The sequence below is a fragment of the Mustela putorius genome, unplaced genomic scaffold, assembly GCF_011764305.1.
Source record: "Mustela putorius furo isolate JIRA1106 unplaced genomic scaffold, ASM1176430v1.1 tig00000145_pilon_pilon_pilon, whole genome shotgun sequence".
In the NCBI taxonomy this organism is placed as follows: domain Eukaryota; kingdom Metazoa; phylum Chordata; class Mammalia; order Carnivora; family Mustelidae; genus Mustela; species Mustela putorius.
In genome coordinates, this window is record NW_025421294.1 from 30,766,699 (window position 1) to 31,343,414 (window position 576,716).

The 576,716-nt window shown below is 37.3% G+C and overlaps 3 protein-coding genes, 2 long non-coding RNA genes and 1 other non-coding gene across 6 annotated transcripts; 2 read left to right on the top strand and 4 right to left on the bottom strand.

The window, feature by feature from the left end:
• Positions 1-4,702: 4,702 nt before the first annotated feature.
• MINAR2 (membrane integral NOTCH2 associated receptor 2) lies at positions 4,703-20,920 on the bottom strand. The gene is made up of 3 exons (XM_004737426.2): positions 20,537-20,920; positions 8,386-8,613; positions 4,703-4,940 (listed from the first exon to the last, which is right to left on the bottom strand). Exons 1-3 carry the CDS (start codon positions 20,699-20,701, stop codon positions 4,761-4,763), a joined length of 573 nt encoding a protein of 190 aa, XP_004737483.1. The 5' UTR covers positions 20,702-20,920; the 3' UTR covers positions 4,703-4,760.
• A 6,318-nt stretch (positions 20,921-27,238) lies between these two features.
• Positions 27,239-284,007, bottom strand: ADAMTS19 (ADAM metallopeptidase with thrombospondin type 1 motif 19). The gene is made up of 23 exons (XM_045075551.1): positions 283,926-284,007; positions 282,664-283,310; positions 237,134-237,299; positions 229,020-229,192; positions 226,935-227,018; positions 226,098-226,255; positions 213,454-213,497; positions 170,912-171,017; positions 144,639-144,779; positions 143,065-143,215; positions 122,991-123,092; positions 116,971-117,101; positions 115,834-116,006; positions 108,874-109,001; positions 104,955-105,075; positions 97,172-97,252; positions 73,707-73,864; positions 69,347-69,500; positions 58,478-58,613; positions 52,910-53,114; positions 50,118-50,270; positions 31,029-31,206; positions 27,239-29,215 (listed from the first exon to the last, which is right to left on the bottom strand). The coding sequence occupies exons 1-23, from the start codon at positions 283,996-283,998 to the stop codon at positions 29,064-29,066; spliced, it is 3,615 nt and encodes a 1,204-aa protein (XP_044931486.1). The 5' UTR covers positions 283,999-284,007; the 3' UTR covers positions 27,239-29,063.
• Positions 262,309-262,415, top strand: LOC123390881. The gene has a single exon (XR_006605469.1). It is a non-coding gene; the product is annotated as a U6 spliceosomal RNA (small nuclear RNA).
• A 151,244-nt stretch (positions 284,008-435,251) lies between the features above and the next one.
• On the top strand, positions 435,252-481,289 carry LOC123390831. The gene is made up of 3 exons (XR_006605440.1): positions 435,252-435,390; positions 477,888-477,996; positions 481,126-481,289. It is a non-coding gene; the product is annotated as an uncharacterized LOC123390831 (long non-coding RNA).
• A 69,544-nt stretch (positions 481,290-550,833) lies between these two features.
• On the bottom strand, positions 550,834-568,226 carry ISOC1 (isochorismatase domain containing 1). The gene is made up of 5 exons (XM_013055246.2): positions 567,852-568,226; positions 558,534-558,653; positions 558,220-558,423; positions 556,468-556,584; positions 550,834-551,244 (listed from the first exon to the last, which is right to left on the bottom strand). The coding sequence occupies exons 1-5, from the start codon at positions 568,152-568,154 to the stop codon at positions 551,098-551,100; spliced, it is 891 nt and encodes a 296-aa protein (XP_012910700.2). The 5' UTR covers positions 568,155-568,226; the 3' UTR covers positions 550,834-551,097.
• LOC106005609 lies at positions 564,118-567,699 on the bottom strand. Its single transcript, XR_006605379.1, has 2 exons — positions 564,526-567,699; positions 564,118-564,309 (listed from the first exon to the last, which is right to left on the bottom strand). It is a non-coding gene; the product is annotated as an uncharacterized LOC106005609 (long non-coding RNA).
• Positions 568,227-576,716: the final 8,490 nt, after the last annotated feature.

The following is a 576,716-nucleotide window of genomic DNA, read 5'->3' on the forward strand; positions in this document are numbered from 1 at the left end:
AGCGGGGGCATGGTTCAGTGGGTGATGGGTAATAGGAAGGCCCTCGTTGTGACGAGCACTGGGCCTTGCATGGAAGGGATGAATCATTGGATTCTACACCTGAAACTAATACTACACTGCATGATGACTGACCGGAATTTAAATGAGAACTTGAGGAAAAAAATAAAAAGAAAACTTTTTTGAAGAGCTAAGTTTAGAATTCATGAAAAAGTCTTGGGATCATTATATTAAAACACAAAACCATGGCAGGAGTTAGAGTGACATTATTCTCTTAACTATTAAGTGTTGACTATAAATGTTTTAACCTCTAAAAAAACATATGTTTAGAAAGTTTGGTTAACTCCCATTTCATTTAAACCGACTGATAAATTTTTAAATCTAGCCTGGTCCTTGTTTTATTATTCAGTTAATAATCCAAACAACGTTTCACCACACTTGATGCGAATTCCAATGTGAGGGATTTTAACACTTTTTTCATAATCTGGAAACAAATTAGTAAATTTAATTAGCATCAGAAGAATTTGGGGCTCCTGGGTGGCTCAGCTGTTAAACGGCTGCCTTTGGCTCAGGTCATGGTCCCAGGGTTTTAGGATAGAGCCCCACAGGCTCCCTGTTCAGTAGGAAGCCTGGTTTTCCCTCTCCCACTCCCCCTGCTAGTGCTCCCTCTCTCGCTATGTCTCTCTCTGTCAAATAAATAAATAAGATCTTAAAAAAAAAAAAAAAAAAGAATAATGCCTTCTTTCTTCTCTTTGTCAGGAACTTGAAAACAGTAAGTATAGTGTAAGTAAAACTGTGGGAGTCTAGAATCTCATTTCTTCTGGCCAAAGAAACTTCATCAGGGAACATTTTATACCGAAACCACTAATTTCCTTATTAAAAAAAAAATATATATATATATATATATATATATTTATATATAAAGATTTTATTTATTTGACAGAGAGAGATCACAAGTAGGCAGAGAGGCAGGCAGAGAGAGAGAGAGAGGAGGAAGCAGGCTCCCTGCTAAGCAGAGAGCCCGATGTGGGACTCGATCCCAGGACCCTGAGATCATGACCTGAGCCGAAGGCAGCGGCTTAACCCACTGAGCCACCCAGGCGCCCCTAAAATATATTTTTAATTTCAAATTTTTCTTTTGAAAGAGAACCTTTCATCTTTGGTTTTTATATACACATAATAAACACACAGAACGGTCTACCTACTCTGATCTTTCCATTATGTCCAAGGCACTGAGAAAAAAATAGCACGGGGAGATACCACATAGTTGTGGTAGAGAGGAGGGTGAGGCAAAGGAGTGATTCTAACGTAGAGGCACGGAATCAGGACAGCACAGGAGGAAGTCCTGCCCACTTCCTAGGAGAGAGGGCCCAGTTTGCTCCTGAATTTTTCCAGCAGGCCGCACAAAGAAGGAAATTTGATCAGGTCCGTGAGTCATGGTGTTCATAAAATGAGAGCAGAACAACCGCCCTGGCAGAAAGCTGTGTTCAGTTTCTGAAATTGCTCACTTCGGTTGAATATTCTCACCTCAAGTTGGGCAAGAGCCTGGACTAAGTGATTTTTTGGAAGGAACCAGCAAAGTTATCTTTCCTCTACAGTCTGTGAGACTCTGTGCATGTGTAAGTAGAAATCCAGACAGCTTGATATTTAATGGCCCTCTCTAATTACAGTTTTGACATTCTTTTTTCATAGCTGATAAAACCACCTCTTCAGTTACATGAGGGGAGAATTTTAAAACTACTAATAAACAATAGGTATAGGAAAAAAGGGGAATTAAAAAATATTTAAAGGCACTGAGAGCTAAAAGTGTAGAAATTCAGACCATACCTTTAGCCCACACCGCGGTAGGAGATTTAATATTCCGAAAATTTTAACCAGTTGGAGGCTGGCAATGGAGCAATATCCAAGAATACCACTCGTTTTGGCTTCAGCCTGCTTTACGTAGTAAGTAGTCAGGAGTTTATGTCCAGGGTCCCAGCGCTGCCTTCAGGAGAATGACTCTGGGGCAGCCATATCTCTCTTCTAGCAAGATGAGCAGGAACCAAAATTAGTGGTTGCAAGAAGGGAGGCAGGAGCTCCTGGCCACGTGACCACACTCATTCTAATCACAGCAGCTGTCAGCCCCTCACCTGAGAAGCATCTCGGGCAGAATGCATTTTCAGGGGCTAACGGCAGGCGGTAAACTTCACCACCAGATGGCAGGAGCGCACTCTGTAGAAAAAGAACTGCCTCGGGCACTTTTTATTTTCTGCCCACTGAACTCTCCACTTGATGGCAGCAACATGAATATAATTGGAATAGCCATTAATGGGTTATGTAAAAAACAATTTCAATTCTCTTAAATCTGTGAGCAGCACTTTAAAAAAGTATCCACCTTTGGAATGTTTTTCTCTAGGAAATTACCAGACTCTTTGCTTTTACGGCTCTAACACACCTAATATCCAAAAGCAAAATAGAGCACAACACAACAAAACAAAACAACAGAACAAAACTTTTTGGGCGCTGCACCTTTGAAAGAGCCTGGGAAAGAATATGCTTTGAAACCATTATTGTTGAAGAATTAGTGGAGCCCAGACTTTCTTACCCCAATTTAGAAAAAAAATAAGTGATTAAAAGAGTCACTTTTTTGAAGATAATGATATATATCATTTATTGGCTACCTATTATGTGCCAAGGATTGTATTTAAATACCTTAAAAACATTGATTCACTGAATCTGGATCATAGCTTTTTTTCAAAAGCCCAGATTTGAACTTAAGCCTGCTTAGGGCCATCACCTCCGTATTTTCCATGACCTTATTGTGCTTTTTCTGCTAGAGCCATTTTCAGAACACATACTGAAGGAGAGGCTGGAAAGGCTTTCACAGTAGGATTTTGAGTGCACACAGGGATGTATTCACTCAGTTTATGACTTTCCCTTTCGTGTAGATGTATAACATTAATCCAATGAGGGATAATAATAAATTTTGATCCTACAGTTAGACTGAAGGCGAAAAGTGAAGATTGGTTTGGGAGCAATAGCAAAGTAATAAACACATTTGTGCTGAAACATAAATGAGTGTTAGGATCATGGAAGAGAGCAGAGGAGTACTGGAGAGAACAGGAGGTTCCCAGGTGCTTGAATCGGCAGAAGAGAAAGGTAAGGAGGTGGGGGGACAGGGCACCAGGACACGAGGGTGGCAGCTTGGCACACTTATGTGGATATCCCCGTGGAGTGAGTCTTACCTGTATGTGGCCCCAGACAGCTGGGTGTAACCTGGTGCAACACAAATTATTTCCATGCGGAGCAGGGACCTGAGTATAGTTTGAATCCCTTAGAGGCAAATGCTGGGCACTCAAGCTTTGAAAACAGAGTTAATACCAAGCGGCTGTCTGCCAGGCATCCACAATGAGTGGGTCTGCCCTCGGGAGTCCCCAGGACCTTCCTCTCTCCTTAATTCAGTTCTATATTGGGCTAAAACCTATTACAGATGAGAGGAGGAACAAGAAGTTAAGCTCTACAAATATAGCTAAGACAATTGTGCACGATAAATTTCTTGTATCATAAAGCTGCACTTCCGTGTTCTTTTTTTCAAGTATCTTTAAGAGAAGTAGAATGGTGTGGTAATCCCAAAGGCTGATTAATGGGAAGAGGAGGAAGTTCCTTTTCTACTTTATGCACTAAATTATCTGGGGGTTGGGGGAGTCCGAAAAGAAGAGAAAGGAGCAGGGATGAGGGAGTCAAGATCCGGTGTTCTAGAATAAAGAGAAGGCAGGTGACTTGATTCTCCATCTGTGACCAGCATCATGTCCCCAGCTATCACAGCAGGCAATGGCAGGTGGCCTTGGGGTGCCAATAAGCTTAGCACATATCTGTAGCAAGAACCATCCTCATCTAGGCAACTGTGTATTAGGAGCCCTGTGTTTTTCTTACCTGTCTCTTATTTAGCCCTTAGATGAGCCCTACCAGGGAGCTGATTCTATCCTTTCTCCGAAACAATAACTTGTGCAGGGTCCAACAGTTAGCAAAACACACAGTTGGGATTCAGATGTTACTCCCTTAGCTGTTTTTCCTGTGCTTTTCTAGGGCCTTCTCTGAGACCCTATGGGTGGTGATACATACTTCCTGAGAGCCACCAGGGCTCACACTAGCCAACGTGGATCAGTCAGTAAGCCCAACTGGCTGTAAATGTAATTAATTATAGAATAAGGGCCCGTTCCAGTTTAGGTATACTGAAATTGCTATATCAAACAGAGGCATTTATAAAGCAATTCTGAGAAAATGAGAATCGGTTTGAATCAAGCCCCCTACACACCTTTCCTAGCTTAAATAGGAATAAAAGCAGATAAAACAGCATGAACTCAACCTAACAGTCAGCACAACCAGTTTTCATCTTGCACACGTGGGGCAGCCAAAAAATGCTTTGCTCAACTTTCTTAGGGATGATGGGCGGTGGTGGGGTGGGGTGGGGTTGGGAGGTCTGCCAACAATTGTTGGTGCACTCTCTCCTTGTTCTCTATCCTGTGTTTCATTTTGGTTGTTATAGGGGCTTTCCTGTGATTCTGATCCCCAGAATTCCTGGTCACCCGGAATTCCTACCAAGGTTTCTAGAACAAAACAGAGAAAGCCAGCATGTCTCAGGCAACATTTACGTTCTACAAGACAATGACACCTAGCTGAACATTCCCCAGTACATTCATACCACGTGAGCATGTTTTTCTGCAAATGTTTATTTAGAAAGATTTTTAAGAAATTTCAAGCCATTGTATCTGCTGCAGTTTTCTTTAGGTGAAAAATGTGCAAACAGTCACTATGAAAACCAAGATGCAGGCAACAAGGAGCAAAATCAGACCTATACGACAGTATTTTGAATGCTTTTCTTGTTCCTCTTCCTTTTTCAATAAGGTATCAAAACCAGGCGTGTACATGTCTCCCAACCAAAACCGTAGGTCATTAGGATTTTCCTAAAAAGAAAACAAAATTACGTAGGAGAATAGGATCAATCAGTAACCAGTGTTTCAGACTTACTGACACTGCAGAACTGCTGATTTTTCATCAGCAATGGCTTGCAGCTGAGGTGCCCGCCCTCTCTCTGCCTCTCTAGTCTCAGTGAACTTTAAGCCAGCTTTGGGGGTCAGTAGCGCCCTGCTGGGTGCAGAAGGGGCACACACACAGGGAGCTGGGCAAATGCTGGTGATGGCAAAACAATTCCTCCACCGTATTGCTACCATTTAAACTTCCTGGTCTTAAAAAGCTAGTAAAATAAAATTTGTATGGACTATGCAGAAGGATAGATAATCTTGCAATTCCTTGTCTGCTTGACTTGTATCCTTCACATATTTTGTGCCCTCGTCAAAGTCAAGTCTAATGCCTACAATCCTTAGGAAGAACTTCCATAATTCCAGACGCCTCTTACATTCTGCTCCTAATTAGCCCTGGTAACTAAATGTGGGGTTTCCTTTCTCCTTTTTTATTTATAATTTAGAAAAATGGTATTGGCCAAAGGCACTTGGAGGTTTTACAGCCTGTAAGAGGTGAAAAAGTTTCAGAAAATAAGTTAGGGGCTCTGTCTGCTGGTTATGAGATGCACGGGGATGGTGAGGAAAGAAGTTGAATGTATGAAGTATAGATAGAAATTCTAATGAAGGGACGCCTGGGTGGCTCAGTTGGTTAAGCAGCTGCCTTCGGCTCAGGTCATGATCCCAGGGTCCTGGGATCGAGTCCCACATCGGGCTCCTTGCTCGGCAGGGAGCCTGCTTCTCCCTCTGCCTCTGCCTGCCTCTCTGTCTGCCTGTGCTCCCTCGCTCTCTCTCCCTCTGTCTCTGACAAATAAATAAAATCTTAAAAAAAAAAAAAAAGAAATTCTAATGAAAACTAAAGCTATGACTTTCAGAAGCATCCCTCAAAAGAGTGCTCATGAGGTCTGCAAAGGCTCTGAGGGAAACTCTATGTGTGGCGGATGGATGGGGAGGGAACAGTCCCCAGGTTCAGTGACGCAATGCCCACACTGTATCCCTATTTGCTCTTCTGAAACAGAGCTTGTGGAATTTGCCAACAGAAATATTACTCATTGCCAATGATGTTCAATCTCCTTAGCTTACATCCAAACACTTTTTAAGTATTTTCCTGTTATTCTATTAGTTAAATTGTAGTGACAATGGCACCGCACTATTTATTGTTCTGACAATCTCTCTTACTTTCTGGAATTTGTGCTTTTTTTCCTGTTACTCCAGACGGAAGAGCCTCCCCACACATGCCAACCATCGGTATCTTTTGGAATTCTATCCATTCTTCCTAAATTAACTCTTTTCGTGATGCCTTTTTATAATCCAGTGTGATTTTGTCCTCCTTTTAAGTCTGCATAGCCCTTTCTGTTATTATTACAACATCATCCTCTTCTTTTATTTTGTTCTATAATTATGGTTTTGTTACTCTGATCAGTTAGATGGACTTTTTGGTGCAGGGACAGTAATACTCATCTTCACAACCCTTTTGCCATTCAGGTAAACGATAAAGAGTAGAGACGAGCCTCTGTCACACGGTCAAGAAATATTTGTGAAATAGAACAATACATGCTTTCCTAATTGTAGAAAGTGACTTTTTAAGCAGCCTAAGTGTCCATCAAAAGATGTATGGATAAAGATATGATATATAATGAGATATTATTCAGCCATAAAAAGAAATGAAATCTTGCCATTGGCAAAGACATGGATGGAGCTAGAGAGTAATTTAATGCTAAGCAAAATAAGTCAGAGAAAGACAAATACCGTATGATTCCACTCATGTGGAAATAAGCAAAGGAAAGAGAGCAAATAAGCAAAGGAAAGAGAGAAGGAGCGAGAGGGGGAGAGAGGGAGAGAGAGAGAGAGGCCAAGAAACAGACTCTTTTTTTTTTTTTTTTTAAACAGACTTTTAACTAACTATAGAGGACAGAGGGAAGGGAGCTGGGGAATGTGAAAGCCAGATAGAGATTAAGGAGCACACTTTTCATGATGAGCCCTGGGTGAATTGTTGAATCACTATATTGTGCACCTGAAATGAATACAAGACTGTACTTTAACCACATTGGAATTAAAATAAAAACTTAAATAAAAAAAAAAAAGAAAGAAAAAGGAAAAAAAAACTAACTAATTTCTTAGAGGACCTGACCTTCAGACTCGTGATAGGAACAAAACAAAACAAAACAAAACAAAACCAAAAAACCCCTAGAAGATTATTGTTGCTATGGGGGAACATCTGTTATGGAAACTTCTTTGGAAAAGAGGCTACATTAAGGAGGAGATATGTTCAATCTACTAGGACATTAAAGAGCCTCAAAGACTCTGGACAAGATATTTCAAGAGTGCACATTCGGGATTTTTAAAAGTATCAGATTTTAAGGGGACACGATATTGTCTCCCTTGCGACAGAAAAAACTCTTCAGGTGCTTAACATATGGGACTCAGAGCAGATACACCTTAAATGAAGTGTATGCAGAAAAAGTCAGGCCTCCCTGACCTCAGGGCAGGCAGAGGCAAGCCAAAGCTGGGGAGGAATCTGGTCCACTCAGAAAACAGAGGGCCATTCTCCTTGCTTTGCAGGTATTTCTAGATTTTCTATGTGATAGATGACACCAGGGGGAGAAAAAGAAAACAAAGAAAAACTGAAGTTGGGTTTAAGCTGGGTGAATGAGTTCATTGCATACTTTTCCTGTGTTGAAATGTTTTTGTTTTGTTTTGTTACTGAGACACAGGAAAAGGTCCAAAATGTAAATCTGTAATCTTAAATCACTGAGTGGGCTTGGAATACCATGACCCTTGATGAGAACTGTTTTGTCCCATGCCTAAGAGCATCGAATAGTTTTGAATCAATGTAGGTAAGGGAATTCTTGAGTCTTCATGAAATAAATGCTCACAAAACTAGGGGAAAACATACATAATCTGGTAAATCAATTTTCAAAAACCTTTAACCTTCTAGGTAAATCTTTCTGTGTCTCATCATTTCTTTCTCTCTACACCAGAGAGATGACAGTAATTGCTGACATAGTAAAACTAAGAACAAATCCATAGGAGAGAGAAAGGGATGCCAGGAGCCAAAAGGACCTCAACTCTAGAGATCTGGGTCTAGTGAAGAGTACTTGTCACCTTAATATTCATTTTTTTTTTAAGATTTTATTTATTTATTTGACAGAGAGAAATCACAAGTAGTCAGAGAGGCAGGCAGAGAGAGAGAGAGGGAAGCAGGCTCCCCGCTGAGCAGAGAGCCCGATGGGGGACTTGATCCCAGGACCCTGAGATCATGACCTGAGCCGAAGGCAGTGGCTTAACCCACTCAGCCACCCAGGCGCCCAATATTCATTTTTTTTTTTTAAAGGAATATTTGACAGAACTTCTTCATCAATTGAAGGAAGTGATTCTTTGGTTTGAGTACCTTTAGATGCCCAGAAAGGTTTGTGTGCAGGGAATGCCTGTCATATTCCTCAACCGTCCACGAGGGATGCTTTTTTCTTTCTTCCATAGCTTCCTCCAAACTTAGGTCACCATAGAGTGGGTTATTCTTCAGAACTGATGACAAGGATGGTGGGGGATGGTCCACAGCAGCAACACCCTCTGGCCCGGATCTCCTCATTCGCTGAGCAGAAATGGTCTTCTTTTCTCTCTGTTAGGAGACACAGTGACAAGCCTTCTCTTACCAATGGGCCATGGGCAGCAGAGGATGAAATGCGAAATAATGGCCCCTGAAAATCTGCTGATTCTGCCTGGAAACCCAACAGATGAGGATAATGAATGAGGAAAGGATCTAGGATCTAGTCTGACCTAGAATCCCGCCATTAATTGAGTGTTTTTCTTTGCACGTGATCTTGTTCAACCTCAGTGATCATTCATTCAAATGCTCTTTTATAACTACAGAGAAAGAACATTGTTCTTTAATTCAAATAGCAGAATTCTGAACAAAGCCAGTTTTTTCCCAGCTCACTTGCATTGATATTTAATGACATTTTGCTTCTATTTGTGCATTGCATGACTGATAAAAAATAATATTTAATGTTGCTGTATTAATCCAGCAAAGTCAAGATTAAAAGGCATTTTATAGATACGCCTTGGCTTTCACAAAAACTCTATCGGGACTCCTATTTCAGACAGCTTGGAGGACAGAACAGCATCGTACTCCTTTATGTGTCTACACACCAGCTGGCTAGTAGATGGCTCTAATATTGACTTTCAGATTTTTAAAAAATATTTTTTTACTGAAGCCAAATTTACATGCAGAAAAGTACACATATAAATATATAGCTCAATAAGAGAGAGGACATTACCAGCACACATCCTGTTCCCTTCCAAAACCCTTTCCCTCTCCCTGCCCAAGGGCAACCAGTATCTCAAATTTAACAGCATAGGGTAGTTGTGTTTTTCTTGTGTCTGATTTGACCTTCAGGGTTTTACTTTGGTTGTTTTTGTTTGTTTGTTTTTGTTTTTCTGACTATAAAATTATTATGGAAGTAGAAAAATCTAGCTTTAAAATGTGTTCATTGGCTGAATAAAATTAAGAAGAAACAAAAAGCTTACAGATTAATGCCTCAGTTATCATGGAGCATCAAGGAAAAGAATTCCACATAAGTTAATTTTCAGAAAACTTAGACTTACCATAATGGTGACACATTTCATGAATTTACAGCAATTTATAAACACACATTTCAATAATAATCAATAATATTCAATACATGTGTTTCAATTAATATTCTTCTGAGTCATATTTATGAACATCAAGACACTGATTTGCTCAGCACATATAGGTCACATTAAATATGTATTTAAGTAAGCTAGGTTGTGAACTAATACTACATACAGTTTTCTTCTGAAATGGCTGATAAACAAACAAACAAAAAAAGCATCTAGATCAAACCATTCACATTCTCTTTGACCTTAGTTTTCCCTAATTTTCTTAACCTGTCTATTTTTTACATACTTAGAGGTCAAGTTGAAGATCTTCTCTGAATTTACTACGTTGTTGGTCCATTTAAAATCAATTTATATTCTTCAATACTGAAATTTGCAATGAAATAATACATCATCTTGACTTAGCATTTGTCTTTAAGATGGATAGCCTCATAAAAATGTTTCTGAATTGAGAAAAAACAATTTGATATGAAAATTAGATCATTTCAGCTTAGCATAATTCTGACTCAAGGTTTTTCTTCAAGGCTAGCCATCTTTGATCATCTTTGAGAGGGATAATTCTTCAGACATTGACAAATTTGCTTTGTCAGTTTTCTTGTCTGCTAGCCCATTCCTTGAGCTTCTTAAATAAGAAAGCTCTATAAATGAGGAAAATACAGTTTTGGGGAGGTCAGGAAAAAAATAACAGAATCTATTAGAATGTATAAAGACCTTGAATATCTAAAAGGTATAAGATAACAAAATAATTTTAATAACTAATAATTCAGAGCTATTGTCTAAAAATAATATTCAAGCCCTTAATTCTAAAGCACATTGCTGAAAGTCTGAGGTTATCCCACTATATGATGCCATTTATGTTTTGTGTTGCATGACAACTTCATGTCTGAAAAACATGTGAAGAGAAAATTCATAGAATATCTTTGCTAAAGATCTGATGACAGGATAAGAAACAAGGTTCATTTATATTTTGGTAATATTTTTCAAATACCTTAAGAAAGAAAAAAAAGCATGTATTTGAGTCTAACTCTTGATACCACATTCTGGATAGATCACATTTACGAAAGAAAAACTCAAAAATAATTCTATTATTTTAGTCATATAAACTCTAAAATAACTTGTATTTTACAATATTTAAGGAAAGTAACACTTTAAAGTTTACCTAGACTTTTCTGTGTTCACTGTTACCTTGTCTCCATTTATCTTTAATATCTTTTAGTCATTATTTATGTCATTTACATACAAGTAAACTATCATTCAGTAAAAGGAGTGAATTAGAATGCATATTGAGACAAACAAAAATTTAGACTACAGAATTAACAAGCCAATAAAGAAAAAAACCTCTAAAAAATGTACTTCAGGAAAAAAACCTTAATAATAAAAGTAAAGATTAATATGTAAAAAGAAATGTGGAGCAAAAGAAAAGAAAAGAAACAAAGAAAGAGAATTGATAAATATTTATCTTAGATAAATCTATCTAACCAAGAATGAATTTTATAGTAAAATAGAGACAATAATTACTAATTTGTGAGTTTTAAAATAAGGGACAATTAAATTACTGGACTGTAAAATTGACAGAGATATTTTTGATTAGAATATTTTAAGAAATCGTGTCAGAGTATAGAAATATTACTAAAAATAGAGAAAGAATATATAGTTTCTAAATCAGTAAAGCAGATAAAGGAAAAAGATAAAGGAAACTTGATCTTAAGACAATAAAACTAGAAGCAAAGAATAGGGGGAACCTCAGGAAAACAGAAAAATTTTAGAAATCATCATGTTAAATGTTAATAAACTAAACCTTCTATTTTAATGACAGAGATTGTCAGATGAGATTTTTAAAATTAAATTATGTGATATTTACAAGAAGAATACCTGAAATATAAGCACTCAAAGAATGAGAGTGAAAGAACATGAGAAGATATACTGGCAAATATAGAAGAAATGAGAGCTCTGTATTGTGGTGATGGATACTTATGAATTTCATTCTCCCCTCCTGAGGATAAAGGATGACTGGTTTTGCCAGTCTGGCTTGAAGTTACAATGGGGCCAGCTCTTTCCTAGTTGGTGATGTATGGATAAAAGTAACAGAAACCACCATGGAACCTGGTCCCTGAAATGTCCCACAGTGTTTTAGGCTTACTTTCCTCATTTCCATTTTTGTGTCACTATGAAGCAAGGATTCTGTGATGGCAGAACTACAGGATGAAATAACTTGATGCTCAGGGTTACTTCTTGGAAAAGAGCTGCTCCTAAAATCCACTTGCCTTTCTCAGACTTTTCATGAGCAAGCAATTTATTTTATTTTGGAGTGCCTGGTGTGGCTCAGTCAATTAAGTGTCCAACTTTTGATTTTGGCTCAGGTCATGAACTCGGGGTCCTGGGATTGAGCCCAGCTTCAGACTATGAGCTCAGCAGGGGGTGTGCTTAAAGATTCTCTCTCTCCCTCTGCCCCTCCCCCTGCGTGCACACACTCTCTCTAATAAATAAACGGATCTTTAAAAAAATATTTTGTTTTTAGTTAGTGATATTTTGTGAGGATATGTGTCATCACAGCATAGCCTGCCTTATCCTCTCTAATACAAAAAGTAGTATATCTTAAAATTCCAAATATGGGATGATAAAATCATGAGCAGCTGGAATGATGGTTATTAATATCTTATAGGGAAAAAAATTGGCATACATGCCATCTGTCATATTTGGGAACCCAATCACCTGTAGCTCTAGAAGAGATTCTTATAAATAATCAGAACATTTACATATATGTAATGACATTACAATTATCAGAACATTAATATGATACAAGAAAGAGATGAGATTAGAGATTAGAGAAAGAACCAGACAGTAGGAAAAAAGAAATGAAAGAGAGTAGAGAGGACCTAGAAATTCAATGCCTACTATGTTTCTACTGTTGAAAATCTACTTGTAGACCCCAACACTAAAACACAGAATTAATTTAAAAAAAGAAAGCATTGGGCAAAATATGCCTATTGCAATTTCTCAATCAAATAAAGTGACTCAAGAAAAAGATCACGTTAAGCTGTGCTTTCATAACTCTTATCCTTGAGAGCTTCTACGTGGTTGTCACTGACTCTAAAAATACAGAAATGGAGGCAGAAAACCAAGATATTAAAGCCTTTTGGAGAGTTATGTCTTCAAAGACTTTGGGTTGTGTTCACTAACATAAAAAATTGACTATAAGTAGTCAGTCAGGTCAGATAAGATTACATTAATAAATAATTTCCTAAATTCTGTAAGAAATATATGACCAAAGAAACCGCATGCCTATACCTAAAAGCTTTTGAATGTTTAGAATTAACCACAAAACAGAACAAAAGAAAGCAGTGATAATAATCCTAGATTTCTAAATTTCCTTGAGTAGGAGTAAACTTTGAAGCCTATTCTTTTTTTTTTTAAAGGTTTTTTAAAATTTTATTTATTTGTCATAGAGAAGCGAGAACAAGCACAGGCAGACAGAGTGGCAGGCAGAGGCAGAGGGAGAAGCAGGCTCCCTGCCAAGCAAGGAGCCCGATGTGGGACTCGATCCCAGGACTCTGGGATCATGACCTGAGCCCAAGGCAGCCGCTTAACCAACTGAGCCACCCAGGCATCCCTTGAAGCCTATTCTTGAAGAAGGGTCTACTTCTGATGTGGCAAAAGAGAACAGTGAACAAGGGGATGCTTCCTAGAGGGTGGAATCAAGGACTATATAGAACAGTGCCTCAAAAGTTATTCTAAAAAGCAGAACTGTGGCCTAATCAATCTTCCACACCTTCAAGGAAGGAGTCCACATAAACTATTCCCATGAGACCTCAGAATTACTTTGGAAGAGTGACTGCCATGTCTCTATTTTATTTATTGATCTATTTATTTTATCTATTATTTATTAAAGGTTTTATTTATTTGTTTTTGTGTGAGAGAGAGAGCTGACAAGTGTGGGGGGAGGGGCAGAAGGAGAAGCAGACTCCCTGCCAAGCAGGGAGCCCAACATGGGACTTGATCCTAGGACCCTGAAATCATGTTCTGAGCCAAAGGCAGACACTTAACTGACTGAACCACCCAGGAGCCTGTGACTGCAATGCCCTTTAATTTTTCCCATTCAGAAAGGAAGAATTTATAGATACAAAATAAATATTTATATATAATATATAATAATATTATTATAATCATATATTTATATAATATAAAATATATATTTATAAATATACAAATTTATGTAACTATACATCATATATTTACATAATATTTAAATTATATAAACATGTATTATATAAATATATATGTATATCCTTTGTTAATTAAAAAAATATGTATATATATGATAAAAAAGGATATACATATATCCTTTGTTAATTAACATCTCATGTATTATTTGCCCCAGGGGTACAGGTCTGTGAATCATCAGTCTTACACTCACCATAGCACATACCCTCCCCAGTGTCCATAACCTAGCAAACCTATCCCTTGTCCCCCACCCCCCAGCAACACTCAATTTGTTTTCTAAGATTAAGGGTCTCTTATATATACAATTGTTAGTGGTAGCTGAAGTTATGTTGTGGATACAAACATCTTTGTTTTCCCATTTTCTAGAAGAATTTGACAATAATAGGAATGATTCATTTTCAAGACTCTCTGGTAGAAGTTGACTACAATACTCAATTGGCCTGGTATTTTTTGATTTTTGTGCAATTGGGATAGATTTAAAACTACTGATTCCATAGTAAAATGATTACAGATTTATTAACAATTTCTGTTTTTCTTTAAGTTTCCTATGCTATGTGGGAAACTACCCAGTTGCATGTAAAGTTTTCAAATTCCTCTCAAAATTCCTCTCATTATCCGTATGTTACATTTCTTAATTGCTGCTATTCTTTTTTTTGAAATATTTTTTATTTATTTATCTGACAGACAGAGATCACAAGTAGGCAGAGAGGCAGGCAGAGAGAGAGAGAGGAAGGAAGCAGGCTCCCTGATGAGCAGAGAGCCCGATATGGGGCTCCATTCTAGGACCCTGAGCCAAAGACAGAGGTTTAACTCACTGAGCCACCCAGGCACCCCTCTGCTATTCTTTACTTGTGTTTCCTTTAAGTTTCTAGCCCTGTGGATGTTTTTTTTTTTTTCTAAGCAGCATTGCCAGAGGTGTTTTCTGTCTTTCTGGCCCTTCCAGAGAAATAGCTTTCAACATCATTCATCTGCTTCATTGTGTATTTGTTTTTTTCTTTTGTACTATGTATTGATTTCTATGTTTTTTTAAATTTTATTTAAATTGCAGTTAACATACAGGCTAGTTTTCCCTACTTCTATCTTCATTGTCTCTTATTACATCATTAATTTTCTCATTCTGCTTTTATCATGCAAACATATACTTCTATTGTAGTCTCTCAAAATACCATTTCAGCTCCTGGCAACAATTTTACAAATATAGCATTTTTCATTTTCATCTTGTTCTACATTCCTTTTTTTTTTTTTTAAAGATTTTATTTATTTATTTGACTGACAGAGAGATCACAAGTAGGCACAGAGGCAGGCAAAGAGAGAGGTAGAAGCAGGCTCCCCGCTGAGCAGAGAGCCCGATGTGGGGCTCGATCCCCGGTCCCTGGGATCATGACCTGAGCTGAAGGCAGAGGCTTTAACCCACTGAGCCACCCAGGCGCCCCCTGTCCTACATTCTTAATTTCCATTATTGTTTCCTTAAAGTGCGTGTTTTAGTTTTCTACAATATGTCATACTTTAACTTTTTGATATTGATATATAAATTTCTAACTAAGTTGATTGTGTTCAAACAGCATGATTCATGTAATACTGAGTCTTTGAAATTTACTTTAGAGTCTAGCACATCAATTTTTGTATATATGCAGTATATATGTTAAAAATTAATGTTTTCAATTGTTCAGTATATATCACTTAATCGAACTTAATTTTATTGCTCAAATCCTTTTTATCTTTAGCAATTGTTTTGTCTGCTTGATAAAAATAACATGCATAAATTTTTCCTTGTAAATATCTCCAGTTTTGCCTTACAAAGATTGAGACTATTAGATGCATGTAAGTTTAGAATTATTATATTTTACTAATGATACCTACTTTTATTCATTTCATAGCAATCCTCTGTATCTAACAAAGTCTTTTACCTAAAATCCATTTTGTCTTCCATATATATATATATATATATATATATATATATAATGAAATATGATTTAAAATGTTCTAGTCTTAGGAGCACAAAGCTTTATCAATATTTAGATATAAACCTAATCAACTTTATGAAAACTTCAATGTGGAGAATTATAAGACATCGTTGAAGGTTCATAGGAAGTACTGAAGAAATGAAAAAGATACATCATCTTTATGAATTGGGAGAATCAAGATCATAAAGATTACCATTTTCCCCCAATTTGATCTGCACATGCAATAAAATTGCTTTCATAATCATAATGCAAATATGGCATTTTATTTATCTATTACTATAAAATTACTATATCTATAAATTTTTAATTATTTATTATCTATTACTCAGTACAAACAAATTTGTGGTCCCCAATGACTACAGTATTTCTGTTTCTGAAGTACTAGAATGGCTATCTTTATAAAACATAGATTGGATTGCGCGATCTTCTTGCTTAAAAATTTTACCAGGCCCTCAAAATTTTCAGGATAAAATTTAAAATCTTGGACAACAAATCCCAAGCTTTTGTGGTCTGACCCGGGCCTCTCATGAATTTGGTTTCCTGCCTATCTCACCACCTACCCAGGACCCTGGAGTCCCATACAAGCTTTTGTAACACTGATGGTGTCCTTCATAAAGGCTTCAGCGCCAGAGGCATTTGGGTCTGGTCTGAGAACAGTACAGTGGGACAATTTTGGTGTTGTTTCTGGCCGCACACTGTCTAAGGCTAAATTCCAGACCCCACTGGAGATTTTGTAAACTGCATAAATTTAGACTAACTTGATACATCATGTTCTGATACTTGCACGTAAACCCCTGAGCAACAGAACAATGCCCTTCAGTCTACTTCCTAGATAATAATTTAAGTGCCTCAAAGGTTCTATATAGCATTTCCCCAAATACAGGATTAAAAATGGGAGAGTATTGTGTATGCAGGGCTGTTCTTTTCAGAATAGTAAGTGGAGGATTAGGAATAGAGACATTTTTAGAGAAGGCACGATGGATCTCATGGACCTGTCCAGAGTCAGATTGCTAAAATGTACAATCATAGCCTCAAAACAAAAACAACAGCCAAAAAACAAACAAAACAAAAGAAAACACAGCCCAAAAACACCCAAAAGAAAAAAACTGAGATAGAAGAGACGTTAAAATTTACAGGGAAAAGTTAGCTATTAAGACTAAAAAAAAAAAAAAAAGAAAAGGCAAGGAAAGTTGATTAAGGAATAAACCCAGGAAATAACACTGTCTAGAAATCTAGAAATCAAGGGAAGAGCAATCTCTTGTCCTTGGCCTTTTGGTCCAGCTCACAGGTTTAGCACCAAATGCTCCTGGAAACCAGGAAAAGATAAAATAAAGAGATTCGTCTGAAAAGATTACGAAGTCTAACTGCTAATCAAAAAAAAAAAAAAAAGGCAGGGGGACACTACATTATCTGAAAAAACATATTTTATCACTTAAACTAAAAAAAAAAAAAGTTTGCCTTTTCCTTTTATTATCTCATTTTATACAGGGATTGGCAGAAATATTTGGAATACAATTCCAAATGCCTTCATCAGATACATGCCCCAAATTATTTTAACAACCAGAAACATTAGATTTTGGTGAACGTTTGTTCATTGCACTGAGATGAAATTTACGGTGAAACTTCTTTACTCCTCTAGTGAAAGAATTTAAGAAAAGTATAAATACAGTGAGATCAGGAAATACATGCTCGTTCTCTCCCCCTGCAAACTCCAGTGACCTGTGTGTTTGCACAGCGTGGAATCCAGTATCTGGGGCTGCTGGCAAGCATGAGAACAAGGGCTCACTTTTCTATATGCCCAGAACTGCCTCTGCATATAAAAATGGTTGACAGAACTTCTTCTGGAAATGGAATGTGAATTTTTAAAGAAGCTTTGAGAGATAAATCATGGATAGAAATATGATGCATGTATTGAGGAATTCAACTTCACATTTGAATTATAGGATATGAGTTTTAACTGCTGAGTTACCACTAATATTGAAGGCAATGGTTGGAGGCTAAGTCCTTTGACAGTCTCTGAGGTGGTCTGAAGCCCAAACACCAGGCATCTGGGTGGTGCAAGACCCCAGGATAAACTGACACAACTCTGAAGTCTGTGCGGATTTCGTGTGAATATAAAATCTACCGCTTGAGTTATGGTTTGACAGATGTATTTACTATATTCCCTAATACCACCGCCCCCCATCTGCACTATAAATTAAAAAATGCAAGTAGTATTATCTACTGTTTTTCAAAAAATCTAAGGAAAGGATAATTTCAACACAATTTGGAATACTGTCAAATAATAAAAATAATACACATTTCTTAAACTTTTATAGGAAACCTTTTCTCTGAGTTGTTTTAACCTCATATTATTTTTATTCATTCTCAATTTTAAACAGATATGTAAAATTAATATTATACTAATTTTTCAAGTAGATACATTGAGGCATAAACAAAATAAAGGCGATAATACATGTCTCTTAAAGGGGCTTACTATGAATTTGAAGCAAGAAACCAAGTTTCTGGGGTGCCTGGGTGGCTCCAGTTGGTTAAGTGTCTGCCTTTGGCTCAGGTCATGATCCCAGGATCCTGGGATTGAGCCCCATGTGGGGCTCCCTACTCCCTGGGAAGCCTGCTTCTCCCTCCCTGCCCCCACTCCTGCTCTCTCTGTCACTCTGCCACATGTGCACTCTAATAAATAAAATATTAAAAAGAAAAAGGAAATCAAGTTTCTCATCCCTTTATTCAATGCTCTTCCCATTGGCTTAATGTATCCCCAACAGAATGAGGACTGTAAATGAAGAACTTTTGACAGCTGCCACCTTATGCACGCCTAACACCTCAATACACCAGGTACACTCACTACAGTCACTTAAAACTTTCATATATCTTTTTATTTTAGATTTATATTTTAGCCAACAAATATAACACTCCTGAATTTTAAGTTCATCCATGGAAAGAAGAATTACTTCTTCTAGTAGTAAATATAAATCGTACCTAGTCCTAATTTGGGTCATGCCTAACAAACTATCAGAATTTATAAGATTTATTTCCCCCCATACTATGCATCATTTCAACAGTAAGTTGGCCTTTATTCTGTCATTTAACATTTTTTTTAAGAGTAAAAGGAAAACTAAATTTAGTAAGTTTATATACAGTTTACACTTACCAATAACCATATCTAAAGACACAAGAAGCAGATTTTTACCTTGGGTGAATACTTCAGCTCATCAGGGCCTACCTGTTGAAGGAGATTCCCCTTAAAAATCGGATGCATTTTATTGAGGTTTAGGAACAACATTCAACAGAGCTTTAAACTGTAAAGATTCCCATGAAGGAAATAGGTCAACTCCAGTACCAAACAAAAGACGTTAGACTGATGTGTTCCAAGCTCAAAGGAATTTACTGGATACGTTTTCTTTTGACTAAACTTCATAGCCTAGGAGGGCCAAGGTTTTCTGAATTGATTTTTGAATCATCCTGTTCCATGATATTAACAACAAGGAAGGAAAAGGAAGAATTTCACCACATTTAAGTTAAAATAGGAAAACCATAACCGAAAAGGTGTGTACAGGTTTGGCAGGGGGAGAGTTTTAAAGATTACAAAGGGGAAGGATGCGAAATATTTTACAACGGCAGTTGTCCTAACAGGCTGCCTGATGAGGGAAATAAATTAAAACCCTTATAGGTGGAGGAAACACTTACATAATCATTTGAGTGTACTTGGTTTTGAATGATCTCATGATAAAGGTCCCGAGGAGCCCACAAACACACCACAAAGGAGTCACTTTACACCAGGACTCATGAGTAGCAACTGTTTCTTAAAAGAAAACAAATTTCTGTTCAGGGAATTTGAACCACTCCAAAGGGTTTAATGACTTGCAGGGGTTTGTAGGTCAGTCACATCTGTTCTGAAATGAAATGCTTCTTCCTGTTTCTAAATTGACTAACCCTTAACCCCATTAGCCTCCACATCTCAAAACAGAGATGATTCCTGTTTCATGGGCTGTCCAACAGTCAGGGCCCTTATGTTTATTCCAGCACATGGAACTCATCAGCTTTATTCTTCTTGTTCCATCAGCAAAGTAAAGGAAGGTGCAAAAGAAGAAAGCAACAAATAAAGTCTGCATGGGGTTTGACAATTCTGATCATTACGTCGTGTATCTGTGGAAGAGTATCTAAGACAAGAGCCAGCACCTTTCCAAGGAGGAGAGCTCCTCGTATTTTCCTTTCCTGAAGTCATTAGATAACCACTGTTGTGCTGAGTGTTCTCTGCGTGAAATGAAAGGGAGTCAGTCTAAGAGGGGCAAAAGGGAGTTCCCTGGTTGCCTCAGAGGCTGTGTATGAGTCCCCAGTGTGAGCATGGGCTGCTTTGTGCGTAAAATACACCAGAAGATAGAGGTATGGCTGTTCCCCAGAGTCTAATTCGCAAATGTAACAAGTGGTTTGAAAAATCCTGAAGAAAAGAAGTAAAATGAAAAGTAGGCACTAAAATGAGGACAGGCCGAAAAGCAAATGCTTAGAGAAAAATGAATGGTAGGGGGAATTCACATATTTTATAAAGTGATAAGGGACTTTCCTGATGCTAAGGAAGAAGGACCTTTTTTATGTTGCAGGCGTGAGCTGCTACCTTATGCCATGTTCCCTACAGACTTTTTTTTTTGTACAAATAATGAAATGGTAGCTAGGGAGAAAGAAACGAGCCCCGCCCCACGTGCTTCATCTCCCGGATTTTACCTGTGAGTACACAAGGTTTTGCCAGTGCTGCGCAGCAGGGTAATTCCCCCCCGGAAACCTTGCCAGGCTGGCTTGAAGAAGAGCTGAGCTCCTCATGAAAGACTTCACGTCGAGCTGCAGGAATTTGTCAGGATGGTTGTTGTTTGGCAAAACGGAGAGATCCATGTTCCCCTTCTTCTGCGGCGGAAAACAAAGGAAGTGAGGCTGCTCTTGCCAGACTGGTCCATTATTAATAAGCCCGAGGACACTCCAACTGGCATCTGAAACCAGGTCTCTCAGCTACACTGGGAGCCAGTCTTGAAATGATATATCAACACACAAGAACAATGCAGCATGCTGCCTTGCCTTTCACACACACACACACACACACACACACACACACACACACACCTGCATCACAGTGCTTAAATGGGACAGATAGGGCTACACTCATCGAACTTAACAAAATGCCAAAATTCGCTATATAGCACTAAACATTTCTCTGTACAGCATCAGAAAGGGCAGTTCAAGAGGAGCTATTCTCTGGATAAAGGAGACTGCCAGCATTTCCGTGTCATAGTCCATAATTGGAGACCATGAAATATCACCTGTAAGGGAGCGATTACTTAGTTTTTCTCTTTGAACGTCACCGAGCTCACCAGCTGGCTTGGCCCCGGCCCATGCAGTCTCCCATGTGACATGCAGGATCTTGTTTCTTCTCTTGTTTGGACTCCTAGAGTCTCAGGCTCATGTGAAACCTGAACATGTTTAGGTTGTCAGCTTTGGTCTGAACCAAGAAATGGCAAGAATTTGCTATAGGGTTTGCCATGATAATTTAGGCCCCCAATCTACTGCCTTGACCCAATCATGAACTGAAGTTCCCCTGACTCTCTCCAGAGCTACATAATCTCCTTCGGTGTGTTTTGCTGTGCATACAGTACACTTGGAACCAGAGGGGATCATGGCTGCTGGGTTTGGACGAGGTGCTGTGCTAAGTGAACCCATCTGCGGTTCAGAGAGCCAAGGTGGGAGTGAGGCTGTGGACTGTGTACGAAGCCAGGGAGTAGTGATGACTTTAATGGAGATAAGCTCACACATTTCAAGCTATTCTCTCTTGGGCAACCCATAGTTCTCACTGGGAAAGTATGGATTTCCATCTAGAAGAAGAGGAAAACTTCCCACTGTGAGAAGGCAAAGGATAGACATATCAGCTGTTTGAAAAAGACATAGGTTGTTTGTTACGTGTGCACCTCTGCAAACCCATCTGATTCAGCAGAAAGTTTTCTCTTCCAGGGGTAAATGGGGTCACATATGGAAGGTATCAGCACCAGATTTCAGAAGAGTGCCATATAGCTTACAAGAAGCAGCAGCCAGAATGTTCTCAAATCAAGCAAGGCACTAGAGAGTACTTACCTTCTTTATAGCGATAAACATGGGGGAGTGTAAAAAAAAAAAATCATGTCCTACTTACAGTTGGAAAACTGGATTAAACAATCAACGTTTTCTGTATTAATTATTTTTTGGTCCCAAAGTCTTTCACGGTCTTATAATAGTTCCACACACACACATTTGCGGGGGGGTTAACAATACCTTTCCTGGAGAAAGTAAGAGGTCCTTCCTAATGACAATTAACAACAAAACAGTTAAATCACAAGTGCTTCAAGAATCCAGTGTATTACGAGCATGTACAAGCACTGGGTACTTTCTGGATTCTCTTGGCGGCTGCCAGACTCCATCTAATGAATAAATATTTCTCAGGCTGTTTGCTTTTCCTAAAAGATTCTTCAGGGAATAACACACATCTTCAAGAAGAACCTTACTTCTCTTTGGCTTTCTGTATTGGCAAGTGGAGACAAAGAACCCAGATCCAAATATATTTGATTAGGCCTTTTCCTTAGCCAAAGTATGAGGTAGGTGAAATGAGACTTCAGTTTTCCTTCCTTTAGATCCCTCCGCTGTGCTCTGGATGCCTGGAGGCTTGTGCACGGTCTCCTTCTGTTTTTAGGTTTAGTTTCAGACTCTCCATTTTCTTTCACCATCTTCCATGTAGGTAGCATGCATGACAAACAGTTGAAAAATCAAGCTTTCTTCTCTCTCTCCTGCTACCGGCGATCTCTTCCCTATCCCTGGTCCCTACCTCTAGCCTAGCCCAACCCAGCCCACTCTGTGCCTCTGGTAATGCCAGTTCTTCTGCCTGGAAATATTTCTTCCCAATTCTGGCTGTCAACCACCTCCTCATCATCCTTCATGGGCCACTGCTGAAAACTCTCTGCTCACAAAACCTTGAGGCATTTTCCCAAGTAGGTATGGTTTCCCCCTCCTTTGAAATCTTAGAGTGATTTGTTTATGCTCTCATCTTACTGTCCTTCATGATGATGTATTTCATACTTTTCTTTTATAAGCCCTACCCCAGATGATACATTACCAAAGGGCAGCCCTTTTGGGTGCTTCCTGACCCATGAGTCATGTCTGAAGACCCGCATGAAGTCCTTTGCTTGATAAATAATGATGGCGCTTGTCTTTTCCCAAAGCCCTAGGAAGGGCTCTACTATGGTTGGAAATTGATAATCCAATTAAATTTGATTAAAAAATGACTTAGTGCTCTTTTCCAAGCTCAGTGAAAAATAGACTATTGCCAAAAATGTTTATGACATACTCTACATTCTCTTCTGGTAGTTTATGAGGCACAAGCTCACACTGAAGGCTCTGAGAAGTTCTGCTTTGATAAGTCCAGCATTGTCCAAATTCATTTGGTCATATAACACCCATTTTATTGTTTTCCTTTTAACTCTTCAAAAAATTTACCTGAGTGTAACTGGACATATGTTGGGTCAGGGTTTTTATTTCCTTATTGTCATTAGTAACTTCAGTCTCGAGTGACAACCGTCATAAATACAAAGAGTTCTAATTGCAGGGAAATCTGGTGGAAATATGCATACCTGGGCAGGTAATCATTTGGTCTTTTTTTTTTTTTTTTTTTTTTTTTTTTTTACAACACATTTTTATAAAAGTATCTTTTCCTCTTGGATTTGGAATTTGGACCAGAATTACTGTTTTTTGAAACATGGGAATTGTAAAAATAGACTTAAATATGGTTCACTAGGCAAAACTGTCTATGTACTAATTAACCATATTTTCTTTTCTTCTTGTCCTCATTCTCTCCTTTTTCACCCTCTTTTCTCCCTACTTCCCTTCCTTGCTCACTCCCTCTCTGGTTGTACCAAGAACCAACTGAAATATCTGTAAGAATGTCCAGCTGAAAAGCCTATACAATGTCTGGATGAGCAGCTGGGGTTCATCAAATTATTGGAGAGTTTGGAAATTACTTGGATAGCTTTGACTATGAAGAAAGCCTGTGACTAGCTTATGAATCATTTTTGTCTATTACCAAACATCCTCAACATTGGTGAACAAGGGAGGTGATAAGGAAAACGGAGCGCACAGAAGTTGGAGTCAGAGTGGCATCCGATTCAACGGTTTTCTTGGGCAAGTTACGGGATCTCTCTAAGCCTGTTTCCTCACCTATAATGTGAGGATAACAATAGTACCTTGTAAGGTTGCTGTGAGGTTTTACAGGTAAAGTGGTTAACAGAATGGTTAGCATACATTAAGGGCTTAAAAAGCGTTCACTGTTATTTCGAGTGAATAAGAATATATATTTTTATTTCACTTGTCTCATAGAAAACTGAAAAAAAAAAGAGTTAAAGTCATACAGTCATCTTCAAATAAAAGGCACACTGCATTTCCCAGAATTTCCTTATTTGTGTGATTCTGTGTTAGAACTGGCCAAAAGAGGAACTTCATTGAGATTTGGACAGCAACACGAAACAGCACCTCTTCATCTGAAAGTCTTTTTGCTGTCAGGTGCAGTAAGAGACAGAGGCAAAGGGGACTGGCAGGTTCTGACTGCCTTTGCTTTCTTTCTTTCTTTTTTTAAAGACTTTATTTATTTATTCGACAGACAGAGATCACAAGTAGACAGAGACATAGGCAGAGGGAGAGGGGGAAGCAGGCTCCCTCCCGAGCAGAGAGCCCGATGTGCTTGATCCCAAGACTCTTGAGATCATGCCCTGAGCTGAAGGCAGACTTAACCCACTGAGCCACCCAGGCGCCCCCTGCCTTTGCTCTCTTGAGTTCCATGTCTATTGCTGCTTTCCAACTGTCAGTCCTGTTGACCATGAGCAATCTTAGATCTACTCCTAGAGTTTGGCCACATACCCACAAGGGAGGAAGCTACAGAGGCAACGGCATCCCATAGACCTCTTAACAGATTATCCCTTCTTATGAGGCTACTCTGATTGGTCGGTGGTTACTGATTCTCTAACTCTGCTTATGGGTCTTCATTTTCCCAGTTCCTCCTGCAGTAGTGTGAATTCAAATCCGGTGAATGAAAAAACTGGGTTTTAAATTCGCAGTTCAAGGTTTAAGTTGGGAACTAGAAAGCTTCTTTGACTATCTTCAAATAAAACCTTTTAAACTGTACTGCCAATGTGTCACCATTTGTCATGTCTTCTAAATCCAAATGCACATTCAAGTCCTAGAAGATTCAAGGGGGCCAGTAGAAAGCATGACATGTGAGGGGTTATGCATGTCAAAGGAATTGCAAGATTTCACCAGTTATATTAACTGAAACCCAAAGTATATCTATATGGGAATATTTCTTAATGGTTTTGTATTAGGGCAGAAGAAATACAACACTTTATTAGTCTATGTGTTTTTAAATAGGTTCACTAAGAGGAGATTCTGGATTCAAAGTGTTACTTCATGTAACTAGGAGTGACTCTAATGATGTGCCTGAAATCTAGACCCAGTGGTGATCCATCTGAATAAAATGGAGATGCCACATCTTCCTTATTACAATGTAGTCTACAGGTTTTAATATAGTTTTAATATGATAGATGCTCACCTACCTGTTAAACAGCTCCCCTGAGAGGCTCCAGAGGGCTTTCCCTTCACCAAGACTTCGAACTCCCTTCACATCAGCAAAGGCTACATTGGAATCCTTAAAGAACTCCGCAGGGGTGTTTCTCTGAAAGTCTGGAATAAGGAAATGCTGCTGCAGAACTGGGCTTCTTAAATGTAATGAGGATGGTGGAATTCCACAAGGGCAGGAGATAAAGTGCTGCATTTCACTATCAAAGACCATATGGGAATGGTTACCATAAAGGGCAGCAGAATCAAAGAGGTAAAGGGAATGGTTTGACCTGCAAAGATTTTGGATAATTGATTATGGAGTCCCTAAGACTAAAACAGACGGGCATACTACCGAAGCCTTACTTGAGTTGTTTAAGTATTACATCTCTAGACTTTGTGAAAAGAGGTCTGATTTGGATCACCACATCAGGACATTGCATTCCCTTGGTCAGTCTCCATATGAGAATAGGTTCACTGACTTAGAGTCCTAGAATGAAGGGGAGGGTGGATCATTTTAAGGAAGGATCCTCCTACATTGTCCAATTTTATACTGTAAATTTACCTTCAAGTTTTCCCTGATGGGCACAACGTACTTACTGGAGGAAGGGGAAAAAAAATCAGACTTTTTCATGATTAACAAATCTCATCTGATACTATTCCTGGAGATCCTAAACTCCTACTGTAGCCCCGAAGTCAGAGCAAGAGTGTATGGAAGTCAAATAATTTAACCAAATTTTGACTTAAATCTGTCTCATAAGGATACCAAGAGTCTCTGAAGCCCCTCACCCCCCATAGTTATCTTCCTAATTCTGGAAAGCATATTTGGAATAGAAATACTTAGAAACTGACAGACTCCTGCTTACCTTGTTGGTTCCATGATCTAGAGAATGAAGACTTTTAAAATGATAATGGCACCATAGATTTTGGCTGATATCCAAAATCTATAAAGAACTCCTCAAACTCAACACAAACAAAACAGATAATCGTGTCAAAAAATGGGCAGAAGATATAAACAAGACACTTCTCCAAAGAAGACATACAAATGGCTAACAAGCACATAAAAAAATGTTTATCATAATTAGCAAAACAGGGTGATTCAAATCAAAACCACATTGAGGGGCGCCTGGGTGGCTCAGGGGGTTAAGCCTCTGCCTTCAGCTCAAGTCATGATCTCAGGATCCTGGGATCGAGCCCCACATCGCGCTCTCTGCTCAGCAAGAAGCCTGCTTCCCCCTTCTCTCTGCCTGCCTCTAAGCCTGCTTGTGGTCTCTGTCAAATAAATAAATAAAATCTTTAAAAAAAAAAAAACCCCAAGGCAACAAAACCACATTGAGATACCACCTTACACCAGTTAGAATGGTCAAAATCAACAAGACAGTAACAACAAGTGTTGGAAAAGATGTGGAGAAAGGGGAACCCTCTTACACTGTTGGTGGGAATGCAAGTTGGTGCAGCCAGTTTGGAAAACAGTGTGGAGATTCCTTAAGAAATTAAAAATAGGGCTATCCTATGACCCTGCAATTGCACTACTGGGTATTTACAATACCATCCACTAATTTGCCAAATACCTCATTTTCTACTGGTATTCCAGATATTTGTTTCTGTTTAGGGAACCCATGTTACCATAAATAAAAAGTAGCACAGGTCTCACATTCAACGTAAATCTCTGGTACTACTGTGTTCTCCCATCATCCTCTAGCAGATGGTCTCACAGAAAGGTGCAATGACTTTTTAATTTTTTCTTTAATATTCAGTTCTAGAACAAGTTGGGTGAAAATATGCCAACAATATTGTGTATGGTCTGATTCATCTGCCAATACAGATTCATGGATTTCTACCTAGATTCATGGATTTAGGAATCAAGGGACATAACTGAGAATGTCTCCTCCTACTAATTTTTACCTCTCTCATGCCCCAACTCTCTTAATTAAGATGTGTGAATATTGGTTAATTTTATATCTAAGCAATTAAACGCAGGATATACATAAGTGCGGGGCCATCTAGAAACCAAATACCTTCCTCTGCTTTAAATGAAGGTGAAACACATGAATGAGAGAAGCCTCACAAATGCACAGATGTAGAGGTTTTACTCTACTTATACTCTATCATGTGAGCCTGCACAATTTCAAAGCAAAAGACAGAAGACCCCTCCCTGGGTTAGAGGCAAAGGACTTTATTACTCACCACAAGAGCAGTAGCAGAGAGTCAGCATTTTCTGGCACCGGTTTCCTGACCCCTAATTGCCCCAGAGGGACACGAAGAGAGCCACATAATATCTGCACATGCAGTGGCTTGTATCACAGGAGAGGGACCCCCATTTTAGGGACAGAAACCTATTTATAATAAGTCAGCACGTCTGCCCTTTGCTCCACCATCTCGATCTTCCCTGCTCGTTATATAAACATTCCTTAGAAGATGGTCCCGAGCAAGAGTAGATGGTGCCAAGATGTGCAGAGATGGAAGAGACCTATGAAGAATGCCTCCCAATAGGAAGCTTCACATATTTTATTGAAAAAAAAAATCTAGAAATCATGTGAATCATGTACAACATTTTCTTACAAGAAAACATTTAAGCTGGTTTTTTAACGTTTCACAGAAGTGCAAAACTTTTTTAGTTTTCAAAAGAAAAAAAACACAATGAAACTACCACAGTATTATAAGTGTTTTTTTTTTTCTTGTTTCTAGGGAAAAAGCTGAAAAATATTTGGTAAATTTTCTCCTTACGATTTGTGAGGCTAAGTACTCTACTCTTTAATAAATCTGCTAAAAAGATACAAGGAAATGGGTGGATCACTGCTTTCTTTGTTCAAAACATTTCAAAAAGCTAAAATCTAATGACAACATGTTAAAATAATACATATTTTTGTAGGATGTTACCATTTCTATAATGGTTTCTCTACACTATATCAACAGTGCAATGGTGATTCAGTGTAAATCATTATTACAGTGTTTCATTGTTACAATACTTGTGTTCAAGTACATGTTCATGAACATGATCAAAGTCTCTATCTTGACTTTTCTTTTCCATTATTAAAATAAGGTTATAATTACAGTAGAATTTTTCCTATGGATATCTCTAAATCTGAACCAAATTCATAATACATTCTCTAAAAACCTGTTCAACACTATGAGGTTTGTTACGTTTACACATTTCCTGTAGTTTACAGAAAATGGGCTAATTCTGCATCAGGACACCAAAACCCAAAAATGACTTCTCTCCATATAAAACTAAACTATTACACTAAGTTAGTACATTCTGGATAACTCAGCGGTATTGGCAGGGAGAGAATAGCACCTTAGAGACAGCCCTAACTGAAAAAAAAAATTTTTTTTGAAGAGCCTAATGATCTTGTTTTTTTTCTTATTTTCCCCCCTTTTTATTTTGATTCTGGAAACTGGATCTAACTTATCCATATAATATTATTCATATAAATTTATGAAGCCATATAGTATAAATCAAAATGTTTGTATATCCAAAACAAACACCATATTGGATGTTTGGCAGGCACAAAAATAAATTAATTTGATTAAATTATATGTAATCTGATAATATTTGGTCTGAAAAACATGCTAGTGTGTGTGTTTATAAATAATGTAATTGCAAAGAGCTGTGAGCCAGCCAGCCTGTTCGAGGTCAACTCTTTTGCTGCAGCTTTTGGGCATAGAAGTCCCTGCATGTCTCACAGCAGCGCTGATACCAGCGCATGTCCTGACACAGGTTCTTCTCGCGTATCACTCGGCAGTACACGGGCCACTGATCTCCCAGGCACTTGAACGTCAGCGCGGCTGTGAAGCAGAAATGAGGGAACTCAATACAGGCAGATAGCCTAGGTGTCAAGAGTAGAAACAAGTAGCAATCATTTAAGTGGGAGGATTGGGAGCATTCACGTTGACTCATTTAATACTATTGTCAACTCATTTAATACTATCTTTTGGAACTTGAAAGACACACATGCACATATCCTATAATAAGAAATAAAATGAATGAATAATGGTCTCACTTAGGAGCTTGTTCAGGCTCATTAAAGCTAGATTTCCCAAATTCAGTGAGTTGAAATACACATGGCTTTTAAGGTTCAATTTTATGGATTTCATTTAAGTTTCTTGTGGATTTTCAGTTGAGAAGATTAAAAAGAAAAAATGACTTTGCTTACTATATCCACTTTTATGGGATATAAATGAATAAGTAAGGTTATGGATGAAAGCAAAGCAAATACGCTCACACTTATCCCACATTCCTTATTTCTTAGAAAGCAGACATATCTAGGTGGACTATCTGGGGATCTTGATTTCCCAGATCTTTAAAATCAGAGCTGATTACCAAAACTGACTGAAATTTACAGTAATAAAATATGTGGAATCTTTCTTTTGCCACCATTCTAAGATGACTCATTATTTTACTTTTAAAACCTCAGGTTTTCCACTGTGCTTGTGTGTATGGGCATATATCTTCAAGAAATAATAAATAGAGAAAATGCAATTTTAATTAAAGTTTTTTAATCCACTATTTTTAAGAAGGACTCAAGCTAATTGCTAGAGGAAGGGATTATGTTGTTTTGAACACATGGATTTAGGGCATCTGCTCTAGGATTGCTTAACTTTTTGTCTTAACTATGCTTAATGCCATTTGAACTGATTATTTCCTAGAAATGTTAATTATTTGGCTTGAAAAACAGAATTTTTGTATTTCTATGAAGAACCAGACTTTTCCATTTGATTGAATCCTATGTGTAAAAAATACCTAAGACAATTAAACTCTTTGAATTTTGGCAATATTGTTCTGTATGATTAAATTGTTTCCCTGTAGATTGTACACACAAATTAAAAGTGAAGGTAGTAAACATAAATTAACCCAATGACAGGCAGTGGTGCTGTTAAAAAGCCCCTAATTGCCAAAGAAATAAAGCCTAATTCACTTATGAAAATTTTTTAGGCAAGTGCAAGCTATATTTACTTAAAATGCATGATCTACTTCTTGATAATAGATTAAACAACATGAATTGAGAGTATATATGAAACTATTTATAACATAACAAACTATGTAAATCAATATGTTACCAGCATTTATTTGTATATAATATTATGTCCTTAAAGATTCAAAAACTGTTACCTCTTTTTCAGTGGTTTAGATCCAGGCGCCCACTCTCCTTGAAAGCCTTTTTTACTCTATGACTCTCCAAAGGACAATTTGTACCCAGGATCAAAAGGAAGGCTATTAACAACTGAGAGATCTAAGATATATACCCCAACCTCACCCTTCCAGAGATAATACCTTCATCAATAGTTCTGCAATGAAACTGGTCAGAACACCAAATATATCTACATCCTGCAACCCTTTCTAAGATGACCTTGAGAATGTGGCATCCGTATTTCCAGGGCCAGGCTGAGTAGACAGCTTCAGGAATCCTAAGTGTTTAGTCTTTAGGATTTTTTCACCCTCTGACTGTTTGCACTAAACTGTAGTTAAATATATCCCATTAAGTCAGAACCAAACTAATTCACACAGATCAAGAACAAAGCTTTACAAAAATGTGCAAAAGAGAAGAAGCCATGAGCATTTCCCTATTTCTCAAAACCATCCTGTTTTTGGTCTGCTTACCCAGCCTGGGTGATGTTATGGTATTTACATTAATCTTCTCATTGCAGGGCTGAAGGTGACATGGCCTGTATGCTGCGGGTTTTTCTGAAGAAAAACACTCATTTCCATGTCTTCCGGTGATCTTGTGCATGCACTGAATGACACGGGACTGCATCCCTTTGCCACAGGTAACTGAGCACTGGAGAGATACAAGATGTTTTAAAATTCCTTGTTGCTCTTTCCTTGTTCTAGATTGTGAGCCACCTTTTCCACCCCTTCCTTAAAATTTAACATGAGTCACAACATCCAGAGTTGATGCAGAACGTGGGTTAGAAATGTCGATGCTTACCTCAGGCACAGTGCTGGGGCGTGAAGGACAGAGGGGAGGAAAGAAGAAGAAAAAAAGATGGAGAGTATGACTCGGAGGGAAAGAGTGAATGATGCCAGTGTTGCACTCAGGTGGACGGTGTTTAAAGTTCTAATACCTGGTTTGCAACAAATTCATTTTTTAAAAATATTTTATTTATTTATTTGAGAGCGAGAGAGAGCACAGAGGGAGCAGCAGGCAAGGGGTCGGGAAGAAGCCAACTCCCCGTGGAGCAGGGAGCCTGACCTGGGCCTCAATCCCAGGACCTCAGGATCATGACCTGAGGTGAAGGCAGATGCTTAACCGACTGAGCCACCCAGGTACCCATAATCTGGATTTTTCTAATAAAATATCCGTTTAATAGATTACTTATATTTTAGTGAAGTAGGCTCTGTCTTCATTTTTAAGACATTTTGCAAAGAAGAACATACTCAATGTATAATTGTCTTTTATTAGACCAGTCTTTGGGGTCCAAAGGTGTCACCAGTTTTAACTTGTTACACAGATAAATGGATGCTTATTTGACTGTGAAAATACAACTATTTTCTGGAATCAAAATTATAAGTGAAAGAGTAAATATGGCTTTGTTTCTGAAAATAATGATTTATTTACTGATCATATTCATATTATCTTCTACATAGTGAAGATTTAGCCATATTTAGCCAAATAGTTGTAGAGAATTAAATCAACTTTTCCAAAAGACATGAACAAATCAAAATAACACAGTCTTTCAGGTTGTAAGAAATAAGTAACTATAGACACATGATGACTCAAAATATATAATTTTAGTAGATAATGGCTAAATAGTGCCTTTCATAACATTTGAAAACACTTAAGAGAAAAAGATGTTAATTGCATTCCTTATGTAAGTTAGGTTTTGTAACAATCTGGGAATAACCCGGAAATGAAAATCGTATCCAGGAAATAATGGAAGTTCTATAATTCATTTAACTAATACAGAATCATTTCTGCTTTTGGAACTAACAGAATAAGCTTTATTACAAAATTAAATAGTCTGAAACATTTCTTTTAAATAAAAACTATAAAAAATAAAAATAAAAAATAGTCTAATAGCCTTAGGATCTAATTTTCATTAACATACTTCAGCAATAAAAAAATCAGCCTCTTACTAGTAATAATCTTCTTTATAAAATACTTTCTGGTAAAAATTTTCTTGCATATAGGTAAAAAATGAATAGATATTTGAAATGAAGCAGTTGAAATCACAAGACATCTTCTAAACTAGCTCTTACTTTATTATAGAATGTACTAAGCAATTGGATAATTCCTTAAATCGTGTCACTATGGTTAAAGACAGGTAAGGACGCCTGGGTGGCTTAGTTAAGTGTTGCCTTCGGCTCAGGTCATGATCCCAGGGTTCTGGGATCAAGTCCTGCATTGGGTTCCCTCTTCAGTGGGAAGTCTGCTTCTTTCTGCCCCTTCCCTTGCTCTCTCTCTCAAAAGAGTAAGTTAATGAAATGATAAAAAAAAAAAAAAAAAAAAAGAAAGGAGGAGGTTAAAAGAAAAAGAAACAAAATAATTCTGGCCTTGAAATGAGCAGACTGAGTTCTAATATTGTCTCTTGCAACTAATTTACCTGGGACTTATATTTCCTTTTTGTTAAGCAAGGCATTGCAGTAGGTTGTAATTATACTTTTGGGTCTAAATTACTATGAAAGTAAAAGTTCCCAATCAGTGATTATTAAAAGTTACTATACTCTGATAATTTTTTAAAAAGATTTTATTTATTTATTTGACAGACAGAGATCACAAGTAGGCAGAGAGGCAGGCAGAGAGAGGAAGAGAAGCAGACCTCCCGCTGAGCAGAGAGCCCAATGCGGGGCTCAATCCCAGAGATCCCTGGGACCATGACCTGAGCCGAAAGCACAGGCTTTAACCCATTGAGCCACCCAGGTGCCCCTAGTCTGATCATTTTTAACTGGTGAGGCTTTTAACAGGAAAGGCTTTTAATTTCATCATCCAATTATTCAGTGTGCCAGCCCACAGTGAAATGGCACAATTTCTGTCAAGATGGTAGTTTGATTAAATGTTTCAGAATATCTAATAATTTATTGAATTTTCAAGTATTTATTGATCATCCATTATGTTCAGGATCCCATGCAGAAAATAAAGACATTAATAATTGTTAATATGATGAAGTTGGTACTTTCACCAGTAAACTTTATTAAGAAAACTCTAAAATATGTAAAACAGATGGTCAGGAATAGATTATGAAACAATGCAGAAGTTGGGCAATTTCATCCACTTTCAGCCAAGTGTTTAATATTTAATTAACTTATTTATTTTTAATTTTTCCCAACTGTTTAGTATTTGAAATAATGAGTTGTCTATAGAATGACAGTTTTCTGCTTTAGGATCAAAGGAAACTCATACCACTACCTCCAGAAGGTTTTAATTCATAGCATACTAACATTAGTTAGCCCTTACTATTTATTTATTATATGTCGGGCACTGTGTTAGGCCATAATTATTTTGGTATTTCACATGCAGCCCATGAATACTAGTTTTACCCCTTTCACACAGATAAGATAGAGGCTCAACTAAGTGAAATAAATTGCCCAAAGCTTTACAGTTAAGAAGTAGTGGAACTGGAATTAGAAATCACATATAATAAATTCAGAGATCAAGTGCTTAAGCAGTACTTGATAGTAGAACATCACTAATACTCCTCTTATGTTCATAGCCAGAAATCTTTCCTTGTCTTTATCCTGCCATATGGACATCTAATCCTCGTATTGTACAATTAAACAATTAGACGAGGTTTTTTTTTGTTTTGTTTTGCTGTAACCTAGGTTATAAGATAGGAGATAAACTTTTTTGCCTTAAAGACAATTCACTTGCATGATTTATCTTGAGATAGAGTGAGCATATAATTTTTCACCCAAATCAGGTCACTTGTGAAAGAAGTATTAAAATTATTATTCCTATACCATAGGCATACATTGGACAGTCATGGATAATCTGGCACATACAGTCATCTCATCTACAGATATTTTACTGGTAGATCTATGCAATAGATGATCAATACAAATGAATGGACACAGGAAATAGGTATTACATTTAGCATTATCTAATATGCTTTTACACAGAATACCTTGGTTAAACTTTATCATAATCCTCATAACTTTGAAAATGAAAAGAGCGAGGTTCATAGAGATTATTTCATTCATTCATTCAATATTTACTGCAAGTCCACAATGTGCCAGACACTGTTCTGGATATTGGGATATGACAGTACATAAAATAGAGAAAAACACATGCCCCCAAGGAGTTTACATTCTAACAAGAGAGAGCAGAAAAGTAAAGAATTAAATGTCACTGTACATTAGATATTGACAAGTGCCATGGAAATACTAAGGCTGGGAAGGAGAGCTTGGGAAAGTCTTGGGTCTAAGGCTTTGTAATTCATCTGGGATGATCAGAGAAGGACTCATGGAAGATGTAATGGACTTGCTCCACAAAAAAAGGGAGACGAACATCAAATGCAAGTCTTTTGAGTCCAAATATGATATTATTTCCATTGTGTTTCTATGCATCTCAGATTAATTTCAATGGCTTTTTCTTTCTCTCTCCTTCTTCCCTTTTTGTCTTCTTTCCTACCTTCCTTCCCTCCCTCCTTCAGTCTTTTTATCTAATACATTTTAAATCTTGCTCTTCACAAAAGTACCCAGTAAATTTAAAATGTATTTGAAACAAAGCAGCACTCTAGCCTTCTAGTAAAGGCCAAAATGCTAAAATGTCAACATCAATTTGCCAGCAACTGATAAAGAAACACAGGGTGTGCCTGATAACTTGCCATTGATATTTCTTTTACAAGGAAAGTTCCCTGACTGGAGTATTTTAAATAGAGAGACTTGTATTGTCTGACAAAAAACTCAACAGTTACTCTTACCCAGAAGGACCTTTGAAGCAAAGCACCTCATGAATCAATCCCATGAACTAGAAGCCTTTAATTCTAAACAGGAAATGCAATCTTGATGTCCCAGATTTACCAGAGTAAAAAGGAAACCGCAATCTTTAGAACAAACTTGAACAGTTTAGAAAATTGCTCACATGATTTTGGAGTTAATTTTGACCAAGATAACAAGGTACACGGAGAACTGCTGTTGGTAATCCCTCTCTCTTTCCCACCAAAAACATGAGCCCCTGAAAGTGAAATTTGTTTTACTGACTTAGTGATATTCATCATTTTAGATTATCTGAGAAATTTATGACCTTCCCCGCACTTGGGAACACATGGGCCATATCTTTAGATAATATCCCCATAGATTTCTCTTTTATTGGAATGAATCTTTCCTGGCCCTGGGAGATTAGTGACAACTTCTAATACTGGATTAAATTATGTCGACAGAATATCAAACACTAAGCATGACTAGGGAAACTTTCTCAATAATTCACAGTTTGGACTATTAAAACATTAGGAAAATCGTTTAGCAAATGAGAACCACAAATACAAATGTTGGCAAATCAATAAGAAGGCTTTATCCTCTTTTAAAACGGAATACACACATAACCATTTCTGTTACCTGAAATTTTAGTTTCTGTCATTCTTATGCCAGGTAATAAGAACTAAACAACTTTATGCTACCTAAGAAAATTTTATTTGAACTAACTGAAAAAAAGTATCTGGAGAAAGAAGCAATGTACCAGTTGGGGAAGTGTATAGTAGATGTTTTCTTAGCTTATATATTTTTTATAGAAATAGTCAAAGATGACCTGGTGTTAGATACAGATATAAGTCCTGGAAAGTTATATGTACTCAGATGATAGCCCTGTAGTGGACCAGATTTGCCAGCTTGGTTCCACAAACTTATGAACTGGCCTAAATGCAAACAAATAAGGGGAAATAGAAAAAACGTAGGAAAAAGAAAGACACTAAAAAATTTCTTAACAAACTTATAACTATGGGGCATTTTCATAGAAGGAGATGAAATGAACTCTGAATGGCTGGGATGTCCTTCTCAAGGGCAGGCCCAGGTGTGGAATCCATCACAAAGGATGGATGAGGGTTGAAGCATTGCCTAATGTATGAACTGCAGGGAGAAACTTACCATGGGCATTTCACTCCTGACATAATATTATTTATGGCATTATTACACAGTGTTGCTCAGGTCTTAGTTTCATACTTTGAAAAACATGTAAACACCTTAAAGAAGATGTTCTAGAAAAGGCTGTGCATCTTGAGACATTTTATTGATGCCTGATGAAATTATTTGTTTTCAGTCTAATCTTGAAAGATTGTAGATAATTAGATCTTAATTAATACAATGTGTATAAATAAGTTTTTGATGCATCAAATACTACATAGAAGGAATGAGCGTCCTCTGCTGCTAAAGTTTCATTATTTTATATAGAAATACTCCTTTTATGATGGATTTGAATATGTTTATCAAGAATCTGTATCTTTTCAAGATAATCTACATGTATTGTTCCCCAAAGTTTCTATGAATACCATTATGCTGAGTGACATAAATTTACTAAATAGTAGTGAATGACAGCAAACGTGCTTTGAAATACACTTACATTAGAAAAACATGCTTAATTCCAAGAATAAGAGCTACACAGGTACCAAGAAATAGCCATATAACAATTTATAAAGCATCAAAATGACAGAGGAGAATGATTTTCAGAGGTTTTCAAGGTTCATAGGTTCTTGGCCATCACACTACTTGAATCTATTTTTGCAAGGTAATTGAATTATCTTTCTGTCAACTGAACATTCATGAGTCATGTAGGAATTTCCATAATGGCTCATGGTAAAAAATCTACCATGTGTCATGTATCTGTTAAATTCATTGAAGAACATCATTTTAATCTTGTCCAAGGTGACCTATGTACTTCTAGAAAACTCATTTCACTTAAGAACTCTTTATCAATGGCATATCTGTAAATGACTTTTAACTACTCACCTATGTAGGGAGGAGACTTTCATTCTTTGCACTGATCCCTGATTCTTTTTTTTTTTTTTTTTTTAAAGATTTTATTTATTTATTTGACAGAAAGAAATTACAAGTACACTGAGAGGCAGGCAGAGAGAGAGAGAGAGAGAGAGAGAAGGAAGCAGGCTCCCTGCTGAGCAGAGAGCCCGATGCGGGACTCGATCCCAGGACCCTGAGATCATGACCTGAGCCGAAGGCAGCGGCTTAACCCACTGAGCCACCCAGGCGCCCTGATCCCTGATTCTTATAGTGCTTCTGTGCTTGACAGTTTCCGAGATCAAGTAGATCTATTCTGCATACGTGATTCTGAACATGGAGCTAAAAACCACTTGCACATCTAGTCTTAGGTATGGGGATTCTGTAGTAAAGTGCTAATCTTTAAAATTATTAGTTAAATGATAGTTTCCTACCTCTCCTTTCAGGACATCAGAATAGTCACAACGACACTGTTTTGGTGCGAAGTTATTTGTTATCCTGGATATTTCATTAACTTGGATTTGGCAACAAACTGGGACAGTGTGATACAAATAAATTTGTAGACTCCAGTTAAATAATCAACTAGTTTGCCAGTGAGTTTATAGAACCACTAATTTGTGCATGTTAAACTGTAAAGTTCTTCAAGCTGTAGAGTGTTGTCAAATGTCTTCTGAAACATCACACAGAAGAGGCAGAAAACCCAACAGTAAAAATACTACTGTAAGATATTTATTTGCAGTTTTGTTGGCTAACAAACATAACTAACACTGGTTTGCTTTTGAGTTCCTTAGAAAACAAACAAATTTCAGTATATTCAGGGGTTAAAAATAGTAATTCTCACACTTGGCCAGCATAGAGATTACCCGAGATTCCTTCCGTCTAGACTGTGCCAAAGATATATATTTTGGAGAGAATGTGTGTTCTCTAGGCCAACAGCTAAGGAAGGCTCTGTAATGCTTTACTCATTTCCAGTTGGCCTTTGTAAGAAATAGGAATTCCTAAATTAAGAGAAAATTGTCACTGGCAAACAGAGTTCAAAAAAAATTTTCGAAACCCATATACTAGACAATCTTACCGAACCTGATATAATCTCTAATGATCAGTGCCAATCTATAACAGAGTTAACAGCATCGACTTGGATAATTTGTCTTTGGGAATACGTGGATTATTCCAGAGTGGTTTAACAAGAGTGAAGTAGCATTCGCAGTGGAGAGCGGACCTCATAAGGAAAGCAAATGAGGACTTCTACTGGAAATGATTAGCGCAGCATTCCTATTCATTTATGTATATGTTTGGCAGTTCCATCTTTCAACTTTTTAATAAAGTGAGTGTGAAACAAGCATTCTAAGGAACAAAAGTTAGGTTTGTTTTCTGAGATTTGCTATTTATTTTGGTCAGTGTTTCAGCGTCTTTTTAAAGTAGTTCATCTGCCTTATTTAACACATGGGTATTTGGACTTGAATCTATTCCTAGAGGTCAGATGTTTGAGGATTTTTTTGCACGTGTGTTTAATTAATTCAACATTTGGTTCTACAGTTCAAACTATTCTTTTCTCTTTAATGAAAATGTCTGCATGTCGTTAGAGCAAATCAAGGAAATGTGTGTGGCAGAATCAAGCAAAATGCTTATGAATGATCAGCAGAGAAGTGAGTATATTATGAAAGGGCCATCAAATTAGCCCCCCAAATAATTTTTTATATTAAAGTACACATTGATCACCACAATAATGGAAGGAAAAAAAAAAGATGTTTTGCATTAAGAAGCAATTAATAAACACAAAGTCTTGAACACATTTGCAATTCTCCCAGCCTATGAATCACACGGTGTTGGAGAGGTGAAAAAAGACTATCGAGACGTTTCTATTTTATCTTTCTCATTCCTGTGAAACATCTTCCCACCAGAGAGAACTGCTTGGAAGGACAGTGATTGAATTTCCTTTTCAAATAAAATAATTTTCAGGTCTAGTCCAACAATCCTGTGTCCAAAATGAATCAGATCCCTCCATGGCCATGTGAGAGAAATGTGTAGGTTTTGTTTTGTTTGTTTTAATAAAGTCTTGGTTTAAAATAGCACAGAGAGCACTAGGTAGTTACCTTTAAATTATGCCAACCTGAAATAGACCAAGTATTTGCCAGGTCATAGCGAAGATTCTCAAGTGTGCTTTGCTTCCATCCACTGTTTTCTTTCCAGGTTCGATAACTGTCATCTAACCTGAGGACAGCTATTTCAGCCAAATGGGTTCAAGAGAATGCAGAAGAAGTCCACCAGCTACCTGAAAGCTCAACGTTAAGCCCTTTTTTCACTGTTATTCAAATAAGGGTTGATTTACCTTTTAAAAAATACATCACATTTTTAAGTAGTTTGATTTACCATACAGAAAAAGGTCAAAGGAGTCATACATTTACATAAAATTATACTGATTAATTTTCCTAAAGAAAAATAAGCTAGTTACTAATTCTTTTGTAGTAAAATAAATGCAATGTTGGAGTTCTTACAGAATTAGAGTCAGAAAATAAAATGGATCAGAAGAAAAGAAATGCAATGTTTAGATATATCCTACACTTTTTGCTTACTTGATGCAAAAGCTTAGTGATCATTTATTCAATAAACATCTGTAAATGTAATGTAATGTTCTGGTCACTCAGAAAGATTTGTGAGAAGGGTAAAAAGCATTAAAATATTCCTTATTATTAGTTTTTAAATTTATTTACTTATTTGAGGGAGAGAGAGAGAGAGAGAACAAGAGGGGGAGACAGAATCTTTTTTTTTTTTTTAAAGATTTTATTCATTTATTTGACAGAGATCACAGGTAGGCAGAGAGGCAGGCAGAGAGAGGAGGAAGCAGGCTCCCTGAGGGCAGAGAGCCCGATGCGGGGCTCGATCCCAGCATCCTGGGATCACGACCTGAGCTGAAGGCAGAGGCTTAACCCACTGAGCCACCCAGGTGTCCCTGGGGAGAGATAATCTTAATTAAGCAGACTCTGTGTTGAGTGCGGAGCCCAACGTGGTGCTAGATCCCAGGACCATGAAATCATGACCTGAGCTGAAATTAAGAGTTGGCCATGTAATCAATTGAACTGTGCAGGTACCCCAAGATATTCTTAATCAGACAGCAACAATATAAGGCAGTTAATAATTACTGGAGGAAAAAGTAACATAGTCATTAAGTCCAAAGAAATTCTGTCATTTATTGTGGAAGCCTTTGAAAGATCAAACACTTCAGATGGTCCTTGAAGGTCTCAAGTACTTGGAGGAAACACATTCTAGGCAAAGAGATATCAACAAAGACACAGAGAATGTACAAGTACAAACTGCTCAGGCCTCAGCTTAGTAGAGATATCTAATTAATGAGAATAATAAGACACTTCTCAATAGGTAAGTTAGAACCAGAATACGGAAAGCTTTGAATGCCAGTGTGAGTATCCAAAGGCAATTCTCTGGAAGTACTTAAGCTATAGGATAGAGTGATGAAGTCATCCCTATGAGTGGACAGGTCTGAAACAGGAGGACATGGGGAAGGAAGCACATTAGAAAGCGTTACTCTAGGGCACCTGGGTGGCTCAGACGTTAAGCTGCTGCCTTCGGCTCAGGTCATGATCTCAGGGTCCCGGGATCGAGTCCCGCATCGGGCTCTGTGCTCAGCAGGGAGCCTGCTTCCTCCTCTCTCTCTGTCTGCCTGCCTCTCTGCCTACTTGTGATCTCTCTCTGTCAAATAAATAAATAAAATATTAAAAAAAAAAAAGAAACCGTTACTCTAATCCTAAGGAAAAAAGTAAAAAGGATGGCATTATTATACTGGAAGCAAAAAACAATGGAAATAAATCCCTACTTACATGAAGAAGAAGAGCCAAGAATAGTTTCCAGACCGGGGAGCTGGGAAGATGATATTGACATTTTTCAAGAAAAAGGAAATTGGGAGTGGGGTATGGTTGGAGGAAATAAAATGAGGAATTTTGTTTTAAATATACAAAATTTGAGGAATTCTTGGCATGATGATGGCAGAGGCTGAGGGCAACTGAAGTTCGGGCTGAGAATAAAGACACAACCCACCCCTGTCCCCACTCCCTCCAGCTACACTCCCTTTTCTAGCTACACTCCCTCCTTGGGCACACTTAGACTTGGAAAATTGAGCACCTGGATGGCTCAGTGGGTTAAAGCCTCTGCTTTCAGCTCAGGTCACGATCCCAGGGTCCTGGGATCGAGTCCCACATCAGGCTCTCTGCTCCGTGGGGAGCCTGCTTCCTCCTCTCTCTCTACCTGCCTTTCTGCCTACTTGTGATCTTTCTCTCTGCCAAATATATAAATAAAATCTTTTAAAAAAATGGACTTGAAAAATTTAAACACCATCTAAATGTGGATGATTCTAAAATTTCTATTTCTCTTCTCTGATCTATCTTGTAGATGCCCGTGTTTGAGTCTTTTTTTTTTTTTTAAGATTTTATTTATTTATTTGACAGAAATCAAAAGAGGGCGGAGAGGCAGGCAGAGAGAAAGGGGGAAGCAGGACAAGTAGATTCCATGCCAATCATGGAACCCAACATAGGGCTCAATCCCAGGACCCTGAGATTATGATCTGAGTTGAAACTGAAAGTTGGTTGCTTAACTGACTGTCCCTATTAAGCTACTCAGGCACTCCCAGATTTTTAATATGTATAAAAATAATATGTAAACAACTTCAGTTCCTACTATATATAACTATTCCATATAATATTTGCTCATTTAATAATAAGTCTTAGAGAAACTTCCTCATTTATAGATAAATGCATTTTTAAAAAACTACAGTATTTCACTGCTTGAATATGGTATTTTGATTTATACAACTACTTAAAGGACATATGGGTCTTATCAAATTTTTGTTGTGCCAAAGGCGGCTGCAATGAACATCTTCAAAAATAGAGTTAGCAAATTAGGTGAAAATGTCTGTAAGGAAAATCTTTGGCAATGGACTTGTTGAGTCAAAGAATGTGTGCATTTCAAAATGAGGTATCATTTTTCTCACCTATTAAGTTGGTTTTAAAAAAGTGTGATAATATCCAATCTTAGTAGTATGGGGAAACAGATATGTGGAGGCACCTGGGCAGAAAGAAGAAGAATTAGCTCCCTGTAGATGGAGCTTTCTGGTTGCCCCATAGTACTCCTCAGTGCTCATCTCTTGTTGCCTTTCTGATCCCTGAAGTCATGTGTATGTGTGTGTGTGTGTGTGTGTATCTAAACAAGTTTCTTAGTTTTATTTATTATCCAATATGGACTTGTACACATTTTATATATTGCATATAAAGTTACAGATTTATATTTTTCTAATCCAGACAATTTTTGTTTTGTCTCTAAAGTAGATCCTTCATTTTAAGCAGTTTAAAATACTCTTCTTTGGACTATGCACCATTTGGACCATTGCCTCACTGACACTGGGTTATTACTTCTACTTGCACAGTTAGAGCACTGTGATATTGAGAAAGACCTAGAGTTGTTTTGGCACATTTTACAGATGTAGGAAAGAGGCTAGGGTCCCTGAAGAACAGTTCTCTGGCATAAAAGACTGATGCTGGTTGTGTTCCTGGGCTCTATGGATGCCCCAGATAACCTTAAGCAAAACCAGGGACCTGTTAGAATAACTTTCCCTTTTGTTACATTCTTCATCCAAAGATACCATATGATGCCTTTCTAAATTATTTGCATATGTTTCTTGCATTTTAAAGATGTCTTACCCTGGTAGTCCTGATGATCTGGTTATATCTATCTCTAGATATCCTCTGGTATTTGGTAAATATACACTTCACTACATTTAAACAAAAAACACTCAATGATAAGATTACTGAATTTTATAACATTCTTATCAAATTTCTTTATATTTTGTATGTGGAAAATATTCTCCCCTCAACCACCTATTGACACTCATTGTCCTCCAAATGAATTTTGGCATGTTCCATGCTCTATACCCTATAAAGAACATTAAGAGTAATTTTTAAATTAAGTCATATTTATTTATTGAAATGTTTTCAGGTATGATTTATAAAATGAAATTACAGATACCCTAGCATGCAGCAAGAGAGCATTGATAGTATTATTTTATAAGCCTAGCAATTTTTCAAGGGTTTATTAAGAAAACAGTTAATTAAGCCTTTTGGATTAAAAAAAATCCTCTTGCATTTTCCAATCCAAAGGATGTTAAAAACATATTCTTGTATCTTCACTTATAATTATACATGTATATGCACATATAATATATCAACATTACATATACATACATACACATAGACACAGAGACACTACTTCGATCTCTCTAAATCATGAATTTTCTCTAGATAGAAGATACCTACAGATAGTATGTGTTCATCATTCTTTTTAAGCTAATATATTTCTGCCACATTCAATCATATCAGTCAAATGCTTTGACAAGTTTGAGTAATTCAAACATTAAAAAAAAAACCAAAAACTTTTTAAATCTCTTATCTGGGGTAAGAGATCAGATTCTTAGGAGATATTAAAAATAAAAATGGAGGGGGGTGGTGGCTCCTGGGTGGCTCAGTTGTTAAGTGTCTGTCTTTGGCTCAGGTCATGATCCCAGGTTCCTGGGATCTAGCCCCACATCCGGCTCCCTGCTTGGTGGGAAGCCTGCTTCTCCCTCTTCCACTCACCCTGCTTGTGTTCCCTCTCTCACTGTCTCTCTCTGTCAAATAAATAAATAAAATCTTCAAGACAAAACAACACAAAATGAAAACAAAAGCAAAAAAACCCCTAAAAATGGTAACAATGTAAAAAATGTCCCATTCTCTTGCAGTATAAAGAGTCAGAGGCAAAACAATATGATAGTCAATTGTTTGGAGATTTTAAGCATGGTTTAGAAGACTACTATCTTCTCCAGATAGATAGCAAATTGTGTAAATACTCAGTGGATATATCTGAACAACACAGTAGAAAGTCTTTCCTGATGAAAAGTATCCTATATATCACTAAGTAATATCTTTAGTATGAACACTTACTCAGAGACCAGTGTATTTCAAATTTTCCTATAATATAGAATATATCTTCTGTTGGACATCTTGCCCAAATATAACCAAACCCCCACAACTTCTGATTTCTTTAATTCATCGCCTGTCCAAAAATTATGGATTTCAGTCTGATAGATTCATACTCGTTTATGAGGTAGCTGCTCAAATTTTCCATGTCTTAGGAGATTCTACTTATAAAAAATGATAGGCAGTTATCTTTTCCAGTGATTTATAGACACAATTAGAAAATAATGCTATACAGAAATGTAAATCCACGAAGAACAGTTTTCTAGGTTATGGATAATTTCAGTTGGGCTTAAATCTACAGATTTTGTCCCATTACTTGCAAAACTAGTTTTTCAAATTTGAGTAATCTAATATAAGCCTTTTTGAAGTATATTACACTAAATAACAAACTAGCTATATGCTCTGCAAAAGTGATCTTCAGTGAAAAGGTAAAAGAAAAGAGAAACTCTAGTCTTTCTTTGAGATTCACCAAGTATAGAAAAATGTTAAAGGATCTAAAAGTCCTATAGCAAACAGTATTTGATTATCTTTGTTTAACTACATTATTTCTCAGAACTGGAGACAATATCCCAAGAAATGAGCTTTCTGTAGAACTTAATGTGGGGAATGCAAGCCTTAAGAATTCACAAATTAATATAAATTTAGTCTTATAAATGATGATATTTGGATCTTTGATAAATATCTATTTAACAATATATTTTCTTCATCATGTCATTTAATCTATTACTTTGATTCTCTGGTGTAAGCTGATATTTAACATTTTCTATTTTTATATTCTATTAGGGTATTTAATTTGGTTATTTGAAGCTAACTATGTCTTTAAATTCGAATGGGAAATCCTTTAACAAGGGATTAAGCTTCCCTCTACTACTCTGTAACAACCCACTTAGTTTAGTTTTAAAAACCAGTAAGATATACATTTGGATTCTGTGATCTCCAACAAGTGGATTTTAATTGGGTTGTGTGTATGCCAGCATTGGGTCAGACCAGACATGCAGAATTCCACAGTCCTAAAACCTAGCCTGGCCATGGGGCAATAAGAAATCCCTCCCTTGGGAATTCTGGCTCTGGTTCTTTTTGTCTCTTTTGACTTAATGTAAAACTCTAGGCTCTATAGATGCCATATTAAAAACATGGTGTTATCTAGTCATTAGTCTAGGACATTCTTGACTACATCGGTCAGGATTTCTTTCTTTACGTTTCCATCAATGATACACTGAGTTTTTCTCCAGTGGAAAGAAAGGTTCTCTGTGATTATTCATAATTTCATAGTTTTTAGATTCCTCTTCAACTGAATATACAGTATGTAATTGTGGTTTCCTTTTACAGCATTAGTTAAAAATGACTCTTTATATTGTAACCTTTATAGTTATCACTTCTAAACAAAGATATACCATATTATCTGTACAATTAAATCATCCAAAATGATTTATTGTACTTCCAGCTTTATTTTGAATTATATCATCACAAAAAGACTCATCTCTTGTCCAAAAATCTATTTATCATGTCATAATTTGAGATGTTACATTTTCTAGAATTTTAAAGGACTAAATAAAGTTCAAATTATAGAGTATGAATTGAATCTAAGAATAAACCAGGAATAATTACATAGAATTCCAAGGTGTTTTTTGTCTCATTAAATTTCGCTTGAATGAGTTCTCTTGTTAAATACTGCATAGAAAAATTAATGCTGTAAAAGCTTCAAGAAGATCCAGATTTTTCTGTAACAGGTAGATAAAACAATACCTTTTTATTTGCTCCTCTATAGGCCACCAATAATGAAAACAAGAAGCTGCAGATGTTTGAATAAAGGCAGAAAGGTCAAATTCTGGCAGAAAATAAGGCATTTCATTAAACATAAGGGACTATGTTATTTTTCACTTCAGTATTCTAAGAGTCCTTAGAATGAGTGAATACGGATTTTTACCACCCAGAAACATATGGGTCATGTTCTGTTCTCCCAAGAAAGCCCCAAGGCCTTATCTACATCCCAGATATAGTCAGAATGTGGCATATAATTGTGTGAATGGTTAATGCAAGCCAGAGCAAAGCAGCCACACACTCTGTATCCTATTTTTGCCAATTTTCTAGTCTCAATGAAATAAACGTAAGCACTGTGCAACAAAGGCTGTATTATATCTACTTAGAAATCAGAGGTAACGTTTTTAGGACCGATTTTTCTCTTTTGAATATTGGATTTATATTTTATTTTGGATTTATATTTTATATTTATATTTTTCTCTTTCAAGCTGAGAGCAATTTCTCCACTGTTTACACAAAGCTACCAAAACATAGATGTCAGAAATCACATAGGCTGATACAATGCAGTGAACAGTTTGAGGCATAAACAAACCGTTTCCTTAGGAAGCCTCCTTTTAGCCAATAGACCATTGGCTCAACAGAGATTAGCAACTTTTAGACAGTGGGACAAGCTGAAGATTTATTTGTGTTTTAACTGATTCTCCAATGATACACCCATATTACGGAGGGAGGAACAGGGTTTCATAGCTAATTTTTGTGGATATCTCACTGAATATCCCCGATTAAAGCCCATCCAAGGCTTAATTTTAAGTCTACTTCTGTTTATCAATAGTTTAAAAAATACTAGTAGATTTTGAGTGAAACTGACAGATTTATTGAACTCTGAGGAACACAGAAATCCACCCACAATTGCACACATCTTGTTGCTATTCTTGTTCCAGGGACACAGCTGATAAGAACAAGAAATCTATGTGCTCCCTCTGTCCGTGAATACTTTAATCAATGAAATTTAATAATCGCAGCATTATTCCTTTTCTCTACAATTATTTTGGGATGGTTTTTATTTTAACATGAAAGTAATATGTTGGGAGTGAAAAAGAAGGGGAGAAATCAATAAAGTTCACTTGGAGCTTCTTGCTTTAACTTGTGCATGCTGTTTAAATCTGTTATGCTGAGACCTCAGTCATAAAAAAGAACAAGGAAGGGGCACCTGGGTGGCTCAGTGGGTTAAAGCCTCTGCCTTCAGCTCAGGTTGTGATCTCTGGGTCCTGGGATCGTGCCCCAAATCGGGTTCTCTGCTCAGCGGGGAGCCTGCTTCCCTTCCTTTCTCTGCCTGCCTCTCTGCCTACTTGTGATCTCTGTCTGTCCAATAAATAAAATCTTGAATAATAATAAAAAAAAGAACAAGGAAACAGTTTTAAGGAAAAGAGAAGGCTTATATCCATATTAAGAAAAAAAAATGCAACAAACTGAATCTCATAAGCAAACAAACAAAAACAAACAGGCCAAGAGACAAAGGTAAAAAGCCATAGAACAAAGATGAATAGTTATTAGACCTGTATACTCCTTTCCTTACCCACAAAGGCTATCAATGTTCAAGCTGGGTAGCAATATAGTAACTCAACAAAACCAACTTAAAGTAATTCAACCTAAGTACACTTAAAAAGGGACACATATATTACTCTGGTAAATTGGAAAAAAAACATTTTTTTTCAGGCTTAGCACAAAAAGCAAAGTTATGTTTTTTATGATCTCCCCAGTTAATTTTGACTTTGCTTAAGATTTAACCAGACGCCACAGAATAGGCACATTTATTAGTCAATAGCAATAGAACATGTGATGCAAATAGGATTTGCTAGCCATATTTCCATATGCAGCAACAAAGGAGCTTATGGTTCTGTCATAAATTATAACAAAAACTAGATCTTCTCTTCTTTGCAATTACAATTTTTCTTTTTTATAGGTAACTAGAGGTTAACACTTATGAGTTAAAGTATTTCCTTTTTTTTTTTAAGACCCCACCACCCTGAGATCTTGACCTGAGCCAAAACCAAAAGTCAGACGCCCAACCGTCTGAGCCATCCAGCTACCCCTCACTATCCCTATTAATTAATAAAGCTGGAAAAGTACAGCTTATCTATTCTAGAGGTTTTTAAACTTTTTCTTAGAAAAATAACTGTTATACTTCAGGAAAACACCTCAATTTCACAAGCCAAAATAAATAAATGTGGAGTGACTACAGTGAGAAGAAAGCAGTGGGTGGTCTTCCCCCGCATCCCTCCAACTAGGACTTTCATTCCCTTGCCCTGTTTTATACCTTCAGTGCTGAAGAAAGAGTTAATATACACATAACTTGAAAACAATGGTGTTATCTATTTTCCTTACTTCATTCATAGGGAAACAAAGATACAAATATATTCAGTAGCTTGACCAATTGGTCCATCTGTCCAAACTATGCCCTTCCTGTCTTGACTTCCAAGCCACGGTCTTGCCCCTATCTTCCCACTGCATTTCCCTCTTTTAGAATTAGGAAAACGTTAACCCTGAAAATAAAATAGTTTGTGGTTAATTTGGAATTCTCTATCCCCTAAAAGTTGTTTCCTTTTAAGTGTGAGGTTTCCCTTCTGAGGTTCACCAGTTCAGAGCTGCATGGACTGGGCTGGGTATTTGCTAATTCTGTAGGGAGGGATTGATTTACATTTTTTACAAATGCACCTTTTAAAGAGTCCCAATGAGAACTTTAAATGTTGTAGGTCTTTGAAAGGAGAATACAGGTTACAAGAACATGTGATGCTGATATGCAAACATTTTTAGAGAGGAAAGGCACCAGTAATCACGAGAAAATAGATATTCAGTGTCAGGAACTTCTTTTGGGGCAACATTACACAAACTGCTTAACCACAGTGTGTTACACATTGGGAAGATTTCTTCCAGAATGGCCTTTAGGATTCTTTATGAAAAGCCACCACACTCCTTAGCATGCCTCAGCGACTACCACTTGTTTCTTCATATATCAAATAAAGGGAAGGAAGAGAGGATTTATTATGTCTCTTCTAAGCCTTAGAATTTTATGATTCCATGATAATAGGTATATAATATCACAGCTGGATGCAGCAAGGCACAGGGGATTATTTAATTAATACTTACATTTTTTTTTTAAGAGATTTTATTTATTTATTTGTCAGAGAGAGAGAGAGAGAGCGAGCACAGGCAGACAGAGTGGCAGGCAGAGGCAGAGGGAGAAGCAGGCTCCCTGCCGAGCAAGGAGCCCGATGTGGGATTCGATCCCAGGACGCTGGGATCATGACCTGAGCCGAAGGCAGCCGCCTAACCAACTGAGCCACCCAGGTGTCCCAGATACTTACATTTTTGAAGATGCATATCTGGGAGCTGTTTTCACCCCAAAATGATCAGAATTTTATTTTAAAACATAGGATTTATTAATACTTTATGTAGAATGAATAGATGAGCTGTTTTCTATGGTTCACTTATATATGAGGCTCTACTTTATTCATAAATTTAAATATTACTATCATCACAAAATTAAACTTAGTTTCCCTGCTATATGAATTGTGTCTACTTGATTTGAGCAAAGGACTCCAAGAATGCTGTTCCTTTCCATTTCTCCTATACACAACCACCAAATTGGTGGGAAAAGAATGCCTTTTACATATTAAGGTAGAAACTGCCTCTGTTTAATGCTGTCACAACCTCCCTTAGTTATATTTTCAATGTACTTATCTGATAGTATTCTGTTTATTAGATAAGCTTTACACAAAAATATTCTGACAAAGAATGATATCAATAAAATTTACAACAAAATAACAATAGATAGTATTTTTTGAGGGCTTCCTTTGTGTCAGTCTTCAGTGCTTTATACTTTTTATCTTACTTGATCTTTAAAATGGTTTTATAGAGCTCATGATCAAAGACAGATAGGATGTGAACCTGGGAATGTAAACTCCATCTCTCATGAGCTATACCTTTGTATAGATCCCCTAATATTGTGAATGTACAGAATTAGTCTCACCTTAGACCAGTCGCCCATTCGCCACACATAGCATTTCGAGTAATCCTCACAATCCTCAGCCTCCCTGGGTCTGGTGGAGAGGACGCATTTCTTTCTAGGGTTAGTACACCTCACAGTCCGATGACGTACACCTTTGCCACACTTGACCGAACACTAGAAGATAACACCAGAGAGTCTGGATGAGGTTGGTGATTAGAGATATACACCAATGGTTAAATTATGTTAAGTAATATTTCTAATCATCTCTCATAAACCTAACACTCACATAAAGACCAGGTTAAAGAATAAAGAGGAGGAAAATACCCAGGACCAGGATCCAGATGAAGCTTAGGGCACAGTGCTGGAGGTAATGAGTTTCAGGAACACAGGACCATTACTACACAGAGCAATATAACATATGATTGTTAATGAGGAACAAATAATACACAGTGATCAAAATGTAAAATGCTAAACTTAATTGGCATCAGATATGTACATATAGTTATGGAAGAAAATTCAAAAATGTATTTTTGCTAAGGTTTAGTCTGTTTTAGCCCTAAGAAATGTCTGTGGAAATGAAAAAACTTTTTTAGAGGGTCATTTCTCACAGACTCTTCTTAAAGTGAAAAGAGAGAGAATCTTAGCAAAAGGAAAGTATTTCATTGCATAATTATATACCCCTAGAAATCATTGTTCTAAATGACTATATGCATTGCAAATATAATTCAGTTCAAAAATAGTTTAGTTCATTTCATAAATAATTGATGCCTGACTTACAATGGTGACATAACATATAAAGCACATATGTATATTACACCTATTTTTTTTCTAGAAGCAACTTAGCATCTCATTTTCATTTATGCTCCTTTTTACGGAACATGTGTAAAGCTTCTCAGTTTTACAAAGGTTCACATCATGACTATCTGGACACAGGGACCAAAAATAACATTGGGCGGGAGAAGAGGGAGAGAGAAGGGAAGGGATAAAAGATAAGGCAAAACTTGAAAATTCCCTGAATAATTGTATCTGAAAAAGGCCCAAAGCAAGAGTTGCAGCTGTATGTTTAACAATGATATAGTTATGAATACTAATATGAATAACCACGTGAACTCCAACAGTTGTGTTCTTGACAACCTGAGCATGGAACTAACGATATTTTAAATAGGATAAATTTTGCTGAAATGAGTGATTGTCTCATTTGTGTGTATGTGTATGAATATATTGAGTTTTAAAGTGGACTGCATGTGTAACTTGGCATTTTAATATTTATTTTTATTTTTTTGCACTTGGAACTAACCCTGTTTCATAAAGTCAAATTTTAAATTAAAAAATGAGAGATATTTTTTTAATTGGTAGACTGCATTGAGGCATACTATTGCTCCCACCTGCTGTCAAAAATCTGTATAGAATATTTCTGGCCTATTTCCTCCTAAAAAGTTTGCAAAAAATGTTATAGTTTGGCTGGAGGTGGGGTGTGTTCCTTTGCTAGTGTGAATCTTCTCTCCAGATCCAACTGATTGATTCTGATGTAAAGTTAGATACTACATTCGTTGTCAAAAGTATACTTTGTCAATGAAAAAGGATCTGTTAAACAGCAAGGTATAGCCCAGAAAAGGAAACCAACAGAAAGTCACACTACTTGCTAATGTACTTTGGCGGGAGGGAGGGAGAGTTTGGGTTAATTGAAGAATTTTCCCGAACCTTATTACCTAAGCTACTTTATCCTTGTTTTCAAAAGACTGGCTACTCATTGTAAACTAGCATTTTCCACTTGTCAATTTTACATGCTATCTTATAGTCTGAGATTTAAGCATATGAATGATTCTGCTGTGTTTGTGCATGCATGCATCTGCACACATGTGTGGGTAAGGATGTGTGTGTGTGTGTGTGTGTGCGTGCATGTGGCCACCTCTTCACCTAAAATGCTTCAGAGCAGCTAGAAAATCAAAGTAATAACTGGTGTTGATTATGATGCACAGATATACATCATGATAACAGAAAAGAAACATACAGTTGGGTGTGGAACACAACTGTGCTCGCCACACAACACGTTAATGGGTATGCGGTGCAGTGAGTGGGCCAGCACTGGGTTCAAACCTCCCATCTCCCACTCAGATAGTGTTTTGGGTAAACTGTGAATGTCTCTGGGCTGTATTATAAAATGGTGAAGCTACTAACCTTCTTGGATTGGTGACTAAACATAAATGATATCCTAAATAAGAAATAAAAACAGAATTCTTGCTTACAGGAGATGATTGTTAAATATTAACATTCTTTCTTCTTTCCCTTTTAAATGCTCATGGATAGAGAGTGAATCAAATGCGTATTAACATTTCTGCCCACTAAAGAGTGTACTCATGATACATAAATGAAAAAGCAGCATTCTAAAATGAACATAAAATTTGTTTTTATGTTAAAATATTGACTGAATGAAGAATAAATGTTTTTTTTTCTGTTTGCAAAATTATATGTAATGAGTATATTCTTTATTTTTTACAAGATTTTATTTATTTATTTGAGAGGGTGAGAGAGAGAGCACAGAGGGAGAGGGAGAAGCAAGCTCCCCACTGAGCCGGTAGTCCTTAGTGGGACTCAAACCCAGGATCCTGAGATCATGACCTGAGCCGCAGGCAGACGCTTAACTGACTGAACCACCCGGGTGCCCTGTATATGACTTTTATTATCAGAAAAATTAAGAGATGGTATTGCACTGCTCTGCACAAAGATTCAGCATGCAACAGCCCACGCCCTCACACAAGTTGAGAGTCAGAGGACAGCAAGGACATGGGAAGAGATGGGGGCACGTTCCGCACCTCAGACCACACTCCTGCCTCCCACACGGTCATGCAGTCCTGGCCCTCGCAGCGCTGGGCAGAGGCAGGCTTAGGTCCTGCACAGTCCCTCTCCCGGGCCCTGATCAGAGTCCCGTTGCTCATTTGTTGGGTACATGCCACTTGTCTGCTCTGCGTGCCTTTCCCACAAGTCCGTGAGCAGGGGGTCCATTCCGTCATCATCCATCTAAAAGTAAAGCAAGAACCACTGAAACTGGTTGAAAGATACCAATCCATTGTGTATCTTGTCATGTCTGGAGTCAAAATTTGCACAGTGACTTCTACCTTGTTTTTTTTTCCCCTTCTTCTTCTTTCTTTCTTTTGTTTTTTAATAGTTTTCTCTAAAACACATGTGTTTTTCTCTCACTTTGAGTTCTCTGTATTTCGAATCTCTGTCTTAAAATCTCTAAGACTTAGATTTGGTCCGCGCCATACTCCGTGCTCTTCCTGTTACAGCTTATCACACTGGCCACACTGAGAAACCCAGTAAGTACCTAACTGCTAACACACAGAAGTTATTCCTGTTCTTTGTGTTTTAAGTCTTCACAATAATTCCAAGTGTTAGCAGCTACGACTATCGTGGCCTTTTACAGAGAGGGAAACCAAGGCAAGGGGAGATTTTTTTAGCAACTTACCAAGGGTCACAAGGTTGTAGAGTCAGAAATTGCAAGGAGGCTGTAGATGACCTCACCGTGAGACAAACAGAGATATGAGCAAGGTAACAGAGCCCTGTCCCTGAGAATGACCCTCTTACCTGGAGGAAGCAATCGTTAGTACATCAATAATGGCTTGCAACAAGATTCCTGGGTCTGGTCCATATCCTCCGGATAAAGCTATGGAAGCTTCCTCCAGTTGGCTTCTATGTAGTGGCCATGGAATCAAGACACTGGAGGCCAGTGACTAAACATGAAGCGACCTCATTTCAGAGGTCCTCAAGAACTCCAAATCTTTTTCTTGAATTTCACTGATTCAGTGATTCTGCCAATACATAGGCATTTTAACACCTAGATGGACATCCTTTCCTCAAACAATCCTCAGGGCAGTGGTACATATCTACAATCACTTTCATTTCTAATGAGTTGGGATGTAGCCTAAGGACCACTAATTTAAACACCTCCCCAAATTTATTTTGGGAAGAACCAAGGCCTGTGCCAGAAAATTGACTCGTGAAATCTATATGGTTCTTGTCAGTAAAACATTCTCTGCATTCCCCATTATTAGGTCAACCCTATAGCGGGGGAATCCAAATCTACCCCAAACTACCTGCACAATCCTATTTCAGCACAATGCAGGACAAAGTCCTGAGCTTAATTCTGGGTTCCTTACTAGCTGTGCACATTCACAGTACAATACTCACAGCTGTGAAGTTTCCATCTTGTCCTTTGTAGAAGTGTTTATTATTATACTGTCTGCTATACAATAGGGACCCAGTATATAGTATATACTATGTATGTTACAGTATATTTATAGGTAATTTATACTAACTCATTTCTCTAGCTTCATCTCTCATTTGTTTGGAAAAGAAACCATATGCTCAGCTTGCTCCTCAAACTCTTTCTATTTTCACCACATGGTACCTGTTTAGGGAGTGTCAACCGCCTGGATTCTTAACAGTCAGTTCCAAGTCCCTTCCTCCATCCAACCCACAACAACTGTGCTCTCCTTTTCCCTCTGGCATCTGGCCTGTGGCTCTCACATAGCATTTGTTAGATATTCCCTAGGGAAGTGGAGGTGTTCACATTCTCCCTACATACTTTGCCCTTCTTCTCCTGATTAGTATATGAACTCTTTAAAGGCAGAGATCAATGTCTTATACTTCTTTGCATCCATGACACATTGCATACAATAGTGTGTCATTAAACATTTCTCAAATTGGTATTTGTGTCTATGTTTTACAGAAATAGCATCGATTTCTCCAAATTTCCTTAAGTCCAAATGTTCCTGGCAATAATCCAAAGTTTGGAATGTCACATCACATACAATCTAGTTTTCTCATCTGTACAATGGCTTAATTCTAAATGATTCTATGCTTCTATTTCTGAAAAGGAAAAAAAAAATCCTGATAACATTTGCATTCCAGTATTCCCTCTAATAAAGTTCTTGTCCCTGGTCTATCAAGTATGATGCTGATCTACCATTTTGCTTGGCAGTCCCCTAGTGGATTTTTTTTTTTAAAGATTTTATTTATTCATTTGCCAGAGAGAGAAAGAGCAAGAGGCTGAGCACAAACAGGGAGAACAGAGGGCAGGGAAGAAGCAGGCTCCCTGCTGAGCAAGGAGCCAGATGTGGGACTTGATCCCAGGACCCTGGCATCATGACCTGAGCCGGCGGCAGATGCTTAATGGACTGAGCCACCCAGGCATCCTTCCCTTGGTGGATTTTTCCTAAAGTATTTATCTTCCAAATTTATTTAGTTTCTGATTCATCTTTCTACATGTGGATACACAGGTTATAAGCACAATTTAAACCCATGAACATACTTTTCCCTCCAATTATGGAACCACAAGTATTTGCAATTTCATGGAATCCCGTATTTTTTTAAATAAAATAAATCTTTAGAGATCTTCAGTATGATGATAAAAGTCACTTTTTCTTTTTTTTTAAAAATCATTTATTTATTTATTTATTTGAGAGAGAGAGAGAGAGAGAGAGCTTGTGCATACAAGCATGAGCCAGGGGGAGCAGGGTGGGAACAGGGAGATAGTCTCTAGTAGACTTAGAGCTGAGCATGGAGCCCAATATGAGGCTCCATCACATGGCCCTGAGGTCTTGACCTGAACAGAAACCAAGAGTGGGACACTTACTCCACTGAGCCATCCAGGTGCCCCAAAAGTTACTTTTTCCATTCCTTGTGAAAGCTCCTCAAAAATAAGCATAGAATGTAAAACATATTCCAATAAAGCCCTTTGTATTTTAGAATTAATCTAATTTGGAATTATCCCATTTTCTTATCTTTAAGATTCCTTCTTCCAAAGCTATTTACTAGTGCATTGATATATTTTGTATTTGGCACATAGAGTCCCATCAGTCTACTTAGTGACTTTTTCAATACATGTAAATGGAAGTAAGAATGTTTCTTGCTAGGGTAGGGAAAAAGAAGAGACAGGAAAACTAAAGGTTATGTTATGCCAATAAGTCACAGAAAGTTTTCCTCCATGAGCCCTAATGATTGCTCATGTCCATTTCTTACTTTTCAGTATTTTAGTTAACCTTACTGACATTGCTTCTTGGTGGTTTGCAATATAATGACTTCTTTTCCAAGAGAAGGAAGATAATAATCTCTAACAAAAAAGACATCCAGTGTCCAGCTGCAAAAATTTCTCACTCAGAAATGTAGTGACCTTTCAAAACTATTCATTTTACCAAGTCTAATATTAGCAAGGCAGTTTCCCACAAGATAGCTGAGGTCAGTGATGAACAATAAATGGTGTGTATTGTACATTCTGATCCTCTACAGACCAAGTTAGGAAGTGACAAATATGCTCTAGTCCTCAAATCCAACTCCTCCAGGATTCCTGATAAATCAGAAAAAGGCAATGCTCTTTCCTCCAAATGGAAAAATTATATGGTATATGAAACAAATGGTGTTTTGAAATATTTTAGCAAATTATTTAACACAAGATAAATTAGCATTTTAATATCTATTAAAAGAGATAAAGAAAAAGATAATTCTTAGGAATGGTAAGAACTAAAATGATCCTGGTTCTTTAGCTGATGGGGCAAAGGCCAAAACCCTGCTTTTAAATCTCTCCAGCCCTGAACAGAAAGGAGTCAAAGGTCTGACTGCAGGTACCAATAATTCCCTACATCACTTTTCCTGTTGATTACTACATCGCCTCAGAAAAAAGCTTAATTAGTTCATTTTACTTATGAAGTTAGCCGAAAAGCCGACGGCGAGGTAGGTGGAATGGGAATAACATTACTAAGAGTCTGTTCATGTGCTTTTCTCTTTTTGAACATCCTTTCACATATCATTCTTCTGTCCTGTTCCTTAGAAGGACAGGGGGGTTGGGAGGGACAAGAATATTGGAGCAGGAACACAAAGGAAAGAAAAAGTTGATAATCAGCTTTTGTCACCTTAAATACACCAAATCTATAGAAAAACAAGCCTTGGAATTTCAGCATTGGAGAGGAAGAAAGGATTTTCCAAATTCTTTTAAGCTCTCATTAACATAGCATGAGCTGGATCTGAAGGGCTTAAAAACTGAGTTTTGCAATAAACCAGAAACAAAGGGAACTCAGGATCAGTGCTACATCAGAGGTGGGGAGGGCAGGGGGGACCAGGAAGCCAGAAGAACCCAGCATTAGCCTGGATGACGCTAATTCCCAAAGAGATTAAGACAGAAAGGTTTAAATATAGTCAATTGGCAACTTTGTTCCTCCTCTCTCTATACTTACTCACTGTGGTAGAGCATCAGAAAGAATATTCTATTAGTTACAGACCAGCACAAAGCTACAGATTCTTTGCACATCTGAGATGCAGGACAGGCAAATCCACTGCAATTCCAAGGCAGGAGCCATTGAGAGGGGAGCTCAGTCTTTGTGTGGCTCCCTGGGAACTCAATACTACTGTCTTACTCACTGAGCCTAAACAGATCTCTGAGTGTCAAGACTCAACAGACGTCCCTAACCCTAGATTCCAGAGGAATCAATGCAGGCTCATACTCTTTTCATTATTCTTTCTCTGAAAGCTTTTAGGACCTTTGACGCTGGGGTCAGTCCCACTGAAGCCCATTAATTTTTATATGAAGCACATGGATTTTCAAGGAGCCCTATGATTGGAACCACTCCAAGCAGTCTTGCCCCTAGCTCACTTCCAAATTAGACTCGGGTTCCTCGTCTCTGCAGGTTACTAAGGCATAGTCTTCTTTCTACACCATTTTCAGCTGCTCAGCATCCCCATCTTACTTCCTACTCAAGAGTTTCTTGCCTACTTTGTAATCTCATACTCATTGCGGAAGTCACAGAAGACCAAAATGGCTGACTGTTCTGTAACTAGGACCCAGCATGGGAATCCAGTGGACAGAGGTCAGGAATGGGGCAGTCAGACTGGGAGCTCTGGGAGAGAAAGTGAGGAGGCAGTCTCAGGAACAGGAGGACGACACTGTCCCTGGTGTCCTGGGAGGGACTGGGTCCGAGCCAGTTCTGCTTTGGTTTATATCATCCTTGGCAAGTTCTAACACATCATTTCAAAGAACTGGAGAACAACTAGTTAAAATCAACCCGTAACCAGATTTTTGAAGAAGTGACCAACAAATTATCACATAATTTTAATTATACCTCATCTGTCCCACTTAGTTGTTTTCATGCTGTGGAGAATACAATGAAAGTGGAGGGAAATCCTAGCTTGCCTTGCTGCTTTTATTCTCTTTCCATTCAGGCAATGATCTGTCTTTCCTAGACCTTGCCTGTCTAAAACCCTGAATTTTGGTACATATTCCTTTGCACTGTCTTTAGGAAAAAGTGAGTTTGTTAATATTTTGAGTATGTTTTGAATGCTAGTAAATAAGTGGCCACGTGGAGCTTTCACAGTGGGTAGGACACGGTTACCTTGTTTGGCATGGCTGCTCATGGCACTTGCGAATCTGCGGCTCAGGCTTGGTTAAGTATTTGCACTTCTTGCTGTCCACGATGCTGATGTTTTTGTTCATAATTTTTGTGCAAGACACCATTGTCTTCCTTTCTCCTGCAAAGAGCAAACAAACAAACAAATAAACAACAAAAAAACACACAAAAAGAAATTATAGGTCTTTATGTAAATGATTTAGAGGATATGCATAGGCTTGTTGTAATTTTCAGACTTCGGAAGGAATTTTAAGTTACATCAATAAAGATATTACTTATCATTTACATAAAAATGCATCTCTAGGCTTAAGGGAGATAAATGGTTATTTTTTCCTCATTAGAAATTAAATGGCAGAGAATCTGAGTGGCTCAGTCGGTTGAGTGTCTGACTCTTTTTTTTTTCTTTTTTTAAAGATTTTACTTATTTATTTGACAGAGATCACAAGTAGGCAGAGAGACAGGCAGGTGGGGGAGGGGGGAAGCAGGCTCCCTGCTGAGCAGAAAGCCCAATGCAGGACTCGATCCCAGAACCCTGGGATCATAACCTGACCGGAAGGCACAGGCTTTAACCCACTGAGCCACCCAGGCGCCCCAAGTGTCCAACTCTTGATTGCAGGGTCATGATCTCAAGGTCCTGGGATCAAGCCCTTTGTCAGGCTCCGCATTCAGAACAAAATCTGCTGGAGATTGTCTCATTCCCTCTCCCTCTGCCCTCCCGCAGCTGGCACATGTGCGTGTGTGCTCTCTAATATAAACTAATAAATCTTAAAAAAATATTAAATAACAAGTTTTATATTCCCAAGGGATTGTGGCAGCATAAGTTGCCAAGACATTAATTAAATTTGTTAGTAAGGACTATGCCATCTTTTAGCATTAAGTGGTGGAAAGCTGTAATTTGCAACCTGTATGCCTTCATGACAGCACATTCTAGAAATCCTCATTCCCTGTTTATTGTGACGTGCTCTAAGAAAAGCCATGGGATTCCTGGTATTTTTCATCAGATTTCAAAAAAATGGCTTTTCTACTTTGTTAGGATAAACTCTGATTACCGGAGGTAAAAATGATGACTTGCATGGTGTATTTATTTTTATCTGGGTACTTTATGTACACTTACTTGACAAGATTTTTATCTTCCACCTAAAGAGCCTATTACACATGTGCTAATTCTCTTTCTCTACTTGACAAGATTTTTATCTTCCACCTAAAGAGCCTATTACACATGTGCTAATTCTCTTTCTCTACAAGAGTCTAAATATCTATATAAGATTTCATAATCTAATTTAACTGATTGGCATTATGAAGTAATTAAATCAACTAACAATTTTAAAGCCAGATGGGTCATGAAGGATTAGGAAAATAATCACAAGTCTTTTGGGTCTCTACTGCAAGGCCATTAGTTAGGGTTCGATGACTGCCATGCCGTGATAATTAGGAAGCTCAGAGTATTCATGCCGCTTGTGCCAAATATCACAGCCGGGGCTGGTAGCAGAGAAGTCACTCTGTCCTCTAATTAACAGAGCGGGAAGGCTGGTGTCAAGGAAGAAGGAAAGAAAGAATGTAGAGAGAGGGCTACTTTGAATAGTTTTTAAGTATCTTCTGCTCTGACCTGAATGGGGGATGGGAAGAAGCAACAGGGTGAAGAAGGCAGAAGAGCAGGTATAGGTTTAGGACCTTTCCTTCCTTTGCCACTCAACAACACTGGGGCACAGTCCCAGGACAATTTGTAGCCTTCAAAAAAATGACTACTTCTCTCCTTTCTTTCTTCCTCGCCATGTGTGTGTAGTAACTAATAATCATAACTCTGATTATTGCATACTATGTTATTAAAACCACTTAGTTTTATCTTCAGGCAGCACAATGTTGGCCAATTATGCCCTATCTGGAGAATTCCAGGTCTGGTGCAATGCAACTTATTCTATGGGTGCTCAACTGAGACAACAGGGTGCCAGGTAGGTAAAGGGTCCTTTCCCAGATTGGCAAAGAGAACGGCGGATGAATTGTAGGACTTTATGGCTAGTTGCTTACGTAAATGAACATCTCCACTTGGAAGTCCTCTAAGCCTGCTCTGTGCACCCCACACAGTCAGGCAAGCTGATGGGAACTGGCAGAGAAGAGGCCACATTTCATGCCCGGGGTAAATTCTTAGGGGTTGCCCAAGTTCTCCCCTGATCGGTCAAGAAGGGGAGGAGTGCGGCATCAAATTTTACGCATAAGAAGTGTTCAATACCTACCAATTTCAGTTTTTAAATAAACTGCAGAAAAAACAGACATGGCTTATGTTCATTCTTTCACAGAGAAAAACCAGCCTCACGAGGTAATGAGTTACTTTAGTGTAAAAAATTGGGACCAGGATTTTGGTTAACTTCCTCCTAGTTTCCTACATTCCAGGGGCTCCCTTATGACCCAATGCACATACTAAATTGATATTGTAAAAATTCTGTATAATGTTAACAGATGTTCAGTACAACTTCTACATTCTGATGATGCCTACTTTAAAGGAGGATTAACATATGCATTATTCTCATCAAATATAAATGTTAGCTCTAATATCTAATTTAACACCTTCCAGTTCATAAAACACTCTTTTGCATTATAGATGGAATTGCCTAAACTAACTTAAGTAGTGGTTTTCCTGCCAACTACACTACAAAAAAATGACCAACAGACATTATCCAGAAACGTTTTGCTGAACATATAGGTAGTCATGAGGTGAATAACTCAGGACTAATTACACAGCATTTTTTAATGAAAATACATAACTTTGGTTACTACCCTAGAGCTAACATGTTAAGCTCTTGAAAAAAATCCTTTAAGTGTAAGTGTTGATATGTCAAAAGAGACACAGATACCTGTGTTGTTTCAGGAATCACCTGTGTTCTAAGACAGTAGAGAGGCATATGATTGTGAATTGGGACTTCTCCATCCACAGTGTAGCAAGGAAGTTCACATCACACATGTTTTAGCTGATAGGATAAGCCTGGCTCTACTTTTTAAAAATTTCATTGAATGAAACCAACAGAATTGGAGGGATGAAACCTATTGCCCATCTACAGGCACACCATGCCTATGAAAATACAACTAGATTGTAAAGCCATATGGAAATGTTATTGTTTGACTTTTTTCTTTTATATATTTTTATGTTTCAGCCAACACAGGAAATTTCCATTCTAGCATCTAGGAGCAGTATTTACTATACATTCAATATTGTGGAACCTAGGGACGGGCAGAGAGTGATGAAGTACTGGCTTTCTGCCTGAACCAGAAGGAGTGCATGCTGTTGACAGTGTATTATTTGCTTTATGGCAATTAACTTCACCTCAGGGTCATTCCCATTAAATAAGCATTGGGGAAATCAGTTTCGATGTTCTGAATACAATTAGGAATAAAAGAACATAACCATTATGCAATTGGTCTCATTACCGAGTAATGGGCACAATCTGAAAATGAAGGGTGATTTTTATGTATTGACTCTTTTGTTGTTCTCTGAAGATACTTGATGAAGACTAGATATTAGATGGGGTGCCTTCTTTTCCAGTCTCAGATAGTATTTAACCCCAAGAAATGGATATTTTTAATAAAAATATGTTCTAGCCATGTAGATCACATTTCTCAAACTGGCATCATAAATAAACATGTTCTTGGGAGTGTGTTCATTGTTTCAATAGACAGCATCGAAATCCCCTCTATCTTAATGGACACCACAAATTTTAAATAAAATTCTGAACCTCTATAGGACGAAGACTATATATATATTCATTTGTCTTTATAATTTTCCCTCAAATTATGTATTTCTTTATTTTCTATCAAACTAACAATAGCCAGCAAATAAGTGAAACCAAAGTAACTGTTTTTGTTTTTGTTTTTTTAAAGATTTTATTTATTTATCAGAGAGAGAGGGGGAGAAAGCGAGCACAGGCAGACAGAATGGCAGGCAGAGGCAGAGGGAGAAGCAGGCCCCCTGCTGAGCAAGGAGCCCGATGTGGGACTCGATCCCAGGACGCTGGGATCATGACCTGAGCCGAAGGCAGCTGCTTAACCAACTGAGCCACCCCGGCGTCCCCCAAAGTAACTGTTTTTTAATGAGAATGACGGGCTTTTTTCTGAGCACTTCTTAGAAATATGTAAAATGCAGGTTTTTTTAAAGCATACATATTTTAACTTGGATGTCTCCCAAAATTATGCATGCCATATAATTCTTAGCCATTTTTTTTTGATATTTCTATAAAAATTTTCCCTCAGGACTTAGGTTTAATGTTAAAATGACTATTTCATCCTTTTTAGTGAAAATATTTTTATTTTGTATTGTTTACAACACCCAATATATAACCCAACCTGACCTCATCATTTTCATGCACATAAACAGCTTAATGGTATCCCATAACTTTCAAGACAAATTTCACTCGAGTGCTAGCATAACACTCAGGAATCTTCATGCACTAACTTCTTTCTATAAAAAAGTGAAAAAAGGGCCAAAGTATCTCTCATTCCTTGATCCTCCTATTTTGAACCCTAGAAATAAACATTCTAATAAACCTCAGTGCCTTTGCACGTATGCATATCCCTGGAATAATTTCTACATCTTCCCATATCACTCTGCACAGTGATTTTATTATTAGCTGATGCCTACTAAATGAACAGTGAATCTTCTAAAAGCAGAAAGCACTCATCATTGGGCCACTCAGAAATAGTGAATGCATAGAAGGCATTGGTAAAGGAATCAACGAGTGAAGTACAAGAATGTAAGTCAAGGCCAAAGTGCTTTGTGTTCTAAGAGGTTCATCTCAAGACTATTTCCTAAAAAGGTGAAAATCATTTGCAAAACAAATGACCAATTACGGGGATAGTTATCTATGGCATTTTCAGCTAATGAATTATGTACATATTAAAACTCAAGTTTATAAAGAGTTTGCATTAATATAAAAATGTTCTTATTAAAGAAAGTAGTATTGAAAAAATATATTTTGGTGCATTTTCATCAGGTAATAACATTTATTATGGTGTAGGCAATGGCAATATGCCTTTAAAATGGACAATGGAAACAGACCGTGCTGGCAAAATGATAGGGGGTGTGTCCTCCTCAGATATGTCCCCTCATCCTCGATCTAAAGGCTTGGATCCTCCTTAGAATCCCTTCATGCACAAGGAAACCCATGTCTAAAGGATATCACAATATAAGGCCAACAAAGTGAGGGTCTTCAGCTGGTTGGGTCTGGACTAAAGGGAAGAATGTGGGATGTTGGCTTATTTCTTCCCCTTTCAAACTGTATCTATTTAGATTTCCTAGAAGCATGCTATTCATTTATTTCAAAAAAGATTACTGAATTTTGGGGCTCTTACTCTAGGTTTATATAACTAATCTCTTCACCAGCTCAAAATAAACTCCAGAGTAATACAGTTACTATATGCCGTACTGTGAAATGCTTATTCAACGCATGACACTCAGATACCATGAAATGATAAGTTTTAAATGCCTCTGAAGACCAAGATCACTTAAAACAGGTCTTTCATGTCAAAAAGAACTTTATCCGGTGAACCATACTTCTGAGGTGCCAAGATAAATTTAAAACATCCCTTCAAAGAGTTTTTAGATGCTTTAGAACACCAATGCAAAATAAATATTTATTTCCCAAATACATTTTAAGCCATTTGAAAGTAAAAGGACTAATTTAAACGGCCAATGCTAAAATACAGAATGATATATATCCTTTCAAATCATTCTAAAACTATCATTAGAATGTGAGAAGACAGTGCCAAAAAGCTTGCATATGTTATACTGTTGGAAAAATTTTCCTAAGATCACCAACCTCCATTCGATATTTAAAAATATTCCTTCTGAAAGGCTTTTGCATATCTTACAATAACTGATACTAATAAAACTAATTCAAATGCAGTGAATTAACTTTAGTTCGGCTTTTCATTCTAAAAGAGTTTGCCATTCTGATGTTAAAGATTATTACAATAAAAATTTAGCTACATGACAGTAGGTATCTTTAAAAAAATTTTTTTTCCCACTTATTGCAGGCAGTCTATGCCTTACAACAGAATCCAAAAAATAATATGTCAAACATTGAAATCTTATATTGCTGTGTGGTATTTTATTTGCTCTTGCTTCATATAGTCCTGTGAAGTAAAATAGTGCCAATATGGGGTGTCTGGGTAACTCAGTGGGTTAAGCCTCTGCCTTCAGCTCAGGTCATGATCCAAGGGTCCTGGGATCAAGCCCCACATCCCCTGCTTCCCCCTCCCCCTCTGCCTGCTTCTCTGCCTACTTGTGATCTCATTCTTTCTCTCTGTCAAATAAATAAATAAAATCTTAAAAAAAAATAGTGCCACTACTTCTTTCTGCTGTTGAAGATAAATTTTGTACAAATCTGTTTCCAATGTTCTGTGCTTTGAACTCACTTTCCTCTAATTCATGTATATGCTGAAAGATTATAAACTCTGGCTATAAAATGGACAATATGAAGTTAGAAGTGATGCGATTCTTGAAATCCTGTCCATCCGCTTTATTTATGAACTGCAAAGGAAAATAATATCCAAAAGCCCAGAAATATTTTGGCACTGAAAGGAGTATGTACCCTATTAACATTGTCAGAGATAATTGAGAACTGTTGACTAAACACAATGGAACAGATTTGAAAGAGAAGGTCTATTCAAGTGTAAATCATATAAAGGTTGTGTCTAATTAGGACTATTTTACAAAATAATGCATTTGAAATAAAAAATAGGGACATATCTAAATTTTTATCAAACAGTTTAAATAAAACATCTCTCTGAATCCAAACAAAATTTATATGATCTCTAAGGAACATGCCCTATTTTGTGAAAAGAAATGACATGAAGCCTCTGAGCTGCTCTTGAAGGAAGTATGAGGTGTGAGGAGGAGAGATGATTTGAAGTTAGGAGTCCTGGATTCTAACGTGACCTCTACCCACACTGGGCATGTGGCCTTGAGAAGTCACTGAATCTGTATGCATTTAAATTTTCTTGTGTTAACAATTAAGCAGTTATGCTTAAAACTATCTAAAAGCCCTTCTGACTCTGGAACTTAAAAAATTTATAGCAAACCTCTGTTCATTAAAGTTTGGCAACTGGAAAAACATATTCTACGTTGTAAATGATGTGATTTTGGGGAAAAAATGTGAATCCCCCAAATTTGTTTGTTCAAAATGAAGATTGATAATAAATTCTGTATGTTTACTTCTAATGTAGCTCCTATTAGACAGCAATTACAAAAGCATGAAAAAAACGAGGCAAACAAAATTTATGGGGCAAACATTTTCCTGTCTAGACTTTAAATACAAACAGATTTTAATAATTGCCTTTCAGTGCTATACCAAGAACTCAACCTTTTTATCACTCCATTTCCCCACAGCCCACCATTGGATGGGGGCTGGTCTTTCTTGTCTCAGTTATATTAACAAGAAAATTCTAACCATATGGATTTTCATTTTCATTTTGTCTATTTATTTTTAAAGATTTTATTTATTTATTTGACACAGAGAGAGAGAGAGCACAAGAAGGGGGAGCAGCAGGGAGAGGGAAAGAGAGAAGCAGGCTCACTGAGCAGTAAGCTTGATGCGGGGTTCTATCTCAGGACCCCGGGGTCAGGACCTGAGCTGAAGGCAGACACTTAACCAACCTAGCCACCTAGTCACCCAAGAATTTCATTTTAAATGTGTTTGTTTCCATTTGTGTTTTCGTTTTTTATTTAGATAGAGGATGTGAAGCAGGACCCCCTAAGTCAAATGGCCTCTAGCATCAGTGAAGAATGGGACTCTGAGGGTGTTTGAGAGGCTTAGGAGGAGGAGACAGGAAAGCAGAGGATTCCCATATCACTTGGCAATATGGGGGCCCAAGAGAAACCTGGCCTTTGAAAATGTCACCATGGAAAGGATGACAGATAACATTTTTTTTAAACTGCTAGAGTAATTTTGACATCCTTCTGCTGTAATTACTCTATATCCTCAGGAGCGAAGTGTGTCCCATATACTCTCCTTCTCTCAATTTTCTTTTGAATCCACTTCATTTAATCTTTTTGAGCCAAAAACTTCATTAAAATTATTTTTGACAAGGTCATCATTGACCTCTATGTTTCAAATATAATAGATCTAATAAATATATTTAGATACAATAAATAAATCTAAAAATAAATAAATAAATCTTACAATAAAGGTGTTTAAATGCAATAAACACATTTTAAAATATAATAAATATATTTAAATGTAATAGTCAATTTTCAGTCCACATTATTTTTGACTTTAAAGCTTTTGATGGAGATGATCATTCCTTCCTTCTTATAACACTTTCTCACTTGCTTTACAGGAAAGCATTCTCTTCTGCCTGCCTCTCCTGTGTTGGTGGCTACTCATTTTAATCTGCTTTGCTGGTTTCTTCTCTCTCTGATGTCTAAATGGTAGAGTGTCCCAAGGCTCAATCCTTTAGTAGCTTCTCTTTCTTTTCACTCACTTCTTAGGTGACGTGATTTAGTCAGTGTTTGAAGATATCATCCATATATTTTCTATCTCTGACCTTCTCTCTTGACTACTTAACTTATAGATCATACTTGATCACACTTAGATGTCCAAAAGGGATCTCAAACTTCTGTTGGAAATCAAACTCTTTCCTAATCTTGCTGTCCCACAGGCTTTCCTAGGTAAGGTGATGGTGACTCCATCCTACCAGTTGCTTGGCCAAAACCATCACAGTCAATCCCTGGCATCTTTATTTCTCTCACACTCCACATCTAGTCTTTCAACACATTCTGTTAGTTCTACTTTCAAAAATATACAGAACCTGACCACTTCCCCCACCTCCTCTGCTAACACTGGGGTCAGACTACAATCATCTCTTTCTTGGACTGCGGTAGTAACTTCTTAACTGATCTCTTTACTTCTACTTTTCTCTTTTTCCCATCTACTCTCAATGCAGAAATGGAAATAACTTTTAAAAACATAAAACCAGAACAAATCACTCCTTTATTCAAATCCTCCAATGGTATCTCACATCACTCAATAAAGGAAGGTCATACTAGCATTCTTACTACTCCTTGCTTTACTCCTGCCTCAGAGCCTTTGCCTGGGACTTGCTCTCACCAGTTACCCTCATAGGTGGTGCCCATCCGCACTCGCTGTAGATTTTAAATCAGTGTGATCTCCTCATTGAGACCTTTCGGATCATTATATTCTGCACCTACCCTCTCCCAACTCCCAACCCATATTTATTTCTCACTCTTGCTTAATTTTTATCATCACAATTTTATACTATGTTACTTACTTATACTGTATATTTTCTGATTCATTTTCCCCAAACATTCTCCCCCAAACATTAGTCTACTGTGTACTCTTTCCCCCGCTTTGCTACAGCACACTTAGGGTATGTGTATCAATAGTTTCTTTGCCTAGAGAACAAAACTTCTGTACAAACTAGTTTATATTATACACATACACATATTATACACATACATTATATTTACACATTATATTATACATTAAATATGTGTATATTATACATGTATAAAACAATATATATCATACATAAATATATAATATAATATATTATATAAACATATAATATATAATATGTGTACTATAAACTAGTTTGTTTTTGTTATATATACAGACATGTGTTATAAATGAGTTTATATTATATATTATATATTGTTATCTTATATATTATATATATTATGTGTATATTATATGTATATATGTATATGTACAATACATGATATATATACGTTATATAATTATGTTATTTATATTATATACTATATATACTAGTTTGTTTATATTATTTATGTATTATAAAATTGTATATATAATATACATGTAACATATATATGTACATTGCATATCTATTATGTATATATTGTGCAATATAATATAAACATATACATACATGCAATATGTTACATATATGTTATAAAACTAGTTTATATTATATATGTTTTATATATATTATATATAATATTAAAAAAATAATTTTCAATAGGTAAATATTTTAAAATAATTTTAGAAGGAAGTTATTACTCAAGAGCTATAAAAAGTCTGTTATTAAGTGCAAAACACAAATGAAGTACTATGCTGCTGACATATGTGATAAAAAGGCAAGCTGGGAGCCCCATGCCCTGAGATCTTGCCTTGACCTAACTGGTTCTGAGAGTAAGTGATGATCAATTTAATCTCTGGGACTCCAGGATTAAATGATTTGCTAATCTCACATTTTATGCTGAAGCAATTTGGTTTTATTTACCTGCTAACTTCTAATACAAAAAAAAATCTAAAATCTTTGAGTGAGATTTCAGAATACATCTCTATTTATCAAAAATAGTTGATGGACACTTTTGAAGAAACAAAATGGAGGAACAAGGGGCATTAAATTATTTTCTTCAGGTGCTCTGTCTTTTCAAACTAATACGCAAATGGCACAGAAGCAAGCCCGATATTACTCTTTCATAGCACCTTTGTATTTACTGCAGAGCTATAATTCTTGTAGGTAGATGTATCTGGAAGTTAGAACTTTGAAGATTCTATAAAAATAAAAAGTTAATACAGAAAGTAGATATAAAAGGACATATATACTGTGTGGTGCCTTGAGCAGCCCCTATAAACCAATACATTAATATTTATGCAAAGTAATGCAGTGATTAACTGTAAATGGCCTTTCTTTAACTTAATTCATACACAGTTCAGGCATTTAGGCACCACACTTGTCACAAAAAACTTTCAGTTTCCAATCCTTTAAGGAGTTTGGAATTTCAGATAAGGAGTTGCAAATGTGCCTTAATGATCAAGAATTAATCAGAAAATAGCTGCTGTTTTGATAAGATAAGATAAATGCTAGAAAATCCCTCACCTCCTCCACATGTGGCATCACAATCTTCCCAGCCTGTGTGTGTCCACATGAAAAGGGGTTCAGGTGCTTTTGAGCTCTGATTCTCTGGAAGAGGGTCTGATGGGATAGTGTATTCATAGTGAAGACCGTAATTCTGGTCCTGAAATAGCAGCACCTATAATAAGTGAAAATGATAAAGGCAGCAAGGTTAAAGGAGAGCATAGACAATGTTAAGTATAATACCAAGGATATGGATACCTTAAAATGTTTGTTGCATGGTGTGCATGTAGAATTGTGAAATTACTGGAATCTTCAAAGTGACATACTTCTGCAAAGACTGGAGTTACACATTTAACCTCTGAGCTAAAGACATTTTGACAAATGGCCCACCTGAATGAGGTCGGAGATACCAGGTCATGGTTTTTCAAGTTGATGAATGGACCAGGCAGTTTCCCAAAGTATGATACATGTCGACAATGACTTTACTAGAGAGGAAAGGATTATCTATCCTATCTAACATCAAGATATAACCCACAATCTAACATCAAATGTAGCCTTTCCACTCATAAAACAGCACCATGGATAGTGAGTCCGTGTGTCAGTAGAGGAAGAGGATACAAGGCTGTGTGAATCACTTCACTCTCCAGAAGGTAGAGAACATCTAACTGACCAGAGGACAATGATATTTTTCCATGTTGCTTACTGTTAACTTTCAGTTTTGGCAAGATTATTAATTTTCCTTTTGTAGGAAAGATCATTTCATTTGAAAAGAAATTTATGTTCAAATGAACTGTTAAATACTAACTTAACAATGGTACAGTTACGTACACATATGTCCACAATGCAATAAACAATGAAAAGTATCTGAGAATGACTGAACTTTGGGCCACAATGCACTAACCCATAGCAGGGACCGTGTTTGTTTTGCTGTCCCCTGGTACCCAGGGCCAAGCTTAGGAATGCATGGGTAATAATCAGATCTATTTTAAGTGAAAGAAATAATGCCTGAAGTATATTCATTTTAAACGAAAGAACAAATGAGAATGTATGTTCCTTTATAAACACATTTGCAGAAAACATGTCAAACAATGCCATGGACTATATCACTTCTATGAATCTGAGGATTCAGGAAAGCAATCTATGTAATACAATATCATGCATAAAAACATATCTAGATTTAAATTCTGTTAAATTGTTCAAGAACTTTGAGGGGTACCTGGGTGACTCAGTTGGGTAAGCAACTGCCTTTGGCTCAGGTCATGATCCTGGAATCCAGGGATTGAGTTCCACATTGGGCTCCCTGATCAGCAGGGAGTCTGCTCCCTCCGACACGCCCCCCTCTCTCTCATTCTCTCTCTCTCTCTCAAATAAATAAATAAATAATCTTAAAAAAAAAAAAGAACTTTGTGTGACATAAACCTCTATTAAGGTAGTTTTTTTTTTTTTAAGATTTTATTTATTTATTTGACAGAGAAAGAGATCACAAGTAGGTAGAAAGGGAGGCAGAAAGCGGGGAAGCAGGTTCTCCACTGAGCAAAGAGCCCGATGCGGGGCTCAATCCCAGGACCCTGATATCATGAGCTGAGCCGAAGGCAGAGGCTTAACCCACTGAGCCACCCAGGCACCCCACCATCAAGGTAATTATAATGACAGGTAATTCTTAGTTAAAGCTCAGTGTGGAAAACAGGACATGAGTACAGGGTTAGTTTTCTTTGCTTCTTTATCTCAATACTCTGCTCAATATATCAACAGAAATGCTAAGATCTATATATTTTTATATGTGGATTTGGGAACTAATATAATGGAACTTTAAATCAGCTCTATCAACAATAAAAATAATAGTTTTCATATTCACATATATATAACATACTGGGGTACTAATTCTAAGTACATCACAGTGCTTATTTTGGCCTTAAATATCTCATTTGATGTTGCCAGTTATAAGGGACCTCCAGCTAAATAAGTTAAAAAAGAGAGAGAGATTGACTTATCTCATTTATGGACATAACCAGACTATTACATAGTTTTTAAATTGATAAAAAGAACATAAATTATAGCTATTTGCCAACTTCTTTAACTTAATGAAAACACGTCTATTTTTCCTTAAAAAACTACCTTTTCATTGATAGAACTTTAGATTGTCCTTGAATACCTAACGCCACTTCAAATAAAGATATTGGCCACAAAATCATTAGCTCTTTCTTAAACCATTCGACTTTGGCAGTAGAGCTCTGCAAGAAGGAAAGTGTGACCGTGTTACCGTGGAGGGGCACACAGTGAAACATGGCAGCAAAAGGTATTGCCTTTCAAAGTTCAGTACCGGCTTTCAATCTGTAATAGTCATTAACGAAAAATATCTTAGAAGTGCAGTTTCCCTTGGATTACTGAATAAATCCAGGTCACATAGATGCCTTCTTTTAGACATAGTTCACTGATTTTAATTATGCTTCATGCTTCCAGGAAAAACCTTGGTAATTACCAGTCAGATTAAGGATTCTGCAGCAAGGAGACTCCCAGGCCCAGCACTGAGGTCTCACATACTGTTTAAAGATTTTGAATTAAAGGCACCATAAAGAGCTCCCATCTTGTTCCATTAAAAAAAAAAAAAAAAAATGTAGGTTACATTCATATAAGGCAGGTCACCCAAAGGCCTTCTCTGCTAACCCCATCCTTAAAAATATGATTGTTGTTGATAATGTTGTTATTATAAGTGACCCAATCATGGAAAGAGCCAAATATTGGTCATACAATGTTTGTTTAGTCATTTTTTTTTTCTTTCTCCAGATGGCACAAGGCACAGAGTGGAGTTTCCAGTTCAAATCAAGGAATAGGATCCAAAGGAACCGTGAGGAGATGAAGAACACAATTATTGAAAGTATGTGTATACTTAGGATCCCACGTTGTCTGCAGTAAAGCACTTAGATCTGAGCTTTCCGTCAGGAGAGGCAGCATAAAGGACTGATTAACACCTGGTTTATTCACAGCTAAATAACTTCCTGGGAGACACTATGCACATTACTTAACTTTTTCATGCTGAGATTTTTTTTTTTTTAATCCATACACTGGAGAAATAATAATACACAGCACACAGTGTTTCCGTGAGGACTGAATGCTGTCATGAATGCAAAATGCTCGTGAACAGTCTCTGGCTCAGTGTTCAGCGAATGGGATGTATTATCATTATGATGAATATTTGGAGCAGAAGGTTCCCATGCATCTCCCTTTGCTCCCTTCATTCCTGTCAATCAGGCCCGCGAACATAGTTCTATAAAAAAACTGTGATCTGAAATGTGGTCGACAGTAGTGACATCAACTGGGAGCTGGTTAGAAATGCAGATCTTGGGTCCCTCCCAGACCAAATGAATCAGAATGTGCATTTTAATAAGAATCCTAGGTGATCTGCAGGCACATTCAGAAAGCAGGAAAAGCAAATGGGCTGATATGTGATTTGAACTCTGGCTCCCAGACCAGCAACACAGATGTCTCCAATTGAAGACAAATTCAACTCGAATTGTGCAGTGATATTAAATAATGTGGCACACCACACTCCAAATAAACAGTCAGTTGATCGTGTTTTAGAGTTGTTTTTATGTGTGGACTTAAGGAGGTGTTGAAGTGTCTGAATTTCAGACTCTGCCACTAGGATGGGGAACACGCCAGCTGTGCAGTCAGCCCTCAGGCTCCTGAGCCATTACTGCGGACTGCAAAGTTCAAGGTCGAGAGGAGCACAGGAACCTGCCACCAGCTTGGAGGCGGAACCCCACTGCTCCGCTTCCTTCATTCTCTGTCCTGCCTCATACCTACTCTTCTACTACACAGTGAAGGGGTATCATCCCGAAGATTCCAACTTTCATACTTCTTTGCAGGAATCAATGCAACCAGTGAGAAAACAAAAGAGGGAAATCGGATGTGTTGTTAGGTAAGTTTACCAAAGCTTTTCCCAGGGACGGTATCATTTTATCAAAGGCATTTTATGCAGATTCAGAAAATGCCCATGCCATGGATGCTTGAAATGCTATGAGCTGCCAGAGTATATAACACCGTCTTTACAGACACCTGCTCTTGCTAGTGAGTCACGAAGACGCTGCTGGCAAAACTGTTCTTCTTGAAAAAAATGGGCTCCTTTTTGCCTGACAATTCCCTTCTACTCTGAGTCTGTGAATTAATTCCCTAAAATGTCTTGCCCTTCTTGCAATAACTTCTGGTTTGACTCCATGATTTAAAACACATTAAAATGAAAACCTAAACGCCCCTCCCCCTTCAATGATTTTCAATGTCTACCTGACAATTCAAACTTGGAAAAAAGATCAGAGAAGGTACAGTGGGAATGGCTTTGGACACGGAAGTTGATTATGCAATATTATCATTGATCCCTTCATACCAGGAGGTGTAAAGGTGACGTAGTAGGTCCTTTGGCAGAGATCTTCTCCCAGAGGCCTCGTCTTACATAATGGACAGTAGTGCCTGCTAAGTTGAAAGCTCCTGAGTGCTCAATCTTCCAGTCACTATTAATAGACTGCTTTCCAGCGTCTCGTAGAGCTAGAAAGAGGTTCAAAAATATTACGACAGCTGAACAAGTTAGCATCATTAATCAATATCCACTTCCCATGATTTAATAGAAGCAGTTCACTTATTTCTAAGCTAACAGGTTAACACTCCCCGGTGTAAGACATGAGGCATCTCCTCCATAGGGAAGAACACAGAGCACATGCCATGAGCTCGCCTTCCCTCCTGGCACTGTCTACAGCTATGGTACCACGTTTATCGTGGCCTCTTCCAGCCTCCTATGGACATGTGACATCTGTAACCCATATTCTGCCCCATAATGATTTGTTCTTTAACAAACTATTATCTTAAGACTATGTCTTAAGACATAGTGTCCACCCAGCAGGCACAGTCGGGAAAGCATGACTCGTGATCTTGGGGTGGTGAGTTTGAACTCCACTTTGGGTGTAGAGATTACCTAGGAATAAAAACTTAAAAAAAAAAAAAAAAAGACTCTGTGTGTCTGTTGTCTATGCGGTAATCCTATAAAGGATGTTGACACTATATATTCTCTGTGTGTCCCATGCCACCCGAAAAAGTGAATAAAGAAAGGTCATTAAAAAGTATGTTAGCAAACAAATCAGGATGACAGACTTATTTTCATTACAAAACAATTCAAACATAAAATGTGTTTGTTTTATAAACAGAACTCAGGACCCTGGAATATCATGTTTGTGATTAACAAGAATGGAAGATAAATGCTAATTCTCATCTATAAACAGCCCTCACTTACACGGGATTTTACGGAATAACTTTGTTTACCTACATGAATTTTTTCTTTTTTCTTTGATCTCATCTTTGCTACTATTTAAATAAGATTCATGACAAGTGACAAGAAAGTGAGATGTCATAATTACCATTTTAAACTAAGGATTCCTTCTTACTTTGTTTCAAATGATTTTATTTGCCTAAATTAAACTTCCAGGCTCTTCCATATAAGTGAATTCTCATTCTAAGATACATCTACATGAGGATTTTTATGTCATAATGCTATCAAAATATTTTGAAAACTGAAGCCAGTAAATCTTCCTAAATATCATCAAAGCCAATCTCCATTTATTGACTATTTGAAGGTTTCCCAGTTTTTATATTATAGATAATGCTCAGATAAATACACTGTATACTAGCTCTATGTGTATCTGATTATTTCCCTTGGATAGATTCCCAGATCTGGAATTACAGAGCCAAATAAATAGAACGTTTAAAGACTGAAAAACAATCTCAAATTGATTTTCACAAAGGTTGCACCAATACAGGCTTGCATAACAGTCATTGAGAGTAGCATTTTTGAATACCTTTTTTAGAAGCCACTTTTTCATGAAAACATTTCATCATGACTGAATAATTACTTATTAACCTATAAGGTATAAAGTAGGAAATATTCAAAGTCCTTGCACCTTCCAAAATTAACAGTTATAAATATGTTTTCTGCCTTTATGGAATTTATAATCTAACTGGAATTTGCTGGAACCTGTGTGGGAAGAATGAAGAAAAACTTTGGGGACGCCTGGGTGGCTCAGTTGGTTGGGCAGCTGCTTTCGGCTCGGGTCGTGATCCCAGCGTCCTGGGATCGAGTCCCACATCGGGCTCCTTGCTCTGCGGGGAGCCTGCTTCTCCCTCTGACTCTGCCTGCCACTCAGCCTGTGGTCGCTCTTGCTCTCTCTCTCTCTGACAAATAAATAAATAAAATCTTTAAAAAAAAAAAAAAGAAAGAAAAACTTTGAACGACATCATTTCCTGAGGCTGGAAGCCAGGGCAAAAGAGAAAGTGGAGAGAGAACATTCAGGACTGAGGGAGCTACAAATGGGAAGTTCTTAAAGATCACAGCTTGGTGAGAATCAGAGAGCAAGTGTGCAGGATGCCAGATGTACCAAAGTGAATCATGATGAGATGAGGCTGGAGAAGTAAGGGATCACCAGATCTTACGGACCTTGTTCACACTTTTAGGGCTTTTTTCCCTAAGAAAAAATACAAAGCTATGAAAGTTTTTGAAGTAAGGGATCACCAGATCTTATGGACCTTGTTCATACTTTGAACAAGGGCTTTTTTTTTGAATACCTTCTTAGAAGCCACTTTTTTAGGGCTTTTTTCCCAAAGAAAAAATACAAAGCTATGAAAGTTTTTGAACAATAGTGTAAAGACATGGACTGCATGTGGGGTAAATTTGGATAGCAAAGACAGAAGATCATTGTAACCCAACAGAAAGTTATGGTAGCTTGGATTCAGGTACTGGAGAAAAATATAAAGAGGCATTTAGGAGTGAAATTGATAAAATGTGATGACTTGTTGTTGCAGGTGAAAGAAGTGTCAGGTATGACGTAGGGCTTCTCAGATGAGAAAATGGGGGTATGACAATAGTGCAAAGGGAAAGACTAGCAAAAGAACACGTGTGAGGAAAAAATACTAGGAATTAAATTATGAACTATGTAGGTTAAAAAAAACTTGTTTAATTGCTACTAAGGCTAAAGATATTTTTCATTTGCTTATTAGTCATTTGTGTTTTAAAATTTAAATTAACAAAGTAAATTATTAATGCTTTATTATAGTGTTTCTGGTCCACTGAGGGATTTTTCTGGGGCTGATATTCCCATTATTATAAGTAACATATTCATAAAATTATTGAAATTTTACCTTATCAATCTTAATTTCTACCGAAAAAGATCTCCAGGTACTGCACATAAAGCATAATGTTTTAATAAAATATTAAGTATGTGTATTTTCAGATTTATGAAAAATATATAAGTATTCATTTTTAACTTGAATTTTAAACTTGAGGGGGTAATATGTTGACAGAAAATGTAACACTTTGAGAATAGCTTTTACTACCTACAAATGGATATACATCAGATAATGCTAAACTGATGAAAAAAAGTGATTTTGCCTAAAAGGTAAAATATTTCATTGTATTTCTCTGAAATCTATGAAATGTTCTAAGAAATCTTTTTGGTTTAGATTTGTAACTGTGGCCAGTATAATTCCATAATTTTTCTGTGTTTCAACATACACTCAGGACACAATTATAAAGGAGTATTTCTTGAAAATCTCTAATAAAATTGCCTTCTAATAAAAAATCCTTCTGGGGATGGCTATAGTATAATGTTTAGATTCAATCGATATTTCTGCAATTCAGTATTTCCCCCCAAATGGCATACGCATACGTACCTGAAAACTCACATAATTTATAAGTTTAATAAAATATGAAGAAGAACCAATACACTAAGTGTTTTTTTCTTGTTCTATGTTTTTGTTTTTAATCCATTAACTTAAAAATGTGTTTTTAGAAAACCTGTTTCTGGTCATACCATAATAAGTGGAACTATACTATCTCTTGCAATTAAAATAATGAGAAAACCGAACAGTGTAGGATACAACTGTTTTCCAACACTGGACAACAGCGAGAGAACTGAGGTCCCCAAGAGAAGAACAAATGTGATGTCTTAAATTGCTTGACTTTCTGCCTGAAGATATTTACCAGACCAAACCTCTGGGAGTGGGAACTCAAGCAGAGCACAGACAATGGGGACTTCAGTAAGATGAACACACAGAGAACAGAGTTCAAATTGTCTGAGGCATCTGGAATCTGTTTTCTGGAATAGTGGAGAAGAGGAAGCTGCACAGAGACAATCTCTAAAAATCCCCAAAGGTGCTCCTTTGAGCCTGTGGCTAAATACCAAGCTGTGAATAAGTGTGGTGAGACTTTTCAAGGCTGGGAAAAGAGCAATTACATTGAGCCTGGAAACTATACAATGTCTGGAGCTCATGTAGGGTTGGAAGACATATGAGTTCTATTCAGAGAGGATAGAGCCTACTGAACATACTACAGAGACTTCAGTGGAGTACCTAAAAAAAAAATAAAATAAAAATGTGCATATTAGAAGTGATGTTGGACTAGTCTTAGAATAAAGACTACTCGAGATCCAGCCCAACAAAGGCTTCACAAAAGCTTCAAGAACTTAAGCTGATCTGTAATTAATAAATCTCAACAGTAAATAAAAAGAACAAAATGAAGCCAACAAAATGAAGCTCAACAGTAAATAAAAACAATAGTCATCTAGCACTCTCACATTAACAGTGTCCAGCACCCAACCAAAAAATTACTAGATATATGAAAAAGTTAAAAAATGTGACCCATAATCAGGCAAAAAAAAAAAAAAAAACTGTCAATAAAATGAGACCCAGAAATAACACAGATGATGAAACCAGCAGACCATGACTTTAAAAAAGCTATTATATATATATATATATATATATGATCAGTATGCACAAGAATTTAAAGAAAAAACTATAATATTAAAGAGAAAAGTAGAAACTACAAGAAAATAAGCAAATCAAATTCCTCAGAATAGAAATATAAAATATCTGAAACAATAAATTCATTAAATTGGCCTCAGGGCTGATTAGAGATTGCAAAATAACTCCATGAACTTGATGGGAAGTTGATAGACTAGAACTACATGGAATGCAGAAAGAAAAACAAAGGCTGAAAAAATAAACAGAGTTGGGGCACCTGGGTTGCTCAGTTCTTTAAAATGTCTGCCTTCAGCTCAGGTCATGATCCCAGGGTCTGGGATTGAAACCTGCATCAGGCTCCCTGCTCCTTCTACTCCTTCTACTCCCTGCTCCTTCTACTCTCTCTCTATCAAAGAAATATATAAAACCTTTTAAAAAAATGAACAGAGCATCAGTGACTCACAGGAAATACCTGGTAGACTCATACAGATGGAACTGGAATCCCAGAGAACAGGGAGTAGGCAAAAAAGTTATTTGAAGACATAATGCCCCAAATTTTTCCAAAGTTGATGAAAACCATAAACTTACTGTGTTAATCAATACGATGGGATTCAAGAAAGGAAAGTGCAAGGAAAGATCACCAAACCACATCATAATCAAACTGCTAGAATCCAATGATTAGGAGAATAATCTTAAATCTTCAAAAGGCACTTTATATATAAAGGGAAAAAAGATTACCAATTTTCTGGATATACTGTCAGAACTAATAGAAGCCAGAAGACAATGAAACATTACCTTCAAAGTGAGTAAAAAAATAAAGCATAAGCAAACAAAATATAGAATTCTATATCTAGTGAAAAGATCCTTCAAATAGGGAAGAAAAACAAATAAAGTGTCAGTAAAACAAAATATGGGAATTATAGCACCAGCAGATATGCTCTACAAGAAATGTGAAAGGACATTTTTCAGGCTGAAAGAACATGGCTCCAAGAGGAAATGGTGGATTATGTGAGGGCATGAAGAATGTTGGTTACATATACATAAATATTTTTTTAATTAATAAGTTCTTTATAGAATGATTGACTTTAAAGCAAAATTGATTACAACTTATTTTGGTGATTAAGACATATGAAAAAAAAGTGACTATATGAAATGTTGAAATATGCATAATAGCACAAAGTAAGGGAAGCAGGTAAAGGGAAATACACTTTTAAGGAACACAGATTACCTGCAAAATGGCATCATATAATTTGAAAAGAGACTGTAATAAGTTAAAAATGCATACTGTAAATCCTAAACTGGCCATTTAAGTATAAAACAAGAGCTATATACAGCAAACAGGCAAATAAGAGATTAAGTGGAATGTTTATTCAAAAAACAAAAACAGGGAGGAGTCAAGATGGCGGAGAAGTAGCAGGCTGAGACTACTTCAGCTAGCAGGAGATCAGCTATATAGCTTATCTAAAGATTGCAAACACCTGCAAATCCATCGGCAGATCGAAGAGAAGAAGAATAGCAATTCTAGAAACAGAAAAACAACCACTTTCTGAAAGGTAGGACTGGCGGAGAAGTGAATCCAACGCGACGGGAAGATAGACCCTGGGGGGAGGGGCCGGCTCCCGGCAAACGGAGGAGCAACAGAGCACAAAATCAAGACTTTTTAAAGTCTGTTCCGCTGAGGGACATCGCTCCAGAGGCTAAACCGGGGCGAAGCCCACGCGGGGTCAGTGTGGCCTCAGGTCCAGCAGGGTTACAGAAGGATCGGGGGTGTCTGAGTGTTGCAGAGCTTGCGGGAATTAGAACAGGAAAGCCAGCTACAGAGACAGAGCCGACAGTAAGCTTGCAGCTCGGGGTTACCTTGAACCGGTCGCAGGCCGGTGAGCTCGGAGCATGGCCGGAGGTCAGGCAGACGGGAGTTACTGGGCACTGTTCTCTGAGGGCACACTGAGGAGTGGGGCCCCAGGCTCTCGGCTCCTCCGGGCCAGAGACCAGAAGGCCGCCATTTGTATTCCCGTCCTCTGGAACTCTACGGAAAGCGCTCAAGGAACAAAAGCTCCTAAAAGCTAACCCGAGTGGATTACTCAGCCCGGCCCCTGGTAAGGGCAGTGCAACTCTGCCTGGGGCAAAGACACTTGAGAATCACTACACCAGGCCCCTCCCCCAGAAGATCAACAAGAAATCCAGCCAAGACCAAGTTCACCTACCAAGGAGTGCAGTTTCAATACCAAGGAGAGCAGCAGAACTCCAGAGGAGGAGAAAGCAAAGCACGGAACTCATGGCTTTCTCCCTGTGATTTTTTAGTCTTGCAGTTAATTTAATTTTTTCTTTTTCATTTTTTTTCTCTTCTTCTGCTAAATTTTTTTTTAACTTTTACCCTTTTCTTTTTAAACGTTTTTAACTAGTTTATCTAATATATATATATTTAATTTTTTATACTTTCCTTTATTCGTTTTTTTTTTAATTCTTTTCTTTTCTTCCCTTTTTTTTTTTTTTTTTTTTTTCTTTCCCGTTCTTTCTTTTTGAACCTCTTTTTATCCCCTTTCTCCCCCCTCACGATTTGGGATCCTTCTGATTTGGTTAAAGCATATTTTCCTGGGGTTGTTGCCACCCTTTTAGTATTTTACTTGCTCCTTCATATACTCTTATCTGGACAAAATGACAAGGTGGAAAAACTCATCACAAAAAAAAAGAACAAGAGGCAGTACTGAAGGCTAGGGACTTAATCAACACAGACATTGGTAATATGTCAGATCTAGAGTTCAGAATGACAATTCTCAAGGTTCTAGCTGGGCTCGAAAAAGGCATGGAAGATATTAGAGAAACGCTCTCCGGAGATATAAAAGCCCTTTCTGGAGAAATAAAAGAACTAAAATCTGACCAAGTTGAAATAAAAAAAGCTATTAATGAGGTGCAGTCAAAACTGGAGGCTCTCACTGCTAGGATAAATGAGGCAGAAGAAAGAATTAGCGATATAGAAGACCAAATGACAGAGAATAAAGAAGCTGAGCAAAAGAGGGACAAACAGCTACTGGACCACGAGGGGAGAATTCGAGAGATAAGTGACACCATAAGACGAAACAACATTAGAATAATTGGGATTCCAGAAGAAGAAGAAAGAGAGAGGGGAGCAGAAGGTATACTGGAGAGAATAATTGGGGAGAATTTCCCCAATATGGCAAAGGGAATGAGCATCAAAATTCAGGAGGTTCAGAGAACCCCCCTCAAAATCAATATGAATAAGCCCACACCCCGTCACCTAATAGTAAAATTTACAAGTCTCAGTGACAAAGAGAAAATCCTGAAAGCAGACTGGGAAAAAAAGTCTGTAACATACAATAGTAAAAATATTAGATTGGCAGCTGACTTATCCACAGAGACCTGGCAGGCCAGAAAGAGCTGGCATGATATTTTCAGAGCACTAAACGAGAAAAACATGCAGCCAAGAATACTATATCCAGCTAGGCTATCATTGAAAATAGAAGGAGAGATAAAAAGCTTCCAGGACAAACAAAAACTGAAAGAAAGCAAACACCAAACAAGCTCTACAGGAAATATTGAAAGGGGTCCTCTAAGCAAAGAGAGAGCCTACAGGTGGTAGATCAGAAAGGAACAGAGACCATATACAGTAACAGTCACCTTACAGGCAATACAATGGCACTAAATTCATATCTCTCAATAGTTACCCTGAATGTTAATGGGCTAAATGCCCCTGTCAAAAGACACAGGGTATCAGAATGGATAAAAAAACAAAACCCATCTACATGTTGCCTCCAAGAAACTCATTTTAAGCCCGAAGACACCTCCAGATTTAAAGTGAGGGGGTGGAAAAGAATTTACCATGCCAATGGACATCAGAAGAAAGCAGGAGTGGCAATCCTTATATCAGATCTATTATATTTTAAGCCAAAGACTATAATAAGAGATGAGAAAGGACACTATATCATACTCAAAGGGTCTGTCCAAAAAGAAGATTTAACAATTTTAAATATCTATGTCCCCAACGTGGGAGCAGCCAACTATATAAGCCAATTAATAACAAAATCAAAGAAACACATCAACAATAATACAATAATAGTAGGGGACTTTAACACTCCCCTCACTGAAATGGACAGATCATCCAAGCAAAGATCAACAAGGAAATAAAGGCCTGAAACGACACACTGGACCAGATGGACATCACAGATATATTCAGCACATTTCATCCCAAAGCAACAGAATACACATTCTTCTCTAGTGCACATGGAACATTCTCCAGAATAGATCACATCCTCGGTCCTAAATCAGGACTCAGCCGGTATCAAAAGATTGGGATCATTCCCTGCATATTTTCAGATCACAATGCTCTGAAGCTAGAACTCAACCACAAGAAGAAGTTTGGAAAGAACCCAAATACATGGAGACTAAACAGCATCCTTCTAAAGAATGAATGGGTCAACCAGGAAATTAAAGAAGAATTCAAGAAAATCATGGAAAGAAATGATAATGAAAATACAACGGTTCAAAATCTGTGGGACACAACAAAGGCATTCTTGAGAGGAAAATATATAGCGGTACAAGCCTTTGTCAAGAAACAAGAAAGGTCTCAGGTACACAACCTAACCCTTCACCTAAAGGAGCTGGAGAAAGAACAAGAAAGAAACCCTAAGCCCAGGAGGAGAAGAGAAATCATAAAGAACAGAGCAGAAATCAATGAAATAGAAACCAAAAAAACAATAGAACAAATCAATGAAACTAGGAGCTGGTTCTTTGAAAGAATTAATAAAATTGATAAACCCCTGGCCAGACTTATCAAAAAGAAAAGAGAAAGAACCCAAATTAATAAAATCATGAATGAAAGAGGAGAGATCACAACTAACACCAAACTATTATAAGAACAAACTATTATAAGAACATACTATGAGCAACTCTACGCCAACAAATTTGACAATCTGGAAGAAATGGATGCATTCCTAGAAACATATAAACTACCACAACTGAACCAGGAAGAAATAGAAAGCCTGAACAGACCCATAACCAGTAAGGAGATTGAAACAGTCATTAAAAATCTCCAAACAAACAAAAGCCCAGGGCCAGATGGCTTCCCGGTTGAATTCTACCAAACATTTAAAGAAGAACTAATTCCTATTATCCTGAAACTGTTCCAAAAAATAGAAATGGAAGGAAAACTTCCAAACTCATTTTATGATGCCAGCATCACATTGATCCCAAAACCAGACACGGATCCCATCAAAAAAGAGAGCTATAGACCAATATCCTTGATGAACACAGATGCGAAAATTCTCACCAAAATACTAGCCAATAGGATTCAACAGTACATTAAAAGGTTTATTCACCACGACCAAGTGGGATTTATTCCAGGGCTGCAAGGTTGGTTCAACATTTGCAAATCAGTCAATGTGATACAACACATCAATAAAAGAAAGAACCAGAACCATATGATACTCTCAATAGATGCTGAAAAAGCATTTGACAAAGGACAGCATCCCTTCCTGATCAAAACTCTTCAAAGTGTAGGGATTGAGGGCACATACCTCAATATCATCAAAGCCATCTATGAAAAACCCACCGCAAATATCATTCTCAATGGAGAAAAACTGAAAGCTTTTCCGCTAAGGTCAGGAACACAGCAAGGATGTCCATTATCACCACTGCTATTCAACATAGTACTAGAAGTCCTAGCCTCAGCAATCAGACAACAAAAGGAAATTAAAGGCATCCAAATCGGCAAAGAAGAAGTCAAATTATCACTCTTTGCAGATGATATGATACTATATGTGGAAAACCCAAAAGACTCCACTCCAAAACTGCTAGAACTTGTACAGGAATTCAGTAAAGTGTCAGGATATAAAATCAATGCACAGAAATCAGTTGCATTTCTCTACACCAACAACAAGACAGAAGAAAGAGAAATTAAGGAGTCCATTTACAATTGACCCCAAACCATAAGATACCTAGGAATAAACCTAACCAAAGAGGCACAGAATCTATACTCAGAAAACTATAAGTACTCAAGAAAGAAACTGAGGAAGACACAAAGAAATGGAAAAATGTTCCATGCTCCTGGATTGGAAGAATAAATATTGTGAAAATGTCTATTGTACCTAATGCAATCTACACATTTAATGCAATTCCTATCAAAGTACCATCCATCTTCTTCAAAGAAATGGAACAAATAATTCTAAAATTTATATGGAACCAGAAAAGACCTCGAATAGCCAAAGGGATATTGAAAAAGAAAGCCAAAGTTGGTGGCATCACAATTCCGGACTTCAAGCTCTATTACAAACCTGTCATCATCAAGACAGCATGGTACTGGCACAAAAACAGACATATAGATCAATGGAACAGAATAGAGAGCCCAGAAATAGACCCTCAACTCTACAGTCAACTAATCTTCGACAAAGCAGGAAAGAATGTCCAATGGAAAAAAGACAGCCTCTTCAATAAATGGTGTTGGTAAAATTGGACAGCCACATGCAGAAAAATGAAATTGGACCATTTCCTTACACCACACACAAAAATAGACTCAAAATGGATGAAGGACCTCAATGTGCGAAAGGAATCCATCAAAATCCTTGAGGAGAGCACAGGCAGCAACCTCTTCAACCTCAGCCGCAGCAACATCTTCCTAGGAACAACGCCAAAGGCAAGGGAAGCAAGGGTAAAAATGAACTATTGGGATTTCATCAAGATCAAAAGCTTTTGCACAGCAAAGGAAACAGTTAACAAAATCAAAAGACAACTGACAGAATGGGAGAAGATATTTGCAAACAACATATCAGATAAAGGACTAGTGTCCAGAATCTATAAAGAACTTAGCAAACTCAACACCCAAAGAACAAATAATCCAATCAAGAAATGGGCAGAGGAAATGAACAGATATTTCTGCAAAGAAGACATCCAGATGGCCAACAGACACATGAAAAAGTGCTCCATACACTCGGCATCAGGGAAATACAAATCAAAACCACAATGAGATATCACCTCACACCAGTCAGAATGGCTAAATCAACAAGTCAGGAAATGACAGAAGCTGGCAAGGATGGGGAGAAAGGGGAACCCTCCTACACTGTTGGTGGAAATGCAAGCTGGTGCAACCACTCTGGAAAACAGCATGGAGGTTCCTCAAAATGTTGAAAATAGAACTGCCCTATGACCCAGCAATTGCACTACTGGGTATTTACCCTAAAGATACAAACGTAGTGATCCAAAGGGGCACGTGCACCCGAATGTCTTTGTTTTTTTAAAATTTATTTGACAGAGATCACAAGTAGGCAGAGAGGCAGGTGGGGGTGGGGGAAGCAGGCTCCCCGCTGAGCTGAGAGCCCGATGCAGGGCTCAATCCCAGGACCCTGGGACCATGACCCGAGCCAAAGGCAGAGGCTCTAACCCACTGAGCCACCCAGGCACCCCACATTTTAATTTTCTTAATGGTGTCCTTTAATGAGCAATAGTTTCCCTTTTGATTAACTTAAACACATTCATTTTTGGGTAAAGGGGTCGGTATTTTTGTATATCTGTTGTAAAGAAATCTTTGCCACCCACAATGTCTTGACGGTTTTCTCTCATTTTTTTTTAGAAGATTTTATTCATTTATTTATTTATTTGAGAGAGAGAGAGAGAGAGAGATAGTGAGTGCAAGCTTCAGAGCATGTGAGTGGTGAGGGGTTGGGCCAGAAGGAGAGGGAGAGAGAATCTCAGGTAAACTCCTGACCAAGCCTGGAGCCCCATGTGGGAGCTAGATCCCAAAATCCAAGATCATTAACTGAGTGGAAACCAAGAGTTCCACACCCTCAACCAACTGGGCCACCCAGGTACCCCTCTCTTATGTTTTTTGCTAGACGTTTTAGCGTTTTAGCTTTTTTGTGTATATCTCGAATCCATTTTGAGTTAATTGTTGTGTATGATAAGAGGTAGGAGTTAAAGCTCAGTTTTTGCCCCTCACATTAATACCCAATTATTCCAGCATTACTTTCCAACATATTTAAATAACACAGAAAAAGAAAAATATCTTTTTCTGTGTTATTTAAATATGTTGGTTGGAAGTCAGTTCATGTCCCTATTTAATGTTTGATTTCACTATGACAATAGATTTGTCAATTTTTGCCTAAGAGCTTTTAAGCTGAATTCCTGGGTTTATACAATTTTAAAATTATAATGTCTTAAAGAGGAATTAAGCTATTTTTTAATTATTCTGTGAGTTCTTTTTAACTCAAATAATGCATTTTCCTTTAAAATGAGTTCTGACTTGGGTGCCTGGGTAATTCAGTTGGTTAAGCATCTGCCTCCAGCTCAGGTCATGATCTCAGAGTCCTGGGATTGAGTCTTGTATCTGGCTCCTTGCTCAGCAAGGAGCTTCTTGTTTCTTCTTCTGCCCCTCTCCCAGGTCTCTCACGTACGCTCTGGTGCTCTCTCTCTCTCAAAAATGATTTAAAAACTCTTTAAAAACAGTGAGTTCTGACTTACATTACTTTGGCTCTATCAGAATTCTTTTTGTTTGTATTTTTTTCTAGTATAGTTTTCCATTCTTTGATTTTTAGTTTTTTTGAATCTTACATGAACACCATATACCTGAGTTACTTTTTAAAAATCCAGCCTGATAATTTTTGTCTTTTAAACAGAAATTTTAGTTTTTAAATGTTTAAGATTGTTGGTATGTTTTGTTTTATTTATACCATCTTATTTTATGCTTTCTTTTCTCCTTTTTGCTGTGTATTTCTGTTATTTTTCTCCTAATCTTGTAGTCTTATTGATTGAATTTTGAAAATTTAATTTTAAAAATTATATTTGGTTATTTGACTATGTCTTTTAGTCAATTTTGTTTATTCTTATTTTTAAATCCATTTTTCATATTTTAAAACTTCACTGTTTTTGTATTTTCTGTATATGATCCAAATACATATCTAATTCTGCTCTCCCTTATTTTTTACTGCATCTATTTCCTTTTGTCTTTCCTGAACATTTTTTTACCACAAAATTATATTTGTTGAACCTTATAAAATTCCTTTGAGGCCTGGTTTGAAAGTGCATTATTTCATTTTTTTTTTTTTTTGACAGAGAGAGATCACAAGTAGGCAGAGAGGCAGGCAGAGAGAGAGAGAGAGAGAGAGAGAGGAGGAAGCAGGCTCCCTGCTGAGCAGAGAGCCCGATGCGGGACTCGATCCCAGGACCCTGAGATCATGACCTGAGCCGAAGGCAGCGGCTTAACCCACTGAGCCACCCAGGCGCCCGAAAGTGCATTATTTCAAAAAGGATTTGCATTTGTATATGCCTGCCCCCTTGGTAATTCATTAAAATAAACGTCTTGGAGTTTTGGACTTCCTAGTTGGGTAAATTCGTGCTATAACGCCATAGAGCATTTGCTTTGGGTTTGGAATCTTAAAGGAAGTTCATTTTCTACTTCCACTGAGTACCAAAGTTAATACATACACATTTCCTTTTGTTCTCCTTTTATGGTGCAAATGCATTTCTATGTCTCCTTCACACTGAGCTTGTAGTCCTTTGGGGTCTTGCTTTATGTAGGTGTCTCTTTTTCAAGCCTCTACTTTATAAAGCCTCAGGCTTTGTTTTCTGTCCACGGTCTGCCTTGGTGCTCAAAATCTAAACTGGTCACCAGGTTTAATAATAAGTGAGATTTCAGTCAGGCTAATATACTGGTTTCCTGTTCTAACTTTGTTTTTAGTGTGTGAGTGTTCCTTAATTTCTTTTCATTTTAGAAGTAACTTTAAAATGTGTTTTTTTCCCCTCCTCTTCTAATTTGCTCAACATTTTAAATTTTTCTTAATGAAAAGTTTTTCCATAGTGGTTTGTATGCAAAACTGCAGGCGAGGTAAGTGGACCCATATGACCTTTATTTTTTTAGGCTTTTAAATGTCCTAAGCTATAATGATTTTTTTAAAGCTATAATGTATAGTCCATCTGAACTCCTACCCATTTTAGACTTTCTCATTAATTTTTAACAAAACAATTGAGCCATGATATTCAGAGGTACAGATACTGATTATGTATAAGAATACAACTCAGAAAGTAATGAAAAAGAATAATTGTATTGGGAGGTATTTAACTGTCCCCTTTGAGATAATATATAGCTTTATGTAGATGAGTTAATTTGTTAAAGAATGATCAGCTTGCCAGGAAATAATCTATTTTTCCTTATGCTATTTCAGAAAAAAGATGATTTTTCAATAACTTCCTTCCAGTGCCTGAAGAGGTCTTTAAGAAATGTGCTTTATGATATGTATTCTCTATAATTGACTTGAAATTTAATATTTGAGACTTAAAATCTAGGATTTAAATACTGCATCATTTTTTCCCCAAATTTGTCCCCAACCATGTGTGCTAGCTCACTAAATGCCATTTATTTGCCCAGGTGTTTAATCCAGAAACCTAAAAGTCATCCTTGAATCTTGTCTTCTATCAACACATCCATTTGCAAAAGTTTCATGTGCTCAACTTCTTCAGTGTCTCTAGAAGTTATTGGGTTCTTTCCATTCCCATTCTTTGATAGGATTATGCAAGTGGTCACTTTGTCTTCATTCTTGCACCCTTCCCTTAATTCATCAGGAAAAGTGATTTCCTCAGTTGAGAAGAAAACTTAGTGGGGTTCTTGAATAAATATGGCAACACATTATATTTTCAACCCTAATCTCTTTAGTAGCATTTATGAGTGTTCAAAAGCACTCATGCTGTTTCCTTGTAAAGTAAAAGACCCTAGAAACTTATGCCTAATTCTAAGTACAAAGAAAACTGACAATAATGAGGCCAGATACTTAACATAGACATGTGATTCCATGTTAAATTAATTTTCTTTTCAGAAGAAAAAGTAGTTTGGATATTTATGTTTAGAGATATGCATCAGGGAAAGAAGATGGGATCTGGATGAACTTAAGAGAAGAAAACTATCTTTTCATAATTTGTATTCGCCTGAGTTAGCTGTACACAATTGATCTCATTAATTAAGACAAGGAGGAAAGAAGGGAGTTTGGGGGCAAGTTCAAAGACAACGTGTTCATATATGACATGTACCCTAAAATCACAAGTGTATTACTGTGAGACACTATGAATAAAAAAGAAAAAGTAAAAAGGAACACTAGGAATCAGATACTATGGCCACACTGCCTGGTTTGAAATTCAAGATCACAGCTTTTTTAGATGTATGATCTTGGGAAAGAAACTTAAAACTCTCTTGTCCTCTAGTCTCTGATTAAAGAAATATATATATAGTGATGTCTACTTCATAGAGATGTGAAGATTCACTTAACAGATATATTTAATGAACTGGCCCATGACTAATTACGACACAAGTATGAACCATCTTTTCTTAATTAAAATTCACTCATAAAAAGTCTTTATTATTTTCTGTGTGCCAGAGTGTGCTTGAGTTTTTCCTAGTGAAGCTCTGTGCAACAGGATCTCTGCCTTCAGAATTAACCATGGAGATCCACAGTGTAAAAGCCCACATATGGACAGATTAGACAGCTCAGACAATGATGGTGATAAATACTCAAAAGGAGAGTAAGCAGGACAGGGCGGCAGTGGTTATGGAGAGAAAGTGATACATTTGAGTAACTGACAGAACTCACTGATGTATTAACATGGTAAAGACAGTCATCAAGGAGAACTAGTGCTGGTATAAACTACTGGATAGAAATTAGGGACTGTGGTGATATAAATAATGTCCCACAAGAAGGTAACCATGTCCTAAAAAATAGACACCATACATAGAACCTTCTCTGCCCACAAAAGGATCAAGTTAGATTAGAAATCTGTCACAGGGAAAACTGGAAAATTTACAAATGTGGAAATGAAACAACATACTCAAAAATCCAGTGGATCAAAGAAGAAATTATAAGGGGAAGTTAGAAAAAAATCTTGAGACAAATGGATATGAAAACCCAACTCAGTAAAATGCAGAGGAGACAGCAAACGAAGTGTGATAGGGGAAATTTAGAGCAACAAACACATGAAAAGAGAAGACAGATCTAGTGGTGCTGGGTGGCTCATTAGGTCTCTGACTCTTCATTTTGGCTCAGGTCATGATCTCAGGGTTATGAGATGGAGCCGTGCATCAGGTTCCTCACAAAGCATGAAGCTTGCTTAAGATTCTCTCTCTCCCTCTCCTTCTGCCCCTACCTCCCCCCGCCACATGAGTGTGCCCTCTCATTCTCTTTCAAAACAAAAATAAAAACAAAAAACAAACAAAACAAAACAAAACCAGCTCAAATTAACAACCTAACTTTATAACTTTAAGGAACAAAACTTTAGTTGTATTGTCTAAGAAAGCAAAAAAAAAAAAAAAAAAAAAAAAGAGAGAAAGACAACTAAAAAGTCAGATATGAAAGTGGGTATATTACAGCTGATACTGCAGAAATAAAAAGGATTATAAGAAAGTTATTATAAATAATCCTCAGATTATAAGAAAGTTATTATAAATAATCCTCACACCAGTCAGAATGGCTAGTATCAAACAGACAAGAAATAACAAGCTTTGGTGAGGATGCAGAGATAAAGAAAACCTCGTGCACTGTTGGTGGGAGAATAAACGGTGCAGCCACTCTGGAAAACAGTATGGAGAGTCCTCAGAAAATTAAAGATAGAAATTCCATATAAGCCAGTAATTCTACCTTTGGGTATTTACCCAAAGAAAATGAAAACACTAATTCTTAAAGATATCTGCATCCCAGTGCTTACTGTGTTTATTGCAACACTGTTTACAATATCTAAGATATGGAAGTAACCTGTGTCCATCAATAGATAAATGGATAAAGAAGATACAGTGTGTGCATGTGTGCGTGTGTGTAACAGAATATTACTCACCCATAAAAAACGAACTCTTCTCATTTTTGACAACACAGGTGGACCTAGAGGATATTATGCTCATTGAAATAAGTCAGACAAAGAGAGACAATGTGATTTCATTTATATGTGGAGTTACAAAGAAGCAAACAAAAAGAGAAATGGAAACAGACTCATGAACACAGAGAATACACTGGAAGCTGTGGGTGGTAGAGGGATGAATGAAATAGTAAAGAGGATTAAGAAGTACCAACTTCCAGTTACAAAATAAGTTATGGGGATTAAAAGTGGAGCATGGGGATATAGTCAAGTTCACTAAAATAACTGTATGGTGACAGACGGCAACTTCATTTGTCATGGAGAGCCTTGTGCAATGTATAAAACCGTTAAATCACTATATTGTGCACCTGAAACTAATATAACATTGTACCTCAACAAAAATTTTAAAAATCTGTATGCTAACAAATTGTATAACCTAAATGAAATGTACAAATTCCTAGAAACACAAAGCTTACAAAGACTGAATCACAAAGAAATAGAAATCCTAAAAATATCTACGATTAGTAAGGACACCGAATCAATAATCAAAAATATCCCCCCAAAAAGAAGCGATGGATGTTATGGTTGCACTGGCAAACTCTACAAAACGTTTAAAGAAGAACTAACATCAATCTTCATATTCTCCAAGAAGTGAATTGGAGGGAAGACTTCCTAACATACAGTTTGAGGTGTAACTCATTCTTTGCTACCAAAGCCAGACAAAACACACAGATACAAAAACAAAACTACAGACCAATTTCTCTTATGAACACCGACATAAAAATTCTCAATAAAGCAGCAAACCGAATTCACAAACATAAAAGGCATTCAAATCAGAGAAGAAGAAATACAATCATTTCTGATTGCAGATGATACATCTTCCTTCTATGTAGAAAACCCTAAAGATTCTACACACACATACAAGAGAGCCTGTTTTAAAAGTCGCATGATACAAAGTCAACACAAAGAAAGGTAGCTGCATTTCTATATATTAGCAATGTAAAATCTGAAAAGGAAATTAAGAAAGCAACCCATGTACAATAGTATCAAAAATAATTAACTCAATTGAGAGGGTAAAAGACTTACACAATAACAAAAACCAGAACACACTCCTGAAAGAATTAAAGAAGACATAAATAAATGGAAACACATCCCAGGTTCATGGATTGGAAGACTTAGTACTGTTAAGATGTCAATGTTATCAAATTTTGATCTACAAATTCAGTGCAATCCTTAGCAAATTTCCAATGGCCTTTTTTACAGAAATAATTAAACCTTTCTAAAATTCATATGGAATTTCATGTAACCCTGAATAACCAGAACAAACTGGAAAAAGAGGAACAAAGCTGGCAATTCACACTTCCTGTTATGAAAACTTACTAGAAAGCTAATGTAATCAAAACAGTGTGCTGCTGACATAAAAACAGAGATATACATAAACAATGAATGCTGGAACACTGAAAAGAAACAAAATAAAATAAAATGAAAACAAAACAAAAAAACAGATATATAGACAAATGGAATAGAATAGAGACTTCAGCATACTTCAGCATATGCCTTTGCATACGGAGCCAAATGACTTTCTGCAAGGGTGCCAGGATTGTTCAACAGAGAAAGAACACTCTTTCTATCAGTGGTACTGGGAAAACGGAGTATCCACATGCAGAAAAATGAAGTTGTACACTTGACTAACACTATCTACAAAAATTAACTCAAATGGATCAAAGATCTAAATGTAAGACCTGAAACCATAAACGTCTTAGAAGCAAACATAAGGCAAAAGCTTTACAATATTGAATTCGGCAGTGACTCCTTGGACATGACATCAAAGGCACAGGTGACAAAAGAAAAACAGATAAACTTCATGAAAATAAAAAACTTTTGTGTATCAAAAGATACCAGTAACAGAATGGGAAAAAAATTTTGAAATCATTTATCTCATAAGGGGTTAATATCCAGAACATACAACGACCTCCTAAAACTTATCGTCATCAACAGCCACAATGAATCAAGTAACTTATTTCAAAAATGGACAGAAGACTTGAATAGACATTTCTTCATAGAAGATATGTCAATGACCAAGAAGTACATGAAAAGATTTTCAGCTTCACTAATCATTAGGAAGGTGCAAAACAAAACCACACAAAAAATCACCTCACACCCATTAAGATGGCTACTACCAGAATAAAGGGAAAACCACAAGAGTTGGTAAGAGCTGGGGCACTGGGTGCCTCAGTCAGTTAAACATCTGTCTTCGGCTTAGGTCAAGATCCCAGGGTCCTGGGATTGAGTCCTGTGTGGGACTCCCTACTTAGTGGGCAGCCTGTTCTTCTCCCTCTGCCCCTCCCCACTGCTACTGTTTGCTCTCTCTCTCTCTTGCTGTCTATCTCTCTCAAATAAATAAATAAAAACTTTTTTTTTAAAGAGTTAGTAAAAAATACAGAAACTGGAACCCTTGCACACTGTTGGTGGTAATGGAAAATAATGCAGAACTGTGGAAAAGGGTGTGGCCATTCAAAAAAAATGAGAAATAGAATTACCATAAGATACAGAAATTCTACCTCTGGGAATCTATTCAAAAGAATGAAAAGCTGGATCTTGAAGAGACATCTGTACAATCTATACACCCATGTTCACAGTAGTATTATTCACAACAGCTAACAAGTGGAAGCAGCCCAAGTATCCATGAATGAATGAATGAATAAGCAAAATGTGGTCTATGTATATAATGAAATATTATTTGGCCTTAAAAAGGAAAGAAATTTTGACACATGCAATAGCATGATTAATTATTGAGAACATTATCTTAAGTGATATATGATAGTCACAAAAGAACAGCTATTATTGTTATGAAAGAACAAAAGAAGAGATTCTGCATATAGAGAATATCCACATGTGCAGAGTGGTCAAATTCATGAAGATAGAAAGCCTTGGTGGCTACCAAGGGATGGGAGGAGAAGGGAATGGAGTGTTACTGTTAATGGAGACAGAGTTTCAGTTTTGCAAGATGAGAACCATTCTGGAGTTGGATGGCAGTGGTGGTTGTAAAACAAAGTGATACACTCAGAGCCACTGAAATGTACACTTAACATAGTTAAGATGGTAAATTTTATGTTGCATGTATTTCAACTCAGTTAAAAAATAAATGCTATTAATGAAAAAAAAAGATACCAATTTCTGAATCCCTGGAACCTACAAATGCCAACTTATATGGCAAATAAATAAATAACTTGGCAGATATTGTTAAGGATCTTGACATGGGGAGATTATTCTGGATAGTCCAAGTGGGTCTGAAATACAATCACATGTGTCCTTATAAGAGGTAGGAGGAGAGAGCTTTGAAGACAGACAAACAGGAGATGTCAAAGACACTAGGGAGGCAGGCAGTGGAATGATGCAGTCACAAGCCAAAGAATGCTAGCCACTGCCAGGAGCTGGAGAAGGCAAGGAATAGGATCTCCAGAGAGAGCACAGCTTTGCAGATGCCTTGATTTTTGGTCCAGTGAAACCATTATGGCCTCCAGAACTGTGAGAGAATATGTTTAAAACACTAGATGAGTGATACTTGATAGAGAAGTCCTAAGACACTCATACAGTGACACAGATTATAGTGGGGTAAACTGAAGGAGGAAGAAGTTTCAGCATGGGGTGGGAATACAATTTTTGACTTAGACTTATTATTTCTGAGGTACACAAGAAATTTGATAATTTATACCCAATAAACATGTCAAGCAATGGAGCTAGATGGGATACCCTAGGGAGACAAGACAGCAAGAAAGGGGGCAGGGCCCAGGCTTGAAACCCACAGTACGGGAACATAGAGAAAACATGTAGGGGAAGAGAATCCATTGGAAGAGACCAGTAAGGGACATCCAATGAAGCAGGGAGCCTCAAGTCTTCCAGGTCAAAAGAAGAAAGTATTGAATGAATGGTGACCATTGGATGTATTAATATGGAGGCATTTATTGACCTTATATTAACTCCCTTTGACAGAAGGGAGACAGAAACAAAACTGGATTGGTCGAAGAGCCTAGGAAGTAAGGAATTAGAGCATGGAGATGCCCCATTTGTAAAACTGGCTGGTTCTTTTAGCCACATTTGTTAAGTTATTAAAAATCATAGTACATTGTGGTTTTGATTTGTAATTGCACTATTGGGTATTTACCCTAAAGATACAAACGTAATGATCCAAAGGGGCACGTGCACCCGAATGTTTATAGAAGCAATGTCCACAATAGCCAAACTATGGAAAGAACCTAGATGTCCATCAACAGATGAATGGATCAAGAAGATGTGGTATATATACACAATGGAATACTATGCAGCCATCAGAAGAAATGAAATCTTGCCATTTGCGACAACATGGATGGAACTAGAGCGTATCATGCTTAGCGAAATAAGTCAAGCAGAGAAAGACAACTATCATATGATCTCCCTGATATGAGGAAGTGGTGATGCAACATGGGGGCTTAAGTGGGTAGGAGAAGTATCAATGAAACAAGATGGGATTGGGAGGGAGACAAACCATAAGTGACTCTTAATCTCACAAAACAAACTGAGGGTTGCTGGGGGGAGGGGGTTTGGGAGAAGGGGGTGGGATTATAGACATTGGGGAGGGTATGTGCTTTGGTGAGTGCTGTGAAGTGTGTAAACCTGGTGATTCACAGACCTGTACCCCTGGGGATAAAAACATGTTTATAAAAAATAAAAAATTAAAAAATAATCATAGTACAAGGGGTGCCTGGGTGGCTCAGAGCGTTAAGCCTCTGCTTTCAGCGCAGGTTATGATCTCAGGGTCCTGGGATCGAGCCCAGCATCGGGCTCTCTGCTCAGTGAGAGTCTGCTTCCTCCTCTCTCTCTCTCTCTGCCTATCAAATAAATAAATAAAATTTTTTAAAAAAATCATAGTACAATATCAAGTTTTACATAATATGAGAACATTCCATTTGAGGCATCCATATTCCTTTCCAGTTTGGAAAAAAGAAAACATATTCCCACATGTAAGAGCCAATTATTGGCTATTGAATGAATATCCTGAAATTGTCCAGGTTTCGCACAGTGTCTTCAAAAACCGGGGATTAGTTTTAATCACACTTTGGATTATCTGGGATGATTCACTTGCACTTAAAATGAATTTAAAAACCTAGCTGGTAAAGGTAAATGAAATGTAATTAATTAGTAATAACAAACTAATGAGTGTGTCACATGACAAAGGATTTCTTTCACTGTCCCCTTTCCTCATATTTTTTCTACTCCTAGAAAGCAAACCCTAATGAGAAAAATAATTCAATCCAAGAGCAGACTATTTTTAATGTTGCAAAGTAGAAACAATCATATAATGTTGGGTTATTTTCCATGTACAAAGTGTTTCCCTTGGGATATTATTTCTTTTGAGAAAGAATAATGAGAACATTATTTCTGTTAAGAAAAAAAGAGACATGTGGGCTTTCTTTAAAGATAATGTAAATACAATGTTTAAATTCTGGGAGAAGCTTTACTCTTTTATCAGACCTAATCACATTAGATCCCTTTATCCAGGGATGCCATGACTATAGACAATCATTTCACATGACTTAATGGGTTTCTAATTTTGATATATAAACAATACATATTTTGGCAACTGTGTATTTTCTTTTACATATTTAAAATCACTAACTAGCCTAATTAAAAGAGCTGAAACAATTCTTTCCACATACAACACTAAAAAATTTAAAATACTCTCTTCATAGGTGAAAATACCTTAAGTGAGGCAAGAGACAGTTCCCCTTAAGAGATTAAATCTGTTCAGTATATCAGAATGTTTTTGAGAATCCCACAAGATTTTCTATTTGTAAAGTAATCATTCATATATATGTATATATATACACACATATATGCATTTGCACATGCAATAAATATATATGTGTATGTATGTATGAAACAAATATATTTATGAAATATATATGTGCATATGTATGAAATAAAACACACCTAAACCCTCCAATGAATTTTTTTTTTAAAACATGGACTAACATGTGGAAGCAATTTATACTCTCCCAAAAACATAGACAACCAGATTGCTTTTGCTCTGGTAAGTCCCTGGGAGAGAAGGAAAGAAATTCCTACTTGATATGACAGGAGGTGCTTCCTGGGAAATTCAAACATGTAACTAGAAACATATTGATGTCCTCGTCATCAGACAACTGTCAGGGTGGAGGGAGGGGGACTCGTACTTGGATTGGCTCTGTGTCAGGTTACCTAAATAGCTATGTGCCGGCTTTTCCTCCACAACTTTGATTCTTCTTGCTCCAGCAGGTATCACCAGCACTTCTACATAACCTGTAAGAGTCAATAAAAGAAGAAATAAATCACGAGTTCTTTTAAGATCTCTTTTCTTAATTGACTTGTCCCCCCCCCTTTCCTTTTGGTTTTGGTTTTTGCTATGAAATTTCAATAATACGCAAAGAAAGAAAGTTGTATACAAAAGCTGTCATAATTTCAAGTGGAGAATTTTCTTGGAAATATGTTGAGTCTATGGCACTATTATAAGGGAAAGCAGGTAATTGTATGTTATGTTAAAAAAAAAAAAAGCGAAGTTCATTGATAGCTTATGAAGTAGAGTGAAAAAAAGCACAATTGTCCAGCCCATTCAGAAACACAGTAGATCTTGGAACAAAGCAAATAGCCTCAGATTTTGTTCATGAAACCCCTTTAAGTTAGAATGTGTGGGGAAGAAGGAAAAGCAGCTGGAGAGAATACAGCTGGCGGGATCAGGTCTCTGGGTGGCTGAGTGTAGGACAAGAGAGACCAAGTACTCCCTTAGGAAACTAACAAAGGGTTTGGAAACTGGGGCTGAAGACAAATAAGTGTCAGGCCACACCAAGAAATCTGGCGTATCAAGGTGAATTGGGATAAATCAGAGGGGGAGACGAACCATGAGAGACTGTGGACTCTGAGAAACAAACTGAGGGTTTTGGAGGGGAAGGGGGTGTGAGAATGGGTGAGACTGGTGGTGGGTATTATGGAAGGGATGTGTTGCATGGAGTACTGGGTGTGGTGCATAAACAATGAATCTTGGAACACTGAAAAAATAAAATTAAATTAAAAAAATAAAAAATAAAAAAACAGCTAGAAGGAAGACACATGTAGATGTTTCTTAGGAAAGATTTTTCAGCAGACGATACGAATGTAATAAAATGAAATAAGATAATAAAATAAAATGAGACAGAAGAGAGTGTGCAGAAGAAGTAAAAATTAAGACTTTAGTGCAGAATAGTGATAGAGTAGACACCTTATAGCTGAATAGTTACATCTTAAATTATAAAACATATGATATATATAATAATATTTAATATTCTTCTCAATATCTGGGTAGTTCCATATATCTGATGAGAGTCCAACTTCAAAGTTAGGGGGTGTTTTTTGGAATTTTTAAAAAAGTTTTTATTTAAATTCCAATAGATAACATACAGTGTAATATTAGTTCCAGGTGTAGAATTTAGTGATACATCACGTACATACAACACCCAGTGATCATCACTACAATTACCCTCCTTAATGTCCATGGATGATGGGCAAAGTTAGTTTTAAAAAGGCACAATAGGGGTGCCTGGTGGCTCAGTGGGTTAAAGCCTCTGCCTTCGGTTCGGGTCACGATCCCAGGGTCCTGGGTTCAAGTCCTGCATCAGGCTCTCTGCTCAGCAGGGAGCCTGCTTCCTCCTCTCTCTCTGCCTGCTTCTCTGCCTATTTGTGATCTCTGTCTGTCAAATAAATAATTAAAAAATCTTAAAAAAAATAAAAATAAAATAAAAAGGCACTATAACGAATCCCAGAATTGTCATCTGTTGCCTAATTATTCAAATTCCTGAAAAGGTTTACAATTATTGGTATATAGCCAAAGGTAGCATACACCCCACCTGGGGGCAGTGGCTGGAATTTGGGGCATGAGCTTTTCAAATAATAATTTCTATTAGCAAATGCTGCTCATCCAATTTAACCATTTTTAGTAACACCAAACCACACAAGCACTATCACTTTGATACATGAACAAAATAGGCAGTAATGAAAATAGAAACAAATGCTTACTGCCAATGTATACACAAAAGTACAGTAAGAAGATCTGGGCACTCAGTGAGCTCATAATGAAATTGGGAAGAAAAGGCAAAAATACCTTGCACAAATATGACTTCAAAAAACTTCCAAAATTATGTAAAAGAGATCATATGCAAGATGATATGGTTAATTCCCTGTTTAGGAGTATAAACCCATGTTTCAACTGTCCTCTTAACCTGATCACATCTCACTCGAAAGGTTCACTGCTCTTTTTAATTCATAGAAGTGGGATTTTTTTTTTCTTGTTTTCCTTTTAAAGTGTTATATACATGACTCATGTTTGAGAAACACTAGCATCAGCCAGAATCACTCTAATTCACAAAACATTTCAGAGAGTCAAGAAGGGGGTGGGATTATGGACATTGGGGAGGGTATGTGCTTTGGTGAGTGCTGTGAAGTGTGTAAACCTGGTGATTCACAGACCTGTACCCCTGGGGATAAAAATATATGTTTATAAAAAATAAAAAATTTAAAAAAAAAAAGAAAGCTTCACCAAAAAATAAACAGATGAACCATCTCTGAAGAATGGGCAGGATTTGGATATGTATAGAAAAAGTATGAGTTTGCTGTATGAAAGGGAAAGTAAGAGACTCAGTAATATTTTTAGTAGCATGTCAATAAAATAATTCTGTCAGAAAGAGGAGATGTTAGAATATGTCTCTGCTAAAGAGGGTTTTAATGCATGCCCAATACACTGAAGTGATTCATGTGAACAATGTCTTGGGAAAGCTTTTTAAATTAAATTAAATTAATTTATTTATTTGACACAGAGAGAGAGAGAGAGAGAGATATCAATCACAAGTAGGTAGAAAGGCAGGCAGAGAGAGAGGGGAAAGCAGGCTCCCCGCTGAGCAGACTGCCCTAGGAAGGGTTTGATCTCAGGACCCTGAGATCATGACCTGAGCCAAAGGCAGAGGCTCAACCCACTGAGCCATCCAGGCACCCCTGGCTTGGAGAAGCTTTATCTGACAGCAGTATTCAGGATGCCTGGGGATATAGTTGTACATAACAGTTACCAGGAAGCTAATGTAAAAATCCCAGGAATATGAGAGGCTAAGGAAGAAAGACTATAGGGCCCTGTGAAGAAAAAAAAAAAAAAAAATTCTGAACTTGATAACCAGTAGAAAGTGGGGAAATAAACACTGAACACAAATGCATTCTTCTTACTTCTGTGAGAATGCAGCCATAGTTTGTAAGAACATGGAAGTCAGGTTTTGGTAGTAATCTGATAAGTTTGACTTTGCAATTTGCACTTAATAAAACTACGTAACACATTAGTAAAAATATCTGCTAAGAACTGTGGAACTTCTGGAACTCCAGACAAAAACAGGTGAGGGGAGTACTTTTGTGAGGCAGTAATATCAGCCATGGAAGTAACTGGAGAAAACGAAGAGAAGGACTCAACCTAGGACAGCCATAGTTTTCAACAGGCTGAAAATAAAAAAGAATCCAGAGAAGGAATCATCACAAGAAGATGGAGATCTGACTGTTTTGGTGAGATGGAATCCTATGGATTGGATTATCTCTAACAGAGCCGTTGGTCAGTGGTGTCAAAAGCTATACAATAATCAAAGAGAAAGGTGACAACGGATAGCCCATCAGGTTACAATCAAGAGGTGACTGTTCATCTCTGAGCAAAGGAATTTAGTGAAGTATTTGGAGATGATGTTAAATTTCAGGATGTTAAGAAAGAAGAGTCTAGAGAGAGAGAGAAATGGAGTAACTGTCAATTCCTATTTGGGTTTAGCAGTAAACTCAGGAGTTTGCTGTGCATTAGGACACCAATTATATCTAAAGTTCATAGATTCATCTGGAGCAATTCTCTATTACTCAGCTGGAATGGCTTAAAGGACAGATTAGTTAGACTGAGTTTAAAGAAGAAAGGGAGGGAGAGAAATACTGAGCGAAGACATTTGAAGTCTTAGCCATAGTCAATGACTGGGGGGCCTAAATAGTTTTCAATAATTAAATCACTTAGCACAATTAAGAATGCACTTTTGGGCAAGTTTTGATTTAAATTCCAGTTAGTTAACATATATTTAAATCAGTGAATACGAGGGTGGCCATTGCCAAGTTTAGCAGTTTATGAATAAAGTCTGTGATGTCAATGTCGTAAATTTGATCCTCATGTTGGATAGTTGGTTTTGTACACAGAAACATCCTACTTGGGGCACCTGGGTGGCTCAGTGGGTTAGGCATCTGCCTTTGGCTCGGGTCATGATCCCAGGGTCCTGGGATCGAGCCCCACATCGGGCTCTCTGCTCAGCAGGGAGCCTGCTTCCACCCTCTCTCTGCCTGCCTCTCTGCCTACTTTAGATCTCTGTCTGTCAAATAAAGAAATAAAATCTTAGGAAAAAAAAAAAAAAAAGAAACATCCTACTTAACAGAGATCCCGTTCTTAAGCAGACCTCTTAAAATTCCAACAGCAGTCATTATCTTCATGATAGTAATAATGATAAATTTCACATTTTGAACAGTTGCTATGTGCTAGACACTATTATAGGCAATTGACATAAATTTTTCATTTAATTGTAATGATAACATCCATGGTAGATACTACATTTCTCACTTGATAGATGAGAAAATAAAGGTAGAGGGAAGAAAAAAAATACCATTTTCAAGACTGCTTTGTCAGTAATTAGCTGACTTCAGAGCTGTCTGATTCTACCATGGGCTTCTAGCTATGACCCGCTGTTTCTATTTCATAAAATAGAATACGTAACAGTATAACTCTCCTCCTTCTGTGCCAAACATACAAACAAAAAGTCTAAGAGCATGTGTTTCTTATACAGGATCAGTATCATCATCTCTTCCATTAAGAATAACACATTTGGGGCACCTGTGTGGCTCAGTGGGCTAAGCCTCTGTCTTTGGCTCTGGTCATGATCTCAGAGTCCTGGGATTGAGCCCTACATTGGGCTCTCTGCTCAGCAGGGAGCCTGCTTCCCTCTCTCTCTCTGCCTGCCTCTCTGCTTACTTGTGAGCTCTCTCTCTCTCTCTGTCAAATAAATAAATAAAATCTTTAAAAAAGAGTAACAGATTTTATGCTCATTTCTTCCTAGTGTATATGGTTAGCTATCTAATTCCACAACCAGCCAAAAATACAATTTATCTTTAAAAATTCCTTTAAAAACTTATCCTGCAGCTAGGCAAGTTGAAATGAAAGACATAATCAATGCACTAAGAAAAAAAAACCCTCCTCAAGCTTATTTTCTAGCTCCAACAAAAATGATTTAGCAAACTCTAAGTAGAGCACAGGGACTGAAAACACCCACATGTGTCTGCACATGTGTTGCTCATACAATATATACAGTGAGCATGGCCAACTGGACCAAAGAAGCCTTCAATTTCTTCAAGAAATTCTAGGAAGCCCATAAACTATAAGGATAAAATTGTCTCCAGAGAAACATTCTTAAGTCACAAGGAGAGGAAGCCCATGATATAATTAAGGACTTACACAGGTTTTTGTTCTTTAAACTCGCTAAAAAATAATGTTTTGTTATTAATTATGTTAATAAGTATTAATGGATCACACACTATGCTGGTCATTTGTAATATGGTGTTAAATAAAAGTAGTAATGAGATTTGTCTGGATTCATCTTTTAAAGACTAGTGGGGAAAGAGAGACGAGGAAATGTAAACCTAACAAATGTGATTAGAGCCTCTCTAGGTATGACACAAATATGGTATCCTTAACCAACTTGTTAGTGATGGGAGGTAGAGTTTGCCCAGTGCTCACTGAAGAAGGGCCATTTGAACTGAGATCTAAGTGGTGTCTAGAAATGAGCCAGTGAAGGTAAGAGAAAGCTCACAGAACCATATTTTTAAATACAAGATGCCAGAGGGAGCATGGTGAGTTTGAGCATCTATAAGAAATCTAGAAACAAAAGGAATGCTGGTGTGAGATGATGCTGGAAAGACAGGTAGAAACAACACCATGCAGGATCTTATGGTCCAAGCTAACAATTCTGGTCTCTTCACTGAGAGTCACGTGAAACTAGCATAGAGTTGAAAGGAAAAAAGCAACATTATTAGTCTCCGATAATCCCAGTATCTTAGGCGTCTCAGACATTTTCCAAATAATAGCTTCCATTAACATGAATTACCTGTAGAAAATGAACAAATGAACAAAAGTGAAATCAAAGTGCAATAAAAACAAAGGTTTGAACTAGAAATCTGGGGGAAAACGTACCCACACAAATGCAGTCAGACGAAAAGCATCACTAATTTTTAAACTGGCATTTCTGCTTTCTATGCTTAGTGGAAAAACAAACTGTTACTACAACGAAATAAAGATGTTAGTTCTGAATGTATACCAGTAATCTTCAGTGAACTGTTTCCATGCATACTAAATAACCATGCAAGAATATTCTTTAAAAAATTCTTGTATCTTTAAAAAATCTTTGTTCTTTCAGACTTCATTTGAACTTCTATACTGTAAGCCCCCCTCTGCTGCAATCATCCTGTAAAGCTCATTATAATTGTACTTCTTAGTTGAAAGTCTGAAAGGCTATTATGGCAAAGTATGACTTTTCTAAATGAGTACTGGTGGATTTTGACTTGTAGGACCTGTCACATTTTTCACAGCTTTGGAGGTTGAGATTTTGATCTGCAATTTACCCTGGGCTTCAGTTCTTTTTAGGCTTCAAAATCTTCAAGCTCACTTATCTTTTATTCAGCTGGGGCCCAGCAAAAGTTTATATTCAGCTTTAGAGGGCTGTGTCTACATTTGTTTTTCTGAAGGCCTCTTGTATCTAGAATGAACTCAGTTTTCTTAATTATTCAGACAAAAATGGATCACTGTTTGTATTCAAACTAAAACATTCTTTGGTCTCGGATTTTTTTGATATTTGAAAGAATTTAAAATGGGAAAAAACTGAGGAATATAATAGAAGCATACTAATAATGATGAAAATATAATCATAAATACTAAAGATAGTTGAGAAGACATCCAGGTAAGATGCTAATGTAAATGTCTGCTTACTCCCAGTGTTTTCTACTGGATAGGTGTTTTCTACATAGAAAGCAAACCCGTGGGTTGTTATATGTCAGTACAACAAACCTATCACTTTTTGTTGTGGGTACTTTAAAACTCACACTACGTGGATCTTTCATGGTCATTTCATTCTCACATCCCTGGAGTACCAGTATTTTTTTTTTTAATATCTTATTTATTTATTTGACAGACAGAGATCACAAGTAGGCAGAGAGGCAGGCAGAGAGAGAGGAGGAAGCAGGTTCCCTACAGAGCAGAGAGCCCGATGTGGGGCTCGATCCCAGGACCCTGGGATCATGACCTGAGCCGAAGGCAGAGGCTTTAACCCACTGAGCCATCCAGGCGCCCCAGTACCAGTATTTTAAATAAGGATACAAGAGAGGAGAGGATGACTTACCACTATTAATATATCTGGAACTTTATCCTACATTTCCTGACTCTCCCTGTTATCGTTTTCATTATGCTACACTGCTACAGACTCTATTTCCAAAATTGCATTCCTTCAAATTGAATGAAAACATTAAGGAAAAACAAACAAAACTGAAAGCTGAAAACCTGAAGACTGATACTCTCAATATAGCTGCTCCAGGCTGTTACAAATCATTATTCTCCATTAGATATCATGCTTCACATTGGAGAATAAGGTCTGAAGAAACCTGATAACATTAGCGAATGCAAATTAGATTATTCCCTTTCTGCTCCAATATATTAAATGCATAACAGATGACTTCATATTTACATTAATGGGACACGGGCTCTGGTTCCTGTCACATGTATCATATGTCATCACAAAAAAATCACTCAATCCCCATTACAAAAGTCTTCAATTAGGGAGTAAGAACTGTGATTTCTAAGTCAACTGCAGTGTAATCTCTCCGTTCCCAAAGACTGTTAGGATTAGTAATTCTGAAAAAATTTTTAAAAAATAATTACCTGCTCCTCTAGTATGATTAAAATCCCCTTTAATGATTTTGCATGATTTTCCATTGCCGTTGCACACACCACAGTGATCTTCCCTGGCGAGAGAACCTAATAAACCATCGCAGCCAACTTTCTGTAACAAGAGATTGACAGTAGACCATAAAGTGAGCTTTTTTCCCCCTCCCTTTTTCTTTTTTTAATCACTAATTTAGAACAAACCTATTATCTCCAGACTAGACATATTGAATTGACAGATTAGTAAAAGGTCACATTCTCTGGTGCAAACTAATAGAGCAAGCTCATGTCAAATGATGTCGTCAATAAAGTGACCAAATAGCAGGACAGTGATGAGGGTATTTTTCCCATATTAAGAATTAAATGGTAACCTAAAGCAATTTGGAAAAACGTGATTGGGACAAGTTCAATTTATATAAAACCCAAAGGAAATCACATTTCTATTAAATACAATATTATTAATCGACTTCATCCTACTTAACATAGAACAGATACACTTTGTTATGTGGAAGACTTCACTTCTTAAGGTGGTTGCAAAGCAAAGTCTGATATTAAATATTAACTTTGTGAAAATCAAATGTGAATGTTTATTTTCACTACAATTCACAAATCAGCTTCTATCCCCATCTTCTTTGGCATCCGGCACATGAATGTGGGGAAGGCCGCTTACGACACACGGACCCATGGCTGCTGTAAGAAAATATGAACAGTGGGGAAACGCATTTTAATTTGATTCCAAAAGAATTATGTTAATATGAATTTTCTGGGATAAAATCACTGACTCTTTTCAAGGGATTAATTTTGGTCTCCCATTGATGTTCAGAAAATATGCTAATAATTTGCAAAGTTGTACAGACTCAAAGGGCAGAATTTAGTATGTCAGTATTGTCAGAACTAAATGGCATGATTATTCCATTACCCTTAATCAAGGAGTTGCGAGAGAGATTGATGATAACACCCATTTGTAAGGTTACAGTTATTTTAGAGGAATTTTTAACATCTTAAATAAAACATGAACAAAAACAGAGTCTTTTTCTGTAGTTGGTGTTCAGGTGAGGAAAGTAAGCAGATTATAAAATGCAGCTGTGTGATGAATATTCTGAGAAAGCCAAAATCACATTAAACCTGCATAATAGAGCATCCTTTCCTTTTATCAAGGGGGATCTATCAGTGTCAGAAGTTTGATCTGCAAATCAAAGCTTATTCAGGGAGAAATAAAGAGAATGTCACAGATGAAAGAGGTGGCCACCATAGGAAGTTCTCCAAACACAACAAATGTACAGAAGGGCTCACTAAGCAGCAGCCATAAAAAGACCTGAAAAAAAATTCTTTCATTTATGTACAATTGAGGAAAAAATTATGGTAGCGTTTAGAGTGGTTTTGAAATGATAAACACAACTCTAATGCTCTATCCCTAGCTTTTTTCTTGGCAAATACAGCAAGCTCAATGAACAATAGTTAAATGACTGAAAAAATTAGTACCTACTAATTTATTAGTTATTTCCAATCCTTGTAACCAGGATATGACAAGTCTGTAAACCTACAATAAAAGCCAAGGATAGACATGATGTCATGGCTCAACAATCATGCATTTTAAAAATAAGAATAAGAGATTAAAAAAAAAATTGTAACCGATAGTTTCAAGTATCCATACTTATCACAGCACACCCACATATCTCCAAAAGTTGAGGATGAATGACTTTGCAAAGGCAATGTCATTGCTCTGCTGGTGGCCCCCTTTACTACCACTGGCATGTTGGAGATGGGCGGATTGCATGATAATACAGAGAAGGGCTTTTTCTATCCTTTTCCACAACAGAAATATCAGAAGCAAAATGGGTCACAAGGAGAAAGCTATCTATTTCCAAATGTCCTCCTTCAGTTTTGGTGCTGTGTATTTGTGTAGCCAAAGCTGAAAAATAGGAGCTTGCCAGAAAGAAAGAAAAAAAAAAAAGTGGCATGCTTTTAATTATATTGAAAGACTGTTTGTAGCATTTTAGTTAAAAAGCCAGCATCTTTAAGTATTCCAATTCTGTCAGAAGGCACAATCCCTTTCATGGAACTTTAATTATAACCATCAGATTCACTGAGCGCTTACGCAGAATTTTGTTGTTGTGTTTAGGGATTCTGTAAAAGATCTGGCTTACACAACACTGTGAAGTGAAAATAACAGCAAGTTAGGCTATTGCATGTGGCATATACAGTTAAGGAAACATATTTTTTGGAAGAATAAATTCATTGAAGACATGCACTAACCTGAGAGATTAACAATAACGGTGAAATAAAGTTAAAAGATTTACTTGTACAACATACAGGTCTGAAAACAAAATGTATATAGGTAAATGCTTGCAATGATTTTTTTTTTTTTACAGGAAAATGAAAAATTACATTTTAGGATACTGACAAGGTTGTTAACAAAGAAAGGAAATTAAAATGTAATTATAAGACTGTTTCTTATGCCAATGGTATTACATGATTCTGTGCTTTAAACTCTACAGCATGCTGGCAAAATATAAAATCTTAGAGCTGGGAAAGCATTTAAGTTTCATATTGTTTCCAATTTTATACCCAGAATTCCACAGGTCTCTCTTGGAATGTAGGCTGATCCACCCATACCTTGAAATTGTTTTCAAATTTGGGTGCATACCTGCAAGAGCACACGTGTGTGTGTCTGTGCACACAGATGCACAGACATGCATTTTTCTGGGAAGAAAGGAAACTTTTCATCAACTTCTCAAAGAAGCAAAATGTACAAAAAAGTCAATGACCATTGGTCTAACAACTTCATTTGATGGACTAGTTAATGTGCACATACATAGTTTAGGTGATTTTCACAAGAATATAGTTTCTTACTGGCTGTTATGGATTCAGCGTTGCGCCACTCAGATACCTCTTTTATAACCAAGGAATTTATTCCCTTCCCATGCCTACCTAGTTTATCAGCTGATGGCTCTCCCTTTGTAGAAACTGCCTAGCCTGAAGAAAACTACCTTTCCTAAGGTCCCATTCCCCTTCTGGTGCAGTCTGCAGCCAGACCCTTGTAGATGTTTGGGGTAAAAAGGCCTGGGATTCTCGCCACAAATGAGGACAATTCTAAAAAGCCATCCCAACTTCAATGCTCCTCACAGTGTGGATTGAGGTCCTGTTGGGATTGTACCATAGCCCCCTTTCTCCCTGTGCCCAACTCTGTCTTCTTCCTTCTCAACATGGATGTTGAACATGAAGACACTTGGCATTAATCTCTCTGCCTATTAATCTCCCAGGGGAAGTGAACTTGAGATAGTGGTAGAATTATAAGTAGTGACTTCAAAGTTCTAGCTTTTGATCTTCCCACTATGCTGTCCATACTTGCTCTCCTTTTCTAAAGATAAATCAAGAAACGTGCATAAATGCATGTAGTAAATAGAGATCATTTTTAAAAAGAAAGATAAGAGCAAATGAAGTGTTTAAGCATTAGAAGTACAGATCAGTTGGTTCTAATATGTTGAAAATACCATAATATTAAGTGAGTTAAAAGGACTGATTTTATATGTTTTTGCCACATGGCTCAGCCGTGGACACAAGATTTGGAGAACTGGAGTACTTGAATTTTGGGTCTGGAATATTTTGATAGAAAATTCCATTTTAGATGTGTAATATGTACATTACAGAATAAAAATCTCAGGTTCTTTGAGCTAATCATGGATTTTATAGATTATCTAGTCCAAACCCTTCATTAGACACATGATGAAAGGGAATTTCAAAGCAGATCAGATTTGCTCAAGACGATAGTTGAATCAGGACTCCATCCGCAGCTTTTGAATCTTGGTGTAGAGCTTTCTACCATCCTGTGCAGCCGCTCAAAGGAGGTAGAGCGGTCCTTCAGCTCTGTGGTCTCCCCCTCAGCACATATGGTCTCCCTTCTGGAGTATCTTACCTGACACCTGCCGTTTGCACAGACATCTAATCCCTGATAGCCACATGAAGTTCCATCCATCACTTTTTCTGACAGAAGTACAGGCTGTTCTTTCCCAATAGGAGAGCAAAACAAGGCACATGGTTTTTCTACACACAGAGTGGATTAAAAAAATGAACAAAAGTTACTCCACAAATATTTTTATCTTGTAAGCTTTATTTTTCAGGACAGTTGTTGAGTAAAAAATATAATTGATGTGAATTGAATAATGTAACTCTAGAGTAGGTATTATGAGTAGTAAATGAGAAGATGCCTGGGGAAAAAATATATGACCAATGAATATTTATCTCCTTCAGAAATACATCTTCAGATTATTTTCCAAATGTATCACTTATTATTTTCTGGCACCAAATCTCTACCACAGACAAACCAATGATTTTTGCACCCAAATATTTTACACACCACCATTTTTTTGCTCGTATCTTTTGGAATGAACTGCCCTTTATTTAAGTACATCGGAGAATTCTGGCTATTTCAGATTTACTTCGTTCATGAAGACTTTCTTGATGTGTTACTAAATTCCCATACACACATTTGTGAGTTGAAGCATTTGGCATTTTCTAATTGAAAGATGACTAAATGGAGAAAGAAGAATTTCTAAGATGAGCAATTCTCTCAAGATATTCCATTACAAGGATGTGCAGAAACGCAACACAATCCCATGAGAACATCCAGTGGAGCTCACAATTGCTGAAGGGCTAGTTAGGGCTCAACTCCCTCCATTGCTTCCTTGGAAAGCATGTCAATATATGTGATTTCTAGGGGAGGAACACCACTCTGGGTGAAGAGTTTCTGAATGGCTGGCAGTCTTCTTCAGTGCTTCATTAATCAATAAGCTAGGATGGGTAGAGTTAAAACGCTTGATTATCAGGCTCAGTCAAAATATTTTTAAAGGGCGGTTTCTATTTCTAAGCATCCTACAGAAGAACTGTAGTATTTGGTAAGACCAGTAGGTGAATTATCCAAATCTGAAACTTCAGAGCAATTTCCATGCTACATTACTACTCTGTTGGCTTGATACCAGTCAGGCCCTTTACTGTTTATTAAGCTCATATAAATAGAATGGAAAATAGTTTACAGTCTTTGACACTGATCTTCGCTTATGTCTTCAGTAAAGTTCCACGTATGCTGATGGGATTCTATAAATACCAAATAACAGCCAGAGGCATGGAAAAGGGTATCACTTTGCAAAGAGAAGACAGACAGTTAAATGAGCCTTCAGAATTGAACATTTCAAACAGTTTTCACATGTGGCTTCTGCATACTGCTCTGAACAATTCTGGGGAGTTGGAACATGGCCTTCAATGTGCATGGTTTTGAAATTTTCCTTTAAGATGCCATTATAAGCCGCAATAAAGCATTTCAGTATGCTCTCACACCTCAAAGTAGGTTATGTTTATTCAATGACTACTTACTATGTCATATCTTTGGACTTAAAAAGAGCTGCTATAATTGCAACACTTTAAAAGTGGTTATATATATGTGTGTATGTGTGTGTGTGTGTGTGTGTATTATTATGCATATGTATATATATGTACTTCTCTTTCTGGAGTGTTCATTGAAGAGAGGAGCAAACCAGATAGAAGAATAATGTGGAAAGGAGCTCGTCTAGAAAATTCCATTCATATTCCACGCAAGAATTCAGATAAAAATCTTCCTATTTCTCCTTTTACAACATATTGTCAATTCACTGTGCTTTACAGATGACATAAACATTTGATCCCAATCTTCCTTCCTGGAGTATACCCTTGAGATTGTGACATTAGAGTGATCCATGTAACATGCCAGTACTCACTTGGCAGTCAGGCTTTGTCTTGATTTAAGAGACCAGCCCTTTCCAAGATATGCATTAAACATGGATTTCGGCCAAATCTCAGCACAGTGTATGCAAAATACCTGAATGTTAAATCCATGCCTCTTTTATTTGTCCCCTAAAAATAACTTTCACTACAGCACTGATACCCTGTATTTAATTTTCCTTGCCACAGATTCATGTATTACATAAGAATAACAGAAATAGCCCCTTGCAGTTTAAGGTGTCATATGCTATGTTTTTAAAAGAATCATATATTTCACTTTCTTCCATAGTGCCAAGTAACACACAAAGACTACTGCTGTATATTTTATTTATCATACAGACTGATGTGTTTGATGGATGTGTGTTGCAAAATTATAAAGAAGACTAGCTGACTAATTATATAAATATTTATTATGGATCATTCTGATGATAAACTTGACTTTATAAGAGGTTTTAATATTTTAAATAGACCCCTCATCCAAACCTTATTTTTTTTTTTAATTTGGAGGGACCCTGTTTCCTTTCTCTTACCTCACTTCTGAATGAACAGGTTTCAAATAACTTTAATAGTACCAAACTGCACAGCCAGTTAGAGGCAGAGATAGGATTAATCCTCAGAGGATCAGATAATGATTTTCATTATTTGAGCAGTCATATCATTTCTACAACAAAAATTTATACAACAAATATATGCAACAAATATTTGTCAGAAGCTTAATATCTGCAGTCTCTCCACTAAACACAGGTAACAGAACACAGAAACATTAAAACCTGCTATAATAGGATGCTTGCGGGGGGTGCTTAGAACAAGCACATACCCAATTTGGAGGATCAGGGGGATTCTTTTTTCCTAGAGATACTAGGAAACTTGACATAAACTGAGTAAAAAAAAAAAAATCAACAGACATTTTTTTCTGATAAATAAATGGGGTGAGAGCAAGATAGAGAACAAACCTCGAGAAATAAAAGGTATTATGCCAAGAAACTGGCATGTTTACAGACCCAGATCTAAGAGAGCATGATGTATATGAGAGATGGAATGGAAGTTGGCCTGTGTGTGCTAGAGAACACAGAAGGGATTGATGGAGATGAGGTGAGAGAAGCTAAAGGGGCAGGCCACACAAACAGCCTTAGAAACCAGGCACTGATGTTTGAGATTGGTTCTGAGAGCAGTGGGACTCATGGAAGGGTATTACTTGGCAAAGTAGCTGACAGATCCAGCCTCTAGAAGGCAAGTCTGGCCAAAATGAGGACCAGGGGCTGGAGAAGACTGGTCAGAGAGAGACAGGAAGCTGTTTGAGAATCCAGGTTCAAGAGAGTGCAATCATGAGCCAACATGCTGGGAGGAGAAAGTGTTGGACCAATAGTGCTTGCAATTTGATTCCAGATGAATGGAGACTGAGGATGAATGATACTGACTAATTGAGAATGAGGTTGATCATGATGCCATTCTGTTGTGAGAGAGCATGAGAGAAGCAGATGGTAGGACCAAGAGAGAAGGAAAGGGATGTGTTGAGTCAGAAATAATGAGATGTTGAGTAGAGATATATATATATGTAACAGAAGGGTAAGTGATGAAGGGGCTCATGATGGAGAGATCTGGGTTGGAGATAAATACCAGTGTTCCTTCGCCATATAGATGATAAATAAAACCTAGTGAGAACGTAATATTATCCCAAGGAGAATGTTTAGTGAGAAGAGGGGCCAGAACAGATCAGTAGAAAATACCTGTAAGGTATATCACTCATTTACCGAGTTTATTAAGTGCCTACTCCATTCAGGTACTGTTCACAATGCTACACATACAGCAGTGCAAAAATAAGATAATCCCTGCTCTTCCAACAATTATGGGAGGAATGTAATAAATAAAAGTATTATGGAAGATGGTGATGAGTTCTGTGAAAAAAGAATAAAGCAGGGAAAGAAAAGGCACTGAGTTACTATTTAACAAAAGACCTGAAGGAGGTGAGAGAATGAAGGCTACGGATATCTGAAGACAGTGTTACAGCAAGGAAAGGAAGACCAAGACACTAGGACTTATTCTAGGAAGACCAAGGGAGCCAATGTGGCTAAAAGGGTAATGGGGAATAGTGGAGATGAAATCTGAGAGTAGGAAGAAGCAAGGTGGCAGAGCTCCTTAAGGTCTTCCCCTTAGAAGGAATGAATATGGACTTTCAGTGAATTGGAAAGGTACTAGAGGCTTTCAAATGGAAGAATAACAGGACATGACTGAAAATTTAAATGTATCACTCTGGCTGTTGAGACTTGAGAACACAGGCATAAAGACCAGTTAGACGGCTTGCTGTAATCCCTGGGGCAGAGACGGTGGCTTGTACCAGGGGAGGAGTCCTGACAATATTGGGAAATGATCAGACTCTGCATGTACTTCAAAGATAAGTTCCCATCCATTAAAAAAGAATGAGATCTTGCCATTTGCATCAATATGGGTGAATCTAGAATATAATGCTAAGTGTAATAAGTCATAAAAAGGGAAATTCTATATGATTTACTCAAATACGGAATTTAAGAAACAAAACAAATTAACAAAGAAAAAAGAGACTAACCAAAAAACAGACTCTTAACCCTACAGAACAAACTGATGGTTACCAGAGGGGAGGTGGATGAGAGAATGGGGGAAACAGGTGAAGGATATTAAGAGTACACTTGGCTTGATGAGAGCTGAGTCATGGATGGAAATGCTGAATCACAGTATCATACACTCGAAACTAACATAACACTGTGTGTTAACTACGCTGGAATTAAAGAAGATAAGGCTAGTGTCACCTTACTGATATTTTGAATGTATAGTAAAAGAAAAGAAAAAATGGCAACTCTAAGCATCTGGAAAGAAGAAGGTACCATTTATTAAGAGAATAGTGTGAACAGAGGATGGTGCTATCATGTCCTCTCAGCTTAGGAAATAGTATGTTTGGAGGCTATCAAGGGGAAGAAAACATGGCATGTTTGAGGCAGTTAAATAAGACCAAGATCTGGAGTGCAAACTGACAGGGAAATAAGGTTCTAGAGGAGACACGAGGTAAGAGAAGGGAGATTACCTCCTCATCCTCTCACTATCAAACACGTAACACCACTTATCTATAGTGGAGGAATCTGCCTTGTTATCTGGCCTTTGCCATTAGTGCTTGCATTCTCAGAAGCTTCTGTCAGTTAGATGCATTGAAATCCATCAACAATAGAATTTAGGCTGTTGATAGGCATGTTGTTGAAATGAAGGAAAAGCACAATCCAAACTGGCTAAGAGGAGAAATAAGGACAGGAGAAAATGGGGGCCTGATGGTCAGGTAAGTCAGAGAATTCATCACCATGTTTGGTACCTGCAGCTCGAACTCATAGCTCACTGACTGACTACGGGCAGGAAATATCTTAAGTAAAGAAGTTATTAAGTTATTTGTAAATAACTCTCTTTTTAAAAAAGATTTATTTATTTACTAGAGAGAGCATAAGCAGGAGCGGCAGAGAAAATCTTAAGCAGACTCCCTGCTGAGCATCGAGTCTCTGGACTATGACCTGAGCTGAAACTAAGAGTCAGGTGCTTAACCGACTGAAGCACCAAAACGCGCCCCCCCCCCCTAAACTAATTCTTAAATAATAAAGCAGCATATAGTTTTCTTAACATTCTTATTCTGAAATAATTAAAGATTTATAGGAAGTTGCAAAAATACTACAGGGATCTCATGTGCCTTATCCCCGGTTTACCCCAGTGGTTACACTTTGGTTAACTACAGAACAATAGCAAACCTAGGAAATGGACACTGATACAGGTATGTGTATACCCCTGTGCCATTTTATCACATGTGTAAATTTCACAACCACTAGCACAATCAATATATTTAAGTATTTTATCAGCACAAAGTTCTGTCTTAATGCTACCCCTTTATAGTAACACCCATCCTTTTCCCCACCACCATCCCTCTTTTGGCAACCTTTATTCTGTTTAACATCTCTACATTTTGTCATATATATGACTTCCATATATATGGAATCACAGATTATATTATATACATTATATATATATTTATGTATGTTATAAGTTATATAAGTGGAAGCACAGAATATTTGATGTTTTGAGATTGGTTGTTCTCACTCAGCATAAAGCTCTGAAATCCACTAAGTTGCTACACAAATCAAAAGTTTGTTCCTTTTATTGCTACATAATATCCCAGGGTATGGATGTACCTCAGTGTGTCTGACTGTTAGGTACTCAGAACTTCTTTGGTTGCTTCCATTTTTTGGACTATTGAAAATAAAGCTGCTATGAACATTCTTTCATGGGATTTTTTTTTTTATAATTTTTTATTTTTTATGAACATATATTTTTATCCCCAGGGGTACAGGTCTGTGAATCACCAGGTTTACACACTTCACAGCACTCACCAAAGCACATACCCTCCCCAATGTCCATAATCCCACCCCCTTCTCCCAAACCCCCTCCCCCCAGCAACCCTCAGTTTGTTTTGTGAGATTAAGAGTCACTTATGGTTTGTCTCCCTCCCAATCCCATCTTTCATGGGATTTTTTAACGGTTGTAAATTTTCACTTCACTGTGGAAAATGCCCAAGAGTGTGTTTCCTAAATTTCATGAAAAATGTATGTTGAGTTATTTAAGAAACTACCAAGCTATTTTTCAGAGTGGCTGTACCATTTACATTCCAATCGGCAACACAGGACATCCAATTTCTCCTCATCCTCAGCAACATTTCCCACTGTTACTTTAAAAAAATTTTTAGTTCATCTAATTGGTGTGTAATAATACACTCTACATTTAAAAAAATATACTTGGAGTCAGTGCTTGTGACTGTTATAGGTCATTAAGGGATGACAAAAGAGAGCTCTGAAAATATATATATTTAGAATATAATATATATAATTTATATAATATATATAAATATATATTTAGAATATAATCTGTATCATCTGTTAAATAACATTGATTACTACTGTTAAATACTTTGCAAATTTAGAAATCTACTTCATTAAGATGGTGGTGACAATGAATCATGGAACACTGCATCAAAAACTAATGATGTACTGTATGATGACTAACATAACACAATAAAAATAAATAAACAAACAAAAAAAGATGGTGGCGATGTGAGTCATACCTTCATCCATGACAGCTTGCCACTGAAGTACATGCTTTGGGTATGAAGTTCTAACACTATAGGCCTGACATTGCCAGTCTCTGAATCCAGGCAAACCTGCAGGACAAGGTGGATTCTCACATATTCTGTATTGTTTTCTGGGACCATTACAATCCCTTGCTTCAGAGCCTAGCCTAGAAAAGATAGTACAAATAGTCAATTTTATCTTATTTTAATGTTAATTACCCATTTAAACAATTTTAAAGGCATTAAATTAAAAAGGTAGAATCTTTTATATTAAATCTAGTTTGGAAAATGTGGACACCTTAAATGATTGCTAATGGTAGGAAATCTATATGCTTATTAAAAACCATATATATATATATATATATATATATATATATATATATATATATTTTCTCCCTATCCTTGATCAAACTTCTAAAACTTCTAACTTCTTAAACACATGATAAATAAAAGCCAACCTGCCATAGAAATGGAAGAGTAAAGGGCAGAGGCTGGGGGCCAAACGGAAAGCCTGTGATTCCTGTGATGGAGCTGGTTCTAATGTTTTCACACCCTTTCTTTAAAATTGCTTTTGAAGGAATCGGGCCACTGAGCCCACACCAAGAGTCAAAGCATAGAGCTGAAATGATTTTCTCATGTGCTTTCCTGGGATCACTCAGGCAAGTGACTGGGGTTGGGTGAGAAGACCCTGAAATGCTCCCTATCTGTATACGTGCTAGCACGTCTTCATTTCTCAAGACTACTGGCTTATATCGACATTGATTTTGTTCTCCTTCCCTCCCTTCCTGAAGTCCTATTCACCTATCTGCCTTCTCACAGTTCCCTTCATTGTGGACTCACTTCATCTAATGCATGTCTCCCTGCTCATTTGAACGCATCAGCTTCTTCGATTTACTCAAGATAACCACCCCATGCAACATTTAATTCTTTGTTCTGAGAGGGGTTGGTCTCATTTTCTTCTTGGGGGATTTTATATCATTTAAACAATTTGAGGGATTTTTCTGTTACCCAACATGGGGTAGGTATTTGAGGGGCTTCTTCTGCCTTCCAACACTGTTTATCAGTAAAAACTTTGCCTTTGGAAATTGAGGGAAAAAATGCCCTCCCCCAATCCAGGAGCTTTGTGTTTACCCAGGACATTCGCGCTCTCGACTGCTGATCCCAGAACCGCAGGTTCGGCTACAGGGGCTCCATTCGCTCCACTCTCCGGCCACATGTCCAGGTGCCAAGGTCCTGCTGGTACATTCTCCAGCCTTACACCACTATTCCAAAAGTTATGTCTTAGGTGAACAAATCAGGGCACAACGGATAATCATTCACTGGCGTACAGAGTCACTGGAATTGTGATTAAATCCCACCTACTAGACCCCCACACATATGAACTGAAAAAGACCAAATCCAAGTTGGCACTTGCTTCTTGTCATAGCAGTAGAATGGTCCATTTTCCCAGTTGTCACGTCAGATCACACAGTCTTGTTATGGAAACAGTGCACACGTATTCGCACTCAGCTCTGAGAAGTCAGTACGTATGCCAGAGATAGGGTAAAGAGGGAAGCTGAGGAGGCACAGCCAGGAAAGGAAAACTAACACAGTCTGAGAAACGTTAACAGTTTAAAAGAGACACATGACAGAAGCAGAGTCCTACGTCAGAATGGAGAATAACCTAAACGTTCTTGCATAACTGGAGGGAAGGAGACATTTTAGCAAACTTAATGACTGCGATTTGAAAGGTTGGTGGTTTTCTTCCCTTGTAATTAAAAAAAAAAAACAAAAAACCCTGATTTAACTTCAGCACTTCCCTTCATGACTTCTTTCTTTTTTTCTGAAAGAGTTCCCATCAAACATAAACGTTAACATTACAGCAAGTTTTTGTTTGAAAGCAGTTTACTTCAAAGACTTAGGCAATTGGATTCTTTGAAATTTCATCATTTCCTTCCAGTTATTCTGCATCTTGATTTCTATCGATTAACTGAGAAAGATAATCACAAAAGAAGAGAAAGGACTGTACACAATCTCTTGTTTATAATTATATTTTTATCCACTTCGAACAAAGGCAGCCAAAGAGACAGTTTCTGTGGCCACCAGGAATGGGGGTGCCCAGACTTGGAAGACTTGGATTTCTCATTTCAGAAAAATCAGATACATCAGGATCATGGCAAATATGTTAAAAGTAAAATTAGCTGAACAAAATTATGTTGAGAATAATAAGAAAATGTTTGCGAAATTCAGATTCATGACTGTATAATGACGGAGTCGAGCAAGCTTATCCTTCCAGACCTAAACGATTTTCTACACTTAAGAGCAACATGACTTATTAGGGATTTTGCAAAAAATACAGAAACACTCAAATCTTCACATTTCCCATTTCAAAATGTGAATGATAATCATATTTACAGGACTTTGCAGGTGTAGAATGAAGCACTAAGCACAATACATAGTCCATACTTAATAAAAGTTAACTTAATAAAAATTAACAATAATTAATGATGATAATGCTAAATTATATGTACTATTATATTAATATGATTAATAAGTTTCTAGAAGTCTAATCAAAATTCTATTCATCCTGATCTTAGCTGATCTATATTTCTTTAGAATTTATTTTGAGATGGTTATTAAATTATTTGAGATGGTTATTAAAGAGAGAATTTAGGAAAAAAACTATGCTACATGGTTTTGTGTAGCCCAGTTAGTGCTTTTCTAGGCAATAAAATAATTAGTTCTTGCAGATTTTTTCCATAATGTCAAACTTGAAATTCAACCTCTTTTAGATACAATAAGCTTTAAATCAATGCTTGAAAAAAAATCTCAAGAACTCAGAGTGTATTGATAGCACATTACACTGAGATTTTGTATGAAGATTGTCATTAAATTGCAATTTTGTGTGAAGATTCTGTCTGAAAACTGCAGAAGGAGGGGAAACCATGTCCTTTTAAATAGTTTACTGGCTTTAAGGATAACAATCTAATGCCATTCATGAAAAAAAAAAAAATCCAACATGAAAGCTGTCAAACTTCAGTGGGTCAAATTTTTTTGGCCTATTTAAATGGTGTTTGTGCTTCCCATGGTGTGTATCATAGCTCCTTGCTCATTTAGCAGCAAGTTGTTATTGAAAGGCTGGGCAATCATTCCCAGCAGACTAAAAATATGCTGTGAAAGACCAGCATCTGGACTTGTACATCATTTAAACCAGAGCACATTAGGCAAGTAAAGAGAAATGGAAACAGATATAGAAGCCAAATTTGCATACATAAATCAGTGAGCTTTAAAGAAAGCATAGTACAGTATTTAAAGTCATCACTTTGCAGAGAACCAGATCTCTGGATGAAACCATGGAGAAACTGTCTTTGTGTCTTCTAGGTGGTATTGTACTTCAACACTGAAAGAAGTGTTAAATGTTCTGTTTAAATGATCATACAGGGGTGCCTGGGTGGCTCAGTGGGTTAAAGCCTCTGCCTTCGGCTCAGGTCATGATCCCAGGGTCCTGGGATTGAGCCCCATATCGGGCTCTATACTCATCAGGGAACCTGCTTTCCCCTCTCTCTCTGCCTGCCTCTCTGCCTACTTGTGATTTCTGTCAAACAAATAAATAAAATCTTTTAAATGATCATACAATTTATTCCATTTGGTTTTTGGTTAAATTATATAATATATTCCATTCAGTTTATATATAAAATAACCCTAATTTTCATATGATTTCTGGCAGCATATTTTTCTTCATTTGTATTTTTGAGCCTCAAGAAATATTACACCTGGTTAAAAATATAAAATTTGTCATATCTACTAATTCAGTCTGATTTATGAAAATGCTAACAAAATAAAAATACAGATTATTTCTGAGACAGTACATGACATAAAAAACTGACTGCATTTCCATTCTATCAAATTTCTAGGTGGACATGTCTGGGAAGTTCATAAAAACATAAGATTGGAAGAGGTCTGTGAAGATGACCAGGGGAACATCATTGTCCAATCAAATCTTCTTATAAATACATTGTTGGATGAGAAAAGAGTAGGACAGAGGCAATAAAATCTACATATATGAATTTGTGAGTATAAGGATATTACAGTTGTTATATTTTTAATAAAGAATTACAATGGCAAATTTTAAGAATCTCAATTTAGGGAAGTAAATAAAATATATTATGTAGAATTCTTCAAAACAGGTTAAAACTTTACTAAATTTGCATTTAACTTTCCTTTCTTCTCCCCCAATTCCTAGCAAGTATTGTCCGTGAAAAAACATACATTTCTTGGTTTTTATTAAGTCATTTACCAACTCTTTAGCATCTGTTAAGTGTAAATGTAAACATGATGATAGTATTATAAAGAGAAGAAAGAAAAAGGTTGCTTTTAATTTGGAAAAGCCTATGCAGAAATTGTAAATAAATCCCCATCTTTACAATTATTTTGAATCATAAAATTCTGTAGACACCTTTTCAGACTGAATTATACACTTTTAGATGAACTAGCTATATAGCTGGATTAACATCACAATACACTATAAAAAATTACATGAAAAAAAAATTACATGATTACAAAATTTTGTAACAAACTTTTAAAAAATTCCCAGTTTTGTTTCTTGGTTTGCAATGGGCCAGCCTAGCAGTGTTTTGTGTGAGGTTGAAAGCATTCAAATATTTTTAACACTACAGCACTACTAGGCAGAGTGTTGGATGCTATTTTCACCATGGCTTCTACAACAGCTGGAACAAATGGATATTTGAAGAAGCCCACACGGCCTGAGGAACTGAGAAGTCCATTAGTTATTTCAATACACAAAGCATTACAGAAACACTAAAAGAATACTGTTAGCACAATTAGAGGGAAATAAAAACATTTTACTTTTGATGAGCAATTGCAATTTTGATGGCTTAAAGAATAAGTTTATTTTAGAGACCTTCAATAATGGAAATCATTTTCATAAATATCAGATGGAAAAAATAATAGCAGAAAAATATTGAGGACATCAGTTTGTAAAAATGAAGAGACTTTATATTGTTAAAGAACTAAGATGAATGGGCTGTGTGATGTTAAAGAAACACTGCTGAATAGTTGGTTGTCTTTGTTTATTATGGTTTTCATGTTTCAGGAACGATAAAAATTATAGTTGGTCGAGAGTTTTATGATTCCAGCAATAAATTACTCAACATAATACTGTGAGGCCTGCCCAATATGCACAATTATTGTACTTTTGTGTATAATAATAAAAAAAAAAAACCAACTCAGATTCTGACTCTCCATATAAACTCAGAAAAACATCTGGCATGGTTCATAAACAACTGGCTGATAATTAAGAGAAATTCCCTTTCAAGAAAGCATTTTTCTGTTGATCATATCTGCTGATAAAACATTTCTAGTCTTAAAAGATATTTTGTACTTAAACAGTTTGTATATATTTTTCTTTTTAATTAAAGAAATCACAGGGGTAATAAATGACAACATGATTATGTCCAACAATCCAAAAGTGTCTGAGAAAAATAATTTTATTTCCCTCAGCTACCCTGCTTTCAGCCATCAATTCCATTTCCCTCTCAAGAGCTAACTACTAATTACAGCTTAGAGTTTATATTTTCAAACCATTTTCTATTAGTTTAGGAATGTATACAATGTATGTGTGTATTCATAACCAGCTTTTTGGTAAATATCAAAGGGTATCATAAAGGATTATTTTTCTTGAGATGCCTATGTATTAACCATCATGACTTTTTGTTTTTCCATTTGGTACATATTTATCTACCTCATTCTTTTAACAGCTACATTGTAACCATTCCTCACATCATGAATATTTTAATTGTTTCTCATGCCTCATCATTGCAAACCGCAAGCTTACATAAGTATTTGTGTGCCTGTGTATGTGTGTGTGTTTATACGCACACACGTCTATTTTTGTGAAACACATGTATTACCTTTGCACAAAATTCTAGCAGTGGAATTGCTGAAATTCCATTATGTCCATTTTTAAAAACGTGTTTTTAAGCTAGCATTCAGCATAACTTCATTGTTTTCATTAAGTAATTCACTCCAAGTAAGCTTTATATTGTTGTTTCTTTTTAAATGAAATAAACATGTTTGTTCTTCAGAGGCAAGGTTTTTGATTTTATATCTAATGAGTAAAGTGATTAACCATTCTATTTTCACTTTATAGAATAAAAATTAGAAAGTAATGTAAGCTATTGAACTGTTATCTTTTGATTAAGTTAACTATCACTATATATTGAGATGAGATCTACCTCCTTCATCATCTTCAACAGAAAATTATTTTTCAACAGCAATAACTTTGATATGAAAATCAAAAGAAAATTAATTTTTCAACATCAATTATTTTGATATGAAAATGTATACTAATAAATTTTCCTGAAACTCTATGAAACACATTAACGAACTCAGACAGCTAAATATTTACTGATCTTCAAAATGTCAATTAGAATATTTTATATATGATGCTTGAAATGACAAGGAAAAATTATACTCATTGTCTTTTCTGAGACAATATTTTATAACTGAAAGGATTCATCAGCTCTGGAAGTTTGACATTATGCTATTATTTGTGATTATTTACCTATGTTTAACTTAAATAGTAAAAATAAATTCATTTTTTGGTTAAAGTGATATACACATTTTTCAGTCTTCTCATAATCAACAATAAAAAAAAATAACTGCATCTATGTTAACAAAACAACCATAGATTTGGTACAATATGAAAGTTAAAATTGAAAATGAATGAAATACTGAAAAAAATTTTCATGTAATTACTGGAGGTATTCCACTGGTATTAAGATAGATACATATTTAACTGGCAGAAGAAGGTGTGAGTTTCTAGAATTTCATTCCATGTTTTTTTTTTTTTCTTTTCACCAAAATTCACCATTTATGCACCACACCCAGTGCTCCATGCAATATGTGCCCTCCATAATACCTACCACCAGGCTCACCCAATCCCCATCTCCCTCCCCTCCAAAATCCTGTTTGTTTCTCAGAGTCCACAGTCTCTCATGGTTTGTGTCCCCCTCTGATTTCCCACAACTCACTTCTCTCCATCTCCCAATGTCCTTCATGTTATTCCTTATGCTCCACAAGTAAGTGAAACCATATGATAATTGACTTTCTCATTCCATGTTCTTAATTAACTTAGACTTTGAATGACTTACCTTACCAGTGTCACAATCAGTTCCATCCATTGGTGGATCTAGCTTCGTTCTGCATTCTTTCTCACCCTCGACCTTGCACCATAACCCTGTGCAAATAACATGCTGAAAAACAAGCCCATAATAAATAATGAGGAGGTACCATGTTTTTGAGGTGAAGTCTATAATTTTTGAGAAATCTATCTTGATAGAACAACAGAAATTGTTTGAAGAAAAATATGTTTTAGGTAATAAAACATATAAATATCACTAAATTATCATATGACTTATGTATAGTGATTAGAATATTGATACATTAAAAACAGAAAATCTGTTTAATTCATTTAAATATCTGTACGTTTCTTAAATAAAATACATCTGATTACTACTAAGATTATGTAGGTACAACAGAGAAGTGTAAGCTAAAAACCATTATTTGTATCATTCCATGAACCAGGCTAGAAGAATAAAAGTGATGGGTTTGTGGTATGAATTTAGTGCCTGCTGTCCTAAAGCCTGTCCTCACTTATTATACTTAAAGGCCATGGTTAGCATTTCATTATTTCACAGTAGCCTTGGCCTATGACACAACACAGACTATGAATGGGTATGTTTCTGGTATCAGTCATTTTTACCTCAGTCTGAATGAGTTTCAGGTCTCCAGGATACAATGAACTTTTTCTAGGGAAAAGTCTGAGGGAAAAACAAAAATCCTGGGATAAGGTAGAAAAGATAGAGTCACGGTGAAGGAAGAGAACTCAAAACAGGCAGGAAAGAAACCTGTCAGAAACCCAAGCCCCAGCTCTAGGGGCCATCACCACAGACAGAATGAGGCACTCAGAACACATTTGCATTTCATAGAAACAGGAAGTCCATGAGGGACAGTTAGAGATGATTACAATACTGCATAGTGAAGATAACTGCATTACCTATCTAGATACATGGAGAAGGTGGAAAAAGACAGATCAATAGAGAAGAAATCATGGCAATGTGAAAGGCACAGTCTCATACAAGATTTTAAAGGAAACAAAATTTTAAAGATTGAAGAACCAAACATTGAATACCATGAAGGGCAAGGAACTCCATATTTGGAGGGAGAAAGAAACCACTTCACAGTTGATCAGGAGGTTGAGAAGATAAAAAGGCTATTTTAGGAGTTTTACTCTGCCGGTATATGCAAAACAGACTAAAAAATCACTGCAAAGTAAAAATTAGCTTATGACCCAAATTTATTAAATATTTGGGAAAGATATTTAAGTGAATGTTTTAAACAGGTCAGTTACAATTTTAACACTGAATTTGTCACAAAGCTCCAAACAGTATTTTCCTTTTCTTTCTTTCTTTAAAAATATAAATTCTCTTAAAAATTATATAATATATGGCAAGAGTGGGACATAATCTATTCACCTTATTTTATTTGCTGTGATAGCTTTTCTACTTCAAAATACTTCATCCAAATATATTGTATTATATTTAGGTGATGATTTAGCCTAACTTCTGTAATTGGTTTACACAAATCATTTACCAAAAATTCATCCAGGGATTTATTTTAAAGAACGTCAATAATGTCTAAATCAAATTGCTTCTCTGCTATATTTTAGATCTTTTCAAGTTAACAGATAGGTTGTTTATTATGTACACTTGTGCACACATTTATATTTGAATTAATGGATCTCTAACCCAAGATCACAGTTCTTAAATGTATTTTTACCCTTAATACCGTTCTGTTAAGGATGTCTTATAATCATGGGATCAAATGTGAAATTTTCCAACAAAGAACAATTTTGCTTCATGGGTATTCCATAAAGCTTAGTTGTATTATAACATGAGTTATTTCTGCCAGGCTCATTAGTTAACCAGTGCATAATGAAGTGCATATTGAACAAAAAAACAAATCTTGTATACTGTAGTTTTGTAATAATACTGGTTACTGAACACCTGTTGGTGGTCTAAATTCTGACCTTCCACCATTATCTGCTATTCATAGCAGCAGGTACTCTAATTGATTCCCACTTCAGGCACTGGGAGAACGAAAGCAAACTTGGCAGCTTTTCAAGATAAGCACGATCATTTAGAATATATCTCTCATAGAGGAGATCTCTGTACACTTTATATTCTGCAGGTCCAGGGATCTTATGGGAAGTAAATTATAGCCTTATTCTTAAAAATAACTCAGATTTAGGATTTCAAACTAAACTGTCAAAAGTAACACAAGAAAATGTTGAAGAAGAAATGGTATGGACTATTTTCACCTTGAGAAGTAGAGTATCTCAGATGTGTGATATGAGGGCCAATATCAAGCCCTTCTTAAGATATTACAAGGGTACTATAAAGGGGCAAGGGACATCTGGATGGCTCAGTTGGTTAAGAGTCTAACATTTGATTTTGGCTCAGGTGATGATCTCAGTGTCCTGAGATCCATCCTTGCCTCAGGCTCCGTACTCCGTGTATGTTAAGTTAGAGTCAAATATTTTTTGCAACTCAACTGCTGAAAGAATTTAATGTATCAATTAAGAAATGAACTTTTAAACTTCAAATGCTTTCCATAGGAACCCAGGACAGAACTTCACACCTAAGTTCTTCCTAGAAAGCTAATAAATAATAATGTAATATTCTCTTAAAAAATTTTTTTCCATAATGAGAAAAGACCATTAAAAGCATATAACAAGGAGAGGAGCAAGACGGTGGGGGAGAAGACCTAAATATCAACAGATCCCAGGAGTTCAGCTAGGTAGTAATGAAACCATTCTGACCACCTACAAACTCAAAAGGAAATACAAGAGCAGAAGAGCAGTAATTCTAGGAAAAGAAAAGTGACCACTTTTGGGAAGTAAAAGATGTGGAGAAGTGAACCTGAATTGATATATATTAAGAGAGACTGCAGGAGGGAGGGACCAGTAAAATCAGAACTTTTAGAAGTCTGCTCCACTGAGGGACTTTGCTCTAGAGACTAAGCATTGAGGAACACTTGTGGGGACAGTGTGGTCTCAGGGCCCATGGGGTGGCAAAAAGACCAGGGGTGTCTGAATGTGACAGAGCTCCCAGGTATTGGAGTGGGGAATCTGGCTGCAGAGATGGAGCAAGGTGGAGGGTTCTCAGCTCAGGGTTACATTAAACCATGATCTGAGGCACAGTCAGACCATTGCTCTTCAAGCAGGGACCCCACAAGTGGCAGATCCAGAAAGAACCCCTCCTTCCTCCTCCAGGAGGAGCGCAGGAGCATGCGGCAAGAATCTGCTGGGCTTGGAGACTCCAACGGGGCCATAGGCCAGAGAAAGAAATGCTTGGTCACAGGCTGGGTGAGAGCAGAATTCGGCCAGAGACCAGGGAGATGGGAGGGATTGACACTTTTCTGTGAGGGTGCATTGAGGAGTGGGGCACCGAGCTCTTAGAGATTGGGAGGCCACCATTTTCATTCCCATCTGCCCAAACTGTACGGAAAGTATTCAGGACCAAAAGCTCCAGAGAGTGAAACCGCGCAGACTGCTTAGCATGGCCCCTAGCAAAGGCGGTACAATTGCGTCTTGGGCAAAGACATTTCAGAATCACTGCAACAGGCCCCTCCCTGAGAAGATTAGCAAGAAAACCCAGCCAAGACCAAGTTCACCAATCAATGAGAACTGCAAAACATCAGAGCTACAGGAGTAAGACACATCGAATTCATGGTTTTTTCGCCATGATTCTTTAGTCTCTCAAAGTAAATTTTTAAATTGTATTTTTTCTTACTCTTTTATTTTATCTGCTTCCTATTTTAATGTTTTTTAACTATTGTATCCTATCAATAATTTTAAAAAAATCTTTTTAGATTTTCATTGCTATACTCATATTCGATCCCTTTATTGTATTTAATCTTCTTTTTTGTACACATACAGGTTTCTCCTTCTTTAAAATTTTGGGATACAAGGGGCGCCTAAGTGGCTCAGTGGGTTAAAGCCTCTGCCTTCGGCTCGGGTCATGATCCCAGGATCCTGGGATCGAGCCCCGCATCGGGCTCTCTGCTCAACAGGGAGCCTGCTTTCTCCTCTCTCTCTGCCTGCTTCTCTGCCTACATGTGATTTCTGCCTGTCAAAAAAAAAAAAAAAAAAAAAGAAAGAAAAGATCTAAAATCTAAACAAGTTGAAATTAAAAAATCTATTAATGGGGTGCAATAAAAAATGGAGGCTCTTACTACTAGGACAAATGAGGCAGGAAAGATAATTCATGATATAGAAGACCAAATGATGGAAAATAAAGAAGCTGAGTAAAAGAGAGACTAACAATTACTGAACCATGAAGGAAGGTATCCAAGATACCATAAGATGAAACAATACTAGACTAATTGGGATCTCAGAAGAAGAAGAAAGAGAAAGGGGCAGAAGGTATATTGGAGCAAATTATAGCAGAGAATTTCCCTAATTTGGAGAAGGGAACAAGCATCAAAATCCAGGAAGAACAAAGAAACCTCCCTCAAAATCAGTAAATAAATCACCTAATAGTAAAACTTATAGGGCTCAGTGGCAAAGAGAAAATCCTGAAAGCAGCTTGGGACAAGAGGTCTGTAATATAGAATGGTACAAATATTAGATTGCAGCAGACCTACCCACAGAGACCTGGTAGACCAGAAAGAACTAGCATGATATACTCAGAGCACTAAATAAAAAAAAATTCAGCCAAGAATACTATATTCAGTTAGGCTATCATTGAAAATAGAAGGAGAGATAAAAGGCTTCCAGGACAAACAAAAATTAAAAGAACTTGAAAACACCTAAGCAGCCCTACAGGAAATATTGAAAGGGGTCCTCTAAGCAAAGACAGAGCCTACAAGTAATAGTCCAGAAAGGAACAGAGACAATATACAGTAGCAATCACCTTACGGACAATATAATGGCACTAAATTCATAACTTTCAATAGTTACCCTGAATGTAAATGGGCTAAATGCCTGAATCAAAAGACACAGGGTATTAGAATGGATTAAAAAAACAAGACCCATTGATACGCTGCCTACAAGAAACTCATTTTAGGCCCAAAGACACCTTCAGATTGAAAGTGAGGGCATGGCAAACAATTTACCACGTTAATGAGCATCAAAAGAAAGCTGGGATGGCAATCTTTATACCAGATAAATCAGTTTTTTAGCCAAAGACTATAATAAGAGATGAGGAAGGACCCTATCATACTTACAGGGTCTGTCCAACAAGAAGATCTAACAATTTTAAATATCTATGCCCCTAACATGGGAGTAGCCAATTATATAAACCAAGTAATAACAATATCAAAGAAGCACATCAACAATAATGCAATAATAATAGGGGACTTTAACACTTCACCTCACTGAAATGGACAGATCATCTAAGCCAAAGATGAACCAGGAAATAATGGCTTTAAATGACACACTGGACCAGATGAACATCACAGATATATTCAGAACATTCCTCCCAAAACAAGAGAATACACATTCTTCTCTAGTGAACATTCTCCAGAAGAGATCACATCCTGGGTCACAATACAGTTCTCAACCAGTACCAAAAGATTGGGATCATTCCCTGCATATTTTCAGACCACAATGCTTTGCAGCTAGAAATCAATCACAGAGGAAAGTTGGAAAGAACTCAGATCCATGGAGGCTAAAGGGCATCCTACTAAAGAGTGAGTGGGTCAACCAGAAAATTAAAGAAGAATTAAAAAATTCATGGAAACAAATGAAAATGAAAACACATCTGTTCAAAATCTGTGGGACACAGCAAAGGTGGTCCTGAGAGTAAAGTATATAGTGATACAAGCCTTTCTCAAGAAACAAGAAATATCTCAAGTACACAACCTAACCTTACATCAAAAGGAGCTGGAGAAAGAAAAGCAAAGAAAGCCTAAACCCAGAAGGAGAAGAGAAATAATAAAGATCAGAGCAGAAATCAATGAAATAGAAATCAAAAGAATAGGAGAACAAATCCACGAAAGTAGGAGGTGGTTTTTTGAAAGAACTATTAAGACTGATAAACCCCTGGCCAGAAGTATCAAGAAGAAAAGAGGAAGGACCCAAATAAATAAAATCATGAATGAAAGAGAAGAGATCACAACCAACACCCCCCCAAAAATACAAACAATTATAAAAACATATTTGAGCAACTATATGTGGGCAAATTTGACAATCTGGAAGAAATGGATGCATTCCTAGAGACATATAAACTACTAAAACAGAACCAGGAAGAAATAAAAAACCTGAACAGACCCACAATGAGTAAGGAGATAGAAGGAGTCATCAAAAATATCCTAACAAACAAGAGTCCAGGGCCAGATGGCTTCCCAGGGGAATTTTACCAAACATTTAAAGAAGAATTAATACCTAGTCTCCTGAAACTGTTCCAAAAAATAGAAATGGAAGGAAAACTTCCAAACTCATTTTATGAAGCCAGTATTATCTTGATCTCAAAACCAGACAAAGAACCCACCAAAAAGGAGAATTACAGATCAATATCCTTCATGAACACAGATGCAAAAATTCTCACCAAAATACTAGCGAATAGGATCCAACAAGTACATTAAAAGGATTATTCACCACGTCCAAGTGGGATTTATTCCTGGGCTGCAAGGTTGGCTCAATATCCACAAATAAATCAATGTGATACAATACATTAATAAAAGAAAGAACAAGAACCATATGATACTCTTAACAGGTGCTAAAAAAACATTTGACAAAGTACAGCATCTTTTCTTGATCAAAACTCTTCAATGGGTTAAGGATAGAGGGCACGTACCTCAATATCATCAAAGCCATCTACGAAAACCCCACAGTGAATATCACTCTCAATTGGCAAAAACTGAGAGCTTTTCTACTAAGGTCAGGAACATGGCAGGGATGTCTACTATCACCACTGCTATTCAACATAGAACGAGAAGTCCTAGCCTAAGCAATCAGACAACAAAAAGAAATAAAATGTATATGAATAGGCAGAAAAGAAATCAAACTCTCACTCTTTATAGATGATATGATACTTTATGTGGAAAACCCAAAAGACTCCACTCCCAAACTGCTAGAACTCATACAGGAATTCAGTAAAGTGTCAGACTATAAAATCAGTGCAAAGAAATCAGTTGCACTTCTATACACTAACAGTGAGAGAGAGAAAAGAGATATTAAGGAGTCTATCCCATTCACAATTGCACCCAAAACCATAAGACACCTGGGAATAAACCTAACCAAAGAGGTCAAGAATCTGCACTCAGAAAACTATAAAGTACTCATGAAAGAAATTGAGGAAAACAAAAAGAAATGGAAAAAAGGCTCCATACTCATGGATTGGAGGAACAAATATTATGAACATGTATATGCTACCTAAAGCAATCTACACATGTAATGCAATCCCTATCAAAATACCATCAATCTTTTTTCAAAGAAATGGAAGAAATAATCCTAAAATTTCTGTGGAACCAGAAAAGACTGCAAATAGCCAGAGGAATGTTGAAAAGGAAAACCAAAGTTGGTGGCATCACAATTCCAGACTTTAAGCTCTATTACAAAGCTATCATCATCAAGACAGGATGGTACTGGCACAAAAGCAGACACATAGATCAATGGAACAGAATAAAGAACCCAGAAATGGCCCCTCAACTCTATGGTCAACTAATCTTAGACAAAGCAGGAAAGTGTATCCAATGGAAAAAATACAGTCTCTTCAACAAATGATGTTGGGAAAACTGGACAGCCACATGCAGAAGAAGGAAACCGAACTATTTCCTTGCACCACACACAAAAATAGACTCAAAATGGATGAAAGACCTCAATTTAAGACAAGAATCCATAAAATTTCTTGAGGACAACATAGGCAGCAACCTTTTTGACCTCAGCTGCAACAACTTCTTCCTAGAAACATCACCAAAGGCAAGGGAAGCAAGGGCAAAAATCAACTATTGGAACTTCACCAAGATCAAAAGCTTTTGCACAACAAAGGAAACAGTCGACAAAACCAAAAGACAATTGAAAAAATGGGAGAAGATATTTGCAAATGACATATTAGATAAAGGGCTAGTATCCAAAATCTATAAAGAACTTATCAACCTCAACACCCAAAGAACAAATAACCTGATCAAGAAATGGGCAGAAGGCATGAACAGACATTTCAGCAAAGAAGACATCCAGATGGCCAACAGACACATGAAAAAGTGTTCAACATCATTCACCATCAGGGAAATACAAATCAAAACCACAGTGAGATATCAACTCACACCAGTCAGGATGGCTAAAATTAAAGTCACGAATCGATAGATGTTGGTAAGGATGAGGAGAAAGGGGAACTCTCCCACACTGTCGGTAGGAATGCAAGCTGGTACAGCCACTCTGAAAAATAACATGGAGGTTCCTCAAAAAGTTGAAAATACAGCCACCCTATGACCCAACAATCACACTATTTACCCTAAAGATACAAATGTAGTGATTCGAAGGGGCACATGTACCTGAATGTTTATAGCAGCAATGACCACAGCAGCCGAACTATGGAAAGAACCTAGATGTTCATCAACAGATGCAAGGATTAAGAAAATGTGGTGTATATATCTACATGGAATACTATGCAGCCATCAAAAAACCATGAAATCTTGCCATTTGCAATGACATGGATGGAAGGAACTCGAGGTTATTATGCTAAGCAAATTAAGTCAATCAGAGAAAGACAATTATCCTATGATCTCTCTGATATGAGGAATTTGAGGGGCAGGATGGGGGGTGGTGGGGATAGGGGAGTAAAAAAATGAAACAGGTGCTCGCTTCGGCAGCACATATACTAAAAAAAAAAAAAAAAAAAAAGAAACAGGATGGAACCAGGGAGGGAGACAAACCATAAGAGACTCTTAATCTCAGGAAACAAACTGAGGGTTGCTGGGGGGTAGGGGAATATGGTAGATGGGTTATGGACATTGGGGAGGGTATGTGTTATGGTGAATGCTGTTGAATTGTATAAGACTGTTGATTCATAGACCTGTACCCCTAAAGCAAATAATACATTATATGTTAATTTTTTAAAAAGCATATAATAGGAATTTGGATTGTTACTCAAGTAGGATTTTTTAAATGTTTACATGAAAATACTATATATTTTAAATGAAATAATTTAAGTGGAACATTAATTGTCCACATATAAAAATCATAAATTTTATCTTCAAAGATAACCTATATTCATATCTTTCTTTACAGTAAATAGTTACATTAAAATGTTCTGAAACTGGGCACCTGAGTGGCTCAGTTGGTTGGGCAACTGCCTTCGGCTCAGGTCATGATCCCAGACTTCCAGGATCAAGTCCCGCATCAGGCTCCCAGCTCTTTGAGGAATCTGCTTCTCTCTCTGACCTTCTCCTCTTTCATGCTCTCTCTCACTCATTCTCTCTCAAATAAATAAATAAAATCTTAAAAATAAAAAATGTTCTGAAATTTACGTCAAAATACAAAAGTCTTGGGGCACCTGGGTAGTTCAGTTAAGCGGCTGCCTTTAGCTCACATCATAATACCAGGGTCCTGGGATCCAGCCCCACGTTGGGCTCCCTGATTAGCAAGCAAGGAGTCTGCTTCTCCTTCTCCATCTCCCGCCTTGCTCCTGCTCTCACTCACTATCTCTGTCTGTCTGTCTGTCTCTCTAGTATATAAAATCTTTAAAAAAATGTTTTAAATTAAAAAAATAGAAAAAAAACCTTACATACACCCATATAGAAGTAACAAATCTTTTACATGTAACTCCTTGTTCTACCACTTGTATTATCTTCCAAAATACAATTTCAGTAACTTAACATTTGGTAGTAAATATAATTCAGCATGGAATAATATTATTAAAAACATTATTTTCCATTACAAAACATTATAGTATTTTCAAGGATGGAAAAGAAGAAAAAGGGGGAGAAGGGTATTTTAAGACACAGAAAACAAAGACTCTAAAGGAATAATAAAAAACAGAAATCTAGTTCTTTGTAAAGAATAAAATTGAAAATTAAGAAAGAAAAAAGAGGGGCACCTGGGTGGCTCAGTGGGTTAAAGCCTCTGCCTTCAGCTCAGGTCATGATCTCAGGGTCCTGGGATCGGGCCCCGCATCAGGCTCTCTGCGCGGCAGGGAGCCTGCTTCCCCCCCCTTCTCTCTGCCTGCCTTTCTGCGTACTTGTGGTCTCTGTCCATCAAATAAATAATAAAATAAAATCTTTAAAAAAGAGAGAGAAAAGAGAAGGCAAAACAACAACAACAACAACAAAAACCACAGAAAACAAACAAACCCACAAACCTTACTGTTAGAATAAAATGAAGGTATAACCACAGATGTCAGGTTTCTACAAATAAAAAGATATAAACAGTTTTATGCCAATAAACTTGACAACTTATGACAACTTACATGAAATGAAAAGATATTTTAAAACCTTCCTAAAAACTTACTAAAATGGACTCAAGAAGAAAAAGAGAAGCAGAGCTATTCTGTAAACATAAAATAGTTAAAAGTGATTGTTAAATATCTTCCCACAAAGTATACAGCTGGTCCAAAAACTAACAATCTTTCAAAAATTTAGTTTCTCATTTTATGTAAGTTCTCTAGAGAAGAGAAAAAGAAGAAACACTTTAAAATACCCTTAGATACCCACACTAGACAGAGATTTCAAAAGATAATGAAAATAGTAATCTACCTAATTTATTAATCTAGATTTAAATATGCTAAGCAAGCTTTAACAGGCTGAATCCAACAATGCCTAAAAAAAACGCAATGCCATGACCAAGTTTTCTTCAGAATGCAAGGTTACTGTAATATCAGAGATTTGATTAATGTAATCAAGTACATTGATAACTTTAAAATCTATGATTTCTGTACTTATAATACAAAGCTCAAAATGTAATTCAATATCTATTCTTTAAAAAGAGATCTTAGCACACCAGCCTTTGAAAAAAATGCCTTCACAATTACTGGACACCTATGAAACTCTACAACAAATAGCATTAAAAAAAAAGTGAAATGTTGAAAAGTTTTCTTTTAAAATTTGGAAAATGGCAAAGATAGTATCTTGGCACCCATATCAGGAAATGAGTACATGGTGTATTCAAACTGGCAAGAGGAAAAAAAAATAACTGTCAATATAAACTCCTGAACTCAGCTAAAATTTTATTCAAGACTGACAGTTAAATAAAGAGTCTTTCAAGGAAACAAAAACAGAGTATTTACCACCAACCGATCTGCTCAAAAGGAACTTCTAAATGTTGTATTTCAAGAAGGAATATGATCTCATAGGAAAGGACTGAAAAACGACAGTGAGTGAAGAGACTGATAAAAATGAGGATAAAATCCAAATAAATGTTGAATATGGAAAACAACAGTAATTGGATATTAGCCAATGCTATAAAACTTCCTCCAAGTGGGAAAAAAAATACTAGAAATGCAGCTCATTTACATCTCAAAAACTTTATCCTTCTACAGAGAAATTTTGGCCCCCGGCAGTCAAATAAGCTTGATGTTTTCTCTTTTCTTCCTCTACTCCAAAGATCCTTAGTGGCAGAAGTAGCAAGAGTAGTCTGAGTAGCACACATGGGGAAAAACACAACCCAAGCTGAGGCAACCAATGAGGTGGCAAGCTGCAAAGGATTCCTGAACAGAACACACCAGCAAGTGTGAAAGAAAGTCAAGGAATGTGAAAAAATTTAGAAAAAGGAAGACTGTCAGGATGTAGTTAGTGAAGTCCCAAAGAAAAGAAAAAGAATGTAAGTAAAAAGGAACTCTTTGAAATATTAAAAAAAAAAAAAAAAAAGATGCAGAAATCCCTCGTATGAAAGAGATAAAAAAATAAAAAGATTCTCCTTGCCCATCCCCACAGATGGACCACCCTGTAAATTACAACCATCAACTGTGGGCAGAATACAAAAAACCACCTCATACTCGTTCTGGAGAATGAACAGTGGTAAGGGAACTTTTTAGGCGAGCCAAAGGGATTGGACAAACTGTGTTAAATACCTTTGCATTGTTGAGCTGACTGTGGGCTGTGCTTACGGCTTGGCATTAAATGGCTAAAGCAACAGTGAGAAAGAGGCCATCTTTTTAGATTTGTAAAGACAGAAGCTGCTGTGGTGAAAGCTGTCAAAAAAACTCACAGGCCAGTCTGGACCCACACATCTGGAAAACACCCTCCCTATAGGACAGATAAAGAAAAAGTAGACTGAAGATATGAGTTCTTGTCCACAGTAGGGAAGACAGAGTTTCCAGTTTGAATCTAATGGTTAATATTCTGGGGAGGTGGATGGAGTGGGAGAGAGGAGATACTATTTAGAGGAATACAACAGAATTCAGAGTACCCGCAATAATGATCAGCAAACTTAACAATGTAAAGTGCTGAAGAATACATGTTTTAGGCTTGTGACCATATGGTCTCTGTTGCAAGTACTCAATATGGTCACTGTAGCTTGAAGGTGGCCAGAGAAAACATAGGAACAAATGGAGGTGACTGTGTTCTAGTAAAACTTTATTTGCAAAAACAAGAAGTCAGCTCCTAGGCCACAGTTTGTGAGAAATTAATGTATTAATATGTAATGGGTTAATGTACTCATATTGCAGAATAAAACATGTCCACACAAATGTTCATTTACAAATGATCAAAGTAGCCTTAATCATAATAGCTAACATCCCAGATGTCTACTAAGAGATGAGCTAATAAAGAAAATATAAGTTTAAATAAGAAAATAGTTAAATAAGAAATAGTTAATAAGTTAAATAAGAAATAGTTAAGTAAGAAATAAGAAATAGTTAAATAAGTTAAATAAGAAAAAATAAGTTATCTACCAGTGCAATACTCATACCATGAGAGGTCAAACTAATTTTTTTTTAATGTTTTTTTGTTTTTTTTTTGTTGTTTTTTTTTTTTTTTTTTTTTTTTGCAACAACATGGATGGAACTAGAGCGTATCATGCTTAGCGAAATAAGTCAAGCAGAGAAAGACAACTATCATATGATCTCCCTGATATGAGGAAGTGGTGATGCAACATGGAGGCTTAAGTGGGTAGAAGAAGAATCAATGAAACAAGATGGGATTGGGAGGGAGACAAACCATAAGTGACTCTTAATCTCACAAAACAAACTGAGGGTTGCCGGGGGGAGGGGGTTTGGGAGAAGGGGGTGGGATTATGGACATTGGGGAGGGTATGTGCTTTGGTGAGTGCTGTGAAGTGTGTAAACCTGGTGATTCACAGACCTGTACCCCTGGGGATAAAAATATATGTTTATAAAAAATTAAAAAAAAAAATTAAAAAAAATAAAAATAAAAATAAAAATAAAATAAAAAAAAAGTTTTTAAAGATTTTATTTATTTATCAGAGAGAGAGAGGGAGTGAGAGCGAGCACAGGCAGACAGAATGGCAGGCAGAGGCAGAGGGAGAAGCAGGCTCCCCGCTGAGCAAGGAGCCCAATGTGGGACTCGATCCCAGGACGCTGGGATCATGACCTGAGCCGAAGGCAGCTGCCCAACCAACTGAGCCACCCAGGTGTCCCAGTAATTCTTGATACACATAAAAGTGTATAAAGAATGTAAGATTTTTGGATAGAGAGGATAGTATCATTTCTCTATAAGAAAGTGGTAAAGGAGAAAAAAGGGAAAAATAGAATATAAATATGAAACACATAAAACAGACTGACAGAATAAAAATCCCAGATAAAACTAATTTAAATAAATGCAAAAATCAAAAATATTAAATTAGCTGTTGAAAATACAGAAAAACCCCACAAAACTATTACCTTGGTTTAAACAGAAAAATAGAAAGTCTAGCTACTGCTTTACTCTAATCAACATTTCTAGATCTAGATAGTTATATTTATATCTGGAAAGGTTGAAGATATAGGCATGGAAAATAATAGCCAGGATAGAAGTTTTTACACTAGACAAAACAGATTTTAAGGCACAAGTCATAAAAAGATGGAAAAGGGAAAAACAGATCAAGCAAATGAAAAACTGTGTGTATGTACCTAGTAATAAAAATCAACATTTCTCTGCATGAATAAATTTTTAAAAATCCAAAATGCCTCTGGTGCTAAAGAAATATTTAAGCTAAAGGAAAGAGTAGGTACCATAGAGGAATTTAATCCCAAAGTTGGGAAGAAAGTGTATAAGATGAAAAAACAAGGAAACAAACAAATAAATATAAACAACACAACCTTCATGGGAAAATTTGATGGATTTGTCCACCTCAAAATTAAGAGACAAAGTACAAAGTATAAAAAGTTAGCACACACACAACAAATGCACCATTGCTAAGACATAACGAATTTTCACTTAGAACACAGAAAGAACTGCAAATCAGCACAAAAAAGCCAGAAAACTGAGAAATGGGTGGAACTGTAAATAGGCAATTTACAAAGATAAAAACTTAAAAAAAATTAAAGCCCATGTTATTAAAAGTCACGGGTTAAATGAGTCCTAGGAAAAGAAGCAGCTGGATTATGCAGTCAAGTAAGTGGTCATGAAACTCATGTCCTCCCAGACAAGTCAGGGCTAAAGCTCAAAGGATAAGATGAAACATTGATTAGAATACAGTACATTCGGAATCATTTCCTTCAAGTTCTAGCCCTCCATAGTTTTACTGATCTTACAGGAAGGAAGGACTTAAAACTTAACAACTTCTCAATCTTGACATGTTTTATCAATGATGCTTTCTTAGTTGCCCTAACAATTACTAGCCATCGAGGGTTACTTGATGCCACATCTTTTAAGGTCCAGATTCCTGTTGCCTCTGGAATTTCACAATGCCAAATCAGAGGATCAGATTTCTAGAATTCTTCATAAGCTACCTCATTTCAATGCCAGTCTCTTCACTGGATCGAATGAGATGTTTTAGTAGTCCATTGTCTTTGATACACCAATTTAATATAAGAAAAATGTGAAACTGGAACTTCCCTCGTTACTTTTTTAAGTCACCATATGATTTGATCAAAGTAGGAAATTTCCTATATGATATAATATATATTCAATTCACTATGTGCCTACTCCAAACCAACGGCAGAGCCTTAGGTCTCCTGGAGGTCTTCAGATTTTTAGCACACTTCCTTCTCACTAAAAAAAAAAAAAAAAAAAAAGCAACTCTCATGCAGTCACTCTTACTGTTTCAGGGAAACACCCATACCTCTGAATTCTGAGCCAGGGTAGTAAGTTCAGGAAGCTACTCTGATGACTTGGTGCTTTTTCAAGCTGGCTCAGCCACAACATGCTAGATGGCCTAGAAGTACCAATTGCTTAAGAATCAGGAACCAGCCATCAAGAAGTTAGCACATTAAGTCAGAAGAGTGAGGTATTACTAGAGGTTGACTAGTTTCACAAGTCTTTAAACATTATCTTTTATCTCAATAGATACCTATTCCTTTATACACTGTGCAGACATTATGTTATGATCCTAAGGGTAAATTTACATCATTAATTAGATCAGCATGTACGTTACGTTGGAATTTCTAGTGCTTGTGCATAACTATCTGTTTATACGTATGGAAAACCATACTTCTTAGCTAATTCAAGTGCTATGGACCAACTACCATTTTCTCTAAGATTCTACCTGAGACAAACATTTTAATGAGTTGCTATGAATCCTCACTTCATGCAGCCTGATACATTACTTATAATTGATGGGAAATAGGATGATCATAGGATGCCTGATTAACTCACATACAAGATGTGAAACATAAACCATCTGTCCTTATAGGCTGGTTTTTGTGTAATCACTGAATTAATACTGAATAACATTGAGGTTATCTTCATGCTATCTTGATGTATGATATATCCAAGACTGACTACAGGTGAAAATTTAGAATCTTTATTCCACCATTCAATTGATTCACTTCTTCATTTAACAAATATTTATTGAGCACTCTTTCAGGTGCCAGAGGGACAGTAATAAAGAGGACTGATAGATAATTTCTTCATTTACCAAGCCTGTCTTCTAAGAGACTTGTTTTGTTTGTAAACGTTGGATGACTAACTAGTAGATGTAGTGACTCCATTGTATCCAAGTGTGTGACTTAACCAGGAGAACTCTCCAAATTCTACACTTCACAACTATTTCTCTCATATTTTTAAGTTATACCCCCTGACATTTGTAGGTTCAGAGATTTCCAGATAGTTCCAACTCATAGAGTACTAAATCTTGTGGGAAAAGCAAGTCAATTACATATTCTCAGACTTCTTGTACTCCCGTCTTCTGCTTTTTCATTTCCACTTTGAAAATATCCCAACTGAGCCTTCATGATCTTGTTTTCTCTTGGTCCTATTCCCACCAACTGATGTCTTCAGAATTTTCTTTGTTGGTTTTTCCATATGTTCCTCATCTCCAAATACAGTAGTCAACAACCTCTCTGTCTCTCCTTTGTCGTTTTTATCTAACTCCTTTCCTAGCAGCTCTAGCTGGATGTTTAATGAGCATCTTAAACTTGAAACATGACTGAAATTTCATTACAGGGCATTCTGTTTTCTCTTTCCATATTCCTCCTGAGATAAATGCATGGCCTGCTCTCTCACTGCCTTCAGATATCAAAATAAATGTCACCTTCTCCAGGAAGCCTTCATAGATCACCCTATAGAAAAATAACATCATCCCCACCCTCCCAATCCCTGGTTTGACTCCCTATCCCTCTTACCTGGATTTGTACCTTTCCAAAATACTTATTACCAACTGACGTGTTATAAATGTATTTGTTAAAATGTATGTATCAATGTTTTTGCCTGTTTTTTGCAAAAAAAAAAAAAGTAAGCTCCATGAAAGGTGGGGTCTTTGTTTCCTGCTCTATTATTAGTGTACAGAACTGTGCTTGAAAAGTACTTAGAACTCAAGAAATATCTATAAATCAGTGACTGCATTTGTCTTCAATAACTCTATTGCTTTAGTTACTACACTCTATACTCTGCACTAATTTGGAATTAAACTCGTGATTTTCAAGAGTTGTATCAGAAAATGATTGTGGAATTAGAGAAGTCCATTCTCTTCACTCTAAGACTGAGAAAGATAACATAGCCCAACTTCTTATTCTATAGAGTGTGTCTTAAAGAGAAAAAGGTTTTGACTAAAGTTACACAATGAATAAAAGGCAGAAACATTATTAAAGACTGGGTTCACGCCACTCCAACCAGTGTTCTTCAATCAAACCGTGACCCAGAGGTGTTGTTTTTCCACAGCCAGTCCTATTCTTTCTGGTATTGTTTTAAGAATAATTTTTAATAAATATTATACACAGAAATAAAGAAAAAACTGATTTTATCAATAAAAATTTCACACACATAAAGCTTAAAGGTAAAAAAAATACTTTTTAAATATCCAAAACTTAATTTTATTTACAAAATATCTAGTTTAAAACATAGCAACATCCTAGGACATTGAGAAATATAGATGTAAAATCCTGTAATAAACACATTTTCAGACATGGAAGAAACTCCATGCAGGTAGGTTAGTGAGAAATAACATATAGTAGAGTACAATAACTTAGAATAATAAAATAAATCATTTAAGATATTTCTTAACCCTGATGATGCACGTGTTATAGGAGAAGAAACAAATTCAGTTAAACACAGGATATGATTTATGATTTTTTTTTTTTTTTTTTTGGAGAGAGAGAAAGAGCAAGAATACATGTGATGGGGTGAGGGCAAAGAAGGGCAGAGAGAGGGAGAGAGACAATCTTAAGCAGGCTCCATGCTCAGTGCTGAACCCAATGTGGAGCTTAAGATCTCATGACCCTGAAGTCATGACCTAAGCTGAAATCAAGAGTCCCACACTTAACCGACTGTGCCACCCAGGTGTCGTGTGATCTGATCTATGATTTTAATCTTTAAAGAACATTGAGTTCCATAAGAAGCAGTAAAGCACAGCAGTTACAATGCATTCCATTGTTTGGATCGGCACCTGACACTCCCTCCTGACAGGTGTAAGAAGTTAACAGTTATATAACTTCCACAGGCCTCAAATTTTTTAAAAGATTTTATTTATTTATTTGACAGAGAGATTACAAGTAGGCAGAGAGGCAGGGAGAGGAAGAGAGAGGGAAGCAGACTCCATGCTGAACAGAGAGCCCGATTCGGGCTCCCCGGATCCCAGGACCCTTGGATCATGACCTAAGCCAACGGCAAAGGCTTAACCCACTGAGCCACCCAGGTATACCAGGCCTCAAATTTTTATCTATAAAACAGAACTGAGTAGTGACTATGGCATATAATATCTATAGGAATCAAATTAGATCATAACAATCAGTAATTAATGTACTATGTGGCATATATTTGAGAGTTCAAAATATTGCAGAATGGTATTAGTATAATTTAACTGCAATACAAAATAATGTCTAAAATCTCTTAAATATAAATACTTGTGAAAAATAATCTAAAATTTACCAAAATCATGTTTGTAGTTGATCATTTGCAGAGTATTTCTAACATTTGGGGTACTTTAAAAAACATGAAAATTTTATATTTATCATTGTAATCGATTCTCTATACCACATGAACTGTAACTATAATGGTAAGCAGAAACAGCCTAGTCTGTTTTCCAAAACAATGCTAATTTCAGCATGTGGAAATATACCTCAAAACATTCATTTTGCCATGAAGATTTAAGAAAGATGACTATAACCCACTTTTTGATTGTATGAAGGCCCAGAATGAAAGCAGAGTGAATAACAAGTTCAAGGATGTATCCAGGCCAGATTGTACAGTCCTTTTTTTTTTTTTTTTTTAAAGGATTATACATCTATGTGTGTGAGAGAAAGAGGAGGGGCAGAGAGAGAATCTCAAGCAGAGAGAGAGAGAGAGGGAGGAGGAGCGAGAGAGAAAATCTCGAGCAGACTCCATGCTTAGCATGGATCCTGATGTGGGGCTTAATCTCACAACCTCATATCAGGACCTGAGCCAAAAGCAAGATTGGCCGCTTAACTGACTGAGCCACCCAGACACCCTGCCAACAGTTCCTTTTGGGGTCCACTACTGCTAGATGGATTCTATAGTCTACACTTCCTTCGACATGTCACATTTAACCTAGCTCTTTCCCTCCATACATTCACTTATTTCAATCTTAAGTCACTCACTGAGTGCCCGACATGTGCCAGCCACTGAGCTAGATGCTGAAGAAATTGCTCTCTGCCCTCCTGGAGCTTACCCACCGGTGTGGGAAATAGATAAGAAGAAAATAACAAGTGAACAACTCCTTGGATAAAAACTATAAAGAAGAGAGAGCATCAAATATTTCGTATGTTGCATGCTGTTTTTTACTTATAAAGGATTTTAACTATGCTGCTAGTACTCTAAAACAGCATTCTCTTCAACAAAGCCAAAGTCCTTTGAGGCAATCACAGAAACTTAGGTAGAATGAAATATAGCTACCAACTGACTCTAAGCATGACTATTAGTATATTCCTGCAATACAAAGTGTGTGTGTGTGTGTGTGTGTGTGTTGAGAAGAGGTGGGAATAGATGGGCAGTTAGGGGATGGCAGCCAAAAGAAAGAAGGGAAAGTAAGAAGAATTCTTACATCAGTCAAGAAGGTCTTTTTGCTCAATCTTTCAGACTTCATATTTTCTACACTGCTACCACTGGGCTCTCTGAGTAATTTAGTGACCATTTGAATATTAATACATAGCTTACCAGCATATATATTACCCCACATATTTACCCCTTTCCTGTAGTTTAGCTATTTAAAAATGTACTCTCTATTTTTTGTCCTGGTAGAACATATTTTTAACATTTTATTTCCAGGGTTAAAAGATAAAAGTTTTCCTCTGCAATTACATGTTCATGTATCATTTTCAGTATATTTTTATCTGGTTCCCTACCATGTAAGAAAGGAAAACCTTTAAAATTGAAGCACTGAACTGAACAGTAGAAATACTTCCCCAGCTTCAGTGCCATTTTTAAAATTGAAATTCTTGGGTCATTCCTTCCTGACTTAGATTAAATGTCCACACCTTATTTCTATCACTTCCAAAGTGCCAGTGGAAAAAATGCAGTAATCTTTTCTTAGAAAATCTCTCTTTCCAAGATTGGGGTGCTCTCCAAATAGCCACAAACTCTGAAATAAAGTCATCTTTCCCACCTCCAGCCAATGCTTCTAAACAACGAATGTGAATATGCACTTAAACAATTGCATCTGGACACAACCCTTACCTGCATCTCTTGACAAAAGGAAGCCAATGGACCAAAGAGAATCTGACATTGTTCGTCAGCAGTGTATGTCATCCCTGGCAACTTGGAGGGAACCATCACGGAATTGACACTCTGGGGGTTTGTCTGTAGCAAGCAGTTACTGGCCTTTGACCTGGCAATACACACATACGTGTAAAATTTTGAATTTCATGTAAAAACTTGTTATAATTAGCATAGCAATAGGAAACAATTTTATAATGTTAAAAATATGTTCTTACTTTGATTTAGAAGTTCTACTGAATCTTCAGAGAAAGCATCCCCATATGAGAATCATTTATGTACAACTATGTAAGATAATTCTAATAATAATAATAATAATATTCAAGTTAACAGAATGTTTTGGATTATAAAGATCTTTCTTACAGATTAATTCAGCTAATCTATATAACACGGTAAAGTGGTTATTACTATACATACTTATAAGATAAGAAAACTCAGACTTGGAGCATAACTTGCTCAAAAATAATGCGTAAAGGTAAGAAATCAATTATATTTGGGGACTAAGAGAATATATGGAAGGCTCTGTCAAGTGAGTATTAACTATAGATATTTCAGTACTTGACATTGTAATACAACTTTCATTTACTAGGTGACATTTAATTTTATCATGCATCTGATTCTTGTGAAGGCCACCATACAAAATCACATATGTTCCTTAGGAACTACTCAAGGGTTACTGTTGCAGTGAGGTGGTAAGTTCACATACTACACGTTCTGTATACTGTTCTCTACACCATCACAGAATGTCCAGCATATAGCTCACACCAGAGTTACAGTAAGGCAGAAAACATTATATTTTGGTGGATTTTAATATTCATTGAACAGAAAAAGTAGGGTTGCCAACTGAAATGGTATCTCTATAGTGAACTTGGCTAGCTAGGTGCCTCTCTCTATCTTTATGAGACTTGCAGTTACTTGAAGCATCTCTCACTCACTAGCTACTTTGTAAATCATGTACTGTTTCAGCTGTTCCTTTATTACCAAAGGGATAAGTAAATAACAGGGGCTTTAAAATGAAAATTAGAACAATAATAATATTTTTCATTCCTTTTTCCAACCAGAGAGAAACTGCTCCCAATGTTGAAAGTGGGAAAGAAGAAAATGAGGACTATTATAATGGTGACAACAATGTGTTAAGGAAAAAAAAAAAAAACAGTTTAGAAGTATCACAATGGAAGGGTGGAGCTTTTGTTAAAGAGGTTCTTTGTGATAACAGATGTGCTGAGTGATGAGCAATGAGAACATTTCCAATGGGAAATTTTGAAGAGGCAATTAAATACTGTGACAGATAATTTTCCAACCTTACAAATTGCCTTGCTCATTCTTTTATAAGAAAATGTGGAAACTAAGAAGCAGATGGGTTAAATAATATGTTCCAATTCACACTATGAGTCAGTGGAAGAGCCAGTGTTGGAAGAGACTGCCTTGATCCCTAATCTGGTGTCCTTTCCACTCTACTGTGCCACCTTCCTTCTGTAGCAGAAGCAGGCACATGTAAACATTGACAATACAATAATGGTAAATGACCTTTGTACCTTAGAAATCTTTCCAAATCTTCCTTGCTACATCGGGACCATGAAACATCACCAAGATTTTGTCCTTTAATCCATTCACCAGACATGATATGAAGACCATCAGCACATGATGGGTGGTCATTGTCATGATTAATGCCCATGCTGATTCAGAATATAATTAAAATAAAAAAATTACATTAGATAAATATATTTTAACTTTTTATAATGGCAATAAAATAACAGATAAATACTTAAAATAATGGGAGATGAATAAGTTTTAAAGGTCAAAAATAAAATAAGGTTGCAGATTGATTTTTTTTTAAATTTTGTTATTTTGTTAAAGGTAAATATTTTTATTTAGTAAAAAACATTTTCCCAATCAATCTGGTAAATAACATGTTTAGTCACCTCTGTCAAAATGATCTGGAGAGAAATTTTTCAGAGAAGTATATATGAAACACAGGAATAGTTAAGTTTCTAGTCAACCACACAAAATTCTTGGTTTTGCCCGGAGATCCTTTATTCATATCTTCTACCAAATCTGAAACCACATTAAAACTATTATTTTCCCCATCTGCTTCATTAGACAGTCTTCTTCCAATATAACACACTATATCCCTGGGGAACTTTCCCATTCCTGGCCGTCTTTATTTTTTCTAGTGAATCTTGAATCTGTTGCTTTAAGTTGAAACTCTATTTAAAAATCTGACTTTTCTCCAAATGGTGTACTAGGAGAACATTAAATTCATTATGTGGAAAACTGCCGTATTTTCTCTTTTTAAACCTCTACTTCTGTATTCTCTTTTTCTTTCACTCTCTTCCTTGTGCCTTCACTTGCAACCCAGTCTGCCAAATCAAAAACCTTCAGGTCATTTATCCTTTCTCTCAAATCATCCCCCAGGCTATTTTATTTACTCTGTGTGAGAGGGCAAGCTCTGCCAGTTCTACTTCCTAAACATTTCTCTCATCTGTCACCTCCTTTCAATTCCTTTGTTACTATTAAAAAGGATTATAAAGTATTTAGTCTCAACAATTATTACAGCATTATTGGGTTCCGTGCCTCTAAACTTTACCAACATTCTGTCTTTTTTTTTTCCTACTCTGCCTCAGTGAAGTCTATTTAAAACACAATCCACTACCATGCCTCAACTTCCCCATTATCTGTATGGCACCTCCCAGCTCTCTAACATGATACAAAGTCTTTTTATCTTGTTCCAAATCCTTTACTGCATTTTCTTTTCAGCAAATGATTTCTAGTGTCCCAAACAGTATATTCTTTTTTATTATTTTACAATTAATTGTCATGTAGCATTTTCTGTGTCACACACCATACAAAGGGATTTATAAGTGTGAATTAAATGACTCTCTAAGGTAGGGACTGTTAAAACCCCATTTTTGCTGATGAGAAATAACTTTCCCAAGGTTCTACAGTGAGAGAGTGGAAAGTGGGGATGTCTGAAGCGAGATGGCTGGCTCTAGAATCATCGGACTGGCCGTGACACAGTTGGCATGTACAAATTCCATTCCCTCTCCCGCCCTGTCCAAAGTGCCTCTCCTTCAATGTCTTTGCCTGGATAAATTCTACTTGATCTTCAAGGCTACTGTCAATCACCCTCATGAGGTTTTCTTTCACTGACTTCCATCTTATGTATGTGTGCTCTTTGTCCTACCATTGGATTCTGTGAACAACATTGTCAGAGCATTTTCTATGTAGCATTATCCATTTTAACTTCTGGCTAATGCTATAACTACTTCAGGGCAAGAATTTGCTCATCTCTCTAAGATCCTGGCATACTGGCATGATACTCTATAAACCGACTTAGATGCTGAATCAAGTCACCATGTAGAACCACTTCTATTGCAGGACAACGTTCATATAATCTCCACTGAATTCTTATAATGAAGGTTAATAGTGAAGACACAGGAAGAGGAAAGATTCAGTTTTGTAAAAGCCAAGTTGGAATTGATGGCAGGATAGTCAAGGGCTCCCTTTTCTCATTCTGTATGATGTAGATAATAAAATAGTCTTTCATAATAAAAATAGCAAATAGCTAAAATAGCTACTTTACATTTTAAAATGCTAATAAAATAATTATTATAGAAGCTGCCAAGGGACATCACAACTGGACTACCTATGTGTTCTCAAAGCAAAATAAGAATTTTCATGACAATCAAATTGCTTTTTCATTGAGATAAATTAAAACTTTAAATTAAAATTGTTATACTGATTATGTTTTTTGAAAGAAGAAAATGATATGGCTAGAATAGTAATTAATTTCTGAGTTAAAAATAATGAATGAGGAAATCACTGTGTTTGCTAACTTTTGAAGACTCCCAAAATTCTTGTCTAAATTAAACTAAAAATACATGACTGGATATCATTTTCCATATTTTCATGTTAGAAAAATTCAGCTCTAGGTTGAACCATATTTTTCACTCCTATTCTAATTAATGTCTTTAAATATGGTCTGTATCAACACACATTAATATGATGACTGACAGATTAGGAAGACAAATTTTTTCATACCTTGACAATAAAAAGGAAAAGTAAGAGATGATGTGGAGTAGGTATGGACCAGTTTAGCTACTGAGAGGCACGGTGAAAGATGTTGAAGTTGAAAGAGATGTAAATTCTGTATCTCCCATCCCCTTATTCATGAAACTTGAGACAAGCAAATAATAACAAAGAAATAAATGTGCCTCAGTTTCCTCACTTATGAAGTATACTTTTCTAACTGGTTGTTAGGGAAATTACATGAGGATGATGTAAAATGCCTGCACAATGCCTGGAATACAGTAAGAACCCATGATGATTCTTTCTATGGGGGCAAGAAATCTTAACATTCTTACTTGTCAAAAAGCACAAAAAGGTAAACATAATGATGTGCAATTTGCGGTATTTGTGGAAGTTGCTTTGCAGGAAGTTGTAGACTTAAAGGAAAGCCAAATAAAGAATAACAGCAAGAATTTGTTTTGCTCTGATGTTAAAATAAGAAAATGCAGAGGTGCATGGGTGGCTCAGTCGGTTAAGCATCTGCCTTCAGCTCAGGTCATGGTCCTGGGGCCCTGGGATCAAACCCAGTGTCAGGCTCCCTGCTTAACAGGGAGCCTGCTTCTCCCTCTCCTTCTGCCTGCCATTCTGCCTACTTGTACTGTGTGTGTGTGTGTGTGTGTATGTGTGCGTGTAATAAATAAATAAAATCTTCCAAAAAAGAAAAGAAACTGTAAATGAGGCAGAATCTCACAAATTGAATAAAATGCCTTAATGCATTTCTAACATTATGGCTCAGATGCAGTCCTTGTCAAGATCACCATGTCACCTCCACTAGGGAGGAATTCTGGCTGCAGCACACGTGGCTGGGTGACCCTGTTTTATCAACAGCTACTTGCCTCGTGGAACATGCTCAGCTCTTCCATCTGTGGTGGTACAGTCTTTCAAACCGTACACAAATACTATTACTTCTGAAAGGCAACTGGTCTTTTTCAGAAACAATAAAACTTCTTAAATAATATGTCCATTTGAGAGAAGGAGAGGTTTTGTTTCCAAGATTTAGCAATTTGGACATTTTCCCAAAGTAGTATAATGTGATTTTCCAAATTGGAAAGATGACAACTTCTCATCTAGATGATCATTTTCCTTTTGGGATCCTGATTCTCATGTAAGCAATTAGCTCTAGCCATGGAGAGATGTGATGATTCAAACATTGTTTACCATTAGTTCAATTTTCCTAAAGCTATTTAACTTGTAACAGAGAAGATTATCATTAAACTGGGATGGGCATCTTTTTTTTTTTTTTTTAACCACACATCTGGAACTATCCGGAAACACTGCTTAGTTCCAATTCTACAGATTTGAAATAAAATAAACTGTGAACTTTTATCTGCACCAGTCACTGTATTAATCATTTATGATGATGATATCATTTAATTCTCACAATATCCCCTTCGGGTTTCTATTATCATGACTTCTATTCTCTACATGAAGAATGTGCAGAGGTTAATGGTGGAGTTGGGACTCAGAGCCAGGCAATCTGATGGTCAAGCAGAGAGATCTACAGAAAACCAAACTATAGTGGATCAAAACTCTCCCATTTATGCATACGATTTTTTTTGTTGTTTCCTGAATAATTTTAAATGTCTACTCTCTGTTAGCAGAAATACACCTCCACATATATAGTTCTAAAACCAAGTCTCATGCATTGTTTGGAAAACATTCTAAAAGTAAGATATTAGCAACACCTCTCCTTGTACTGTGCAACTGAGCTACATTTTAATAATCTCAGTTTAAATTCATTTTGACAAAGAGCCTTGGGCAAATAAACTCTCCACTAACATTGTACATGGTTGTCAAGTCAACTGAAAAAATATTTTTATCTTATAAAACTTCTCAACTTGTTTAAAAGTCACTGCCAGGAAGTTTTGTGATATCCTGCGGAAAGCTGGAGAAACATTTGGATTTTGAAGATGGTCCCTTTTGATGTTTAAAGAGTTAGAGAGGAGAACATTTATGAACTCACTCACATATTTTACATAATTCAGAAAGGATCAGATTTGTAAACAGTAGTTCTTTAGAAGAGTAAACTTTTTTGTGTTAAATATATTAAATAATTTGTCATGAGGTATTATTTCACACTAAAAGTCCATATATCATATGGAAAACTTTATTTTAAAAAAAGAAACAAACTGTCACAATGTCTAAGTGGAACTGTATTCTATTTCCAAGAAATGACAATTTCATACAATTCTGTGGCTGCGTCTGGTGTAAGTTCACTGCTTATGGGAAAAAAAAATCTAAATATGTTTATTACTTTTTAGATTTTAAATAATTTTAATCATTTAAATTTCATTCTTCATTAAACAGTTAAATATGTACCTCTGTTGGAAGTCAAAAGTCAAAGCAAAGCAAGTCGGCAACAGTTAAAATTAAAACAAACAAAAAAGTAGTGGTACCAAAAGAGGGACTCCTTTTGATTTTACTGTACATTCTATGCCAGATTTATCTAGGAATTGGACAAATCCTTGTTGAGAATGTGCTGTATGCTGGGTCCTATACCAAGTTGGGGTCATAAAAATTAGTATTAAAGATCCAGTTCCTACCCTCAAGGAGTGTACCATCTATTGGGGTTAGGACACGATATCCTTTGCTCTTAGGAAGTGAACACATGCCTGGATCCTGTTAGTTCTGTCTTCCTTAAAGCTCTCCCACCTAATTATATCAACCAAGACAAGCACTAATTCTCACTCCTGGACTCTTGTAATGTTTAACGGACCTCGTGCCTGTTAACTCTTTGCTTTATTAAACCATGTCTTAATTGCCTTAGCTTGTTATGAATACATTAATATAAAAAGTTTCCTAGGCAATTTTTTTTTTTTTTTAAGATAGAGGGTGAATAGGGGAGGGGAGAGGAGAAAGAGAGAATCTTAAGGAGACTCCCCGCTGAGTGCGGAGCCTGAAGACGGGCTCATTCTCATGACCCTGAGATCATGACTCTACCCGAAACCAAGAGTTAGATGCCGAACCCACTGAACCACCAGGGTACCACCTGCCTCCATGCAAAATATTTTAATATTCCTTGGCAAGCAATGATACTGAAAATGGGAATAATGAAACATGTACATCAAAGTCCTAGGGCATGCTGATGTTGGGTTAGTTAAAATGCAGAGTTCTGGGTCCTGCCACAGTGGATTGAAAGAGACTATCTAGAGATAAGGCCTAAGAAATTATTTTTTAATTTACTTTATAGATGATGCTTATTGAAAATTATAAGAAACCATGATCTGTAGGACAAAACCCCAAGCTTTTATCTTATTTTTCAAGTGATCTGTAAACTGACTTCAATCTAATTTTCACTGGAACAGTTAATTCTCCCCTGTCATTTTGTACAGTCCCTTCTTATCAGAATGCTTTCCCCAGATTATCTATATTTACAAATGCAACTCAGATTTTAAGACCTCCTTGCTGTATAAAGGGGCCTTCAATAAATTCTAGCATATAATTCCCATGATTGTTAACTTCGGTGGTTTTCAAATATATGGCAGGTGTACATATCAGAACTACCTTCTATTTCTGGTGAATTCTAAGTAATACATATAAACTCTCACCATCTAGAATTTAAGTGTTTGGACAACAAGAATTTTTGACACTAAATAAATGTCCACAGACTTACCAGCTGATAGCGAATCTTAGAAGCAACTGAATAGTCTGTAAATTTGACAGCAAGTTGAAAATAACATGGCCTCTTCCTAACTTAGAGGAATTATAAACCTGAAAAGTCTACAGATGATCTGCTCAAGGAAGGTTGCTTGCCTGACCCTGGACCACACATTTGCCAGGATACATTAGAGAAATGAAAACAGAAAGCCAATTCTTATAAGACCATTCATTAGCTGGGTGATTTTTTCCCTTCTTCCACCTACTCACTCTGACATCGAAACCTACATTTGGAGAGAGTCTGTTGCAGGAATGCTGCCACATCTTTACTGGCTGAAATCCCATTATGATTATTAACTTGGACAAACTACTTATTACTCTAACTGGTATCATTGTCTAAACAATGGATCAAATACAAAAGCTATGTTAGTGATCTACAAGGATCTCCATAATCTCACTTCCTGCCAACCCAGTAAGAATTCTGAAGAATATGAAATTAGTTCCTTGAATGAAGAGAGACATATTTGGCCAATGGGAGTCAAAGATCTCTTTTTACATTACAGCATTCATAAAAATAAACACACTACTTCTAATTATTATTATTATTCATGCACTCTGTATTATGTGTCAACCACTATTCCATGCAATTAAAGCATGAACAATTGAACAATGAATCTTGAAAGGAAACCTTATCCAAATTGTAGGGATGAAGAAAATTAGTACAGACACATTGACTTGCCTCAAGTTTATTCAGTGAGTACCTGGCATGACAAGAATTCAAGCCCAGGTCTATTTCTCTAATATATTTCCCTAGCACTTGCCCACTAAGTAGTTTCTAACCTTATTAGCCAAGGCATGTAGAGGTAGACACAGGAAGTAGCCACAGGAAGATACTTGTGACTTCTGCTATAGGGAATCCTAAAGGGTACAATGTGGTAAAGGATACAATATAGTTACATGTGGCCACTAACAATTTTAGTAGGTCAAGGAACATTAATTAAAGAATAATTAAACTTGAACATTTTAAGGAGCAGTGGATTTCTAGGGGTAATTAAGGTATAGTTTTTTTTTTATTATTACAGTAATTTGTTATTGGTTACTATATTCCCATCCTAACAGTCCTAGATTATGATGTATTGCCTTTATTTTCATTTCTCATTTACTCTTTACTGTTTGTTTACTGATCCTTTAGAATATATCCTCTCTTTCTTATGGTAGATGCACATTAATATAGATTGAAAGCAAAACTTTTACTCCCTTCTGAAAGGTACTCTTCTGGCAAGCAGAGAGAGATTAGCCAAATTTTGGTTTGATAGGGTGTCTCCTAGGACATATGCTAGCTTCTTATTGAATTAGCAGAATGGAATATTACTCAGCCATCAGAAAGGGTGAATACCCAACATTTGCATCAACTTGGATGGGACTGGAGATTATGCTGAGTGAAATAAGTAAAACAGAGAAAGGCAGTCATTATATGGTTTCACTTATTTGTGGAACATGAGGAATAGCATGGAGGACATTAGGAGAAGGAAGGAGAAAATGAAGGGGGGCGGGATCCAGAGAGGGAGATGAACCATGAGAGACTAAGGACTCCGGGAACAAAATGAGGGTTTTAGAGGGGAGGGGGATGAGGGAATGAGTCAGTTTGGTGATGAGTGTTAAGGAGGGTAGAGATTGCATGAGCACTGGGTATTATATGCAAACAGTGAATCATGGAACACTCCATCAAAAACTAACGATGTACTGTATGGTGACAATACACAGCATAGCAGTACATAACACAATAAAAATATTTTTAAAAAAGAATTAGCAGAATTTTAGATTAAATAATCAAAATAGCTAAAGTGCTGGATTTGGCCCTTCCAAGTCCACAACTTCAGGACTTACACGAAATAGATGGAGAGGCCTGTACCCGTACTTCAAGGTAGACTCATCATAACAGGTATATAATATAACTATTGCATTTCCACATAGTTAATTTTATATAGGAACACAAAATATCATCAGGTACCAAAAATATTTTTCCATTTTATATTTATATAGTTATAAAACTATACATTTTTTCCTCTCAGTTAAGGCAACTACATTCCTTGACCCAAACGAATTCTCCTTTTCTACTTCTGGAACTCAACTATCCTCTACTTTGAATTTCAAGAGGACTGCCCAAGAGACGAGTAGTTGTACAACAAATGCTTACACATTCAAACACATGTTTGAGTGCCCATGTTGTACAACGCACTCAACATTGTGAGGAGAAAAAAAAATGTATCAGACAGTAAGTCTATTTTTCACAGAGTCTGCTGCTCAGTAAGATATGTGTGTAGGGGGTTGTAAATATCAGTACAAACCAATATATATTAGGAATTAAGTGGTATTTACAATTAACAATACAAAGGAGCTAAAAAAGGAAATATATTTCCAGTCAGACTTTTAGGTCTAATTTCAGAAAAAGTGATAGCTTTTGCCTTGTCCATTAACAGATAAGTAAAATTGCAAGAGATATAAATCAGCGGGACTGGGAGTTGAAATAAGAAAAATGCATTAAGAAAGAAAGTTTGAAAGTTATGGATCGTTTACATTCATGATATAGAGAAGTGGATTATACATTGAGAAAAGTAGACTGGGACCACTATAAAACCCATGAATCTAAGGCAAAGGAATTTGGAGTTCACTTATTTGGAGGAAAAGGGCAATGAAGATTTCTGAACTAATGGGTGAGACAGATCCGAAAGATAAAGCACTACAGTGTAAAGACCAAGGAAGCATGTGTTGCAATAGTCCAAGCCTGGAAGAAGGACAGAAGAAGTAACAGACAGATGTAAAGCTTTCTTTTGAAAAATGAGTAGAATTTGGCAACTGATTATGAGAGGAATTAAAGGGAGAAAGAATTAGACATGTTGCAGATGTCTGAGCTGAAGAACTGATTGCTGATGCCAGTAACAGAAATGCAGATGTTTGAAGAAACAGGTTTATAACCTGGTCCTACCCTTGGTTCTATTCCAGGCACAGTTTCCAGCAGAGTATGTAAGCAAATGTCATTGATTTCAAAGTCTTGTTAGTTCACAAGACACCTGCATTCTTGGTACTCTGACAATACTTAAAACTTCAGCAGGTGCCCCAAATATTTATTGTCTTCAAGGAGCTAACTTTGCATATTTATTGCCTCATTATTCTCCCAGTTCTGAACAAACTCCTGAATTGCCAACTTGGTGGAAAAGCCGTGGCTCCACTCCAAAGTTCAGTAATATCGATTAGTCTTTCCCCCTGGTTCAACAAGTAAAACAAAACCCAAAAACACATAAGCATTTTTTTGGCCTATCAAAAAATGTTCTGTGTTTTTATAATGAAATGATTTATAATTTCCCCTAACTTATGTAATTTTATCCACTCAACAGCTCTGCAAAGTAGGCAATCTAATGGCCATATGAAAGGTTTAATCAAGAAATAAATGATATATGTTTAATGCACTTTCAACTTATCAAAATACCTAACTCTGCTAGAGCTTTTTTATTTTCTTGACACTGTTACAAGTATTAAGGCATCATAAATGTGTTAAAATCAAATTACGAAATGGTGTCACATACCAATCTCAAGATAGAGTTTTTTTGTTTGTTTGTTTGTTTGTTTGTTTTTAAAGATTTTATTTATTTGACAGAGAGAAATCACAAGTAGACAGAGGCAGAGAGAGAGAGGGAAGCAGGCTCCCTGCTGAGCAGAGAGCCCGATGCGGGACTCGATCCCAGGACCCTGAGATCATGACCTGAGTCGAAGGCAGCGGCTTAACCCACTGAGCCACCCAGGCGCCCCTCAAGATAGAGTTTTGTCCACAACTTTATGTTCCCTGGACTATTTTAAAAATACAACATACCTTAAAAGGGCATTTTCTATGTATAGGAAAAGAAAGTATTGAGCCATCAGATACTAATTGCCAAAAAATAAGTATTGTTTTATTAATGTAAAACAGTGACCATTTTCAACTCTTTATGATTATTTTAATTGGCTGCATATTTTTTAAGTAATGGACCCAACTTCAGCTACTCAGAAAAAGGTGAGATGTTCAACTCTTCTAACAAGCAAAGAAACACAAATACAATTCAATTAGAATGTAAAAACTTGTTATACTCAAAGCTTGCAAAAGGAGCTGAAAATGTATGCACAAGCAGTCCTCTAAATCTGGAAAACTACTGCCACATGGCCTCCAAAAATAGTGCACCACTTCCTACTCCTCTCAAAAACGTATAAGAATATCTGTTTCCCCACACATTGCAACGCTTTACACTCACTTACTCTGTTATCAAAATATTGCTTAACAGCTCTTTATTGAGCACATAGGAAGGTGTTAGACAATGTCAAATAACAAGAGCCACAAAAAAGAACAGAAACAAAACAAAGCAAAACAAGACACAGCCCCTGTCCTTGGGAACCACAATCTAACTAGACACTGAGAGATCAAATAATGAGATAAAAATAATGTAAACCTACAACAGTGAAAAAATTAGGAATGGCTGCCCTATGACCCAGCAATTGCACTATTGGGTATTTACCCTAAAGATACAAACGTAGTGATCCAAAGGGGCACGTGTACTCGAATGTTTATAGCAGCAATGTCCACAATAGCCAAACTATGGAAAGAATCGAGATGTCCATCAACAGTTGAATGGATCAAGAAGATGTGGTATATATACACAATGGAATACTATGCAGCCATCAAAAGAAATGAAATCTTGCCATTTGCGACAACATGGATGGAACTACAGCGTATCATGCTTAGCGAAATAAGTCAAGCGGAGAAAGACAACTATCATATGATCTCCCTGATATGAGGAAGTGGTGATGCAACATGGGGGCTTAAGTGGGTAGGAGAAGAATAAATGAAACAAGATGGGATTGGGAGGGAGACAAACCATAAGTGACTCTTAATCTCACAAAACAAACTGAGGGTTGCTGGGGGGAGGGGGTTTGGGAGAAGGGGGTGGGATTATGGACATTGGGGAGGGTATGTGTTTTGGTGAGTGCTGTGAAGTGTGTAAACCTGGTGATTCACAGACCTGTACCCCTGGGGATAAAAATATATGTTTATAAAAAATTAAAAAAAAATTATAAAAAAAAAAAACTACAGAGAGCTTGCGAGAACATATGTTAAGAGATTTAACCTATCCATAGAGTACTTTTTTGTGAAGAAATGATCTGAGAGAAAGTAAAAAAATGGGGTAGAAGACAGGAAGAGTTTCCCCGCCAAGGGAAAGAATGGTCCTTATAGTGGAAGTAAATATGGATTAATCTATAGATTTATGTGATCTGACGGGTGAAAGGGGAACTGCTGTTCTGAACTGGCATTCTATGAATGATGCTAAGTTTTTGTTTGTTTTAAAGCCATGAACCATATGATACTCTCAATAGATGCTGAAAAAGCATTTGACAAAGTACAACATCCCTTCCTGATCAAAACTCTTCAAAGTGTAGGGATAGAGGGCACATGCCTCAATATCATCAAAGCCATCTATGAAAAACCCACCGCAAATATCATTCTCAATGGAGAAAAACTGAAAGCTTTCCCGCTAAGGTCAGGAACACGGCAGGGATGTCCATTATCACCACTGCTATTCAACATCGTACTAGAGGTCCTAGCCTCAGCAATCAGACAACAAAAGGAAATTAAAGGCATCCAAATCGGCAAAGAAGAAGTCAAATTATCACTCTTCGCAGATGATATGATACTATATGTGGAAAACCCAAAAGACTCCACTCCAAAACTGCTAGAACTTATACAGGAATTCAGTAAAGTGTCAGGATATAAAATCAATGCACAGAAATCAGTTGCATTTCTCTACACCAACAGCAAGACAGAAGAAAGAGATATTAAGGAGTCAATCCCATTTACAATTGCATCCAAAACCATAAGATACCTAGGAATAAACCTAACCAAAGAGACACAGAATCTATACTCAGAAAACTATAAAGTACTCATGAAAGAAATTGAGGAAGACACAAAGAAATGGAAAAATGTTCCATGCTCCTGGATTGGAAGAATAAATATTGTGAAAATGTCTATGCTACCTAAAGCAATCTACACATTTAATGCAATTCCTATCAAAGTACCATCCATCTTTTTCAAAGAAATGGAACAAATAATTCTAAAATTTATATGGAACCAGAAAAGACCTCGAATAGCCAAAGGGATATTGAAAAAGAAAGCCAACGTTGGTGGCATCACAATTCCGGACTTCAAGCTCTATTACAAAGCTGTCATCATCAAGACAGCATGGTACTGGCACAAAAACAGACACATAGATCAATGGAACAGAATAGAGAGCCCAGAAATAGACTCTCAACTCTATGGTCAACTAATCTTTGACAAAGCAGGAAAGAATGTCCAATGGAAAAAAGACAGCCTTTTCAATAAATGGTGCTGGGAAAATTGGACAGCCACATGCAGAAAAATGAAATTGGACCATTTCCTTACACCACACAAAAATAGACTCAAAATGGATGAAGGACCTCAATGTACGAAAGGAATCCATCAAATCCTTGAGGAGAACACGGGCAGCAACCTCTTCAACCTCTGCCGCAGCCACATCTTCCTAGGAACAACGCAAAAGGCAAGGGAAGCAAGGGAAAAAATGAACTATTGGGATTTCATCAAGATCAAAAGCTTTTGCACAGCAAAGGAAACAGTTAACAAAATCAAAAGACAACTGACAGAATGGGAGAAGATATTTGCAAACGACATATCAGATAAAGGACTAGTGTCCAGAATCTATAAAGAGCTTAGCAAACTCAACACCCAAAGAACAAATAATCCAATCAAGAAATGGGCAGAAGACATGAACAGACATTTCTGCAAAGAAGACATCCAGATGGCGAACAGACACATGAAAAAGTGCTCCATATCACTCGGCATCAGGGAAATACAAATCAAAACCACAATGAGATATCACCTCACACCAGTCAGAATGGCTAAAATCAACAAGTCAGGAAATGACAGATGCTGGCGAGGATGCGGAGAAAGGGGAACCCTCCTACACTGTTGGTGGGAATGCAAGCTGGTGCAGCCACTCTGGAAAACAGCATGGAGGTTCCTCAAAATGTTGAAAATAGAACTGCCCTATGACCCAGCAATTGCACTATTGGGTATTTACCCTAAAGATACAAATGTAGTGATCCAAAGGGACACATGCACCCGAATGTTTATAGCAGCAATGTCCGCAATAGCCAAACTATGGAAAGAACCTAGATGTCCATCAACAGATGAATGGATCAAGAAGATGTGGTATATATACACAATGGAATACTATGCAGCCATCAAAAGAAATGAAATCTTGCCATTTGCAACAACATGGATGGAACTAGAGCGTATCATGCTTAGCGAAATAAGTCAGGCGGAGAAAGACAACTATCATATGATCTCCCTGATATGAGGAAGTGGTGATGCAACATGGAGGCTTAAGTGGGTAGAAGAATAAATGAAACAAGATGGGATTGGGAGGGAGACAAACCATAAGTGACTCTTAATCTCGCAAAACAAACTGAGGGTTGCCGGGGGGAGGGGGTTTGGGAGAAGGGGGTGGGATTATGGACATTGGGGAGGGTATGTGATTTGGTGAGTGCTGTGAAGTGTGTAAACCTGGTGATTCACAGACCTGTACCCCTGGGGATAAAAATATATGTTTATAAAAAATAAAAAATTAAAAAAAAAAATAAAAATAAAATGATCTTGAACCCAGAAAAAAAAAATAAATAAATAAAGCCATGGAGAGATTCCCTTGAGCTGTGTGGTGCCATTTTTTTCTAATGGGGCTTTTGTCACTTTTTGTATTGAATTGTAGGAGCTCTAAAATACTAAGGAAAATACTTCCGACGTGCAAATACTTTCACTGATGGCAATTTATCTTCTGACCATCATGTTTCTTCCCTTGCAATGACGTTTGAGTTGTTAATTTTATGTGACTTTTCCTTCAATATTTCTAGATTTCATATCTAGAATGACAGACTTTCCCTACTAAAAGACAAAAAAAGAAAACAAGCCAACAAAACGAAAAATATCAATGTATGCAATCATTTTCATGTGTTTTTATGTAATATATAATGTATAGAATTAGATTCCTGTTTTATCTATACACCTTTTTTTTTGAGAGAGAGAGAGAGAGTGCACGTGTTTGTGGGGAGGTTGGAGAAGCAGAGAGGGGGACGGAAAGAGAAAATTTTAGGCAGTCTCCATGCCCAGCATGGAACCCAAAGGAGGGGTGGGGCTCAATTTCATGATCCTGAAATCATGAACTGTAATCACAAGTTGGACACTTCACCAACTGAGTCAGTCACTCAGGCACCCCAGATTCCTGTTACTTATTTTTACTGAATGATTCATTTCTTTCCACTGATTATAGGTGCAGCTTTTATTATACACTACATTTCTACATCTTTTCCTACCTATAAGTTTATTTTTGTTACTCTCTCTTCCATTGACTTATTTCTTTATTCAAGCACTAACACAAACTGCTTTACCTACTATGAAATGTATTGGTATCTGGGAGAGTTCACCCTTCTCCTACCCATTTTTTTTTTCTTTTTTAACAAGATTCTTATGTTGATCCACATGGGATATACAATTGGTATGTCTAATTACAAAAAAAAAAAGAAAAAATTTTAAGGGCATTTTTGGGCAGGTCACATTAAATTTATATATAGATAATTATCATTTTATAATATTGACTGGTCCTATCCCAAACCTGAAAATGTCTTTCCATTTATTTAAACCACTTTTATGACTCTCTCTGTGGATATAAATTCTTCTTTTTATAAGTCTTGTACATTCCTCTGTAAGTATTTTCCTAAGTATTTTATCTTTTTTTTATTTTATCTTTTGCAATCTTTAATATAAATGGATTTTTTTTCTTTCTTTATAGTGTCCAAGTGGCTACTGCTTATGTACTGAAAAGCAAAAATTTTTATATATTTTTGCAACAGGCCAAAAAAATTCTCTTGTTCTAATAGAACATTTTTTTAGTAGGTTGTCTTGAGTTTCCCAATTACACAAATAATGCTTATTTTGCCATTTCTTTCTAGTTTTAATTTACTTTTAAAATTATGAAATATTTTCAGAAAACAAGTATGTGTTATATATACATTTACACATACTATATATATTTGTGTGTGTGTATATATGTTACGTAGTCTAATACAACTTAAGCATTAAGGGAAACCATCACACAAATAAAAAATCTTAACAATGTGATCAATTCTAAGATCCATGTCAAATCTTTCAATCAGGTCTCGTGTTTCTGCCTTCAAAAGAAGGCACAAAGTATGTACTGTTTTAGAAATCATTTCAATCCTGAAGTCCTAAATATAGTGTCATATATTTTCTCTTAAAAGTCTTGTCTGTGACATATCAGTGTTTACTTTATCCAGAATTTATTTTTATAAGTAATCTGAAGGTATCCAATTTCATTTTTATATGTGCAGTAAACTAATTGCATCATCGCGTTTTTCTGAAAAGTCAACTTTCTCTACTGATCTGCCAAAACCTTGTTCAAACATCAGGTTTTCATGTAGGCATGGACCTGTTTATGACTCTGTATTTTGTTCCATTGGCCCATATCCGTCCCTATTTGCATAAATGTCAAAATGTCTTAGGTACTATACTTTTGAAATCAGTCTTGATTTCTGTTAGGGAAAGATTCCCATATTGTTCTCCTTCTCATCCTTCTCTGTCTGTGCCTCTATCTGCATCTCTACCTTCTCCAATTAAGTTTTGGCTATTTTGTCTATTTGTAATTAAATACACATTTTGAAAATATTTACCAACCACAATATAAGAAGCTGTAGGGGTCTATGTACTGGAATTTCCATGAATCTCTAAATCGTTTACAGCAGAATTGACATCTGAAGAGAATAATTTATCCACAAACATGGTTTATTTTCATTGACACAAATTTTATATATACTTTTTGTTGGATTCATTCCTATGTACTTGGTGTCTCTATTGCTATAGTAAACAGTATTCTCTTTGTTAATGGTATTATGTATTTTTGTGTTGATCACTGATTTGTGTATATTTACCTTATATTTAATAATCTTACTAAATTCATAAATTAATTCCATACTTCTACATTATGTTTTTATAGGGAATCATACTATTTGCAAATTAAAGTAGGTACGTTTCTCCTTTCTCATCTCTACAGCTCTTCTTTATTTTCTGTCATGCTTTGGGTCTCCAGTACACATACAGAGGTAGTAAGATCCTTGTGATTTTCTCAATTTTGTAGAAATATTTCTAATGTTTTGCCATTAAGAATGATGTTTCTCAGGGGTGCCTGGGTGGCTCAGTTGGTTAAGCATCTGACTCTTGATTTCAGCTCAGGTGCTTCTCTCAGGGTTGTGAGTTCAAGTCTTGTGTGTGGCTCTATGCTGGGCATGGTGCCTACTTTAAAAAAAAATGATGTTTCCTATCAATTTTGGTAAATACAATATCATTAAATTTATCTTATTGGTTTCTTATTGGACATCTACTGAGATACTATAGTTTCTATCTCTAATCTGTTCATGTGGGTATTAAGTTTTTTAAATGACAAATGACCTTTGCTATCCTGCCACAAAGCCAACTTTATTCCCTTGTATTACTTTGTTTACAGTGTTGCTTTATTTTGAAAATGTTTTTTTCATTTTTTCATCATACTCAGATAAGAAAGGACTGTAGCTTTTTTTCCTCATAATTGTACTTATTGATTTTTATTTTTAAGATTTTACTTTTTTTTGATAGAAAGAGCACAAGCAGGGAGAGTGAGTGGCAGGCAGAAGGAGAGGGAGAAGCAGGATCCCCAAGGAGCAGGCAGCTCGATGTGGGTCTCTATTCCAGGACCCCGGGATCATGACCTCAGCAGAAGGCAGACGCTTAACTGACTGAGCCACAGAGGCACACCTCCCCTTATTGATTTTTATATTATATTAATACTAGCCTCAAATAATGAGTTGTAGGGTGTTCCTTTATTTTCTAGAAAAACTAGATTAATGTTAGCATTATTTATTCATTGAACCTATTTCTGTCTGAACTGGTGTTTTCTTTGGGAAGATTTTAATGCACTGACACAATTCCTTTAAATGGTTATATGGTTATATGGTTAAATGGTTATATGGCTTTTCTTAGAATTTTCCCATTTCATCTGTTTTTAATTTTCTCATGATAGTATTCATTGTATGTTCTTAGTGTCTTTTAAATACCTTTGGTATCTGTTATGCCACCTTTTCTCATTTCTAATACTGATGAATTGTGCATTTTCTTCCTTGATCAAGTTTATATTTGTTAATTTTATTTGCATTTCATAATTTTGACTTTGCTTTTCAATTTCATTGTATTTTTCTATTTTATTAGTTCCTACTCCTTGCAGTTTCTCTCTTCTAATACGTTTTACTTTGTTATTATTTTTCTAACCTCTTAATATGAAAACTTAAGGTCATTAATTTCATAATTTACTTTTTATATATGTGTTTAAAGTTACTCATTTTCTTCTATGTGCTGCTTTATCTGTAATGCTACAAACCTGTGAAGTGGTATATTTGTTATTGTTTAAAACTGAAAGTTCTCTAGTTTCTCTAATGATTTCTTCTTTGATCTGAGGGTTTTTCAAAAGTACACTTATAAATTTCTTAATGTATGCATTTCTTAGTTTTCTTTTTGTTATCGATTGCTTAACTAAATCGTATTGTAATAAGAAAAGTTTGTCTGTATATTAATTTTAGGACACTTGTTTAGACTTAAAGAATAAAATGATATATGGTCCTTCTTCATGAATATCTGGTATGTTTTGAAAGAGCAGGTTTTCCTTATTAATTGGCTGCAGGTTTTATATTTGCCCAGTATATCAATCTTTCTAGTTGTTTAAAATCTTTTCTCTTCCACAGAGATCTTTCTGTTCAGTTGATCTAACAGTTATAGAGTGCTGTGGTAAAACCACCTACTACTATTGGGGCCTGGGTGATTCCGTTGGTTAAGCATCTGACTCTTGATATCAGAGTTGTGAATTTGAACCCCATGCTGGGCTCCACCTGTGTGTGGAATCTACTTAAAAAAACAAAAACAAACAAAAAGCAAAACAACAACAACAACCCCCCCTACTATGATAGTGGTTATTTAACTGTTTTGTTAATTTGTCCATTTATGTTTTGAAGCTCTGTAATAGAATCCGTTTCACCTAGATGGATTTTTTTTTTTTTTTCCATTCCATGACCTCATCCAAATTATTTGCTTCCAGGAGGCTGGAAATACACATTGCCATGTGAGGGGCCATGAAACTTTGGCTCCCATTTACCAGAGTGCATTCAACCCTTAGCTCCTCCATCCAGTACCAAGATTTAGACCGCAGTGAATGAGAAATTCCAGCTCTTTTATATGGAAAGATCCTACCTGTCTACCATGTGTAAATTTCTCCTTCTGGCTCTTTATCTTGGCTATTTATATAAAAAAAGAAAATTTTCCTTTTGGGATTTTTAAGCATTTGTATGGGAATGGGAGACTCCAATGTCTTTTCAACTTCCACTCAATCCAAATCTTAATGTGAATCCTCCTGTGAATTTTCAATGTGAAAATAAATGTAACATATTACTTGGATATAACAAGGAAGTTCTGTAGGAAGAGTATTTTTTTCATTTCTGCTAGAAAATTAGTACATTTGTATATTCAGCTCTTCAATAAGGCACAGGAGGTTATACAAACTACACTTCTATAAAAAACAAATTTATCTTCATTTAACAAATACATTTTTGAGTTCATGCTATGCCAAGTATGCAAATATTATTATTCTAGGATGCTGGGAATATAATAGTGAACTAAGGAGGTAAGAATTCACTACATACATAGACATAAATTGATAGATAGACAAATATATAGTTGGGATTGGAAAAGTTTGAGGAAAAAAATAAAAGCAGGAAGAGGGTCATAAGCTGGGGCTGCGGTTATGTCTACATTCTTAAGAAATGTTAACAGAAAGGTCTCACTGAGAAGGTGATAGTTGAGCAGATACCTAAGAAGAAAGGCAAAGGCTTTGAAGTGAGTGTTTTGAATTACAGAAAAGAAGCTGATGCATCTGGAGCCCTGTTAGTAATAATCCACATAAGAGATGATGGTGTTTTGTTCCAGAATGGCAATGGTAGAATTAGTAAGATACAAATAAAATATGGACATATTATGAAGGCAACTTCAACATTCACGGACTGAATGTGCAAAGTGAGAAACAGAGGGCCTAAGGATAGTTTTACCATGTTTGGTTGAGCAACTAGTAGGATGGAGCTTCCAATTATTGTGATAGGAAAACCTAAGGGGTAAGCCCTTCTAGATTGCGGGGAGTCATTTCTGTACATGCATAATGGAATAAAGTCTCACTCCATTTGGTCTTGGGTATATTTACAAATACACATTATTTTTATAAAACTTTACCTGATAATTTATTAAAAGTTTCATACAATATTTAAAAACAGTCTAAACACTCTGTGCATATAGCACCTTTCTCTAACAAATTTTCATTGACATTCTATGTGTAAGACTATTTTACTATGAAAATTAATATATTAAAGCATTCACTTATTTTATACATATTTACTGCATGCCTAATATGTCCCAAGTACTATCAAATGCATTAGGAATCCCACAATAATAAAAATGGGCATGGTTCATTACCTCTTGGAGCTTACAGCCTGTGATAGATGAATGAATGTACATTTATAAAGAGATAATGCTATTAAGTGTTTAATAGAGAGACTAACCTACACAGAACACATCTTGTAGGAAATAGTTATTGATATAATATATGAATTATGATCAGTAAGAGATAATAATGTGGCTGCAGTGCTGACAATAAGAGGGAGCCTATGTGAGGTACAGCTGAAGAGATGAGGTAGAGACAGATAATACAGAATTAGCCCACCACTAAGTTGAGTAAATTTAAGGTACCTAGAAGTTTCTTTCAGGGGGCACTGGGGGGGTCAGTTGATTAAGCGATCAACTCAGTTTCAGCTCAGGTTGTTATCTCATGGTTGTGGGACTGAGCCCAATGACAGGCTCTGAGCTGGATTATTGAGTCTACTTGAGATTCATTCCCTCCCTCCCCCCTCAGTCCCTTCCCCTCCCCACTAATGTACATACACTCTCTCTCTTTAAAAAAAAAAAAAAGTATCTCTCAGGATTTGTGGCATAGTATAGTAACTAACAATATGAATTCTGGATTTAGATAACTTGACTCTGAACATCTACTTGGGCACTGAATTAGCTGTGTAAGCTTTGGCAATCAACTTCTCTAGAATAAAGCTAATATTATTACTACCTTTCCTCTGCAGGAGGGCGCAGAAGCCTTTGGTCTTGATGTACTAAGTGTAGTTTTGTTGTCCAATAAATCTCCAGATTTAGCAAGGTCAGATAAATACTCATAGGATTATATTACTAACATAACCTTTAAAATTGTTATTTCCCTGATAATTGATATAATCATAATATCTAAGTCCTGGGGATAAATTTTAGTAAGAGCTTGCCCAATATGAGAGGCTATTTTGCTTTCAGTTGGAATTCACAGAGAGGATTGAGTTATTTATGGCCATAAAGAAAAAAAGGATGTGATATGTATAGATAGTATGTATTTATATTTTTTCTTATATAAGTTATATATGTATATATGATACACACAATATAGTGATGTTTTATTATAAGATATATATGTAAATATGTGTATATATATATATCAAAACAATCTATAATACTGCTATTTGTACAAAAAAATGACTTGTATTATTGGCAAAGAATTGTGTTGCAGAATTTACAGCTAAAAGTACTTCACAAATACATGAGAACAGATGTATACAATTCAATTACAGACCACCTTTTAGGCTAAAAATAACAATACTGGGCTCTCTACCAACTCAAACATAACTTCCATGCAGCAATACCTTAGAGTAAGTATTATGTGGCAGGGGTATTCAGAGTATGGTTTGTGCCCTGGCTGCCAGAAGACGAACTCTTTTACAGATTTGTATCTAGATAAGTAGCTGGCATGAGAATGTAAATCATCTATATCACTAAGTACACAGTTGAATTGAGCTGACTGTATTTTCTCTCTTTTTTCCCCCTCCTTTCAAGACTTTTTCAATGTGCTGCATTCTGGCATAGCCCTTACATCATCAGAGACCACATTCTGAACAGTAAGACTATTTATTGAGCAGTTAATGAACAATCATATTTAATGGAGAGAACTTTACTACATACACTAAAATAGGTTCTAGGTGGTCTTCTAGTGCTCAGTGGTAAAAAAATAAAAAAGGAGAGAGAGAGAAGAAAATATAAAACAAGTAGACAAAATGTGTTTTTTAAATATTAGAATGAGGAGGGACTTTTTTAACCATAAAAAGCTACAGAAGAAATAATTTAAAAAATGACATTTGACTACTAAAAAAATTTACAGTTCAAAACCATGAAAAAACAAGATTACATTAAGAAAACTAGAGAAATCTTAAAAATATATTTGATGAAAAAAGGATGCTCTTAGCATCAAAAGAACTCCTAAAAAATTAATCTCTATTAGCTTTAGTTTCCTCATCTGTAAAAAGATGATAATCACAAAAGATAGCTACACCTTTTTATGAAATTGTATTATAGAGGAACACACAGCATTTAGTACAATGCCTTCTAAAAAAAGAAGACATTATTATTTTTATTAAGAATCATTTGGCAATCTAATGTAAATATATCTTAAGACTTAAAAAATACTGTACAATTATGCAGCAAAAAGTTAACTCTGCAATTTTGGGTGGTCCAAAGCCTGCACATAGGATTAGACTTTGCCCAGCTCCTGGGAAGTAATCTGTAAGCTTTTGGAATATCTTTTGTGATAAGAATGTCTTTTTTTACCTGGGGGCCCTAGGACAAACCTGATAGCTTATAATAATGATATGATCTCAGGGTAGGGCTTGGCCAGTTTGATTTCTGGAGGGGATGGAGAACGAAGATCTGCCTTGTCTGTGCTTGGTCGTGCCTCTATGACCAACATTACCATCTATTATAAACCCTGGATACCAAAGCTCAGGTTAGTTTCTTGGGTCGGCCATACTTTGTGTGTGTGTTTCACAGATCATTGTTTAGAGAATTAACTCAACAGTTTGTTCGGCACCACTCCACTGGGAGAAGATAACTTTAAGTTTGTGCCATATATCCCTTGGACTCAGCCCCATATGCCTGTTCCTTTGAGGATTTTAATCTATATCCTTTTACTGTAATAAACTATCATTTGAGTAAAATGACTTAATGGGTTTTGTGAGTCCTGCTAATGAATTAGGGAACCTGAGGGTTGTCTTAGGGATACCCCCCAAACACAGAAATCTAACTACAATTTATACATCAGTAATAAAGTGTGGCTTGAAATCAAGGTAAAATTTCTTACTTTAATAAATTATTGTTTATAAAGATCATATAAGATATATAAAATATAGTGCATATATGTATACATGTGCATTCAAAAAACTCCATCATATTCATGAACAATTTCCTAAGGTATTATTTATAAAGTTTTAAAAAATAAAGTTTTAGCCTCTATCACAGTAAATTAATGTTCATGACTATCAATACATTTAATATCAATAAAAATATTCTATTGTTGAAAATTTTGGTTATAAGAAAAAAGTCACACCCCCTTAACCTATTGTTTAGAAAGGAAAATAATTTTGAAAAAGAATCATAAACATTGGTATAAATCATTTATTTCTTCTTTCTTGTTATGGATATTAATCTATACTTTTGTATATCATTACATAGAAATTTTTTTATTTGGCAATTTCCCAAAGGAAAATTTGGTACATTTTTACATCTAAGATTCTTTTGAAATAGTAAAATGTTTTTTTTTTTTTCCTCTTCAATTACTTAAATTCTCACTCTTATGCCTCGGTTTTATTACTTGGTGGCCCTTACTGACTTCCAGCCATATGTGGAGTTTCTCTGGGAAATTCTAGAAACCAAATTCAAAGTATAAACACATAAAGTATAAAAACGTAAACACACTCATCCCAAATCAATTTAGAAACACTTCATGTGTGACTATAAAGGCATTCTTTAATTGACAAGTTTAAGTGGACTCACTCTGCCATTCTTAAAATTATGGTTTGCAGAGTTTTATGATCCATTTTCTGTGTAAGGAAATAAATTGGAAAAAGTTATCACCTCTCCCCCCCCAAAAAACAAAACAAAAGAAAGAAATTCAATAAGACAAAAAATAAGAACTTAACTGATTCACTTACATAGTTAACTTAATTATATCCCTAAGTAAAAGATCGCTATTGATTTGCACATGTGAGCACATAGGATCCCTAGGTATAATTATGTAATATTTGTGAAAACTGTGTATTTGAGAGGCTATGTGAATATGAATTGCTTTTTATTTCTTCTTACATTTTTCTTTCACTGTGCTTTGTATCTTATACTGGATGATTATGATATAATTAATACAGCATACCTCTCTCCTATCTATTCCTTTGTATATACTTCGTTAAAGACACAATTACTCTGTTAGTGTATCCCACTTTCTACTTTAAGAAAAAACAGTAGCCTCTACTTTTAAGACAAATATTGCTTACAAGGAAGGAGAATTTTTAAAAAAGTAACTAAGTAGTTCAACATATATCACATGTCCTGGTCTTAATCCATCAAGCATTACCCTACCTTTGGCACATTTCTATTGATTTTGGGTACAGCTCTATAAAAGTCAAATAAAATAATATTTTACTACCATTTTAGCCATTCCAACCTGAGTTCCTGGTCATAAACCAATGTTTCTACTACATAAAGCTCAAGTGGCTTTCCTTAAACAATATCATTTAGTTTTTTAAGTAGTTGGAGGACTTGACCAAACCTTTGCATGTTAATAAATCAACTTCCGTTGTAGCTGGTTCTTTTAACTTGTGTTTTTCCTACATTTTTAGAATACATCAGAGATTAAAGAAATTTATTTTACATGTACTAAAGTAAAGTAAGTTTGCTTCATAAAGTGAAACTTCTACTATTCAGGTTACTTGTCTGTTTCATAAAAATATACTGAAGATTGCTTCTATACCACACTGTTAATGCATAGCTAAAGAGTGAAAATTCTATTATTAGAAAACTAGCATTTAACTTTTAAAAATTGTGCTTAGGATGAATATGCACTTGTGGTCTTAAAATTTTTCAATATTAATTTTTACTAAACATTGTTTAGAATAAAGATGATTTTCAGTATGTTTTATTCAAATGAGGCTCTTGGTTTTCCTTAATATGATTAAACTGGAATATCTTTAAATGATGAAAATTACATTGGAATTAAGAGTCTAAATCCTATCATTCCTGGAGTGCAACACGGATCCATTATTGCAGGACATACTTTCCCTCAAGGATGATGATCTTAAAGTGTTACTTATCTTTCTGTTGTTTCTCTTTTGAATAACAAATAAACACTTTGTATTCTAGAACACTCCAGACTGACCCCTGAAAGCCTGCATGGGAGAAAATGAAGTATATTTATACCTTTAAAAACAGTGACATCAAAAACCAGCCACTGTTGAAAACGTCTTATTTCTTAGAGTAGGTTATGAGCACATGGTCATACTCAATTTCTGAGAACTCATTGAGCTGTATCATTCTAACTTGATCATTTTTCTATACTTCAGTTTACTTGAATAAAAAGCTTTTTTTTTTTTTAAATCAAACACTGTTATGTTGTATATAAATCTTCTTGTGAGCTTTCTTATACCAACCCAACTCCACGGCTCAATTTACTCAATTGTCTCCAGGGTCCAACTATATACTGAAAATGGAGTGACCTGGGTCTACAATATTACTATACTACAAAGCTTCAGTCTGTGATGAGCTGGGAAAGATGGGCCCAGTCTAAAGGGTACAGACACTGCTCAGCTCCAAGGAATGGCTGCCATATGAGACTGTGGGTCTAATGTTGCCAGGTCTGGAAATTTGAATTTTTATGTCAAATTTATACTTTTTAATGTTGGCAACTGATTCAAATTTTTGAACTCTACCAGCCAAACTAAATGTGTTTTTGACCAAAGAGGCCTCTATAAAGATCACCTCCCTGAGTAGGACCTCACTAAATCTGAGTCCAATTAAAATCCTTTTCATATGTACTGCTGATACTGTTAGCATGCAGGGAAGGCCACAGTCAAAATTCAGTCTGACTCTACACAACTTCTACTATAGTACACTGGCTGTAAATATGAGCCTGTTCTTACGTAATCTGAATCCCAGAGCAACCTTATAACACAGGTAACTATCCCCATTTTACTAATGAGGGATCAAAGGCCCAAAGATAGCAGACAACTTACTATAAAAATAGAGAAGAGTATGACTTCAGTTATATGGCCTGAATTTAAATCCTTCCTCCAATACTTACTATTTTCATACTTTGGGAGGGCAAAGTAACTTCTCCATACTTCAGTTTTCTTCTCTGTAAGATGGGTATTCTAATAACCATACTTCCCCCAAATGTTTTGAGGATATACAAAGCACTTAGGAATGTCTTGGCACATAGTACTACATAAATGTTACTATTACTAATTATGATTACTATTAACATTATCTGTAAAATGAGATCCTTGCTTTTTGAGTTTTAAATGAACCAAACTATGTAAAGTACTTAGACTTGTTCCTGAGACACACTGTTCATTACATACTAACTGTGTGATCAGATGAAGTTTCTTTCAAATACATTAGTCCAAACCATGCAGATTTATTCCTTTACTCTGTATCGGGTAATAACAAACATGCTAGTATAGGCTGGAAGCATTTTTATTTGTACTAAGTGCTTTCTTTGGACATTTGAATAATAAATAGCTCTGTAGGGTCATTAACTATTGCCATGTTTATATCATTTGGAAATGCATAGTGAAATGAATCATGTGCCATGTAATGAATGTCTTAAAGTGAATGCTAATAATGTAGTAAGATTTCGTATCAGGAATGGTTACAGTATTCAGAAGACATTTTAAATTTAGATGATATTCACCATCTTTTTGTTTCCCTAATTTTTAAAAAACCCTAACCATCCCAAACACATAAGATATGAATATAGTTCAATAACTCAAATTACAAAGTTATATGCAAATATGTGGCATAGCCAGAATTTTTACTTACTTGTGACCCATTTCATGAGCAATTGTAAATGCAAGATTCAGGCCATTGTCTTCAGCAATAATACATTTTCTCTTTTCACTACACATTCCACTCAAATATGCTATACCTAGAAAATATACACATGAATTATCATATGTCAGATTCAAATGCAAATATCCATGCTATGCATCAGTAGAAGAAATGAAAAATGATGTTTTTTCTATTCAAATGATGTCAGTATTAAACTATAGAATCTAGCCCTTATAAATGGAATTTTAAAGGAAATTATGTATGTATGAGTTGCTCAATAAATTCTTAATATTATTTTCAAATTCATATTTCAGATTAAATCATTTGATCAATTGTCCAACTCTCAGAGAGTGTGCTCTAACAATGTATTTTATAAATACCACTTTTCACTGTCACATAAGATAATCGAATGGATACAAATTTGACAATGTAAGTAAAAAAGCAATGATTCAGTTAAATGTTTTTCAATTCTTGTAAAGAACTTAGTTTCAGAGAAATACCCTAAAAGAAAATAAACTACGTACATATGACATTCTTGAACTCAAACTGATATTTTGAGGTAATAAAATTTTGAAATTTTATTTTCTAAAATACCATTTTAACTAATATGACATAAGAACTACCTGTGATATATGGAATATTGAAAAATATTTCCTTTGAACATTTTTTGGCTAATGAGAAGGTCCAACTGCAGAGTATATGATAATGAAATTCTATCTAAGATAACAATTTCCGTAAGATATTTGATCATTTGGTATTAATCAGTGGTAAGAAAATATAAAATGATTGATATTCCTTAGTCAAAGATTTATGAACTATATTACTAAGACACCTCCCTGAGTAAATATCATTTAGCACCTTCCAAGTGTAAGTTTTAGTGCATTTCCAAAAAAAAGGGTTATTTAAGTAATATCTAGTATTTTTTGAATTATTTCTATGTTTTTTAATCCTCACATCCTTATAAAATATATTTAAATTCATCATATGAAGAAATTAAGGCCTGCACAGGTGAATGATTTGCTAAAGATCACATGACTATGCAATATTATAGAATGAGGACTTGAAATGAACTTTGAATCCATCTACCAACTAATGTTTCTTTTCCTGCTAATTACAATTTAGTGCAGAGTGGTCCCTAGTTAAAGATGGTTAGCTGATTGCTTGTGACTCTTCTTCTCTCTTTAGAAACCCCAAAAATAGGTTATAAAATGATTACACTAAATAAAAGAATAAATTGCCCTGCCCATGTTTTGGAAAAATATTAGGTTCATGGAAGAATATGAACTGATTTAGGGGAGCTACAGCCCCAATGACAGGGGAGAAGGATTTCATGACTGTGGTAGAACCTCAGAGACCCAAGACAGAGGCACACAAGGTTTGAACAGAAGCATTCTTTGAGGATTGAAAATGGAGTATCTGAAAGGCTCAACTAGTCATTTGAATATTCATGCAGACTCTCAAGGCCTGGTATCTACTGGCCTAACAGGAAAATAAAGATACATTCTCTAAGCAAAATATAGTATAATCATACTATTTTAAAAACATAATTACAGGAAGAAACAGCCAAGGGATGAAATAGGTAAGGATGTCATTTTATCTCTATATGTAGAGATATTTTATTAAAATATAAAATCTACAAACAGATGACATTATTTCCTTATGAATGGATGGAAGGTTGAATAGACAGGTGATAAGCCTTACCACTTTATTTGGCTGATTAAGACAACTGGAATTATTCTGCAGTTAAATCAGGATAAGGTGAAAAGGAAATATGAAGGTGGGGGTAAACTTAGAGGGTTAGGAAAGGGAGAAAAAGAGGAGGAGAACGACATATTTGTTATCTAGTTCCATTAAATAACAAATCAAATAAAAACATCAAGAGATTCTTAAACATAATGTGAATTTTAAGAGAACTAAGTCATGCACTTATTAATGCAACAAAATATGGAGAACAAAGATACAAGAGTAACTGAAGTTGTGTTACAGTTGAAAGGAAGAAGGAAGAAAAGAAAGATGGAAGGAAGGGGTGAAGGAAGGTGAACAAAAAGTATCTCCTCATTATAAGATACTTAAAATTCTCTTGTGCATTTGAAAATTTAAAAAAGTTAAACTTGAGAATAAATACAAAAATACTAAATTAAGTTCAACTATAATTAGAATGTCAAAGATCATTATGTGGTACAAATTTCCTTTATGATGCCCCTATATTTCACAACTATAATAATATTATCACCATATGCAGATTAAAAATCAGCTACTGTCTTATTCTCCTGAAACTGTTCCAAAAAATAGAAATGGAAGGAAAACTTCCAAACTCATTTTATGAGGCCAGCATCACCTTGATCCCAAAACCAGACAAGGATCCCATCAAAAAAGAGAGCTATAGGCCAATATCATCGATGAACACAGATGTGAAACTTCTCACCAAAATACTAGCCAATAGGATTCAACAGTACATTAAAAGGATTATTCACCACTACCAAGTGGGATTTATTCCAGGGCTGCAAGGTTGGTTCAACATCTGCAAATCAGTCAATGTGATACATGTGATACAACACATCAATAAAAGAAAGAACCAGAGCCATATGGTACTCTCAATAGATGCTGAAAAAGCATTTGACAAAGGAAAGCATCCCTTCCTGATCAAAACTCTTCAAAGTGTAGGGATAGAGGACACATACCTCAATATCATCAAAGCCATCTATGAAAAACCCACCACAAATATCATTTTCAATGGAGAAAAACTGAAAGCTTTTCCGCTAAGGTCAGGAACACAGCAAGGATGTCCATTATCACCACTGCTATTCAACATAGTACTAGAGGTCCTAGCCTCAGCAATCAGACAACAAAAGGAAATTAAAGGCATCCAAATCGATAAAGAAGAAGTCAAATTATCACTCTTCGCAGATGATATGATACTATATGTGGAAAACCCAAAAGACTCCACTCCAAAACTGCTAGAACGTGTACAGGAATTCAGTAAAGTGTCAGGATATAAAACCAATGCACAGAAATCAGTTGCATTTCTCTACACCAACAACAAGACAGACGAAAGAGAAATTAAGGAGTCAATCCCATTTACAATTGCACCCAAAACCATAAGATATCTAGGAATAAACCTAACCAAAGAGGCACAGAATCTATACTCAGAAAACTATAAAGTACTCATGAAAGAAATTGAGGAAGACACAAAGAAATGGAAAAATGTTCCATGCTCCTGGGTTGGAAGAATAAATATTGTGAAAATGTCTATGCTACCTAAAGCAATCTACACATTTAATGCAATTCCTATCAAAGTACCATCCATCTTTTTCAAAGAAATGGAACAAATAATTCTAAAATTTATATGGAACCAGAAAAGACCTCGAATAGCCAAAGGGATATTGAAAAAGAAAGCCAAAGTTGGTGGCATCACAATTCCGGACTTCAAGCTCTATTACAAAGTTGTCATCATCAAGACAGCATGGTACTGGCACAAAAACAGACACATACATCAATGGAACAGAATAGAGAGCCCAGAAATAGACCCTCAACTCTATGGTCAGCTCATCTTTGACAAAGCAGGAAAGAATGTCCAATGGAAAAACGACAGGCTCTTCAATAAATGGTGCTCTTCAATAAATTGGACAGCCACATGCAGAAAAATGAAATTGGACCATTTCCTTACACCACACACAAAAATAGACTCAAAATGGATGAAGGACCTCAATGTGCGAAAGAAATCCATCAAAATCCTTGAGGAGAACACAGGCAGCAACCTCTTCAGCCTCAGCCACAGCAACATCTTCCTAGGAACATCACCAAAGGCAAGGGAAGCAAGGCCAAAAATGAATTATTGGGATTTCATCAAGATCAAAAGCTTTTGCACAGTAAAGGAAACAGTTAACAAAATCAAAAGACAACTGACAGAATGGGAGAAGATATTTGCAAACGACATATCAGATAAAGGACTAGTGTCCAAAATCTATAAAGAACTTAGCAAACTCAACACCCAAAGAACAAACAATCCAATCAAGAAATGGGCAGAGGACATGAACAGACATTTCTGCAAAGAAGACATCCAGATGGCCAACAGACACATGAAAAAGTGCTCCATATCACTCGGCATCAGGGAAATACAAATCAAAACCACAATGCGATATCACCTCACACCAGTCAGAATGGCTAAAATCAACAAGTCAGGAAATGACAGATGCTGGCGAGGATGCGGAGAAAGGGGAACCCTCCTACACTGTTGGTGGGAATGCAAGCTGGTGCAGCCACTCTGGAAAACAGCATGGAGGTTCCTCAAAATGTTGAAAATAGAACTGCCCTATGACCCAGCAATAGCACTTACCCTAAAGATACAAACGTAGTGATCCAAAGGGGCACGTGCACCCGAATGTTTATAGCAGCAATGTCCACAATAGCCAAACTATGGAAAGAACCTAGATGTCCATCAACAGATGAATGGATCAAGAAGATGTGGTATATATGCACAATGGAATACTATGCAGCCATCAAAAGAAATGAAATCTTGCCATTTGCGATAACATGGATGGAACTAGAGCGTATCATGCTTAGCGAAATAAGTCAAGCGGAGAAAGACAACTATCATATGATCTCCCTGATTTGAGGAAGTGGTGATGCAACATGGGGGCTTAAGTGGGTAGAAGAAGAATAAATGAAACAAGATGGGATTGGGAGGGAGACAAACCATAAGTGACTCTTAATCTCACAAAACAAACTGAGGGTTGTTGGGGGGAGGGAGGTTGGGAGAAGGGGGTGGGATTATGGACATTGGGGAGGGTATGTGCTTTGGTGAGTGCTGTGAAGTGTGTAAACCTGGTGTTTCACAGACCTGTACCCCTGGGGATAAAAATATATGTTTATAAAAAATAAAAAATTTAAAAAAATCAGCTAATGTGGGCTGTCATCATGTCAGGTATCTTTACTGTATGGACCAGCACATATCAACTTTAGTAAGTTTTGCATTTCTTCTCCTGTACCCCTTCAAATGAATTTTTCCCACCAAAAACAGTCACTTGTTTCTAATTCTTACCTCTTCTTTATTATTCTTTCCATTCTATATTTTGCATATTTTTCTCTATCTTACAACATTGGATAGGATATCTTTTTTTAAAGATTTATTTATTTACTTGAGAGAGAAAGAATGGAGGGGTTGAAGAGAGGGAGAGGGAGAGAGAGAATCTCAAGCAGAGTTTGTGCTTAATGCAGGGACTTAATGCAGAACCTGAGATCAGAACCTAAGCTGAAGCCAAGAGTCAGACATTTTTTTTTTTAAAGATTTTATTTATTTATTTGCTCGGCCTTTTGGCTAAGATCAAGTGTATTTATTTGACAGAGAGAGAGATTACAAGTAGACAGAGAGGCAGGCAGAGAGAGAGAGAGAGAGAGAGAGAGAGGCGCAAGCAGGCTCCCTGCTGAGCAGAGAGCCCGATGCGGGACTCGATCCCAGGACGCTGAGATCATGACCTGAGCCGAAGGTAGCGGCTTAACCCACAGAGCCACCCAGGTGCCCGCAAGAGTCAGACATTTAACGAACTGCGCCACCCAGGCACTCCCTGGAAGACTTTCACAGGTACCACTTGTTAAGTTAAAGAAATTATATTCTGATATTCTTGTATGTCCAATGAAAAAGGGTGCAATGTTAGGTGCGGTGTGGACCAAAGGTAGATGAGAGTTAGTATTTTTTGAAAAGGAAACAAAAGTTTAGAATACTGAGAGAAATGGGAAGGAGAGCTGATTAAGTACTAGGGGAATACTTAATGTTCATGGGTCAAAAAACAGATGATTCAGATAAGGATGGTGAGCATGAATATGGACTAGCACTAGTATGTCCAAGTAAGTGATATCCAACCCAAAGGCTGAAACAGAGAAGAAAAATATTTGGATTAAATTTGGGCTGATGGGGCGCCTGAGAGGCTCAGTGGGTTAAAGCTTCGGCTTGGGTCAAGATCCCAGGGTCCTGAGATTGAGCCCCACTTCGGGCTCTCTGCTCAGCAGGGAGCCTGCTTCCTCCTCTCTCTCTCTCTGCCTGACTCTCTGCCTACTTGTGATCTCTGTCTGTCAAATGAATAAATAAATTTTTGTAAAAAATAAAAAATAAATTTGGGCTGAGATTTTGTAGATGAGGTATAAAGGAAGACTCAAAGGACTTAAGAGTTGACAGTAAATTTGAGAATGAAAGAAGGGACAGAAATTATAGGGTTGGGTAAGTGAAGAAATAAAGTCAAATATTTGGAGAATACAATGCAGTTGTCTGGAGAATGGAGTCATCAGTGAAAAAAAAAGGGCAGATACTCTCTGATACTTGAGATACTTAAGACTGTGATAAGAGACTGGGGATAGAGACGTAAGATTTCAGAAATGAAGTTGCATAGTATGATTCAGTGTTGCCGGGAGAGCAGAGAAAGGTAGACATCACCCAGACTGAGGTCAAAGAACTATTAAGTAGTTTTGGTTGGACTGATTATATGAACGTGAAATTGCATATGATCTCATTGAACTCAAGAAGGAGGGAAAGATGACCAACATCCATGTGAAATATGGGCAAGAATGAAGGAGAACAATCCAACACAGAGATAGTTAAGATGGTAAAGCTGAGAGCGTCAGCTCCAAATGAAGAGTTTTTGAGGATGAGAGTTTGACTTAGAAGCAGTAGCAGGAAGCAAGAGGAATGCAAGAGGCATAGAACTTTGATATTTTCCTAGCACTAGCCCTGTAAAACATAGGGGAAGAGAAAGAATGAACAGTAATCTCTTTGGGGGCCCTAGATTCCTCAATGGGCTATGGGAAATCAATGACTACTGTGTAGTCATGAAACGAAATTTGCTGATAAAATTATAATTTTAATATAAAAGACATTTTATAATCATAAAATATAAATTTATATACAATAAAATATAATATAGAAATGAGTACATTTTGGCATAGAGGTATGATTACACCTAAGTATTAAAAAATCCATACCATCACATTTTCATAGAACAGAAAGACTACATAAAAATGGGGGCACGTGGCTGGTTCAGTCAGTGGAGAATGTGACTGTACCTCAGAGTTGTAAGTGCAAGCCCCACATTGGACATATAGCTGACTTAAAACAAAAGACTGTATAATTACGATAATTTTCTTTTTTCTTTTTTTTAAGATTTTGTTTGTTTGTTTGACAGAAGAGAGAGACAGTGAGAGGGAACACAAGCAGGGGAAGTGGGAGAGGGAGAAGAAGGCTTCTCACTGGGCAGGGAGCCCCATGCAGGGCTCAATCCCAGGACCTGGGATCATGATCTGAGCCAAAGGCAGACGCTCAATGACTGAGCCACCCAGGCAGCTACCCAGGCACCTCAGTGACAATAATTTTCTAATAGCAATTGTGTCATGTAGAGAGATAATAAATAACTTTTCTTCCTCCTTTCCAATTTTCCAAATCCATTTAAGTGTTTACAATACTTTGATGATGAGAAGATTAAAGACATAAATATGATGATCATGTCTATGAAATTTAAGTAGCAATTAACAGATTTTCTTATAGACCAGGAAGCAATTTAACAAACACAATGACCCTCTCCTTCCCATTCTTTTTTTCTTATGTGTAAACTCAGAGTCTTCAACTGAGGCTCTGATAAATTTGAATTTAATTGTCTCACATTTGGCACACCAGGGAGATTTTCTTTAACTTGAAAGTTATGAAGAATAATTGTAACCATGACTAATTTAAATGACTTGCATTATTCTGTTTAAAAGCCTATGCTTTTCAGTTCCTTTCAAAAACTCACATGTTTCTTATTATATTAAAGTATACAATTTAGGAGGGGAAAGGATCTAACACGGCTGTTATTTAAAGAGATATAATACAGACTCTTTTTAAAACACTCTTTAAATATTAAAGGTTCTACAGTCAAAAAGGACAACAAAAAACCCTCTAGTTTCCACCTAAAGATCAATCAAGTCGTATAGGAGGCATCAACAGGATCTCCAGGTGAAAACAAAGCATACTATCCTAGAATGTAATTTGATACCTCTTCAAGATAATCATAGACCCCTAATGCCCCACAGGAAGCATGTTATAATAATGAATGAATCAGGAAATCAGTTTTTATGTGATCAGGTGGGTGTATCCTAAGAAAATAAAATCTTCCGGCCCCAACACTGTTGCCTTTAAGCACTAACTAGACTACCCAACTTCAAAATCTTGCTTCTTCTGGCACAAAATCCTGCACTGTCCTAGGTAAGATATTTGTCCTAGGATTGTATCCTGGAAGAAAAGTTATTTATTTATGAGTTGTATTATTGCTCGAAGCCTAATGGAACAAATAATGTAAGAGGTGACAAGTACGAAAGGTACAAAGATGAACATATACGGAGCATGCCTTCAAGAGCGTGAGCCACACCAACTCACTGGGAAATGTGATCATTAAAACCTAAAGACGTAAATAAGATATTATGGGAGACTATAAAGAAATACCAAATAGGGAAAAATTAAAGTAGAAAAGACTTTTAAGGAGAGAAACAACTTGGTGGTATCACTGAGTGGGGAGAGGTGGGCACTGAGCAGGGAAAAGGCTAAGCAGTGATAAAAGTTGCTATTCTTCACAGAAGGGTAGGGTATGTTCTTTAAATGAGCATGCCATGTAGTACCTCTCTGCATCAGTATGCATTTAACGTATCCTCAATAAGGAGTGCATGAAATGAATGGCATAGATGGAATTCCTTGAAACAAAGACCAATATAAAATGTAACTTAACCTGGGGCCTTAACTAAAAATGTAATTTTGAAGAATCAAATGTATTTCGTCCATGAATTAGAAAAAAATTTTAGAATGACTTAATGATGGTGCCCAAGTAATATGAAAACCATTTACATGATTATATTCAAAGCAGCCTTTGAACATATTTTAAAATAACTTGCCTTACTAGCTCACTAATTATCTGCTTCTATTCCATTAAAAGACAAGATGATGATCTAGGAGTATAAAAGTACAATTATGTAAGTTATGAGGTTAATATCAGTAGAGTTATAAATGTATTTTAAAAAACAGTCTTCCAGACTCTCTTTAATGTTTAATCCATAACATTCTTCATAGTACAGTTTCTAAGAATACTAAGAAAAAAGTGACTTCTAACAACAAGAAATAAGATATCAGTTTAATAAAAACTATAGTAAGTCTCTGTGGTCAAAAAGGTGGAATATTTCATAGGCAGTAAAACGTTGTTTACGTGTTCCTGCAACATGGTGGTCAGAGTCCTTTTGTGAAAAACACATACCGATGCCAAATAAAATCTAACTACACACTTTTAGTGTATAGCTAAATTTCGAGAAAGATTCCCAAGTACAGGAATAAGGCTTAAAATTTTTCAGATTTGGAGTGATAATATCATGAGTTAATGTTGTTAGAGTCTGGGTATCAGAAAAGACACAAGTCCCATTAAATAATGGGTGTGGTTTCAAAATGTCTGCAGGAAGAGAAATTAAGGAGTAAGGACACCGACAAATCAGAAAGCCTGAAATTGCTATTAATGTGTGAACATTACCTCAAAAATCCATATTCGGGAGATCAACGAGGAACCCTGGCTCAAAATAAGTTTGAGGTATGCCAGAAAAGCTCTACTAATAAACCCAAACCACCAGAATGCACAGGTATGAAACCATAGGAATATGAAGCCATAAATACAATGTACAAATTGATCATATAACTTGGGGATCATACAAGGATTGGAAAAAGCTTTGTCAATTCAGTGAAAACAAATGAAGGATCACTATGATGAGACACTATCATCTCAGCAAGCATAAAATCCCCACAGGGGAAAAAAAAAAAACAACAAAACTCTACCAAAGATGAGCTCACAAATAAAAATGGCAATCCAAATGAAAAAATGGCCTACTGTAAGAAGGTGGCCACTGATACAAAAACTAGAGAGAAAATGATGACAAAATAAAGACATTTTTAATATAAAGATGGGGAGCTTGAGATCTACGTTTACTGGGTTCCAGCAACCCAAACGAATCTTTTTGTAAATCAGAGAAAGTAACCCTTTTCCATAATACTTTAAATCAAAGTACTGGTGTAAAGAAATGTTATATTTCTTCAAACAGAAGGAAAAATTCCAGACTAAAACATGAAAATAAGGAGGAGGGAATAATGGACACCAGAAAGGGTAAATGTATGAGTAATTATAAATTAATATTGAATACATGAAACCCCAATTTTAATGTCTTCCAAACTTTAAAATAGAGAGAACTGAAGTAAAGCAACAATACGTAGTTCAAGTAGAGTTCTACCAATAATCAGTGGTAAAATGATACATGTCATAATATACAAGGTAATTGCAAAACATCAGTAAAATAATATATAACTAATAATTACAATTACATAGGTTGAAAATTTAATACAAATATTAGATTTACCTGCTTTTAAAGGCAGCAAAGGAAAAGAATAAAAGAAACATGACTTAAAGGCAAATGGAAAACAAATATAGAAAGATAGCATTTCACACCAAGAATTTCATTAATTAAAAAAGATTCTGCCATGAGGGACTGTCAAATCAAATGGATATTTAAACTCTCTAAGGTGAGAGAAGTGAATTAACTTGACTGTGATAATCATTTTCAATGCATAGGTATGTTAAAACATCATTGTCTAACTTATACATCTTTTATCTGTCAACTTTGTCTTGATAAAGTTGGAATGAATGAATGAAAAATAGAGTATGCTAAAGCCAAACTAAGATTTTAAGACTGAATTAAAAAAAAACAACCCTGACTGTATTGTGCTTATAAGAGATACAGTTTAAGTATAAGAACATAAGCAAGTTAGAAGTAAAAGAATAGAAAATATGCAAGCATCAACTAAATAGAGAATGGGTGACAATATAAATATTACAAATAAACAAAATTAGACAAATTGAATTTAAGTCACAAGCATCTAGAGAGATAAAGAAGGATTTTTCATGATAAAAGGCTTGATCCAACAAGAAGATGTACAATTCTATATCTCTATTTACTCAATAACTAAGCCTCAAAATACAATAGAAAAAAATGAACCAAATTAAGAGAGAAAAAGAAATCCACAGTTAAGCTGAGAGACTTAGCAACTCTCTTAGTAGCTGATAAAATGATTAAAAATCTTCACTCAAGACATGAGACCTGAACAAAGTATTAGCAAATCTGTCTTAAATGATGTAATAAAACATCACATCCAACTATAAAACATTCCTTTTAAGTAGATATGGTACATTTATGATATTTGACCATATACTGAGTAGCAAAAAAATCTCCACAAATTTCAAAAGTGGAAATAATCCAAAGTATGTTCATTGGCCACAATGGAAATAATTTGGAATTCAAGAACTAAAAAGGTAACTAGAAAAACCCAAACTGCCTAGACATGAGATGATACACTTCTAAAGAGTCCACAAGTGAAAGGAATTACAATCAAAATTAGAAAATATGTTAAACATAGTTATTGAAAAAAAAAAACACAAAAAATGGTAGGCTGAATGACAGTGCTCAGGGAAATTTGTACTATATCTTATAAAAAAATCAAAGAGACTGAAAATCAGTGATTAAAATTCCTTTCAGGACCTGAGAAAAGAGAGCATCAAAGCTTAAAAAAAGAGAAGGAAAGAAATAATAAAGAGCAAAACCAATGAACTATAAAACAAACGTAAAAAGTATTGACAAAACTGGTAATTCCCTAGCAAACCAATCAAAAATTACAACAACAACAAAAAAAGAGAGATAAATACAAGTTGCCAAAATCAACGAAGAATAAGGAAATGTCTCTATAATCCTAAAGACATCAAGGTAATATATATAAATGTATGCAATAAACCTTACAATTTGCTAAATCTGAGAAAAGAAGAAGTATGAAATCTAGAATTTTCTATCATAATCTCATTTATTCATTCTATTCCAGCTTCATAGCTACATTTGGCTCCCCCCCCCCCTTTTCTCTTCTCGTCATTTCCATCTGAAGATCTCTTCACTGGCATTTCCCTATGGAATATTCCCTCCTTACACCTCTTTCTCCAGATCTTCTTGATCACCAAATTTAAATTAAAAATACCCTTCTCCCCACCCTGGAACTCCCAGATTACCTGTTACTTACACCCATTACTTTTTTTCCTGACGGGTTTATCTTTTAATGTACCAGTTAATTTAATTATTTGGATACTGGCCAGTAGATATTGACCATTCTCTCAATTAGAATGTAAGCACCACAAGGAAAGTACTGAGAAGTCAATTTGTTTATTTCCAGCATGTAGAACTGTATAGTACAATAACACTACACATTGTATAGTACTATGATAATATATTTCAAGGTGTATTAACATGCATTTCTCTTTTTCAACACAGATCAATTACTTCTTGGACTTTGGGCTAAGATCAAGTATTATATTTCCACCCAGGTCATACCTTCTTAGTCTTCTACAGGATTTGCTCTGAGGGCGGGTGGGAAGGGATAGAATTAGAAGGAAGGTAGCCATTGAAACTCTGGAGGATAGCACACTGGGAAACTCCAGGCTGATATCGGATGACTCAAGTAGGGAATTAATGAAAACACTGAATGAGTAAGTGAAAAGAAGGGCTGTCATGTTTGACCCTACTTTGTCTTTTGTTGCCAGAAAGGCAAGAGAAGTGGGCAGTTTAACCTACGGGGACCCACAGATGACATGACTGAGATCTGGCAGCATTTTTAGGAGCATTAAGAGCTGGATAAGTAGGGACTGGGGAGGGTGGGCAGATAAAGAGAGTGGTGGAAAGAGCTGAAAAGAAGTTACAGTGCTCTGACCAAACCAACATTCTTGAGTTGAACCCACCAAATGCATTTGGAGTCCAAGTCCAGCATATAGACAAAGGAATGCACTGCAAAGACGTAGATACCAAAAATCTCAGAGGGAAGTGAAAGCACTGTGATTTCTGATCTACAGCCCATCTCCCCAGCTACGGAAAGGATAAAGGGGAGGTGAGGAGAACTATCAGGAAGAGCCGAATATTAGCTAAAACCAAACCAAAACAAGGTAAATGAATAAAGTCATTTAAACTAGAAGAAAAATTAACATCAATTGACAAGTTTAAGTTTTCACTGTCCCTATGTCAAGGGACATAGGGAGTTGTGAGGAAAGATTTAATACACTGTAGGAAGCTAGATGCAGCATTTTCTTTTCCTAATTTAGTATCATCTTTGATCTTATAATGTGTATTGTGACAAAATTAACTACAGGTGAGAGTGTACATGTTTAAAAAAAGTGTGCACATGTTTCTAATTGGTTGCTAAAGGTAAATTAAACAGTGAATAAGCACTCGTTTTATTTTATTATCTTAAAGTGTATTGGAGGTATCTAAAATCAGTGAAGTACTAGACTAGATGGCATATGGGTACCATGTCAAATTCTTTGGAAAGCTTTTATATGGAATATTAATATGATGCAGGAAAAAGAAGGTGAAAGATGGCTTAAGTGAGTGTTCATAATATATAGTGAAAGGAAGTGAGTCCAGAGGGGGAGTGGTATACAGGGTAGGCACAGGTGGCCAATTTCTAAAATTTTGCTCTTTTGAGAGCTGGAGAGACTATCATGGTAATAGACAAGTTCCAAAGAGGTTTATTCCTTGCTTTTCTGGTTTTCACATGTCCTTCATCTTTATAATAAACTTTCCCATCAAGCAGACCCACCTTCTTCCTACACTACGACAATGAAAAGGACTGCGGTTTTTTGTATGAAAGTAAGAAAAATTAGGAAAATTTATGTCCGCAGGCTAGTTTTGCACTCCTACTATTGTATTCTAGATTTATTCTACTTCACATTAACTTCTCTCTTTTAGAAAATTTAAGGGCAGGTTATTGGATGGTTTCAGAAGTTAAACTCTCAAATCCTTAGGGACTTTAAATTAAGCCAGACTCCAATGTACCTTACTGTGGTTTGGATATATTTTTAATACATCATTAAAAACATATACCATTTGGACACACTGGTTGGCTCAGTGGGTTGAGCCTCTGCCTTCAGCTCAGGTCATGCTCTCAGGATCCTGGGATCGAGCCCCACATCGGGCTCTCTGCTGAGCAGGGAGCCTACTTCCTCCCCTCTCTCTCTGCCTGCCTCTCTGCCTGCTTGTGATCTCTGTCTGTCAAATAAATAAATAAAATCTTAAAAAAATATATACCATCTAAAATTCTTAATTTAGATTTCAGTGCAACCTGAAAAGATAATGTTTGTGGCACACTGAAAAAGCCGTATGTGGTAGATTACACATCTAATGTTTATAAGTCAGAAATGAGAAATTTAGGGCGCCTGGGTGGCTCAGTGGGTTAAGCCGCTGCCTTCGGCTCAGGTCATGATCTCGGGGTCCTGGGATCGGAGTCCCACATTGGGCTCTTTGCTCAGCAGGGAGCCTGCTTCTCTCTATCTCCCTCTCTGCCTGCCTCTCTGTCTGCTTGTGAGCTCTCTCTGTCAAATAAATAAATAAAATCTTAAAAAAAAAAAAGAAATGAGAAATTTACAGTGCAGTCTACCACAAACATGGATGAAAACTGGTATTTGCATTACTAAGTTAATTTAAAAATGATCAGTCAGAGTCCTCGGGCTTTCTGTATGACTTAGGTCACAAAAGCAAAAAACAAAACAAAACAAAAGCAAACGAGGCTTAATGATTTCCTCTGCCTTGGAAATTAAAAAACTGTCATGAATTTAAAAAATAGGTAAGATGAATCACATTTGAAGACTTTTGTGAAGTTGAAGGATACAGCTGGAAAAATTTAAAAGTGTTCTGATTGCATATAAATCAGGAATTTTGGCTAACACATTTTTATAATGTTATAACGTAATCATATCCTGAAGGCATTAAACAGGGACAATTAAAACTAAAAATATCATGCTACTAAAAGGTTCTATAAATTGCTTTTTTAGAATACTAGTAAAAAACACTAACAGCATGCATTTATAACCATAAACCAACTCAAACATCAAAAGAATTTGACACAACATTCTATTTTCATCATGCCAATTTTAATCATTTTGCTACTTTTTATAACTTGTTTTCTACTCACTATGGTTTTTATTCAAGTAAAGAAAAGAAATAATTTTATAAACTGGAAAAAATCTAAAGAATACAATTAAAATATAATTATAATTACATATATCTAATATTCTTAAATCTCAAATACTAAAATTTAAAATACTGAGTTTAATACAGAGATTTGACATAATTTGTTAAATAAAACATATTTACTCAAGGACAAGCATTTCAACTTTAGATGCATTTCTAATATCTCAGCATTTTTAAGGTCTATACACTGAGGGTATTAATAGTAAACTGGTTAAAAAACCTTCTCAAAGATGATTTGATGTTTTCTAGAACTCCAATTGGAATTCAACAACAAACTTTTTATGACCTGTTTTCTGCATGAAGTACAGTATAGACAAAATGCAGAGAATAAAGCTTTAAGAATCTATGTTCTTGTGTCAGATATTCTAGGGTTTGAGTCCCAGCCTTGATTTTTAGCTGTATGACCAAAGAAAAGTTACTTCTTTTTTCTGAACCTCAGTTTTCTTAACAGTAAAACTGGGAAATTAACCGTTTGGCTTGGGAATGCTAACTAATGTAGATAAAATATATTAAGCCTGTACTGGCTCATGTGAAACATGGTAACCATTAAATATTAAACTTTCTTATCTCTAAAATGAGGTTTGCAATCCCTTATGACACAGAGGTTTTGGAGGGTTAAAGGAGGTGATGTATTTAAAGACCCATGGCATGTGGTCGATTTTTTTTTTTTTAATATTTCATTTATTTGACAGAGAGACACATATCAAGAGAGGGAACACAAGCAGGGAAAGTGGGAGAGGGAGAAGCACTCTTCCTGCCAAGGAGGGAGTCTGATGGGAGCCTGGATCCCTGGACCATGGGATCATGTGACCTGAGCTGAAGGCAGATGCTTAACGACTGAGCCACACAGGCATCCCAAGTGGTTGATTCTTACTAAGTGTTCTCCAACACTGACAACACCCTGTAAGTGTGTGGTGAATACAAAGTTGCACTTGTAGACTTGTTAAAAACTAAGAGGACCTCAGAGTATTTTCTAAATTAAGATGTGTTTTGTTTCTCAAGGATATATTCAGCATATTTTAATACTCACATAGTGTTTAACAGTACCATTAAAATATTTTCTAATATAAACAAATTCCTATAACCAAATGAAGCTTTAACAGTAAAGGATCTTGAGAAGGAAAGTACCTTATGAACCATCACTTTTCATAATAATTCCATAAGAATTATGTATCCAAGACTTACCCCTGCAACATGTTGTGCTAAAATAGAAATATAAAGTGTCTGATTTATGTTTTGGCCAGAGCCTAATAAGAAATACACCAGCAGCCAAGAATTAAACAAGATAAGTTCAGCTTTGCTTTTATTCTAAACCACAGGAAAGATGTCATTTTCCCATCAGGAATTCATTTCTATTCAGAAATACACGGAGCACCTGTGTTCAGAAATACAATGAGCACGCTCAATACTGTGCTATGTGCTGAGGACACAGACAGGAAGTGAGCAAGATCTTTGATCACAAAGAGATTAAAAGGAGAGGAAATGAATGCAAGATATATTGAATTCCTCCAAAAGCATGCATGGTAGTGTCAGAAAAGCTAATGATTCAAAAAGTGAAAGTTAATTAGGATTCTGAAAAATGGGTAGAATTTGAACAGGGATGAAGGAAGGAAAGGAAAACAAAGAAAGTCTTCTATTTAGAAATTCTAAAAACAACACCTTTGAACACACTCACTAAAGTCTGCAAAAATTATCAGCTCTTCAGTAGGGCCTCAGTTTAGAAGAGTGCATGGAGCACTGGGTGTGGTGAAAAAAATAATGAATACTGTTATGCTAAAAATAAATAAAAAATAAGAAAAAAAGAGTGCATTAGTGTGAATTTAAAAGGGGCACAGTGGGGAGATGAGGTTTTAGAAAGGCTTCCCAAGTGAATGAGCAAAGGTGTTTGGTAGGTGATATCTGGGTGGGATTTCAGTCTCTTCTGTTCCTTAGGCCCTAGGGATTAGGGACTCTGTGCAAGATACAACCTGCAGAAACCTTTGGGAAATCCTGAGCTGGAATGTCAAAAGCAAGTCTAACAATCCCATAATGTCTTTCTCTTTTTATTTTTAAATTCATTTACAGTAACATTTACTTTTTATTCAACAGTTCTAAGAATTTGAACACTCATATTGATTCACTTAACCACCATCACCATCAGGAGCCAGAAAATGTCCATCACTCCCCAAAACTATTTTGTGTCTTCTCTTTATAGTTACACTCTCACCCCTTTTCAAAACAGGTATGACCACTGGATCATTATAGGGTTGTCTTTTAGACACTGTCTTGTAAGTGGATTCATAAGGCAGGCAACCTTTTTTTTTTTTTTTTCTTTTCAGCTTAACATTATTCATTGTTTTTGCACCACAGCCAGTGCTCCATGCAATACGTGCCCTTCTTAATACCCACCACCTTGTTCCCCCAACCTCCCACCCCCAGCCCCTTCAAAACCCTCAGGTTGTTTTTCAGTCCATAGTCTCTCATGGTTCACCTCCTCTTCCAATTTCCCTCAACTCCCTTCTCCTCTCCATCTCCCCATGCCCTCCATGTTATTTGTTATGCTCCACAAATAAGTGAAACCGTATGATAACTGACTCTCTCTGCTTGACTTATTTCACTCAGCATAATCTTTTCCAGTCCCGTCCATGTTGCTACAAAAGTTGGGTATTCATTCTTTCTGATGGAGGCATAATACTCCATAGTGTATATGGACCACATCTTCCTAATAGAGACCAACTTCTTTCACTGAGCATAATGCTTTGACATTCCTCCTCAAGCTATTACAGATTGTTTAAAGCATTCGCCTCTTAAAGACGATTGGATTGCTTCCAGTTTTTCCCAACTGTGAACAAAGTAGGTATCAGCATTCATGAAGAGGTTTTGTGTGACGGTAAGTTTTAGTTTTTCTGAAGTAAAGACACAGATACGGGCTTGTAGGGTCATATGGTAAGTATATGTACAACTTTATAAGAAATTGCTAGATTGTTATCCCTAGGGGTTATAAAATTTTGCATGTCAGCAGCAGTGTTTGAGGATTAAAGTTGATCCATATTATCCACAGCAGTTGACGGTGTCAGTGTTTTAAATTTTAGTTATCAAATATATACATAGTAATATCTCCTGTGGATTTAATTTGCATATCCCTATGACAAGTGACAACGACATCTTTGCATTGTTTACTTGCCATTTATATATTCTTCTCGTGAAATATCACGTCATGTCTTGCACATTTTTAAATTGTCTTCTTAGTGATGAGCATTGAGAGTTCTTTATATATTCTATACAGAAGTCCTTATGTCTAGATATGTGATTTATCAAGATGGCTGACCCTTGAGAATGCAATGGGTAGAGGTGCTGGGCCCCCAACACACACGCACAAATCTACAAATAGCTTTCAGGGAGCCTGGGTGGATCAGTAGATTAAGTATCTCACTCTTCATTTCTTCTCAGGTTGCAATCTCCTGGGTCCTAGGATCAAGCCCCGTGTTGGGCTCTGTGTTCAGCAGGGAATCTACTTGAAGATTCTCCCCCTATGCCCCTCCCCTGGCTCTTGCATGCTTTTTCTCTCTCTCAAATAAATAAATAAATATATTTTTTAAAAAAACATCCACAAATAACTTTTGACTCTCCCGGAACTTAACTACTAAATGTCTACTTACTGTTAATCAGGAGGAGCCTTACTAATAACATAAAGTTAATTAATACCTATTTTGTATGTTATATGTTTTATGTACTGTATGCTTACAATAAAACAAGCTAGAGAAAAGAACAAGTTATTAAGAAAATCACAAGAAGGTAAAGTACAGTGCTGTACTGTATTTATCAAAAAATATCCATACATAAATGGACCCATGCATTTCAAACCCATGTTGGTCAAGGGTCAATTATATTTTCTCCTGGTTCATAACTTGTATTTTAATCTCTTAACAGAACAAATGTGTTTTTGGTTTTGTTTTAATATCGATGAAATCCAGTTTACAATTTTTCCTTTAATATATCTTGTCTGTGGTATTAAATCTAAAGACTCTTTATCTAATTCAAGGTCACAAAGATTTTTCTCTTATGTTTCCTTCCAGGCATTCATAGTTTAACATTTACATTTAGATTAATAATCCATTTTGTATAAACACTTATAAAATTTTATTTATTTTATTAAAAAAGTGAAAGAACTTTATTATTGTTCATTATGCATAGTGATGTCCACTGTTTTCAAGACCATTTCTTGAAAGATCATTTTTTTTAGGATTTTATTTATTTATTTTAGAAAGGATGTATGTATGTGTGTGTGTGTGTGTGTGTGAGAGAGAGAGAGAGAGAGAGAGAGAGCAGGGGGAGGAACAAAGGGGGAGAGAGAAAGAATCCAAGTCAACTTCACACTAAGCTGAGCATGGAGCCCAGCATGGGGCTAAATCCCACAACCCTGAGATCATGACCTGAGCCAAAATCAAGAGTTGGACACTTAACCTACTAAGCCACCTGGTGCTCCTATTTGTTAAATAGAATTTGTACCCTTGTAGGAAATCAATTGGCCATATTTGTGTGGATCTACTTCTAGAAACTCTATTTTGTTTTTGTTTTGTTAAGATTATTTATTTATTTATTTATTTGAGAGAGAGAGAGGGAGAGAAAGAGCACCAGCAGTGAGAGAGAGAGAGAGAGAGAGGGAGAGAAAGAGCACCAGCAGTGTGAAGGGCAGAGGAAGAAGCAGACTCCCCACTGAGCAGGATCCCAATGCAGGACTCGATCCCAAGACTCCAGGACCACAGCCTGAGCCAAAGGCAGACACCCAGCTGCCTGAGCCACTCAGGTTCTCCTGGAAACTCTATTTTGATCCATTGACCTACATACTTATTTCTTAAACTATACCACATCATCTTGACTACTCAAGCTTTGTAGTAAGTGTTAAATCAAGTGGCATGATTCCTCCAAAACTATTTTTCTTTTCAACAGTGCTTTGGCTATTCAGTTATTTGCCTTTTCATATAAATTTTAGAATCATCTTATTTATATCTTCAAAAAAGAGCTCAGGGACACCTGGGTGGCTCAGTGGGTTAAAGCCTCTGCCTTTGGCTCAGGTCATAATCCCAGGGTCCTTGGATCTAGCCCCGCATTGGGCTCTCTGCTCTGTGGAGAGCCTACTTCCTCCTATCTTTCTGCCTGCCTCTCTGTCTACTTGTGATCTCTGTCTGTCAAATACATAAACAAAATTTTAAAAAAAAAGAGCTCAAACTTTCATTTTGTGTTAAATCTATAGATCAATTTGAGATGAGTTGCCTCTGTACTATGCTGAATCTTCTAATCCATGAATATCATAGGTATCTCCCTTCATTTAGATTTCCCTTTATTATTCTCAACATTTCATAGTTCTTACTACACAGATTCTACACATATTTTGCTAATTTTATATGCAGATATTTCATTATGGAACTATGAAAAATTTTAGATATGTTTATATTACATATGTATTTATATGTGTATTGTATATATACTTGTATGTATACACACATATACTTAAAATTTCAGTTTCAGAATGTTCAATTCTAGTACATTAAGTCACACTGACTTTGTCGACTATATTCTGTGATCCCATTAAGCTCAAATATTAGCTTTAAGAGTTTTTTTTATATATTCTTCATCCTTTTCTACTATGCAAGGAGTCTTTTTTTTTTCTTTGCAAAAAGAGAGTTTTTTATTCCTTAGCTCAAAATATTTATGCTTTTTTATTTATTATCTTGTTCCACTTCTAGTCTTCCCTAGGAAGGATGCAGTGGACAAACCTGCCTTGTTCCAGACTAAGTGCAAAAATATTCCTTCTTTCACCATTAAATGTGATGTCAAGTGTCAGACAAATAGTAGATATTCTTTATCAAGGCAGTTCCCTTCTATTCCTAAATTTCTGAGAGTTTTTATTATGAGTAGATAATGAAATTTGTCACATGCTTTTTTCTCTGTAGGTTGATATGATCATGTCTCTTCTTTAGACTTTAAGTAAGTTTAATTATATGCATTGATTTTCAAATATTCTATCAGTTTTCCTTTTCTGAGATAAGCTCTATTTGGTTCTGCTCTGTTACTCTTACATATTACCGGGTTAAATTGCTAATTTTTATATCTATGTTCATGAAGAATATTGGTCTGTAGTTTCATGGGTACTTTTCTCCTTGGCTTCTTGGTTTGGTTTTTGTATCAGGGTAATGCTGACTTCATATAATGAGTTGGGACTTGTCCTCATCAATCTGTTTCCTTAAAGAGAATGTAAAATTGTATTATCTTTTCTTTGAAAGAATTCACCAATGAAACTTTCTGGTCTTGAAGATTTCATTCTTGGATGGTTTTATTTATTTATTTATTTTTAAATTTTTATTTATTTATTTGACACAGAGAGAGAGAGAGAGAGAGAGATCACAAGTGGGCAGAGAGGCAGGCAGAGAGCGGGGGGGGGGGGGGGGGGAACAGGCTCTCTGCTGAGCAGAGAGCCCGATGTGGGGCCTGATCCCAGGACCTTTGAGATCATGATCTGAGCCCTAGGCAGAGGCTTTAACCCACTGAGCCACCCAGGCGCCCCTCTTGGATGGTTTTAAACTACAAATTCAATTTCTTTAATATGTATAAGATTATTCAGGCTCTTTCAGATCAGGGTAAGTTTGTTAGTTTGTGACTCTCAATCAATTGCTGTATTTCAGCTAAGTTGTCAAATTCATGCACATAGACCTCTTTGTATTATTCCCTAATGATTTTTTTTAAGGTCTGAGGAGTTTGTAGTAAGATATCCCTTTTGTTGCTGATATTATTTTGCCTATTTTCTTTCTTTCTTTTTTTTTTTTTTTTTTTTGGTCAGACTTACTAGAGGTTTAGAATTTATTTGACATTTTCAAAAAAACAGGTTTGCTTTCATTATCACTATTGTTTTTCAGTTTCCATTTGATTGATATATACTGTTTAATACCCCCTCCCCTCCTTTTCTTCTTTGAGAGAGAACATGTAGGAGGGAGGGAGTAGAGGGAGAGGGACAAACGGAAAGGGAGAAAGAGAATCCTAAGCAGGCTCCACACCCAGCATGGAGCTTAACTTGGCACTTGATCTTATGACCTTGAAATCATGACTTGAGCAGAAATCAAGAGTCAGACGCTTAACTGACTGATCCACCCAAGCTCCCCAGTATTTCCTACCTTTTGGTTGACACAAATGTGTTTTTGTTTTGTTTGTTCCTCTTTTTTAGTTTATTTAGCTAGAAATTTAGATTATTGATGAGACCTTTTCTCTTTTTAATAAAAGCATTTGATCATATAAATTTCCATCTAAACATTGTTTTACTTGCGTCCCATAATTTATATGTTGTCTTTTCATGGTTTTTTCTTTTTTCAGTTCAAAAGTCTCTATTTTTTTTTAATTTCCTCTTCGACCCATAAATTATTTATAAATATTATTTTCCAAATATTTAGAGAACATTTTCTTCTTATTGTTCTATAGCTCATTATTAGTTCAATTCCATTATGTTTAAGAACAGAAAGCATATGCTTTGATTCATTCATATTTCTAAAAGTTTGTTTTATGAGCTAGAAAATGTTCTCTCAGAAAATGTCACTTGAAAAGCACATGTATTCTGCTATTTTGGGTAAAGCAATGTGTCCATATCAGTTAATAATGCTGTTTAATTCTTCACATGCGTGCTGATTTTCTGTTGACTACTAAGATATGATTGTCAGTATCTCCAAATATAACTGTGAATTTGTTTATTTCCCCTTTTAGTTCTGTTGGTTTTTCTTCCATGAATTTTAAAGCTCTTTTGGTAGGTTGCTGAAATTTTAACATCATTATATCTTCTTGGTGGATTGACCCTTTTATTATTATATAACGTCCCTCTTAGTTCTTAATAATTTTCTTCATTCTGAAATGTACATTTTAGCCATAGAAGAGTTTTCAGTTTTTTTATTCATGGTATATATATTTTACATACTACATTCGAAGTGAGTTTCTCACAGACAGCAAAGAATCACGTCTTTATTTATTTATTTATTTTTTTGGATCCAATCTGGTAACTTTTTAAATTGGTGTGTTTAGACTACTTTAATTTACTCTAATTACTGAGATGTATGTTGGGATTTCGGTCTGCCATTTTGTTATTCGTGTTTTATTGTTGATGTCGTTTGTGCCCTCTTCTTTCCTTTCTTCTGTTTCCATTTCCTGTCTTGTTTCTGTTCTTTTGAAATAAAAGCTTTGATAAGAGGGAAGGTTGCAAATTTTTTGAGTATGCCATTTTTATTTATTTATTGTGTTTCCAACTGCATGTTTCTATATACCTGTTTAGTAGTTGCTTACTATAGGTTTTACATTATATATATCCAACTTTCAAAGTTTACTTAGAACCAATATTTTACCAATCAAGTGAAATGTGGGAAGTTTAACAACATATAGGTCCTTTTATACTCCTCCATATATGTTGGAGTTGTCTTGCATATTACATTTAAATCTATCAAAAATACCATCAGATGATATTATAATTTTGCTTTCAACTATCTAACATATTTAAAATATTTAAGAGGAGAAAAATTATATTATATATACCAATTCTCCATTCCTTTTTTTTTTTTTATAAAAGATTTTATTTATTTATTTGGCAGAGAGCGACACAGCTAGAGAGGGAACACACACAGGAGGAGCAGCAGAGGGAGAGGGAGAAGCAGGCTTTCCGCAGAGCAGGTAGCCCAATGTGGGGCTCGATCCCAGGATCATGGGATCATGACCCAAGCCGAAGACAGATGCTTAATGACTGAGCCACGCAGGCACACACCAATTCTCCATTTCTTTTGCTCTTTCCTTATTCTCGATGTTCCAGTTTCCATTAAAGATAATTTGCCTTCTCTCAGAATTACTTACTTTGGCAATTCTTTTAAAGTTGCTCTTTTGGTTATGAATTCTCTTAGTTTTCCTTCATTTGAGAATGCTCTTATTTTATCTTTATTTATATTGACAAAACTTTCTGTCAGTGTTTTAAAAATGGTGCGCCACCCAACTGGTTCTTATGGTTTGTCATAACAAATCTCCTGTTAAGAATATCATTGTTCCCCTAAAACTAACGGTTTGTTTGTTGTGTCATTTTGTCTTTCTCGTTAGTTTTCTGTTTGATTGTGATAGCTTTAGCTGTGCATCTCTTCAGGTATTTCTTATTTGAAATTTGCTTGGCTTCTTGAATCTGATGATTTAAATCTTTTGCCTAATTTGAAAAAGAATTCAGTCATATTTCTTCCCTTTCTGTCCTTCTGGGACCCATAATGACTAATTCTGATATTTCCCACAGATCCCTAAGACTCTCTTCATATTTTTTCCCAATCTTCTTTTCCCTTTGGTGTTCAGACTGGATATTTTCTTCTGATCTACCATTAAGTTTGTGAACTCTTTTCTCTGTCATCTTGATTCTACCACTCTGTATATGCAGACAAATTCTTATTTTGCTTATCTTTCTTAGATTCTAATATTTCCATATGGTTTTTGTTATATTTGCTTATTATGTTTTATTGTTTATTATATATATGATATATAAATATATATGTATATAATATAATATATATAATTAAATATATGTTTATTTTGAGACTTTCTATTCTTCCTTTCATGCTAAAAATATTTACCGTTACTTTTTGGAGTATCTTTATAATAGATATTTTAGTCTTTGCCATATAATTCCAAAATTTGCACCATGTTGGGAGTAGTATGTGCTGAGTGTCTTTTCTCATGCAAATTGAGACTTTCCTATTTCTTTATAGATGGTGTAATTTGGGGTTGTTCTTGGATATTTTTAAAATTTTTTTTTAATTTATTTGACAGAGATCACAAGTAGGCAGAGAAGCAGGCAGAGAGAGAGAGGAAGGAAAGCAGGCTCCCTGCTGAGCAGAGAGCCCGATGCCAGGCTCGATCCCAAGACCCTGGGGCCATGACCTGAGCCGAAAGCAGAGGCTTTAACCCACTGAGCCACCCAGGCGCCCCGTTCTTGGACATTTTTAACACTATATTGTGAGACTCTCAGTCTTATCTAATGAAGAATGATGATACTTAAAATTTCTTTTAGCATAAAATGATAAAAGTTCTGAAATTCCAAGGTTCTGTAGGCTTTGGTTTCATTGTCAAATTTCCATTGTCAATTTTCAAAGCTCTTTACACTCCTATCCTATATGTTTGTCATCTAGTGACCAGGCTGGGAATTAGGAGGCTCAGCAGCTTAGTAGCACATTTTTGCAAAGAAATTTCATGGTTATGTTCACACATACAAAGCTGAGGTAAGCAAGAATGGTTGATAAGCAGCTGTATGAGGTTCCTTTCCCTTGCTTTTCCCTCTTCATTATCTCCTTTTACCTTGTATGTTCTTATGGTTTGCATTTCAGTAATTAGTAATGCCAGAAAGTCTGGGCTTTAGGTACCCTACTCTATAGTACAGTTTTCATCACTGTGTCTAAGATTGAGCAGTAAAATGGTGGTTACAAAAAGCCATGGGGTTCACCCTTCCCTTTCAAAATAAAAGCTCTATAGACCAGAGAGGCAGATTCATCTCAGATTTTTATGACTCCTGTTACTGACACTGTTGCTGTCCACACTGTCACTATCATAGGATTGCTTGGTAAATGGGGCAGGAAAGAATGCAGACAACTCTTTTGAAGTGAATTCCCCCACTTTCTCTGAGCATTAGGAGACCTTCCAGGTCCTTGATACAAAACTAAGGAATCTCCTAGCTCCCTCTCTCACTCTATATGCCCTAATGACCACCTTCTAGTGATGACTGTTCTGAGTCCAGGACAGAGAAAAATAAACTTACTGCTGGTTTGGTGATACTTCAAATTCTCGCCTTATTCTCAATCTGCACACAACTATTTACCTTTTAACATCCCCAAATCGTTGTTCCATTCTCCCATATTTTATAAGTATATTCAATGAGACGGTGGAGTATGTTCATTCCAGCTTACCTTAAACTAAATATAGAAGTTTCTTCTCTGCCAAAAAAACCCCAAAACAAACAAACAAAACAACCCAATAAGAACTAGCATCTTGTAATTTAAAGAAAATTACCTATGAAACTGTATTATTTCTACAATGCAAATGAAGCACCTCAATAATCTCAATATTCTTTAGAGTCATCACCATTCCTAACCACTTAGGAACTAGAATTGGAAAGACTTTGGAATGTGCAAAGCAACAAATGTGCTGGATAATCAGATTAGTTTGGTATTAATGACACAAAGTGCTGTAATATCTGGAAAAGCATTTTCTTCTGTATGGGCTTACACAGTTGTTGCACTTTTTACCACCTAATAATTGATACTATTCTACGTATCATAATAGAACTGACCTTCTGAAAAATTTCACTAAAGTTATATAGATTACATTGATATTAGTATGTGCTAATAATTAAACAAAGAGAACAAATTGTTTATAAGCTCAATTTTCTTCAATTCTCTTATGAGAAGAAAATAAATGATACAGAAAAATTCTGAGATCAAGACAGAATCTTCTGATCATGAGATTATTAAATTTGATGACCCCTCCCTTTTTTTTTTTTTAATACTAAAGCATTTGGATACTTCAGAGAGGTGTATCAATATATTTATGCTTGGAAGCCACGATGGTATAAATGTAGGGAGAGAGCATGGCTCAAAACAAAGGGAAACAAATGGGAAATTTTAGTTACCCAGGCAAGAATACCAAAAGGAAAGCAAAAAGGAAAAGACTTAAAAGAATGTGGAAATATTTTCATTTTATTCACCACTCTGTCCCCAGCACCTAGCACCTCATATGCTTTTAGCGCACAGAGCAGGTACTCTGAAACACTGGGAAAAAATTGGATGAATGAAACGCAATAAAGAGAAGGAGAGAAAAATAAGTCAAAGATGATCATCTGAAAGGAAAGAAAACCAAGGAAAACTAAGGAAGAAGGGCATGTAAAGAAGAACAGTTTCTATTATCTCCTAAGACTGATTCGAGAACTTGCAGAGATCAGAATTTAGAGATGAAAATCATCATCCTTTTTCTATCTGACACTCAGACCCTAATGCTCTGTGGTGTCTGGACTGAAGGAAAGGAAGGTTGGAAGAAACAATATAAAACCAGCTTCCAACACATGCAGCAAATGCTCTTTTGCGGATTCCTAGTAAATTTAATTGTTGTGACTGGGGGATTAAGTAATGAAAATCCTAAATTAAAGAGATAATTATTTTAGCTTAATATTTCTGAACTAAGCACTTTTAATGTATAATTTACAATTCTGAATAATATATAAAAGCAGGTCTGAAATATGTTCATTAATAATAGAGTGACCATACAGTTAATTTGCCTGGGCATTGTCCTATTTTATGTTTTTATTTCTTATTAATTATGTCTCCTTTAACTTTTCAAAGTTTCTAAGTGTAAATTATAGGTTATATGATCACTTTATCAGTATATGAATGTCATGGGCCTTATTGTTGCAAAACTAGAGTGGCCTAACCTGACTCCTTTCTTTCTTATTTTCTTTACCAGAAGCCCAAACTTTGGTGTATTTTCTTATATTACGGGTTGGTGCCATCCAATTGTCTTCTTTTGACACCCAGTTTTTCCCACCCCTTTCCTTTCTGCTCCACAGGGTTAGTGTTCAGAACTGCTTCAATTTAGTATGTTTTTTGTTCATCATTAATGCAATAATGGGAAAAAAATTAAATGTTGAGAAATTTCAAAGACTGTAGGTTGTAGCAATTTCTTGTAAAATCCTCTTAAAATCCTTTCACAGTTCTACTGTCCCATCAGGTATGGTAAGTGAAAATCTCTTTGAATGTCTCCCTTAGCTTTTATTTCTTAACACCCTTTTTCCTTTTTCTTACTCTGGTTTCAGAGGGCCATGAATTATAATGTCATCTAAGATGGCTTTATGTTCTTCCAGTATATAAAACCCCAATGTATAATGTATAAACATATACAGCCTTTAGTCTGACAATGTTAGTTTTCTGTAACTGCATAGCAAATTACTATAAATGTAGCAGCTTTTAGGGGCACCTGCATGGCTCAGTGGTTCAGTGTCTGCTTTCGGCTCAGGTCATGATCCCAGGATCCTGGGATAGAGCACCATGTTGGGATCCCTGCTCAGTGGAGACCCTACTTCTCCTTCTCTCGCTTCCCTTGCTTGTGCTCTGTCAAATAAATAAATAAAATCTTAAAGAATGCAGTGGTATCTAATAACACCCATTTATTACTGTACAATCCTATTGGGATCACTTAACTGAGTTTTCTGCTTAGAGTCTCACAGGGCCAAAATCAGAATGTCATCCAGGCTGGACTGTAACCTCACATCTGGAAAAATACCAGTTTCTATGTTCAGTTAAGTCGTTGGTACAATTCAGTCCCTTGCCTCTGCTTTAATAGGTGAATGGAATTAGACCTCTAAAGCTTAAGGTAAACGGAGGGAGTGGACTTACATTGCAAAATCCCTTCCCAGCAGAACCTAGATTAGTGGGGCTGCTGGGTGGCTCAGTGGGTTAAAGCCTCTGCCTTCATCTCAGGTCCTGATCCCAGGGTCCTGGGATCGAGCCCTACATCAAGCTCTCTGCTCAGCAGGGAGCCTGCTTCCTCCCTTCTCTCTCTGCCTGCCTCTCTGCCTACTTGTGATCTGTCAAATAAATAAATAAAATCTTAAAAAAAAAAAAAAGAACCTAGATTAGTGTTTGAGCAACCACGAATGTCAGGAGTGTCATCTTTAGACATCTGTCTACAACATAGAATATATTCCATTTGCATTTCTGGGAATATCCACATTTATTAAAGAGTGAGCAGCAATTTATAACAACATATCTCATACCAATATGATAAATTCTGGGTATTTCTTTTTTTTTTTAAAGATTTTATTTATTTATTTGACAGAGAGAAATTACAAGTACACTGAGAGGCAGGCAGAGAGAGAGAGAAGGAAGCAGGCTCCCTGCTGAGCAGAGAGCCCGATGCGGGACTCGATCCCAGGACCCTGAGATCATGACCTGAGCCGAAGGCAGCGGCTTAACCCACTGAGCCACCCAGGCACCCTAAATTCTGGGTATTTCAAACCTGGATCCAATTTATATAAAATTAAACACATTGAAGGCAATGCATGTGTCTAATAGGTTTACTAATCCCTTTTACTGAAGTATACGTCCCCCTATATTGAATGAGCAAGACCCCCACTGTCACTGCTGAATCTAGCAAGGCCCTGGAATGGACTTTGAAGATGGTTAATACCTAAACATATTTGAATTCCATTGAAGACTTGAATACATTACTAATTCACTTACAAAGTAAGATTTACATAGGAAAAGCAGTAACTTCATTCTTTGCCTGGTCCAAAGGAATACAAATTTCAAAATCTTGAATATGAAACTAGCATTATTTTTTGGTAGAAGAAATATAGTTCTGACCCAAAGGGTATTAAAATAGAATGGATCTTAGCATTTTTTCCATAATTTCGGTCTCCAAAATTCTCTATGCTTCAGGTGTCATAATGCAAAAGAAATGGACAACAGCTTTTTAATGAAAATTAAGCTACTTAAAAAAACTAGCTTGACCTCTTCTTCTTACCCAATAAAAATGATTACTTCTGCTGAAATGTGGTTTGGAGAATGTACTAGTGTTTGGAAAGGTAAGTGTCTGGAGATTCTCACATGTGCAGTGTCAACATAAAATGGTTATTTAAGTATGTTTTAGCGTCTGAATATGTTTCTTCTTGGCAGTTGATTTCTAGGTGGTCTGTAGGCCTATTTGACGATTTGCAAGCATATAAAACCAGAATTATTCAGAAGACTGTAGAAGAATAAATTATCATTCCAATCTGCTAATAGATAGGACAAGAAACTTTATTAGTAATACAAGAGCATCCAAGTCCTAGCAATAAAATGCAGAGAGGAGTATATCATCCCAGAATGGAATATCTGGTGGTAAAGGATGCATATCCTCTCTTCTCAACAAGAGCTAGAAAAATATTCACAGCTAAAACCTCATACTGACCAACACATATCTTTGCCAGCTCCACATATTCACCCATTGTATATACTTCAATGTTCTTAGGAAGTTTCGTGAAAAACACACACACACTAGCAATCACTGACTTCTCACCATGGATTATCAATCATTCCCAAGTTACAGCAGAATTTTTCAAAGAGTATTCTGCAGAATCCTGGGCTTCTATAAACTCTTTTTTAGAGGTCCACAAGGTCAAAACCACCAACATTTGTGCTAATGGGGCAAATGCAATGGTAGGTACAATGGCCTAGCACAAATAAAGGCAGGAGCACCAAACTTGAGAGTCAGTCATTTTTTTTTTAATTTTTTATGTTTTATAAACATATATTTTTATCCCCAGGGGTACAGGTCTGTGAATCACCAGGTTTACACACTTCACAGCACTCACCAAAGCACATACCCTCCCCAATGTCCATAATCCCACCCCCTTCTCCCAAACCCCCTCCCCCCAGCAACCCTCAGTTTGTTTTGTGAGATTAAGAGTCACTTATGGTTTGTCTCCCTCCCAATCCCATCTTGTTTCATTTATTCTTCTCCTACCCACTTAAGCCCCCATGTTGCATCACCATTTCCTCATATCAGGGAGATCATATAATAGTTGTCTTTCTCTGCTTGACTTATTTCGCTAAGCATGATACGCTCTAGTTCCATCCATGTTGTCGCGAGAGGCAGTCATTTTTACTTCTCATTGACACTCGCTCCCAGTGGGAAAAACTAGAGTCCCTTTAAAATGTCCTAGCCGAAAAAGTAAAAGGTATTAATTTTACTAAATCTGCACCCAAGTATAGACATTTCTTAATATTTCAAAACAAAAAGGACGTATAGATAAAGCATGTCTGCTGCAGACTAAAAATACGATGTTGAATCTAGGAACAGGTGTGTGAGACAGTTTGAGTTATGAGCCGAAATAACATTGGTTTTTATTAAACACCCTTTTTACTTAAAAGAATGTCTAACAGGGAAGAGACGCAAGATGGCAGAGAAGTAGCAGACTGAAATGACAGCAGATCCCAGGAGTTCAGCTAGATAGGTATCAAACCATTCTGAACACCTACAAACTCAATAGATAGGAGAGAGAAGAGAAGAAGAGCAACAATTCTAGGAACAAAAAATTGACTATGTTCTGAAAGGTAGGACGTGGGGAGAAATGAATCCGAAGTGAAGGGAAGATAAACGGTGGGGGGAGGGGCTGATTTCTGGCAAGTGGCAGAGCAACGGAGCACAAAATCAGAGCTTTCAAAAGTCTGCTCCACTGAGGGACATGGCTCCAGAGGCTAAGCAGGGGTGGAGCCCTCACAGCGACAGGGTGGTCTCAGGTCCTGTGGGGTCACAGAATGATCAGGGTGTGTGAGTGTAGCAGAACTTGCAGGTATTAGAGCAGGGAAGCCGGCTACAGAGACAGAGCTGAGGAATGAGCTCTCAGCTCAGGGTTACCTTAAACTGCGATCCATGGCACAGTCAGACCACTACTCTTTCAGCAGGGATCCCACAAGTGGCAGATCCAGGGAGACTCACCTAACTTCTCTGGAGGCAGGAATCTGCTGGGTTTGGATACTCCAAACAGGGCAGAATACCAGACACAGAAATGCTTGGTCACAGGCCGGGTAAGCTCGAAGCGTGGCTGAGACCAGGAGATAGGAGTGATTGAGTGCTTTCCCCTGAAGGCACACCAAGGAGTGGGGCCCCGAGCTCTTGGCTCCTCTGGGCTGGAGAGTGGGAGGCCACCATTTTCATCCCCGTCCTCCAGAGCTCTACGGAAAGCATTCAGGGAACAAAAGCTCCCGAGAGTGAACCCAAGCAGATTACTTAGCCCACCCCTGGCAACAGTAGTGCAATTCTGCCATGTGCAGAGACACTTGAGAATCACTAAAACAGGCCCCTCTCCCAGAAGAGCAGCAAGAACATCCAGCCAATACCAAGCTCAGTGATCAAGGAAAAGAGCGGAATTCCAGAGGAAGGGAAAGCAAAGCATAGAATTCATGACTGTCTCCCCATGATTACAAAGTTAATTAAAATTTTTAAATTTTTTTTCTCTTATTCTAGTATTTTTTTTACATGTTTTATTTGTTTATTTGACAGACAGAGATCACAAGTAGGCAGAGAGGCAGGCAGTGAGAGAGGGGGAAGCAGGCTCCCCATTGAGCAGGGAGCCTGATGTGGGGCTTGATACCAGGACTCTGAGACCATGAACAGAGCTGAAGGCAGAAGCTTTAACTCACTGAGCCACCCAGGTGCCCCTTATTCTACTCTTTTCTCTTTTAATGTATTTTAGCTAGTTTATCATAACAATACCTTTCTTTAAAAAAATCTTTTTGAACCTTCATTATTATAGTCATATTTTATCCTTCATTGTATCTAACTTTATATTTTGTATATACATAGGGTTTTTTCTTCTAAATTATTTTTCTTCTAAAACACATCTGTTCAAAATCTGTGGGACACAGCAAAGGCAGTCCTGAAAGGAAAGTATATAGCAATACAGGCTTTTCTCAAGAAACAAGAAAGATCTCAAGTACACAACCTAACCCAACATATAAAGGAGCTGGAGAAACAACAGTAAAGAAATCCTAAACCCAGCAGGAGAAGAAAAATAATAAAGATTAGAGCAGAAATCAATGAAATAGAAACCAAAAAACAATAGAACAAATCCATGAAACTAGGAGCTGGTTCTTTGAAAGAACTAATAAGATTAATAGACCCTTGGCCAGACGTATTAAAAAGGAAAAAGAAAGGACCCAAATAAATAAAATCATGAAATAAAGAGGAAAAATTACAAGCAACTCAAAGAAATAACAATTATAAGAACATATAATGAGCAACTATACCCGGCAAATTTGACAATCTGGAAGAAATGGATGTATTCCTAGAGACATATGAACTATCAAAATGGAACCAGGAAGAAATAGAAAACCTGGACAAACCCATAACCAGTAAAGAGATTGAAGCAGTCATCAAAATACTCCAACAAACAAGAGCACAGGGCCAGATAGCTTCCCAGGGGAATTTTACCAAACATTTAAAGAAGAAGTAATACCCAGTCTCCTGAAACTGTTCCAAAAAAATAGAAATGGAAGGAAAACTTCCAAACTCATTTTATGAGGCCAGCATTACCTTGATCCCAAAACCAGACAAAGAACCCACCAAAAAGGAGAATTACAGATCAATATCCTTCATGAACACAGATGCAAAAATTCTCACCAAAATACTAGCCAATAGGCTCCAACAGTACATTAAAAGGATTATCCACCACAACCAAGTGGAATTTATTCCTGGGTTGCAAGGTTGGCTTAATATCTGCAAATCAATCAATGTGATACAATACATTAATAAGAGAAAGAACAAGAACCATATGATACTCTAAACAGATGCTGAAAAAGCATTTGACAAAATATAGCAACTCTTCAAAGGCTTAAGGATAGAGGGTACATACCTCAATATCATTAAAGCCATCTATGAAAAACTCAGTGAATATCATTCTCAATGGGGAAAAACTGAGAGCATTTCCCCTAAGGTCAGGAACATGGCAGGGATGTCACTATCACCACTGTTATTCACCATGGTACTAGAAGTCCTAGCCTCAGCAATCAGACAACAAAAAGAAATAAAAGGTATCCGAATAGGAAAAAAGGAGTCAAACTCTCACTCTTTGCAGATGATAAGATACTATATGTGGAAAACCCAAAAGACTCCACTCCAAAACTGCTAGAACTCATACAGAAATTCAGTAAAGTGTCAGGATATAAAATCAATGTACAGAAACCAGTTGCATTTCTATACACCAACAGTGAGAAAGAAAAAAGAGAAATTAAGGAGCCTATCCCATTTACAATTGCACCCAAAACCATAAGACACCTAATCAGAGACAATGAATCTGTATTCAGAAAACTATAAAGTACTCATGAAAGAAATTGAGGAAGACCAAAAAAAAGAGGAAGACAAAAAGACATGCTCATGGATTAGAAGAACAAATACTGTGAACATGTATATGCTACCTGAAGCAATCTACACATGTAATGCAATCCCTACCAAAATACCATCAATCTTTTTTCCAAGAAATGGAAGAAATAATCCTAAAGTTTCTGTGGAACCAGAAAAGACCCCCAAATAGCCAGAGGAATGTTGAAAAAGAAAACCAAAGTTGGTGGCATCACAATTCCAGACTTCAAGCTCTATTGCAAAGCTGTCATCATCAAGACAGGATGGTACTGGCACAAAAACAGACACATAGATCAATGGAACAGAGTGCCCAGAAATAGACCCTCAACTGTGTGGTCAACTAATCTTCGACAAAGCAGGAAAGCATGTCCAATGGATAAAAGACAGTCTCTTCAACAAATGATGTTGGGAAAATTGGACAGCCACATGCAGAAGAAGGAAACTGGATCATTTCCTTACACCACACACAAAAATAGACTCAAAATGAATGAAAGACCTCAACGTGAGACAGGAATCATTCAAATTCCTTGAGGAGAAGACAGGCAGCAACCTCTTTGACCTCAACTGAGACCATGACCTGAGCCGAAGGCAGAGGCTTAACCCACTATTCATAGATGAGAAAGACCATTTTTTTAGTTTGGTCTTTTCTTGAGAAAAGTACCTCTTTTTCAGGCTATACAGGATTCCCACAGATAAAAGAAATAAGAACTCAAATACAAAATTATTTGAGTTGACTGAATGACAAACACCAAGTCACCAAAAACATGATTCAACAAAATGAGCAAATAGGACTACGACCACAAGAATGTCAATGACAGAATTATTAAAGTGAATGTTAAAAAATATAATTTTAATGATTTAGACCAAACAGGGTGTTTAGAAATGAAAGACCTATTGAAATAAAAAATTCTTGAAGCTGAACATATGAAATTATTAAGAAATATAAGAATGGGGCACCTTGGTGGCTCAGTTGGTTGAGTGTCCAACTCTTTGTTTTGGCTCGGGTCATAATCTGAGTGTCAAGAGGTCAAGCCCCAAGCTGGACTCCATGCTCAGTAGGGTGTCTGCTTGAGATTCTCTCCCTCTCCCCCTCCCTCTGCTCCTCCCAGCCCCTTGCAGTCTATCTCTTAAATAAATAAATAATTTTTTTAAAAATGCAGGAAGAAAGTAAGACAGTTGGTATAAACTAAGAAATACTGATGAGAAAGTTACCTGGAACATAGCACAGAAAGTCAAAGACGGATGTGAAGACAGAAGATCTATATGGAATCAGAACAGGAAACTGCAACATGATTTTATTTAGGATTTCCCAAAAGAATGGGAGATTTTTGTTCTGATTTTAAAAAGCAAACTTGGTAATATCTGGCTTTCTTTTAGAATCACTCTCTTGGGAGAAATCTCCTTGTAATCTGAACATATATCTACTAATGGGTTGACATACTTTTCCTTCCCTTCCCCTTTCCTTTCTTTTCCCTTCTTTCCCTTCCCTTCTCTTTTCCCTTCCTTCCCCTTCCCTTCCTTCTCCCTTCCCCTCTCAGTCCCTCCCTCCCTTTCATCTTCCCTCCTCCCTCTCTCTCTCTTCTTTTTCTTTTAATTTACCCTTTATGTATTCTGTTCTAAAAATGGTTGCTAGAGTCTTCGGTTTTATTCAGTACATATAATTCTTGTTTGTTTCTTGTTCTTGTTGGTTTCTTGTTTTTTATATTCTAAGTTCTAATAATTTTGGTTATATGTGTTGCACATACAATCAGTAATTCCAAGATTGACGTTATTCCACATTGTGATTTGCCTTACAGTTGATAATGTCTTACAATTAAGAATTTCCTGCATTGTTGTTTTTTCCTCTTCAGTGGTACATTATATAGTGGTAAGTCTTAAAATCAATGACCATCAAGGCACCTTAAAATCCATGAATATGGTTATCTTCTACCTCAGAGAATCCTGTTCCCCACCCCCACGCTATTATGATATTTTTTGATACACAGGAATTTCAAATGTAAATATAGTTGAATTTATCAAACATTTCCTTTATAATTAGCATTTCTGTGTTATTTAAAAAACCCTTGTATCTCAAAAACATGAAATTAATTTTCTGTATTTTCTCTTCCGATTTTTTATAAATTTAAACCATGCGATTCATTTTAACTTGTCTCCTTGTACATAAGTATCTTAACAGCATGTGTTCTGCTCTCACAGTGTTCTGCTTTGTCTATTTCCCTAACACGTGCAGCAGCCTTGTCCTCATTTATCACATACCATACTTGATAAGTGATAGAGAAGATTCTCCTTCCATATTCTTTCTTCACTAATGTCTTGGCAATTCTTAGGCCTAATCTCTTCTATAACATTTAGAATCAACCTGTCAATTTTCCTCCAAAACTCTTTTAGAATTTTTATTGAAATAAATTCCATCACTAGATCAATTTGAGGAAAATGCCCATTTGGTTTCACCTTTAGTCTTTCAGACCATGAGTATAGTTTATATCTTCAGTGAGTTATGCCCTCTTGGATTGAATTATAAAATAGCTCAATAATTTTCTCCATATGTCCTATGTATTTTGTTATTAGATGTATTCCAATATTTTATTTTTTTCATATATTTAATAGAATTTTTGAATTAAATGTTTCACTGCCAAATGCTGGTATATAAAATGCAAGTGGTGACTGAATATTGCTTGGATATTTAACCACCTCACTCTCCTGTTAATTTTAACAATTTAATTCCATATTGTTTTTTTTAATGGAGACAATCATCACATCCACTTCATTTTAAGGCCTAAAATTTCTAATGCACTGTTGAATAGAAACAGTGAAAATAAAATTCTCTCTGTTTCTGATTTTGAGAGGAATGCTTTTAATGCTTCACTATTTTTAAAAGATATTTACGTATTTTGTGTAAATATCTTTGAGTTAATAAAGTTTCTACTTTGTTCTCTTTTGCCAAGAGTCTTTACCATGAATGTGTTTTCAGTTGTATGAAGGACATTTTCTTTTTCCGTTGTGATGATCATATGGTTTTTATCTTTAATTGTATTACACAGTTACATTTTAAGATTTTCTAATGTTAAACTACCGCTGTATTTCTGGAATAAATCTAAAATAAAGTAACTCTACTGGGTTATTTAAAAATACCTTGTGAGATGATATCTGCTAATATTTAGTTTAAAATTCTTTCATTTCTTTCCTGAGTAAGAAAAACTTATTGTTTTTCTTTCTTACACTGTCCTCTTTAGGATTTGGTAAGAAATTTATATGGGTTTAATTAACTTTTTTCTATTTTCTAAAATAGCTTATATAATATTGGAATGATCTGTTCATGTAATTTTAGTAGAAATCATCTGTGAAATCCTTAACACTTGGTATTTTTTTTTAAGATTTTATTTATTTATTTGATAGAGATTACAAGTAGGCAGAGAGGCAGGCAGAGAGAGAGAGGGGAAAGCAGGCTCCCCACCGAGCGGGGAGCCCGATGTGGGACTCGATCCCAGGACCCTGAGACCATGACCTGAGCCAAAGGCAGAGGCTTAACCCACTGAGCCACCCAGGTGCCCCAACACTTTGTATTTTCTTAAAAAGATTTTAAAGAATTGATTATAGTTCTTTCACTATTCATAGATGAGAAAGACCATTTTTTTAGTTTGGTCTCTCAGCTAGAATTGGTCAACTATCGACTCATGTTTCTTAGCACAACCCTAGTTTGTTGCTCTTTACACATATTTATATGTCATGATACAAATTTCTACTTTTTTTCTAATGCAAAAACCATTACCAGTTCTTAAAATAAACTACTGGGTGAGGACTATTGACCCCACAGTCCATAAAGATTTGAGAGCACTGGATTTCTGGACTTGTTCTCTCTAAGTCATGGGAGGAGGTAATTATTGATTGGAAAGTATATTATTTTCTATGGCTACTGCAATATATTACCACAAATTAACTGGCTTAAACCTCCCAAGTTTACTATTTTAAATTCTCCTCATTAGAAGCTTGACCCAGCTCTCACTGGCCAACTCCAAGGTATCAGAAGGCCGTCTGTGCATTCCTCTGGAGGTTCTACAGGAGAATCCATTTCCTTGCATTTTCCAGATACAAAGACTACTGATTTTTCACTTTCTTCAACCTTCAAAAGCAGTAATGATGAGTTCAAACCTTCTCACATTACATCTCTTTGGGCCTTTCTTCAGTAATTACATCTCCCTCTGACTCAGCTCTTCTGCCTTCCTCTTAAGCTTTTAAGGATCCTTGCAATTCCATTGGGCCCAGGATAATCCCTCTATTTTTTTTTTAAATATTTTTTTATTTATTTATCAGAGAGAGAGAGGTGGAGAGAGCAAGCACAGGCAGACAGAGTGGCAGGCAGAGGCAGAGGGAGAAGCAGGCTCCCCGCCGAGCAAGGAGCCCGATGTGGGACTCGATCCCAGGACGCCGGGATCATGACCTGAGCCGAAGGCAGCTGCTCAACCAACTGAGCCACCCAGGCGTCCCGATAATCCCCCTATTTTAAGTTCAGTTAATGGGCAGCCTTAATTCCATCTGAAACCTTGATTTTCCTGTGTGATATAACCCAACCTATTCCTAGGTTCCAGGGCTGGAACCTGTACATCTTTGGGGATCATTATCCTGCTGCCACAGAAAGAAAGACAACTTCACCAGCACCACCAGCAAACAGTTGCCTCTTGCATCCAGAATTGTATATTATTTCTCCTGAAATTTGAGGTTATCACAGGGTTCACGCAACCTAAGACTTAAAAGTTCTGAATTACACTGACACAATTCTAAGAGGTCTCTGGCTACAAAATGAATCTCAACTTCAGGAATGTTAAAAGGTGAACATGCATATGTATTAGAAGTGATGTTGTGTTGATAAAAACATATAATAGCATCTTTTTCGTCCAGCATCTCTATATCTACTCACCAATCTACCAAACCATCCATGTGACAAAAACAATAGGAGAAAGTAACTGGGGAAATGGCAAAACAACTTGTACTTTTTACCCTCTAAACAGCTTTTCAAATATAAGCTTAAAAATATGTACAATTTATCAAATGAAGCACTTATTTTTAATATCCCATAACACAAATATAGCCTAACACATTTAAGATGTACATATCTTTTTTATCAGCAAATGAGCAAAATATTGTTACAAAGTTAAAATGCTGATAAATAAGTTATTTCCAAGTTTGTATTTGCCATTTCTTTATGTATTTTAATTTATATAATTTAATCTGTAAATTCATTCAAACTTAAATTTTCTCACCTTCAATCTTCTAACAGTATTGTCCTCTATTATAAAACATATCACACTATAGAGGAAAGCAGACCCATTATTCTAAGATCTGAGACAGAGGCCAGTACCACACTTACTAACAGTGATGCTGGGCAAATTTGTAACACCTCAACAGGAATAAAAAGGGACGTGAGAGATCTAGTGCATACTGAATGCCAATTAAAAATGAGCTGCCTTCACAAATGTTACAGTTTCACAACATTCTGTGGGATCAAGAATATAGATTCTATGGCAAAAGTGAGCAATCCAAACTTTCACAATGTGTTAAATAATGTGCCCACATCTGTGCAGGTAATAAACAGCAGAAGTCTGATTTGAATCTGGATATCTGACTTCAAAATCCAAACTCTGTTCTATTTTGGTGTTTTTTTTACCTATAAAGTTATGAAAATAAAATGAGAGAGTTTGGATTGTGAAGGAATTAAGTGAGATAATGTTGATTCATGTGTTGCTCAAATTACAAAATATAGCCTAAGTCCAACCATTGTTTTTAAAACACAAGCATTCCTCTTCATGAACAATTCAAATTAATATGATAAATTCAAAGCTTTGTCTGCTGTCTTTCCTCTCTTACTATACCTACTAGGAGACTTAAGAGAAATTGCCATCTTAAGGTCATCATTCAGGTCTATATTATCCAAGCTAATAAATACAAAATTCATTTTCCTTTCTTGCAAAGTTTTCATTATATAGTATCCAGTGTAAAATGGGCTGCCTTCATCAGAAATAGAAGAGTCAGGAAGGTATATACTGATGTAAGAAAAGCATTTGACAGGTGAGCCTGGGTGGCTCAGTTGGTTAAGCAACCAACTCTTGGTTTCAGTTCAGGTCATGATCTTGGGGTTGTGAAACTGAATCCCACATCAGGCTCCATTCTGGGGGTGGAGACTACTTAGGAATTTCTCTCTCCCTCTGCCCGCTCCTAACCCCCAGCTCCCACTCCTACTTGCACATGTTCTCTCTCTTAAAAAAAGAAGAAAGAAAAAAAAAAAAGCATGTGGCAAGATACAGCCCATAGTATTACATAAGGAGATTTTAAAATGTGTGTCACTTAAACATTTTATTGATAAGACCTAATCTCTTTTGTTTTGTGACACTAGAGATTGAGAGCTGTTAAGATGACCTGTAAGCCACGTATATTTGTTTAACTTTGGGAATAATTCAATGAGAAGTTTACCTGCTTCCTTTAATCATAGAAAAAATTATTACTATTGCCCCATATTTTCTTTCCTTATAAATGACTATCTGAGTATCAGGGAAAATCTACCTCTTACGCTGCAAGTTAAAGAAATAAAAACCTTAAATTTGTTTAAATAATAAAGATATTTACTTGCTCACACATTTGGAAGCCCAGAGGTTAACCCATGGCCTGTGGATGAAGGGTGCGGTGATTCAACAACGCCGTCAAGAAGACGACCCCAAGAATCCAGGCACTCAGAAATAACGACAGATCTCAGGAAGGGCACTGGACTTTACAAATCCTATGCTATAATATTTAAAACCAGTTTCTACCAAAGTCTTCATGGACAGGTTGAACAGAGAGAGGGACTGATTATACTGCTTTCCTGATGAACTCTGATGGTCCAAACACATCAAGGTACTTCATTATTCAAATGTGCTTTAAACCAGAAAATAAGTTTCATAGATAATGCATATTATGAATATGTATGCTATTTTCAAATAGCAGATTTAGCAAAATGTGAAACATAGACGTAATCAAAAGGAAACTGGTTTGCCTCATGGTAACACTTGCTTCTTTAGGCTGTATGTCCACACTGGGAAGAGGCATTTAGCATGCATAATTATGGGAGACACTGCCCCAGATGCTGATTTTTCTCAGATACTTGAGTGAGGCAAGAAGTGCATCTGCCTATATTAAAGAAGGTTTTAGGGGCAGTACCATTGTTTAAGTGGAGGGAAAGGTAATTGTCTTGACACAGTCTTCATTGGTAATTCAAAGCTTGTGTGGTTAGGTTGATTAAAACTATACAATGAGAATTAATTTCTAGAGATTTTGACAAGAAAAGGAGAAAAACAAAACAAAACAAACAAACAAACAAATGAAACACTGCAGCAAGCAGGTGAGAAGACATTAGAAAGATCATCCCTAAATCAAGTCAGCTTTTCCTTGGGGTGTCCAGATCTTTTTATGCTGCAGCCCCTTGTGAACCAAATATTCCTTTGACTCCATCATTAAGTGCTTTACACTAACTATAACTATTTTCCACTTACTATCTCAGATTTTCATCACCTAAGGTTGATGAGAACTTAAGATGATGGAACTAGTTAGAACTGATTTTTTTTAAATACCTGTACCCCTTCATTCTGCTTTTGCCCTTTTTAGATTGTTCATCCTTACCAAGAACATATGACACATCAAAGATGGTTAAGTTAAAATACATCCTACCCTACAGAAATACAACCCACATCATATGTCAAAGCCAGACCATGATTCTTCTCTGTATTGTTCCAATTTTTAGTATATGTGCTGCCAAAGCGAGCACAGCCAGACCATGATTCTTAACTATACTTTATCAATAATGCCTTATTATATACAGCTACATGGCTTAAAAATAATATATGTAGACAGCAGTATAATTAATACATGGTTATATATATAGTTATGTAAATTACATAGATATATCACTTATCTTAGCAAATATGTAGCCAAAATTAAGAGCTGTGGTTTCATGGATTCTACTGTGTGTGTGGTTATTGTTTTAGAAATTTAAATATCCAGGTCAAAATACAGAAAATTTACTACTTTATGTACAGAAAATCGGGGAAATGAAATGAATTTCCTTGACAGTCTGCAAAGAATTTCAAACATACATTACTAGAAAAAAGAAAATCCATTAGCCTGAAAAAGGTCAATCACATTGACATTAATACATTTTGCCTTGGTTTAGCAATAATAATAGAATTTTGCTGAACCCATGTGTACATCTCTGTGATGATAAGAAAAAAGAACTCATGAGATTCTTAAAACCTAGTTTAAAATTTTTCTCCAGTATATAGTGTATTTGTGTCTTTAGGCTGTTTCATTAATAACTGAAGTGTTGACCAATGATTAAACATAGGTTGGAAATACATACCTCCGACAGTCTAAAGAAAAAGACATTCCATTAAAACCAGCACTCTCAAATAATTTCCTATACTTAAACAAATGATGTATTAAAGGTGTCCAGAACTCCTCAAAGTGTAAAAACTTTTACGTGCACTTACCAACAGTATCACATGGTTCATCTTTGTGAACACAGAAATCTTTCCTAGAAAGGAAACAGAAAATGGAAGTAAAAATAAACTTTTCCACAGTCAATAGAGATTATGTGACTCATTTTTGATGGTTACATTAACAACTGAATTATCTCCAACAATTTAACAGAACTGAAAATAAGATCAAATTTTAATTCTAAGAAAAAATGAGAATTATTAAATATTTTTTAAAGATTTTTTTTTATTTATTTGACAGACAGAGATCACAAGTAGGCAGAGAGGCAGGCAGAGAGAGAGGAAGAAGCAGGCTCCCTGGTGAGCAGAGAGCCCGATGTGGGGCTTGATCCCAGGACCCTGAGATCATGACCTGAGCTCAAAGGCAGAGCCACCTAGGTGCCCCGAGAATTATTAAATTATTAAATTTTTAATGACACATCTTTTATGATATAATACTAAAGCATGTTGTCTTATTTCATTAAAAATACTTCAAAAATAAAATTCTATCTTGTTTTGAATTTTACCGGATTTCATTTTTTTATTACAAAAAACAGTATCGGGTATTAGGACATGGCTTTCTGTTTGATAAATACTGAAAGATCTCTGCTTCACAGGCACAAAAATAATTTCCAGATAGAAGAGTCAAATTTAAAAAACACGATTTAAAACAGCAAAATATTTTACATCATAACACTGGCAAAATTTTTAAAAGACTGATAGTAATCATTTTTAAAAGGGCATGAGGAGTGCAGCTGGGTGGCTCAGTGGGTTAAGTCTCTGCCTTTGACCCAGGTTATGATCTCAGGGTTCTGTGATTGAACCCCGCATTGGGCTCTCTGTTCAGCGGGGAGCCTGCTTCCCGCTCTCTCTCTGCCTGTTGCTCTGCCTACTTGTGATCTCTTTCTCTCTGTCAAATAAACAAATAAAATCTTAAAAAAGGGGGGGGCATGAAGAAATTAGTATTTTTACACAGAGGCAGAATATAACCATGAAAAATATGCTACAACTTGAATACCGTATCTTGAAGAGCTTCAGAGCAAACTATATGAAAGCACAATTTTAACTACCTTTTCAATTTTACTAGTTATGTGACCTTTGGCAACTTACTGAAGCTTCTTGTGCCTCTGTTATCTCTACAGAAAAAAGGGATAATAAGGACACTATCTACCATGTAGGTTTATAGTGCAGGTTAGGAGATTTAATAAGATTAGATCTTATTAGATTTATTTAATAAATAATATAGATTAGATAATAAAAAATAAATAAATAATAAAGATTAATTTAATAAGACATACCTACATACACACATTTACTTATTTATTTAAAGAAAGGGGTAGGGCAGAAGGAGAGGGAAAAGCCAATTCCAACTGAGCAGGGAGCTGAGCAGGGAGCCCAATGCAAGACTCGATCCCAGGACCCTGAATTCATCTCCCCTGGTGGAAGTCAGATGCTTAACTGACTGAGTCTCTACATATAGAATACTTTAATGTGAGTTTAGTGAATGTGTTGGATAAGTAAACACAGAGAAAATTTAAAAACAATGCCAGGTACCTACTAAGCTGTCCGAAATTAGTTGTTCACATTTTTGTTGTTTTGTTGTTCTTGCTGTTATTTCTATACTATAATTTAAGCAATTTCCTACTGATGAGCAAAGATGTTTAGATTCTACAGAATTTTTACTATTACAAACAATACACTAATTAGTCTTTGCGGGTGTGTGAAAGAGAAATAAAAAAAAAATTTTTTTATTCCTCACTCTGTTATAGCGATCTGAATGCCGTTTCTAAATTAAAAATTGTAAAATTACGTGCAACCCTCTTGTCAATCACACCAACGACATCTACACTTTGATGATTAAAATGGTTAGTTTTCAATTCACATTTTCCCAGCTCATTAGCAGCATCTGTGATTTAATATCAGTGCAGGTCTGTAAAAATGTCCCATGCATATTTAAAATGTAAAGAAATAAACAAAAAACCCAACACTTAAATATAGAGAACTGGAGGGTGCCAGAGGGGACATGGGTGGGGGGCATGGGTGAAAAGGTTAAGGGATTTTAAGAATATAAGTATGGTGATGAACAATGAATAAGATATAGAAATTTGAATCACAATATTGTACACCTGAAAGTAATGTAACACTGTATGTTAACTATCCTGGGATTAAAATTTTAAAAATGTATATTTTCAAATGGATTGGAACAAAGCTATACATGTGCATTAGATCTAGTGACATACCCAACTCTGACATAAAATTGCTTAAGAAAACTAGAAATTCTAAATTTATTTTTAAATCTGTAACTGAAAAAGAGGTGCTAAAATTCCATTGTGGTTATACATTTGTTGCTCCCTCCTGATTCTGGCTAATTTTTCCTTTATGTTGAAATTAAGTTGAAACTAACTCTCTGAATTTTTATAATTTATTTTGAATTATTTTTTACTATTGTATAGAAACCATATGTACCCTCCTAATGTTTTCTGTATTAAAGTTTATTACATCTGATATTAACAAATATTAATATACTAGTAATACGTTGATGTTTTCTTGGTATTTTTTTTCTGTTTTACTTTCAGCTTTCATTTTCTCCAAGTCTCTTACAAAAAAGCATATGGTTAAAATTATAAAACCTAATTATATAATATAAAAATGAATTTAATATTTTATTATGGATATATTTGATTTCTTTATTTGTTTTTTCTTTATTATTTGTTAATTCTATTTCCCATTATACTTTCCTTCCTATCTAGTTTTATTTTCCTTTCTTTTTTTTTTGCTACTACTTGAAAAATAACGTTAGATTGTGTTTGTTACTTCCACATTTAAATTTGTGTGCTGTAACAAATTTCACAAATACAGTGATGTAACATAAATGTATCATCTTACAGTCTCGAAGTCAGAAGTTTGGAGTTCACTGGGCTAAAATCAAGGTATGAGGAGTACTGGGTTTCTTCTAGAAGCTCTAGGTAAGAATGCATTTCTTTGCCTTTCCCAGCTTCTAGAGGTTGCTGTACTTCTTGACTCACAGTTCCCTTCCATCCTCAAAGCTGACAATGGTATCACTTGCTTGGTCTCCTTCTGCCATCATGCCTCTTGCTTCCCTCTTTCCCTATCACCTGTGATTACATTGGGCTCCCTAGGTAATCGAGGATAATCCCTCAATCTCAAAATCTGAAACATAATCACATCCACAAATACCTTTTTCCAGAATGTAAGATAACATAGTCACAAGGTCTATGAATTAGAATAGGGACATTATTCTGCCTACAACGTTCACTTGAATGTCTGGAGTTAAAAATTATCTTCAGGCTCCTCCTGAAGAAAGGACATCAAATGCTTTTAATTCAATACCTCCCTTCAATCTTTCATGTTATTTTTATTTGACATTATAATTCTATCTCAATTTTCCAAATCTCAATTTAGATATTCTAAACCATTATTAGATTTGCCCATGTATTTAGCAATATATTTTCTCAGTAATAGGTTGGATCTTTACTTTCTAGAGAGCTCCTTATTCTTTAAGTACATCCTTCAGGATTTCCTTCAGTGGCTTTGGTTTGTTTTAGCAGCCATGCTTTCTCCTGCCTCTGGTTTATACTGTATATCAGAGATATGTCTGGTCTAGACAAGGCCCACTGTAGAGACCTCTCACTGAACTGCAAGGGAGTGGGTCATGCCCAAAATGCAATATACACAATGCAGTGTTAGAATGTGCTATATATACTGATAAATGCATATTTCCAAACAATAGGAACAGCAACATATGCTTTCACTCATTTAAATTTTTAAATGTTTTTTCTCAAATAGTCTATTATTTTTTATTCTGTAAAATCTGAAAAAACTTGTTGATTGATTCTGGATTACTGAAAGTTGGCTGTTACCACTTGATACATTAATCTTCACTGTATAAAACAGCTTTTCTTTTGTATATAGAAGATATAATCTTATCAATATTACTTGCATATGCCTTAAAAATCTACTGTTCCAATTGAATTAATGCTTTAAAGTAGGCTCATTTTTGTTAATTATTAAAAAGCAAATAGCAAAGAAAAAAATTTTCATGAACTACACAGGCAGAATGTCCATCAGAATTGAGTGTCTTAATATTTATACCTTGTTTTTGTGTTAAATAAACATGGAAGACATTGGGACATGGAGAGGAGAAGTGAGTTGGGGGAAATTGGAGGGGGAGACAAACCATGAGAGACTGTGGACTCTGAGAAACAAATTGAGGGTTTGGGAGGGGAGAGAGGTGGGGTTTGGGTGAGCCTGGTGGTGGGTATCAAGGAGGGCATGTATTGCATGGAGCACTGGGTGTGGTGCATAAACAATGAATTTTGGAACACTGAAAAAAAAAAAGTAAAATTAAAAAAAAAAAAAGATATTTTTGAAAATACATGCCCAAATTAAAAAGACAACTCTAAATAAATGAGGGAAGACACACTGAAATTTTATCCTGTTAAACTTAATCAATCAAAATACCATGCCCTAAAACTTCAAAGTTAAACTAGTGAACTGCATCCTTTTCAAATATTCAAGACACAAAACAGAAAATTTTATACATCTGAACAAAACATTCATTGGAACACTTGTCCAAGGATTATAATTGAAAGTTTTTAAAATCCAAGAGATTTCCACTGAGGAAGACCCTAACTATCCCCTGAACCCCAGCATCTCTCTACTGGTCAACCAGCTTCAAATATATCATATACATATATATATTAAAAATTTCACCAGCTTCTAATCACAGAATTTGCCTCCTCACCCTATCCTGACCCACACCCACTTTTCCCAGAGCATCTAAAGTGAATAATACAGTAGGAAAAAATAAATGGCCCCGAATCATCCAAACCTAGAGGCTGACATTTCTAAAATTTCCATGCTCACTGCCTTTCTTGATATCTAGTTCCTTAACTATTCCTCTCATTCTAAGTACTACATAGAATTTTCTAAGTACTACATAGATTTTTCCATCTACCAAAAAATTCCAGAGAGACACCTCTTTTGTGCTCAACTTGCAAAATTGGTCTCTGTGGCTCAAAACCAACAACAACTGATGTAGGAAAACATATCCATGTGGTGGTGGAACATATTCAGAACCTGAATGTAACTACTGATAAGGAGGAATGGAAGAGGTTTTTTGACATTTTTATTAAAAGTAAATGATCAGATATATTTAGCTCCTTTCTACATCAGAAGATAGAGAAATCAAATTTATCACAGGAATACCATGCCTGGTTGTATACATTGTGCACTGCTTAATTCTCAGGGTACATTTATATATACAACAATATAAAAATCCCTCTACTCTTGCATAGTGCACAACCTACACAGTTGGATGGCTTGGGTTTATTAGGTGCCTTTTATATGCCAAGCAGTGGATAAAAGGGAAGAATACAAAGATAAGTGGAAAAGGTTTCTACCTCGAACACAAAGAAAAGGGTGACACACAATCATTTCTCTAATGTGATAAGGGCCCCACAATCAGTTAGAGGCTTCGGGAATTGTATTAAATAATGAATAGTTCTATTTTGCAATTCCCTTTCCCAGCAAACAAAAGGAGAGAGAAACATCCACAATAGATGATACCAAATAATATGGTAATGCAGAAAGTTAAAGAACCACATAAAAATCAAAATCTTCACTGTAGGGCCAAGAATCACTGAGTGTAAAGTATATTCAGATGTAGACAGAAAGGGATTTTTTTTCTTTTTCTAAACATACAATACATCATATCATAATGCGTGAGGCTGCAACATAACTATTTATTTGATTTACATAATGTGAAACAAGGGACTTTATCTGTAACTAAACAACATGATAAAACTATGACAAATGTACTGCTTATTTTCAAGGTCACTTAGAGTCCTTTGCACAGCCAGTTTCTACTCAGCAAAGAAATGAAAAAAGCAAATTATATTTTAAAAATGCGAGGTCTTTTCTCCAAAAGCCTGGTTAGTACCCCTCAGGACCACTAAAAAAATAAATCATGAGCAGCATTTTTAAAAACTCCGATCAGATAATAATTCTTAATCTTTAATTCTTCCACTGTCAACCTCTTTAAAGAGGGCCCAAATAATGTATTCTTAACTTCATAAAAATCAACGTTGGGGGGAGGGTGATAGGGGACAGTGATTTGTTTGCTGCCTTGACCCATGATCATGCAAATTGAAATTCTCTCATCCTTGGCTCCTGTTGGCTCAGTGGGTCTGAAGACTGCATCATAGAGTTTCATAATGTGAGTTTATGGAAATGATAACTGTTAGAATCTGGCAACTAGGAAGGCCAATAAATTCTGTTCAAGTTCTGATTTATATTGAAAAAAAATGAAATGGAGCCTTTAATTCCCAAAAATGAAGATACATCTGAGAATAAGTCTCATTGTGCAGCTTTATGGTGCCCTGGGCTATACCTATAAATGATTCATTCAGATATTATTCTATAAGTTGTATCAAACTAATATATTTCTACTATTTGTATATCTTATTAAACTTTCTATTTCACTTGACAATGAAATTAGTTTAAAACTAATTTTCAGAAGTAGTGCACATAAACCGAAAACATTTCAGTAAATATGAGAAGCTAAGCTATGATTAACAAAATTAAACTCTCATTTTTTTAAAACTCTCCAGTTGAGTATTTTCAAGAGAAACTTATGTCTTCTCCATGATTTCAAGGAGAAACGTGATAATTACACTAAGAAATCATAGAGTTGACAGCTGGGAGGACATGTTTTGTGTTTGTGTTACTAAGAGCCCATAAGCACTGGGTCAGCTTTAACATATTTACTTCATTTTATCACACAGAACAATTTAATAAATATATTGTGGCAGATAGGCTTGGATATATGAAAACATTATTTATTTTACTTGAAACCAAAATTAACAGTTATCTAAAATTCCTTCCTACAATATGCTCACATAACATACAACATTTAATAATTATCTAAGATAAGAATATGCTAGAAACTAGTCACATGGAGGTTAGCCTGTCACATGTGGATGAGATCATGGAATCCATGGAGATTTAAATTTTTGTTTTATCTTTCACAATGTCCTTACAAAGCTAAAGATTTGATCACCCTTATGTTTAAACTAACTAAAAAGAGATTCTTCGCTCTCAGTTACCCAAACCATTCATTTAGACTTTACTGATCAAATGGTACTAGGCCACTTAGAATAGACATAACACATTCCCTCTGGTAGGTTGATTTTCACTTTTATGGTACTAATAAGGAGTGATATGGTGAAACAGGCATCCTTCAAATAAGCCTCATTCCCAGGGGCAAGTAAAGAGAGAATTATGAGTCAGCAGCTATCAGTATTTCATATGTGTATAACCTTTGAGAGTTTTTTTTTTCCTATTTCAACCAAAAATTTTTCTATTTTCTATTTTATTTCTATTTATTCCCATGTGATCCAAAAATCAAAAGCAAATTATTAGGTCTTATTCTAAGTCCTAGCAATCAGAGTACAAAAAAATTGAAGTCAACATTTCTACTAAAGGATTAAAGAGGTGTACAAAGATTTTTTTTTCCCCATAAAACATGAAAATCATAGCAAATTTTACCTCTCAACAAAGATGTCTGCTTTGGGTTTTGAGCAGAAAGCTTGTTTAGACAATGAAACTTTGATTTTCTATCCATAACTAAAAGATCCCTTAGAAATAACCAGAATTATATAGAAATAACCAGAATAGTCAGAATGCGTTAGCCACAAATAGGTTTTATAAACTTGTCACCTGATGAGATCTGTCTTCTTTGTCATGCTTGTTAGGTGTTTGAAATAATGCTTCTGAGACTAAAGAGGATGATATTCGTAATTTGATTACTAATTCATATTGCTTTCCTCATTAAAATAATGAGGAAATTAAATTAAATTAAATTTAATTTAATTTAATTTAATTTAAATTTAATTTAATATATTAAAATATATTGTAGTATATTTCTTACAGAAATTTGAGAAATATAAGAATAAAGTTCAAACTTAGCCTATAATCCCACTATCTGGGAAAACTTATAGTTAACATTTTAAAGTCTGTTTCTACAGTTTTATTTCCTATGTATTCATATAACTAAATACATTGTACATAACTAAATACATGTAAAATATATACACTATTAGGATCATACTCTCTACATGCAAGTCTTGCCCCACCAGTACTGTGACTTTAATGTCATTCCTCATTTCTTTTTTTTTTTTTTTAAGATTTTATTTATTTATATGGCCCACAGAGATCACAAGTAGGCAGAGAGGCAGGCAGAGAGAGAGGGGGAAGCAGGCTCCTTGCTGAGTAGAGAGCCAGATGCAGGACTCGATCCCAGGACCCTGGGACCATGACCCGAGCCAAAGGCAGAGGCTTTAACCCACTGAGCCACCCAGGTGCCCCCCCATTCCTTATTTCTAATACCACTTTTCTCTTCAGTCCTGAAAAAAGAATCTATTGAGTCCACTATTTTTTCTTATGTTATAAAGGCTTAAAAGCCACACTCTTAACTAATCCTTCTTACTTCCCTCGTTGCTAGCTTTCCCTAGCAATACAAGACAAAATAAAATGTTCTAGAGCATACCTACTGTAGTAAAAGATGATTCTTAAATGTATTAAGATAATGTGAGATGAAACTATAATTCTTCCAAAATTTTTTGAGTGTAGTTGACCCACAATGTTACATAATTATAATTTTATTAAAAAGGAAAGTGAATTTTAACTATGGGCTGACAAAAACATTCATAACATAATCATACAACAAATGTCTTTCTGATAGTGGGTCTTTCACATCAGTATGAGTCTACACAGGATTTTAAACAATTATTTGTTTGGAGTAAAATTATTGAACATTCACTGTTTGGTAGGCATTATACAAGATGTCTTATATTTTTGTCCCGGTACTACTATCCTCACTTTGTTGATAATAACAAGACTAAGACAGGTCGTTTCATCAATTTAAGATCACCAGCTAGTATTTGGACAAACACAGGTCATTTTTATCTGATCATCTCTCTGAGTTTTAATCTTTTTATATTTATATATTATATGTGTGTATATGCATAAATACAAATATACATTTCCAATACAAATGCTTTTGTAGACAGAGGTATTGCCACTATTTTCTCCAATCCAGGGCTTGTCTTTTCATTTTCATATCAATATCTTTTGGACATAAGATGGCTTAAATTTTGGAGATGTCCAAATGATTATTTTTAAGAATTTTTTGATTAGTGCTTTTCTTGTATCCTATCCAAGAAATTATTATCCTCCCTATAGTCATGTAGATTTCCTGTTTTTCTTTCTTCTTTCTTTCTTTCTTTTTCTTTTCTTTTTACTGAGAGTTTGATAGCTATAGCTTTCATGTAGCTTTCTATGCCCCATAATGAATTAACGTCACACAAGGTGTAAAGCCGTATTGAAATTCATTTTTTTCACATGGTTATCCAGATGTTGTAGAGCCATTTCATTGATAAACTACCTTCCCATGACTCGATTATATTGGTGGGTTTTTCTGAGAGTCAATTGAACATATCTAAATAGCTGTATTTCCAGATTCTTTATTCCACATCATTCATCTTTGCCAAGTTTCTGCCAATACCCCATTGTTTTGATTACCAAATCTTTATAATAAATTTTGAAATCAAATAATGTAAGCCCACCCAGTTTATTCTTCTTCTACAAAATTGTTTTGACTCTTCTCTATCTTTTCTTTATCCAAATACATGTTGGAATCAGCTTGCCAATTTTTACAACAACAACAAAAAAGATGGCACAAACTTTCATTGAGATTATGTTGACTCTCAGACAATGTGGGGAAGATGGCCTTCTTGATAATATTTAGTCTTCCAATAAATAAAAACCTTTATTTAGATCTTTAATTTCTCTCAGCTGTGCTATGGAGGTATCATTTTAGAGGTTTTGCCCATTTTTCTTATATTATTCTTACATCTTTTATGGTTTGGGAGGTTACCATAAAATTTTCCTAACTTTTCATTTCTACTATAAATAGATAAATTTGTTTTTATCAATTGACTTTATATTCTATGGCCTTGAAAAATCCAGTTACAACTTCTGGCAATTTTGCTGCTGTATTTCTTAAAATTTTCTTTGTATAGAGGTAGATCATCTGTGAAGAGAAATGCTTTGTATTTTTTCTTCCCAATATTTATACCTTTCTTTTTCTTTTTCCCACCTTACTATACTGGCTCTGATTTCAGTAAAAAATTGAATAGAAGTATAAGAGTGGGCATCCTTGTCTCGCTTCCAATCCTAATGGGAAACATTCGGTTTTCACCATCAAGTATGACGTCAGTTGTAGATTTTTTGTTTGTGTATGTGTGTGAAGATATCATTTCATAGATTAAAAAAGCGTGTTGAAGAATTCATTGAGAGGGGCCCCTGGGTGGCTCAGTCAGTTAAGCATCTGGCTCTTGATTTCAGCTCAGGTCATGATCTCAGGACCTTGAGACTAAGCCCTACATTGAGCTCCATGCTCAGCAGGGAGTCTGCCTGAGGTTCTCTCTCTCCCCCTTCCCTCCTTCCACTCTCTCTCTCTCTCTGTCTCTCTCAAATAAATAAGTCTTTTAAAAAAAGTTCCCTGAGACTTTTTGTTGATAGGGTTCCCCTCTACCCCATACATTAGAAATACCATTTTTATTGTCTTTTGGACTCATTTTTTTCTGATAGGAAGTCAGTCATCGATCTTAACATTATTTCCCCTATGTAACTTATCTCTTTCTCTGGCCAATTTAAAACTTATTTTCTGTATCTCTGGTTTTCACTCATCTACCTAAGATACACCTAGGCCTATAAGGGTTGTGGTTTTGTTTGTTGGTTTTGTTTTGTTTTGTTTTCGCATCAATTTAAGATACAAGTTGCCATTACATCTTCAAATAATTTTTCTTACCACTTCTCATTCTCTTCTGTTGAGATTCCAATTTCAATAAGTTGATTAGTAAATGCAACATGTGAACTATCTCAGGATGAGTTTCTATTGACTACTTTTCCTTGACCATGGTCACATTTTCATGTTTGCTTGGCTAATTTTTTTTTATGTTTGAGACACTGTAGATGATAATACTATAGAGATTCAAGATTCTGTTATCTTCCTCTGAAGAGGGCTGACTCTTTTTTTTAGAAAAGATTTCAATTACTGACAGGTCACTCTGAACTTAGACAAGGTTTGAGTGTATTCCTTGGGAGGGAGGATCTATCTAAATCTCAACATAATTCCCAAGCTTTTGTAAACTGTTGGAACTCAACCTCCAAATTCTATCTTCCCTAAATATCTTATAGGTGCTTGGTTTCAGGTTTTGTTAGGGTAGGTCAGAGCAGACATTTCTTCAGATCTAGGTCCCTACTATGAAGGCTCAGCCTTTCTGTTTTCTCAGCTAAATATTAGGAGTGATGGTAATGTATTAATCAGTTTGCTTTACTCTTGTGGCCTGAATCTATTCAACTCCTAGTATCTTTTAAAAATCTAACCTCCATAGTTGTAGCACTCTGATGCTTTTGGAAAGTTTCTATCTATATAGTTACACCAGCCTTGCAAAGTACTCACAGATGGTCTGCACATGGACCTCTTGGTAACATTCCTTGCATAGGACCCTCATCTCTGGTACCCTCTGCAGGACCACTTGTGCTCTACCTAGATTCCAGCTTGTTTTACCAAAGAATTGTCCTTGCAAAAAGCTGGGTTGACTGTGGGGCTCACTTAATAAATTTTCCTTCTTTCAGAGATTGCAGTATGTTATAGCTCATGCTCCACTGACTAAAGCATTTGCCTCATTAATATTCTTCCGTTTTTATCATGGTTTATTGTATAAGTCCAGTAGCAGACCCACTTACATAGCTGGACATAAAAATCTGATTGCACTGAATTTATATGTGTATTTTTTTCATCTTTATAAAGTATTTATCATTAGATAGTTTTTATATAATTCAGCAACAAGAAACTATCATGAAATTAATATACCCACTACAGAAAATCATGTTTTAGATGTTACTGAGTATTCTGTGATATGAAATGTTGATACTATTGATACTAAAATTAAATTGCCAGAGAATAATGAATTACTATTCATTTTTAGTAGTTCTAAGCAAGAAATTTATTATTTATACCATAGAGTGCTCATATAGAGTATATTGTTGCTCCTTATTTCACCTTTTTATATTTACCCTTAATGCTGCATTACAAATGTGTGTTAGTGGTATAGACTTTCACAATGCAGCCAAAAATTAATTAGCTAGAGATCTAATTGAAACTTTTTCCTCAGACAGTACCAGAGAGTTTATTAATTGCAGAGTTTAACATAATGGGTGCTTTATCCATACGGTGATGACTGAAAAACACACAGTGTAGGTGAAAGTTCATCATTTTGCAGTTCCACCAAAATTCACTTATCATCACCAAAGGCTTTGTCTTCATATTGGAAATTGAGGGTAAAAATCTTTTCTGAATTACCTAGTGAAAAATTTGGTCAATATGCCACCCAAAATATGCCTGTTCAGAAATCAGTTATAATAAATTGAGGGAGATGACAAAAATCATTATACCAAAAGTTTTTTGGAACATAAAACCTGGAATAAAAGCATTCCCTGAAGAAATTAATCCGATTAACAGCACAGCCATCGAATTAAGAATGTCATTTAATTGGCTTTGGAAAATTTACCTTGTTATAAGTATAGCTGCATCCACTGAAGTCATGTCCTCTCCCCAGCTTGTTGACATCTCTAAATGTATATCATTCTTTTTGCCAAATTCTTCATGCTGCCACTTACAAAAACTCTCTAGCATCTTCTCTCCATGGTGCCCAATGTATAGATCTGCCTGCAAAAGAAGATATTTTACTTTAAGGCAAATTATTTTCAGATATACCAAAAACTAAAAACTGAGGAGACTTCATGAATTACTAAAGCAGACTGCTGACCATAACAACATTAATTAGAGTCTGGAAGACATTCAGAATTAATTTAGCCTGAGCTAAAAATCTTGATACTTTGTGAGGGTACAATAACTACAAAATATGTTCCATGCTCTTCTGAAAAAGAAGAGAGGTGAATTAAGAATGTGGAACTTTGAGACTTAAATAACTTAATTATTTCTACAATTTAAGAACAAATGTTTTCCAAAATTCTAGTTAAGCAGCATACTGAAAAAGTATGTAATGCATTCTAAAATGAATTACAGATAAGAAGAGGTTTCAAAAATACAGGTTTAAATAAGAAAATAAAACTGTCATTAAAAATCACTTTTAAAAATTACATCTTGGAAAGTTAAGGTTTGTTGTCAGGAACCTTGGAAACTAAGAACGTTCCATTTTTAGAATAAAACCGAGGTATTAACCAAATCTAAAGGCCAGTTTCATGTATAGTTTAAGGGATTTCGTGGATATTTCTGGGTTTTCAAGTCAATAAAAAGCATACTCTTCACATTCACTTTACTTAAAAGTGCCTGAACAAAACTTCTCACCCCACTTAATAGGACAGAAAACTCAAGACTTTCTTACTGGAGTTTCATGGAGCAGAATAAGCTTTATCACACGAAGATTGACCTGCACACCAAGACTCTTGTGTTGGAAAAGGTTAAAAACCTAAAAACAAATAAAAATAAAAATCCTGAAATAAAACTGAAAATCAAATTTATATTTCTTAAAGCCCAGACATGGGAGAAATCTCAATTTTGACATATATATATATATATATATATATATATTTTATATATATATATAAAATATATATATACACACACATACATATATATATATATACACACATACATATATATGTATATATATATATCCCAACTTAAAAACATTTAAGTAATTTTAAAATTAGCTTAATAGGCAAGAATAACTTAGGTAATTCATTATAAATACCAAGAAATTTAGACCTAGCCTTCTGAGATACTCATCACAACCTAACTCTGTAGGCATTTCTGTGGGATACAGAGGGAAGGTAGGCCTTTCACAATTCTGAAGACAGCATTTTAGTAACCAAACCCTAGAAATGACAAAAACCCTAGAAACTGACAAAATGCCAGTGTCCTCCTTTCTTCTGAGAAACAGTCCTGAAAACTGAGCCTGCTTTATGACACCTCCCTATTCGTTCCTTGGAGTATTTTTTCTTTTTTTCTCCCCAAGCTAGCTGCCAAAAAGGAAAAGGTTTTCAAAGCTCTTCTCTTCAATGCTACCCAGGAAGACAAGCTCACAGGCCACTGTTGATTAATGGTATCAGATCCTCATTTACAACTGTTTTTCCCAAAGGATGGTGTGTGTAGCAATGCTGGAAAGCCAGCTGGATTTTTAGGTGGTACCTTGATTTTTTTGGTAAGATTTAGTGTTTACTTAATTTGTAATAGAATATAAAACCAAATCTAGAATTGGAATTCCAGATCTAGAACTACTTTGAAGAAACTGAAATTGGTAGGCTATGTTAGTCTACCCGGTACCAGAATGTTGGCGAGTGCTCTGGAAGTAGCTGAACATAGAAATGACAGAAGGGTGGGAAAATCTGTTCACCACTCAAGTAAGCCAAATGGTAAAAATGAGCAAAAACAGTAAAAATGGAGTTTTGTGAAACATCATATATTTATCCTTGAATCAGGGGCTCCTACCTGCTTTACATGGTAACTGGAATCATAAATGGACATCTGCCTTTGGCTTTTATTTATGTTCATTCTCCCCTAAGAACCACGCTTCACTCCAACCTTCTAATTCTGCCTTGCAGGAGGTTTAACCAACAGGGTAGGCAATTAAGTCAAAGGATTCATTTGGTGGTAAACATCTGTAAGATGCTAGGTATAAACTAGATTTTTGCAGTCCAGAAATTGTTTTTTTTTAAAACATTTTTTTTCTTTTTTAAAGATTTTATTTATTTATTTGACAAACAGAGATCACAAGCAGGCAGAGAGGCAGGAAGAGAGAGAGAGGAGGAAGCAGGCTCCCCGCGGAGCAGAGAATCCGATGTGGGGCTCGATCCCAGGACCCTGGGATCATGACCCGAGACAAAGGCAGAGGCTTTAACCCACTGAGCCACCCAGGCGCCCCTGCAGTCCAGAAATTGTTAACTGAACTAAGCTATGTGTGATCTAGCTGATTAAAAACTGAGCTAACTGCTATTAAGCTTTACTCATAAACTAGTATTATATCTGACATCAAATTTTACATACCTAAGTAAGAGCTCAGTGGATTACCAGCCTCCCTTTTGTTCCACCTCATAACGTATAGTACTTTGGGTGGGGCCATGCATACAAAACAATCTAACATTTCTAATTTCAGCAAATGCCCTTTTATAAGAGAATGAAAGGAAGGGCATAAACAAAGAAAGAAAAGACAGAAGAAAATAGTTTTGCCACATCAAAATCAACAATAAGGATGGTTTCTTTTATTAGAAGATGTGAATTATTATTTTGATATCTTTTGAGATGGAGCAATTTGGCATACTCAAAGCATCTTTTTTTTTTTTTTAAACTGATGTCAATTGAAAGAAAGGAACAGTAATGAGTTAATTTTTAAAGAATGTCATTATACTCACACATTTCTTCCTTAGAGTTTTCTTGAAAAAATTCCAAGCGCACTTTAAAGTTTGCCTACCATATTTAAGATGGTTAGAATGAATCTCCTGGCTGCATCTGCTCCATGATAGGAAACCATTGCTGGGTCTGCAACCACTACAGTCTCTATGTTGTATTCTTGAGGTAATTTGTATGAATATCGTTTCCCTCTTCCACTTTCTGTTATTTTTTTAGATCTAGGTCTTCCTTTATCTGCAACAGAGAAATGGATTTTCTAGCGTAACTCCATATTGGCAAAGTGAATAAAAATTTTTCTATTTCTTCAGTAATTTTAAAAAGTGTTTATTGAATATCAAATTATGATGATCATAATACAGTAGTGAGCAAAAAACAAAGAAGTTCCCCAAAACATGAAATCTAAAAGGGCATCTGGCTTTGGAGCATGACTTTGGAATCAAACAGACCAGACATCTACCATTTATTAGCTCTGCCACTTGGGAAACTAACATCACTCAGGTAGCCTTGGTTTCCTCATCTATAAACTGAAAAACAGTAACATCTAGTGTTGTTCATGTCTTACAATAAGATCGCATTAGTCAAATTTCTAGCCCAGAGTAAATAAAATAACCCAATAAAAAAAAATCACAATTTTCTTTTTGAAACTAGTGACAAAATAAAGGTCTACTTGCAGAAATTGCTTTAAGTGATTGCCTCACACATCCTCAATTCAGGCAGAGACCCTTAATTACTAAAACATTATGCATGGGTTACAAAAGACTTGGTTCTGTCTTCCATCAGGATCCCACAGTAGAAGTTCCTCAGGGAAATAAAGATTCGTCAAACAGAGCCAACTAAAAGCAGTAACCACAAATAAACATATTTATACATTTAAGTGCATAAAATGTAAAATTTGTTTATTAAAACATGCCACTATCAGAATGAAAAGCATGCCACCAAGTGGGAGAAGACAGTTACAATACTTTTCCATAATAAATTAAAAGCTATTCTAAATCAGTAACAGATAACCCAACTGAAAAATTGGCAAAAGACTTGAACAGCCATTTCTCACACACAAGAAAAGACATCCAAATAGCGAATTAGCATATGAGAAGGTGCTCAGTCTCATTAGTCTTCAGGGAAATGCAAATTAAAACCACAATTAATTAAATTACCCAAAATCCCCAGAATGGCTAAAATAAAGAGATGATTATATTAAGTGTTGACAAGAATGTGGGGAGAAATAGAAGTTCTATACACATACAGGCTGAGAGTTTAAATTAGGATAAACACTTTGAAAAATTGGCTAGCAGTAGCCACTAAACTTGAACACCTGCATATCCAATGACCAATGATCTAACATATTTATTCCTCCAAAATGCATGCAAATCACATGTACAAATTATTCACAGTAGTATTTTAATAGTTCAAATATCCATCAATAATATAATGGATGAAAACATTTTGGCCTATTCATTCATACAATGTTCCAGACCTGGAATGTTCCAGAGCAAGGAAACTGAATCAACAACTGCAATGTGCAAGAACATGGATGAACTTCAAAAATATAATGCTGAGCAAAAAAGCCAATTACAGAAAAGTAGGTGGTGTAAGCTTCCATTTACAGAAACAAAAGCTGGAAAGAAGTGACATTAGAAGTCAGGACAGTTAAGTATCTTGGGACATCTGTGGTGCTGATATTTTCCATATTGTGATCTGAGTGTTAACTACATGGGAAAATTTTGGGATATTTTCATCTTCGTTCTGGGAAAATTCAGCCATTGGACACATAATTCATACAGATGAATGTGATACTTCAATAAGGAATTTATTATTTTAACAGCTTTATTGAGATATGTACCAGACAACACATGGGGCCACTGAAGCGTACAACTGAATTAGTCTTAATAAATTTCTACACTTGGGCAACCGTCTCCACAATGCATGGTTAAATCACTGATAACCTGTTCTGTTCCTTGCTATTTATTTATCACCTCTTTTCTAGAACTGGTACTTGGGAGCCAACATCTTTACTATAATCTTTACTATAATTTTAACAGAATCCCTAAAAGTAAACATGGGTGTCTAGTAGAGTCCTGTGGAGATAAACACGTGTGTTCAGTTGGCCATGTCTTCCTGGATGTCCCTAACTTTGTTTTGAATTTCAAAGAACTCACAGTTCTAGTCCATCATGGTAGCGTCTGATAAATTGCTTTCCTTGAGTCCTGTTCCAGGTTGAAGCCATGGCTTGTCAATCCAATTCAAGACTATTCCATTCTACTTTGCAGACTATCTATTCTACCTTTCTTGCCCTCCAACATCTTTCTATGGTGCCAGGATTAATTTATACCATGAATTTTTATACCACTGGTTTCCTTCTATTACTGTCTTCTAGGCTTGACTGAGTTATTTCTGAAATCTAACAAGAACTGGATCCCACCACCCTTGCTGGAAACTCTACTGTTCTGAGATATCGTCATTATTTACACTTTCTCCTTTTCTGACTAGCAGTGACCCAGACTAAAGTCTATTTAATGAACAGTACTACCCAAATTATCAGAAAGAATTTGTTAACTAAGGTAACAAAAGTGTTATAAAAACAAATGCAAACACGCCCTATTTGATATTTTTTTTAAAAAAACATTATATCATGAAACATGATGATACTCAAGGACAAAAACAACAGTAGCCTTCTGCAACAGGAACACAGAGTTAGAAGTGTACTTACTGGATCCATATTTAGTGATTAAAACCAAAAACCTTGATGAAAGACAACATAAGAAATTGGTTTTATCTCTATCTTGAGGTCTATGACAATTAGAAATGAATTTTGTAGTTTTTCTAATCATAATCACAAACCTATCCACAGTTAGTATATTGTTTTATATACTTACAATATTTAGTAGGGGGTATTCCTACAAGTAGATGAAAAGACTTGTCTTGGCAGGGTCAACACCAAATAAACTAACTATAGGAGGAAAGTATATATGCAGCTCTCTTACAGGAATACGTCACTGACCTTGTATGTGAAAATCATGCAACGGTAGGAAGACAAAGGATGAAAAGACAGGCAAAATATTAGAAAGCAGACATCATCACAAATAAAATTAATCAGACTTAGGGGAAGAAAAGGGAGGTTGTTAGAATTATTCTCCTTTGTTGCTGTTTTTATTTGTTTTGGTTTGTGCAGGGGTGGGTGGGAGGTTGTTTGGATTTTATTTTTGAGTGACTAGGTAGATAGAAGGCAGAGGATATTAGCAGAGGAATTTGGGAAAGAAGATGATGGGTTCCATTTTAGACTGACTGAGTCTGAAGTGTCTAAGAGATAGCTGAGTACTGGTGACTAAGCACCTGACAGGAGAGGTCAAACTGGGGATTGGAACTAATCAGTGTGTAAGCGAGGTTGAACGCATGGGTTTGGATTACATCACCCTTGGGAAAGCGTGTGGTGCGAGAAACAGAAAGAAAAGGAGGAAACCCGAGGAAATGCTTATATTTAGGGGATGTACATATGGAACAAGATATGCCCACAGAAGAGACAGAAATGTAAGAAAAATAAGATGAGAAGAAACCAAGGGGAGAGTTATAAAATGGGGGGACTTTTGAACTATAGCAAGAATGGTAAAAAGAAATGGTAAACAGAGAAAAAAGTTTGTTTCCTTTATTACTCCAGCTAGGGGCAGCTGTGCTAGCTCTAATCTGCCAGTGTGCTACACTCTTATTTGCAAGTTACATTTAAATAGATTACATGGAATATCCTAGAATGTTTCTTAACAATCTCAACTAAATGGTAGACTCCATCATACAAGTTAACCATTGTGTATGAATCATGCATATTGAAGTAATCTTTTTATTAAGTTGCGTTCTTTGATGGCCTCATTGTCTGCATCAACAACGCTAAGCTTGTTTTTCATCTCCCAAATCTTGAGACCATTTTCTACCCATATGCATGCATGAAAACAACAAAGTTGATGGCACACGTTTCCAGTTAGTGAAGAAATTTTAAAATGTGTGGTCACCAATGCTCAATGTGCGCTCTCCGTAATGCCCTACACATAGTGACAGTAGTCTCCACAACAGTTAAGGATGACATATGGAAACCATTTCTGTTGAAGTTAGCTCTAAGAATAGAGGGGATCTCTATGTCCCGCTCAAATTGATCGGTGTTCTTCAGTTTTACAAACCTCCTTGCAACAGGGAGTCCTAGACGTACAAGTTTTTACTAAAATGTTATATAATATATACTAATGTCACTTGCCTGCTTTAAACCTTTTTGCTCCCCTATAAAGTCCTTATCACAGCACATATAATGAAGTCCCTTCATCATCCAGTTCATGACTACCTTTCCAGAGTTGTATCTCATGTCCATACTGCAGCCATTTGGCTTCAGCTCCCTACGCTGATGCTGTCTCCTGCCTTCCTACCTCTGCACACATTTCTCCTTTTGCCTGAAATGTTCTTCCCTGCCTGACAATAGGCACTAAAAACTTCACACGAGTTTTTCACCGTCTGACATAGTCTCATTTAATTTTTTTTTTTTAAGATTTTATCAATTTATTTGTCAGAGAGAGGGAGAGCAAGAAAGCGAGCACAGGCAGGCAGAGGCAGAGGGAGAAGCAGGCTCCCTGCTGAACAAGGAGCTCTATGCGGGACTCGATCCCAGGACTCTGGGATCATGACCTGAGCCGAAGGCAACTGCTTAACCAACTGAGCCACCCAGGCGTCCCAGTCTCATTTAATTTTGACAAGAGCTCTGAGGTCCAGATATCGCTATCCCCATTCCGTCTACTGTACACGAAGCTTTTGAGAGAGAAAGTCAGTTTTCTAAAGTCGCACAGCTACAAAGTGGTAGCATAAGTTTGTGAACACAGGCAGAGACTCCGAAGTCTATTATCAGAATCCCCACACACTCTGTTCCTTTCTCTCAGAGATGTACGTCTGTAATCAAGATAAGTTTTACTTGATCTTTGCGGCTCAGACCCCAATATCAGATGCATGGTTTCTTGTGTACTGAACCTGTCAGAGTCCTTATCATACTACAGTATAATTACTCACTTACTAGTTTGTCTAAAATAATACACTGGTTTCCTCTTAAGAGTAAGAGTTGCGCCATTTAGCTCTATATCTCTGCAAAGTGACTGGCAGTGCTTGTGTTACAAACAGAGAAGCTATGGAGCTTGGAAAGTGGAAAACGGTATGGAGGTTCCACAAAAACTTAAAAAACAGAAATACCACCTCACCCAATAATTACACTGCTAGGTATTTACTCAAGGAAAATGAAAACGAAAAGACACACCCACCCCTATATTTACTGTAGCATTATTCATAATAGCTAAGATAAGGAAGCAACTGAAGTGTCCATGGAAAAATGAATGGATGAAGAAGATGTTATATATATATTCAATGGACTAGCACTCAGCTATAAAAAAGAATGAGATCTTGCCATGTGTGACAACATAGATGGACCTAGAGGGCATTATGCTAAGATAAGTCAGTCAGACAGAGAAAGACAAGTACTATATGATTTCACATATTTGTGGAATCTACAGAAGAAAACAACAACCAACCAACAACAACAACGACAACAAAAAACCCCACAAACAGACTCATAAATACAGAGAATGACCTGGTGGCTGCCAGAGGAAAAGGGTGTGGGGTAATAGGTAGAGTAGGGGAAGGGGATTAAGGGGTACCAACTTCTTCTTTACAAAATAAATGCAAAGTACAGCATAGGGAATATAGTCAATAATAACGTACTGATTTTGTATAGTGACAGAAAGTAACTACTTACTGTCATGAGTGCTGAATAATGTAGAGTGTCAAATCACTATGTGGCACACTTGGAACTAATATAACATTGTGTGGCAACTATACTAAAATAAAATTTTGAAAGAATTTACGGGAATTGACAAGGAGTACTGAGCTGGAATGAAACCAAAGCTATGCCTTGGATCCAGGGGGGGTCTCTGGCTTTCAACCTCATGTGCCTTCTCTGTATTATCTTCTATAGAAGGACACAACAAAGTCATCCTAAAGGTAAGGTTTCCTGTTCGGAAAAAAAATATTCATGAAGTCAGTACATAGAAACATAATTTAAAAAGGCATTAAAATGATAAAGGAGACTAGTAAAAGGACCAATTTGAATACAAGGAAACTTTTTCATTCCTAGGCAGGAAGGCAGATACTGCAACATTATCCAAAGCTGTTTATCAAGGCTTAAGGGTTGATATCAAGGAATCAAGGGTTTAATATGTTAACACATCAGCCTGATCTGAAGTAAAAAGGGAAGAGCTACAATTAGACATATTGGTATAAGTAAATCAATGTTCTATTTTACATATGGCTATTTTTAAAGCCATTTTTAAAATTCTAGATCTAAATTTAAAAAGTATTTGAAAATAGGTAAACTCGGTGAATCACCCAATTGCTAGCTTAATACTCCTTGCATGCAAGCGCCTGACCCAAATAGTTTGGTCAATTAATACTGAACCGTCATGCTTTCAAAATAAACACAATAAGAAACTTCATGAGCATTGTTTGCCAAATAGTAACTGTTTATTTATGCTTTGTAAACCTATTAAAATTAAAAATTTTCTAAAAATCTTTCTTCTACGCACCATGGCACACAAAGCCTGCTTTGTGTCATCCTGTTCATGGTAGTTAGAATAGCTGGAACTTACTCCGATTTGGAAGTCACACAGCGTAGACTTTTAGTATAACTCATACAAGACATTTTCCTTAAATGGACTAAATTCAAGGTGTTGCTGCTGTCATTCATCGACACAAGAGACTTTATTTGGCTTGGTCATAACACTATGACTCCTGTTCAGCAGTTTTATCTCCTTGGTGTCTATATACTTCTTTGAAGAGAGAAGAGGGATATGTCTTACTTAAACTGACTAAATGAATGAATAGAGGGGCACAGATATCTACTTAATCCACTCTGAAGATGCTTGCCATACAGACTGATACCATGAGTTTTCATGGAAGAAAACAGAAATCATGGATTAATTAGAGATATATACACCAAAACAGAAAGAGTTCTTCCTGAATCTGAAGCACTGTAAGCCAGCAATGATTGGAGCAACCTATGCCTGCTGTAAATGTTACTAATTGTCACAAGTCATAGACCAAAACTAGCCTCAAATACTATAACCAACTTTCAAATTGGTATCTTGGCCCTCACTCTACTGACACCTAATTTTAAATCTGCAAGTCAATTTTTTAATGTCTTTATAACATAAAATTCTAAATTCATGTTTCCTCAGATTCTAACTAGAAATCTTTCTCCTGTCTGTGACTATTCACTGAGATGTCTGGATTAGATATCTAACAATTTTTCCTAGGGACACTTCAAATTATTTTCTGAGTGTTGGCTATTACTTTCGGATCCTACTTACATAACAGAAATCATCCATTTTCCTTACCATTCTTGCCAACACAGAGAGCTCTGCCAAAGGAAGTAAGAAAGCACACAAAACAGTCACCCCCATTTTATCTCTGTGCAGAACTGGCAGAGACTAGGATTTAATGGCCGGAAATGCTTATGAGCTTCTGAAATGTCCAGATTGGAGGTATTCTGATACTGAGAATAAAACTCAAAGAAATAAATCTTTACGCTTCTCCCCATTACACTGTTAATTTTAACCTCCAAGATGATTTTTACTTGGGCCAAACTTAAAAGAAGAAGAAAGAGGAGGAAGAGGAGGAGGAGGGGAACAGCAAGGTGAACAAGAAGAAGGAAGAAGTAGAAGAGGCATCGAGTTGAAGTAAAGATAATTATGATAGACTCAACGAGGTGGACTAAAATAAGGCCATGAGCTCACAGTATTCAGTTTTAGGAGATCAGGAATTCTCTTGATGTCATGTCTATGCCTGTGAGGTAAACAGTACACCATGAGGAACATTCCACAGTTCGAAAGAGATAGAGGGCATGCTACATATTAATCTCTTAAGTCCCTCTGGAGTTCCATTTTTTGATACTAAAATGTGGCACTTTGCAGAAGACTAAAAGAGAAGTCTAAAATCAATATATTTAATTGTTGTTGACCAGAAGAGATTCCACATTTTGAGAAAAGTATAAAACTAGTATATGGAGGGATGGACAGATGAACAGACAGAAAGGGAAGAGAAAAAATCTTAATGTTTTCTTCTCACATTGTGTATTTGTGAAACCCTTCCAGGATAAGGCATTACCTGAAACGATACCACAGTAATGACTGTGAGGAGCTGACTTCTCTGTGACTTTTTCCTCCACGGACCTTTTCTGCCTATATACACGGTGTGGGTGACCCGTTATGGCCATTGTATCATTGAGTGGTTCAATAAATATGAAGTCCTCATTGAGCTGTATAAATCCCATCTGGAAATATATAACATAAAAAGATACGTAAGAAATACTATTTGGATAAATTACTTTCTAGGCTCTCCTACTCACACACACTCTATGTTCTTTCACATATATGCATACGTTCTAGTGAAGCTTTTTCAGCAACGCCACTAAAAGGTAACTGTCCTCCCATTTTATTACTTCATCTTTACATACTTTATTGCACTAGCATAAACTTCATTTAGTTAGGCTTAGACTGTGTGGGTGGGAGGCTAGATGCCAGCAACAGATGCACAGTAAAAATTCTGGAATGGTTAAAGGCTCACTTTGGGAGACCCATGGGGTCACTTACATGTAGGCATGTACAGAAAACCAATATGGTTTTTAGTTGCATGTACCACATAGTCCAACTTCTCAACAATCATTATTTAATAAAGTGATTCATGTAACATGTCAAACCAAAGGCAGGTGACATTGCATTGAAATTATTATATAAAATACTCCTGAAACCATGTACTAACCATTTTTAAAACCTTTGCTCAGTAAAGTACAGAAAAAAATGAATCATCACTTACACAAGCATGTTTCAAGTCATATAATGCCATGTTTTTAAAGTTAGCCAATTGTAGACAGAGAGCTAAAAACTGTAAAATATGGTTATTATCAATAAAAAGAACTTATAACAAGTAGGTATCCTTTAATTATATTGAGGCTAAGCCTTGTCATTTCTTTCCTTCCTTTTTTAAAATATAAATTTATATTATAACTAGGAAAATATTCCACAGAGACATATGACTTGAACTTTTTGGTTTTTATTATTTTATTCTGCAGTGATGTATATATTACATGTATAAAATATACTTGACTACATATACTTGACTTCTGTTAACTCTTTAACCAATGTTTTTGAAGAATCCCTTAGAACCTGCATTTTTCATACCCAGTCTACTATCAAAGTTCTTCATTGTTTTGAATTACATAAAAACTATGTATAGTTCACTTTAATTTGATCCACATACAGCTAGAATAGTAATAATATACTTACTTCTTCAGATACAGTAATTCTTCTATACAGAATGTTAAGAAAAATTAAATCTATACTAAAAAGAGGTGTGTTTTCCTTAAAAGTACAGAGGAGACTTTTTCTTTTGTTTTAATCATTAAAGTGTACTATATCTCCTCTCCAGAAAGACTAGATGATTGCCAATATGCCATCTCATTTTATTCTATATTGAATCAATGTTACAAAATATCTTAAGAATAAATCTAAAAATACTCATCACTTTTTTAATCAAATTTTTATAACATTAATAAAATCCTCAAGTACTAGAATAACAGTTCCATCGCCTCTGTCTGTTGTCCCCTTCTGTTTCTCCCTCTCCTTGTCTTTCATAGACACACACACACACACACAGAGGGGATGGGGATAATGGAGAAAAGATTTACTGTGACAATTCTTGTAAAACAGGTATGCATTATATACTTGTGCCTTTTGGGGGGCTTTTTCATTCATAGGGGCTTATAAGGATCAGATTTATTAGGTAGAGAAAATCAACCTGAGAAGCCTGGACTCACTCTAGGAAAAATTCATAGGATGTCATGTGTATACTTTTGCCATTCTAAAATACAGTCACCAATACATGGGTACTAGAACAAAGGATAGAAAGTTGAAAAAGTGAGAGAGACACCGGCGGTATACTTTCTCTCAGCCTAGAAATTCCCTTGAATCCTTTTTATGTAACAAATTTCCATTGTTCCATTATTCTCCAGCTAAAATATCACCTTGTCTCGGAAGCCCAAAACCACTTCTACAGTCTTATGGTAGAAGCGGTCAGGTACCCCTCAATTTAATTTTTTATTTTTTATAAACATATATTTTTATCCCCAGGGGTACAGGTCTGTGAATCGCCAGGTTTACACACTTTACAGCACTCACCAAAGCACATACCCTCCCCAATGTCCATAACCTCACCCCTCTTCTCCCAACCCCCCTCCCCCCAGCAACCCTCAGTTTGTTTTGTGAGATTAAGAGTCACTAATGGTTTGTCTCCCTCCCAATCCCATCTTGTTTCATTTATTCTTCTCCTACCCACTTAAGCCCCCATGTTGCTTCACCACTTCCTCATATCAGGGAGATCATATGATAGTTGTCTTTCTCCACTTGACTTATTTTGCTAAGCATGAACGTTCTAGATCCATCCATGTTGTCGCAAATAGCAAGATTTCAGTTCTTTTGACGGCTGCATAGTATTCCATTGTGTATATATACCACATCTTCTTGATCCATTCATCTGTTGATGGGCATCTAGATTCTTTCCATAGTTTGGCTATTGTGGACATTGCTGCTATAAACATTCGGGTGCATGTGCCCCTTTGGATCACCATGTTTGTATCTTTAGGGTAAATACCCAGTAGTGCAATTGCTGGGTCATAGGGCAGTTCTATTTTCAACATTTTGAGGAACCTCCATGCTGTTTTCCAGAGTGGTTGCACCAGCTTGCATTCCCACCAACAGTGTAGGAGGGTTCCCCTTTCTCCGCATCCTCACCAGCATCTGTCATTTCCTGACTTGTTGATTTTAGTCATTCTGACTGGTGTGAGGTGATATCTCATTGTGGTTTTGATTTGTATTTCCCTGATGCCGAGTGATATGGAGCACTTTTTCATTGGTACCCCTCAATTTAAATCCTAATTTCAACAAGCACTATGTATAAAAACTTGGACATTTTACTTAACATCTCTTAATCTCAAAATAACATGGGCTTATAGATGTCTATGAAAAAATTTAGGACAGTGTCACACACAGAACAGGTATTCATCAAACAACAGATCCCTCCCTCAAACTGTTATAATGGGTCATTTTTATATTTATGATAGCAATTATTTCATTCTCCTCATCAAAATCGCTATTGCTTATGTGTCTGTATCTTACCCCATTAAGTATAATTTCTTTAAGACCAAGTACTGTGCCTTAGTTATATTTACAAATTCTTTTTTTTTTTAAGATGTTTATTTATTTATTTGACAGAGAGAGATAACAAGTAGGCAGAGAGGCAGGCAGAGAGAGGAAGGGAAGCAGGCTCCCTGCCGAGCAGAGAGCCTGATGCGGGGCTCGACCCCAGGACCCCGGGACCATGACCTGAGCCGAAGGCAGAGGCCCAACCCACTGAGCCACCCAGGCGCCCCATATTTACAAATTCTTGATGGTTAATGCAGACTAGCATACAATGAATGCCAAGAATGTAGAGTATTAAACATATTTTTTAAATCTCTGATTTAAAGTTCAAAAAACACTGAATGTCAAATACCTGAAAAGATACTAGAAATTGTTTTTAATAGTATAAAATGCTCATTATGATCTTAACCTCTGGCATAAATGAAAATTCTAAGTAAACAAAAAAATTATTTTTAATATGAATCCCAATGAATTGTTTTCCACACATGTGTTCATTGTCTCCGATGTAAAACTAGAATGAATTTTGAAGTAATTACAAGAAAGGCAAAAAAATCTTCCCTTAATAGAAAAAAGGACAGTAAATATTTAAAACTTGAAATAATAATTATTAAGATGTAGTACATCTACACAGGGATTGAGAGTAGATGCTATCACAGTATTTATCCCTGATGCATGCTGTGAAAATACAAAAATATGTTACTCTTATGAGGTTCAGTCAGTATTGAAGGTCACTAATACAACTGATAGTGTGGCTGATGATGAAAATAATAAGTATTATGATGCTCAGTAAGAACATCTCAAACAAACATGCTCAGTTTCCTTAAATCACAAATTTATAACCTGATACATTCTTTCAAAAGGTTATAAGTATAGTTGGATTTAGAACAATAAACCAAGGGGCACCTGAGTGGCTCAGTTTTTAAGCATCTGCCTTCGGCTCAGGTCATGATCCCAGGGTCCTGGTGTTGAGCCCCATATTGGGGTCCCTGCTCCATGGGAAGCCTCTTCTCTCTGTCCCTCTCCCCCAGCTTGTGTTCCCTCTATCACTGTGTCTTTGTCATATACATAAATAAATAATCTAAAAAAAAAAATAAACCAAATAAAATTGACTTGCATACCAACATACAAAATTTAATGACTCCAAAAACAGATTGTGGACTGAATATTATTTGGATTCATAACATACTACTAAGCAACTTTGAGAAAGATACAGTGACTTAATCTACACAACTGTAAGACTGTGCAGAACATTGACTTTTGACAAGCACATGTAATGCTCTTATCATAGGATGTGATACTGGGTAACCACTCAATAAATGCTCACCATGATTTTTATTTTATTAATTAGAATAACCACAAGAAATCAAAGCACCAAACATTTGAGTATGAAGTAGTGACCTCAGGAGTCCAAAGAATCAAAACTGATCCACCTTTGTATTCCCATAGGACCATACTAAATATTTTCTGAAATAAATTTTTTTTTTAATTAGGATTTAGAAACCACTTCCTAGTAATTATTTGTTGGTTCTTTATCTGCAGACATTTTTAAAAACAAGAAGCCATTTTTGAAAAGGAAAAAAATGTTGGAGTAATTATAAATGGTGACTCACTCATTCAATACATATTTACTGTCTGACTACAGTGTGCTCACTCTGGGGCAAAGTTAGCACTAAGTGATTAGCGTTCTTTCTTCAGGGAAGGGTTTTCCATCTGAGACCAGAATACTATCCTAAAGAAAGGAAAGTGCTCTAGCTTAGGTCAGTATCTTTCAAGATAATTCCTTCTATTAAAGCAGAACTACAGAAAAACTTGAGGTCTTCGTTGTCACCATGAAAGCCTCATGTTTCCCATTGACCTCTGTGCACAAGGATCCCTGCGCACAAGGGTCAATAATCTGACAGCATTCATGTTAGTGCAAACATTGTCCTTTAAGTTTCAGAAGGAAAGAAAAGAGAATGTGAATATCATACAGCACACCATCTAAAATAAATGCAAGACTTATAAGCACTTTTCTCCCAGAATGCTCTTATTTAGATTTTTCAAAATGATTTTAAATGTTTTGAGACATTTCACACAAAATTTGGAAATGAAATTAAGTTTAACAGATGTTCCCTACCTTATTTCTGTTATCATATGCATATTCTCATATGGTGGTATCTGTTCATTTGTCATTGAATGTTATTCTTTGATTTCACAATTTAGCAAGAATTTCGGTATTTTGCAATTACAAAATACAATTGTATTTTGTACAATTACATTAATATGTTACCATTCATTTCTTTTCTTTTTTTTACTAGTTCTGACATTTTATTTCTCTATTTAGATACCTCTGTGCTTTATTAAGACAACAAAGAAAATGATCTTCATGTAGGTGCACTGGAACTGTCACTATATTCTAAGCACAAAAAATTTGATTTGGTAAATGTGCCAGATATACTGTTGGTGAAGTGCTCCAATTAACCAATATAAATATTTCATGTTTTCAAATTCAAGTTAATTATGGTCTTTTAAAAATAGATCCTAAAACTCTAATGCAAACATAACTTAAAAATGACTTAGGGGCATCTGGGTGGCTCAGTCAGCTAAGCACTGGACTCTCAGTGTTGGCTCAGGTCATGATCTCAGGGTGGTGAGATCGAGCCCTGAGACCTCCAGCTCCACTCTCAGTGGAAGTCTGCTTGAGATTCTCTCTCTCTCTCTCTCCCTCTTTCTCCGTCCTTTCCGCACTCTCTTTCTCTCTCATAAATAAATACATAAAATTGTTATAAGTGACGTAAAAATTGGAAAACAACATGGCACTCTCCACTCTTGTTCCCCCTCTTCACTGACAGGGTACTTTACTTCCACCACCTCACTGCCCATTCCCTCACAGAACTGAAACACTACTATAGTTACCTCAGATTTTCTCTTCATTCTTCCCTGATTCTTTCTGGAAAACTATTTTCCAGAACCTTGGTTTTCTGGGTCAGCTTTCAATGTGTTGGCTGAAGATATTTATCTGAGGCTCAAACTGCATATTGTCAGTCTTTGATAATGTCCTATTTTAAAAATACATAGCATAAAAACTCCATAGCATAAGTGCTAAAGGACATGAGGAATGTGTTAGATCATTATAATTATTACATAATTTCAGGATATCCGAAGTGTCTTGAGGGATAGCAGAATCTGGATATGATGAGGGCAAGGCTATTCCCATGAGAGGAGATGTTATAAGCAAACGTAAAGAGGACATGGAGTCTAGCTAAGAGTTAAGAAGATGACTGTTTTAAGTAGAGAGATGGGAAAAGGTAGCAAAAAAAAAAAAATGAACCCACATAATTGAAAACATCAAATGATGAAATTCATTCATTCATTTATTTATTTATTTATTTATTTATTTGAATGATGAAATTCTTGATAGGAAGTCAATGTCCTGAGGTTCTGAGGATGATTACTATCATGTCTGACCACAGGTATATCAAAGAATTAGTGAGGCTCTAAAAGAAGCCCAAATGTTGTGTTTCTACACAGCAATTACAGAAGTTGTGAAAAGATCTGGCATCTTGAGACACTTATGAAAATATTATAGACACAATGCTGATGCTCTACATGAACTGAGCAATGTACATTTGGCTTTATTTGAGTATTTTTTTGTACAGTAATGTTACAGTATACATCTCATTAAGTAAATAAAGTATATAAAGCATTTTATAGTTCAGAGTATAACCATAATATAGGGCTTGATGTAAATTATAATACTGTAGGTTTGTTCGATGCTTTAGTCAAAAGACATCATTTTTAAGAATACTATAAATAGCAGTGATTTTTCATGCATTTGTGTATTCAATACATACAAGCAAGTCTAGGAAAATACACTTCTGACACCCAATCTATCCTACTGTCTTACAATGCTGAACTCTTCCTGACTTGACCCTTTTGATGTTCCCCCTTTACGCCCACAGGGGGAAATTCTAAATCCTTTGTGAAGATATATAAAGTATAAGGTCATGATAAACTCTTGCCTACCTCTTCAGTTTTATTTTTACTACTTCAACTTTATATATAACCACAACAAACACATTTTTAAAGATTTTGTTTATTTATTTGACAGAGAGACAGAGAGCTCAGAAGCAGGGAGAGCAGCAGGCAAAGATAGAAGCAGGCCCCCCACTGAGCAGGGAGCCTGATGTGGGGCTCAATCCCAGGACCCTCAGATCATGACCTGAGCTGAAGGCAGAGGCTTAACCGACTGAGCCACCCAGTGCCCCCAACAAACACATTTTAATTGTGTGAACAAATATCATATTTTAACATATTTCAGAATAACTTTTAGTTGTATGATCACATCTTGGTACATTGCACATGCTGGTTTCTCTTTCCAGAAAGTCATTCTTGGTTATTTCTTAAAAAAACAAGCCAACCTGGCCCTCTCTCCAAAGTAACCAGTGCCTTCCTGATTCACTTCTACACTGTACCTTTCCCGTTATTACACTAATCAGTCCACTATAGTCATGGTTGTTGTGTGTCCCTGATCAGACCATGAGGCTTTGGGCACAGAGCTCAACTTCCTGCCTTCAACACATAAGGCCTAGTATACAGCAGGTACTCAAGGAATGTAGCTTTTATCTTAACATACTCTTCCTTTTTGAGATAAAAAGAAAACATATCCATTCAATGCTTGAGACCATCTATTCCATCTACTCTAAGTAAACTCCATTTGAAGGGAAATTACTATTCAATTTCTCCACTCCGGCTTTCCCAGCATTGCCTTCCTTGTGAGCCCAAGTTCCATCTTTAGAAAAAGCTTTCATGAGACCACACTGTTAACATTATTCTGTTTTCTTTCTTTGCCAAAGGGCTTCGGGAAGTATCCTGAACCTATGAGAGTAGAAGCAAACTTAGAAATCACTGGGCCATCAACAGAGTTTAAAATCAAGAAAACCGAGACTTGGAAATGTGGCATAACTTGCCTAGAATCACACAGAGACTTCATCCGAGCATCAGGGCTAGAATCTAATATTCCCAGTTTCCAAATTTGTTTTTGGTTTTAACACATCACTCTAAATTTGCGTGCTACCTGCATTTTCCTTTCCCCCACTGAGCTCTGGAAATTGTTCTAAAGCCGCCCACCATTTCCTGTCCTTTGTTCTCCTCCCTGAGGCATTTGGCCCTTGACCACTTTTCTTCTCCAGGAATATTACATTGCTCTTGCTCTCTTCTCTAGCAACTGTTTGTTTCCTTAAACTGGTCACGTTCCTTACTCCAAAGCAGGTCTTTGGTCAGCAACTGCTGTCTGCAGTAATCCCTCCCAAAGGTTTTATAACACCCTCTATGCATAGAGACAATACCCAAATCCCCAATCCCCCTCTCAGCCCACTATTTCCATTGAAGATCCATGATCCTCCCTGTTCACTTCTCATCCCCTCACTTCAGATGTGTAATCCTGCTCCCACACCAGTGCCTCTCTCTGAATGTGTATCTCTGTTCATGCCTCAAACGAATCTCTAGTTACCTAAGCTAAAGAAAATATAGCCTTTTTCTCTTTACTTCTTCTAAAATATTTACAAGGAAACAATAATGTAAGAAAATAATATGCCTGAATGCCAGACACTGTGTATATATGTTTTCACTTAATCAACCAGCAAGCTTGTGCCATGTAGGCTAACTTCACTAGTTTCATAGTTGAAAAAAGTGAGTTTCAAAAAGATTTACTGTGTCCTAAGGTCACAAATCAGTATGTGGTGAAGACAGGATTCAAACCAAAGAGTGCCTTTGTGAGGCCATCTGAGGCCATATCACTGTTATTCCAAATAACTCTCATCTTTAAAAAATTTTGCACTGAGGGTTTGAGGTCAGGCACAACACCTCACGAATGGTAGATGTCCAAAATTTGATATCAACAGCAAGGCCAGGTCCCATCCCTCACAAAGCAGAAGACAAAAATACTGTGTTAGTCTCTGAACTTTATCCTGAGCTGACTGTTTTATATGATGAGACACATTAGCTGCCGAAGGCAAAACGGGTTTCTGAGAGGGCTGAGGGTTTCACCCCAGACCCGCCTCAGAGCTATGAACCCAGTCACTCACCCAAGACTGATTTGGGAGAACATTTCAAGTACTGAGTTTTTCTTTCCTTCTTCCTTTGTTTTACAATTCTCTTTTCTATTTTCTTCCTTAAAATGTCTCCAGATCATAAAACCAGAACGTTTAATAGCAGGACACTTAAAAGATATAATTTTAAAAAAGCAAATCATGATCCCAAATCCTGTATCATATAGGATGATTACACAGGTATGGGTATATTTATTACTAGTCTATTAACATGCACAAAGACACACAAGTAGATATGTGGGTATGTACCTGTGTGTGTGTGCATGTGTGTCTCTACACACGCACACATTTTTTTTAAACGATTTTATTTATTTGACAGAGAGAGATCACAAGTAGGCAGAGAGAGAGCAGGAATCAAGCTCCCTGCTGAGCAGAGAGGCCGATGTGGGGCTCAATCCCAGAACCCTGAGATCATGACCTGAGCCGAAGGCAGAGGTTTAACCCACTGAGCCACCCAGGCGCCCCCACATGCACACATTTGTTCAAGTTTTATATTCTACTTTACTTTTCCATTTAAGAATAGCTTCAATGCTACTTTGTTTCTTAATGGTATTAAATAATTTTTATAAGTCTGGTTTTTAATTGCTGAATAAATGTGTACCCTCTAAACATATCATAATTTATTAGCTATTCTTTCATTTGATCATCTGTTCAATAAATGAGGATTGACCTTGTACAGTCAGAGGTCAGGGACAGCAGTGATGGCCCAGGCTGGCAAGACCTGTCACCAATTTACCCACACTCCAGGAAGGGATACAATTTGCTATTTATTTGACTGAGTCAAAGCTACACATAAAATTGCTCTATCACTGTTAATAAGCTTTACCTTGATGGTTTAGACATTCATTTATGACTGTGTTCTATTTCACACACACACACACACACACACACACACACACACACACACACACACATAGAGTTTCAAATATAGCCTGGACGTATCCCCTCATATACCTAAGGGACAAGGCAGGCACTTAAAGTGATCAACTAGAGAAGACAAACCAGCCCTCTTCAAAAGACAACTGTGAAACCCCAAGAGACTGAGGGGTATATCTGAAGAGGACAGCCTCCCAAGAACTCATAAGTGTGGCCCATGAGATACAGAGTCACCATTTTAAGCAACTATCAAATATAATGCTTAATACCACTATCCCATCACACAATTACCATGCCATGACTCTGTCACCAAGCCATGACATCACTAGTCACCCAAACATACTCCTCCTTCCTGCTTCCCTTACAGATTCTGCCCTCGAGGAGCCAGAGGAAGCTCAGGGCACTGAGCAGGAGAAATGGAAGCCCTGGGTGGGGAAACAGCAAGGACTCTGACTTCCTTCCCCCTTCTTCACTGCAAGTAAGTAGCTCTAAGCAAGCCTGAATGCGGAAGGCATGTGGCAGAGAGACTAACTCTATGGAAATTTGGAGGGTTTGATGATTAGAGGATAAATATTTTAACTACCAGAGATTTTTTGTGACTAAATTTACCAAGTGACTTCTCACAACCTAAGTGTGAACAACACCAGAAAGAAACCCAGTGGGAATAAACCCCCAGTTTCATGACAGCATCCTTTGAGTCCTGTTTACTCAGTGAAAAGTTCTACGTGTACAGTATGAATTCAGGTGCCAAGTAGTTCAAGGATTAGAGAGTGATGCGGGGAAGGTCTTTTGGGTGAAGTAACATCTGAGCAGAGATCTGAGAGTTGGCCAGAGCAAGTAGGAGGGAAAACATTCTAGGCAGAAGGAGAAACAAAGACCCTGAGAGGGGACCAGCTTAGCATGTGTAAGGAAAAGCAAGGTTAGAATGCCTGGAGTGTAGAGATTCCTGGGAAAATGATGACTGGAAAGGAACTCAGGGGCATTCCATGACAGTATCATTTATATGATACATATTCAAAAATAAACCCTGATGAAATCCTCCTGTGGTTTTTAGACTATTTATCTTTTCTTGGACACTGGCTAGAGATTTTACAAGGGATGCTTCATGATGACCTTCTGTGCTATGTTCTTTCAACAGTCTTATTTTATCTCCATAATAATTACTCAGGAATACATGTCACTCTTACCAATGAAAAAAATATGCTTTCTCTCCCATTCTTTTTTGAAAACCATTGGCCTCCTCTAACTTTTCACCAGCATTTGACAGAGAGATGCATTTTAAAACAATTTCAAAATGTTCCTTTTTAACTCCATTAAAGATAAGCAACATCACAAGTATAATTATAAAGAGAAGCTGTAACTATGTTGAAAATCCCAAGCAGACTCCTCACTGAGCGTGGAATTGGACATGGGGCTTGATCTCATGACCCTGATATTATGACCTGAGCCAAAATCAAAAGTTGGATGCCTACATGACTGAGCCACCCAGGTGCCCCATCCCTCAGATTTTTATGGAGTCTTTAAATGTGCAAAAACATGAGTTGAAAAATAGGCAGAAAATTCAGTTTTGAATCTACTTCTAAGTTTATCAACCAGTCTAGCCAAAGTTATTGTGTCCTACTATATCTTCCTGATGATTACATGTTACAAATGTACCTATTGAAAACCTGCTACATGTCAGCACGCAGGCACTAATGCTTCAAAAATGAAAAGAGATTTTAATTCCTATCTTCACGGTCCTTATATATTAGGGAGAAAGACAGAAAAATCAGGTATCCAGACAAATATATTTAAGGAATTAGAAATTGTGAAAAGTATCATTGAAGAAACAAACAAAGATCTGAGAGAAATAGAATGGAGATTGAGATGAGGTGGCCCACTAAGACCTCTCTAAGGAGTAAGCATCGGAGGCAAGATCCGAAGAAGGAGCCAGCCATATCAAAAAGCCTACAGGCAAGAGAAGATTGGTATATTTGGCAGAAGATGCTGTATATCAAGACTATGGCCCTGGAGGAACTCAACAGAGTTGAGTTGGGAGGAACTCAACAGATTGACTTTGTTTACAAAAATATATACCTTTTAATTATTATTTATTACAACATAAGTCTGTGTTCTATATATAGTTATGCCACAGTAAATTTTATTTTAAAAATGAAAACCAAAGGATAAATAATGTAATAGTATTCCTTCGCAAGACAGAGGCAAGGGAAGTACTAAAAGAAATGTGCTTGCTCCCAGAAGGCAGAAATCAAGCACAAAAAGGAGAGAGCAAGATAGTTTATTTTTTCCACCCCAATTTTATAAGTATTAACTTTACAAACAGTGTATAAATGTGACTTAGATTATACTATAGTTTAAAATAGAGGTTGAAATGGAGGGATAAGACTTGTTGGGAGAGGGCACTGCTGTAATTAAAGCAATTAATAATAGTGGCACTGGTTTAAAGTCTACAGTGAGGAAGACCTATCGATGAGCGAGGACAGCATGAAAGGATCGACACGGAGACTGAGGCAGTGGCAGGAGTCACAGACAAATAAGAAGAGTAGCCAAAACAGAACAGAAGCATTGGCAGGCCACGATTCATGGAGAGCTCTGAAGATCACGAGAAGACATTGAGATTTTATTGGAAATGTAACCGGAAGCAACCAATAATGGATGGCATAATCTGAAAGAAATTTCGAAGAAAGTAACTCTTGTTCTGTTTTTGGAAAACAGAGTACAGAGAGGAGAATCAGGGGGACCAGTCTGAAGTGAGCTAGAACGATTAAAGAGCAAGTCTATGGTGACTCAGGGGGACCAAAGGGGGAACACACAGTGGCTGAGCTAAGGATGTGGAGAAAAGGAAACACATTTGAGATTGATTTTAGATACTCATACAGAGGGTGACCACTCCAATTTGTTAATGGTTTACATGCTGGGACATGGAGTGACAGTAGCGCAGAGAATTCAGGATGACTTCAGGGTTTCTAGCTTAAGTACACCAGCAGGGGAGATAAAGTCTGCGACTGAGATGTAAATCAAAGGACCTTATTAGGTTTGATATATCTGTGAAATTTCTAAGTGGAGAAATCAAGTGGACAGTTGGAATATGGAGCTTAGTGCAGTTTTGAGCTGGAGACATATGTCTGGGAGCCGCCAACAAAAAGATAATCTTTCAATCCGCAGGGAAGACTGATGTTATCCAGAAAGGGAGTGTAGAGAAAGAGCAAAAGAGAGGCTACAACCAAACCCAGAGGACCCTAACATTGAGAAACAGAGAAGGAATCAGCAAAGGAAGGGCCAGTGAAGTTAAAGGAAAAGTAGGATCTAGTTGATTTTTTTAAAACAAGAATTAACCCTTTCTAGAAGTGGCTTAAAAAAAACAAAAGGCAGGAATAAGCTCTCATTCAGTTCACTCCGACCAGTTCACTCCAACCCACACTGCTTGGGTTAAAAATTCACTAGTCCTAGACAAGATGATCAAATACACGGGCTCATGCTTCTGTTGAATTCAACAGCAAAAACCAAACCGAAAAACCCTCTGCTGCCTACATCAACCAGGGTTCTCCAAAGTCCTAACAAAACGTGACTTTTGTTTTGCGGCCAGTCCGAGAATTTTACGTGTTCCATTTTCTTGAGTCACAAGGAGAATTTCAGTTTCTTAACTAACCCTGCTTGCCCGATGTGCTTTTTTAACAGTTGGCTTCCAGCTCGCTGCTCGCCCCAGCACTTGGTGAGCGGGTGGGTGCCTGTTCTGCTGTACACCTCGTCCTTAAAGGGTTAGTCACTCGGTGACTCTGCAGAGCCACTCACCATGGTGATGAGCCCCTACAGCACTTATCTCATGGAATTCCAGCCCAGTTATGTGCTTCCAGGGGAAATGAATGAGACCACTGAGGAAGCTGCACAGCTGTGATGTGGGGATGTACTCCTCACTGCCAGGTCTTACTGGTGACCTCACAATTAACAGAGCCATTGCCAACCTCCTACATACCCCTAGGGAGTCTATGCGAACTCACTTCACCATGGAAACAAGATCAGTGGAGCAAACTCATCAAGGGCCATAGCACTGGTACTCGGAGACATGGAAAATGTACTGCAACTTCTTTTCCAGATTCAACTAAAGGTCAAATAACTAAAGGTCAAAATAACTAATTTACTCGACATTATTTACTGAGGGCATACTGCAGGTCAGCGGATGTGCCCAGATGCAGCAAATATAGCAGGGCACTAAATGTGTTAAAACAGCCAGTCTTAAGCATCTTTGCTAATACAGACAGTCCCCCAATTACAACGGGGTTGACTTATAAGAACACAACCTGGCGATGGTAAAAAGACATGCGTGTTCAGTAGAAACCATACTTCAGAATCTGGATCTGGGGGTGCCTGGGTGGCTCAGTTGATTAAGCGTCTGCCTTTGGCTCAGGTCATCATCTCAGCGTCCTGAGATCAAGTCTTCTATCAGCTTCACGCTCAGTGGAGAGCCTGTTTCTCTTTCTCCCTCTGCCCCTAAGCCCAATGGGCTCTCTCTCTCACTCGTGTCTGTCTCAAATAAATAAATAAAATCTTTAATAAAAGAATCCTAACTTTGGATCTTTTCCTGGGCTGGTGACATGCATAGAATCCTCTTTCGTGAGTCTGGGCAGCAGGTAAGCAACTGACTCTCCTCCTACAACTGACTCGCCTCCTACCCACGGAACCATTCTGTTTCTCACTTTCACTATAGTATTCAATAAATAACATAAAATAGACAATACTATATTATTTTGTGCTGGATGATTTTGCCCAACTGTAGGCTAAGGTAAGTGTTCTGAACACATTCAAGGTAGGCTAGGCTGAGGGATGGTGTTCTGTAGGTTAGGTGAAGTGAATGCATTTTTAACTTGCAGTGTTTTCAATTTGTGATGGGTTTATAGGGAGGCAAACCCATCATCAATCAAGGAAGATCTGTAAATAAGGAGTTTCCTTATTGTCGATTTTAAGTCTTCTTTCTCATTTTGCATGCACATGTGCAGAAAGTGTTATTACTTTTCCATTTAGGACCCTTGAATAATTCAAATATTCTCCCCTTATTCCCATTTTGAATGGCATTAGGTAATTTCCAAGAAATTATATTGGTGTTTTACCAACTTAGAGGGAAAAATAAATCTTGTGCCAACAAAGTTCTTCCTTACATGGCCTGTTTCTTAACTTCACGATCCCCGAATACTAATCTGTGACTAGGTAGTATTGAAAGAACACAATTGAGCTTCCTTTTTCCCCACCTTTCTCTACTCTCTCTTTTGTCCCAACAATGAGTACATGGGCTCAAAAAGCTATGGTAATATCAGGCTAACTTAAGAGGTCATACACCGGGGCACCTGGGTGGCTCAGTGGGTTAGAGCCTCTGCCTTCGGCCCAGGTCATGATCCCAGGGTCCTGGGATCGAGCCCCACATCGGGCTCTCTGCTCAGCGGAGATCCTGCTTCCTCCTCTCTCTCTCTGCCTGCCTCTCTGCCTACTTATGATCTCTGTCTGTCAAATAAATAAATAAAATCTTTAAAAAAAATAAATAAAAATAAAAATAAAAATAAAAGAGGTCATACACCTGAGGAGCTGAAAAAATCTCGCAAAAACCAGGAAATCCAAAGCACTCTGCACACACCAGACCACATCAGGAATATCACATCCATGCATCACGTTGTAAAAAAGACATCATTAAACAAGAACATATCCAAACCAGAAATTAGGGGTCACTTTGTTCCAAATTCCAACCAGAGAAGAAATCATTCATCAACACCTCTGGTAAATATTTAATATTCTGCTTACGCATTTCAATCATTAAGACGGCAGTCACGGCTCTGAAGCAATCCAGGCCTCTAATGGACAGCAGTAAGGCTCAGAAATATTTCTTAAAAAGGTCCAGAAGGCTTCTTCACTACCACGTTAAATCATGAGTCCTGACTGTACTTCCTAAGCACCTTTCCACATTTCAAATACAGGACAAATACTCTCGTGTCCTCTCTGTATGTGGCCAGTTACTGTAACCATCCCTGATAAGAAATCTGTCTTCATTCTTTTCGTTTTACTTGGATGCTTGCTAGTTTATCAACATCATTCTTACATATTATTTTCTTTGTTTTTAAGGTATGGAAGTGAATGTTCAATTAAAAAATGTCTAGAACTTAAGATGAGTTGAAGTAATAGATTATAAGAAAAGTAGCACATTAAGAACCTGGTACAGACTGGTATAGGACAACAAGAGAGGAAGTACTTTTATTTATAATTATTTACCATTCTTTATTAGGAAATATTTCAAACTGTCAGAAATATACAAGACAACAGAGTGTCTAGGAATCCATTCTCAGTATTTAAGAAATGTTCACATTTATGTACTGTAGATAATTTTTTAAAAAATATAACAATCTCTTGATTCAGTTGAAATGGACCTGCACACCTTCCCAAAACCAATTCCCTTCTCTTATTGCTAAGAGACAACTACTACACTGAAGATGTATGTTTTGCACTCATGTTTTAAATTTCCACTACATATGTATTGTCTTTACAAGTACTATGATGAGCATGCTTGGACCTATCTAAAAAGATTCACTCTAGTGGCCATACTGAGTATAGACTATAGGTGGGAGAAAGGCCACATGAAGACAGGTTATCAGTGGCTCAAGTAGAAGGTAGAGCTCACGATGTTTAAATGTGCACTCCAAAGGAAAGAAAGGAATTCAGGACAACACTACAACTTTGGCCCTTGCCGAATGACCATCAGCAGGACAAAACGGAGAGGAGAATTTGGAGTTGGAGTGGAAGAAATGATGACTTCAGTTTGAAACAGGTTTGATATATCTATTAGACCTCATGTGGAAAAGTCAAATACATATCTGGACATACAAATTTGGAGCTCAACAGAGAGGTCTAAATTAGAATTACCTATTTTGGAATCCCTGGCGTTATAGTTGACATTTAAGCTATGAGACCGGGTAAGATCCCCAAATAAGAAAGCCCATGACTGAGCACTAGGTCACCCCTGTTAGGGAAGTACAGAGAAGAAGAATGGTCAATGAAGCAGCCAGAGAGGAAGCAGTCAGGGTGCAGTATGGGCTGGATGGCAAGTGATAGAGACATGTATCAAGAAGGAGGGACGGCATGGTCAGCTATTCCCATTGCTGCTGCGGGTGAAGTAAGAGAAGAATGCATCAGTAACCCCAAGTGAATACTTGTCTCTGTCAGACCCACCTCCTCCTCCATCCTTTGCAATTAACTATTCTGAAATATAGACATTTGTTTATAATTCAAATAAAACGTTAGAATAACTACCACTCAGTGCCTTCTTTCATTAATGCTAAATGTGTTATCGATTTCAATGGAAGATGGGGAAAATGTACTCTGTAAATTCTCTTAGCAATCTAGGATGAAATGACATATCTGTAGCAGAACACATGGATTTATTTGAAGGGTTAAGGACTTTCTTGTCTCGTTACCTAACGACTTTAATGCCACATGGCCAGTACTTATTCCACCTATCATAAGCTCGAAATGAATTATTTTTTATTTGGTAGACTCAACACATGAATTTTAGCACTTTGTGTACCTATCATACAATATTACACATTGATTCTTACCTTATATGGTACTTAACACAGTCCCTAGGAGGCTACCCATGCTCATTCTCTTCTCATTTCTGCTTCCTACACATTCTTCTGCAATTTTTGAAGGCTGTGTAGGAAAGTGAAGGTTATAGGAAAACAAGGAAATCAACCCATCATCTCTGCAGGTGTGTATTTTATAGTTACTTTGCTCACTTGGCCATGAGAAGTCACTATGTCATTTATTTGTACTTGAATGGGGAAGTGTCAGAGTCCTTTTGGAAATCAGATCCTAGAGGCCACTTTAGCATTAAAAATTTGAAAGGGATTTTGGTGGAAGAATGTTAGTGAGAGATCTTCATTTAACTGCTCAACCAACCAAAAGACATTTCCTGGAATGCAAGGGCTAATTAGGTTTATAGGTTTTCTTTTGGACATATTTAAACAGATTGGTGTACAAATCACCCATGGGTCTACCACTACTTATCAACCTAATTTAATATTCCTCATTCATTTAATTAATTAAAGATATCTGGTAGGCATTTCTAAAAGTCTAGAAGATTATTTCAAGCACAGACAAAAATATTTTCCATTCCTCATTTCCATTTTGCTTAAACACATTTTAAGCCCTTATGGTGATGCCAGATAATTCTGAAGTAACTTACTGTACCTTAAAAGGTGAAGACACAGACACTGAGAGGGTAAGTTAATTGTCTAAGGTAACACAGGATGATTACAATAGGGGAACTTGGATTCAAACCCACACCAGGGCTCCTGAGTCCATACTCTTAATTTAAGGAGCCAAGAAGCTCCAGAAGTAAGCTTGTTACCTCAGGCATTCCACTTGCAATTACTAATGACTAAGGTTTTTTTTCCCTTTAAACTTCATATAATTTTAAAAATATATATATGTATTCAGTTTTAGCTGCATGTAGAAGGAGCTCTTCCTCAATGGAGTTTTTCAGTGCTTGGGGTATGTGTATAGGCTGTAGCATATGAAATTGCTTTTTATTGTATGTCAGACATTCGTATACTGACAATTTCATACAATTCAACCTATCCAGAACAAACCTTAACCATAAAGAATAAGGCAGAGGACATGGCCATGGAAAGACTAAATCCAGTATTTTGTCACATGATGTAAGCATAAGCAAGTTATATAACCTCCTTGGTTCTTACTTCTGTCATTGTTAGAGTAAAAAATGGTAAGGTGTGTTGATCCCAACTCCTGAGAAATTAAAAGTTTAACCTGTAAAAAATTCTCATCAACTGCAATGTTCAAAACAAACACTATGTACCCTTCCAAATAAGAAAGCCAAAGAGCCCCAATCACAAAAGGTGGAACTCATCAAAGCATCTGTATAACTCAGAATATGTTTCCCAGAAAATGTGAAAACAAGCGATCTCGGGAAATTATAACTGAGCTGTGCATCCATCCAGGAAACTAAGAGCCAATGGTCCTGAAAAGATTCTCATAAAAGATAAAATGGAAGCTCTGAGATCACTGAATTAAAAAAGGAAAGGTTAAGGGCCTTGTGGTTCAGTTTGAAAACTGAAGCTGCCATAGGCCAGTAGGTTTTGAAATGGGCTTCTTCACAGAGACTTCACTGAGCATCCAACCGGAGGCTACAGAGATGAAATCACAGTGGCTACCAAAAAGACCTCATAGTCTGAGAAACAAACTGAGGGTTTGGGGGGAGGGGTGATGGGGTGAGCCTGGTGGTATTAATGGGGGCAGGTATTGCTTGGAGAACTGAGTGTGGTGCATAAACAATGAATTCTGGAACACTGGGGAAAAAATTAAATTAAAAAAACAAACAACTCACAGACGACTAACACGTTCCGTATCACACAGATGAACACAAGAAAGAGAATTCAAGGGGCACTGTTTTTTTCTCATTTCTGCACATTACCTTTCTTTTTCTTCTGACCATGAGCCTGAAGATGAGAAGACCCACCAACTGATTTAATTAAGCGTATAAATCACACTTTACTTTTCATAATGGGCACTCGATACATCCTAGCCCATATAGGATAATGATGTCAGAATTACTACCTACTGACCTGGATAGTAAACCAAAACTATGAAAGAAAGTTAGATAGACCCAGTTGAGACGTTTAAAGTCTGATCTTCATAGACTACTGAGGCTTTGTAACATTTTTAAATGTATTCTATACTCTGGATTAATTTCCTTAAACACCACTCATTCGTTTAAAGAACACTCTTGCCAAATTTGGTTCACTTTTCAGCCTTAGGAGCTAGGCTGATGCTTGGCAGATAAAAATGGGTGTGAGTGTCTGTGTAAAGCTTAGCCAGGACAAAGGCAACATTAAGAGTGAAATTAAAGCAACCCTTTCCTATCTTATGGATAACAGCTTCCTGTCCATTAAATGAAATGATATATGTGAAAGCACTTTATACAACTATAAATCTCTACAGAGAGCAAACTATGCTTGTACTCTACCTTACAAAGCCCTAAGTATTTTATCTCTAGATAACTAAGATTTTCAATTCAATGCAAAAGCCTGTTATGTTTCCTGGGCTATGACTGTTAATAGGATCTCTAGCAGAAAGTAAATAAAACCAGAGGCCTAAAAATCACACCACCCACACAATACAGAGTTACAGCATTGCCTCGTGCTTTCTTTGGGTCTTGCAATTTATCTGGGACTTATTATTTATTCAACTTATCCAACATGTAGACTTCAAATCCATATATGGGTATGAAACTCTTCAGGTTTGATTCAACAACTACCCAAAGAATACATATGAATTACAGTTCTCACTGACTCAGGATAAGCAAGAATAAGTTGCTTTAAAGAGTTGAAGACACATGTTTTATTGAATTACCCTCCTAATTAGTAAGAACACAGACTGCTCCTGCAAACTGAGAGTAATTATTTCAACAAACTGATATTATTCCAAAATGAGACAGTTCATCTAGAAAATGTTATGCTATTTAGATTTCACTACAGATGCCAACAGAAAGAATAAATGTATTTATTATTTACATACACAAAAAGAAGAAACACACAAAACTTTAAAATTCAGTTCTATTAATATATATGCTAATTATATTTCTCTCTCTCTCTCTCTCTCTCTCTCTCTATATATATATATATATATATATATATAAAATGATCCATGAATAGGAATCTGACCATTTAGTACAGAAGTAAGATGTTATGCAAGATGCTAAACTGGATCTGCCCTATGTTATTATAAAACCATATATATAATTCTATTTTCTGGCTATATATGCCAAAAAATAGAAATACTCAAATTGACTTACTACAGAGTGAGATTTTTTTATTTTTGTTTTTTAAAGGGGCAGGGGCAAAGGGAGAGGGAGAGAGAGAATCACAAGTAGGCTCCACACCTAGCACAGAACTTTGACATGGGACTCGAAATCACAGCCCTGAGATCATGACCTGAGCTGATAGCAAGTCAGACGCTTAGCCAACTGAGCCACCCAGGCACCTCTACAGAGCGAGTTTTTAAGCAACTTTTTCTATAGAACTTTAAAATGGTAAGAGTTTAACTTTATGGTTGAAATGCATTATAATATATATAATAAATAACATCATATGTTGAAAATTATCATCTTACTTTTTAAGCCCTGACTCAATTTTTTCTCTATATCTTGACAGTGCCCAACTATTCCTTTGAAGAGAAGAAAATAATCTTGAAACTCTTCAGGAATTAAAATAAATACCCAGGTTGTAGAGATATCTAAGAAAGAAGTTTTAGCTGCCTCAACTTTACTGTTTGATTAGTAATAATTATACTGGAACAACTATCTCATTCAAGTTTCACATGTAGTAAGCTAAATACTGTGTAGACCTACAGAGGTGAGCAGGAGATGCTAGAAGCAAGGAGAAAAGAAGTGATGTCTCCTCTCTCTGTCTCTCTCTCACACATACACTTATTTATTTATTTTATTTTTAGTTAACATGGAATGTATTACTTGCTTCAGGGGTATAGGTCTGTAAATCATCAGTCTTACACAATTCACGGCATTCATCATAGCACATATCCTTCCCAGTGTCGTTCACCCAGCCACCCTATCCCTCCCCCACAAACCCTCTAGCAACCCTCAGATTTGATTCCTGAGATGAAGAGTCTCTTACAGTTTGTCCTCCTCCCAATCCCATCATTTTATTTTTTTCCACCCAACCCCCAATGACCCCCTGCCCTGACTCTAAAATTCCTCATATCAGAAAGATTGTATGATATTTGCCTTTCTCTAATTGACTTATTTCACTTAGCATAATACCCTCTAGTTCCATCCATGTCTTTGCAAATGGCAAGATTTTGTGGGTTTTGATGGCTGCATAGTATTCCATTATAATATATATATATATATATATATACACACACACATATGTATATATATACACATACGTATATATATACATATGTATGTATGTATGTATGTATATATACAGGTGTCCATCGACAGACATCTAGGCTCTTTCCATAGTTTGGCTATTGTGGACATTGCTGCTATAAACATTCGGGTGCATGTGCTCCTTCGGATCACTACACTTGTATCTTTAGGGTAAATACTCAGTAGTGAGACTATTGGGTCATAGGATAGCCCTCTTTTCAACTTTTTGAGGAACCTCCATACTGTTTTCCAGAATAGCTGCACCAGCTTGCATTCCTACCAACAGTGTAGCAGAGTTCCCCTTTCTCCACATCCTTGCCTACATCTGTCCTCTCCTTAACTTGTTCATTTTAGCCATTCTGACTGGTGTGAGGTGCTATCTCTCTGTGGTTTCAATTTGCTGAGTGATGTTGAGAACTTTTTCATGTGTCTATTGGCCATTACATATACACTCATTTATTGTAAATTGGCATTATATCTTCTGACCCCAAACTTCCCAAACATCCCAAACTTTTTAGTTTTAGTAGCTATTTTATGGATTCCTTAGGATTTTTCACATGTATAACCACATTGTCTGCAAATAAAAACAATTTTACCTCCTCCTGTTCTATCTACACATCTTTAATTTTTAAATTAGTTTATTTACTTTTTTTATGGTACTGGTTAAGACCTCTGGTGCAAGATTGAATAGAAGTAGTTAAAATGGATATCCTCATCTTATTACTGATAATACACACACAGTCTTCTGCTCTTAAAAATTATGTCAATCATGTGTTTTTGTTTTGTTTTGTTGATGTGCATTGACAGGTTTTGGTAGGTACAATCTTGTCTTAGTTTGCTAAGAATTTTTATCAGAAATTACTGTTAAATTCTGTCAAACTCTTTTTCTGTATTCATTGGCATTGTTGTATAGTTTCTCTCTTTCATTTGTTTCAATATAGTGAATTACACTGATAGATATTTTTAAGGTTAAGCCATCCTTGTATTCTTGTGAAACCTTCCCAGTCATGATATATTACTCTTTTTAACCTATTGCTGAATTTGGTATTTTAGTATCTATGGTCCTGTGAAACTAGACTATAGCCCCCCCCCCACCCCGGCAGTATCTTTTTCTGGTTTTCATTTGTCTGTTTGTTAGAGGGAGAGAGAGATGGGGGAAGGAGTAGCAGAGGGAGAGAGAGAGAGAGAGAATCCTAAGTAGGCTCCACTCCCAGCACACAGCCCGATGTGTGGCTCAACTCCATAACCCTGAGATCATGACCTGAGCTGAAATCAAGAGTCAGACACCCAAGTAATTGAGCCACCCAGGTGCCCCTCTTTACCTGCTTTTGATATCAGGATAATTCTGGACTCATTTTGATATCAGGATTTGATATCCTGATATCCTGATTTGATATCAAGATAATTCTGGACTCAAAGTACTGGGAACTGTTCTGTCCCTTTCATATGATTTTAAAGAATCTGGTATTTCATCCATAGATGATTAACAAAATTCACTAATAAATACATTTGGACCTGGAATTTTCTTTGTGGGAGAAATTTTAACTACAAAATTCAACTGTACTATATTTAGGACTTCACAGGAGTTCCACATTATTTTTGTCAGTTTATTAATATGTATCTTTCAAAGATTTGTCCCTTTCACCTAGTGTTATGAACTTCCTTGACATAAAGTTGTTCACAGTATTAACTTATTATAACTCTAATTCCGAAGAAACTGTTGTGATGTCTCCCTTTTATCCTTTTATTCTTTTTTTTTATTAAAGATTTTTAAAAATTTATTTTTTTGACAGACAGAGATCACAAGTAGGCAGAGAAGCAGGCAGAGAGGGAGGAGGAAGTAGGCTCCCTGCTGAGCAGAGAGCCTGACACGGGGCTGGATCCCAGCCAAAGGCAGAAGCTTTAACCCGCTGAGCCACCCTTTTATTCTTAATATTGATAATTTGTGTTTTCTTTTTCTTTGTTCAATCTAGCTAGAGATATAGCAATTTTATTGTACTTTCTAGAAATTTAATTTTCCTCCACTTTTTCTGCTTTAACTTCAATGATTTTTGTTCTTACCTATATTACTTCCATCTGTGCATTTTGGGTTCAATTTTCTCTTCTTTTCCTAATTTAACATTGAACTATCTTATTCCCTAACATTAAGTTTCTAATGTTTTATTTTCCCAGAAGTATTACTCAGCTGCATCCCATATATTTTGATATAGTGCTTTCATTTTCATTCACTTCAAAAATTTTTTAAGTTTCCCTATTGAGTTCTTCTTTGATGTATGTACATTTGGTAGTATATTTATTGTTTCACTTATAATTAATACTAATTGTAATTAAATAATTGTACTTGTAATTAAATAAACACTAATTTATATTAATTTTCAGGCATTATTTTGTTGCTGATTTCCATTAATTCCACTGTTGTCAGAGAACACATTAATATGTTGTCAGCTATTTAAAATTTGTTGAGAAAAGCTGAATAGCCCCAACACATATGATCTGGAAGTGCCAGTTAAATCAAGTGGGTTGTGGTACTGTTCAGTCTTCCTATTTTTAAAAACAAATTTTTCTACAATACACAGACTGTGTACAGCAGTCAGTTGAGCATCTATTGGTTTCAGCTTGGATTGTGACCTTGGGGTCATGGGATTAAGTCCAGTGAGACGCTCTGGGCTCAGCAGGGACTCTGCTTGGGACTCTCTCTCTCCCTCTGCCCTTCCCCACATACTCCCCCCATACTCTCTGTCATAAATGCTTAAAATTTTTTTTAAAAAATTCTCTTTGTTCTACTAATTACCAAAATGCAAGTAAAGATGAGAAGAAAAAGAACAGTTTAACAATACCAGAAGTTTGTTGGTATGGGTATGGGAAAATACATAGCTGGCAAGAGGAAACAGCATTATAATCACCAGGAATAGTAATCTGATAATATGTAATAAATATGAAGGAAGATGGTACGTCCATAGTCAACACATTACTGATATGTACCTATCTAAGAGAAACTCTCACACATGTGCACACAAAACTCACATAAAGATGATCATCATTATACTGCTTGTAACTCCAGGAGAGAAAAACTAAAGGGGAGGGGGAGATGGATGAACGTCAATCAATAGGGGGATGGATAAATAAACTCTACTGTACACAAACACACACTGCAGTTTAAAGGATAGATGAGATGTGCTCACTTCAGCAGCATGTAGACTAAAACTGGAATGATACAGAGAACACTGGCAAGGCTCCTGTACAGGGAGAACAAGCAAATTCATGGAGCATTCCATATTTTTAAAAAATTAAATTAAAACAATACAAAAATGCAATATGAATTTTTAAAAGCCAAGTTCTAGAAAGATGTGTACAGTATGATTCCATTTGTGCAAATGTTTAAAATACAAAACAACACTGTTACAGATTTTTATGGATGCATACCTATTTAATATAATTATTAAGGCATGGATGGAAAATATGTATACAAATTTGAGAACAGTGGTTACATCTGGGGACTCAAGAAAATAAGATAGTTGTGGAAGAGCACCACAAGGGCTTCAATACCATGTGAAAATCTCAAAATAAAAATCTTAAGCAAAAAATGCTAAAATGTTAACGTTCATGAACCTGGGTGTTAGCTCTATTTAATCTCTGTGCTTTTCTGTACACTTGAATAGTTTTATAATTAGAGATTTAGATGCAGCTTTGAATGACTAAAAGATTAATAGAAAAATAGGCAATGCTTATGTGCATGTAATTCACAGAAGAAAGGTGAGTTAGGGAAAGAAACATTAAAAATTTGTAAAATATGGTTTAATACAAAAGGAACATTAGTATTCACTATGGACAAAGATATGAAGAAAAGGGCAATCTTAGGTGCAATAGATGAGAGTGTAGACAGGTCTAGCATTTTTGGAAGGTGATTTGGCAGATGTATCAAATTTTCAGTATGAGGTGCCTGGGTGGGTGGCTCAGTCATTAAGCATCTGCCTTTGGCTCAGGTCATGATCTCAGGATCCTGGGATGGAGGCCCACAGCGGCCTCCATGCTTGGCAGGAAGCCGCCTTCTCCTCTCCTGCTCCTCCCATTGTATTCCCTCTCTGTGTGTGTCTCCCTCTGTCAAATAAATAAATAAAATCTTAAAAAAAAAAATCAGTATGGTAAGGCCTGTGTTGCCTCCCCCTTCAAAGATAACATTTCAGGAATATCCCTGGTAGTTACACTCATATAGGTGTACAAAGATCTATGTAACTGATTGTGGTATTGCAAAATTAGTGTTATTTGTGGTAGTGTAAAAATGGCACCAACCTAAAGCCTGGAAACATGGGACACTTTATTAATGGCCACTACCAGGGAGAATTGAGGCAAGATGCACCCACAATGTAGTCGATGCAAAGATCATGCCCGAGAACTGTGTTGTGCATGTGCCAAGCTTCATGTAGCGGACTTACTACCATGTACCATACCAGGCTCTTCTCTCCAACAGTGATTTTCAGTGGGTCTATTTGTATCCCCTACTACAGGGATGAGGTGCAGAATCTGGCAACGTCTAGACACATTTTTGGCTGCCCTGATGGGGTATCTAGTGGGTAGAGACCAAAGATGCTATTAAACATTCGACAAATGCACAAAACAGTCCCCCACAACAATTATCCTACCCTAAAGGTCATTAGTGGCAAGGTTGAAAAATCCTGATCTGGTAGTAATTTATTTGCATTATTTCTCTAATCTCAACTACAACCATATGAAATAGGAAATATTTTTCCCTGTTTTAAATATCAAGAAGAATATCAGGGAGATTAAATATCTTACCGAAAGTAACAGAATATTTAGACGGCAGAGCTGCTTGCTCTTAACTAAGAAGTTACATTAGCATTTTAAGTAAATTATTGTGGTCTCATATTATAGAATATTATATGATTCTTTAAAAATTTACATAAATGGCATAAAATGATCTTGAGGCTACAAACTTATAGAAGATATATGTAATGTATATAGCTAATAAAATAGTAGTATTCTAAATGAATAAAGATCTGCCATTCACTTAAAAGTTACAGAAGACACATAATATATAATCCCATTTATATTATATAAGCAAAGTTAAGTATATGAAAATACCAGAAATATTATTTACCTCTGACCCTATCTATATACCCAAAGAAAATCCTAAGAACGGAATTTTCCTGAAAAGCTAATGATTTCAAAAAATTCATTTGAAAAATCTCAACATAAAAGTAATGTATAAAAATTTGCCATGATACAAAGCAAATGGTGATGGTGTGATCTCCAGAAATGTAAATAAGAGGCTCATGATCAGCAGGAGAGGATTGTGTAGACGGTAATGGACAGTTAACAGCAATGTCAAGGAACATCGTCAATAACAGTTCTTGGTTCTCATAAGTTCTACTGCAATGTAAACAAGTGTTTAGAGTAGCACTTAACTGAAATTTTGCAAATCTATGTATAATATGATGGAAAATTTTTTTGGATCATTGTGCTCTCTGGGAATTAAGAAACCTAGTAGTTCTCTTAATTTGGAACAATAAAGGTAACAAAAAGTATCTTCCATTACATGTATATGGTACAGAAAAATGAAAATGGTGAGGGGATAATTCAACTTGATGGCAAGTTGATAATTCAACTTGATGGCGTCTGGATGACTGAAGGCTCCTTAAATTGACAGAATTCATGAGGTGAGCCATTTTTGTCTGCAAAGAGTTTTTAACTACAAATTCAGTTTCTCAATAGAAATAATGCTGTTCCAGAGCAGCTGGTTGGCTCAGTCAGTTAAGCGTTTGACTCAATTTCAGCTCAGGTCATGATCATAAGATTCTGAGATGGAAGCCCGTGTCAGGCTCTGTGCTTGGCAGGGAGTCTACATCAGATTCTTTCCCTCTGCCCCTCCAAACCTTGCTCAAGCCCTGCCTCCATCCCTGCCTCTCTCAAATAAATAAATATTTTTTAAAAGAGAGAGAGAAGGAGAAAGAAAGAATGCTGTTCAGATTTACTGATTTTTCTTCAGGGAGCTTGGGTGTTTTATGACATTATTTGTCCATTTCGTCTAAGTCACTGAATTTCTTGTCACAAAGTTGTTAATTATAGTCCCTTGTTATCCCTTTATGCCTATTGCATTTGTAATGATGTCCTCCCTCTATTTACATTGAGCATTTGTGTTTTTTGCCATTTTTTTCTTAAAAATCGTTTATCGATTATTTTTATTTTTTAACGCACCAAGTTTTTAGCTCTTCAGCAAATTCTAGCCTCCTCAGCTCCTCTCATATCCCACCCCCGTCTTTTTAATTCAGTAAAAACCCCAGGATCGAGTTTTGCTCCTTCAGTGCCACAGCCTCCCTCAGGCTGTAAACTGGGACATATGCATGGATTCTTCATGGGTGTCTTTTCTCTCAGAAATGACTGCCATGTGCTACCGTTTGCCTGATGCCTGAAAAAACCACCGTTAATTCACGTAGTTTGCTTGATATTCTAGCTCCTGTTTCATCATGGCTCGAAGTCAAAGTTCTAGGAGTTCCAATAAAACTTTTTTTTTTTTTTTAACTTAGATTAGGTTTGTTGTCTCACATTCAGTCAGGACCATGTCCTTTCTTTCTTTTCTTTCTTTCTTTTTTTTTAATTTTATTCACTTATTTGATAGAGAGACAGTGAGAGAGGGAACACAAACAAGGGGAGTGTAAGAGGGAGAAACAGGCTCTCGACGGAGCAGGGAGCCCAATGCAAGGCTCAATCCCAGGACCCGTGACCTGAGCCAAAGGCAGGCGCTTAATGGTTGAGCCACCCAGGTGTCCCTAAAATTTTTTATTCTACTTGGAAACTTTTCAAACCAAATATTCCATGAAAATGACATGATATTAAACACAAAACAACAGAGATGATGACACTCAGGTTTAGAAGAGCCTAGAGTTCACCTTCTACTCTTAACCCTCCCCTTCATTCTCTCTCACTCCAAAATCTGAAACATGGCAACTTCTGAAAGAACACTTCAGAACTTCATAGTCCTGCAGAACTCAATCTTCAAATCACTTCCATAAAGGGTATTAACTTTCAAACCAGGCACACCTGGATTTGATTCCAAGCTTACTTCCTTGGAGACCTCAAGCAAATTCCTCAACTTCCTGATCAACAAAATGGGTATAAGGATACCTTCCTCACAGGATTACGATAAAAACTACTCAGGTAACTCTTAAAAACCACTAGGTACAATGTCCCAAACTGAACTGACTCATAAATTATTCTGTTTGTAGCTATTGTCACAGTCATGGCTGACTGTCATAAGAGAGATAAAGAATTCTATGCATTCCAAAGAACAAAACCAAGATTAATTCCAAGATCCCAGGATGTTCCAAAAGCATTTTCTAACAATGAAACCGGCAAGTGACATTAATAAATTCTTTGGTTTCAGAAGTGTTTATGGTATTGGACTCTGACAGGCATATTTTAAAGAAAACCCCTCTACTGTGTGCTAATTTATTGCTTTAAACTTTTGAGAATACTAATACAAGACAGCAACTAGAAGGAGTAAGGAAAGATAGTTAAAATTAAAATTAAGTAATTTCTGGGAGCTTAAGAGGCTCAGTCAGTTAAGCGTCTGACTCTTGATTTCAGCTCAGGTCAGGATCTCAGGGTTGTGAGATGGAGCCTGCTTAAGATCCTTTCTCTCTTCCTCCCCCTTACCCCTCCCCCCAACCCTCTCTGGGCCTCTCAAAAAAACTAGTAACTTCTATTATGTCAAATTCTTTTCTTGTATCTACTCCATGTCAATTTCCACCCTATACCTTGGATCAAAGAATTAAAATGATGTGAATGTTATACATCTCTGATAAATAAAACTGAAGTAACAAAAGATTTTCACCATGTACACACGTATGCTCACACACGCACTCACACATACACATAGACACAGAACACACACACACACACACACGGGTGTGACTTTGAATTTTACCTCCTAGCATTACCAGCTGCTTGATATGGGTGATTTACTCAATATCGATGAGCTTCAGCATCTCATCTATAAAATCAAGCAAGAGTGTGTATCTTAGTGGGTTTCTATGAAAATCAGCCATGCTGTATGGCAGTGTGAGTCTGAGTGTGTGTACGGTGTATCTTGGTGCTCAGTAAATACAGGTATTATATACTGAGCCTAGAGTCTTTCTTTTTAAAAATTGATGCAAATAGGATTCTATTTGCCAATTCTTATTGATCTGAAAAAGAAAAAGGTACAGGCGTCACCTGCTTCCTGCCCTTGTAGGTATAATTAATAGAAAAGTCCAATAGCTCTATTTCTTGCAGGCATGTCTCTTGTATGCCACTGCCAGGTTATGGAAAGCTACTCACACCTATGTATTTGTTGGAGCAGGTCACTTATTTTCTAAAAACGTGTAGACATACCACAATCAAAAGATTTTGTCAATGCAGCTTATAAACTATAAAGTACCTTAAAGACCTGTTATTACCACAATTATAACAATTGATAGCATTATGGAGGTCCTTCATTATCTTCTTTGGCACTTACATTGTATTTTTTTAAGTCTCCAAGACTAATTTATTGGAATCCATTTCAGAATTACAGGAATGGGAGGGAATATAAGCACTGAACAGAACTGAGTGTATATCTTCTAGAGGAATGGGTAATGGAAAGAAATGAGAGAAGGATTAAGTAGACAGTTGATTACGCAGTTCCAATATCGAGTCTAATGTATTCTCTTACAAGTCTATGGTGAGTTATTAATAGGTTCAGAACACGTAAGACCATGTGACCAAGCACCCCAAAATTGGACACTGTGCACTTGTGGAGTTTCCACAGCCAAAGCAAGAGCAGCCAAGTTATTAGAACACTTACTAAAATACTACAACTGAGCTAACTATAGGCAAATGTTTTGGAGCTCTCTTAAACCATACTAATGTGCAGTGCTGGGCTGTCCCCAGGGATGCTGTAGTATGTTATTCCAAAAGCATTTCAAATAGAAATAAGGGCTTTCCACATTCTTAAGCTTAGAACACATTCTAAATATGCACCAGTAGATTTGCTTCTCCTCTTTCATCTTTCCAACGGTTGACCTCCTTCATGACTGTACCTCTCTCCAAAGAAGATTGTGTCAAATCACATAGATTATGTAAGCTCTTGGGGGCTGACACGGAGAAAGAACTATGGAAACTGAAAAGGCAAAATAAACCATCAGGGGAATTAAATTAGTGGTCAAACATATTTCTTTAATTTACTATTCTACCAGCTTAAGTTTGGACCCAATTTTCAGGTGGTATTTGTAAACATGTCTTGTTCATTTTCCACTGACCACTCCAAAGCACCTATCCTGGAAGAATTCTTGAACCATCATTCTATTTCTTAAAGCTCAAATTTAAGATGTACAGGATGAAAATCTGGTTTAATCCTGACCTACAGATAACTTCAGCAGAAGAAATTTAAGCACATTAAGAAAAATAAAACCTATAAAGATTTCCTGTGTATATCTCCCTACATTATCACTCAAAACCAAAGATTGAAATATAACTATTTGAATATTACTACTTTTTATTTTAGAAGCCAAGTTTTTCCAGAAAAAATTGTAAGTAGGCTTTCATACATATTCACTTCCTAACATGACACCAAGATCACATTTGCTTTCATATTAAATTTCATCAATTCTACGATGTGGTCTGTTTTATAACACAACCCTATGTAAAAGCTGATAAATGTGAAAATTATCCACTGGAATTAACTAAATATAATATTTCTATTTTTTATGAGACCTCTTTATATCATTATTAAATTAATGACACAGATATTAACTATCTAAGGCTCTTTATTTTCATAACATTTCCTCAATCATGACTCATATAGCTGGAAGACATCTGTCTATACTCATATTACCAGAGAAATTATATTGCTTTGGTTTTTAATAAAAGGCTATACATTGGAAATCTTGGCTCCATTTAAATAAACAGAATTATTTGGATATCAATTTACATTTAGGAAATAAGTCTGAATGCTTTTGACTAAGATCTACTTCCCGAAAGGTTGATTTGGATTTTTTAAGTTTGTTTGGACTTACTTGTTTATTTTATTTGAACCTGACACTAACAATGTTGGTCTTTTTCACAGCAATGGGATATATGAAGCAGCATTGGAATATGATACCTAGATTCACATCCTAACTGTGCAAAGACACTAAGTGTACAACTTCCTATTTTGTATATTTTATTTGTATAACTCCAAATGAGTGGCTTTCCTTGTTCTCATAAATCCTTAAGAATTTTAAATCTTGTACACTATAATATGAGCGATCAGTAGCTAATTCTGTTCCTTATCAATCAATGCAGTGTTTAAAAACATCCCCTAAGGACTGCTTTAGTAATAACAACTTTCAGATAACAAAAAAGTTTTTTTGTGTTGTTTCAGATGGAATTACTCCCCAAACTGATCTTTAAACACAATTCCTATCAAAGTCCAGCAGACCCTATGTCAATATTAACAATCTGATCCTAAAATTTTGATAGAAATGCAAAGGATAGAGAATAGCCAAAACATTTTTTGAAAAGAAATCAAACTTGAAGTTCCCAAACTCAAAATATATTACATAAGGATAAACATATTTATGTATATAAAGAAGAATACGAATTATTCAAAAGTAAACTTGTATTTATGGTTGACTTTCAACAAAAGTCCTATGGCATTTCATGAGGAAAGAATGAACTTTCCAATAAACAGTGTTGAGAGAAATTGGATATATACATGCAAAGAGATTAATCTGGACCCTGACTTCACACCATACACAAAAACTAACTCAGGATAAATCATAGACCTAAATATGAAAACCAGAAGTATGGAAGAAGACCTATGCCACCAGTGGGAGAAAGTCTATGCAACTGTAAGTTAGACACAGAGTTCTTAGATACAACACCAAAAGTACATTCGATAAAGCAAAAAATAAATAAATAAATAAATAAACTGGATTTTTTTTTCAAAATTTATAAAAATTAGCTTTAGAAGACACCATTAAAAAACTGAATAGAAATGCAGAGAGTGGAAGAAAACAGTAGCAAATCATGTGTCTGAAAAAACATTTACACCCAAGTATATAAAGAACTCTTGAAACCAAATAATTTAAAAAAAGAAAACCTAAAACAGGCAAAAGATCTGATATGCATTTCACCCAAGATGATTTAAGAGTAGCTATGAGACAGCAGATGATAAGCTGCTCCATACAGCCATCAGAAAAATGCAAATTAAAACCACCAGGAGATACCACTGCACAGTCATAGAGTAGTTATGATCAAAATGAGACAATAACAGGTGTTGTTGAGGATGTGGAGAAACTAGAATGCTGATACTTTGATGGTAGGAATATAAACTGGCGCAGAACTTTGTAAAAGTACTTGCCAATTTCCTAAATACATTTACCAAACGACCTAGCAACTCCACTCTTAAATGTCTACCCCCAGGGTATGAAAATATATACCTATACAATGTATATTGTTATTACTGTTATTCTTACGTGAAAAAGTAAAAGCAACCCAAATGTCCACAACTTACAAAGAGATAAACAAAATGTGGTGTTATATAAACAATGGCTTATTGCGGTGCCTGGATGGCTCAGATGGTTAATCAGACTCTTGCTTTCCACTCAGGTCATGATCTCAGGGTCCTGGACTCAAGCCCTGCACTGGGCTCCAAGCTCACCGTAGATTTGCTTGTCTCTCTCACTCCCCATACTTATGCTCTCTTTCTCTCTCAAATAAATATATAGAACCCTTTAAAAAAAAATTTTTTTAAACAATGGTTTATTATCCAGCAAGAAAAAAGTGAACTACTGATACATGCTACCACTCAGACTAACCTCAAAAACATTACACTAAGTTTAAGCCTTAAACACAAGAGACCAAATTTTGTATGATTTCATTTTAAGAAACATAAAGGCAAATCCTTTGAAACAGAAAGTAAATTAGTGGTTTCCTGGCACTGGGGTCTAGGAACAGGGTGACTGGAAATGGGTATGAGTGACCACTTGGGGGTGATGGAAATGTTCTAAAACTGGGTAGTGGCTATGGTTGCACAATTCTGTAAATGTACTAAAAGTCACTGCATTGTACATTTGGGTGAATTTTAGGGTAGGTAAATCATACCAGTAAAAAAAAAAAAAGTAGAAAAAAAAGCATTCACAATATCCTTTATGTTACATTTTAAATAATGACTTACCCTACAAAAATCAGCTCAGCATATTCATGAATCTATCTTACTCATGAGAAATAGATTCTACTTAGAAAAATTTTTACATAGCAACATTCAACTTAAGATACTGATTCAACACTTTTTTTTAACATATTGTTTATTTATTTGACAGAGAGAGAGATCACAAGTAGCAGAGGGGCAGGCAGAGGGGGGGGGGGGAAGCAGGCTCCTCGCTAAAGCAGAGAGCCTGATGCAGGACTCAATTCCAGAACCCCAAGATCATGACCTGAGCAGAAGGCAGAGGCTTTAACCCACTGAGCCACCCAGGCCCCCCTGATTCAATACTTTTTAAAATATTACTAATTAGAACTGCCTGTTGTGAACTGACAAGATTTTAACTAGAGATCTACAGAGACAAAGGAATTATATATGTTAGTAGACAAAAGAGAGGATGTTAAATTAAATTTATTAAAAGACATATTTCCATAATGAATCACTCAGACATTATGCTTTGTTAGTTATATTTATACATAATCATTACTTGTGTGATAAATGACTCAAACTTTCTATTTTGTTGTAATAAAATTCTGAAATGCTATGTGTTCTATTTGCAAGCACACAACCAGAGCAGAAAACAACACAAAGACTTTATGCTAATTATACATAAGTTCTTTGGTCAAAACTGAACTGCCCATCTACGAACTGGGTATGCTAAAATATCTGCTGGTAATATAACACTTTTATAATGAAAACGTACCTATCACATTTTACTCACACACTTTGGGATCCAAGTAATAACAGAAATACACTATTTGCATCTATCAGATTGTTGATATGATTATCTGCCTAGTCATTCCTCTAAACAGGTTGATATGTTTTCGCTGTTAATTCTAATGAGTTTACCAGGGCTTATGACATCCAAATTTACATCCACAGAATGTAAATGAATTGATGAGATTTGCTATTTTATTTCTTTTTAGCTATTTCTGCCATTTGAGATAGCTTACCTTTTAATTCTGACATACCGCCAAAGGTCCTCTTAACCCTACCACAGTACCTTGCTATTCCAGAGTAGGTAATTTCTTGCAAGGAGTTTATAATTTTCTCAGTGATTTTTCTAATGTTCCACAGCAATGTGCCTCTGTCTTCATTTATCCACATCTAAAATGGCTGCCTCCACAGACCCCCCCCTTCAAGCTGAATGTATGTTTCTTCCTGTGTTGCCAATCAATTTTATTTCATTACAATAACAATTGTGAAACAGCTGGAATAAGTTTCCTGTTACATTACCCATACAACTGCTGGTGGCACGTCGAAGCTATTTGCCTTTGTTGACTTCCAAATTCTAGAATGAGAAGCAAGTTTCAGTTTCTATATACTTTTTCACCTAAAGAGTAGAAAAACATTCATACTGGCATAAAGGTCCCACTATATCACCTCCCAACTAATGAGCACATATTTATAACTTGTTGAATAATGACTTAAAATCTATAAAATCCTTTCCAGCTCCATGAGATCTGAGTGGGTTCTGGGAGGATGTTAAAGGCAAGGACAGAAGGTATCCAAGTTCACTACAGGAGCTAATAAGGAGCAATAAATCCATTCAAGACACCTTGGGTGTAAAGTTTGTTGGATGTAACTCTAGTCGTTAAAGATGGTGAGTGTTAGAGTTTTCAAAGCCACTCAAAATTTAAATTCTAGTTAGTGAACACATAATGTAATACTGGTTTCACCAGCAGAATTTAGTGATTAATCACTTCTGTACAAAACCCAGTGTTCATGATAACAAGTGCCCTCCTTACTGCCCGTCACCATTTAGCCTGTCTCTGACCCCCCTTCTTCCATCAACCTTCAATTTGTTCTCTACCATCAAGAGTCTCTCATGATTTGCTTCCCTCTCTCTCTTTTTTTCCCTCTTCCCATATATTCATCTGGTTTGTTTCTTAAATTCCTAGTGGCCACCCTCAAATTTTAGCTTGCACAAGAATCACCTTGGGTTCTTTTTAAATGCATTTCTTGGATCTGAGACCCAGTCTGGGATTCTGATGTAAATGGAGAATTCCCAACTCCCTCAGCCTCACACTTACCACAATGATTTTGATAAAGCTATCTGCACACCAAATTTTAAGAAAAAAAAGCAGCAAGAAGCATGAGCAAAGAGCCAGTGATGTGGGCTCACTGCAGAAAGTGGTCATATTTTTTAGACAAAGCCTGGCAGAAATAAGAGGGGAAAAAAATCTGCGACAAAACATCTTTATGTGCTTGTGAAGGGAAAAAACAAAAAACAAATACTTAGGTCTTACTTTTTTTTTCAGTGGAAAGCAACAGGAAAGCAGAATATGTTAAATAATGCCAAAATTGGCCTGGGCTCATCAGCTCAATTTCCTAATCATTTGACTTAAAGCCTAAACAGTTAATAATTTATTACAGATATATATGCACATTAATTATGAAATGGAATCAAGTTTCTCTTGTTGGAAAAGTCAAGTACTAAACTCTCTAAGCCCCAAGGGCCTTCTCAACACCGTCACGCAATAATTCTGTAGAAATATCTGGGTAGCATTAAAATGGCTTAGTTCCCATTTTCTCACTTCTCTCAGTCTAGGGTTTGGAATGAGAATAAAGATGAGATGGAGACAAGATGATGTGCTCACCATGGCTGCACCCTAAATGCACTGTGAAGCAAGTTATGGTCCTTGCTTAGCCAAGGGAATCTTAAAATTTCCTTTCAGGAAACCCCCCAAATCATAATCCAAGAGGGACTACTGGTTGTCCCACTGCCTCTAAATATATCAAGATTACTTTCCTAAGGTAAAAAAATTCCCATCTATCAGGAACCTGGAACTCCTCTGATTATGCATTACTCTGTACAAAGAAATCCATGAAACCATCTGGGATTAAACTGTAACTGCAATTACGCGGAAACATTCAATTGTGCGTGAGCTCAATAAAAATATGCTGTTTTAGTGTTGCATAGGAAATACTTGAAGGCTCCTGTAAAGAATTTCCTGAATTTAAAAAGTATACCACACTATGATTCAACTAATAAATTCCAAGTACGTACAAAATATTAATGTTAATAATTAAATATTTAATAAGCAAATATTATTATTAAACAAATTTATTCTCATAAAATTGGCCCATGCCTGAATTCAAGATATTAAGATATAGATTAATATATGATTAAAGAATTTATTGACTTTTAATGTACAATGTTCATCCATCAGCACGATGATTCTTCTAAGACTGATTTTTTATTAGAATTCACTGTATGATTGCCTTAAATAAGACTGGAGGGTCTGCACAATCTACATACAGAAAATTCTCATGTGTCACCACTGGTAGGACAACCATCATATATGCCATCCTGAATCTTAAACCAGAAAACCATAGGATGCCTTAAAGAGATGCGTTCTTCAAGGTGATAAAGGCATACTGAACCCTGACTAAATCACAGAGTTGTGAGGGATGTGGGGAGGGCAAGAAGTTGAAGCAAAGGAACAGTTTCTTGAAGACTGTATGTATACTGAAACAAGGAATGACTTTTTTATCTTTTTTTTCTCCAGGCATTCAGCACAATATATCTATGTAAGTCGCCCCCTAATGATGACTACTTACAATGTTCTGCCCTTGAAAATAATATTATAAGGAAGAGGCTGATATGTCAGTCTTTTGCGCACAAATGAATATTCCTGAAAGGAAGGGTAAGCATTTCAAATTTAAGTACTTACAATACAAAAGACTCAACCAATTTGTTCTCCTACAATGCGTAAGATTAAGTGTTCTCCAAGCATGCCCTATGGATATTATCAATTTGCATAATTTGTGCCAACTGAATGAAACAGCAATGATGTCTGAGGAAATTTGCTTTAACTAGCTTACTAATAAATTTGAGAACAATTGTGAGTGTTTATTTGATACTCATATTTCCTTTTCAGCATATTCACTAAAATGTGACTATCTATAGATGGTAAGCTAACAGATGACTTATTTCACATATTTTCCACTTTCTACACTTAGCATTATTATTTCGTTATTAATATTTATCTTGTTAAAATACTAATACAGAAAGAGATCTGGAATAGAAATGAAAAAGACTAAAATTCTAATGAAAAAATGACTACCAGACATGAACACAACATTTACAGGAAAGGAAATAAGAATAAAAATATGAAAAGATGCTCAGCCTCACAAAAAATACCCCCAAAATGTCAATTAAAATTGCACTGAGGGAACTTTTTTTTTTTTTTTTGCCTATTAGTTTTCACAAACATCAATGTCTTTAACACCACCCACATTGGTAAAAGCATAGAGGAAAGTTGTACTCACATACTCCACTGGCCTGAAGAGTATAGAGTGGTACCACCACTGTGGGGTACAATCAGATATCATCACCCAAAATTACCAGTACAACATGCCCTTTGACAAAGATTTACATTACATAAGCAAAATGGTGTATTTACAGAGTCCTATTTATTTAGTGCTGTTCATAATAGGAAAATACTAGAATTGATCCAGTTGACTTCAACACCAAACAGATTAAGTAGATTAAGGAGCATACTTGCAAATCAGATAAAGGGAACTATCAAAATAATAAAGGAGACTCTCTCTGTGCACTCATGTGGTAATCTCACATGTGCATGCATGTGTGTGTATACAAATAATATAAGCTTAATCAACTGCTTCTAGATCACACACTAGAAACTAATAACCCCAGCTGCGTCTGGGAAGGAATCTAGCAATAACTGAGAAAGGGTTGGAGGAAGACTTTTCATTGCAGACAATTTTGGAGGCTCTGTTTGGTAAAGTTTGAGTCCTTATAATTTTGAAAATGACATTATTTTGCCTTTCAGTTTGCATGGTTATTTGGCTCTTAACTATAGAGAACAAACTGGAGGGAAGGTGGGAGGGGAGACAAGTTAAACAGGCAAGGAGCAGTAAGGAGGGCACTTGTTGTGATGACCAGAGATTGGGTGTTGGAAGTGATGGAAGTCATGAATCACTAAATTCTACACCTGAAACTAATATTACACTGTTTGTTAACTAACTGGAATTTAAATAAAAACTTGAAAAAAATGATGAATGGTGTTGTGCTGAGTCCAGGATTCAAAATTCTATTTCCTTAGAACTCTAAAACAATCAACTCATGATCCTCTAGTGTCTGACACTCATTCCAGTGGAGATAATCATTCTCTCATTAAGAGAATTTTCTCTTTCTCTTTGATTTTCTAATATTCTCCCACAGTGTGTCTAGGCGTGGGTCTCTACTTATCCCACTGTGAGCTTTGAGCTTGGTGACTCGTCCTTCGATCTGGAGATGCACGACTTCCTTTATTTCTGGAAATGTGATTGTGATACAGAAAAACTATCTGTCTAACCCACGTTAGACAAATCAACCCAAATCTCTGAATTAAATAACACTCTACACACCATCTTAAAAATACGGTCACCAAGGCACACAACATGCAGAATGAGCATAGTTCGTACATTCCTCCCTTGTCTTGCTACATGCAATTCTTTCCAATGATCAGCCTGTGTGTTAACCAGGAATCAGCTGCATTTGCTTGAACACACATAGGTACAATATTCTGTAATCATGTAATTTAATCTGACACTAAATATTAAACAGCAAAATACAAGTGCAAAAGCGTCCTTGTTCCCTTGAAAATTTTGGAAAAGCTTGAGAAAGGTTAAGTTGCTAAAGGAAAATGACTCTAATTTCATTCGGGATGAAGCAGCTGTAAAAGATATGAAATTTTTAAAAGTCCAGGATTCTACACATAATTTATGCTGAATGTGTCTTTAGTTTTTCTTCCAAATATAAAAGTCTACATTGGAAATGGTTTGTATGCCTACTGGGTGAGGTTCACCTGTAAGACTTCACATCCAAAGCTTGGCTGATAAATAAATAAATATACATATTTATTTATATGATAAATATTTATCATATAATATTTGATAAAATATATATTTATATATAAGATATATATACATATCATATATATGTGTGTATATATATATATATATATATAAGTCACATATATATGTGATTTAAATTAGATTCAAATGTTTAGGGTACATTGCATGCATTTTAAAAATTCTATCCTTTATAAATGGTAAATAATCAGATGTGTGCTCAACTTATACAGTATTCACTGTATAAGTGTGTTTATCCTGGAGTTACTTATAAAAGTGAAAAAACTGGAACAACAGGACAATGGTCAAATAAATTACACTACACTCACATAAACAAAATTCTATCCTTTCAGTTATTTTTTAAAAGTTAACAGCTATTAGACAAACTTGAACATCCAAACCTAGGATTCATGGCTCACTTTTCTTTCATACTATTGACACATTTGTCCTTTATATTATGTTCTGGGAGAATTTCTGGGCCTGATCTTCTAGATCAGAAATTTACCTGTCAGTTCACTGATGGAGTTTTTAATTCTAGTGACAACTTATTTTTAGATCCATTGTAACTAATCATTTTTTTCTGGACAGCAGGTATTGCTATATTTTTTAAAATTTATTTGGTCAATGAATATATATATCCGCTCTTATGCTTCCATTAAAGTCTCCATTTATTCATTGATTTTGTTGCTTTGTATATTAACTGGCCAGAGTTTGATGACTTTCCTTTATGCAGGTCATTTTTGTAAAAGTGTGATATTCTTAGGTGTCAGCTTGTATCTTTTTGATTTCCCTGCTCACCTATCTGTGGTGACTCCTCAGGTTATTTGATCAAACAGGTGGGCCACCTGCTGGGGGTTTGAAAGGGGAGATGCTGTGTCCTCTGGTGTCACCAACATGCCTGGGAAAGCTCTGTCTTTGTCCTCTCTGATCTTGCCTAGACACGCATATGTGGATTCCAATGCTGGTCATAACTGGACATGAGAAAAAGTCAAAGCCACTTCTGCTCCCTGCATTCCTGCTCCCTGCACTTCTGGTAAAGCCTCCGCCGTTCATGGAGGTTTCCTAACGTCTCCGTGTTCTCCATGAATCCAGCCCAAACTGTTTTCAGTCTTTCAGGAGATATTCAACATGTCTGAGTTACTAATGGCATTCTTTTATAATATTCCTTTAGATTTATTTACAAGATCTTTTCTGTGGCTCCTAATACTTGGCTTGAACCAAGAAGGTGGATGTGTGAGATTAGTTGGCAATCTTTACTTTTTTTTATTTAGATGTTCCCAGTTCTGCTAGTGCACAACCATTGCCCCAACCCTGCCAGGACACTCTCCCCTCCTGCCTTAGTACTGGTACCTGAGAAAGTGCCTTGCTGGAATAGATATCCTAAAATATTTAACTCTTCAAAACTTGCTGTGGCATTGAATACTGTGATACAAGAAAAAAGGAATAAACTGCTCAAAACAATTGAATTTACACAAGGCTGAAGATTCTCTATAAAGAGCTAATCAAAATTACTACTGTATAAAACTTAAAAATTAAGGGGATAAAATTTAAGTAGTCACTCTTTATCATCCTGGAAGGATAATCCAAATATTAATGATAACCATTTCAACAGTCCATTGTAAGGGAACCACAGGTAATGTGTGTAGTCACCTAGTTTATTCTGCTTAGGTATGCTTTTAAAAAAGAAAAACAAAAATAAAAACAAAAACTAATGTGTTGTTGTTTTTTTTTTAAGATTTTTTTTTTTTTTATTCGACAGAGAGAGATCACAAGTAGGCAGAGAGGCAAGCAGAGAGAGAGGAAGGAGGAAGCAGGCTCCCTGCCGAGCAGAGAGCCCGATGTCGGGACTCGATCCCAGAACCCTGAGATCATGACCTGAGCCAAAGGCAGAGGCTTAACCCACTGAGCTACCCAGGCGCCCTAATGTGTTATTTTTGAGCCAATATAATTGTTGTTACTCTTTCATAAAATTTAATTTGTTGCATTTTTCTATTTCAATTTTTATAGACTTATTTAAAACATAATAAAGTACTGTATTTTTGTCCAGTGATTTTTACTGACTGCTGACTCGGAACCAGGTATCTTACAGTGTTGTGAAAATGAAGAGAAATGTTTAAGAAAGTAGCATCAGAGCACTTGGGGCATACTACATTTGTAGCTATCTAAGCTGTTGTGTTTCCTTGTTTCCATCTGTCACTGGCACACCAGGCTGGAAGCTCCTTGAAACATAAATCAAGGCTTTTTCATCTCCTTTTTGTATTCTCCATATCTGCACAATGTCTTGCCCAGAAGACTTATTTATCAAATGTTTCATTGCTTAGTATTAGGATATTTATGTGCCCACTGGATCTACTATGTGGCTCAGATAAGATTACTGTTCAATATTAGAGACTAAGAAGTGTAAACAGAAATAGCGAGAACACTTCATACATCTATTGCTAGATATGCAAATAAAATTTGTGTGTTTTATAAATAGGAAAAATAAGATCCAGAAAGATTAAGTACTTTGAAGAGGCAGCTCCTGATCATATAACCAAAATATCTATTCTAGCACTTCCCCTTTCGTTGCACAAGCAGACTGGTATCTGGAGAATGAATTGGCCAACCTTATAAATGTTTACCACTGTGCAGAACTGGGTAGTTGATGATCTCCCCATGATAGAGACTCTTGGATCTTTTCAAATATACACTAATCCAAAAGGTGTGGAGGAGTTCAGACACCAGAAGACAAAGCTAGCTGCTAAAAGAGGGGAGGAGACAGTACACTTAGATATCTACTCTTTTCTAGGAAACTAATGATCAGAAAGCTTTCACTTACTGGGAAAGAAGGAAAAAAAAAAAAAACTGTTGCAAATGAAAAGCAGTTGCATTTATAAATAATTCACCCCCACAGAAAGTCAATGTGACTCCTCACATTAGAATTAGAGAATCACAGATTTCTGGAAATACAGAATACAATGTAGACTTACAATAATCAATAGTTTGGAACAGCCTATAGTCTAGCAGACAAGGCTTTTGAGGTCTGATCTCACCAGATATTTTAGGGTCATTTCCCCTTATTGGACCTTCTAGCCCAGTCACAGGAGGTTCTTATTTTCATTTCCTTGATAGGTCTCTACTTTTATGTCTTCAGCATCATCTCTCTACCTAAAACACTCTTTAGCCTTATTTTGCCTGGGAAAAGCCTCCTCATGCTTCAGTTGAACTCTGCTTTGGGATGCCTTCCCCACGTTCCCAAGCTGGATCCATCTCAGGAATAGGATTTGATTCAGCACCTTGCTGCTCCATAGATACCGGGTCATAACCACTTATGTATGCTGTCCTTCTCCTAACCTGTAAATCCCTAATGGAGGATATAGGATACATTAAACATCTAATAGAATTTCAATTCTATCCTCCAGTTTTTAATTAAATCATCCAATTCTCTCATTTAACTAATGAAAACTGAAGCCCAGAGAGGTAAGGGACTTGTCAGTTGTCAGGGTACAAGCCAATGTCAGAGCTCAGATAACAAAATTATGCTCTCTTTCCTAATCCACCCTCATAAGGGAAAAGGGGCTGGCATGGTAGAGTCTGGAGTAACAAACCCACTCTTCTTGGCTATCTGCCTAACTTTTAACTCAAACGTCTGACTGCTATACTGTATTGCTGGCAACGTCGTATTTCCTCAATAACAAAGACTTCCCAGTTCAGAACATATACATATGTGGCTAATAGGAAAAGTGAGTAAAAGTCCAACATGATAAACAGAGAGGTATGTCAAACTCCTATTCAGTCTATGAAAAACCTACTCATAATTCTAACTTTGCTCCCTTAAGTATGGAGAGAAAGCATGTCTCATTTGGAAAATGTGACCAAAAGCCCACATTTCAACACAGTGAAATGCTTTATCCCCTATTGCTTCTACCACACCAGGAACTTTCTATATGTAATTATTTAATCCCTGGCCAAAAACTAGTGGACAATGAAAGCCCCACAAAATGTTTCCCCCAGTGAAGTGTTCAAACATCAGTTCCACAAAAAACATTTTTAAAAGCTTTTCGTGTATTTTTTCCATGCCAACTTTTTTCACTCATGGCTAAAAATGTCCATATTTGAATATTCATCATTATGAGCATCTGGTAAAATATAGCCCTGTCCAGCAATTTACATCATTGGACTATGAGACCTTAGGAGGGCATAGGTAAAAATTTCCAGTTTCATTTTGTCTGGATTTTGACCATCTTTTTCCATTTCATGACTTTGGGTGGCTTTGATTGTGCAGATATTTTCTGCTCTCCATTTCTATTAGATTCTTCTAGAAACGAGCAGGTTGTTATCAGATAAGTCCTTGTGGATTTCATCAATGGCTTATTAGAAACAGCAAAATGAAGTCACAAATGAGATGAGCATTTTCAATATCTTCTGGGTTTTGTATTAAACCAGTAATAAAGGCCACAATATGAGGGATGTACAATAACGTGAAGGTACTTAATGCCTCTGAAGTGTACATCTAAAAATAGTTAAAGAGTAAATTTTATGTTATGTATACTTTACCATAAAGTAAAGGCCAACTTACAGGAGGTAACAATTATCCCCAAACCTGGGTCAGGGCAGAGAAGAGAAAATCCAAAGATGATCTCCATTGTTCAGATAGCGCAAATGGTTTCTCCTTTCCCATTCCAACAGGCCTCTCAGCAAGGCTCCCACCCCTACTACTTTCCACCATGGAGTGGAGAGGAGAAAAGCCAACTCCCACCAGGTAAAATGTAAACCTCAGGAAAGAAAAAGTTAAACCACAGAACCATGACTCTTTGCATACTGACTGGGTTCTAAGGTCATTCATCCGTCCGTCCACAGCTCCAGGTCTTTTGGTGACTCCTCCACTCCTGTCCCCACCCCCACCCCCGGCCACCACTGAACAGGTGTCCAGCGTGGCTATGCATGTGTTTAAATTCTAGACAGCTGTCAGAATGTAATTCCCTAGAGAACTGTTCTGACAACTTTGAAGTAGGACATTAAAAAAAAAATTTTTTTTTATAATAAATGCAGAACTGGGGGTGGGGGCAGACCCGGGGGAGACTCTGCAGTGAGCAGATTGGCTGTCTTCCACACTCCGAAAAGACACCACGTGGTGGGCTTATTTTGGAAAACAGAAAGAAGTAAAACCAGTGGGAAAAGTTACCAGGAGGCAGTTGGATACAGTAATCAAAAGAAACCTAGAACCAGGTAGTAGAAGACTGTTCATCCACCCATTTAGCCTTTAGATTCACTCACTGCCCTGAAGATGTTCAATGGGAAGTAAACGGGTTAGACTTCCTGCGTAGTGGAGACAGGGCAGTTCAGGACAGTGAAGTTCAGGGCGACCACTTTGTAAGGGGATGAGGGACGGTCAAACCAGCCCGGTGTGTGAGGGGCGAGGGCGGAGTGGCGGGAAAGTGGAGAGCTGGGGAAGGAAGGGCGCTTACCAGGCCACCTCCACAGGTGCTGAAAGAGGCCAGCGAGCCAGGGTGCCGCAGCACCGCTCCTGTGTAGAAGCAGGAGGCGTCGGGCGGCGCGGGAGGGCGGGGGGCGGCTGCTGCCCGCGTTGGACCCGGGCCGGGGCTCGGCCGCTGTTCCACCTCGAAGCGCGGCGCCAGGAAGCGGCCATCTCTCCGGAGCAGCAAGTACAGGTCCCGGGAGAAGGCCGGGATCCGCAGCAGTACCTCGTCGCCGTCCGGCTCGGCTTCCTGGGCCGGGGGAGGAGACGGGGGTGGCTGTGGGGGCGGCGGCTGCCACGAGGCCGGGGCGCCCGGGGACAGGGCGGCAGCCCCGCTGGATCCCCGCGGCAGTTCCTGCGATTCGAACTCCTCGTCCTCCTCACCCGCCGGCGGCGACGGCGGCCGAGGCTGGGGCCGGGGCTCTGACTGGCCCTCCGCGGTCTCCACCGGCGGCGCCGGGGCCACGGAGCGCACCTCGCGTGAGCTGCCGGCCGCCTGCGCCCGGGCGCCTGCGCCGCGCGCCCAGCCTGGGTCCGCGCTGCCCCCGCTGCCGCCGGCCGCGTCCACTGGCTCCCTGCGCCAAAGTGCAGGAAACACGACTTCCCACTCCTCGCGGTCGGGGGCGAACTGCAGCCCTGCGGGCGGGGCAGACAGAGAAGTGCGGGGCTTAAAGTGCCGCGGTTCCAGTAGCACAAGCATTCCCAGGCTCACATTCGGTTCTGACACAAGGTTCTCGTGTTAATGTGTTGGAGACCACCCGTCTAGTCCCTGAAACTCTTGCAACCCCTAAAGACTCACGATCAGATTACAGACCCCAGCATTTTCAAAATAAAAGTACGATGATATGGGGGGGGGGGAGGGGAGAATGAGTGGGGGAGCAAAGTTTGGTGACACCACTTAGTTGGTGAAGGAAAACCGGTGCTAAGACATTACTTTCTTAAGCATATGTCAGAGCAAAGCCTCGCTATCAATTGCTGTACTTCCCCGTTTTCCTCCAGGTGCTGTAAACGCAAATATTACTGCTCTCATTAGAGGAAAGCTAATCATTCCACGATGCTTAAAATGAGGTCGAGAGGAGTGCATTTCGCTCGCGAGCAGGACCCCCTCATCTGCACCCGCACGCTCCTTTTTATTGCTACCCACTGAGCCCTGCTCACCGCGCACCGGCTGCACCAGCCCTGCCTCCCCTTGCGTTCTCGGTTTCCGCTGGGGAAGTTGGAAAGCCAGCCTAAAGTCTCGGAAGAACTTACCTGCAATGATCCCATTCGACAAGACCCCCAGCTGGTAAAGGAGGCAGCAGCAGCAGATGTGAGTAAGGCGCATCTCGCGGCTCTTTCCGGGACCGCGCTACCGCGGCCGCGGCTCCCTGCCCCGCGCGCGCCTCCTTGCGCTATCCACCGCGGGCGCCGCCGCCTCCCCGGAGCGCAAGGAGGCCGGGCGGCGAGTTTGCCCAGGCCCTTTGTCTGCCGGGGGTGGGAGGGGGGTGCTGTGTGACTCCGAGAGGCTGCCCGAGCCCGGGCGGGGGTGGGGTGGGGTGGAGTGGAGGGAGGAGCGGGGGCAGGCAGAGCCGCGGCCCCGCAGCGCTCTGGCTCCCTGGCGAATTAGGTGATGAGTCTATTTTCTGTGTTCTGGACGTTGCGAGAGTTTCCGGAGCCCCACAGGATAGACCCAAAGTTCAGGAGCGTGCCGGCAGGCGCAAGGCTGGCAGTGCTGCCTCCGGACAGGAGGGAGGACTGCCCCGCGCGGGCAGGAGCGCCGCGGTGTCCGAGCCGTGGCTCGCCGCCTGCACCAGCGCAGAACTGCCAGGAGCGGTTCCCAGCAACCTGGTGTGCCAAGCTCCGCGCACGACTCGGGTCCGGAGTGCTGCGAGCTCTTACCCTGAGAGGCGCGGGAGCGAATTTGTGGCGGGATGAGGAGGAGACACGACTCCTCACAAATTCGCGGGAGCGAATTTGTGGCGGGATGAGGTGGGTGTGGTGGAGAAAAGATTCAAGCAGATCTGACAAGAAGAAGGGAGCAAGGGGTGCCCGCCTCTTGTGACTTTGTGGGACAAAGGTCCCAGAAAAGCACACACGTGCCTACACACCGAGTTGGGGTGGGGACCCAAATTCCCTCACCTGACTGCTGATTGGCCATTCCGGGGAGGCCGATTTGCATCCTTACTCTGCACCCACTCCCACCCCCACTCCCCAGCTGAGGTGTGTGCAGGTAGAAGCGCCTCCCCAGTCCATCCCACTCCCACTCCCTCCCTCCCCAATCTTCACCTCACACAAAGCAAAACTTACTACAGGGTTGAGCACAAAGCTGTGGCCCCACTTCCCAAAGACTTTGATTTTTCCATCCATCTTTGTCTCCAGGAATTTTCTAAGCTGAGAGATAATGTGATTCGTCATGGAGTGTGCTTCAAAGGTTCCCAGGACAGTAGACACCCTGACATTTCAGAGCCCCTTATACCACCTTATCTTTCAGGCTTCCCATTCATCAGTGCTATCAATTTCCATCCTCCTCCCCTTCTCTGGCTCTCACACACGCACACTCTCTCTCTCATAACAAGGGTGAGATTAAAGGGACTGACATTAAATATTGTATGTTAAAGATCTCATAAGGTGAGATTATTTTGCCTTTTTTACTTTTTGTACATCGAAAATGTATCTTTGCTCTTTCTGTCTTTTGGGGGGAATGCAAACTTAAATACTCTTGCTTTCTTTGTCACAGATCTTCAGGGTCCCCACTCCCTTTTGCACACCTCTTTCTTGGCGACACCAAACATTTTCACATCAGACTCGAGGGTTTGATCTAACTTTCTCTACACATCCTCTGTACTAGGCCAGTCACCTAAAAATTAGTTCATGCAAATCAGTATTTTTTAAAAGTCCAGCATTGGGAGATTGGTTCCCCACATCCTTTGTTATTTCACCTTCTGTTCCTTGTGTCAAAGGTGACTACTATGCCTTTAAGGAAGGCAGACTATCTTATTTCAAAGGAAAGCCATTGTTTGAATAAGCTGGGTCCTAGAATACTTTCTTTGAGTTGTCTTGGGCTTAAAAACAAACATGAAGACACTCTAGGTGTGTTTGTCAAGAGTGCTCTGCCTCCCAACCTTGTCTTGTAAAATTCCTGGAACTGAGCAACTAGGTGAGTGTGGATTTCCAGACATTCAAAAAATATCTGGGTTACTTAGAAACCTAAACACTCCTTATGGGACTCAATTATACAGACTTAAAACTAGGCAAGAAATCAAAGGCCGTTTATTTTTAACAAATATAGCAAGTATTAAGGCAGACAGCTAGTTTTACTGAAACATTTCCACCAGGATATACAAATTAAATACAATGTTCCTTATATCATTTGAACAATGACAATAAAAATATAAAAGTAAAGTTGAGGAGGAAAGTATATTGTCTGTATTTACTGGAATACCTTTGTGATTCCTTAAAACTAGATGAGGTTTGATATGATTTGGTAAATTTACTCAGAAGCACATGTTGTCAATTTAAGTTCCCATCTCTGTCCTTTTTTGTTCCTGTTGATACAGGATCCCTATGAATCTCTAATGGTAGAGGTTAATAGTGATTGTTATGGTAAGTTTTGCCTAATTTCCAGATAATTCTGATCTTTCTCCCATTTGATGTACTGTTATATTTGTATATTTTCTAAGATTTTTTTATAAATCGTGGTTTGGTATACATAGTATACATATTTCTTCTACTAAGCTATCATTTTTTTTTTTTTTGGAAAGGTAGGATTTCTTTTATATATATTTTTTACTTTTTTAAAATTTGATTTTTAAGTAATTTCTACACCCATCGTGGGGCTCAAACTCACAATCCCAAGATCAAGAGTCGTGTGCTCCACTGATGAGCCAGCCAGGCACCTCTCTTTCATATATACATTTTTAAAACAACACTCTGCCTAATTCATTGATTTACACTGAATAGCTGTGGAAATTCTAAGGAGATTCTCAAAGATCATTTAGCAGATAATAGAAATTGATTTCTGTATGGTATTTCATTCCCATTCTAATTCCTTAATCCAGATTTACAGCACTAACTCTGTTGGTGATCAGCTACTATCAGCGTGATTTATCCAGCTTCAGAAAGAACAAGCCTAATAGAGAAAGGAAGTTTTTGTGCTCTAACTAAAGAGACTTAGATGTGCAAATAAGAGCATCCCTTAAAGTGCCTTTGAGTGTGTATGCATGTATGTGAAAGAAAGAACTAGCCTGATTTGGAATTGAGTAAATTGTGCTTGGTGAAATCAAGGAGAAAAGGCAGGACTGTGACATGTGTGTGCATGACTAACCTCAGAGGGAAGAAAGGAGCAGCTGGGAAAAATATGTTGCTTTAGACAGGTCACTACATATGTCACCAGATGGTAGTTAGCATCAACCAAGCACAGCTTTTATGCACTGAAGGTAAGTGACAAAACATCAGAGTAAGTGGAACCAACTGTTCTTACCCACAAGGTGCTCACATGTTGCATTTTATAAACCATGCTTCTCTACATGAAAAGTTGGCTTTGATGACTTCAGCCCTTCCTCATTCCCTCAACTCACTGGCCCTAAGCCTCTCACAACCTAAAGCTAATCTTAAATCCTTTCCCCTCCAGAAAACCTTAAAATATTAAGAAAATACAAAGAATGCTTTCACTGAGTTAGGTGAAGAGGCTTCTATGCACAGTGAAGAGAAATCCAAACAGAACTCTGAAGATGAGCTGAGTAGGGAAGACACAGCAAAATGACTAGAATTTACAGACCAGAGTGTCAGAGAGAAGGGAGCAGTATAGAGAGTGTAGTAGTTTTCTACTGCTACATAACAAACTGAGTAATTTAAAACAGTAGACATTTATCATCTCACTGAGCATCAGGAGTCTAGGAGTAGCTACACTGGATATTTCTGGTTCAGGGTCTCTCACAAGATGGCAGCCAAACTCTTGACCAAAACTTTTATTTCTTAAGACTTAACGGAAGAGAGAGGTTCTTTTTTCTAAATCATGTGGCTGTTGGTAGGAAACTTGCCTCATGGACCTCTCCATCTGGCTGCTCTATCATGTATTCTCTCGGAACAAGTGATTCAAGTAAGAGAGTGCACCCACACTGCAAACTTTGGTCTTTTTATAACCCAATCTTAAAAATGGCCTACCATTATTTCTACCATATTCTGTTCATAAAAAGCAAGTCACTGGGACACTTGGGTGGCTCAGCTGATTATATATCTGCCTTCCATGCTCTGGTCATGATCCCAGAGTCCTGGGATCTAGCTGTGGGTCAGGATCCCCGCTCAGCAGGTCATCTGCTTTGCCTTCTGGCCCTCTCCCTGCCCCTGCTCATTTTCTCTCTCTCTCTTAAAAAAAAGAGAAGAAGAAGAAGGAGGAGGAGAAGGGGGAGGAGGAGGAGGAGGAGGGTGGGGAGGGGGAGGAGTAGGGGGAAGAGGAGGAAGAGGAGGGGGAGGAGGGGGAGGGGAGGAGGAGGAGGAGGAGGAGGAGGGGGAGGAGGTCACAAAGTCCAGCCCACACTGAAATGAAGAAGTATAAAAGAATTCATGGATATATTTTAAAACTATCAGAGGACATCTATGCCTCCTAACCATAAATTATTTGCATTTCTTCCATATGTAGAATGCACTCATCCCTTCCCAGGGCCCTCAAAAGGCTCATCCTATTAAAGCATCCCCTCAAAGTCCAGAATCTCAATATCTCAACCACGTTATTAGGTGTGCATGAATGTTTTCAGCAACATACATTAGATAGAGCTCCTTTAATTCAGTCTTTCTCCCTCTATAGGCTTCTGAAACTAAAGGTACAGTATTTACCTCCCATACACCCAACATACTGTGGTGGGACAGGCAGGGATAGCTGCTCTAGCCGTTTCTGTTCAAAAGGAAGGCAAAGGGGAAACACAAAGGAGTCACTGGTCCAGGCACAAAGGGGCCTTTGCTCTGTGGGAGTTCTAAAATCCAAGTAGGAAAATGTTTAAAGTTCCTTGATTATGTCTCAAGGTCTGGGGATAATTCTCCATGATACTGGGTCTTCCCCTGGGAAATGGTTTCTCCTCTGAGTCATCCTTCCATTTTCATGATAGATTATATGCATTTAAAACTGGTTAGTTTTCTCACCTGGCTTCCTGACAGTAGAATTTATGGATCCAACAACTCCGTATCATTTTATATAGTCTCTGCCCCTTTTTGTCCAGAAATATTTCTTCACATTTAACTGTTTTTCAAACTTTGCAAGTATTCTGTGAATCTTTATGGGTTTCACTTTCAATCCATGAGACCACACCCTCAGTCTCTTCAAGATAAACCCTTCTCTACCTGGAGTTTCTGATGAGGAGCTGATGAGAACACTAAGAAGTGTTCTTAGATTTGTTAGAATTCCTAGTGTTTGGTCAAAAGGATCTGGGAGACACAACGGAAACACTTTAGAGGAACTTCACTCCTACACAAAAATGCTCTGAATGTCCAAGTGTAATCTCAATGAGTTCTTAACAAAGGATTTTATAGTCCTGCCTTTGGCTTCATCATTATGCCATGCTTTCCTGAAAATGCGCAATATTTCCTTTTGTTCTGAGGCAATTTCTTCTTAATTTTAGCATTAGTTTACAGAAAAAGAAGTTTAAAAGGTCTAAAGCCATCAGGTCCTGGCAGCTTTTTGTGAACAACCTTTAGTTTCTCTCCCTCCTTTCACATTTTCTATAGGCAGGAAAACACCAAGCACCAACTTCCAAAATATTTGGAAATTCCCTTAGCTTGAAGAACATTAGGTCCATTTTCTATAGCTGACAGCAGTCTTCCTAAATTGAATGTCAATGATGTAAAAATATTCGCTTTTCTTTAGTTTACAATAATATTTACCTCATTTTCCTACAACCCCTCAGCTGTAGCCTAATCCAAGCTCATGTGCCTTAAACCAAAAGCCTTTTCAAAGTATTAAAGAAATTACATTTGTAGTTTAGAAACCTTGGAAAAAGAGATCTCTAGTTCCAGATGCTTTCAGTGAGTACTGAACATTTATTTTTAAAGTAACACCAATTCTACATCATCTTTCCCAGAAAATAGAACTTTGCAGTTTAATTTACAAAGCTGGCATTACTATCATACCAAATCCAGAGAAAGCCAGTACAAGAAGCCAACATACAGATTAATATATATTATGAATACAGAAATAAAATCAACAACTAGCAAATTGAATTCAGCAGTATATCAACAGAATAACATAATATGGCCCATGAGATGTATTTGAGGAATTCAAGGCTGGTTCAATATTCCAAAATCAATCAATGTCATCCATTATAACAACAAGCTATAGAAGAAAACCTGTGCGACTATACCATCTGATGCAAAAGAGCATTTAACATAAATAAATTCAATATTGATAAAACTCATAAATTCATAAATATTGAATAAATTCAATATCTGTTTATGATTAAAACTCTCAGCAAACTGAAATAGGAACTGAAGGGAAATTCTTCAACTGGAAAAAGAATATCTGTTTTTTAAAACTCAGATGAGAATGAAGGACTGAATAGTATCCCTCTAAAATTGAGACCAAGGCATGAATATCCACTCTTACCACTCCTATTCAGCATAGTCTTTGAAATCCTAACTGGTGCAATAAAACACTTAAAGGAAATACCAGTAACGCAAATTAGAAAAGGATAGATAAAGCTGTCCCTGTTTGCCAATGACATGATTGCCCATGTAGATAATTCTCAAAATAAATGCAAAATAATTCCTAGAGTAATGAGTAAGGTCACAGGATACAAGGTCAATGCCAAAAGTCAACTATATTTTTATATACTAGCTATGAACAACTGACAACTAAAAATAAGTTCAAATACCATTTACATTAGCTCTCAATGAAATACTTAGGTGTAATTCTAATCAAATACATACAGGATCTGTATGCTGAAAATCACAAAACAGTAAAAAATAAAGACCTCAATAAATGTAGAGATATAGTGAGCTGGAAGAATAAGCATATAAAAGGTGACAATTATGCCCAAAAGTTCCTTTTGTTTATAGCAATTCCTATCAACATCCCAGCAGAATTCTTTTATAAACATAGACAAGTTGATTTTTTTAATATACATGGAAACCATAGAAACTAAAATAGTGAAAAAAATGTTGACAAAAAATAATAAAGTCTAAATACCACCTGAGGACCAAATACCACCTCATATTAGTATTTAATCCACAGCTACAGAAACCAAGAAATTGTGGTATTCCATTGATCCATGGAGCAGAATAGAACCCAGAAATATTTTCCACAAAAGTACAGTCAACTGATTTTTGACAAAAGGTGCAGAAGTAATTCAATGGAGAAAGGATGACCTTTTCAATAAGTAGGGTCACAACAACAGAACACCAAGGACAAAATAAAAACACTCAACTTGAATCTCATATCTTATACAAAAACTAATCCAAAATGGATCTTAGATTTAAATACAAAATATAAGACTATAAAACATGAAACTTCTAGAAGAAAATACGAAACAAAACTGTTGGTCTTTGTAACTTAGGGTTAAATAAAGAGTTCTTAGATGTGCTCTTTGGAAAAGAACAAAGAGTGTTTTTCTAGAAACAGAAATAAATATTAATAATAATAAATCCATTAAAAAGTGATAGATTCAACTTCAATTAAAAGCTTTTTTTTTTCCCCCCATGGGGCGCCTGGGTGGCTCAGTGGGTTAAAGTCTCTGCCTTCGACTTAGGTCATGATCCCAGGGTCCTGGGATTGAGCCCCACATCAGGCTCTCTGCTCAGTGGGGAGCCTGCTTCCTCCTCTCTCTCTCTCTCTCTGCCTGCCTCTCTGCCTACTTGTGATCTCTATCTGTCAAATAAATAAATGAATTCTTAAAAAAAAAAAAAGCTTTTTTTTTTCCTGAAAAGAATGTAAAACTGGGACACAAACTGGGAGAAGATATGTGAAAACTGCATATCTGAAAAAAGACTTAAATTCAGAATATTTTTAAAGATCTTTGAATTCACTACTAAGAAAACAAATAATCCAGCTAGAAAACGGGGGAAAAACTTGAAAAGCAAGTATATGCAGAACCAATAAGCACATGAAAATGGATTACATATCATTAATTGGTTAAAAAAATGCAAATTAAAACCATGATTAAATATCATGAGATGCCTGTTAGAATGGTTAAAATATAAAATACTGACAATTCCAAGTGCTGACAAGGATGTGGAATCAACTGGAATTCTCATACATTAAATGAAGTATTGAATGGATCTCAAAGGTATGATGATGAATAAAAGTCAATCTCAAAATGTTATGTGCTCTATTATTCCATTTACATACTATTTTTGAAATGAGAAAATTATAGTGGTGGAGAACATATCAGTTGCAGCCAGGGATTAGATTTTAGAGCAGACTGTATCCATATAGAAGTGGCAAAAGGAAATTTCATTGTGATAATGAAGTAGTTCTGCAGCTTAATCCTGGCTATGGTCACACAAATCAATAATGATAATATTTCACAGAAACATATGCATACACACACACATACAGAGCTGGTGAAATCCAAGTAAAGTCTGTAGTTTATTTATAATATTATATCAATATCAATTTCTTTGACTTGATAATGTGGCATGGTTATATTAGACATTATCACTGATGAAAAGTGGATGGGGTGCGGATAAGAAATATCTGTACTATGTTTACAAAATTTGTAAGTGTAAAATTATTTCAAAATAAAACCTGAAGTAAAGCTTCTTCAAGGTACTTTAGGCTTTCACTAACACTCTCCCCATTGCTCACTACCCAGCTTCAAGCCACATTCACAATTTAAGTTGTTGTTACAGAAATACCTACCTCAAGGGGAGCCTGGGTGGCCCAGTTTGTTGAGTGTCCAACTCTTGATTTTGGTTCAGGTCATGATCTCAGAGTTAGGAGACTGAGTCCCACATCAAACTCAGTGTTTGTCACAGAGTCTGCTTGTTCCTCTCCTTCCACTGCTCCCCTTATTCAGGTGCTCTCTCACTCTTTTTCTCCCTCTCTCAAATAAATAAATAAAATATTTAAAAAGAACCCCTACTTCAAGATATCAAAATATGTTAGAGCAATATAGTGCTACACGACAAATTACTCTAAAACTTAGTATCTGAAAGAAAGAAAAAAACAGACAAACAAACAAACACTTATTTTTCTAACACAGCCTCTTAGTGTTAAGATTTCAGGGACGACTTATCTGGATGGTTGTGGTTAAGATTTCTTGTAAGTTTGCAACTCAGAAAGTGACCAGAGCTGCAGGCTACGGTCACAGATGACTGGCCTGAAGATTCTGGCCTCCTTTGGAGCAGCTACCCAAGAGGGAGCAAAATAGTATACCAAAGAAAGAAGCCACAGTGTTTTAATAACTTAACCAAGGAATTGATAACCTATTGTTTCTGCCACAGTCTCTTTGTCAGACATGGATCACTAAGTTTAACAATGTGAAGGGAAGAGAATGAAATTCTACCATTTGATGGGAGGAGTATCAAAGAATTTGTGGACATATCACAAAGAGAGAACTGTGGATGTTTGTTGAGCAAACTCTGAAGTAATTGTCTGTATTCTGATTTCTACAGGTATATGAAGAAATTACCAACAGTCTGGTGGGGAGGATGGGAGGCAGAAAATAGAACAATATTTCAACTGCTGCATATTTCCACAAGCTAGAGTAGAAGGTCCTCATAATGCAAAGGTCATTTGAGAGTGCTCTCAGAAAATTATATGCTAAGGAGTGGGGCTAAATTAACCCTGTAATTAAAATTGATTTGAGCTCATTCCAACAAGGATTAAAAGTAAGTCTCAAAATGATACATCTGATTCTAAGCAACTTAACAGGCTACTAGAACAAAGTCCACTATATTTAAAGTTATTATACGAAAAAGCATCAAGGATGAAAAACTCTCATTGTGTGGCATACAATATAAAATTGCAGGCATGCAAGAAGCAGAAAAATATTACCCATCACGAGGAAAATGTCAGTTAGTAAAAGTAGATCAGGCATGATAAAAGGAATGGAATGAGCCAACAAAACCATGAAAGCAGCTATGAAGTTATGCTGTAACTTCACAAGAAGATAGACAAAAATATGAACGTGATGACGTGGGACATAAAAAAGACTCAACTATAAATTTTAAAGACGCAAACTAGAATATTTCAAATGAAGAACATACCGAGTAGATTGAAAGCAGATAAGACCCTCAGAAAGAAAGATTAGTGAACCTGAAGACATAACAATAGAACTATCCCAAGTGAAGCACAGAGATAAAATGAATATCAGAAAACCCCAAAACAAGAAGAAGTGTCTTGAATATTGGTGAGTTGTAGAATAATAACAAATGATCCAATATATGAGGAACTGCAGTTATAGGAGAGAAGGAATAGAAGAGGAAACTATTTGAAGAAGTTAGACTGAAAATTGTCCAAATTTATTGAAAACTACAAATGTATATATGCAAGTGTGCACACATTATGAAAATTATGCCAATACATATCTTAATCAAATTGCTAAAAACAAAAGACAAAGAGAAAATCTCAAAAGCAGCCAGAAGAATGACACATTATGTAGAGAAACAAGAATGACAGCAAATTACTCAACAAAACCTATACAAAATGAGATAGGAAGGTGGGGGAATGGGAATCCTTGAACAGATACAAATTCTATAAACCTTTTCTCCTAGTCTGTGGCTTGCCGTTTTACTTACCAAACAATGTATTTTGAAGAGCAAACACGTTGGATTTCTTTAAAGTCTACTTTATTCGTTTATCCATTATGGTTTATCCTTTCCCATTTAAGAAATTTTTGCATGACTCAGTATCAAGTGTTTCTTTTTTCTACATTTTCTTCCAGAAGTTTTAAAAGCTTTCCTCTTATATTTGCCTAAGTGTAAATGTAACCCATTTTTACATAATTTTAGTAGATAAGGTGATAAATGGTTCATATTTTCACATATGGATATCTAACACGATTAGTGATTAGAGAAATAAACATCAGTTACAAATTAAAAGCATCAACAGATAATGGTACACACACAGTAGATTGGAGAAAATTTAAACTATTCATAATACCAAATGTTTGCTAAGATGTGGAATGAATGGAACTCTCATGCATTACTTATATATATGCAACATGGTTGGATAGCCACTTTGGGTAAAAAGCTTGACAGCTTCTTATGTTTCTTAAATATATGTTTACCATATAACCCGGCAACTCAGTCCTAGATACTTACTAAGAGAAATGGATGTGTGTGTATCCAAAAGACTACTGGCATATTCATACTTGCTTTATTCATGATTTCCCTAAACTGGGAACAAACCATATGTCCATGAAGTGGTGAAAGGATAAATAATTATCCTGTACCCTTCCAATGGTTTTTCACTTAGCAGAAAAGGGAAACAAACTCCTGATACATGAAACGATGTGGATGCATCTCAAAAGCATTATTCTAGGGTGACATTATGTGAAAGTCTAGAAAAGATAAAACTAAAGTGATAGATAGCATATCAGTCCCAGGTACTGTTGGGGGCACAGAGGACAAAAGAGTATGAGGAAATTTTTTGGGGTGACAGTAATGTTCTATACCATGATTGTACTGGTTACACAACCATGTTTCTCAAAACTCATTCCAACTGTACCTGTAACATCTGTGAAATTTACTGTATGTGAATTATAACTCAACAAACCTATTTAAGGAAAGACTTCAGATGAATATGGGACATTCCCAATGCTTCAATTTTAGGTATTGATAAGTATATGTATAGCAAATAGGGATTTTCCTCCAGGGTTCCCCAGGTAAGTAAGAGCTACCACCGTCTATCCACCCAGATGCTCTGACCAGAGCCCAAGAAGCCATCCTTGATGTATCTTCTTTATCACCAACATCCTATCAGTCATTAAGTCATGGTGCCTTTTCTTTTTTAAGTAGCCTTTAAATTCATTTACTTTCTCTAGCACTTCTAGTCTTAATCTGATACAGCTATCTTTCCTTGATAACACCACAAATCCCAAGGTGCCTATCTAGTGTTCAGCATGTCTGCACCATGATCCAGTCTTTAGACTGCCGACGAGTGGTAATTTCACATGAAAATCATATCCTTGGAATGAAATCCTTCAGCAGCTTTCCATTGTTCACAGAACAAAATTCAACATCCTTACATAACCTAAACACTTGGGTCATGTGAGTCCTTTCATATATTCAGTTCCATCCCATTCTACTCCTCTCTTTTTGATCTCTCCAAATACTTAAAACATGCTATGATTTCTCCAGCCTCAAGACAGCACTGCTGTTCCCTCTGCCTAAAAGATGTCCCTTCTCATCCTGTGCTTTAGCTCAGATAGCTCCTGCTTATTGCTTGACACATAGCTGTCCTCTTGACTTCTGCAAGCCTCCTAAGGATCAAGGAGGTCTCATTGCGCTCTGCCATAGTAGGACTTTACTTCCTGCTCATAGTCATCCCTGATCTAGCATGTATTTGTAATTGTTCAATATCTGACTTGACCCAAATCCCTTGAACTGTCCCACAATTCTACTTTCTACAAATAATCACTGTGTGCCTCTGAGACTATTTTAAAACAAAAACATATATTAGTGGGAGTTGGAGAGGGTGGGATAGGGTGACTGGGTTATGGACATTGGAGAGGGTATAGAGAGTGCTGTGAATTGTGTAAGACTAATAATTCACAGACCCATGCCCCTGTGGCAAAAATACATTATATGTTAATTAATTAATTTAAAATATTGACAAGTCAATATAATACTATATGATAAACAAAATTTGAAAATATAAATATACATAGACTTCTCCCTCTCTTGTCTTCCAAGTGGCAAGCTAAATTCCTCCTGTTCAGCACATGGGCTAAACAGTCGCTTAACAGGATAAAAGCTGATCCTTCAAATCTATGCAGGGTTAAAGAACTTTTTTATTAGAAAAAATAACATATCTGGGAAGGAAAGAAGAGGTAACCAGAAAGAAAAGATCCTATGAAAACTAGCTTGGAAAGTTTCATTGAACTTTTGGATGAAGTGAGACAAACTGTTACAGTGGCAATTTCTATGTTGTGACAAATGGGCTTTGGAAAGATTGATAAATGAAGAAGATTATTACAAGTCTCTGTGATGTGTTATATGGGTTTACAGCACTTTAAAGCATATGAACATTTTATTGCTATTTCTTTGGAGGAGGGGGAATGTGGGACTTGCATTTTATTTGTGACTCTAACATGAGGGCATGAAGTGTCTCAGGTTTATTTGGACTTTGAATAAAACTCAACACAGGAATTGGTTCTACCTAAGCAGGTATTTTAAGTTTTTTGTTTGTTTGTTTAAAATAGTAACCAAGGCCAAGATTAAAATCTAAAAATGGGGATCCTCAATCCTTGAAATAGTAAAGTCAGTTACAATAAATTCTTCAGCTTCATCAACCCCAGAGACTATACTTCAGGCTTCTACATATAGCACTTACATGTCATGTGGTAAGTTTCTGTGCCACTGGAAGTTTACAGAATTATTCCCAGACAAAAAGGACCCTTAGCAAGAAAAAAAAAAAAAAAAGAACAATCCTCCATTTCTCTCTCGACTAATGATCAAAATAAAAGTAGAATTTCATATTAGTGGGCTATGAGGGACATTTCCTTTGTTGAGGCTTTGGCTGCCCATCATTTGACCTCCCTTCACTTTGTCATGGAATCCCACAGTTGAGAACACGCTGGGATGGGAAGGCATCAGTTCCCACTAAAATAGCCCCAAAGTCCAGGTTCTCATTCTCCTTATCCACTGGGGAGCAGGCTCTTGACCTAGGTCTAGCTATTTGAATGTTCATAGCTGGCAGAGCTGGAACAAGTAGCACAACGGAAAGAAAAACAATTTGGAATTCCTTTCAACAGCAGTGGCCAGTAGCTACGGTGGCAGTCGTGCCAATACTTTGTTCTGTGTCCCAAGCCAGTTGCACAAGCATCCCACCCAGCTATTCCAGAGGCTGGGCCTGGACTACAATGAAGCTGCCCAGCTTCCTGGGGTTTCTGCCTGCTCTCAGAGCTTGGACTGCTAGCCTTCCCAACCATTAAGCTACACGGCGACATGATTTTATTAAACACTTTTCTCCTAGAGCTAACCAGAATCCCATTTGGTGGCTGCAAGCAAGAACCGTAACTTAAATGGTTGTCGCGGAGTGGGTTACAGTCCAAACAACCTCAGAAAAAGCTAGGGAGTTGGGCATAGTTGGGGTTGGAGGCACTGAACATTCTGTAGGTATTCATCAGTAGGAATCTGTCAGACCATAATACACAGTGACAAAGTTTCTCTTTAAATTATTTTCTCTGGTCTACTGAAATGAAGTGTGCACAAAGATCAGAATTTTTTGCAACCATATACTTACTGCACTGCATGGAATTTAAGACGGGGTGGTGGGCAGCCTGGGTGAGGGGGGTACCTGCATCTAACAGTCCTATACAAGGTCAGTGAACAACCCAAATCCCCAAATTCTCAGCAAAAAGCACTTGCTGAATTCCAGGCCTAGGAGTGGACTAAAAGACTATCTAACCTCTACCCATTCTAGAATTTCCTTCCTTTGTTGGGAAGAAAACCCTGAGGGCAGGAGATTAGAACACAGAAGGAAATCGATCAAGTGAGTCAGGTGTCCCTTGCCTCTGCTGCCCAAAGACCTAGAAGGTGCTCCTTTCTCCAAAGCCTTGAGAAACAAACTGATGAGCAGATTATCATTAATCTCTAAAAATACATTAGTGACTGTTCTTCAAAGCAAATTCTGTTGTGGGATGCTGGTGAAATGGTCTCTCTGACCCTAATAGGGCAACTAGGTTATTAACCATGTAATCTAAATGCCCAGACCCACAGAGATTTTGGTGATTTCTAATTTATCACAGGATTATTAGAAGTGCAAGGGGTGGGCTACTTACTGAATCTTGTTTGATCGTGTTTAAAAACAAAATAGAACGAACAACAAAAATATCCCTGGTGTCTAACAAGCCATTATAATAGAGGATCATGGTCTTCTTACCAATTTCCTACACCTGGCTCAATACATAGCCCCAGTCCTTTGACTGAAGGGAAGCCTGGACACCCCTGAGAAGATCTATGCTGACACCCTCTGTAAGCTAAGATTCTATTTTGCCTGCCAGAAAAGAACCTGTAACTATTTACTATGATTACTTTGCTTAGAGAAATAAAAATGCCCAGATCTTTTGAATCTTACTGTTGGAAACTAATTCTAGCAAAACTCGAATACCTGGGGTGTCTGGCTGGGTTAACTCATCAAGCGTCTGTCTTCAGCTCATGGCAGGATCTTGGGGGTGCTGGGATGGAGCACTGCGACGGGCTCCCTGCTCAGTAGGAAGTCTGCTTCTCCCTCTCCCTCTGCCCCTCCACCCCGCTTCATGTGCACTCTCTTTCTCTCTCACTCTCTCTCAAATAAATAAAATCTTAAACAAAATAAACAACCCCTCCCCTAACCCAATAACCGACGACCAACACCCGCTTCAATTTACTTGTTGGTGTTGGGTTTCTGAAAGTCACAAATGAATTTCCATCAGAGTCTGCTTATAATAGGCCCAGCAAAATCCTGAATTCACACTGTGTTAGACTATGGAAACTCTCAAATATATAATATGTAAATATGTATCATGCTACAGTATGGTGTAACAAATATACTTCCCAATATATAAGGACCAAAACACAATAGAAATATTTCTCTCTTTTGTAAGAGTCTGGGCAGGTGTTCCTTATACTTTTCCCAGGTTCCTTGCCTCCTGGGACTCATTTATGTCCTACATCTTTGCTGCCAGACCTACAAAGGGGAGGGCATATGAAGAAGCAAACATGTTTCCGGGGTGCCTGGGTGGCTCAGTGGGTTAAGCCGCTGCCTTCGGCTCAGGTCATGATCTCAGGGTCCTGGGATCGAGTCCCGCATCGGGCTCTCTGCTAAGCAGGGAGCCTGCTTCCTCCTCTCTCTCTCTCTGCCTGCCTCTCTGCCTAATTGTAATCTCTGTCTGTCAAATAAAATAAATAAAATCTTTTTAAAAAAAAAAAAAAGAAGCAAACATGTTTCTAAAAATACTCAGAAGTGGTACACATCATGTCTGTTTACATTTTATCCTTTCAAAATCAGATTATAGGATCATCTCTACATGCAAGGGAGGACAGGCAATATTGCAGACTGGCAATCTCTGCCACAATGCTGTGTATTATTCTCCACTTGTTAATGTGTACTAGGAATAGAAGTACTGAGAACTGGCAAAATTCCCACATTAGTTTCCTATCACACAGGTTAAGGGCTACTGTGGTAAAACACCAAATGGAAACCACTGGACTCCTCTTCCAAACCAAAATTATAAATCAAAGAAATCCTGAATTACTGTCCAACTACAAGGATTCGTGCCTCTATCAAAGACTTAGAAGATGCAAAGGTGGTGACTTTTTCTTTTTCATATTCCTACTTAACTCACCCAGGCAGATGACAGATGGGTCCTGGAAAACAAATGATCATAGCATGTTTAGTTAATCTTAGCTGCAAATCTAGATGTGGCCTTTTTACTTAAGCAAATAAATATAACCTCTGATAATTAATAAGCAGCTACTGATTTGGTTGTATTTCTTTTCTTTATCCATATTAATGAAAAGCAACGGAAACAAGTTGTGTTTATCTGAAAGAGATCAAAGTACAAATTCCTGCTGGATTGTGTCTACCTTCTAATGTTTTCTGTAATTTGGTCAACAGGGACCTTAAATTTTCTATTCCTCCAAGCAACACGCTTTTCCTTAAATTAGTACTGAGGCTGACAGAACACAGACAGCATGACGTAGCTAGTCTGGACAGAAAGCACATATATTAAAGGGTAGGAGGTGAAGGACCTACCACCTCCATTAAGTTCCTGGGAGCCCAGCAATTTGGAGCATGTCAGGATCTCCCTTCCAAAGTAAAGAATTATTTTGTTTTACCTTGTACCCCAAAGTAAAAAACAGCATTTTGTAGGTTCTTTGGATTTTGGAGAAAACATACATCTCCTTTGTGTTTGCCTTCCCAACCTATTTAACTTATTGATCCCAAGGATGACATAGTTGGAGTATACTTTAGAGCAATCAAAGTTTCTGCAATTGGTCTTGTTATGGCACAAATGCCTCTGCCTCTTTACCCTATAAGCCCAGGAAATTAAGAGGGGCATCAGGCACGTGTGTATTATCTCGTCCTTGTATGGAGTGGTAGCAAACCATGATAAGAAAATCAAAATGGAAACCCTTACAAATCTGGAGCATTGTCAAGTCCTCTTCTGCAACTAACTATTCCCTTCTTTAAAAAAAAAAAAAAAATCTCTTGGCTGTGGTGCCTGGGTGACACTGCAAGTTGAGCGACCAACACTTGGTTTTGGCTGGGGTCATGATCTCAGGGTCATGAAATCAAGCCTGGCGTAGGGCTCTGTATTCAGTGTGGAGTTTGCTTAAATTTCTCTTTCCATCTCCCTCTGGTCTTCCCCCATGTGTCCCCCCCCACCTCAAATAAATAGATAAATCTTAAAAAACAAACAAACAAACAAACAAACAAACTCTTGGCTTTCTACTAGGCCATTAAGACTGAATATATCTGACTACAGAAAGGCAAATGTTCAGATAAACTGAACTGCCCATCACAAACCAAGTGCTCTTCTGTTCTATTGGAACATTAACACCACAAAGCAAGGCACTGTCCTGTCTTCCTCACCAATATCCCCTAGATTATGGAATAAAACCAGGCATATAATAGTTGTTTAGTAAATTCTTGCTGATAGATAGAGGAAAGGAAGAAGGAAGGAAGGAAGGGAAGAAAGGAGAAAGGAATTGAGTTCAACTTGCCTAGAAATGCTCAACAAAGAGAACTTGCTTACACACGACTACATGCAAACTGGTGCTCACAGTCCATTTTCATCAATGATTCTTCCAGAAGAGGAGCAAGCTTATTCATCTCACTGAAGCCCTTTCCACGTACCTTATCTTGTTGTTTTTGGGAAATTCTCAAAGAGCAGTTGGTAACTAAAGAGGAACAAACTCAGCCGGATTCATAGGTTTCTCTGTGCACTTTGCTGGCATCAGCCACACGTGAACTGTGGCATTGGTACAGCTCCACTCTGGAGCCATCCTGAAGGACAACAGGCTAGATTTCAAGCAGCACATCTTTTTTTTTTTTTTTTTTTGGTCTAGCCAGCTGGAAAGATGCATGGCCTAAAGTTTCTACAATAATTAGTGAACTGGGTTAATGGTTTGCCACGGTTGTAAGAAACTAGGAAGAATTCTGATGAAGGGAATGGTGAGAAAAAGCTTGTGTAAGAATGATGGGTATGAACTTCTTCACCTGAAAGTTCTAGAACTTTCTGGAATGGAAGGCATGTGTCCCGTGTGAAAGCTCCTCAAAACTCCACTCTTTGAAAGAGGAGCTCATTCCTGGATTTTACAAAACAGCGCTCTCTGATGACATCAGCCAGCCTTTTCCTCCACATATGCATGCGTGATCAATGACCACATTACTGAGAAGCACTGCAGCTTGTATGGAACTCTTCATTGACTCGCAGAATCTATTTCCCTCACGAAAGTTTATCGAGCTTCTGCTACTGCCAATTATCAGATATGCCAGTCGCAGAAACATCACTACATATCTGAATAATCTATGACTGGGGAAGCCTTTGCAACAATATAGAAAGGGTAAAAATCATCAAGAAAAAGAAGGACATTTGGCTTCAATTATTTTTTTTACTTCAATTATTTGACAATGTATATATTATGAAATATATTTTATAAAATCAAAAGCAAACAAAACCAAGTGTTAATATCCCTAATATAAGAAAGAATGCCTAGAAATTAATTTTAAAAGAACACCAGCAGTCAGGAAGAAAAATGGGAAAAGGACAGAATAAGTCACTGAGGAAAGAGAAAACACAACTGAGAAACAACCACAATTGCTCAGCTTCACCACTAGGGTGAGTAATGCAGATTATTAAGAAAATATCCTGTTGTGATTTTTTTTTTTAATCCCCCCAAATTAAAAAAAAAAAAAAAGTGGTAAGAGTCAGTGCAGGTGAAATGTGACAGGTAGAAGCAGTCTTACCTTTCTTCTGAGACCCTGTGTGCTAAGCCCTCTTAGGAAATGGTGCTGGTCATTTATAGCAAAACTTAAAATGACACATTCTGTTGATCCAGTGAAGAAATGTGTCTTAGCAAAAGAAAAGCCCAGGCCCCTAAGGACTTTACACAAATTTTATGGCTCTGTTGTTTATAGTGGTATAGAAGTGAATGAAAGTCTTTATGTTCACTATTAGGCAAATGATTGAATACTGCACATCTTACTATGGAAAAATGTCACTTACTTTTTAAAAGCATTTATTCGGGGCGCCTGGGTGGCTCAGTGGGTTAAGCTGCTGCCTTTGGTTCGGGTCATGATCTCGGGGTCTTGGGCTTGAACCCCGCATCGGGCTCTCTGCTCAGCAGGGAGCCTGCTTCCCTCTCTCTCTCTCTTTCTCTGCCTGCCTCCCTCTACTTGTGATCTCTCTCTGTCAAATAAATGCATAAAATCTTTATATAAATAAATAAAAGCATTTATTCTTTTTCCGATGGACATGGAAAAGGGTAAACAGCATAATATAAAAACTTTAAAAAGTCATCATGCAATATGTGTAGCACTTCCTCTGACATGCAGTGGGTGTATATATGTTTATTAATATGCAGGAAGGAACGGCAGAACATGCAACAAACTCTTGATCTCACACCAAAGACAGGTGAATGTACATAAAGTGTACTAAAGCTGTGGAGAGGGAAACTTTTCCTAATGTTTTCTAATGTGTCATTTAATTCTCTATAACCTTTAAAATCTACTCAAGAATGTATAAAGAAAAAAAATTATAAGTACTGAGTGCTTCTCTGTTTTATTTCTACCTTTACTTCATTGACTCATTAATGTTTATTGAGTGCAAGTACAAAGAGAAAATCCGTCATTCTCGAACTGCCTTCTAAAAGAAGACTTTAAGTATTACATACCACGAAGTGTTTAGGAAAAGCTCTTTTTTAAAATTTTGTTTTGTTTGTTTTTACTATGATTTAGCTGTTAATTATTTGGGCATGTGTTTTAAACCTATGACTGATGATGCCCTTGAGGTTTGTTTTTTTGTTTTTTTAGTTTTTTTTTTTTTTTTTTTCCCCCCAGCTTGGGAGACATTTGTTTTAAATTTTTTACAATTTAACAAAAATACACTTGATCCACAGAAGAAACTATCCTGGCTAGAATACCTCTTACTACATTAAGGTCACATATCATATGACTATTTAAATTAGAACCAGAAACTTATGTCTTCCTGTTTCTGGAAAGCCTTTCAAATGTTATCTCAGGATAATAAACTTAAAAAAAATTCAAGAAAGATTATAAACTGCTTTTGCATCTCAGAAGCATACATAAATGAGCTATATCTTGATTTTTATTTTAAAATGCTTTCTGAAAAATGGTGTCCTCTTCTATGAGGACAACAAGGTATTCCTGTTCATCTAAATAGTTAATTTATATCACATTAAACTCGTGATTTTCAAACATTCAATGTGTAATTCTACACTATATCTACAGGCTTAAATAAAATATTTATTTATGTATATATACTCAATATACATACATATGCATGTATTTAAGATTACTTCAAAAGCTTTTTAAAAAAATTTTAAGGAAACTTGCTCTAGGACAAAGCCCATTGTAAAAAGGCTCCAATACAATACAGAAAAACAGGTAAAAGAAAGACATCAAACAGCTATGAAAAAATAGTGTGTTGTTAACAGGTTTTACTTCCTTCATTTCTGCTTTTTGTTATCCAACTAAAATAGTTCCCTGTTCTCTGAAAATGAGAAAAGATAATTTTTGCGCTTAAAATATTTTTATTATAGCACAAATATTTATGGATTTAATTGCAAATTCTCTGTGAAAAGCTGTCATGGACTTTCAGTGATCTGTACTTAAATAATGTTAAGGGATTTATTATAAATTGAGTTGTGACTTGTTTAATGTAAACTACCAATGAGAAATCAGAAAAACATTACACTAATGTATTTACTTTACATACAGTGTTCTTTAAGAATAAAGGGGGAGAAATGAAAAGAAATTTATAGATGGACGTAAGCCTCAAAGCTTCACACTAACTGGCCTAGTTTATTCAGATTCCCTTGGCTGTCTCGGCTGGTTCTATTATAAACCCCCCAGGGCAGGGGCTGTGTCTGTTCACTGTCAGCACTCAACGAATAATAAATAGTACTATTAACAGCTGTACCTGTGGATAGACTTTGTGTGATTATTGGTTTTTTAATAGCACTATTCAGTGGAACACTAACTGGATTGTCATTCAAGATTTTCTTGATTTTGTCATGTAGGTATTGTGCTGAGGAGAAATGCTCAAATTGATCGTTTATACTTTTAAAACTATGTCTTAATGAAAAAGCAATTTAGTAAATTGTTGAGGGCTGTTTTGTATCACAGAGTGTTGTCTTCCTGTAGAACAGTTCCATTTAATGCAATTCCCCTGGAAGTTTAGTCTAAGCTGAAACACAAAATTGTTGCTGCCTGAAAGGTTGCATGCTCGCCTAATATGCAGTTTCTAGAACAAGCATTCTTAGCTTCGGATACAAACGTTTTCCCCAATCTTTCCATCCAAATCCAATCACTGAAAATTAGAGGCATTATGCAGAAATTAATTCAGATGTTTTGATTAAATTTAAGGAAATCAGCTTAAAGGTACATTTACATACACACACACACTTAACCACAGTTGAGTCAGTAAAATTACTTTTACTGAATTTTTTCTTATTTATTTTATTACTCAAGCAATCCCAAAGAAATACAAGTAAGTTTAAAACACTTGATTAGTCAAATCAGTCTGAGTTCTTGTATTAGTAAAACTAAAGATATAAAGCAACATAAGTTCATTTTCAGAGATATGAAACATGATGCATATAGAAAACTTCATCAATTTGAATTCTAATATTTCCAGTAGCTTTGATTCTTTCCTATGGTTTCCAGCTCTATGTTAAAATTGCTCCTCTATTCCTGCATGTCGTCTATCTTTTCAATCAGAGCCTTTAACAGATAATCCATAGTTATTGTACGTTCCTGATCAGTTCCAGCCTTTGGTTATATCTGAAGCTGGTTTTGATAATTACTTTCTATCTTCGGACTGTGTTTGTTCTTGACTTTTCAAATGCCCTCTAATTTTTGTTGGAAGCCAGGCCTAACGTATAGTACAGCAGATCCTGAGACACATTTATCTCATGCTTGGAGATGTGTACACTTTTTCTTCCCTGCATGAAGGTTTGCATTGATCGAGGTAAACATGCGGTGGGGTTTGAAGTCTGGGGTTACCATTTTACCCTCCTTGCCCTGGAGGCTTTGTATTCCTTTAGCGATACCCCATGTTTCGGGGTGGGCTAGTTCACCAGGGAGTGCTTCTCAATGTCTTTGTGCTAAGAAGCTGCTTCTCAAGGCTCGCCCACCTGTGTCTTACTGAGTGTCTGATACCTCAGTGGGGAAGTGGAGGAGGAAGGGCATCATCCTCTGACGTTCTAAGTCAGCCTTCATCTTGGCAGTCTCTATGAGCAGGTGGTGCATGGCCTTCACAGTTGCCTCTCTGCCTCTTTTACCCATTGTTCTGGGGCTACCAAGCACTCCTGCTCTGGCCCTAGGCAGAGCTTTTTCCTTCTTCTTATTCTCTTCTCCTAGAAATGAGAGCTGTTCATGCTCTTTTCCCTGCAAATTAAGCTTCCTCTCTATAAGAAGGACTGGGGACAGGAAGGGGTGGTGGCATGGGAGGGTCTGGTTGTGATTTCTGACATTGCCTGTTGTTCCTTTCTCCCAGCTTACATGACTAGGGAGCATTCTCAAGAGTCCCCTCAGTCTTTCCTTTGAGCATCTGCTGAAGTTCAAGAAGGAAAAGGTACAGCCCCCTGGAGTTACACACTCAGACACTAACCTACATTTTAACTGAATCTTCCTACAAGGTTAGAAGGCATCTGAAGGTGTACGGTCCAGGGAAGCAACTACCTTTTTGTGCAGGAAGTTTGGTCGAATAGAATGGAATGTGAGATGAGATGCCAGTGGATCCACCATTTCGTAAAGCTTTAATTAGTCGTGCTAGCTGGGACCCTATGAGAAGGAAAGGAAAACCCAAATTCTTCATATTTATCTATTCTTTTGAGAACAAATTGCTGGCCTTTCTAGAATGAAAGAGGTCAAATATAGTCAATATGGCACCAACTGACCAGTTGGTCTTCTCCAAGATTGGTGCCAAAATTGCAAGTGATTGTTGGTATTTACTCTTGACCATCTGGACCTTTTTACCTTGGTTTAAAGTATATCAGCTAGTCAGAACAAATGCTGTTGGGCAGATAGCCTCCACCTCGGCCATCAGGACCATGTTATTCATGTGCCTAATGTAGCATCACTAGAGTGGCCAATGAGAGAGGTAAGCTGATGTCCTGGCTGGGTTATTCTCAATTCTGGCCTCTTCTCTGAGGAATATTTTCTTGTGAACATTAACATACGATACAACAATATTCACATTCCATACCCACTTTCATATATCTTTGTACTTCTGCCTAATCTTTTCCTTTCTTTTCCTTCCAGGCCCCTATCAACCATCCAAAGCACTGATCACCACCAATTAATCTTTATATCTAACTTTAGTCCTCTTTTCTTTTAACACAGTGCAGATAACCAGATTCATAATCTGAAGAGCTACTAATTAGAAGGATTTTCTCTATCTACTGTCAGGTCACCCCTGAGTTAGGTGGTAAATCCATTATCTATTTTGTACTTATATCCTGAGTCAGTCCCCCAAAACTCTTAGGCATGATATGAGGGATTGATGCTGCCACAGTGGTGGTGGTTCCTTGAGAATTAGGGTACCTTCTCATGCAGCTTGTTCATGCTCCCTGGCACTGCTCATGCCTGATTCTGGATGTTTCCCTTTCAAGTTGAGATGAATTATCAATGGGAATGCCCTACTTATGAGACTCACCAACAGTTGGAACTGACAGAATCTAGCTCATGATAGACACTTGTGGCCACATGCTCATGTAATGTCCCACAGTCAAGTGCTCCAACTCTACCAATGCCCACTAACATGCCAGTGGTTGTTTCTTAAAACAGGGGTTTCCATTACAGATGGCATATGCACCAGAACCCCCAAACTCTTCACTGAGATTCTCCCAATGGGACTTGTCATAAGCTCTCTACAGCCCTTTCACACTACTGACACCTCCAACATCACAAAGGTCTATTGAACCAAACGGCCCAACTTTGGACCTGCTGCAGAGGCCATTCCTTGTCCAGAAAGAAACACAGCCCGGCTGACTCCTTGATTTTGGCCCAGTGAAACCTGTAGGTTTTGAATCTACTGTAGGTTCAAACTGTAGGACTTCAAACCTGCAAAACTCTAAAACAATAAATTGTGGCAATCTATCATGGCATCAATAGAAAACTAATGCAACAGAGAATACAGAGAAATCAAAAACAGTAATTAGGGGTGCCTGGGTGGCTCAGTGGGTTGGGCCTCTGTCTTCGGCTCAGGTCATGATCTCATGGTCCTGGGATGGAGCCCCGCATCAGGTTCTCTGCTCAGTGGGGAGCCTGCTTCCCCCTCTCTCTTTGCCTGCCTCTCTGCCTACTTGTGATCTCCATCTGTCAAATAAATAAATAAAATCTTTAAAAAAAACAGTAATTAAAATGTTACTTCATCTATTAGGACAACTGTAAACTATGATAGAAAAAGTAAGAGTCTGAGTTAGGAGATAGGGTACTGATCCATATTCTTTTTTTTTTTTTAAGATTTTATATATTTATTTGAGAGAGAGAGAGAGAGTAAGAGAGAGCATGAGAGGGGAGAAGGTCAGAGGGAGAAGCAGACTCCCCATGGATCTGGGACCCCAATGCAGGACTCAGTCCCGGGACTCCAGGATCATGACCTGAGCCAAAGGCAGTCGCTTAACCAACTGAGCCACCCAGGAGCCCTCCATGTTCTTTTTAAAACTACCAATAGGGTGCTCTGGTGGGTCATTTGGTTGAGCATCTGCCTTTAGCTCTGGTAATGATCCCATAGTCCAGGATCAAGTCCTGCCTTGGCTCCCCATTCAGCAGGAAGTCTGCTTCTCCCTCTGACCCTCTCTCATCTTGTGCTTTCTCTCTCTCACTTTCCCTCAAGTAAATAGATGGAATCTTAAAAAACAAAAACAAAAACAAACAAACAAACAAAAAACACTACCTATAGAACATTGGAAAAATAGCTCATGGATAGTGAGGATGGTAAAAACAATTAGGTTTATCAAAGAGATTTGTCTAGAATATTTAGAGAGTCAAGGTATAATATTTTGAAGAATGTAAATACTGATGGATTTGCATTAAATACATAATAGGAAGAGATTCTGATTAGAAGCAGTATCATTCTTAGTAATGGAAAAGACAACTTAAATACAACCAGCTGTACATGGTTTTTTCCTAGTTCATACTGAAAAAAAAATAAGAAGAGGTAAGCATTAAATTCCTTTCTGTCCAAGGCTGGTTTTGAGTAGACTACTATTTTATTTCTTCAGACTATTATACTCCATTTAGTTAATATTAAATAACAAACCTAAAGCAAAGATGTTTTATTTATGAATACTAGGCAAGCCAAAGGACATGAGGCAAATTACCTTGCTGCAATGACAGCTTCCAAGTACAGCACCAAGGAAGTTTTCCCAGAGGACACAGAACAGGAAGGTCTGCAGATGAAATGTAAACACTGAGGTCATAGTTAGAAGGTACTCTCAGGGACAAGGGGAAACAGAGCAAGCTAAGGCACATTAGACAGTGCTTATGTGGGGTGCAAGAACCGTAGTACCTGAATCCTAGGGTGTGGCATAGTCGTATGGCCTGCCATTCTCTCTCCTACCTCTGCTTCCCTGCTGGTGATGTGATGACTGATATCAGAGCTTAGCAAGAAGGCCACAGCTAGAAGGTATCCTGGACCAATGTCAAAAACTTCCTTTATTAGAGAGTCACAGAGACAAATGTTCTTGTCAGAGCTGGAGCATGTCAATTAGCCTTCCAAATGACTTGGATTTTATTTATATTTCTTGGGCAAAGGAGACATGGGCCAGAATGGCTGTCGCCAATGGGGGACCAAATTAAGTACTCATTAATATTGAGTGTTTCATACATTTCATGTATATTGAGAGCATTCTCAATTTGTAGTGTATTACAGATATTTTGTACCTGGGGCCTCTTGAATATTAGGTAATTTTTTTTTTTGCTTGTTCTTTCTCCTTTCTTTTTCTTTATTGAGGTAGAAATGAAATGCAAAACTGCACATATTTAATGAGCATAAGTTGACGAGTTTGGACACGTGCATACACCCTTAAAACCATCACCATAATCCAGGTAAGAGACCTATCTGTTATCTCTAAAAGTTCTCCTGTACTTCTTTTGTTGTGGTTGTTATAAGAACATTTAACATGAGATCTACCTTCTCAACTAACTTTAAAGTATACAATAAAGTACTATAATTATAGGTACAGCAAATCTACAGAACTTACTCATCCTACATAAATGAAACTTTATGCTCATTGAACAACAGCTTTCCTCCCCTCCTCCCCTCAGATCCTGACAACCACGCTTCTGTTCTCTGCTTCTATGATTTTGACTATTTTAGATACCTCATATAAGGGAAATCATGCAGTGTTTGTACTCTGTGACCAACTAATTTCACTTAAAACAATGTCTTTCAGGTTCATCCACATTACAGATGGATCACAAGTGTTGGTAAGGATATGAGGAAATTGGGGCCCTTATACACTGGTGACGGGAATTTAAAAATTGTGCAGCCACTATGAAAAGTAGCATGGAGGTTCCTCAAAATTAAAAATAGAACTACCATGTGATCCAGCAATTCTACTTCTGAGTATTTACCTGAAGGAAACAAAAACACTAACTCAGATATATTTACCCCCATACTAACTACATCGTTCCTTATAATATCCAAATATTGGAAACAGACCAATGTTCACTGACAGATGAATGGATAAAGAAAGTCAGATATGTTCATACACTGGAATGCTGTCCACTCCTTTCTATGTTTAGGATTAATATGCTAAGTACTTATCATTATTGGACACATCTCATGAATTGTGCCTACATCTAACAAAATCTTTACTTACTAGCTACCTGTTTATACTTAAAATTTCTTTATCTGTGTTTTACAAACTACAGACCTGTTCCCGTTTCATATAAAATTCAATATTCTGAAAAGCAAAGGTACATTATGCCAAGCCCCAGAATTTCCTTTCGTGTAAGGTGACATGACAGTCCTATAAGAGTGTTATCCTTCGGTTAAATATGAAACATTGTAATTGGTCTGGAACATAGAAGCAGTCCATCAAAGTCTGGAAAAAGCTGCACAAGAGTCAGAGACTTCCTCTCTCTTGGTAAGCTGAACTATAGAGTCAGAGGTATTTTCTTCGTAGTGGGGAACAGAGAGCTAAAGAAAGGAAAAGAGACCACAAGTGGGGGAACATGGGAGGAAACAGGATCCATGTGTAAGCATGAGCCAAGGAGACCTTCATGGGAAAGCATGAGTGATAGGTCCAACAGAGGGAACAGTAAACAAAGGTGAAGATATGGGTGGTAAAGAGACAGAAATGTAAATATTAATAAGATGAATATTGGTAAGCTTCTTATTCTGAGGGGACAGTTAGGGGCCATCCCTTTGGATTTTGAAAAACTGTCCAATCTCCAAATTTTCTGAGGTCTAACTCTTCTGACAAGGGTAATTTTCATGAACTACTTTGGGAGGTTTGTCTACATTTACATGAGATATAGCCCAGTGATAAGATTCCTGTTGACTAGTTTGTGCATTCACTATAATGGAATGGACTTAATTTTTTCAAGATGCACCCATATAATGACCTAAGTGTCTTCTCGGGAAGAATTATCACAACTTTATTGACTGTGGAGTATTACTATAATGTATCAAATAATTCCCACATAAATGTTTAAAGGGCACCAAGTAGTATTTTGTACACAGACTTTTTGTTTTTCCTTCAAGGTTAATGTAAGCATCAACATAAATAAAGCCAGTGTTGTACTTCCTTGCATTCTTCAGTACATCTAGCATGTGGTGATAATATTAGGAAACTGACATAAATGATGATGATAGAGCTTGCCATTTGGAAAGTAAATGTCAAGTGGACCATTGTTCTCTCTTCCCATTCTATGGTTGACATTATCAGTTAATCAGGGTTTTGCTTCTCCCCAAATCCAGGTACGGTCCTAGCTAGACATATTCACAGCACTGCAGTTCCGGTCTCATTACTAACAAATCTAAGCCAGCACTCACAATTAAAGCTCTTTGCCAGCAGCAAGTTATTTCCTCTTTTGGACTTTTCCTTCTCGGCTGGCTGTTTTCTCCAAGTGATTAATGTAACCTCATTAAGTTAATGAATCTGGTACTTCAGCATTTCTTCAGGGGTAGAAGATCTAAAATTATCGGCTATCTACTACTCTGTACACTAATACATTTTCTTAATTTATTAAAGGTGTTTATAGAAACTTAAACATGATTTAGAAAATCTCAACCTCTAAATAAGTACCAACCCCTAGTCTTAACTAAAGAAGAAAGGAAACCAAGAAAGTTTAAAAGAATATTACAGATGGCAATGTCAAAATTAACAACTTTAAAAGACCAAACTCACCTAAAGAAATTAAAAAAAAAAAAACAGACCCTAGAAAAAATACTTCCAACATAAACAGATTCCCAAAATAATTGATATCATTAGTAAATATATCATTACTATAAATAAATCAGAAAGTCCCCTGAATGACTGTTTATGAGGTGTTAATAGAAGAAGCACAAAAGTGAGGCCACACTTTGAAATACTTTTTCCCCTGCATGTATACTAGAATAAGTCCATATATGTGCAGAGTTTCTTTTTTTTTTTTTTTTTTAGCCTTAAGAATTCCCTTTTAGAATGATAGTACACTTAAGAAAAAGGATGACTGTAATATGCATGAGTTGGAATTGGTTGGAAAAAAAAATGTGACAATTTCCATCTTCTGGGCCAGGTAGAAATGGAGAATATAGTAGTTACACAGGACCTATGTAACTTTTAAGTACTCTTCAAATATTTTGTCTATTGGTTTGCTTATTCCAAATATCATAAGATCACATATGATTCTAGGCAATATTAGCCAATGGCTTCTATCATCAAGCAGACATAGATGACAGAACTACACAGCATGATGTAGTCCTGTCCTCCCCCTAACAAAGGGTAACATGAATGTGGCCAAGACTCTGAATCTAATTAGAAGTTTACAGGATAGATAAGGGTCAGTGGAACATAGTAAACTGCACCATGAGAATGCAATTTGCAAGATACACACTGTGGGAAACTGTACATGATAAGCAGCCGGTTTTTGCAGTAAGAAAAACTAGAGTGAGGAAAGGTGAGAGGAAGAGAAACTATAGATTAAAAATAGAACAAATTAATAAAACTAAAAAAAAAAAAAGAGGCATACCAACCAATTACAATTTATGCACTTTAGTTGGATCATAATCTGAAAACAAATTATTTTTAAAAAATGACAATTCAAGAAAATGAACCCTGGGATGCTTGGGTGGCTCAGTGGGGTAAAGCCTCTGCCTTCAGCTCAGGTTATGATCCCAGGGTCCTGGAATCAAGCCCTGTATCCGGCTCTCTGCTCAGCAGGGAGCCTGCTTCCTCCTCTCTCTCTTCCTGCCTCTCTGCCTACTTGTGATCTCTGTCTGTCAAGTAAATAAAAAAAAAATTTAAAGAAAGAAAGAAAGAAAGAAAGTGAACCCTGATGAGTTCTTTGATGAGAATGAAAATTTTTAGGTATGTTAATATCTGTGATGACCAATTGTACTGCTTTTCCCAGGACTGAGAGATGTGTTTTATTTTATTTTAGATTTTATTTTATTTGACAGAGAGAGAGAGAGAGAGTACAGGCAGGGGGAGGAGCAGAGAGAAAAGGAGAGGGAAAGGCAGACTATTCAAAGAGCAGGAAGTCCAGTGTGGGGCTGGATCCCAGGACCCCTGGATCACAGCCCCAGCCGAAGGGAGACAGCTGACTGAGTCACCCTGGCACCCCAGGATTGAGAGGTTTTTTGAGACTTGGAACTTCCAGTGCTAAAACCAAGAATGTCCTGCACAAATGGTGATTTCCATCAAAACTAGCTGGTATAGGAGTTGCGACATTGGTGAGGCTAGAGATAAACTCAGTAGACTTCTGGAGGAGAATTGTTGAAGTGTAGGAAATATTTGAAAATGTCCAGTACTTTTAAAAAGTTACATGGACAAATATTGTTATATGTGGAAAGATGGAGTGGACTTTACCAATATACAGAAACTTCACAAAAGCTTTATAAGTGGCTCGCTCTCTTTCTTTCTCTCTCTCTCTCCCTCTCTCTCTTTTTTCAGTCTTTGTTGTTGTTAATTTTTTTAAGTAAGTTCCCCTCCCAGCGTGGAGCCCAACATGGGGCTTAAACTCACAACCCTGAGATCAAGACCAACAATCCAATGCTTAACCAACTGAGCCACCAGTTTTTTTTTCAAAACAGAAAGAAAATAAAACATACTATCATCCAAGATAATGCAATGCTAACTATGTCAGTAAACTTGATTCTTGTATGTAATAAAATGAAATAGACCGGTGATAACTTCTGGAAAGTCCATCTATCACTGTAAAGTTTCTTGTGTTATAGTACTGCTAACAGACAGTATTTCCTGGGTGCCACAGCCCTGTGAGATCTCCTGACATAGCCCAAGTATGCAAATTAACCATGAGGATGCAAAAGATTCTTTGTTTTTATAGAGTTCGCAAGAGGAAGCACTCACTGATCCACATATGTATCTGAACATATGATAAGTATATGCATTTATCCGAAATTTAACAAGATCTATACATCCACTAATATCAGAAATGGAAGCTTGTAGGTGAATCTTCCTGAAAGGGATAGCTCAAAAATTTTCACAGAATCTGAAAATTTGTGGGAGTCTATTTTAAACACCACAGGTATACCTTTGATGTTTGCTTCTTTCTTTTTGTACGATCCACAGAGTACAAGCGAAGAATTGTGTAGTTTACTTCTTTTCCTAACAATATTGAATCAACAATGTAAAAAACTGAAGTTATTGTAAAATAACTTTCATAATCAAATCAGTGGCTTAGTGATTTGTGTGGATCATGTTCCGAATAGAACAGTCTAGCAACAAAGTCCAAATTTCTTAGTGGAAGAAAATCACTTAAATTTTATTATTTATTTATTTAATGTATTATTCATTTATTATATTATATTTATAATGTAATATTGGTGTATTATTATTTAATTTATTTTTAATAATTTATTATGATTAATTAATTTTATTAATTTATAATTTTATTAATTTATAATTTATTAATTATTAATTAAATTAATTAATTACACTTTAACTCAACCAGCCATCCTACCTTCAAATGATGTGGTGAATATCCTCTCTGCTCTGTTTCTCCCCTAGAATGGAGAAAGATTCCATTATTCTTGGCAGATCAAAAACAACAGCAACAACAACAGTGTTACAGATTTATGTTTTTCAAATGCATTTATTCATAAAACTGAGATGCGGAAACTTGCAGAACAGGTTTTATGGGACCACATGAGTTGTGAGAGCATTTGCCATGTCTCACACTGTGTCTTCAAGCTGTTCTTTAGGGGCAAGCAATCCAGGGCTCAAAATGGCACCAGAATATTTTGAAAACATCAAGGAGTGACAGAGCAATGAAGCATAAAAATACAGGTTCTTAGAGTCATCCTGAAAAACAGGCCAAGTGCCATGAGCTTCACATTCATACAACCCCCAGACAATCTCTTTCTGGGAAGCATGAAGTAGAGAGTGCTGTGGCAACACGCTTTCTGGCTGCTTCCCACTTGGTTGAATGAGGACATCCAAAAGGAAAGGAAAACTGAACCACAGAAGACTAAAGAGCCCCCCCTCCCCAACTAACTTGTTCTCAGAATTTGCCAGGCTTTAAGTTCCTGCCTCTTATTGTGACTTGCTTCTGCATTCTTTCTTAATCCCCTGCAGTTACTTGTCTAACCTGACCTACCCTTCTGTCAAAAGCCAGCCTAACTGCTTCTCCTGAAAAGTGTCTGACGATATTCCCTCAAGTAGTAATTACTTCTCCTTCCCAGATATTTTCACAGGGCTCTCCAGATACCTTTGTTATGGCATGTGTGACAGGTAGCTTTAATCCATTATTTCTTATACTTGTGAATCTTCCACTAAAGTGGAAGTGACCATTTTTTAAAATTCTAATATTTACAACAGTTCTACTATCATAGAATATATTTTAATAATACTGGTGGAACTGAAATAATATATGGAAATTGGTTGCTTGAGTTAAGGTCTCCTTAGAAAACATAGAGAGAGCTGGTGGACTCTTCTTCAGAATTTATTGAGCACACACACACACACATGCAAAGGAAAATGAGCAAATAAAATATATACCTGAGCTACTGGTTTAGTTTACTTATCTTTTACTCATTCTATATTTAAGCTGCAAATTTGAGAACTCAGCTAATTAACACAACTGATTCATGGGTTACATATTTTCTTTTTGGAACGTGATATAAAAGTTAGGAAAGTAACTACTCAGATGTAAAGTTGAAGCTCAGAAACTCAAGTTTCGAACATATCTTTGTCATTTGTTTAAACTTTAACTCAACATTATCAAAATGTTTACTGAATGTGCCAGGGTTATAAATGCAGTCAAATGTCAAAGTTTGTATTTTGCTCCTATCCCTTTTATTTCCATATAGGAAAAATGCTGTTTAAAAAAGCCTTTCGGTTTACATTTCCAAATGACCTCAGAATTTTAAAGACTGGTTAGATAAATTGCTTTTAAACTATAAAACTTTGCATTCCAGACCAGAAACCATTGTCATACATCTGCTTTATGATAAAAGGACAGAGTTATATCAAGATCAAATTACGTTACCCTTTTCAAAACTGCTAACACGAGGGTAATTACTATGTTTCTGTCATTTTCTTTCTCTATCCTGACTCTTTGTTTCTTGACTTTCTTGCTCTCTGTCTCCCAGGTCAGCAAATGAAATAAACACACATTTGTGACTACCTTCCTGGATCAATATAAACCTTTCCTGGGAAGCAAAAGCATGAAACAAAAAGCCTTGCAGAAAGTATTTCACTTAACTATTGAAGCATTTTTTATATGTGTGTATTATATTTCTAAATTATATTTGAAAAATCTATCATTTCTGTTGTACAAGTTCTTGGTAATAGAGGTCAATGTAGACACATAATTTGTTAAACAGTTTTAATGAGACATAATTCATATACTATGAAATTCACTCATCTAAAGAATAAAGTATAAGTAAAGTATAAATTTTTGATTTATTCACAGAAATATATAACTATCACCACAATCTAATTTTAGAACATTTTCATCACCCCTAAAGGCAACCCTGTACCCAAACAGATTTCTCTTCCATTCTGTCTTTCAGCCCCCAGTAACTACTAATCTACCTTTTGTTTTTATAGATTTTTGTGTTCTGGACACCTCTTATAAACAAGTAATACAATATGCAGTGTCTTAGAACTGTTTTTTTCACTCTCCATATGGTTGAAAAGATTCATCCATATTGTAGTACTTCATTTCTTTTTTTTTGGCCAAATAATCTTTGTTGTCTGGATATAACACACTATGTTTATCTAGTGATCCTTTGATATGAGTTATATACATCCTTTGGTGGTTATGAATAATCATTAGTGTATAGGTTTTTGTTTGGACATATGTTCTATTTCTTTGGGGCAGCCAGATTATTCAGAGAATTTCACAAGAATTCATGATTATAACTCTAGTTTGTTGGGAATAGTATAAAGAACACATTCACAAAGAAACACTGTGAAACATGACTCCTTTTTCGTACACAGCTAGATTTAAATATCATATAAAAAATGTGAAAGTCTGTGTAGACAGAACTTTCAGTGTTGCAGTCATAGTGCCATGATTGGTTACACCATTAACAAAAGAGTAGAGTTCAAAAGTAAAGAGAAGGAACAAAGCAGGCAAATTAAATTACAACACATTTCCCTTTTTTCTTGGATGTTGATTTGGAGATATGGCTAGATGGACTGGAATAACAAAGTTCTCATGATGTTGGTTGAATTATATCTCCAAAATATGAATGTCATGAAGTAATTAATTTATTATAAACAATAAAGGAAAAGGAAAGAAGTGAAGTCAAATAGAACAGGGCTTATTCAGATTTAAACATTAATATGTAAAGGGACATGATCCAGAGTTAAGCCTAAGAGACACCTGTGGTTATAGCTCAAGAACTCAGTTATGTCTGGGGACACCCGGTGGCTCAGCTGGTTGAGCATCTAATAAAATATGTCATGATCTCAGGGTTCTGAGGGGGAGCCCTGTTTCCTTATCCCTACTCAGCAGGGAATCTGCTTGGGATTCTTTCCTTCTCCCCTTGCCCCACTGCTCACGCACTCCCTCTCTCTCAAATGAATAATAAATCTAAAAAAAAAAAAAAAAGAAAGAAAAAGAAAAAGAAAGAAAGAAAAGAAGAAAAAGAAAGAATTCAGTTATATCTGGAACCCTGATATCAATTTAGCCATGATCACTAGGACAATGGCCTTGGAGCTGCAGTTTCCTTTCAAAATGAAAACACTGGATTGGAAAATTATGAATTAGTCAGGCGGTATCCACACCCAATGGCTTTGGAGTGAGGTGTTAAAAGTTTCCAAACCGATATCCAAAATATTTAAAGATAATCCAAACAGACAGTTCCGTTCCCCACTTGACTTTCCCAAATTCTTTCCCCTTCTCCAGAGCTAGATCATTTACAAATTTATATGATTGGTTTGTGTGACTCTCAACACAGATTCAGAGACTGTTACAACTCAGTAATCATTGGGTCAGTGATGCAACACTCTCATTTTACTAATTCTAAAAACCGGTTATGACCTGTGCAAGGACACATCCCAGCGACTGGGGACCTACGCTGGCCAGACTGCCTGGCTCTTCCAACTCCATCATGACACTTTTCCGAAGGGGAGTCCCGGATCCAAAGGTCTGTAGCTGCAACTCTGTCTCTACACAGAGGACTACAGATTTTTTTTTTAAATAGAAACAAAGTATCATTTACTAACTACCTATTAAAAACAAAAAGTTGCTGAAAGACACTAAGGTTTTAAGTAAAGGTTATCACTTGCTAAATTCTTCCTTTTTTCAAACACCTGGAACATCAGTCAATACATCATTCCGAATGAAAGAATGGATTCTTTTTTAAATTACTCATATCACGCAGGGAGGTTAATGTAAATATCTACCAATGATTTTTTTTTTCCTTCTTAGAAACCCTCAGCTATGTCCTTTATTGATGGCATTGCTCTTGAAGAAAAGAGCAGTAGCAAATTACTTGGCTTTTAGCAGTTGCCTTCTGATTATTCTCTCCAAGGTCACACTGTGTTTCTCCTTCGTAACAACTTCAGCCATCTGTAAAGATCATAGTTACTGATGTGTTCCCTTTTTATCTGTATGTTTACAATCTGACTTCCTAAGCTAAAATGCTCATTCCTTGGCAACAGGAATTCTGCTTGCCTTGTTCTCTGAGGTGTCCACAGTGTTTAGCATAATGCCTGTTTCATGGTCAATACCGTTTGACGAATGAAAGATATTAATATATACCAATAAAGATTCTGCACAGGTGAAGAACTCCATAATTTTGTGCATTCCTGTGAACGTCTGAATATGTGTAGACATGAAGATTGACGTCCAGATATTTCAGATGTTTCTAGGTCAACCTGGGGGCAAACTAGTTACATTCTTATTACGAATTTCTATACATAAAGATGATGTTATGGACTTACAAGCCATTATTAATAGCGTGAACTATTAAAGTACTAAAGTACAATTTTAATGTCCAATGAATGAAGCTTATCTTTATTTAAAGGTGTAGGTCAAAGAGGGTAACTCTGGAATTAGGCCTACATTCAAATTTAGGTCTGCCAATTCTAGTCTACTTCATCTTGGGTAAGTAAATTCATCTCACTGAGTCTCTGGGCTTTAGAAATATAGACATCAGATATCATATTTTCTACAAGTTCCTGATACAGTATGAAAATATTCAACCAGTCACAAATGTCTTCATTTATTGCAAGAATTAAGCTTTAATAATGCTACAAAATTAGTGATAACCAGCATTGAATACAGTAGGTATCTGACAGATGTATTTATTTTATTATTATTGATCCATGGCAACCCCAAAGATTCACACTATCTAAACAAAAAGTGATTATGCCAACCTAGTCACGCTGTGATCATATGGCCACAGTGTGGACAGTGCTGAGATTTTTAAATTATCTGCCCTGTGGGCAAGGGCTCCCTGTGGACAGACAGGACCTTGGAAATGTTATCATCTCTTGCCAACCTTTGTCCAGGCCAGCAGAGTGGGTTTCAAAGTAATGCAGCCACGATGATAAACGCCTGGCTTAGTTACAGAATTCTATTATCAGCCTTCCTGGTTTTTGTTTTGCCAAATACAGCATGAAAAGTAAGAGATGTAGTGAGTTGCCCGTCAACAGAACATGTCCAAACATAAGCTATACAGTAAACTGGAAGAGGACAGTGTGAACAAGGTTTGGTCTTTGCTGCTTTGCTTTTAAACTCAGAACACATTAGGGGTAACATTTGGGGGGTCACAAATGCTCTGCAGTCATTGCCCATAGGTGTTTTACTTTGTTGGAAGTCATCATAGTATTGCTAATTGATTCCTAGGTGCTGCATGTGTTATGGAAATCCTAATCAGAAGCCCAGAAGGCAGAACTGTAAGACTAAGGGTTCTGTTATCTCTGACTGCTCTTGGCACTTAAAAATTTCCAATGAAGTTTATAATGGAGTATCTTGCCAGATTCTCTGAAGGAGGATCTTTTGAAGTACTTTCCGTCTTCTAAGGACCGGCCGATCCTTCACTAAGGCGCGCTGACAGACTGCTCTGTTACTCTTCAGTGCTCTCTCACTCACCCCATGGTGAGGCACTTTGATTTTCTCCTGCTAGATAAGGTCAAGAGTTAGTTTGTACAGGATGCTAGAGAGCCCTATGTTCTGGGGATAATTTTCACTTTCCTTTTTCCTGTCAGCCTTAACAGCCCATTCACCTTTTATACATTTATTTCTAAACAACCAATTGAACACCCATTATGGGTCCCAGTTCTTCACTATAGACTCTGGAGATTGTCAGTGTGGTAGGAAAATGAGAAATACTCACAACACATGTGATAGATGTCGCAGGAGGTAAAGAAACCTGAATACTAAGAGTGAGGTGCAAAGGAAGTCATTTCTCTTGGCACGGGCGACAGACAGTCTCACCAAAGCTTTACTCGGGAAGTGAAAACCTAGCAGGAATTCTTCATGTGAGCATGAGGGCCAAGAGCTCACCTGTCTCTGAGGCCCAAACCCACAAGCTTCCTGCAGAGGCAAACAGATCAAGAACTTGGGCACACCAGGTTGGGTGCTGAAATCGGCTAATAAAACTGGATAAAGAACACGAATTGTTCACATTTGGGGAGTTTTGCAAGCTGGTCCTTAAACACAGCCATTACATTACATGTCGCATAATATAAAGTTATGATCAAATAAATCGTGTTAAAAACAGAGATAATAGCCAAGCCTTATAACTTCTCACTTACTTTCATGCAAGTCTTATGAATGTTTTTATTTTCCTTATGAATGCTTTTGAGGTTATTTATATACACTGCCTATAAATGGTAAAAATTCTGAATAATAGTTTGCTACTGTGCATCTTTTTCTGACCCTCATCTGGTGACATCTTGTTAGTAGCTTGAATTTGGCCATGATGGGAGCATTTATGGCAGGAAAAATCTGCAAACACTGCAAATTGAGTTTTTATTTATTGTTTTATTGATCATCTGGGCTTAAGAAAGTGATAGAGGATATGTTTATGCAGATTACACTTAAAATATATTGCACTTATTGCTATTACATTGTAAATAGAGCAAAAAAAATTGAATAAGGATACTTCCAATATCACAAAACCCTTTACTAATTAAGCCAAGTTGCTTATGTCATTGAATAGCAAGTGAAGTCCCAACATATGCCATCATTGTTCACGTTCATCTTAATCACTAATGTAAATAAAAATATCATTAACATTCCCATCAGAACTAAAGCTGTTTATCAACTGCAGTCAGAACATGGCTCAAGATAGAACAATGGTTCAGCAAAAATCAATTGGCTATCTTGAATTTATAAAAGTATTTCATGTTTATTTTATCTGTAAACTGTATGCTATGCATGTATATGATGTATGCTTTATACCACAGAAATATACTGACCTCAAGTTTATATATATATGTACATGCACACAAAAGTATATGTATATATGTGTGTGTATTATACACATATCCCTTTTTTCCCTCATGGAGAACAGGTTGTTAAACACTTACAGACTTACCACTGTGCACACGTGTTATTGCACTTAGTATACCAGGCAGAAAGCTCAGTGAAAGCTAAGAGAGCCATTTAATAATTTAAGAAAGGAAATTACATGACTATCTACCTTTTGGCAAACTCCATTTAACTGAGGTAAGGAATGAAGACAAGAAAAAATTCAGGAGAAGATTCATTTAGTTCAGGTATATAAATATCGAGGACCTTAGGTTAAATCAGAAAACAGAAAGAGATGATCGGAGAGACACATTCTAGTTAGAGTTGTAAGAACACGGTGGCTGATTAACTGTGAGAGAGGGACAACAGGAAGACCACCTCAGATGTGCTGCTCCAAAGAAGAGTGGAAAGCAAAGTAATTACAGGTGAAACAGTTAATTTAAAAACCATACACACATGCACACACACACACACACGCACACACACACTTACAATTTGGGGGAAAGGTTTAAGAGCTTAGTTTAGGACCCAGTTTGAAATATTTAAGATATTTAAACAGTTACCTGGCTCACAGTTGATAAGAGTCTGAATGACTGGAAAGAGATCTGGTTTGAGGTAGAAATTTTGAAGTCTTGGAAAATAGACAGTGGGAGAAGACAAGAGTTATGGGAGTTACAGAAGGAGGCATGAAAGAGAAGGTGAGAATACATTCAGTCAGTAAAGCATGTGACTCGTGATCTTGGGATCATGAGTTCAAGCCCCACATGTGGTGTAGAGCTTATGAAAGAAAGAAAGAGAGAGAGAGAGAGATAACCTCTATCTCCCTTCATTCCTTAAGAAATGTAGGGGAAAAGGGAGAATATATACCACAAAAGGGGAAGGAAGACAAGATTCAAACCTTGGAACCACCCATTTCTAATGGTGAGATGAGGAAGGGGCTTGAAAATGGAGATGGAAAAGAATGAAGACGAGATGCGAATCAGGAGAGTGGTGCCTCAGAAATGAAAGTTTGAAAAAGTTGCAACCACGGGTATCAGCGAGTAGAGAGAAAAAAAATGCAAAAAACAAAAACCAGTTTCACTGAGCACAGTGGGCTGATGTTAGATTATCTGCTGTGGCAACACTAGTAGGATCCTGTTTCAGTTATCAATTGTTGCATAACAAACTACCTCCAATTTAGAAGCTTAAAACAATCACAGTTTATTATTTCTCATGATTCTGAGGTTCAGCTGTGTTCAACCTGACAGTTCTGCTCTACATGGAGTCTGCTGGAAAGCCCAAGATGACCTCACTTGCATGAGGCTGCTGAAATGGCTGGGAGCTCCCTGGGCATCCCTCTTTCCCTTTGGAGTCTCTCACGCACCAGAGACAACTGGTCTTCTTTAAATGGCAGCCAGTTTTCAAGATAGCAAAATGTGAATGTACAGGTCTGTCTTACACATCCCACATATTGGTGCCGTGATATTCTATTGGTCAAAGTAAATCACAGATCTAGCCTAGGTTCAGTGGTTGAGACCATACACCTCACCATTGATGGAAGCAGCATCATACGTGAGCAGGGACGGGAGAAATTGTTGGTGACCATCTTTGTTGATACTCTCTGTTCTTTTTTTGTGCAAATTGGGTATTTTTAAGTCTTGCCCTCACTTCTTATTGTAGTCCAGACAGCTCCAGAATTAATGCAACATCCCATTTACATGCAAGAGAAACAGAGTGAGTGTGTGTATCTAAGATCCAAAAATGAGCTCCTACCCAAGTGCAGGTCTTAGGAGTCATGGAAATGAATACATATGGCTAATGGCAAGATTTGGATTAGGATGCGGGAAAGGGGCCAAGGAAGAATGAACACACCAGAGATCCTTATCTGTATAAAGCTACAGAAACACAAACAGAGTTTACTAACTTTCCCACCTACAAGTCTGGGTACAAACGTCCTAACAGCCTCATTCCGTCTCTTTGCTTCAGCGCCCAGACATCTTTGGATCACTTGTGGCCAAGAGGTATCAACTAACTGAAAATGGGAGAGGGGACTTTTTGTACTAACAACAGGCTCTTTGTCCACACTCAGTATGGACAGCAATATCTTAATAGGCAGAGAAATACTATAAATAGGACAACCTTTTGCAAGACAAGTTTTTAAGACAAATGTTAGCCTCATTATGCATCTCTATGCCATAGCACATAGGCTAGTGGATGAGTCTTCATGCTGATCGTGCATACACAGATGACTAGAATCTTAAATTTTATTCATGCATTTCTAAAGCAAAGTAAGCTCTGCATATCTAGAGAGGTTCATTGAATCACTGTTTTATTTTTTATTTTTGGCTTTCAAATGTGCACACATGGGCTGATTTTATTATTTAGCATCATTTCTTAGGAGTAACTAATTTCCCTAATAATAAAATAACCCATAACACAAATGATTTATACATGTAAGTACTGCATGATATATGAAGGCAAACAGGCTGAAATTTGTGATAAAATACCAGACCCCATAATTATAGGGGTTTAATTATAGAGTCCATTTGTTGAAGTCCTTAATTATCATGGTTGGATATAGTCTAGCTGGCTGTGAAATCTTGAGCTTCTCAGTTTAGGATTATGTTAGGACTAACAAATTTTTACACACACACAAAACCACTTTTTATATGTTATACAAACAAATCAACATTCCTGTGTAAATTAAAAACCCTGAATTTTATGAGAAGAAAACCTTACTGGCTTTGGTCTCATCTATTCTTGATGGATGTGAAACTGTGAGCTAGTAATTTAACTGCATTGGAATGCATTTTTACAACTTCAGTTGTAAAAAAGTGAGTAGAAATAGATCATTCCAGGGGCATCTGGGTGGCTCCGATCCTTAAGCATCTGCCTTTGGCCCAGGTCATGATCCCAGGGTACTGGGATAGAGCCCTGCATCTGAGTCCCTGCTCAGCGGGGAGCCTGCTTCTCCCTTCTCCCTCTACTGTACCCCTACTTGTGCTCTCTCACTCTCTCTGTCAAATAAATAAATAAAATCTTAAAAAAAAAAAAAAGGAAATAGAGTATTTCAGTGGTCTTTCCCCATCTCTATAAATCTGCCATTCCTTGGTTCTGAAAATGATTTAGAAGTAACCAAACATAAAAACAATACAATTTCCAAGAACAACTTAATCTTTCTACAGTATACCCAGCTAATTCATTTTATAGGCGTCAGAGGATCAAAATGTCAGCATTAGAGGATGAGAACATCATCTTCAACTAAGTCCCAATGAATCTTACCCAAGGCACCTCACTTTTCGACATAGGAATATTAAAAGGCAAAAATCACTATCCAAACTTTCACGTGAAGAAGACGAAAAATCATGACTTTTCAGAGGAAAGGTTTCCACCACAGTCACACTTCACCTGCTTATAAAGTCAGACTGTTCTAGATTTTAAAAGTACACAGTTTCTCTCTACATTTAGCTTGATTTTCATTTGTTACAAAGACTTTCATTCTACTCTCATTGATGCTGATGGCTTTTGCCATCTTTTGACTACTACCAACATAATTTTTTTAATGAAGTTGTGTAGAACAAAAAAGGAGAGCTTGGATACTGACAAAAGAAAGCAAGGAATTGGCCATGGAAAGAAGGAGGCCTTCTGTTGGAGGGCCTCCCAATCTGAACCTGTCTGTTTGGAATGGCATGGAGTTGAATAGCCTCAAGAGAATCTAGAGTCATGCAGAACTGAGTTTGAATCCCAAATACACTACTTATGAACTTCATGTTCTTGGGAGAATTTCTTCTTAACTTTAAACCTCTTTCTTCTTGGAATAACTTTAGCAGCAGTATCATGGGCTGTTATTGGTGGGAAAATAGATTGAGGGGGCCTAGCTCTGAGCTTGACACACAGTTCATGCTCAAATATTTGCTGTTGTTGTTATTCTAAGTACTACTACTACCATCATCAAAGTTAGGATCCAGTTGATCTTTCTTTAAAAAGTCAAGTATCAATGAAATAATCATGAATGCTGATAATATAATATTTATACATAACTAATGGCATTATAAAAATCATTATTTTTTTATTATTTTATTTTAGTGTCATACCAACCCTTAACAGGAGATCTATTCTACTAACAAAGTTGACTACTTCAGATACATCATGTAAGTGGAACTATAAACTAATTGTCTTACTGTGACTGGCTTATTTCACTTCACATAAAATCCTCAAGTTTTATCCCTGTTGTTGCATTTTATAGAATTTCCTTCTCTTTAAGGCAGCATAGTATTCTCCTATGTGTATAGACCACATTTTCTTTGTCCACCCATCAGTAAACACTGAGGTTGTTTCCACATCTTGGCTACTGTGGACAGTGTTGTAACAAACTTTGAGCTGCTGCTTTCGGTTCTTTCAGATCAATACCCAAAAGTGGGTCTGCTCGATCATGGAGTAAAAATAAAGGCCACACACTGCCAAAATAACACTTAAAACTAACCCAGGACTTTGACTCAGAATATATAAACAACACTGTTAGATCAATAAAAACAATTATCAAATAGAAAAGTGATTGAAAAACTTCAAAAGGTATTTCACAGAATCAATGCACATGAATCCTAAGTCTATGTAATGAAGCTTAGCTATACACCTATTAGGGAAAGGAACTTAAATCTATAAAAAAGTCAATTTTATATTTAGCAATTTAATAGTAATGAAAGTTAAATTAAAACCCATCAATATGGGGCACCTGGATGGCTCAGTTTGTTAAGCCTCCAACTCTTGATTTTTGTTCAGGTCGTGACCACAGGGCCATGAGATCAAGCCTCACATTGTGCTAAGCATGGAGCCTGCCTTAGATTCTCTCTCTCCTTCCCCCTTGTCCCTCTCCATGCCACACCCCACCCCCACACTCTTGTGCGCTCATGCTCTCGTCTCTCTAAAAAAATAACAAAGAAACACCTATCAATATATGTGTGTCCTACCATGAATGGGATTGTGACTGACATATTTGTGTTGGTTGGTTGGTTGATTGGTTGTTTGACTGGTTAGTTGGTTGGCTTTGGCAATTCTAATAAAGATGAACATGCTCATTGGCAGTTATTCATTGAGGTTGACAGGAAAGCTACTTACTGGAACTCAAAGGAAATATCTCTTATTGTGAGCAATGAAAACATATATTTTAATGTTATTATCCATTAAACTGAAGTGACTCCTTTTGTTCAATTTTATCTCACAAAATTTTATACCACAAAAAATATTCAAAAAAGAAAAAAAACAAAAGTAAAAATAAAAATCATTACTATTCACACGTTTGTCTATGGATGTGATTTGGAGAAAAGATATCAAGGTTAACTATTATGTTCTAGGAATTAAAAAGATAAATCATTACAAATATTTGTGACACAAGCTATATCAGTAAGTCAAGGTTTTAATTTTATGTGCAATCAGAAAGGACTAGTGAAAGAAGTATGTGTTAACAACAGTGTATGGAAGGAATCACCATGGTGTTTTTCTTTAGTGAAGGAAATTCTCTTGGAGAGATTAGACAACTACTCATTATGTAATTAAATTTTCTGGTCACTAATATAATATATGATTCTTGTGAAAAATTTTAATATAGAGAAACATATAATCAAATATTACCAAGAAATCAACTATCCAGATATTATTGTTTTTACTTTTTTTTCCGAGATGGTTTCTATTTCCATCTTTTATTTTTATAGTCTTTCTCTGCATAATTGGTATACATACTGTTTTAAAAATACCATATTCTCTCATAACAATTTATCAGAATTAATATGCTTGATTATATAAAAATGGATATATACAGCTAATATTTTATTATGAGTAGCATTCTGAAAGAAGCTCTTGTAGATTTAATTATATGCCTAACTGACTGTTTCTCTAGGAAAATTCTCTTAATGGGAATTGTTGGGACACAGTTGATCCTGTTTAAGGCTGTTGATATTCTATGACAGGACTATTTTGAAGTTTCTTTGAATTATTAGAACAATTTGGGGTTGGAAAGGGTCTTCTAGATTACTCCAGCTCATACTTTTTTCTTCTTTTGAATGTCCTACCAATTGCTACACAAGCATAGAGGGTATTGTTTGCACTGACACTTAAATATCTCATGCACAGGATTCTTATGTCTAAAATAGAGAAGTTGTAGGTTGTAGATAATGTATCATATAAAGTCTTAAGTGCATCACTAGTTACACACAGAGATGTGTTGTGTAGTGTGCACTGCATATTCTCTGGTGTGCACAGTAACTCAATAAATATTGAGAAGAGTTAGAGAATGAAGACAACTCAGAAAAGGGAGAGCCAACTGCCAAGAAGAAATACTTAAGTGAGGACTTTTCAATACCTGATAATAACAGAAAAGAGAATAATACTTCGGTGGGTTTTTTTGGCAAACGAAATGGAGTGAAAATGTCCTAAATGGTACTTTGCAGTTCTGTCTTTCTGCTAACCAAGAAATAATATGCCTATTTTTGGATAAAAGAGTAGACCTAACTCTACTGATGATATTTAATGCCAGAAGAATGGCTAAAGTAACCAAAGGGAGAATATAGAGAGTGAACAGAAAGTCTAGGATCCAGCACTTGAAACTTGCAAATTTTATGGTACAGATTAATAAGGAGAAGCAAGAAATGCTCAGAAGGAACAGTATACAAGGTAGAAAGGCTCATAAAACCTAGAAGAGGAGAATATTTTGAGAAAAACATAGTGCAGTTGTGTCAAATGCTGCTGTGAATCTGAATAACCTCAGTAAAAAAAAAAAAAAAAAAAAAAAAGAAAAGAAAGAAAGAAAAAAAAAAAAAAGTCAAATGGCAATGTATGCAGATGTTAGGTAATGAAGAAGCAGAGGGAGGACATACTGGTGCATTTTCCACAAGTCTGGTGACACAAGGGGAGGACAAAAGGGAACCCTAATGGAAGGGAACGTGGATCAAGGGGACTTCCATTTTGTCTACAATGATAGGCATTGTCCATTTCCCTCCAAGAATGATTTGCAGAGAAGAGAGAGCAGTGAATCAGGAGGGATAGGTGCGAACAAAAAGTGAAATCCTAGGGACAGGGGGGAGGGGAAGTCCAGTGGTTGAAGCTGTGCCATGACCCCCTCCAATAGTACCACCATGGGGAAGGGTTAGTACACGTTTTTCAACTGTAAAAATGTGCTAATTCTATCCTAGCTTCTAAAATCCTCCATGTGAGAATAAGTGATACTCCCTTATTGCACCAAGTCGAGGTGAGCCCTACTAATTCCATTTCTGAGCATGTGATAGTGAAAGGCTCGGCAGAAGGGCTGTGATAAAGATCAAAGTCAAAACAGGACTGTTAATATTGTGCATACCTTTTTTTTTTACCATTCCTGGAGAAACTGCAGAAGCATCTAGGATAAATGTGAAGCAATACTAAGCAGACTCTAGGGCTACAGCCGGAGAGTAAGCAAAACAAATGTCCATCATATCAAGATAATGTAAAGTACTGTGGACACAGAACAGATGTGAAACCGAAGCACTTTGTCTCAGGAAGCATGGCAAGTCTACCTATTCAAATAATCAGGCCAACATCTTCCCGAAAACACAGCCCATGAAAACACATTTACTCACATTTCAGATAAACCTAAATGAGAGCTTCAGCAGTTTCCAAAATCGCAGCAAGTTCCCCTCTTATTAATGCCATAGAGAGGGGTTTTTTTTTGGCATTTAAAAATGAAATGAGATTATGTGTGTGAGAGTAGGTAAACCAATGCCTGGTACATGGCATGCTTTTAACGGTATGCTAATTAAATCCAAACCTTTACCCCAAGGGAAGTAAGCCAAGGAAATAAGGGACTATGACATTTGACACTTTATGAGAGCTTCTGTGGTTAGGACTACAGTAACAATATTTCATTTGATTTTATTTTTCTATTAAGGAGACAAAATAATTACTATTTAATAAAGTTCTAATACTGGGGAGAGGAGAGTAAATTGGCAAAATGGGACTTCTTGTAGATTTGAATTGAACTAATTTTTGCGCACATGCCACTTGGTTCTTGGTTAGGCGAAACAGTAAGTAATATTCATTGACCCAATTTATAGACTTGCCTTTCTAAGAGAAACACTTCAGTCCATGTATTTCGACTTCGCTTATCAGAACAAGTTGAAATGAAAAGCACTAATCCTCATTAACTATCAATTTCACTTTGAAAAATCATTCGGTCAAATTTGCTTTAATGAAAGTGAATGAAAGAACTTCCTTATAAATCTGAAAATATGACATTAATAAGCCTTGACAGTCACTAAAATTTTATGAGTGACTTTAATCCATATTCAAACTATTATCTATTACATACACTTAGGTTAAATATGTATTTCCAACTGTTAAAATGTCAGCTAGAATATATTGAAATATTTTAGGGCTTTAACGAAACACATCTCTTTTCAGCTTGTAGCTTATCTTCTGATCTACTTGCACAAGACTGTATGCTTTAAGGGACTGCTTTTGTGCCAAAGAGTATTCTGTTCTAAACAACGTACTTTCATTGCTATGATAGAGTTTATATGATGTCATGGGCTGTGGGTTATATTAGTCTTAAATTACTAAAATATGACTATAATTAATTGTTTCAATGTATTTTTTCTCTTTTAGAGAAAGGACAGGAAAGTTTATGCATCATGAGCCGGGATTTACTGCTGACTTGGATGCCTAGTGGAAATTATACTCATCAGTCGGAACAGCGGGGACATGAGAGAGAGACAACAAAGATCTTGGAAAACCAGTCTCCCTTTTGCTCTGACTCGGGAGTCTTCCCAGAGGCAGGGGACAATACATCCACCCCTCAGCCTACATATTAGTGAAAGACATTACACGTAGCTTGATTAAAAGGTGACTGAAAGACAAAATGACAAGTCTTCAAGTCACAAAATTCAAAACGTCCAGAGTTCTATGAACAAATGGTGTCCTGAGATCAGATGCCACTGTTTCTTCGACACCTCTTATGAAGAGAAAGAGGACCTCGCTGAGGAATCACTGTGTTAAGTCTATTCTCCAGTCACAAAGGATATGAATCATTGAACTCAAAGGGCACAAAGCCCTTGCATCCCCCTGTCTTGCAGCTGCCAACCTGGCGTGAGCTGAGCGACATCTTCTTTGAAGTTATCTCCTCATCAGTATTCAGTGGGGCTGCAGCTTTCCTGGCATGCCCTCTGCTCCTGCCGAGGCTCACACTGAGAGGGAGGCACCTGATTATAAATGAGAGGACTGAAGGGTCTTCTTTAGATGTGACAGGTTGAAAAGAATGTTTGTGGAAGTGGTTACTTGAGAGCAGCCTCAAGGGCAAATTCCCTCTAACACTTAAAATGAGAGGCAAAGATCATTTAAACAAAGTGAAGTGACCATGGATTTGGATGTCTTGGAAGAATTTAAGGCATTTTCCAGTAAGTTTAAAGTTTGATTACTTTTCTGCAATTAGAGGGAAACACAGTAGGAGAGATCACCTATTCCATCCTCAATTTCCTCTTCTGTGAAGCAGTAAAATTGTTAAGAATATGACAAATTTTTAAAAAAATCTCATCCCTAAAAGCTGTTACTTAACATCTAGTGACTTAAATTATCAGAAGGAAAAAACCCTACATTTTAAGGCATTTTAATACTCTAAAGATAATCAGCTGAAGAGGAAATAAAGTATTCCTGTATTTCTCCAATACAGTTTCTCAAAGATATAGGTGAAAATATGTTTGAGCAAAAATATAAAAGATATTACTCAAGGGGTATCTGGTTAAGCATCCAACTCTTGGTTTTAATCTGTGACCTTGGGGTTGTGAGATCAGGCCCTATGGGGAGCTCCAAGCTCAGGAGGAGTCTGTTTGGGAATTTTTCTTTCTCCCTTTGTCCTTCCCCTTTGCACGGGTGTGTATGTATGTGTGTGTGTGTGTGTGTGTGTGTGTTCATCTACTCCTTTTCTCTCAAATAAATAAATAAATCTTTAAACACACACAAGAGAGAGATATTACTCAAGCCATACCTATAGCAGACCCACGGGTCCTCTCTGTGAAACTAGGTGATAATGAGAAAAAACTAACCATAAAATTTAAGATTCTCCCTGGTGTCATTTCAGGTACAGAGTGTGATTTGTATTTACTTGCCTAATCAGAGCTTGTTGTAAGAGTCACACTGCGTTTAACTGGCAATGTATATTTTACTGTTAATTGTCAAACAGTCTCAGCATCAGATTGAATGGTCATTTCACATTTAAATCATAGAGGAAAAAAATCTCCACTCACACTGTCTTCATTTCAATGTTCTGGGATAACCGGATGACTTAAGAAGTTCTCCATTTCTCTCCTATCTGCTTCTCTTGTCCATCTTTTCTTTTCTTTAAGATTTTATTTATTTATTTGACAGACAGATATCACAAGCAGGCAGAGAGAGAGAGGAAGGGAAGCAGGCTTCTCACCGAGCAGAGAGCCTGAAGCAGGGCTCGATCCCAGGACCCTGGGATCATGAACCTGAGCCAAAAGCAGAGGCTTTAACTCACTGAGCCACCCAGATGCCCCTCTTTTCTCTTTTTTTAAAGACTTCATTCATTCATTCATTTTAGAGAGCATGAGCAAGTGAGCGAGCTGGGGGAGGAACAGAGGGAAAGAATCTCAAGTAGACTCCCCACTGAGTGTGGGGCTCAAGGTGAGGCTCAATTTCACGACCCTGAGATCATGATCTGAGCTGAAACCAAGAGTCAGATGCTTAACTGACTGAGCCACCCAGACACCCACTCCCGCCCATTTTTGCTCATGCCCTTTGACATCCATGTTCCCTATACATTAGCAATCTCTAGCCTCCTGCCATTATTGAAACAATCTTGGTCCCTCTCTCATCAGAAGCAACACACCTATTGCTTCTGCTCAAATCTTCTCCAATTTGCTGGGCAACTCCATTGCACCTTTCGTCATTTGGCCCACACCTTATCATGGGTTTTCACAGATTCCTACGAGTAGGACTAATCATTCTCCTCCCTTTAACTCAGCGCTTAGTGCCTTGATTAGGGCACTTGTCATGTCCTACTCAAGTTTTTATCAGCAAGGCAACTACCCTGTTATTTCCTTCTCATCTTGAGGCCAGTTTTATTTCAATATTGATGCATGGTGTCATGTCATGATGGTGGAGAATCAGTTGTATGGAATCAGAATCTAGAAAGATGTCCAAACCCCACCTCCCTACCCCACTCATTCCCTATGTATTAGGGAGTACTCCCTGGATGGTATCCTTGAAGCCTCTGTCACTGGGTTCGAAGTAAGGAGGCCTCTGATGGAGCCAGGGAGAGGAAATTCCTTGGCACTCCAACACACCTCTGCTAAGACATTCTCTAAGTTTCTTCGAACTCAGTTCTTTCATAAGTTCTCTCAGGATGGCGTTACAAAAGTGGGTTTGTTTACTTTTACAAGCCTTAAACATTGTGTAAGTTGCTTGGTTTTTAAGTGAGTGCAAAGTTGCTAAAGACGTTCGGTTTTTGACCTTTTGGGGCTGCAGGTAAAATTAAGATAGAAAGTCATTTAGAGAAACATGTTACTGCTAGGCAAGAATTCTAGAAAAAACACACTAAGTTTCCCATACCCTCAAAGTGGAATTTGAGGGCACGTAAAAATTGCCTTGTCTCCCTAGTGGGCAGAAAGTTAGAACGAGTGGGCTTCTGTGACATTTCCCTGCTAGAAGCTGCCCAGAGGAAGGAGGTAGGTTGGACAGCCCTTTGGGGACTGAAGAAAGGCTCACAGCTCAATAGAGCATCCATACAAGGGTGAATTGAGTCAATGCAAAGGCATATTGGAGGGACAATCAGGAACCAAGACTAACCAGCAGGGTGACACTGTGTGAATTAGGCAAATGCCCCCGGGGTCCAAGCAGGGCACAGACTAGAAGCAGGCTTCAGGTTATAGGGCAGCCCAAACATGTCCCCATGTTGAGCAGCATTACCTGAATGTATGACATCTTTCTTTTGAATGCCCTTCCTTAAAATGAGTATCTGTCAACATACTGAGAAAACTGTAATAGATTTTATTCCCGAACACTCTTCAAAACTTAATATTTCAAAAGCAAGAAACCTAACCAAACATAACTTCATTTACATATCCATTAAATACTCATCAGCTTTCTCAACATGAGGAAAACACTGAGAATTCATCCTCATCTCCAGGGATGGCATGAAGACGGCTCACAGTGTCATGAAGATGTTTTAAGATTTTTGGGGTAGTGCTGCAAAACAGACTAACAGCTTTTGTAAAACCACGTGTTATTGGCTGACATGGAGTAAGGTGTCATAAAAAGTCCTTCTACTGGCAATCTGAGGCATGTGTTTCTAAAATAGGAGATCTTTTGAAGTTGATACTTCTTGGTGTGGAGACATTCTTAAGTGTTGGTTACTGTGCCCATTTATATCCTGGGACAAGAGGGCTAGCATGATTTTCTACCTGAAGAACTCTGCCTTCTTCACTGTGTGTAAATACACTAACTCCCAGATCCTTGTTACCGTAAGATCTATAATCCTTTTTTTTTAAAGTGATTTTCCATCAGATAACTTTTTAAGAAAAGATTTATTTATTTGAGAGAGAGAGAGAGAGTTGGGTGGGGTAGGGAGAGAGAGAATCTTTAAACAGACTTCCTGCTGATCGCAGAGTCTTGACATGGGTCTCCATCCCAGGACCCTGAAATCAAGACCTTAGCCGAAATCAAGAGTTCCACACTCAACTGACTAAGCCACACTGGCACCACAGAATTTATAGATCTTTTTAATAAAATGCTAGCACATTTTAGTCAGTGTCATATTTATACCAAGTCCCATATAGGCTTTGCCTTAATGGTCTAGTTAAGTTTTTTATAATTGTGATTTTGGTGACTAGGAGAAATTGGGCATCTAGTCTGAGGAAACTCATCTTCTCTGTACATTTTTACAATAATTCACCAGAGAATTTCAAACAAAAATACATATTTTAGTAAGTCTCTTTTCTTATGATTCCCCTTTGGGGGCACCTGGGTGGCTCAGTGGGTTAAGCCTCTGCCTTCCACTCAGGTCACGATCTCAGAGTCCTGGGATCGAGTCCCACATCGGGCTCTCTGCTCAGCAAGGAGCCTCTTTCCCCCTGCCCCCGCCTCTGCCTGCCTCTCTGCCTACTTGTGATCTGTCTCTCTCTGTCAAATAAATTTTTAAAAAAAATCTAAAAAAAAAAAAAGTGATTCCCTTTTAACTCTGATACTTGCCCTAAGCTCTGGCAGATACTTGCTTACCTCCCTGACATGGCTATGGACCGAGCTGTTTAGAATGGGGAGGGGTTAGGAGAAAATGATTTGCTAATTCCTAATAATTTCTATACATGGATTTGTTTTTCTCTTTCTCACTCTCTCAGATAATTCCTTAGAACATACCCACCTTCCATCTTACATGCTTTTTTCCTCAGTCATCGTAAATTAGTATGTATATATTTATTACATGACCATATATTAAATTATATATAAGTAAATATATGAAATATAAACCATCCCTCCATTGTCATTTTTATGTCATCCCACTCTGTTTAGATCACTCTCATTTCTACCATTTTTGTTTGTTCTCTTACCACCTGGTACCTCTGATCTTCCATCTGAGATCCCTTCTGAAGAGATGTTTTTCCTCCCAGTGGTAAGCTCCACCTGTAATAGTTTTTTCACCATCTGTTTCTCTGAAAATATCTTTTTTTTTTTCTTTTTTCTTTAATTTTCTAAAGGCACTTTCAGTGTATATGGAATTCTGCTGGGCACTTGTGTTCTGTCAGCACTTTGACAATATCACTCAGCTGTCTCCTGTTTTCCATTGTTGCTATTGAGAAATTAGGTTTTAATTTAACTGTCATACATTAGACTATAATCCCTAAAGTTTTCTTAACCTTCTGATTGCTTTTCAACTTCCTCTTTGTCTTTAGTTTTCAGCAGTTGCTGATGGGATTAGGTGTGGATTTTCTTTTGCATTTACCTTGCATGTTACTCAGAGTCTTTTTGAAAAAAGTTTTTTAAAAAATGGTTTTTTGTCTTTCATCGGTTTCACAAAAATAATATTCACCATGTCTTCAAATTGTTCCTTCCATTTTTCTTTGGTCCTTCAGGATTCCAACTGCAGTTATGTTAAACGTTCTTTCCCTGTCCTCCATGTCTCTTTCGATTTTCCCCTCTTTGTCTCTTCATGTGTCATTCAAGGTACCTTAGCTCTTACACTAAAATTCATTTTCAGTTGCTTTTAACTTATTCTTACACCATCCACTGAGTTCCTCCCTATAGTTATTTTGTTTTTCACTTCTGGAATTTCTGTGCATTTTTTATAGTTTGCAGTTTTCTCCTGAAAATTTTAATTCTGGCTATTATCACCTTATACAAAGTATAATTCTTTCAAAATTTGTTTCAGATACGCTCTAGTTCCATCCATGTTTGGAGCCTCTGTCAGTCTGTTTTCACATGTCTTAAGTGATTTGGGCTGCTATAACAAAACAATGGCTTTTAGACAAATTTGTTTCTCATAGTTCTGGATGCTGGGAGTCCAAGACTGGAATGTCAGCATGGATGGGTGAGGGCCCACTTCCTGGTTGCAGACTTCTCACTGTATACTCATGTGTACGGAGGGGAGCTCTGTGGGGTCTCCTTTACAAAGGCACTAATCCCATTCATAAAGGTTCCACTCTCATGATATATAGTCACCTCCCCAAGGCCACACCCACTATTACCATCAACTCTGTAGGTTTGGATTTCAATGTAAGAATTTGGGAAGACCCATTCAGACCATGGCACTATGATTTGTTCTTGCTGCTGGTTTTCAGTCATGCTGTTTTAGCTCCTCATTTGTCTGGTTATGTTAGGATAATTTGATGATGATGATGATGATTTGAGAGAGAGAGAGAGAATGTGCATGAGTGGGAGGGAGGGGCAGAGGGAAAAGCAGGGAGAATTTTGATCAGGTTTCACATACAGTATGGAGCCCGATGTAAGGCTCAGTCTCACAACCCTGAGATCGTGACCCATGCCAAAATCAAGAGTCAGATGCTTAACTGACTGGGCCACCCAGCTGCCCCAGATTATGTGTCTGAGAAATTCTTTGGAGAAATAATTTGAGACTATATAGGCTGTCATGTTCCAAACATGTCATCTTATTTCAAAGTCTTTTTGTTTTCCTTCTGCTAGCTTCATGGGGTACTAGAAATCTGGGATTGCTTCAATCCATCTGAGGGACTGAGATTAGTTGGATCTGGGCTCTGATTCCTGGAAAGAGCTCTTTACACAAAGCTCACTCTTAGACCAGGGTGGGGCTCTCTTCACTTAATAAATGAGAAGTCATCTGGACTCCAATCCCCATCTCCTGGTCTAAACCAGACAGTCAAAGTGCCTAATTCACCTCTGAGCACTTTGGTCCTCCTGCCTTGAGTGGCATAATTAGAGGGGAAGATCAACCCCAAATTCCAAACTTATCTCACTGGTGCTCTATCCTTTCCCAAATTCTGTCTGATAAATTTTAACTCTCTTTTCCTATCCTCCAGCATTTTCAGAATGCATGAGTTTTCCCCCAGGTTTTCTAGATAATCCTGTGAGAATTTGGTCCAGATTATTTTATCTACTCTACTAGAAGCAGAAATGTCTTCAATTATAGTTTTAATTATTCTCATATTATTCAAATATCATTTGTGATCCCTCATTTTGAATATCTCACCTTTGATTCATTTTAAATTTGTTTTATAAAACATGTCCCCAAAGCCAAGGCATTATCATATACAAATGAGCATTTGTATTATCATATTATCAAGGCATTATCATAAGAACAAATGAAATTTCTTCTTCACTTGTAAAACTGTGATCAACAGATAATGAACGTATTCTTATAGAAATAGGTTGCATTTCTAATTATTCAGAAAATCTATTAATTGGAAATATTCAACAGAGGCAGCCTGATGTGAATGTCTAGCTACTTGAATCAAGATTTTCCACTCATAAGATGAGTGACTTTGGGCAAGGTTTTTACTTACATGTGTTTCATTTTCCTCTACATATTATGTGATAATGACACTTCCTTTCATCAGTGGTTAGGGTTTAAATAATATATTTACCACATCTTCTCACAAAATAATTAAAAACCTCTTCTTTTTGTAGGACTGGTAGTTTGCTATTTTTTTCTTCTTCTTGTGGCTCTCTAAATGACCCATTATAGGAGAAAATTTATATTTTGGCCATTGCTTCAAGCTAATTCTCTGTCATTATTTTCAGATCTAAGTGGTCTGAGAAATCAGATCACTTTTATTTTCAGAAAAGTGAAAATGAATGGTAAACATATTTATTTACTAGTTGGATTTTATCTTCACAGGGCATATCAACAGCAACAATGCTCTGAAGTGTTGCCACAATTTCCTAGTGTTCTCTCTCTCATCTACCACATATAACTTATGAAAGCTATTTTTATTTGCAGGGTCTCTATTATTGTATTGAGGTTTTTTTTTTAAGATTTTATTTATTTATTTGACAGACATAGATCACAAGTAGGCAGACAGGAAGGCAGGGGGGAAGGAGGGAGGGAGCAGGCTCCCCGCTGAGCAGAGAGCCTGATGCGGGGCTTGATTTCAGGACCCCCGAGATCATGACCTGAGCCGCAGGCAGAGGCATTAACCCACTGAGCCACCCAGGTGCTGCTGAGGTATTTTTTTTTAATAGAAGAAAGGAAAGAGTAAAGTTTTATAATTCATCACTTTTTTTAAACAAAAATGAGTAAACATGGTACAGGTCACAAGAGTGTGCAGGTGACACACAGGTCTGCAAATTTTAGAAAACTCAATTTGGGACATGATGGGGAGTCTTCTTCTTCAAGTTTAAGAATGCTTTGTGGACTTCAGATGGTAGTAATGTTTAACAAAATAATATTTACCTGAAGTTTAGGAATAATTAGAAAAATTTACTTTATATTTTTATCTTTTAAACAATTCCATGAACCAGAAGGAAATACATTTCTAGTTATAGCAATTCTTGACCTCTCTCATTAATCTTTATAGATTTGAAAAGCAGCATAAACAGCAAAAAAAAAAAAAAAACCCACTTTGTACTCTGACTAAATACTTAAAAATAAATGGACTCATATCGATGCAACTGTACACCAGGCACTAAGAGCCCTTTCACATGTAATCTATCATTTGATGCCCAATACAAATTTGTGGTATCTGACTTGTGAACTGCGCAAACAGATAAGACCATAAATAAATACAGATAACTTGCAGACATAGCTCTTTTTTCAAATCATGCCTTTCCTGGCTCTTCTCTAGTTTTATTTTTGTTCAAGTCAGTCACATGCCACCTAGTGATATTATAAAGAATTGCAACTTATTATTTATTAATATACATTTTCCTACAGTGGATACTTTTCCTGTAACAACTTTCTTCTTTTCTTCTTCTTCTCTTTCTCTCTACCCTACCCCGCCCTACATGCTGAAAGGCTCTCAATTATGTGGTGGCAGTGTGTGTTTAGCCATTGATGTGTGCTTGCCCCAGGCGACTCCAGCATAAGTTGTGCTACTAATTAATAGATAAAATCTCAGCTTTGATAGTCACAAAGGAAAAAGGAAATGAGAAGAAAAGAAGTCAAAAGAAAATTTTATAAAAGTAAATATACTGAATGTCAATTACAGTTAGATGAAATACAAAAGGAAGTAACTTTTAATGTATTTTGGTCTTACTGTGTGCGTAATACGTAGCTGCATAGCTTGTGTTATTCTTCCCATCCCTTCAAGAAATCCTAATTATTTAAACATTCTCAAATTTAAAATTTCTCTCAAAGAAATAAAAAATACCCTTGTATTTGCTTAATATAATTTAAGCACAGTGTTTTTGAAGTTAGCTGCCTTGTCTATATCTTTCTATTTTCCAGCATCAAAGAAGAGAACCTATCAGATTAGAGATTGAAAGAAAAAAATGCTATAATTGCAATATCCATGTAATGAGGTATCCATGTAATACTACGTATATTTTCCCAAATATTCCATATTGACTCTACTGTAAAAAAATCAAAAAGGTGATTCTACACTGATCCAGTTCACTTACATCATGAAAAATAACAAGGACAAGAATTACTACTTTGTGCTCAATGACTCAATAAGGCCATAGTACCTCAGGGTATGGAATCTTAAAGTACTTTTTAAAAGTGCATGGCCTTCAGGACTTGCTATATATAAACATACCAGAGAAGCTACCTGTGATGGGTTATTTGGGAAAGTACCCCAAATACCTCTCCAACATATTAGCTAGACTTTTGGATTTTTTTCACTTAAGGGGTGCCTGGGTGGCTCAGTGGGTTAGGCCTCTGCTTTCAGCTCGGGTTGTGGTCCCGGAGACCTGGGATAGAGCCCTACGTCGGGCTCTCTGCTCGGCGGGGAGCCTACTCCCCCCTCACACCCCCCCCCCCCGCCTCTGACTGCCTCTCTGCCTACTTGTGATCTTTTTCTCTGTCAAATAAATAAATAAATAAAATCTTAAAAAGAAAAAAAAAAGAAATTTAGTTTGGGACTATACAGTTAAAAGGGACTTTAACGTGCAAGTGATCCCACAGTAACAACTAATGGATGTACAAAAAGGATGAGCACCTCCCTACCTGCATCACAGCCTTTCCTCAAGTCTCGTGTCATAGCTGTCCTTGAGTCTGAAATGAAGCAGAAAGAAGGACATAGTGAAGAGTGGGAAAGTGCAAAAAAGCAGATGCCAGAAAAATTCTCTGCCTACTCGACAGTGTTTCCTCAAGTGACCTTCATGCCTCTTGCATAGTTAAGAACTGAAGACTCTTCTAGAACTTCGTCTTTTACTTTCAAGCATGCCCTTGATGAAGGGAGGGCTATCGGCCTCGGCCAGCCTCTGTCTATGTGCAGAGTGACAGGAAGAGCTGGGGGCCGATAACATCCTGTGACAGTTCTCGTGGTGGGGCAGATGTGAGGAGAATGGCAACCGCATGGGACCACAGGCCATCTTCCACATGCCTGCCCTTGGCCCTGGGTCTTGCCTTGGAGTTAATGTGGCTGAGTCACTGATGATACAGTCCTCAGGATAACAATAAGTAGCAACCTTTAAAAGGAGTATATTGTATGTATAGGAGACCAGGAAGAGAAAAGCAGATTTAAGTCCCATAATAATGGGAAAGAAGTATTAACACCACATCTATGAGGCCATTCATGTCATTCCATATAAAGCCAGTTTCGCTACAATTTTCTTTTTCACAAATGGCTTTGTCTCTAGGAGGATGAGCGACAGTTTATGCCAGCAAAATACATATTTTATGTATGTGTATGAGCTCTCAGTCTCTAAGAGAGAAAACATTATGTGCATTAATAACCATTTATGCCAATTTAATTAACAGAGAAATAAATTACTTAACATTTTTAAAGAACACATGACATTATGTGAAAAGAAATCATTTTATATAAAATCTGTAGTGTTTCCTAAGTCTATTTATTATCTGTCTTACACACACATAAACACCATGCACACAAACTTCCTTTTTCATCTTCAATATTCTTTTAAATAAGCGAACTTCACAGGCCTCGTCTTGATGCCAAAATGAACCCCCTTCATTTGCTGATTGAGATCTGGCTCAACAGCCTATGTTTCCTGCTGGGTCCTTACAGAGGGAGCATTCATATTTTATCCTAATTTATTCATTATCAAACATCAAACCTTTGGAAGATAAAACCAAAACGGAGTGAACAATGCCGGGAGAATTGACGGGTTTGTTTTCATCTTCACTCTCAGATGAAAGAATTCTTTAGTAGCACTACCCACTCTAACAGTACACCATCCAGGTAATTGGGGGCAGGGGGTGGGAGAAATGACAGGCTGGGCCAAACCAACCTTCTGCATCCACTGGGGTGCAGGATAATCTCCAACATCAAAAGTATCTAATGCAACCCTGAGAATCCATAGCATTGTATTAATTGACCCAATCTTGCAATTAAGTATCAAAAATCCCCAAGCTACTTGTGAGCATTTGTAAGTTACACACCCAGATCTCTGTATATGCAAAACAAAAGAGCCAAGTCATACTCTCCTTCTGGGAGGAAAGCTTTAATGACAGCTCTGGCCAAGCATCAGATTTTCAGTATCAAAGACCCCAGTTTCTGCGTCAGTGCTGCTGCTTCAAGATGGCATTAATAATGGATAAGTCACATATTTTTATCCAGATAATGGGATATTATCTTCCTCAAGCATTTAACATACTATGTCGGTATTGTAATAGCTCAAATATGTAGATTTCTGCCCTACTTAAAATTCCAAAATTAAAAACTTATTTTTGGCTTAAGATACGTCATAATATGTTAATGGTGTCCTAACAACGTGAAGTAAGCATAATTCAGTGAATATCCCCTCTTGTGATTGTCACTAAAAATCAGGAAATAGCAGTCACAACAAGGCAATGGTACATGGAGTGGAAAAAGAGGTAAATTCACAACCATTCTGGGCAGAAGCCAGAGTTATCTTTAGAACCCTGACTGGTTTGAGATTTTCTGGGCTGTTTCACTAGAGTCGACATCATTTTAGGTTAGTGTTGCTGTTCTGATGTAATCAGGGAAACCCTTAGAAGTCATCTCTGTCCTATATTTGGCTTACATGATCATTTGCAGAAACAATGAACATTTTATTGAAAAGGCTGCTCAACGATGGGCTGCCAAATGATTTGATGAATATCCCTTCTCACTACCATCCAAGGGCATCAGGTATTCCTGAATGTTGGAGCACCCTCTTTAAAAATCAACCTAAGGGACACCCGGGTGGGTGGCTCAGTCGGCTAAGTGTCTGAATCAGCTCAGGTCATGATCTCAGGGTCCTGGGATCCAACCCTGCACAGGGCTCCATGCTCAGCAGGGAGTCTGCTTGCTTCTCCCCCTTTCCTCTGTCCCTCCTCTCCCACTCGTGTTCTCCCTCAAATGAATAAAATCTTTAAAAAAATGAAAATCAACTCAAAATGATTTCTGGCTATCTCCATCACTTCCTACTGGTTCTCATACTTTATTAAAGCACTTTGGTCTCTTAATGTGGATCCAAGGAGAGGAGGACCATCTCCTTTTAGCCACTTCCTGTATAATGATCAGCTCAAAAGGAGTAGAGGGTGACATAGCAGTTTGGAAAAAAAAAAAAAAATCAGGATTCTGCTAGGGCCATTTCTGGATTTGATACTCCTTTCTTTCCCTAGTTATAAACTCAAGACAGCCTGGTTGGTAAGTTCTCTAGATGACACTTGGCTAAAAGGTGATCGAAGGAATTAAAAGTTAATTCTGGTTTGGCTATCTAGATTCTCTTATTGGAGTGACATGATTTTAGAGCATAAAAATAATGCTGCATATACTGGTCACCAAATAGTGCCAAATAGTGATCAGTGGGTCTCTGTTGGATAAAAAATGCCCTTTCTCTTCTTGTACTTGTCACTTCTTGACATAGGTTTGGACATAGATAGGGGATATCTGGGTCAAAGAGGAAGTCAGAGCAGCTAAGATTGGACATTCTGATTCTGTGGTGACAGAGAGATAACAATCTTTGCACCAGGGTCTGAGGGAATACCTTGGACCCCAAGAATGATAGGAAAGACAAGGATATGTTTTTTTAAAAAATCAAGATAAGAAGGTAAAATCTTGAGCTTGGAAAATCTGGAAATGCTGCTTAAAAAGGTGAATCAATTCAAGGAACACTCTGGAGTATCCTGGATTTGTATGATGATCATATAAAAAATGGAGACACTTGTTTGAAGACATGAACAGACACTTCCCCAAAGAAAACATACAAATTGCCAACAGATACATGAAAAAATGCTCCACATCTCTTGTCATCAGGGAAATACAAATCAAAACCACAATAATATACCACACTACACCAGTCAGAATGGCTAAAATTAACAAGACAGGACACAAAAATGTTGGCGAGGATGCAGAGAAAGGGAGGCCCTCTTACACAATTGGTGGGAATGCAAGCTGGTACAGCAATTCTGGAAAACATTATGAAAATTCTTCAAGAAGTTAAAAATAGAGCTACCCTATGACCCAGAATTGCACTACTGGATATTTACCTCAAAGATGTAGTGAAAAAAAGGGGTACCTGCACCTTAATGTTCATAGCAGCAATATCCACCATAGCCAAACTGTGGAAGGAGCCAAGATGTGCTTCAACAGATGAATGGATAAAGATTTATACATTCATATTTACAGTGAAATACTACTCAGCCATCAGAAAGGATGAATACATACATTTATACTGATGTGGATGGAACTCGAGGGTATTATGCTAAGTGAAATAAGTCAATCCAGAGAAAGACAATTATCATATGGCTTCATTCATATGTGGAATATAAGAAATAGCATGGAAAATCATAGGGGGAAGGAAGGAAACCTGAATGGGAAGAAATTAGAGAGGGGGACAAACCATGAAAGACCCTTAATTCTGGGAAACTGAGGGTTGTGGAAGGGGAGGTGGGGTATGGGGTAACTGGATGATGGGCATTAGGGAGGGCACGTGTAGTGATGAGCACTGGGTGTTATATGCAACTAATGAATCAATGACTACTACATTAACATCTAATGATATATTATATGTTGGCTAATTGAATTAAGAAAAAGATTAAAACAAACAAAAATGGAGATACTTGTTTGATCCTGGATCATGGAAACAGATATGAGCCACTGAAGATTAAGCCACAGATTATGGGACACATAACCTGCTAAGCCCTATATGGAGTCAATTTAAAAATAAAGAAAAACAAATTAGAGAAGAGATTTCTTTTTTTAACATATAAACAAATATTCACTGTTTTGTTTGATTCTTTCAGCTCTCTAGGATTAATTTATCTTGAACAGATGTCGATTTTAACAAGACATCAGTTTAATATTTGTTTGGAGATAAAGATTCAAGTTGATTTTTTTAAAGGTGCACAAAGGAAGGTGATGATCCTTTGGGCTTTAAGGAAGAATTCTAGACAACTGAAGAAGAATTCACTACAGATCACTACATAAAAAGATGAGTATAAATCTATTTTCACTTCCATGTATTATAAATAAATGTACACCAGTATACATACTTATACATACATACATATGTATTTCTTTACTGCACACATATGTGATATATATATGTATATATACAGACACCTATATACTTTAAATGATATCATTGATTGAAAGGCAGATATAGTTTTCTTCCAAATATCTTAAATACACATCACTGATTAGAGCTTTTTAACTTTATTTTCATTTTTAAGATTAATGAGAATTTTAAACACTTTAATACATTATATTGGAAAAATACAGTGGTATAATTATTCTCAAAGAGAATCAGCAAGTGCTAAAAATAATGGATTATAGATAATTTCTGTTTATTTTTTTTAAGATCTATTTTATTTATTTATTCATTCATTCAAGAGAGAGAGAGAGAAAGAGAGTAGGGGGAGTGGCAGGATGAGGGAGAGGGAGAAGCAGGCTCCCTCCTTAGAACGGAGTCCTGGGGCTTTGATCCCAGGACTTTAGGATCATGACCTGAGCCTAAGGCAGATGGTTAACCAACTGAGCCACCCAGGCACCTCTAGATTTATTTATTTTAGAAAGAGGGGGAGAGTGAGAGCAAGAGCAAGAAAGAGAGTGAGCGCATGTGAACGGGGCACAGGGGGAGGGAGACAGAATCCTCAGACTCCCACCTGAACATGAAACCCCATCGCAGGGCTCTGTTCCAGGACCCTGAGATCAGGACCTGAGCTAAAATCAAGATTCAGGTGCTGAACAGACTTAGCCACCCAGGCACTCCAAATTTTTTCTGTGTTTAAAAAGCAGGTTAAAACAGCTGTGTAAGAGTGTAGTGCCCAAAATCTTTGCTATTTTTTTAAATCTTTATCTTATTTCATGGATTGGCCTGTAACTAATACTTACCTAAAAACATTACAGTAATTTGGTCTTATCTCAAAGACAAAGTAATTTGGTCTCATCTCAAAGTGCTTTGACTTCTTTCTCCTGCCTTCTTTTCCTTCCCTCTCTCTGCCTTGTTTTGAGAGTAGCAAAACTCTTCCAAAGCCGCTGAGAAATAGTTTTTCCTTATACTATCACAAGACATTTCCTGAAATACTAACTCCATTGTTACTAAATATCAATATACCAATCACCAAAAGGAGAAAAAGATGCAATTATTTTCTAAGATCTAGAGGGGAAAATACCAGAAGAATTTTTGAGGATTTTACTTACTTTTTTCTCCCTTGGGACCACAGGTTGATTCTTAATCTGTTGTTTCTGAATTAAAAAAAATATTTCTAGGGCTGCCTGAGTGGCTCAGTGGGTGAAGTGTCTGACTCCTGATTTCAGCTCAGGTCATGATCTCAGGGTTAGGAGATCAAGCTCTGCATGGCAGATGGCTCTGTGCTCTGCGGGGAGCCTTCTTGAAGATTCTCTCTTTCATCCTCTCCCTCTGTCCCTTCCCCCAATCTCACTCTCTCTCTCCCTCTCTAAAATAAATGAATAAATCTCTAAAAAAAAATACATTTCTAGACCCTAATTTCCATGCTATTTTCTTTTTTTTAGAAATTGGGCAGCATAGAACTTCTGTTTAGAGGCTGTATGAAGTTAGAAATAGAGGTATACAAACTAGGAGTAAATGATATATGTATAAAAACCTAGAAAATTGGAAAACCAAATTTACTCAAAGAATATGGTTATGGGAGCACCTTTAAAACAACAACAACAACAACAACAACTATCTATTCTCCATGCCAGAGCCTTCCAGCTTTAAAGTCATTTTATTCCCTGAAAAAATACGTTTAATACAAATAAACTTGGTGCTAAAAGAGGTTCCCATACAGTTCCAAATAAAGATTTGCATATTTGTGAATACACTGGGTCTTATCTTAAATCATTTACAAAAATTCATGCCACAAAATGCCCGATGAAGGTCAAGTGCTTTTAACAGAGGATTCACACGTTATCACCACCATTCCTTTGGGAAGATACATTTTAATTTTGGCAAAAAGGTTCACAACATTTAAAAATTGGTAATACAAAGAGCAAGCTGTGTCCTTTATCTGATGAATAACTTCAATGGAGTTTTAAGTTACTACTCATGTTTCCGCTGCCCATTCAGATCACGTTTCCATTACTTTCTGTTCCTGTTGAAATTGATGAACGATTCTACGCAAAGGAAGTCTTTGGGAGGTACTGTGGAGGTTTTCAAGTCTCTCTTCTCTTTCTTCATTTAGGGCAGTTTCTTCCAAAAGCTAATGAAGCAAACACATTTAGGAAGAAAGGCTGAACTCCTGATGCTTAAAACTTTCACTTGAGGATGGAGAATTTAGTTCCCTTTCTACAAAAAAAAAAAAAAAAGTACAGATGGAGAATCTGAACTTCTCAGTTGAATTCCAAGATGCTTCCCACAGCAAAGTAGAGGGGATGTAGTACAAACCTAACATTCTCCTATCTGTTGCAATGCCTATTAGTAAGGAAAATTCCAAGAAGAAAAACCAAACTCCAAGATCCAGGCATTTAGAGTGCCTACTCTAAATGTGGAGCTGTCTTTCTAAAAAAAAAGTCTTATTTACTTGAGTTATCTTGGTGTGCCTGCACAGTGTGTGATTACCTACATTTTTCTGTATTTGTGGATACTATCCATGTTTTATGACATGCTGAAAATATTTGATTATACATATGCTTTATCTTATGCACATTCTTTAAAAAATAACAAAAGTAGATTTAATAATTTAATTATGAGAATTGTTTTGAATTTCAAAAATAATATTGGTTCACAAAAATAATTGCAACACTTCGGAAAGTTTTACAATGAAAACAAATTCATTTTGCTTTTCTCTAATTCATAATTCTCCAATGTGAAATTCTATGGAAAGTTACTGAATGTATTTTCAGACAGTTTGACTTATATACAAATAAATAAAATAGTTTTATCCTGTATCAAAATAGCTTCCACAAGATTTCTGTATCATTTCACTTGATTTTTCTGACCACTGTACTTTATTTGAGACATTCTCAGCTTATATTACCTAGAATTAGTCATTTTGTTTTCTTTTGAAATATCCATCCTACTTCTTACCCAGATTCATCTACTAATGTCCTACCCTTCCTTCCATTCTTACTTGAAGTACCACTTTTTCAAGGACAATTCTGCTGCAGTGTGAGACCAGGGCAGTTGGTTCCCAAAAGGGGAGATTCCTTCCTCCTGCACAGCACCTATCAGAGTAATCATTTAAAATTTACTCATGAAGTATTTCGATTGAGAGTCCTTCACTATTGCAGCACAATCTTTAAGGGGACAGAGAATATATATGGCTTGAGCTTAGTTGTAAGCTCAACAAGTTGTGGACTTTCTGGAAAAAAAAAATAAAACAAGAACTTAAGAAATAATCATTAAATAAGTCAGTGAATCAATGAGTAAATGGATAAAAATTCTCCTAACAGAAATCAGAGAACAAATTTCATATTGTTCAGAACCTCTTCATTACATAGTTTAGATATATCTTTAAACTCTCTTACATCTTATTGTGGAGCAGTTATCTTCCACAATGAGTGCTAGGTATTGCTAGTTCATGTTTATGAGGATGGATGTGGGAAACTTAAAGTACAAATTTAAAGTACTCCATCTAATCAAATTTGTGACAATACATTTTGTGACACTGAATAATAACTGTAAATAAAACACAGTCTATAAAAATACTTGGGCCTAAGATGATAGTAAACAAACAAAAAAAAGAAATCTCAAGTCTTTATTCAAAGAAACTACTACAAAACAGATGAAAATATGGGAGGGGGTAACTATGAGAGAGAGAGGGAAACAAACCATAAGAAACTTTTAATGATAAAGAACAAAATGAGGGTTGGTGGAGGAAGGTGGGTGGGGGATGGGATGGTTGGGGGATGGATATTAAGAAAGGCACTTGTTAAGATGAGCACTTGGTGTTGTAAGTGATGAACCAGTGAATTCTACTTGTGAAACCAACATTGCACTGTATGTTAACTAACTAGAATTTAAACAAAATCTGAAAAAAAAAAAAACACACAAACACCCAACTTGATCCAAATGCATAAAAAAGAAGAAAATACCAATTGACACTTTCCTTTGAAATTTGTTAATCAAAGAACAATAATTACTCTTTGTTGAAATAGCAACTGTAGTTTAGGGTACTAACTAGCCCCATTAGATAAGGGAAAGTAGAGAATTCTATAAAAGAATCAGGAAGAATAATCAATTTTTGCAAATCTTGATTGACAATATAGATTCTGACAACAATTAATCAATTGATGTTCAAACTATAAGACTAAGATGAATGGTTGTTGAGAACCATAAATTTGTGTAATACCAACTTATAAACTAGAGATTACTTTTATTTACATGGGAAAAACTTTAATTATACATTGGTCCTTATTTAAAAAAATAAGAAGAAAACTAAATCCATGGTGTTAGGTTTCTCTTGGTTTGCATATTTTGGGGCAATAGGGCAAGTTTGAATTTAAAAAATGATAATATAACATATTAAGAGACTATTATTTTATTTTATTTTTTATTTTATTATTTTTAAAGATGTAATTTATTTATTTGCCAGAGAGAGCACACAATCAGGGAGAGCAGAAGGCAGAGGGAGAAGTAGGCTCCTCGCTAAGCAGGAAGCCCAATTCAGGGCTTGATCCTAGGCCTCTGGGATCATGACCTGAGCGGAAGGCAGATGTTTAAGCAACTGACCCATTCAGGCATCCCAAGACACTATTATTTTAAATAAGGTAATATTACTTGGGGTATGGAAGAAAATACTGGTTTTTTTTTTTTAAAGACGCACACCAAAACTGAGGACTAAAGGCAAAATAAAGATATTTTCTAACACACTTAAACTGAGAAGTTTGTTACTAATAGATCATTTTATCAAGTAGGAAAAAAAAAAAAAAAGACCCCGAAGGACAGGTGTGAGATGTAAGGAATGAAGAACAGAGATAAAGGAAAACCACACAAAGATTTGCCAGTGCGCGGCACTTGGGTGGCTCAGTCCCTTGATCATCTGACTCTGGATTTTGGCTCAGGTCATGACCTCAGGGTCCTGGGATCCAGACCCACATTGGGCTCTCTGCTCAGCAGGGAGCCTACTTCCTCCCCTCTCTCTCTGCCTGTTTGTGATCTCTGTCTGTGAAATAAATAAATAAAATCTTTAAAAAAAAAAAAGATCAGATAAATTAAAATAATAATAGGTTGGGAATATGAATTATAAAGTAGAATGAAGAAGTTATGTGGTTCTAAAGAGTTTCTACTTATAAGGTGTTTCATGGAGCAGAAACATCACCCTCAGCTGGGAGTTTATTAGAATGTAGATTTTCTGGTTCACTCTAGACCTACAGAATTAAAATAAAATTGAAATTTAGTTTTCAACAAGGTCCTTGTGTATTTCCATATGAGCTTCAAACTCTGCAATCATTAATGTCTGGAAGCAGGTGAAATATTGTTAACTCTAGACTTTAATTACTTTTGTTTGAAATAATTTTAAATTATTGATATAACCAAGCCAATTAAAGAACAGAAATTAATTTCATATTTTCTGAACTAGAAGAGGGAGAAGGATGAAAAGGGAGTAACTAAAAAGACAAGAAATTAGATAAAAATATAGACTAAGCAAATCAAGTAGAACCAGAAAATGTGATATAAATTCAAACAACAGAGTACAAGCATTAACCCTTTTTTTTAAATAATTTTTTAATGTTTTTAAATTAACATATAATGTATTATTAGCCTCAGGGGTACAGGTCTCTGAATCACCAGGTTTATACACTTCACAGCACTCACCATAGCACATTCCTTCCCCAGTGTCCATAACCCCACCACCCTCTCCTGACCCCCTTCCCCTTGGCAACCCTGTTTGTTTTGTGAGATTAAGAGTCTCTTATGGTTTGTCTCCCTCCGGATCCCATCTTGTTTCATTTATTCCTTTCCTACCCTCCAGCCCCCCCCACATTGCTTCTCGACTTCCTTATATCAGGGAGATCATAGTTGTCTTTCTCTGATTGACTTATTTCACTCAGCATAATACCCTCTAGTTCCAACCACGTCATTGTAAATGACAAGATTTCATTTCTTTTGATGGTTGCACAGTATTCATTGTATATATATACACCTCTTCTTTATCGATTCATCTGTTGATGGACATCTAGGTTCTTTCATAGTTGGGCTATTGTGGATATTGTTGCTATAAACATTCGGGTGCACGTGCCCCTTCGAATCACAGCATTTGTAAGTTTAGGGTAAATACCCAGTAGTGCAATTGCTGGGTCATAGGGTAGCTCTATTTTCAACTTTTTGAGGAACCTCTATGCTGTTTTCCAGAGTGGCTGTACCAGCTTGCATTCCCAGTATAGGAGGAGTCCCCTTTCTCTGTGTCCTCGCCAGCATCTGCCATTTCCTGACTTGTTAATTTTAGTCATTCTGACTGGTGTGCGGTGGTGTCTCATTGTGGTTTTGATTTGTATTTTTCCCTGAAAGCATTAACCCTTTAAAAATTCTTGTGGTGCCTGAGTGGCTCAGTTGGTTAAGCATCTGCCTTCAGCTCAGGTCAGGAGGCTGGGATCTTGGGATCCCACGTTGGGCTCCTTGCTCCATGGGAACCTGCTTCTTCCTCTCCCTCTGCCTGCTATTCTCCCTGCTTGTATTCTCTCTGTCAAGTAAGTAAGTAAAAAAAAAAAAAATTTAAAAATAAAAATAAAAATAAAAATTCTCTTGAAAGGCAATCACGGTTTCTCACTCCTCCTTGTCTGGGATGACATGTATGGTTCCTGTCCAAATGGTAGGAGTTAGAGAGTTTTTCCCAAAACTGTCTCCACTCATTTTCTCCATCTATTTCTGCCTGTTGATTTGAGAAAGAAAGACAGAAAACCAAGGGTAAAATCTATGGCTGACATAGGAACTCTTGTCAATTTCTGATGGTGAGTATGGATTGCCATTGAACCCTTTCTTTCATTTTACAGCTGCTCTGTGTGGCTTAGCTTTCTGGTATTTACTCATATTTTGGGTAGTACTTCTAGCTTTTGGAGGTGGTAGAGATCGGGGAGTTTCATTTTCCCTGAGAATTCCAATACTTTTGGATAATCCTCACATATGAACTCATGATTTGCCCATTGTTATGTGACAACTTATTCCAAGATCTAAAAGCCTAAGTCAGCAAACAGTCATCTCACAGTATCTGAGAGTCAGGGATCATGGTCTAGGTTAGCTGAGTGGTTTTGGCTCAGGGTCTATCCCTGGGTTTCTGTCAAGGTGTCATCCAGGACTGTAGTCATGTCAAGACTTGTATGGCACTGAAGGATCCACTTCCAAAGTTTTCCCCTGACTGTTACCAGGCCTCCATTCCTCATGGGCTCTTGGACCAAGACTCTTAGTCCCTTGTCATATGGGATTCCTCATAGCACTAATAACAACATGGCAGGTTGTTCAACCCATGGTGAGTGACCAGAGAGAGAAAGAGAAGCACTGTATTTTTTAACCTGAACATGGAAGTGACATATCATTTCTGGCCTATTCTATTTGCTAGAAGTGAGAAACTAAATCTAATGTATAATCACAGGTATTGGAATTAAGCATTACCTAGAGAAGAAAGGATTATTAAAACATATGTTGATGTAGTTTTAAAACCACCACAATGTACATGAAGGATTATAATATAGAATGATGGCTAGATATTGTATGTTTTTACTAAGAATAAAAATGAAGATACAGTTATAGTAATACATAAAATGGCAGATAAGACTATTTCTGCTCAATAAATTTCTTCAAAAATTTCATTTTCTTATTACAAAAGAGATTCATGTTCATTATATTGGAAAGTATAAGAAAATATGAGTAAGAAAAGGATGTATGCTCCTATTTTGAGAACTGCAAATAACTCTATATTTAGACCATCCCAATACCTTTTCTTCCAAACACTTTTATATACACATACTTTTATATGCATGTGTATGTGTTGGCAAACCTCTCTTACTTGCTCCATACCTCTCTTTCTTCCCAATGGTTTATGGTTTTGCATACTTTCACATTTAAAGTTTTCTTAGTCCCTGAAAGAGAGTGATAGCTTCTACTTAGACATAAATCTGAAAGGCATACTGTTTTGTTTTGTTTTTCTTTTTTTGTAGAAACTTGATTAATTTCCAATGGCATTGTTTTCCTTATTAAAGCTGAATAAATATGAGCTGATTGGTGATTTTGGCTGACTGCTTTTTAAAAAGTGAGCTAAAATGGCAGATTTCCTTTTTTTCTTTTTTTCATTCCAATTTGGGTTTACTTAAGAGAGACCTATCAGAAAATGAAAGCCAGAGCAAACTGCCAAAGATAATGCCCAATCACCATCTATCATAATTAAGCTTATGACAGTGCTAATCTTGTGGAACACTTGGGACCTGGCAGTTATTGGAAGCCTCTCAGTTGTACTTTGCCCATTGTTCTAACATTTTCCAGCATCATTCTCCAGCACAGAGTTTAAGATTCATTTCTTTTTTCTTTGCATTTGAAGTGACTCCATTTCAGTTTTGAAGGAAAATCATTCTAGAGCAACTGTTGTAATCAAGATCTGTGAATGCCTGAGTATGAGTCAGAGTGAAAATACAAACACTGTCCAGCTTCTTCGTATTTTGATTGTAGGTCCATTTGCTCACATGTGTCCTTGCAGAGGCATACATATGGTGCTACACTTTTTGTTTTTGTTAGTTTTGTTTCCACATAGAGAAAAAGAGAAAAAACTTTTGACTCACCGATTTCTGAAGCATAATGGATACTAGGAATTATCTTGAGCTGCTTGTAGCAAGGACTTAGACTTGTATTGATTTTAGATCTTTTTCTCTCACACAACATGAGCTAGGATGGTGGCTCCATAACGTTATCAGGGCCCAGGTTCCTAATTTAACCTTCTGACTCTACCACCCTTAATATACAATTTCCATCCTCACATTCATTACGCAATCACAAAATGGGTACTGGTCTGCCATAATCTTTACTGGATTCCAGATGGGGAGATAAGAAAAAAGAGTAAAGCAAAAGATCCCCTGGAAGTCCCAGAGCTCTTAAAGAACTTTTCCCAAAACTCACTCAATAAATTCCACTTGCATATCATTAGCCACCACATAAGCAAGGGAGAGTAGAAAGTGTGATTTTGGAGATGGGCACATCTCCAAAGGTTCTGAAAATAGCCAAGAAGTGGGGAATAGACGGTGAGCAGGTACATAAGTCATAAGGGGGAATATCTGAAAGTTGACCACATAATTCAAAGGTTAGGAAAACTAAGTACTAACATTCATTTTGTGTGTGTGTGTGTGTTTTTTTAGCACAAATTTAAAAATTTAATCTATAATACTCAAAGATGAGGTCTCAGGATTGTTTCATTTAGATTTGCTAATACTATGTAGGTTCTTAATATATGAAGAAATCCAGGTTGAGAAATTGGGGCTGGCTATGTGATTGCTAATAATAATCCTCTCCTTTCTAGCCCATTCTTTTATTTTATTTTTTTAAAATTTTTTATTTTTATAAACATATATTTTTATCCCCAGGGGTACAGGTCTGTGAATCACCAGGTTTACACACTTCACAGCACTCACCAAAGCACACACCCTCCCCAATGTCCATAATCCCACCCCCTTCTCCCAAACCCCCTCCCCCCGGCAACCCTCAGTTTGTTTTGTGAGATTAAGAGTCACTTATGGTTTGTCTCCCTCCCAATCCCATCTTGTTTCATTGATTCTTCTTCTACCCACTTAAGCCCCCATGTTGCATCACCATTTCCTCATATCAGGGAGATCATATGATAGTTGTCTTTCTCTGCTTGACTTATTTCGCTAAGCATGATACGCTCTAGTTCCATCCATGTTGTCGCAAATCTAGCCCATTCTTTTAGATCTTAACACATATCTCTGCAACTGGATTCTGAAAGCGAGTAAACCAAAGGAAGATTATATATTGAAAAGGAGGTAAAGGGCGCCTGGGTGGCTCAGTGGGTGAAAAGGAGGTAAAATTATAGCACTATTTTACATTTGAGCAAGATTTCAAACTGAAAACAGTTTTTTTTCCCTTTAATGTATGTTATTTCTAAAAACAAAACAAAACAAAATAAAAAAAACCACATAACACTTCCGTGAGATGGACAGGTACCCTTATCCCCATGCCACTGATAAGGAAAGCCATTCATTCTAGAAGGATCACATAACTTGCACAACACCATCAAATACATTCGTGGTCTTGCTGTTTCTTGAATGGAGATCACCTTACAACTCCATGATTCTTACAAGAGGAAATAAACTCCCCCCAGTCATTCTCTCTCAGAAGAGGACACTTAAGACAAAGTCAGGTATCTGAATTCAAGGTCACTGAGGGATAGAACAATAAGATCATGAAAGGGAAGGCTTGTTGATTAAGGGAAAATTAAGCCCACTGTGCTGATAGGTGTGGGAGCTATGGTAGAGACAGGTTAGACTTACTTGAATCATATGACTTTTTCAGTCTCAACAATCATTTGGAACATACATGGAGACAGTATAGACATGGGGCATTAGTGGCAGAGATGGTAATAGCTACTCAAACAGGAATAACCAGGCAATATCATGACCTGGATCACATCTTTATTGCCTTGAATGCAAGTCTCCAGAATGAGAGACTTCTAGAGTCTAAATTTCATTTGCTTGAAAAACCTGATTGAAAATTAATTAAGTGATTAAAAAGACAACTGTTGTCATTCAATTTCCAAAGTGAAAATGAAGAAAGAAAAATAGCAACTTTTTTCAGGGGAGCTGAAAGTTCAACTTTTCTAAGGCAATACTTATTGCCAGACCGCTCTATAAAGACAGCATAGATGACCTCTTTGAATAGACTGAATACAGTCTATTACATCTGCTCTTGTCTTAAAGCTAGAGACTCCAGCTATGCAACACAGAATTTTGATGTTCAGATCACAAACAGACCTAACATAATTCATCAAGAAAATGACTCATCAGCAGCCATGAATCAGTCACAAACTGCTACTGTTAAAATGCAAATATATATTGATGCATAAACAGGAGGGCAGACAGCATCATTCCCTTGTTAGACTAAATCTTAAAATGAATCCTCGAAGAAGACTATAAACAATTTTTTACAGCACCTTATACCATATTTTGTGTGTGGGGAACTTGGAAAGAGTAGAGAGAAAATTACAATAATGATTCAAAGGGCTAAAAAAGGAAGATAAATGATATGAATGAACTATTTATTTAGTTTTAAGAAGAAAAGTTCCAAGAGTACCTAATCTCAGATTTTCAAGTACATTATATGATTGGAGATTTGGACCATATATTTTTATCCTTAGGGAACAACAGAAACATAGCTTAACAAGATACATTTAAAATATAAATATGTGGAAAATTGTTCACTGTAAGAACTATTCCTGAGAATAGTTGACAAGACGATTTGGAAAATTTCCTTCCATTACGCACCTTAGGCATAGGGTAAATAGTCAACCAACTAGACTTCTTGGGGGAATGATGAGATGTGTATTTACACGGTAATGTGGAGTAAGTGGGGGTAGTGACTAAAGACATAGTTGGGTGCCATATTGTGAATGACCATGTAATCCAAGCCAAGTGATTTGGAAATTATTTTGGAAGCAATGTAGAAAAGCAGAAAATAATTTTTAACTGGAGAATGACATCAGTTTTACTGAAGAAAAGACTCTGAAGCAGAAACGTAATCCTTTAAAAAAAAAAAAAAAGATTTTATTTATTTATTTGAGAGAGAGTGAGAGACAGCACGAGAGGGGAAAAGGTCCCTATGGAGCTGGGAACCCGACACGGACCTCAATCCCAGGACTCTGGGATCATGACATGAGCCAGAGGCAGTTGTTTAACCAACTGAGCCACCCAGGTGCCCCGACACTTAATCCTCTTGTGAGATCTAAGTTTCAATACATTTATGTTATTTGTTGCATTTTTTTTATCCTGTATGAAGCACTCTTTTTACAGAGTCAAAAACTGCCTATGAAATTGTTGGGATATAAAGCCAAGTAGCATTCAGACTTCGAAACTGAAAATTCAAAATAAGAGGAGTTAAATTAAATGTAATTTTACTCTTTTATAACTTTAAATTCTCTGAGTCTATAATTTTTAAGGATACATAAAGTTACTGTATCCAAGAATAATCAGCTGTAGTCTACTATTTTGTTTTGTTTTTGTTTTTATTGGAGAGAGAAAAAGTGTGACAGAGCACAAGCCAGGGGAGCTGCAGAGGGAAAGGAAGAAGTGGAATCTCTGCTGAGCAGGAGAGCCCGATGCAGGGCTCATCCTAGGACCCTGGAATCACGAACTGAGCTGAAGGCAGATGCTTAACCAACTGAGCCACCCAGGTACCCCAGGAATCTAAAATCTAGTTTTTAAGATACTGACACATTAATCTTTTGTTCAATATATACTATTCTTTGAATCCTAAAAGATGCCATACTCTCCTGATATCATTTCAAACAACTTAATGAGATTGATTACATAAGTGGTATTGCCAGATTAAGAGATCCTTAGAAAGCCTATTCCCTAAATTCAAAAGGTCCCCTCTACTCCTAATCCAACCACAGTTAATTCGGACAAAGGCTTAACTTTGTACATACATCAGACATAGCTTCAAGATTTCTATAAGATATCAGTTTCTTATGGGCCAAGAGTTCTACCCATACTGGTAAGATTATAGAAGCTAAACCCACCAACTTCATACTAACTCATCCCAACATTTACCCAGGCTTAGACACCACTATAGGAAGTCAGAAGTAAAAGACAGAATAAGATCATTCTGGAAGGGCTAAGAGATGTAGGACTGATCCCTTGAGTAGTAGCCCTTGTAAATATTTGTTTTGTTTTGTTTTCTTTTCTTTTTTCAACTTCACCTGAAGCACATTTTAAAGTTATGGATTGAGGTTCTGTTGTCTTTAGATTCCTTTTACATTTTGATAATCGACACTTGTTTGCTTTTACTTGAGAGAATCAAGAATACAGGGCTGTCATGTCCCAGAGATTTCAAGGAATTGTCTTATTTTTCACAGGTTTCATGACTTCAAATTACCCAATAACTCTACCCTTATTTAATATGTGAATCACCTATTACAGAACTCTGAAGATGAAAAGAGCTCCGGAAGTCACTTTCATAGAAAAAGAATACAAATCGCCAAGGAAAAACTATAGTTTGTTACATTACTTGAGGCATGATAGGCTTCAGGGAGACTTCTAACTGACCATAAGTTATTGAAAGCTTTGCTAGGCAAATAACTAAAAAAACAGTTCTAGAGAATTCTAATTCTTACCACCTCTTTCAGACATTGGGATCCCACCTTCCGCAAAATAGTTTTTTCTCTTCATGCTTCCAACATGAGGCTGCATTTTGCAAACTGAAGCAAGCTCTAACAGCCCCCTCCTCTAGGTTTGCCTAACTCCATAACCCTTCTCTCTGCACACTCATAAACCATCTGGTCAGGCTTATAGCTAATTATAGTCTTTTCCTTTATCCACTAACCAGTGCTAACCATCTTTCCTCAAGGCTGTGGAAGCTGGGGCAAAACACAGGAAAGCTTCTGCTGACATACTTTTGGGGTCTTTCATGAACCTAATGATCATCTAGATGAATAAACTTTGCTGGTTAATGAAAAACACTTATTTCATCACAAGCTGGCTTATATTTCATGACTGTTATGTCCTCCTTCATACGTTGCTATTTATCACAGTAACACATAAACATGACCTCTCCCCTTGTCTTATCAAAAAAAAAGAAAGAAAGAAAGAAAGAAAAGAAAGAAAAAAAAAAAGAAAGAGGAAGGAAGGAAGGGAGGAAGGAGAAAGAAATGACTGTTTAGCATCTGTCTCACAATGATCTATGCCCCATATATTCTTTTCTTTTTTTCTATTTTCTTTTTTTTTAATATTTAATCTTTTTTTTTAATTTTTTTATTTTTTATAAACATATATTTTTATCCCCAGGGGTACAGGTCTGTGAATCACCAGGTTTACACACTTCACAGCACTCACCAAATCACATACCCTCCCCAATGTCCATAATCCCACCCCCTTCTCCCAAACCCCCTCCCCCCGGCAACCCTCAGTTTGTTTTGTGAGATTAAGAGTCACTTATGGTTTGTCTCCCTCCCAATCCCATCTTGTTTCATTTATTCTTCTTCTACCCACTTAAGCCTCCATGTTGCATCACCACTTCCTCATATCAGGGAGATCATATGATAGTTGTCTTTCTCTGCTTGACTTATTTCGCTAAGCATGATATGCTCTAGTTCCATCCATGTTGTTGCAAATGGCAAGATTTCATTTTTTTTGATGGCTGCATAGTATTCCATTGTGTATATATACCACATCTTCTTGATCCATTCATCTGTTGATGGACATCTAGGTTCTTTCCATAGTTTGGCTATTGTGGACATTGCTGCTATAAACATTCGGGTGCACGTGCCCCTTTGGATCACTACGTTTGTATCTTTAGGGTAAATACCCAATAGTGCAATTGCTGGGTCATAGGGCAGTTCTATTTTCAACATTTTGAGGAACCTCCATGCTGTTTTCCAGAGTGGCTGCACCAGCTTGCATTCCCACCACAGTGTAGGAGGGTTCCCCTTTCTCTGCATCCTCGCCAGCATCTGTCATTTCCTGACTTGTTGATTTTAGCCATTCTGACTGGTGTGAGGTGATATTTCATTGTGGTTTTGATTTGTATTTCCCTGATGCCGAGTGATATGGAGCACTTTTTCATGTGTCTGTTCGCCATCTGGATGTCTTCTTTGCAGAAATGTCTGTTCATGTCCTCTGCCCATTTCTTGATTGGATTATTTGTTCTTTGGGTGTTGAGTTTGCTAAGTTCTTTATAGATTCTGGACACTAGTCCTTTATCTGATATGTCGTTTGCAAATATCTTCTCCCATTCTGTCAGTTGTCTTTTGATTTTGTTAACTGTTTCCTTTGCTGTGCAAAAGCTTTTGATCTTGATGAAATCCCAGTAGTTCATTTTTTCCCTTGCTTCCCTTGCCTTTTGCGTTGTTCCTAGGAAGATGTTGCTGCAGCAGAGGTCGAAGAGGTTGCTGCCCGTGTTCTCCTCAAGGATTTTGATGGATTCCTTTCGTACATTGAGGTCCTTCATCCATTTTGAGTCTATTTTTGTGCGCGGTGTAAGGAAATGGTCCAAATTCATTTTTCTGCATGTGGCTGTCCAATTTTCCCAGCACCATTTATTGAAAAGGCTGTCTTTTTTCCATTGGACATTCTTTCCTGCTTTGTCAAAGATTAGTTGACCATAGATTTGAGGGTCTATTTCTGGGCTCTCTATTCTGTTCCATTGATCTATGTGTCTGTTTTTGTGCCAGTACCATGCTGTCTTGATGATGACAGCTTTGTAATAGAGCTTGAAGTCCGGAATTGTGATGCCACCAACGTTGGCTCTCTTTTTCAATATCCCTTTGGCTATTCGAGGTCTTTTCTGGTTCCATATAAATTTTAGCATTATATTCTTAATAGAAACTCCTTAGGAAAATCTAAACATGACTGTTTTTATTGATGGATCATATATCTAAAGGCAGAATGAGAAATTTTTAGTCTGGGTATTGCATTACAGATTTCATAACATCCACAGAATATAATCCTATAACATAGAACAAAGCTGTTACAATGACAAAAGTGATAAAACAAAACGAAACCAGAGAGGGAGACAAACCATAAGAGACTCTTGTTCTCAGGAAACAAACTGAGGGTTGGTAGGGGCTGTGGATGAGGTAACTGGGTGATGGGGATTAAGGAGGGCATGCGATGTAATGAGGACTGGGTGTTATATAAGATGGATGAATCTCTGCTCAGCAGGGAGCCTGTTTCTCCCTCTCTCTCTACCTGCCTCTCTGCCTACTTGTGATCTCTCTCTCTTTGTCAAATAAATAAGTAAATAAAAATGAAAAAAAAAAACTGATTTGGACTAAGGGAAATGCCCTTGCTCATCAATATGCTAAGGCCATACTTGCAGAGGGATTTGTGACATCCTCCCAAACCAAGTCTGGTGGAGTTAAAAGAAACCATTACAGAATGCCACAATTCCACCTCAACATCAGATATATATATATTATCTGATGTATTATATATAAATACATCAGATATATATATATATAAATATATATATATATTTTACAAAATTGTTTGGACATAAACTACTTTAAAAGAGTCTGACACTCTTAGACTGTATGTGGGTTCTGGCGTAGGCAGTCCTCCAGAAACTTGCTAACACATTACATGACATCTGTCCACCATAGCAGGAACAGATTGGTCACTGTTCTAAAGCAACACTCTAGGAGGTAAGTTTTAAGCCACAGAGTACATCTTTTGTGCATACCTCACCTGCCAAAAACACACCTCTTAACAAAATTGTCCAGGTGGGGCATGGACAAAAATCAAAATTCCAAGACACATGTAAATACCTTCAAACGAACTCCATGGTACTAGGCAGTACAATGGAATATGAATGTGCTCTGGTTGTGGTCTGTTATTTTTAGGAGTCCGGTCCTTCCCCTCTTGAAGAGCTACAACTCTGAGAATGGCAAAAATACTACTCAGTTTCATGTTTCCTGCTTTGAAAAAAGAGAATCTACCTTTACAGATACTCTAATTAATAAATCTGCAAAGCACCACCAGTTACTCAAATACTCAACGACTGTCTGTACCAAGGGTTGGCAAAACTATGGCCCATGGGAGAAATCCAGTCTGCCAACTTCTTTGTGAAGAAGGTTTTATTGGAACATAAATTCATGTCATATTGTCTATGAGCACTTTTATGTTATAGCAGCAGAGTAATTACAAGAAAGCCCACGGGGTCTACAAGCCTAAATTATTTATTACCTGACCCTTGAATAGAAAATCTTTATTACTTTCAGGTCTTTACCATCCTTGATCTTACTGCAAATGTAAGTCTCATGTTATACCGACCCAACTCTTCTCAACAGTTAAACTTTCCAGGCCCAATGCAATGTGTCCATAGTTACAGTACAAAGAGATTAACTTAACTGGAAGTTAACTGGCTCTTTTTAAGTTAGAAAAAGCCAACTTATAAATCCAGTGATACCACTTTAACCTTCAGCTGCAAGAAGACATGGTCAAATAATGCAAGGAACTCACACAGGATATATATAACCTTATCAAATGCTACCACCTCTATTCAGCATCTGACTGATCAGCCCTTACATAAACAAAGAGCCTGGAGATTTGGTCTTCCGGAAGAGACATCAAAATGGAAACAGTCTTTGGACCCTTTTGGAAAGAACCTTATTAGTTACTCTGAACAACTATTTGCAGGGGTAATCTTCAAGATAGCTATGAGTCATGGATCTGTGAGTCCCCGTTAAAGAGACAGGTGCCTGTGGACTGTAGGAAGGCCGAGTAGAGAGCTCAACCTTCCGCAAGAGAATCCAAGAATCTGTTTTATATTTTGAAAAGATCGCTTGTACTGTTGGCTGGAAAATGACTTTAAGGGAAGAAAAGTTAAAGAAGGAAAATTGTTAAATAGCTATTGCAACTGTCTAGGTTGTCTGATAAGTGTCTGATAATTGTTTTGGATTGGTCACTTTTCATTGTGTTCCAGATAGGAGAGATCTGAGACATATTTTGGAGTGCAGACTCAGATGTAACTGGACAATTTTCAAGCAAAATATGATGAAAAGTAAAATTGGAAGAGACTGATAATCTTTAAAGGAACTGAGTCCCAAATCAAAAATATCTATTTTTCCAGGTCTTTTGCCCCAAATCGCAAAGCCCAGATATTTGAAGGGACAAGTGTATCAAATTGTTAAGGAGAAAACAAATCTCAACTGTATACAAATTATGGAGAAGAAATACAAAGGAGGAGGGAGATAACTTCATTTTAGAAAAGTGTGGTAATACCAATAAGAAAATTAACAAAGACTGTTCAACAAAACAAACAGATAAGTTCATGTTACATATTCCCTTACGTATGAATTTGACATCAAGCATTACCAAATAATTTCCTGAAGGTTATGAAAAAAGGACACTGTGTCCAAGTAGTGTTTACTCAAACTATAAACGATATCTAATATGACTTACCATCTAAAAGATTAAGGAGAAAACTTTATGTGATCTTCTCAAAAGCTTTACATATTTTTATGTTTTGTGAAGAATAGTAATTACAATAGGTCACGAAAGGATCTAAATGCTTTTGAAGCAGCTTTCAGCGGTAGGTGTTCTCTGCTAGAAGTTTTATTAGCATTGTTCAGGCAATGTGTGACATCAAGTGTCCTCTGCTCAGCTACCCTAGTGGCCAGTGGGTAGGTCAGACCCTGATATCCAGTATTCACTTTAGTGCAGCACAGGATCGCCCTGAACCCCAAACAGAAGACTGAAAATCACTTTACTTCACAAAAAGGTAAATAAGAATAGCATCCATTTATTTACTTTTAAAAAGTGCCAGGTCTTGAGTGGCAGACAATGGAAAGACAATGGAAAGGACTCAACATCCTAGGAGCACCGATGCCCAAATGTTCAGCTCTGCCGCCGGGGGTGAGTGGAGCGGGTCCTGCCCTGATTTCTAAAGTTTAATTTAAGCATTCCAGGTTTTCTTCTTTTGGAGTGCTTCGGTTTTAAGATCTTGCTTCTCCACTAAGGGTTTTTTAATTTTTTTTTTATTTTTTAGGATTTTTATTTATTTATTTGATCGAGAGAAAGATGGCGAGAGCAGGAGGATAAGCAGGGGGAGTGGGAGAGGGAGAAGCAGTCTCCCCATTGAGCTGGGAGCCCGATGTGGGTCTTGATCTCAGACCCCAGGATCTTGACCTGTGCCGAAGGCAGACACTCAATGACTGAATCACCCAGGCACCCTCTGCACTAAGTTTTTAATCATGCCCGTTTAACAGAGAGCCAGTCTTCCTCAGTTCTAAGGTAAAAACCAGGAACCCTTCCTTGGTGAGGCTTAAATCTGAGTCAATAAAGAGGAGGATAAACAACAGGATCTTAAAAAACTCAAATGAGAGGGGCACCTGGTGGCTCAGTCAGTTAAGGGCCTGACTCTTGATTTCGGCTCAGGTCATACTCTCAGGGTTGTGGGATCGAGGCCTGTGTCAGGCTCCATGCTCAGTGTGGAGTCTGCTTGTCCCTCAACTTCTGCTCCTCCCCGCACGCATGCGTGCTCTCTCTTTCTCCCTCTCTATCTCTCTCTCTCAAAGAAATAAATAAATAAAATCTTTTTTTTTTAAAGCCAAATCATGGTGAAACTGGTGCCCATTTAGAAAAGTACACATGTGAATATATGCTGATTATGTAGGTAGGCAGATAAAATTCAAATGATAGAATATAATGTGAAAATAGAATGGTTAAGATTGAGCTACAACTACTGTCTTTTCTATCATCTTTCTACCTCCTACACACTAGAATGAGGTCTTGGTGCTGAAGAGATGCAGAAACAATCTTGAGAGTTACTAGAACAGTGATATACAAAGAATCCTTTTTGCTGGATGTCTTTCTGGCTTAGAGCCATCCACTTGCCATGGACTACCTACCACTTGTAGATTAAGAGAAACATAACCTTCCATTTGCTTGAGCCACTACATTCTTCAGTTGCTTCATTATGTAAACTTTGCTTTATTTAGAAATCAGCCCCCGAAGAGGGGGATAGTGCCCCAGTGAAACCTGTGATACCGACTTATTCATTAGTGCTGTAATACAGAGCAAGGAAACAGAACATTCTGGAAGACTGATGATCACTATTATACCACAGCAAACATGTGATCAAACTCTGCTTGAGCTCACTCTGAAGGCAGATTATGTGCAGAATAAGATTGTACCAATAGGGCAGGCATCGCGAAGAAGTCAAAACAATGATAGGTTTAACTGCTCTTCATTACATTTAGGTCTAGGAAGAAAAGCATCCAGTTTTCAAGTATTTAGGACCATTCTCTTCTATAAAATTAGTACAGATGACAGGACACCAAAGCTATTTTGAGAAAGAAAGCGTTAACACTGCCAAAGGCTCCCTGTGGCGCCAAACCCAAACTGACCAAGACTGCAGAAATTTGAAGGGCAACACTACTTCATTACCATCAAAGATTAGGAAATGAAATGTTACAGAGGGTTTCTTTAAATACCTCCAATTATTTTTCTCTGCTAATAAGAAACAATACAGCAGCAAAATCCAGGTTAAGATTTTGACCTAACAGCAAGAACTGCAGATTCAGGAGACCTCAAGGTAAGTGTCATTAAGCTGAGGGGGAGAATAATAGGCCAAATATGGGGGATCAGCCAGCAAACATGGTAAGGATTAAAATAACAAGCAGCTATAATGAGTTCCCGTTTCATACAAAATAAGGCATCTGTAATCAAAAGACAGATAATGTCAAGTGTTGGCAAGGTTGGGGAAGAGATTGGAACCTTCATGTGCTGCTGGGTGAAGTGGTGTAGACACTTTGGAAGATAGTTTGGCATTTCTTCACAGTGTTGGATATAAAGTTAACAGATGATCCATATCCATGTCTCTTTGTATAAACCCCAAAGGAATAAAAACATACCTGCAAAATCTTGAACTCACATATTCATAGCAGCATTATTCAGAGTAGCCAAAAAGGAGAAACAATCCAAATGTCCATCAAGTGATGAATGGATAAATCACAGTATGTTCATACAGTGGAATACTACTAAGCAACAAAAGGAAATGTGGGATCATTACATAATACAGCACGGATAAGCCCTTGAAAACATTCTGCTAAGTGTCACGCAAAGTCACACAAAGATCAGAGAGTAAATTATTTCATTTATACACAACGCCACAATGGGCAAATCTATAGAGACAAAGTAGATTCACAGTTGCACAGGGCCGGCAGCAAATGGTAGGAAGGGGGATGACGAGGGTGGGAAGTGACTCTTAATGGATATGGGATTTGTTCTGGGGTGATCAAAATGTTCTTCAGTCTGCTGGGGTGGTGGCACAATTTTGTGAATATGTTAAAACCTCTCAAAATACACACTTTAAAAAGGTGAACCGTGTGGTACGTGAATTGCAGCTCCATCAGGCTCTTTCAGTTGGGACCTGGTGAGAGATGAGTGACGTTTGATTTCATAGGAAACTGACTGGAAATAAACAGATAAGAACCCACCAGTTTCTTTGTTTTGTTTTGTTTTTTAATTTGAAGGAATAGCACGCTGCCGAAATCACAAGCTTGACCTTCAATGCCTGTATTGGCTCTACTCTTAAAGCAGACTCTAGGCTTCTAAAAAAATGCACAAGATCAACTCAAAACACAAGTTTCCCAAAGAGGATGCAGTCTTTACCGACCACTTCAGATTCACATAAGAGTCTCTGAGAGAACCGAAACAAGGACAAGGACACTTAGGCAAGGATGCTTAACCAGGGTCTAAATAAGTAGCTTACTCTACTATGAGAACACGGGGTCTTTATAATTCCTGCTCAGCACGGCTGTTTGATAGGATTCAGTGAGTGTTATGTTTCCCATTCTTCCCGTTTCTGAATGGGGCTTTTATTGCTGTTAACTATTCTTCCCCAACCTTCTTTAATGAATGTGTGTGTGCGTGCGCCCATGCTCCCATGTAGTGGGGATGCGTGGGGCAGTTGATTCAACTATTAGTTCATTTATCTCTGGACCATGGAGAACCACGTGTGACCTTAAAGACAAGACCACACTATGCTCAGAAATGCTGGACTCTGAGCTGGATAGCTTCAGTAGAAGAACGGGACTTTGGGTTGTCTCCCTTGGGGAGGAGGTGAGCATGTACTGTGTGTGGATAAAAATGGCATATATGAGAAAAGGGTATTATGGGATGGACCCTGACTTTTATCCATTTTTATCCTGGAAGACGGGAGACCACAAGAAATATTAAAAAAACAAAAACACAGTTTCAGGTGGCCATAGGCTGGCAATACACTAGCTGTTCAGACTAACCAGGCTAAATCAACCATCACAGAAACATGCCAGTCCCCCTGAACCCATTACATGCTTGTAACACTGACCATCCTTCCATGCCATCACAGAGGCAGGCCCTGCCAAAGCTGGGCAAGGACGAGAGGGGATCGCGTTATTAGTGGGTTGAGATTCCTCAAATGCTCTGTGGTCTCTCTCTTGATCTCTGATTTCTTGTATTTTTTTCCAATGGTATTTTCTGGTTTCCAGCAAAGAGCTGGTAGCTTCAGCAAATCATTATGCTTTTCTTCTCCTTTCTTTCTGTAGATCTTCTTTCTCCCCCAAAGGATTGATAAGGACAATTTAATGACTACAATAAATGCTAATTTCACACTAAGATAATAATATATAATAAAAGTGGTAATGGGACACTGTTTTTTCTTCTTTTCCTTCCTCTTTTTTAATTATATTTCCTTATACTGAGACCTCATTGTATTTTTGGGTGACATATATTTGATCTCAGCATGTTATTTTTTAATGTGCTGTTAGTTTCTATATTTTTAATAGGTCAAAAGATTTTCATCAAAATTTAAAAATGAGGCTACTCTGTGGTTTTTAGTTTTTATGTGCATTTTGTCTGGCTTTTGTTCATGGTATGCTAGAGCTATAAAGGTAAATTATGACAATTTTTTAGGCATTATATTACATTAGTAGATTAAGCTGGAGAAATTGGAAAAAAATCCTCCTAGCACTCTATTTCCTTTCTGGAACAGAAAATTTCTCTTCTTCTTGAGAATTTGATCTAATTCACTTGGGGAAATGTGTGCACAAGATCCTTTTGGAAATCACACTGACAACTTTCCCTGTATCTACAATGGATCTAACCTGTTCAGGCTATCACCTATAGGTCAGTTTAGGTAATTTAGATAGTAATAGGAAAGTTATCCATTTCACTAAATTTTTCTATTTACTGAAGTGTTACCTTCCAATCTATTTGAAATCCTTTGAAATAGTTTTTACATACTCATGTCTTCTTTTGTGTATGCATACTCTTTTAACATCTGTGATCTAGTAAATTATCTCTATGTTTTAAATAAGTGAGTTCTATCTTCTAGTCGCTTTCAGTTTTTAGTTTTATTTTTGTTTTTACTTTTGTTGGGTATAATTTAATAACATTTTGAATTTACTGCTATTTATGTTTGGTCTTTGTTAGAAATATAAGCATTTATCCCAATAAATAATACTTTATATACAGCTCTAGTCAATGCACCCTGTAAGTTGTTTTTACTTACAGGATGTAAGTAAAATTTTACTTACATTTTACATTTTAACATTTTACATTTTACTTATATTTTATACATAATCCACAATATTGGTTTGATTTCTTCTTGAAAACTGAGTTGAATAAGGGTAAATTTTTAAAAAGTAAATTTTTAAAAAGTAATTTGAACATAGTACTTTTTGTTTTGATCTTCTCCTTCTTTTATCCAATGATCAGTAAATGTGGCTTGGGATGTTATTTTGTTACTTGTAAATGTTTCACAGGAACTTGAAAAGAATTTTTAAATGCATTAATATATGTATGGCACATAAGCAGCACTGTGCATTTCAAACTTTCTATCTGTTGGGCACCTGGGTGGCTTGGTTGGTTAAGTGTCTGCCTTCAGCTCAGATCATGATCCCAGGGTCCCGGGATCGAGGCCCTACAATGGGATCTCTGCTCAGTGGGGAGTCTTCTCCTTCTACCCCTCATCCCTGCTTGTGTTCTAGCTTGCTCTCTCTCAAATAAATAAAAAAATCTTAAAAAAAAAAAAAAAGAAATTTTCTCCTTGTTAATTAAATCTTCTCCACACTTACTTCCTTGCTTCCTCAATCTGTTGTGGGCTGATAAAGGGGAACAAGAGTCTTCTATTTTCTAATTGTTTCCCTTACTCCTCACAACCTTTTCTAATTATGCTTTGTCATTTCATATCCCTTCAGTTGTAATACAAGGGGATTTTTATTATGAAGTTTCCTTTGTCACTTGAATACTTTGTTATGAATTAAGTACTTGATATATTTATTAGCTTTTGCTTTTATATATGTCTACGTTTGCCCATCTTTTTACGTCTACCATCCTTAATCGTTTGGTTTGGAGGAGTATCTTCTATACAGCAAAAGGCAGGATTGCTTTGCAATCAAACCTTTCAATCTAATAATTTCCCATTTAAGGGGTGGATTTAATCTATTTAAATTTATTAATATGATGTGCTTATTAATTTTGTATTATATTTGAAAAAATGATCTTGAATGTTATGCTAAAAATACTCTGGTAAATGGCTTGTGTTGTTCTTGTTTGGTTTCCAGTGTTTTATGTCCATTCTTTGCTTTTTGTACTTCTGTAGCTGATTCGTAAAACCCAACACAAACCAGTAACTAATCCACCGGAATTTTGAGGAAACCAGCATACTCTCCTTTTGTTCCTGTCTGATTTTCATTTTTTATTTTGTAGCTTGTCAACATTTATAAAGTTTTAAAACTGTTCTTGTGCAAATATTCATTATTCTTCAAACTTAGTTCTATATTTAAATGGACTGATTGATGATTTGTAATACTTATACTGTGTTTCTCTATTTAACATTGGGGAACCATAGTTCACCTTTGTGTACATTTTCTACAAGGATTTCTGGATACGATATTCCTGGGTTCTTGTATACTTTACAAATATAAGGCTGTTCTCTATAGTGAATGAAAATTTGGCTCATACAAATGTAGAAATAACATGTTCTCACACTAAGGGTAGAATAGGATCTACAATACCCTTGTATTTCTGACACATGTGCAGCCATTCTCGAGTATAATGAACATACCAAATATTAGATATTGAAAAATTTGACTTCGGTCTGATTGTTTTTCCTTTAAGTGATTTGAATCTGTCCAGTGGATTTTGTTTTGCTTTTAACTAGTTCTATTGTTTTCCTCAGATACACCGTTTAATATATTAGATTCATTTCTGTCCTTTGAAAATTTTTTTATCTATTTTATCTGAAATACATTTTGAATACCTGTTTGTTTTTTTTCTTTTACCACATCCATTTGCTTCAAGCATCTAAGCGCAAGAAATATAAGGGCCACAAATGTGTGAATTCTTTTCATTCACAGAGGGCACAGGATGAAAGAAATCCATCCTTCCGTAATTAAAGGATCTATATGCCATGTATTTTAAATGCTGGAAAATGACACAAGAAGGGCCTTCATGTTTTCATTACCCACTGTCAATTTCATGCCCCCTTTTGTTCTTCCAAACCACTGCTGTGTCTCCCTTTCTTTCAAATGTATATTTGAATCTTCTTTCAAACGTTACTGAACCTTGTTTACTGGGATATCCCTTTCTTTCAAAAATACAGCTCTGAATTCTTTTCAGATATTAAAGAAAAACACTGACTTACTATGCATTCAGGGGATAAGTATTTAGAAGACCAACGTGATGTTTGAAAGAATATTAACTGCTCAATAATAACTTCACTTGTTTAAAAAACCACACATTTTAGCTCAGTAAAAGGGAGTTTTCATCTCCATGCATACATCTGCCTTGGGTTTTCAGGAGCATAATGTGTTTTTCCTCTTACCTTTGTACAGATCTCTTGCTGATTTCTGATTCTGGCTATTAGTCATCTTTGAAAGGGAGGCCATTTTTCCTTGGCCAGCTCCTTGTTAAAAGATGACGTGAGGCACAGCTCAGACAGGCAGGAGCTCAGTTAGCAGACGGTTCTCTTTCCCGCTGGTCGTTTTCCTGTCACTTAGGTACCAGGCACCAACTCAACATCTGCTTGCAGTCTGAACCCACCCCAAGCTGGCAGAGAAATGCTGGGCCCAGGGAAGATGGTCATGTTTGGTGTGATGATTTGGAGGTAACTATTCTTTCTCTGAAGAAAACTAGCAGCTGCAGAGCTGCCTGCCCTTTTCTCAGACCCTCCGACACACTGTCAACCTGCCCAGTGCCTGAGTCATTCTTGTCTTTTTTTTCCATGCTCATACACTCAGGGGGGAGTCAGGGAGGCTTCCTCCAAGCACCATCTGAAGCAAGAAGTCACTGCATTTGCCCCTCAGATTATAGAACACATTTTGAAGGACTTTAACCGATAGCAACAATCCGCATGTCCTGTTGAGTTTGTATAACACCAATACCATTTTCTGGTATTTTCTGGTATTTTTTACTGCACTGTTTCAAAGAACGTGGCTCCTGGTTGTGGTTGCTTTCCAGGTTCATCAGAAATAATAATTACTGGTTTATTATAACACAGAGTAAATGCTTACATACACTTGAGTGTGAATCTCTTGAGTTCTGACAAAACCCCTATGAGGTAAAGACATATTCAGTCTCCTTTTACAAATAAGAAAAACAAGATGCAGAAAGATTAAAGAAACTATCCCAGAACACACGGCTAGTAAAGGATCAATTCGAACCCAGGCAGTCTGGCTCCTGAAAGCCTGTTTTTAACTCCTGTATACTCCATACACTTTCACTTGTTCACTTCCACTCATTTTCGAAGGAAGATCAGGATGTAAAAAGCACCACCCACACTTTTTTCCCTCCCGCCAGAAAATGTTACTAGAAATCCTCCCAACATTTTAAAGAGTATAATATAAATTCTTTGAAAATTTTAAGGTCCTGGATAACAAAGAATGAATTAGGAACACCAAATTTCATTTCATGGTTTTACTCTACTTATTTACACAATCCTAGGAGCTGAGTCTGTAAACGCCACACTGTAAGAATTTTTGAAAAGACTGACTGATTGATTGATTTTTAGAGAGGGGGCAGAGGGAGAGAGAGAGAGAGAGAATCTCAAGCACACTTCCCACAGAGTCCAAAGCCCAATATTGGGCTCGATCTCATGACCGTGAGATTATAACCTCAGCTGAAATCAAGAGTTGGACACTTAACTGACTGAGCCAAAGGGGCACTCCCCAGGCTATAAGATTTTAATGGTTCCACTGCTTTTAGTTATTTGTTAGCTCTAGAATTTTATTTTTATCTTCTTTACAATAATAGAGTATTTCTTAAAAGAGCTGAATAATTTTGTAATGACAACCATAATACAATCAAGTTACAAAGACTAGACAAAAGGAGGTAAATTAAAAAGAGATACATGATTTTAAAATGTTTTTTACTAATGCATAAACCAAGAGCAGATCAATACAACTAATTATGGCCTTTGTATGTACTAGAATACAGCACACCTTTGAAAATGAGGTTTATTTATATTCATCAATAGACAAAATGTCTAATATTGCTTGCAAAATGAAAGAAATCATTTGCAAAGATATATGGTAATATGACTTACTTATATAAAATTATATGGATATAATACAGCAAAATGACAATACAATCATAGAAAAAGATGGAGAAGGTGTAAAATAATGATTGTTATTATCCTTTGGGAAGATTTCAAAAATATGTTTTCATTTTTTATATTTTATATATTTTTCAAATTTTCTGGGAATTCTGAAATATATTAGCATAAAATCTAAATGAGTATAATTTAAGTCACAGGCAAAGAAAACTGATGTTAACCAGAAGGTAAATCCTGCCTAAAAAAGGAGTACATGGTGTTATTTTCCAAGGATAATAAAAGAACTATCTAGAAAGACTGAAAATGTGGTGCGGCAGTGTGTAATTGTTGGGAAATAACACAAAAATGTAAGAGAATCCCAGAGTACTGAGTCTTACTTTTGTCTAAGTACAGGATGGAAAATTTTACGTCTGTTTAAAGAGGCCTTCAAATAGCAAATGCTAAGAGAGGCTGAGGAGGGGTTGCCTACCAATCCCTCAAAAGTCCCCATGTCTTTTGAGCAGGGAGATGGGATTTAGCTAGGACTGAGCCAGGGGTTCTGCTCAGGGCTGCCAGGGTGAGGGATGAGGGCATTCTACCTCAGTTCCTCAGTTAAGGGTGGTAAGACTCAGGGAGGTTTGTCATCAGAGGAAAAACACAAGCTGTATATGGACCACATCTTCCTTATCCATTCGTCCGTTGAAGGGCATCTTGGAGGACATGGGGAGATGGAGAGGAGAAGGGAGTTGGGGGAAATTGGAAGGCGAGGTGAACCATGAGAGACTATGGACTCTGAAAAACAATCTGAGTGTTTTGAAGGGGCAGAGGGTGGGAGGTCGGGGTACCAGGTGGTGGGTATTATGGAGGGCACGGATTGCATGGAGCACTGGGTGTGGTGCAAAAATAATGAATACTGTTATGCTGAAAATAAATAAAAAATAAATTAAAAAAAAAAAACCTGAAAACCTTATAATAAAAAAAACAAACAAAAAAAACCAAGCTGTAGACAAATGCGCATGAAGGACCAGGGGAAACCAACAAAGCAAGGAAACTAGTCTTGAGTTTACCACACGTAAGCACCAGGTGGCATAGGGAGTCCAGTGAGGCGGCAGTGAAGAAACTACCAGAGAGATCAGTAGTGATTCAGAGGACAGTGCAAACCACCACATCCATACACATAAACACTATCTCAGGGAGAAGAAAGGAAAGAATGTAAAAAAAAACCAGTGAAACTTTGGGGCACCTGTGTGGCTCCATTGCTTGAGCATCTGACTCTTGGTTTTAGCTCAGGTCGTGATCTCAGGGCTCCACGCTCAACAGAGACTCTGCTTGAGATGCTTTCCCTCTGCCCCTCCCTCCTGCTTTCTTTCTCTAAAATAAATGAATAATCTTAAAAAAAAAAAAAATTATCCTAAAGAGAACGACTTACCTCAGACTCCATAAAAACAAAGAGTTTGAAACAGCCTCAATTGGCAATATAAATTCTCTGACATCCCCCACTTCCAAGAAAGTTATCGATGAAAACTATAGCAATTACAGATATTCAAGCAACCACATTTCATTCATACTCTCATTGTAGAAAATGAATTGTTCATAATCATGCAGTCTTAGAAATGTTTTTCCCTTAAAGATTGGAATGATGGGTATATGAGCAAATCTTATAATGTGAGGTTAGATCCATTCAAATGAAGGAAGGATCTCAGAGATGAACATAACTGTCATTCTATAATGCTACCACAGGCTTTGCAATAGAATGGGATGAGTCCGTATCTGATCTCCTGGTAGACCTAATCCAGAATGGTCAGTGTCTTAGTGCATTCTGGCTATCATAACAAAATATCAGTGACTGGGTAGTTTATGAACAACAGAATTTTAATGCTTCAAGTTCGGGAAGCTAGAAGTCTCAGATCAAGGCCCCAGCCTGGTCACATGATGGTGAGAGCCCTGTCTTCCTGGTTCAGAGCTGGAGAATTCCTGCTGTGTCCTCACCTGGTGGAAGGAGCAAGAGATCCCTCTGGAACCCTGTCACAGTCATTAATCCCATTAAAAAGGGCTCCAATCTCATAATTTAAGCACCTCCCAAAGGTCCCTCTTCCTAATTCTGTCATCTTTGAGGGGATTAGGAATTTGGGGGTTACATATACAGTCAGACCTAGGAAAGTGACAACAGTCAGCTCTAAGAAATGATAACATTGGCCGAGACAAAATAACTAGTCGTGCTACTGTGAAGTGTGGGCAAGGACCATCCAGTCACTAATGGGAAGGATAATTGCATACCTGGCAATGTCAGAGGTCCTAACTTGACTGAGCATCATAGGATTGAGGCTAAGAGTCCCAGAAAACAAAGACTTGAAGATCCCAAGGAAACAAAAGAGAAGGAATTCAAGTTAACAAAGGTATAGGTTGAACTAATATAGATTATTTGGGTACCCAGAGATGAGGACAGGTAAGAGGTGAATTTCAACAATAGGATGAAGATGTGGCCAGAGGTCCCAGAAACCTAAGAGCAGAGATGTGGTGGATTTGTTTAAGATTTAACCAAAATTCAGTTTCTCAGATGAAATAATATTTCTGGTAGACATGAATACTGTGTAATCAGAGCTAGGATTAAGATCTTTATCCAAAATCAAAGCCAACTAAGGAATATTTATTCTAACTTTTCTTTGCATGTAACTTGATCCGCCTCACTTTCAGCCCTCTAAATGTGTCCATTGTTTTGTTTGGTTTTACTTTAGCTCCTTCCTTGACTGGCTTTTCAGAGTATATTCCAATTTGTGAAGATTAACACTTGGGTCCCTGCTTTTTTGAAAATGTCAGTACAGAGAAGAGCCAGGTGTCAGGGCAGCAGGCCCATCTGGTCAGCGTCCCTGGGAGATTCACAAAACCCGTTGGGACAGGTAGTAGGAATCAAGGCAGAGTATAGTCTAGACTAGTCATGACTCCTTCTGTCTGGATTCTTTGTGCCTGGCAGGAACATAAATGAGACTGTCACGGAAAATGTAGCATTTCTCTGTTACCAATTCTCTTCTTGTTCCTTTAATTATGGGATTTTCTCTTTTTATCTGAGTATGAAACTACTGAATGAAAGGCTATGATCTCCAACCTCCATTGAAGGTAGGAGTAGCCAATGAAAAATGACCCTAAGGGAAGTGTCCAACTCTGAGGACATGCCCCTTAAAAAAAACAAAACAAAACCAAAAACGTGCCCTTCCCTCTTCTTTCCAATTTCACTACCTAGAATGAAATGTAACATCAAGAATTTGAGCCACTTTCATTGACTCCTAGATGGAAGATTCCCATTGCATGAGGCAGAGGAACACAGTGGAAAGATTTTGGGTTTCTAACAACCGTAAAGCCTTTGTACCACTCTGGACCAACCCCTGAAATTGTTTATAAGAGAGAAATAAATGTCTACTTTTCAAGTTCTTGTTGAACACAATCTCTCACAGCAGCGCCATCAGTCCTGTAGGGTGAGACTAACAACATCTAGGAGAACAGCAAAGACTTTGAAATGTGGCATCTGAGCCTGTCCATCTCTATACCAAATCTTCTTGTTTTTAAAGCATCTGGAGGTAATGTAAAATCTCAGGATCAAGATGCCAAAATTTTTATGAAACTATTGCCACTGTCCCTTAGCAGGATGCTAAGATAAACATGGTCTAGCTCTCCAATGTCAGCTTTACTTGATGGCTCACAGAAAGAAAATAATCTGTGAAAGAGCGCAATACGTAATATAAAATGTTTCCTAGATTTAAATTCTTAACCTGCTTTGCACCAAAGCCTATGGTTCAGTCACCACTTTTCACTAAACCCCTTTCTTATCATGGAGTTATATATAAAATTACCATTACTTTTTAGATCAAAACTTGGTAATTTTGCTGTTGTCTTCCAATCATCAGGGATTTTCACTCATTTTTCTCTATTGTAAATACTACTTCAAAGATAAATGTTTAAGAAGCAGTATATTGGTCATTTGGCTTTACAAATCCAAGGAATTTCCACATTGAAACCAAGTCCATTGGATTTCTGTTCAGGATAAACAATTAATGTTGATGACTTTTTTTTTCCTCTATTATTTTTCCATTTTTAGACTTCATATATATGACTGTTCCTTGTCAAAGAAAATGAGAACTTCTACTTATTGAGCAACTAAGCATAAGAGAATGTGTTACATATGTTCTATTAGTTATTTTATTTAAACTTTAGGACAGGCTGCATAATGTTATTCTCCTTTTACAGAAGACCAGCTGAGCTTTGAGAATGTAAAAACAAAACAAAACAAAAACAAAAATACAAGGAATAAGAGAAGCAATGAACAGTGCCCATTTAGAAATCCTAAAACTTACAAATTATGTTATTTGGATAACAACTAAAAATGTTTACTTTAAGTGGAAAGAGTACTTTTTTCCATGTATTTTCCCAAAGGAAAGTCAGTCACTCTTCTAGCATCCAACTCAGAGATCATCTTCAAAACTGGTAAAAATGCCCATAGCAACAACCCACTGAAAATTAGTGGATGATAAAACTACATTTCAAACTTTTATATAAACTTTTTCAGGCCCAAACATAGATATGCATTACAGAAATAACAAAATATAGAACCATTCCCAGAAATATACACATATATTTATAAACATACCTGATGCCTTCAGTTTTCCACTTGAAAATATAAATAGTTTTTCCAAGGGGGACATGACAAAGAAAAGCTAACATTTATAAGCAAACTGAAAAACTCACAGATCCATGGGTCCAATAGCTTCAAAGGCCCCAGGTGTACTGCCTATTTTGCTAAGTTTCTCTCTTTCCACAGTTTATCACTGTAACTGACAACTTATAAGCACTTGGTGAAGATTGACCATTGACTGGTTTATCTCATGAAAAGGAAAAGGCAGAAATTGTGTTTGTTAGGAAAGCTTTTTTGATAGATTTCACTGTTTTGGGAAAGCAGTCACTGACTTCTCATAAAAAGTCTTATTAAGTAAATCAAGGTGAATTAAATAAGAGTAGTCTCACTAGAAATTTCTAAGAATTTGAATCTATGACACTCTTCTACAAGTATCATGGGACAAATTTAAAAAAGCTGACTTCAAGCAGGCCTATGCCCAAAGCTTCGCTAACTCTGAGATTTTGTCAGTGCTAAGTTTTCAGGGTTGTAGCCATTACCATTAACGTTTTATTCATAAAAACAATAAACTGTGTAAGTTTATTTAAAAAAAAAAAAAGAGGGAGCGATGTCTGTTCAATCTAAGACCAAAATGTACCCTTCACAAGCATGATAGAAATCTAGAAGTTGTATGCAAAGGTGCATTTTACTAACAAATTCGAGAATTCCTTGCTGCTCTTCTGTAAAGGAAGAAGCAGGGTAAATAGACTAATTGGATAAATCATATTATCTCTTATCATTTTATACTTAGTAGTCACTATAACAAATGCTTTAACTATGAAAAGATTTAGAAGATATGTCAAGTGACACAAAGAATTCCTCAACATTATATGTAGCATGATGCTATTGGCAAGTCTGGAGGAATATAAAAGAAAAGATACTCCTGGTAAGAGGTCGGAGTTTAGGATAGAGAATTTGTAACATTTATGTAATACCTACTTGTAGGGTTACATTTTCTCCCCACAAATGGCATTTATTACGTCCAAAACGTTGAAAACCATCTGTCATATTAAATGGGAAAAAAAGGTATCCCATTTTTTTAAGTATTAAATTTTTTTTCATAATTTTGAGTTGATGCTTCTTTTCTTTTCAGCCACAAATACGGTTAGCAAGGGTTTCATCTCAAACCTGTGTTATTATGAAAGTAAATGTATTTTTTTGTGTTCACACAGGAGCCTGAAAATAGTACAGGTGTGTATAGTCAAAATTATTTATGACAGTAAATATAAGAATTTCTTCAAGTAGAAAAATTCTTCTCAAGTGAAGGACTAATTTGAAATACATCCTCTGGGGGCGCCTGGGTGGCTCAGTGGGTTAAGCCACTGCCTTCGGCTCAGGTCATGATCTCAGGGTCCTGGAATCGAGTCCCGCATCGGGCTCTCTGCTCAGCAGGGAGCCTGCTTCCTCCTCTCTCTCTCTCTGCCTGCCTCTATGCCTACTTGTGATCTCTCTCTGTCAAATAAATAAATAAAATCTTTAAAAAAAAAAAAAAAAGAAATACATCCTCTGTCACTTGTCCCAAGTCTAAAATGTATTTATTATTTCTCTTTAAAGGAAGGCTTGAGATTTTTTTGAAAACACAGTCAAGAACTTAGTAAAACATTTGCCCTAAGTCTTAAATTGAATTGACTATTAATTTGTTCAGAACTTAACTGAATTTTCCTCATGTCATAGAAATGTAAGTAAAATAGAAGCATTAAAAGTCATTATGTATTTTTTTATTCAAAAGTAACCATAATTATTATTTCTTCTGGGTAAAGGATATTCTTATAAATGTGTACCACCTAACATTTGAAATAAACTCGGGTAAAAAGCGTTTACTGAATTTTCTTAGTTACTGTGGAACTTTCCTATTACAAAATATTTCAACTTTACAAAGGAGAACTGATTTCCATCATGTTAATTTAACAAAAGCAATGAATTTTAGGAGTTTGAAACATTTGTTCTAAAATATCAAACATAAAATGACTAGGAGGCACCATCTTCCAAGCTTGTATATTTCTGTCACACAACAGACCACAATTAGAGCAGTTAACAATCCGATGTTGTACTGTAACATCAAATATATTCTGAGAATTCCAGAACAAGATTATTTATATATATGTTAAGTCAATGACGTTGAGAAAGCATTAAAAGTGTTGGCTGTTTTGAAGGGTTTGCTCCAAAGCAACATTATTTTAATTTAAATGTTTTAGATAAGCTGAAAGTATAATATCCGATGTTACTGCTTCATGTTTGCAAGTCACCTATTGTAATGAGTTTGCCTGAGGGAGTCACATGTCCTTTCTGTGCCTTCAGAAGGATGAGAAATGGAGCCAGATTCCATTTCCCTCTTCTTCACTTGCTTGTTTTATTTGGTGGGAGCTCCTTTTGAAGCTGAGAAGGAGTAAGAATTTGGCCTTTTGTTTCTGAATGGATAGTTAATCCCCCTTAAACAAATTCCTCTGATCAACCCGCTTCTAATTAGGATTGGATCTTTTCTCCTGCTTCAGAACTTTTCTGTGGGACTTGGGAAGTCTCGTGAATATTATACACTAAGAAGAAACACACTGTGTTGTAATTGGCATTACAAAACAGCTCGTCCAATTAACATTTTCTTCATTTTTTAAAAAAGTAGCCCTTCACCAGGGTATTTTTGAGACAAGCTGCGTAATACTTCAAGACATTTTATTACCTGACTATGTTTCTTTCTGCCTCCACATCAATGAAGTCCCATCTCTGAAAAGGCACAGCCTCCTCTAATTATCTCTTTGGGAAATTATGACCCACAGTGTTATATTTGGTTGGTAGATTTACTGGATATAACCAAAATTCAATTAGATGAGCTCCAATTTGATCATTCCAAAAGATTAATTCTTTCAAAAATGTTTGTATGCAAAGCAGAATATCCCCACTTTTTAAAATTTCTTTTAAGGGAGTACAGGAATGTTTAGGCAACTAGACCCAATTTGACAATGCAATTTGTAAAAGGATCTGAATTACTATATGATGAAAGGTATACTGGCCTTGGGTCCACAGCCGTAAGTTCTAAACTTTGATATATTAATTAGCTTAGCTTTGCAGTCTGCCTTTCTGCGTTATAATTATTTTTAATCCATGCATTTATTCAACATATGTTTATGAAGTTGGCACAGAGTGACACATCAGTATATGATATTTCTTTCCCTTCCCCTTGTCAGAGGGACAGGCTTTTTCCTCACTCCCCCTCACTTCTCTATTTTCACTGTTTAAAATAGATTTATCAGAATAAACTCTGTTTATTTTTCTAAATGCACCAAAATACCGTGTGGTCCTTAAGCACAGAGACTCCAGCTTGTCTCACTTTTACATCGTGGCCACTGGAACACAAGAGATTTAATACATTCTTGATGATCTGAATAAAATCACTCTTATTAATGTCAAAACTGCCATATATGTTTTCTACACAGCAACCATACTCTCTTCTTTCCAGCCACAAGAACCCTGCTTTTGTTTGAACACAAATGTGCCCAACTCTAGGGTCCAAGACAGTTATGGTGGCATTATTGCCAGTAAGGGTGGCACTTAGTCCCATTTCTCATTAGTGAAATGCAAGGGGAAGTCTCCTGGAGAAGGGATTTTGGGAAAAATATAAGGCCAGACTGAAGCCAAGAGAATACCCTAAGTTCTTTCCTTCTCAACTAAGAGGCTATCATGCAAGGATATAATTTTTTTTTCTTGTTGTTGTTTGTTTGTTTTTTTAAGCAAGCCCTCTGCACAATGTGAGGCTTCTTCTCACAACCTGGAAATTGAGTTGCATGTTCTACCCATTGCGCCAGCCAAGGTACCCCAACTAAGATGTGATTCTTAAAGGTTCCATGTTCATCTTGTGACCAAGAGGGGAGACAATGATGACAAACAGAGACTGACAGACAAGAAACCTAGAAAAAACTGGATCCTTTCTAACCTCACTGTGCAAACAAATCAAAATCATAGCATCTGCAAATAACAACAAATTTGCTTCTTCCTTTACGGATTTGGGTGCCTTACCTAATTGCTCTAAGCCTTCCAGTAAGATATTGAATACAAGTGGCCAAAGTGGGCATCTATGTTTTGTTCCTGACCTTACAGGCAGAAAATCAACAAGGAAACAGTAGAATTTAATCAGACTTTAGACCAAATGGACTTACCAGACGTATATAGAATACTCCATCGAAAGGCAGAAGAATACACATTCTTCTCAAGTGCACATGCAACATTCTGCAGGATAGATCATACGAAAGGACACAAAACAAATCTTAGCAAATTTAAGAAGATTGAAATCATACCAACTATTTTTTCTGATCACAGTGGTATGAAACAGAAGTCAACAGCAAGAAGAAAGCTGGAAAATCTACAAATATGTGGAAAATAAACAACACGGGTTTAAACAACCAATGGGTCAAAGAATAAATCAAAAGGAAAATGTTTTAAAATCTTCAAACAAATGAAAATGTTAAGTATGATATACCAAAACCTAGGGGATGCTTGGAAAACAGCTCTGAAAGTTCAAAGCAATAAGTGCACAAAATAACTAGGAAGACTGCAAACAACCTAACTTCACACCTCAAGGAATTAGAAAGCAAAGAATAAATTAAGACCGAAATTATCAGGAAAAAGGCAAAAAAGAAATATCAGAGTAGAAGTAAGTGGAATAGAAAGCAGAAAACACATAGAATCAACAAAACTGAGATTTGGTTTTTGAAAAAGATAAAGAAATTTGACAAATTTTTAGCTGGTCTAAGAAAAAAAAGAAATAAATAAACTTACAAATTAAATAGGAGATATTATAACTGATACCACAGACATACAAAAGATTTTATGAGACTACTAAGAACAATTACATACCATCAAATTAGAAAACTGAGAGGAAATGGATACATTTCTAGAAATACACCAACTACCAAGACTGAATCAGTAAGAAATAGAAAAATCTAAACAGGCCAATAATGAGTAAAGAGATTAAATCAGTTATTAAAAATGTCCCACCACAGAAAACATCACACCCAGGATCAGATGGCTTCACTGGTGAGTTCCATACAACAGGTAAAGAGTTACTACCAATCCTTCTCAGACTCTTCCAAAAACTTGAAGAGTTGAAAACAGTCTATGCAGCTAGCATTACCCTGAGAATGATGCCAGATAAAGATACTACAGGAAAACTATATCCCTGATGAGAATAGATGGAAAAATTCTCAACAAGATATTAGCCCACTGAATTCAAGAACACATACAAAGGATTATAAACCATGACCAAGCAGGATTTATCCCTGGGATTCAAGGATGGCTCAACATAGGCAAATCAATAAATACAATGCATCACATTAATAGAAAGATGGAGATCACACGATGATGTCAATAGAGGGAGAACAAGCATTTGACAGTTCACAACACCTTTTCATGAGGAAAACCCTCAACAAATTAGGTACACAAGGAAAGCACCTCAAAATAAGAAAGATCATATACAACAAATCCACAGTTAACATTACACTCAATAGTGAAAAAATTATGGAATTATTAAAGCTGAAGAAAAGCTTCTAGGATATGAGCGACTTACACAAAATGACCTCATCATTTACCTTTAGAAATGGAATAAACATCTAAGTTCCTATTTATCTGCTCTAATATCCTTCTCTTGCCACTGTGCTGCCTAATTTTTATCTCTATGCCGAACAAAGTTTTCAAGACTGTATTATTCAAAAGACCCATTTCGTGCTTTAGGAGAGCTTATACTTGAGATTCCAATGTCATTCCTACTTACATGAAATAATCTCTTTTGATTATATTTTGTTCTTGTTTGAAAACTTATTATTTTTCATGTTTTGAAAAATAATATAAAATATTCACTTGGTAGTCAGGTCTCATCATTTTCACTGTACTTCCTGTTTTCTGATATTCTTCTCCTTATTCCCTACACATAATTAACTCTCTAATCTAATTTACTCCTTGCCCTCTCAACATGCTTTCTGTTTTCTTTCTTTTCATTCCTGTACCTATGCCAGTGTTTCTTCGGGAAGGTCCACTAATCTGATTCAACTGATCCATTAGTGCTTCAAAACAGTTCACTGACTTAAGTATGTCTATGAATTGTTTCAGAAGTTTTTTAGCTTTTGTCAAACTTTCCAAAATTCTAAGCAAAACTCTTCCTGGTACATCATTCGCTTTCTTCTCCTATAGAAATACTTTTTACTTTGAAATACTTTTTACTTTTATGTATAGAATCACCCTAATGCCTTTTCTACTCAAATCGCCCACAATGTTGTTTTCTACCAAAATAAACTGTTGAGAATCTTGGAAGGATCTTAATAAACATCATCCCTTTTTGCAACATGAGTTATAAAAACTGTGATGGACTGTTTAGCAAATGAAACACCATACTTACTACTGATAAAGTCTAAGGTCTCTTAGCCAAGCGGTCCTGCTAATGTGATAATGGTAGATTTATTCAACCTGTTCAGTGTTATTAGATCCAGGCAGGATTCCATGGAAGGAGTAGGTCCCTGAACAATTTGCCGTAGAAACAGTGGAAAACCCTTGTTCCCTATGAGCAGGTTTGTTTCTATGAGGAAGAAAGAGTCAGCGAGAAGTGAGTTAAGAAGAGCTGAGAGAACCTTAGCTGTTAGAATCAGTACATCATGGAGCACCTGAGTGGTGCAGTCAGCTAAGCATCCAATTCTTGGTTTCGACTCAGCTCAGGATCTCTGAGATCGAGCCCCGCGTTGGGTTCCACACTCAACATGCAGTCTACTTCAGTTTCTCTCTCCCTCTCCTTTTGCCCTCCTCCTTGCTCTCTCTCTTTCAAATAAGGTAACAAATCTTGTATTTAAAAAATTGGTAGATCATTGTACATATGGAAGTAAACATCAGAAGAGGCCAGTGAGTACTCCGCTCAATACAATTCAAGAAATAAATAAATATGTACTTATATAGTAGCATATCTGAAAACTCAACTTTCACCAAATGTGAATCCTTTTTCTCAAATTCTTCTAACACAGCTACAAAAAAATACAGTATTTTTATTCATAAATAAGGTAACAAGTCAGAATTTCTTTCACTAGGCTAGAAGCCATGTTTTAATGTGTAAGTAAAGCCTCTTAGGTAGAGAACATTGACTAGAGACTTCTGTAACTAGAAGAATATTTGTTCCACAAATCCAGCCCCTGGTCAGGTATCACAAATGGATTATGGTCTTAATGGGTGTTTCTGAAACTGGATATTAGCACCATTTTGGGTACAGAATGTTCACACACCCCTTCAAAAGGTAATAGTTCCAGTATTTAAATACAGGTCTCTCTATAGAAGTAGTACATACCATCTCCTTTGCATGGCACCCATTTAAATTGCTGTTGTGATTTGAGCATGATAGAGAACTGGGGCACCTGGGTGGTGTAGTTGGTTAAGCATTTGCCTTTGGCTCAGGTCATGGTCCCCAGGGTCCTGGGATCCAAGACTGCTCCTTATGCAGAGGGGAACCTGTTTTTTCCTCTCCTTCTGCTGCTCCCCCTGCTTGTGCTCTCTCTTTTTCTCTCTGGGAAATAAATTAATTAATTAAAAAAAAAGAAAGGAAAGAATGATAGAGAAACTTTGAACTGGCAAAGGCCAAGAAATTATATTGGGAACTAAGATGGAGTCCATAAACACTCAGGTTATAGGACAATTTTCCAGTAGAGTCCTATTCTATTTCTTAACATGCATTAAATTATGATCTTTCTTTTATGTAATTAAAAACACTAGGAAATCATATTTTACAAAGATATTCTATAATACACATTAGGTATTAAAAGTATGCATGATACTTTTATACTCAAGGTTACGTACCTATAACCATACTTTGCATCATTTATAAGACTACTCCTGACTCTAAGGTATCTTTCCAACTTATGTATTGAAACTACCACCTACAACAGTGTAGAAACTTTACAAAAAGAAAACCTCAGTTTTTTTATTTAACAGGAGAAAGCATTCAGTTGGCCCTGGTGGTTGGGTAAGAAAGCTGTCGTGTGTGCAAAGCGAAGCCATTTACAAGGCTGTTGTTTGTATGCATGTGCACGTGTGTGTGCGCTGTCATCCAAAAGATGGAGAACATATATAAGATTTAAGAGCAAAAGGAGGTGTCTCTCTTTATCTAAGTCTCTCCATATCCCTATCAGAGCTGAAAACAACCCTGGGCAACATGTCACTCTTTGTTCTTGCAGTCATCTGGAAAACAAATTGGTGTTTAAAAAATTTTAAACTATGTGCCTCTTTCCAACTCCCACTCTTACACATACCTATTCAAAGTCATGGATAAAAATGCACAGAGGGGTGCCTGGGTGGCTCAGTGGGTTGAGCCTCTGCCATCGTCTCGGGTCGTGGTCCCAGGGTCCCTGGATCAAGCCCCGCATCAGGCTCTCTGCTCAACAGGGAGCCTGCTTCCCTTCCTCTCTCTCTGCCTGCCTCTCTGCCTACTTGTGATCTCTATCTGTCAAATAAATAAATCTTTAAAAAAAAAAAAAACAGAAACAACAGAGATTACACAAACCATTTTTACACTCTGAGTCTTAGAGACCAAGACAACAGGACATTTGATAAGAAAAAAATTATGAGAAATTTGACTGGAATATATAATATGTATGGGATGGAAGGTGGGTGGCAGGTTTGGGACACTCGATCCATGGAGAGAGAGTTACAGTGTACTGGCCTTCAAAATCTTCTGGTAGAAAGTGGTAAATGCAACTCCGTGGGGCATAGACAACATCTTATTCACCTTTGTATCTCTGACCTCATCACATCATGTAATTGACTTTTCATGTGCAGTGGTTCAGAATTATTTTTAAATACAAATAATCTTCCTGTAAATCAGTTTACAGGAAGATTATGAATCTGAATATGAATCTGAAACGCTATCTGCATTTTAAAAAGGTGAAATAACACCTACAACTCTGTCCATAATCAACTCCATACAAAAGTACCACAAAATAGAGCTCTTGCTCCTATTTGGAGTTCCCACTGGCCACGTCTAACAATAATAAACGGTTTAAACCCAATCTTTATTCGTTAATTGTACTGTATAAGAAGTAACAAACAAATGTGAGTATTGAGTTTGATGTGCATTATGTTTTTTTACCTCCTCACTTTGTGATTTTTATGAAATTTAAGAGAGAATCAGCCAGTAAGCCCTGGGTGAGCTGGAGGGAAATCAAATTAAAATCAAAGACGTTTCATTCTCCATCCAGATTCCCAAAATCAAAGCCCTCAATTATAATTAAAACAGCAGCTGTGGATGTTTTGAAGGAAGTCCACCAGGTTAAGCACCTAGGAATCATCTTGCCAGGGGTTCTCTAACTTTTTGCTAACATGTGACTTACGCTCTCTCCCAGGTGGGCTAAGGTTGAGTCTTAAGAAAAAAAAAAAAGGAAGCAAAAGACACTGCTTTTGACAGAACAATGATCTGACGTAAGAGAACTGGTTGAATTGTGTAAGACTGATGAATCACAGACCTATACCCCTGAAACAAATAATACATTATATGTTAATTAAAATATGTTAATAATAATAGATTTTAATAATAATAAATATGTTAATAAAATTCATATATATGTATGTGCGTATATATGTATGTGTATATATATGTATGTGTGTGTATATATATGTATGTGTGTATGTGTGTGTATATATATATAGAGAGAGAGAGAGAGAGACAACCAGTTTGGTTTTAAATATGGGTAAGTGTCTCATAGTTGAGAAAAAAACAAATTCCAGTTCTCACGCTTTTCTTCCAGAAGGACTCACACGTCGGTAATTGTATTGATTTTTTCCCTTTTAGTTAACTTAACTTGCATGTAAACTTTGTCTTGATTTCCTACTGTGTTTTCTAGAATTTTGTTGGCAAACTATGTCCATAAAACCAAAGTGAGTAGAAAGATGGTTTTAATCAAATAAGTGTTTTCCTTTTAGAGAACCCAGCAGCCCTTGCACAGATTCTATGTTCTCATCACATAGAACTACAGATAGAACTAAAATATTAAAAAAATATCAGCATGAAAATTATTCTTGAAGCCTGTGTGTTTGAATATCAGACTTCACAGCTTAAAAAATTCAAATCAGTCTCTTGATCAGGTTCAGTATCAATCATCTAAAGAAATATTTAAGCAATGTCTTATATGTAGTGTCTAGAAGATTATAGGAGTCCAATCGATTTAGGATTAATATGACTTCCACCTTTTTCACTTATATACTGTGACTGAGATCAAAACACAAAAAGAACAACAGCAGTATTAGACAGTGTTTGTGATTTCCCACATAATAAAGATCAGAGCACGGTGAGCTAGAGAGGTACATTTCATTTGTGTTACTTATTTCAGCACATGTACAGTTGTGATTCCTCATTCCTTCTTATTCTGAAAGAGGAGGAAAAAAAATACAGGTTGCCCCTCAAGCTATTAGTCAAGTGACCTACTTTCAGATATCCCTCTCCTGGGTTAGGCCAACTCTGATTTTTCCCAGATGACCATATTCTCTTTTTATTCCCATACAGGCATTCTTAGAGTTTTAAAAGGAAATTGTGGAGTTCCTCCAAAATCTGTGGTCAGAACACAAATATTTTGAAATAGTCTCCTTTCCGGCCTGCTGTAGCTATCAACAATATCATCAAAAGTACTTTTTAAGGAGAGTCTTTGAAAGATCTTGAAGACAAATTTTTAAAAATCCAGTTTTATAACCCTTTATTCTTGGGACAGTTAATTGTACACAATTGGCATGCTTTCAAGATTTTTTTTTGTTTGTTTTTTGTTTTTTGTTTTTTTCCCATATGCTTTTAGTTTTGTCAGTTGCTACAGATGTTCAACGTAATCACTATCATTTAAGAATAAAGTCTTATACCACCTAACAGTGGAGGAATAGATAAAGTATTTTGTAGGAAATAAAGCCTATAGCTTTGCCCTTGTAGGAGAGGAAGGAGCTGTAGGTCGTTTTAAACTTCTGGTGGGTTTAGAGTTAGCACGAAGAGGGCCAGGACTTTGCTCAAGTAGAAGGAAAAGTGAACAGAGAAAAGCAGCTATGGATTTTTCCTAATTTAAAGTCTCTGGACTTGAATGCCTAACACATAACACACACACTGAATATTATACACACACATATGTAAAATATGTAACAACTACTTATTCCTTTTTTTCTTATTTTACATAATAAAGTGGTGATTAACATTATAATTTAGTGTTTGCATTGGGAGCATTTAGGTGAGAATGTGACTAAGTTTAGAAGGAATTAATTCTGCCTGTGGATGGCTATCAGGATAGCTATCAAGAGATAGCTACCATGACTACTGAGATGTGTCTCCTTTAAATAGGTGCTAAGAGCATCTCTCTTTGTATGAAGAATGGTTATTAGTGACCTCCTATCAAATGGAAACATGTATTTCTTGTTTTGTGGAAGGTCAGATATGTGGAATATAGGATAGATATAGGAATGGTATATGAGTGACTAAATTACAGTTAAGTGTGCAAATGTATCCACAAAGTCAGTACATTGACACTGTGTTAACATAAATAAGGTCCCCAGTATTTTCCCATCCATTTTGAAGATCATTTAAAAATATGGTTTCCCCATAATCCACATTCAATATCTTCTGCCATTACTGGTGTTAACAATCTTAAGTTTTCATCACAGTCATCTGTGAAGGTGATCCAGTATCAGCTTTGTGAATGCATGGAGATTGAGGTCTCTGGGAAAAATCTAACACTGTCCCCCAGCTGTGACCCCTGGGCTAGAAGATTCACCAAGATCCTGACACCACACCTACATATATCCCTTTGAGGATACATGACAGCCTGCTAGTGGGCTATGGTGGAGCTCTCCCACCACGGAGGCACAACAAATCATCCTGAGAAATGAAACACCTATTATGTTATACTGCCAGAAAGACATTCCTATTCAGCAGCGTTTATTGATAAAATGGAAAAAATATATACAGGAGCATGGTTCTGAAAGGGACTCTGGTCTGTGGGAGTTCAGATAGAGGATGGATTGGTTAGGGGGCATCATTGTTAGGGAGATTCCCAAAGGTGGGGCTGCAACCCTCTTTTGGGGACTGATGACAGAATTCCCAGAACCATTAGCTCCTAAAACTGAAGATTTTTCTCCTATTAGCAAACTTTCTTGTGTCTAACCAAAGTTCCTGAATTCAGACACACAGCACAGTCTGGAAATCTGCCCACGTTTTCCTTGCATTTGATAAAAACAGTTGAGGAGGCTGAGTGGGAGGATAAGCAACAGTCAGGAACGAAGAGTATATACGGCAATTCAGAACAACTGGGCTCTTACCTAAAAAAATCGTTTATATTTTTGTGGACTCATGGGCAATGGCCAATTATCTTGACATGTGGTCAGACAAATGCACCCTCCATGATTGTCCAATTAAGAATACAAGTGTGTGGGCAGTATGCTTATGGAGATGTTATAGGAATTCTAAGGAAGAATGAAAGTGAATTCATGTAGCTACTCAGCAGAAAAATTCAGCTCCTGGTTCAAAAAGGAACTAGGTTGCAAAAACAGAGGACTTCTTCAGTCTGAGTTGTAGCTGCATATCTCAAACGAACTTTGGCAGCACCATGTAGAATAACTATAGACTTCTCTACCACATTATGAACCTACTCATACCATTAAATACTGTACAGAATACCAACAGGAAATGAAACTGTGTAAGATTTCCCAATGACAGTAGCTGACCAGAGCTGGCAGGCCAGATACTGAGGACCTGACCAGGAGCAACAAATGGCTTCAAACGAATTCTGGCTGGAATGGAAATGTCTTCTATGTCCTTTTTGGACTTTGGGCTTCATTTATTCTGGAAAGGAAGCAACAGCTAGTGATACTACAAAATTTTGGGAATGGAATGCTTTTCAATTTGGTCCCAGGCAGTACATTCAACAAATGCATATATTTCACTAAAAAACCTCAGGTCTTATGGGTTTATGTCCATTTTCATATTCAAAATAACTGTTTGACACTAACTCGAAGGGATGCATGCATGCCTATGTTCACTGCAACATTACTTAAGATAGCCGATGTATGGAAGCCACCCAAGTGTCCACTGACAGATGAATGGATAAAGAAGATGTGGTATATGTATAAAGATAAGTATATAAACACACACATATGCACATATAATATTACTACCCAACCATAAAGAAGAATGATACCTTGTGACAACATGGATGGACCCACAGTCTATTACGCTCAGTGAGAAAGTCTGATAGGGAAATAAATACTGTATGTTTTTAATTATATGTGCAATCTCAAAAAACAAATGTGTAAGAAAACAAACAAAAAAGCAGAAACAGATCCCTAAGTGGAGAACAAAGTGATGGTTGCCAGAGGAGAGGGGAGTGAGAAGATGAGCAAAATGAGTGAAGGGGAGTAGGAGATACTGGCTTCCAGTTATAAAATGAGTAAGTCACAGGAATAAAAGGCACAACATAGAGAATAAATCAATGGTACTACAGTAGCATGTATGGTGTCACACTTGGGGTGAGCATAGCATGTAAACTTATTGAAACACTGTGTTGTACAACTAACCTAATGTAACACTGTGTGTCAACTACACCTCCACAAAAATAATAAATAAATAATACTTGAGAATTAGAATGGATAATTGAAAGTAAATGAAAGTGGGTGTGGTAAGGGATGAAGGGCTAACTGGTTTGACTGAATGAATGTATGTAACATTTGGGTATACGAAGTAAGTAAGGGAGGCACCTGAATTTTCTGAGCTATGGAAGTGGGATTCGAGGGTGGAAAATGATATATCCATAAACTATCTTTTTCACCTTGCAAATTCTTTTGTCTTGTCTAGTCTGGCACTGTACTGACCATCTGCATTAAGGGAGATATTACTGAGTTAATTCCTCTGAATTGTGTGCATTCTTAAGGGAATGATGGCTAGATAGTGACTTCATTTTGCATTGTTAAACAAGGATGGGCTCTACGTGCTGCCTGTCTAGTTACAGAAATTTCCCCGTTACATTTTTTGAATCTGCATTTGTACCAAAGGAAGCTACATCTGCCATGTAGATGGGTGGGTGCTGAATCAGAGATCCCACCTAGGATGGCTGAGCCTCCATCAAGAAATAAATGAAATTTTAACAAAGAGACATATAAACGAACAGGAAATTCTGACAGAAGAGAAGTGATCATTTACAGAAGTAATCATATCTTAAGGAAAAAGAACATCTTGGGTGAGAAGAGCAATTTTCCTAAAAGTAGGACAATTTATGGTTCATTCCTAGATGAAAACTCTGGATTTATTTTTTGCTGATCAGTATCCTTGAAGGTGATTTTCAGACTTAACCTTAGAAGTCTATTTGGATGATTTGGAAGAACAATATTAACCATCATCCCTTGATGATAATGGTGATGGTAATCCTATGAAGACTTGGAAGTCAATGTATGGACTGTGCGTTTTGTGGTTTTGCGTGCGTGTGTGTGTGTTTTGTTTTGTTTTGGTTTTAATTATCCTAGCTTTGCGCTGAACCACACATAAGGTTCCTGGAAGCTGGTAGCTGATATATTGTGTTTCTGTAAATGAGGATGTTGTCTATTAAAATAATTACCTGCAGTATAGATGGCAGTGTATCATTATCGCTCACCCTCTAGACTTTTTAAAGTGATTTTACTAGGTGTATATGTATATGGGATGTAACACAAATGTTGGTTCAAGAAACTGGATATAGAAAATGCTGACCATTGCCACAATATCACAGCCACATATCATCAGGGATTTCTCTCAGCATTCACAAAAACAGAATGTTACAAGTCTTAGGACACACCCAAACTGAACGGCAACTGAAAGTAGAATATGTTTTGTGGATCATTTCCCTGAGCACTTCATACTTTAGGAACACACAATATGCTTGACCCTGTCCCAGAATTTCCATTTCTTTGCTCACATTCTAATCTGTTCTTTCATGTTTGCTACTTATCCATTAGAGCCCTTATAGTTTAATTATAATTGATCTAAATGCAAGGTCTGCTCATTCCCAAATCCCTGTCAGAGCAAAATCTTGTTCTGTTGTTTGCCCTCTCTCTTTAAACTGTGTTGACTGCTAATCTGTCTTGTAATTTTTTGTTGAAAACCAGCAACATCAACTGGGAGAAAGAAACTCCAGGAAAGAAACCTTGAGGGATGTGGTGCCAAGGTCTGGCAGGAGGGCAGGAGTTCTACAGTCTGAGAATAAATTCTCAGTCTTTCAGCAAAAGGGCTTCCCAGTGCAGGAGCCAGTCAGGGATATTCCTTTCCCCTGGCAGGTTAGGCTGCTATAAATCCCCCAAAAGTTAGGGTTCTAGTCAAACAGTTTCTTTTGAGGCCAATTCTCATTTTTTAAAAAAAGAATTTCTTATTTATGTATTTGACAGAGCAGCAGGCAGAGGGTTGTGGGGGAGGGAAGCAGGCTCCCTGCTGAGCAGAGAGCCTGATGCAGGCCTTGATAGCAGGACCCTGAGACCATGACCTGAGCTGGAGGCAGAGGTTAACCCACTGAGCCACCCAGGCACCTGAGGCCAATTCTCATTAATAATAGAATACTCAGGCATACTCCAAAAGTTACTCTTGCCCTCCCCATTCCAGAAGGGTGAGGGAATTGTTCTCTGGCATTTCACTTTAAGAACCTGAAACAACTCTGGGTGACAAAACTCACAAAAGTATGGGAGTTTTTCTGGAGTTTTAACTTGGACTTCTATACTGAGCCTCCAATAACTCATCAATTATAGCTCAGGCTTTCTCTGCTGCAGTAAAGGTTTCCAGAGAAGTGCTCCTGTTCCTGGATTTCTACTTTGTTGTGATTCTTCATATCTGCCTGTCTGTGTCTCAGTTGTCAGGACAGTGGTTGGCCTTGTGACTTCAGTGCTCCTACAAATCTGAGTAAAGCTGGTGATTTTCCAGTTAGTTCAGTCTTCTATTTGTTAGAATGGAGTGATGATAACTTCCAAGGTACTTACACAGTGGATGGAAAACTAGAAGTCTTCCGTAACATACTTGAGTTGCACTCATGCCATAAATACTCAGAAGCAAACACTTAACTGTTGTTTCATTCAACACTAGTCCCCATCTACTGAGAGGAAATCAGGTTTGGGAGCTGGAGTATTGAATCATGGAACTGGGTCAAGACACCAATTTTAACTTAAAAAAAGTTACACGTGGGGCACCTGGGTGGCTCAGTGGGCTAAAGCCTCTGCCTTCGGCTCAGGTCATGATCTCAGGGTCCTGGGATCAAACCCCGCATCAGGCCCTCTGCTCGGCAGGGAGCCTGCCTCCTCCTCTCTCTTTGCCTGCCTCTCTGCCTACTTGTGATCTCTGTCAAATAAATAAATAAAATCTTTAAAAAAAAAAAAAGTTACACGTGCAGGTCAATACCTCTGTCCAACCTTTAAAAAGCTGCTAATTATGTATGCCTCAGTGGGCAAAAGTATAATCCAAATGGTAAAGAAATACCATAACTTTATGAACGGGTATAATCAAACTTAATGTGTCCCCCCCCCAACTGTTCATGGGACGATGGAAGTCCTTGTAGTTAATGATGTTTTGATGCTTTTGTAGGTTTATTTTTATGCCAAAAATACCATGGAAATGTCTGTATTAACAATTATAACAAAAAGATGGAGGGAATATAAAAATATTGACAATATTTGGGTAGAACCTGGAAGTAAGGGTTAACAGGGAATTCTGTGACCTTTCTTCTAGCTTTGGGGAAAAGATTATCTAAACTTTGGCTGAATTTTCCTTGTAACACTAACTCAAAATATTATTAGGAGTATACCTACACTTTTTTTCTTTAAAAATTTTTTTCTTGATCTTATCTTCTTCCTGTATACCTATACTTAATCCAAGATAAATCATAATCTGATTGAAGTTGATGTACTACACTTAGCACCTGTGCCACATTCTTAATATTTTTCAAGGAGAGAATGATCAATATTGATAGGATTCGGTTGTATCTGAAGACCGAGCAGTAGTCTTGTACATTCATTGGAGGATCGCATGTAACTAACATTATGCAAAAGCTGAAGGAATCAAAGAGCTGATGGGTTTCCTAAATGGAGACCATCCTTCTCCACGTAGCCTCCTATCTCTGAGCACACATTCCTCAAGTGTTGCAAGGGCATCAGACACCATGGCTGGGAGTCATGAGACCTCAGCTCTGTCATTGCTGCATTGTTATTTCTGTTCTAGGGTCTTTCTTAGAGCTTAAGATATCTTATGCTGCATGAAGACATGTATTTTTGGTTTTTTAGTGTGACAGTCATTTCAAATCCAAGACCACTGTTACTAAAAGAAAATGTGATCAGGGGGACATTGCAATACATATATTGAAAGCACTGTATGTCTCAAGATTTATGTGCACCACTGGACTGATAGGAAGTGTTATGGGTATTCTATATCCTGAATAGCTAGAAGCTGGGTTGTTGATAAATGGCTAGTAGAACAGTATGAGTATATGTGTTTATTGATCCAACCAATATTTGTTGAGCATTTTCCATGTCATAGTTATCATGATGGATGTGAGCATACAATGTTAAAAAAAAAAAAAAAAAAAGATATGGCCTGTCCAAGTAAAGCATGTACTTTAGTGAGAAATTTTTTAAAAATAATATGCTAACAAATAAAATGGTTTTATTTCATGATACTGTAATATAATAAGCTTTTATCCAATGGCAGGGGAAACTTAAATAGAGCACATTCCGGAGAATTTAATGTTAAATAAAAAGTTCACTGTACTTAAAGGTGATGAAAAATGAATTAAAGAAAACCAAAAGTTCAAAAATTTTGTAAAGATCCTCACCCTCACTAGGAATTCTGGATCTCTAAATTTAAAAACAGTGGTATTTCTTCCCTGTATATCTGGCAAAAAGTAAAAAGCTTGATTTAATAAAACAGAAGGCAGATGATAGCTACATGTATGGTGAGGCTAGAATAGCACATAAAACTATTGAATCACTATGTCAGACACCTGAGACTAATATAACGTCGTATGTCATCAAGTACAGTTTAAAAAAAGTAAAATAGAAAGCTTGACTGCTCATGGGAGTCTAATCAGTACATCAACTTAAAGAACAATGTGGCTGATCTAAATATGTTGAAAATGAACACAACCTCCTGCCTAGCAATTCTGCATCTAGGTATATAACCTGGAAAACTCTCTTGCTCATATATGTACCATTGTATAGCCACAAAATTTCTTAATGTGAATGCACTAAATACACCAGTATTTCACCACTTAGACTTAAAACTAAAACACATAATTGAAATGAATGTATGTGTTGATATCTAAAAAACAAAAGGGTGGAAAAAAATTGGTTGCCAATATAAAGAATGATTTTTTCAAATTTAGAAAACAAAAATTTGAATATTCAAAACAATACTAGGTAGGGTTTATAGACATGAGCCTATATAACAAATTATAAAAATCCAAATGAGTGGAACGCACATACTTTTTCATACAGTGAATGAACCAGAGTGTTTGCCTTTTTGCGTATATTTTGGGGAAGGAACTACAGAGATGTAAATGCAAGGATGATAATAGGAGGAAAAGGAGAAAAATACTGATTTTATGAGAAGCAGGGCTGAAAAATGAGCATAATACTATCAAAATGTATCTTATACACACACACACAAAATAACGCAGCTCTCACAGGTCGGGGTGACTTTGACATAGGTTTACAGGACCTAGAGGACAGAAATCAAGAGTTTTGAAACATTTTACATGAATCCATTTTAAGAATGTAAATCAACAAGTCACACTTTCATTGGTATTTTTATATTTTGAAAATGTTCTTCTTACCTTCCTCTCCTTGAAAACATCTTATTCTTCTGATTTGCTAAAGTATCTATCTCCCTATTTTCTGAAGTATTTTGGACCAGAACTTTTCTCTGTTTTGTTTTGTTTTTCTCTTCACCCCTATACCCTTACTGAGCTTTTGCTCTTATATGATCTGAACTATTTCCAGGATCATTTGTTCCTTATGGCTATAAGTTTTAAGTGATAGAATACGTCTGATAAAATCATTCTACATCCCTTCTCTACTGTACAGCTTTTTAATATAAGCTGTATTAAAAGCTAGTGAAAATAGATTATATAAATACTATCAGAACCATCATGGCATAAAACAAGATTTAATCTCAACGAGGCATCTTAATAGTTTGGGAACAACAAATTTATCTAGTTTTAGTAAAATCTCAGATTGACTCAGATCTACAGCTGCAGACAGAACAGGAAATAAATGCCTTATGAATGTAACATAAAGAATGAAATCTCACCCATAAAACCCTTAGGAGATTAACTGTATTTTATACTATTGCTGTAAAATATTAATAAACATATATTTTTGGTTGAAATAAAATTTCAGATTACTATCCTAACATTCTTCAAAATCTTTGAAAAAATCCACTAGAGTTTTTGTACTATCATTTAATAAATAAATGTTAGAGAGAAAGACAGCATTAATGTAAAGACCATGGTGGATGTTTTTTCAAAGCTCTTAAAAAAAAAAAAATGGTGTGTGCATGTGTATCTTATAGAGAGAGCAAGAAAGACAAAGAGATTATGATCTGGATAAGTTCTGATGGAAAAATAGCCATTCCATAGAGGTAGATTATTTTATATTGAGAGAAGAATTTATTCTGTTATGTAGAAATATATAAGATTTATTTATATTAGGTTAAAGTTAATACACAATTTCCAGGTATAACAAAGATACTTTAAGTTAGTCATTTTTTTTTTTCTGGAAATTTTTAACTGCATATAGGAAGAGTCTATTTTCAAGACTCATAGTTTCTCAATTTATATAAATGCAACTTTTTTTTAAGATTTTATTTATTTAACGGTACCTGGGTGGCTCAGTCGTTAGGCATCTGCCTTCGGCTCAGGTCATGATCCCAGCGTCCTGGGGTTGAGCCCCATAACAGGCTCTCTGCTCAGCAAGGAGCCTGCTTCTCCCTCTCCCACTCTCCCTGCTGTGTTCCCTTTCTTGCTGTGTCTCTATGTCAAATAAATAAATAAAATCTTGAAAAAATAAAAAGACTATTTATTTGACAGAGAGAGAGAGAGAGAGCACACAAGCATGGGGAGGAGCAGGCAGAGGGAGAAGCAGGGTGTCTGCTGAGCAGGGAGCCAGTTGTGGGACTGAATCCCAGGACCCTGAGATCATGACCTGAACCTAAGGCAGATGCTTAAGTGAAATACCCGGGCTTAAGTGAAACACCCGGGCATCACTTTGCAAGTATATTATTAACAGTTAGATGATTTAATGTCTCTGTACAAGGAAAGGATCATTTGACGTAATTAGAAAAGTGGGATTAGAGTAACTGTAATTGCTGTGTTCACCATTCTAGGCTGTAGGAAAAAATAGTACCAAAGGATAAGCCAAACAGCCTGAACAGGAAGATGTCAGCAATAACTCCTTTGCAGCTAGCAAGTGTGGGTATTAGGAAGCAATAATGAGTATAAGAACTTGAAATGCTCTACTACTATGATGGCGTGATGGGGGGAGCATTGTACATCTAGCCTGCAATGGTAATTTGTTTATAAACCAACTCATTAAGACTCTGATACCACAGGGGAGAGGAAATCACCATGCTGATCTCACAGTCATGCTTCTGATTTTAATAGCATTAGACAAAGCCCGAAAAAAAGGACAAGAAAAGAAAAACTTTAGATTAATGGAATGGTTTAACTCTTTTTGACATAGAGGATTTCTCTGTTTATATTAAGAGAAGTGTACTTGTTTGGTTAATTCAGTAGCTAAATTTCTGTCGAGTACCTTTTTGCAAACAGAGGGGGGAAATATTACTTATTTGTGAGCTTTCTAGTTAACTAGATGAACTTCGGAGAAATCCCCTGAGCTGGAAGAGAGAAGTGAGTTTCCTGTAAGAAGCAATCTACCCAGGGTGGCTCATTGGGTAAAGCCTCTGCCTTCCGTTCAGGTCCTGATCCCAGGGTCCTGGGATCGAGCCCCACATTGGGCTCTCTGCTCAGCATGGAGCCTGCTTCCCTCTCTCTCTCTCTGCCTGCCTCTCTGCCTACTTGTGATCTCTCTCTGTCAAATAAATAAGTAAAATCTTTTAAAAAAGAAAGAAAGAAGAGGAAGAAGAAGAAGCAATCTACCTCCAGCATTTGCAGAGAGTCTGTGAGGATTACAGATACTGTGGGTAGTGTTTGGCAGATAGAGGGTGATCAAAAGTCGTTATGTTTACTTGAATTTAAATAAAATTTGGGGAGAGAGAAAAATCTGTTAAATAAAATCTTGGGAGAAAAAAAGCAACAATTTATGGTATTATTTTTATTATATTTGGAGATAGGATTCATTTTTTAAGGGTCAGGGTATTTTCATGTTTTTACTCTCCTTAAAGTTCTATTCCTAGTGAGAGCCTATGCTTTTTCATAACACAGTAGCATCAGCTTGACCCATCATTATTTTTTACTGACCCATGTTTCCTCCTATTTTCCTGTTTATTAATTGATTTTTTAAGTCCCCATTATAGGGAACTGTTTTGGATTTGCTTTTATACAATCTATTTTTTAAACTTACTTTATTCTTTTGCTTTTGAAAGTAATTTGGTTGTATCTGCCTTCTTCAATACAAGAGCCATTTTCCTCTTGTTGAATTATATTTCTTAACATTTTTCTTTTGTTACAAAACTCACCACTGCATTTAATAAATTAGTGATTGATTCAAGGGTTACTATTGCTGGCCTCATACAATTTGGTTTTATAAGTAGGCATAATCTCTAATAAGCCACATTAAAATCTCATGTGTGTATCAAAATATATATCATACACAGTCTAAATGAAAGCTGGAATGTGGGATGCCTGAGTGGCTCAGTCAGGTAAGCGGCTGCCTTTGGCTCTGGTCATGATCCAAGGGTCCTGGGATTGAGTCCTACAACCAGCTCCTTGCTCGGCAAGAGAGCCTGCTTCTTCCTCTGCCTGCTGCTCCCCTTACTTGTGTGTATGCTCTCTCTCTCTCTGACAAATAAAGAAATAAAAAATCTTTGAAAGCTGGAATGGTTAGATTAACAATAAGAAAGTAAAGTTTAATACAAGTGTAAAGCCAGGAATAGAAAAGGACATTTCATAAAGATACATGGGGAAGAAGAAATTAAGGACCTAAAGGGTATGTACCTAGTAACAGGGATTCAAAATACAGACAGGATTGAAAAGAAGTGGTAAATCCACAGATTGATGAAACCACAGCCTGGCTTTCTGCAGGAAAATCTCAGTGTTAAATCAAAGGTAACTAAGGTTATAAAAGATTTGAACAAAACAATCCACTGACATTTCCTCATTGCCACTTACCAACACCATACCAGGGCACAGAATACACAACCATTTCAAACCTACACAGTAAGTTCACAAGGAAAAACCTCATTATAATCCATAAAACAACTTCCAATAAATTTAAGAGGACTTAAGTCATACACAGTCATACACATACACCTTGTCCCAAGTGGAATTAAGCTGGGAATTAGTAACAAAAATATACTCAGATCTAGCTAATAGAAATAATAATCGATAAAAAAGAAATTAAAGAGTCTATGTATAAGTGATCCATGAGGCAGAAAATTACTAAAATCGTAAACCTGGTGATTCACAGACCTGTACCCCTGGGGATAAAAATATATGTTTATAAAAAATAAAAAAATTAAAAAAAAAATCATAAAATCTTTTTAACTAAATGAAATGAAAAAGGAAATGAAATTAAAAACCCAACTAGGGTTTGTCTTATGACAAATTTGGCCTTTTTTATGATTCTTGTTTTTCCCTTAACATTTTTGAAGTTAAAAAAAAAATAACCGAAAGATACCCTCGGTATTACTGGCAAGAGTTAATTCCCCATGATATAATTTAGTTCCTTTCTCAGAGTTACATTGGAATTAAGTGAGCTAATTTTAAGTTAAACACAGAATCTAAGAGCTATAAAACTGACAGAACCTGACTAAATATTGTGCCCGACATTCACCTGATAAAAAACAAAACCAAAAGCAAAACACTCAAAAAACCCAACTATACCACTTGTTAGGACTGCAGAGCCTTCTCAAGCAGCTGTGATTAAAAACACAATGGATTCTATATAAAAAGGTCTGCAAAATGTCATTTCAAGACTAAGTTCTAAGGGAGGTTGGAGCATCTCTATTCAAGACCCTCTGTAATTTACAGCCTCTCTCTCCCGTCACTGTGATAGCTGTAGTCTTTCCCCCTGAAGTACAACTAGGTGCCTTGCACAGCCTTGATTGTGAAATCCTCCCCTGACTTGGCAGGAGCAGCTCATAGGTGAGTAAGAACTTTGGAGTCCTGGCCAACAGTCTGGGCAAACAGCTTCATGGTGTCTGTGACAAGGCCAGATGTAACATTTGGATGATATAATGGGGGTCTCCAAAGAAAGAGCAACCACAGCACTTAGCAACATTCATTTGAAGCCAGATAAGTTTGCTATTTTAAGACACATTTTAGATAGGTGGGGGCTTCTCATGTTTTACTTTGTTTTATGTGGAAGAATTTTTAAAGCTTCTATCACCAGGTGATTCCTTTCTTCTATTGGAAGCCAGTATAATTATGAAGATGACATGTGCCTGGCTTTAAAACTTAGATGTCTATATAATTATTATATATATGTAATGTATAATATATATTTAATGATTTAATAATTTATAATTTAATAATATATAATTATTATTATTTTCAAGTAGCTAACATATAGTATATCATTACTTCTTGATGTAGTGTTCAACGATTCATCAGTTGTGTATAACAGCCAGGGCTCATCACAACACATGCCCTCCTTAATACCCATCACCCAGTGACCCCATCTCCCACCCTCCCCTTCTGTATCCCCCAGTTTGTTTATATCTACACAGGAGCTAACTTTCAAATCTGTAGCCAGTTTGAATCTTAGTTACAACCGAGGGACAGAGTAAGTTGAGCTTATTCTGCAACCACCTGAAGCTCTGCCTCTGCTACTGGTTTCCACTAGACAACAATTTATTCCCCAACCGTATCATTGTATTTTCAGTGACAAATTAAAGTAAGAGTATGTTTTAAATGTATGCAAAACATCCTGGAGATTCTCATATATTTACTGCCTACAGTTTACTGCGCAACATGGCACCAAAAGCTAAAACCATGACATGAACACTGTTGGAAATATTCCACAATACAAGAGAAAAAAATGAAACCTTGTTTTCCCCATGGCTATCTAACCCATCATTCTGATAGACCTCTCTTTCTCTTGCTATTGTGATCCACTTAATAGGATATTTTTTTCTACACGTCAAAAACATTCTTTTGATTGCCACTTGAACAGAGGGAGAAACATTATGGCTTAACAAAAGGCTGATCGAGATCCTTCCTTATGTCTAATTTAGGGAGTTGTCTACTTTCTTGAGTCACGTGATGCTAGAACTTCAATGACGAAAACTTTGTAATGAGAATTCACGTCTATTTAAACCACAGTGCTAGGCATATAAAGGAATGTTTTACTCCTAACTTCTTCCTGTATTTGATGTGATTGTCTCTTAGTGATTGGCCGTACTGACAGCATATCTCTGGTGTTTAAAAGGACCAAATGCTGCCTCTAAAAATTTCCTCCCACCAACGTATACAGTTTCTATTCCAGGTAATGCACCTCTGATCTGTATCAGCACACACGGATTCTTTATGCTAAGCACAGAGACTACATTATTTCCTTTAATCCTCAAGACTCCCAGATGACAGGAAAAAATGATGGCTTTGAGAGATCAAACAACTCCCCCAAGGTCATGAATCCAGTAGCAACTGGTTGAATTGTGATTCATATCCACACCTTTTTTTATTCCAGAAGAGCTATGTAGTTGTACAGACAGGCTAGAAATGCAGTTCTGTGAATTCTCCTTCTAATAACCTGAGAAACCCTCAGGATTGTTTTGTGTAATGTTTTAGAATACAGTCTCCCTACATGTCCACACACAAGGCATTGATTATAGTGGGATCCTGATTTGAACAAATCAGATATAAAATCTACTCACAGAAAAAGGGTAGAGATTTGAGTATGAATTGGATATAAGATAATACTAGGGAATTATTAATATTCTCAGGTAGTTACTACCATGGTGGACGTAGAGGAGAAGGGCCTTCTTAGGAAATGAAGGCTGAAGACTGTGGAGATGAAATGGTCATGTCCATCATTCCCAATGGCTAGAAAATTTTTAAAATGCATAGATACACAGACATACAAATAAAGCAAGTATTGTAAAATGTTAACATGTGGTGAGTCATCAAGCATTATTATACAACATGTTCCATTTTCTGTAAGGATAAAATTTTTCACAATAAAAAGTTAATAAGGGAAAAAGAAAAGGATTTTATCCCTGAAGTCATCATCTATGAGCATGAAACCTCCTCTACCACTTCCTATCTTAAGAAATGTTATCTTAGGGGCGCCTGGGTGGCTCAGTGGGTTGGGCCGCTGCCTTTGGCTCAGGTCATGGTCTCAGGGTCCTGGGATCGAGTCCCGCATGGGGCTCTCTGCTCAGCAGGGAGCCTGCTTCCCTCTCTCTTTCTCTGCCTGCCTCTCCATCTACTTGTGATTTCTCTCTGTCAAATAAATAAATAAAATCTTTAAAAAAAAAAAAAAAGAAATGTTATATTTATGGGCTTCATATTCTCATAGGTTAAAAGGTCATAAATGTAATAACTACTTTACAAAGAGTTGAGTTCTTAATATCAATATACTTTGATATTATTCAGCATTCCCAAATTATTCTTAGAATGTGATTGTCCATCAAGCCCATATAATGCTGTTTGTACTACCTGGAATCCCTTTGGGAATTGATCTAGACAACCTCTCAAAAAAAACAAGTTAAATTAGTAAGAACATGTATAGCCAGGACTGGCTAAGAGGAGGTTTTTTTTCCTCTGTAACTACAACAGAACCATGAAAGTTGGTGGTTCTTACATTCTGCTGGGTGTAAAAAAAATTTTGACTTACACTTTCAAAATAGTAATTAACCATTTTTGTATAAAACTAGGATAGGAAATCTCTTTGCTTATGATAATGAAAATTCTGAACCAGACAGGTTATTTATGCATGGTTTTAAAGATAATCGTCCTAGTGATTTCAGCCGAATATGAAATCTCTTCAAAAGGTTATATAAACATTGGCTAATGGTCTCTTAGGAAGTATTCAGAAGTATAACTGTTGGAGCTTAATAACATCCAATGAATTCAGAAGCAAAAAATAAGTTTAACTAATTCTATAAAAATAAAACCATGACTTCTGCTTCAACTTTACCACACTTAAAGCAAATTAAATCTAGATCATCATACAGTAAATTAATCTGTGTTTTCTTCATCCCAACAGCCTTTAAGTTTTAGTTTTTGCATTCCTAGATTTAGTGACATTTACAAAGATATGCACAAGTCCTTGCTAAAAAGGTCATTTTCAAAATACCATCATTGTGGTATCATCTCTAGCATTCAATTTCTTACCAAATACAAACATATAACTTGTACAAAGCCTAACACAGACTTCCTCAATCCAACAACTGATGAACCTATCTTCCTTGTTTCAAAATTTAATCATATCATTGTTTAAAATTAAAACCCCTAAATGTCAATAATTCTTGCCAAACTTAAGACTTGTGTAACAGATAAATTTTTGTTATTTTCCTAGCATACTCTTCCTCCTTCACATTTTCTTCTTGCTCAATGATCTCTAATTCCTCTTTGGAAACTCCCAACCTCTGAGGAGCCTGACTCCAACTTAAGCCTCATAACAAAATTTAAGCTGATCAGCAAATCTCATTTTGCAGTGACTGAATGAAGCCTGAGCACATGACTCATGGCAATTCAAAGGGAAAGAATACTAAAGATTGGTTGTGAACAGTAGGAAAAGATTTATTGGCTTTTTCATTAATGTGCACAGTCAGGTCATACAAGGAGCTGCTGAACGCCATCTTGGATCCCCAGAAGTGGTCAGTCAGAAAATAAAGCTGCCCTGTAGAAGAGGGACCAGTGAGATGGAAAGAAACCATGTCTTAGACGGCAAGGTGGTACCACCAGATTAGCCTCATATGAAACCATCTCGATCTCTGGATATTTACAAAAGGCAGAATTAGGAACTTCTTCCCTGCTTCTGCTAGTGGAATCTGATTTCCGTTATTTGAACCTTAACACTTTCTAATGCATGTTAATAGATATCTGCTATGCTGTTGGTGCTAACATAAGCCACACAATTTTGGCCTCCCATACAATTCCATGCAATTATGGAAACCAGAGCATGACTGAACCTGACCCTTATTTGAAAAGTTTTTAAAAATTTAAGTCTTCAAATGTTTAAGCTTGATGATTCACAGACCTGTATCCCTGGAGCAAAAAATACATTATATGTTAATAAAAACAATTTTAAAAATTCAAGTCTTCAGAGAAAACAAATCACTTGAGTTTATTTTCAATCTAAACCTCAAAGAGTTTATCGACACCAAAGCTTATGATTAGAAAATAAATATTATCCCATGGGTATGCCACCATCTGCATTGCTGCTTGTACCCACACCCTTTTGGGGTTTGTCTTGGCATTTTTCAAACCAACATTAACACGAGAGATGAACATTTGCATAAAGTTCTAATCAGAATTCTGGGAATCTGTGTTTTGTTTTGGCGAGCACCTAACCACTATTTTAGTTGGCATTGTAATTCAGTGGTGGAAATGGAAGTCACCAAAGGCTTGCCTTTGATACAAAATTCTAACTGCACACCTAGCCATCCACCTAACTGACCACATATATAAATACACACCTAAACATCTTGAAGCATATGCCAGACTGAACATTCAGTCCCTCAGTTCTGTTTCTGCTCAGGTCTCCTGTAATTGCCTCTTTTAAACCTATTCACACGCTGATGCAGAAAACAGTTCCTTGACCTTAGGCTTAGGACTCATTAGGACTAGAGTACTGGTGATGTGATATTGATAAAACCCAAAATGTTGAACTGGATATTACTTCATTTAACTGAACAGGCATATTTTGTGTGTACTTTATAGGAGGTAAAAGTCCATTTTGTTTCCTAGGCAGAAAACAACCTCGCTGAAATATCTGTTCACAATTGCTCCCTCAGCCCCAATCCCCTAACTCCTTTCCATCTCCATAAGACTTAAATCAGTCTATAATCAGCCCTGCAGCTCTATGTCCTATACAGTAAATGCGATAACAGCCCTGAGGCCTTTCCAGCACTCCTTGGCTTCAGATCATACGAAGCTTTCTTAGATGGGGGGAAAAATGGACTTTCGAAGATTAGAATTACCACTTAACAGATACACAGGAGCCAAAACCCACAGACCATTGAGAAGAGATTTAAAAAAAAAAAAATACTGACTGTGATGTCTTTCACTTTCCAGTTGAACCAAGAGAGTCATTCCCCATCTCTGGCACAGTTACTGGGCTATAATCTTACTTACAGATAAGATTGAAAGATTTTTCTGCTTTAGGGTCGGTCTCTCTCTCTCTTTTAAATGTGAGTTTAACTTCATTCTTGCTCACCAAAGTACCTTAAATCAACTCTTATGTTTGAATTCTAAGTTCAACAGACCCCTTGGGGGTACTGTGTAATCAAGCCAACAGAAAAAGAAACAAGGAAGGTAGAACATCTCATTCACAGTCTAAATTAATAGAGGGACTCCTGGAGTGCTGATGTTCTGACTGTAGCCAGGATCTTTGTGTAAAGTGCCAACTGCTGTCCTAAAAGACAGAAGGAAGGAGAGAAACAAGAATTCTGCATTGACTTTTCTTTAATGTCTCTGCTAGCAGGAAGCCTGGGTGGCTCAGTCAGTTAAGCATCTCCCTTCAGCTTATGTCATGATCCCAGGGTCCTGGGATTGAGTCCCACATCGGGCTCCTGCTTCTCCCTCTACCTCAGCCTGCCGCAGCTCCTGCGTGTGTGCTTTCTCTCTCTGACAAATAAAATCTTTAAAAAATAAAGGGTCCACATGAATAGACATTTCTGCAAAGAAGACATCCAGATGGCCAACCGACATATGAAAAAGTGCTCCACGTCACTCGGCATCAGGGAAATACAAATCAAAACCACAATGAGATACCACCTCACACCAGTCAGAATGGCTAAAATTAACAAGTCAGGAAATGACAGATGTTTGTGAGTATGGGGAGAAAGGGGAACCCTCCTACACTGTCGGTGGGAATGTGAGCTGGTGCAACCACTCTGGAAAACCGCATGGAGCTTCCTCAAAAAGTTAAAAATAGAGCTACCCTATGACCGAGCAATTGCACTACTGGGTATTTACCCTAAAAATATAAATGTAGTGATCCAAAGGGGCACTTGCACCTGAATGTTTATAACAGCAAAGTCTACAATAGCCAAACTATGGAAAGAACCTAGATGTCCATCAACAGATAAATGGATAAAGAAAAGGTGGTGTATATATATAATGGAATACTATGCAGCCATCAAAAGAAATGAAATCTTGCCATTTGTGATGACGGGGATGGAACTAGACGGTATTATATTGAGCGAAATAAGTCAATCAGAGAAAGACAATGATCATATGATCTCCCTGATATGAAGAAGTGGAGATGCAATGTGGGGGGCTTGGAGGGTAGGAAAAGAATAAATGAAACAAGATGGGATTGGGAGGGAGACAAACCATAAAAAACTCTTAATCTCACAAAACAAACTGAGGGTTGATGGGGCGAGGGGGCTAGGGAGAGGGTGGTGGGGTTATGGACATTGGGGAAGGTATGTGCTATGGTGAGTGCTGTGAAGTGTGTAAACCTGGTGATTCACAGACCTGTACCCCTGGGGCTAATAATAAATTATTATGTTAACAAAAAAATAAAATAAATTAAAAAATAAATGTAATGAAGAAATGAACACTATAATGTTTATATGAAAACTGTTACATTTGATTACAGACAGAACATGTGAGTAAGTTGAGAATGAATAAAGATAACTACTGAAAATTATATTAGATTTATTTTAAATTAACATAGGAAAACTAACACTTTATGGCCCATAAAATTAAATTTTGCCTATAAAAAAATAAAACCTCTAATAGCCATTAAACTTAAAAAGCCAATTAAGTCACTTGGTTGGGGTTTTATTTTTCCTCTATGTTCTTATCTGAGCATCTCCAAAGACACTATGTGTGTACATGCATGTATATGCACATAGATGTGTATGCCAACACATATAAAAACACACATATGTACATGTACATATACACACAATTTATATAAAATATTCAGCTGGTATCTTGAGATTCAAGCATAATGCCTTAACGTGAAAAAAAGGATCCAAAAATAACTAGCATTGGGCTAATGGTATTTTTGTAAGGGCATAAAATGTTTCACTTGTTACTTTTTATTTTAGGCTCTCTATGCATTCCATAAATATTTATTATAAGTCAACTGAGTGCCAGGTTTTATAGTGAGTGCACTAAAGTAAATATTCTTTAATATCCTATAATCAAATAAAAAAAATTTTTTAAAAGATTTTATTTATTTATTTGACAGACAGAGATCACAAGTAGGCAGAGAGCCTAGGCTCCCTGCTGAGCAGAGATCCCAATGCGGGCTCCATCCCAAGACCCTGGGATCATGACCTGAGCCAAAGGCAGAGGCTTTAACCCACTGAGCCACCCAGGCACCCCTCAAATAAAATTTTTGAATAAATGTTTGTAATATGTAAATTTGAATAAAAATAATGAAAAATAATGGAATCAAAGTTTTCCCCATCATATGAGTTCTTCCTGTTTTTATTTTGTTTTTGTTTTTGTTTTCTCTGTCCTCAGTGAATACAAGGCTTTTGTAAACTGGGTCCATTTCAGGCACCTCTTTTGTAGGGCATACTGGTGAGGGGCCCAGCCACAGGAGATAGAGTGAGACCTGATGTCGGATGGGGATGTGAGTAAAGAAAAGGTTTGAGCAGCTACCATGTGGGACATGGAGAGCTCACCAAGTGGAAGTTTCAAAAATGCTTTCCATATGAGATGCACTATCAAACTACTCTAAAGAATCCAAATATAGGTCTTTATTTTCAAGGCCGCTGGCATTGGATACATTCCCTCTGAATGGAACAACACTTAGACTGAACCTCATGGGGTTATAATCAGGTATTACTAATAGATGAGAAGATTGTAAATTTAGCACAGTATGGGCAAGAGGTCCCAGGACAATGGAACCCCAAGAGTCAACTCTGGTGTCCAGGAGGTTAGCTCCTGCTCCTGGAAGCCACTGGGCTTTCTTCCATTTATATGAGACAAACATAAGCAAGCAAATTTCTAGAAGCTAATCTTGTTTGTGGGTTATCTCCAAACTGTTTGCTCCAGTCCAGCGTTCTATGCTCTATACCCATGCTTGTTCCTGACTTTCTAGGTTTTGGACCCGAGGCTCTTTGATTCCTGGGTTTAGGGTATTAACCTCTCACAGTATATGCTCAGCAACATTCCCTTCAATTCAAGGGGTTACTGTCTTGGGATATAGTTCCTCTCACCCATTCCCAGAGACCCAGGGATTCCTTACATCACCTTAGTAACTTGAGTACAGGGTTTGGGGGCATGTGTGTATGGTTGGGGGATACTTTTGTACATGATATTTCCCGTAGAACAAGATGCCACTCAATTCCAAAACAATTCAAAACCACTACCTTTTACTGCTTATCATGTGCTGTGAAGCAACACATGACTTCCCTAGGATCAGTTCTGTGATACATTAAAGCCTGTGAAGAATGGATGGTAATTATCACTGCTCCAAAGCCAAACAAAGTCCAGTCAAGTGAAATTTTAAGGCATCGAGTTTTGGGGAAATAATTCAATGCAGGGACCTTTCTACCTACTCAATGAGGAATTTCCACACAAATATGAAATTTTCTTTTTACTTTTGGTTTTCTGTTCAAACTATTTCACCTTCTTCTTTCTTGTGGTGTTCACTGCATGAGAGCAAGACTAGCAGTTTCTGACATGTCAGATTTACAGAAAAATGCTCCCTAACCTCTTATCAAAGTGGTAACCTATTTAACAATGAATCCTTAAATGATTCCTTCTTTTCTGTTTTATATCTCCAGTCTCCCACTAGCACCTTTCATATACTTCATGCACCTTCATCCCTGTTTTGTGTCAGCTTCTGGAGGACTCTAACTTAAGGCACAAGGCATTCTGTAACAAAGATAGAATCATTTCTTTAAGTAAGGCACATATACATAAAGCATAAATGGGAAATATTTCACTGATTATGACTTTTTTGATAAAAAAGAATTGATAATTTTAGAATTATTCAAATAATGTCCATGTAATCTATAGTTATTTATGTTTCTGTATGCACAAATATACTTCTGTGAGTTAAATGTGGGACTATTTCAACTATGTGAAATCAATAGGTTTGCATGAAATAACTGGGACTACTTTAATTATTGATGGGTAAACATGTGTGTGCAGACATATGTTTGACTGAGTAACCTGTTTACTATGTGAATATTTATAAGGGAAGGTTTTTTGTTGTTGTTTTTGTTTTTATTTTATTTTATTTTTAAAGATTTTATGTATTTATTTGACAGAGAGAGAGATCATAAGTAGGCAGAAAGGCAGGCAGAGAGAGAGGGGGAAGCAGGCTTCCTGCTGAGAGGAGAGCCCCATGCAGGGCTTGATCCCAGGACCCTGGGATCATGACTGAGCCGAAGGCAGAGGCTTTAACCCACTGAGTCACCCAGGCACCCCGTTGTTGTTGTTTTTAAATATTTTATTTATTTATTTGACAAAGCAAGTGAGAGAGAGACAGAGAGCAAACACAAGCAGGGGGAAGGAAAGCAATGGAGAAGGAGGCTCCCCACTGAGCAAGGAGCCTGATGTGGGGCTTGATCCCGGACCCTGGGATCATGACTGAGCCGAGGGCAGATGCTTAACCAACTGAGCCACCCAGGCGCCCCAGGGAGAGGTTTTTTTTTTTTTTTTTCCACCCCCCGCACTTAAGATTTTATTTATTAGAAAGACAGAAAGCACAGGGTGGATGGGCAGAGGCAGAGGGAGAGAGAGTCTCTAGCAGTCTCCATACTGAGCACAGAGCCCAATACAGGGCTCAATTCCACAACTCCAAGATCATAACTTGACCCATATCCAAGGGTCAAACACTTAACCAATTGCTCCCCCCAGGTATTCCTGCGTGGAGAGTTTTTAAAAGAATATTATTTTGATGGTAGGAAAAGAGAGCTTGAAAGCCCTATTAAATAGACTTTTATTAAGGACATAGTTCATAATAAACTCTATAGTTCATGGAGTAAACAAATTAGATACAATATTCAATGACTGAGTAACAGGTGGCCAAACAAGTGGGCTTGACGGCTTTTTTGACTAAACTTTGTCTCCCTAAGGAAAGCATTGATTCAGATAGTTCAGAGGCAGCAGCTTCCGGGAAGTACTTGAGTAGAAGGGGCCAAAATGCCGTCCCTTTGAGTATCTGTGGCTGTTACCACACCCGCCCTTTATAGTCCAGGCTTGTCTCCAAGGCTGCTTCTCAGTCAACCTTCACTGCAACAAGGACACACCATGTTTCTAACACTCAACTTCAGAAGCTGCTTGACAGTGAAGACCTGAGGATGGTCCCTTGAAAATCAGTGATGCAAACAGAATTCATAGGTCATCCTTTGGGAGACAGTTATTAAGGAGGAATCTATTGGGCCACTAAGAGGGCTCCTATTCCACAAAGGTGGTATTTTAGTGCCTGTTTCTCATTAAATATCTACTATTAGGGATGCATTACATTGTCTTTTTAATTTCCTTTCTTCTCAAAGGGTGTACTTCTTCCCTCCTTCCACCTGAAGTCAAACATTGGGAAGTGTAGGTAATGGCAAGGTGGTCTCAGAAGGAATGTTTGTGTAGGTGCTTTGCTTTCTCGTCCACGTCCAGTGCTCTGAGCTGAGTGTCCAGAGATCTCCAGTGATGTAGGACACATACAATTCTTGTGTATCCTGAGTGACATCTACCAATATGTGGCTCATCCATCTGGCCTTTAGGATTATCACTCGAGCACTCATGACCAGGTTTATAGTCTGTAACTGTATCTCATGCTGGTCTCCTTACAGTGGACACAAACATCACTTACTTCTTTGATTTGTTTCACACCAACACGTCTCTAGAATAGGCGCATGGAACTTTCTAAGCCTGGCTTGGTATGCATGGCTATCTGGGCTCTGTCTCAAGCCAATGTTTACAGACATGAGCAAAGGTCATCTACCTTTGCTCTTCCATTCCTATGCCGTGTTGTCCATGATAGTGAAGCATTGTACCAGCGGAATTTTCTTAGGGTCTTCTTCCGCTTCTCTAGGATTTCTCTCATGACATGCATCAACCGCTCAGCTAGTTTTTTTTAGCACCTCTCTTTTATTGTTCTTTCTTAGGGCAAACGTCCCAAATGAAATATCCTTTGTCTACATGACAATTTGACTAACTGCTAAACACTACATTTACATTACTCAAGGGTTGCATTTTAAAAAATATAAATACAATCCAAAGGCCATTTGAGGGGGCACCTGGGTGGCTCAGTGTGTTAAAGCCTTTGCCTTCGGCTCAGGTCATGATCCCAGGGTCCTGGGATCGAGCCCCACATCAGGATCTCTGCTCAGCGGGGAGCCTGCTTCCTCCTCTCTCTCTCTCTGCCTGCCTCTCGGCCTACTTCTGATCTCTATCTGTCAAATAAATAAATAAAATTTTTTTTTTTTTTAAAAAGGTCATTTGAGAAATCAAAACTGGGGCAGGGTGTCCAAGTTTGTGTTCCTGCAACAGAAACACAATTGCTCTTAAGCTAAGGGATGCCTCAGGCTGCCTGGGTGGCTCAGTTGGTTAAGTGACTGCCTTTGGCTCAGGTCATGATCCTGGAGTCCCAGGATCAAGTTCTATGTCGGGGTCCCTGCTTGGCAGGGAGTCTGCTTCTCCCATTGACCTCTCTCCTCTCATGTTCTCTCTCTCTTATTTTCTCTCTCTCTCAAATAAATAAATAAATAAATAAATAAAATCTTTTAAAAAATTGCTTAAAAAAAAAGTCAATGGATGCCTGTAGCTGAGAGAGAGAGAACACTGAAGAAAAGCAAGAGAAAAAGCTCCATTACTGTATTTCAAAAACAGAGTAATTTCCTGTATTATTTTAACAAATGGCACATAAATTCACACTTCCATGGTCTTACTTAGATTTTGAAAGTTGCCCACTTTGGGATGAAGTCGTATTACTGACCTTTTTTTAAGTCCTTTCAACTCTCCTTTTCCTTATTAGTTGACAATAGATCAAATCCAACTTTCAAAAATTACAAATGAGATGGTAAGCCCTCCCCTAGGTCAGAGAGCACTTAGGAAGAGAAGCAAAGGCTGCAGCTTCCATTAGGAACTAAAAGCAAACCATTCCTACATGAAAGAAAATTTACTAGAGAAATTTTATAAGATAAAGACAGCAACCATGACTTTATCCTATTCTTTGGTTAAGCAGTGGTCTATTACATTTGTTTTGGTGGATGACTTAATATGGGGACAAGTGTTACAAAATTGAGAGACCTGCTTTATTATTAATAATGCATCCAGCAGTTTAAAAATATAGGACAGATTGCAGTGACTTATCCAGTAACAAGTCTTAAAAGGATAAGGTAGTAAAGATGTGGAGGGACAAAATGAAAACCAAAAATAACGTAGTATTACTCAAGGCATTTCTTATGAACTTGTGGAATGTGATCACATGAAAAAAATTACACTGTCTCTCTAGGTAAAAGCTTATTTGCCAATAGATTTTTATCCTTCTTGTTCCTGGTTAAGCTACTTAGAGAGCAAAGAAAGAGGATTTTCTGTGTTCATTATGACTAAGAAAGCACACTTTGATATGAATTTCTATCTCCTATCCATGTAAATTCTCATAGATTTTGAATTTCACCTCAAAGTAAAGTAACTCAAAAAGAATGGTGCTTTTCATGAAAGAATAGAAGTATCATGTTTCTTATGATGTCAAAAACAAAAAGCTAGCAGTCATGCACTGATGAATAACAGATCACAGAGTCCTTTTAATCATGTCTTCTAAAATAAGTCTTTACTTTCTCGTTACATCAAAACTATAAAATTACTTCATAAAGTCCAAATGCAAATACTGCAAAATAAAAGCTACTTCATTATGTTGTCCCCCCCACAGTAATTTAAGCCAAATGTTTTTTTGATTTATATGGATTCAAATTTATATTTGTAAATCAAATTTTGCATGAAGTATGCGCACAAACATAAAATTTTGGTTCACTACAGCCTGAGATTGGAAGAAACTTAATCGCATTTCATTGATATTATGCCCTTAGCCTGAAAAAGTACCTAAGGTTTCTAGTTTTGTTGTCTTTGCCTGGTAACTTTTTTGAAGGGATAGCTACAAAAGATGCGCTTGTGTTATCTCAAATGGAAATAGGAGAAGGTGACGGGGATACTAAGGCTACAGAGTACTTTACAGTAATTATCCCTGGGTGGAGTTCAGGGAAATCAAGCCAAATCTTTTTATGCTTTTAATATAATCTATAATACAGGAAACCTTAGATTGAGGTGGGGGCATCTAGGTAAATTGATTTCACAGGCTAGTGGAGATAGTTTGGGGCAAATAGAGAAATGAACAAGAGTTATGGCTTATTGTTCTGTTTATGCCTTTAAAACCATCTGTAGGTAAGCTGTACCACCAAAGCAACTTTTTTCAAACATTGTGAGATGATACATATTGTCACGTCCTCCTTTTTTCTATTCACATAAAGCTAGCCCATACTGGGGGGTCCTAAATGGGAAGACAAATAGGAGGGAAAAGCATAAATGGTTCAATGTTTAGGAGCCCATCTTCACTAACTTCATTTGCCTACTGAAGGACTTAAACCATAAATGCATAAAACTGATGATACTCATGGTAGTCACCAGTATGAAAACATAAATATACAATAGTAAGACCTGGGTGGTCCTAGAGGGAAAGAGACATTACTGTGACTTACATAAGGAAAACCTTAGGTCAATTTGCCTCAGGGAGCCAAAGACCCACATCTAAAACCAACCTGAGCCCACAGTAAAGTCAGAAGGAGAGTCTCTCCTAAAACACGCCTAAAACGTCTTTGAAAAAGATGTCATTGAACGAACTCTAACCTTCTAAATCAGAAGTGAAATCCAGGGGCGCCTAGGTGGCTCAGTTGGTTAAGCGACTGTCTTTGGCTGAGGTCATGATCCCAGAGTCTTGGAATTGAGTCACACATTGGGCTCCCATCCCGCATGGGGCTCCCAGCTCCATGGGGAGTCAGCTTCTCCCTCTGACCTTCTCCCCTCTCATGCTCTCTCTAACTCTCTCTCTCTCTCAAGTAAATAAATAAAATCTTAGAAAAAATAAAGTAAAAGTGAAATCCAAGCAGGAAGAGGCAAGTTACCAGCAACTAAGAATAAAGGTAATCAGGTAAACATTCTTGAACAGCTGCCACACTATTCAATGTATGATAAAAAAAAAAAAAGCAAGATAACCGTGCTCATTCATTCAACAAATATTTTCTTACTGAGTGTTTTATGATGTACCTGGTCCCACTGAAGACCTTGGGAATGTGTCAATGATCAAAAATAGCAGAAATCACTGTTCTCATGCAGATTACTTTTAAGTGGTAGATGGTAGAAAATAAACGAAATAAATAAATGATATAGTGTGCTAGATGATGTAAGTGCTATGTAAGAAACAAAACCAATTAAGGCAGATAAGGAATTTTGTAGAAAGGGAACTGGATCAAGAAAGTTTTCACTGGGGGCTCCTTGGTGGCTCAGTGGGTTGAGCCTCTACCTTCAGCTCAGGTCATGGTCTCAGAGTCCTGGGATCAAGCTCCAAATCAGGCTCTCTGCTCAACAGGGGGCCCACTTCCCCCACCCTCTCTGCCTGCCTCTCTGCCTACTTGTGATCTCTCTCTGTGTGTGTGTGTGTCAAATAAATACATAAAAATCCTTAAAAAAATTTTTTTTTCACTGAAGTAAGCAAGTCATGCTGACCTCTGCAGGAAACATGGTCCACACAGAGAGAATAACAGGGATAGAATCTTAATAAAAAGGATGTGTCTGGCTTGTCTGAAGAGGAACAAGGAAGCCAATGTGACTGGAATGGAGAAAAACTAGCAAGAGAATTGATTCAAAGGAAGTAGATCCTTACAAGCTATTCACTCTAAGGACTATAGATTTTACTCTGAATGAGAGGAGACACCATGGGAAGATTTTTGAATAGATAAGACGATGTTTTTTAAGAAGGTCACTGGCAGGCTGCTGTGCAAAGAAGAAATTACACTGAGGTGAGAATGGAAACAATCTTGGTAGCAATGGAGCTACCATTCAGGTGAGAAAAGAGGGCAGGAGAAGTACCAAAGGAGGTGATGAGAAGTAATCCAACTGTAAAGCAGGGTTTCTCAACGTTGGTGCTGCTGATAATTTTATTTTGTGATGATTGTCCAGTGCATTGCAGGGTGTTGAGTAGCATCGCTAATCTCTTAGATGCTGGTAGTAAACCCTCATCTCATTTGTAACAAAAAGGTTGGTAAACACTTCCAAAGGCCCTGGGGGTAAAGAAATCAAATTTTGTTTAGAACAATTATAGCTATATTTCCTGGACAAACTCAAACACACTGCAAAGGCATGAGTCATCTGTAATGCATTTGCTACAGGACGGTCAAACTTTGGTCACCATAACACAAAAATTAGAACGGCACAAATAAAACAAATAGGGATCATCAAGGGACCAACCTGGAGGGGAGCCCTGCCATCCTAAACATCTTTCATCTGTCAGGTAACTCATAAGAACTAAACCAATTTTCAACTTGTGGAAGAGAGAAATAAACAATATGGAGATCAAACGACAATTCTAAAAATGTAAAGCTTGCGGGCTTCACTTTCATTCATATCTCATGGTAGAAAATCAAACTATATGGTGTGAACATAGGAACAGGTGAACAGTGCTGAACACAGTAAGGTGTTTACCTGACATCCAAGTAGAAATATTTACTAGATCAGAACAAAGTTTCATAGTAAAGTTATAAATGTGGGAACTCAATATTGTAAAATGGATCAGTTCACAAAACAGATCAGCATTGCAAGGGAGGGGATATATAGTAGTAAGGGATCCCAAGAGGTAAGTCTCAGGGTCCTCTACTGCTTCAAATTCAGAAAGAAGAATCAAAAATGAGACTAAGAAGTAGCAGGTAATATGAAGAAAGTCAGTGAAGTGTCCCTGAGGCTTGGTGGGAAAGGGCTCTGAGGGAGATAAAATGATCGATTATGTTAAATTCGGATAAGGCCATAAGATGAAGATGAAAAATTAACTATGGTGATCTTGATAAGACTAATTTTGATGGGAAGTTGTATGTGAAAATGATTTAGGAGAAAATGAGACAATGGAACTGGAAACAACCATTAGGGTGACTTATCCAAAGAGTTCTATTACATAAAGCAAAGCACAGAGATGGGGCAGACAGTGGGCAGGGGATGGTAAAATAAAGAGATTTTTTTAAAAGCAGATTAGTAATCAAACATGCTATGGAACTTATCAAAACTATCCAGAAGAGAAGGGAGATGGTCACCAATTTCTGCTAATTATTTCCAGCACCACAAAGGTTAACCAGCCTGAGTTCTGTTATAAACCAAATCCAATTCATTATTTTCTACTTAAAAAGTAATATACTGGGGCACCTGAGTGGCTCAGTGGGTTAAGCTTCTACCTTTGGCTCAGGTTATGATCTCAGGGTCCTGGTTTCGAGCCCCACATCAGGCTCTCTGCTTGGCGGGGAGCCTGCTTTACGCCCCTCACTCTGCCTGCCTCTCTGCCTACTTGTGATCTGTCTGTCAAATAAACTGAATAAAATCTTTAAAAAAAAATGTAATATTTCATTACAAAAGAAAATTTTGTCTTTTCATTCAGAAAATGAAATATAGTGCAAAAGACATAGTATGTTTATATATTAAACACCGTATAGTACATGGAATAAAAAGGTCAACTAGTGCTGACATGGTCTTCAACAAACCTAAATTTTTCCCTAAATTGATAATCTTTGTATCTAGCTATAAACTAGTCACATTAAACACAATGAAATAATAAAAATAAAAGAGGATGGATGTCTGAAACAGAAAAGGAGATAATAGCTAAACACTAACAAAATGAAGATTGATATAACTAGGAATATAAAAAACAACTTTAAATCAAAAAGTAAGTCAACATACAAAAAGGAATAATACATGATGAAAATAATTCAAGTCATTTGGAAGGTAAAACATTCTTAAAAAGGTATATACTTAATAGCACAGACTTAAATATATAAATTAAAAATGGACTGAAATCCAGGTAAACAGTGACAAGTGCATACTTGCAAGAATTTTAATACCCAGTAATTACTAGAACACGTACACACAAACAAATCCATAAGATTGATCTAAAGGCCATAAATAGAATATATCTAATAAATGGTGAGAATATTTTTTCCAAGCACAAATGCAACATTTGTAAATATTGGCTACATACTATAACTGCAAGCAAGCATCAAAAATGGTTAACACGAATCATAACACAAGTTAGAAAAATTTTAAAATATAATTCCAAATAACACATAGAGCAAAGATCAAGCAGTGCCATTTTCAACTCATGAGTGTCTGTACTATGGTGTTCACCAAATATTTTTGTAATACAACCCTTGAAAAGATTAATGTAAAAGATAAACTTCTGGCATGATTAAGAAATAAACAAGAAAGAGAGAGTAAAAAAATATTAGGAAGAAAAAGAATAAAGATATACAGGTATTTTTAAAATTAATGGAATCGTAAACATAAGTAATGTAAATTTTTATGTTAGAAAGATACAATTCATTAAAAGTTGCTCACAAAGATATAGCAAAAAAGAGTATCCCATAACTATTAAGGAAAAGGATTAAAATACACATGGTTTTCCCTCTCTCAAAAGAAAACATGGGCCAAAATCATTATGGAGGTGAGTTTCTACATCAATTCAAGCAATAACATCCGGAAATATAAGCTCTTCTACAGAACATAAAATTAAAGACCAGAGAATGAATGAGGCTAGTTAGATCTCTGATACCCAAACTAGACAAGGTAATAAGAGAATGTCAAGTTATAAACAAATCTTATTCAAGCACATAAATGGAAAAATTCTCTCTAAAACACTATCACACTGATGCCTAGAAAGCAGTAAGAAACTATAACGGCCAAATTAATTTTTTCCGGGGAAGGCAGGGACTGTTCAACATTAGAAAATCAATGAACTCAACCTCTGTTCAAGTGATGTAGTAAGTAGATGCTTTAAAAAAAACAAACCCTGGATTCCCAACTCTTACAGATGATAGAGTAGACACATAAGAGAGTCCTCAAAAGTGCTTAAAAGTGCCAACTCCCAAAAGACACAATTTATTAATCTGTTATGTCTTTACCTTATAGGAACAGACCTTTGGTCATGGTGTATTCATCCCTGAAAATACAAGTGTATTTTATATAGGTTTTTTATTACAAGTGTCATTTATGAAACAGATCACGATTTTATTTCTTCCTGTGAATTGAGATTTCTATTATGTGCTAATTTTGTAGCAATATTTCAATAGCGTATAACCAGAAAAACTTTTTAAGTTATTACCTGTAAATTTAAAAATAGCTAAAACTTCCCTCTGGTATATCTGCCTTGCGCTGTCTTGGAAATGCTTTCCACCACCAATCCAAGATTTTCAAGAACCCTTGGTCTACTGAGGGGTCTACTTTTTTTTCCTTGTGCCAGTTTTGGCATTTCACATTTTTCTCAAAAATAAAAAAAAAAAGTTTTACATAATATTTCTATTATTCCTATATGGTTACTCAAAGTATTCCTTAATAATTATGTTATGTTATCTATACAGCTCTTCCTTTTTTATTTTGTATTTTATATTTTCTCCTTTCTTTCACAGTCTCAGAGAAAGTTGTCTACTTACATTAATCTTTTCAAGAACTCCAACAATTTCCTTTGAAAAGAAAAAAAAATCAAGTATTTTAAATCCTCTAGTATTTTTTTTTTACAAAAGATTCATTAAAATGATTGATACATGCATCCTAAGGATTTATCAGTCTTAACTAAAAGCAGTGAAAATACTAAGACCATAAAAACAGACTATAAAGTGAAAACCATGAAAACGACCATTAGACAACTATTATTTAACCTTTCAAGACAATTATTACTATTCACTTACTATCCAAGATTTGAAATATATAAAGCTAAAACTGATAGGGGCTATTAGGAGAAACTAAGAAATCATACTGAGAAAATGCCATAAAAATCCTATCAAGAAAATATAACTTTCTAAGAATTCAACAGATCAAACAGACCCTAATTTAAAAAGATAAAGATTTAAATAATATGCTGATAAGAATATATATATACTTGAATACATTTTGATAAATAGCTCTGTGTCCAATAGAGAATATATTCTCATTTGTAATATGTATTGGATATTGATAAATTTCAAAAAAGATAATAAAGATGATATTTATGTGTCAAAATGAAATAACTTGAGCCATCCACAAAAACAGGCTCACCCATAGAAAATCTACAGAACGAGAGGCTAAATCACAGATGTGGGGATTGCTGATTTCTTGGCTATTCTATGTTGGCCCACTGTGGGAAGACAGACAGGACTTGGTTTTGCTATTGTGTTCTCCAGCCTGCAGATTCAGGCAGGTTCTGCAGGTAATAGGAGAGTGCATGAGTCAAAGGAAGACATGCGATGTCTCTTGAAGCTATGCTTAGAAGGAAGGGACGCACTGTCAGTTTCAGCTCCTATTATTCTCCAAAGCAAGCCAGTAAGAAAACCCTGATTCAAGGGGCAAGAAACTGGACTGCCCTTACTCACTGAGAGGAGGTAGGACATTTACAGGGCAAAGAGAGGCTTTAAGGCAGGGTTAAGAACGGAGACCCTTTGTGGAATCCAACTGCCATAGGAGAGCCTAGAAAAGGGGGCCTTTGGGAAGCTTAACAGCTAGTAAGTGTATATACAGTATATGCTCAAAGACTATGAAAAGGAGAAATATGACCTCCCCAAACACTCCAAAGTAAATAGCTTACAGCACAACAGGAGGATTGTGGGAAAATGTGTTTTATGGGCAAATAACTCCTACGTCTTCATAAATCCAAAAGAAGGAAAATAAATGCCGGGTTTGTTCCAATGGGCTGGAATATCTTCTTGATAAACTATTAGCACATCGGTATTAGTATGATTGTTAGTTGCCCTACTAATGCTTTTCCTTTCCTTTCTGCTTTCCACTTACCTCTGCCCTCAAAAAAAAAAAAAAAAAAAAAAAAAAAAAAAAAACAGCGAAGGAACTTTAAACATCCTGTTGTGATACTTCAATCTTTACAGGAGGAAAAGTTATTTAAACCATTTCAGAGGATTCAGTGAAAAGTAACAGTTTCTCGTCTCTGATACATTTATGACTTCATGATACTACCCCCTCCTGGGGAAAGGAGAGCAGCTTTTCGCTTAGCTTCCTCATCAACTAAAATCTCACAGCAAAAGCTTTGTACACGGTGGGATGAAAATTAGGGAAGTCCTGAAGGTCATCCCTAAGCACTGTGAACTGATGAAGAATGTTAATAATGGGTGATGAATACGATACTATCATACTATAATGGTTTCATTATGTTTCATGATATTGCCACCTATGTATCCTTGGGCATTTTTCATTTATGCTGTGCCTCAATTCAAAAAGGATTTGAAGTTCTGAATGGTCCCGACTCATTAAAGTTTCCTGCAATGTTAAGAGACTATTGTTTTATGATTAACTCCTGATATGCAATACGAGAAAGAAGGGGAGCAAGGACTATTTTTCTTACTCATATGCCATATTGTAGTAGAAGTAAAAAGACCACAGCAATACAGTGACGCTGTGAGAAGATGACTTCTAACAGTAATCTGCAACAGTATTTTTAATTAAAATTGGAGTTCTCGATACAGAATGGCTACATTTTTCTGCCCCCGCTGGAATCTCAAAATAAATAAATTATACTTTAGTTACACGTGAAGAATGCTTTATTTTCAGAGAATTTTTAAACATGCTGCACGAAAGATTAATAGATTCAACAAAATGTATTAGACAGATGTGGCTATAGTACCGGCTCCAAACACCAGCTGGATTTGTAATTACATTTTTGAAGAGACTGAAGACCTGAATGGCTGCACTGAATGTGGTATATAGTATTTCCCGAGAGTCAGTACTGCTTATCGGACATATAAAGTTATTTAATACACACAATGCATTTTGTTATACTTAACATTTTTAAATTGAAGATATATTATCTTTTAATAATTATAAGAGAAATTAATGTTAGAATAAATACCCTCTAATAAAAAAGAGATAGGTGTGTATTTTTTTTTTTTTGCAAGATTTAATTTCTATCTCCTTGCCTTCAATGAAGAGATAGAAGGCAATTCCTAGGAAAGAATATAGAGAAATAGCTCCCAGATTATTTTAAATAAACTATTTTAAAATAGTTTGATCAACAGCCCTGATAGTTCTCTTATTAGCACAGATACGAACAAATTTATCTGACATTTTAATAAATGTGTAATTGAGAAAATCAGCAGATGAGTCAAAAAGGACAATCAATTCAAAATTAGATGCAAGAGGAATCTCTTCAAAACCAGCTTGCTAGATTTTCATACTCTTAATTAAAAGACAGGGGATCACAGATCGGGATTAAATCCAAAAGATGATGGGCTATCTGGGTGGCTCATTGTTTAAGCAGCTGACTCTCTATCTCAGCGCGCGTCTGGATCTCAGGGTTGTGGGTTCAAGCCCCCACATTGTCCAGTGAGGAGTCCACGTAAAAATAATAAGGACCGAAAGATAAGAGTGAATTGCCAATGCCTAGGTGTATGTAAGGAAATTGCTTTTTTAAAAGGACAACAGTGAAAAATTTCCTCCCTGATTCCCTTCTCTGCTGTCGGGGGTCATCTTCTGCAGGTGTCTTAGAAAAATGAGGAGGGTTTGTCTTGTGTGTGCACTCTTCCATTATCAGCAAGACAGCTCTCCATGGCCCCGCACTTCTCCCAGGTCTGTGGTTGCTTACCATTGCACTCCTTCCCTACAGAGCTCACCAGGGACTTCGAGGTTGACTCTCTTCCATACCAGGCTGTTCCTCGTGTGGCCACCTCAGCAAGGGGGACAAGTGAGCATGATGCCTTTTCTCTCACAACATCTGAGTCTCATTCCCTATTTTCTGAAATCTGCAATATAGGAAATATCTAGAAAGTATTTTAACAAAGCTGTGTATAGGAGGGAAGAGATAGTTTTCAAAGTATCTTCTGAAAAAGGATGAATACCCAACTTTTGTATCAACATGGACGGGACTGGAAGAGATTATGCTGAGTGAAGTAAATCAAGCAGAGAGAGTCAACTATCATATGGTTTCACTTACTTGTGGAGCATAGGGAATAGCACAGAGGACATTGGGCAGAGTAGAGGAGAAGGGAGTTGGAAAACAGAGGGGGAGATGAACCATGAGAGACTGTGAACTCTGAGAAACAAACTGAGGGTTTCGGAGGGGGCAGTTGGGGTTTGGGTGAGCCTGGTATTAAGGAGGGCACGTATTGTATCGAGCACTGGGTGTGGTACATAAACAATCAATATTGGAACACTGAAAAAATAAAATAAAATTTAAAAAAAAGTATCTTCTGAAGATGAGTCTTCAGGGAAGCCAAGAGAAAAATTAAACAGTTTTTCACAAAGGAGCTCCTTATGGGAAACCTCCTTTTTTTTTTTTTAGCTTTTACCTATCTATTTGAAGGTCTCCCCGGGGCTTCATTCCCTCAGAGGTAAACTCTGTTTTTCCTCTTACCTAGGTAAACCCCTAGTTTTCTTCAAGAGATTCTCAGTGCTTTACCTTCAGAGGAACTACTGGCCTGGGAATCTAGTCCATTCCTCAAATGTTCTAGTTCATCCATTCATCCAGTTGGAATTCCTGAATAAAGAGTGATAGTAGCTCAGGATGCACTAGCAGGAGACCACAGTTAGGACATGGTGATCTGTGCTCAGGAAACTCAGTCTGCTCTGCTCAAGACTCCCGCCCACCTTTCAGAGAGAAACACATGCTTTCTTGGTTTTCCTAAAACAGGCTGGGTTGCTACTTTCTAAAAAACACATCCACACATAATTTTTATCATGTGAATGTGTTTTTCCATAAATCGAATATTTTACCCAGTGAAGATAAACTAAATCAATAGGACTTAATTAAATTTAGCAAAGGCTGTGTCCCTTTGTTCAAACTTATTTTTCCAGATGGTGCGTTGAGGCACCATTTTCAAAGCATGGTTGTGTAGACTTCTGGAGGTTCAGAAAGTTAAAACTATTTAAAAATAACAACTTATATGCCATTTGCCTTTCTTAAACTCACTCTAAGTGTACAGTGAAATTTTCCAGAGGCCAGATATCCCTTATTGCCATCATTGTTCTGACAGGTAACCACACACATGATTGGGGGGTCCTTGCATCTTCTAAAATATTCTAAACTAAGTTCTTCAGGTCTTTGTTAATTTTTAAAAGTATAAGGCGGTCTCGAGACCAAAACATTTGATAACCATTGGAGTATGAGGTAATAGAGACAAAAACATTCATTTCTCCTTTAAACCAGATGGGCCCTCTTCAGGTATACCACAAACACTGAGAATTTTACAATGTTATCTTCCTGCCCTGAGTTTGCCAAATATGTGGCCCAGGTGTTCTCCCACACACATCCGTTTTAGCACAGGGCTACCCATGTGGTTTCCCTTTAGTTCAAAATTTGGATTTTTATTCCCTCCTACCTCCTAAGTTAAGTTTTTCTTTCCCTAGGAGGTATCCATCTCTATATCATTATCTATATATGAAATATAGATTCACACTATGCATGGGTAAAGTCTTGCTGTTAAAACTGACCCTTCTTATAGACTACAGATAAGACATTGAGCAATTTCCATAGATACTAAGTCATCTCTATAATTGATTAGCATTCAGACTTTAGGAAATGATAGTTGGTATAAGAAAATACAAACACAGCCCCTTATTTTACTAGAGAACAAAATAAAAACATAAACCAAAAGAATGGGATTTGAAAAGCATCCATATATTTTATCCAGAATGAGCTATAATAGGTAAACCTTGAAAAATATCAGGATGTCATTTGCCATGAAGTTTGAGAGCAAACAACCAGTCAATGCTGACCACCTAATTATAGTTAAATAGTGAAAAATAAGCTTTCTTGTTTTGGATTTCTTTTGGATTCCCTGTATTATAGCCATCTTAACAACAGCAGGAAAGAAAAAAATGTAGAAGAGCTATATCAATAAGCTAAAATTCATCTGTAAGGCTGATTTCTAGTATTTCTATTCCATATGGCCTCTATGTGTACTGAGAGGTTTCCTGTTATATACTTAGAAAGTACCTTTCTCCTTGACTACGGGAACCTACCCATTATTTTATCCCAGATCCTCAGAGGCAAAGCATAGCTCAAGCACTTATAAAATGCAACTTTTTACTCAGAGACTCTTTCCCATTTGAAAAGTTACCTCCTGGTGCCAGATGTACTGAAAAACCACTCAAAGTGGGTCACAACCAAAAATAATGGGTCAATGCAAAAAAACTTAAGAATTAGGGGGGAAATGACCTCTATTTCATAATTACTACTTTAAACATATTTTTAAAAATCAGCTTTGTTTTATGATCATTCAAGCATTGTAAAGCCTAGTTGGAAGTTACTTCAAAGTCTTTTTCCCTGGCTTTTCATTTCGTTAGTGTTAATACACAGAATAGAAATAGCAGGCGTGATTTAGAACTGAAAACAAACCCCAGAACCTACACAGTTCCCAAGTGCTTATATCTTGGAAAAAGGACAAAAATATCTAACATTTCACTACTTTGTACCTCTAAACTCAGTACAACAGTTAAAAGAGAAGAGGCTTCTATATATACCTGCTTTGTGAAATGGTCTCAGTATTTATTGTTGTCATAGTCATGTTTCAAGGTGCCAGCCAAGCCCAAACACAATTCTTTAGAACTGAGCTTTCAGACACATTCTCTGCTCAGCTATTGAGCCCATCTATAAAGTTCATGCCTTTCTGATCACACCTGACCTAGAGAGTTCGATAAGTGGGGTTGGGTCAAGCAGATAGTATCTTCAAGAATTTTAACTAAGAAGAACATATGAACTAACACATGAAAGTAACTAGGTGGGGGAAAAGCAACTCCCCTCTTACACAGAGGTGTGCATGCATGCACACACATACACACATGTGTCTATACAAACCCCATCTGGAGGGCATGCATAAGCCTCACTTGAGCCACATGTCCTGCAAGAAAATACTTGCCCTTCTTAAGATCCATCCCACCTCTCCCTCTGGCTGATACACTAATAACTAGGATCAAAACCTCAGCATAGCCCAGCAAGGAAAGTACTGTCCATATAGAAGATAAAGAGATCATCCCAGCAAGGACTGGCAGGACCTGGCAGATAAGCTCCACCAGGAGCTGAGAGAACATGTCTGGGGATAGGCTCTGCATATACTAAACCAGGGCTCAGTGTACAGCTGAATAATGCAGAGTTTGCTCACTGGGCATATTGTCCCAAGGTTTAGAAACCATGCAGTTGCCAGAACCCTTAAAGGGGATCTTGATGAAGCAGAGGTGCTAGAGCTCCTTGGCCTTGACAGCCAAAGGAACAAAAGGCTTACAGATATAGCATACTCAAATGAATCTACTATGTACAACTCCAGAACTTACCAAATGATTGTGTTCACTAGGGAGACACGGCCCACACTAAGACGTAAAGAAATGTGCTAGTGAAGAGTTCAAAGCATCACTGACCTCAATAATGGCTCAGTAATGGTCCTCTGCTAGGCAAGACTGGTGGGAGGGATGGTGTTACAGAAACAGGATCTTGGACAATTGATGAAAAGTTTCTGAAATAAAAGAGGCCAGAGAGAAGGACTTACCATAAGATTCAAGTCAGATGAGGGGCACCTGGGTGGCTCCATTGGTTAGGCGTCCAACTCTTGATCTCAGTTCAGGTCTTGATCTCAAGATCATGGGTTTGAACCCCACATTGGGCTCAACACTGGATGTGGAGCCTATTAAAAAAAATAAATAAAAAGATTCAAGTCTGATGGAATTATTAGCTGGCAGCAAGACCAGATTGCTAACCAAGGGACTGTGATCCATGGAGATTCATGACAAATAAACATAGGGGCAACATAGATGGGAAGACCAAGAAGTTTGCTGCTTGATACAGAATCAATAGAAACAATCACAGTCCCTAGCTTGCTCGGTTTCCAGTCCCAAGCAAGTTCTCAGAGCCAGGGCCCACTGATTGAAGGAGACGATTAAGGTACAAGGTTGGGTCTCTGCAATACTAAAGCAAGTTGTAAAAAGAAACCTATGGCCAATTACCAAGTGAAGGAACACAGGAAAAAGCATCCAGATATTTACAAAGATTTTGTTTACAGGATCTGATCTATTGTTGATACTAAAGGTCCCCAAACACTGTGATAGCCCCCCTATTACTGGAGGACATATGCAGGCCAGGTAATAATATCCTGGCCTAGGTCCATCTCATAGTGAGGACAGGGCATCCAAAACACCACCTGGTGGTCATTTTCTGAATGCCTAATCACCCTGGGTATATTTGGGAGCTGGCAGAATCCTCACAGTGGCTCCTTGCCCTGCAGAATGAGAGCTATTACAGTAGGATTTTCAAAGCAGAGGTCTCAGAAACAGTACCCTCTGACAGAGACACTTAATTACAGCAATACAGCATTCAGGTGTGTGTGTGGGGGGGGTGTTGCCTAGGTGGCTCAGTCAGGTAAGCATCTGCCTTCAGCTCAGGATCCTGGGATCCAGCCCTGAGTTGCTGGGCTCCCTGCTCAGCAGAGAGTCTGCTTCTCCCTCTTCTTCGTCCCGCTCCCCTCACCCCGCCCCTCTTGCTCTCTCTCTCTTAAGTAAATAAATCTATACTTAAAAAAAGAAAGAAAGAAAGAAAGAAAGAAAGAAAGAAAGAAATCCAACAATGCAGCATTCTGGGTAAAACAGAAACATCTGCAGACTCAGTAACTTCAAGTTCCTGGTTATGTTGTGCTATCCTCAACAAGGTCAAGAGCACTTCACACTGCCTATCATTAAGAGGCACAGAGCTTGGCAGTCTGCTTCAGGCTTTGGAAGCAGTATATACTCCTTGAGAATACCACTCCAATCTATTTTTATTTCACGTTTTAAGAGGAGAGCAGAGCAATGACTGGCTATGCAGTAAGTGGGAGGCTGCTTGGGCCACATGACCCAGTGGTTGGCCATGTGCTAGACAAACGTGGGATAGATAAAATACAATACGGAGTTCCTGGCATGCTACAATTGGGTATGTGCACAGACATCGAAGACTTAGGAGCTAGGCTATCCCTTCAGAAAACAGTTCCTGGTGTGCTATCTGACCCTAGTGGAGACTGAGCATCTGACCCTAAGAAACCAACTGCCTAGGACCATAGCCACCAACAGAGAGCTGTGTGCTAGCGAACCTACAAGACTAAAATCTCAGGTGGGTACAACAGACATCTGTTGGATGACAGGAGTGGTCCATTAGGGATTAAGCCCTAGAATGCCCTGAGGACACAAGTAAATTCCAGGAAGAATTATCTCAGACCTCCCTCCCTCAATGTCTCATAGCTCGGTTGTACCAATGATCTCATGGCTGCTGGCATTAGGAGGTCCCTAATGACTAGTTGAACAAAGACAAAGACAAAACACAGGTCTGATTCAAAGATGCATCAGCTCTCTGTGTTGATGCTGGCCAAACACGGATTGCAGTCACATTACAGCCCACTCAACTGGAGGCCCTCGAAGAGAATGTGTACATGTGTTTGGATGATAGAGTATGTTCCAGTGGGCAGAACTTAGGAGTCTGTGGTCTCTTGGTTTACATGTAAAGAGAGAGGAGCTTGAGGAAAGAACATCTGGGTATTCTGGAGCAGCAGAAAAGGGTTTGGCTGGATGGTGTGAGGACAGGAAGGAACAATATTGCAAAGTTGGAGCCCAGCAGGTCTGCTAAAAGGAAGTGCCTATTCTAGACTTACTCATTTTTCCATGAATTTTTATTTCTTTACTGATTTAGAAAAGCTCCTTGTTTATTTTAGATACAAACTCTCTGTTGTCATATGTACTTCAAGTATGTTTTCCTACTGACTAGTTTGCCATTCCACCTTCGTTAGTGTAAAATTTGGTGAATACTCCTAATTTTAATCTAGTACAATACATGAACTTTCTATTTTCCTTTAGAATTCATGTTTTTGTGCATGTTTCGTAAATGTCTCAATGTCAAGAACAGCCTTTATTTTTGTCCAGATGGTTTTGTGTTGTATTGTTCCCATTTCAAACTAGATAATAGCAGGAACTAATTTTTGTGTAAAATGTGAAATAGGATGAGGGTGAAATGAAGTAGGATTTTCTTTCAGTTTTTTTTTTTTTTTAACACAGATAGCCAATTGGTCCAGAACTATTTATTGAAACACAACCCTGTCCCCTCTGCACAGCAATGTAAACTTTGTCACATGGTAAGTGACTTTTAGGTATTGGGTTTGCTTCTGGACTCCCCATCTGATTCCATTCAGCATCTGTTTCTATTTTCTTCTGAGAACAGTTATCTGCTTTAACTATTACATCCTTAGAATAATTCTTGACTTGAAGGCTTCTGGCTTCATTGCAGGTGGGTGTTTCTTCTTTTCTTCTTCTTCCTCTAATTGTCACAGCTTTTTTGTTTGCTTGTTTGTTTGCTTGTTTGTTTTTCTTAATATTTATCTATTTATTTGAGAGAGGGAGAGTGAGTGAACAAAGGGGAGGGGTGGAAGGAGAGGGAGACAGAATCTCAAGCAAACTCCTTGCTAAGCCCGGAGCTGGATACAGGCTCCATTCCATGAAGGTGAGATCATGACCTGAGCCGAAATCAGGAGTCTGATACTTAATGGACTGAGTCCCACAGGTGACCCCAAGTCTTTTTGTTTTTAACATTTGTTACCAATTCTAGAATCAGCCTTGAATTATAGTAAATGGCAACTGCTACTTTCGTTGAAATTCAGTGAATCTACAGGTGGGTTTAGAGAAAACGGACATCTTTACAACAGTCTTCTTCCAAAAGATGAAAAGGAAAGATGTCTTCACGTTTAAGTCTTTTTAACTTTCTTTCATTAATGTCTTTATAGTTTTAGTATAGAGGGAATGTGCACATCTTTTGTTAGATATGTTCATACACATATGATATTTTAATATTGTAAGTACTTAGAATTCTGTTTCGTGCTGGTCACTGGTTTATAAAAACTATTGACATATACATACTCATCTGGATCATACCAAGTTCTTTCTCTAGATTTTGGGGGATTGTTTTGTTTGTTTGTTTGTTTGTTTTTTGCTCTTCATTTTTTTCATGAGAATATGAGACATTATTCTTTCTTTGAGTTTTGGGTCACTTCACAACCTATCCTGGATGTTACATTTGTTATATTTTGAGGCTTTGGGGTGCTGTTACATTCCTCCCAAGAGTGATGCTTTTGGTTTCACACACAATGTGTCTGATTATTATCTGCAACTTTGTCTGGAAGGCAGCAACTTGAGTTCCAGTTCAGCACCTGCCCACTAAAGTAGGCCCTGCTTAGTCCACCCTGTGCATCTTTGGTTCAGGTATCAGCCAGATATATTGCAAAGGTTATTGGCAGAATTTTGGTTTTCCCTTCTTGGGCTTTTGCTTCTTACTTCTTTCCAGTGTCTTTGGTAGCCCACAACTCTCTGGTTCCTCTGGCCAGTAATACTGCGTGTCTCCTTGTCAAGCTTTTTAGTCATACCACCTGATACAGAATGAGGTCTGCTTGTAGGCAAGAAGCTCTGAAAAAGGGAAGCTCATTCCCTGCCCTTTTGTTTTTTACACGATTCACAGTGTCTCTTGCGTTGGTTTGAGTAGTGTGGATTACTTCTGTCCACAGTTAATGGTGATTATCAGAACAGGTGGGTGCTGGGTCTGGTAGGAGCCCCCTCATGCTATCATCATTGTTTTAACCTTCAACTGGCTTGTCTGTTATTTTCTTTTCCTTCCTTTTTTTTCCCTCTTAGTCTTCTTTTGGGGGCATTATATGCAATTATTTTATTAATTAATAACATACCTCATAAATAAAAAATGTAGAAACTCTGGATAATGTTATTTCCTTCAGAGAAGGATAACCATATTGAGGGGGCAGGGCTCTTTAATCCAATCCGGGATTGGGTTGGCTGATAGCACCCTAAATTTGTTTACTTGTTTCTAGGACTATAGCTCTTCAGAGCTCCCAATTAAGAGAACAAGGTATTCAACAGGACCTGTCTTCTTTGATCCTGAATTCCAATTTTTCCCTCTTCCCTGGGTGAAAGTATTAAACCCCCTCACTCGACTTTCCAGAGGCTTTCTGCTTAATATATAAGTCTTTTGTCTTACATTCTAAGTCTTTTGTCTTACATATTTTAAGAATTTTGGCACTTCTGTAAGGGGGGGGGTCAATATTGAATGTGTGTCACTCTGCGACAACTACTCCTTCCTATTTAGTAATGGAAGCATTTACTACATTATTTATTTTGAATAAATGGATGAATGAAAATCCTTTAAAGAACCCTGTAATCGCACATCACTCTATGTAGTGAGCACAATGGGCTCTTCACTCTTCAAAGCAAAACATAAATATCTTACATACGTATTATTTATCAAATTCATTTTCCAAGTGAACAGGAAAAATAATACACATTAAGGTACATAAAAATAGTGCATTAAATCATGCAAATAGAAGAAGCTCCAAATTTCACATCCAGATTACAGATGAATCTTGAAAGTGTGCCTAACATATGTAAATTTCAGGACAGATTCAAAACATGGATGCACAGGCAAGTCTGGAAACACGGCTACAAAGACACTCAGTGTGACAAGGAACCTCAGTACTTTTCATTGCTGTTTATCAGTTTTAAGGAACTGCTTGGTAAAAGTGCATGGGAGGTCCAAGAAGGATGCTAGGGAGCTTAAGGCTCTTATCCGTGGAGCGGGGTAAGAACCAGTCCAACCCAGTGGAAAGTAGATCTCCCAACAGTTGAGACACAGAACGCAACTATGAGTCCAAAAAGATGGCAAATCATATGTTCCTTTTCTATACCCTTAGAGGATCTCTTACTTATTAAAAAAATAAAACCAAAACCAAAACAAAACAAAAAACACCCTCTTTTTATACAAGAAAAGGTTTAAAAGTTCAAAATAAAAAGAGGGACTTCTGGGTGGTCTTTTGAATGCTCAAATGCAGTTTAGCTCTTTCTCTGGTTACTCTTTTACAGAATTCACTTATACTTGTAAATTTAATGTAATAAAGAACTTTTAAAATAAGTACCTAAGTCCCTCCCCATTCCATACACTTACCCACTTCCCTGTCAGCATCAAAATGTTAAATGTGAATATATCCCTGGGGGCTTTGTCTTCCTATGTGCATCTATATGCTTACATCTTTGCTTATGTGTATGTACGTTTAATATATATATACAAACATTTGTAAGCATCATTTTTTTCTTTAATCTTGCTCTTTTCACTTAATTTGTATTGAATACTTTCCATGACAGTTCATAAAGATCTAGCTCATTCTTTACATTTTGTATGATGGTACCACTTTTTTTTTTTAAGATTTATTAATTTCTTTGAGAGAGAGTGTGTGTGTGCATGTGTGTGTGTGCATGAGTGCAAGGGGCAGAGGCAGCAAGAGAATCTCAAGCAGACTCCCCATCGAGTATGGGGCCTGACGTATGGCTGGATCCTAGGACCCTGAGACCATGACCTGAGCCAAGACTATGACCTGAGCCGAACCCAAGAGCCAACTGCTTACTGACTGCACTGCCAAGGCAATTCCACCTTTTTTTTTTTTTTTAATTCCACGATCAATTTACTTACTTTATTTCCATGGGGGTTTGTTTTGTTTTTGTTTTTGTTTTTGCATTTTTAAATAAAGTTGTAATAAATGCCTTTGGATATTAACCTTTTGACATTTGTTAGACCTTATTTATGGGACAGAATTTTTGAACTATAAAATCCCAGCAAAATGTTTGCTAAGAGATGTTCCACATTTCTGTCCCTACTACAATGTCTACAAAGTGCTGGTTCTCCATACTCCTTTTGCTTTTGTGCGTTTTATTTTTCCCCCAAGATTTTATTTATTTATTTGACAGAGAGGGGGTACAAAGAGACCACAAGCAGGGGGAGCTGCAGGCACAGGGAGAGGGAGAAACAGGCTCCTCACAGAGCACAGAGCCCAACACGGGACTCAATCCCAAGACCCCAAGATCATAACCTGAGCCAGACAAAACCTTAACCAACTGAGCCACCCAGGTGCCCCGAGGTTCTCCATAATCCTAATAAAACTCAGTATTTCTAACATTTCCAACCATTTTCATCAGGTAATAATATTTTTATCTCCATTGTATTTAACTTTGTTTTATATTTACCTGATTTGTTGTTGATTTCTAGGAGAAATTTATTTTTTTATTTTTATTTATTTTTTATTTCATTTAATTAACATATAATGTATTATTGGTTTCAGAGGTAGAATTTGGTGATTCATCAGTCTTACGTAATACCCAGTAACACCCTTCTTAATGCCCATCACCCAGTTACCCCATACGCCACCCACCTCTCCTCCAGCAGCCCTCAGTTTGTTTTCTACTGTTAAGAGTCTCTTATGATTTGTCTCTAGGAGAACTTTAAATAGCATGGCTATTAATCCATTAATAGCCATGCTGCAAATAGTTTCAAGCCTTTTTTCTAAATTTGGCAGATGGTATCTTCTGTTGAGTAACATGTTTCTCAATTTTAGGTAACTGTATAAACTTAATTGTATTTTTCAAAACCTGTGGATCCTTGGGTATTTTATTGTTTATTTGGTCTTGTCTTTTCTAAAAAATAAAATTAAAAAATGTGTCTTACTGCTTCCCACAATGATTCTTGTTTTCTCTAGTTCTACTTTCTTTTTGAATTTCAAAAAGTTTGCCTATTTTAGGTGTAAACTTATTTATGACCAAATCTTTTTGGAATATTTACCTCATTGCCTCAGTAAATGCTGTTCTTCCTTAAAATTTCCCACTTTTCCTCTTTTCTGCTTGTCATTTCTTGATTCATATAGGTTCAACTACTTAGATTCATTTTTGTTCTAGATGGTTCCCTTAGAAGCAGCTACTTAGATGGTCTTTTGAAAACAAAACATAGGATCTTTGTCTTTTAAGTTATTTCATTCATTAAATTTTTTTACTCAGGATGTTTGATTTTTTTCCTTTCCTGTTTGATTTTTATAAAGTTTTTATTGATGTGCTTCTTACTTTCCCATATTTGAAGATAATTTGAGATAAGTTTGCTGCAGTTGTTTTATTCTAGCAAATAATTTTTTAGTTAATTTTTAAAAATTAAACACTCGGACCTGATTTAAAGGCGTATTATTCTGAACATACTGCAACTTGAAAATATTTTTTGATGACTCCTGGAATTCCTGATTATGATGGTCTAATGGAGCATTTGGAAGATTTTGGAGAAGCCAAGCCAATGAGTCAAACCTTAGCATATTGGAGACATAATTGTAAACTTTAGAATGAATTTTAAGAGAGCCAGAGACAGAACATTTGGGTCAAATATAAGCAAAACTTCCCATTTTCCCTTTGCTTCTGCTCAGTAAGATACTGCAAGCAGCCAGAGTTTGCATATGCTTTCTTTCCTTCTTTCCCATAAAAAGGAATGGTCACAAAGCTTCTGAAAGTTTAATTCTATTACGTAAGAAAGCAGTGGAAACAATCTAAAGTGTTCTCCAACACTACTGGTATTTTAAAGGAATCCTAGACAAAAGAAATCAAGCTCTCTTATGTGGAATTTCAGGTACTATGAATAGGCAGAAATACACTCTTTTAGCAGACTCTACTTTTGTTCTAGAAGCCACAATGTCAAGTGTTCTGCTGACACTGAAAAAAAGAGTAAAAAAGAGATAGAGATAGAGAGAGAGAGACTGTTTTAGCTAGTAAATCAGTATAACAATACATAATACAAAGAAAATGCCCCTTTTTAGATAAGGTAGTAATTAAAAATCATTGCCACTGGCATCAGAGTGGCTTTAACCCTCAGTGTATGACTTTACATCCTTGTGACCTGGAATCATAGAACCTCTGTGCCTCATTTTACTCATCTGTAAAATAAATAATAGCCCACAGCACTTATTTTTTTAAATTATAATTTAACAAGCCCATATATTTATACACACACATGCACAAACACATTTAGCACTTAGCACAGTGCCTTTATGGCATATCATAAGTGCTTGGAAAATAGTAGGTTATTTTTACCCAAGAGAATATGGCATTTAGCTTTCCATGTCATGATAGCTTCATATAATAATTTAAAAAAAAAGCAAATCCTCATCAATAGACTATTTCTCAAAAAAGAACAAATTCTGAAACATGTTTACTTTATAGAAATTCATAATGAACACTAACAATGAGAACAAAACAATTTCTAAATGATTTATACCAACTCTTGCCCAAAAATGAAGATACGACATGAAGATAGGTTATGAGAAGGAAAATGCTACCTTTGTACTTGGGCCATTCCCTCCACCCCTTTTATTTAAGCTTTATTTATTTTTTTATTTAACAGAGAGTGATAGAGAGAGAGAGAGAGAGACGCAGCAAGAGAGGGAACAGGAGCAAGGGGAGTGGGAGAGGGAGAAGCAGGCTTCCCACTGAGCAGGGAGCCCGATGCAGGTCTGGATCCCAGGACCCTAGGATCATGATCTGAACTAAAGGCAGCCACTTAACGACTGAGACACCCAGGCACCCCTTTTCCCCCCACTTTCGGTATGAAAACATATTCTTAAAATACCTCCACATAAAGAAAATAAAAAGTGTGATTAGACATAGATTCTAATCTACTTTATTGCCACTTCTTTATCAAATATATAATTGTACTCATACAGGTGCTAGTTAAGCTTCTTTTGACTCAAATCAGATTGGCAGATATTTCGTTTAAGACTTTTACTTATTTATTTGTCACAGTGAGAGAGAGAGAACATAAGACGGGGAGGGACAGGCAGGGGGACTGAAACAGTCTCCACTCACAGATGGGCTGGCTATTATATAAAGTACTGACTTTTCTGGAAAATCTCTTCCTGCTTCCTGTCTTCTTTGGAGGCTACAAAAAATGTATGAGGGGAGGAGAGATACCCTGAGAGACCTGAAGTAAAAGTGCAGGAGACTGAGAGCCAAACGAGAGGAAGAGCTGCGCCCAGAGAAGCAGCTACGGAGATGGAGGTAGAGAAGAAGATGCAGAGCGGCAACGAGGTGGGTGAGGGAAGAGAATAGATTTTCTTACCCTGCTTTTTCCCCCTTATTCAATCTCTAGGACCTCTGTACTTTTGGAACTCTGTTTGTATTTAGCACATAAAGACCATCTGCACCATTCTAGCCAGCACTGGAGCAGTGTGGGATACAAGGGAATTTTCTAAGATGACCTTCAGGCTCTAGATATTCCTCATTCCCAGACACAATTTTTTTCAGACACTTTTTATTCTTGATGGATGCCCTTGTTTGACTTCCCATCTGTGACCAAGGGACAAATGTCCTTTTTTTTTTTTTTTTTCCCCTTGAAGCTCAGAGAATTGCATCTTCTGATGGTGGATGTAGGAATTGGAGCCTGCACACTGCCCAAGCATCTGTGAGGGGCTGTGATAGGGATGAGACTAGCGTCACCTGGTCGTTCCTGTCCCTGGTACTGGGGGGGTGGGCATCAAGATGCCAGGGAGGTTTCCAATATATCCATGGGCTGAGTTGACCCTAATCCTTGTATGATAGCATATCAGGAGCTTTATAAATCTACTGGATCCGACGGAGGAAACGGCAGTATAAACGCACTAAGTACTTTGTTCCAAAGACTGAAAAAATTGGCTGAGACAGTGACGTGTGGAGTTGGAATTAAAGATTTGCCAATCTGGGGACGCCTGGGTGGCTCCAGGTTGGCGAGGCACTTGCATTTCTCTCAGGTCCTGGGATGGAGTCCCAGTGCCAGGCTCCCTGGGAGCCTGTTTCCCCCTTTGCCTGTCCCCCTGCTTGTGCACTTTCCCTCTCTGTCAAATGGATAAATAAATAAAAATCTTAAAAATAAATGAATAAATGGACTCCGAGCAGTTCATCAGCTGTGAAGCCAGCTCCCTCATTACACTTGCCCCTAGCTTTTTTTTTTTTTTTTTTTAAGATTTATTTGACAGAGAGAGAGAGAGAGAAACACAAGCAGGGGGAGTGGGAGATGGAGAAGCAGGCTTCCCGTTGAGCAGGGAGCCCGATGTGAGCCATTGTTCCCAAAACCCCACCATCATGACCTGAGCCGAAGATGGACACCCAGTGACTGAGCCACCCAGGCACCCTACCTGCCACAAGCTTTCTCCAGCTTCTTTGTGTTTGCTCCTCAGAGTATCTTCATCCCTTCAAAGGGCCTCACTCTTTCACACCATCTGTAACATCAACTCTTTCAATTTCTGAAGAAGCTTCCAGTTACAGCCTTCTTCCCCCCCCCCCTAAGATTCCAATTGTTTTGAGAAATAAGAGATAGTCCTTCTCACATTTCTACCTTTAGTGCTTGAGAATAGAAATTTTTTTTCTATAGAGTTCCTTCAGTATTAGCAGTTATAATTTCAATCTCTATCCCCATCATTCACAAAGGGGTGAGTCTGCCTTGACAATTTTCATCATGATAAATATGCTTTGTTTTGTAATGGTTCTTCACTAGTTTATTAAAAATATAAGACTACCCTGCTTTTCCATTTTTACCCTGCTACAACATTTGCTTATAAGCATGAGAGCACATGCTCTGTTACATACTTTACTCCCACTTAAATGAGTTTTATGAGGTTACTAGCCTCTGAAAATCCCAATTAAGCGTCCTAGTGGCCTGATGGGTGAATCTACGAAGAGGCGAATGCACGGTTACATAACCAAACAATGTTTACTGGAAGCATCTTTAGCATGTTTACAAAACACATGAAACTGTTTTTGCTTCTTGCTTGTTCATCTGCATTTGACCTTTCAGTCTGTTTAAATAATTTACTTGGATCCTTTCTGGTGATGATGAAGGACAAGGAGGAGACGATGCCATTTGGGTATTTCAAAACACATCTTTTTTATTGTCGGCTACTGGTTAAGAAATAAAGCTATACGGAATGGCAGAAATAGATGAAGTGGAAACACCTTTTTCCTTCAAATTTATGGAAAATCACAATTTTAAAAAATTCTAGATGGCAACAGCAGTTCTGCCACATTTTTTTTAAACTTTAAAATTCTCCAAAGTATCTTAAGAGTTCATCTCTTTTATCACAGTACAGTAATACTAGGTCCTGAACTAAAAGACTATAATGTCTTAAGTAAACACAACAATAAAACTTGGAGTTGGGGTGTACAATAATCACAGTTTCACCAACTGTTGAATAGCATCCACTTTTACATGAGTGGAATGTAGAATATTCATCTTCAAAGTCTGTAAAACTTTATACCCTTAAAAACAATTCCAATTTCCTAGTCTCAAACCTACTTTAAAATTTTGTCTTTAAACTCATTACGCATGTGTGTACTTCCAGATTAAAAAGAAAAGCCAGAAGATCATTCTAAACTGTAATTTAAATTACATATTCCTGTTATAAAAAGCTCAACATCAAAGAAGAAAAGTTCCCTTCTCTGCATTTCTGCCTCTGATTCTACTGCCCTCCTATTCTTCTCATTTCTCCATGGAGAACATTTTCATAGACTAACACTAATGTATTTGGATGAGTGCAAATATTTGGTTTATGCTTGAGCTTTTTATTAAAAAAGTAATGCTTGTCCATGGTCATATTCAACGACTACAAAAGGGTATACAATCCAATATAAGCCTCTTTCCATAAACAGACTCCAAATCCCTCTCCGAGAAAGACTGTAAGCTTATGGTGTATGTGTTATGTGTGTCTAAGAGATATGTACAGAGAGTCATAGAAATAGAACATACTGGACTCATTTTGGCAAATAGAAGCAGACTACATTAATTGTTTTGGTCCTTGCAGTTTCCCCTTATGATAATCTTTCCAAATCAGCACACAGAGAATGACTTGCTTTTAACCATACCACTGCAGAGTGAGATCACAATTTATTCAACCGAATAAATATATGACTACTTAAATTCCTTTTTTTTATATTTATTTATTTTATTATTATTTATTATTTTAGAGGGGGATGGAGAGAGAGAGAGAGAGAGAGCGAGAGAGCACGCACGCAAGCAAGCAAGCGAGAGAAACTATAGCAGACTCCATGGTGAGCACGGAGCCTGATGGGCTCCGTTTCATAACCCTGAGATCAGACCTGAGCTGAAACCAAGAGTCTGACACTTAAATGTCTGCACCACCCAGGGGGTCCTGAACACTTAGATTCTTTAAAGTCCTTTGTCAATAAAGGGAATGCACCTGTGAACACAGTTTGAAGTAAATCTTCACACATGTGAGTACATCTGCAGTAGAACTATTGAGTTAAAGGGCATATTTTTCACTCTGATATGTGTTGCCAATTGCCCTGTATAGATAGTATCTTTCCACTTTTATCTTTCAGATATTGTGTATTACTTACTCTTTTTCTGGGTGAGATAGTACAGTGATTTAGAGTTCATACTCTGGTGAATAACTGCTTGATAGCATACATTTTTTCAGCCACTGATGTGCTTTGTGTTTTTGGGCAACATGCTTAACTTCTCTGTGCCCCAGGTTTGTCATTTGTAAAACAAAAATTAATCTTATCAGTCAATATTTATAGAGTACCTATTAAGAGCTAGACACTTTTCTGAGTACTGAGGATCTAAGAGTAAACAAAGCAGGCAAATTTACAAATTTACAAATGCCCTGCTTAGGACACAGCAGACAAATTTACTGTATCCATGAATGTTGAACTCTAGAGGGAAATAGTAATCCCTTGGGATTTTGTGAGCATTAAATAACTTGATTCATGTAAAATACTTAGAACAGGAGCTGGCACATAGTAAATGCTTGGTAAACTGTTACTATTGTTGCTGTAGTTATCGTTACTACAGCCTCATTATTATTGTCAATAATACTTCAAAAGAGAAAAAAAAAATAACTTCTCAATGTTTTCATTTCTACTTTGATTATTTCACCAATATTGAATGTATCTTCAAAGGCTAAAAATATTTGAGTTTCTTTTCCTGCAACTTGCTACTTTATGTTTCAGTTCTTCTTTTAACGCACAGCAGTCTTTCTTTCAATACTTTGTAAAAGCACTCTAAACATTTAATCAATTAGATTTTATATGACACGTGGTTTACTATGTAGAGTCTTAAATATTTTAAATCTTCAAATGTGGCCATCTCTCTTTTTTTAAGATTTTATTTATTTTTTTGACAGAGAGGGAAAGATCACAAGTAGGCAGAGAGGCAGGCAGAGAGAGAGCGGGGGAAACAGGCCCCCTGCTGAGCAGAGAACCTGATGAGGGGCTTGATCCCAGGACCCTGAGATTGTGACCTGAGCTGAAGACAGAGGCTTAACCCACTGAACCATCAATGCAGCAATCTCTTAACTGCTACATTTCTAAGTTTCATGTTTTTATAATGGCTTCCTTAATCCAAGATTATCTTTCAAAATTCCTTAATTTTATTCCAGAACGTTAAGACTCTTGCTTCTTCTTAAACAATTTCCTAGTGGATATAATTTTCAATTCACAAACTCAAGAAGGTAGAAATTAATGATTTTATTTTTTCTTGACTCAGTTTTTTAAAAAATTTGAATTCCTATCTGACTTCATTGGTAGGAAACCCAATCTCAGTCTTCATGTTTCCTTTTAGTCTCCCTCAAATTCTAAGAAGTTCTAGGGACTCTCATAAAGCCAAATTTTGGGAAAACAGTCCTTATCATTGATTCATTTGTCCAAACAAGGTTTGCCTCCCATCAACTCAGCACTTCAGAACTCACAGCTTAAAAAATGCCCTGCTTAGGACACAGCAATCTTTTGTTTGAAAACCACCCATGACCTCATCTACCTAGTTGCACTCCCCAGCCATTTCCTCTCTGGAGTCTTGCTGCTTTGCTAAAAGCATGTTAGGAAAGCTTTGCACAGACATCTCTTCCATCCCCATATCCCTAACGCTCCTTCTCTCAGTCCTCAAAAATTCCTAATTTGAGATGAACTCTACTAAACCTTGATTCCGTCCCAGACATTTTATCAATCCCATTCCAAAGCATAAGTTTTTCAAAAACAAGGCCAGAATTTCTTCTGAACCCAACTGTATCCCTTTCCTTAGGCAATGTGGCAAGAAGGCTGAGTAAGTACTTAAATGGGACAAGAAGAAAGTGAGAAATCTGAGTAGAAAAGAGAAAAATACACAGATCTAGGTATTTAACTTTGCAAATCAAGAGAAATTAACTCTAGCCACATAAAACAAAAAATAATGATAATTTATGAAAAGGATTTTAGTTAACTCCCAATCTCCAGGATGACTGGAGTACCTAGAATACAAGGCCAACAATGTCTAGAATCAGGCCATTATAACAGACCCCATAAACATCACTGCTGCCTCCACTAAGCCCAGACGTCACAGCAAGTACTGCTTGATGGCAGCCACGATCTCACCACCACAGCCACTGTGCTACTGCTAGTATCCAACATCCAAATTACTACCACCACTGCTATGTAGTTGACCATCACAGACATAACGTTTGATGGTTGATGTCTCTCTTTATGTCACAAGATACTGATTGAAAGTCTATCTTCTGGAGATTGACTAGTAGGGATTCAGTCATGGGACTTCAGGGAAAAGAAATCGCCAGCAGAGTGTCTGGCATTTTCAGCTTTTACAGACTCTGATACCTAAGGTGAATGTATGTTTCTCCAAACATAAGATAGAAAATTATGACTGAAAAGACATGTTTACTACAGAGTCTCACCTTTGGCTATGGAAAGTAAGTATTCTTATTTGTGCTTCCAAGCAGAACAAACTTAATCCTGCATAACTCAAATAGCCCTCATTGAACAAGGCCAACAAAAATGCATGTAACTACATTCAAGATATCGTCAGTTACCACTTCCAGATCCAAGTCCAGGATCTCTGGGAGACAACTGCCCTGCAGTTGCCTTTACTTAGGGGAGATTTCCCACAGTGGGTCATGACTCATCTGAGAATGAAAGGCTATTCTGGAAATTGCTTTTCCAGAACGATAAAAATTATGAGTGCAAGTATAGGACCTTTGGAATCACTCTTAAATTGGAAAGGGGACCGGCTCCACCATATGCATTTCTCTAATATTTATTTATTTATTTATTTATTTATACTTTCTGTTGCAGAAATAAACAGATGAATGAACTTGTAGAATGTCTGAGATGGGAACTCACAAACAATAATGGCAAATTCTATACTTGCCAGTCTCACCTCAAGTTTTTCTTTTTTTAATTATTTTTATCAACAATGACACATTTATCACCTTCATGTGAGCAGAAATCACAGGACTGTGTTTGTAGACTCCTGGGCAGCCTTTAGGATATCAGGTTACCTGTGGCCCAAGCTTATTTCTATCTCCCAGGCTCAGATTGCCCCCAGAGTCCTTAGTAAAATGAAACTTAAAAAAATAATTCTCTTGGTTTTCTAGGTGACATAAACTCCTTGTAAGTTTTTCTTCATTTTGCTTATTTTGGTAACACCACTTCCAAGTGATGGTCAAAGGAATAATATCCCTTCGAAAAGGAACAACAGAAAGGAATAACTGTAGAATTTCTGATTTTACAGTTATATTTAAAATAGTTAACGATAACCATGCAAACCAGTAGGATATCTTTCTGCATTTCAAGTAAACAATTTTTGTCAATTCAAGAGTTACTGCTATTTAATGAAATACATTCCCTGGTAACCAAGACAACTAGAATTTTTTTCCCCCAAATAATATAAATTCATTGTTTTCAGGTTTTAGAGACAGGTAATACAATACCATCAATTTATATTTGCTTGTTATTTCTCTTCATTCTCATTATGGAGCCCCAACAGTGATCTTTAAAAGTTGGAGGCTTATGAACATTCTTTTTAGCAAGATAAAGGACTGCTCTTTTGGCTAGGATTCAAACAATTGAGGGAACAAACAAATTTACAGATTTTGGTGTGAGTGATGTGACTTAGGTTTTAATATCTATTTGTGAATCTATTCTCACGAACATCTCATAGCTTTTTGGTGCTTATGTATCAACACAGAAACATAGTAAATTTAACAAAGGGAATTTGAGTTCATCTCCTGGCCTCTTCTCTTACTGCATGCTTCATCCTGTTACTAAACTACTCTATTCCTGCTGCAGTGAGAGCAATCAAGAATGAAAATCCAACAGTCTCAGGAAAGAGGTGAATAATACTGAGACACATGAAATATAAATTAGTGATAAAGTTTGTGAACTTTACTTATTAAACATGCATAAAATTAATATGGTTCAGCATCTGTCATGTACCATACAACTGTGTGGCATGCCTGTAACAGACATTACTTAAATTATCTCACTAATCCTCATCAGCACCCAAGAATGCTATTAGCAGTGTCTTTCTAGAGGTGAATAAACACATTTAGAAAATGAAATGATTTTCCTAGTACTTAGTTAATTTTTTTTCCAGTACTTAATTTAAGTCCTAGAGTTTAAACTCAGTTCATGTTGCTCTAAACCCTATCCTATTTGCATAACATCATATGGATATTTAGCTAAGGAAATAAATACAATACACACATATGTATATCTACACATATACACATGACTAGATGCATATGCACTTATGCACATACCCTTAGGCATTTATATGAAGAACTATGGGATATCAGAACATGCAGGAACTTTGAATCTGCACCTACCAGCACTAGATGCAGGAAAAAAAGAGTTGAAAATAAATTATCCAACTGATAATTAATTATTATTATATATCATATTGATGGAATAAGATAAAAGCCTTTGACAATTATCTAGTATTTATGATGAAAACTCTCAACAATAACCTATGAGTAGAAGAAAACTTTCTAAAGCCTATAAAAGGAATTGATCAAAACCTACAACTGTCATCACAGTACAGGTGAAAAACTGAGGGCATTATGATCAGAAGCAAAACAAAGATGTCCATCCTCACCAATCTTAATACAATTCTAGAAATTAGTGCCAGTATAATCAGGCAAGATTATAAACTATAAAGAAAAGGCAGCTGGTTTGGAAAGGCAAAAAAAAAAAAAAAAAAAAAAGAAAATCAGTCTTTTCAGATATCCTCTTGTATACAGAAAACTGAGAAATCCATACACATACAAAAATTAAAAACCCAGAATCTATGAGATTAAATAAAGTCAAAGGGTAGAATAATACAGAAAAATAAAAGAAAAAGATACAAAGGATACAAATGCAGAAAAATAAATTGTATTTCCATATACTAGAATTGTATTTTATTTTCTAATAATCTCAAAGTGGTATTAAGATGATAATTCTATTCACACTAGCATAAAAAAGACCAAAACATTTAGTAGTAAATTCAATAAAGCAAGAATAAGACTTGTACATTGAAAATTCCAATTTTTGAAATTGAAATTTGTGAAAGAATTTTAAAGTTTTAAATAAATGGTAGTATTCCATGTTCATAGATCAAACATAATAGTAAATATAATAAGATGAGCATGCTCACTATAATCACTATTATACCATACTCTACTGAAGATCTTTGTGAATACAATAAATTGTATATATGTATGTGTGTCTCAGTATATATATGCATGTAATTTATATATATTATATATAATAAATACAAATCAAATTGTATATTTATATTTACATAAATATATATTTATATACTTATGTGTGTATACATTTATTTATATATTTATATTTTTTTATATATAAAAAATTTGTATACAAATTATATATTTTATAAATAATATATATTACATGTTTTGTTATTTCATATGTTTTATCAAGTATATACATTATACATGTTATATATAAATTAGATGCATTATATATAAATTATATGTATATATGTATATGTGTGTGTATACACAGCCACACACACACACAGAGCAGACTTTGTTTCTAAATGATATGATCACATAAAATATTCAAGAGGCTACATGAGAAAAAATTATTAGAGCCAATAGTACCAGACACCAATAGGCCAACACGTATGTAAAGATTCTTTTTTTTTTTTTTTAATATGTAAAGATTCTTTCAACTTACATGAAATGAAAAAATTATAGCACAAGTGTTAGAAAATTTGGGGATCCATTTCAATACAATCATAATAAAAGTTGGAAATTTTTTCATGGAAAGAATTATAAAACACTATTATTAACATTTAAGAAGATGAAGGAACAAATTATACCCTATTCATAGAAAGAAAGCCTAAAGCAATTAATTTTCGCTGAACAAATCTATACAATAATTGCACTTCCAATCAAAACATCGAATAGATTTTACAGTGAACAAACTTTCTAAAATTGATATTAAAAAAGAGAAAAAAACAGAACCACTTCATGTCAAGTTTTACTATAAAGCTGTAGTAGTTTTTTCAACAATGTTACACTGATGCAGACATAAACTAATCATCCCGTTAAATGTACTAGAGTTCTCAAAAACAGAACCAAGCATAAACGGTGAGCTCAGTTGAAGACGAGATGTTATTTTGTATCATTTGAGGGAAGGAATAAAGGGAATTGACTTTCTCTTTGGGTAAGTTTAAATGTCTAGCTCCCAAACAAAATTCAAATGCAGTAAGGACCTACATATGAGAGACAACACAAATGTTAGAAGAAAATATGAAACATATCTCATAGTAGGGATTGGGTAAATTTTTAAAAGTAACCTACACACTCCAAAAAAGCTAAAAAAGGAGATCAGTAAGTTTCACTACACCAATAACAAAAAGTTACGTATGTCAAAAGAAATCATAACCAATGATAAAAGACATGCAACAACTTAGAGATACATAAAACAAAACAGAACTAAGCAATTTGGAAAGACAAACAGTCAATAACAAAATGGTCCAAGGATTTAGGATACTAATCTCAATCTAGACTCCTAGAAAGAAAAAAATGACATTTTTTTAAACATCATTATTGTTATAGGAGATTCAGTCTACTAACAATTCAGTAGCATTTAACATCACCAGAAGAAACTAAAGTCTGACAACATCAAATACTATGTACAATACTTAGCTAAATGTTGGGAATAAAAAAAGAATTGGTCTAATCTCTTTGACATGTAATTTGCCACCATTTAAGAGAATGTGAAATATAAGTGACCTATGATGAACAATCAATCCTGTTCAAGTTAAAAAATTTTTAAAAAGGAATTTACTAACAGAGATTAAAAATCCAGAGAATATATTCAGAATTTAGAATGGTTAGAGGCAGGTGTGCGATCAGTATCAAATCATCAAAAGAGTAGAGTTCTCCCTCTCAATCTGCCTCTTTAGTAGTGTTTCTCAGTGTGACGGTTCATTCTCAAAAGGTGGCCTCTCCCCACATGACAAGAACTTTATGGACCCTTGGAGTCAGCAAAAGGGCAGCTCTTTCCACGTAGCTTACACCAAAGTCCCAAAGTAACTCCAAGGTAAGGGACTTGGTGGGGTAAGCAACCTTAGTCAATTCTGAGGACTTCCCAGATTTTAGCTCCAAAAGTCTTACATCTCAAGAAACTACTCAAACCAAAAGGGGTTGCCCAGGACTCTCCCAGATTTACAGTTGAAAGCCCCATGTCCTGGAAACCCTCACACTCAGAGGGCAAACTGGGACCATTGTTGCCCTTCAAGACGGGGACATGCGATTACAGCTTTACCTAAGAGAGGATGAATGGAGAGTTTATTCAAGAAAACTCTGATGAGAAGATAAGATGTCAATATCTACAGAGGATGTGGAGATGTGGATGGTCTATGCTATGGTGTTCACCCAACCCAATCTGGCCACAGGCAAGACAGACAAGAGCTAGGAAAAAAATGCACAAAAACTTTTGAACAACAGTGAGGTTTCAACAGCTTTATCCTTTTCTCTACCAGAGTATCATCCTTCACTCACATATACACATTAGGTGTGTATTTTCTTGTCTCTTCTGATTTACTTGTTACTTAAGAAAATTGCTTCAAGTTCTCCTGAAGTGAGTCAGTTTTTAAAATCTCCTCTTGTGAATTCCAGGTTTCTATCTATATGGTGGGGGTATGTTAATGCCCTGTCCTGTTTTCTCTTTTGGCTTTACTGTCAACCTCTCTCTAGGTGACTGTTTTCCATTAAACTTAAAAAGGTCAGTGAAAGCAAAGTTGTACTATTGACATGAACAGAGCTGGTTGTCACCAGTGAAATCTTACCTAACTCAGCTTCTAAGAAAAATCAGTGTGCCTGCCTGGTTTCTTTGACCTCCGACAATGTCCTTCTGACTGGAGGAAAACCCAGGACAAAATGTGGGGTGCTTCAACAGTGATGAGCTGCTCACCTTCCCACAGTATCAGTCTGAGAACAAAGAATGGCTCCAAATCTGCAGGAACTAATTTTTCCAATCATTAAGGAAAAATCAGAGGTCAGAGGTGCAGATGAAGAAATCTAAGAACTGCTTGTAGAGCTGCAAAACAGTGTGTTTGCAAATGTCTATAACCAGCTGGATCTGGTAAACACTGAAAGCAGCATAATTTTATTTACATTTATTCTAAGTCATGAGAATGCCCTGGCTTCTAAAGCAGAGCAAACTTCCTTAAATAGAACTACATTGTTTCCCATTAAAATTCATTTCTAAGAACCACAGGTAAATTTTTATTTGTTTCAAGGTTACAAAGTTAACCTTCTTCTGTTTTGGGGAACAAAACCCAACCTCATTGCATATCAGCTTTACTGAATCCCTCCTAATTTAAATATGAACTTAATTGATTAAAAAGGGAGTTTAAGAAAGAAAAACTATTGAAATAAACACTATCTATTCAGGAGTCAGCCCTGAGTAAAAGAAAATGGAAATGCAATTCCAGCTGATTATAAATTTTATGTGAGCTTCTATAGTGATATGAGTGTTAGAAATACGCCATGACGATAGACTATATTAGAACCAACAGGTATTTTCGGGTAGAGATTTGTATCTCTCTTACTTCGCCTAGAAATTATCTGCTCTGAGGAAGGCAGAATAATACCTTTCCCACCAAAGATGTCTACAGGCTGATTTGTGGAATCAGTGAGTATGTTCCCTTACACAGCAAAATGCACTTTGCAAATGTGCTATCAGTTAAGGAATTTGAGATAAGGAGATTATTCTGAATTATCTGTGTGCACTCAACCAAATCACATGAGTCCTTAAAAACTGAGAACCTTTCTTTGCTATGGCCAGAGACCTATGAAAATAGAATAAGGGTCAGAGAAATGCAGTATTTCTGGATTTGAGGAGGAGAAAGGAGATACAGGCCAAGGAACATAGCCTCTAGGAGCTGGCAGATATAAGAAAATGTGTCCTCCTATGGAGTCGCCATAAGGAGCACAGTCCTGCCCACACCTTGATTTTTGCCCATTTTTGTCCAACATTTACTCATGTCAGACATTCAACATGAAGAAGCGTTTGACAGTAAATCTGTGTTAAGCCACAGGCTTTCTGGTAATTTGTTACAGGACCATCAAAAAGGTAATATAGCTCTTGCTAAATCAGTATCATGAGTCCTATAAAATTACCAATGTTTATGAGATTATCTTTCTGTTCTTTTCTTAAAATATCTAACCTTACTAGAATAGTGTTACCACAGTATGAAAAACAAGTCTATGGCTTTCCCAGGTTTCCGTAGTCCTAACATTTAAAGTTGATGTCCCTTATTTCAACTACAGGGCTTTACAACTCTAAGACTTCTCTGTTGGAAGTAATCTCATCCTTGAATTCCCAGGTCTAAATTTTAGTCATGTAATTATATGTATATATTCATATACCTTTTTCAATAATTTATTTTTAAAATTCCCTAAGATTTGCTCTTACATGAAGGCAATGTCCTGCTCAAACATAATCTGAAGAGTCTACCAGTGGAGCCTAAATCTTTCCAAAAGACAGTTATGTACAGCTTATAGAAACAGAGCTTCACTCATAAGAAATGTGATACAGAAAGACAGGTATCTAATCAAATTCCAGTGGCATTTTATAACCTAAACATATTGATGGGTTTTGGTAAACAGTTATTATAGTCACTTCACTGAACAACATAATAACTTACGTATTAGTCCTATCAATGGAGGATAGCAACCATAATCAAAAGGAAGAGGAAAGCTTTAAAACTCCTTTACACAAACCTCCAATACACAAAGCCCTTCTTGCTCCAGTTGGTCTCTATTTCCATGAGCGTGGACAAGATTAGGTCCTTAAAAAAAAAAAAAAAAATTGTCCTTTTCATTTTTGACAAGTCAGTGCTAGACCCCTGTCTAGAGTAAGAAATGGATTTCCTAATAGCATTCTGAGGATCTGGATGAAATTACAGTTCCCTAAACAAAACATCACATTTTTCTTGTATACATACATCTTTATAGCAAAGATAAAATATTTTTGTGGTTGTTAGATTCATTTCATATTTTCAGTCTCAGCCAAAAAAATGTAATTGAACAATAGAAAATAAACAATAACTTCATCATAAACATAGGAGACATCTCAAATAGTTATTCCCCTGATGTAAAACTAACTGAGAGTATAGGGAATATAGCCAATAATATCATAATTTGTGTGATGATGACTTACCATGGGGGATCTTTTTGTAGTGTAAAAAAACATCATATAACTATGATGTGTACCTGAAACTAACAGGACATTTTATGTTTTTATATTTCAACTTAAAAAAAAAAAACTAACTAAAGGGATCTCATTAAGAAATTTGGACCATTACGGGGCGCCTGGGTGGCTCAGTGGGTTAAGCTGCTGCCTTCGGCTCAGGTCATGATCTCAGGGTCCTGGGATCGAGTCCCACATTGGGCTCTCTGCTCAGAAGGGAGCCTGCTTCCCCCTCTCTCTCTCTCTCTCTCTGCCTGCCTCTCCATCTACTTGTGATTTCTCTCTGTCAAATAAATAAATAAAATCTTTAAAAAAAAAAAAGAAATTTGGACCATTACAAATTCTATGATTAAGAGACTAGCCATTTTGGACACTGAACAGAAGTTTATAAGGAAAATTGGTAAGACCATTTTAAGATCAGTGGGATTCCACAAGACAGAAGCTTTCAACAATGTTCAGGAAAAGAAAATTAAAAAACTGCCACTTTCGTGCTTCACAATTAGAACAAAAGTATGTCGGGGTACCAGGTGATGGGTATTATAGAGGGCACAGATTGCATGGAGCACTGAGTGTGGTGCAAAAATAATGAATACTGTTATGCTGAAAATAAATTAAAAAAAGAAAATATCTTTAAGACTAGGAGAATATCCTCCAAATGAAAATGAAGTATAATAAGAACAGAACATAAACATGAAAAAGAGGAATCTTAATCTAGAAGAAACTAAAGGAAATTCTAGAAAAAAATTAAAGCTCTTGATGGTTTCTGCTTTCCTCAAATAAAAATACAGACTTTTTCCCCCCAAAAAACCTATTTGTAACATTGCTTAGAAGGTGGAAATGTTGTTGTTGTTATTGTTGTTGCTATCCTTATTTTCTTTTTTAAGAAATTACTTAAGGGGCACCTGGGTGGCTTAGTCCGTTGAGCGTCCAACTCTTGATTTTGGCTCAGGTCACGATCTCAGTGTCATGAGATCAGGCCCTGTGTGGGACTCTGTCCTTAGCATGAAGTCTGCTTAGGATTCTCTATCTTCCTGGCCCACTGTCCCCTAACCAGACCAGCTCACAGGCACGCTCTCTCTCTTAAAAAAAAAAAAAAAATTACTTGAGAAATTACTCTTCAACATAGAGTATTTAATAGATAATGGTGGTGACTTACCTAATGCATTGGGCCAATGTACCCATTCTCCAGATGCTCTAACTATTCAATGATAACTATTTGTAGTTGTACATATCACCTGTGATTTGACTCTGGCGTGTGTAATCACTCTTTCAGGCATGGCTCCCAATCAGGAGCTGTCTAAAAAAGGGGCACTTTAGGTCCTCTTGTCTCAAAGAGAGTGCCATTCATATATTGGAGCTCCCCATGGTATTAATTCCAGGCAAGGCTTCAGCTGAATCACTGTCTTTGCCTAGCTTCTCTGGTCTTAGCTTTGCTCATTCCTTCACAGATTTCTCTTGAGAGCGTTCCTTCAGTATGCCTGTATTAGACTCCCCATGTCAAGCTCAGCTTTCAGGGTAACAAACCCAAAATATGAAGAAAGTAATGAAATAGGAAATGAAGAAAACAGAGATGGAAGATGAAAGGCCAGTAAACAGAATATATAAGACTTCAAGTAAGAAAGACTAGAGGATAAATAATCAAAGAAATCAAGGAATTTTCCTGCATTGAAGAATGTCTTGAGTTCTCTCAGACTCAAAAAGTTCCCCAAATGACAGGAATATCTAAAATTCACTGCCATCATTTAAGACTATTTGGAGATTCTAATCACTAAATGAACTCAGAAAAATCAAGGGTACCAGTTAGAAGAAAATAAAATCACCATTATTTGCAGCTAATTTGACCACAAACCTGGAAAATCAAAGAACTCAAGAGGGAAATTATTCAAACTCCAAAAGATAGTCAAATTATGTAATCAAGAAAAGAAAGAAAAACAATAGCTTTCCTTCATAGTTGCAGTGGCTATTTAGAAAACATAGTGGGAAGAAAATTCCATTCACAAGTTCAACACAAATTATCAAGTTCTAGGAATAAAATCAATATTCAGGAACTAGATCCATTTTCTAAGATAATTTTTAAAAACTTTGCTGAAGTACAAAAATAAGACCTATATATGCAAATCAAGGCTCCTAAATAAGAAAACTATAAGGATGTCAATTTTTTTGAAATTAAAATAAAAATATGATGTAATACAAATACAAGTGCCAAACTTGGGGGACAGTTTTGTGGTGTATCCAAATTTTAAGAAATTAAAAATGAGGTTCATCTGGATAAATAAATTAATGTATTCCATTTAATTAAAGATAGATTTTTGACACAGAATACTTATAATTTTTTAAATTTAATTTAATTTTTCAGTATTCCAAGATTCATTGTTTAGGCACCACACCCAGTGCTCCATGCAGTCTGTGCCCTCCTTAATACCTACCACCAGGCTCACCTATCTCCCCACCCCTCTCCCCTCCAAAACCCTCAGTTTGTTTCCCAGAGTCCACAGTCTCTCATGGTTCATCTCCCCCTCTGAATTCCCCCAATTCACTTTTCCTTTCTTTCTCCTAATGTCCTCCATATTATTCCTTATGCTCCACAAGTAAGTGAAACCATATGATAATTGAGTCTCTCTGCTTGACTTTACTTCATTCAGCATAATCTCTTCCAGTCCTGTCCATGTTGATACAAAAGTTGGGTGTCCATCCTTTCTGATGGAGGCATAATATTCCATTGTATATATGGACCATATCTTCTTTATCCAAGAATTAGAATTTTAAGAACTGCATGAAAGAACTAATTTTCAGTTTTATTAAAGTTGTCTGAATTGCTCATGGCTAGGGTAACCAGAAAATTTTTCATTGAAACCTGACCATGAAAGAGGTAACTGTGAGTATTTATAGTAGGATAATGGGTGTTCACAGGCCTGGGACTTAGGCAAAAAATGACCCCAGTCATACTATTTTGGGCCATATTTTATTAGAAAACATCTTAGTATCAAGAATATTAAAAGAGTTAGCAGGCAAGTGATCTCGTTAGTAACTCAAAATTCACCCTTAAAATCAAAATCCAACGATGTTTCTTAAGACTCACTCCAGCTGGGGCACCTGGATGGCTCAGTGGGTTAAAGCCTCTGCCTTCAGCTCAGTTCATGATCCCAGGGTTCTGGGATTGAGTCCCACATTGGGCTCTCTGCTCAGCAGAGTGATCTCTGTCAAATAAATAAATAAAAATCTATTCAAAAATCTATTAAAAAAAAAAGACTCACTCCAGCTGTCTCGCACGATTAAAAAATTCTACTTTTTAAGTGTAAAATATTAATGTATCTAGATAATTTTCCAGGTCACAACCCCTATGGGATAACATACTTAGAAATGTAACTTTGCCTACCTATTCCTCTTTCCAAATCATTAAGTTTATAAAGCAGAGCACTAATGTTTTATTTAAATATTTATGTGATACCTGAGTGTACAAGTTATTTCAACAATGGCTATGTTTGGCCATGTGGGGGCAATGTCTATGAAGCTATCTTAATATGTATGCAATTATGTTTCAATTGCATCTCAATTAATAGTAACTGGGTATAATTCACCCTAGTTCATCTAGGAAATACAGGAAAATTCAGATAGAGGCTCTGAGCTCTTAAAAAAAGCTCAGCAGCTGGGCGCCTAGGTGGCTCAGTTGGTTGAGCCTCTGCCTTCGGCTCAGGTCATGGTCCCAGGGTTCTGGGATTGAGCCCTGCATCAGGCTCTCTGTTCTCGGTGGGGAGCTTGCTTCCCCCTCTCTCTCTGACTACTTGTGATCTCTCTCCCTCTCTGTCAAATAAATAAATAAAATCTTTTACATTAAAAAAAGCTCAGCAGTATTAACATGGCAAGTTTTAATGAGTACTTAAAAAATTCTTTTCAAGAATTTAAGTACATACATACATCTATTAAATTCTTTTCAAGAATTTAATAAATTCTTGAAGAATTTATTAAGAATTTTTTAAGAACATACGTACATCTATTAAATTTGATCTCGTCCTGTTTTAAAAAAATTCTTCTCCTGGTTTTCAGTGTATTACTTCAATAATGCTATCCAAGTTCAGAAGGTACAAAATATATCTGTAATTAACACAGAGTCATTATGAAAGAAATCCAAGTGCAATATGACTACAGAGCTTGGGTGTTTCTTTCACAACCTCAATAACTTTCCTTCTTCTAATTTTTTAATTGTTGGTATTTTTCAACCTCTGATACTTGTTACCATAGAGAAGAAAAACCTTTGATTGCTTGACAGGAATCGTATAATTAAAAGATGAAGAAGAAAATAGATACTATTTTGTCAGCATAAATTTAAAATATATATTGAAAGCTGAAGGAATGCTCTAGTAACTACAATTTTCAGTTTCACTAATAGTGTCTTTGGAAACACTAACAGAGCACAGTAATTACATATTCCTGACAATTTTGGTGACTGAAACATAGTAAAACTTTTAACAGTCTCTACATTTGCCACTAATCTGAACAATAATCTTTGCATAATAATATAGGAGAAAAAACGTAGCAATTTAGTTGCAGTATGCACTGAACTCTGAAAGTATCCAGTAAAAGCTGTATTAGTTTCCTATTGCTGCTATAACTAATGACCACAAATACCAGGGGCTTACAACAAAGCAAGTTATCATCATATAGTTCTGGAAGTCAGAAATCCAAAATGGGTCTAAAACCAAGGTATCAATAGGACTGCATACCTTCCAGAAGCTCTAGGAGAGAAACTGTTTCCTTGACTTTTCCAGTTTGTAAAGACTGCCCACATTTTTTGACTCCTGTCCCCATATTACTCCAATCTTAGCTTCTGTAACCCACATTGCTCACTAACTTTTTCTCTTTCCCTCTCATAAAAAGGCTTGTAAATATACTGCAGTCGCCTGGATAATCCAGGATAATCATTCCACCTGAAGATCCTTAACTAACCACCAAGAAATTTCTGTTACTGTATAAAGTAACACAAACACAGATTCTGTAAGTTAGGATGTAGACCTCTTGGCTGCCATTATTCAGCCTACCTTAAGGCTGTGTGAAAGGAATAGTTTAGCCTGTACCTCCACATTTGTTCTTCTCTTCTAAAGTAGCAAATGGGGGCGCCTGGGTGGCTCAGTGGGTTAAAGCCTCTGCCTTCGGCTCAGGGCATGATCTCACGGTCTTGGGATCGAGCCCTGCATCTGGCTCTTTGCTCGGCAGGGAGCCTGCTTCCTCCTCTCTCTCTGCCTGCCTCTCTGCCTACTTGTGGTCTTTGTCTGTCAAATAAATAAATAAAATCTTTAAAAAAATAAAGTAGCAAATGGCCAAAATTTGGAGGGGGGAGACAAAACAACTCCTTGTTCTGCTTAATGAAGTATCAAGATATGCCCCTTATATCTCATGAAGAGAAAGGTACATGTATCAGTAAATGCAAGGGCCAAAATAACATTGCTGAGATGTAACTCTTCTCCAGCCTCAAGTCTTCCAAGACAAAATGTTTCCATTATAAATTCTCAGAAACTTCACTTTCCTATGGAGAACTGGAGTAACCTAGAGTATCTATCTGTAGTTTTTCCTAAAACATAACATCTATGAAAGGTTATCCTGAGTGTTGGAAATAAAATAACACCTACACACACACACACACACACACACACACACACACACACACACACACAATGTTCTGAGAAATGTGAAGTACTCTTCATATGTTACCCTCAAGCATCTTGGTAAGATTCCAAGTCCTTACCTCTGCATTACAACAGACCCAGAGAATATAAACTGCCCTTTCAATATTGTGTGGATATTGAGTAGCAGAGCTAGAAGCATAGCTAAGCCTCTAGAATCCTGCCTGTGTGCCCACTGAGTGAGAGGAAGTGTATGAGGGTGGGAACATTTGAGGGGCAGGGTGTTTTAAGAGCAATCAGCCAGCTATGTTTCTTTTATATAGTCTCTAGAGTTCCAAGATAACAAACCAGACAGATGGGACAGAGCCTATCCAAGCACATCTCTAGCTGCTGAGTGCAGGGGAAAAAAATAATGCCAGGAATGAAACAAAGAAAATAACTGCTCACATTTTGGCAAATATATAGCAGCATTACATGATGAAAATATATGTGGATGAATAAACTGTTCTTAAGAACTGGAAAGGAAAACAGTGCACATTTCACCCAAACACAACACAGAAAAATGCACATCTTTCATATCCAGGGAACACATCTCCCTGAAATTTATGTCAACTGCTTGGCATTAGTAGTCTTTTTCATCACTTTTTCATCTTTCCTGAACAACACCATCAGTGGGAACCCAAGAAGTCCCCCAAAAGTTTCCATCCCCTTGAGATTAATACTCTATTAATAAAATCTCAGAGTATGCAAGGTATTTGACCCATTTTTTCAAGTCCCCTATTAACGCATGCCTCAATAAATCAATACTCCCGTTTCCTTCCTGTTTGATCCCATGTTTCAGTCTCTGTCCATGCCATTTTCAATACTGGCAAGGACAGACTCAATCACCTACTTTTCCCATGCTCATTTTGGGACTGTGTGATTGCCAAAACCCACCTTAGAGATGACCTTCAGCTTTATAGCTTTTTAGATAAGACTAGCACTGTGGTTCACAGGCAGATCCTGGAATCAAACTGTATTTGACACCCAGATCAACTATTTCCTAGTTATGGGCTCACTAACTGTCCTTTAACTGTCCTTTACTATAGTTTCCTCCTCTAATAAGTACAATTAAAGATTTAACCTACCACAGGATTACTGTGAGGATTAAGTAAATGAAGATACACGAAGCTGCATACTTAATTGTGATTGTGTTTTCTCTGAACATGTGGGAAAAGCCTGCCATAACCTTTCATATTATAATAACTGGAAATCTAATATGTGTGTGTGTGTGTGTGTGTATCTCACATACATGTAACAGTATGTGCCAGAAATTATGTGCACTTTTCATATTCATTATCTCATTTAATCTCCATAACCACCTGATGTGGTAAGTAATATCAATCATCTCCACTTTACAGAGGAAAGGACAGGTTAATAGAGATTCTCTGATTCTAAATCCCTAACTCTTAACCACTATGTTCTTTAGTCTCTGGTTGCTCTGTCATAAATATGTTGAATCCACACAGTGAATGACTATAACCTTCACCATAAAGATTTTTACAGGCTTTGCTAAGTGGTGGGCACAATTGTAAATAAGCACGACCTTTCTTGAAGAGCCAGCCTTGACAGCATCACCCAGATGCCTGCTACAAATGCAAAACTGTCTTGGACCTAGAGGCATTGAACATTATCCCTAATTTAATAAAGTCTCTAGTTTAAAAATCATTAGTATAGAGGTCATCGACCAGCAACCCTCTACTTCTTAAGAATAGAATAAATGAAAATTGCTTGGACTTAGGGAGATTTTCTTTCTGAAAGCAAATGTTAAGATATCATGGAGTAAATTACAGAAGCAATGTGTCAGAGTGCCTTTTCAAGAAGTTACTTTTAAATGATAGAGTATCCTTGATCTGTAAAACCTCAGCTAAGAAAAGGGCCTTATTTCCTGTGCTTCTGGAAGACTATAGTTCATTCTAGGATATAAGCTTCCTATAAACAGAGTCTTTGTCACATTTATTGCTGTATTTTTAATACATAGGACAGAGACTGGCACATAGCAGGAAGACAAGAGAGCTATGCTGAATCAACAGATGTTTATATTTTTAAGATGAGTGTATCCTCCAAAGAGTAGAATTGGGTCAACTAACATTTAGGGTTCTAACTGGCTCTATGTGTCCTAATAGAGAAGAAGTTTTCTGTCACTAAGAAGGTCCCAGGAAATGAAGAGAGCACAGTGTTATTACTTTAATGTGTCTTACATGGGGATCAATTATAAATTATTCAACAGAAAGGAAAAACATCTTCTCTTGATGAGTAGGTAGCAGTTCCTTTTTCTTGCCTTAGAAAACTCTTGGGCATAATAAACACAGATTTTTTTTTTCTCTGAACATTTTCCCAGGAGTTTGGCTTGGGACAAAATGATTGATTCGGCACTCTTTCTAGACTAACTGGTGAACACAGCTCAGATTAGGCCCCAAAACAGAAACAGAACTTGAGCTCAGCTAGTGTTAAGAGAATAGCTGTTTTCATTCCAGTGTCTTACTCACAATGAAATCTTACACTGGGTCCTATCTTCTGAATTAAGACTCCCACCCCAAGAAACAATACTCACAATGTTATAAAGAAAAACATCAAACCAGTCTAATTAACCCCTAAGTTTTGAGTTCAAGAAAACAAATGTAGATACAAAACAACTGTCTTATTAACTATATATTGCATGACCAAGATTTCTCATTATCTCAGAGTACTGATAGTATCTGATTCATTTACCAATTTCAGTCTTAGAATGTTGATATTTTTGCTAAGGTTCAACAACAAGGCATTCACCACTAACGATCGAGTCTTAGAACCAAAAGTGCTTTATCACCAGTTCAATAGCAATTTTGAATGCTTTTAGCTAAATAACTAGAATAAAACCAGGACTACTTTTATTACTGTCTCATAAAGCCATCTATATCAATGTCATTTTCAATGTATTCATATGGTCAATTAACAACAGCAAAAATTTTTATTTAGACTTTTTCTAAGTAGGAGAATACTAAGGTTTTTTGGTTTGCTTTACCATCATGACAGAAGTGCAATGTTTAAGGGAAAAAGGCTATTTTCTAAGAATTTATGATAGCAAAGCACTTAAACAGGGCCATTGTTCTTCGTAAACATCCTCCGCCGAGCCCTCGCTGTGCCTGCTTCTGAAAGCCATCTGCTTACCTCCCTGATAATTCTCGTGGGTAAACCCAGGGCAGTAACTCCTTTGACAAGGAAAAACTGAAAATGTCCGTAGAGGAATGAAGCAGTATTTCAATCTACCAAACAAAATAATTCGAAAGGGTTGATGGATGGGAGGTCAAAAATGTCAAGTGCTCCAAAAATTAAATAGTTCACTCATAAATCATTCAACGCAAGCAAAAGCAAAAATAATAGTGCTTGTCCCAACAATCACCAGAAAGGACGGACATATTCCAGCCATCGTGACCACACTGGTTTCCGTGGACTATCTGACAGCGGCAAGTTTGGGGACATACGTAGGGCAAAGAAGAGAAACAGCCGGGTTAATGGGCAGCACTCTCTATGACAGATCTCCCAAGAACCATGAAAAAGAACTGCTGGTGTTTAGACAAAAACAAAACAAACCAAGAAACAGAATCGAGCCTTTCAACAAAGAGAAATACCTAACATACACATAAAACTACAGAAGTGTGGAGTCAATTTTAGCCGATCTAGACAAAGCAACTGCAAGGACATAAGAGTCAGAGAGGCCTGTTCTTCCCATGAGGTTCACACCAAGAAGCAAACAATGCTTAACAGGTTCAAGGTCGACAGTTAGGGTAGCTGATTAATTATACAAATATGAGTTACTGCGTACATATACCTAGGGCTGCCTGAGGCTGCTTACCGCCAAGGGCAAACTGTCAAGCCAGTGACCTTTGTCTTTTTTTTTTAACCTAGTTCTTTTTTTTTTTTTTTTTTTTTAAGATTTCATTTATTTATTTGACAGAGAGAGATCACAAGGAGGCAGAGAGGCAGGCAGAGAGAGAGAGTTGGAAGCAGGCTCCCTGCTGAGCAGAGAGCCGGACCCTGAGATCATGACCTGAGCCAAAGGCAGAGGCTTAATCCACTGAGCCACCCAGGTATCCCTTACCTAGTTCTCTGTTTGAAAATAATATTGCTACCAGCATATACCTCTTGAATTTTGCCTTTGTGTATGTATATAATATATTTGGCTTGTTTAGTTTGTTTTCTCCACAAACCAAAGCATTTTTTATATGTACACAGGCACTATTCCAAACCTGGTCTCTTTTTGCTGAAAATATATTTCAGATCTTTCTTTATCGGCACATACACATCTGCCTCACTTTTAATGGACTAGATAGCATTATACTGATTGGATGTCTCATCATTTATGCAACTAGTCATTAATACTAAAGTTATTTTTGTTCTTTGCATTAAAAATAACACAGTGACTCTATTTGTCAGCTCGTATCTGAACATGAATAGATCTGTAAGTTGGCAAATATTGAATTATTGGCCAAAAATCTTTCTTCCCAATTTTGATACACATCAAGTTGTCTTTTAAGGATGCCAATTTGTCTTTTGAATCTGCCACCAAACCTGTGGGAGGATGTGTGTTTACACATACCCTCAACCACTCTGTACTTGATCTGTGGTGAGTCAAACAGGTGAAATGGCATTTTCTCTTTCCTCTAAATTTTTATTTTCAAAATTATAAATAAGATTAACATCTATTCATCCTTCTAAGTGCCATTTGCATTTCTTTAAATGTAAACTTGAATTAACTTTCACTGATTTGTCAAAGCCCATCGTATTTCATATTCCATCAAATCTAAGACATCATTAATTTTAACAAGAAAAAAAAATCCCTGACCAGGTAATGGTCCCTCCCAGGACCACTTGGCTGCCTACCTTCTTCCCTAACCCTGGTTTGGGGTCTCATCTTTTCCTCAAGAGGGGGAGGGAATGTGATAGCCTCCAGCCTCCTCCCCAGGATCTAGTTTGAAAGGGGTTTCAGCCCGGCCCCACTCCCAAAGTGCAATATGGCGCCCAGCTTCTCCTCCCCTCTACCCCACATGCTGCAATCTGTTTGTTTGTGTGGCTGTGTCTCCCCTTGTGCTGGTCCAACTCCTCACACCCTCCCCACACAAGACCCCTGGAATAGGTTGCTCAGAGCAATATCCCTCTAACCCCCACCCAGGAGGTTCCCCTCACCACCAGCTCCCTACAACCCCCACCAGATACTTCCAGAAAGTTCACTACAAAAATAAAAGAATGGAAAGGAGGTTAAAAAAAAAAAAAAGTCTCAGGTCCAGGAATCAAGCCCAGAATCAGCCTCCTGGCTCAGCAGGAGTATGCTGGAAATTCTCTCTTTTCCCCCTCCCTCTGCCCTTTCCCTCTACCCCCACTCACACACACCTCTCTCTTTCTCTCTCTCTCTCAAATTAATAAATACTTCTTTTTAAAAAGAAAAAAGAATGACCTCATCAGGACCAAAAGTATATTGGATATACCTGAGGAAACAAATCAGTGAACTAAAGGAATATCAGTGTATTACCCAACCTGAAACAGAGAAGAAAATCAGTGTGTGTGGGGGGAGAGGAATACATAAGAACCACAGCATCTAAGAATTGTGGGAAAGTGTCAAATGGTCCAATATACATGTAGTTGAAGACTCAGAGTGAGAACAAATAAAAAACCATTTTAAGATCATGCTTAAAACCATGCCTAATTGCTCTATAAGGTAATTCATTATGCAGCAAACATAGTAACAATGTACTCTGGATTAATACATGTGTAAGAGTAATACATATGCTCAAGATAACACAAAGGATGTGAAAAGGGAATCTGAAATAAACCGTTGCAAAATTCTTACACTACATATGAAGTAAAGTAGTATTATTTGAGGGTAGACTAGTTATTTAGAGATGAATATAGTAAACCATAAGGAACATACTTTTTTAAAAAAAGGAAGAAAAGGGGTATCAATTGTAAGCCAGTAGTGGAGGTAAAGTGGAAGCAAAATAAAGATCATTAAAATGCAGCAGAGAAGAAGAAATGATGGAATTACTATACAGTATTTAGTAAGGTGGTGGCTTTCAACCATCTAAATAATCAGATGAAATGCAAATGGTACAAATATGTCAATTAGAAGGAACACTATCAGACTGGATTTAAACATGACTCAAATATGTGTATGGTTTCTATAAGCAACACCCATCAAGTATACAGAAAGTTAGTAAACGACAATGGAAAATATACTGTACAAACACTAATTGAAGGGGAAATTTACTGACAATGTTTATTTCAAAGAAAGTAGACATAAAAAGGGATAAAGAAGAACATGTTATCATGATCAAAAGGTTCATTCACCAGAAAAGTTACAGCTATCCCAAAAATGTATACGTCTAAGAAGAGAGTTTAAAAATACATGACACAAAAGCTCAAGGAACTGGAAAGAGAGCTAGAGATACCCACAACTACAGCTTGAGATTTCAGTACTCTCTCAGGGGCAGCTGGCTGACTCAGCCAGTTAAGCCTCCAGCTGCTGATTTCAAATCAGGTCATTGTCTTGGGGTTGTAAGATCGCGGCCCACGTCAGGTTCTGCACAGGGCTTGGAGTCTGCTTGAGATTTTCTCTCTCTTTCTCCCTCAGCCCGTGCTTTCTCTTTTTAGGAAGGAAGGAAGGAAAGAAGAAAGGAAGGAAGGAAATTAAAGAAAAGAAAGAAAAATTCGGTATGCTCAATACTTTACAAAACAAGAGCAAATCACTAAGGACACAAAAGGCCTGCAAAAAACTACTAGCCAGTTTGACTTTAGTGTTATTTACAAAACAATTCACCAAACGACACAATACAAATTATTTTCAAATACATGTCTCGAAGGAAGTAAGCCGCAGTGGAAGCTATATTAATTAACCTGTGACATCTCCGGCGTTCTCTCTCTTTAAGTAGACACTATCTCCAGTTTCCAAGGCATATTTGTTCTTCAAAAAATGGCTTTTGCTCAGAAGCTTGTCTTGTGCGAGAATACAAGGAAGAAAAAGAAATACAAGGGAGAGCTGTTTCCCCTAACAAAGTGCTAATAGGTATTTCAAAGAACTGAGCTCACAGAATGTGTAGTTCTATGGGTTGCAGTTAAAACTGTTCAAAATTTATAGCATTAAATACCAATATACGAAAAAGAGAAAAATGTATCAAATAAAGTAAGTTTTAATCTGAAGAACCTTAACAAAGAAGAGTCAATAAAGTTAAAGCAAGTAAAAAAGAACAAAAATTGGTAAAACTGTAAACAAAGAGATGGAAAGGGAGAAAGCAGTCAGTGAAATCAGAACCTGAATCCTTATAGAGATCAGTAAAATAGATAAACTTCTTAAGAGTGATTAAAAAAAAAAAAAATCCAAACCACCAGAGAAGACAAAAAAATACCCTTATCAGGAATCAAAGGAGGAACATTTTTTATGGCTCCTAAAGATTTAAAAAAAAAAAAAATCAAAAGACAGTATTACCACCAATCTCTATCCAAAAACTCAACAAATTAATGAAGCAGATAAATCCCTTAACAGACACAACTTGCTGAATCTTATACAAGAAGAAACAGATCATCTGTACCGTCCTGTACTAACAAGAAGAATTTATAATAAAAACACTTACAGCACAACAATCTCAAGGCCCAGATTGTTTGGCTAATGAATTCTACCAAAACATTAAAAAATAAAACCAGTTTTCACAAACTCTCCCAAGAAATCGTTTTATAAAAATAAAACCAGCCACTTTAACATACCCTTATGAACATAAATGCAAAAAAACTTAAATACAGTATTAACAATTTTAATCCAGCAAAATAGGAAAAAAAAAAAAGAGAGAGTGTCTCATGATCAAGTGTGATTTATCCTGGGACCCTAAGACTGGTTTAATATTCAAAATTTGGCCAGAAGGATTCATTGTATCAGCAGACTAAAGAAAAGCCACATGTTCATCTCAACAGATGCAGAAAAAGCATTGCTAAAATTCAGCACCCATTCATCATCAAAACTCAGCAAATTAAGAACAGAAGGAAAGTTGCTTAACCTGATACAGAACATCTGCAAAACTCCTGCAGTTAACGTGTAATGATGAGAAACTGAATGCTTTCTCCCTAATGTCACGAAGGTGAGGATGTCCTCTTGCATTACTTCTGTTCCATGTCCTAGCCAGTCTAAGGAGGTAGTAAAATTAAATAAAAAACACCCCATTTGTGAAGTAGATAAAACCATTTCTATTCACTGATTATAACTGTCCATGTAGAAAACCTCAAGTGATGTATAGAAACATTCTTAGAACTGAATTTAGCAGTTTCAAAATAAATCAGATATACCTAAATAAACGAGTGAATGCGTAAGTGCATCCACTATATACTAGTCATTAATTATTTAAAACTCAAATTGAAAAAAGAAAACAGTAGCATTGTCTTTTTTTTTTTTTTTTAATTGGCTCCATGCTCTGCCTAGAGCCCAACTTGGAGCTTGAACTCAGGAACCTGAGATCAAGACCTGAGTTGAGATCCAGAGTCAGACACAAGCGACTGAGCCACCCGGGCACCCCAGGACCATTTTTGCTGACACCAAACACATGAAATACTTGGGCCACAAAATAAAAGCACAAATAAGATGAGAGCAATAAATAAATGGAGCCTAAATAAATGCAGAGCTAGACCATGATTATGAAGCAGAAAAACCACTGTTTAAGGCATCAGTTGTTCTTAATCACTAGATTGAAGACATTCTAATCAAAGGGCACCTGGCTGGCTCGGTTGGAAGAACATATGACTTGATCCTTGGGGTCATGACATCCCACTCAAAGTTCCAGCAAGAATTTTTTCTTAATTTTTTATACTTCTTATTTTTTTTTAATTTAACTTTTTTTTTATAGGTAACACATACATATGATTGAATCATCCAGTGAAAGTCACACTTTTCTCACTGTGCTCCAGCAATCCTGCAATTCCCACACATAATTAATTTTATTTCTCATTATATGAGAGTGACTTTTTTTTTAAGATTTTTTTTTTTAATTTATTCGACAGAGAGAGAAAGATTACAAGTAGGCAGACAGACAGGTGGGGCAGGGGGAAGCAGGCTCCCTGCCGAGCAGAAAGTCTGATGTGGGTCTCAATTCCAGGACCCTGAGATCATGACCTGAGCCGAAGGCAGAGGCTTAACCCACTGAGTCACCCAGGTGCCCCAAGAGTGACTTTTTAAAATTTAAATGTGATTAATTAACATATAATGTATTATTTGTTTCAGGGGTACAGGTCTATGATTCATCAGTCTAATACCCAGTGCTCATTGCAACACATACTGTCCCCGGTGTCCATCACCCAGTTACCCCATCCCTCCACCCTCCTCCCCTCCAACAACCCTCAGTTTGTTTCCTATGATTAAAAGTCTCTTTACGGTTTGTCTCCCTCTCTGGTTTTGTCTTGTTTCATATTTTCTCCCTCTTCCCCTATGATCCTCTGCCTTGTTTCTTAAATTCCACATATCAGTGAGATCATATGATAATTGTCTTTATCTGATTGACTTATTTCGCTTGGCACGATACCCTCTAGTTCTGGCCACGTCATTGCAACTTATTTCATTTCCTTTTTGATAGCTGCATAATATTCGTGTGTGTGTGTGTGTGTGTGTGTGTATCTCCACAACACACTTTCTTTATCCATTCATCTGCCGATGGACATCAGGGCTCTTACATAGTTTGCTTATTCCATAATTTGGCTATTGTGGACATTGCTGCTATAAACATTCAGGTGCACGTGCCCCTTTGGTTCACTCCATTTATATCTGTGGAGTAAATACCCAGTAGTGCAATTGCTGGGTGGTAGGGTAGCTCTATTTTCAACTTTGTGAGGAATCTCCATACTGTTTTCCAGAGTGGCTGCACCAGCTTGCATTCTAACCAAGAGTGTAGGAGGGTTCCCCTTTTTCCACATCCTTGCCAACATCTGTCATTTCCTGATTTGTTAATTTTAGCCATTGTGACTGTTGTGAGATGGTATTGCATTGTGGTTTTGGCTTGTATTTCCTTGATTCCAGCAAAAAAATTTTTTTTAAACACTGATATGCTTATTCTAGAATGGATGTGAAGAGTCAAATTAACTATAATATCCAAAACAATGCTGGAAGAAAATGGGTGGACTCACATTACTCAATTTCCTGACTTCATATAAAGCTACAGTAACCATGACAGTGTGGTGTTGGTTAAGGATAAACACATAGATCAAAAGAACAGAATGAGAGCTCATAAACAGACCCATGGGGGAGAAAAGGATTTCAATCATACTTCATGCCATATACAAAACAGACCTAATAGAAAGCTTAAGATTCATTAGATGAAATTTTAAGATACCATTATAACAAACATGACCCATGAGGGGTGTACTTAAAATATGCCTGAACTTTACAATTTTAACTACAAATACTATACAGTTATTAAAGATGACAAATGTAATTGCAGAGGTATATGACGTTTAGCTTGGAGAACTTATTATTACTAAGATGTCATTTTCCTTCAATCTGGTTTGTAAATTTTAAAAATGTATATATTCCAGGATAGTCATTTATATAAAAATGCCAATCCCTAAATTAATATAAAAATGCAAAGGATCTAAAATAGCTTGCACAAATTTTTTACAAAATGAAGTTTTTGGGAATAGATTATCTAATTCCAAAACTTACAATAATACTATAGTAATCGAAACTTTCTTAAGGATAGTTACGTAGATCAATTGAACAAAATATGAAGGTCAGAAATTCATCCACAGGTATATGATCAATTGATTTTCTATTTTATTTTCAAGATAATTCAATGTATTGAGGAAAGTATTCCTAGCAAATGGTACCACTATAACCAGATATTTCTACATGGAAAAACATTAAAACTTGAACCTTTTCCCACAAAATACATGAAAATCAACTTTAAATGTCATTGATTTAACATGAAAGCTAAAACTATAAAAGATAAATTTGCTTTTTGAAAGTCACTGTAAGAAAATGAAATGTCAAGGTACAGCTGAGAAAAAAATGTTTCATTGCAAATGTCTGCATGCAAGTTATACCTCAGGAAAAAATTATACAAATCTAAATAAACACTGACAATATAATGGTAACCATAACAATAATAATGTCTTATTGAGTTACTAAAACAAGACTAACATGCATAGGAGCTTTGAGCTCCTAAATAGGTAAGGAAAACTATAAACTCAAAATTTTCTGAAATCCTTGTATCATCTGCAGTAGATTTTTAAAAATCGACTTTTGTTTTTGATATAGTTTATAATAGATGAATCACAACTTATATTAGAGAAGCAGTTTTCATTATAATTAATATATATATTTATATACTAATATATGTAATTATATAATTAATTATATTAACAGTATTAAAATAAATGAGAAAGGGATGCCTAGGTGGCTCGATCAGTTGAGTGTTTGACTCTTGATTTCTGTTTAGGTCATGATCTCAGCATCCTGGGATCATAACGTGGGAAATGCAGCCGAGCGTGAGACTCCACACTAAACAGGGAGTTTGCTGGATATTCTCTCTCTCCCTCAGCCCCTCACATGCTATGTACATTTTCTCTCTTTCTCAAATAAAAATAAAATAAGTGAGAAAAAAAACATTTAATCATCCCAGAAGTCAAGAAAGGAACAAGGAATGAAGTAAGTCTAAGATTGTCTGACTTGATTTTTCAAAAATCAATGTTAATATACTTACAAACACATGAAAATGTAAGGGCCAAATTAAAATGATGAACTAGTTTTACCACGCAAACTGTCACCGAGAAATAGTTCCAGGATTACTATCAACATAGATGTGAAGGCAAAAAGCATTACTAAAGACAAAGATAATCACTTCATGGTGGAAAAAAAAAAAAATTCTATTCCCAAGAAGAGTTCAATTCTAAGTTTTAAATCTCGATGAACCTAAGAATACATCAAAATATATGAAAACCTAGTGAAAGGGAAGTTGGATTTATGCTCTTAACAAGTTGGCCATGGTTCAAAGCTCCAAAATTAGAAAAGATTTTCTCCTACAAAAATGCCAGCTACATCCTGATAGAATCCAGTTCTCTGATTTAAGGATTTTTTTCCCTATTTGCACCATGACTAAAGCATCTTGGGTGCACTCAGCCACAATAACCAGTCTCCTTCTCACAAAAACTCCATAGATGGAAAGTCTACACAGAGTGGGTATGTTTTCCTCCATTCATTATTCCTACTAACTGTTAGCACAGCACATTCCTCAACTAAATCCCTTTTTAACTGATGTTATAGAAAAACCGTGACCTAAAATGATCAATGCTGTGCCACTGAAGTCTAATGATGAAAAATGATAGTTGAAATGTTTATTTTGGGTTCAATAATGAATACACTGAAAAAGATTTAAAATGTTGACAAAAATAATTTTTCTTCCTCTCTCCGAGAACTCACATTTCTGTAACAGGCTGACCCTTGCTTATAAAACACATAATCTGCCAGCGGCCCTATCATGTGTCAAACCTTAAACAAAGAAATTTGTTGGCGTTTGGGTAGTAGGTAATCTTTTAATGTTCTATGACATAAACCTGGAAATATATGCAACTTTGTTTGTTCTGAATTTTTTATGGTTACAGTTTTTCAAGAAGTCAAGACATTCAGTATGATTACAAAAATTCAAATATAGTAATAGCCTATAGAATTTTATACCCTTTACTTAGAAATGCTCCTGAAAAATTGAACAATTTTAAACACACTAAGTCTTCTAAAGGAACCTCTATGTCAAAATTTTTTCTGGTGGATTTTTTGGTGAACCAAATCATTTTTAATATAAGTAACTCTTCATAATGCATACAATTTTGATGTTCACAGTTTTACATTTCACTTTTGTACTAATGACATATTTGTTGTTGTAAGCCATCAAAGTTGTATAGAAATTTAGAGACAAATTTTAATATGAAATTTCATATGTTTAGTGACTTTAACATTTTTCTGCAAATGTGCTTCGTGCTGATGTGGTTGAAACACAGCTTAACATCTTAATCATGACAATGATTTTCAAGTGTATACATGAGCCTTAAATGTTTGAGAACTCTCCCTCGAAAATATTTGCAACCATATTGTTTAAATCTAACTTTCAACATGCTCAGCATCACTCATCATCAGGGAAATACAAATCAAAACCATGAGCTATCACCCTCATACCTGTCAGAATGACTAAAATTAATAACATGGGAAACAACGAGTATTGGTGAGGATGTGGAGAAACAGGAATCCCCTTATTCTGGTGGTGGGAATGCTAAGTGGTGCAGCCACTCTGGAAAACAGTATGGATGTTCCTCAAAAAGTTAAAAATACAACCACACTAGGACCCGGCAATTGCACTACTAGGTATTTACTGAAAGAGTATAAAAATACAGACTTGAAGGAACACATGAACCCTGATGTTTATAGAAGCATTATCAACAATAGCCAAACTATTGAAAGAGCCCAAATGCTCGTCAACTGATGAATAAAGAATAAGGGAGGGATGTGTGTGTGTGTGTGTGTGTGTAATACTACTCAGCCATCAAAAAGTATGAAATCGGGGTGCATGGGTGGCTCCGTGGGTTAAAGCTTCTGCCCTCCACTCAGGTCGTGATCCCAGGGTCATGGGATCGAGCCCCACATCAGGTTCTCTGCTCAGTGGGGAGCCTGCTTCCTCCTCTCTCTCTCTCTGCCTGCCTCTCTGCCTACTTGTGATCTCTCTCTGTCAAATAAATAAATAAAATCTTTAAAAAAATTTTAAAAAGAATGAAATCTTGTCATTGCAACATTGCAACAATGTGGCTGGAACTAGAAGATATTATGCTAAGCAAAATAAGTCAGTCAGAGAAAGACATTTCATATGACTTCACTCATATGTGGAATATAAGGAACAAAATAGATGAACACATGAGAAGGAAAAAAGTGAGAGAGAGAAGCAAATCATAAGACACACTTAACTAAAGAGAATAAACTGAGGGTTGATGGAGGGAGGTGGGCAGGGGGTGGTCTAAATAGGTGATGGGCATTATGGAGAGCACTTGTGATGACAAGCACTGGGTGTTAATATATAAATGATGAATCTCTACATTCTGCTCCTGAAACAGTATTACACTGTATGTTAACCAACTACAATTTAAATAAAAATCTTAAACAAGGGAACAAACAAAAAATCTAATTTGGGGCCTTTGAACAGGGATAGGACTAAATTATCTCCAAATAATTTACATTATCTTCTCTTTAAGGACATCAAGAATGCTGCTTTCAGTTTCCTCAATAAAGTCATATGAGATTTAAAATCCTCAGACTCATGAAATTAAAACCAAGCAAGATTCTTAAAACAACAATCTCTTCTCTTAGATGGTGATCACTTATTAGGGGAGAAAGAGGCTCTCAGCCATCATTAGATATCAAAGAGTCAAGGAAATTTTAATAAAATCATAGTATTTCTGAAAACAAATAGCCCAAGCCAATGACTTCCCCTCCATGCTTCAGGAGCATAACTCTGTAATATTCAGAACTCATTTCAGAGTTGTGACAGAAACATAAATCAAAATAACTCAATCAAAATGTAACTCAGTCAAAATCTCCCTATCACCTGAGGGGAAAAAACAGTTTGGGGAACCATAGGAATAACCCGGACAGGTAGTGAAGACAACTTACTCACTTCCCATCTCTGCTTCTTTTGCACATGGACTCTATGTTCTTCTCCATAACTTGGCATCTTCTGTATATCAGAGATATGCCAATAGAATCTCTGGGTTCATGTTTCAATCATAGAAGCAAATGATGACAATAGCAAAATAACAGCAAGAGCACAGAAAAGGGAAAGTAAAAGATTTCCTCTAAAGCTATAAGGGAAATACACAATTTTTCAGAATGAAAGAACAAGGGTCCCAAATTGTAACTGATCACCAAGTGCCTAGCATAACAGATGGAAGGGAAAAAATTACATAATCTTAGTGAATAATAAAGATCCCTACATCTCTGGGGGCGTGGGGAGCATCTATAAAGAGAATGGGCATCAGAAAAACTTTGGCTTCTCCAATCTAAGTACCAGGAGGCAATACACAGCACAAAGACTGTCCTTCCATATACACCCAAATTATCCCTCATGACAGAAGACAGAATGGAAGTATCTCTCAGTCAAACAAGGATTCCAAAATATTCTCTCTCTTCTCTCTTGACTATCACGAAAAATAAATAAATGTATGTGTGTATGTATGTATGTATATATGTTTAAATCAAGTGACAGAGCAAACCAAGGGGAAATAAAAGGAAGGCATAGATCTTAAAAAAACAAAAACAAAACAAAAAAAAAAAAAAACACCTAACCCAGATCCCCCTTCTTGGTTTCCAAGTTATAGATCTATTATTGGAAATTGGTTTGGTGTGTCTACACTTCTGGAGAACCAGACAGAAGAGACCAAGTAAGGGCATCCAAGGCAAGACTAGACCAACAAGGTTAGTTTGGAGCAGAAAGATGAATAATTATGCAAAGGTGGACATCAGTGGGAAGAAATAAAAGCTGATAGAGATTTTCAAACTATGGACAATCATTTGTATTTATGACTACAAGATGTATGACATAGCTATATGCATATTTGGGGGTAATGTACTAAACATAGAAAGCAATCAGAAAGCAGAAATCTAGAAAATTTTGGAAACCCAGGTAAAGCACACTCTTTGAATCAGCAAGGAGCAGTATTTCCATAAACATGTTAACAATGAGTACTAATTTATAGAATATGTAAAAATAGCAGTGTAAGCCTAAAATTTAGAAAATTTGAGTTAAATGCAAATAAAGAGAACTGAAAGTTCAAAATAATTGCTTTTATAAAGTTTATAGAATAGTTTTAACTATGCACAGCTATTTGATAAAAATAAGAATTTAAAATAAACCAAAGTTTTCTTCCCAAACCCACTTATACTCCCTAGAGGACCAAAGGTCTATTTTAATTCATTCTGGGTACTTAACATTAAACTTTATTTTTCTTTTTTAATTAGCATATAATGTATTACTAGCCCCAGGTGTACAGGTCTGTGAATCATCAGGCTTACACACTTCACAGCCCTCACCATGGCACATACCCTCCCCAGTGTCCATAACCCAACTACCCTCTCCCTACCCATTAATATTAAACTTTAAATAACATGCTTACTTTGTATGTTTTGATTTACCAGAATATGAGAAAATATATTAACCCCCATATGTGAAATAGGAGGAATGTGTACACTTATGCTAGCTTCTAATACTTCTGATCCTTCTCAATTTTTATTAGTTACATTAGTAGTTCTTCATATATTCAAAAATATTTATAGAATCCCTACTATGTTTTAGCCACTTAAAATACATAAATGAACAAAGTAAATATCTGGCATTGTATAATGTACATTCTAGAAGAAGACAAAAAATTAAACACAAAGTGAATGTAATCAAATAATATACTAGAGTCAGAAAATGTTAAGCCATGAACATGACTACTTGATCATCATTACTGCTGGGCAGAAATACACCAAGATGCCCCCATAATCTCCTGCCCTTCAAACATATGTTTCTCTATACACATTGTATAATATCAACGATGATTCCCCATGGTGACTAGAATTCCCCTTTCTTGGCCTGACAGTCCACCGGCAGTGACCTGGAGTTGAAAGTGTCCAGATTGTTGCCATACTTTCAAGTTCAGTAGAACCCTTACTATATCCTCTGATAGAAGCATTCTTCCACAAATCCAGAAATGCCCACAGGTGCAGGCAGAGAAACTGCCATTTACAAGTGAGTTGCCCCTGGGTGGTAGTAAGAGGAGCCCATCTTGCTTCTTCCCTTTCAGTTCCCAAAGCAATGTGTTCTTGTTAATGGGAAAATGCTACTATCTATTGGTAATCAGTTCACTTCATGTACCACAGCTTACACAACAGGAATCCAAACCCTCAAGAGTTTTGTCCTCGACCTCACTTCTTTCCTGAGCTGTAGTATAGGCCATTCTATAACTGTACCTTTGGGTCAAGAGTAGACAAAAAGATGAATAGACTCCATGGTTATGACCCATTTATCATACTTATTGATACAGAATGTATTTCTTTGTCTAAAACAATTTTGTATAGAAGACACATGGCAGTAGAAGGGGCACTCTGTGAGTGCTAGAAATGTGCCTACAGAGATACTGTATGCAGGCCAGAAAGATACATATCCTTATAATGACGAATTGCTGCCCCCCTCCAGAATGGAGGAGCAAATATAACCAATCTACTGCTAAGGGGTTAGGTTATGTCTTTGGGTTTGTTGTTGTTGTTGTTTGTGGATTTTTTTTATGCATTTGTGTTTTTTTTTTAATATTATGTTATGTTACTCACCATATAGTAAGTACATCATTAGTTTTTGATGTAGTGTTCCATGATTCATTGTTTGTGTATAACACCCAGTGCTCTGTGCAATATGTGCGCTCCTTAATACCCATCACCAGGCTAATTCCCCCACTCCCCACCCCCAAAATCCTCAGTTTGATTCCCAGAGTCCATAGTCTCTCATGGTTCATCTCCCCCTCTGATTTTCCCCCCTTCGTTTCCCCCTGAAAATGAATAGCATGTCCTCCATGCTATTCCTTATGTTCCACAAGTAAGTGAAACCATATAATTGACTTTTTCTGCTTGACTTATTTCACTCAGCATAATCTCCTTCAGTCCCAACCATGTTGATGCAAAAGTTGGGTATTCATCCTTTCCGATGGCTGAGTAATACTCCATTGTATATATGGACCATGTTTTCTGTATCCATTCTTCTACAGTTTGGTTATTATGGACATTGCTACTATGAACATTGGGGTGCATGTGCACTTTCTTTTCACTACATCTGTATCTTGGGGGTAAACACCCAGTATAGCAATTGCTGGGTCATAGGGTAGCTCTATTTTTAGCTTTTTGAGGAACCTCCACACTGTTTTCCAGAATGGCTATACCAGCTTGCATTCCCACCAACAATGTAAGAGGGTTCCCCTTCCTCCACAGCCTCTCCAACATTTATTGTTTCTTTCCTTGTCAATGGTGTCTTTGAAGGACAGTGCTCTATCGAGGGATCAGTACTCATCTCTGACACTGGCATGGTGGACATGGAAGTGGCACTTGTTAGTTTAGTTCTGTTAAGACCAAGTCCCTGCTCTTGGCCATCACCAGCACTCAGGCCATGGGTAGCCCAGTGAACCAGTAGAGTGACAAGGTTGTCTGAAGACGTCATTCTCTCTAGCCACTTACTGTTGACTTCTTAGCACTGAGGCTTTCTTTTCCATATTAACAGGAACACAAAAATCTATGTCTTGCAACCACTCCCAAAACACCCTCCAGAATCCAGTTTCCTACATATTTGTCACTCTGATCTTTTCATTATACTACTTCAAGGCTTCTACCCAACCAGCTCAGCTATTGCTCACTCTTTAGGTGCCCATATCTCTTCTTCACCCATGCCAAGTGAACTTCCATGAATACGGGTCTCAGCTTTGCCTCCTAGAGGAATTTCCCTTTTCCAACAGTCGGAGTGGAGCCAGAGTTCACATCTGACAAGCACCAACACGGTGTTCCATTTATGGCCCAAGAAGTGGACTCAATGGTTTCCCTCTCTTTCTGTTGATCTTAGGATATCATCCCTAAGTAGAGTGACCTTATACTCAGTTAACCTAATAATAATTCTAGTACATGCTGGTATATCCCAGAGCAATTATTAGTAATAGGGGATATACTCACCTTGGGCTTTGTTTATTCTTTTTCTTATTCCTTTAGGTGTAAGGTTAGATTTTTATTTGAGCTTTTTCTTATTTCTTGAGGTAGGCTTATATTGTATACTTCCCTCTTAGAATTGCTTTTGCTCTGTCCCAAAGGTCTTGGACTGCTGTGTTCTCATTTCCATTTGTTTCCATCTTTTTTAAAATTTCTTCTTTGATTGTTTCATTTACCCACTGGTTGTTTAGTATCATCTTTTTTAGCCTCCACATGTTTGTGTTTATTTTTCTTGGCATGTATTTCTAGTTTCATACTATTGTTATTGGAAAAGATGCATGGTATGATTTTATTCTTCTTAAATTTATTGAGGCTTGTTTATGGCTTAATACATGATCTCTTCTGGGGAATGTTTCATGTGTACTTGAAAACAATGTGTATTCTGTTGTATGGGGATGGGATGTTCTATTCTCTCTGTATATTATGTCTATCTGATCCAATGTGCCATTCAAAGACGTTTTCTTTATTAATTTTCTCTATGGATGGTCTCTCTATTGGTAAGAGTGGAGTGATCAAATCCCTTATAATTCCACAAAAAAGATTACTATTTAAAAAAAGGAAATATAATTTGTAAAAAAAACTTACATTAGAAACAAATGATGTGAAAACTCTTGATTATGGCCATATAATTAGTGATTGTGCTATAATTAAAGCTAAAAATATTATTATCATTATTAATAGTAGATATAATAAAACTCATGTCATGCTAAGTATAGCAGTTGCAAAGTCATTTGGCATTGCAAGGTCAGGCACTAAGTTTTTACCAAGGCCCCATAAAAAGTCAGGAGCAATTTTTTAAAAAAGATTTTATTTAATTATTTGAAAGAAAGAGAGCAAGAGAGCACAAGCAGGGTGAGTGGCAGAGGGAGAGGAGAAGCAGACTCCCTGCTAAGCAAGGAACCTGATGCAGGGCTCAGTCCTGGGGCCCTGGGATCATGACCTGAGGCAAAGGCCAATATTTAACTGACTGAGCCACCCAGGTGCCCCTAGGAGCTATTTTTGAAGTAGTGAATACTTTTCCACTACAGAAGGAAAGGTCTTTCAGGGCATCTGGTTAACACAGTCACTTAAGCATCTTGGTCTTGATCAGTGTCAGCTCAGCTTGTGATCTCAGAGTCCTGAGATAGAGCCCCTTCTCAGGTTTCTCAGTCAGTGTGGAGTCTGCTTCAGATTGTCTCTCCCTCTCCCTGTGCCCCTCCTGCTTTGTGCACATTCTCTCTAAAATTAATAAATAAACCTTAAAAAAAGAAAGAAGAAAGAAAAGAAAATGCCTTGTTTTAAGTTCTCCAAGTCTGCATTATACCTCTTCATTGGGGATTGCCATTGGTGCCTCAGGCTCCCTTTCTTTTTTCTTTTTCTTTTAATTATTTTTTTTATTTTTTATAAACATATAATATATATTTTATCCCCAGGGGTATAGGTCTGTGAATCGCCAGGTTTACACACTTCACAGCACTCCCTTTCTATCATGAAAACTTCTAGCACAATCACCTACCCTATAGTACCAAACTTGTTGTAGAGCCTTCCCCTTACTCCAAGCCCCTGTATAACGTGCCAGTCTTTTAAGTCACCCAATAAGTGGAACTGAGCCTTACTGCTAAGTACAGTGTATCTTGTCACTCGATCAGTCATCTGTAGTAAAGATGATCTACCAACCCACAGATTTCACCAGTATTGCTGACCCTGAATCTTCACAGGGCTTATTACCCACTTCCCCAAATGCAATGCCTTCTTGTTAGTTTTGGAATATTTATGCAATACTTGCCACCTCCTGCTAATTGATCTATCTAGCAGGAGACACCATTAATAAACTTTACAAGCACAATGTTCTATTAGAAAAGCAAAATGACAAAGGTCCCTGCAAACTTGGCTGGGACGCCAATCAGGAAAAACATGGTACATACCAAGAAAACGAGTATCTCTTGCTTCCCTTTTCATGCAAATGTAAATTATTGCTGATTTCCCAGATGGGAATTGAGAAGAATACATGTAACAGAAAAACAGCACATTACAAATGCCAGAGCTAATGACAATTTGCCCAAAACATTACGTTCAGTACAGCAGCTGGGACTGAGACAGCTACTTGGATCGGTTTATGAACACCACCATCATCTACTAGAATTCCTCTCTTTGGTTGGATGGGGAGGCTACAGATAGTCCAATCAGAAGGGATATAGTGGGAACCCCTGTTCCTAAGTCCTTTAAGTCTATGAAGATGGGGATAATCTTTTGAAATTCTGAGTGGAATGTGAGGTTGGTTCAAACTTAACTTCTTTGAAAGGATAGAAATTTTCCCATTTGGCACTTTTCCCCTGGCTTTTATTTGCTGTTACTTTATAAGTCAGCAAAAAAAGGGGGGGGGGCTGTTCTGTCAGTTACTTAGTTGGTGTGTGTACCCATTTCCCTACACACAGGCACCCACCAGAAGCACTATAAGATTATCTTGTGCCAGAACTCCAACATCTCCATTGCTTCCTTTCCCAGCCGAGAGTCAGGATGGTGTTTCCAATGGCACAGTAGCTGCATTAGCTCAAGACACTGTATGTGAGAATCTGCAATCGATTTGAATATTCCACTCATTCTAGTTTATAGTTAACCTGGCAAAAGCCTGTACATTCCTTTGGGAGAGGATCAGAGGAGTGTTTATCATATGTCCTGTGGCTTTGCAAGGTCTTTCCAGAAGGATCTTTAATCAGTGGGTTCTGGGTCAGTGAACTGGCTTTGATCTGTAAACTGGGTGAAGAACTGAATTTTCCATTGCAAGAGCTGACACCAATGTTCTGCTTGCCCAGACAGGATTTTTTGTGGGGTGGGGGAGGGGTGTTTCCTACAATCCAAGTAACATCCAAATTAGTCATTTATCTATCTCGCCACTTGTACACCAGGATTTATTAGCCATCTGCATGTATCTGAAGGTTAAAGCACTCTTGAAGTAATTATGTCCACTTTGCCTCAGAATTAAGTAGCACCATCTGTCCTCTACAATTCCTGAGGAACATTGTCCTCCTTCATACTAAAAAAGCCATGCATCCCTGAGAGTCAACACAGACTGTGAAGGAAAGCCATCCCCAGGCTTCTCCAAGATGCTGATGTAGGCCTCAGACATTCTGCTGCCTTCGAGAATCACATCTGTACAATGTAGCACAATGGAAGGAGGCTGGGCTTTGTAATTATAAAGCCCCTGTTTCTATCCTGGCTCTACCATTTACTGTGACAGTAACTTTTCTGAGCTTTAGTTCTCTCAGCTGCAAATAAGGAGGTAAAAATACCTTGCATGGTTGCTTTTATAGTTCAAAAACCTCTAGCCCAGCAAGAACTCGAATTTGAGATTCCCAACAAGACAAAGTCTAAATAAAATTTTTACCATGACAGAGTCTATTTACAAAACACCAAAAACAAAAGACTCTAGCACAATGCCCAAGACATAGACACTCAATTGTTTCTTTCCCTTCTCTATTCCTTTCCTGCCATAAGGAAAACCATACATCTCATTTTCCATCTTGTGTTTTACCACTTACACACAATCCACTACTCTGTCTATGACTTTCACCTACCATTTTCAAAAACAGTGAAGGCATTAAGTCATGTCAGGGATTCCTTCACTTTTTCGGCTGGGGTCTCTTTCCAGGTCTCTCCTTGGAGTTTGCACTGCAGTAACATGAACTGGATCTGTACCAAAGGGTTGTCCTACTTTTTTTTTTTTAAACAAACTAAAATAAGGATATTAAGATAGTGTTAAGAATTGAAGAAATTATATAGCTTATATACATTGTACATATTTTTCTGGCTAAGTAGTAATTAAGATTAAAATTTTTAAAATTTAAGAGTTTTATTCTTTTAGAATTATTAATGCCAATGGTTTCTTTTCCAAATAATAGAAATAATTCATAGAGGTTTTTAAAAATCACACTAATTTGGCACCAAGAAGAGAAAAGTGTAATGGAAACCACAGCTTAAAACTCTGAAACTCTGATTATTTCTTTCACTTATTCATTGTTTAAGTTTTTCTGAAAATACAGATCAGGGTCAACAAACTAGTCTGCTGGGAAAATTGGGCCCACTCCCCCTCCCCGCCATTTTTGTCAAGTTTTCCTACTTGACATTCCATTCATTGTTTATTATCCTCAGGGCTCTTAGACTACAACAACAGAGTTGAGCAGTTGTGACCGAGATCATCCAGCCCCTCTGGATAGCAGAAATTATTCCGTCTCTGGCCTTTTACAGAAAAAGAGTGCCAACCCCTAACAAAGAAGGATGCCATCAATAAGTTTGTTCAATTTCGCATTACAAATGGTTACACCAACAGAGGCAGAATGCAGGCCTTTCTGAATAAATCTCACTTGATGGGATGAAAGCCCAGATAAGAATGTTCAGACTTCCCATTGCTTTTATTTCTACCATTTTGAATCTGTATGAATGAACAGTCATCTTGCTACAGGTGGATCAACATGGTGTGTTCTCTAACCTATGTAAAAGTACAAGTATTAGAGATGATGTCTTCCAAAAGACTAAGAAGTTACCTTATACACTGTTTCTCAATCCTAAATTCTGTATTTGAAAATGAGGAATAACAGACCAATTCTATATAATATCTAAAGCTTACTCAAGGAAAACTAAAATCCAAGTTCTGTTTTTAGGCTTGCCACAGACCCACTATGAAACCCCAGATTAAAAAATCTACCAGGACCTAGGATTCAGCCTGCTCCCTGCCCAGCCCAAGCTAGGGAACTGAATGTCCAACACAAGGTGAGCAATTTTCAAGTTTTAGCACAACGATAACAAAGCACAGCAGCTGACCGCACATACTCTTCGCTACAACAGGACTTCAGTAATTTATGGCAAATGCTGATCCCCATTCTCATCAGTCATGCTTTGCAACTTACAGGTAAAATTCCCAGTTTGTTATGAATGAATGAAAACGCTGGAGCAGGACCCTGTCACACTGATTTTTCTGTATAAACTTGGGTTCTAGTGTCTGTTGTTGTTTTTGGAGAGAGGATGATCTTGTGTTTTTCCATTGCCTTTAGTTTGTCAATCTCTTAGAAATTCTACACCATATTTTCATTTCTAGGTGTATAATCTCACTGGTTTTAATCTCATTTTTTATAAAAAATGATTTTATTCCTTTATTTGATGGAGACAGTGAGAGAGGAAACACAAGCCGGGGACACAGGAGAGGCAGAAACAGACTTCCTCCTGATCAGGAAGTCCGATGTCGGGATCTACCCCAGGACCCTGGGATCATGACCTGAACTGAAGGCAGATGCTTAAGGACCAAGCCACCCAGGTGCCCCTTAATCTCATTTTCCAAAAGTACTTTTCCTGGAGCACATGCCCCTTCTGAGTGCAAAGCACACTTGCTCTTAGCATCATTTCTTTTTAAAGATTTTATTTATTTGACAGAGAGAGAGATTGATCACAAGTAGGCAAAGAGGTAGGCAGAGGGGGAGGAGGAAGGAGGCTCCCTGCCAAGCAGAGAGCCCAATGTGGAGCCTGATCCCAGGACCCCGAGACCATGACCTGAGCCAAAGGCAGAGGCTTAACCCACTGAGCCACCCAGGTGTCCCTTAGCATCATTTGCTAGGTCTTTCTTACTGGCCTAGTTCTGTTCCCTCTCCTGCCTACCCTTCCTCCCTTCTTCATGGACATACTACTTGGGATATTTTTCAGTTAACATTTGAGAAAATAATCTTTGAAATGAAGAGGTCGTTACTAAACAAGTCAAAACCCATACCTAACACCAACTAGAGAAAATGTCCCTGTTTTTAATTTGTAAATTGACTAGTGAATAAACAGATGTGCTCAGAAACTTGGAAGCTTCAGTTGCTCAGAGAGTGGTCTCTCACACGAGTGGTAGAAAGCGCTCTGTTGTGAGGAGGAATTTTCACTCCCATAACCCAGCCCCATTCCACCACGTAGCCTTTGTGAGGGTTTTGTCTCCTGTTTTCTGATTCAATAGCAGTGCTAGTCTTTCTGGATCACTGTGCCATACTATGTCCTTCCTCATTCCTTCAAACCCTCACCCTTTCTACCCACTGCACACACCCTTCCAACTTCTCCATCCTTCTAAATTCTACCTGCTCTTCGAACCTCAACATTGCCCCAACACCTCCTCTGATGCTTCTAGTACATACCACCATCTATGATAGTCCTATAGTATTCTTTCTTGTGCTTCCTAGACAGCACATGGCTGCCTTACAACTTCTTTCTTACAAAAGGGACTTCTTTTTCCCTTTAAGTTATCATAACTCTCCCAGTCATATTCAAGGTTCTTGGAAGACAAAGGATGTGCATTTTCCCCCTTCCATTTTCCTATTGTAGCATACAAGAATCTGCTGCCCACACTCTATGCTCAGTCAATGATGAATTAATTCCTGAGCATAAATTTATCCAACGACTGTACCCCTGACCTCCTCAGTCTTTCATAGAGATACAGGAAAGCAATCTGAGCAACTTTCTCTGACTGTTTGACAGTGGGCTTGAATTACAAATATAGTAAGCGACGCTTTCCAACAGACTAAGAAGTAATCTTAATTGTTGCCTTGCTACTCTCAATACCAGACATGAAAGCTATGAATGAGTGGCCAATTATTTTTTTAAGATGTATTTATTTGAGAGAGAGAGTACACACATGTATGCCCAAGCAGGGGGAGGGGCAGAGGGGCAAGGAGAGAGAGAATCTCAAGCAGACTTCCCACTGAGAGCAGAACCTGATTTGGGGGCAGGGGAAGGTTTGCAGGATCCCACAGCCCTGAAATCATGACCTGAGTGGACATCAAGACTGGGACACCCAACAAACGGAGCTACACAGACACACCATAGAGCCAATTCTATGTAAAATTTTAAGGCATACATTATCGAACAGCTAAAATAATAGTTATTAAAACAAAGAATATTATAATCGGTCTATACATTGTGTAAAATTTAGATATAAAGATACTGATTGCAGCATTTGAGATTCCCTACCCCACCAAAGGCTTAAAAAGTAAGGTTTCAAAAGTTTTTAAAGTTAAATATTTTTAAAAATATTTTTCATTAATGCTCTTTTTCAATAAAAGACAAAAATATAGCTCCTATCAAGCATATAGAATTAAAGTCCCAAACATGGATACCTGAGTGGCTCAGTCAGTTAAGCCTCTGCCTTCAGCTCAGGTCTTGATCCCAGGGTCCTGGGATGGAGTCCCACATCAGTCCCTGCTGAGCAGAGAGCCTACTTCTCCCTTTGTCTGCAGCTCTCCCTGCTTGTGTTCTCTCTCTCTCTTTCTGACAAATAAATAAATAAAACCTTTGAAATAATAAAAAACGAAATCCCATACAAATAAGAACATCTGGAAAATAAGGGAACACAATGGTGGTGAAGGGAAAGAGAGGTTATAAAAATGGTATTTTATATGATTCAAATCTACAAAAAGACAAAGATGTGATGAAAGAAGAGCTTAAAAAAAAGTAAAAAACATGTTTTAGAAAAGAAGATTGAGAATATATACTGGTATTATCTTGTTAGAGAGAATAGAACACTGTTCTCAAAAACATTAAACCAGTCAATCATATTTAGTCAATAATTACAAATTGCCCCAAAATTTTGATAGATTTTAACCATATAAATGTTCCTAAGATTTTTATTTGTAGTAATAAAGTATTCAAAGCAATCTAAATATCCAAGAGAAGGGGAATTGGGTGTTTTGTATATGGAAACAATTATTTCCATTGTATAATGGAAAATATATTTACTTTTATAGACCACCATGATGAAATGCTTATTCCTAATGAGAATTCCTAAACAGGAATTTTTAAACAGCAAGAGGTAGGGATGTTTTATTTCCGTCCGTGCATCTTTATGTAACCTCTAATATAAACATTTCTATCTTTCATCAGGCAGGAACGACAGGTGGAAAGAATGAGTCAGCCATCTTGATGCCCTGGACATTTCTGTCATTCACCTGTTCAAGGTTCCCTCTCCTTCATGAGATTACAGATTCTCTTTTACCCCCTATTTCCATGCCCTGATCATCTCTCATGGATAGTCTTTCTTGTGAACTTACCAGGTGTCTTTTAGTTATGGTATGTTCTTCTACAAACTGTACTGTTCTTTCTAAAATTTTATTTATTTTATTTTTACTTTATTTGGTTTATTTTAATAAATAATATTGGGTTATGTATACCATTCTTCCTTTTTCCATTGAGCATTATGCTTCAAGGTGGACCCATACTGCTGTGGGGTGTGTGTGTGTGTGTGTGTATGGTTCTGTGTGTATATATTCCCCAAAAACACATCAGATGCCTTATATAGGCAATACTAATTCCACTTGAGCAGAGTATTATGCTTTTATACTTTACCACCACTTTTATTGTTTTCTAATCACTTGGTTTTCTAATATGACCAGGTATTAGTGGATAATAAGAAACATCAGCCTCAGAATTAATAGATCATAATGCTAAATAATTTGATGACTCAAGTTCATCTTGAGCTTAAACATTTCAGTAAAAGTAAATCAAGAAGCCATCCCTGCATGAGGTCAAGGTTCTTATCTACTGTAATAATATTTCTGATGTGTAGCATATAAATCCTTAATAAATATGAGTTTAGCATATGCATGCAAGGACAAAAAGTAGTGAATGAAGAGTCTGGAAGAAAGGAGGGGGAGTGTCTGAAGGTTGAATAGCACAAGAGAAAGAAGATTGAGATTTATGAATGTATTTTTTTTTTGAGATTTATGAATGTATTAAGCAAACCTTTCTTTAACCTCTGATAATCATGAACAAACAATTCCCTTAGCACTTAAGAAGCCAAGTAACATTACACAACAGATAAAAGCACAGGTTTTAGAGTTATATAACCAATATTTAAAGAGCAAGGATATTGGACAGAGTTACATTGACAAACTCAAAATACCTTGGGATTAAATGTAAAATCACTGTTTTATTTTTTTTTTTTTTTTTTTTTTTTTTTAATTTTTTATTTTTTATAAACATATATTTTTATCCCCAGGGGTACAGGTCTGTGAATCACCAGGTTTACATTTTTATGGTATTTTATCTGACACATATTTCTGACAATTTCATCTCAAAATCTATCCTAAATACTAGAAGCATTCACTTTCTTCTGAATGAATTTCACTGTTTTGTGTAAGTTTAAAATGCACATATTATCATTTGAATGATTATAAAAAATAAAAATGTGTTAGGCAACTAAAAACTTAGTCTTTGAATATGATCATTTATGCCCTAAAAATTGTGAAGATACCTAACTATATTAAGTATAATTTCTATTTATCATTGAGGAAACAAAGAGCAATTAACATTTCATTGAGGATTTCTCATTCAAACTACAGCAGAGAATAAGAGATCCTATTACATATTCCTGCCTCAGTAACTAAAATATAAATAATTTAATCAGGGTAGAATTATCAGGAAATAAAATCAAGTACATCCAGTTTAATGGAGAAGCCAAAACAGAGGTGTTTATTACCAAGGTTTCCAAAAGCAAAATAAATTGTATTTGTCACAATCATTTTCTGTCAAGTAACAGAAACCTGACTCCAAGTATGTTAAATAAAAAGGCCAGGAACTTCTTCAATATTGACTGCAATTTCCAAAATCCCTCCTGGCTTTCTTGAGGGTATGAATTCTACCAAGTTCCATGACTGCTGTGGCTTGGTCACACTGACTCATGCTCTCACCCCTCTAGCAAGGAAAGTGGGACCATATGATTGGCGGTCCTACCTGAATCAAATGGAATTAGAGAAGCTAAAATCACAAAGGGAGAGAGCATGTGGATCAGGCAAAAGGGAGCAGTCAACAAAACAAAGAGGCATCCCATGGAGTGGGAGAAGACATTTGTAAATGACACTACAAAGGGCTGATATCCAAGATCTATAAAGAACTCCTCAAACTCAATACACACAAAACAGATAATCATGTCCAAAAAATGGGAAGAAGACATAAACAGACACTTCTTCAAAGAAGACATACAAATGGATAACAGGCACATGAAAAAATGTTCATCACCATTAGCAATCAGGGAGATTATACCACCTTACACCAGTTAGAGTGGCCAAAATCAACAAGACAGTAAACAAGTGTTGGAGAGGATGTGGAGAAAGGAGATCCCTCTTACACTGTTGGTGGGAATGCAAGTTGGTGCAGCTGCTTTGCAAAACAGTGTGGAGATTCCTTAAGAAATTAAAAATAGGGCTACCCTATGACCCTGCAATTGCACTACTGGGTATTTACCTCCAAGATACAGATGTAGTGAAAAAGAGGGACATCTGTACCCCAATGTTCATAGCAGCAATGGCCACAGTCACCAAACTATGGAAAAAAACAAGATACACTTCAATAGACGAATGGATAAAGAAGATATGGTCCATATCTACAATGAATATTATGCCTCCATCAGAAAGGATGAATACCCAACTTTTGTATCAACATGGACGGGCCTGGAGGAGATTATGCTGAGTGAAATAAGTCAACAGAGAGAGTCAATTATCATATGGTTTTACTTACTTGTGGAACATAAGGAATAATACAAAGAACATTGGGAGATGGAGAGGAGAAGTGAGATGGGGGAAATTGGAGGGGGAGATGAACCATGAGAGACTGTGGACTCTGAGACAAACTGAGGGTTTTGGAGGGGAGGGGAGTGGAGGGTTGGGTGAGCCTGAGGGTGGGTATTAAGGAGGGCACATATTGCACGGAGCACTGGGTGTGGTGCATAAACAATGAATTTTGGAACACTGAAAAGAAATAAAATAAAACGAAATGGAAAAAAAACCCTTTCAAATACCACTCACACAAATTAATTTTCATTATGAAGAAGAGAAATACTTGTGTTTGAAATTAAATGTGTATGACTACTGAAATTAGGAAGAAACTCAAAATTTTAAAGCCAATTTTCAAAACACAAGTTAATTCTTTGTCATTCAGAAGACTGCTTCCAATGATTGAGGGCTTTTTAAGGTTTGAGCAAGTATAAAAATAACGTGACTCCTGCTTATAAGTGGTTCCCCTGCTAAGTAATGTATGAAATCTAAATAACCTGAGCAGCTCACTACCCAGAATTCCTTTTCATCTCCCATTTCCAACTCAAAGAATAAATAAGAGAGTCAGTTTTAAGGATGGAATGAGACACAGTTTCATTTCTTCTTGGAAAAAATATCTATAAGTGAAATCATTTGACTGCCTCATCAAAACTCTCCCACTGGTGGCTTTGTCTAGGCAAGAAGCTATTCCATGAACTCTCCTATTAAAAAAAAGCCCTGGGGGAAGAAAGTTAGGGTAGCTCTATCCAATAGAGAGTGAGAAATGGAGGTTCATGGGCCAAGAGTCTGCAAGGATCTGACTCCTAATAAGGTAGATGTTTACATCTTTTTTTTTTTTAAGATTTTATTTATTTAATTGAAAGAGGGAGAGAATAAGCAAAGGGGAGGAGCAGAGAGAGAGAGGGAGAAGCAGACTCCCTCTGAGCAGAGAGCCCAAGGCGGAGAGCTCAAGGCAGGGCTCCATCCTAGGACCTGAGATCATGACCTAAGCTAAAGGCAGAGTCTTAACCAACTGAGCCACCCAGAAACTCCCCAGATGTTAACATCTTATGCAGTGTAACCATGGAGGTAACATCCTATCACCTTTGCTGTGTTCTCCTGGTTAGATTCAAGTCAAAGGTCATGTCCATACTCAAAAAGCAGAATACACAAGGGCAAGAATTCCAGGAGGTGGAGAGAAGTGGGATCCACCTTAGAATCTGTCTGCCCCAGGCAAGGGGTGGAAATAGAAGTATAGGAACACTGTTTCTTCATCTTTCATGCTCATGATTACATTAATACTGTCAAACTTAAAATATGGACATGGAAAACTAGTAACCCCAACCCAATCACTCTAATAATTTTTTATGACCCTAAAACACTTTTAAAAATAGCTTTCATGGTGAAGAAACACTTAGCAAGCCTCAACACTTGCCTCCGTTTCTACTGTCTAGTTACTGTCTATCACATTGAAGTAAAAAGAAATTTAGGATCTTGATTGGAAATCTCATGTGCAACATAATTCCATGGTTACATTTTTTAATCTTTCTATCCAAATATATTTAATATATCAACTTTCAAATAACTCATTTTTCTCTTTCTTTCATTTTAAATTTTTAATGAACACATACTTTTTTAAATTTTTTAAAGATTATTTATTTGAGAGAGAGAAAGAGAGGACAAGTAAAAGGGGTAGAGGGAAAGGGAAAAAGAGAATCTCAAGCAGGCTCTGTGCTGAGCACAGAACCCAACAAGGGCCTCCATCTCAAGATCCTGAGATCACAACCTGAGCTGAAACCAGGAGTTGGACACTTAACCCACCGTTCCACCCAGGTTCACTGACCATGTATCATTTTTATAAAAAATTCCTAAGTTATGTCTGTAACATTACCTTTAGCCTTATCATTATCACAGAATCTCTGACCTACTCCTTCCCCTTACAAGGACCCTTGTGATTACATTGGGTCCACCTGGATAACCCAGGATTATCCCCCCAAATCAAGGTCCTTTATCACATGTGCAAAATCTCCTTTACCATGTAAAATAACATCCTTACAAGTTCCAGAGATTAGGCTATGGACATTTTGTCAGGACTTGATTGTGACTACCATATGCTGCAGTCAGGTTCATTTTTTGTTTTGTTTTGTTTTGTTTTGCGGGCATTTTCAGGCAATCTTACATTAAGGATTTTGTTTCTAGGATTGTTTTTAAAGAAAGAAGATGGGAGACCATAGCCTGATTGCCTTAGGATACCTTAAAAACTGTCCTATCAAGTGCCAAGTTTTATCTAGAATAATTCCTTCTATAGTTCTATAGGAATGAAGCTTCTAATTTGGATAATCAAAGGAAGATTGTTGGAAGGACGCTTGGAATAAAGTATCTTTAAGAAGCCAGTCTTCTTGGGAGTATGGAAACATCATTTTAAATGAGGGGACAAGCTAGGAAGACATTTCAATGTTTAAGAGGCAACAGACATGTATGAGGATGATGAATCCAGCAGCCACATAACTATCATATCATCTGCGAAGAGTGATAGTTTGACTTCTTCTTTGCCGATTTGGGTGCCTTTAATTTCTTTTTGTTGTCTGATTGCTGAGGCTAGGACCACTAGTACTATGTTGAACAGCAGTGGTGATAATGGACATCCCTGCTGTGTTCCCGACCTTAGCAGGAAAGCTTTCAGATTTTCTCCATTGAGAATGATACTTGTGGTGGGTTTTTCATAGATGGCTTTGATGATATTGAGGTATGTGCCCTCTCTCCCTACACTTTGAAGAGTTTTGATGAGGAAGGGATGTACTTTGTCAAATGCTTTTTCAGCATCTAGTGAGAGTATCATATGGTTCTTGTTCTTTCTTTTATTAATGTATTATATCACATTGATTGTGGATGTTGAACCAAACTTACAGACCTGGAATAAATCCCACTTGGTTGTGGTGAATAATTCTTTTAATGTACTGTAGGATCCTGTTGGCCAGTATTTTGATGAGAAATTTTGCATCTGTATTCATCAAGGATATTGGTCTGTAGTTCTCTTTTTTGATGGGATCCTTGTCTGGTTTGGGGATCAAGGTGATGCTGGCATAAAATGAGTTTGGAAGTTTTCCTTCCATTTCTATTTTTTGGAACAGTTTCAGGAGAACAAGAATTAATTCTTCTTTAAATGTTTGGTAGAATTCCCCCTGGGAAGTTGTCTGGACCTGGGCTTTTGTTTGTTTGGAGATTTTTGATGATTGTTTCAATCTCCTTACTGGTTATGGGTCTGTTCAGGTTTTCTATTTCTTCCTGGTTCAGTTGTGGTAGTTTATATGTCTCTAGGAATGCATCCATTTCTTCCCGATTGTCAAATTTGTTGGCGTAGAGTTGCTCATAGTATGTTCTTATAATTGTTTGTGTTTCTTTGGTATTGGTTGTGATCTCTCCTCTTTCACTCATGATTTTATTTATTTGGGTCCTTTCTCTTTTCTTTTTGATAAGTCTGGCCAGGGGTTTATCAATCTTATTAATTCTTTCAAAGAACAAGCTCCTAGTTTCATTGATTTGTTCTATTGGTTTTTTGGTTTCTATATCATTGATTTCTGCTCTGATCTTTATGATTTCTCTTCTCCTGCTTGGTTTAGGTTTTCTTTGTTGTTCTTTCTCCAGCAACTTTAGGTATGGGGTTATATTGTGTATTTGAGACCTTTCTTGTTTCTTGAGAAAGGCTTGTATCACTATATATTTTCCTCTCAGGACTGCCTTTGCTGTGTCCCACAGATTTTGAACTGTTATGTTTTCATTATTTTCATTATTATTTGTTTCCATGAATGTTTTCAATTCTTTAATTTCCTGGTTGACCCATTCATTCTTTGAAGGATGCTGTTTAGTCTCCATGTATTTGGGTTCTTTCCAAATTTCCTCTTGTGATTGAGTTCTAGCTTCAGAGCATTGTGGTCTGAAAATATGGAGGGAATGATCCCAATCTTTTGATACCCATTGAGACCTGATTTATGACCCAGGATGTGATCTATTCTGGAGAAGTTCCATGTGCACTAGAGAAGAATGTATATTCTGTTGCTTTGGGATGGAATGTTCTGAATATATCTGTGATGTCCATCTGGTCCAGTGTGTCATTTAAGGCCTTTATTTCCTTGATCTTTTGCTTAGATAATCTGTCCATTTCAGTGAGGAGAGTGTTAATGTCCCCTACTATTATTATATTATTGTCGATGTATTTCTTTGATTTTGTTATTAATTGGTTTATATAGTTGGCTGCTCCCATGTTAGGGGCATAAATATTTAAAATTGTTAGAGCTTCTTGCTGGACAGACCCTTTGAGTATGATATAGGGTCCTTACTCATCTCTTATTACAGTCTTTGGCTTAAAATCTAATTGATCTGATATAAGGATTGCCACCCCAGCTTTCTTCTGATGTCCATTAGCATGGTAAATTGTTTTCCACCCCCTCACTTTAAATCTGGAAGTGTCTTCGGGTCTAAAATGAATTTCTTGTAGGCAGCCTATTGATTTTTTTTTTAAATCCATCCTGATACCCTGTGTCTTTTGAATGGGGCATTTAGCCCATTAACATTCAGGGTAACTATTGAGAGATATGAGTTTAGTGTCATTGTATTGCCTGTAAGGTGACTGTTACTGAGTATTGTCTCTGTTCCTTTATGATCTACTACTTTTAGGTTATCTCTTTGCTTAGAGGACCCCTTTCAATATTTCCTGTAAAGCTGGTTTGGTGTTTGCAAATTCAGTTTTTGTTTTTCCTGGAAGCTTTTGATCTCTCCTTCTATTTTCAATGATAGCCTTGCTGGATATATTATTCTTGGCTGAATATTTTTCTCATTTAGTGCTCTGAATATATCATGCCAGTTCTTTCTGGCCTGCCAGGTCTCTGTGGATAAGTCCACTGCCAATCTAATATTTTTACCATTGTGTGTTACAGACTTCTTTTCCCGGGTTGCTTTCAGAATTTTCTCTTTGTCGCTAAGACTTGTAAATTTTACTATTAGGTGACAGGGTGTGGACCTATTCTTACTGATTTTGAGGGGGGTTCTCTGCACCTCCTGGATTTTTATGCTTGTTCCCTTTGCCATATTAGAGAAATTCTCTACAATAATTCTCTCCAATATACCTTCTGCTCTCCTGTCTCTTTCTTCTTCTTCTGGAATCCCAATTATTCTAATGTTGTTTCATCTTATGATGTCACTTATCTCTCAAATTCTCCCCTCATGGTCCAGTATTTGTTTCTCTTTTGCTCAGTTCTTTATTCTCTGTCATTTGGTCTTCTATATCGCTAATTCTTTCTTCTGCCTCATTTATCCTAGCAGTAAGAGCCTCCATTTTTTATTGCACCTCATTAATAGCTTTTTTTAAAATTTCAACTTGGTTAGATTTTAGTTCTTTTATTTCTCCAGAAAGAGCTTTTATCTCTCCGGACAGGCTTTCTCTAATATCTTCCATACCTTTTTCAAGCCTGGCTAAAACCTTGAGAATCATCATTCTGAACTCTAGATCTGACATATTACCAATGTCCATATTGATTAGGTCCCTAGCCTTCAGTATTGCCTCTTGTTCTTTTTTTTTTTTTTTGTGATGAGTTTTTCCATCTTGTCATTTTTTCCAGATAAGACTATATGAAGGAGCAAATATAATACTAAAAGGGTGGCAAATACCCCAGGAAAATGTGCTTTAACCAAATCAGAAGAGATCTCAAATTTTGGGGGGGAGAGAAAGGGGATAAAAAGAAGTTCAGGAAAAAAAATTAGAAAAAGAAAAGAAATAAAAAGTATTAAAAAGAAAAAAAATATATATATATAAATATATTAGACTGGTGATTAGAACAGGGTCACCCACTTAATTTTGGGAGTATTTTAGTCTCTTAGAAGAAACTACCTCCCCAAATTTTAAAGAATGAAAATCATATATAAGGGTAAACACAATAAAGGGATGGAATATGCCTATAAAGATGAAAAAAAAACATTGTTTTTTAATTTTTAAAAAAGGAGTTGATAAAGTAAGTTGGTTGGGAGAATAAAGAAAAAGAAAGTGGAGAGAACTTGCTCAGGCTGGAGACTAGAACAAGCCTGGAGCTATATTTAGGGTATACCTTGATCTATCAGAAGATGTTGTACCCAAAATTTTTTAGAAGAAAAAACCCTATGTGTATACAAAAAATAAAGTTAGAGTGACTATAATAATGAAGGTTCAAAAAAGATTATTATTTTTTTATGAAAGGTATTGTTAAGATAAACTAGTTAAAAAAAACATTAAAAGAGGAAAGGATAAAAGTTAAAAAATTTTAGCAGAAGAAAAAAAATAAAATTTAAAAAATTAATTAACTGCAAGACTAAAGAATCATGGGGAGAAAGCCATGAATTCCATGCTTTGCTTTCTCCTCCTCTGGAATTCCACTGTTCTACTTGGTAAGTGAACCTCATCTTGGCTGGATTTCTTGTTGATCTTCTGGGGAAGGGGCCTGTTGTAGTGATTTTCAAGTGTCTTTGCCGGAGGCGGAATTGTACTGCCCTTACAAGGGGCCGGGCTAAGTAATCCACTCGGGTTCATTTTCAGGAGCTTTTGTTCCCTGAATGCATTCTGTAAAGTTCGGGAGGATGGGAATGAAAATGGAGGCCTCCCAATCTCCGGCCCAGAGGAGCTGAGAGCTCAGGGTCCCACTTCTCAGTGCGCCTTCAGAGAAAATTGCTCAGTCACTCCCATCTCCCTGGCCTCTAGCTGTACTCCGAGCTCACCCAGCCTGTGACCAAGCATCTCTATCTCTGACACACAGCTCTGCCTGGAGTCTCTAAACCCCACAGATCCCTGAGCTCCCCCAGGGGGTATCTCCCCGGATCATGTGGGAAATCCACTTGAGAGCAGTGGCCTTTGCCATGGATTATGGTTCAAGGTAACCCCTAGCTGAAAGCTCACTCCTCAGCTCTGTCTCTGTAGCTGGCTTCTCTGCTCTAATATCTGCGAGCTCTGCGACACTCAGACACCCCCGATCCTTCTGTGACCCTGTGACACCTGGGGCCACGCTGACCCCGCGTGGGTTTCACCCCAGTTTAGCCTCTGGAGTGATGTTCCTCATTGGAGCAGACTTTTAAAAGTCCTGATTTTGTGCTCCATTGCTCCACTGCTGGCCAGGAACTGGCCCCTCTCCCCGCAGTCTATCTTCCCGTCACTTTGGATTCACTTCTTTGCCGGTCCTACCTTTCAGAAAGTGGTTGAGTTTCTGTTTATAGAATTGCTGTTCTTCTTCTCTTTGATCTCCCATTGGATTTGTAGGTGTTTGCAATGGTTTGATAAACTATCTAGCTGATCTCCTGCTACCTGATGTCGTCTCAGCCTGCTACTTCTCTGCCATCTTGACTCCTCCCCTAAAATATTCTTTTAAAAGCAAGATTTCTTACACACCAAGAATGGGGCTGCATAAAGCCTGCAAGTCTGAAAATGGACTTAATTGTCTGTTCAAAGAGATAGCACGCACTGGAGAGAGGATGAGGCTGGTTGGTAATAGAATCTGCCTCCCCTTTACACAACCGCTGTGGAAGGGTGGAGTCTGAAAATCTACAATAATCTAGACCAGAGTTTCAGAGTCAGAAACCATAAAGACTGCTCCAGCCTGGAGATGAGTGATATTATTATTTTTTAAAAAGATTTTATTTATTTGACAGACAGAGATCACAAGTAGGCATAGAGGCAGGCAGAGAGAGAGAGGGGGAAGCAGGTTCCCTGCTAAGCAGAGAGCCCGATGCAGGACTCGATCCCAGGACCCTGGGATCATGACCTGAGCCAAAGGCAGAGGCTTAACCCACCGAGCCACCCAGGTGCCCCTGATATTCTATCTACTTTAATGGACTAGCCAATTAGTGTGCAGGCTGGCCCTGTAGGCTACCATCAAGGAAGAGTGGGTATTTGGGGTATGTTAATATTTTTACATGGCCAAAAATTTAAGGGCTTGTGTCATGCTTTTTGTTAAAAGAGGATTGCTTAACACTTTAAGATCTGAAAGAAACTTATGAAGAAGCTTTTAAAATGATGTTAAAAATTTAGGCTATGGTCTTAACTTACCAGTATGTGAGAAAAAAAAGCCATCGAGTTAATGGAAATTCATCTACACTTCCAAATATATATTAAACAAAGGTACTATGTCTAAGTTAGGCTTAGGGAAACGTGTTATCCAAGATTGGCACATTCCTAGAGACACCACTGACACACACTGAAAACTGAAAACTTGTTTCAGCCTCTGCGAAGTAGCAGGGGGGAAATCATGCATCAGAGGTAGAAGGAAGGGGTAGATGAATTGCCTGTGAAGTTTGGTCAGCTGCCCAAGGGTCCTGGTTGGGTCTGTGTGGGGTCATTCTTTGCTGGGCCTGATCAAGTATCCCCTAGAAGGAACAGAGAAGCTTTTTATCAGGAGGTGAGGAGAAAAGGAAACATAAACGTCAGTCTTTTCCAATTCAGGGCAGTCCTCTGTTTGCAAGGTACACAGGTAGCATTCCACAGGCCACCCTCAGCTCATGTTTTCTTTCTTCTTTCCTTTATAAATAATTTGGCTCAATAGCTACACAAAGCTCTAAGAACGGTGAAAATGTTGCTCGTCGCCAAATCTTGTTCTCATCGCAGGCTGCCTCTCGTTTATGAAAGGACTGTATTTTAAACGTTCCTTGGAATATAAATAGTTTCATACTTGGAATTTATTCTCATAGAAACCATGCTATAAATAAGATTTATTTCCCTTAAAAGGTTTCAAGAATCTATTTAACTTATATTGTTCTGCAGGCATGGTTTCAATCATACTATCTTAATTAGTTACCTATCAGTTCATTTTTCAAACATTACCAAGCTATTTTTTTCTTTCACAGAGTTGTAGATGTATATTGTGATATAAAGTTTAGAACCTGAAGTTAACTTTCCTATACTGCTGAGACACTGCCATTGCTAAAGATGATCCCAAGTATGAGAGACAACTCTTATCTATGATCTATGTCTTTTCTTAGATCTAGTTATCTCAATACTCAGAGTCACAAGACAGTAGGGACACAAGTGTTCTCAAGCGCATGTCCCACCCTCCATGATTCCTCCCAGCTACTAGAAGCTTTGTGTGACGCTGCAACTTTAAGATCATGAGACAGGAAGTAATTTGATCAAGCAACTTCTTCAGAAGGCTCATCAAGAAGGAAACCAGAAGATGAAGTCCAACATGGTATTTTATTTGACCTACACAGAACTTTTAAATATCTGGAATTAATGGACTGACATTTAAAAATTGTAGATATCACAAAGCAATCTAGATTTCCAACTTCTCTTAATAAACTGGAAGACAGGCAAGGCCAGGCCTACAATTTCAATGTTCTTTAGTAGATGAATGGTCATTTAACAATTACTGAATGCCTCTTGTGCTTCTTGGGGGCAGTGCCCCTTCCCTGTGTTGTCACCTTCCCCACTGGGCCTCCTCATCTGACCATAGGTGGTTCTCCCTGCATTATTTTAAGAGACTTCTCTGGAAGCATTTGATTCCATTCTCAAAGGGTAAACAAGTGCTATTTCCTTTCTTATAGGTAGTCAGAGGATGTCCTCAGAATTCTGTCTTCCTATACATAGGCGTGGGACTTTCTCCCCCTCCCTAGTCTTAAGAGAGGGAGAAAGAGTGAGAGCTCACAGGAAAGTGGGAGACAGAATCCCAGGCAGACTCATGCTGACTACAGAGCCCAACCAGAGTTAGATCTCCTGATCCTGAGATCATGACCTAAGTTGAAATGAAATCATGACCTAAGCCCAAATCAGGAGTTGGGATGGTTGGCCAAATGAGCCACCCAGGAGCTCCTGCATGGGCCACTTTTGAAACCAGGAGTGTATGTACTTGGACTATCTTCTATTGCCTAACAAAAGATCAGCAGCAAAAATTCACAGCCTTGCTCATTTATCAGCCTTCTAAGAAAATGGAAAAATGCTCTAGAAACTAACACACTGTATTAGTGCTTGTTTCAGAAAAAAGGACACAGATCATTAAAAAAACTTTTTCTTTGGTATCCAACTGTCTGATTTGTGTACTTTGATATACTTCACATTTTCCTCTACTCTTTAAAAAACTTCACTTCAAGAATAAAAGAAAAGATAAAAATGGTTAGATCTAACCCAAAACACGATTTCAGGTGGCCTCAGGCCCCCATGATGTAGATCACACTTTCCAAGCCAACCCTCTGAACAAGTGTGTTAGCTTTGCAAACACGTACTCGAAAGCAGCTTGCTGCATCTCAATCTCCTTAGCGGACCAGCATTGCAAAACTCTAGCATACCCAAATTCTGGAGCCTCCCGTTAAATGTTATTTGAACAATCTAAATGAAAGTAAATTCTCCATTCAGTTAAATCCCCAGTCCTTCTCCCCTAAGGCAAACACGACCTATGTATGATATCTATCCATAGCTGAACATTATCTATAGCTGATATAATACTCTCAGTATATTTTCACCAGATAGCTATACAGAAAAAAGACACTTTAATCCAAACAGGACTTTTAGGTGAAATTCCCAGATTTGAACAGTCTCTTCCCATATCTCAGACTATTGAATAAAATCTCAATCTTTCCACTGTCATGCCTTTGCCCTTGGCTTTCCCCAAGATGCTTCCCAAGTGTTCTCATGAATGTGAGGTAAAGCTATCTTCCATGTGTATTCTCAAATTGCAGACATTGAAATATGACCAGGTCTAGACCCAGGGGACTATTGCCATCTGCTGCTGTGTAAGTCTTATCCCAGGATATCATTTATCCCTTGAATAGTCATTAGGAGCATATAACACACCAGACACTGTCACAGAGGGTGATGATGAAGTGGTACACAAAAGTGAAAATTCTAACTTGCGAGGAGTGTAAATTCTTAGGTGGGGGGGTCTAACAATAATCAAATGAATAAAATATATAGGTCCTTTAATTACAAATTGAAGAGGGGAACAGAAAAAAAGAGAAAGCAGGGGGGGGGGGGGAAGGGGGCGGGTGCTGTTATTAAAAGGAAATCAAGGAAGGCCTCTACTGAGAAGCTGACATTATAGTAAAGATAGGAGGTAGTGAGCCAACAATTATTTAGAGAAGGGGGTATCAAGAAAGGTACATAAGCTGATTACGGTCCATCACCTCTTTTTGCATGTTTTTTGGGCTAAGAATAGTTTCCACATGTTTTAGTTAATGAAAAAAAGACTATTTTGTGCCACATTAGAATTTATATAAAGTTTCAATTTCCATGTCCATAAAGTTTTCTTCAAAGACATGCCCATTTGTCTTGTTGTCTTGTTGATGTCAGGTTTTCCAACACAATGGAAAAGTTGAGTAGTTGCAACAGACATCTGATCTGGAAAGTTACAAATATTTACTATTTACTGTTTGACTCTTCACAAAAACAGTTCCCAACTGCTAATCTAGAGCAAGAATATGCCAAGAAGATCTGTCTTCATTTTTATGCTATTTTTCATTATCTACAGACTTTCAAGTTAGGCCCTAATTATAAATTTTATCCTTTGTTATTCATGTATATTTAGCTAATTTAAGGTTTCACCTTGAATTGAAACTTCCTAGTATTATTAATATTACGATCCATTATTTAGTTTTAGTTGGTATGTGGTATGTCTTTCCCCATCCTAACTTTCATTCTTTTTTTAAAAAATGATTATTTATTTACTTGACAGACAGAGATCAGAGGCAGGCGGTGGCGGGGGGGTGGGCTGGCGGGGGAAGCAGGCTCCCCATTGAGCAGAGAGCCTGACGTGGGGCTCGATCCCAGGACCCTGGGACCATGACCTGAACCGAAGGCAGAGGCCTTAACCCACTGAGCCACCCAGGTGTCCCTAACTTTCATCCTTTTTAATTCAGGTGTCGATATTCTTCAGCCAAAGGGACCAGTAGCTCACCTACAGTTGAACAAAGTTGGGTTTACAACTTCTTGGAATGGGGAGACCACACACCTTGGGGAACCATAGAATGTCTCAGTAAGAGGGTGATATAGAATTTCAGTTCTTTGAAAGAAGGCACAAGGAAGAGGTCTTGGCTAAGAATTAGATAAGGTCATACAATGGAGGAAAATTTATAATTTTAAAAATTCTTATGTTTGATAAAGAGAATGAAATGAAGCTAACCTATAATTGATGGAATGGCAGGAATCACTCATTTTAACTATTTTAATCATGTGAGGGTTTGGATATATTTGTGGTTTGGGCAATGTTCTCTTTTTTAAAAAATCTGTATTCAGCCATGACTATATAATAGTTTTGTTTTGGTCTTTATTCATACGGTGAAGCAGACTTTGTGATGCTGATGTTTCATACAATTGTTATGTTCAGCAGAAAAATATTATAGATTACTTCTGAGAACAAGTCTAGATCCTCCTAACAACACTATGGTCTAGATTACTTTTTAGAGGCAATTAAGAATCTTTATTAAAACTATTCTTTAAAAATTGGGGTACCTGGGTGGCTCAGTCATTGGGTGTCATACAATTGTTATGTTCAGCAGAAAAATATTATAGATTACTTCTGAGAACAAGTCTAGATCCTCCTAACAACACTATGGTCTAGATTATTTTTTTAGAGGCAATTAAGAATCTTTATTAAAACTATTCTTTAAAAATTGGGGTACCTGGTTGGCTCAGTCATTGGGTGTCTGCCTTCAGCTCAGGTCCTGGGATCAAGTCCCACATTGGACTCCCTGCTGGGCGGGGAGCCTGCTTCTTCCTCTCCCACTCCCCCTGCTTGTGTTCCTGCTCTCACCGTCTCTGTCGGGTAAGACTTAAAATCTTTAAAAAATCTTTTAAAGAAAACTTTAAAAATATTAAAAATATATATTCTTTAAAAATGGATAAATACAGACATTTCCAAATAACCAAAGACTGAGAGAATTCATTGGTAGCAAAACTGCCTTACAAGAAATACTAACGGAAATACTTCCACTGAAAAGAAAACAGTATCAGACAATAAGTTAAATCCATGAAGAAATAAGGAACATCAGTAAAGGTATTACTTACAAAGTCTGAATATTTTTCTCTTCGTTTGACTGATAGAGAAATGTGCAATAATAAAAAAAATGATAAAACTTTTATAACTTCTAACATAATATTTAAAAATACAGTATTTATGAGAGGAATACCACAAAGGATAAGAGAGGGAAAGGAGCTACATTGGAACAAAGTTTATTTCATCTGAATTACATTAGTATTCATCTAAAATAGATTTTAAATTAACACATATATTATAATTCTCAAGGAACCATTGAAAAACTAACTTCTAAGTAGATCTGTTTAATCCAACATAAGGCAGTAAAGAAGAAGAAGCAAATAACAAAATGGTTGACATGGAAAAAAAAATGGTTGACATGAATTCAACATATCAATAATTATAGCAAATGTAAATGGAATTTCCCAATCAAAAGGCATAGATTCACAAAACTGAGACCACATAAATATGACACATTTGTACTCTCTCTCCCAGAGAAATTCAGTTTCAATGACAGAGACTGAAAGTAAAAATATGAGGAAAGCTCTATGAGGCTAACAGTAACTGTAACAGAGCTGTAATGGCTGTACCAGTATCAGTAAGAAAATACAGTTTCAGATCCAAAAATGCTAAAATGGTCAATTCAACAAAAATAAAAAAACATAGGGGCACCTGGGTGGCTCAGGGGGAAAGGTCTCTGCCTTCTGCTCAGGTCATGATCTCAGGGTCATGAGATGGAGCCCCGCATCCAGCTCTCTGCTCAGCAGGGAGCCTACTTCCCCGTCTCTTTCTGCCTGCTTTTCTGCCTACTTGTGATCTCTCTCTCTTTCTCTCTGACAAATAAATAAATAAAATATGTTTTAAAAAATAAAAACATGGGGCACCTGGGTGCCTCAGTGGGTTGAGCCTCTGCCTTTGGCTCAGGTCATGATCTCAGGGTCCTGGGACTGAGTCCCACATCAGGCTCTCTGCTTGGCAGGGAGCTTGCTTCCTTCTCTCTCTCTGCCTGCCCCTCTGCCTACTTGTGATCTCTCTCTCTCTCTCTCTCTCTGCCAAATAAATATATAAATACATCTAAAAAAAATAAAAACATAAACATATAAATCTAACACATTATCTCCAATAAATAAATAAATAAATAAAGTGACAGAATTGAAGGGAGAAATAGAGATTTTAACAATAATTGAAGATGTGAATACTATGCTATCAATAATGAAGAGAGAAACTTGGTAAGAAATCAGTAGAGATATAGTAGGCTTGAACAACGCTATCAACCAAATTTACCTATGGCTATCTTTAGAACACTCCATCCACTACATGAAACATACATTGGTTTATTTTTTGTTGTTTTTTTTTAAAGCTCTCTGCTCAGTGAGGAGCCTGCTTCCCCCTCTCTCTCTGCCTGCCTCTCTACCTACTTGTGATCTCTGTCAAAATAAATAAATAAATAAGAAAAAATAAAATCTCAGCAAATTAGAGACAGAAGTGAACTTTCACAATATGATAAAGCACATCTGAAAAAATATCTACAGCTAAAATCATCATAATGAATGGTTAAATATTTTATTGTTCTCATCAAGTAAAAGAGCTCCTAACTGCCAAATCTGGAACACTATGAACAATTAAATACATAATACCGGATGAATAACCAAAGCATAAAAAATTATGTGAGTCCATAATAACAAATGATTATTTAAATTAATATGGAATAAAAAGGTAACTCTCCTGTATAGGAGACTTCCAAGTAGTTACTGTAGATATTATTCCCTTAAAGGGTTGGAACACAGCACACCATGCATAATTTCAGGCTACACTCATTGACTTGCTTCTATACCACATTATGTAAAAGAGGGGAAAAAGTGATTTTTCAGAGGCAAAAACAGAAATGCTAAATTAGCAGGTGATCAAAATTAACATTAGTAATAATTCATGTTAATAGCTATGTTTCTTTGACCTGGAAGACTCAGAAGCATTTCACCTCTGTGGTTCTAGTCTGGAAATGCTCAATTACAGTGTAACTGTAAGAAAACAATCACATAAATCAAAATGAGGCACCATTTAAAATACCTGAGAAATGCCTCTCAAAAATATCAAGGTCATCAAAAACAAGTAAAGTTTGAGCAATAGTTATAGTTCAAAGGAACTGAAAGAGATAGCAACTGAATGTAATGTGATAGTTTGGACTTGGATCCCAGAAAAAGACCTTAGGGAAAAACTAGTAAATCTTAAAACCATGGAGTTTAGTCAATAAATAAAAATAAGGAACAAATTACTGATACAAGTAACAATGTAAGCATGGTGCTAAGTGAAAGAGATAAGACACAGAAACGTATACATTGCATCATTCCATTTGTATAAAATTCTAGCAAAGTTATAACTACACTGACAGCAGAATGATTGCCAGTGGCCAGAAGTGGAGGGATGGGGCTGATAGCACAGGGAATTGTTAGTCATGGAAATGTTCTACATGATGAACCACTACCATGGTAGTTACTAGAATACATGCATTTAGCAAAATAAGTGACTTTTTATACATCAGATCTTAATAGGACTGTTTGATAACCTTTCTATTACCTTTAATGCTCTTAACATTTAGTCAATTTTAAAGCTTCAAGTAAAAACCCAATACCAAGGTGCCTGGGTGGCTCAATCTTTAGGTGTCCTTTGGCTCAGGTCATGATCCCGCTTCTCCCTCTCCCACTCCCCCTGCTTGTGTTCCCTCTCTCGCTGTGTCTCTCTGTCAAATAAATAAAATCTTTTTTGAAAAAAGAAACAGGTATTATATTATCTCAACATTCAGTATAGTTGCCTGACATCATGGTGGGTATAAGTTCTTCAGAAGTCTTCCTGGAGTCTCTGAAAGAGATTTCACTATTCCATCTTTTTGCATGTTTTATGGGTGATCAGTTTGTTCCAGAAAGACACTCCATTTTCTTTATATGGCAAACCTAAGAAAACTAAGTTTTTTTCTGAAAAACATAGTAATTTAATAGAATATGATGTGCTTGCTATATGACCTCTATACATACTTCAGCCAGATGCTACTTTAGTTATTATGTGTTAGTATCAGGAATTCTAATTCAATTCAACTCCTGACATTGTTAAAGAACGGTGAGACTTTAAAGGATTTGGGGGGAAACCCTGCAAATGAAGGGACCATTACTTTTCCAAGTTCATGTAAACAGAGTTTGGCTTACTGTGGAGCTTGTAAGTTTATCACTTTCTCAAATGTTCTGTCAGCACCAGAAATAGTCTTTCTTGAAATATACTTATGTGATTTTTTTTTCCTTTTTCTCCTATTACCTTGAACCACCCAATAGCAGCTGGTTTCAATGAACAATTTCGAAGTCAGCAAATTATTTTCAAAAAAAATATTTAGCGTTGATCTTTAACACTCTACCTGGTACTTTTAGTCTTCTTACTGCTACCATCCCTTAAGAATAAATGTATTTGCTTTCCTCATACATATATCTAAATAAAACAAAATAAAACAAAAAAAACAACTCTTATTTTTGGTAAAGATATGACCTCCCCTCCTCACCCCACCACTGTTGCCCAAGCTTTTGTCATTGGAGTAACTTTTTAATTCTTTCTCCCTCTAGATCTCATATAGGATTCAAGTGTCTCAAACTCCTTACCCAAATCTAAGCTCATCTTTATCACATACGGCTCTCTGTGAGACGACCACCTTCTCCTGCCTACATTTCTTCTGGTCTAAAACACCCTATACATACTGATACAAGATGGTTCGGGTATCTTTACACTGATACCTCTTTCTAGACAATAATCTATACTTCCCATCGCCTACTCTAATAAAGCCAAACTTCAGAATCCAGCATGCAGCGCCTCATACAAACTGTTATTTTAAGTATTTTATGGATCTCAAGAAAATTGATTTGGTTTCCCCATTTGGAGTTTAATGTTCACTAATTTTAACATGTGATTCTCACAAGAAACCTACACAGCAGATACTCTTTTTTTTTTTTTTTTTTTTTAAAGATTTTATTTATTTACTTGAGAGAGAGACAGTGAGAGAGAACATGAGCGAGGAGAAGGTCAGAGAGGGAAGCAGACTCCCCGTGGAGCTGGGAGCCCGATGCGGGACTCGATCCCGGGACTCCGGGATCATGACCTGAGCCGAAGGCAGTCGTCCAACCAACTGAGCCACCCAGGCGCCCTCAGCAGATACTCTTAACGTCTCTTTTTTACACATGATGAAACCAATAAGCAAAAATCAAAGTAACTTGCCAAAGGTTACTTTGTAAATGGTAGAGTTATTATTCTCTTCTAGGTCATTCTGACTCCAAAGCCTTTGGCCATAAGTATTTATACACAAATGCCTCCAAACCAAATACTTGCTTCTGTAGGGGTCATTTTGTCCACTTAAAATCTCTTCTCCTTTGATCTTGTCCAAGTTGGCTTTAATCTAGATAGCACCTGGCTGTGCATTCTTTTTCCCAAGTCTTGTCTCTACGCTTATGTACATTACCTGTTTGCTCTTCTTTATAGGTAGTCTATGACTTATCTGCAAAAGACACAACTTTGAGAATTAGGGAGATCTTGTACAGACTATATATAACCCCAGTATCCAGTAAGGTGCCTGGTCTACTGAACGTGATCAATAAATATCTATCAACAACAAACAGCAACAACAACGAAAAGGATCAGGGTGCCTTGGGTGGCTCATTCGCTGAATTTTCTGCCTTTGGCTCAGGTCATGATCTCAGGATCCCAGGATTGAGCCCCACAACAGGCTCCTTGTTCAGTAGGGAGTCTGCTTCTCCCTTTCCCCTTGTCCCTTCCCCTGCTCTTGCTTGCTCTCTCTGTCTCAAATGAATAAATAAAATATATATTTTTTTAAAAGGGATCAAAGTTCTGAATTTTTAGGAGCCTCTGAGTTTTGTATCTCTGAAACCTTTCAGTGGTTAGTACACTTACCAGCACACAGTAAATACTCAGTAAATGTAAACTGCTGGGTCACTATGTAGCCATTACTGTAAATAGAACTGTACTTGGAGATGCCATTTCCTTTGAAAAACACCTTCAAGTTCTTTGGGTTCTCTTGGACTTTAGCATTTCATTTCATTCATGTGTAGATGTTAGGTAAGCAAGGGGTTGTACCTGAAAAAACCTTCAGAGGCTAGAGCTACACTTAAAGCCAACAAATATGTGTCTTTGGCAGCGTACACCTCACAGAAATGAAATGGAATTTTAAAATGGCCAAAAAATAGTTGAACATATAACCCATAGGAAAATCATTTAACATTTATGAGTACATCATCCTTTTAAGATCTAACAAGATGACCACCACTATTGTTCAGAAGGAGACATCCTAACATAAATGGCTGTGGAACAATAAAATGCTAAAGCAAGGAGAAATATTTGTAATTACATAGCATTTTATCCTTTCGACAATGGTGTCACCATCATTTTCTATTTCCACCCTTAAAACATCACAAGCCAGGACGAGTATTATACCTATTTTACTTGTGTTTTATAAACATAAGAGATTAATGTATTTTTGCAAAGTGATGGGGCCAATAAGTAACACATCTGGGATCTGGAGTCAGGTTTTCTGAATCATGATTTAATATTGTGACATATTTAAATATTATTGTGCTTACAGGAGCCTGGGTGGCTCATGGGGTTAAATATTATTGTGCTTAAAACCAGTAATTCATTCATAGTCCCTTGTTTTGTGATCAAGGATGTATTTGTTAAACAGCGCTACCCCCTGCTGGTAAGTTTTCCAATAATGAGCATAATAGCAAATTTGAAAAAGAACAAGAGGTAAAAGGATAACCAATACCATTTATAATTACAATTCCATTTAACTAGGACATGTTTTCATTCTACCTCCTATCGTGCTATCAAATCCACTCAGGCCCTCCTTTGTAAGGTAGCCCAATGGATCCTCCAAAACTGGGTATCCCAACATCTCTCTCTTTTTTTTTTTAAAGATTTTATTTATTTATTTGACAGAGAGAGATCACAAGTAGGCAGAGAGGCAGGCAGAGAGAGAGAGAGGAGGAAGCAGGTTCCCTGCCAAGCAGAGAGCCCGATGAGGGACTCGATCCCAGGACCCTGAGAACATGACCCAAGCCAAAGATGGAGGCCCAACCCACTGAGCCACCCAGGTGCCCTCAACATCTCTTCTCTCAAGAAGAGATGGGATTTTAATGGGATTAATTTCAGAAGACACACCTTCCACCAATACAATGAAAAAATAACTTGGGAGGGCAGTTGCAGCATCCCAGAAGAGCTCTGTGATTGCGCAACTCTGTAGCCCAGAACGCACAGTGGGAAGAGCCATCACTGAAGTGGGAAATCTAAATTCTGTGGAAGTAATGTGTTCATGGGAAGGCAGGGGCCAAATGGTAGTCCCAACCACCCAGGACGAGGTGGAATGGATGCAGTCAAGAGAGTCAAACAGCAATCACAATAGTCTGACTTATGTAAACCTAGGATACTGGCTAGCTTTTTTAAGTGTTCTTACAAGTAAAATAGACCAGAAGCCCATTAAATTCTTAATGAATCTGTGTAACCAAAGAAGTCGTGGGTTAAATGAACAAGAGTCTAAAGTGAATCACTGAGAATTATGGCTCCCCATTCCCAGAGGTAAACCAGTTTATAGACCTAACCTTGCTACAGCAAGGACCCCATTATACTGCCAAAAACTCATGCTGTGTTAATATTTCATCCAGTTTTCATTAAAGAGGCTATGGTCCTTTCCCAGGATAACTGTACATTGGGGGAAAAGAACTAATCAGAACTTTTGGTAACTGCTAGACGCTGGCTCTGAAATAGCACTAATTTCAGGACACTCAAAACATTACTGTGGCCCACCAAAGGACTTAGGAGGTCAGGTGATCAATGGGGTTTTCCCTCTGGTCCACCTTTCAGGTGACCAGTGGTCCCGAACCAGTCCTGTGAGTATTTCCCCAGTTTTAGAATGTATAATTTCAACAGACCTACTTAGCAACTGGGAGAAATGCCAGAGCCCAGAAGTGCCTTGCTTATCTGTGGAGTGGGGGCTATTGAGGTAGATGAGCCTGAGGGAAAGCCATTAGAACTGCCTCTATGTAGGAAAACAAGGCAAAAGAAATAGAACCTTCCCGGAAGGATTGTAGAGACTGGTGCCATCATCAGGGATGTGAAGGAACAGATTGCTACAGCACAAGCTGACTCAACTCTCCCATCTGCCCTGGGCAGAAGACAAATGGTTCTTAGAGAATGACGGTGGATTATTCTAAGATTAACAAGGTGGTATCTCCAACGGCAGCTGCTATACCAGATGTCATTTCATTACTTGAGCAAATTAACACATCCCCTGGTACCAAATATTCAGCCATTCATCTGGAAAACTGCTTTTACTCCACCTCTTTCCTTTATGCCTACCAGAACTCTTTTCTTTCAAGAGGCAAGGCTAGGAGCATAACTTCACTCATGTAAATCTATGATGGTGACTGGTTAATCTTGGTCCTACCTCAGCTGTATACCACAACTCTCCAGTCATATGTCATAATTTAGTTCAGAGATAACGACCTCTTTACATTCTTTAAGGTAGCACATTGGTCTATTATATTGATTATAATAGGCTGATTACACCTAAAGAGCAAGAAATAGTAACTAGTTTAGAATGGTGCTGTCCGATCACCCTGCCATAAAGTTGGGTGTGCACAGCAAGACTCCATAATCAGATGGAAGTGGTATATACATGACTGCCCTGAGCAGGTTCTGAAGTTCCAAAAAGTGGCTCAAATGCCCCTGCTCAGTAGTACACTGCCTTCTCTCTTCCAGCCTATATCTAGGGCCTCATAGGTATTTCCTTACTATCACTGATAGAAGACTAGAGGCTGATTTAAAATGGTTCTGCACAGGGGCATCTGGGTGGCTCAGCTGGTTGAGCATCTGCCTTCTGCTCAGGTCATGATCCCAGGGTCCCGGGATTGAGACCCATGTCAGGTTCTCTGCTCAGTGGGGAGCCTGCTTGTCCTTCTCCCTCTACTTCTACCTCATGCTCTCTATCTCAAATAAATAAATTTTAAAGATCTTTAAAATGGTTCTGCACTAAATGCAGGTCCTACCTTCAAGTTGATGGCTGCAATACTACAGCTCTCTGTGGGATAGTATCCCTGAAGGAAAATGGTGAAGGGAATCCTATGCATGGGCAATGTGCATGGTTGTTCACTTTGCTTGGCAGGAGAAATGGTCAGATAGGCAATTATACAACAATTCAATGGCTGCGGCATTTCGTTTGGCTGAATGGTCAGGGATTTGGAAGGAATCTAATTAGAAAACCCAAGACAAGAAATTTGGGGGACAAAGTATGGGGTTAAACCTCTCTGGGAGGGGAAAAAAAAGGGTACTTGTGTCCCATGTAAACTCTCACCAAAGAGTGGCCTGAGCAGCAAAGGATTTCAATAATCAAGTGGCTAGCAGGACCTGATGACTGTTCTGTAGATACTAGTCAGTCTCTTTCCATGGTCACTCCCATCAACACCCAATGGGCTCATGAACAAAGCAGCGGTGATAGCAGTAGCAGAGATATGGACAGGATCATGCATATGAACTTCCACTCACGAAGCCAGTCTGGCTATGGCCAGCACTGAGTGCCCCATCTGCTAGCAGCAAAGACCAACTCCAGGACACCCACAGAGTACCACGCCCTTAAGTGATCAGCCATTAATAGGCTGACTACACTGGACCACTTTCATCATGAAAGGGCTACATCTTGTCCTTACTAGAATAGACCCTCACTCTCGATATAGACTTGCCTTTCCACCATTCAATGCTTCCAGCAAAACTGCCTGCCATAGATTTATGGAATGCCTTATCCATCTTCACAGTATTCCACATAGCAATGCTTCAGATCTAGGAACTCATTTTACAGCAAAAGAAGTACAGGGATGGGCCCTGCTCGTCGAACTCACCCATGGTCCTCACCACCCCAAAGCAGCTGGCTAGACGGAACAGAGTAATGGACTTTTGAAGACTCACTCACAGCACCATGTCAGTAACAATTCCTTGCAGGTCTTTAACAAGCCTCTCTAGAAGGCGGTATATGCTCTGAATCCATATATGGTACTATTTTTCCAGAAGCCAGGGGAAACAGTTCCAAAAATCAAGTAGCAGAAATAGCTGTGAGACCACTCGGTTTCACTCGCAATACCAACCAGCAAAGTTTTTGCTGTGTTCCTGGGTAATGGGCTCTGCTGGCCTAGGAATATTTTTCCTCAGGAAGAAAAATCCACGAGGAGACATAACAATGAATCCGTTTAACTGGAGGTTAAGACTGCCACTGGCTGGCCACCTTGGGCTCTTCAGGTTTCTGAGTCAACAGGCCAAATAGGAAGTTTTACTGTCCCCTGGGGTAAATGATCTAACACCAAGAAAAATAACGGACTACTGCTCCATAACGGAAGCAAGGCAGAGTATGTCTGGAATACAGGCAATTCCTTAGGACATCATAGAGTAGTACCATGTTCTGGAACTAAGGTCAACAGGTCACTACACTAACCCAATCCAAGCAGGAGTTCTAAGTGCCCAACTACTTCAGACATGAAAAACTGGGTCACCTCACCAGTTAAAGAATCAAGACCAACTGAGGTGTTCCCTGAAAACAAAGAGAATACAATCTGATGAGGGCCTGAATAGAATAAAAGGCAGAGAAAGGAGGGATTTGCCTCTTTTTCCCCTGCCTCATTAGCTGAGCAGAGACATCCCATCTTACCGCTCAGTCTCAGACCAGACTCATATCGTTAGCATCTCTGCTTTCCAGGCCTTCAGACCTAAATGAATTACCCTAGCAGCTTTCCTGGTCCTCTTGGCTGCAGATGGCAGACTGAGACTTCTTGGCTTGCATAACCAAGTGAGCTAATTTCTATTAATAAACTTCCACATAGAGACACCCACATACATATGTACACATATATACTTATCCCATTGTTTCTGTTTCTTTGTGGGACCCAGAGTTAAACTAGGTTTCTCTTCTGAACATTCTAATTTTGTCATTTCTTAAAGGGAATCAGAAAAAAAGTGTTCTCTTAAGTAAGCACCCCAACTGATTCTTAAGATGAAAAAAGTTGCAAACCTCAGATTTAAGCAAACAATTCATACCGCTGTACCCATAGTTGACTTAGCCAGTCTGATCAAGTCTAAGAATCCTTCCAAAATTCAGTTCATCTGAAGAGAAATATGGGGCTATAACAGAATCCAGTAACTACATTTCTCAAAGAACCTTCCATTGTGGACATAATCTTCCCAAAGTTAAAAAAAAAAAAATTAAGATTTTATTTATTTGACAGAGAGAGATCACAAGTAGGCGGAGAGGCAGGCAGAGAGAGAGGGGGAGGCAGGCTCCCTGCTGAGCAGAGAGCCGATGCAGGGCTCGATCCCAAGACCCTGGGATCATGACCTGAGCCAAAGGCAGAGGCTTTAACTCACTGAGCCACACAGGCACCCCCCCAAAGTAAAAATTTTTTGATAGCCATAACATTTATCTATTGAAGACAAGCCAATGTACTAACTGAATTTTCACAAATGACAATATTGGGAAAAACTTGTTTTATTTGGTTAGCATGTTGCTATTCCAATTAGTTATCTCATTGCACCATAGAAGAATTAAAAAAAAAAACAAAACTTTAATAAAGAAAAAAAAAACTGTTGACATCAGTGGATTTAGCAAAATAATACTTAAAGTGTCTTGAAGTAGATTTTTAAAATCATAACCCTTTAATTTACCCACTTACAGAGTCTAACTAAGTAATGCGAGCGCAGAAAGATGACAGCCAGGAAACATTTAAGAGCTTCCCAGCTGTAACTACATTAGTAACAGTTCCTTGGGCATATCATTCCAAACTCTGGGGAGCTCATTTTATTGACTGGTCCCAAGTATTAAAATTCAAGGGAAAAAACAGTCTCCATTTGATCCACTCAAAAAAGAGAGAAACTCTTGATCTTTTATTCCATGTTCCTGCCAAATATACTAGGTCTCTATATTCACAGATGATAAGCAGTTATTTTTAGTGTCATGATAAAAAAAAAAATACTATCTTCTTACATTGTTTGCCTGTTTTAAATTCCGTCCACAGAGCCCTTAGGTCACATTGAATAGCAATAAGTTTGGCCAAAAGAGAAACATAGTCATCTTTATTTTCTGTTCTCTCTCTCTCTCTAACTTCCAAATTCCAACCTATTTTCAATATACTCATGTTTACCTTCTAAGCATCTTGGAGCCTGCGCAGTTCTCTCCATCACCACAGCCTTCTGGCAGTCCAAACCCCTCTTCTATCTGACAGGATTACTAACATACCCTGCGATGAAAACTTCCTGTGTCTCATCTTGCTCCTGTTCCATTAATTCTCTCTTCTGAAATCACACCTCTCTTTTCAGAACACAAATATTGATCTTTTTTTATTCTCTGCTTAAGAGTCCTCAAACCCTATTTCCCTCAGAAGACTGCTGTTGAAAGTGTGGTCCATGAATGTGCAGCATCAGCGACACCTAGGAGCTTATTAGAAATGGAGTAGAGGGGCACCTGGGTGGCTCAGTGGGTTAAAGCCTCTGTCTTCAGCTCAGGTCATGATCTCAGGGTCCTGGGATCAAGCCCCGCATCGGGCTCTCTGCTCAGCAGGGAGCCTGCCTCCCCCTCTCTCTCTGCCTGCCTCTCTGCCTACTTGTGACTTCTGTCTGTCAAATAAATAAATTAAAAAAAAAAATTAAAAAAAAAAAAAAAGAAATGCAGAAGAGTGGGCTCCCCTTGAAAGCTAGGGAGTAAGACTCCGTGTCATAGTAACATTCCCAGGTGGTCTGAATGAACATTACCTTTTAAGAGCCGCTGCCTCAGGATCCAATCCAAACTTCTTCACAAGGCCAGTGAGGAAGTAGCTTACCTTTCCTGCTGTTGATCCTAACAAACCCCATCACCCATTGAAGATGCTATGAGGTCCCCACCATCTTTCCCATACCGTCCAAACTCCTCGCTTGCTGACCTTTTTAATCATTTAAAAATTATTCCCCCAGGGTGCCTGGGTGGCTCAGTGGGTTAAGCCTCTGCCTTCGGCTCAGGTCATGATCTCAGGGTCCTGGGATCGAGTCCTGCATCGGGCTCTCTGCTTGGCAGGGAGCATGCTTCCTCCTCTCTCTCTCTCTTTCTCTGCCTATTTGTGATCTCTCTCTGTCAAATAAAAAAATAAAATCTTTAAAAAAAATTATTCCCCCAAAGAACTTCACCTGGTAGACTAAGATAGATGTTTCAACTAGGTACTATAATGACTCTTTCTATGTCTTTATTGTAGAACATCTCTCAGTATTATAATGATCTGTGTCCTCCAGACTACCATAAGTACCCCAGAAATAGAGACCCAGTTTAAATCATTTGCTGTTGTGCATGTGACATGAGAAAAATAACACCCATTCATGTAGAATACATATGTGTTCAAAAGTTTAAAGGAAAAAAGCTTATCTCATAGCCTACTTAGGTGTTTTTTTTTTCTTCATGCCAAACTATGCCCAAGACTAATTTTGTGGGTTGCTTTTGTTTCTAACCTAAAGGATACCTAATTCTGGAAAACAAGATGGAATGTAGTAGAACATACTCAGACAGTCACTTGGGGACAGTTAGGGAAGAAGAGGCAATCCAAAAGGTAGCATCTCAGAAGATAAAGCCAAAGCCAGAGAAACTGTTGTTAATCTGTATACGGCAGTCAGCATGGGCCCTTACATGTACATCAGTGGGAAAGACACTGAGTAAATCATATGGGAGCAAATGGGTTTTCAGTGGGACAGAGAACATGCGGAAATTTACTGAGTCAAAGAATAGAGCTTATAAAGAGAAGTCTGCAACCTTAAGAACGGATCATTCAAGGAGTGAAAAACAAAAATGAAAATGAACTTTTGGGACTTCATCAAGATCAAAAGTTTCTGCACAGCAAAGGAAACAGTCAACAAAACAAAGAGGCCACCCATGGAATGGGAGAAGACTTTCACAAGCGACACTACAAAGGGCTGATATCCAAGATCTATAAGGAACTCTTCAAACTCAATACACACAAAACAGATAATCATGTAAAAAAAAATGGGCAGAGGACATAAACAGACACTTCTCCAAAGAAGACATACAAATGGCTAACAGGTACATGAAAAAAATTTTCATCATCATTAGCCATCAGGGAGAGTCAAATCAAAACCACATTGATACCACCTTACACCAGTTAGAGTGGAAAAAATCAACAAGACAATAAACAAGTGTTGGAGAGGATGTGGAGAAAGGGGAACCCTCTTACACTGTTGGTGGGAATGCAAGTTGGTGCAGCTGCTTTGCAAAACAGTGTGGAGATTCCTTAAGAAATTAAAAATAGAGCTACCCTATGACCCTGCAATTGCACTACTGGGTATTTATCCCCAAGATACAGATGTAGTGAAAAGAAGGGCCATCTGTACCCCAATGTTCATAGCAGCAACAGCCAGAGTCGCTAAACTGTGGAAAGAACCAAGATACCCTTCAACAGACGAATGGATAAAGAAGATATGGTCCATAGCTACAATGGAATATTATGCCTCCATCAAAAAGGATTAATACCCAACTTTTGTATCAACATGGATGGGACTGGAGGGGATTATGCTGAGTGAAATAAGTCAAGCAGAGAGTCAATTATTGTATGGTTTCACTTACTTGTGGAAATAACATGGAGGACACTGGGAAATGGAAAGAAGTTGGAGGAAATTGGAAGGGGAGACAAACCATGAGAGACTGTAGACTCTGAGAAACAAATTGAGAGTTTTGGAGTGGAGGAGAGGGGGGAGTTGGGTGAGCCTGGTAGTGGGTATTAAAGAGGGCACATATTGCATGGAACACTGGGTGTGGTGCATAAACAATGAATTTTGGAACACTGAAAAAAATTAAATAAAATTTTAAAAATGCTATAACTATAAAAACTATTGTTGAACATGTTAAAAAAATTATTAGACATCTAATCTAAATTGGCCAAGATGGTAAATTTAGCAGACAATTTTTTTAAAAGATTTTATTTATTTATCTGACAGACAGAGACCACAAGCAGGCAGAGAGGCAGGCAGAGAGAGAGGAAGGGAAGCAGGCTCCCTGCTGAGCAGAGAGCCCAATGTGGGGCTGGATCCCAGGACCCCGGGATCATGACCTGAGCTGAAGGCAGAGGCTCCAACCCACTGAGCCACCCAGATGCCCCTCGTAGACAATATTTAACACCGGAAGTATAAATAGGCTCAAAAACTAGAGAAAAGTGTGGTCAAAGACATAGAGGAAAACACAGTCTTGATGAATGAACAGATAGGAAATGGAACTGAAAAATGAAAATTTTCAAAACTAACCAGGAAAACTCTCCTTCTCTCCATGAATGTTAATTTTGAGAGGATTCTCTTTCTCTAATAGTAGAAAACATAACAAAATACGTAACAACTGAGATATTTTCATTATACATATTTTAGTTTCACATTATATTCTTTACCTTCATTGTATTTCTAAGAGAACCATTTCAGGCAGCCTATATTAAAACAATTTGTGTTAAGAATTTTTAGATTTAAATTACAAATATTGGCTGGAAAATTTCAGTTCTATTTTTAAAAAATAAAAAACTTATCTTTTTCTCTAAAGTAGTATACTTTATATGTAATGAAATTTTTTTTTTATCCTATCAAATATAACCTTTTACTTCCAGAGAAATATATTTGATGTCTTTGAGAGAAATATTCTGGGGCCATAAGCAGGAAAACAAAGAAGTTGATTGAGATAAATAAAAATAGCTACTGCTGATTTTAAAGTAATGACAAATTTATAATTTGTCAATTCTAGGTATCAAACCCATTTTCCTCAAAAGGATACCATGAAATATAAAGAAGCTAAGATTACCTCAACAAAAAGTGCCTAATAATTAAACAATATTAGAATTAGCATAGTAAAGTATGCTATGAAGTATTTTAGTAACTTAAGTTCCTATAGTGCACTATAAATATCTATTCCTAGGAAACCTTTAGTAAAAATAATATCACAGGTAAAATTATGCTTTTTAAGAAAAAAATCTCACTGATGTTAATTTATTCATTCAACAGATATTCATTATTGAATACCTAAAATGCTCTTGGCATAGTTGTAGATGCTTATAGACCAAAAAAGACAGAAAAAGATCTCTTCCTTCATGTAGCTTTTATTGTATCATGGAGAGAAAGCAATGATAATAAATATGATAGATTAGTAAAGTAACCTGTTAGTAGTTAATAAGTGACTTTAGGGAAAAGAATAAAGAAAAAAAAAGTAAAGCAGAAAAAGAATGATCAAGAGTGCCAAGGTTTTGTGTGTGTTACATCTTCTTACCAAATGAACTGTAGCTATTTTTTCAAACATACTAGTATTTTTTTAAAAAAGATTTTATTTATTTGACAGAGAGAGAGATCACAAGTAGGCAGAGAGGCGGGCAGAGAAAGAGAGGGAAGTAGGCTCCCCGTTGAGCAGAGAGCCCGAAGTGGGGCTTGATCCCAGGACCCTGAGATCATGACATGAGCCAAAGGCAGAGGTTTAACCCACTGAGCCATCCAGGTGCCCCCTACATAGTAGTATTTTAATAAGACATTTTATAGTGCAAAATAATTCCTACATTAAGAGTGCAATATCTAATGTGCTTTGGTGAGTGCTGTAAAGTGTGTAAACCTGGCGATTCACAGACCTGTACCCCTGGGGATTAAAATATATGTTTATAAAAAATTAAAAAAAAAGAAAGAGTGCAATATCTAGGAGAAGGGAGCAAGATGGCAGAGAAGTTGGAGACCTAAATATCCTTGAGTCCCAGGAGTTCAGCTAGATAGTTATTAAGCCATTCTGAACACCTATAAACTCAACAGGAGATGGAAGAGAAGAAGAGCAGCAATTCTAGGAACAGAAAAGCAACCACTTTCTGGAAGGTAGGACATGCAGAGAAATGAATATGATGTGATGAGAAGATAGTCCGTGGGGTCGGGGATGGGGAACTGGCTCCCAGAGAGCAGTGGAGCAGTGGAGCAGTGGAGCAGCGGAGCACAAAATCAGAACGTTTAGAAGTCTGGTCCACTGAGGGATGTCACTACAGGGGCTAACCAGGGGGTGGAGCTCTCCCGGGGACAAGTGTGGTCTCAGGACCCGTGGAATCACAAAAAGACCGGGGGTATCTGAGTGTGGTGAAGCTCCCAGGTATTGGAGCAGGGAAACTGGCTCAAGAGGCAGAGCTGAGGAGTCAGTTCTCAGCTCAGGCTTACCTTAAATCATGATCCAAGGCACAATCAGGCCACTGCTCTTCAAGCAGCAACCCCACAAGTGGCAGATCTCTGGAGACCCCCTCCTTTCTCTTCCAGGAAGAGTGGCACAGGAGTAAACAGCAGGAATCTGCTGGGTTTGAAGACTCCAAACAGGGCTGTGTGCCTGTGATAGAAATGCCCGGTTACAGCCTGGGCGAGCATGGATTGTGGCTGGAGATGAGGAAGATGGGAGGGATTGACAGCTTTTCTCTGAGGGGACACTGAGGAGTGGGGCCCAAGCTCTCAGCTCCTCTACAGAGCGGGAGTTTGGGAGGCTGCCATTTTCATTCCCATCCTCCAAAGCTGTATGGAAAGCATTCAGGGAACAAAAGCTCCTGAGACCAAAACCACGCAGAGTACTTAGCCTGGCTCCAGGCAGAGGCTGTGCAATTCCACCTCAGGCAAAGACATTTAAGAATCATGGCAACAGGGCTCTTCCCCAGGGGATCAGCAAGAACATGGAGTCAAGACCAAGTTTACCAATCAATGAGAACTGGAATACTCCAGAGATAGGAGAAAAAAGCACAAAGAATTCATGGCTTTTTTCCCCATGATTTTGTAGCCTTTCATAGTTAATTTTAAAATTTTTTTAAATTTTTAAATCTTTTTTCTTTCTTATTTTAACCTTTTTAAACTATTTTATCTTATGAACTTTTTTTTAAACTATTTTATCTTATGAAACCTTTTTAAACTATTTTACCTTATGAATACCTTTCTAAAAAATCTTTTTAAATTTTCATTGTTATATTCTATCCCTTCATTGTATTTAACCTTATTTTTTGTATACATATAGATTTTTCTTTCTTTAAAATTTTGGGATACACTTTCTTCTAACAGATCAAAATATACCCTAAATCTAGCACATGGCTTTGTTCTAGTCTTCTGGCTGATCACATTCTTTCTTTTTTTATTCAACCAACCTGTTATCTTATCAATTCCTTTTTTAGAACCTTTTTAAATTTTCATCTTTACATCTTTACAGTCATATTCTATCCCTTCATCATGTTGATCCTTATTATATACATATATATATATAAAATATGTGTGTGTATATGTGTTTATATATACACATATATGTATATATGAATGTATGTATGTGTGTGTGTGTGTGTATATATATATATATATATATATATGTATATATATATTCTTTCTTTCTTTAAAATTTTGGGATGCAGTTTCTTCTAACAGACCAAAATACACCCAAAATCAAGTGTGTGGCTCTGTTCTACTCACCAGTTTAATATATATATATGTGTATATATATATATATATATACACTTTATTTATAATATAATGTATATTATATTATATATTATATTTTGTTATATATTACATTACATATTATTATATATAATATATTACATATTAAATATTATATATAATAATTAGTTATATAATAATATAAATATAATAATTAATAATATATTAATATTTTTATATGTGATTTATATAATATAGATATATATCAGATATAGATATATTTCTCTCTGTATATATATAACATATATAATATATATTTTATATAAATTATACACATTAATATTATATATAATTTATATAATAAACTATAAAAATTTATAAATTTTTAATAATTATTATATTTTTATTATTATAATTATAATTATTATAATTATATTATATATTATATTATTATATTATTGTTATATATTATTATTATTATAATTAAAAATCTTATAAAAAATATAATATATATAATTTATATATAATAATAATATTATTGTATATAATTTATATATAATAATATATTATATATTATTATATATAATTTATATACAATAATATTATATATAATTTATATAATATTAATATGTATAATTTATATAAAATATATTATATATAATATATATGTTATATATATACACAGCTAGAAATATATCTATATATAATTAGATATCTATATCTAATATCTATCAATCTATCTAAAGTACTTTTTTTCTTTTTTTTCCCTCTTTTCTTCACCCCCTGGTTTCTGGTCTCTTCTGATTTGGTTAGTGTATATTTTTCTGGGTTTGTTGCTACCCTTTTAGTATTTTGTTCTCTTATTCACCTATTCTTACCTGGTAAAATGACAAGGTGGAAAAACTCACCTCAAAAAAAAGAACAAGAGGTAGTACTGATGGCTAGGGACCTAATCAATACAGACATTAGTAAGATGTCAGAACTAGAGTTCAGAATGATGATTATCCTCTCTGCCTACTTGTGATCTCTGAAAAATAAATAAATAAAATCTTTAAAAGAAAAAAGAATGATGATTATCAAGGTGCTAGCTGGGCTCAAAAAAAGCATGGAAGATACTAGAGATTCCTTTTCTGAAGAAATAAAATCCCTTTCTGGAGAAATAAAAGGACTAAAATCTAACAAGTTGAAATTTAAAAAGCTACTAATGAGGTGCACTAAAAAATGGAGTCCCTTACTGCTAGCATAAATGAAGCAGGAAAAATGTATTAGTGATGTAGAAGACAAAATGATGTAGAATAAAGGAGCTGAGAAAAGGAGAGATAAACAACTATTGGAATGCAAGTGGAGAATTGAATTCAAGAGGTAAGTGATACTATAACATGAAACAATATTAGAATAATTGGGATCCCAGAAGAAAAAGAAAGAGAGAGACAGACAGAACGTATTTTGGAGCAAATTATATTGGAGCAAATTTGGTGAAGTGAACAAGCATCAAAATCCAGGATACACAGAGAACTCCCCTCAAAATCAATAAAAATAGGTCCACACCCTGTCATCTAATAGTAAAACTTACAAGTCTTAGTGACAAAGAGAAAATCCTGAAAGAAGCTTGGGACAAGAAGTCTGTAACATACAATGGGAGAAATATTCGATTTGCAGCAGACCTATCCACAGAGACCTGGCAGGTCAGAAAGAACTGGCATGATAAATTCAGAGCACTAAATGAGAAAAAATATGCAGCCAAGAATACTATATCCAGCTAGGTTGTCACTGAAAATAGAAGCAGAGATGAAAAGCTTCCAGGACAAATAGAAATCAAAAGAATTTGCAAACCCCAAACCAACTCTACAGGAAATATCAAAAGGGGTCCTCTTAGCAAAGAGAGAGAATAAAATTAACAGGCCAGAAAAGAAGGAAACAATATACAGTAACAGTCATCTTATAGACAATATAATGACACTAAATTAATATCTTCCAATAGTTACCCTGAATGTAAATGGGCTAATTGCCCCCTATCAAAAGACATAGAGTATCAGAATAGATTAAAAAAAAAAAAAAAAAAGACCCACAGATATGCTGTCTGCAAGAAACTCATTTTAGACCACAGGCACTTCCAGATTTAAAGTGAGGGGGTGGAAAACAATTTACCATGCTAATGAACATCAAAAGAAAGCTGGCATGGCAATCCATATATCAGATAAATTAGATTTTAAGCCAAAGACCATAATAAGAGATGAGTAAGGACACTTAAAGGGTCTGTCCAACAAGAAGATCTAACAATTTTAAGTATCTATGCCCCTAACATGGGAGTAACCAATTATATAAACTAATTAATAACAAATCAAAGAAACACATTGACAATAATAAAATAATAGTAGGGGACCTTAACCCCCCCTCACTGAAATGGACAGATCATCTAAGCCAAAAATCTATAAAGAAATAAAGGCTTTGAATCACATATCTATCTACAGATAGATATCACAGACTTATTCAGAACATTCCATCCCAAAGCAACAGAATACACATTCTACTTCAGTGCACATGGAACATTCTCCAGAATAGGTCACACCCTGGGTCACAAATCAGGTCTCAATTAGTACCAAAAGACTGGGTTCATTTCCTGCATATTTTCAGACCATAGGGCTTTGAAACTAGAACTTAATCACAAGAGGAGAGTTGGAAAGAACTCATATATATGGAAGCTAAAGAGCATCCTACTAAAGAATAAATGGGTCAACCAGGAAATTAAAGAAGAATTTAAAAAACTTATGGAAACAAGTGAAAATTCAAACACAAGTGTTAAAATCTATGGGACACAGCAAAGGTGGTTCTGAGAGGAAAGTATTTAGCAATACTAGCCTTTCTCATGAAACAAGAAAGGTCTCAAGTACACAACCTAACCCTACACCTAAAGGAGCTGGAGAAAGATCAACAAATAAAGCTTAACCCCAGCAGGAGAAGAGAAATAATAAAGATCAGAGCAGAAATCAATGAAATAGAAACCAAAAGAACAGTAGAACAAATTAGTGGAACTAGGAGCTATTTCTGTGAAAGAATTAATAAGAGTGATAACCCCTGGCCAGACTTATCAAAAAGAAAAGAGAAAGAACCCAAATGAATAAAATCATGAATGAAAGATGAGTGATCACAACCAACACCAAAGAAATACAAACAATTATAAGAACATATTATAAGCAACTATATACCAGTCGATTTGACAATCTGGAAGAAATGGATCCATTCCTAGAGACATATAAACTACCAAAACTGAACCAGGATGAAATAGAAAACCTGAACAAACCCATAACCAGTAAGGATATTGAAGCAGTCATCAAAAATCTCCCAACAAACAAGAGCCCAAGGCCAGACAGCCTCCCAGGGGAATTCTACCAAACATTTAAAGAATTAATACCAATTCTCCTGAAGCTGTTCCAAAAAATATAAATGGAAGGAAAACTTCCAAACCCATTTTATGAGGCCAACATTACCTTGATCCCAAAACCAGACAAAGACCCCACCAAAAAGGAGAATTACAGACCATTATCCTTGATGAACATGGATGCAAAAATTCTTACCAATATACTAGCCAACAGGATACAACAGTACATTGAAAGGATTATTCACCACACCCAAGTGGGATTTATTCCAGGGCTTCAAGGTTGGTTCAACATCTGCATATCAATGTGATATAATACATTAATAAAAGAAAGAACAAGAACCATATGATATTCTCAATATTTGCTGAAAAAGCATCTGACAAAGTACAGCTGACAAAGTACAGCATCCTTTCTTGATTAAGTCTTCAAAGTGTAGGGATAGGGGTGCCTGGGTGGCTCAGTGGGTTAAGCCGCTGCCTTCAGCTCAGGTCATGATCCCAGCGTCCTGGGATCGAGTCCCACATCGGGCTCTCTGCTCAGCGGGGAGCCTGCTTCCTCCTCTCTCTCTGCCTGCCTGTCTACTTGTGATTTCTGTCTGTCAAATAAATAAAATCTTTAAAAAAAAAAAAGTGTAGGGATAGAGGGTACATACCTCAATATCAAAGTCATGTATGGAAAACCTACAGCAAATATCATTCTCAATGGAGAAAAACTGAGAGCTTTTCCGCTACGGTCAGGAACACAGCACAGATGACTACTATCACAACTGCTGTTCAACAAAGTTGTAGAAGTCCTAGCCTCAGCAATCAGACAACAAAAATAAATTAAAGGCATTCAAATCAGCAAAGAAGAAGTCAAACTATCACTCTTTGCAGATGATATGATACTTTATGTGGAAAACCCAAGAGACTCCACTCAAAATCTCCTAGAACTTATACAGGAATTCAGTAAAGTGTCAGGATATAAAACCAATGCACAGAAATCAGTTGCACTTCTATACACCAATAGCAAGACAGAAGAAAGAGAAATTAAGGAGTTGATCCCATTTACAATTGCATCCAAAACCGTAATATACCTAGGAATAAACCTAACCAAAGAGGCAAAGAATCTGTACTCAAAACTATAAAGTACTAATGAAAGAAATTGAGGAAGACACAAAGAAATGGAAAAAGGTTCCATGCTTATGGATTGGAAGAACAAATATTGTGAGCATATCTATGCTACCTAAAGCAATCTACACATTTAATGCAATCCCTATCAAAACACCATCAGGTGGGGTTATGGACATTGGGGAGGGTATGTGCTATGGTGAGTGCTGTGAAGTGTGTAAACCTGGTGATTCACAGACCTGTACCCTAGGGGATAAAAATATATTATATGTTTATAAAAAAATAAAAATTAAAAATTTTTTTTAAAAAAACACCATCAGTGTTTTCAAAGAAATGGAACAAATTATCTTAAAATTTCTATGGAACCAGAAAAGACCCCGAGTAGCCAGAGGAATGTTGAAAAAGAAAACCAAAGTTGGTGGCATCACAATTCCAGGCTTCAAGCTCTATTACAAAGCTGTCATCATCAAGACAGTATGGTATTGGCATAAAAACAGACAGATAGATCAGTGGAAGAGAATAGAAAGCCCAGAAATGGACAATCATCTCTTTGGTCAACTAATCTTCAACAAAGCAGGAAAGAATGTCCAATGGGGAAAAGGCAGTCTCTTCAACAATTGGTGTTGGGAAAACTGGACAGCCACATGCAGAAGAATGAAACTAGACAACTTCCTTACACCACACATGAAAATAGACTCAAAATGGATGAAAGACCTCAATGTGAGACAGGAATCCATCAGAATCCTTGAGAAAAACATAGGCCTCTTTGACCACAGCTACAGCAACTTCTTCCTAGAAACTTCGTGAAAGGCAAGGGAAGCAAGGGCAAAAACGAACTATGGGGACTTCATTAAGATCAAAAGCTTTTGTATAGCAAAGGAAGCAGTCAACAAAACCAAAAGACATCTGACAGAATGGGAGAAGGTACTCGCAATGACATATCAGATAAAGGGCTAGAATTCAAAATCTATAAAGAACTTATCAAACTCAACATCCAAAGAATGAAGATTCCAATCAAGGAGTGGGCAGAATACATGAACAGACATTTATGCAAAGAAGACATCCAGATGGCCAACAGACACATGAAAAAATGCTCCACATCCCTCACCATCAGGGAAATATGAATCAAAACCACAGTGACATACCACCTCACACCAGTCAGAGTGGCTAAAATTAACAAGTCAGGAAATGACAGATGTTGGTGAGGATGAAGAGAAAGGGGAACGCTCCTAAACTGTTGGTGGGCATGCAAGCTGGTGCAGTCACTTTGGAAAATAGTATGGGTTCCTCAAAGAGTTCAAAATAGTCCTATCCTATGACCCAGCAACCACACTACTGGGTATTTACCCTAAAGATACAAATGTAGTGATCCGAAGGGACATGTACACCTGAATGTTTATAACAACAATATCCACAATTGCCAAACTATGGAAAGAACCTAGATGTCCATCAACAAATGAATGGATAAAGATGTGACTGATACACACACACACACACACACACACACACACACACACACGAATACTATGCCGCCATCAAAAAAAAAAAAAAAAAAAAAAAACCAGAATCTTGCCATTTGCAACGATGTAGATGGAACCAGAGGGTATTATGCTAAGCAAAATAAGTCAATAGAGAAAGACAATTATCATATGATCTCTCTGATATGAGGAATTTGAGAGGCAGGGCAGGGGTCATGGGGGAAGGAAGGGAAAAAAATAAACAAGATGGGACCAGGGTGCAAGACAAACTGTAAGAGACTCTTAATCTCAGGAAACAATCTGAGGATTGCTGGGGGGTGGGGAGGAAGGATAGGGTTGCTGGGTTATGGACATTGGAGTCAGTATGTGCTATAGTGAGTGCTATGAATTGTGTAAGACTAATGACTCACAGACCTGTACCCCTGAAGCACATAATACATTATATATTAATTTAAAAAGAAAGAATGCAATATCCATTCATAACCTCTGACCCAAAGTTTATTACAGAGTAAACAAACATTCCTTTTAATTGCCATCCCTTTCCGAATTTCAGTTAAACAAAGTTCAATTCTTCATACCTTACTTATCATAAGACATAATTTTAAGAGCAATTCAATGAAGAAGTTACAGGAAATACATAAATTACTTTTCTGTGTATCTTTTTTCAGTAGAATAGAATTTTCACATAAAGCTAGAATTCTATCGCCAGTTATTTTTCGATGCAGGAAACCAGAGAATCCTGACATCATCTACTTAAAGGTTAAAAGTAAAAAGTTAACCTTGTACTGAAGAATATCTTGTGATTATAATTTATAATCATATAGTTTATATGTATAAATTCCCCAGATTTATTATTGATTTCTCTTATAACCTATTGGTTAATGCTGAAATTTAAAAATGTTCAATAGCTATAGTTTAGTGCCTTAATTTTTCCTATCATTTTTAGTAATTTTTACTTATTTTTAATTTTTAGTACTGCTTAATTGTAAAACTGAGTAGACTTTGAAGCACTTCAGCATAAATATCCCTGCTTCAAGGTTAGTATTGGTTCACGGATTCAAAATAGCCAATAACGGGGGTATAGTTCAATGTGCCCTGGGAATAGTCATTTGCTTGTTGAAAGTCAGCTTCGGTTACCAAAGAATCCAGTCCTTTTGAGAAAAAGCCGTTGTACCTGCAACAGTGACAGTTCAGTGAAATGGTCATACTTTTAAGACCTTTGACCCAGAGGGCACCTGATCCAAAACCACTCCTCTCTCTGTACAGGTTCAATAAGTCAGACACCAGTATTTTCTGCTCTCCACAGCCCCGAGTGGTCAGATGGTCTCTCGAGGAAGATTGGACACTAAATATTTTTTTAAAGATTTTATGTATTTATTTGACAGAGAAAGAGAGAGATCACAAGTAGGCAGAGAGGCAGTCAGAGAGGGGGTGGGAAGCAGGCTCCCCATTGAGCAGAGAGCCTGATGCGGGGCTCAATCCTGGGACTCTGAGACCATGACCTGAGCCGAAGGCAGAAGCTTAGCCCACTGAGCCACCCAGACGCCCCTAACATTTTTTTTAAAAAAACATTTTTAGTCCAACATAAAAGGACTGAATAGTACTTCTACTATCATTAAAAGCTTCTGAAATTTCATAATGGAAATCTTTGAGAGTACAAAAGAAATCATATTATATTAGATAGTACACTAAGAACACAGAAAAGCGAAACGCCTGACATCTCAAACAAATAACCCGCTGACAATGTGGCCTCCTCCCACCTTGCTGCATGTCCCTCACTACACCCTACCCCCCTTGAGGTGTTTATGCTTGTTTATCTGGTTTTAATTTTGCCTTCTTTTACACCTATTAATAATACTAATTAAACAGCACAATAAAGAGGGTGAAAGGGTGATCAGGTAAATAGACACTGAAATGTAACACAGCAGGAGGTTTGGGGTAACTAGAAATCCTAGGCTATACCTCTCAGACTGATGGACAAAATGACATTATCCTTGACAGCGTGGTCAGAGAAACACACCCATGTTCCTCATTCTCCTGTCACTTTTCACTTCACTGGAAACAAGTGTGAGTTTAACTTGCCAACTCAAGTTAAACCTCTAAAGGCTTCTGCCAAAATCATGAATTTTAATTACCCTCACATTTATTTTGAGAATTCCTTTAAAAACAGGGAAAACTCTCGAGTGGCTGGCAAGGTACTCATTGTGTTGCCCACAAGGTACAAAAAGTTCAAGAACCATTTTATCTTCTTCATCCCATCTCCAGTTTTGCAAGGAATTCCACATGTACAAAATCAGTCTCTTAAAATGAATTGGACAGGGCGCCTGGGTGGCTCAGTGGCTAGGCCACTGCCTTCGGCTCGGGTCATGATCTCAGGGTCCTGGGATCGAGTCCCGCATCAGGCTCTCTGCTCAGCGGGGAGCCTGCTTCCTCCTCTCTCTCTCTCTCTGCCTGCCTCTGCCTCTCTGCCTACTTGTGATTTCTCTCTGTCAAATAAATAAATAAAATCTTAAAAAAAAAAAATGAATTGGACAGGGCAAGAAACTTAGGCGGCAAACAAGACTAGAAGTTGGTTGGGTGGGATCAGACAGCTTCTCACCTCTCCCAGCAAGAGACGGCTGCTCAAAAGGGTGCCAACAAATTTAGGTTCAAATGCAAGCTCCTTGTAGCTTTGGCCATCACTCTAAATGTAATCAATGGCCTCTCTCTCACTGTTCCCATGGAAATGTGTACCTCCAGAGAGTCTTTGGTCTTCTCTCTTCTACTAAATTGTCATCAGCTTTAGTTCAGGGATAATATTTCATTCTCTAACTCTTGCAGTCAGTGTAGTCCTTTTCACACAGAAGACAATAAACAGGGGCACATGGGTTGTTCAGTTGTTAAGCATCTGCCTTTGGCTCGGGTCATGATCCCAGAGTTCTGGGATTAAGCCCTGTATCAGGCTCCTTGCTCAGTGGGAAGCCTGCTTCTCCCTCTACCCCTGTTTGTGTTCCCTCTCTCGTTGTGTCTCTCTCTGTCAAATAAATAAATATTTTTAAAAAAAAAGAAGAAGAAGAAGACAGTAAATAAAAGTTTAGTTAGTTAAAAATGGTGGATTAGAGGACCCTGACCTGAGGAGTCCCCAGGCACCAAATGTTCCCATATTGCTCTTTAAAAAGGCTGATTCTTGGGGTGCTGGGTGGCTCTGTGGGTTAAGCTGCTGCCTTCAGCTCAGGTCATGATCTCAGGGTCCTGGGATCGAGTCCCGCATTGGGCTCTCTGCTCAGCAGGGAGCCTGCTTCCTCCTCTCTCTCTCTCTCTGCCTGCCTGCCTCTCTGCCTACTTGTGATCTCTCTGTGTCAAATAAATAATAAAATCTTAAAAAAAAATAAAAAGGCTGATTCTTATCCTCTGCAGAAGAAACAAAATACCAATTATTTTCTGGTAAGAAAAAATATATATAGTTTCAGCACCTTGCCTAGGAATTGTAAGACACTAAGCCACATACAGCACTTGGATGTTATAAAACTACATGAAATATGCCCGCCTTTTCTCTGCCGAAGAATCTAGTCTGCATAGTTCATTCCAAACATGTATTAATCACTCGTCGTATTCTAAAGGTACTTTTCTCAAAATGTGTGCACATAATTCATTCTAGTTTTAAAAGACTTACACATAAAGATAGACTACAAAAGGTACCCAGACAAGTTTTATGTTTAATCACAACTTAAATGAAGGTAAATTTAAAATGTAGGTATTAGATTAAAATATATAGCTTTGACTCTGTATCAACAAAATCCCAGGCACTGGGCTGAATTGTTTAGGTATGTAAGAGCATATATTCTCTCAATAAGCTGGAACTCGCAGGGTATGTGGTAGCTTACTTAGTTGAGCATCTGACTCTTGATTTTGTCTGGGGTCATCATCTCAGGGTTACGAGATAGGGTCCTCTGGGAAGCTCCTTGCTCTGTGCCTTCTCAGGCAGCTTGGGATTCTCCCCTCTGCCTCTGCCCTCTGTCTGCAGTGTACTCACTCTCTGTCCTTCTAAAAAATAAAAATAGAAGGTCCCTGGGTGGCTCAGTGGGTTAAGCCTCTGCCTTTGGCTTAGGTGATGATCTCAGGGTCCTGGGATCGAGCCCCGCATCGGGCTCTCTGCTCAGCGGGGAACCTGCTTCCCTCTCTCTCTTTGCCTGCCTCTCTGCCTACTTGTGATCTCTTTCTGTCAAATAAATAACTAAAATCTTTTAAAAATAATAAAAAATAAAAATAGAAATAAGTTGAATTTTGCTTTACCCTAAGTCAAGAAAATATTTAAGTGACGACCCAAGGTTCCTCACCTTTACGGGGTAATGAGAAACTAAGTTCCTAAAGGAAAATCATTCCTTCTTGAAGCAGTTTTGATGAATTAATCAATGAAGAAATTAAACGGTTTTGGGAAATTTAGCTTACCAGGAAGACACGTTATTTTATAAATTATTTGAACACAGTGTTTCGCAGGTGGGGGAGGAAGGCAATGTGAAGCAGCAGGGATGATAACCTGTTTTCAGAAATCAGTAACAAGTTTCCTTTTTTTTTCCCCTTAAGATTTTATTTATTTATTTGACAGAGAGCTAGAGAGCATGAGGAGGGGCAGAGGGAGAGGGATAAACAGGCTCTCTGCTGAGCAGGGAGCATGATGCAGGGCTCGATCCCAGAACCCTGGGATCATGACCTGAGCTGAAGGCAAACGCTTAACTGACTGAGCCACCCAGGCGCCCTTAGTAGCAAGTTTCTATCCATACACAACTGCTCTTATAAACTCAAAGCAGAGAAGGGGAAGACATTTTTGTTATGGATAATGGGCGCAAAGAAAAATATTTTTATGTTTAAAACACACACACACATACACAGATAAGCTTATCCCCGAGAGAAGTGGCATAAAGCAAAGGGCCTTCGTGGGATCCATGATGGATATGGTCTTGCTAAGTCTGCAGATGGCCACAGTGAACACGTCTGGACATTCAAGTATCTAACTGACGAGGGAGTGCTCCAAAGACGATAGGGATAGAAACAGCGCACATGAGTCAAGTGAGTGTGTCTACTCATCTATTTAGAGAGAAAGGGCTCCAGCTCCAGAGTCCATCACCAGTAGTAAACCAGGTGAGGGCGCATTTCCATGGATCCTAGTCCCTGAACCCAATACTAGACAAGGATCACAGAAGTCAGAAAGGAGACATGAATAGAAGGAAAAGGAAGAACAGTCACCTACAGAGGACCTGATCTGTGCCTTATAAGATATAATGAAGGGGTGCCTGGGTGGCTCAGTTGTTAAGCGTCTGCCTTCAACTCGGGTCATGATCCCAGGGTCCTGGGTTCAAGCCCTGCATCAGTTCAAGCCCTGCAAAGGCCTGCTTCCCCCTCTCCCATTCCCTCTGCTTGTGTTCACTCTCTCGCTGTGTTTCTCTCTGTCAAATAAATAAAATCTTAAAAAAAAGAAAAGATATACTGAAAAAGCAGCATTTTATAAGCAGTAATATTATTGTATATTTTTTTCATTACAGAGTTTTTAACCTAATATAGTAACTAACTGTTGAGAAAATACCCAAGTTTTAGAGATAGGCATGTATGTTGGTATCCCTGTGAACTATCAAAGGAATCTGTATATTTTTGCTCTTCAACTTATCTCCTGATACTGTTAGAAAGGACAATAAACAAGCCCTCTCACAATAATGCTTTGCTGTCTCTGCCAGCAACAGATCCCAGAGGGAAAAGATCTTATGATCCCCAATCCTGGAAAGACATAGAGCAAAGTTGAAAAGCTGTACCTCTTCTTAAGTTAATAGTTCATAAAATTTACACAGTTAATAAAAATATTGATGTGTGTGATGTGAGCCCTTTCTTTATCCCTATTTACACATATTTTATAGGTTTAAAAAAAATGAAGTAGGAAAAAAAAAATTCCCCAACAGTCACCTTTCTTCTATCAACCCAATGAAGTGAAAACAGGTCCTGCCAGGGTATACGTCCCACTGTTTCATCGTTATTTAATTATTCAGTGACTCATCAAGTTCTCATTTAGTCAGAGAATTATAAAAAAGCAATCATCATGAAATCAACACTGAGGATAATCGGGACCAAGGGGCAGGATTGAGAAAAGTTACATGGCTGTTTTTCGTCTTTGCTGGCTCCTCAGCCTCACATTCTGGATGGTGGTCAGGAATCACTCACCAGTGAGAATGATGAAGAATTTTCAAGATGTGTTGATGGAACATTGGAAGAGTCTCAGTTTACCTCTGCCTGCTGGCATGTTTCTGCATCTGCTTACGGTCTTTATGACAAAGAAGGTTATTTTAAAATCAGAAGGCAGCTTTAGAAACACTGTGGCAATGAAAACGAAGGACTCTGCAGAGCAGACAGCAGGCATAATCGTGACTGTGTCCTGGTAGAGGCACCAATCAAGCAATTCACCTAGAGTGATGCATTAGGAAGCACTGGGAGTCAAGCACGAAACCCAAGAATCTCAACTACTACTTTTAAGAAGCCCACGTGCCTGAAAACATTGGCTACTGGCAGGTAACCAGAAGTACAACTAGGGAGACACAGAACTAACTAAGGAGCAGCCTGAGAGGGGCAGTGAAAGCCAGGACAGAAAGGGGAGCGCCTTGCTGCTGGTGCAAGTGTCTGGCTCAGAGGCTTGCCTCTCCACTTCCTCCTTCCCGTGACAGTGAATGAAAACAAAGATAAATGAATGTGTGAGCATAAAGAGAATTGGAGGTGGTCAGGGGGCTATTAGAGCCCATTAATTTCCTGCAACTGTCAAAGTATACATGGAAATATGCTAATGAAAATGAAATCTGCCAGGGAGTTAGATGGAGATGAAAGGAATGTCCGGGTGGCTCAGTCGGTGAAGCGTCTGCCTTCGGCTCAGGTCATGATCCCAGGGTCCTGGGATTGAGTCCCACATCGGGCTCCTTGCTCAGTGGAGAGCCTGGTTCTCCTTCTGCTTGCCACTCCTCCTGATTGTGCTCTCTGACAAATAAACAAAATTCTTAAAAGAAATTTAAAAATAAAAAATAAATAAAATGGAGATGAACACCAAACTCCCCGGTAGAACCCCAGACCTTCTTAAACTCAGTGCATGCATCACAGAGCACAGGACAGAGAAGAGCAAAATCAAACACAAGTTTTCATTTTGTGTCTTCCTATAGAGCAAATATGCCACCAAGTACCCACAGCTTACCTCCCTCTTTCATCCTAAGCCTCTAAACTTCTCGTAAAGATCTGTAAAAAGCTGCCTGGAAAAAGCTATAGTCCTTTTGTGGGTGCGGATATCCCAGAAGAAGTCCTCATTCTGGCATTTGGGGACCTCCCCATTTACAAGGCCATTCTCTGACTCCAATCACATAACCTATTAGTCAACAAGACCTACTCAGAGCAAGACAGACAGACATTACCCTCAGCCTTCTCATTCAGGGCAGAGTCCAAATGAGCAAAGCACATGTACATGTAGAACAGAAAACCATACCTGATACTTTATATCATCACAGTTTTGGGGTTTTTTTTTCCTTTTTGGTTAAGATTTTATTATTTTTAAATAATTTCTATACCTAACGTGGAACTCAAACTTACAACCATGCTCTCCCAAAGGAGCCAGCCAGTTGCCCCATTTTGTGCTTGTTTTTGTTTTTAAGATATTATTATCACGAATTTTTATTCTTAAATTTGAACAAAAAGCCACTGATCACTGGCCATTTGAAGATACCCAGCAACAAAGCACAGTAAGAAAAACAAAAGTGATCTTGATAAACAAGTAATTTAACAATGAAAAGAGACTTTTTAAAAATGTAGTAAGCTGCCCAGATTCTGGTTTATCTTATCATATAAGTCTATTCCATCAGGTCTAGAAATGAAATGTTCCAAATTAGAATAGGAATTAACACACTCGAAAATGTCTGCCTTCCAATGAGAATGTCATGACTGAAAGTTTGGCAGATTTAGGTATTTAAGAAAGGGAAACTTTTTTTTAAGAAAAATCAAGGGTTTTATTTTTTTAATTTTTTTATTTTTCTAAGACTTTTATTTATTTATTTGAGAGACAGAGCACAAGCAGGGGGAGCAACAGGCAGAGGAGAGAGAGAAGCAGACTCCCCGCTGAGCAGGAGGCCTCATGCAAGACTCAATCCCAGCCCCAGGATCATGACCTGAGCCAAATGTAGATGCTTAACCTACTGAGCCACCCAGGTGCCTCCAAATCAAGGGTTTTTATGGAGGGCACATATTGCATGGAGCACTGGGTGTGGTGCATAAACAATGAATTTTGAACACTAAAAAAAAAAAAAAAGTAAAATAAAATTCAAAAAAATATATCAAGGGTCTTAAATAACATTTTTACCAAATTTTTAAACCAAATTTAAAAGGAATTATACTTTGCTCTGATTTTCAAGCAGTAGTGTAAGAGAAAGTAAAATTCACCTGATTTGTACACTTGAAACATACAAAATGGAATCCTGGCACACAGCAAAGTTTTGCAGTAGAGCACACATGACAACAATGTCCAGTACTTCCTGCTTTTCTACAGTTAGTTGCAATCCATAGGCTATGTTGATAGCAAAAAAGGAAATGTGTTTGTGTTACGTATTTATATTAATTTCCTAGAATTGGGGGCATTTATTGTCTATTTGCTCTAGAACAAAATCTCAGCTCTTGGAGGCCACTCAAATGGTCTTAACCATTTGATGTTCTCATAACACAGGGCTTACTTTTTCAAATCCACCATGAGAATCTCCCTTCTGACTCAGATAGCGAAATTCAGTTGGAAGGCAGACTGTGCCATCATCTTCATGGTTGTCTCCTTGTATTCACTATCCCTGACCTCACTCAAGGCAAAGAGATTATACACAGCACATATACTAGGGCGGGGGTGGGGGACCTTGGTGTCATCAGATAACTCTGCCAACCTCATTATTTAAAAGTATGTATCGGGAGCGCCTAGGTGGCTCAGTTGGTGAAGCATCCGCCTTTGGTTCAGATCATGATCTCGGGGTCCTGGAATCGAACCCCACATTGGGCTCCCTGCTCAGCGGGAAGCCTGCTTCTCTCCCTCTCCCTCTGCCCTGTTCCCCCTGCTTATGCTCTCTCACTGGGTCAAATAAGTAAATAAATAAATACAATCTTAAAAAAAAAAAAAAGTGTGTACCAGTTCAGCATAGTGACTCGTTTCTAAAAGATCAAGTAAGAACAACAACAAAAATAACTTGACAGTAGACACACCTGCCAAACACTGCCTCAACCAACAAGGAAGGCTTATAGCACCAGGAGTTCATGGGCAGGTCCTGTCCCCCTAAGAATGATGTGATGTGCGCATTTCACTCTTGGGGCATCCTTCCTCAGGTCTCTTAATTCCCATGTAATCCTGAGGAGAACCATGGTACACTGTCCTCAATAACCAATGGCCATCATATATAATGTCATATATAACGGTCAATAACCAAAACTGTCAAGGTCTCTGAAAACCAGGAAAAATGAACCAATGCTCACAGACCAAAGGAAAATAAAGAAACACAAGGAGTCAGTTCAATTGTTGTAACCTGTCCTAGAAGCTCAAACAGGAAAGGGACAGACATCAGTCTAACACAAATAAAGTCTCGTGTTCAGTTATTAGAAACATTGGTTTCTTATGTGTGACCAGCAGACAGTGATAATGTAAGATGTTAAGAGTAGTGAGAATGTATTGTCTTTGCCACACTTCTGTAAATCTGAAACTCCAAACAAATTCAAATAAAAAATCTGATGTTAGTCACTAGTAATTTACATCTGACATAGTAGAGAGGCAAAGGAAACTGCTTAAAGCCGACAGGAGGTATGCATAAGAATATTAGGTTAAAATATATATGCATATGAAATATATACCTGTATGATCAACAGAAGAGATAACCATCACTTGAGGAGAAAGATGGAGAGGGGTTGGGCACAGTTAAGTGCCCATACAAGGTTATCTGTAGTCATTTGTAAAGGGATGGAACTGCTTTGGAAATTAGTCTGGCAGTTTCTACCACATCTCTGTGAATGGACTACTTAAGACCTAGTAATTCCATCTATACTAATAAACCTCAGAGAAACCGGTGCCTTTGTTCACTAGAAAGATACACAACACTTGTTTGAAGCAACCCCATTTGTCACCGTCCAAAGGGCGAACCACATAGATGTCCACTGACATTAGAATGGATGCAAAATTTTTATCAACTTCAAAAACAAACCAAACTCATCTGTTGCATGAGAAGTCAGAACAGAACTGACTTTCAAAGGGAGGGAGAAGGGAGGAAAGCAAAATACAAAGAGTGCTCCTCGAGAATGGGTAATGTTGTGTTTCTTCATTTGCTGGTTACAGGAGTTCGGTCACTTTGTGAATTCATTTTGATGTTCAGGTAGGATATGCATACTTTTAAAAAAACTTTTTTTTTTTTTTTATAGTTTGGAGTTTAGGAATTGGGGTGGAAGACAAAGGAGCAGCTGTGTTGTTTTAACAGGCATGGTCAGACATGTTCAACTACTTCATTTTTCAAACCTGCGTTTTAAAATTTGCATTTTCAACAGAGGCCAGGCTATCTGATTTAACTTTTTATCTACAGCATAAAACATGCTGTCTACTGGATACTAGGTACGCACTGAACATACAGGGGATGAGGGCAAGAGTGCAGGAAGGAAGGAAGAAGCGACTTCAGAGCTACAGGAGAGCAAACCAAGAGCTCTGAGAACACCAAGTGGTTTCCCTGGAGACCCAAAAATCATAGGTATATCTCATTAATCTGGAAAATAAACATCCATTTTTATTTGACTTAAAGATATGAAGGGAACCATTACAAACCTGTTAGAATGACCCGAAGCTGGAAACATAGACACCATCATGTGGGGCCAACAGCATGTGTCCACACAAACTCTCACTCGCAGCTGGTAGGGAGGCAAAAGTCGAGAGCCGCTTTTGCAAACACTTTGCCAGGTTTTTACAAAACTAAAGCTATCCTCATGTATGATCCAGCAAACGCACACCTTTATGGTCACCCCAAGCAGCTGAAAATTCATGTCTTCTGCACACAGATGTTTACAGCAGCTTTATTCACAATTGCCAGACCTTGGAAGCCACCATGCATCCTTTGGTGGGTGAATTAATACAAAATTGTCATTACCAGACAAGACAATGTTATTTGGTGCTTTCAAAGAGAAAGGACAAAGCTATCCTGGCCTGTTTAGACACAGAGGCAACTTCAACACTTATTACTAAGTACAAGAAGCTGATCTGAAAAGCCAATCACATGCACTGTAAGACACCAACTCTATTACAGTCTGGAAAAGGCAAAACTATGCAAACTAAAGCATCAGTGTTGGCCCCAGGGTGGTGAATGTGCAGGGAGGAGGCAGGGGTGGGGGTGGGCGATGATGAAGCAGACTGCAGATGGTTTTCAGGGCTGAGAAAATAGTCTGTATGATACTATATGGTGGATCTACGTAATTTAACATTTGTCCAAAGCCAGAGAATGTAGAACACCATAAGGGAACCCTAAGGTAAACAATGATGCACGAAGATTCATCCTGGATAACAAGGAAGTAATTATCAATACTATCCTGGTGAGTGCAATTAGGAAAGGGGAACAGGCTATGCCTGAGTGTGGGCAGGGGTGGGGAGGTGGGGGAGGAATGTGGGAAATCTTGATCTCCAGCTCAATTTTGTTGTAAATCAAAAACTGCTTGGGGGCACCTGGGGGGGGGGGCCCTGGGATCAAGCCCCACATTGGGCTCCCTGCTCATTGGGAAGCCTGCTTCCCTTCCTCTCTCTCTGCCTGCCTCTCTGCCTACTTGTGATCTCTGTCTGTAAAATAAATAAATAAACTTAAAAAAAAAAAAAAAAACTGCTTGAGGAAATCACGTCTTGAGTAACTCCTGTAGAAAATAAGGCCAAAAAGGGTATGAAGAAGACTTAGGAAAGGCACGAAAACTGAAGGTGAACAGAATCAGTGAGTCAAAACTTCTTGGATTTTACAACTCAAACAGACTTAAACCTCATCGTGTGATATTTAGGCTTTAAAAAACTCCTAATATATATGAAGTCAAACACTGGAACAAGTTATCAAAGGTAACTTCTCTCCAGCATCTGTGAAAGAACACAACTCCTTTGCCTTCAGGGGCTTTAAAGTGGCTCTATTCTCTTGAGTACATGGGCCACAGAGACTCTATTTTCTGTGTAAGCTTGTCTCTCAGATTTGTGCCATTTGGTTGAAAAACCAAAAAATCTACTTGCTGGCATTTTAATAACTATATCCTAAAACACTCACCTATTTTTCCCCCATACACAGAAGTTAAGGAGAGACCACAGAAAGAGCCAGACCATTCCAGATTCATAGATGGCAGTTCTAATAGGCAAGGGAGGTAACAAGGCAGCTCCAAGATGGGGAGGTATCCACATCCACCTGCCCAAATCTTCATAGTTTGTATGTATGTACATATGTACATATGCATGTATCTAGGTGCGTGTACATATAATACACACACACACACACACACACACACACACACACACACAATCATGTATACCATCAGGGTCTCAAGATCTTACTCTCTCAAGGCAGTTATGACAACACTGCTGGAACTCCATTCCAAGGGCAGGGAGGGAACAAGGGGCTTCCAATTGCCCAGAACCAGCTGTGGAGTCAGTCATTGTTGTCTTCATGACCTCCTCTAACATGTACTTGCTATTCCCAAACCTGGGCTGTTACCAGTCTTGACTGAAAAATTCCATCTTTATGTCATAGGTTTCTATCTGAGCTCATCTCATTCTACCAACTGTGAATGGCACCTACAATCTGGCTGATTCTACATTCTCGATCTCTGGCAGAAATGTCACCTTGTTGATGGTGCAAATGTCCCACGTACAATGATCCCAGAAATCTATTTACTGTCTACTGATTATTTTTTCAATGACCATAGTTTATTTTAGAATAGAGGCTCAGGAAGAGAGGGTTTGGGGTCTGGTTGGCACCTGGGTGTAGAAGTGTGGACAAGTCCACTCATCTCCCTAAACCTTGGTTTTCTCAACAGTAAAATCAGAGTATTAACACAACAGTCTGTTTCTTAGTCTAAGTGCCATTGATGCATTTTCATTTTCAAGGGTGAAACATCAACTGTTCTGATAAATATGGCTGATACCACAAGGGACCTTGCTCCAGTCTTATCATCCAAATAAACCAGTTCCCAAGCTTGGTTATAAAAGCAGGTCTGTTCTGCTTCATGGTGGTTCCAAAGCTTCATCATTTGGAAACAAAATTTCAATGACTTTTCCCCTTCCCAAGGCCTCTTGCTACATCTGAACTTCCCTTCTCCCCCACCTCTCCAGTGAGATCTGTGGTTCTACAGAGTATCTTTTGAAGGAAAAGGAAAGTATCACAGTATCACGTGAAAATGAATATCACTTAACTTCCTACCTTTGAACACTCTAGCTTCTTGGACTTTGGCCCTTCATTTGAAAACTTTCCTTTACATTCTCCTAAACAGTCGTTTAAAATTTCGAAAATCGGTGTTTTGCTCCCAAGTAAAAACTCCACTGATGGACGTTTCAGATTATACTCATAAACTACAATATCAGGTTAAAAATAAATCCAGAATGATAAAGCTTATTAATTTTAGCTACTAGGAATGCATATATTTTTTATCCTTTTTTTTTTTTTTCTATTTGATGGGTCTAGTTAGGTAACTTTCCTCAAGTTTCACAATCAGATGGAAGTTCATTATTTCCAAAAGAGTAAAAGGGAAAATAAAAAACATCACCAATGAAAGCAACTGTATCCATAACTTTGGTAGATAACTTAGGAGAACTGAATATTTATAAAAGGCAACATAACGATGAGCAAAAAAGGAAGGTGCTTCTACTCCTACAAAATATAGGTCCTTGAGTCAGTCACTTCCCTAATCTTCAGTGCCCCCATCTGTTAAATGGGTATTATTAATTCCATCCACACAGAGTTGTGGAGGAGTTAAAATGTCAGCTCTGAACCCTGTTACACTCTATAAACCTCTAAGGGCGTTAGACCTAAGTATACACTTAAGAGCTGGGATGAAAATCAGTAAGTTTTGCTCCCAGCTACTTAAAGCCAGTCCTCCAACACATCTGGGCCTCTGATTCCCCACCTATGAAAGAGGGTGCTCTATCAGACAATGTGATTTCTCCATCAACAATGGAATTTTAGAAGTGAGTAATTGTGAACTGGGTAAATTTGCGATTTGATGAGTATTTCAGTCTGGATGAAATGAATGTCTTGGTCTCACAGAGCCTGCCAGGGACAAGACTTAACCTAGTGTACTTTCCACTTGGCCATTGTAGAGTCTGTAGACACCTAACACTTCCTGAATCAATCAACAAACACCTAGTGAGTGCCTACTTCAAGCGAAGCAACACATTAAGCTCTGAATTAACAAGTTTTCCTTACGTATGTCTAAAAAAAAGTGGCCCAACTCTTCCATCACCCTCTCATCGATAGACTCTCAAAATCAAACAAAACCAAAACCCTTTCAAGACTAAAAATCACAAACTACATTTAAGTGGATGTCAACCCACTGATGGGTTGACAAAACACATCTGTACAGTTTCATTAGCTAGTACAGCTGTTTTCTTGTTCTTTTTACTGCAGCACATTTTTTCAACACGATATGTACTTTAGTACTCCATTGTCCTATACAAGACAACACACACCAGGCTTGCACAGTGGAGTTGGTTCATCCAGAAGCCATTACTTGAAAGTATTTTTAATTTTTACAGCAATTTATAGGAAATACGGGTAAATGTTCAAGCATACATTATCTACGCATAGGATTTCATATAGATGCGTCTCCCTGTGTTTGTTTTGCTTGAGGAAACTATCAAAGGAAAATAATAGTAAAAAACACTCATTTGGAGGCACATTTTAATTCTTTAATGAGGAAGATATTCTTGTGACAACCCTATTATCACAATCCTGAGGGAGAAATATCAAAGGTCAGGGTGGTTTCCCAGGGGGAGAGAATAATCTCAAGGGGGAGGGAGAAATCTCAAGATTTTTATCTCAGAGAAAACCCTAAAGCCCTCCACCAATCTTTTCTGAACTGTTGCTCGTGTTCCCTCCTGAACAGCATCATACCTGTTTACAAAACGCCAAAAATTACAGGAAGAAGTAAAACATTCACTTCTTTTTGGAAGTTACTATTAGCAGCTGTTAATTCAGAGCTTAATTAACTTGCCTGACTCAGTCAGGAGAGCAGGAGACTCTTATCCTCGAGGTCTTGAGTTCAGGCCCCACGTTGGTATAGAGTTTACAAAAAAAAAAAAAAAAAAAAAAAAAAAAAGCAGGTTTGAGCTCACACAGCAAAGAACTGATGGGCCTGTTTCCAGAAGGTGGTAAAATCAACACCTTGCCAGGTAAAGCAGGATCAGCAAGCAGAGTTAAGGGACCACTTAAATCTACTTCACAGATCTGATCCAGTGTTAGGTCATGACCAGGCATGAAGTGTCTTTCCATTTAAGTAGATTTAAAAATACACCTTAAACTGGCAGCAAAAGAGCCACAGAAGCTACATACACGTTTAAGAATCCCTAAGCTCTAGGTGAGTGTTTAATTCTTAAGTGTTCACTGATGTTGAATCCAGTGGAAATGTGTTCTGCTCCGAAAAGCGAAAAATCCCCTTTGCTATGATGATTCCAACTGGAAAACATTCTTTTAGAACTAGGTAGCTCTTTCTCAGGTTAGTATTTAGAGGTATCTGGAAGACCCTTCCACCTGAAAGCGGCCTACCATGGAGCACAGCCAGCTCCAGCTTGAGACGCAGTGACTAAATAGGAAAACCTACAAAGAAAACAACTGTTCATGCTTAAGGTGACCCAGGCCTTTTGCCGAGAGAAAAGCAGAGCTCCTCAAGCTGACCTGTTAAGAAATGCTCGACACTGAATTGTGCAGACTTTGCAAGCCTCTGTGGGCCAGGCTGGAAGCAGAGGAGCTTGGAGGCAATTTTCCCCCCTCCTGTTTCCTGGTACATACGCTTCAAGCCCCTGGGCGCTTTTTCTCACTGTTTTTATGAGGTAGCCACTGCCATCAGAACCACTTCAGACAGCCTGATAAAAATCAAGACTTGGCCCAATTCCAAGCTTACAGAATCACAATTTCTTGGGCCTGCCAATCTGCTTCACACAAATGGCCCCAGGTCATTCCGATGTCCAGACCAACAACCACCACTCAGGGGGAGTGGGTAATGAGGCAACCACGCAGCACCTACCCCTGAGGAAACCCACTTCTTCCTCCCCGGTACCTTGAAGACAGAGGGCCAGTTCCAAGTGGCAGAAATATCAAGTGCAGCTCAGGATTCTGTTGGGATCCAGGAGCACCCGAGATGAAAGAAAGCCTCTTTGCAGGTGTTCTCATTCCCCAGATTCTCACAGTATTTCCTTGTCAGGAGACATTTCAAAATATGAAGTTTGGAAAGTCTATTAGGAGCTTGACAGGAAGATGGCTCTACTTGAAACAGTTAAGAGACAGGCATAGATTTTTGAATACAGCCAGGGGCTTTCACTATATAACATGCCCAAACTCTTCATGGGACATGGTAGAGAATCATCTTAGCCAATCTTCAGCCTAAAAATCCTTAAAAAGAACAGATACTCATTTTGTTAAGAGAGTAAGCTACATAACCTTCCTCTGATTATGCAAAAAAGCACATGCTCTGGAGAAAAAATGGTAAATAATGAAAACCATATGGGATAAAACACAAGACACTAAGTATCAGCCTCAACTAAAATGTAAGCGCTAAACACAGGGATTTTTGCTTGAGGCGATGCTGTATATACAGGACTTTGGCCACAGTCAAATTGGATAGTCAATAAATATTTGTTTAATGTGACTCAAAAGTCAATGAAAACTAATGGTTATTCTGACAAATTTCCTCACAACCATTTATAATCTTCCATGTTTTTTCCCTAATAAGTAACAGGGATGAGAAACTCTTCTTTGAATTTCAAGACTATATATTAACCAGTATTAATGTGTATTTTTTATTTTACCATCTGTCCTCTGGAAAGTTTGCACCAATTTACACTCAAAACTGTAGGAGACTGCCATTTTATTTGTTTGCTTTTGGAAGTATTGTGAACAGTGGTAGCTTCCTGTATTTACTTGTAATTTTTAAGGATTAATTATTGAATTTTTTTTCATGCCACAGTCATTTGCATTCTTTTCTTTCTTTTCTTTTCTTTTCCTTTGGTACATGCCTGATAATTTCTTATTTGCCTCAATTTCTAGTGGAAAAGTCTTTACATAAGAATGTTAAGTTTTAGGGCACCCGGGTGGCTCAGTGGGTTAAAGCCTCTGCCTTCGGATCAGGTCATGATCCCAGGGTCCTGGGATCGAGATCCACATCAGGCTCTCTGCTTAGCAGGGAGCCTGCTTCCTTCTCTCTCTCTGCTTACTTGTGATCTCTGTCAAATAAATAAATAAAATCTTTTTTTTTCTTTAAAAGAATGTTTGTTTTTAAATTAAATGTCACAGAATTTCCCCCAGTTGTTTGCCTTTTAATATTACAGGGTTTTGTCCAATAAAATATTTTAATTATGTTGTGATCACATTCCTTGGTATTGTATGACTTTTTTCAACCTTGAGATAAGCCTAAAGTCATCAAAGGTATAGATTTGGTCATTATGTATGGATGGAAATCATTAGTTTAAATGAGAGTGAAAACTGTAGTTTCTGTTTAAGTCAATATATTTGATGAAAGAAATACACATTCTAGGAATGAGTTTGGAATATTTTTTCATAATGTGGTCCTTAAATATATTTTATTATCATTCTCGCTTCTGTAAGATTAATTGAGGTAGACTTAGAAAATGACCATTTTGTGGTCTGAGTGGTGCTGTGTCAAGTGCACCTCATTCAGACATTTCCTCAGTCTCCTTTCTGAGTCCTTCTACCCCTGTGGATGAATTTTCAATCACACCCAGTTGTCTTTGTCAGCTACCTTCTAAGTGTGATTCCTCGACAGAAAACACACACTCTATTTAGAGGCTATATAGATCACCTTGTTTTACCCTGCACTTGCCGGCTCCCCTCCATTTGTCCTTATTGTAGGGTGGACAAAATCAGCCATCTTGAGAAGGCAACTGTATTCATTTAAAATTCTTTTTTGGAGGACAAAATATACATAACAGTGGAACTCTACTGGAATTAAAACACTTAATGAAAATGGGGGACAAAAAAAAAAAATGAACTACTGAAAAATAAAGGACCAGCTATCAGCCTATCTTGTCTTTAAAATGACCTAGAGGGCGCCCGGGTGGTTCAGTCCTATAAGCTCCTGACTTGGTTTTGGCTCAGGTCATGATCTTGCAGTGGAGGGACTGGGCCTCACGTCAGGCTCTGCACTTAGTGCAGAATCTTCTTCAGATTCTTTCTCCCTCTACCTCTGCCCCTCCCCCCATAAATAAATAAAATCTTTAAAAATTTAAAAATTAAAAAATTAAAAATAAAATGACCTAGAAAGTAGGCCTAGTAGTGAAAATTCACTTCTGTTTTACTAGTTAAGTGAAATAATAAATACAAACTTACTTGTCATAAAATTTAAACAATTAGCTCACAGTATACTTCTCAATTTCATATAGAAAGGTTTTATGTTTGTTTTTTAACCACCTGGGGTTACAGAACTACACAAAATTCACTGTGGAAAAATATATTGTTGGGTTATGGCTTTGCCAAAAGTCTTTATCTCATTAAATTAGGTTTCCTAGCATTTCCTCTAGTCATATAGTTTCTAGTTCTGTTACAAAAGAAAAATTCTAACACTTCCAAATATACGAACGAATCTAGTTTCACCAAATGTTTTGACTGAAGACCTAAGCTTTTATTATATACTTGGTATTACTGATTACTTAGAGAAATTAAGGTTAAGTTTCACCTCTGCAATCTTAGATGAAGTAGACTTTCCCTGAAGAATTTAAGTGCCTTAAGGTAAGATCATTCCTTGTTAGTGACTTTTGATCAGAATTCATCTCACAAATAGAAAACACAGAAATTGCAATTAGAGACAAAACAAATCTGAGAGAAGGAGTGATGATCTCTGTCCAGTTCAGTATTAGTCACATTTCTGACTAGTTATTTGTAATAAAAGGAGGGAACAATCAGAATGGACAACAATTCGAGCTGACTGCCCCGACACTCAGCAGGGCAATGGAGATTTCATTCTCTCCCCACCTTGTGACTTTTTTTTAGGCATCACTGCATTCACAGTGCAGAAGAGACACTGAATACAAATGTTCATCACATTTAGGCATTCAAAAACACCACAAATGAGTAGGTTAAAAGCCTCTCAGGAACTAGCATCAAACAGTATAGGATTCTAATTAGTTAAAAAAAAGTAATCATACTAACTCAACAATAATTTTCCAATTTAACAATTCACATTAAGAAATAATGGATCTGTATTTTTCATATATTGAAGCAGGCTTTCTCTTTCTGAAGCTACGAGGCCTTAAAAAGCTTTGCTTAAAGTCAACACTAGCCCCTCAAAACGGCAGGGCAATCTCAGAGGCTGGTTAGATAGACAGTGGGGGGCTGGTTAGGTAAACAGTGAAGCCCACTGAACACACAGTTGACTGAGAACAGAGGTCTGCACCTCAATCTTGTCCACGAAAGATGGAGGGAATTTCTCAGGTTGCATTTATTAGATAAATTTTTCAATTTCTAATTAAGCATTCACTCCCTCTCAATGTAGCTCACTAGGGATATTAATATCATCACAAAAGATATATGCCTTCCCACAGACAAGAATCAGGCGGGGAAAATACCTAGGAACCTGTTACTAAAAGACAATCTAAGACACTGTTGGAGATACCACAGTAAGAAGATTCATGGTTTTCATCTTCTTCAAGTGGTTTCTAGGTGATCCGATCCATTTTTATAAAATAAACATTAGAGCTACCTCCAGAGTGTAAGCTCCACAAAGTTAAGGACTCTTACTCTCCTATAAATGAAGATGTCTTTGGAACATGAAAAAAACCTAACAAGTCAAACTGCTCAGGATAAAGACAGTGTTAAAGCCTTATGTTCACAGTGTGCCCCAAGGGGGCGCCATAGAGCTGGTGCAAGTGTTTCGTGGCTAGGCTTCAAGTATGACTGTACTGTGATAAGGATCTTTCCAGTTCTCTGAACAGCCAGAGCTTTGAGTATGTTGCCTCTCCTGGACAAATGTGACCAGTTTACCCCAAAGTGTCTTACAGCTGTTAGCTTTTCATTTCTATTCCTGCTATGATAACAAAGACTGTAAACCACTGTGGTACATGACCAAGATAAATGAGCCTGTTACTCATGATGAACAGGTGTGACCTTTTGGCCCCTTTGACAAAAGAACCTTCATGTACACTGGATAGCAGGCTCATCCACATGCATTAGCCTTCCAGCATGCTCCACAAGGCTAATAAACTGAACTGCTCAGCTGAACTGGTTTATTTGTCTGGGGGGAGAAACAGAACTCCATTTACACAATGATAAGGACCTTTTGGCTTCTCGGGGCTACCTCTTGCCTCACTATGGTGAGCCATGCTATCTGCATAAACAAAGGTAATTATTTTTATTTTATGTGATTGAAAGGCATACAAGTAGTTCATTTAAAAAAAAAAACTGCTTTCTTTTGGGTCTAAGTTAAAGGGGAACTAAGTTCCTTGAGGCACACCATTTTAAAGTATCTTCTGTCAAGAGAAGACATTCTGCCCAGTTGAATTAGGCTCTGAGAGCTATACAGACTTGACACTGTGTTAATTGCTTTAAAAACATTTTATGGAGTTTGATAAGTAACACAAAATCCTGTCCTTTTTTTTGCAGCTGAACAGTGACATAATTCATTTTATTCCAGGTGATCTCCAAATCCCCTCGGGTAAGACATCTGGCCGACACATTCTGGAACGTATTATGGGCCTGTGCAGGACTGCAGGTTGGGGACTGACTTTTCTCTCTACCCCATCAGAATCACCTTTTGGGGTTCTCCGTGAAAGCACAGTAAGCGTGCATGCTTCTACTCCTACTTTTTTTTTTTTTTTGAACAATTTGGCTGTCTAGACAGATAAAAAACCACAGAGGGAAGGGCTGTGTAACCAAAGCTCATTTATTAAAGGACAAGCACACAAAGAATACGAAGTCTTTAGAGGAAAACACCCAACTAAAAGATTAAAACTCTCCAATCCACTTTCAAAAGTGGTGAGTGAAGAGTTAATGTAAGTAATTACAAAACAGTCCTACCACCTAGATGAACAGCTAATAGTTTTGGTGACCTGAAAATTCTCCCAGTGTCTTTCTGAGGTATCAGAGAACGACACTGTGAACACAACTGAACTAAGGCAGTGATCTTCAACCCTGGCAGCACATCAGCCTCGCTTTGGAAAATGTTCAAAATGCTGATGCCCCAGAGGTGCTTGGGTAGCCCAGTGGGTTAAAGCCTCTGCCTTCCGCTCAGGTCACAATCCCAGGGTCCTAGGATTGAGCCCTGCATCGCGCTCTCTGCTAAGCAGGGAGTCTGCTTCTCTTCCTCTTTCTCTGCCTGCCTCTCTGCCTACTTGTGATCTCTGTCTGTCAAATAAATAAAATCTTTAGAAAATAAAATGCTGATGCCTGGGACTTAGCACTGAACAATTTTTCAGTTAGAAAATCCCATGACAGGCCATGCATATGAGTACATTTTTACTCCTTGGTGATTATAATGGGGAGCCATGATTAAGAACCACTGTGCTAAGGATTAAAATGATGTCCGGTGATTCTTCAATTTTGACCCACTGAAGAATCACCCAGGAAGCACAGGGTAGGGCTTGCAGTTCTGTATTTGCCATAGGCATGATGGCAATGATCTGAGGGGCATACTGACTAAGACAAGTCTTTAAGCACTGGTTCTCCAAGAGGGCTGCACACTGCAAATAACCTGGGGGGTTAATACTCCAAAGTATCTGGGTCCTTCCATGGAGATTCTGACTTCCTTCACGTAGGGCATGCTCTGGGTATTGGGTTGTAAGAACTTACCAGGTGATTCTAATAGGCAACAAGCTCTGAGGCCACTGCCTTAGCTTCTATGGAGTGAAACAGCAAAGACTAGTAAACCAGGAATGAAGAGGAATTAGAGAAGCATCGTGTTTAAGTGACAGGTTGCACAATATAGGTCTCATGGCCAATGGAATGTCTAACAAGTAGTGCTTTTGTTTTCTACAGGATTTGGAAGCTCTGCCATCACTGAGCTTGCATTCCCCCGTGGTAGCAAGCAGGTGGGACCAAGTAGAGTTGGCCCCCTTAGACCGTATGTGCCCTTTCCCCTGTGCCAGCCTACCTGCCCCATTCCCTTCACTTGTGTTCCCTGCCTTGCCCTGCAGGCAGTTGAGTTGGAGAACTTGGGGTTCAGCAAAGCCTATGCACCCAGACTCCAGCTCGCTGGGTTCAACGAGCAAGTCCCCAGCAGAGCTTGCTTTAGTCAAGAGTGACTGTACACAAAATGAAAAATTAGCCTCTTCAGTTTTTAGACACTGTATATGCATTGACAAGCTGCCCTTCTCATACATGATATTTAGGAATATTAAAGGAGAGAGTTAGGGATGAAGCCCTTGAAACAGGTCACACATTCCATTCCCAGGCTCCAGGCTCTTACCCACTATTTGTGGGATAACAACAACCCTGTCAAGGTTTTGAGAATCAGAGATAGACATCAAGCCCCTATTGAAGTGCTGGACTCCTAAACAAGTGCTCAATTGACATCAAACTGCTGTTACCCATTTTGTAGCTCTGCTGCCCTTCACCTGTGCACTGAAGCTGGGTAGGCCCTGTGCACAGTGAGCTTGGTGCAAAATTTCCTATTCTGTTCAAGTAAAGGCCAGAAAATATTTTAACAAATCAAATCAAACTAATCACCCACTAAGCACCAATGAAATTAAAATGAGAATAGGTTTTGGACGCACAAAGCTCTAATCCATCTGGGGAGAATCTGTCATCTGGCATGCCCTAATGGTGTCTAGTATGTCATCTTTGTACAGACCATGCCCTGTGCCCTTTGTTTCATCTATGGCTAGACAAAGGCCCTTCAGAAAGAATGTTCCCTCTTCTCTCAACTAACCCCACTGGGGAGGCTTTCACAAGGTAGGTAATTATTAAAGCAGTACTCAAAAAATGAACAAATAAACCCACATACACGCATTCCAGAGAAGTCTTGGTAGCTGATGTTGGATGGCGTTATTTTTCTTAGGTGTTAAAATATTTCAAAATCTACACTGTCAGTCTATCAGTGACCGAACAGCTGTTATTGGAGAATGTTAATAGAAAGACAACCCTATGCACCTGGACTACCCATTTCCCACATCCCAATTAGCTAAAAGTGTTAAAATTTGGGTTGTACACAATCAGTAATGATAGGATGGTTCATTTTTCCAGAACTGTGCTTCATTATTTTGCCAGTTAGTATGGATTAAAATCATTGAACACTTTCCCACATACCCTTCATTTTTATCTTTATTAGATCTTCCAGTAAGTACAAGTGTTCAAGAGGTAGAGAAGACTAAACCTACTTCCAGATGTTTCGATCCACCAAGCTGTACTGTACTATTCAGCAAAAGTGCCGTATTCACAGAATTTACTTCTGTCAATTTAAAATAAACACCCATCAATGTGTTTCAAAAATGCAACCAAAGAACTCATCCCTTTGTTCTTGAAAAACAATTTTCTAACAGTGCAATCACTCTAAAGTTTTTCCAAGCTACTTCACACATCCCATAAAGATGGCCGTTTTTTAGATGCTTGCAACACCCTTCCGCCTTATCCAATCACTGCATTTTTTATGATTATTCAAAGAAAAGGAAAATGAGGTAGTATTTCTTAGTCATGTATTTATAATTGTGTTTTCATTTTCTAAGATATATTTCTCTTGAAATTACAAAGGGCATCCTTGATTGAACAATTACAATGATTCATTTTCTCTTCTAAGAATCCATTTAACACGTGAGGGCGATCAGCCGTACTACAGTTGTGCTGCTCGGTTATGTGAAAAGGCTCTAAGGCTCATTTTTTAGCCTTAGGCAACCTGTGTTATTTTAAATGTCGGTTTTCAGAAAATGCTAACACCTAGTAAGTAGATGAAGAGGTAGACACTTTTGGGCATCTCCCCTAACTTCCACATCCTATGGGAGAGAAGCCGGAGATCTCTCAGAAGTCTTGAAGGCCACCAGAGAGAGCTAGCCCAAGAATCAGAACCTGACAGACTCCGTCTGCCCTTTGCCCTGCAGCACGCCCCAGCCGGCTGTGGGCAGATACAGTCCTCCCTGGGCTCCCCCGGGGTGATGTGCCGTTTGTCCAGGACCCTGAACACTTCACCCAGGCCATTTTTCAGTGTTGTTTAGGCAGCTGGTCACCTTGAGAGAGGACCCTGAGATCTCCTTTTGGGTGAAGGGCAGCCTTGCTTATGTAGCTTGCTATGAAAGCTCAAGTGGGTACCCACTGAGTGCAAGCCTTCCAGCCGGCACACGCTTCATCACCCCTGGAGCTGCCTTAGCTTGTAAGGACAGTAACATCAGCTCCGACACCTGGCAATGAATTCAGCTTGAAAATTCGTGTTTACAGCTTATTATAGCAAATGATTTGATTAGAATTACTGAGAATATGGAGACTGGCAAACAACATACCAAACAAAAGCATTCAAGGACTCTAGTAAATGTGTGTTCCCGTTACTCATCATTCCAATACGTTCTTAGGCTATTTTTGGTCCTCATCATTCAGGTCTCAGAAGACTTTATATTTCAGGGACCTTCCAGCCAACTAAAATATTCAAGTGCTTAAGAGATAGCTTCAGTCTTAAGTATATTTTGTTAATGAAATAAGCAGAAATTAATATTTCGAAGGCAATGAGCATTCCCCATAGCTAAGTTATTTACCTCTGAAAGTTTTGAACACACAGGTTGAGTGAGTTGATAGAACAATTTCCAGCTAAGAAAACTGTATTTTGGAAGGCAAATCTTAAAGCAATTTAATGAACGTCTCAAGGACGTTTAAAGAGAGTGAGAGAGGGAGCCTGCTTCCCTCTCTCTCTCTCTCTGCCTGCCTCTCCGTCTACTTGTGATTTCTCTCTGTCAAATAAATAAATAAAATCTAAAAAAAAAAAGAGAGTGAGAGAGTTGACATTTAGTGAAATTCTTATGTTTCTCAAGGAGCTCTCTAAAGAAATTAAATATTTAAAGTAAAAAGTGAAGTCTACAAAACAATAACCTAGCTATTTATAGAAAATCTCAGAGTGCAGAGGTTATCTATACAAAGAAGGAACTTGGGCGTAAAGAACTCCCCTTTGCCACCCATGCTTTAGGCGTCATTACGGCTTCCTCAGGTTTCCCTGGTGCCTGGGAGGGTGTGTGGCTCACAGGACAGCAGGAGGGAACACGGCAGCAACATTCCTGCACACTCTAAATTCCAGGCTCCAATCTGTAGTCAGAATCTCAGTCTCACCACTTCGAAGAAGCTCAATGACCTTGGGCAAGTTACTTACTCAGGTCAGCATTTACGTAACAGGGCTATAGGGACTCAGTTCATATAAAGTACTTTGCTACCTGGCACATTTCCTAAGATGACGGGCACTCAAACAAATGTTGGATTTAATTCACTCCCATAATCTGAAGCATAGGGTTTACAACTGCAAACAAACCCTACTCAGGATGCAGTGTGGGCCGATCTCTTCGTTGTGCAGACAGGAAATCTGCTCCAGGTGCCAAAGCTAGGGAAGTACGAAGCCAGGTGCCCCATCTCCATGCACTGCAGGAATGGGGGCTACTTTGCCAGTGAGAAAATTTCCCGGGATGCCTGGGTGATTCAGATATTGGGCTCTGGTCATGATTCCCAGATTCTGGGATTGAGCCCTGCATCAGGCTCCCTGCTTCTCCCATTCCCACTACCCCTGCTTGTGTTCCCTCCCTCCCTCTCTGTCAAATAAACAAATAAAATCTTTAAAAAAAGAAAATTTCCCGTTCTTTTCTGCCAACTCCGTTCACCAACAACCCCAATCATATTTTTTTTTTTAACTTAAGCATAAAGGTATGTGAGACACCCCTCCCGCCACCCCCGCCACTGCCCCAAACAGTGGTGTATGGAAACCGTGCTATCTGCAGAAATAAATTGCTAAAATGCAATACTGACATCATAAGATGCTTATTTTTGCCAAATTCGCTAAAATAATAAAGCGCTTACTTATTGGCAAATTAACAATACAGCCAAGAAGCTACTAATGTTTTGGGTGGCAGCCAATAATTTTCACTTGTGTTCTTTGTAGGTTGCATACATTCCTTCTCGGGTCTTAATTTCTTAAAAAAAAATTAAGAATTCCCCATTTCCAACTTGTAATTTACAAAGTATTCCACATTTTCGGCTGAGGCCACCAAACAGGCTATTCTGAAAGCACACAGGCATTTTCCAAAAGCCCAATTCAAAGCTGCGTGTATTCAATATACGTCAACAATGAGCACTTGTGTATTAACTGTACGTTCAGAGACACATCCCCTTTCATTTCTCGCATTTAGTGCCTGAAGTGGGAGGAACAATTTAACAAGGAAGCAGCTGCAAGAACAATGAACCAATCTAAAGCCTAGTGACTCTTAAGAGTTCCGTAGTAAAATACACTGTGCAACCAACAATTATATCAAGAAATCAAGTCTCATATGACAGGTGTGCTATAAGTTGCCTCTTTGCTGCTCTGAGAAATACAAAAAGCCAAAAGCACAAGGAAAACTGCAGTATTAACCATAACAAACTACAAGACATTCATTTTCTCTCCCTGCCCCAACTTTTCTGGAAACAAATTAGTAAGAGCTCATTGGAATGTAAAATACAGACATTATTTTATTGTCTTAAGAGCACCCCACTTATTTCCTTCCTCCTTTTCTTCATATAAACATGGTTACAAATTTAAAAAAAAAAAAAAGTATGTTTCCCATTGCTGTAGAACCAATTATCAGGTATGTAATGACTTTAACGTATTACCTTCCAGTTCTGCAGGTAGGAGTCCGGAAATATCGTGGTTGCATTCCTCCTGCTCAGGATCTCTCAAGCCAGAATCAAGATGCCAGCCAGACCCCGTTCTTCTCTGCAGCTTCTGGAGAGTATTCTTCCAAACTCTACTCATGCTGTTTGCTGAATTCAGCTCTTTGTGCTTATACAACTGAGGTCCTCGTTTCTTTGCCAGCCACCTACATTTCTGAGGGTTGCAATCCCATCCATGTTCAAAGTCAGCAGCAGATCCCCCCCCACAACCCCAGGGAGTGAGGGATCCCGCTCATATTCAGGATCTCTCTGCTCAGGAAGAGCCGAGTCCCTTTTAAAATCTCCCCTCATTAGCTACAAGCCACCAAGCCAGTCTATCTTAAGGGGCACTGATTTGAAACTTGAATCACCTGAGCAAAAACCCTTTCCTGCTACACTGACACCGGGAGGTTTCATTGCCTGTGCACGCACGTTCCCACACCACAGTGGGAACTAGAGGAGCCATTTCAGAATTTTGTTTCCTTCAGCCGGCAAACAGGGATTCGAGTCTATCCAATAGGAATTATTAGGTTATTTTTCCTGAACCAGCATTTTGGATTTTAATCTCTTCTAAAAATATAAACTTTCTTGATCTGTTCAGCCCTAACAGAGAAAGAAAAGCAATTTGGAAACCAGAATTCTAAAAGCCAATGGCAATTCTTTTAAAATTCCATTTCCATCTCCTCTAAATAATTGATAATTCCCATTACGGTAGCCTAGTGGTTTTTAAATTCTTTTTAATCAAAGGTTAGTTGTGGATAATTAGGCTCTGTGGAGGATTAAGGAAGCATTAATGATGTGTGAATATTGATCTATCGTTATTTGACAATGCACATAATTTCCGTATTACCCGCCATCCTCCCGATTTACTTAAGAAAGCTGTCCAGAGAGGGGCGCCTGGGTGGCTCAGTGGGTTAAGCCGCTGCCTTCGGCTCAGGTCATGATCTCAGGGTCCTGGGATCGAGTCCCGCATCGGGCACTCTGCTCAGCAGGGAGCCTGCTTCCCTCTCTCTCTCTCTGCCTGCCTCTCTGCCTACTTGTGATCTCTCTCTGTCAGATAAATAAATAAAATCTTTAAAAAAAAAAAAAAAAAAAAAAGAAAGCTGTCCAGAGAGAAATAAGACTAGACTGACGACAGCAGGCCCAGGGAGAGATAGAGCACCGGGGGGTCCCATCGACTTCGCTAATGTCAACGGCCATGCTGTTCTAGACCGTAACGTGCATCCTTTTCCTTGTTTTCCCCTTTCCCTGTGATCATCTTCACAGCATGAACCACTGGTATCAGGAAGTACAAGATAATGTGTTAAGAAACCTTGTCCTCATTCTGCTACACCTTTAATCAGTCGGGCATGTTTAGAAAAGGCATTTATCTCTGGGTCTCACTGGCCACATCCGTAACATAAAGCCATGTTAGAATTTTAGAGCTGAATTTCACCTTTGAGATCATGATCTTTCAAGTTCCAACCAGCTTGAGTCATATTTATCCAAACATCAACTTGTCAAAAGGGAAAATATTCCGATTAGAGAAATGTGGTATTTAAAATGGGTAGTAACAGGGTACTTGGTTCCTACTTGGAGTAAGTTATCACTTTCATTCCTTTTAAAGTTCTGCACGTTTTTACATTTCAGTAAACGAAGCATCTTAATCCTGTTCCAAACCCCTCAATACCAGACTCCTCTTCTGCTTCAGTGCTCAACTTCTTTGTTTCCGTTAGTTAAAAGAACACTGTTCTACAAAACTGTAGGCACTTCCCAATTCAAAGCCTAATATATTAAAATCAATTCAGTGTTCTCATAATAACAAGGCCATGTCACCCTGCTTTTGCATGATCTGTGAAAAAGAAGGAGAAGCCAGAATTCCCAATTATATTCTTCTGAACTCTGGAATATTGACATTCCTGAACTTTTGACATAACCTATTTCAATTTACATTTGCTGAGAGGTTATGATAGATCTGACTTTATACCAGACCAGGAGTTTCCTACAAGCATCTTTTTATCCTCAGCACATAACACAATGTTTAGAACTTAGCAGGTTCTCAAAATGTATTTCCAGAATGAGCTGACAATCTAGTGGAAAAGAAGGATTTCAGCCCAGTGATACCCATTTCAGGCTTCTAATCTACAAAACTATAATATATTAAGTTTCTGTGGTATTGGGCCACTAAATCTGCGCTAATTTCTTATGGGAGTAATAGGAAGCTAACTTGGGGGTCAGGGAATTGGTTTCAGCTCTGAAAAGGCTTCACTGCAGTGGTTTTTCATGAGAAACAAAGGGCATAGATGCAGGGGAAGGAAACAGGTGGTTTCTGAAATGCTTGCTACTCAAAATGTGGCCCTGGTGCACAGAGGCCTTTTAGAAATGCAAAATGTCAGGCCCTCCTGCACACCTACTAAACCAGACTCAGTGTTTTAATGAGAGCCCCAGGTGAATGACATTCATATTAAAGTTTGAGGAGCAGTAGGTTTGAAGTTCTTCAAAACTATTTTATCTTTTTTGATACCCAAATTGCCCGGGGTGGAGGGGGAGAATACTCAACCACACCCACAAGATTGCTGGCTGCAGTTTGTTACCCGTGACAAAAGAAATCAGCATTTCTACTGCTCTTAAATAATGACAAGGCCCTTCAGGAAAATCCATTTGCCCCACCTGCAAAGAATTTTCCTTTGAAAATTCCCTTTGGCTGATAGATTCTTGAAGGTCAAAATTTTACACTTTGAAAAAAATATTAGAATTCCTGGCATAGTACTCACAGAGCCATGTTGTGGAGGACAAAATAATTTCATTCAAATAATACATTTTCTTTAATTACTTTAATATAAAAGACAGCAGTGTTTCATATTTCACATGATATAAAAAAAAGTTTTAAAACCCTCTAATAAGTTTTTAATGAAAATAAATTTATTGAAGGGTAGCAATGACTACAAAATTAATACTACCAAATCATGACTCAAGCCTTTGCCTTAACTGTAATATTTGGAGGGTAGGTAGAGAAAATACCAAACAAGAATATGGACGTTTGAAAACCCTTTTTTATCTAGCCTGTGACTCTTCGCTAAAGCTGGTGCATATCGGAAGACATACTCAACATTGTTGTAAACGCGTGCAGCCAAAGTAAAAAAATCTAAAACAGTTCTCCCCTGATTTTGTAACATTGCGAACCATTCTGTTTAAAAAATTAAAACAAAGAATGGCCCAATGAGCTAAAAAAAAAGAACATTAACAGAAAATGAGTGATAGTGACTAGAATAAGAAAATTAGCATCATCAAGAAAGATACATAATTATTCAGTATACATTTGTTTGGTTAGATCAACACTACTTACTCAAGTAAGTTGACTGCATTGTGAAAGAAAGGGGTAGCATGATCCATAGGTCTGTTTGAAATTCTCACCTAATAATCCTATTTCAATCTATCTGTAAAGTAAAAGCACTGAGTCTGGGCTACAACAGACATCTTAATAATACTATGAAAGTCAAACCATTATTGGTACATTTTTTCTTTACAGTGCACAATTTGAGAAAATGTCACAAGAGTATTCACGTTAAAAAAATAGTGACCAGTGGACACAATATACACAAAACAGGCACCTTCATTACAATTATTTTAATAAATAAAAGCACATTAACCCAAAAAAGAAAAAAAGAAGAAGAAGGTAGGCAGCACCTGAAGCCTTTGACAGTTGTAACTAAACGTTGGTACCCAAATGGTCTAATTGGTTATGTTTGACTAAGAGGCGCAAAAAAGGAGCCAAGTTTTGACTTTAACATTTTAATTCTAGTAGAGACAAGAGCTTGTCCAGGCTTACAGTCCTGTCACCTGATGGTGAGCAGCATACCAGACCTTCAAATGTCCTTATACTTTGGAAAGCAGGCCTGACTCTGGAGCACTCGCCTTAATTAAATTCTGAATTTCCTTGAATTTTGGATGGTCTTTATCTGCCACCAGCTGTAGCAGAACAGCTTCACTCGTAGTCACTATGATCCCGGTTCGAGCAAGACGCTTAAATAAAATAAAATAAAGGCAAATCAAGAAATGAGCACAACAAGGAACATTGTATTAAACAACAAAAGCTATGGCGGGTTAACAATAATTAGTGTCCTCTATTAAAGCCATGGTCCTTAGTCAGACCATCCACTTAAGTGATGGGGACAGATTTCCAACTAGTCACACCACAAAATGATTAGAATTATTCTCAGTAATAGTAATATGGACTAGAAACAAGGAAAAGAAAATATGTAGCTAATGTTATGACTTATACGTGCCAGGCACAGAAGGGACATCAAGACTATCAGGGTAAAACAATGATTTTTAATTTCTTTTTTCTGTCTCCAAACATATGACATATAGCAATGTGTGTCCTTCCCATAAATCAGAAAGAACTGGTGGTAGGAGAGCCTCATGCAATTTGTAAGAATGTGCCCCTGTGGCACATGGGTGGCTCAGTCCTTAAGTGTCTGCCTTTGGCTTCGGTCATGATCCTGGAGTCCTGGGATCAAGCCCCACATTGGGCTCCCTGCTCTGCCGGAAGCCTGCTTCCCCCTCTCCCACTCTCCCCTGCTTGTGTTCCCTCTCTCATTGTCTCTAACAAATAAATAAATGAAATCTTGGGGGAAAAAAAAAAAAGAGTGTGCCCCTAGGCTGATAACAGACTCACCAGCACTGCCACCACCATAAACTTCAGAATCATGAAACAAGAGCATAAAATTTAAAGTTTTGCTGACAGATCAAAGAATGTTGTTGCCAAACTGCCCCAGTGGCATCATAATAAAGAAGCAAGGACAGAAGTCTCAAGGAGGGAAGAAGGGAGAGAGGAGGGCAAAGAAGACAAAATTGAGAACAAGCAGGAGAGGGGAAGAGAAGGGAATGAGAGAGAATTCTAAAGTTCGAGTTGTCTTCTCTGGCCATCTCTATTACCAGAAACCATAGGGAAAAACCTGGCCAACTGCTGTCCCTCAAACCCTCTGCTGTAAGAACCAAGGAGACAGGCAGAGACATAATTCCCAGGCAGGTCAGGGGAAAAGACCCGGGTCAGTGACTCTTCATAAAGGAGGAGTCAGAACAAGAACCAGGACATCCTCCAGGAGCGAAGGTGAAGCCTTCGGATGCTTGCAGATGTGCAGGCCTAACCTTCCCACTGGCTGAGTAAACCCCTCCTTTTTGTCCCCAAAGACGCAGAAGGGAGAAGCTCAGCCCACTTCTCAGAAAGCCATCATGGATCTCAGCAGCCTGGGTGGGAAAGCATGCAGGGTAGCTGACCAGCAGGCTCGAGGAAAGAAAAAACAGTAGAATTACATAGGAAAGAGGGAGAAAAAAACCAAGTGTGCTAGTACCCTGTATGTTGGGGACAAATACCCAAAAGTGAGTTTTTTGAAGACTTCTGGAAACTGAAGTCCTTCTCCTTTTAGTCCAGTTCTGACTATACTATCAAAACCCTTAGACATCTCCAGGACTGTGTGCTTCCCTCCCAGAGAAGAGCAGGGGACAACTGTAACAATAGAGCAGCGCCTGACTTGACCAGCTGGTGGCCAGCCTGGCCTTCCTCAACGCTCAATGAGGGGACTCTCAAGGATTCACTCTGAATCTTAATCACACACTTGCAGTGTCTGTGAACATGCCTGATGCATGTAGAAGTGCCAAAGAAGTCAGTTCTCACTCATCTTTCTAGTTCCTCCGTGAGGCAGGAAGGACAGAAAACTATTCCCAGGTTATGGAAGAAAGCAGATAACCCCTGAAAACACCAGCTTCCCTAGGGCTCCACTGACCACAATCTGCTGGACTGACAGCAGGTCAGTAGTCCCTGGTGAGAGTCGGGTCACCGTGGCAGAGGTGGGCTGGTATGCTCGAGGCACAGAAACACATCTTAGTCAACTGACGCCAACCCATGGCTTCAAGATGGAGATATGGCCAAGGCTGACTGGATTTAAAAAAAAAAAAGAAAAAAATCAAGCCCTCCTCCCTCCCCCGCAAAATCAAGCAAAGAACCTGCTTAAGCAGAAGGCGTGGCTCAGCAACATGCAACGTTTTTAGAACTGACTCCTAGACCTTCCCACGGTGCCTACTAACCCCAAACTGAGTGCCTGAGCAAAGAGAGAAAAGCAGGAGCTTCTGCAGACACAAACAGGTCTGGGCACATCCACAGGCGCTGTAAGGACACCTCCAGTCCTTCTCCCAAACTCTCTTTCCCGGCTGAGAATGAGGCCAAACTTCAAACTGCACCTCTTTAATGCACACAGATATAGGGCTCCATCGGCTTCCAAAGTTCATCCCCTACACTTACAAAACCAGTCCAGCAAGGTCGAAGGAAAAGTTACTCTGACCCACAAACCTCAAAATGCAAGGGCACAAAGCCATGAAACCTTCAGAGAGGGCAAAGGTGGGGGGTGGCTAAACCCAGTAAACTTCCAATCAACACGAACCACCCCCACCCCCACTGCAAGTCCAAGGGTATCAAGTTCCAGAGAGGGTTTCATTCTATTTTATTCTGCATTTACTCTACAATTATTAGTTGAAAGAAACAATGCCTGACAAACAGTTGGTGCTCAAAATATTCTGTTGAAGACAGCACTCGCCACAAAACCATGCCCCGAAGTTTCAATAACAGTATCTATAAATCTTATTAATATAATGATCTCAATAGGCAATGTGGGTAGTCTTAGGAATTCCCGTGAGGAGCTGTGTTCTAAAGGAACAGGGAAGGTGAGCTGGCCGGATTGCTCTTTAACTTTCAAAGTCCTACAGTAAAAGAAATAAAACTAACACTTCTCCCAATAATTTAGGTACAAACTATAACACCTCCATCAAAAATTAAGACTGGGGCGCCTGGGTGGCTCAGTGGGTTAAGCCTCTGCCTTCTGCTCCGGTCATAATCTCAGGGTCCTGGGATCGAGCCCCGCATCTGGCTCTCTGCTCAGCAGTGAGCCTGCTTCTCCCTCTCTCTCTGCCTGCCTCTCTGCCTCCTTGTGATCTCAATCTCTCTCTCTCTGTCAAATAAATAAATAAAATTAAAAAAAAAAAGGGGGCCTTGGAGTTAGCAAACAAGAAAATTGTGTTTAAAAAAAAAATTAAGACTAAGAGAAAAATCTGCAGTGTGGCATGCCTCCCCCATCGCCATATGACCTGATTCTTTCTTTTCACTTTACAACTTCTGTGCTTGAACCCACACGATGCTGGTTGCTCTGCTTCCCCCAAAGCCACCGGAGAACCACACTCCCTCCTTCCTGCCGGTCTGAGAAGCTGACCTACTGCTTCTACATTTTGGGTAGGACTAACCACACGGATACAACAACAAATAATAACCACAAGAGAAATAAGTGCAGCAGCTAACATTTGAGTGTTTACTGCGTCGGACAGTACACTAAGTGCCACCAACACCTGACCTCACTAACCCTCACCAAATCCCCCAGTAGGGTGGCTTTTCCCTATATCCACTTCCCTGATAAGAAATCTGAGGCAGTGGGGCTCCTGGGTAGTAGCTCAGTCATTAAGTGTCTGCCTTCGGCTCAGGTCATGATCCCAGAGTCCCGGGATCCAGACCCGCATTGAGTCTGCTTCTTCCTCTCCCACTCCCCCTACTTGTGTTCCCTCTCTTACTGTCTCTGTCAAATAAAATCTTTAAAAAAAAAAAGAAAGAAAGAAAGAAAAAACTCTGAGGCACGTGTACTAGATAATTTGTCCCTGGACACACATTTACAAAATGCCAGGCCCTGCATTCAAACCTGTAATATCCCTCCAGTGTCCAGACTCCTAGTCACTGAGATAAGACGACTTCCCAAAGAGTGTCCGATGGTAAAGAGGTTCACTATGTTTGTATCCCCAGTGTTAGGAGGAGGCAGAGGTACCAACAATCATAAATTTCTATAATAAATGCCATAATAAAGACATGTCTCAAAAACTTATTTAAGTGGGGCACCTGGGTGGCTCAGTGGGTTAAGCCGCTGCCTTCGGCTCAGGTCATGATCTCAGGGTCCTGGGATAGAGTCCCACATCGGGCTCTCTGCTCAGCAGGGAGCCTGCTTCCTCCTCTCTCTCTCTGCCTACTTGTAATCTCTCTCTGTCAAATAAATAAATAAAATCTTTTTTTAAAAAAAAAAAACTTATTTAAGTGGAGGACAAAAGTCCTTGCAATTTCTTTATAAGCAAGATTGTTATTTTTGGATGTTTTTAGTTTTCCACTTCCGTGGAAACACTTCAAGTTCTGGCCCTTAGCCTTCCTAGAGAAGGGATGGCCAACCAGGGCCTTAAAGAAGCTGCTGCTGCCAATTCCCCACTTGCTTCTGCATCGGCCCTCTCTGCACAGACTTTTCTCCTTTCTTGCCTATACTCTCTCATTTGCCCTACCTCAACACCCCTGGGAACACTCCTGGCAGAAGCAATGACTTTGCAATCCAACACAGAAAGTGGTTCATAGGCCAGCTTGGGCCTGAACACAGGAGGATCTCAACAACGACAAAATAAATCTATATTTCCCATTCTCAATAAAAATCATCAGTTAAAGAATATGCCAACTCAATCCACATGGACATGACTCTAAAATTATTGCAGAACTAGAATTAAATGCGAGAGAGAGAACAATCTACAATACGGAGTGAGTGTTTCAAAGGATTATGTGGTAGTTTGCTTTTCAACAGCCTTGGAAGAGAAAATGCTTACAAAAGAGTACTGTTAAGCAACACTGACAAAATATCTCTGATTCCCTGACTATGGTCCACCCTGATCCTCTGGGGCAGGCAGCCAAGAAACACTATGTGTGAGTGGTGTTCAGAGGCAGTGACACACCTCCCATTGCCCAGAAACTCAAGACAGAAAACCCAACAGAGGCTGAACCAGGCTTAGGCTGGCCATGCCCTAGGGTTGGGCTGAGTTAAACTAGGTGGGCTGTTTCCGATTTGCAAATCTCTCAGTGATGCAGATTAAGCTTACTAGAAGGCTTCTTACGAGTTCATACATCAAACCATAGCAAAGTCAGGAGGAAAGATATATAAGAGCTTCTGGTATCACGAGAAATCTAGATCTGAGGAGATGGAAGATATAAAACAAGATTTAATGGTAAGACCTGAAAGGTCGGTCAGCATACCACCAAGATTCCGGAAGTCAGTGAATCTGAAGTTGTCAAAAGACATGCAAATTGAATATGTCAATTTTTCATCGCTATGAAGTATTCATGATTCTTCAAATTAATCGGGAAAAATTGACAAATTACTTATTTTCAAGCAGGACAATTACCTCAAGAGCAAACATCCGGTCCATCATGCTTCTCGATGAGGTGGCATCAGCAACAATATGAACCTCAATACCTCGGCCCACTAGCTCCAGAGCTGTCTGCTGGATGCACACATGAGTCTAGGAAGGACATTAAAAATCCTATGTAATAATGTGGGCACACATTTTACAAATACGTGACAACATGATAAAACAGAAAAAAGCACTACAGTTCTCATGACCTTGCCCTCCATCTGGCTTTGCCTCTAACTTGCTAGGTCATCTTGAAAATAAACATCTCAGGCTTTGGTTTCCTCACTGTAAACTCAGAAACTGGATTCCATCAAGCCTCCTCACACTAGGATCCTTGAGCATATATATCCTTGGAGCTCCGTGACAATTTTTTCAAAAGGATTTTCATCTGTCATCTGGATGACCTTCCTAAGGCTGACTACTACCACTCCATTTTGATGCTGCTCGTGGTTGGGTTTATTTCTGAACTCACTCTGAGTGCCCAACACAAAGAATGAGTCAGCAGTACTGTACATGGAGAAACAAGTAGAAAAACTAAGTTGGTACAAGGTACCCAGTAGTAAAGGTAGGCCAAGTTAAAAATAACAAGTGACAAAGGCAAAAAATATCCAGTATACAGCACAAGCAGATGTATCAAACAGATTCCATCTTTGTAGGTACTAACTTGTAACAATTCATTAGCAGACAATACAGAGCAAAACCATGCCCCACAAGAGCTCTGTTATATAAGCAATGAAAGCACATTTCAATAATATCAGGATGCCAAACTTATGTGCACGTGATGAGTGAGCTTTGGAGAATTATCAAGTGGCATGCCATTAAAATTGGCACTGGAGGACTGTTCAAAGATGATTTTGATTAGGCATGAGGTATAATAATGACGAATGAGCAAAAAAAAGTGCCGAAGTCAGCAAAAGTATTTGGCATGACATATTTATATCAATAGGCTTCCTCTGTATTTATCATTATTGAAGTCAAAATACAAAAATACTTAATGCACACCTAAAACTAAGGCTGCATCCTTGTACTCTTAAAACCTACAGTATAAAACCTACTATCATAGGTATATTAAATTTATACTATTTGGATTTCACTGTATTTATTGTTTTTTTCCCCATAATTTTAAAATTTAACTCAATAAATGTTTAAATGCTATGAATAAATACATACATTCTGTATATATAAATGCCAAAAAACCATCAAACAAAAAATCATTTTAATCCACATAAAGAATCTTGAGTATTTTTTTCCTTCAAAAAGGTACATAAGTGATTCAAGAGGGAAGGACAAGGAACTACAGGACTTCTGAGGTTTTTCTACAGCAAAAATATGACCAAGGTGAAATCCTATAACACATAAATAAAAATAACGCCTCTGAATGTAGGCTGATCGATTCTTGTGCCTCTGCTTTTAACTACTACTTTTGGGGCACTGTGTTTTTCTGCTGTGATATGCATCCCTTAACCAGCTACCTGCTCCAAGCAAGTTGCACAGCATGTGTGTTTTAGTTTCCTCATCTGTAATAGGGGGAGACCCAAAGTACTTCATTGGCTCAGAAAGTCACTGGGAGTGTTGAATGACTGAAGAGCTACAGATCACTGCCATGCAAAGAGTCAACGTTCATGGAAGGGTGGTGGATGTTTCTCATCATTACTATCACCTACCACCTAGCCTACACATAAAACTGCACTGCAGCTTTTCTACAAATGACAATGTACCCCAAACATAACAAAATGCACTTACTTCTACTCCAAATAATACAACACTCCTGACTCCAGGAATCTCGGCTAATGCTGCTTCTACTTCTGGTATTACCATTGAAAACCTGGTCTTTGGAAGGACCAGTTTTACACCTGTTAGGTCAATTTCTTGAACGGTGCTCCCAAGACCTTTAGGGTACTGTTCTGTTACGATAACTGGAATTCCTAACATTCGGGCCCCTTGTAACTGGAAAAAACAAACAGAAAACAAGGATAATTAGCAATTTATGTATTTTGTAACTATATAAATGTATACCATGCTTCAGGGAATTGGAAAAAATAAACAAGCAAACATACCAATCTCTGTCCCACGCTAATAATATCCCCAAAATATTTGATGGCTGGTCTAAATCGCTCTTGCATATCACAGCAGAAAAACACAGTGCTTGAAGGTGTAAGATTTCCCAGGGTGGTGAGCTGAGGAAAGAAGAAAAAAGAATGATTTAGCACTCGTTATACAACGACATTTATTTTCAGTGGAGGTCAATAAAGGAGAAAAGTGTTCCTACTGCTTGCCCTAGTAAGTCAATTTCTACAACTATTATCCAAAGGAAGTGATCTGAATTATTGAAAAAAAAATTATCCACAAAGATATTGACTGAATTGTTTTTAATAATGAAAATCAGAAAAAAACCAAGGACCAACAATACAGAAAAGACTTCACAAAGTTTAACACACTCCCATGAGAAAAAATTTTTTAAAGAACTAAAATAATATATGCAAATAAGTTTTTAAAAATATTTGAACCATCTATGAAGAAATGCTCATGATCTAATATTAATTTTAAAAAGAGAGCACAGGGGCGCCTGGGTGCTCAGTCATTAAGTGTCTGACATTGGTTCATGTCATGATCCCAGGGTCCTAGGATCGAGCCCTGCATTGGGCTCCTTGTTTGGTGGGAAGCCTGCTTCTTTCTCTCCCTCTCCAGATGCTTGTGTTCCCTCTCTCACTGTCTCTCTCTCTCTCTGTCAAATAAATGAATAAAATCTTTAAAAAAAATAAATAAATAAAAAGAGAGCACTGAAGTTCAGCAGTATTTCAATCATGTGAAAATATAAATAGAATGTAGAAGCAAACACATGTAAATATTAACAAGTAGTTACACAGTTACGGGTGTCAGTAATACTTTTTTCTTTATACTTTTCTTACCTTCTCCAAATGCTATTTAAAAACACTTCCCAGACGTTATTTAAAAGTACACATCGCTTTTACTGTTAGAAAAAAAAAATGTTATGATGGTAAACAACTTAAGTTTGATGATGGCATTGCTTCTAAGTACAAAAAGTAACCCTGAAAATAATCTGTAGCAGAGACTACGGAACATAAAACTAAAAAATCAGAACAAATTCAGAACTGCTGCTGTCATCAAGACAGAAATATTAAGATGCTGTTCTCAGGAATAACTTCTCAGAGTTCAAAAAAAGAAGTGCAATGAAATAATGCCAAGCACATCACCACTGTTCAATGGACAGACATAAATTGGACACCTGCATTCGTCAACAAATTCATCATCATCAGGAAATTAATGAATTAAGGTTAAAAACAGGTATTAGATTACCCAGCTTGACGTTAATTGCCATAGTTGGTTCTACAGAAACAACGTGGGCGCAGGAGGAGTCTATAAAAAAGTGGAAAACCGCTGGTGAATGTTAAGAATTTCATGTCACTGATGTATTCTTCAAGGTCCACGATGCTGTTCTTCCTGCCTTCTCAAATTTCAGAAAGCACTGCAGAGAAAGAATCTGGTCCTGAATGAACCCATGCCCCTCCTCTTACTAGCCAGCCCTCAGATCTCCCCTCAATTTTCCCATTTTGCCCAAAAATCACCCATGGATAATGTCTGTTAATAATTTTCTAGAGAAAATCCTTTGTCCCAATTACATGATGGTGGATTCCCCACCAGCCTGGCCCTACACACTTCCAGGAAACAGTTACTACAGGAATTAGGTGCATCATTATAAGAAATCTCTTATCCTTCCAGTGAGTTTGTACTTCCTTATCTATGTGCTGGTCTGAGGAACGCTGGCACCTATCTCCCTCTACAGAGCAAATTCATGGCAGGATGGGAGTGCCATCTGTAATGCTAACACTATGTAAAAGGTTTCCCTACTTTGCCAATAAAGGATGACCAAAATAAATATTCAAGCATCTTAAATTACATATTCAGTCTTTAACTGTTTCGCTCCCTTAAATTTTTAATGCAAGTATCATTTTCCAAAGCACGGAGCGTGACATATATTTAAGTACCCAGGACACAATTTTTAAAACCAATAACTATTTATGAATACATATTTTAAATTCTCAGTAAAAATTAAATTTTGGATCAAAGGGCTCAAAGTCTAGACACCCACAATGTGTTTAGGGCACATGACAGAATGCAATTTACCTGCAACTGGTCTGTTTCAAATTACAGCAATGCAACTCAGTCATTCTCGTCATTCCACGGCAGTGAAAGAAGCAAGCAAGCAAAATAAACCAACCTAAGTGTGCCAGATGGCCAAGCACCATCATACTCAGAGCTCGTGGCCGCTCTCTCTCTAGCTCGCAGATCTCCCCTCAGATAACAGACGAACTCTGTACACATTCCCAACAAGTTTAGTCCTCCTGGCTCTAAACTCACAGAAGGTTATTAACAGCAAATCAGAAAGTAAGTGGCTAGAGACAGGCAAACTGGTATCAACAAGAAATGATAGGTGACAGAAAAAAAATTCAAAGTATACTAAAAGCAGATCAAAACTCAACTAGTTCCACATCTAGACTTCTAGTGGAACAGTATATATATAATAACATAAATTGGGACATCATTTTAGCACACTCAACTAAGAAAATGTTAAACTATATAATACTTCAGGACTATGATATTAAAATGGGCAAATGTATTGGGATACATAAAGGAATAAAGCCTTACCTATCCAGAAACCCTAAATATTCAGAGTTGTGGTCTCCTGGTGTTTTCTGTTCCTACCTCCTTTCAGCTGTGATGTCTCCTATTCTGGGCAGGGGGCCACATCAGATATATTTCATAGTAGACACAGACTGAGGATGTCAAAAAATGCAGCCACAAAATCCTCACCACCTTGAAAACCCCTTCTAGTATAGGAACTCATCTATTAACCTTCAGCAAACAGAGAAACGACAGAGATAATGTGACAAGGCATGTATGTTCTTGCGCAGAGATGACTGGCTATAATTTAGTGAATCAAAAATGCCCAGACAGTCTCTCTCAGGAAGTCAGAGTTTAACTCCTGATACCCCTCTTGGATGTGGACTGCATGAAATGACATGATTCCTCAAAGTAGAATATAGAGGAGGCAACAGGGTGATTATTTACAATGGAAAAAATCTGCAGACACTGCCTCAGCCAGGTGATCAAAACTGAAAGAATCAGTCATGCCACATTGCTAGTATATCGACTTGAAAAAAACGCGTTAAGAACGACCTTCATCATCTGCCTCTCAAAATCCCACAGCCCCATTTGAAGTGTGCGAAAAACATCAGATAAACCTAACTGAGATACATTCTACCAAAATATCTGACCAGTACTCCGCAAAACTGTCAATGTCATCAAAAACTACACAATACAATACAGACAAAACAAGTCTGAAGACCCAAGGGAGCCTAGGAAGACATGACAACTAAACATAATTAGTATCCTGGAATGGACTATGGAAGAGAAAAATGGCATTCGGGAAAAACCAGTGAAATGTGAATAAAGTGTAGAACTCAAGAGATTTGAATGTACCAGTGCTGGTTTCTTGGCTGTGACATGCACTGTGCCCAGCAATGTAAGATGACAGTCAGGGGGGAAACTAGGTACAAGTATCCAGGAACTCTCCGGGCTATCTCTGCAACTATGCTCTAACACTGTGCTAAAACTGAAAGCTTATTTAAAAACAACAACAACAAAACAACAACAACAACAAAGAGGTATCCCTACACTATGGTAGTTGGGGGAAAAAAAAAAAATTGCTACTTTTGATAAGCCAGAAAGAAGGCTTTGAGGCTACAATAAAAAGGAGAAAAAACAAAACAAAACTACCCTGAGAAACTCTAACCATGTCCCACCAATCCATCCCCCAAATTCACATGAATTCAATAAGTTGTTATTCAATTACACACTGACTCTAAAACCCAGGGACTTCTTAACTTGACTCATAAATTTCTCTTAAAGCAAAACGTTGTAGATAACTAAAAACGCTGCTCAGAATATGCTGCAACTGCAAGATAGCAAATTAAAAGTACACTGGGTCAAATGCTGTCACAAGTTAAAACACAGCAATTACAAATCATTGCATATTCAAGAAACATGAAAAAAAATCACATATAAAAAATGTGTGTGTGCAAACATACATACCTTCATTTATCTATATATCAGCAAACATCTCTATACATGCATACACATAAATAACACATATCTCAATAAACATATTCAAATACAAAAAACTGGTCAGAACCTGTAGCACCCTTTAGAGATCAATTGCAAATATAAATTTTTGTCCATTTTCTTAAGAAATGTCACAGCTGGAATCTGACCAGATTTAGCACTTAAAAGACTTTCATCCCCAAGTCCCATTTTACATTATTATATTATTACAACAGTATATCCCCCTCTTCATTACCACCTGTGTTCTGACCATTTTCTAACAGCAGCTGTCCATCTGCAAGGAACCTGTTCTTCCTCGGTTAAGTGCCCCTGGTGACTCAGGACAGGCACATACACGGCGGAGGCCGGCCTTGCTCAGTGATGCTCTCTCTGTGCCCCTCTCTGTGTTTCCACAAAACCAATTCACGTTGAGTGTTTTATGTTGAATTGTGTCCCCCAAAGTTCGTATGTTGAATTCCTAACCCCCAGGACCTCAGAAAGTGACCTTATTTGGAAATAGAATCATTAAAAAAATAATTAGTCAAGATGAGGTCACACTGGAGCAGGGTGAGGGCCAGCACCAACATGACTAGCATCCTTATAAAAAGAGGCAATCTGGACAGAGAAGGCCTTGGGAACATGAAGGCAGTGATGAAGGTGATGGGTCTATACACCAAGCAATGCCAAAGATGTCCAGAAAACCAAGAGCCAGGAAAGAAGCATGGAACACATTCTCGCTCACAGTCCTCAGGAGTCGACCCTGAATGTTAGCCTCCAGAACTGGGCGGAAGTAGGCTTCTGTTGTATAAGCCACTCAGTGTGTGGTACTTTGTTTAACAGCCTTCTCGTGAGAACTACTACTGGGAGTAAACTGTGTGTATTTAGGAATTATTAAAGTTTGGAATTGTAAATGGGATGTGTTCAAAACCGAGGCAGTCTATGAGAGTCACAAGATAGGCATGATATGCTTGGGAGAGAGTCCAGAAGGGACGGTCGGGTATCAGTATTTCTACTCAGAAATGTTTGCAAGGAAATGTGATTACCACAGCTACTCCCCTGGGGTAGCAGAGCTGTGGGCAATAGAATCTGAGACCAAATCTCAATTTCCCTAAATTCAATTACATGAAATCAGACAAATCATTTACATTTTCAAACAGCAGTGTCTTAATCTGTAACAAAGCAACAAAACAGTATCTACCTCAGAGGGCTACTTCAAGGATTAAATGGGCTTCATATAATCAAACAATAAATTCATAGTCCCTACTCTCAAACACTGCTTGTTTACAGGTAGCCTCCACTAAGGGGAAAAAAGTATGCAATGCTGGGAGCAGTAATACAAAATGTTAAATTTTTTTTTAAAGTGACACGCACAACACATTCTCTCTCTCTCTCTCCCCCCCATCAAGCCAATGGGGGAGAGACAAACCACATCCCTCACATTCCAGCTCTTTCCTCTCAGTGCCCTGACACTATTCACCTCCCAGAGATCTGTCCCGCCTGCTTCTCTATTCTGTTTCTGAGCATTATTATCTATCTGCTCCTCCTACATGCTCCCACAGTAGAGGTTTCATAATCAAAAATCACCACCTTCAAAATAGCAAGCCCAAGGGGAAACAGATTCCTTTCCTTCATCTTCCCAAACCAGGTCTTCTCTCCCTTTCCACCATGAACTCTGGGGTCTCTTCTGGCTAATAATAAATGCCATGCCCTCTGTTAAAAATAATAATAGAATATGAGTAGTAGTAATAAAACTCTATAAAAGTGAAGGTGCTCTGGAGCTAAATACCTTCCCAATTAACCATCTCAGGAAAGGTCAAAATAACCTTCCCAGGGAAGCCCTTATCTCCCACCCACACAAAGCTGCCAGAGCCTTCCCTCCTACATACAAAGGGAAAATGGCCTCACTGGCATCCTCGTCATGCCCACCTCTTCCTCTCTTCTGTCTGGGCTCTGCCTTCCATGGTGACAAGCTGGAAAATACACTGGAGGTGGTAGGATATCAAATGTACAGGAGTCTCCAGGGTTGAATGTTTCCATTAGTAAAAACTTGGGAAATACCTTAGGAAAAATTAAAACTTGGAAGTTATAAAAATGACCTAAATTCCCACTGTTCAATCCTCTCATTTACATTTCTTCCTTTGTGTCTCAAAATGCCTCGGACTTCAAGCATTCTGACAAAGCAGAAAACACATAAACCATGCTAGAAACATGAGCTGTCTTCAGCTACCTGAGCTGTCAGCAGACACTCGGTCCCTATGAGATGATTTCAGAGAAGAAGACACTCAAAAGTCCAATATTCACAATGGGGGTCTCAAAGATCAGTCCCCACAGAACCACTAACCCACTACAGGTGCACACCATATGGCATAAGCAACCACTGTGTGTTACAAGGTCATGGTAGCAGCAGTCAGAACAAGTGTGAAAGCAAAGCCACTCCCCTATGTAAATTAAGAATATATTCTAGAATATAAGTATGTGAGCCAGGGCCCTAGAGGCTCTAAGGTCCAGTTGAAGCAAATAACAAGTTACATTATTTAAGCAGAGGACTACATAAAGCCAAACTTTCGCTCTCTGTCCCTGCTACTGGGAGAAAGGGACCATCAGGCCCCAGGAGCATGGCCTCACTGAAGGACCATCCTGAGTCTTCTTAAGTGACAGGCACGGATTCCAAAGAACAACGAATACCAGCAAAACAAATGATATTACAAACTCATGTTTCTGGCCTGTTCTCTATTCTACCTGATATTTTCATTAAGCATGAGAAGAGAAGATGAATGCTTTGGTCAGCTACCAGGAAGGGACTTCACAAGCTTTGATGGCTCCACCATTACCAGAGAACCTTGGGCAATTTCTTCCATTTTCTGCTATTTTGCAAAATGAGAGGTTATAAGGTGAGGAACAAGAATGGGGTCTTATCCGTGTTTGAATTCACTGTGCCAGGCACTTAAAGCTGCCACTCAAATGTTTCTGTGATGAACTCTATGGTCTCATTTAGCTATAAAATATCCATGTCTGTAGGATTACACAGCTCGGTTCCAAAAACATGTAATAAATTGTTCATGAAAAGAACTATCTTCCCTTTCACTTCTAAGTATATACACACTAAGTACACATATGTCTACATTAGAGACATATACTCATATACATATAAATAGGTATCAGAATAGCTTTATGGGTATATATGGAATGTATGTAGCCTTCCACATTTATTTTATAGCTGGAGGAGGCACCGGGCTGAAGAAGTCAACGTATTATTACTAAAAGGAGACAGCATAAAGAAAAATACTGTTAAAAACTTTAAAATACTTAAGGTATTATGTAACAGACTTTTCAGAACTCTTGGGCTATTTAATGAGATATAAACAATATCTTTAAAAAGACTGAACAGAGTTGTGCTATTATAATTATTATTTTAAACATCACCACCAAAAAAATGTTATCTCCTATACCAAGCAAAATATTTCAAAAGCCACAAGTTACCTAAATTATAAAATGGCTTTTGAGAATGTACAGGACATTTCACATATACACATATACATTACTAATTTCCAGCACGTTTCATTAAAGTCAGTTGGCAGACATGGGCCTTGAATTTTTCAAAATAAGTAAGTCTTATCTTGTGGGGAAGGGGAATAGACTTATAGATGTGGAGGGGGGGGTCACTAGTTTGGCATAGTATCTTATTAGGTATAGCCCACCCTCCCTCCCAACCACTACAGAAAATGCATCACAAAGAAGTCTGCATCTTCAGGTCAGCTGCAGACCTCCTCAGTTAGAATTTGGATTCTGGCCTTTATTAATGGATTTGTCAAAGGTGCATCCAACTTCTTGGGTATTTTGGCAACAATAACCTAATACAAGAACAAGGAAGACTGCAGAGAGGTGTCAGCCACGAAAACTCTTGAAGACATAAAAATGGAGGGCGGGGGTGGGGGGAGTTGTAGTAAACACCTACCAACCACCATTCTCACAATTCTCTGTATGGACAACAGGGCAAATTCTGGGGTATCAGAGATCATCCTTTTAGAATCCCCACAGGGCTAAACAGTGGAACCTCACAGCCTTTGTCCTTTGAACACAGGAAATTTATCCAGGTAAAAGTATCTGCTTTGGAAGCTTCTTGCAGGGGTGCTGGGGCTGGCATGGGTGCTGTGGTGATAAGAAACAAAACCAATTCTGCAGCTACTGACTACAGCTGGGTGGAAGAAAAATCTAGAGAATAATCTTAAGAATATGACAAGTAAAAAAAAAAAAAAAAGAATATGACACTTGAATATAAAACGCCTTCTAAGCCTGATTCCCACATTTCAATTTGGTCTTCCGAAGAAATGGCTTATCGGTTTCTCAACAAAAGAAAAATTGTTGATAGTGTAGCACCTAAAATATATCTTACGTTCTCTCTTTCCAAAAATAAAAATCCTCCAGTGAATCCTCTGGGCATAAAAAGAACAAGAGACAGGCCCGCATAGTTATTAGTGCATGATTTTAAAAAATATATATGTATATATATTTAAAAGCTATAAAATAATCCTCAGGTGCAATAACTTTCTCGGCCAGCACCATCGGGAAATCCTGGTGGAGGGAAAGTTGGGTAATTAACAAGGTATTACAGTCCTGAGTCAAATGACTTTTTGAACGTAGGCGACGTACATATAATCAAGAGATCCAGTAACCCGTTACCAGGATGAGGCTACTCAAATGGTTATTTCACTTAAGGTTAACGGAGGCTTAAGCTCCAGGAACTACAAACTGGAGAGAGGAGCGGGGAAAGGCCTGACTCCTAAAGTTTGTGTTTCCGCAGTTGGTAAACACAACTCCGGGTAACAAACCCTAAGGCCAATACCCCCATCAACTCTTCACCCCCATTCGGCAGCACTCCCACAGAAAACCACAGCGAGTACCGCACGGCCCTTCGGTTACGCAGGCGGCTGGACCTGCTCCTGGCACACAAAGCGGATGCGGCCGGTCGAGGACCACACACGTGGGGGCGTTCTCGCGTGCCCAGACGCGCCGGGAGGCCCACGCCCCCGCTTCGGGCGAGGACAGCTGGTGACCGTCACCTTCGGACTGGCCCATTCTCTGAGCCGTCCCCGAGGACTGCGCTCGCGGCGCAGCCCTCCCCAGCCAGCGAGGCGCGCAGGGCCCGGCGCCAGGGCGGCGCGGGGCACCTGAGGAGCGCGGCGGGGGCGGAGACAGAGACGCGCGGGGACCGGCAACAGTGGCTGGGCGCGCGGCCCTCCCGCGGGACCCACCTGGATCTGAAGCGGCACGAGGCGGACCTTGCAGCGCTCGCTCACCGCGAAGCCCTTGGGCAGGTCCACGTACTGGCCCCACTCTTCGGCGAAGAGCTGCACCACGAATTTGCGGTGCATGTCGATCTGGTCGCCGTACAGGCTGAGGAACTTCTGGATGAGCAGCTCGTAGCCCGCGCCGTGCGGCACGGACGAGGGCCGCGCGAAGACCGAGAAGCAGAAGAGCACGGGGACCGTGCCCGACGGCGCCCCCGCGCCGCCGCTGTTGGGGAGCGCCGGGACAGCCAGCTCCGCCGCCGCCATGTTCCCCCCAGCGTCTGCCAGCTCCGAGGCCAGCAAGGCGCAGACAGGGCCGGCCGCCGCGGCCCCGCCTCCCCGCGCCGCCCTCCTGCTCGGGAAGGCGAAGGGGCGGGCCCTGGCGGCCGCAGCTCGCGCGCCCTCCCCCGCCCCGCAGAGGGCGGACCGCGGCAGAGAACCGGGCGGTGGGGCCGGAGTGCGCGCCAGCCAGCGCCTGCGCCCGCCGCCGGGACCGCCCCCTCCAACCTGGACTTGGCTAGGCGGCCGCCGTGCGCGTCTAGTACGCAGGGGAAGTGTGTGGCCCCCAATTCCCCCGCGCTCCGCCCACCTTCGAACAAGCGCTGTTCGCGGGGAGTTGCGTTCTGTTTGGGGGCCGAGGGCTGCCCAGCTTTATCTGCCGGGACACGTTACCTGTTGGCCTTGTGCAGAGGCAGGGTGGCGGAAGTAATGTCAAAACCGAAAGGTCACACTGGTACAGACTCTAAGAAGAGCAGCAGAATTTGTTTCCTTAGAAGGGTCATCCGAGGCTCAGGATTTCATATTTTTTTCAGTCCCATGGGACACAATATCTCTAGTAATGAATTTGATGTCTTGGCCTCCCTTTATCTCATCCCAATTTCAGGGTGAATTTGGATTGGGAATTGCAAAAGATAAGGAGGTTTATGAGCAAAGTCTTGAGGAAAATCGGGACTTCATATTCAAACTGAGCATTTCTGTTTTTAAGCGAGTAAGAGGGATCACTTTCAAATAAAGTAATCCCCTGCCTTATGAACACTGTAAAGCACTATATAAAATTAACGGGAATTAGAGAAACATACGCTATGAAAAAAGTTTCCCTAACATCAGGTCCTGGGTCAAGACAGGCTCATGAGTCCAAACACATTTGAGGAACTGGGGGATTCCTCTTTTTGGGATGTAAGAACTTTTAAGTCAGGGTTTCTCAGCTGTCATTGTTGACATTTGGAAAGCAGACTACTTTTTCATGGGTGGGTTGGGGGGTGCTATCTTTTGTATTTGTAGGATGTTTAGCGGCACGCCTGGCCTCTGTCCGATAGATACCAATAGTACAGGCTCCTCCCTAGACTTCACAATCAAAAATGTTTCCCGACATTGCCAAACATCCCCAGGGGGCAAATTTGCTCCCAGTTGAGAACCACTGCTTTCAAGTAATGCTAAGACCTCCATTTGGTCTTTATTGCTCATTTGTACCCAAACTACTAAAAATAGTCTGTTTTCTGGTTTCTCTTCAAACTCTGAGACATTCCATTAAAAACTCTTATTGTCTGAACCCATCAGACCCAAAATGATATTTCTGCATCTATCACTCCATTGCAAGTTCTTCCATATGTGGATGTGAAAATCTGTGCTAATAAAAGTGACAATTGCAAAGCTCCACTGATGCTCCAGAATAAATACATAAATAAATAAATAAATAAGGTCAAGATAATTGACAGTTAAAAGCTAAGTGTGAAAGCTCTAGAGGCCAAAACCAGACCACAGATGTACACAGCCTTGTTAAGAAAGGAAAGGGACTATATCCCAAGCAATAGGAGAATCCAGAGGAAGATCTGAGAGATTATGTGTGTCACTAGCTTATGAGGGTGCATGACCAAAGATGCAGAGCAAAACTTTACCAGTTAAGAAACACTCTGCCAATGACAGATTTTAACACCCTGGTAAAGCTTTGGAGGGATAGACCAAACTGCATCTAAGGCAGCTCCTGCATGGGCCATACATTAACATTCTCATGTTATACCCTCTGTCATACTCTGGAGAGACATAAACTGGCCGGACATCCTGCAGAATTCACATTTGTCCACTATATTGATAACATCATGCTCACTGGACAAGAAGAACAAAAAGTAACTCTTTGTAGAAGGCCTTGGCAAAACACATGAACTCCAGGAGGCAGAGAAACTCTGTTTTAAGGGCCCAAGACAGCAAAATTTTAGGGTCCAGTGCCCTAGCACATGCCAAGATGGCAAACATCCCCTTCAAAGTACAAGACACATTGCTGCTTCTTGCACTTGCACTTCCCACCATGAAGAAGGAAGACCAGTGCCTCTTCAGATCACAGAGACAGCATATACCACAATGGAGAATAATATGACTCATTCTGTGTGACATGAAATGCTGCCAGCTTTGAGGGGGGCCCAGTAGTAAAGGGGTTTTATAGTACATTCAGGTAGCAGTGTGGACAGCCCTGCCTTCCAGGCTATATAACTTGATAGATCCCATAGTACTGGAAATATCAAAAGTAAAGAAGATGCCATCAGGTTGATGGAAAGCCCTAAGGCAAGAACCACAATCCAGACAGCATCAGTTTTGGAACACAGTTGTGTTATCTCCAGCAGCAAATTCTGCTGTTCCGATGGGACATCAAATTACCATCAGATGGAAGAGCTGACCCTGAGCTGATTTCTTTCAGATCCACCAAGACTTAGGGTTAAAAAAGCCCAGAAGAAATCATATTGTACTTTCAACAGAAAGTTGGAAGTGGTACATATGGGATCAAGAACGAGCAAGGTTGGACAGATGAAATTATTAAATGTGTCAGCTAGCGTAGACACCCATGTTACCCACCACTGTCTTAACAGCACCTTTCCTTCATGGGAAGGAGATCCATTATCACTAATTGACAGAAGCTAAAAGATTTGAGCTTGGTTCACGAATGCATTGGCTTAATGTCTTAGTATAAGCCATGGAAGACAGGAATCAGAAGAAATCCCCCCAGGGGGCAAAGTTTGGACAATGATTTAGTTATCTACTTTTCATGGAAATAGAGGTTATCTGAGCTGGGCCTAAAAATTACACAGAATGATAGACAAAGGCAAATGACTTAGCAAGATAGTCAGGAACCTGGAAAAAGAATGACTAGAAGATCAGGAACAAGGAGTTCTGGGATAGTTACATGAAAGTATTCATACAGAAAGGAGCACCAAGTGCGACAATTTTCATATTGCATGGTAATGTTCTCTCAAAAGGATCCACTACAGAAGAGACACTCTACCAGCAGGAAGATACCCAGACTATAAAAAGGACTCCTACTGCATGATAAAAAGACAACCCAGTTAAAATGGGAGAAAAGACTTGAATAAGTACTTCACAGAAAAAGATGAACAAATGTCCGACAAGAACACGACAAAGTGTTTAATGTCTCTAGTTGTCAGAAAACCACAAATTAAATCAACATAAAAATTCTATTTTAAATCCACTAAAATAGTTTAATTGAAAAGATAGTAACAACAATATGGAACTAGAATTTTTATATATTGTAGTGGGTATATAAAATGGCACAACCTTTTAAGAAAAATTGACATGGCAGCTTTTTACATAGTTAAACATGAATCTGTTCTTTACCCACAAAGTCTCAACCTGCAGTTTTTGTGCAAGAGACATGAAAACCTATGTCCACAAAGACTTATACACAAATATTCGTGGAAGCTCCATTTATGATATCCCCAAACGGGAAATAAGCCAAATTCTATTAAGGTTTCATAAACTATTGGTGATATATTCACACAGTGGAATACTACAAGAAATAAAAACAGTGAATATCTCATACACAGAACAACATAGATGAATCTGAAAAAACAAACAAACAAACATGAAGCCAGACAGAAAAGAGTATATATTGTGTGATTCCATTCAAACAAACTTCAAAAAGTCAAAACTAATCTCTGTGATATAACCACTGATATAATCACTATGATATATCACTAATCTGTGATATAAATCAGAACAATGGTAACCTATGGGAGGATTGCAAGGATTAGAAAGAATCACAGAATTTTCTGCACTGATGGAAATATTCAGCATTTCATTTGCATTTATTTAATTAGAAGCATTTTACCTTATGTAAATATGTAAATTTTTACCCTAAAATAAAAGGTACAATCCAAAGGCTTTTATTAATTATTTCTCTGATCCTAATTCCTGCCATTCAACCCTCTGCTCCAGGCCCACTGACCTCTTGTCATTCCTTATCCTTTGCACCTACTATTTTTTCTGCCTGAGAACTATTCTGCTTCCAGATAGCCACGCTATCTGAGTTTTAAATGAGTCTATATGAGTTCCTGCTGTCTCATTTAATGTAAGTCTATGTTCAAATATGAACCTCAAATCAAAGAAGTCCTCCCTCATTTTCTTACATATAATGAATAGATCAGTTACCGTGACCACAATCTATATGCATTTCCTGCTTCACGTTTTTTGTCTTTCTTAACATTATCCCCATTTGTATATTTAGTGACAGCAGAAACTTGTTCCCTTTGTTTCCTGCTGTATCACCACCCCTAGAACACCCCTAGAACATAGTAGGCTCTCCACAAACAGGGTGAAGGGCTGTTAACAGTGTATATATCTTTAAGCTAGCTGTACTGAAAAATCCAAGGTACGCTCAGTCAAGGGTATTATTTAGGTGACTGCTTTGTCTACATTGTAAATTAATCCTGCAACAGCTATGATTAGAGGATTACCGGATTTCTTAGAAGGCTCCAAACAAGATTATCTGACTCCACTTTCATTTTCTGAAAACTTTGTGATAAGCAAAGAAATGCAAGTCTCACATAGCTTTTACACCCTCTTCCATGGGGAGTTCTGACAATTTTCTGCAAAGGAAAGGAAAGGTGTCAAGATAACATTCCATACATAGATGCGACATGGTACAGCAAAATGATGGGAAGACATAACAGATAAATTTAAGAACCAGAGGAGAGCTTAAGATCATCTGCCAGAGACACTCTAGCAGAAACTTATTGCTTGGATTTGTTGTTATTTTATTATAACATCACCAAAAATCTTAGAGTTGATTGCCAGAGCATCCAGCTGTGACTAGCTCCCACAATGTTATTCAAACTCATATTAATATAAAATTCAATTGCTTGAATTTCCCATCTATTCAATCAATGAATACTATACACTTAGAATTCTGTGGTGAACAAGAAAGATAATAAATGTTCCTACAGAGCTCCTTGCTGTTATGGAGCTGACAGTCTGTCTACTGAGGTAGGTAGACAATAAACACATAAACAAATAAAAGATCTAAATAACCCAGGGTAGCAAAAAGGCTACGAAGAAAATGTCATAGACCATTTGGAAGTGGTAGGATGCAGGATACTTTAAGTAAATAAATAGTCTGCAATCTACTTTCTTGGAAGGCAGCATTTAAGCTGTGATCTGAGGTAGGAAAAAGTGCTCCAGAGGGAGGAACACATGCACGGGCTCTGAAAGTCTAACCAGCCTAGTATGTCTGAGGAAGGTTGTGGCAGGAACATAGTGAATTGCATGAGACAACATATGTGATCAATGGCTTATAAGCACATAAAGAATTTGGGTTTATTTTGAGTCGAGCTGGGAGCCCGACATGGGGCCCAATCCCAGGACTTGGTGATCATGGCTTGAGTCAAAGACAGATGCCCAACCATCTGAGCAACCCAGGCACCCCTTGAGTAAAATGTTTTAATCGGGAAAATGATATAAATGATTTATAAATGAATAAAACCTCATCTTAGTACTATGTGGGAAATTGAATGTAGAGGGTCAAAAGCAGAGACAAGGAAAATGAAAGCAGAGAGAAGGAGACCTGCTTGGTTGGCTGTCAGAGTCATCCAGGCAAGAGGGGATGGCTGATTGCTTTGGAGCAGTGGTTCTCAGCCAGAGGCATATTTGGCAACGCCTGGAGGCCATAAACAGCTGGAGAGAAGAGTCGACTATGTCTAATACTGCAGAGAGATCAAGCAGAATGAGAATGCACGTAGAGAGTAGGGATATCAGTGACTTTGACAAGGGCAGTTACAGGGGAAGATGGGGCTTAAGAGACTGGTTTTACTGCATTCAAAGACACAACTGGTAGTGAGAAATGAGTTGATCAATTCATTATATTAAGAGGGACAGGACACTTGGGTGGGTGGCGCAGTTGGTTAAGCTTCTGCCCTGGGCTCAGGTCATGATCCTGGAATCCTGGAATCCAGTTCCACATTGACTCCCTGCTCGGGTCGGGGGGTGGGGAGTCTGCTTCTCCCTCTGCCTGCTACACTTCCTCCTTCCACACTCTCTCTCTCTCTCTGACAAATAAATAAATAAAATCTTTTTTTTTTTTTTAAAGCATTAAAAAAAGAGAGACAGTTTAGGAGAATTTCCTTAAGGAAAAGAAACACTAGAGATATTAGATTATCATTATACACTGGTGAGAATCAAGCAGAAGAAAGCAAGAGATTTATAATGCTGGAGGAGAGAAGATAATTGAAGGAGCAAAGTCCTTGAAAAGGACAGAATCCAGAGCACAGAAGGGGGGCTGTTTTTCTTTTGGGAATAGAGATTCTTGTTCTATGGAGAATGGAAGGCACAGAATTAGGGTAAACATAGAGGCAGGTTAATAACTGGAATAAGGACATAAGGGAGTGTTTTGTTTTGCATGATATATAATTTTGCATACGACTCCTAAACATCTGTTATCTTTATTTCTTGGTATAATTTAGATATAAGTTATTATATTAAAGGCAGTCATAGTTTTGGCTTCGTCTGGTATTCCTAACTCTGTTTTTTCTTATTCTCTTTTCAAAGGACATACTTTGGGAGCCACATATCTACTTTAACACATTCCTTTCATCATGACCATCTTTTGAAGACAGAAAGGTGTTTACAATCCATTCTATTTTGTATTTCAGAACTTCCCTGTATCTCCTCAGGAAGTTCCTGTCCAATGTAGCATCTGGTTCATTTTTCCAAGAAGAGGCTCCCAGAGTGGAAAGAAAAAAGTGAAGTTATAAACTTGCGAGCGATTCCATTGTCTCCAAAATTTATCTTAAGATCTTCAAGTCAGACAACCTCAGACAATCCAGCCACATGGCTGATATCAAAATCTGCATGGCTTTGGTTTTCCGAAGTTCAGTTATGGCTCCTTTGGAATCCTTAATCACCTTGTTGCTTCTCACCTGCTGCTGCCCACCTGCAGCAGACGGAGTACTGTGACTTGTGATTCTTTGACAAAAAAAAAGTTCGTAGAACCTCTCAGGTCAGCCTAGCATTTAGCCCCCACATCTTTCCTCCTGATAAGTTGAAGGAAGCAACCCTTTTCCTAACAGAGGCTCCCCCTTGGGCCCTGGATCCTCCATCTCTCAGAGACTTCTGCTCTGCGATTATCCCCAATCCTGTTCTATGTGAACAAATGCCTTCCTTGCTCCTGGATCTTTCTCACTGGGTATGAGTTAAGTGAGAAGATAATAAATTAACTCTTTTGCTCCTATTTCTCTCATGTCAATTGAAAAACTTCTTGGAAAAGGTGACTCTACTTGTCTTTCCATGTATTCCCTAACTCACCCCAGTATGGCTTCTATCTTCCTCTGTCCACTCAAACTGCTCTTGTCAAGGTCATCAGTGAGCTTCTTCTTGCCAGTGTCATGACTATGCCTACCACCAATGACCAAGTCTGCACTCTGAACTTATGGGACTTTTCAAGCATATGCAACATGTATCTCATCATTCTCTGCTTTGTAAAATCTTTTTAGGTGGTAACTGTCCTTACTTCATACTCCCCTGGTTTTCCTTCTCATTGACTGCCTTCACGAGGCTTCTAGAAAAATCTTGTTGTTCTCCCATTACCTGACTTCTAAATGTCAGCACACACCAGACATCAGTCTTGAGTCCACTTTTTTTTTTCCTCTCTGCATGCTTTCCCTGATTGATCTCATCTTGTCCCTAATTGTTATCTATATGTTAGAACAATCAAATTTTTATTTCCAGTGCTGATTCCTCCCTGATGTTCAGACTTATCTGTCAAATTGCTTTCTTGGCCCTTCCACTTGATGTCTCCAGAACTTCTCACACACACCATGATCATGATTGGAATGCTTGGGTGACTCCTTTGGTTGAGGATCCGACTCTTGATTTCAGCTCAGGTCGATTGCGGGGTCATGAGATCAAGCCCTGCATTGGGCTCAATGCTGGACATGGAGCCTACTTGAGATTCTCTCTCCCTCTCTCTCTGCTTCCCCCCACTTGCACATGAAAGGAAGGAAGGAAGGAAGGGAGGGAGGGGAGGAAGAAAAGTTCAAATATGGAACAATCAACACAGAATTCTTAGTTTTCATCCTACATATATCTTTCCTCATCTTAGAAAGTGGAGTCACCTCCAGTGGTCAAGCTAGAAACCTGTGAGTCATCCTGGACTGATCCCCACCGGCAGCACCACATTCATTTTGCCAGCAGAAGCCAGTGGCTTCTACCATCCAGTTTTGTTCAGGTTGCCACCATCCCAGTCGAAGCACGTTAGCTTTCTCCTGGATGACTGCCAGAGGTTCTGCCAGTGATTCAGCTCTTGCCCCTCAGGCCATGCTCCACATGGCAGAGTGAACTATCGACAAAGTAAGTAAGAACATCTCACTTCTCTGCTTACAACTCCTCATTAGCTTCCAACTACATGTAAAACAGAAGGAAATCCATTTCCTTAGCTTGGTCTGCTAGGCCTTACAAAGTCTGACTTCTGTTCTACCACTCTGTTCTCATCTCCTGACTTCCTATCCTGAACTCCCACTGCTCCAGCTACAACGAACTTTCCCAGAACTTTCC

Coding starts and splice junctions, on each gene's coding strand:
- MINAR2 (XM_004737426.2), bottom strand. CDS start 20,701: ATGGATCTCTCCGTTTTGCCAAACAACAACCATCCTGACAAATTCCTG. Junction 8,614..20,536: donor AAAACCTTGTGTACTCACAG/GTAAAATCCGGG, acceptor GTCTCCTAACAG/AGAGAAAAGAAGACCATTTC. Junction 4,941..8,385: donor ACCTTTCTGGGCATCTAAAG/GTACTCAAACCA, acceptor TTTTCTTTTTAG/GAAAATCCTAATGACCTACG.
- ADAMTS19 (XM_045075551.1), bottom strand. CDS start 283,998: ATGCGCCTTACTCACATCTGCTGCTGCTGCCTCCTTTACCAGCTGGGG. Junction 105,076..108,873: donor GTGCAAACGGCAGGTGTCAG/GTAAGATACTCC, acceptor CTCTTGTTACAG/AAAGTTGGCTGCGATGGTTT. Junction 58,614..69,346: donor TGATGCCACATGTGGAGGAG/GTGAGGGATTTT, acceptor TGCTCTTTGCAG/GAGAAAGGAAGACAATGGTG.
- ISOC1 (XM_013055246.2), bottom strand. CDS start 568,154: ATGGCGGCGGCGGAGCTGGCTGTCCCGGCGCTCCCCAACAGCGGCGGC. Junction 558,424..558,533: donor TTAGCGTGGGACAGAGATTG/GTATGTTTGCTT, acceptor TGTTTTTTCCAG/TTACAAGGGGCCCGAATGTT. Junction 556,585..558,219: donor TTGTATTATTTGGAGTAGAA/GTAAGTGCATTT, acceptor TGTCCTTCCTAG/ACTCATGTGTGCATCCAGCA.